The following is a 505,980-nucleotide window of genomic DNA, read 5'->3' on the forward strand; positions in this document are numbered from 1 at the left end:
CATGATATCACATGAGATTCCTTTTTCCTGTAGGTGTGGCAGATTTACCATTAATGGTTAATGCAAAAAATAAACTGTACACAGCAAAAACATGTGAACAAACAAAGAACTGTAAACAGATAACGAATGTAAACAAACTGTGTGCAATACAGAAAGAACAAAAGAAAATCAATAAAGTGCACAAGTAAGAGTCCTTAAATGAGTCTCTGATTGAGTTTGTCATTGAGGAGTCTGATAGTGGAGGGGTAGCAGCTATTCCTGAACCTGGTCATGTGAGTCTTATGTCACCTATGCCTCTTTCCTGATGGCAACAGCAAGAACACAGCATGTGCTGGGTGGTGAGGGTCTTTGATTATTGCTGCTACTCTCCAATGGCAGCGTTTCCTGTAGATGTACTCAATAGTGGGGAGGTTTTTGACTCTGATATTCTCTGCTGCGCCCACAATTTTTTGGAGGGCTTTACGCTCAGGAGGTATTGGTGTTCCCATATCGGTCTGTGATGCAGCCGGTTAGCACAGTTTCCACCACACCTCTATAGAAATTTGCCATGGCTTCTGCTGTCAAACCTCTGCAAACTCCTGAGGAAGTAGAGATGCTGACGTGCTTTATTCATGATGCCATTGGTGAGTAGGGTCCAGAAAAGATCCTGCGAGATGGTGACTCTCAAGAAATTAAATTTGCTCTCCCTCTCCACCTCTGATCCCCCAATGATCACTGGATTGCATATCTCTGGCTTTCCTTTCTTGAAGTCAACAATCAGCTCCTCAGGTTTGGTGACATTGAGTGCAAGGTTGTTGTTGGTGCACCAATCAACCAAGTTTTCATCCTCCATCCTGTATGCTGATTCATCCCCTTCCTTGATACAACTGAGAATTTGGATTTCTCAAAAACTCTTGCCCGAAATCTGGACTACCAGAGAATCCAGACTTCTCAAAAACTTTCAGCTTCTCTTTGTGTACGTGCATGCATAGTGTGCAAGTCTCTGTGAATTGCATGAGTGCCACAGATCTACTGCCTGAGAATCCAAAACATCCAAAATCTGGACCGACCCAATCCCCAAGCATTAGGAATTTTACTGTTCTGTTGGGGAAACAAAATCTCTCTTCAAATATACTGCATTCTTGTTATTTAAGCATAGGTCCTAGTAAATACAAAGCTAGCCACTTGGTTAACATATATTCCTCAACCAACTGGTCTTTATTTGGTTAGCTGGTTGTATTTTCTGTCCAAAGTTACCATGCTTTCAAAGTAAGTTTTCAGCCGACAAGCGCTATCAGTCACGATAAAGACAGGAAAGCCAGAAAATAAATGCAAATCCTTCTCTCCTTCCTTAGGTTCCTTAATTCTACTAAACTTAATTTATCAAATCACCAACATATTTTGTAGGAAGAAAGACTCCATCAACCAGTAAAAAACAACCATGAGGCATCATTTTCTCCCTGAAACAGATGTTCACAGAGTACAAACAGTAATGTTGCCCTATAAAAGAATTCCCCAAAGAAAATATCCAAACATTGTAACAGCAAGCAGCTGTTTTTAAGTAACTTTGATGCTGTTGTAATTTTGTCACAAGCACATCATTCATTTCTTTTGTACACAATATTAAAGCTTTTTTTTTAAACCAAGATAGTCAAGGAGATATTTATTCCACTGAGGCTCAAATGAACAAAGAATTACAAAGAATGACATTCACGAATTAGCACTAAAATGGAAATAAATGATGTATTTCTTTCAAAGCCACTAAAGAACTCATATGGTGAAAACAGACAGTGATCTGTATCTTAAGTTGTCTGATAATATACCTTACTTCATTGTGATTCTTAGACAAATCAGACAATCCATCAGCACTTGCTAAAGAAACTGGAAAACCGGGGGGATTATTTTATTTATTTAGGCATTCAGCACGGTAATAGGCTATTTCAGCCCACGAGTCTGTGCCGCCTAATTTATCTCCAATTAACCTACATGTTTGTAGTGAATAATAAAAATTCCTGGTCCTTAAGCATTCCTTGGGAAGATCAGCAATTCTCATCCATCTCGAATAACCTCTTGAGAGATTAGTAGCAAAATGCTGCTCCTGCTCAGTGAAGATACTGCTTGATGAGGAACTCCAGGATTTTGATGAAGGAACAGCAATGTATCTTCAATTTAGCTCAGTGTTTAACTTGGAAAAGTCTATGCAAACAGCATCGCTTCCACTCTCCTGCACAGACACCTGCATCTCCACCTCCCCCTTTTCCTATTAGCCATTGGATGCTTCAGGTTTGGAATGTGCAATCAAAGCAATCCTGTGCTCCATTGGTATATCTGGTGGGCGTAATCAAATTCTGCTGCAAGGTCTGAATGTTCAAATCAGTAAATGGGTGCCACTTTGAATTGTTTTATAATTATTTATAAATAAAAAAATTAAATTTTAAATTAAATTAATTTATAAATGTAAATGATTTATAAATTTAAATTAAATTCATTTATAAATCTAAATTAAATTAATTTATAAATCTAAATTAAATTTTGTTTGATAAATTTAGACAAAGAGCACGGTAACAGGGCCTTTTGGCCCATGAGCCCTTGCTGCCCAATTACAGCCAATTAATCTTCAAACCCTATATATTTCGAACAGTGGGAGGAAACTAGTCCACACAGTCACAGGGAGAACATGCAAACTCTTTACAGTCAGCACTGGATTTGAAACTTGGTCACTGGCACGGTATCAGCACTGTTCCACCCACTACGCGAACCATACCACCCCATCTGGAATCATTTTGAACTATTGAGGATCATTGGAGTGAGATTTATCCAAGAAAGTTGAGCATAATCCATAACATTCTGATTTGTGCCCTTGTACCTGTTGAAATGGCCAACGCCATGGTTTTTGCCCTGGGTGCCAGCATTTTCTGCTCAATTCCACTCCCATTCAATTCTTGTTTGAGGTTCAAGAGCATTTTAAAGTGACTTCATATTTATTGAATTTACTAATACAGTAAAACCCCTGTTATCCAGAATTCAAGCAACTGGCAGCCTCAACCAACTGGCAAAAAGCTCATGGCAAATAAACAGGTAAAAATATGCAGAAGTATAAAATTAGCATTCCCCACCTTTAATTTACCAATCCACATAATATACAATCTCAAGCAACCAGAAAATTAATTGATCTGGCAGCTACCAATCCTCATAGATGACACCAGGGGTTTTATTGTATACTGTTACTGGTATATAAAAGTCAAAGAGTTTGCTTTTTAGATGTGATTGTAATTGACAAAAAGTTGATGTCTGCTTTACAATGATCCATAATCATTCACCAATAAGGCCATTACTTTTTTCGGAGAGTCATAAAACAGGCAATTTGTGAAGTGTAAAATTCCCTAAGCAGCCATAAGGTAACATAAAAAATAATCTGATTTATCATTATGGGTTGAGCAATGTTGGGAGAATTTTTCAGTTTTTTGAATGGAGCCTTGGGAATTTTTAACATACAAATGAACAGACAGGTGGTGCCTCAGTTTAAAATGATATCGAAAAGGCAGCAACCTCAATTGTGCAACATTCCCTTAGTGCTGCATTCCATTGTTGGTCTAGATGATGAGCTGAAACATTTGAGTTGGTGACTCAGGGGTGAGACTGCTTTAGATTATAAATAATGGAGACATTACTTAAATGATAGAAAACTCCTGGTGAGTCCATTGTCTGAGATGAAAAAAAGGTCTTTTGACAATGTTACCAAAAGAATATTTTCAATGCAAAGAAAGAATCCTAATTCTTATGAATGATGAGTGCTTAAAAAACGATCTAATCTGTGAACTATTTTCCAAGGCACCCATAAAATGTAAATAATGTATAACTGTAGAGCTCATCGAAAGAACCAAAGACTTGTTGATGCAAACCAAGGCTTTTATTAGCAAAAGACAGGAGCTCTTCACAGGAGCTCTTCCGGAATGATCTGACCTGGCTAGGGACACAACCCTTTAAGGCCCAGACAGTAGGCGTGGCTTAGCTCTCAGCCAATCGCTGTAAGCACAGTCTAGATACTGTAACTATATACACTATATACATTGGTGATAGATCTGTACTATCACAATAACCATTCCAATGCTCATGTTCAAATCACTGTGCTCTGTGAAGCTTCTTCATGCCTGTTCACACTTACTTTCTTTTCATTTTTCATGTATTCCTGTTAGGCCATTGAAATATGGAAGATTACATATATCATGTGATCCTATCACATGTTTAAGGGTACCTAGTTGGAAGTCACCTCACCTGACAATCAAGGTCATGGTCTGCCCACAGATTAGCGCATACCTGTCCATTGTTCCCTTTAATCACCCAACCTATATCTAGGTTGGACTCTCCAGCCAATTGCACCATGAAACCCACCACCTGTGGGCCATCTGCCTCTTTTCCTTCTCCTGGGATGAATTCTAGCTCCACTCCAGGTTGTGAAGATGGACAGAGGTCGATTGCAAAAGATCATAAGAGAGCTGTTGGTAAAGATCGGGGCCTACAGGAAGTAAAAAGTGGGAAATCTCTAAAATGCATATATTTTAATGCTAGGAGCATTGTAAGGAAGGTGGATGAGGTGAAGGTATGGATTGACACTTGGAAGTATGACATGGTAGCGATTAATGAAACATGATTATAGGAAGGATGTGACTGGCAGCTAAATATTCCTGGATTTAGTTGCTTTAGGTGTGATAGAACTTGATGGGGGGGCAAGAGGGGGTGAGGTTGCACTACTTGTTAGAGAAAATATTACAGCGGTGCTTTGGTGCGATAGAATAGAAGGCTCATCCAGAGAGGCTATTTGGGTGGAATTGAGGAATGGGAAAGGGGAAGTTACAATTTTAGGAGTGTATTATAGACCACCGAATGGGGAACATGAATTAGAGGAACAAATTAGTAGGGAGATAGCAGATATTTGTAATAAGCACAGGGTAGTGATTGTGGGGGATTTTAATTTTCCAAATATTGATTAGGAAACCCATTCCGTGGAAGGGCTGGATGGGTTGGAGTTTGTAAAATGTGTGCAGGATATCTTTTTACATCAATACGTGGAGGTACCAACTAGAGAGGGAGCTGTGTTGGATTTACTGTTGGGGAATGAGATGGGTCAGGTGACAGAGGTATGTGTGGGGGAGGACTTCGGGTCCAGTGATCATGGTGCCATTAGCTTCAAGGTAATTATGGAAAAGGATAGGTCTTGGCCCAGAGTTGAGGTTTTTGAATGGGGAAAAGCTAGGTTTGAGGAGATGTGAAAGGATTTACAAGGGGTGGATTGGAACAATTTGTTTTCTGGGAAGGATGTAATAGAGAAATGGAAGGTCTTTTAAAGGAGAGATTTTAAGAGTACAACATCTTTATAAACCTGTTAGATTGAAAGGTCAGGTCAAAAATTTGAGAGAGCCATGGTTCGCAAGGGATATTGGAAACTTGGTTCTAAAAAAGAGGGAGTACTACAATAAATATAAGAAACAGGGAAAAAAGGAGATGTTTGGGTACTATATTGAATGTAAAAAGAATCTTAAGAAAGAAATTAGAAAAGCTAAAAGAAGGTATGAGGTGGCTATAACAAGCAGAGTGAAAATAAATCCAAAGGGTTTCTACAAATATGTAAATAACAAAAGGAAAGTGAGATAAAATTGGTTCAATAGAGAATCAGAAAGGACAAGTGTGTGTGGAGCCAAAAGAGATGGGGGAGGTCTTGAACAATTTATTTTCCTCAGTATTTACTGAGGAGAAGGATATTGAACTGTGCAGGGTAAAGGACGCAAAGGGGGTATATCCAACTGCACGAAATCCAACAAGGTCGGGTCAGATACAGCAATGAGCTCTCTGAACCCTTCTCCATTAACAATGGCGTGAAGCAAGGCTGTGTTCTCGCACCAACCCTCTTTTCAATCTTCTTCAGCATGATGCTGAACCAAGCCATGAAAGACCCCAACAATGAAGACGCTGTTTACATCCGGTACCGCACGGATGGCAGTCTCTTCAATCTGAGGCGCCTGCAAGCTCACACCAAGACACAAGAGAAACTTGTCCGTGAACTACTCTTTGCAGACGATGCCGCTTTAGTGCCCATTCAGAGCCAGCTCTTCAGCGCTTGACGTCCTGCTTTGCGGAAACTGCCAAAATGTTTGGCCTGGAAGTCAGCCTGAAGAAAACTGAGGTCCTCCATCAGCCAGCTCCCCACCATGACTACCAGCCCCCCCACATCTCCATAGGGCACACAAAACTCAAAACGGTCAACCAGTTTACCTATCTCGGCTGCACCATTTCATCAGATGCAAGGATCGACAATGAGATAGACAACAGACTCGCCAAGGCAAATAGCGCCTTTGGAAGACTACACAAAAGAGTCTGGAAAAACAACCAACTGAAAAACCTCACAAAGATAAGCGTATACAGAGCCGTTGTCATACCCACACTCCTGTTTGGCTCCGAATCATGGGTCCTCTACCGGCATCACCTACGGCTCCTAGAACGCTTCCACCAGCGTTGTCTCCGCTCCATCCTCAACATCCATTGGAGCGCTTTCATCCCTAACGTCGAAGTACTCGAGATGGCAGAGGTCGACAGCATCGAGTCCACGCTGCTGAAGATCCAGCTGCGCTGGATGGGTCACGTCTCCAGAATGGAGGACCATCGCCTTCCCAAGATCGTGTTATATGGCGAGCTCTCCACTGGCCACCGTGACAGAGGTGCACCAAAGAAAAGGTACAAGGACTGCCTAAAGAAATCTCTTGGTGCCTGCCACATTGACCACCGCCAGTGGGCTGATATCGCCTCAAACCGTGCATCTTGGCGCCTCACAGTTTGGCGGGCAGCAACCTCCTTTGAAGAAGACCGCAGAGCCCACCACACTGACAAAAGGCAAAGGAGGAAAAACCCAACACCCAACCCCAACCAACCAATTTTCCCCTGCAGCCGCTGCAACCGTGTCTGCCTGTCCCGCATCGGACTTGTCAGCCACAAACGAGCCTGCAGCTGACGTGGACTTTTACCCCCTCCATAAATCTTCGTCCGCGAAGCCAAGCCAAAGAAAGAAGAGTACTGGAGCTTTTGAAACATATAAAGGTGGATAAGTCTCCAGGTCCTGACAGGATTTTCCCCAGGACCTTGAGAGAAGTTAGTAAGGAAATAGCGGAGGCTCTGGCAGTGATATTTCAAATGTCATTAGAGACAGGTATAGTGCCGGAGGATTGGTGTGTTGCGCATGTGGTTTCTTTGTTTTAAAAGCTTTTGAGCAGCAAGCCTAGCAATTATCAGCCTGTATGTTTGACATTCTGTGGTAGGTAAATTGATGGAAAGTGTTCTTAGAGAAAGTATATATAAGTATATGGAGGGACAAGGTCTGATCAAGGACACTCAACACAGATTTGTGCATGGAAGGTCGTGTTTGACCAATCTTGTTGAATTTTTTGAAGAGGTGACTTGGAATGTTGATGAGGGTAGAGCAGAGGATGTTGTCTATATGGACTTCAGTAAGGCCTTTGATAAAGTTCCTCATGGGAGGTTAGTTAGGAAGGCTAAGTCCTTGGGTATTAATTTGGAGATAGTCAAATGGATTCAACAGTGCTGGAAGGATGGTGCCAGAGACTAGTAGTAGATAATTGTTTATCAGGATGGAGACCGGTGACAAGTGGTGTACCTCAGTGTTCGGTATTGGGACTGTTGCTTTTTGTTATATATATTAATGATCTGGAGGATAGGGTGGTAAATTGGATTAGTAAATATGCAGATGATACTAAAATAGGGGGAGTTGTAGATGATGAAGAGGGTTTTCAAAGATTGCAGAGGGATTTAAACTGCTTAGAGGAGTGGGCAGAAAGATGGCAGATGGAGGTTAATGCTGATAAGTGTGAGGTGCTTCATTTTGGAAAGAATAATCAAAGCAAGACATATGTGGTAAATGGGAGGGCATTGAAGAATGCAGTGGAGCAGAAAGATCTAGGAAAAACGGTGCATTGTTCCCTGAAGGTAGGAGCGCATGTGGATAACGTGGTGAAGAAGGCCTTTAGTATGTTGCCTATATAAATCAGTACATAGAATATAGGAGTTGGGAAGTAATGATGAAACTGTACAAGGCATTGGTGAGACCAAATTTAGAGAACTGTGTGAAGTTCTGGTCACTGATTTATAGGAAGGATATTAACAAGATAGAGAGAGTGCAGAGAAGATTTACAAAAATGTTGCCTGGGTTTCAGCATCTGGAATACAAGGAGAGATTGAGCAAATTAGGACTTTATTCCTTGGAATGTAGAAGGCTGAGAGGGGGTTTGATAGAGGTGTTTAAGATAATGAGAGGGATAGATAGAGTTGATGTGGAAAGGATTTTTTCAATTGAGAGTAGGAGAGATGGATACAAGAGGTCATGGGTTGAGAGTTGACGGGCAAAGGTTTAGGAGTAACATGAGGGGGAACTTCTATACTCAGAGAGTGGTTTCTGTGTGGAATGGGCTTCTGGAAAAGGTGGTGGAGGCAGGGTCAATTTTATCATTTAAGAAATAGTTGGATAAATATATGGTGGGAGGGGGATGGAGGGATATGGGCAGAGTGCTGGTAAGTGGGATTAGAGGAGGGTACTTGGATCAGTGCAGACTAAATGGCCAAATTGGCCTGTTTCCATGCTGTAATTGTTATATGGTTATATGGAATTATTGGTAAGATTGCAATGACAAAGGGTTGGTAGTGTGGTACATGTAAAGATCACCATTATTGTAAGCCTAGTTTAGTGAAGCAAAGAGCTGTGCCTGTACTGTATTAAGGCATTGTGGGAATTATAATATATTACTTGACCATAAAGCTGTTTCTCCGTGGATGATTGCAAGTATTGGGTAGCTGTTAAAACCATAGAATGCTTCAGCACAGAAAACAGGCCATTCAGCCCCTCTAGTCTGTGCTGACCATCATCTCCCTAGTACCACTGACCTGCTCCCATTTCATAACCCTCCAGGCCTCTCCCATCCATGTACCTAACCAATTTACTCAAAAAATACAACCACATTCATCACATCAAATGAGAGCTCATTCCACAGTCCCACAACTCTCTGAGTGAAGAACTTCCCCCTTATGTTCCCCTTAAATCTTTCCCCCTTCAGCTTAAATCTATGACCTTTCATATGTATCTGCCCAAATCTAAGTGGAAAAAGCCTACTTGCATCTATTCTGTCTAAACCTCTCAAAATCTTGAAAGCCTCTAGCAAATTTCCCCTCATTCTTCTTTGCTCCAAGGAAAAAAGTCCTAACTTCTTTAATCTTTCCCTGTAACTCAACTCTTCAAGACCTGGCAGCATCCTAATAAATTTTCTCTGCACTCTTTCAATCTTATTGATATCTTTCCCTTAGTTAGGTGCCCTGACTGCACACAATATTCCAAATTTGGCCTCAATTGTGTTGCATCCAATGTAATTATATTGTGTGATCCTTGTGCAAGAGAGAGAGAGAGAGAGAGAGAGAGAGAGAGAGAGAGAGAGAGAGAGAGAGAGAGAGAGAGAGAGAGAGAGAGAGTGAGAGAGTGAGAGAGTGAGTGTGTGTGTGTGTGTGTGTGTGTGTGTGTGTGTGTGTGTGTCTATTATCTCTGTTGTGGCTCCCCAACTGTGAGAATAAAGATCATTGTTATAATCAGCCTGTGTTCAGACTCGTTTTTTGGAACTGTTGAACTTGTTTTTCCTAAAACAACAGTTTTGGAGAAGTTTATTTTAATTATGTATTCATGACCACTTCTTATATGCTGTTCATGAGCTGAAGCACAGAGATTTAATTTACTGATGGGTTCGTTAAATGCAGTATCCTGACATCATGTCCCTAGATCTTACTGTAATCTTAGAAGACTAAAATTAAAATGTAATAGTCCATGGAGCAAGACTGGGATAAGATTCAGGTATGGGCTAACAAATGATAAGTATCACAGGAGTGTCAGAAAATGGAAAGCCCAAGGTAGCCTTTTGAAAATTTAATTGACCTGAAGCAATCTTAGTTTTCCTGTCTACTCAGGTTTCTTGACCTGCTGAACATTTCCAAGATTTGTGGTTCATGTTTCTCATCAGGTCTCTTTTGACTTTCAAAGTCTTATTACCATTTTGAAGTGCCTCACTGTTGAAGTTTCCATCAACCAGAAACAAATGGATAGCCAGATAAATATTGTGCCTGCAAGTCACTGGAATCTCCCTCCACTCTCCACATCGACATGATCTACCAGGATCGTTGTCTGAAGAAGGTGTGCCAAATCATTGAGGACCCCTTCCACCCCACTCACAGCAACTTTCAGCTGCTCCCACTGGGAAAGAAAAATAGGAGTAGCAGAGCCAGCACCGTCAGGCTGAGGAACAGCTTCTTCCCATAGGTGGTGAGAAGGCTGAAAGATCAGAGGAACTGTTCACACTAACCTTCGGAGACTCCCATAATCACAAAACAAAATCTATTTATTTATTTGTACATATGAATACTTGTCCTGCATTTGTATTGCTTGGCTGTGTGTTTTGCACTGAGGATCAGAGAAGGTTATTTTGCCAGGTTGTATTTGTGCAATCAAATGACAATAAATTTGACTTCACTTGACTTAAACAGAAAAATAGGAGCATGAGTAGGTTATGTAGGTATTTTGATCAGTTGACTATTTTATATAAAGATGCCTGATCCCCAATCTCAAGACCATATTTGAATTGGTGGTTAGACAGCAACATGATCACACTAAACCCGGCGCTCTGCAAGAATGTGTTCTCAGCCCACTGTACCCATGACTGTACAGCTAAATACTGTTCCAATTCTATCTTCCACCTTACTGTTTGAGAGTCCAATGGCATGATGCCATTATTTCTCTCCTAGACAATAAGGCAAAAAAGCTGATTGGAAGAGTAAGTGGTGCAGAACCCACACCTCAGCCCACATCAATGGTACTGAAGTGGAGACATTAGATAGCTTTGAGTTCCTGGGAATAAACAAATCCAATATTTATTTATTTCAGATTTATTGTCAGTACATACATGACATCACATCCAATCCTGGGATTCCTTTTGCCTGCAGGCATGGTAGAATTACCACTAATTGATAGTGTAAAAAATAAACTGTACACAGCATAAACATGCAAACAATTAAACGATCTGTAAACAGATAATGGATGTAAACAAACTGACTGCAATGCAGAGAAAACAAAAGAAAATCAATAAAGTGCACAAATAAAAGTCCTTAAATGAGTCTCTGATTAAGTTTGTCATTGAGGAGTCTGATGGTGGAGGGGTAGCAACCGTTCCTGAACCTGGTGGTGTGAGTTTTGTGGCACTTATACTTCTTTCCTGATGGCAGCAATGAGAACAGAGCATGTGTTGGGTGGTGTGGGTCTTTGATGATTGCTGCTGCACTCCAACGGCAGCATTCCTTGTACCCAATAATGGGGAGGTTTTTGACTGTGATGTCAAGTGCTGTGTCCACTACCTTTTGGAGCGCTTTATGCTCAGGGGTAGTTGTGTTCCTGTACCAGACCATGATGCAGGTGGTCAGCACACTTTCCACAACATCATTGTAGAAATATGTTGATATCTGGACCAAGCATGCTGAAGAAAGCACACCAATGCTTCTACTCTTTTCCAAGACAGAGGAATTTCAACATGTCTCCCATATCACTCAACAATTGCTACAGGTGCACCATTGAAATACTTGCTGGATGCATCATAGTATGGATTGGCAGCAGTCTGAGGGTCTTCAGACTTTGGGGAAGCGAAAGACTGATGCAGGACACCAGAAAACAGGGAGACTACCCTGTTTGAAAAGGTGAAACAGAAGGGATGAACCCATGGGTCGGTGGTCATGGCAGTGGACCAGAGAGGGCTCTGCAGCCGAAGAGCACGCAGGTGGCTGGTTGCTAGTTACTCAAGTCGAGGAACTCATGCAGGCGGCAGGGTGTTGGCAACTGTGGAAAAGAATACACACCAGGCTGCGGACTGCTGGAGACAGCTTGAGACTGGCTGAAAGGGTACCAGCTCTCAAAACCAGGATGCGAGAGGGTGCCAAGTTCACTGAAGGCTTTCTGATTGAATCTGGAGCTCATGTTTTTGAGGTTTGCCTCTAAAATCAATATTCTTATAATATTACATCTGTTTTATTACATGACAACAAAAGAATCTTGCTTACCTAAGATCGGAAGAAGTCAGGGATGGTGTGGTGAATGCATGTCAGATTATCATCCAAACCTTAATTCCCTCCATTGACTTCATCTATACATCCCACTGCCTGGACCCATCCCACCTGAGATGCTCTCTATTCCCTCCTTCCATCAAGGAGAAGATTCCAGAGTATGCAATCGCACGCCAAGAAGTATAAACACAGTTTCTTCTCAGCAGCCATTAGGCATCCGAGCAAGCCCCACAATAGTGCTCTCATACTGCTCTTGAGATCTATCAATTGATCACTTTTATTGTAGCTCTTTAACTGTGCTCTTGCCCTCCTACTGTGTACAGCCATTGAACGAATGGCAAGAGATGACTTTCTAGACTGCCTGCTGAAGAACTCTTCTCTCTGATCAGAGTTAAAGTGCCAATCAACTTGTACTTGAACCTTGACTCTCATTTCGTTTGTTCCAGTGAGCTAAACAGCAAAACCTGCAGGGCAACTGGGGCAAAAGTGTCAGTAACTCATTGCTGGTGCAGATCCTTTTCTAAAGTTCACCTCCCCTGGATGTCAGTATTTGAACAAGGGTTAAGGGATTGGGAGGGATGGTCGGGCCATTGCACTTGTGAATGAGCCAAAAGTTTCTTTTCTCTTCCTTCTTATTTCACAAAGAAATTCATTAAAAATATTAAAATTAAAGGCACATCAGTGCCTCTACTTCCTCAGGAGTTTGCAGAGGTTTGGTAAGCTATTGAAAACCTTGGCAAACTTCTACAGATTGTGTGGTGGAAAGTGTGCTGACCAGCTGCATCACGGTCTGGTATGGGGACACAAATATCCTTGAGCATAAAGGCCTGGAAAATGTAGTGGACATAGTCCAGTATGTCACAGGCAAAAGTCTCCCTACCATCTAGAACATCTACATGCAGCAGCAATCATCAAGGATGCACACCAGCCAGGACATGCTCTGTCCTCACTGTTGCCATCAGGAAAAATGTATATGTGCCACCAGACTTGCCACCAGGTTCAGAAACAGTTGCCCCCCCACCCCCCTCACAGTCCCAAACAGCAGACTCAATCAGAGACTAATTTAAGGAGTGCACAATATTTATTATCGTATAGCTTGCACGCTACAACAAGTATGGAAAGAAGAAGATGCACATACGAGGAGTCGAAGTCGAAGACTGATTCATTGCACTGGCTGCTCTGCTTATATGGGGCCCTAGCACTCATGTCAGGGCCCCATCTCTTCAGAGCACTGGCCTCTGGTTGGCTGGTGTTCCCGCCAGAGATCCCTGTCTTCCTGCCTAGTGGAGGTCATCTGGAACGACGACTGATGTCACCCCCAGGTCCACCTAGTCACTGTGTTCATCAGTCATTTTGCTGGCCGGTCTGTGCCTCTGTGTGCAGGCTGCTACAACTTAATATCTTTTCTTGCATTTGCATAGTAAATTTATTTACATTTTTTCTTTGCTTACATTTCTCCCTTTTGTAAATGTATCTTTCTTCTTGGGTACAGTTTACAGTTACTGATAAGTAGAAATTTTGCTGGCCTGCAGAAAAAAGAATCTCAGGGTTATATGGGATGTCCCTCTATAATGTTTGGGACAGACACTTTTTCCTCTTATTTTCCCCTGTGCTCCACAGTTTTACATTTATAATCAAAGAATTCACATATAACCATATATAACCATATAACCACTTACAGCACAGAACAGGCCAGTTCGGCCCTACTAGTCCGTGCCGTAGCAAATCCCCACCCTCCTAGTCCCACTGATCAGCACCCGGTCCATACCCCTCTAGTCCCCTCCTATCCATGTAACGATCCAGTCTTTCCTTAAATGTAACCAATGATCCCGCCTCGACCATGTCTGTCGGAAGCTCATTCCACATCCCCACCACCCTCTGCGTAAAGAAATTTCCCCTCATGTTCCCCTTATAATTTTCCCCCTTCAATCTTAAACCATGTCCTCTAGTTTGAATCTCCCCCTTTCTTAATTGAAAAAGCCTATCCACATTTACTCTGTCTGTCCCTTTTAAAATCTTAAACACCTCTATCAAGTCCCCTCTCAATCTTCTACTCTCCAGAGAAAAAAGCCCCAGTCTGCACAACCTTTCCCTGTAACTCAAACCCTGAAATCCTGTCAACATTCTCGTGAACCTTCTCTGCACTCTCTCTATTTTGTTGATATCTTTCCTATAATTTGGTGACCAAAACTGTACACAGTACTCCAAATTTGGCCTCACCAATGCCTTGTACAATTTCATCATAACCTCCCTACTTTTGAATTCAATACTTCCCGATTTATGAAGGCCAACATTCCAAATGCCTTCTTCACCACACCATCTACCTGAGTATCAGCCTTGAGGGTACTATTTACCATAACTCCTAAATCCCTTTGTTGCTCTGCACTCCTCAATTGTCTACCATTCAATGTATATGACCTATTTAAATTTGCCTTTCCAAAATGTAGCACCTCACATTTATCTGTATTAAATTCCATCAGCCATTTCGCAGCCCACACCTCCAGCCTTCCTAAATCACCTTTTAATCTACGGTAATCTACCTCACTGTCCACAACACCACCAATCTTTGTGTCATCCGCAAACTTGCTTATCCAATTCTCTACCCCTACATCCAGATCGTTAATATATATAACAAATAATAGTGGACCCAGGACCGAACCCTGAGGAACTCCACTAGTCACCGGCCTCCAATTGGACAAACAATTTTCTACCACTACTCTCTGACACCTTCCATCCAACCACTGCTGAATCCAATTCACTACCTCCTTATTTATAACTAATGCCTCCACCTTTTTTCCTAACCTCCTGTGGGGAACTTTGTCAAAAGCTTTACTAAAGTCCAAATAGACAACATCCACAGCTTTCCCTTCATCAACCTTTTTTGTAACCCCCTCGAAGAACTCAATCAGGTTTGTCAAGCATGATCTACCCCTGACAAAACCATGCTGATTACTCCCTATCAATCCCTGTACCTCCAAAAATTTGTAAATAGCATCCCTCAGAACACTTTCCATCAACTTGCCCACCACAGACGTCAGACTTACATGTAATATTCCAGATTTTATTCAAGGTTATTTGTATACATTTTGGTTTAATCATGTAGAAATTATGGCACTATTTATACATAGTACCTTCATTTCAGGGCACCATAATGTTTTGGACATTTGGCTTCACAGGTGTTTGTGAGTACTCAGATATGTTTAATTGCTTCATTGGTGCAGGTGTAAGAGCACTAGGTTTGCCTCAAAGCTTTTGATTACCTTTGGAGACTGTAGTTGCTATTTTACAACATGAATTGCACCAAAAATAATGCAAAGAAGCCATGATGAGGCTGAAAAACAAGAATAAAAGAGTAAGAGACATCGTCCAAACCTTAGGATGGCCAAAACCAACAGTTTGGACTATCATTAAGAAGAAAGTGTGTACTGGTGAGTTCAGTAATCACAAGGAAGATCTCCACTGCTGATGACAAAATTCTCATCATAATGAAGAAAAATCCCCAAACATATGTCCAACAGATCAGAAACACTCTTCAGGAGGCAGGTGCAGATGTGTCAATGACCGCTGTCCTCAGAAGAGTTCATGAACAGAAATACAGAGGGTACACTGCAAGATGCAAACCACTAGTTAGTCAAAGAGAGGATGGCAAGATTACATTTTGCCAAGAAGTATTTAAAATAGCCTGTAGAATTCAGGAAAAAGGTTTTGTGAACAGATGAGACCAAGACTAACCTGTATAAGAGTGATACAGGTTTTAATTAGCAAGAGTAAAGTGTGGAGGTGTAAAGAACTGCCCAAGATCTAAAGCATACCACCTTTGCCTTGGTTTACATCTTGCAGTGTAGCCTCACTATTTCTGTTTGTGATGTCTCCTGAGGACAGTAGTACATAGAAAGTAACCTGATGAGTTTCTCCAGTGCATTGCACTTGACACCAGCATCTGCAGATTTTCCTATTTAACTTAGTTTAGGTAGGTTCTTGATGGTCTGCATGGATATGGCGGACTGTCAGAATCTCTTTCTGTGCTGACTTTAGGTTATCCAGCCACAAAATATCACTGTGAATAAACTACAGCTACATCTAGATAATTAAAGAAAGACGCAAGTGGCAACAGTCAAGGTTTTCAGCAACTCAGTGAAAAATCGACACCTTGCTTTAAGAGGTTTGGATATCGCGAGTCAATGCAACAAATTATTTTAACATCTAGTTTCCAAGCATCAACCCAATAAATTTACTTACATTTCAGAAATTTAAATAAATAAAATCAGTAAAGCATTTGGTCGTGGAGAGCCTAATTATTTACTGAAATTCTGAGGCCTGCTTGGACCAAATATTAAAAACTTTACCTCATCCTGAAGAAATCATCATGGCATAAAATGCATGTGCAGGTAAATATAATCATGCAGAAAAAAGCATTCTCATAAAACATAATCCCTGTGTTCCACATCAAGCCATTTGTAATGTTTGTAAAAACTAGCAGCTGTTCTGAGAGAAGAAATATTAGTTCAATATCAGTTCTGTTGCATAACATGTCTTTACAATATTTGCTCGTCATTAAATCACCTTAGCGATGACTAAAAGGAATAGATTTTCAAGGCTAATCTCAGCACTCACCTTTTCCCTGGTTCATGAGGGGTGTGGCAGGGTGAGGAATCTTGATTTAAAGATTCACAGCAAATCCCTGATTCTACATTAATGGCAATGGGAGGTGCAAGGTAAAGTCCATTAAATGGTCAGCCCATGTAATTGTACCTATCACAGACTCATAAATATTTGGCCCATTGAGTCTGCACCAACCAACAGGATGTAGCTGGCCGAACGGCCACAGGCCTAATTGCCGCTTGCACAGCTGGCCAAATGGCCACTCAATACCACAAGCCTGATCGCCACCCATGCAACTAGCTGAATGGCCACGCAACACCCCAGACCTAATCGTCGCTTGTGCAACTGGCTGAACGGCTGCACAATGCCATGGGCCTGATCACTGTTGGTGCAGCCAGCCGGACGGCTGCATGACATTACAGGCCAAATCGTAGTGCACTGGGCAGTTAGGTACTGTAAGCCCTGCACTCATCGTGTGCGTTGCAGGGACGTGATGGCACCACTTCTGGTCCCAGGTGTTCGGGCTGGAAGTTACTTAAAAAGAGAGGCAAGTTTGAATAAACAGCGTTGTTGACTAACTGCCACATCTGCTGCATTGATTTAGGGCGTTGCTGCAGCAGACGCCACAATTGGTCACCCCGAATGTAAGATTCAGCCGAAGCTTGAATCCACAGTTAATGCAGATGCAACAGTTGCAGTTAATGCAGTAGGTGTTCACCTGCCCCCTATCTGGGCCCACCAGCCTCCTGTATGGCTCCAGTTCCGTCTCTGTGGCATAAATGCTGAAGACTCGAAGTTCTGGCACGTCGTTGGAGTTCTCGGGTCACGTCTCCATACCGCTAATGAACATGGATTTCAGACAGCCCCATGAAGTATTCCGGGAGGCGGATAGACTCTACCTCACACCAAGGCAAGAGTTTGCCCATATACATCACATGTTCTCGTAGAGACTTTTCCCATGCCCTGCGCATCACCTGTAGCTGCAGTCCAAACAAAGAGGGAGGAATGTACTGACAGGCCCCGAGAATAGTGTTTTTACCACCGTCAGTGCGGGAAAAATGCCCACAGATACATGCCCCTGTGTACCTACAACGGCTGTGGTGCCAAGCCTGAAAGTTTGTCAGGAAATGACAAATCCAGCCACCAGTAGTGGCCTCAGCGGCTGGCACTAGCACAGGCAGCCTCTATTTCCATGACAAAGCTCATGAGTGGAAATTTCTCATAGACACAGGCACCGAACTCAGTTTATTCCCACTCACAAACTTCAAAAAAATGCATAAGCAGCAGGGACTCACCCCTTAAGCTGCAAACGGAACTTCCATCTCCAGCTTTGGCATTCAACTGCACCACACCACAGTGTACCACCCACAATCCAATGGCCTAGTGGAATGTTTCCACTGGCAACTCAGGCTGCACTTAAGGCCTGACTCATAGGGCCCAACTGGGCAGACGAGTTGCCATGGGTTCTGATAGGAATGGGAACTTCCCCAAAGGAAAACATGCCAGTGTCATCCGCAGAAATGATTTATGGTTCAGTTCTTTCGATTCCAGGTGATGGTCACTTCTCATCCGACTACTGCCCTTCTGTTCAAACATCGCAATAAGAAAGCTGATTCCAACCAAGTGGCATGGACCCTCCAAGCAGCATATGACTCCAGCCCTCCTCGACACTGATTTTGTCTTCATGTGCAGACAAGCCCCAGGAACACCATTGCAACGGCCCTTTCTATGTGATCAAAAGGGATGTGGTTGTGCACACTTTAGATATTGGGGGACATTCTGAACTGTTCACCATGAACAGACTCAAACCAGCAAGCACATTTAGACCTGACTACCCCTCTTCATTGCCCACAACTCAAAAGACTAGGGTGACTATCTAAGGCACGCACAGCCGGTCCATCTCCTTTGGGTGACAATTCTGGGGGGTGGCGTAGCAAGCCTAGTGGCCGCATAACATAGTGGACCGAACCACCGCCCATGCAGCTGGCCGAATTGCTGTGCAATGCCCCAATCCTAACCAGCCCTTGCACAGCTGGCCGAATGGCTGCGCAATGCCGCAGGCCTGATTGCTGCTTGCGCAGCTGGCCACACAGCTGTGCAACACCGCAGGCCTGATTGGCAATTGGTGCAGCCGGCCAAATGGCTGTGCGACGCTGCTGGCCAAATCGCAGTGCTCAGGGCAGTTAGGTGCTCACCCATAAGATGGTGCAGGGCTCCCGTCATCTCCACTTTAAGCTCCGCACTCTTCATGTGCATCACAGGGACGTGATGACATCACTTCCGGTCCCAGGTGTCTGGGCCAGAAGTGACTTAAAAAGAGAGGCAAGTTTAAATAAACAGTATTGCTGACTAAGTACTGTCTGGTGCATTGATTTAATGGTGCTGCTGCAGTAGACACCACAATGAATCCATTTTGCATTTTGTACTCATTCCATTTTATTTATGCCAGTTCCACCCACAAATGGAAAATTAACCTCTCAACCCCCACACCTTTGTGATGTGCAAGTCACTCAGAGCACTTGGAGGGAACAGGAAGAATATGCAAAACCCTCACAAACAGAGCCAGAGGTTGGGATTGAATTCACATCTCCATCTACAACAGCCATTCTTTTTGAACTATGGCTCCTTAGGACTTTGCTCAAAGTTTATTGGACACTTCCCTATAAAGCCATGAAGTTTAGTTGGTTTCTTCCTACTTCTCTCCTACTGACTACATAAAAAAACACATTTTTTAATAATTTCAATCCTTGACCCCCCCCCTGAAAAGTGTTGTGCCCCCCCTCCCCCCCACCATCGAGAGTGTAGAGATATGAGGCTGCAGCTGAACCAGCAATGCCACGGCTCCACTATCATGAACCAAAAGCAGCATCTATTGATGAAGCAGAGAGAGAGAGAGAGAGAGAGAGAGAGAGAGAGAGAGAGAGGGAGAGGGAGAGAGAGGGAGAGAGAGAGGAATTAATACTGATGGAACTAATGTAGCATGCTTCAAGTAGCAACATTGAGGAGGTCATAACCATTTCCTCTGCTTTGCTGCCATAAGCTCCACCAGTCTCTTCTAATGCTGCTCTTTAATTTTCCTACATGATTGGTAACAATCATTTAGAAAGTGGCTTCCTTCATGCTGCTGATCTTTTCCATAACCAAATCCACTGTACCAGAGACAATGGTTTCCTTCTGCAACCATACCAGGCACCAGGAATGATCCAGAAATGGAAGAGTTTAGCTTAAGAGGAACATTTGTTGGCTCTTGGACAATACGTGCTGGAGCACGAAGGATGAGTAGGGACCTCATAGAGACATATTGAATGCTGAAAGGTCTGGACAGATTTGATGTGGCAAGATCATGATAGGGGGAGTCTGAGTCTGAGGGCACAACTTCAGGATAAAAGGGCGTCAATTTAAAACACGTGAAGAAATTTATTTAGTGAAAGGGTTGTGAGTTTTGTTGGACTTGTTGTCAAAGGTGGCTGTCAATTTAAAAAAGAAATGTGAATAAATTTCTTCAGTGAGAGTGGAACTTGTCACAGGTGGCTGTGAAAGTAAGGTCATCAGGTGCATTTAAGGCAGAGATTGACAGATATTTTATTAGTTAGGGTATCGAGGATTACAGGGAAGTGGTGCTAAGTAGAAGGATGGATCAGCTTAAGATAGAATGGCAAAGCAGTTTCAATAGGCCAATTGGTCTACTTCTGCTCCTATATATTGTGATCTTGTGAACCAGCCTAAAAGATCACAATGGGAAAAGCACACTTCCCCTTGAAGAAATGCATCAATACAGTCAATTTCCCTTTCTCTCAACAGCAAGATATCCAACTGATGACATAATTTGAAAACTAAATGGTCGACCAATCATGAAAATAGATTACCTTTAACAACGGCATCAGCATGGAAATGATACAGAAAATGGGCACTTGGGCTCCCTCACATGTTCCTGAAAATTCAACCACACTTTATTTGTCTTTGGGAGCTCCTTCCTGCCTACAGTAAAATCACCTTCAGAAGTTCAATCCAAAAGGGGATGTAATCTGGCAAAAGCTTCAAATTAGCTCACAAACTGTGAACTGAAGGCACTCAGTGTGATCATAACCTGTACTGTCTGCATTCTATTAAATAGATGAAGCTGAACATTAAAAGGTCTAAATGGCATATTTTGCAGAATTAGTAGAATAACTAAAAAGTATCTGCAGTTAATCACTACTTTCAGTAGCTGTTTTGACAAAATGTTTGAACTCATAATTCTTACCATAAAACAACTACAGAAGGCTGATGAACTGATTATGTGAAAAATAAATTCTGCTTTCAAGAATTCAAAAGGAATCTGTGTTGGGACTTTTTGTTCGACTTTTGGACAGTGTTTGGTCTACTTTCGCAAACAAAACAGTCAATGTATTCTCAAATTGGAGGAAAGGTGATGAACTTTTATTCAAGTATTTCTTAATGTTAAATAATCACTCAATTATTCACATTCATATTACATTATTTTGTGTAGCCTGTCTTTAACACATGCAGAAAGCTAGACTTATGTGTCTATATTAATATGGCACATTTTAAATTGTCAAAATAAAGTTTTGATCTTGTGGTAACATTGACATTTTCCAGTCAGCTCCATTATCATGTAGGATTATGAAACCATAATCTTTCTAATGTAACTGTTAACATAGCAATTAGCATGATACTATTACACTACCAGTTATCCAGGCGTGAATTCAGCACTATCTGTAAGGAGTTTGCACGTTCTCCCTGTAATGATAGTGATCATTGTTGCAATGCAACTAACAATGCCTTACCATTTGGCTAGACTTGACCAGCAGGGGGATGGCACACAGTATGCAGATCTGTAATTGAGCCTGCAGCTTCATGGTATGCCTCATGGTGCTGTTTACAACAACTTTAAAGTAAAGAACCTTTTCTTTCATCCATGTGTTGTCTAAGAACTCACACATATGAATACAAGATGAAACATGGTGTCAGAAGAGAGATGAAGGAAATTAGAAGGAAATACTTTAAAAGGTAAAATCTAAAATCAGCAACTGATCACTGAGGAGAAGCTAACACAGTGAAAAATGTAAGGATTACATCCACCAGCGAAACTTCAGCTGACAGCTAATGTGGCTGAAAATTGGAACAGATTTAAACAGCATTTAGGGTTGTATTTACAGGTACACAATCCTTTATCTGGAACCCTTAGGGGACAGTGTGTTCCGAATTTTGGATTTTTCCAGATTTTGGAAAGCCAGATTTAAACCCACCCAAATTGTGCTGCTGTATCGTCCACCACCCCCTTCCAATCAAGCTGCTGTCTTCCCACCCCCCTCACCTGCCCACTCGTGCTGCTGGTTTCTCCCCCCCTCACCCGCCTGACTCACGCTGCTTGTCTCTCCCCTCGCTCATCTGTCCGACATGCACTGCTGGTCTCTACACCCCCTCACCCATCCAACTCACGCTGCCAGTCTCCTCCACCTCAACTGCCCAACTTACACTGCTGGTCTCCCCCCAGACTCACGCTGCCGGTGTCTCCCTCCCATTACCCACTCAACTTGCACTGCAGATCTCCCTGCCCCTTGACTGCCTGACTCACGGCACCGGTCTCCCACCCCGACCACCTGACTCACACTGCCGGTCTCCCCCACTTTGACTGCCTGGCTCACGCCACCCGTCTCTCTCCCCTCCTTGCCCGCCTAACTCGCGCGGCCAGTCTCCTCCCCAAACCACCCGATGCGAGCTGCTGGTCTCCCCCACTCGCCCGCCTGACTTGCACTGCCGGTCCATCGCCCACCTGACTCGCGTTGCCGTCTCTCTCCCCAGTTGCCAGATTTTGGTGCTTTCCAGATTTTAGATGTCCAGATAAAGGATGGTGTACTTGTAGTGGTAGTTGGAGTTGATGAGAAAAGTGATAAAGTGAAAGCATCTGTTTTCTTACATGTTGTGGGTGAAGAAGCCCTGCTGGTGTATAATAACTTCACATTTGATGCTGAAGGAAACAAAAAGAAATTGGAAAAATTAATGAAACAGTTTGAGATACACTGCATACTAAATGAAAAGTGATGTTTGAGAGGTACATATTTTTCACGTGTATACAGAAAATGAAAGAAAGTATTGATCAGTATGTGACTGATTTGAAAAACAGAAGCAAAAGTTGTGAATTTGGTGAAATGACTGACTCACTGAAAAAAAACAGACTTGTGTGTGGTATTCCAGATAATAGTCTAAGGGAAAAACTGCTAAGAGAGCAAAATCTAAACTTGGAAAAAGCCATAGCACTCTTTAGAGCTGCAGAAACTGTAAAAATGCAGTGAAACTGGCTGAACGTGGATGCAGTGAGCAAGAACAGGCATAAATCATTTAACAAAAAGTGCCCCAAAGTGGAAAGAGCGGTGTGGCCAGGGTCTAGGCTGCCTTCCAGGAGAACACATGATCAGAGTGGATAAACATGTGCCACCGATAATACATCCATTTGTGCTTCAAAGGTAACTAAAGGCAGAGTCGGACAGGATGGAAAGCCTGAATGTGATTCAGAAGATAGATGAGCCAATGGAGTGGGTGAGTTCACTCGTCGTTATGGACAAAAAGAATGGAAAGCTTAGAGTATGCCTGAATCCAAGAGATCTAAACAGAGCAATAAAGAGAGAACACTTTAAGCTTCCGATGCATGAGGAAATCGTGTCACAGTTTGCAAATGCAAAGTTTTTCAGGAAGTTAGAACCATCATCAGGATTTTGGCAGCTAAAATTGGATGAAACAAGTTCAAGACTGTTCACGTTCAATAGTTCATTTTGCAGATACAGATTCCTAAGGTTACCATTCAGAATTGCCTCAGCTCCTGAAGTGTATCACAAAACTATCCATATGGTCTATGAGCACCTGGATGGAGTTGATACCTCAAGGGATGACATCATAGTATGGGGAACCATGAGAATGGAGCATGATGAGAAATTAAGGAAAGTGCTGGAAGCAACAAGGAAAACAAACCTGAAGCTGGATAGAGAGAAATGCCAGTTGAAAGTGACAGAATTAACATTTGTAGGAGATATTATTGACAGTGAGGGCATCAGACCAGATGCCAGAAAGGTAACCGCCATAGGAAACATGCCAAGACCACAATGCAAAATGATATACAGAGGTTTAATGGAATGGTCAACTATATGGGTAAATTCATATCCATCCTCTCAGAAAAGATGGCTCCATTGAGAAAACTAACAGAAAAGAACATTGAATGGGAGTGGAATCATGAGTATGAAAAATCATGGAGGGATCTAAAGAAACTGCTCACAGAGGAACCAGTTCTGAGGTTTAATGATCCAGCGAGACCCATCAAGATATCAGCAGACGCATCACGTAGTTGGCTCGGGGCAGTTTTTCCAGCTAATATGATTACTGGCAGCCCATTGCACATGTATCGCACTCAATAACAGACGTGAAGACGTGATTCGCTCAAATTGATAAGGAGCTGCTCACCATCACATACGCCTGTGAAAGATTTCACCAGTTTGTGTCAGGACAAGCAATCAGTGTAAAGATGGACCATGAGCCCTGATTGAATTGTTCCAAAAGCCATTAAATGAATGCCCACTTAGAAAACAAAGAATGATGATTAGGCTGCAATGCTATACACTGAATGTGGTGTACACTCTGGGTAAGTTAATGTACACAGGAGACACGTTGTCTAGAGCTGTTGACACGAGAGAGCCCGCAAACACTAAAATGAATGAAAATGTGAATGCCTTCGTGGACATGATCACAAGTGCACTGCCCATATCAGATGCAAAAATGGAACTCAATGTCAGAGACAAACAAAGATGAAACACTGAGACAACTGAAAAAAAAAACATCCTGGATGGATGGCCAAACATGAAGCAGGACTGCTCACCTGACATTTCAGAGTACTGGAACTGCAGGGCGGAACTATCAGTAGTTGAAGACATAATCTACAAAGGAAGCAAAATCCTTATCCCAAAGAGTCTGAGAAAAGAGATGCTAAAAAGGATCCATGGAGGACATCTCGAAATCAAAAAGTGTAAGAAAAGAGCACAAGAGGTGATATACTGGCCAAGAATCAACAATCATATAACAAATGAAATGTAAAACTGTACAATATAATGGAAATATCAAGCAAGCAATCCTGCAGAACCACTAATGCCACAGCCAGCACCATACAGAACTTACCAGAAGGTAGGCGCTGATTTATTTGAATGGCAAAGGAACGACTATCTTGTAATCACAGAATATTACTCCCTGTATCCAGAGGTGTGTAGTCTCTGCAATAACAGACCCAGTTTTGCAATTTAAAGTTCCGACAGTTTTATAAAAAGTGGGATTTTGTACACATCACGTCAAGGCCTTATTTTCCACAGTCCAATGGTCTCGTGGAAAAATCAGTACAGACAGTGAAAAGACTGATGAACAAGGCAAAAGACAGTCACACAGACTTCTACTAGAGCATGTTAGTGTACTGCTCAATGCCTGTCGAGTGTGGTATGTCACCTGCACAACTCCTTATGGGACGTAGGCTAAGATCAAACCTACCCATTCAGGAGAACCTCCTAAAAATAAAAGATGGGGAGAAAGTGAGGAAGTTCAAAGAACAGCAGAAAGAAAAGCCAAAGTATTACTTTGACAGAGGAACAAAAAATGTACCAGAACTCTACACTGGTTGACCAAGTAAGGCTAAAGGACAAAACACACTTATGGACTCAGAAGGGAACTGCTCTTAGTGAAGTCCAACCAAGGTCATACACCATTCAGACAGATGAAGATGCTGTTCTGCAAAGAAATGTCAAGATCTTCAATTGGTACCAGCCATAGTAGATGGCAAGACGGATACTGTTGAACAACCTGAATACACAGATGAGAAGACATCGTCTGAGGCAACAACTAAAATTCAACGACAATCAATTAGGAGATCATCAAGACATAGGAATCCTCCTAAGAGACTCATTGAACAAATTTAAAGACTGCTGTTATTGAATGAAGTAGTGCTGTCTTATTCACTCTTCAGGTTTTAGTGTATGTAAATGTGAACACACAAAACAAGTTTAAAAAATGTTAACAATTTGATAATAATGAATATGTAAGTTCTTGGTGTTAAATTTAAAATTGCGGAGCTATACAAAGAAAACATATTAGTTAAAAGTAAGCTACTTTTGTTTTAAGAAAGGAAGATGTAATTATAGTGATCATGGTTGAAAGCAACTAGTAATGCCTTACTGTTTGATTAGACTTGGCTGCCAGCAGGGGGCTGACAAACTCCATCTGTAATGGAGACTTGCAGCCTCATAGCATGGCTCATTGTGCTGTTTACAACAACTTTGAAGTAAAGAACCTTTTCCTTCATCCATGTGTTGTCTAAGAACTCACACGTACAAATACATGATGAAACATCCACCAGAAGTGAAGCTTTGCCATCTTGGCATTCCTCAAGGTCAGCACCACCTACTCTGTCATCAAATCAAGATGGAGGGTGGCATCTTGCTATGCCTCATGGTCTATGCCATCTTGTCTGCCGTGGGCCAAGAGTCAACATCAGCATGGGGAGTGACGGGGTTTCCAGAGCACTAGTATCGGTTGTCCTGGATCAGGCAATACCTCACCAATTGAATAACTCATCGATGGAGGTGAGAGTAAATGGATATTTGACTGATTGCTTAGTAGACATTGGCTCCACAGAGAGCTTTATAAACTCTGCAACGGCGCTGCGGTACAAATTAAGACTATTGTATTTTCCTAGCTATGCACTTGTACTCTGCAATGATCCAGGGGTATTGTACAGTACATCTAACTGTAAAGGGGGGGAGGAGTTTTGTACATTCTGATTGTATGTCCTGAAGGACTTCTGTGTTCCTGTGTTGCTGGGCTTGGACATCCTGTGTCACCTTAAAAGCGTGACCATGGAGTACTCTGGCCCACTCCCTCCATACATGGTGGGGAATGGAAGGCCCCAAAAGCCAAACACCACACACCACATACGGTCTCTCCACCCTAAATATTGATACCACCCCCCCCCCCCCCAACCACTGTTTCCAAACCTGACTCCAAAATGCAAACCAATAGCTCCAATGAGCAGGCAATACAGTTCGGGGGATCAGGAATTTATCAGAGGCAAGAAAATAATGGCTGCTCAAAGAAAACATCACTGAGCCTAGCAACAGCCCATGGAGAGCCCAGGTGGTAGTTGTGAAACAGGAAGAAAAGTCCAAGATAATGATTGACTATAGCCAAACAATTAATAATTTCACATGCCTGGACGCGTACTACCACCCCTTGAATTTCGGACATGGTAAACAAAATTGCACAATTCCGGGTCTATTTGACCAGTGACCTGAAAGATGCATACCATCAGTTATTGATCTGTTCTGAGGACCATCCCTACACAACATTTGAGGCAGATGGATGGCTCTATCAGTTCCAGAGGGTCCCTTTTGCTATCACCAATGGGTCTCAGTCTTTCAGAGACAGATGGACAAAATGGTTGACATGGCCAAGTTCCGTTATCTCAACAATATCACCATTTGTGGACACTCTGGAAGACCATGATGTCAACCTCAGAGGTTTCTCCACATGGCCAAGGCACTGAACCTCACGTATAACTCTGGTAAGTACATGTTCCAGATGAAACATCTGGCAATCCCAGGCTATGTGGTGGAGAATGGTATCATTGACCTGACCCTGATCAAACAGGAGTTAGACCTCCTGATCCCGAGGACCATGAAAACCTTAAGGAGGTGCCTGGGCTTCTTCTACTATGCCTAGTGGGTTAGTGCGTCCCTCATTACATGGATAAGGTCTGCCCCCTCTTAAAGTTCACCTCTTTCCCATTGTCGGCTGAAGCCCAGGCAGCTTTCGACTATGTTCAGAACCACATCACAAAGGCCACCATGCATGCAGAGGATGAGAACACACCCTTCCAGGTGGAAAGCGATACCTCTGACTTAGCTCTGGCTACTACCCTTAATCAAACGGGCAGGCTGGTCGTCTTTCTCCCCCACACCCTACAAGACCATGATCTTCGGAACTCATTTGTGGAGAAAGAGGCTCAAGCCATTATAGAAGCCATCAAGCACGGAGGCATTACCTGGCTGGCAGAAAATTTACACTGCTCACCAACCAGTGATTGGTGGTATTTATGTTTAATAATGCAAAAAGAGGTAAAATAAAGAACAATAGTATCACTAGTGGAGGATCGAACTCTCCACTCATAATTATGACATAGCATACAGGCCAGGTACTCTCAATGAACCTCCAGATGCCCTGTCAAGAGGAAGCTGTGTCTCTGCACCCACCAGCCAGTTGCAGTCACTGCACAATGAGCTTTGCCACCCGGGCATCACTTGCATGGCCCGTTTCATCCAGGCATGCAACCTGCCCTACTCCATTGAAGGCATCAAGGAGATGACCAGGCCCTGCCAGGTCTGCGAGGAGTGAAAGCCACACTTCAACCGCCCCGAAAAAGTATACCTGATAAAGGCATCCTGCCCCTTCACACAACTCAGTGTCAATTTCAAGGGTCCCCTCCCTTCCACCAATGGAAGCGTGTATCTTCTCAATGTTATTGACAAGTATTCACATTTTATGTTTGCCATCCCCTACCCAGACATGACCACCACCCCGGTCATCAGGGCCTTCCACTCTATATTGATCTTGTTTGGGTATCCCAGCTATATCCATAGCAACCGGGGCTTATCATTTATGAGCAGAGAGCTACACCAGTATCTGCTCATAAGTGGCATTTCCTCAAGCAGGACGACTAGCTACAATCCCTGGGGGAACGGACGTTGAAAAAGAGAATGCAACTGTATGGAAGACCATGAAATTGGCTTTCCGGTCCAAAGGACTTCCAGACTCACACTAGCAAGATGTCCTACCCAAGCTCCACTCCATAAGGTCACTCCTCACGAGCTTATGTTTATATTCCAGAGGAAATCTATGTCTGTGAATACTTTCCAACCTTGGCTGATGGCACCAGGTCCAATCCTGCTGAGAAAGCACGAGGAGGAGCAAGATAGACTCCCTGATCGAGAGGACACTGTCTCGATCAGAGACCTGGCACCTGCCAGAATTGAGGGTCTGATGCCTCAAGTGTTCCAGGAACTATCAAGTACCCCACTCAGGGTCTCAGAAGAAATAGCTCGCGAGCTGGACCAATTTACCCCACAACCTGAGCCAAAGCTCTTGAGACCCATTGACCCTGTACCACATGGGATCCAGGAAGTTCAGGAAGCCCAAAGTCCTCCAGTACTGCGGCGCTCAACCAGAATAACCAGACCCCCGACAGACTTAAGTTGTAAATATTTGTAGTATTAGTTTTTTATTAAATGAAGGGTCTCTGTTTTCCACCCACAGGCTCAATTCTGAAGGAAGGGATGAATGCAGTGAACTGGAATTCCTGTCTAAGTATTGTTCAAATGGCCAGTTCCTCCCCTGGTTCTGCCGTCACCAATCCCAATATAAACCCTGGTTTTCCCGCCTTACCTCAGATTTACCTGAGACGATTGTATCTACTGGCCATTAATTGTAAGCTATTAAAAGCCTTTTTGTACTCCTCACTTGTCTCTGAGTGCAATCACTCGCATGACAAGGAGCACTGGTGCACCTCAGGGTTGTGTGCTCAGCCTGCTTCTGTTCATGCTACTGACCCACAACCTCATCTCCAGAACCAAAACCGTCATCAAGGTTGCAGTTATGGTATTGTCTGTTGCAATTTAAAGTTTTTCATAGAGCATTCATGTCTAAAGCTGAACTGTTGTTTTTATCCGGACATAAATCGTCGATGTGGCAAATGTAAAACAGGTAATGCCTCTTTAATACACATGTTCTGGACCTGCCCTGGCTTAGAAACATTTTGGAAGAAAGTTTTTTAAACTTTACCAGTTACTTTTAACTTAAAATTGGAGTGTAATCCTTTAAAAGGTCATTTTGGAATACTTTGAAACAATGATATTATTCTAATTTCAATTCAATGTTGCATTTTATCCTTTTCTTTGTTAATGGCCAGACGTGGAATTTTGATTAAATGGAAAGACAATATTTCTCCTATAGATGAACAACGGCCAAGGGATATTATGTCTTGTTTAAACTTGAAAAAAAATTAGATGTGCTGTTATTGATTCAAATATCAAATTCCAAATGATATGAGGCCCATTTATGGATTATTATCATAACCTTAAGAGTAAATGTTGATTTGGAATTTTGTGATGGTGCTGTCTCTCTCCAAGATTATGCTACTTGAATTTTTTAAATGTCAACCTTCAACCTTGCTTAGGGCAAGGCATTTAGAATTTATCTTTTTGTTTTGTTTTCTATTTTTTTTGTTAGGTTCTATTGTATCATTATGTTTGTGCTACAGTACTTCTAAGTTTCTACATATGATCATTATTGTAACTTTTTTACTAGTTCAATAGCACATATCATAATTGTATTGTTCATTTTTTTCTATTCAATAAATATCAAAATGCTAAAAAGAAATGGTTTGCCACAGTAACTGGCCTCATCAGCAACAATGATGAGTCTCACAAGAGAGAAGAGGTGGAAAGTCTTGTGAAATGGTGCAAGAGTAACAGCCTGAGTCTCAATGTAAAGAAGATGAAGGAGATGATCGTGGACTTTAAGAGAACCAAAGGACTTATGTTGTAACCACCCTCTACTACACATATAGTAGAGATAGTAGAAAGCACCAAGTTCCTTGGAGTTCACTTAACTAGAGACCTTTTCTTGTACACTCAACATCTCCTCATTTGTTAGAAAGGTGTAACAGCGACTGCATTTCCTGAGGAGAGTGAAGTGGGCAAGGCTACCAGCTACCATTATGTCAACCTTCTATAAGAGCTCTATCAAGAGCAACCTGGCCGGCTGTGTCAGAGTGCAGTAGGGTTGCTGCAGAGATATGGATCAGAGGTCAATCACAGAGAGGATCACTGGAGTCTTCCTCCCTCCATCAATGTGATCTACCAGGATCATTGTCTGAATAGGGTGTGCAAAATCATGGAGGATGCATTCCACCTTGTACACAGCATCTGTCAGCTACTCCCGTCAGGGAAGAGATAAAAGAGAATGAGAGCCAGCACCACCAGGCTGAGAAACAGCTTCTTCCCACGGGCAGTGAGAATGGTGAACGACCAAAGGAACTGCCCACACTAACCCACCGAGGCTCTAATATTAATTTCACTCTATTTATTTATTTTTATATATGTATATTTGTCCAGCATATTTATGTCATGTCTGGTTGTGTGTTTGCATGTTTTTGCACTGAGGCCCTTTTGTATATGCAATGTATTCCATGACACTGAAGTATATAAATCAGAACACTGAATCCTGATCGCTTCTCTGTGTTCGGTGAGATGCAATTTGCAGGAAAGGTTTGCTGTGTGTCACTGAATGGTAAATTGTTATGTAAAGTGAGAATAAGATCAGGTGTGACCCACTGCACACTTAAAGGTCTTAACGATCTTGATGTCTATATGGAGAGGAGTCCCAGATGATAGGTACTGTTTGGGGGAATCTTTGCAAAAGGTGAAACACGAATGTCGCCACAAGGTGCACAATTTTCCAATTAACTGTGGAATAATATTCTCAGTAATTTACAATTTCCTCAGCAATGATAATAACTGTGTGCAGATACAGTCACAAAACATCAAGTAAGAAACTAATCCTCAATGGCTCAGTGAATTCAGGTGGCGAATAACTGAGTAATGTGGTAAAGTGATTTCCCAGATTTGATTCCCTGGTCAGTGCTAGGCTGGTTAATCGGAGATTTAAAAAATGGCTTCCACATGTTGAGGTGTTAAAGTCAGGGGAGTAATTAGCAATGGTTTCAACTGATAGTGAGATATGTGGAAAAAAGAGAAAACATTGAGATTTTTCTCTATTAATAGCTGCAAAATATCCAGGTAATTACACTTCCAGAAATATATAAAGTGCAAATAAAACTCCTAGGAAAAGTTGCTCAGACAAGGTGAATCACAAGATGAACTCTGCTACTTTAGATGTGTATAGTGCAGCCTCAAAATAATTTACCTTGTTATATCAGTTTCAGATAAACCCAGATATTATTCTATTCTTCCAAGTCTATCATCTACTATATATTGGTACAATACATAATTGGGTTCTGCAGCTCTATTAACTTGATGAAATTTTCTCTGATTTACAAAGAGAAACTGACTTGGTGGAGTTATGTCAAATGGATTCTAATCAACACAGTCATGAGGATCAACAGGACGTGCATATCATAGGTTCAAAGCCTATAGATGTGTCACCCATTGAGATATAATGTGTGGAATCATATTACAGTGAGAGGAGATGTGTAGAGCTGTACCCAATGAGTGGTGATGCCAGTGAGGGTTGGTAGGTGCATGACGCCCCCCCCCCCACCACCCCCACCCCCCACCCCGGGAGAGCTGTGGTGAATGGGACTGGAAGACAATTGGTGTCTCTACTACAAGTAGATTCTTGCAATTTTATGACTCCAATATCCTCAACAGTGTTCACTGTGTGCACGTCTCTGGTTTTTCCAAGGGCATAGGGAGACAATGGCAGCTTATCAGAATGGGAGAGATCTTTGTTCGTGCATGTCCCTTTCTCAATGACGGTGCTGAGGTAGATGGAAAGAATTGGCAGTCTAGCATTGCACATCTTGGGGAGACATCAGGGTAATTTTTTTACACAGAGAGTTGTGGGTGCCTGGAATGCATTGCAAGGGGTGGTGGTGAGTTGGAAGATTAGCAGCACATGGTTGAATGGAAAATAGAGGGTTATGAGATAGGGATGGTTTAGTTAATTTTGGGAGGTATATATGGGTCAGCACAACATTGTGGATGAAGGGTCTGTACTGTGCTGTAATTTACTGTGTTCTATTCTTCAATTTAAGGCTTTAGGTACAGCAATAAAGATTGAGTGCAAAGAACATTGGGAAAATGCTTTCAAACTCATTCGTTGTGTACGTATTTGTGCACATGAGCAACTGTGCTGTGGATTTCTATTGGGGGAGGCCTTTGTGAGCCATGTTGTAGATATAGAACTGTTGGAGTCATAGTGTCGTACAGAACAGGACCAATCTTTTAAGAAAAGAGGCATTGAGGGAAAGATTTTCATCAGAGTGGTAAGACTTTGGCTCAACAGGTTTCGACAAGAAGAGGTAAGAGGTGAGCAATAGTAGGAGTTTGAGTAAGAAAGGGCCACCCAATTCAATGAACAAAAGAAAGATTCACTAAGGACAGGTTTTAGATATCATTTTTTTCCCCTCTAGTCAGAAACAATGGGAATGAGACAGAGGCAGGGGAATGCTCCTCTTGCTGAATGTGGGTCATTAGGGAAGCCAGCAGTATCCCTGTTGATTTCATCTGTGAGAAGTGCATCCAGATGTAGCTCCTGTGAAGCCAAGTTAAGGAATTGGAGCTGGAGATGGATGAACTCCTGATCATTTGGGAGGCAGAGGGGGTGATAGACAAGAGTTACAGGGACACTATCACACCAAGGAGGCAGGAGGAGGGTAGATGGATGACATTCAGGAGAGGGAAAGGAACAGGCAGGGAGTGCAGGGCACCCCTGTGGGCAATTCCCCTCAATAATAAGTATATCATTTTGGATACTGTTGGGGGGTACAACATACCAGGGACAAGCCACAGTGATCAAGTCTCTGGCACAGAGTCTGGTCCAGTGGCTATGAAGGGAAGAGAGGAGAAGAGGTGAGCTGTGGTGATAGGGGGATTCCATAATTAGGGGGACAGATAAGGGGATCTGTGGAAGTGATTGAGAATTCCGAATGGAATGTTGCTTCCCTGATGCCAGGGTGCATGGTATTTCAGATGGAGTTCACACTGTTCTCAGGAGGGAGGGTGAGCAGTCAGTGTTGAGCTCCATATAAGGACCATTTATGTGGTAGGAAGGGTGAGGAGGTCCCTCAAGGAAAGTTCAAGGAATTAGGTGCCAGTTTGAAGTACAGGACCTCCAGGGTTGTGATTTCAGGATTGCTCCCCATGCCACATGTTATGAGGATAGAAACAGGAGGATAATGCTACTTAACACATGGCTAAAGCCTGGTGGAGGAAGGAGGGCTTCAAGTTTCTGGATCATTGGGCTCTCTTCCACAGAAGGTGGGACCTGTTCCAACAGAACGGTTTGTATCTGAACTGAAGTGGAAACTAATATCCTTGTGGGAAGGTTTGCTAGTGCTACTCTGGTGGGTTTAGACTAGATTTGCAGGGGGATTAGATCCAGAGTGCTAATAAAGGAATGGAGGAAGGAAAAGATGATGTGAAAACTGCATGCATCATTTGAAGTCAACAGGTATACTTGGTGAAAATGTTCTCAGGTTCATCCATTTCAATGCAAAAAGTATTGTAGGATGAGCTTAGAGCATCGATTGGCATGAGGAATGATGACATTGTAGCCATTAGTGAAACTTGGTATCAGGAAAGGCAGGACTGGCAGCTCAATGTTCCGAGCTTCCATTGTTTCAGTGCTGGGGGAAGGGGGAATAAAAAGGGGAGGAGTAGCATTGCTCTTCATGGAAAATGTCACAGCTGTGCTCAGGCAGGACAGACCAGAGGTCTCATCTACTGAGGTGGATCTGAGGAACAGGAAATGTATATCAAAATTCATGGGGTTGAATTATAGATTGCCCAATTGTCAAATTTGCTCAGGAAAGTTTTCTAAATCAATATATAGAGGTACCAACTAGAGTGAGTGCAATACTAGATCTCCTATTAGGAAATAAGACAGGACAGGTGACAAAAGTATGTGTAGGGGAACAATTTGGGTTGAGATTCTAAATTGGAGAAAGGCCAATTTTTAGGAAATTAGAAAGGATCTAGAATGCATGATTAGGATAAGTTGTTTTCTGCCAAAAATGTTCAAAGTAAGTGGAGAATCTTCAAAGGTGAAATTTTGAGTGTACAGAGTTTGTACGTTGCTATTAGGATCAAAGGTCAGGTTAGCAGGAATGGGAATCTTGATTTTCGAGGGAGATTGGGAATCTGGTTCAGAAGAAAAGAGAGGTGTATCACAAAATGGAGCAAATGAAGTTGTTGAAGAGTATAAAAAATGAAAGAAAAAAAAAGAAATCAAAAGGCAAAAGAAGACATGAGGTTGCTTTGGCAGATAATGTCAAGGAAAGTCCTAAAGGTTTCTTTAGGTATATTAAGAGCAAAAGGATAGTAAGGGACAGAATTGGTTCCCTTGAAGATCAGAGTGGTCAGCTTTGTATGGAGTCAAAAGAGATGGGAGATACCTTAAAAAAACTCATCAGTATTCACTCACGAAACATGCAAAAAGTCATGGGAAGTAAGGAAAAGAAGCAAGTTGGCAGATGACACAAAGATTGGGCAGTGAAATAGGTTTTCAAAGCTTGCAGATAGATCTGAAACAGCTGGAAAATGGGCTGAAAAATATAATTTAATGGAGACAAGTGTGAGATGCTGCATTTTGAAAGGACAAACCAAGAAAAGACATACATGGTGAATGGTAGGGCACTGAGGAGTTCAGTGAAACAGAAGGATCTGGGAATACAGATACATAATTCCCTGAAAGTGGCATCACAGGTGGATAGGGTTATAAAGAGAGCTTTTTGGATGTTGTCATTCATAAATCAAAAGTATTCAGTGTAGGAGTTGTGATGTTATGGTAAAGTTGTATAAGGCATTGGTGAGGCCATATTTGGAGTATTATGTTCAGTTTTGGTCACCTAACTACAGGAAAGATATCAATAAGATAGAAAGGGTGCAGAGAAAATTTGCTAGGATAATGCCCAGACTTCAGGAACTGAAGATTAGGACTTTATTCCATGGAGAGTAGATGAATGAGAGGAGATTTGATAGAGAGTTTTTTTTTTAAATTATGAGATAGATAGATAGATAGATAGATAGATAGATAGATAGATAGATAGATAGATAGATAGATAGATAGATAGATAGATAGAGTGAATGATGATAGGCATTTTCCACTGATGAAAGGTAAGATACAAACCAGAGGACATGTGTTAAGAGTGAATGGGGAAAGGTTTAGTGGGAACATGAGGGGGGTCTTCTTCACACAGAGAGTGGTGGGAATGTGGAACCAGTTGCTAGCTAAAATGGTGAATGCAGGCTCAATTTTAATATTTAAAAATAATTTGGAGAGGTACATAGATGGGAGAGATGTGGAAGCTATGGATTGGGTAGCCTGATCAATTGGATTAGGCAAAAAAAAAATGTTCCTCACAGACTAGAAGGGCCAAATGGGCCTGTTTCTGTGCTGTAGTGTTCTATGGTTCTACGGTACTATGAAAAATCAGTAAAATGTCCACTTTACTTACCATAGTTGATGTTACCCTAACACCCACATTACAAACAGAATGTACTGCAATTATTCTATTTGTAAAGTGAGGAAAATGGCAGAAAATATTAAAGTTACCTTCATAATTTTCCCTCAAAAAATATCAAGAGATTGAGATACCCTTAATTTCTGCCTTCATAAAAATGTCCTGCTGTCTCTTTAGGCAGAATGACATTCTTTTGAAGGCAGAAATTAGCACTGACTACAACAAGGTAAGGCAAGAGGCTGCCGTTTGTGACAAGAAGTTTCTAACTTTTTCTGGAAGACTGCATTGTACTGTCAACAAAGTTATGGAAGAAATCAAACTGAATGCTTGAAGAAAATCAGGGAGGGCCAAGATATCCCAGAAACTAAATAGATCAATAAAAAATAATAATGCAAATGGTCTAATGATGGAACAAAAATCAATGTTTAATGATACAGTATTGATTGAAAATAACTCCAACTCACACAAGGTTAAACAAAAATTGCTTGTAAATCTCACTTTGCATACCTACACATAATTCCTATTCATTATAAATGAAAAATATATTTTTTTGCCAGAAAACCTAATCATTTTCATAAGAGAATACAAAGAAAGATGAAACTCTGAGGAAACCAAGTACCATTAATCCTTATTATTACAAAGTGGTAGTAGACACTAGCAAAAAATTCCAGTGACAACAATTTCTCATTTTCTAATGTCAAGCACAAAGCCAAAACATATATCTGAAGGTCTCTGCGTTCAATCCACGAGAGAAATATCACTAATCCAATGCAATGGGAATCATAAAAATATATCTTTTCACCTCTTGGTCAATGAGAAAGAATTGGAATATAACTCTGGAGCTCCAATAGCAAAAGCCTCATGAGAATTTGGATCCGAGAATGACAGTAGAACATTACGGTATGAGAAGCCTTTTCTAGGATTACTTCTGAGGAGATTTCATGTATATACCAGCTACAGTTTTAACATACTAACAGTTTTGCCTAAAAATTAGGTAAAAACTACTCTGAAGATTTAATATCTGGGTATAAAATGAAATTCCATTTTGACTGCAATGTCTTAAAGTAAATAAATTGTTTGGCAAATTTAAAATTCATTAACTGGTAGTTAACATGGCATTGAGACATCTTTGGATTGGGAGCCTCTTTCATTTACTTTAGGGTATTGCACTTCAAATATAATAATATTTGTTAATATTATTAAAAATATCTCCAGTTTTGGATCTCCAACATTATGCTTGATTCTAGTGATTGGCTAATGCATTTGAATAGCTAATGCTTAAAAACTCATAAATGTTGGCAGTCAAGCTAGAGCTATCTAATGTTGTTGGTCAGTGTCCTGGACCGTGAGGATATCAAGTATTATTTTATTCAGATCCTGGTTCTGTGAAATGTCCCTCTACAGGTTCATTCTTTCAAATTTCAGGCTGAAATTTGAAATAACTTGGACCAATCGAACTAATTTTAACTCCGGTCAGTAGTGCACTATGAGCAATGGCAAATCAAATGTTGATTGAAATGAAAGTTGGATGAAAGATAAAACTGCTGTTAGTTGCAATCTCTGTCTTACACGATTACCCAAAATCAAAATTGCATGCAATCATTTTCAAAATCGATAGGATTTTATCTAATTTTAGTCCTCTTAATTTCACCAGTAATTCCTCCTCAAGTGTACAAATAACAAATTTCTCATGTTGATTGAGCATTTGATTCTAATTCATTTCCACCTCAATTATTGTGCAGAGACGTCAGATGCAAAATTTTACATTGATGTCCCAATTGATTCTTAACCCCTTTTTCTGCTTTTCCCTTTTATTTTCTCTCTGGAATCCACATTTATTTTGGTCTAACTATTACATAGTTGTAGAAGCTCTAAAAATTATTTTAGAATTTTTTGCTAATTACTTTCATAATATCCTTATCAATTACTTTTTGTCCTTCATTGCTTCTTTCTGAATCTTACCCAAACCTTACTGCTTACTGTTTTCTCTGAGAACATTATAATTTTTTTACACCTTGTATGGTTCTTGTATGGTTTTCTTTTCTAATAGAGTTTTAATTTCCTCAAGGAACTCATTGCAATTTCATCTATAAATGCTTGCCAATTGTATTTTGAGTTTAAATTTTCTTCCTCTCCCCTTTGCTGCTAGTTTTCTTAGAGGGTGGCATGGTTGGTGTTAGGGAGGCCTGGTTGGCGAAGCGGCTAGTGCAATGTCTTTACAGTGCCAGCGATTGGGATCAGCATTTGAATTCTGCACTGCCTGAAAGATCTCCCCGTGTCTGTGTTGGTTTTCCCTGGGGGCTCCGGATTCCTCCTACTGCTTTAAATATACCGGGATTGTAGATTAATTGGATGTAAATTGGGTGGCACGGATTCATGGGCCAAAATGGCCTGTTACCATGCTATATGTCCAAATTTAAAATTTAAATTTGACTTTAATTACAATGCACGATCACAATTAAAGTCGACATTCTTTTGTTTTTTTTTATCTGGTTAACCTGTACCTGGAATAATGCTTATAGATCTCACTATGAAAGGAAATATATACTCATGACAGAGGGGATGCTACAGATTCATTCCTGGGATGGGTCTTTATTTTGTGAGTAGAAACGAAGCAGATAAGCCTATTCTTCCTGAAGTTTAAAAGAGTAAGTGGTGACTTTTTTCCAAACATTAAAAAAAAACATTCATGGCTTAACGGGATGGATGATATTTTGGCTGGGTGGGTTATCCAAATTGCTAAGAACAAGATTTCAGCTACTCAGGATTGATATGATTGGAAAGTTCTTTGTACTTAGGTAACAAATCTGTGGAATTCCCAATGCAAAAAGTTAACTCAGGCTTAAATAGTGAGTATATCTAAGGCAGAGAATGATATCTATATAACCATATAAACATATGATGTGAGAAGTTATGAAGCCAATAGCAGTGCACGTGTGAGCAGTCAAATAATCCACCCTTTTCCATTTCTCAAGTTCCCATATAACAATAATGAAATCAGGAGAACATGACCCAGTCCTCATCGAGGGCTCAGAAGTGGAGAGGGTCAAGAACATCAAATTTCTGGGTATCAAGATCTTCAAGGATCTGTCCTGAAGCCTCCATGTCAATGCAATCACAAAGAAGGCTCACCAGTGGCTATACTTTGTGAGATGTTTGAGGAGCTTCAGTATGTCACTGAAGGCACTCAAAAACTTCTACTGGTGTACTCAGGAGAGCATTCTGGCTGGTCATCTCACTGTCTGGTACGTAGATACCAATGCTCAGGACAAGAAACATCTCCAAAGGGTTATTAACTCACCCTGCAACATCACGGGCAACAGACTTCACTCCGTCGAGGACATCTATAAGAGGTGGTGCCTTAAGGAAGCAACCTCTATCCTCAAGGACCCCCACCACCCAAGCTATGCCCTCTTCACTCTGCTCCCATCACATTTACTTAAATCCTATCTGCAAGCCTAGATATCCAATTCAGCAGCATGAGTTGCAGTCCATTTTAAGTGGACCTTGTGAAACATTTGGTTGCAATCTACCTTCACAATTTAATCATGTCAGTTTTGAAAAATATTATTCCCCATAGTTCACTGCTCAGACTCATTTCACATATTACTGAAAATTAATTACCCGTGAGTAAGTCCAGTGCAATAGTACTTCAAAAAACAGCTTTAAAAATAAGATTCTACATAACATTATTGATATGTCTAAAAATGGTATTTTTAATCAGTGTTAATACACCATCTATTCTGAAAATATATGGTAGGACCTGTTGGTTACATGGAAGTACAATAACTTTTAAAGCGTTCTCAAATGCTTAGAAGCAAGAATGATTGTTGGAAGGTTTCAGAAGAAAATCATTTGGAGAGCCGGCCAACTTAATGGGCAAGGCCGACTTCTCCTGTGATGATCATTTTTCTTCTGAATGATTATGGAGGCTCAATTATGATTCAACTGATACAAAATTCTGTGCTGCTAACTTTATTTGGGTAAATTGTATGGAAACTAAAAATGATCCAGCCAAATAAATGGAAGCTCTTTTGTATTTTTTTTTGTGAACATAGTGATGGCTACAGAAGATCTGTGGAACTTCACAGAAGCATTTCTTTAAAAAGCCTGGTTATTTAAAATTATTTGAAGACAAAGCCTACAATGAGTTTCTCCACAATGTGAGTTATTGCTCATGTTAGAATAATCAATAAATAGATTTTACCCCCATTCTCAAATCAATCCAATGTTAAAGAAAACACTATTTTCCCCAAACTATCTAAAAACCCAAACAAAAGGCAGCTGATTTAAAAACAAATGGTCTTGACAAGTTGAATTCACCACAAGCGTTACTAGTTTTTTTTACATCTAATTTTTTAAGTAGATGCTCAGCTGTTTACTGACATCATGAAGGGTTTTTTTTCTAAAGGCTGATAAATTAAGGCAAAGGTATTTCTTGCTTATTCTTTAATTAACTTCCTCTGTTCCACCATGCAAGAGAAAGGTTAGGTATTAGCCAAGCCATTTTGTAGTGAATGGTTCAGAGTTAGAGAATAAAACACATCCTTTGGAAGGAGACTTTTTTCACCATTGGATTTGATGGCACCCAAATGGCACTTCCTTTAAAAGGTTAGTTCAATATTAATTTCAAAACAATGCCATCAGTATATTTCTTTTGCCATTGGTTCGTGGAACCAATCGAATGTTAACCACGTAATATTTTTATCAACTGCGCATTTAATGTTGTCATCTCACAATTGTTGGTGCCGCTCACGATTGAATAAAAGCATGGATTCTGCTCAGTGAGCCTCCATTTGAAAACATAAGGAAAGTGCATTGCTCAATACAGGAAAGAACATTTCCATTTCAATCACTTATTTCAAATGGATAAGCTCTGAGTTTGGAACCAAATTGACACTACTTTTATGTGAATCCATCCTACTGTTCTTTCCGGACAGTAATTGAGCTGGTTCTGACTTGATTTAACAGTATTACATTCAGGTCTAGTCCCATTAGTTTTGGCTGTTCCCCTCCCTACTACACTGTAAAGTTCTTTCAGTCAAAGAAACACAAAGATGCAGAGAAAGCATGTCAATTATTAATTCTGCTCACTCAAACAATTATAATGAGGTTTTGTTGTTTTGATCATCTTTGAAGTTACAGTATGTTTGACGTTTAGCACATGCATTCCTAACGATCATTTTTTTTTGCAAATGTTAAGGTGCACTTGACATATTTGAATTTAATCTGCTCTGATGTATACATGCGTGTGACACTAGAAAAAAAAAACAACTCTCAACAGCTGTATTTCAACCTATGATTCATCTCTGAACTATTCTGGTGGCCCTCTCCCCAGTATCTATCTTTATAAAATATTATACTTAAATCATACCTACTCTCTGATGCCTGACCTCAAAGCAGCATGAAAATACATATCCTATTTAGTCTTCCAACAACTCTCAGGAAAGGTGATGGCTTCCTCGCTAGATCAATTCAGCAAAAAGATTTTTTAGAGGCAATGGAAGCCCTCAATCAATTCCAGATGACCTTGCATCGCCTAACTGCAAGCTCCATGGACCGCTCTGTCAACATTAGTCATCTGACACCTTTCTCTTTAGGGTGACATTGGAATCATCTAGACATGGTAGGAAAAAAGGACCAGATTTGCAGAGCACTGCATTGATGCAGTATACAATGTTAACTCATTCGCTGCTTGACTGATTGTCCCAAGATAGTAACACTCTGTGACCAAATTAATTTGGCTTGTGTTTCAAGTATTAGAAAGGAAAATAAAATTATTTCAGAAAAAAAAAAGTTCTTGGCTTTTCTCTGGGCTGTCTCTAGACTTGCATTTAAGAGAAAGGAGCAATAGAGGGATTAGAGGGAGAACCCAAAGCACTTACGGCAATATTATGTCAGAAATAGTCAGAGTGGGAGCAGGATTAAGTGCTTGGAATATTTGTCTGGCAGGAATATTAATAATGCAATTCAGAGAAAAGGAGGAGGAAGGAAAACATGAAGAAGTCTGAATGTGAAGAATTAACAAGCTTTCCATTCTTGAACAAGACATGCATTGTTGTTTTTATCTATTTAAAGAGTATTCCAAAAAATCTGCAACCAATTTGACTCAAACGTTCCACACCCACATTTAAGAATACCTCATTGAGGACACTAAGCGATATATTTAAAAGGCTCACCCATCACAGATATGAAGAGGTCTTCAAAAAAGGCCAAAACAGTCATGAAAATAACTTGATATTGATCCAAAATGCTCAGAAAGATAAACACTTCAAAACTTCCTGGAGATATCAGAGAAGTTATCAGAAAACACCATACAAACCAATATTTTGGGCGAAATGGATTCCACTTAGGTAACCAGCAAATGTGATGTGGTCATTGATTTTTTTTTAACAATCCTTCCACCAAATGCTCTAAACAAGAACTTAAGATTTTAAGTGTAGAGTTTCACAATGTCTCCCATATTACCATTTCCCCCCTTATCTTTTTTAAATGATTCAGGCCCTCAGGGCTGAATTTTAAAAAAATGAGTCTGACATTACCCGCTGGAAATACAAGTAAAATGATTTCTCCAAGAGCATTAGCAAGGATAAATTAAGAAGAGTTGGGGCCAATCATTGTCAGGGCTCACCCAGGGAGATGTCCAGACATGTCCGATAAAATCCTGGTGTGCAACCCTGGCTTACACCAAGTACATCATCTTCCACCTATGCAGTTGGCTGCCCCTGTACTGCACCAATGGAGTGCAGAGAGAGGCTGTGCCAACTTCCCTTCAATTCCAGCTCTCAGACACTTTCAAATGAATGGAGAAAAAAATAACTGTCAGGTGAAAAATAAGTGGAGTTTTAATTTAATTAAGTTGTTTTAATTATGATTCATCCTTTTTAAGTGTTTGTGTGCAATATATTATAGAGAGCGAGAAAGGGAGTTAACTCATTTTACTAATTTTTGAAATAGTTTTTTTAATGCCCAAACACCTTTGATATCTGCCAAACCATGCATCTAGCTTTGCCAGCTTCCAAAGGTGTCCAGGTAATTTAAAACCACTTAAAATATTAAAATGTAGTTATCTGTTTCCAAATTCTAAAACATTAAAACAATAAATTAGCCATAAAAGGCTCAAGAGATTATTTTCAAAATGAGTTGAGCTGCTTCCCTTCCTATTTTGCTTCATAGCTGGATCTCTCCAATTCCCATTGAAATCAATGTGCCAGATTGCCAGTGTCTGATTGATTCCAAAGCAGTATCCAAGAGAAGATTTTCCAACATAAATGATGGCGAATTTTCTGCAAATTTGAGCTTCATCCCTGTGGGAAGGTGAATGAATGTTGGCATTCCCTATCCATAAATTCAGGAATAACACAAATTCATTGAGGTTTCAGACTTCATTTAATTTAAACTGGTATGTGACAAAGGTCATGTTTGGAAAGGTTCACCTTGACCAGTAGGATCCAGACCAATTAATATAGAGAAAGCTACAGTAGATCAATCAAATAAAATAAAGAATGCTTTGGATAATGGGTACCAGCGAAAAATAACTTCCATTCCCCTGAAAGTATCCCTCAAAATAGAGGAAATGCATGTGAAGGCTCCACCTATAGTGCACCACCTCGCACTTCTCTGAGTTAAATTCCATCTACCATTACTTTGCACATTTTCTCATGGCTGTAATCTTAGATACCCTTCCTTGTTGTCAAGGAGAATATTTCAGAATTATACAAATATCATCATGTCATTAATCATATTATTTATAGGAGCTTATTGTGCACAAGTTGGTTGCCATATTTTTGTATGTCACAGTGGCTTCCTTTTACAAGTACTTCATTTTTGAATATCATGTTAATGTGAAATTCTGTTGATAGGGATGATATGATAATAGATGACATTTCATTTTATTGAGGCAGCACAAATTGTTCTACCAATAAAAACAAGTTAAAGCATACCCTTTTGATGAGCTGAATAAAAGTTTAAAACTATAGAATTCTTGGACTGTAAAGAGATCACTCTGACTGATTTTCAATTATGCTGAAAGAATACATTCAGCTTTATTTTTATCTGAAGCTGTGACCCACCTTTTAATCAAAAATCCACACTTGATATGAGCTTCAGTTTACACAAATATAATTCCAAAGATCATTAAAAATATCATGGAAAATAAGCAGAAAAGCCAAAAGAATTTTTGCTTATTATCTGGAATGAAAAAATAGCTGCCTTAGGAGAATTGGAAAATACCTGGAGCTTTGTTACATTTCTCTCTGTCACAATTAGAAGGAATGGATTGTTGATAGGAGGGAGTTTATTGTAATATACATAAGTACAATGTGCAGATGCAATAGAAATTTGAATTGCTGCACCTTCCCATTTATGTAAAACACATCAACAACAATATGCCACAAGGAGAAAAAAGGTAATGAAAATAAAATAAATAATGCATATTAAATATTCACATGTCAGTGAAGTTTTGGTTGACCAATATCATACCTAGATGCCAAGGTTTAACTTTTGAGCAGAGAGTTCATAAATTTGGATCATTCGAAAGGTTCAGGGGTGATTTGAGCATAGTTGGCAAGGAAGGTGGGAAAATGCAATTGATCACATCATTGTCATGTGGATAGCAGCTAGCATTTGAATGAAATGCCTCAGCTGGGGACCCCTGAGGCATTGTTCACAGTAGATGCACTGTAATTAACAGTTGGGGAATCTTACAGAGGAAATATAGATTGATACCTTTTTGGTCATTGAAGATAGTGGGGGTGATCCTGCTGGAGTCACCATGACGATGGAGAAGACTTACACCCCAGGCCATCTACAATACACACTGTTGTCTGGTCACTGACAGACCCTCAGGCAGGGCAGCACAGAATGGCCTATGATCCTCCCCACTGCTACCAAAGGTGGGGGCAGGATTTGACCAACTGTGAAGGTTGCAGTTGGCTACAAAGGTTTTAAAATGTCTCTGACAATTATGCTCATTTATACTTCAGTGCCCATGAATCTCAGATTATGTGCATGTCAGAATTTCATTTGCTCAATAAATAAGGTGAGGTTTAAAAAAAACAATGATAATGCCTTTATATGTGATGTAGAAGAATGTTGTATTAAAAACAGAAATAATCAAGTTAACTTTGATCCATTCATTTTCCATTCTACATCTATCAGCCTGTCCATTTCCTTGTGAACCCTTTAATTTATCTGGCTTCTGTCAAGCTCCTCTGCTTTTCATTTCATTTATTGTATGTGGCAGGAAACGATGCACTAAGGATGTAGAAAAGCTTGAAAATGGTAAACATCCTGTGTGATTATTCTATTTGAGTGTGCACAAGTCAAGGTATGAGCCACCTGCCAACCTGAGAAAGTCAAAGCAATGTTAATGATTTTGATATAAATGAGAGGAAGTACCTACACAAGTTAAGTGGTAGATGGCATTTATCCTAGAGCACAAATGGTGTCTGGAGAAATGATGTGGGAGCTCTGAAACTATCATGAAGGATCAATGAATAATACAGAAGCAGGGATAGAACAAAATGGACCAGAGTGGAACAAAAAGTGAATTGGTGTAATTGGGTAAAAATTATAATTAAAAAGTATTATCATGTTACTTTTATCATGTGAGAACTAATATATTTGACCTGTCTGTTGTCATTTATCTGGTCCAAATATCATCCAACACCATCTCATGATAATATAACCATATATAACATATAACCATATAACGATTACAGTACGGAAACAGGCCATATTGGCCCTTCTAGTCTGCACCGATTTATGTTAACTCCACTAGTTCCACCTATCTACTCCCTGGCCATATCCCTCCAACCCCCTCACACCCATGTACTCATCCAACCTCCTCTTAATTGCGATGCATTAACTTCTGCTAATTCCTTGCCTGATAGGTCGTCAGGACGTCACAAACAAACCATTGGTGAAGCTTTCGCAATCGAAAAATGTGAAAAAAATAGAATCTTTACAGTTGATTGAAATTGAAGATGATGATCAAGTGAACCATATATTGAAGGCAACCGGCCGACCATGAAAAATATGATTCATTGTTTAGTTTGGGGGGAGGTGGACAATCTAGTGGCTTCCGAAGTCATCTGCCACTGGTGGCATTGGCCACACCCGTGCAAATGTTGGACATACTGGAATGGAAGCCCTCATCCTGGGAAAATATGTGGCAGAGGAATTGCAAGAAAGGGATAGTGTAAGGCATTTCCAAAATAGACAGTACTACTAAGATAGAGGAAAGGATGTAGCATAGAAATAGTGTCCAACATCACTTACAAAGATTCCACAGGATGTGACAAGTAGATTGAGGTTTTTATTTATTTTAGATTTTAGATTTATTGTCAGAATGCATACATGACATCACATACAACCCTGAGATTCTTTTTCCTGTGGGTGATGCAGAATTACCACTTATTGGTAGTCAAAACAAAACTGTACACAATGTACACATGTAATAAAAAAAGAAATGTAAACAAAATAACTGTTCAGTATAGAGAGAAAGAAAATAGGTAAAGTACAAATGCACAAGCCATTAAATGAGTCCCTGATTGAGTTTGTTGATCAGGACTCTGATGGTGGAGGGTAGCAGCTGTATCTGAACCTGGTGGTGCTAATCTTGTGCCACCTATACCTCTCTCTTGATGGTAGCAACCAGAGCAGAGCATGTGCTGGGTGATGTGGCTCCTTGATGATTACTGCTGCTCTCTCATATTCCTTGTTGATGTTCTCGATATTGTGGAGGGTTTTGCCTATGATGTCTTCAGCTGGGTCCACTCCCTTTTGCAGTGTTCAAGACTCAGTGCTATTGGTGTCCCCATGCCAGTCCATGATGCAGCCAGTCAGCACACTTTCCACCACACATATGTACATGTTTGCCAGAGTTTCCAATGTCATACCAAACCTCTGCAAACTCCTGAAAAAGTAGAAGTTCGGACATGCTTTCTTCATGATGCCATTAGTGTGTTGGGTCCAGGAAAGTTCTTCCAACATAGTGACTCTTAAGAAACTAAATTTGTTCATCTTATCTGTATTTATAGAGTGCAAGTGACCCTCCTGAGCACTAGAGTGAGTTAGAGACTAGTTGGTAGCAGCTTCAGTTGGATTCAGTATGGATGCCACCACATGGTTTTAAAAGAACCCAAATTTCTTTATTACAATAAAAGAAGCATCACATGGTACCAGGAATGTTGATGGTACCAGGAGTGGGAGAAACACCAGGGGTGTGCAAAGTCTGTATTAGTCATTATCAGCAGAGATATGGAGAGTCCAAAAACATCCTGATGCTGTAAATTGGACTGGAAATGTCAAACATGTGTGGAGGTTGTTCGAACAAAGATTCATACTGCATCTTAAAGCCATTGGGCTTGATAGTAAACATACCATGGTGCAACCTCAAACACTAGAAGTTTTCAACATATTTGTTTTTGATGAGGCAGAAGACCGGGGCAAGTTCATCAAGGTTATTGAAATGTTTGATGAACACTGTTCATCAAAGAAAAATTAAACTTTCAAAAGGAGAAGAAGACTAAATGAACTGACCCAGTATGTAAAAGTGGATGACACAAATTTCTTGTTTATTTTCATTGTGTGATGACATTGTTTAATGGGTTTAATGTATCATATATGTTGAACATTAAGTGGGTGGGGAGGGGGGGTGAAGGAGGGAGGGAAAGGAGGGGGGAAAAGGGGAGAAAATGACACTGTGTATATTCAAGAGGGAAATGTTTGTGTGTATTTTGGTCAGTATGGTTCATAGTGTGAAAAATTTTTAAAAATTAAAAAAAGAATCTGAATGAACGATGGCCTAGAGGTGAATGTCAGCCATACTACAACATCAGAGCTGAGCTGAGTGTGGTCAATGGGCTTCTACTCAGACAGAGTAGAATTGTCATTCCTCAATCACTGCGACAAGGGATGGTGAAAAGGGTCCATGAGGGGCTTATTGGAATGGAAAAATGCAAAAGGAGGACTGTTTATTGGTCAGGGATAAATGCTGATATTGACAGGATGGTTTTAAGTTGTGAGACCTGTTTGAAACATCATGCAAAGCAGAACTATGGCAGAAATTTGGGACTGATCTGTTCCACATTAATGTAAATAATTACTTGCTGGTTATTGACTATCTATTGAACTATCCAGAGATTGTGCTACTTCCTAATGTGTCTGCTGTTTGTGTGATTGAATATATGAAATCAATCTTTGCAAGACATGGAATTCCTCAAATTGTCTACAGTGACAATGGGCCATGCTACAGCTGTAGAGAATTCCAGAACTTTGCAGAAGAGTATGATTTTTGACATGCGACTTGAAGTCCTCTGCATCCACAGTCAAACGATAAGACAGTGGAAGGAGTTTGCATAGTTAAACAGTCTCTGAAGAAAGCACAAGACAGTGGCTCAGATCTGCACCTAGCTCTATTGGGTTAGACAGCTTCACCAACCACTTGAACATGGCATGTCATCCGCTGACCATCTGGTGGGACATAGACTACGCACAACACTTCCCTACTCTGCATCACAAACAAGAACAGAGATGTCAAAGATGTCGAACAAAAACAAAAGCATCTGCAATGGAGACAAAGAGCAAACTATGCCAGCAAGAAGCTTAGAGCCACTGGCACAGTGTGGCACAGTGACACTCAGAGATTCCAACACTTGGGACAGAAAGGTTACTGTTCTTGAGGAAGCAAATCCAAGATCCTCCACTGTCAGAACAGAGGATGGTCAAATACTGAGGAGAAATCAAAAGATCCTACTGAAAATGCAAGAGACACTGCAGGATAGACAAATGCAGAGGATCCAGCCTGCACAGCAACACAGGAAACACCACCAATGCTAGACAGTCGTGGAGCAGCAGAGCCAACACAAGCACCTGTGTTAAGAACATCATGTGTTATCAAAGCACCTGACAGGCTAAATCTCTAAAAGAAAAAAAACACACTTAAAAAGCTTGTGCTGCTGATGTTCTGTTAGATTTGTGTTGAACTTTAAATTGGAATGTATTATTAGTGAGTCTCAAAGAAAGGGGATTTAATGATAGAGTTCTCGTGATCATCTCGACCACTAGAGAGAGTCGGAGGTTGGTAGATGGCAGCTTTGTTTGGTTCAAGATGGATGCCTCCACATGGTCATGTATGTAGTTTAGCTAATAAAGTATAGTTGTTTTAAAATAACCCAAGTTTCTTTATTACAATAAAAGAAACATCACACTCTCTACCTCCGATCCCCCAATGATCACTGGATCGTACACCTCTGGTTTTACCTTCCTGAAATCCACAATCAGCAACTTGTTTTTGGTGACATTGAATGTGAGCTTGTTGTTGGTGCACCATTCAGTCACATTTTCAATATCTCTTCTGTATTCTGAATCATTGCCCCTTTTCATACAACCTACCACCATGATTAGTAGTTCAGTAAAAAGGTCAGCTATCAGGGATGGCATGATGTAATATTCTCATTTCACAGGTTAGGCATTAAGGGAGGCATAGTAAACAGTAGCAACTCAACTTCAGCCGATGTGCCAAAGAGGCTCTGCCCCCACTACATCTTTGACCGAGATCAAATTTAGGTGGGGGAAAGGGGTTGCAGAACCTTACCATTGATCAACTCATTGCTTTTAAATGATATCTTGAGACGTAAAATGTTCTTCAATTACGATAAATAGATTAAAATAGAGTTTAAAAAATATGAAAACAATAAAAATGATTTTCAAAATTAAAATAAAAAGAAAATATAAATAACATATTTCTATCAAATTTCATTCGAATGAATAGGGTTTCCAGTCCTATCTCAGATCACAGAGGTGGATTCTCCAGTGACCCTGTAATTGGACTTCACATGGAGGCATGAAAGCAGCACCTGCCAGTCATGGGACATAAATAACCTTCAAAACTATCAGGCTTAGCTGCCATGCTTTAATCCATGCTTTTTCGTGATAACATTTCTATTGAGGTCCTCACCTCCCATCGCCTCCATAACGTTGTAAAAACATAATGCTGGAGAAACTCAGCAGGCCAAACTGTGTACTTCATGTAGCAAAGATAAAGATACATAACCAGCACTTCAGGCTTGAACCTTTCATCAAGGAATTAAAAAAATGTAGCCAGCCTCCTGAATATCGTAGAGGCGGTGAGGGGCAAGGGAGATGAGCACAGTCCCAAAGGCTGAAGATAATAGGTGGATAAGGGAGGAAGGGCACATAAGCAAGCAGAGGAGGAGGATTACCCTTTGAATAGAGAGGGAATAGGGTGGACAGCTGGAGAAAAGATGACAAAGGGAAAGAGAAGGGAGGGAAAATGGAGAGTAGGCTAGCAGAAGCCGAAGAAGTCAATATTAATTCCATCTGTTTGGAGAATGCCCAGTCAGAAAATTAAGTGTTGCTCCTCCAATTTACCAGTAGTCTTGGTGGGACAGTACATAAGGCAATGGCCAGACATGTCAGTGTGGGAGTAGGGCACAGAATTTAAGTGGTCGACCACTGGGGGATCCCTGTCCCTGATGTCAATCTTTGCTCTGTCTCGACTTCCCCAGTTTCTGCTAACCTATTCTCCATTCTCCCTTCCTTCCCTTTCTCTCTGTCTTCTTTCCTCTAGCTTTCAACCCCCTTCCCACTCCATTCACAGAGCCATCCCTCCTCTCCCTGCTTGCTTGTGTGCCCTCCTTCACTTGTCCACGTATTACACCTGCCTTTGGAACTGTGCTCATCCCCTGCCCCTCCCCCTACCTCCCACCATTTAGTTCAAGCTCCTGTCTTCATTTTTTCATACCTTGATGAAGGGCTCAAGTCCAAAATTCTGGTTATGTATCTATCTTTGCTACATGAAGGACACTATTTGACCTACTGAATTTCTCCAGCATTGTGTTTCTACTTCAACCACAGTGTCTGCAGTCTTTTGTGATATGCCTCTTTAACATTAATCTTTGACATATCTTTGACATGTTTCCCATGTCTTCTACTGTGAAGACTGAAGAAATTCAGCCAGTACCACATTACCCATCTCATCTTCTAAGGGATTTACTTTACTTTAGCCACTCTTTAATGCTCTATATATTTAACTTTTTCTATCTGCTTCGTATTTTGTGATAATTTATTTTCATAATCTATCTTTCCTTTCTTTATTACTATCTTAGTGTTAATTGCAGTTTTCTGTTTTCCCTATCTTTTTTTAACCATATAACAATTACAGTACGGAAACAGGCCATCCCGGCCCCTCTAGTCCGATTTAAGTGATTTCCTTTCGTCCAACCTACCTGCTACCTGTCCATAACCCTCCAATCCCCTCACATCCATGCACTTATCCAACTGTCTATTGAATGACAAAATTGATCCTGCTGCAACCACCTCTTCCAGAAGGTCATTCCACTCAGCCACTACACTCTGAGTGAAGATGCTCCTTCTTATGTTACTTCTAAGCATTTGCCCCCTAAACCTTAACTTGTTCCAATCTCACCTTCATCTACTCTATCTATTCCCCTCATAATTTTAAATACCTCTATCAAAACCCCATCAACCATCTATGCTCCAATGAATAAAGACCCAGTCTACTCAATCTTTCTTTGTATTCTAGATACTGCAATGCATGCAACATTTTCGTAAATCTTCTCTGCACCCTCTCTACATTATTGATATCCTTCTTATAATTTGGGGACCAGAACTGCATACAATATTCTGAATTTAGCCTCACCAAAGCCATGAATAGTCTCTGAACTCTCAACTCCTATATTCTATGCTTTGATTTATAAAGGCCAGCATACCAAAAGCCTTCTTTACCTCTCTATCCACATGAGATTCCATTTTCAAAGAACGATGAACTGTTATTCCAAGATCTCTCTATTCCTCTGCATTTCTCAATGCCCTCCCCTTCACTGCATATGTCCTGTTTTCATTATTCTTCCCAAAATGAAGCATTTCACACTTATCGGTATTAAACTCCATCTGCCATCTTTCAGCCCACTCTTCTAAGCAGTCCAAATCCTTTTGCAGTCTCTGAAAACCATCTTCACTATCCACAACACCCCCTATTTTTGTATCATCCCCATATTTACTAACCCAATTTACCGCTCCATCATCCAAATCATTAATGTAAATGACTGAGGCACACTGCTCATCACCAGTTTCCATCCTGACAGACAGTTGTCCACCTTGACCCTCTAGCCACCATTGAACCCATTAATATTAACTATCTCAATATTAATACCTAGCACCTGAACCTTCCTTATCAACATTCTTTGTAGAGCCTTTATCAAAGGCCTTACTGAAATCCACATAGAAAACATCTACTACTCTATCCTCATCAAGCTTCTTAATTATCTTCCCAAAAAATTCAACAAGATTTGTCAAACATGACCTTCCCCACATAAACCCTTGTTGGGTGTCCCTGCCTCTTTAGATACTTATACATATTATCTCTAAGAATACTTTACATTAGTTTACCAACCATCGACATCAAATTTACTGGTCTACACCTGGAGCCTTTTTTAAACAGAGGAACCACGCTTGCAACACACCAATCCTGCGGCACCATGCCCCCTCTAGTGACTTTTGAAAAATCACTGACAGAGCCTCCACTATTTCCTCCCTGACTTCCCTCAATGTCCTGGCGAAAATCCTGTCGAGACCAGGAGACTTATTCATCTTTATACGCCTCAAAAGTTCCAGCACCCCCTCTTTCGTAATCCTTACATTTTCCAAAATCATCCCTTTTGCTTCTCTTATCCTATATAATTCCATACCTTTTTCCCTAGTGAATACCAAAGAAAAGAACTTGTTCAATATCTCCGCCATCTCATTCAGCTCCACACACAGTTGTCCTCTCTGATTCTCTAAGGGACCTATTTTATCCTTCACTCACCTTTTGCTATTTACATATTTGTAAAAACCCTTCAGATTTACTTTCACCCTGTTTACTATAGCCACCTTGAACCTTCTTTTCACTTTCCTAATTTCTTTCTTAAGCTTCTTTTTACAATCCATGTATTTTCCAAGCATCTCGTCTATATCTTGTTTCTTCTATTTAATGTAGGCCTCCCTTTTATTTTGAACTAACTTTCTAATCTCCCTTGAAAACCATGCTTCTCTCGAAATATTATCTCTGCCTTTTATCCTAACAGGAACATAGAGATTCTGCACCCTCAAAATCTCACCATTCAATGACCTCCTATTCTCTCAACCTCCTTCCCATAAAACAAATCAGCCCAAACCACTCCTTGCAAATCCCTTCTCGTTTCTTCAGATCTGGCTTTACCCCACTCAAAAGACTTAATCTTTGGACAAGATCTATCCCTTTCCATAATTATATTGAAATTAATGTTACCATGATCATTGGATCCAAAGTGCTCCCCAAACTCACCTCATTCACCTGCCCTATCTCATTCCCCAACAATAGATCCAACACTGCCTTGTCTCTAGTGGATACCTCAACATATTCCTGCAAAAAAACTATCCTGCACACATTTTACAAATTCTAATCCATCCAGCCCCTTCACAGAATGTGTTTCCCAATCTATATTAGGAAAATTAAAACCCCCACCAAAACAACCCTGTGCTTATCACAAATCTCTGCTATTTCCTTACACATTTGCTCCTCTATTTCTCACTCCCTATTAGGTGATCTATTATACACCACTATAATTGTAACTACATTTCCATTTTTTAATTTCACCTCTCTTGATGAGACCTCCAATCTATCTTGCATGAGTACCACTGTAATATTTTCCCTGACAAGCAATGCCACACCATCCCCTTACCCCTCCAATTCTATCACACCTAAAGCAGTGAAATCCCAAAATATTTAGCTGCCAGTCGCAACCCTCCTGCAACCACGTCTCACTAATCGCCACCACATCATACTGCCAAGTGTCTATCCACACCTTCAGCTTGTCCACCTTCCTTTACAATACTCCCAGTATTAAAGTAAATGCATTTCAGAGATTTCCCACATCTTTCCTTCTGCTTGTCCCCATCTTTACTGACAATTCTATTATTTATTACCATCATTCCCCCCTCCACTGATCCTTTTCTTTCTCGATCACCTGTCTTTCCACCCCAAAACTTTGTCTACAATCCTTCTCTATTTGTGGACAAATCTTCTCTTTGCTGTTCTCCTTTATATGGACCCTTCTCCCAACCATACTAGTTTAAAGCCTCCTTAATAGCCCTAGCAAGTGCCCTGCCAGGATCCTGGTCCATCTGGGATTCAGATGCAACCTGTCCATTCAGAATAGGTCCCACCTCCCCCAAAATAGGTCCCATTGATCCAAGAAATCAAATCCCTGCCCCTTACTCCATCCCTTCAGCCATACATTCATCCTCCACCTGATACTATTCTTGCCCTCACTATCATGTGGCACAGGAAGTAATCCAGAGATTACCCCCTTTTAACTCCCTACTTAACTCCCTACATTCATTTTTTAGGACCACTTCACTCTTCCTTCCTATGTCGTTGGTACCAACATGTACCATGACCTCTGGCTCATTACCCTCACCCCTTAGGATGTCTTGGACACAAGAAATAACACCTGGAACCTGGCACCAGGGAGGCAAACCATACTCTGGTTTTCTTTATCATATCCACAGAATCCCTGATATGTCATCCTGATCATTGAACCCCCTATAACTATTGCTCTCCTCTTCCTTTCCCGACCCTTCTGGGCTACAGAGGCTGACCCTGTGCCAGAGATACAGCCACTGATGCTTTCCCTAGCCTGACTGTCCCCCCAGCCCCCAACAGAACTCAAGTAGGAGTACCTATTGTTGAGAGCTACAGTCACAGGGGCCCTCTCTTGTACCTGTCTCTTCCCTTTCCCTCCATAACTGTAACCCACTGACTCTCCTCCTGTAGCCCTGGAGAGACCACCTGGCTATAACTCTTATCTATGAGGGTCAGAACGAGGTCATCGAGCTGCAGCTCCAGTTCCCTAACTCGGTCCCTGAGACACTGCACCTCAGCACACCTAGTGCAGACGTGGATGGCCGGGAGGCTAGAGGACTCCAGGACCTCCCACATCTGACATTGAGAACAGCAAACTGCTCTCACACTCATCCCTTCTCTCACCCCCCTCACTGTACAAAGAGAAAAAAAAACAAAAAAGATAATATGTGAAAAATATAGTCTTACTTTAATCCACATGCGCTCGTCCTCAGCCTCTGCTCATCCTCAGCTTCTCGAGCCAAATCCTCGAAACCCCACTCCTTCACCAGACCACTTACTCTCTGGGCTGCTCCTCACTGGCAGTTCCTTTGCCTTAACCTCCTCTTATTGGCCCTTGACCAATTAACCCCGTCATTCTCACCTCGCTCCTCCTCCTCCTCCGAACACTGCCCGAGTTCTGGTTGCCACTTCCTCGGACTCGCTGCTTTCCAATATTTCCTTAGTTATCCATGGTTGACAGTCCTGACTCTTGCTGTTCTTGCTTTTAAGTGTAATATTCTTTTGTTGATCAATCTCTTTGAAAATCCTCCACTGACCGTCCCTCAACTGACCATCGTGTGCTCCCGATCTCTGATAGACAACTCCCTTCTCATCACATAGTTGACTCCTCTATTTAGGCATAGGACTCTGGTTTAGGACCACCCTCCATCTCTATTATACATTTAACAATATTGTGACCAAAGAAGATCATTGACTATTAGATCTTGATTTTGACCTATCTCGTTGCACAGGACAAGCTCTAAGGTAGCATGGTCTCTTGTAGATTTTTTTTTAAACATGCTATTCATGAAAACTATCATCGATGCATTAATGAACTCCCCCTCAAGGCTGTCTTGATCATCTTGATTGAACCAATAAATATATGTTAAAATCCCCCATGACAACTGCGTCAGCTGTTTAGTTTTTTTTTGTTTCCTGTACCATTGCAATGTTACTACCAGGTGGCCTGTAGAGTTCTCCTAACCCATGACTTTTTCCCCTTATAATTCCGCAGCTTTTCACTTATAACAAATTATTTGCAATCAACCACGCATTCACAAAAATATGCAATAGAATCAGTTAAAATATTTTTTCAGAGTCCTGGTTGTTGCCCTGGTAATGTGACCTTTGATGTGATAGTGTGAATAAAAAAGGCACTCACATAAGACATTGATTAACCTGTAATGGTCCTCTCCATATCCATGCCAGATTTCCTTCCATTACCTCCACGTCAAAACAAGTAAAGCTTGTTCCAAGGTTGTGTTTGGATGAAAGTGACTGGGACTGTTTACTTCCCATTTTTCACAAGCTAGAACAATCTTTCAGTGTCCACATTTGATTGAGAGATTAATGAAGTTATTTTAGCAAAGTCTTCAGACACTGATTGAACTAAAAACACAATGCTGGAGAAACTCAGCAGGTCACACTCTGTAATTTATGTAGCAAAGACAAAGGCACATAATTAACATTTTGGTCTTGATCCCTTCATCAAGATATGAAAAATATGTAGGTAGACACCTAAAAAAATGGTGGGGGGAAGGGGGCAGGATGAGGAGCTCAGTCCCATAGGCAGGAAGTAGGGAGTGGATAAGTAAGGGTGGGCACAGCAGCAAACAAAGTGAGGGGGATGGCTTTGTGAATGGAGAAGGAAGAAGGTGGAGAGCTGGAGGAAAGAAGACAGAGATAGGAAAGAGAGGGAGAATGGTGAGCAGGCTAGCAGAAACTGGAGTAGTCGATGTTAATGCCATCCGGTTGGAGAGTGCCCAGAAATAAATTGCTCCTCCAATTTATGGTGATCTTGGTTTGTCAGTGCATGGGGCCATGGACAGAGATGTTAGCATGAGAGTGAGGCACAGAATTGAATTGTTGCCTACTTTCAATCAGCAAAGCAAACCCTCAGACAGAGTCCAGCCTGGAAAATTTGGCTGTTGAGTGCTCCTCCAATGTACTTGAACAGATTAAATCTATTGATGCAGGATTTAAATGTCTAGATGAAAGGCATTTAGCACTGGAAAGTTAAGTTGCCAGATCTGTCTCTCTATAGAAGAACAAGGTGAGCATTTGACCTTAGCAGAATCTACTTTAAAGGAAATGAATGACCAGGCCCACCACCTGGAAGACAATAACGAGAGACCAATGTCTAGAATTAATGATATGGAAAGTCGAAGTAGGTGGCAGAGTCTGTGCATTATACTGAGATACTGAGACTGGTGTACTTACTAAATATTTCTCTGATTTGTTAACAAAGGTGTTTGGAGATGTGTTATTTCCGACACCACCAGCGGTGGGTAGAGCACAGCATTCATTATAGACTAAGCCTAAATCAAGACAAAAACCACTTTCTGTGGTTATATGCCTTCACCATTATCCAACGAAGCAACTGCTGATTTGTGAAGTCCAGTGCATAAGTACCTTGAAATACCAAGGTAAAAAATCCACAATAGTATAAGATTATTCTCCTGAAGTTATGAACCAGTGGGCCATCAATAGGGAAGTTATGTCGGAGTTATATCAATGTGGATGGAAGTCATTTCGACTATTCCCAGCATATCTTCGAATCTCTCTTTCTCTAACGGGAGCAAGAAATGGTTTGGTTCAGTGGAAGATACTTGAGAGTTCATTTGCAACCTTCCTGCTCCAACTCCTGAATTACATTATTTCTTTTTTTTTGTTGAATGACTGCTTTGAACCAAGGATTGAATTTTAATATGTTAAAAGTTCATTTGTTTGTTCTTGGAGTTTCAATAGAGAAAGGATTGTTATTGTGAGTTGAATTAATCTGGAGTAGTTAGGAAAAGAATTCAACACATTTTGATTGTATTAACTGTTAAGTCTACTCTCTTAAAATGAGATAACATTCTATTTTATACCCTGAGATACATTTTTAAAATATTCTCATAAGAAGTGTTCAATCTCTTTTTCGATGTTTATTAAACATGGCTTATATTGGCTTGTTATAAATAGCCCCAGGGGAATGTTATTATTTTGCTTTTGAGCAAGAATATTTAATCTACCCTGGAAGATAGGTTCTTAGAATTAATTAGCTCATTTTCAGTCTTCCTATCAGTCTTGGGGTGGGGTGGGGCTGGAGAAGAATAGGGCTGGGATAATGGGTGTTTAGTATTGTCATGGTGCTTAATAGTTTAGATCTTTCTGGTTCCATCTTATGGGGTTGTACTCTATGGTTTAATAAGGCCATCTACAGGCCGGAGGTCACTGTGCATGCTGCACGAACTCAGCTTTGCACTTGTGCATTGGGATTTCTGAAGTTAGTTTTACTTTTAGTGTATACTTTCTATAATTGAGTGATCATGGCTAATCCTATAAGTTCCTGTGTTGGAATGTGAGAGGCTTAAATCATCCAGTAAAACAAAGTAGTTTCACATTTAAAACAACTTAAAGCTGCAATTATATTTTTACAGGAAACTCTTATATGTGGTAGAGATGTTTCATGCCTGATATCATGGTGGAAAGGGCAGCAATATCATTCTTTCTTTCAAACTAAATCTAGAGGTGTATCAATTTTGATTAATTAGAATATTCCTTTTAGTATACATAATGTTGTTTCAGACTTTAATGGTCATTTTCTTATTGTTTCAGGAAACTTACATAATAAAATGATGGTTTTTGCAAACATTTATTCTTCTAATGTTGATGAGCTTGCTTTCTGGAAAATGTTTTACTTCCTTGCCAGATTAAAGTTTATAATTATTTATTGTAGGTGGGAATTTCAACTGCTAGTTCGTCCCTATCCTGTATGGTTCATCTTCTTTCCTGGCTACATTAAACAATTCTCCCCTATTAATTCATTCTTTTTTATTGGGTTATGGCATTTCAGATGGTTGCTGTTTCTTTTATCCTATCAATGGAGAATATTCCTTTTTTACCCCTGTTTATCACTCTTTTACACATATTGATTATTTTTGTATTGACAATCATTTAATTTCATTGACTCATTCTTGTGAATACCACAGAATTGTAATATCTAAACATTCCCCCATTACAATGTAATTGAATCTTCCTAATTTTCCTCAAGATAAAACACACTGGCATTTTAATTCAGTGTTATCATCAGATAAGAACTTTATTAAATTTGTGGAAGATGTTACGAGACCAGAGGACCCCAAAACCTAGCAGCAATAGAAATTCACCAAGATAAATGGTTACTTAAACAAAAGTTGATTTGAATTTTCTTTAAACATAAAAACAGAATCAAACTTTAACATTACTATTAACTTAACCCCCTTCTAATTCTGAGCACATGTGTATGTAAATTATGTAAGTTCAGGAAAGTTCTTTGATTCACAGTCCAATCTCACTTCTCACTCCTCCAATTACAATTACAAAGAAACATAAACATCCTTTTAAGGAGAATGATCTTGCTATGCTTAAACAAGTGAAACATTCCCTGACCCAATGGTCACCTTTGTCTACAACTCTAGATGGTCATATATATTCTATTAATATGAATATAACACTACAGAAATGGGCCAGTTAAACCCTTCTAGTCCATGCTGAACACAAACTCCCACCTAGTCCCATTGACCTGCACCTGAGCCATAACCATCCACATCACTCTCGTCCATATACCTATCCAACTTTCCTTAAATATTAAAATTGAACCAGCATCTATTACTTCAATCAGAAGCTCATTCTATACTCCCACCACCCTCTGAATGAAGAAATTCCCCCCATGTTTCCCCTATACTTTTCCCCTTCATTTTCAATCCATGTCCTCTTGTTTGAATCTCCCCCACTCTCAATAGAAAAAACCTTCCCACATTGTGTCCCGCATAATTTTAAATACCTCTATCAAATCACCACTCAATCTTTTCTGCTCCGTGGACATTGATCAAATTGCAATATGATTTTGAAGAGAAGATCCTGAATTAAAAGCCATTCGCAACAAATATTGATAATTGACAAAAGATGTGATCTGTCATATATTCCAGTGCAGATCATCTGAAATGTCCTCCTTCTTCCAAAAATGTGGATTTCACTCCACCACCATCAACTCAGCCCTCACCTGCATCTGCTCAATTTACCACTCCTCTGCGCTGGTCTCATCTGTCCCCAGGTGCAACAAAAACAGGATTCCCTTTGTCCTCACTTCCCACCCTACCAGTCTCCATATTCAATACATTATCCTACATCATTTCCATCACCTCCAACATAATCCCACCATCAGGCAGATCTTCCATCTCCTCCCCTCTTCACCTTTCATAGGGACCACAGAGAAATGAGACAAGGAGGTGATTAATGGAAATGAATGAGTGGACCACTCATCCCTTCCCATTAATTGCCCCCTCAGCACATTCCCCTGCGATGACAGGTAATGCCACACTTGAGCCCATACCTCCTTCCTCATCACCATTCAGGGAGCCAAACAGTTCTTTCAAGTGAAGCAATGCTTCACTTGTGTATCCGTGGGAGTTATCTACTACATCAAATGCTCTCTTTGTGGCCTTCTCAACATTGGTGAGACTGGGTACAGATTGGGAGATTACTTCGCTAAGCAGCTTCACTCTGTCCACATCAGTGACAGGGATCTCCCAGTGGCCAACCATTTAAAGACTGCATCCCACTCCTATGCTGACATGTCTGTCCATTGCCTCATGTACTATGATACAAAGACCATCCATAAATTGGAGTAGTAAAACCTAATTTTCCATCTTGGCACTCTCCAACTGGATGGCATTAACATCAACTTCTCCCGCTCTCCTCATTCTCCCTCCCTTCCAACCTTCTTTCCTCTAGCTCCCCACCACCTTCTCTCTGCATTCACAGAGTCACACCCCACCCCCTCCACTTGCTGGTATGCCTTCTTTCTCTCATCGACCTATTAACTCCTGCCTATGAGACAGTGCTCCTTCTCTTGCTCCTCCCACCCCCACTATCTTCTTCAGGCCTCTGACTACATTTTGTTCATACCTTGATGAAGGGCTCAAGCCCAAAATGTTGGTTATGTATCTTTATCTTTACTAAATAAGTTATACTGTTTCACCTGCTGAGTTTCTCCAGCATAGTGTTTTCATTTTTACATTGATAATCAAATGGTGAATCTGCCGACTGAGCCAAGTGTGCTGACAGAGGTACACTGAAATACTGTAAATTCCCTCCTGCATTATTGAGCACGTGTGTTGGTCAGGAGACTCTGAAGGATATTTAGGGTGTGATATTTTCAGGATGAATCAAGGACAATTTAAATGTTTAGATCCCAGGCAAAATGAATGAAAATGTTACATTTATGTGGGCTTCTGCAGGCATCATCTAGTGGTCAGTACAGTAAAACTCCTGGTATCCGGTACCTATAGGAATTGGTAGATACTGGAAAAGTGAAGTTGCTTAAGAGTATGTTTTGTGTGATTGGTGAGCTAATGGAGAGGCATGCCAATGTTGAACTTCCTTTACCTACTGTATTTATTTTCTGCAATTACTTTGCTGGTTGCTTGAATTACAGATAATGGGTTTTATTCTATTTGGAAGAAATTTTACTCCAAACTAAATTGAATGCGATTATTAAATAATTTTGTTATATTTTCTATCCTAGTGTATTAAAATATACGTTTTGTTAAGACAAAAACAAAATATAGAAAAGAAATGTATGTCAGAGGATTACAAGATGGCCAAGGTAATATCTCTGCACAAGGCTGAATAGGTAAACCAGTGAAACTCAAAAGACAGATTATCCAAAAGTAAGAAGTCAGTTTGGTGAAGACATCTGCAAAAGTGTACCTTGAAGTATTAAAGTATTACAATTTGAAAAAAGTGAACAAGTGCAATATGAATTTTTCAGAAGTGTTTGATTCGATGTCATTTTGTAAGTCTGTTAATTAAATTATGGCAACTGACATTAAAAGATGTGGATAATAAGCTGATTAGATCATAGAAAATCAAATGTTATTTAGTGGTCGAGACTTTACATTTGTAGTTAACAACCACTTTCATTGCCATTGCATGGAAACTGACAGGAATTCCTGTTATTGAAGGTTGGAATCCCAATGAGGTCAGTGATTTAGTGCTCTGTTCTGAACTGTGCCACATGTGCCTTTTGCCTTTGCAATCATGGGAAATCAGTGATTTCATGTAAATTTCAGAAATTTGCAAAGTAGTTTTTCCTTTCAAATACCTCAAATAGAGGCTTCATCGCACAAGATCATCCCAAGTTTTTAATAGTGCACTCATTGTTGCAAATACTTTATCAGAAGCATTGTTTAAATAGGGCTCAAAGAACTATAGAAGACCCCTTCCATCCAGCACACAGTTTCTTTGACCCATTAGCTTTTAACCTTTGCAGATTAAAGTCCCCTTGTATAAATATACATAATATACACAGGGTTTCATTTTTTTGATCTTTGATCTTTTAAGATTCTATTTGTATGACTATATCTGCCTTAATTTTCTAATTATGTATTTAGCATTATTAAGTGCACAATAAACTTAACAATACAAGATAAAGTTGCCTTATTTGCTTCCTCGTTCAATGTCTGCAAAAATGTGGGGTGGCACAGTTAACGCAATGCGGCACAGTTAGAGCAACTCTATTACAGCACAGGCTGTAGGGAGTTTGTACATTCTCCCTGGCTGCATGGGTTTCCTCTGAACACTCCAGTTTCCTCCTACTCTTTTAAACATACTGGGTTATTGGTTAATTTGGGTGAAATTGAGCAGCACGGGTTTAAAGGGCCAGAATCGGCTTCTACCATGCTGTAAATAAAATGAATTTTTAAAAAAAATCTTCAGCATGAATGATTGCTCCACGGGTTTAATAGTGTCACAGTTGCCAGATACCAGGTATATGGGGGATGGGGGTGGGAGGCACACTGTTAGCATAGCAGTTAGCATAATATTTCTGCAGCACCTGTACCTGAGTTCAAATCTGCTGTTGTCAGTCATAAATTTGAAGCTTCTCCCCATGACCATGTGAATATCCTCCAAGTGCTCCATTTTCCATCTGCATTCCTAAAGATGTATGGAGTTGGTAGGTTGATTGGTAATCTGGATGTAATTGGGTAGCATTGGCTCATGTGTCAGAAGGGCCTATTTCTAAAAGAAAGGACCCTTACTTTCATTTCCAATTCCTATTTTCTATCCCACATTTTTTTCCATTTTGTTTTGAATGCTTCAACTCTATCATTGAAGATTTTGCATAAATTATGGCTCAGTGTACAGCTGCTCAAATTATTTTTTGTTTCTCTGGGTTTATGATAAAGTCAATTTATTTCCTGGTTTAGCTCAAACAACATCCTCCTCACAAATGCTCTTCAGCATTTAGGGAATGTGGTGAAACCAGTATTGTACATATTTACCATATGTAAATTACTTGACCTTTCCTGGTTGACCCTGCTCTCACTGGCCGGCTCGGGACTCCTCCCCTTTCTTCCTCATAAAGGCTATCATGCCCCAAGCCTGCCCACAGTTCGAGTCCAGGTCAGTGTGAGCAACCAACACAAGGATGCTGTCCATCTCTTGCAAATAAAAGCCTTCAGTTTCGGCAACTTCAGTCTTTGTGTAATTGATTGTGAATCACACAAAGACTGGAAAGAATCTTGGATTGCTTACAATTGGCCCTGGGCAAGAGAAGGGAGAAGTCAGTCATTATCCAGCGCTAGAAAACATACTTCTGTGGATGTTGAATGTGGATACCATTGAACTCAGTCATGGCATTCTCACTGTATCACTCTTGAAGAACTTTCAATTGGATGAAGCACTGGAAGAAGGTCAACTCATTCATAAATGGAGTGCAGAATATTATTGGGAACAGTAAAACTGTAGAAGGAAAGTATCTAATTCCCCAATGTCCTCTCAGGCAGCATCTTCTCATTCCAACAAAATCATATTTCATTGTTATATCCAAGTAATAGGCAAACAAACATTTGCATATTTTTAAAATATGTAAACTGTGCATACTTTACAGCGCTTCCATCCATTTCATGTTAAAGTCCCATGGATCAGGAAATTGGACTAGTTACTTCCTAATACATGTTCACTTCCCTGTGTATGTTGCATACATGTCGGTATGTTCAATATATGCCGTGTGTGTTTCTAAATTCATGGCAAAAATTGGATCAAAATGTTATGATGTCTGTCGATCAATCATAGAGGAAAAAAAAGCTAAAAACAAACACAGCGTGGATTAAATTCATGAACTAAAGTACCCCCACTCTTTATTTCCCTAATTTAGAGAGTGTGTAGTGTGTGCACTATGCAAAGTGTGGAGTAAGAACAACACACACACATTCGAGTCGAGATCAAAGATTGATTTATTGCTCTGCCAGTTCTGTTTATATTCACTTCCTGTCTCTGATGACTGGAGTGATGTCATCGCAGTGCCGGCCTCCGACTGGCTGGCATTCCCACTGTTTCCCACTGTTTCCTGCTGTGTGGGATGATGGCCATTGGTCCTTGCAGGGTGCTCGCAATCACTGCATTTACCACCCATTTTGTGAACCGGGTCTTGACTTGGTACACGGGCTGCTACATGACACACCCCCAGAACTGGCGATCAAAGTGTCCACTACTGCTTTGGGTGGCCTACCTCTATGACACAGGGGCTGAGTCTCGAATGACTGGCTAATGTCTACGTGGGCCGGTTTCAAGCTATCGAGGGTGAAGGTTTCCTCTTTGCCAGCAATGTCCAATACACACGTCGTCGCATTGTGCCTGACAACTCTGTATGTTCCCTTGTATGGCTTTTGGAGGGGTGCCCGGTGTGACCCCCTTTGCACAAAAGCATTCACAGGTGTGCAAATTCTTAGGGACAAAAGGTTTGGGCTGGCTGTGTGGTGGGGGCTGTGGAGGGGCTAGGGTACCCAGTCTTTCCCTCATTGTTTTAGTGCAACTGTGGGGGTTTCTGGATCCTTGACAGCAGCCAAGAACACCCTCAAGATTACTAAGGGGGCCCCATAGACCATTTCTTCTGCAGAAACATTAAAGTCCTCTTTCAGCATTATGCATATCCCCAGAAGGACCCAAGGCAGTTCATCTTCCCAGTTGGGCCCCTTGAGCTAGGACATCAGGGCAGCTTTTAAGTGTCTGTGGAACCCTTCCATCAACTCATTGTCCTATGGGTGATATGCCGCAGTATGATGGAATTGGGTTCCCATCAATTTTACCAGTGCCACCAGATCCCTGAGGTAAATTACGCTCCCCTGTCAGAGGTGAGATGTTCTGGGACTCTAAACCTGGACACCCAGGTGTTGATTAGTGCCCTGGCACAGGTCTCTGTGGTCATGTCAGTCATCAGAACTTCCTCTGGCCACCTCGTGGAGCAGTCAACCATAGTGAGGAGATATCTTGTCTCATGGGAAACTTGTAGCGGCCCCACAATATCAACATGGATGAGGCTGAACCTACTCCGCACTGGTTCAAAAGTCTGGGGAGGTGCTTTAGTGTGAGTTTGCACCTTCGACACCTGGCTGAGCATGCAGGTCTTGGCCCACTGACTGATCTGTTTGTGGAGCCTGTGCCAGACAAACCTGCTGGCCACCATCTTTACCATAGTTCTGATGGCCAGATGGGCCAAGTTGTGTACCACATCGAAGACCTGCCATCTCAATGCTGCTGGCACAATGGGGCGGGGTGTGCCAATGGAGACTTCGCAGAGGAGCAGCTGGTTGCCAGGGGCAAGACGACATCCTCCAGCTGCAGCCGCAGCCCGGAAAGTGCTGTCCTGTACACCAGGATCTCAGAGTTGTCATGTGTATCCTTGCTAGGGCTGAATAGTCCATGTCCTGGGATAGGGCATGGGCAGATTCGATGGCGGGACAGGAGAGTGCATCGACCACCACGTTGCTCTTGTCGCCAATGTGTTGGATGTCCGTGGTGAATTCAGACACATAGGAAAGGTGCCTCTGCTGCCTGGCCGACCACGGGTGAGACATTTTGTGTAAGGTGAAGGCTAGTGGTTTGTGGTCTATGAAGACCTTGAATTGTCTGCCTTCTAAAAAGTTTCAGAGGTGCCTGACAGTGCAAGAACAGTGCCAATAGCTCCTTGTTAAAGGCATTGTATTTAAGTTCAGGTGGCCAGAGGTGCCTGCTAAAGAAGGCCAAGGGCTGCTATTGTCCATCAATTAGCTGTTCGAGGATCCCTTTGACGTCTGTGCTGGAGGAGTCCAACGTGAGGGCATTCGTCACCTCCAGCCTGGGGTGAAGAAGGGTGGCATCAACCAGAGCATCATTCACATTCTGAAATCCCTCCAAGGCTTCCTTGCCCCAGTCAATGACTTTATTTTTCCACACCATGAGCATGAAAAAAGGGTGAATGATCTGAGCTGCTGCTGGTATGAATCATTGATAGATGATACCAGTGAAATCCTGCAGCCTCTTCATGGTGCGAGGTTTCGTGAACTGCCTAAAGGCTTCATCATCTCTGGCAGTGGTTTTGCCCCTTATCTGTCAATATGATGCCCCAGGAAGTCAATTGTATCCCATCCAAATTGACTTTGGTGGGGTTAATGGTCAGCCCAAACTCCTGCAGGCGGAGAATAGTTGTCTGAGGTGGGCCTGGTGCTCTGAATGGTTGTGGCAGGCAATAAAGATATCGTCCAAGTTGATAAATGTGATTGGAAGGTATCGACTGACCGAGTCCATCAGTCACTGTAAAGTCTGAGCAGCATTCTTAAGCCTGAAGGGCATCCTCATGAATTCGAACAGGCTGAATGGGGTAATTATGACGGTTTTGGGTATGTCCTTTGGGTGCACTGGGATTTGATGATAACCCCTGATAAATTGGACCTTTGAAAACACCTGTGCCCCTTATAAGTTGGTGGTAAAGTCCTGAATATTGGGCACGGGGTATCTATTCAGTGTGGTGCCTGAATCAGCAATCACCATTCGCCCTCGACATTCCTGCTGCTTTCAGGATCACATGCAGGGGAAGCCCCAGGGTTTGTCTGACCACCACACTATCCCCAACTCCTCCATTTTCTAAAATTCCTCTTTGGTGAGGTCAAGTTTTTTGGTAACAAGGCGGCACGCCCTGGTGTGGAGCGGGGTCCCTCGGAGAGGATGTGGTGCCTTACCTCATGCTTTGGTTCCTCTGAAGAAAATTGTGGCACCACAGTTAAAGGAAACTCCACCAGGATGCGCGTATAGGCGTCGTCGGACAGTGTGACGGAGTCGAGGTCGGTTGCCAGTAGTTTGCTTTCCCGCAGTGGCATTCTCTGAAAAGTTCTGGCATGCATCAAAAGCCACCTTTTTAAGTCTACCAGCAGGCAGTGGGTGTGCAGGGTATCGGCTCCCAGGAGTGGTTGTGCCACTGCCGTAACAGTAAAAGTCCATTTAAATTGATGGCCAACAAATCATAGGGGAATGGTGGGGGTGCTTTAAGTTTGTATAGAGCTGCTCTTAGCTACCCTCAGTGCTGGGCCTAGCTCGCCGTTCTGGGTCTCGTAGGTCATGGGGGAAGGACACTTATTTCCGCCTTCCCGACAAAGTGTCGCACACATGGAGGAAGCTGTCACGTTTGTCAACCGTCACAGCCATTAACAATGGTTGGCCATGGAGTTTCCCAGAAATGTGCAGGGTTGGCAGCATTGATGGGCCCCCCGCATCACATTGTTGAAGATAATAATAATAATAATATGGCTATGTAGGGGGGGGTACACTTGCCTCTCCGTCTGCTGTGGCCTTGTTGACGGCTAGGGTCGGGATTTGGTGACCGTTTTCTTTCTTTGCTCTCCAGAGCATGTCTGCCTGGGCTGTGACTTTCCTTAGGTAGCTGAGGTCCTCATTGCCAAGTAAAAGTTGCATGTCCTTGGGCTGTTGCTCCAGACACATCTGCTCAAAGAGCAGGCAAGCCCTGTGCCCTTGGGCAAGTGCAAGCATCTCGCTCATGAGGACGGATGGGGCCCTGGTTCCAAACCGTCCATGTGCAGCAAACAAGGCGATGCATTCGCAATGTGGTAGCTCAAAAATGGAGGTTAATAGTTCTTTGAGGGCATCGTATTTGCCTTACTCCAGAGGCTGCCATAGGAAATCGACAACCTGCTCTACCGTATCCTGGTTGAGCGAGCTCACTACGTAGTAGTAGTGGGTGTCGTCAGCAATGATCTATCGAAGGTGGAACTGGACCTCAGCTTGTGGCTGCAATGCCCAGAACATTGGCAGCTTTAGAGAAACTTTGTGGAGAGCTGCTTGGTCCATCATTTTCGGGTCCAACTGCTGCTTGGACCTGCCGGCGTCACCAATGTAGCGTGCGCACTACACTAAATGTGGAGTAAAAACGGCACGCACACAGTTGAGACGAGGTCAAAAACTGATTTATTGCTCTGCCAGCTCTGTTTATACTCACTTCTTACCTCTGATGTCAGGAATGATGCCATTGCAGCACCAGCCTCTGACTGGCCAGCATTCCTGCCGTTGCTTGCTGTTTCCCACTGTGCAGGAGTGAGGTCATGCGGGACAATGGCCTTTGGACCCTGTGGGGCCCTCAAGTTCACTGCATTCGTCAGCTATTTTGTGAGCCAGGTCACGACTTGGTTTATGGGCTGCTACAACTGAAGCATTTTTGAACTGCCTCCGAAAGTAACTACATTCCTCCTTTAGTCAGAAACCACATCTTCACACAATATTCCAAGTGTGGTTTTACAAATATCTTGAACAGATAGTACATAAAACATAAAAGCGCAGTACAGGCCCTTTGGCCCTCGATGTTGTGCCAAGCTGGATATTCCTACCAAAAAATACTAAACTCCTTTCTACCTCATAATCCTCTATTTTTCTTTCACCCATATGCCTGTCAATAAATTTCAAAAAGCAACCTCTATCTTCTTAATTCCCTAACACTGGAAAATCTTTAAAAATATATTTCCCATGGAAAACAGAATCACTCTATTCTGAATTAATCGTGTTTTTTTCCAAGACAATAATCCTCCTCCTCCAATTTCTTTATCAACCTTATTCCACAGCTTAATTAAATGCTTTAATATAGGAGTCTCTCTATTCATTGTTAACAATGTTAAATTCCATTTATAGTTAAAATCTTGTGGGTTTGGTTCCCCTATTTTACTAAGTTCTTTATATACCCAAGCTGGAATTTTATTTAAATCATACATTACATTAACAAAACACAAATGGGCAGCTTTATAATAATTCATAAAATTATAGACCTGCAAACCTCCTACATCATCATTTCAAGTTAATTTATCCCAAGAAACTCTTGGCATCCTTTCCATAAAAATTTTCTAACACAAGCATTTAATTCTTTTATTTTGAGGAATTGAAATAGGGATTGATTGAAAAAGGTATCGTATTCTAGGAAAAACAATCATATTTACACAATTTACTCTTCCTATTAATGCAATTGGTTACATTCCATCTTTACAAATCTTCCTTTATTCTTTTTTAATAATTGGGGAATAATTTAATTTAAATAAATTTTTAAATTCAGTTTCCACCCAAATGTCTAAATATTTAATTCCCATATCTGGCCACTTAAAATCAATGACCTGCTTACAATTTGTATAATCTCCTTTTACTAAAGGAATAATTTCACTTTTTTTCTAATTAATTTTATAACCAGATACTTCTCCAAATTCTTTTCATCAAAATTTAAGTTGGTACATCAAATTTAACAGATCTGTTAAATAAATCAAAAATCATCCACAAACAAACTTATTTTATGTTCCTCCTGATTCAATTTAATACCTTTTATTTTTAAATTCTGTCTTATTAATTTAGTAAAGGGTTCATGTGCTAAAATAAATAAATCAAGCAACAGTGGACAACCTTGTCTACTTGATCTAGTCAATCAAAAAGTTGTTGAAATTTGACCATTAGTCATAGTAGGGTTCTTATATATTATTTTAATTCAAATAATAAAATGTTGACCCTAACCCAAATTTCCTTGTCTTTAAAACAAAAATCCCATTCTAATCTATCAAATGCTTTTTTATGCATTTAAAGCCACTGCAACACTTAAATCACCTCCTTTTTGGACTACATGTATTAAACTAATCAACTTTCCCACATTATCTGCATATTTTCTATTTTTAACAAATCCAGTTTGATTCATAGCTATTAACTTCGGTAGATATTTCATCAATTTATTTGCTAATACTTTAGCTAATATCTTATAATTAGCATTTAATAATGAAATTGGTCTATATGATCCTGGTTTCAATAAATCTCTCTCTTTCTTAGCTATTACTGTAATAGTTACTGTTAAATAAGTATCCAGTAGATAATGTGTTTCCAATGTTTGATTTAATATCTCTACAAATTGAGGTATCAAAAGATCCTTAATTTTCTTATAAAACACTGTAGGAAACCTATCTTCCCCAGGTGACTTACTATTTTGTAATGAACTCATTATTTCAATTACCTCCTTCGATGGAAAAGGAAAATTTAAATCTTTTTGCTCTTGAGCATTCAAACTATGTAAATCTATTTGAGATAAAATTTGTTAATCTTATTTTCATCTTGAATTGATTCTCATTGATATAATTTCAAATGTTCATTTTCAGTCAAATGTGTTTCTTTTCAAGCTGCTATATCAATTTTTATCTTTTTCATATAACCATAAATTATTTTTGTTTTAATTGGACTATGAAGCCCAAAACTAAGAAAATTTAATGTTTTATTACTATTCATTATTAAATCCAAATCTCTTCCAGTCCCACCCTCCTAGTTCTCCATCATACAACACAAGCAACTTATGAGAATGTCTCTGTCCTAAATAAAAAAAATATAGAAAATGGAAGAGAAAAAATGATATAAAACCCCTCAAAAGTCCTGTATTAAAAATAAACAGCACTACCCCCTTTTACCATACGGGTTGTGGCTCCTGCCACAATATGGAACATGACAGATAAGGCAAGCAAGGGATCAAACATCCACCTTCCTCTCCAAGGGAAAGAAAATAATAATTATATTCAAAACAGTCTTTCAGAAGCTGCTTCCAAGTCAGCATTTACTTGGCCATCATCGATTATAACTGTTTGATTTTGTTTCTCCGGATCTGTCTGCAACTTCTTTTGACATCTTTAAACCTGAAACAGTTTGGCTCATCTGTATCACCTCCCTTTGCATTCTTGTTGAGGACTTCTACCTCCTGCTCCCTGATAATCTTCTTTAATTGAAGAAAGAGATTCTGCAAAAAGTTCTTGTTTCTTCCACTGTGGCAAAAAAAAAATAGATTTGTTGTTATCTAGAAACACCTTTAATGTAGCTGGGTGTTTCAACGTAAACTTATAATCATTCTCCCAAAGAATCACCTTCACTGGATTGAACTCTTTTCTTCTATCCACCACTACTGAAATCAGCATAAAAAATTATTTTATTACCATCAATTATCATAGGTCCAATATTTTGTCTTGCCTTTTGTACTGCAACTTTCAGAATTCTTTCTTTATCTTGATAACATAGGGTTTTCACTAATACAGCCCTTGGTGGCTGAGTTGGCTGTGGCTTCCTACTTAAAGCTCTATGTGCTCTCTCTAATTCAATTCCATTAGGAAAATTTTCTTTACCCAGAACTTTAGGAATTCATTTCTGAAAAAAATTCCACAGAATTTTCATTACCTCCAGAATTTTCTCGAAGACCAACAATCTTAACATTACATCTACTATGATCTTCCAGTATATCAATCTTTTTCTGGCAATTCTTTCCTCTACATGTCCCATATTCCCAGAAGTTTCAACCTTCTTATCATTTTAACAATCTGCACATCTAGTTCCACTCTTTGAACTTTTTCTTTAACTTTGTTAACTTCTGCAGCATACCCCATCATAGCAAATCTAACACCTTCCACATCATTTCTGTATGTCTTCTCTTAACATCTGGAATTACCTTTTCATTAATGAAGGAAGATTCTTTATAATTGCACATAGACCTTTTTTTTCTACTTCTTCCTTATCATCATCACCACCTGTAAAAAAAAATCAGGTGTTCCATACAGCTCTGTCCCGAGTTGTAGTCTCCCCATTCTACCAGTGCCAGAGGTGGCGCTATTGAGTCTCGATTCTGAACCCTGTTGTTCCTTACTGAGCATGTGCGGGGGTAACCCTTCACGCATGCACACTCTGTTCTGGTACTCCTCAGAAGAGATCTGCGTGGCTCCAATGACATTTTCCCTGGTTCCCCAGGGAGGTGTTGCTGTTGCCAGCTTCAGGAACGCCGATACTGCACGCGTCATCTGCAGAATCACCAGAACATGAGCCCAAGGCTCCATTATAAAGCACATTCTCCATTTTCTTCATTTCTTTACTCACCGTTAACTTGGTTTTGCTGTCTTCTTTCCTCTCCCAGCCAGGCCCAGCAGGTTGCAGGTAGGTTTCAAGAGTTTTTAACGTCTATAAGTTATTTACAAAATTTTTCAGGCTTAAAATTTTTTCCCCCAGGAGAGTCCTTATTCCACTTTCTTTCCTAACGCCAACATGCTTTGCACCTCTTCCCACACCACCCCCCTTCCAGGATCCAAACTTACTGATGGGATTAAGAAAATATTTAAACCTTTTGTGACAGAAGGTTCAGTGTTAGTCAGAGAAGGGTCAAAGCCAGTGCCAATAAAAATCTTGATTGATACAGCAGTGGCTCAGTCACTCATGTTGGATAGCCTCTTAGATTTTGGTGAGGAAACAGACACAGCTGAAATAAACTTAATTTGAGATATCGGGAGTGATATTGAACCTATTTTTTTATACCGAATAGTGCTAAGATCAGACTTAGTCACCGAACCGGTTATCATAGGAATTAGGGCAAACCTGCCAGTGGATGGAGTTTCACTATTACTGGATAATGATTTGGCAGAAGGTGAGGTTGTTCCCGCAGTACAATTGCCAGTCAGTGAGGTGTCCAAGAAGGAATTGGATATTTACCTCACCTGTGCGATAATCAGGGTGATTTCTAAAAAGATGGTGAGCCTAGATAAGGTGATGGAAAAGCATGTTGACTGAAACGCAATTGGTCGTGGTTTAGAACAGGTCTCATGTAAAACTGACTTAGTTCAAACTGAGACATCATTGTTAGCCAATCCCAGTCCTGATAGTAGATTGAAAGGTCCCGAACCATCATTGTCTAGATAAGAATTGATCATCTGACAAAAGAAGGATCCAGAACTCACAAAGGTAAGAGATAAGGCCATCTTCAAGGAAGAAATAAAGAAGGTGCTGGTAGGATATTGTATTACGGATGGAGTTCTAATGAGAAAATGGAGATCACCTGATAGTCCTGCCAGTGAAAATCAGGCAAAGGTGCTGCAAGGTTATGATATCTAGAGCCTGCAAAAATGAAATTATGATTTTTGCTCGTAGCACCCCTTTTGGAGGTCACCTTGGGGTGAATAAAACTATAAATAAGATCACCAAACAATTTTATTGGCCAACTATAAGGAAGGATGTTGCACATTTTTGTAGGGCCTGTCACATCTGTCAGATGGTTGGTAAGAATTACAGCTGATCCACACTTTTAGTGAACCATTTTCCAAGGTTATGTGGACTGTATTGGTCCATTGTCTTAAACAAAGGCTGGAAATCAGTATTTACTGATATTTATGTGTGATGCTACAAGGTTTACAGAGCCCATTCCTCCAAGGAATATTAAAGCCAAGATGATAACGAAGGCTTTGTTAAGTTTTTTCACCTTAATTGGCCTGCCCATGGAAATACAATCAGATCAGGGGAACAATTTCATGTCAGGCCTATTCCAATAAGTGATTTATGAATTGAGGGTTAAATAGGTCATGTCTTCTGTGTACCACCCAGAGAGTCAAGGAACATTAGAAAGGTTTCATTCAACCCTGAAAAATTTGATGAGAACCTATTGTTCCAAACACAATAAAGACTGGGATGAAGGAGTTCACTTACTCTTATTTGTCATGAGAATCATTTTGCTTTAGTCCATTTCAGCTCATTTTTGGACATGAGGTGAAAAGTTCTATAATGTTGTTGAAGGAACAATGGATTAATTAGGGTATACATTTGAACTTATTGGATTATGTCTCTAAATTTAAGGAACAATTACAGAAAGCCTGTGAAATGGCAATGGAAACTCTGAAAGCCACTCAGCACAGAAAGAAAGTCCATGGAGTCAAAAGTTGCAACTATTTCTAAGTTCCCTGCTCCAACTAACAGGAATGATTGGCTTTTACTGAAAATTTTGTAAAAGATTTTGCAGATATTGCACTCCCTCTCATGAAATTACTTAGAAAAGTTGTAAAATTCATTTAGTGCGAGGGTTGCCAAGAAGCACTCATAAAATTAAAAGCCATTTTATGCCACCAACCCATACTTAAGTCCCTGGCTTTAGGTAAACCTTTTTGTTAGATGTGGATGCCATCGATGAAGCTGTGGGAGCCATATTGCTGCCGAAGAAGGAAGATTATGAAGTTGACCATCCTGCATCATGCTTCTCTAACAAATTCAGTGAACACCAGAAGAAGTACTCTACAGAAGAGAAAAAAACTGTTGGCTCTTGTGTTGGCTTTACAACATTTCAGTGTCTATATTTGTACAGCACAATGACCAATTATTGTATATAAAGATCAGAATTCATTAATTTATCTATGTAAAATGAAGAATAAGAATAGATCATTATTCAATTGGAGTTTAATTTTGCAAGAATATGACTGAATGATAGCACATATTAAGGGGAAAGATAATGTGATTACAGATTGTCTTCCTTGTTAAATTTTTCTTGCTGTTAAATTTTGTAAATGAAGAAATTATTGTATGTGTTTATAATGGAAGTTATATTTGCCTTCTATTACAATTTTGCATTTTAGCTAACTGTTAAAATGTTATTCTTGCATTCCAAATTTTATTTTGTTGGTGGGAGGCGGTATGGACCCTGGACAATTTTATTTTCAGTCCAAGGATGGCAGGAGAGAGGGTATCGTGTGCTGCTGTGAAGCACTGAAGTAGCACTGGGAAAACTGACCGCTGTGTGGGAAGCATTGAAACAGTGCTGGGAAATGTCAGCTGTTGGAAGTGCGAGAGACACGTGCTGGAAGCCAGTGGGCTCGTGGAGAGCGCACTCATTGTAGTTAACTTCTCTCCACCAATCAGGCATGCACTGGGACAATTGAAGGACCAGCATGTTGAGTTTTGAACAGGTTAGCCAGTTAGTCAGTTCGTCGGAGAGCAGTCAGTCAGATGCTCTATCTGTCTTTGTGTGTTCACCCAGCTGCTTCAGCAAACAAGAGGCTGAGTTGTTTCATTCATGGGTTTTAAATCTGCAGTCTATTACTGTCTGTCAGTGTAGTTACCCAGTAGTTTCAGTGGGAGAAAGGGGACTGAGCTATTTTGTCTCCGGGTGCCAGCACTGTTGTGCTGACAGCAGTTTGCGCTACTCTTATACCTGGAGTGCATGTGTGTCCGACCTGGGCTTCCCCAGTCCCTTTCCAAAAGGAGGACTTCGTTTGACAAGAGTTACCTGTCAGCCCAAGACAGGGTGTTTAGAGGGGAAGATTTGTGTGACAGAAGGTCACTTGTTAACCCTAAAATGGGCTTCGGAGGCATGAACCTTGTGTTGTGACTAGGTCACTAGGAGGTCACTTGGTAACCCTAAACTGGACTTCGGAGGTGTGAACCTCATGTAGTGTCTTGGAGGTCAATGGGTGAAAATTCCCATGTTAAGAAATCAAAGGTGGTCATTGCTACATTCAAAACTCAGGAAAATCAGAAGTCTACAGTGATCACAGCCATCTGTCTCTACGTCCAACTAAAATACCAGTGTGCAAATAGACTAAGAATCTCAAGCCTGGAGAACAGACTCTGTAAGCTGTTCCTTTTTGACTGACTGATTTGACGTGACTGATGAGGAGTTTTATTTTGGGACAATCGTCTGGGTTTTCTCCCATATACATCTTATAAATATCTATTATTAATATAGAGTTGCCATAAAGGCTTATGTTAGGGTGTTCAGTTTATTGAGATAATTCTATTATTAATTTGTTAATAAATTTTGAGTTAAACATAATCCGTCTGTTTATGCATCTCTCTATAAAGCTCACCTGTGTGATCATTTTATTCATCTCTTGGTCTAAGTAATGATAGACAGAAATATTTTATCACAGGATTCATCATAAACAAACCCAGTTCTCCTCTTGCCAGTCAACCAGATCTTTATGCAAACATACATCTAATGACTGAGAAAACTTGCCTGCACAAAAATGAGGCACTTCAATTACTTTTTATACCCCCTTTTATTTTGTCAATTTAGCTGCACATTAATTGAGCAGATGGATATTTCTAAGAGAATTGCCTCAGATATTGTGGAATCAAGCAGTAAAGGTCAATTAGAGATGGTGTAGAATGTTTTACCAAATGCTTTTGCGTTTTGTTTGTGAGATAAATGTTGACCAGATACTGATGATAATCCCAAAACACTGCTATGAAGTTACTATCATGAGATTTTTTGCTTCATCTTGTGAGACCACACACAGGGTTGATTGGATTTTCAATCTAAAAAACAAACTAACCTGTTTAATGATTGCATTTTCAAATTGATATAACTTAATTGCACATTATAACATTTTTATAATGTCAAGGTCCACGATTTGAAAAGAAGAATAATGCAGATTGAGGGCATGATAAAATCATTCCTCAATAGGTTGACACTTGGGTCCTTGAGAGTCTGCAAATTATAGTAAGTAGGACCAAGATTGTGACGTAACAGGTCTAATGCTCTGGATGAAAGATAGCTGGACTGTCAGGAATCCTGCAGTACTTTATATCGACCTTCATTGTGTACTTTCATTAACTAGTCTTCAACACTGAACTTAATTTGCCCAGGGAAAGTAAGACACCATCCTTTATAAAAAAGGATTGAAGGATAACTGATTTTTATATTTTATTTAAATTTCCATACATGTATTAATATCCAAATACTGAAAATCATAATCATATATTCCTAATCAATTATACATGTGACATATTATACCCCCTTGAAATCCCATCAACCCCCTCCCCACAAGGATAACGTTTGGAGGTTGAGGTAGTACGTGCTTCAATATGTCCAGTCGTCAAATTTTTGTGACGCTGTTGAAGGTAGTCGTCAGCACGATATATCACTTGAGGAGTAATTGCGAGTTGCTGAACAACTTCAAAATGGCAGACCCTACTTTCAAGAAAATTTTTATGAAATATTACAATCTATAAAGAGAAAGTCAACATCATCTTCTCTGTTATTGAGTATTGTTAAAAGGACTTTTTTTATTTGTGATCTCTGGCATCTAATTCCACTGCAAGAGTAGAAGCTGCCATTCTTGACCCTTATTTCAGACAATATCCAAACATACATCTTTCTGCAGGAATGAATAGGATGCAGAACTATGGGTGACATTGCTCCTTCCATTGCCTGGAACTGCTGGCACTATTAATGGTGCTTGTGAGATCAGGCAGATCCACAAATGACTTGGAATTGAACTTAGGTGTCCCAATACCTTTCGTGCCTCTTTAGCGTGTAATTGTAGGGAAAGGCATTTGTATAGATGTATGGACTGGCCAGTCTGAACCTACTTGATCTTCCCTGACCTTCCCTAACCCCTCCCTTGTTTCCTCCCCAGATTTCCCAATAAAGGCTGGTGTGCCTGGATATAGGGCACTATCCATAACCACAGAGACAAGCTGAGGAAATGATAGGCTTTAATACACAGAAGAACCTTGCTGGCCCAAATCCCAGGATAAGAATGGCGGCAAGGGAAAGGTGGCTCGACCTTTATGGCCCAGGACCACAGGGGAGGAGTCATAGGGTATGAGTCATCTGTGGGCGGGCCAGCTCCATATATACAACCGACAATGAAAACTATATACAGTGGAGGAAAGATATCACCCCATTCACCCCTGCTTTTAGAACAGGACCCCCCCCCCCCCCACTTAGATCTGGAATAGAAAAAAACTGCCAAGACTAAAGATTCAGTCTCACCAGTGACCTCCTCTGTCTACAGGACCTGCAGGGAGCAGGGATGGGAGTAGTCTGCTGTTCTGCTGGCCGAGTGTCTACAGGCGGGGTCACCATTGGACTAGACAGAGAGGGTACTGCCTGTGTCGGGGTGATGTCGGTCACAGAACTGAAGGGAGGCGGGGTCAGTGCCCTGATGGAAGCCAGTCCCATTGGAGTGAGGTCCGCGGGGGGTGGTATCCCAGGCGAGTCTGTCCCTAACAGTGAGTCCCATTGCTGGGTAGTGTGAAATGCAGGGTGAACAGAGGTGTAACGAGTGGTTCCAGGCTCTCCGGCATGCGCCAGATCCTGGAAGGGTACTGTATCCTCGTGGCCGTCAGGGGACCTCACAAAGATGTCCTGAGGATTCACATGAATGAGGTGCATCACTTCGACCAAGGGGTCAGTCTTATGGCCCCTCACGTGCCTCCTGTGCAGGACCAGACCTGGTGTCGCCAAACATGGGAGAATCGGTGAACCATTCGCCGACTTTTTAGGGAAGGCAAACATGCGTTTGTGAGGGGTGGTGTTCGTGGTGGTACAAAGGAGTGAGTGGATGGCATGCAATGCAATGCCTCTGACAGGACACCCTGCCAGCACGACACTGGCATATCTCTGGACTTCAGGGCCAGGAGCACAGCCTTCCAAACGGTGGTGTTCTCCCGTTCCACCTGTTCATTCTTCTCAAAAAAAGCTAACCTTTATTAGAGGGAGGGGATTAAATTAGTTTAGTTTTGTCCTTTCGGATTGTTCTTTTATTTAATTCTTATTATTTTAATATAACAGTCCAATAATGGACCTGACATGGTTGCATTCATTATGTTTATTACTAGATAGAATTATTATAAGTAACTATTAATTTTACATTTTATTCCTTATTCATGTTTTTTTCCCTCTCCTTTTGGTATGTATTTGCTTGTATACAATTGATTCATTATGTAATTTCCATTTATTATGTATGCTTATTCTGTTAAAGAATAAAATTTATTAAAAAGAAAAGATTTGAATAGTTTTACAGCTCAAATGTCCTTCTGTTGCTGTCATCCCCTAATGTTTGCCATGTTCATTTTTCTATACTAGGCTCACAGTTTCCAGTCAGCCTTTAAAATCACCACATCAAAAAAATGAGACACTGGAAATATTCTTTCATAAAGGCACCAGCCACCTCAAACTATCTTCAAGTCATTTGTTCCAATGTGTATCATTCTTGTAAAATGTGGAAAATGTGGTCTTCATTTCAAACTGCCGAGAAAACTGATATTAGGTTGCTTGACTACAGAAGCACTAGCTTTTCAGGCAAGCACCACCAAACTTTTCAATTAACTTCATTAACAATGCAGTGAATTTTAATTTAGCATTCAAATGTCAACAGTAATCTTTGAAATTTTGAGGCTTGCGGGCTGGTCAAGTATTTATGATCATCCAACCTTTCATAAGACCTCTGAAGACTTGCAGAAAGTGAGATGCCCAGCCATCAAACTACGCTGAAATTGCAATATTTATAGGATTTGTCTGGAGACTTGGCATTGTATCAAATCTTCCCCTCAAGTACATGGCCTACTCTTTTGGAACCATTGCACCACAAGGTGTAAGCCACAAAATAGAGTTACCCTGGGGATGCACACAAAAACAGGAAAAGATTGGCAGACTCTCCACCAAAACATGTGGGCGCTCAGATTCCAATTTCACTGCCCATGCCACTACTTAGAGAACAAATGATCCATTTGCGTGTTAACATGTTACATTGTAAATGTATTCCATTGACATTAGGGTTGTGTCATATAAAGTGTTTAATATTACTAATGAGGAAAGAACTTCATGGCAAACAGATTTTTCACTTCAATTGAATGTGTATTACCACTGATATCTCAGCCTTCCATATTGTTTTGTTTGTACCATTTTCTTTTTTATTACCTCTTCTCGTGTTTCCCACCACACGGAATCATCTCATGTTTCTCTCTGAATAAATCTCATTTGCCATGGTCATTTTGCCAGTTTGTCTTTGCCCACCAAAAAAATCTGAATCTGTCCTCCTGACCATTTAATTCATTTGAAAGCTTCATCTCAGTTGCAGTGACATTTTACACACATGTCATGTGGGCCAGGTAATTAATATAAACCAGCAGTCCCAACAATTATTACTGGGTGTTCCTCTCCAGTTCGAAGTGAAATGACTGAAAAACACAACCCAAATGACACTTGGATTTCTGCTCCTCAACATATTTCACATCTTGCAGTTTTTGGTCCACAAACATGAAAGATTTTGAATGTTGTCAACAGATTTATTTTGGAATATTTGATCAAATATATTGGGAAGACCACATATGTAACAACCTTCAGCCAAATAATCCTTCTGTGACATCTTTGAAAGAACTCAATCATATTTGGCAAATGTCATTTTCCTTTGAGTATTCAGTAATGGTTTTCAAGTGCTGCCAAATGCCAAATCTGGTAATCCTAAAGTTTGGGTGCTGTCTCTCACTGTTTTATTTTTATTTTTCAACCTCATAATGGCTTCTTTGACTTTCTTTGGCACACCTCTAGTCCTCACATTGAAAAATAGCAACTATAGACTCCAAAAGTGATCAAAAGCTTAGAAACAAGCCGAGCTCTCTTGCACCTGCACCAATGAAGCAATTAAGCATACCTGAGTAATCACAAACACCAGTGAAGCCAAATGTCCCAAATATTATGGTGCTCTGAACAGAGGAGACTATGTAATTTCTGCATGGTCAATCCAGAATGGAAACAAATAACCTTTAATCAAATCTGGAATGTTCACTTTAAATAGATGTGAATTGTTTGATTGCAATTTTAAAACTGCGGAGCGCTGGCCAAACAAAGAAAAAAAAATGTCTATCCCACATATTATGGAGGGCACTGTAATTGCAATCTCTATTTCTATATATTTATATATATATTACTTTTTCTTTCTTCATCATGTAATGTGTCGAGTCTGCAGCCAAGCAATCTCCCCTTTGAAGACCTGGCATTGCTCAGTTTTTACTTTACCTGCCAATCATTGATTCCAGGTCCCCTTTCAATTCTCTGAAACTTGCTCTGCCTCACTAGAATGTTTTCACAATTGATTTTCGTTTGTCCTTTTCTACAATGACTTTAAATTTAATCATATTGAGTTTCCAAAATAGTTTTGCACTGACACGTTTACAAAAGCACGATCTAACACTGTTTGATTGGGTTGGAAACATATTGATAAGAATTCCTATTATATACCAAAGCAGAATTTCTTCAGCACCACACGACCACTTTCCCTCTGTATTCTTATTATACCCTCAATATGAAGATAGTTGGTGGCCCATTATTACAAGTAGATTTCCTTCATGGTTCTGCAATGTTTACAAATTGTTCTTCCATACCTTCCCAATATTTAGAGCTAATACCTATATGATGCACCCAGTTCAAGGACTGTTCTGTATTCCTCATTTTGAAAAAAATATGCTTTACTTTGCTGTTTGAAGTGCATCATTCCGCCACAATATTTACCAAAAAAATCATTGGTCAGACTATTCAAATCAAAATAAGTCATGTCAATTGTCATCTGATTCCACAAGTACAACCCAATGAAACAACATTCTCCAGTCCTCAGTACAAATCATGCAGACACACAACCAAACATAACACACATCCAGACAACCAATACATATGAAGGACAAGTCGTCGTTGTCGTGGCTATCTCTCACGGTCAAGGATGATAGCCTTAGTTTCGTTGATCTTTATGGGTTCTCAGGTGGCTTATGAGTCCAATCTTTGTTTTGAAAGTTCTTCCACATTCAGGACAGGTAGCTCCAGACAGGAGATCGGGCTTTGGTTGTTGCTCCCTCTCTTTCCATCTACTAATCTTTTCTTCTAGTTCTGCACGTCTGTTGGCTTCAGAAGTTGCTGTTCCTTCTCAGATGCTGGTTTGCCAGAGTTTCCTCTTCTTGGCATCGGTTTCCCAATTACTGATGTCGATGTTGCATTTCTCCATGTCGGATTTTAAGACATGTTTAAATCTTTTCTGTGGTCCACCTCTTTTACGTTTGCCTTCTTTAAGAGTAGAGAGCGGTAGTAGGAAGGACAAGTATTCATATATACAAACAAATAAATGTTGTTTCTTAAATATGAGAATCTCGGATGGTTCATGTGAGCAGTTCCTTTGGTCATTCAGCATTTTCATTGGGCAAGGGAGGAAGCTGTTCCTCAGCCTGGTGGAACTGCCTCTGATACTCCTGTAGTTCTTTCCTGACAGGAGCAGCTGAAACAGGCTGTGTGTGGGGTGAAAGCGGTCCTCAATGATTTTTCAGACAATAATCCCAGATGTCAGTGGGGGAGAGGGAGTCTCCAGTGATCCTCTCTGCCACTCTTATGCTCTTGTGGATTGACCTCTGATCCATTTCTCTGCAGCAACTGTACCACAATGTGATGCAGCAGCCAGGATGCTCTCGATAGAGGTCCTGTAAAAGGTTGACATAATAGTGGCTGGATGCCTTGCCTGTTTCAGTTCTAGATAAGTGAACTCCAGGGAATTTCATGCACTGCAGTCTCTCCATTACAGAGTTATCGATATGTAGTGGAGGGTGGTCATATCTGCTCCTCTTGAAGTCCCTTTCTCTTGCCCACGTTGAGACTCAGGTTGTTACTCTTCCACCATATCACGAGAGTTTCCACCTCTTCTCTGTCGTGCACCTCATCATTGTTGTGTCATCAGCAAACTATTAGAGCTGGTTCTTGCAATGCAGTCATGAGCCAGTAGCATGAACAAGCGTGGGCTGAGCACACAGCCCTGAAGTGAACTTGTGCTCAGCGTGACGGTGCTCGACATTCTACTATCGACCTGGACAGACTGTGGTCTGTTACTATTAAGTGTCTATTCCTCCTCATTTCAACCAAGTTATAATTCCTTGCACCTGTGATCAGCACATTATTATAATTCCCTGGGTAGTTACTCATATGCAAATTAAACCCATCCAAATCTGCCTTGCACTTTGCTTTATCATATATTCCTTCTATTACTGAACTACCATTTATAATTAAAAAGCAATTTGTTTCCCTCATTCCTTTGTGCTTCTTTATAATATTTAATCCTAATTCTCTTTTCCTTGGCAGATTGGTTTAAAGCCTCTGGAGTGTGCTCGGTAAACTTTAACTCCCTGCAAGGATATTGATTCCAGCCTTCTGAAGATGCAATCTGTCCATCTTACACATCATTTCTGACGTTGAACTGTTCTTAATGTCCTAGGGATTAGATCCTCTCCATCCTCCAGCAGTTCCTAGCCATGCATAAAGATGATTTATCCGATGTTTCCTGCACTTGGTGCTGGGATATTTATGGTTTGTTACATATATTAATGGTTTAGAAATTAATAGGTGAGTTAGATCAGTATAATTTGCAGATGACTCCAAAACTGAAGTCATTTATGTACTGAGAAGGGAAGTCATGGGCTGCAAAATGTTACAGACACTTGGTAAGATGGGGCAGAGCAATGGTGGATAGAATTTAATTTTGTGAAGTATGAGATTATGTACTTAGAAAATTATGAACAGACCTTTGGCCTTTGAGAGCATTGAGGAAAAGAGGATCTCAGTGCACAAGTCAAAATATCTCTAAAGGTGGCATCACCGGTAGATAAGGTGGTGAAAAAGTAATTTGGCATGCATTTGTGCTATAAACACTGGTTAAGCCACAGCTGATAAAAGTTCTGGACACTGCACAAAAGGAAGTATATGATTGTTCTGGAAAGGATGCAAAGGACAGTCATCAAGATGTTCCCTTGGAAAGAGTGATTCGGTTATAAGAGATTAAGTGCTGGATGACTCTGTGATCTTTGGGAGAGTGGGCAAGGAAATGGCTAATGGAATTTACCTCAGACAAGTGAAAAGTGGTGCATTTTTGGAAGTTAAATCAGATCAGGACATGTACAGAAATGGCATGGCCTTGGGATGCACAATTCAGAATCAGATTTCAGATTTATTGTCAGAGTACATATATAATATCACATACAACCTTGAGAATATTTTTCCAGTGGGTGAGGCAAAATGACCACTTACAGTATTGGCAATACAAAAAAATGTACTCAACGTACGCATATAAACAATAAAGAAATGTATAAAATGACTGTGAAATACTGAGAGAAATACATCAGTTAAATGCAAAAGAGTCCTTAAATGGGGCCTGATTGAGTTTGTTGTTGAGAAGTCTGATGGTGGAGGGGTAGAAGCTGCTGTTGAACCTGCTGGTGTGAGCCTTGTGGCACCTATACCTCTTTCCTGATGGTAGCAGAGAGAATGGAGCAGCGTTCCCTGTAGATATTCTCGATGGTGGGGAGGGCTTTGCCTGTGATGTCCTGAATGTGTCCACTACCTTTTGCAGGGCTTTAACTTTAGGAGTATTCGTGTCCCCATTACAGACTGTAATGCAACTGGTCAGCACACTTTCCACCACAAATCTGTAGAAATTTGCCAGGGTTTCTGGAGTCAAACCAAACCTCTGCAACCTCCTGAGGAAGCAAAGGTGCTGACGTGCTTTCTTCATGATGCCATTAGTTTGTTGGGCCCAGGAAAGATCCTCCGATAGTCATTCATGAGAAATTAAATTTGCTCACCCGTTCCATCCAATGATCACTTGATTGTACACTTCTAGTTTTCCCTTCCTGAAGTCAACATTCAGTAACTTAGTTTGGTGACATCAAGTGAGAGGTTGTTATCAGTGCACCATGTAGCCAAGTTTTCAATCTCCCTCCTGTATGCCGACTCATAACCCACTTTTATACTACCCACTACCATAGTATTGTCAACCAATTTGTAAATGGTGTTGTTGTCATACCGAGCCACACACTCATGGGTGTATGCCGAGTAGAGCAGGGGACTAATAATGCAGCTCTGTGGTGCTCCAGTGCTCATCTTGTCGATAAACTCCAGTCAAATGAGAAGCTGATTGGAAGTCAGGTGCAGCATTTCTACAAGAAATGGGTCAGTCAGCTACATAATTTCTTCTTTTTTCTTTTTATTTCTTTGGCTTGGCTTCGCAGACGAAGATTTATGGAGGGGTATGTCCACGTCTGCTGCAGGCTCATTGGTGACTGACAAGTCCGATGCGGGACAGGCAAGCATGGTTGCAGTGGTTGCAAGGGAAAATTGGTTGGTTGGGGTTGGGTGTTGGGTTTTTCCTCCTTTGCCTTTTGTCAGTGAGGTGGGCTCTGCGGTCTTCTTCAAAGGAGGTTGCTGCCCGCCGAACTGTGAGGCGCCAAGATGCACGGTTGGAGGCAATATCAGCCCACTGGCGGTGGTCAATGTGGCAGGCACCAAGAGATTTCTTTAAGCAGTCCTTGTACCTCTTCTTTGGAGCACCTCTGTCTCGGTGGCCAGTGGAGAGCTCGCCATATAACACGATCTCAGGAAGGCGATGGTCCTCCATTCTGGAGATGTGACCCACCCAAAGCAATTGGGTCTTCAGCAGCATGGATTCGATGCTTGCGGACTCTGCCAGCTCAAGTACTTTGATGTTGGTGATGAAGTCATTCCAATGAATGTTGAGGATGGAGCGGAGACAGCGCTGATGGAAGCGTTCTAGGAGCCGTAGGTGATGCTGGTAGAGGACCCATGATTCGGCTCCGAATCATAATTTAACAATTCCTTAAGAATCCAGTTGACTGAATATTCATAATCACCAATCTACAGCTTTAAAACATAACAACTATATTCAGGCTTGGTTTGATTACAACACATTCCTGCTCTACTCCAAGAGTTATCTCTTCTGTACATTCATTGTGCTCTCGGATTTGTCGTGTACATTTGTTGAATTAGCCAATTCTAAGTACAAAAATACATTTAATATACAATATATCTAACTTACTGACAGTTCTGACTCATTCTCCTCCTTCACCACCCAGGCAGTAGATTATCAATAAAGTTAATATTGAACAACTTTATTTATTTCATTTATCTGTGGACCCATTTTAATTCTACATTAAGGGAAACATGAGCAAAACAATTATTCAAACCAATACCGTGGGTTCACTAATGAAAGAAATAATTCAGATTTCAGATTTATTGTCAGAGTACATATATGATATCACATATAACCCTGTGATTCTTTTATCTGGCAGACAAGGCAGAATTACCTCTAATTTGTAATACAAAAAAACTGTACAAGAAGAAATATATACATGTAAACTAATAAAAAAATGTAAACAAACTGGCTGTACAATACAGAAAGAGAAAAATGAATCAATAAAGTGCAAAAGTAAGAGTTCTTAAATGAGTCCCTGATCGAGTTTGTTGTTGAGGAGTCTGATGGTGGAGGGTAGCAGCTGTTCCTGAACATGGTGGTGCGAGTCTTGTGGCACCTGCACCTCTTTCCTGATGGTAGCAGCCAGAACAGAGTGTGTGCTGGCTGATGTGGATCCTTGACGATTGCCGCTGCTCTCCAAATACACATGAAAGAAATGATTAATTACTTGTAGAAGTAATGTCTGGATCCATGATTAAGAAGCAGTTGTCTCTGAGCAAACCGTGAACAAAAATATCTCCAAAATGGAACATTCATTTTATTCTTTTTATTTACTATTTTGCTTTCCAAGATTTTTATTGATAAGGTTTTAGGTTTTCAATTAATTTTCACCTCAGCAAAATTCTCACCAAAACTCCAACCACAACAAAACAATTACGCCACTTTTTGCTACAGAAAAAAAAATTATTTCATCTATTAGACTTTTGATTTTTGATTACTTAAAATTTCTCAGAAAACAAATTCACATTTAAACCTTGTGTTTCCTTAATTGTTTTACTGGTTATCACTTCATATGTATGATTTAGCTTCTTGTCTCAATAAAATCCCTTGAACAGCTTCTGTGATTTATCCTCAGCAAGCTTTTAGCATCAGTCATTAGAAGTATGTATTTGTTGATTTCCCTAAGAGCTATTTGCTGAAAGCAATGCTATGGTTAACAAAGACATTTCCATTGATGCTCTTTGCTTTTCAAAGAATAAGGTGAGAAATCTGTAAAAGATGCAGTGTTCCATGGGCAGATTAATTGCACAGTGGCATAGGCATCATTCAAAGTCAATGGTTGGAATTTTCCTTTCCATTCACAAATCAATAGATGGAATTTCGCACTATTCATAGCTAATGTTGGAATGTCCCCTTTCATTTGGAGTCTAAGGTAGAATATTCTCAGTAACAAAAGAAAATTTGTGAACCCTGAATTCCAACACATTCTTCTCATTGATTTATTTCCTGACATCAATGAGCTTTATCTACCTCCACCATGACTCTTCAATCCATTACAAGAGTTGTATCATTTGAGTAAATATCTCTGAATTAATGATGAACAGATGACTATGCTTAATACAAGAAGTCTTGTAGTAACATCTCCTCATTCGTGAAATACTTTTAAAATTGTGATTTTGCCAAATATTATCTGAATAGATCCACTAAAGAAAATTTGATCTAAATGATAATTAAGTCAGCGGTGTGACGAGAATCACCTGAAAATAAATTTGAGCATGAGTGAATTTCCAAGCAATCTCATTGACATGAAATGGTCACTCACAAGCCATGATTAAATAAGTATGAAGGACACTGTTGAGATGACACGTAACATTGTGAACACAATTGCATCTTTTTATAGCATTTTCCCACACTTAATACAAATTATCATTAAAAGATAACTCATTAAATGGATTGATTGATTGTCAAAATAAAATGTTAAATTTAACATAAATATCATTCCAGATTAGCCATCTGCCCATCTCATTGAGTATCTTGTCCCCCAGTTATACCAAAGTCTGCAGATCCAGCAATGGCCTCCTCAGTGCAGTCAAACCCTGCAACTTTGTAATGAAAATAAATAATTCTCAACCTGTGAAGTAGACGACAAATGTGTCAAATGTCTATCGTTTTACTTGGAACGGTAATTGGTAGAAATTAGTGCAGTTTGCAACATTCGGCATTGTGTTACAATAACATATTTTATGTTATTCTTTTTTTCTATTGGATCAGTGTTTAAGATATAAAGATAACCCATTCCAATTAGCTATTTTTGAATTTAAGTATTCCTAATGCCCAAATTTTGTGCTTGATACCAAGTTCTATTTTGTAGGATTTTCGGTTGAAAATCTGTGTTATTGCATCCACACCTTGAACACATGAAGATGGAGTTTAAAATTTTTCCAAATTGACATAATTTGTGCATCAAATGCTACATGTGGCTCTCTTGACTAATATTATAGGATAAAAATGCACTTAACATTCAGTTATATTAAAATTGGTGCACTTATTCTTTTTTCATGGAGGGTGCATGAAGAGGAGGAGAGCAATGAAAGGATTTTGTCAAGAGTAAAACCATGGGGTTTTGAATGCCAGGTGGAATTTTGAAGACCAACATATGGTGAAGAAAATGGAAGATGAGTTTCACCAGCCTTTTGCAGTAGGAGATGGTGATTTTTCATTGGTGAAACAGGGCAAGTTTGATGATGGAGTGTATGTCAAACACGTACAGTTTCAGAATAAAGGACTCCAAGATTGTTCACTATTGAATTGAGCTTGAGCAGGCATCCAGGATGAGAGATGGGAATGAGTCCAAACACGTGGTTTTGATTTTACCAGTGTTGAATTGCACAAAATTTTGCCTCATGCATAACTTGAAATCACATGGGAAATACAATAAATTAAGCAAATGTTTGGACAACAAGATTTTAAAACAAGCAGGTCTTATCAACACTTCAGAAACACACTAGTTTCAGCAATACAATGTGAGAAGTCTGATGAACTACCCGATCTATTCTTCCAATGTTCTTCGTATTGCTGTGTTTGGTTATTTTCAACAAGTAAATATTTCCTTGAATCTAATTGAAAAAAAGAGTTGTAGCCTTTACTTCATTGATAGCCAGACGAGCAATTTTGATTAAATGGAAAAATAATTTACCACCGACTCATATGCCTTGGATACAGGGTATTATGCCTTGCTTGAGTTTGGAGGAAAGTAGATATAATATTAAAGAAACTATGATTGAATTTGACAAAATATGAGGCCCATTCATGGACTACTATCATAACTTGATTACATAGGCTTGAGTGCTCTGGGGGTTATTTGCTTGTTGTGCAGAGGCCGAAACTCGATTCTTTGCATAATTTTTCCTGATGACTGTGTTTAGTGGGAAGGGTAGGATTACTATGGTGGGGGGGGGGGGTTCTTTTCTTTTTTCTTTTTTTTCCTTTACTCTCTCTTTTTTCTTTACATTTAGAAGAGATTACTTTATTTAGTTATCTTACCAGGAATTTATTTCAATAATAGAATATGAACTGAAGTTTTTTCCAAATGAATTTCTACTATATATGATTATTGTATACAATATAATGTATAATATGTTTATGGTTCATGTTCTGTATTTTATTGTATTAAGATTTATGATTATTTATATATATATATATATATATATATATATATATATATATATGGTAAGTAATATTTCTCTGTTCCAAACCAATAAAAATATATAAAAAAGAAAAATGAAATGTTCAGAGTTCACAAAGGTGCAACACAAAGGAAGCTTTTTTCCCCCTGTCGCTTACTTTACATATGATTGATCAGCTACAATTTTTAATTTGACTACAAATATTAACATTCTTGGTGTTCTTCACCTATGATGTCATTTCAGAGCTAGTAGAAAGTTCTTTGAAAGATAAAGTATGCCATCCAAATGAAACTACTCCATAATAGCATTTTTATAACTTAAAAATATTCAGTTTGATGTATTCCAATCATGAAGTTTTAAGATAAAAACACTAGAAAATCAAATTTAGGTTGATTGAAGACAAACAAAATTCATATGCATTATACCTGGATTTGAAGTGAATCTTGGTGCCAATTTGCAGCGAACCAGTCCTCAAAGTTTGACCTCTAATGAATCCACATCACAGTAACAAAGGCAATATTATTTCTTTGAAGCAAAGGATAATTGTGATTCAGTCACTTTGAGAAGTCAAATATTTTATGTGTGTACCTACCCTTGTAACCATGCTATGTTTTCCATTGCTAGAGAAGCAGACTGCATGTATTTTATCACCTCAGTCGGTGTTACAATTGATTGCATTATACCTGCATATTATTCCAATATTTTACAAATTCCTGTTTGTAATGTATTAAGAGGTAACTGTTCTCTGGATATGATATGCCAGGTTTATTCTGGAGGACGATTTTGCTTCAGGAACAGTTGCTACCCCTCCACCATCAGACTCTTCAACAAACTCAATCAGGGACTTATTTAAGGATCCTTACTTTAGCATTTCATTGATTTTTTTTCTTTCTCTCTCTCTGTGTTCTACATTCAGTTTTTTTAAATTTCTTTATTTGTTTACATGTGTACATTGAGTTAATTTTTTTTACTGCCATTAAGTGGTAATTCTGCCTCACCCACAGGTAAAAGAATCTTAGGGTCATATGTGATGTCCTCTGACATATACAAACTCTGACAATGTCTCAAATCTCATCCTATTTAACTAAATTATATCAAACTCATTTTTTTTTCATTCATTTGATTTGGTTTCAATATATTGTTATAATTTGAATGATTATTGATCAAGTATAAAATTTCACACTGTTCAATTGCAAATGAAAAGTTTTAAGTTTATATACCTACACATACAGGAACTGGAAATGTTCAATGATTTAATCAGTAACAAAATTAATGCATGTAGGAGAATGAAGAATGCACAAATTCTGTAAATGGCAGAACTGCCTGCGATGCTGTAACAGCAGAGCTGCCATTGATGCAGACCCACAGAGAATGGGGAGTAGAGACACAGCACTACTGTGGGGTAAAACTGCCCAGTCCGACCACTGTCAGCTCCGTACAGTCTTTAAATGGCCTACTGCAGAGTCTATACCCAAGATGCTGGCCCACATGATCAGCAGAAGCCATGAGGGGTTGCAGACTCCAGGGAACCGTAGGACCGATGAAGGGCACCAGAAAGTGGGGAGACCACCCCCACCCCATCTGAGAAGAAGCAAAGGAGATGACTCAAGGGATGATAAACATGGCAGTGGACCAGTTGGAGGTTTCTGTGGTTGATGGACCCACATAGATGGCGGGCTATTGGTGACCAAACAAGGAACCATGAAGACTAGGAAACTGGAGACTGTGGTCAAGGGACTCACACAAGGCTGTGGACTGCTGGAGACTTGCTCGAAACTGGCTGAAGGGGTACTGGGATGCAAGAGGGCTTTCTAATTGTATCGGAGGTTTGGATCTGGAGCTGGGGTTGCTGATGGTTTGGACTGGACTCTGTGTGGCTGCGAAGACTGTGAAAGCACTGGAGGACACTCTGACCTTTGGGGGAAATCTCTCATTTGCTTCTCTTTCTCTTTCTAGAAGAGGTACTTTAAGCAATTTCTGCCATTAGCAAATCTGTCTGCCTTACAGCAAGCAAAAGGCAATTTCATGTAATATGACACATTTTATTTCATGACAATAAATTGAATCTTGATTCTTGGAAAGTGAAACTATGGACATTTGAGGGCAAATATTTTAGTATACAATTATTGTGAACCATTACACTTGTAACAAATAAACCTTTTAAAGCAATCATAATCTATAACTGCTATATTTCTCAATCGTTATTCAATGCAAAACTCATACAACACCTTCAACAGTTGTGTTGCCTCTACCCTGAATGCATGCAGCTTTACAAATTTCTCTTCACAATTCACCAGCTTGACTGCTTCCACGTTGGAAACATCCTAAAAACGTCTGTATAACACATCCCTTGTCTGTCAATGGTCCATTTAAATTGTGCCACTTCATCCACTGAACCTTGAAGCTCTCGAGATTAGAAGATTGTACATAAGTTTTAATTGCCAAAAAAATTGGAATGAAGCAGTATTATTCAAGTACGAAATTCCATGGCAATGTTGTTATGTACACTATTTAAGACGTTATGTTTGAATCTTCTGATTCTTAATTTGTTGGGTTTGACAACAAACTTCAAACTGACGCCTGTGCATTCTAATCTCCCAGTTTACACTAAATTTATAATCTATTGTGCCCACTGCACAGCTACGTCGTGTTATTGCCAAGGGAACAACGGGATATCGTTCCATCGACAACCAAGCAGCGTGCATGAACAAGGAGAATTTCCCTGCGCTGAAGTGAATGCGTGTCAGTGGGCGCACCCTCCTCTTTCAAGAGAGCTATTCCGCATTTGGCCTGTTTGTGTCGGTCTTTAAACAGATGTTACAAGTGTAAATACAGTTTGGAATTTTGGGGGTCTTTTATTCTAAGACCAATTCTCCCGAGAGGTTTGTCAAAGAACTAACTTTTGTAAAGCTCCTATTGGTATGTTATTAGGGGTGAGTACGTTATGCATGTTGCAACCTTTCCTCCCGCGTTTTTGAACATTCATGCAACTGACTTTTAGAATGTGTCCCATTCATTGCAACAACAATGGGAATGTAACGTTTTCCACTTCAAACGTTGTTTAAGCGCTTATTAAAATGTATCCAAATCAAGAAATCAATCGTGTTCATTATCATTGAAAAGTAATTGCAAGCTTCACCACCAATGGAACACAGCGTGCTAATAGTTAAATTATTAGATCGTTTCAGTTGACATATATTCGTCCAATCCATTTTAATTTCCCACAATAACGCATTAAAGATCATTTGTCCATTGATCTGGTCAGCTCATAAATGTTTCAAGCCTTTTCCAGGTAATGCTCGACATTTTTGAAAAATATTTCTATGCGTCAGTCTTTCAAAAAGATCTAGAATTTAAGTGAAAATGGTAGGAAATCAGCTGAACAAAAGCTCTTACAAGGAGTGTTTATTCCGGAGCGACCGATAGAACGTTGAACATCCCATGGGGGAAATAAAAAAAATGAAACAGCTTTTATAAACGACCTTTTAAAACACTTAGTGACGAACCGTGTGGCTAAATTTTAATTTAAACAAAATATATAAGGGCCTTCTTCTCCTCGTCCAGACAGAATCAACGTGCGACGTCCCCAAATCTGATCCCTGTTTCTTACACGTTTGTTCACAACATTTCCCGGTCAATTGCTTAATGCTATTGCGTAGTGACCTAATTCTCATGCGTAATATCAATCATCGGCAAAAATTTGTGTCGATCAGCATTTGAAGAGATGGGGTATTAAATTGAGGAATGTTTCGACCCCACTCGCCCAGACTTTTCACATTAAAACTAAACTGGTTCAACCATTTACGTGGCGTTTGCAGTCCACCGTCAATCTCCGCTGGGGAGGTCTGTCCTGTCCACCGTCCCTGTGCTGCAGACGTCGCACTAGATTTAAGGTCTGCGTTGAGGTTCCTGCTTGAATGGCGCAGAGTAAGAAAGTGACTTGCTGCAGGGGTGAGACCTGAAACAGAGAAAATAAACACGGGGGCGAGGGGTGTTTGGTCATTTGCGAAAACGCGCAGGAGAGCTCGGAATCCAGTCCATTTCAAATCAATAATCAAGTGGCTGAGTAGTTCGGCCAACTCATCACTGAGATATCATTGATCTCAGACTGCACCCCATCATAAAATCACCCCATCCCTCAGCATAGCTCTGTCCACCAGCAATGACGGTCGTCGCAGGCAAATGCTCAAGTTATACATCAACGGGGACTCCAAGAGGTGCGCGGCATTTGATTCAGTGTGTTCGTTAGATGACTAATTGGTTGGGAGTCCAAACTTCCTTCACTGATAGCAGAGTTGACTCGACCTTCAAGGAAACACAGACCAAGCACGAAGACGACAGGGGAAATAATTGATGGAGGAAGTCAGTCAGCATCCATGGGTAGAAGAGATAACTCGACGTTTCTACCCATGGATGCTGTCTGATTTGCTGAGTTCTTCAAAAAATACTTTGTCGACTTGGAATTGCAGCTTTTGAGTTTCACTAAGACGACACTTGCTGAAAACAGATCATCCTGCTGGTTAAACATAAAGCTGGGTGAACTCAGCAGGTCAAACCGTGTACTTTATATATAGCAAGGATAAAGATTACATAACCAAAGTTTCGGGCTTGAGCCCTTCCTTCATGAAGAGAAGCTAAGGACTGAACATCACATTTTGCCAATACCTTGATCAAGGAAGGGCTCAAGCCAGAAACGATGATCATGTGTATCCATATCTTTGCTATATGAAGTGCACTGTATGACCTGCTGAGTTTCTCCAGCATTGTGTTTTTAATTCAATAATGGTGTCTGCAGACTTTAGTGTTTTACACCTGTCTTCTGCAAATCTCTGAGAAATCTCTTCGAGGGATGCCTGCCCTGAAGAAGTTCTCTTTTGGGTTTGGCTGCCTGCCTATATTTTGCTCATACCTTGATGAAGGGTTCAAACCCCAATCGTTGGTTACGTATCTTTGTTTATATAACGTTCACTGTTTGAGCTGTCGGGTTTCCTCGGTGTTTTTAACTTCAATCACGGTGTCTGCAGACTTTCGCGTTTTACTCCTGCTGTTTAAAATTCACTTTTGTTGCATTCTCTGGGAATCCATTTTACGAATTAATGGGATATTGAGCGATGATAATACAACAAATCTGTAAAGATTTCTCAGTTCTAAGGTCTTGTCCATTATCAAATGCGTTTGAGTCATCGGGCACTGACTAGCGTTGAAGATGCCAGCTTATTTTCCGATTTATTTGTAATTTAATGACTCGATTGTGTAAAGAAGTGGAAGGTGCTGTTGGAGCGCTTGGCTAGAATTGAAACATTTGCTGGTGAGAAGATTTACTCGCGAGGATCAGCAATGACAACTTCGCTGCAGGTATCAACTCTTCTCCGTGGGGCTGCAGAGACACCCATCCAAGTGTGAGACGTTGAGTTAGAAATTAATACATGAAAATAAACTGAAACTTTTGTTTTGCAATTCCTACTCAAAAAAAGGAGCAAATGGGATACGAATTGTTTTTCTCTAAACCGTCACGAACGCTCTTTTGTGGAACTTAGAGACTCATTACTGGTGCATCTTCCGTGCCACTAAGGAGCAGTGTAAAACTGTGGCGGGGGTGGGGGGAGTTCAAAAGTTAGAATTTAAAATGCCCGTTAATCATTTGAAGTTGTCCAACGTTTAGACCCCCCATCCTCTCGGCGTAAGTCACCTGCTGGTGGAAAATGTCGACGAGGGTCAGAGATCAGAAACTTAAAAGATCCTGCAGCTCGCGTCAGTGGATAGAAATAATTGAAATCCCCGTAGATTGTAACTTGATAAACAATTGTGCAAATTATGTAAAACACCGGTCCTACCAACCTCAACATGTCATAATACCCTGGAAGTTTATATTTTTAAAAAAAATCAGTTCGTTTTGCAATGGGTGTTGCACCGGCTTAGGTAAGTCGCCGTTATTTCGAAAATAGTTCTGAAGTGAGTTCAGCGCAAGTTTTCTTGCAACCGCATTGAACAAAAAGTAACGAGAAAGCACCTTGCTTCGCTGCTGGGTGCGCTTCATTGGTTGATAACGAAATTAGAGTTCCCTGTAATGTTTCACTGGGACCATCGCTCGTATTTTCTCACAGGGACATTGGATAAGGACAGCGTACGTTTAGTCTGCCTCTCTCTTGGTCATTCTGAGAACGGCCCGGCAATAAATGACCCCACACTTTCCCCTCCCTCCACGCGCTGCAGAAACTCAGAGCACATTTTGCTCCCTCAGCGTGTTCGCGGGAGCACGGGGTTTGCTGGAAAGTGACGCAATCCTCATTGGCTCTCTTTGATTTTTGTTTCAAGCCTTCATGCAGATTGGAGGCTGGCGGTGTGGGAGGAACTCGAGTCCGACCAATGCGGTGCAAGAGGACCCGACCAAGGTTCTAACATCATAGGGCCTCCAAACCTTAATTCACAACCGAGTGGCGGCTCCCATCCCTTCCAAGCTCTGGAAGTCGTAACAAAGTCCCTCTCTTTCCGACTTTTCGGGGAGAAATTGAGGACAATCCAGGGCAACCCGTGCCGCGTTTTGATCGCTCTTTCTTTTGTGGGAAGGTGGGATGAGCTGTTGCCCGGTAGAAAAACCCGATTTAGAAAGAGAATCTTTTTTTTTGGCGGGGGGGGGGGTAGATTTAGATTTATTTTATTGGATATTTTATTCTATTTATTTCCTCTCGCCTCACCTTAACTCGGTCACGAGCAATTGGACACCTACTGCTGAATCTCGCAGCTCTTTGAACTGAAGAGAAAGCTGCATCATTTACCTTTTTTTAAAACAAAAATTCAAACTTACCCGTTTATGGAAAAAAAATTAATAGAAATTCCATTAAAAGCAACATGTTTCAGGTGGAAAACTACTGACAAGATCCATTGGGTAATTGCTTTCGTTTTCTACATTTAGGTCAAACCCAGCGAAGCGTGTTTTCAGTGAAAAGCGTCTTTCTCCTAAAGCAACCCAAATATTTCCGATCAAGGTCTCCCTTTGCTTTCAGACCCAAGACTTGCCTCCGATCGGATGAAAGCTCTTTCAGACGGAGCTCCGATCGGCGCGTTTGAAGTGAAATTTCCAGGGAATAACATCTGGAGGAGCTAGCGTGCACGTAAAAAAAAACACCGTCCCCACTCACACATCCAACTGCACACAGCACATCCACACATAGGGAAGGCGGTTGCTTTCCTCGGTCACCTGTGGTTAAAACTCGGCCAAAAGCCACGCACTGTCCCGGACTCCGAAGTGATGAGAGGCGTGAGCGGCAATAATAGTGGAAGAACAAAGCAGCAAACATAGCGCGAAGGAGTAACGTCACCCTGGATCTGATTGTCTCATTTGTCGCGGAGTGTGCACCGTCGTGTGAAATTCTATTCATTTTACTCAATACAATGATGCAACTTCAAAGTTAGATTCTCTTCCCAGATTCCCTTTTCTAAAACAAATGTGACTACATCTTGCATTCGAGCCGGTTACAGATCAAAATTCTATCCAAAGCTCGCCTTTCTGTGTTGGTCGGGGGGACGTCGGGCACTGAGGAGGGATAAAAGTGGGAGACTGGTTGATTGATTAGTGTTACTAGAATCCTCTCAATGGGAACACGAGGAAGGTGGTGCTTTCGCCTTTCGCTGGTGCAGGCTGATAAATTAGCATATTCTTGTTTACCCATCTCTATTTCGTGCGTATTTGAGAGGGGGGGAGGCAAGAAAGGGGGTCGTGTCTTATTATGAAAAAAGGTTCTGTGTAGCGGATCATTGTGGTTGAGGCGACAGAAGAGGAAACTCGTAAGCGAGAGAGAGAGAGAAGGAGAGTCAGAGAGAGAGAAGGAGAGTCAGAGAGAGAGAGAGAAAGATTGACCGTAATGAAGCTGCAAGTTTGGAGTTTGCTGTCCACTCTTTGTGTCTTAACCCTGGTCATGGAGTCGGACTGTGACGGGCAGAAGACAGGTCAGCTCCTGCGCTCCAAACGTGCCCTCCTCCTTGCTATGGATCACCAGGCTGGCGGCGGGACGGACTCGTCGGAGTTGTGTGGCACGAAGCTGCCCCGTGGCAAGCGGGCACTGCCGCCCTCGGAACATCCGCTCCGGCAGCTGCCGCCCTCGCATCCGTCGCACGACCACAACCCGGGCAGATTGCTGTATTTCGCGGGCACTGGCAACCAGCTGCGCCTCCGAACCTCCACCGAGCTCCCCCGACGGAGGTTCACTGTGGAGATGAGAGTGAAAGCTGAAGGGGGACAACGTTCTCCAGCTGTCATTGTAGGTAGGTGTCCGCGACCCAAGGAGGGAAGCCACGCACAGAAATCCCTGAAACACCATCTCGAAGTAACTTTCTACATGTAAACAGTTACAACACCCAGATTTATCCTGCGCAAAAGTTTGTTTGCTCCATCTATAATCCTTTTTTTTCAATTTATCATACATTTGTGATACATGTGTGTAATGAGAAATTTAATTTAGAGAGCAAGGCAAAATTCATTTTTCATTCACTTTTCAATTTGAACAGTTCAGTGAACATAATTATATTTGGACCTTCAATGCGTCCATCAGATCGTCAAGAGTACCCAGACATTGTCCCCTTAAGCACAGCCCCAAAGCCTCTTAGGGGAATTCCCATCGCTCGTGAAATACATATATATTTGCGTATTATCTGAAACCATACTTCTTGCTCGCGATGGTTAACCCTCCCCGCCACCCGACTCCTGCACAGACACACATTCAATGCGTAACCATGTCCCTTTAAGATCCGGATTCTATGAATGGTTTAAGATATAAATTTTGAGTGAGGCGTGTCGTTCTGCCCGCGGTAACAGAAAGTATTCGGCTCTTTTGATCCCGATCCCAGCCAACAGAGAGCGTAATCCCCCGACTAAAGAATCCCACAGGCGCACGCACCGGGGAAAAAAAAAATGTTTTGCCTCGATAGTCAAAGGAAAATAAACCTTTCTGTTTCAGTCACGGCATCAGCTTGCAAAGTATGGCACTTGGAATTTTTCTTTCTCTTTCCTTCTCCGGCCCTTGGTGTGTTCATTTAAGGACAATTTACTGAAATGTGGGCATGTTGTCCAACATTGTTTTACAATACGCTGCCTCTGGCTCCTGGTTTCAAAGGGCTTCTGGTGGATAATTGAAAATCATCCTCCCCCAAAACACTAATGTATAAAAAGTTCTTTAAAAAAATCGCGAATAAAGTTTGATGCCTGTTTTACGGTTTTTTTTAAAAAATAAACAAATATGCACACATTTGTGGCATATCTTAGCAACCTTTGGACTAACTTGCCAATCAGACGTATTTACTGAATCATTTGGGAGCTGGGTGAGCTGTGCAATGTTATCTCATCGCATGTGTCAGCCTGTTTCCAATGTGACATTATTGTTTACGTCTACACGCGTCCGATACTATCTATGAAAATGACTACACTCTCTTTCCCTTCTTCCTTCCATCGCCTTTCACTCGCGTTCTCACCCCCCCCCCCCCCCCCCCCACCACCTCTCTTTCTTTCTCTGGCCCCCGCGGCGTGGCAGAGATCCGCTAAGACTATACAAACAGCGGCATTCCGCAGGTCAAATCTCCTTTCACACGGCAGTGCTGTGGCATTTTTCTGATGTTTCTCTTGCTCATTCCAAGACGTGTGTTGTTGCAATTGGCGCGAATACGGTTCATGCCCCAGAAGAGTTCATCATCAACCTTAAAGCCAGTCGTTTCGTTTTTAAAAAAAAGAGACTGCGTGAAAAATGCAAGGCAATGACATAAATGATGTCATGCTCCAATGAATAGTCCCGTATCTTCCACGATAGGACGATTCACATGTTCTGCTCAAAGATCACGTTAGATCTATTCAGATTCGCATTGGGCGGTGATATAATAAACATTCCGTGAGAACCAAGGTGCATTTTCGTTGTACTACTGAAAATGTGTACTTTGTCCGTTCGAGAAACTGCTACACGATCAGTTTTAAAGCCGCGCCTTCTTTATTAGAAGAGAAAAAAATAACAGTCTGTTTAATTAACAGCGGGGATTCGGACCCGTTGGTGAAGGAGCCAATTTGCAAGCATGCTTGAGATCTTGTATGTCGGGAGAGAATTTTTTTTAGCCTAGGGTTGCACGATACCATTGTCGCGCTTGACTTATTACTGAGCTTTCGCTCGAAAGCTGACAGTCTGCAGCGCTGGAAAGCCCAGACTGACTGCACGCCGAGCGGGCTTGTTGACAAACACAACCTCAATCTGGGAGGGGACTCGCTGCCGCGCCGAGGGGAAGCTTTTCATGCGAAACAGCGCCGGCATCGCGTGTCGCTCCGTTCTGTAAGGTCTGATGAGGTCGCAGTATAATATTATGCAACACCTCTCAGCGTTGGGAGGCTTTTAGACTCATTTTGAAGAGCTACGTCTGGGGGAATTCGGACAACTCAGCGGCAGGGAAATGTTAAATTGCACGGCCGAGGACGATTAGACAGCGACGGTGCACGTTGTAGTGGGATCATCCCGCGCTGTGGTCATCTCGAACGCTGAATTATACTCATTAGCGTATGGGGGGGGGGAGAGTGCCGAATGCACCCGTTCCACAGGGCATTGCCGTCAATAACCACGCTGGAAAGATTGCAGACTTAATTATGTGAATGGGACGCAGGAGAGAAAGGGCGATCGGAAATCCTGCTCCACGATAACAATCTCTCTGATGGTCAGACGAGCAAAGTCTTTCTCCTCCCCCCACTCCAAACCCCTGTTCCACCACCCCATTGTAGTCGCTTGCTCTGTTAATCCTCCCTCCCCCTGCTCCTTCCCTGGAAGAACGGACTGTCTGTGAAAACGACCCATAGAACCACAACCAATAACAATGGTGCAGAGGTGGTGTGAGGCGACTGGCTGAGCATTTGGATATAAAACGGGGTTCTGTTCTCATCGGTGACCGCATTTCCCCTCCCCGTTCCCACTGCCGCCACCTCCTGGGCGGGGCTGACCGCTCGGCGGACCAACAGCGCAAACGCAATGCATCCCCCAGAGGTCCGAGAGGGAGGAGTAGCTCGCTTCCCTCCCCTCTTCCTTCTCCGCCGCCAACACACACAGCGCTCCGGCAACACACTGAGATGGGCTTTCCCTGACTGACAACTGCGAGAGGACTGGAGGCAGGAGCTGCGGCATCACCGTGGGAGGGAGACACTCACCTTCTCCCTGTCAATGCCCAGCGCGGGGACACAGCCACCCTCCTCCCCTGCCCACGCATCGGAAGGCTCGGTGACGGGGATGGGCGCTGCAGAATGCTGAATGATGTTCGCAAGACGTGCATTGGCTTCATCTGCTTCGGCGCGGGAAATTCTAACCCTCAGCCTCAGCTGGGAAACTCGAACACAAAACGCTGGGAATGATCGAGGGTCGAGCTTATTTCTCTCTTCCCGGCTGCTGATTGAACAACAGCGGAGCCATTCCCGAGGATTCTGATCCCAATTCACGACATTGCACCGCTCTGTTTCTGCCATTTAACGCTGCCTGCGTTTCGTTCAGGAAGGAAACTGCATGTCAGAATAAAGCAGCAAATCAATCAGACACCGCACCGACCCACCACGCTGATTAAGCCACGATGCATTTCCAGCGTTTTCTGCTTTTATTTCTTAGTCAGGCGCGTAATCGAGGCTGCATTTAAATTGACTAATCAGAATTTCTCCATTCTCACAATTAAGTAGATGTATGGAAATGAAATACTGTACGACCATCGATGAACATGATTGATTTACAAGACCAATGTGGGTCATAACACGGGGAGAGCTGGAAGCAAGATTGGTGGTTCCTTTTAACTGTGGACCTTCTCACCAGGAACTGCAGTTCAGGAGCCAATTCCACTATTAAAGCAACCTTTGGCATTATCTGATGCATTTCTCCAAAATACACGATTATCCATGTTGCCACTCAACTACAAGGTGGTGGTGAGAAGGATTTTCCCTTGTCCTCCAACCCCACCAGCCTCTGCATCCAACATGTTGTCTTCCATAATTTCTGCCACCTACAACCTGGTCCCACCACCAGCCACATCTTCCCTTATGGACCGCTCCCTCTATCACTCCCTTGTCCACTCATCCCTTCTCATCAATTTTCCCCTTAGCACCTTCCCCTGTAGTCACACCTTCTCTCTCATCACCATTTGGGGCCCCAAATAGTCCTTTCAAGTGAAGCAACACTTGTGTATGACCGGAGTCATCTACTGCATCCAGTGCTCCCATTGTGGCCTCTCCACATTGGAGAGACAGGATGCAAACTGGGAGATCACTTTGTTGAGCACCTTTGCTCTATCTGCATCAGTGACAGGGATCTCCAAGTTGCCAACATCTTAAATTCTGTGCCCTACTCACATGTTGACATGTTTGTTCATGGCCTCATGGACTGTCCAAACAAGACCATTGGAGGAGCAACAATTAATTTTCCGTATGGGTACTCTTCAATTGACTTCTGTGGTTTCTCCTAGCCTACTCCCCATTTATCTCTCTTCCCCATCCCTTTCCTCCAGCTCTCCACCCTCTTCCCTCTCCATTCATAGACCCATCCCCCTCCCCCACTTGCTGGTGTACCTTCCCTCTCTTGTGCTCCTCCCCTTCCCCTGCTCCTCCCCACACCATTTTTTTGGGGCACCCGCCTACATTTTGCCATATGTTGATGGAGGGCTCAAGCTCGAAATGTTGTTTATGTACCTTTATCTCTTCTATATAAAGTACACTGTTTGACCTGCTGAGTTTCTCTAGCATGTTTTTCCTTCAGTCATGGTGTCTGCAGAATTTCATGTGTAACTCCTGTGGTGAGAAGGTGGCATGATTGTTAGATTAAGTGATGTATCACAGGCCATCATGTCTAGATATTTTCTACTTGTTTGTTAAAAAATCAGGTCATTGGAATTATACCCATTTCTCTAGCATCCTCTGGCAAGGGTGTTAAGACAATGAATTGGACAGACCAGTTTTTCAAGGTGGAAGTTAAAATGCCTGTTTACATCATTAGAATAGGAACAAATATGTGCAGGAGTAGATAGATATTCAGCCCCTCAAGTACAATGGACCATTCAAAATGTTCGCCGCTGATCTGCCCCTAGTCCTATCTGTGACAGTTCACTAGAACCCTCATTCCCTGATCTTTCAAAAATATCTACTTCCTCTTTAAATACTCTAAATAATCTAACATGGATAACTTTCCAAAATTATTCAACACAATTACCACTTTCCACAAAATTTCAATGCACTCAGTTTTAAATTACCACTCCAGTGAGAATATTTTAACATTTACCGTGTCAAACTTTGTGTTTTTTTTTCGCTCAATGAGACCGACTTTTATTCTTCTAAACTACAAAGAATAAAGTAAAATGTCATTAGCCACGAGACAACTATCTCTTCCCCGGAATTAACTTTGTGAATTTCTTTTGGACTGTTTTGAATGTCGGTGTACCCTATCTTAAATTAAAAGGTCAAAACTCAACATGTGGCTTTACCAATATCACATATAATTATAATAACACTTCCCTATTTGAAACTCCAACACTCCTGCAAATAGTCCTCCATTTCTCCATTTAGGTAACAGACTGGGAAACACAAAAATACTGCATATGCTGGAACATCAGTGAATAATGAATTGCTGGAAGAACTCAATGTGTCAGGCAGCATCCATGGGTAAAAATGATCAGCCTACATTTGGGGTTGGGACTCTATGGTCTTGCAAGAATCTGACCAGAAATATTAACTGACCATTCTACCCTGGATGCTGCCTGAACCACAAAGTTCCTTCAACAGCTCATTGTTTGCTCTAGATAATTGTTTGCTTTAACATTCCTCTTACTTAAATGTATACTCTCATATTATTGCACATTAAGCTCCAATTACTAAGTTCCCACTCAATCTATCTACAGGGGAGACATCGGAGGTAAGTTTTTTTACTCAGAGTTGTGGGTGTCTCAAATCATCAGTAAACATGGATACCTCATGCCCTGCCCCTCCGCATAAATCATACATAATTGCAGACCAAAAACTGATCCTTTGTGCACTCCACTTGTTATATCCTTCCAACCTGATAAAGGCCCATTTACTCTAACTCTCTGCTTTCCATGTGAATATAATTTGCATAATCGTACAACTTTAGCAGAACTGCAGTCAAATCCACTCTTTATTCTCTGAGTATATGGATGTCAAGTGGGACTTGCATGGACTCAGTGGTCAACATGAGTTGGTGAAAATGATCAGTTAGTATCCAAGGGGACTGGACTAACCTCATTGCCCTCCATGACAGCTGGTGAATTTAAATTCAGTCAATGATTCCAGAAGAGAAGAAAATCTGCTGGCCTTATCTCATCTGGATTTTTTTTTGTGTGTGTGTGTGATTTAGACCCAGAGCAATGTGTCTGAAATGGTCCAGAAAATTTAACACCATATAACCATATAACCATTTATGGAGCAGAAACAGGCCATGTTGGCCTTTCGAGTCCGCACCGGTTCACTGATTTTGTGCGCCCTCTTCAGGCAATGGTCCCGATGGGTTTGGCCCTCGAATTCCAACTTCAGTGGAATTCGACCGTTATTCCACCTTGGCAAACTCGAAGAGTCTCGTTTGCAAAGCCCTCCAGTTGATATCCTTCTACAGGAATTACCAATGTGCAGAAATGCACATGGAATTACAGGCATTCAGTTTAGTCAAGGGCCATAACAATTGGCCTTCTCTTTCAATGTCATGAAAGACAGAAATAAAAGACCAGCTGGTATTCATATTTGGCTAAAATTCACATTAAAAAGCTGTTCTGATTGGTGCACTATTTGAAATGAACGCTTCTGGTGAACCATTGTAAATTCCACCAGTATGACATGCCACAATGTGGGGAACTTAATGTGCCATAATGTGGTAAGAACTTCTCCACAATCTCCATCAGAACCAGAGCTCCACAGGGCTGGGTTCTTAGCTCCCTGCTCTACTCACTTTACACCTACGATTGTGTGGTTCAGTACAACAATACATTATCTATAAATTTGCCAACAATATCATGGTAATAGGTTTCATAAAGGAAGGGGATGAGTCTGCATACAGGATGGGGATTTAAAACTTGGCTGAATGATGCACCAACAACAACATTGCACTTAATGTCACCAAAACTAAGGAGTTGATTGTTGGCTTCAGGAAAGGAAAGCCAGAGGTATTTAATCCAGTGATCATTGGGGGATCAGAGGGAGAGAGGATGAGCCAAATTAAATTCTTGGCAGTCACCATCTCGGAGGATCTTTCCTGGACCCAACATACCAATAGCATCATGAAGAATGCACGTCAGGGTCTTTACTTCCTCAGCAGTTTGTAGAGGATGAATATGACATCGGAAACCATGACCAATCTTTACAGATGTAGTGAAAAGTGTGCTGATCAACTGGTATGGAAACACCAACATCCTTGAGTGTAAAGCCCTCCAAAAGGTAGTGGACACAGCCCAGGACATCACAGGCAAAACCCTCCCCACTAATGAGTACATTTACAGGGAATGCTGCTGTCGGAGAGCAGCAGCAATGATCAAAGACCCTCACCACCCAGCACATGTTCTATTCTCACTGCTGCCATCAGGAAAGAGGTCTAGGTGGCACAAGACTTGCATCATCAGACTCAAGAACAGCTGATCCCCCTCCACCATCAGACTCCTCAACGACAAACTCAATCAGAGATTCATTTATGGACTCTTACTTGTGCACTTTATTAATTTTCTTTTTGTTCTCTCTGTATTGCACAGTCAGTTTGTTTACATTCATTATCTGTTTACAGTTCTTTGTTTACATGTTTACATTGTGTACAGTTTAATCTTTACATTACCAATTAGTGGTAACTCTCCTGCACCCGCAGGGAAAAAAGAAATCTCAGTGTTGTATGTGATGTCATGCATGTACTCTGACAATAAATCTGAAATCTGAAGATACACGGAAACAACTGCCACGGTCAGAAGACAGTTACAGTGCCCTCCATAATGTTTGGGACAAATACTCATTTTTTTCCTTTATTTGCCCCTGTGCTCTACAGTTTCACATTTATAATTTAAAAAATCACATGTAATTGAAGTGTACATGCCAGATTTTTTCAGATTATTTGTATACATCTTGGTTTGACCTAGAAATGACAGCACTTTTTATATGTAGTCCCCTCATTTCAGAGAACCATAATGTTTGAGGCATTTGGCTTCATAGGTGTTTGTGACTACTCATGTATGTTTCGTTGCTTCATTGGTATAGGTATAAAAGAAAGAGGCTCGCTTCAAAGTTTTGTTTCACCTTTGGAGTCTGTAGTTGCCATTTTTCTACATGAGGACTAGAGCTGCGCCAATGAAAGTAAAAGAAGCCATTATGAGGCTGTGAAACGAGAACAAAACAGTAAGAGACATCACCCAAACTAATGGCGGATTAACCATTAGGCTGAATAGGCTAAAGCCTAGAGGCCCAGAAGGGAGGGGGGGTCTGATAGCACAAAAACAAAACGGTTTAATTGAGTGTTCATGAGTATTTTGGATGGTATTTCAGTACTTTTGCATATATTCATTTTGTATCTGGAATATTACAAATGCTATTTTGTTTTCTAAATTAGTCTCCAAACATGTAAACATTAAGAAGTTATGCTTTTAGGATTTGATACTGCAGCCATGAAATTGTGATTACTGTGATGACGTTATTACGTCACGAGTTGGTGTTAACATGGGCGTATACTGGTTAAAGACTGGGAGTGAAGCCTGTTGGAACATAAATGCCAGTACTGTGAAATCTATAAAATATGACAGTAAACAGAAACGTTTCTTCAGTAAGTCCATGTTTTACCGCTCCCTTAATAATAGTGAGAAAATCAGAAGTTGGCTGTGCTGTTCTCCAAGTACAGGTAAGGCGTTCTGTTTTAATTGCAAACTGTTTTCAAGTGAGGACCACATTTGATTACTCGACAATACCAGTCAGAGCGTGATTACATGAAAGCACTTCTGGAAAGGATTGTTGCTACAATTAAATTTCTTGCTTATGCATGTAGTTCATTATGACACAAGTTATTTAATGTAACTTTATTCAATGAAGGGTGGGGCAGGGGGGGCAAGGTCAAAGGGAGTCTGACTAAAGATTAGCCTAGGGGCACAGGTGGTAGTTAATCCTCCACTGACTCGAACCTAAGGATAACCAAACTCAACAGTTTCGAACATCATTAAGAATAAAGAGTTTACTGGTGAGCTCAGTAATCATAAAGGAACTGCATTCCAAGGAAGACCACCACTGCTGATGGCAGAAAGAATTCACATCATAATGAAAAAAAATCCCCAAATATACGTCCAACAGATCAGAAAGACTCTTCATGAGGCATGTGTGGATAAGTCAATGAATGCTGTCCTCAGAAGACTTCACTGCAAGATGCCAAGCCACAGAAAGGTTGGCCAAATTACAGTTTGCCAAGAAATACTTAAAAGAGCCTGCCGAATTCTGGAAAAGGGTCTTGTGGACAAATTAGACCAAGATTAACCTGTGTGGTGATGGCAAGAGCAAAATATAGAGATGTAAGGAACTGCCTAAGATCGAAAGCATACCACCTTTGTCTTGGTTTGCATTTTGCAGTGTAGCTTCTATATTTCTGTTCATGAAATCTTCTGAGGACTGTAGTCATCAACATATTCACGCCTGCCTTCTGAATATTGTTTCTGATCTATTGGGCATACTTTTGGAGAATTTGTTTTATTATAATGAGAATTTTTCTGTCATCAGGGTGGAGGTCTTCCTTGGAATGTCAGTCCCTTAGTGATTATTGAGCTCACCAGAACATTCTTTCGTATTAATGATGTTCCAAACAGTTGATTTTGCCATCCTCAGGTTTGGATGATGTCTCTTACTGTTTTATTCTTGTTTTTCAGCCTGATAATGGCTACTTTGACTTTCATTGGCACAAGTCTAGCCCTCATGTTGAAAAATGACATCTGCAGACTCCAAAGGTGATCAAAACGTTCGAAGCAAGTCTAGCTCTCTTATACCGACACCAATGAAGCAATTAAACATACCTGAATAATCACAAACTCCTGTGAATCCAAATGATCCAAATGTCCCAAACATTATGGTACCCTTAAATGAGGGGACTATATATAAAATGTGCTGTCATTTCCTGATGGTTGAACCAAAACATATACTAATAAAATCTGAATTAAATCTGGGGTGCTCACTTTAATTACATGTGAATTTTTTGATTACAAATGTAAAACTGTGGAGCACAGGGGCAAATAAATGAAAAAAAGTGTCCGTCCCAAATATTATGGAGGGCACTGTATTAAATAAAGTTTGAAAAAAATACTTTCTCTTCTTTCTCAAAAAAAAAGAAAAACAAATGAAATGGAAAAGAAAATATTGTTGAATGCTTGATATATACTACAAGAATTAGGGTGTTAGTGAAGTTGGTGTGAAAGGGGATCAATGACCATATTTTACACATGTTAATATGTATAATATCTTTCGGAAAACCCTATTCTCACTGATATCCGCTGATGTATTGGGGTCTGAGCACAGATCTGTGCCTTCATCTCTGCTGTAAATACTGGAGGAACTCAGCCGGTCTCACAGGGTCCATAGGAGGTAAAGATATATTACTGACATTTCAGGCCTGAGCCCTTCTTCAATGTATAAACAAAGAACAGGAAGGAATCAATAATAAAGTCCAAAGAGGTGGAGGAGTCCAGACCAATAAAAGATGTTAATTGGACATGATAAGAAGAGAGGTGAGAATTGATTTTAGCTTTTAGCTCTGTGAAATGAGGCAGAGGGAAAGGGAGAGAGAGAGAGAGAGAGAGAGAGAGAGAGAGAGAGAGAGAGAGAGAGAACTGGGGTAAAGGGGTCAGGGAAGACAAGGGGCATGGGTGCAATACAGAAAATGGAGAAGTCGATGTTAATGACACCTGGTTGGAGGGTGCCTTCACTTCTGCTGTTCTAGAAGCTTGCTATGAGCTCTGGCTCAATGAAATGATAACCTCATTGTTTGGTGGCTTGGGATATGAGGAGGGTGTTGAAGGTTTCCTGATCTTGTCAGACCTGGAGCTTGTGCTGCTGATGGTTTGGACTGGACCCTGTATGGCTGTGGGCACTGCGGCTGCACTGCAGGTTAATCCACGTCCATGCAGGAACTCTGATGGGACTCTGTTTTGCTTCTCTTTCTCTGACTTCAGGCAATTTCTGCCGATGGCAAATCTGTCTGCCTTATGTCAGATGAAACCAAATTCTATGTGATAGTGCCCGGTCTTTTTAAAAATATTTTAGTTAGAAAATTTGAAGTCAAACAGTGAAGAAGACAAAAATTTCCAAAAAATAGTAATACTGTAGCAGTAGCTACGATGCAAGAGACTCACAACCACCACGTTGGGGTTCTCAACGACTGTTTACTTCAAATCTTGTGTGTGCCCCTTTAAGGGAGCGTGAGCTCTGACCCTGCGTGGGTGGCAACATCATAATGTCTGCCTGAGGCACGCGCTAGGTCAAAGCCATGAGGCAAGGAGGTCCCCCGATGGCACCATCTTCTTGTGGCTGCCCTACCACGCGGTGGTACAAGCGGGGCCGGTTCGCCACGAGTATGTGCGCCACCACAATACAACCATTAATAGCTATTGCATGTCTAACTATAATTTACCATACCGCCCCTCCCCCTAAGAAAAAGAAAGAAAAATAGAAAAAGAACAGAAAACAAGAAAAGATAGAGAGCAAGATAGTTTAAAACTAGACTAAAAAGAGAGAAAAAATAAGAGGTTGTCAGGCATGCACTGTCCACCTTCAGGGACTTATTATCTAGCCTTTTTAGATCCAGGGAAGGGGTACAGATGGAGTGCTTGGAAGCGAGCAAGGAAAAACTAAATATTTACAGCTATTTGTCTTAAATATTGATGCCAAATGCTAATAAAAACATCATATTTATTCCTCAAACTGTAAAACAACTTTGCATTTCCCCATTCCTTCAAGCTATAATGGGAATCAGACTTCCAAGTAACTGCTATACATTTCCTGGGTACTACCAAAGTGATCTTTACAAATCATCTTTGAAATTTGGACAGCCTCACTATAGGTCTTAAACCTGCAATGTCTGGGTTTTGTTGAAAATGTTTTCCTATAATTTGTTCTTGGAAACCTACCCTGAAGGGCCTCACCTTGGAACTTGACCAAGTTGAATGTAGAAAGCTTCCCATCTCTGTGCCACATTTAAAACATTGGTCTGAAATAAGTTTATTTAATTTTTGCGGCATGGGATATAACTGATGCAAGAAATTGTACTGTACCAGTCTAGATCTAACATAAGCTGTATTTGTCATACTGTCTCGATATAGATCGGACCAGTACTATTCCCCAATTATTATGTCCAAGTCTGATTCCCACCTCTGTCTTGACTTATGTAACCCCCTTTTAGGAGTTTTTGCTTGAAATAGGAAATACGCTACTGAAATAAATTTCTTTATAATCCCTTTTCAAATCAGAGTCTCCAAATTGCTGGACTTTAGTAAAGTCATTGTCGGACCTAATTTGTCCCTTAAATAAGATCTCAGTTGAAGATAGTAGAGAAAATAATTATTTAACAAATCATACATATTTTTTAACTGATTAAATGATGTAAGTCACCCCTGCTTATAACAGTTCTCGATACACCTGATCCCTTTCTGAGACCAGGTGTCCAGGATCTTATTATCTAATATTGATAGCATTAATCTATTTTCAGTCAGGGGTGTTTTTGGTGATAAACCCACCTTAATTTTAATCCGCTGAATTACTTAATGCCAAACATTAATATCACATTTTAATAGTGGGGCTTCTTTTATTCCTGAAACCAATTTAGCATCCTATTCATAAATAAAATATCCTGTTTCTTCCCACCCACCTTGTGCAGCTCAATTTGTGCCCAAGATGATCCACCTCCACCCTGAAAGAGAGAGGTGATAAACTTTGACTGGGCTGGCCAAAAATATTTTTTAATAATTCAATTTATATAAATCTTGCAAATAATTATTTATTTTAATCCCTAAATATTTTATCCCATTGAGTGCCCATTTTAATGGACTATTTATTTGATAATAACTGTAATCCCCTCCTGTATGTGGCATTATTTCGCTCTTGTCCCAATTTATCTTATAGCCTGATACTTTCCCATAATCTTCCAATTTAGAGCATACTTTTTCCAATGATCTTGCAGGTTCTGTCAAATATATCAGTACATCGTCCGGAAAAAGATTGATCTTATTTTCATCCTAGTTTACTCTGAATCCTTTAATATATGGATCTCAGTGAATGGCTTCAAAAGCCAAAATGAAAAGAGCCAGAGATAATGGACAACTGTGCCTACCAGATCTAGTTAACAGGAATGCGGGAGAGATCTGACCATTAGTCACAACTTCTGCTTATACATTAATAATGCATTAATCCAATTTATAGAAGTGTGTAGTGCCCTGTCTTTATTACATGATAATAAAGCAATCTTGAAAGCTGCCAGATAATGTCAATGGAGGGTCAACGACCAATTTGTACCTCAGTTAAATTGATGATGAAATTACATCCAATGTGGATCACCTGCAGGAAAGCAGTCCTTAACTGCAGAGTTAAGACCTGCACCTGGACTAATTAAAGAAATTGCTTTAATGTTAGGTGTGGACTGAACAGAGCTTAGTGCATTCTATTGCACTGAAGACTGCAGTTGTGATTTTGAAACAAGTTTGAGTGTGATGCAAGTTATCCATTGCTTTTGATGGCTGGACTATCAAGAAAGGTCTAGCAGGAAAAAGCAACTGAAGAGTCAGTGCCAAAACAGACTTGCCCAAAAAAGAGAACAATGAGAAGCTGGAGGGACTCAGTGGGACAGGAACCATCCTTGGACAGAAATAATTGGTCAACATTTCAAGTTGGGTCCCTTTGTCAATTCTTTCTTTCACTGCATGGATGCTGCCTGACCTGGTGAGTCCCTCCAGCTTCTCTTTTTTTTTCCATTCAAGATTCCAGCATCTTCAGCTCTTGTGTTTCACAAGGCTTTGGTAGAAGCTCAGTGAAGAATGGCATCAAGTTCTTTTAAGGTTATATCCCAATGACATTGCTAATCAAAAGGCTCTCTGCAGCACTTTATCCACATCATCATTTGAACCATGCTAAGCACTTTGACCAGCATGAGAACACAGATCTTGCCAATTGTACGGAAGCAGGAGGAACAGGAGAAGGATAATTGACGCTAGGTGATGAAGTGTATCCTTCTATGGATGTCATGTCATCGTGCTGTGTGTGCTGAGATTTAATTATCAACATCATTGAGAACCTCAGGACTTGCCCAACCATGGGGAAATGCAATGATTCAACTATGTTACCATTGTACTCTACCAGCGCCTGGTGATGCCCAAATGAAAGTTTTACCATTGCCCCTTGATATTTCAGCATCAGTCCCGCTCTGCATTCATCTAGTAGGAATAACATTCATCAGAAATTTATTGAGCCAGGCATTTAGATGAGTGACCGTATGTCTGAGCGAACCAACATTATTTTGACGAACTCAAATTTGAACCTAATGCACTTGCACAAAGACCTTCAAATTATGCATGCATTCAATAAGAAAGTCTGCTTCACTACAAAACCCATAAAGCCCCCTGGTCTTGCCCTTCAGTCTAACATTCAAGCAACGTCTACAATGCCATTTTCCAGCTCACTGCACAAGCTCATGAAAGGTTTCTGCCCATCGCATTGAAAGGCTTCTTCCTGGAATGCACGGAAAGGTAAGAGCAATGGATACTTTAACAAAATCAAGGGTGGATTTCAAGCTGCCCAGCTTCACACGTGTTCCTCCTTTTACCACACTATTTTGTTGAATGCTGTTACGCCAAAAGGACCTCCTTCAAACCCTGCACCTGGTCCAGAAGGAGGCTTGCTAACCATACTTGATGGCAATGGGGATGAAGCACAAATAGTGTTCTCCCAATGCTTCAGCGCAGACACAGATGAGCAGCAATAAATTTACAACTTAAATAACCACAGTGAACTCTTGAATGCTCCCATCCGTGTTATTGATCTTTTTGAATAGATCAAGAAATGTAGAACCAAGCAGTTCAACATCTCAAAAGTTTTAAACATCCAATTGTGAGCTGACATTTGTTTATTCCTTTTGCATTGTTCTTCAATATTATTTTCCATTCCCTACTTCTTTTATTCTCTATGAAGCAGCAACTAAGCTTTATTAGAGTGGAGAAGCTTGCAGGTGGCTGGCTTTTTTTAGGGTCTGAGTTGCTTGCAGTCACTGGCTCTGTGAAGGGTGCCTGCTCAGGAATAAGCAGGCCAGCTTCTGATTAGACTAGCTGGGGTGACTGATCAGACACAAGCTCGCCACTGGCGAGTGTTTGCGAGGAGACCAAGAAAGTGAGTGATGAGATCTTCAAAGCTGTCATCCTGTGAGAGGGGACAGTAGATCTGAATGCTGCAGGCCCACTGACCATCCAGGATGGTGCATTACGTGTCTTGGCAGCCGGCCAATGATGGATTAATGGAGTGCACTGGCAGGCCTTGGCACTAGTTCATTCTTTACTCTTGTGGTTCCAACAAGTGGTCTCTCTGGGTTCTCAGTACCACCTTGAAAACTCACTTGTTAGGAAGGTATGACAGTGACTGCACTTCCTGAGAAGACTGAGGTGGGCATGGATACCGGCCTCTATCTATAGGAGCTTCACTTATGTCTGTATGAATGTTTGCATGTTTTTGCACCAAGGACCAAAGAACACTGTTTCTTCAGGTTGTACTTATACAATTGGATGTTAGATGATAATAAACTTGAACTTAAACTCTCAGAAATACATATGTCAGTGGGGCTGTTACTTTTTTTTTAAACACAAGTTTTGAGAACATTTATGAATCTTTCCATCTGTCCACTTGAATGGTGATCTGCCTGGATATTACCTAGGTCTTGCTGCTATGGAACTCAAAATTGAATGTCTGATCGATGGATCTGATGTCAGATATGCCTGTTGCAGCCAACTGAGCATCATTTTGGCTTCAACACTGGGTATGTTGGCTGGAGAAACAAACTGATTTTGGGTTGCTTATCCTGTTAATGGATTTGAAGGATTTTCGGGGGGTGGGTGGGTGGGTGGGGGGGGTGGGTGGGGGGGGGGGGTTGTTCACTAACTCTCCATTGCCTTGTGGTTTCTGCTATTGGAAGTCTATGAATCAGAAGCTTATAGAAGGGAAAGGTTCATTACAGCCTGCAAGAATATCTGCATCAATTACTTTATGATCATTAACTGTTGAATTAACCAGCATCAGACCCACTTTGGAAAGAATACTTCAAATATTCCATTAACTATGACTTCATCCTTATTGTGGCATACTCTTGGCTTGAGCCTTGAAAATAGTGAGAAACCTTTGTGGAATCAAGGTTTCCCACTGTAGGATCCCCATTGATCTGCCTTGGTAGACATGTCTTTGGATTTCAAGCATTTTTAATCAAATTGAGGATAAAGCATTTCCTTTTTCTGGTGCAATTCCAAAAGCATGGTGTCTGAACAATAAAGTATCTCTCGTATGGTATAAAAAAAAATTGCAAAATGAATTTTAATGTTGACAAAGGTCTCACACTTAGCTTTAGATAAAACAATGATCTATATGTAATTTTCTTTTTTTATTTCATTTATATAGGTCAAGCAAAAGATTACATTTCAGGGGTGTCTCGGGTTAACAGTTCTCATGAAACATTTTTAAAAATATTTTATTTACAATTGTAAATCATATGACATTAGTTATAATATATTGATACAAACATTATATAATTAAATGAACCCCCCCATCTCCCTCACCCACCCAACTAACTCCCTCCCTCCTCCCCTACCCACCTAAAAAGAAAGAAAGAAGCTCATCACTAAAAAAACAACATAATCAACTTTTTAAGCTGTGGAAACGGAGACATCTACCGAAGCAGATTGGGAGATCATATTTTAATACCAAGAGTTTTTAAATAAGGGGGCTCCATACTTTTACAAAAAAAATGATAGTTTTCCCTCAAATTATATGTCATCTAAAGGAATACAAGATTTCATTTCAATATGCCATCTTTGCATTCCTAAAACCAAATCAGATTTTGATGTAGCCAAACATTTTTTAGAAACAGCCAAAGCCAAATGTAAACTTCAATACATAGTTAATCTCAACCCTAAAGCAATCGACTTAATATCCCCTAACAAAAATAACTTTGGATCAAATGGTAAACTTACTTTTAATACTTGCTCCAAAAGCAATTTAACTTGTATCCAAAAATTCCTAACCTTAGAACATTTCCAGGTCGAATAAAAAAAATGAAACATTTTTATGATAGTTAGAGAACTTAATGTGACATCTAGATGTGCGAGTTTATTATTGTAAAACAATCATTGCTGACATTAAGGTATTTTTAACTTCCCCATTTGTAAACCTGCCTGGATTCCTTGTGCATTTTAATGTTTATATAAAGATAAAGTTATGTATATTTTGATGTGTTATTGTTGCCATGGAAACATTTATTACAAATATGCTTTTATCATGAACTCACATGTAGCATTGTTGCATTGAGAGGGAAGTTGGTTAAGTAGATGAAGGTGGCAGGGTATGTTGAATGGATAAATGAATCAGCATGGGAGGAGATTTGTGTGAAATATTACAAATCAGGTCCAGGCAGCTGACTGATCAACTTGCATGTTCTGAAATTCCCTGTAATCTTTCACTGCAGAGAAGGGAAGGCTCATTTTGGAATGTAATCAAGAAATTACAGGAAAGATGCTAGTATGGGTAGAACATTGGCTGACTGGCATGAAACAGAAAGTGGGAACAAAGGGATCCTATTCTGGTTGACTACTGGTTACCAATAGATTTGTACAAGGTTCAGTGTTGGGGGCCACTTTTTATGTTTCATGCTAATAGTTTGAATTGCGGAATAAATGGCTTTGTGCCAAAGTTTGCAGTTGATACAAAGATAGATGCGGATTAATTTCTTTAGCCAGAAAGTGATGAACCTTTCAAATTTGCTTCCAAAAGTGGCAGTGGAGGCCATCGTTATGTGTATTTAAGGCAGATTGATAGGTATCTGAATAGTCAGGGTATCAAAGAAGGCAGGGGGTGGGGTTGACTAGGAAAATGGACCAACTCATGATGGAATGGCAGATCAGACTCAATGGGTTGAATGGCCTACATTTCCTCCTACATCTTATCATCTTATGATACATCTCTCAGATTTCACTTGCCATTCAAACAATATAGGATAACCTTGCTCTCATGCATATCGGACGAGAAAGTTAAATGTGAATAATAAATTTAAATGTATCCTTTATTTTTCAACTTCCTGAGAGACAAACTTATGAGTTCTTAATCTTGAAGGGTATTTTGATCAGCTTGAAATCCCTATTAATGACATTAAGCAATGACAAACATATAGAAATTTTGTCTTCTTCTGAAATCTAATATCTGTAGTAATAAAAACTGAAAATACATCAACATTCCAACTACAAACTAGTGACATTCTAGTTTTCTGTGTTAAATATCAACTATATTTTGATATATATTTTTTCCATCAAACTATCATAAAGGTGTTGTCAATTAAAGCCAAAGTCAATGTCATTGGTGGATTGACAAAACTTTATATCAATACAAAGAGGAGTGATGGCATTGTGGAGGAATATTCTGGAATCAACCCTTTGCTGGTGCTCCCTGACAACAGTGGTTTCAGATATTACTGCTGGATTGGACCCCAACAATGGATGTCCACCTTATTTCATCCTTCGCCTCCAACCCTCACCCTCTATCCTGTTCTATCCTCATAATCACTGACTCACTATTGATGGACCAGACATCTGAGGCTCAGGTCACAATATCCCATGATCTAAGCTTCCTCACCCAGCAGAAATTCACCCCACAACTCGGCAAAACCCCAATGATTCTAAACTCCTTAACTCCAACCCCCTCCAAACCATTGATCCAATTTCATAAGCTACATACAATCCTCCTGAACATCCAAGACCCCTAATGCTCCAAACCCCAGAGTCTATTACAATCTTCAATGTACCACTCAACTCTTACAATTCTCCAAACATTCCCATCTCTTGAAGTTCCCTTTGACTTTGTGGACACCCTATTCAGATAACTCTGAATTAGGATTAGAGTTAGGGTTTCTTACAAAGTGTTGTGAAGAGAGCTTAAACCATCATGCAAATGAACCACCCCTCCGTCAACACTATCTTCACTCTCACTGTCTTGGGAGAGCAGCAACATATTTAAGGATCCTACCCATCACAATATCTTCTCCTATTTCCCTTCAGGCAGAAGATATATGAGTTTAAAAGAATGCAATTCCAGATTCAAGGACAACATCACACCCTTAAATGGATTGCCTTTGAGTATAAAATAATGCTTTCCATAATTTCACTCTACATTATTTATCATTGCACTCAGCACTTCTGTTGTATTGTAATACAGTAAAACCCCTGGTATCTAGCACCTATGGATTTTGGTAGATGCTAGATAAGTGTATTTTCCAGTTGCTTGAGACTTACTCTTACAATGCCCATTTAATACACCTGGATTAAAAATAAACAGTTTAAAAGCCAAAAGATAAAAATATTATACTGTACTCACACTGAAAGAAATCATTTGCATGAATATATAAGCATTAAATAATTTTATTTTATTTTTAATCACCTTCTTTGAAAACATTGCTGCATCTGCAGATTCCTCCTCCTCCATGGAGCTGCCCAAATTATAATGATATAGAAAGTTAACCCCCCACCCCAACCTCCAGGTTTAGAGATAAAGCCTCTGATTGGAGCAAATCTTATTAAGCCCTAATAAGGAAACACTTTAAGAGAGTCATCCTAACGGAGAGTACCATCAACTAGCTCTTCTTCTTGGGCGATGCCTTTGTTGTTTCACACAACTTTATTCAAACAGTTGCCATGAGCAAAGCATGATCAAATGTTCCACTAGCTGAATGTTTCCTCTCAACTTCACCGACAGTTTTTGTGTTACTTCAGAGAACATTTACTTTTACAATGCTACACTTATGTATTTTACCTATTATTTTATTCTTATTTATTTTAATTTTTTTAAACGATTTTCTGCAATTTTTTCCCCCCAGTTGCTTGAGGCTGCCAGATGCATGAATTCTGGATGCCATGGATTTTACTCAACTGTGTTTTTACTTTTGTACCACCTGCTGCACTTAGGTTGACTTGCCTGGATAGCACGCAAAACAGAGTTTATCTTTGTATCTCAGTGCATTTGGCAGAAGCATTTCATTTGTATTTAAACCTTCTGATATGCTAATTTTTTCCAATTCTCCAAACATCCATCTCCCCACAAAACCCATTTCCAAGCAGCCTAACCTCTCAATGTTCCCTAATCTCATAGGATCTACCCACCAATGCTCCTCCAATCCCACAATTTACTCCTCAATGTCCCTGCAGTTTTTACTGATGCCATAACCAATGTTTTTCTATCCTCTATGACATGGTTATTATGCACTTAAAAAGCACACAATCAGCAACTGTTTGCATGTTTCTGAGAGTGTTTCATGCGGCTGATATCAACTGCTTAATTTTAAAATATGATTCCCCATTTATAATAAAAATAGAAAATACTGGCAACATTCAGTAAGTCAGGCAGCATCAGTGGAAAGAGTTAACATTTCAGACCTGTGAATCTTTCCACCTGTTACCTAGTGTACTGCGCATTTCTAGTACTTCCAGTAGTGAAACATAAGAGTTTGTAGGGACTGTGGCCTTTGTGAAAACACAGAGCTGCTAGAGGAACTTAGCAGGATGTAAAGATGCATTACTGACTTTTTGGGTCTGAGGCCTTTGAGGTGTGTCTGGAAGAAGGGGTCAGGCCTGAAGCCTTGGTGATCTATCTTTACCTCCTATGGATGCTGCCAGACCTATTCAGTTCCCTCAGCATCTCTGTGCTTACACCTGCATTTTTTGTTTTCATTTCTGTTTTTTGGCATCTGCAGCTTTTTGATTTCCACTTGTACAATGTAACTTTTTGATGGCGTCTGATGTCTTTTTTTCATAATTTTGTGATTTAAGCCTGAATCTGGAAATGACACTAGGCAATATCATTTATACCACACTCTAGTGTGATTTCCTAGATCTACCTTATAGTTTTCCTTGAGAATCTGCAGTGGTTGTCTACATCTGGTGTCCTGTTGTGGTCTCCTGTATGTTGGAGAGAGGAGGCATAGACTGGGATTTGCTTTGTTGAGCACTTTAGTTCTGTCTGCTGTAATAGCGTGTATCTCCCAGTTGCTACCCCTTTCAATTCTCTACCTCATTTCCTTGCTGACATGCCTGTCCATGGTTTAATGAACTGTCAGAGAAGCAACATCTCATCTTCTGACTGGGCACCATCCAACCAGATGGCATTAAAGTTCACTTCACTGATTTCCATTAAACTACCCCCCTCACTTCTTCCTCCCTCATCCTGGGTTAAATTGGAACTGTGTAAGGTTGGTGAGAAGATAGCAGAAAATTTTATATATAAACGGAATTCTAAATTACTATTTGGTTCTAAGGAACACTCCTTACTAAAGAGGAATAAACTCAAAGCTCAAAAAACACCCCTAGATCAAACTAAATTAATTACATTAACAATTGATAATAAAATTCCAGTAAATGGTTTCAGAGTGGGATCAAATATATCGAGGATTCTTTTGAGCAGGGACAATTTATGACATTTGAACAAATCAGGAATAAATTTGAATAAATTTAACTCTTCAGTTAAAATCTTATTTAAAGGATAACACTGGCTTTACTGGAATATACTGATATGGAATATGGAGACTCTGGTTTGAAAGGGGATCACAAAGAAATTTATCTCAAAAATGTACGTCTTACTTCAGGCAGAAGACCCTAAACAAGGGCTGGATAAGTCAAGAGAGAGATGGGAATCAGATTTAGGCATAGAAATTTATCCATTTTGCTGTTCTGACCTGTGTTGGGACAGCTTAAGCAATACAGTTAATGTAAGGTATAGGCTGGTGCAATATAATTTTTTTGCATTAGCTGTACTTTACTCCACAAAAAATTAAATAAACTGAAATCTGAATTATCCATTTTATGTTTTCAATGCAGTCAAGGTATAGGTACCTTTTTGCATTCAACCTTGTCATGTCCTAAATTGAGATCATTCTGGGATGATATGCAGAATCTCCTGGAGCAAATTATCGGAATTCAATACCCTCAGGCCAGAATTGTTTTTATTGGGGAAATTAGCAGATATAAGACCTAAAATGAAGCTGTTGAAATATCAATTGAAATGTGTTAAACTTGCTTTATTGGTGGCCAGGAAATGCAGAGTCATTACTTGGAAATCTGATTCCCTCCTGAATCTGACACACTGGTAGTCAGAAATGAATAGTTGTGTTTCACTAGAGAAGATTGCTTACAGCCTCAGAAATTGTTACAACATGTTTTTTAAGAATATGGAACCCATATTTAAGATATGGGGGGGGTGTGTGGTGTTAACCTTTGCTGATCCCCCTCCCCCCCCCCTAGTCTCCAATACCACTATCTCCAGTATCCCTAGTGATGTCTATGTCAAGACATTTATCCCTTAAGGGAGGATATAAGCTCTGGATAAATCACAAAATGTTTCATCTGTATATTATTAATGCCTTTGGAAAACAGATGATTTTGTCACATTATATGGGAGGATCACCCCTTCTTTTTCTTTTTTCCTTTTTCTTGGGGAGGTCTTTCTCTTTTTATTTTTTCTCTTCTTTTTTTTCCGACTTTTATTTTAAGGATCAACCTGGTGTGTGATTTTTGTATTTATAAACAATGGTGCAGAATTTGATAATCGTAATAACGTGTTGATTCTTCCTTCTTTGTACATCAGCATGTAGTTTGAGTTTGGTATTTTATTGTTTATATTTGTGATGATTATTTGATTTTGCTTGTTTTGTAACTTCATGTTGATTGAAATTTTTAAAAAAATTAGAATACTATCCCCTCCTTCTCCCCCCATCACTGTTCCCCCCAGCTCTGTCTCTGTCTGTCTGTCTGTCTCTCTCTCTCTTCCTCTGCTTTTCCATGCCTTCTTCCACAGAGCCAATATCTATTCTCATCATTCCTCTTATCATATCCAATTAACACCTTGATTGTTGGTCTACATTCCTCCCCCTGCTTTTCTCTTTCCAGTATTTATTCAGATGCCTTCCTGTTTTTTTGCTAATACCTTGAAGAAGTGCTCAGGACCAAAACACCTTTATGGACGCTGAGAAATCAACTGAGTAACCCTAGCATTTTTGTGTGTTTCTACTTCTTATGGAGGTGTGGATCTGGTCATTTTAAATGGTAGCTTTGTGTACATGGTGGGAAGGGATATTTGTCAATCTGCAAACTTTTCTCCTTTTTCTCCTTGCTCTTCTGTTTGTAGCAGGATCTGTTTTATTTATCAGTGAGATGATTCCCTTCGGTGCTTTCTCAAAAACAACTTACAAGTGTACTTGCATGCATACATGTTCATTGTTCATTGGGCAATTTTCCTGCTCTGTTGTCCACTGGAGCTGGTGACAGGTCATCATCATCATAATCATGGCCAATCCCTTCGCGAGCGAAGATGAACACGGTGCCTTGTGGCTCCTCTGCCCCCACAGAACTTTTTGTAGTTGTTGGTACATTGTGATGTGCCACTGCGAATCGCGGACCGTCAAGTAGTGCGATTTTTTGCGAGGCCCTCCCAATCATTATGGTTGACATGGAATGATTGGAGATCGCGCTTGATTACGTCTTTGTAGCGAAGATGTGGCCGTCCAACAGGGCAGGGAGCATCTGGTAGCCCACCGTAGATGACATCTTCAGGCAATCGGCCATCCTCCATACGGACAATGTGGCCAGCCCACCGCAGGCAGTGAGCATGGATGATTGAGTAGAAGTCCGTACTTCCAGTCTTCTCCAGGTTTTGGATGTTTTTGACTTTGTCGCGCCATGAGTAGCCTAGGATGGATCTGAGGCAGTGAAAATGGAATGCATTAAGGCGGTGTTCTTGCTTTCTGTATGTGACCCAGGATTCACAGCCATGGAAAAGAGTACTCAGCATGCAGGCCTCGTACACTCGGATCTTCAACTTGGTGGAGAGGTGGGCAAGTATCCCACATGCGGGTATGGAGGCATCCAAAGGGAGTGGATGCTTTTCCCAGGCATGTGTCCAGTTCTGCGATGAGTGAGTTCATTGTTGTCATGGTGGAGCCCAAGTAGCAGAATTTCTCTACGTTGGCGAGCACTGACCCATTAATGGTAATTTATGGAATGTCATGGTTTGTTGGCTAAAGACGACCGTCTTGCCCAGGCTAATTTTCAGACCAAATTCAGTGCAGGCAGTTGCAAATCCGTCACACAATGCTTGCATCTCTGGTTGTGAACCACAAAGGCAGCATACCTGCATAGAGCAGTTCTTGAATCATAACTCTTCTGATTTTGGTCTTGGCCTGGAGCCGTGACAGATTAAAAAGTTTTCCAGAGCTCCTTGTGTGCAGGGCTATGCCGGAAACCTCTGGATAGGCACGGTGCAGAAGAGCAGAGAAGAAAATGCCAAACAGAACTGGAGTGAGTACACAGCCCTGTTTTACACCGCACTGGATTGGGAACTCTTCTAATCTCGAGCTGTCGAATTGGACAGTGGCCTGCATGTTGTGGAACTGGATGATGATGGACAGCAGTGTGTTAGGGCAGCGAAGATATCTTAAGACACGGAAAAGGCCTGATGACTAATATAGTCAAAGGCATTGGTGAGGTCGATGAAGCACACATAGAGGGGTTAGCATTGTTCGATGGATCTCTTTTGCATTTGGCGGAAGGTGAAGACCATATCGATAGTTGATCGAGATGGCCGAAAGCCTACAAGGCTGAGCAGTGAGATGCCACGGTAGCTGTTGCAGTCTTGGCAGTCAGCTTTGTTCTTGTAAAGGGTCACAATGTTCGTATCCCGCAGATCTTTGGGGATGCAACGGTGGAGCCAGAATGTTTTGAATAGTATTGTGAGCTTGAAGATGAGCACTTCACCGCCAAGCTTCAAGATCTTGAAGGGGATACCATTGATTCCAGGTGATTTGTTATTTTTCATGCAGTGAACTGCTTTTCTGACATCAGTGATGGTAAATTCAGCATCTAGCTCCGCTGGGACAGCTAGCTGCGGCAGGGTGTGGTTGATGTCAGGGTCTGCATCGACTGGTGTTGCGTAGAGAGAGCTGTAATGTTCAACCCAGCAGTGTAGTTGAGAGTCAAGGTTTGTGAGGAGACTATATGTAGAAGCATATTTGTGGAAAACTGATCAATGAGAAGATCTGTGCATTGGCAATGGGGAGTGGGGGGGGGGGGGAGGAACAATAATTGGAAGCTCTGTACTTTTAACAGCTGGGGATGTGGTAATGACAACTTCTATGATGGATATCAGTCTGTATGATTGTGTTGTTTAGTTCTGGCAATGAAATATGAGAGAATCAATGCGCACTCATTTGTAATCTTTTAAAATAATTTGTTCGACAGTTTGCTACTATGCCTTTATCAGTACATCCATTGATACTATCTAGGTCAAGCAAACCACAATGATATCACAACTGAGAAAAGAAGTTTATTTATAGCAGTGACATATTAGGCACAGGAGATGGCACCTACGTATGTGCTACTAGAAGTTTTTTTTGGACATGTGATATCAATCCGAGTCGCTTTCCTACATTAATGTTAACTATTGGCTTCCAGCAAACCATATTTGTGGACTCGATGCCCATTTTTGTCTTGTATTTGAATGAGTGCCACATTCCTTTAGTGAATGATATTTGCCTGGAAGCAAGTGAGTTTACATCAGATTAGGACAGCATTATACTAATCTGTGCAATTTCCATCAATGACAGGGATCCCTCAGTGGCCACCCATTTCAATTCCTTACCCTGCCCCCACGCCGACATTTCTGTCCATGGCCTCACGCACTGCCAAACTGAGGCCACCTGTAAAATGGAGAATCAACATCTGATATTTCATCTGGACACTCTCCAACCAGATGGCATTAACATCGAGTTCTCTGGTCTCTGGTGGACCACTCTCTGTTCTTCCTCTCTTCCTTATCCTTTTGACTCCTTTCCTCCACCTCTCCACCCACTTCCCTTTCCATTCAGAGAGCCATTCCTCTCTTCCCCGGTTTGTGGGTGTGCACTCCTTCACTTATCCACCTATTACTTCCTGCCTGTGGGACAGCGCTCCTCCCTCCCCATGTCTGGCATCCTGCAGACTTTTGAGTCATACTCCACTCTGCTGTTACCTAGTTCTCATCCTGAAACACATTACCTTTTACACACCAACCTCCTCTTCCATTCCCACTGAAACTAAATAGCCTGCCAGAAAGCCCAGAGTGGGCATTTGGAGTCATCAAATTAATTGGAGTCTTAGCCCTATCTTTCAGTCTGGAGCAACTGGTCCTTCAAACAAAGAGGGTGCGAAAATTGGATCTGACAGGAAGTTGTCTCATTAAATTAAATACCAATCAATTAATCTTGAATGACCTATTTAGAAGTTATGGTCATCAGTAAAAACATAAACACTTTTTAAGAATTTTATTGTCTGGATAAACACATTTAAATAAGTTTTGGTGCCATATCCCTCACCCAACCCTCCCAACTCCATCCAATGCTCATCCCCTGGGAGGCTGGAAAAGTGCATGATTTTCTTGCAAATAGAGAGAACTCAGCCACTGAGAGTTGCATATTTTCTGTAGCATTCAACCTCTTCCATCTTTCAAGGTATGTCCTTTAAGAATAGTGCAGCACAAACTGTTTATGAATTAGTCGGAAATGATGATGCCCCAGTCTAGCTCTGTGTGGAAGGAAATTTTTAAATTGTGAAATCCATGACTTTATGAGGAAGTTCCATCTACTTGTGAACGATGCCTTCCAGGTGTAAAAACTTACTGTTTATGCTTCCAGAAATAGTGCAACAATGATTGCCACTGGAATGTTTATATAGGCTGTGAAGTTGTTGGAAACATTTTACACTGTAAAATTCTGGAACAGCTCTGCTTTACAGCCTCCAGATCCATGGGATAAACAGTTGTATTTGTAATAGTTGGTCTGATGTGGTCTTCCCATTCCTCTGCAATATGTGACAAATATTTTGGAACTCCATTGATAATGGACTTTGATTGATTCTGGAATTCACACACAATCTAGCACAAGTCTGAAGCCAAAGAAAGCATTTTGTATCTGTACTACATGAGATCACCCTCAATAGTTTGCCAAGAGCAGTTAATTAAAAAGCTGAACAAGTTTTATTTGTGGTGGAAACTATAAACGCAGTGGGGTGCAATTAGTAGAACATGTTCAGCAAGATATGGGATCATAAATATCTATTTCGCGAGCACTAAAGTAGAAGTCCGAAAATAGGGTCGGTCCGGATTTTTGGATTTTCCAGATTCTCGAGCAGTACTTCTAAAATTCATATTTAAGGAGGAATAAATAAGAGATGACAGGTAAATTTTGATGTTATTCATGAGCAAATGCAGCACGCTTCATTTATCAAAATGAGCATTTTTGACCGTGTTTTGAAATGGTTTTGTCGTATATGTGCATCCACTCTCACAGAGAATATCATAAGGATGTCACTGTGCTGAAAGAGTTAGCCTTCTTACATTGGAAATGGAGCAGATTACTACATCAGCTGATGCAAATGCTGCCATTTTAACACTTTAACTTCTTTTCAATATCTCGGGCAAACAGAGGATTGTAACAATGATGTTCAAAGCTACCATGAACTAATTATAGATTTATTTCTGAACGGGTTCTTTTGGCTATTTTGGTCATTCTGTGAGTGTTTGGTTCTTTGTGCTTTTGTTAAAAGTCCATGATAACTATTGAATGTCTTTTACCTGAAGAGACTATAGAGATTTCATGCCAAAGGTCTCTTCAGGCATGAGGCATATGTGCATAAGTAGCTGGGGACAGAAATACTTTCAGCAAGGACCCCATGTCTGACATGGATGTCCAGAGATTAATACTTTCATTTTAGTGCTCCACAGGATGTTCTACTTAAATTGGCTTCAAATTGATCTTCAAAAAGACTGCATTACCAATGGCTCTGAAGTGAATATAGCAATGATCCATCATTTGTCTGGCTATTTTCTGGAACTGGAGGTTCATGTCACAAATTTTCTTTTCATATAAGAACACAAGTAATAGGGGCAGAAGGAAACCTGTCGAGCCTGCCCTGCCATTCAGTAAGATCGTGACTGATCTGGCCACGGTCTCAGCTGTCCTTACTTGCCTTTTTTCCATCACCCTTAATTCACCTACTGTGCAAAAACACATTTTGCTGTGTCCAAAATATATTTTATAAGGCGATCTCTAACACTTCCTTGGGTGGAAAATTCGACAGATTCACTACTTTCTGGAAAAATCAGTTCCTCTTCATCTCTGTCCCAAATCTACTTCTCGAACCTTGAGCCCATGTCTCCTAGTTTTAGTCTCACCTACTTGTGGAAACAACTTTCCTGCCACTGTCATGTTAATCTCTTTCATAATTTTGTTTCTATAAATCATCCTCTCGTTCTTCTGAATTCCACTGTGTGTGGCAAGGTTAGGGTTGTGGTTAGCGCAACGCTGTTACAGCAACAGTGACTGGGGTTCAAGTCCAGCACTGTCTGTAAGGAGTTTGTATATTTTCCCCGTGTCTGCGCGAGTTTCCTCTGGGTGCTGCAGTTTCCTCCCACTGTTCAAAATGTACATAGGTTATAGTTATAGGTCAATTGGGTGTAATTGGGCTCGTGAGCCAAAAGAGTCTGTTACCATGCTGTATATCTGTAGATCTGTATGTATGTATGTATGTATAATCTCTTCTCTTAGGTCTTTGTCATTCCTTTTGTGCAAAGAACCTAGAATTCATTTTTTTTATTTGTCTAAACCAAATCGGCATATTGTTACAGGGTAGATATGACTGGATGCACATTACTTTGTGGGGATGCATGCCAATTGTTCCCTCTATTGGGAATGGACAAGGGAGCACTGGGGGAGCAGTCCCTGCGGAAGGCAGAGAGGGGAGGAGAGGGGAATATGTATCTAGTGGTGGGGTCACATGGCAAGAACCAACATTTCACTTGTGAATCTGCAGGGGTCATCTACTGCATCCGATACTCCCATTGTGATGTTCTCTACATAGAAGAGACAGGGCACAGACTGGGAAATTGCTTTGTTGAGCACCTTGGCTCTATTCGCTGCAATAGTTTGGATCTCCCAATGGCCACCCATTTCAATTCGCCATCCAATTTCCTTTGTCTCATGCACTACCTGACTGAGACCACTCACAAATTGGAAGAACAACACCTCATTTTCTGACTGAGCACCCTCCAGTCGGATGGCATTAATATCAACTTTTCATTAAACACCCCCCTCACTTCTTCCACCCCCCAGCCCCAGCTCTGTCTCTCTCCCTTTTCCCTGTCTCCTTTTGCACAGGAGACAATTCTCACCTCTCCCCTTATCATATCCAATTAACAGTATTTGTTGGTCTGGATTCCTCCTCCGGCCAGCATTGTCAGCATTCTGAGATTTCCTGCTTTTTGTATATTCTGCTTATTCCTTGAAGAAGGGCTCAGGCTCGAAATGTCAGCAATACATCCATAGAAAACAATGCTGAAAGACCGGTGGAGTTTCTCCAGCAATTCGGTGTGCTTTTACAGTGAAACTCATCTAAAATGCGAGAAGTGATTGTAGATTTGAACCAACAATTCTGCCTCACGGACTGTTCCAGTACCAGAAAGAGTAGGCACAGACTCACAATTATTTGTTACATGCTGAATACGTCACTATCACGAGGAAACAGCCTCTCCATAAGCAGCTGAGAAGAAAGATGAAGAAAAAAAATTGCAGGATGGGAATTTAAAAAAATACATGCCAGGCAAAATTAGTGAGAGAATGGAATTGGTTTGTAGCCATCATTTACTCAATAAAAGCCTCCTTTCCACGTGGCGAGGAAATGTAGAAATATCCGGAAACAACTCAGTAAGTGCAATGTGAGAAAAAAACATTTTGAACCAGATTAATCTTCATTCCCTTAAAGCCTACACTGACCCCATTCCCCCTGTGCAATGCCACTATTGCTTCAAAATGGCTTACTGCCAACTTAGAAATGGTCTGAGGATGAATCTAAACAACTCAGGATACTAAGCCTGAGCTGAGGATTGGCTTAAATATTGCTGGAAAAGAGGCAACTTGAAGCAGTGGGTGCAAAAAACTGAGTACTCTCTCTTGAAGATGGCTGATTCAATGAACAAACCCCTTTCAACACTGGTGTCGATAGTTATGGTGGAAGAAATGTGAGCTTCTAAGACAGGAATCTGACTGTACATCAGAGCAATCTGGCTTCCACTTCAACACTCGGACACTGGATACTTGTTGCTTGCCAATACCATGAATCAAGAGCTCCATGCATAGATGCATGTATCTACATACCCCTTTTGTATTTAATTAAGGTTTGGACAATGAGAATTTCACAAATTATTTTTGTGGTCGAAAAAATTCCCTAGCGTAATGCTTGTCTGGTTGTCTCTCCTTGTAGGTCTCAAAAGATTCACTGGTCATTTAAAATAATTATTTTTATTCAGAGTCTGTAAACCTTTGGAATTCAAGGGACTCTGGAAGCTCATTTGTTTAGTATGACACTACAGTCATAAGCCGGATATCAAATAATGATGAGATAGAATACAGGAAGGAGATTGAGAGTTGTGAGACAAAAGATCTGTGATCCTAGAGTCCAGGAGAGGCAGTCCCCTGACCACACCAATGGCTGAAGTGGAGACAGGAGGTAGCTTCATGTTCCTTGGAATAAACATTTCCACTTACCTGACGTAGATAAGCATACCAACCCCTCTACTTTCTGAATAAGCTAAGAAAGTCTAGCTGTACCTCATGTTGCAACAATATCTATAGGTGCACCATCAAAAGGATCCTTATTGGATACATCACAGCCTAATACAGGAGCCACTCCAACCAAGATTTAGAAGAAGCTCCAGCTCAAACAACTCCATCAACACTTCCTGTTGCTTAGGAAAGGCAATGAAAGTACTGATGGACTCTTCCCATCCCTGAGAATGGAGAAGATTCAAGACTCTGAAATTGTACATCATTGTGTTGATAAAAGCTTCTTTCTTGAAGCCAACAGGCTTTTGAATTAACCTTACAACAATGATACCATGCTGCTTTCGCTATGTACTAGATTAGTGGTTTTCAAACTTTTTCTTCCAACTCACATATCACCTTAAGTAATCAGTTACTAATCACAGAGTACTTATGGAACAGGGATTATTTGAAGTGGTATTTGAGTGGAAAGTAAAAGTTTGAAAACCACTGGCTTAGATGATCTTTTCATTTAATGTTCTGCTCTGCAGTTGTGCTCTTGACATTTGAATGACTGTGTCCGGCTGAATGCATGTTAAATTTATCTTGCTGGATTCCTCGTTGAAGAAGCCTTCTTATTTACCAGGTATAAAGTGACAATAAACTTGAAATTGAACTATACCCAGGATTGAGATCTGTAGTTTGTTTGACATCAATAGAATCAAATATATGAGAAATCAAATGAGGAAAAATGAATAAGATTCAGGATCAGACAGGACCTTGTTGATTCACTATAAAGGCACCTCCTTATTCTCCTAATTTGTCCTTGTGTTATGGCAAGGATTAGATGACTGTTATAAATTCTGAGTAAATGAGAAAATTAGAAAAGATTTGTTGCTTTGTTAAATTTGCAATGCAAACATGCCTTTCTGCAGTATGGTGGAAACTGAAGTGATGTCAAGGAGCTTCAAAAGATAATTCTGGCAGTAATTAAAATCTTAAGTCATATTCTTAACCATACCCACTTGGTGGGTGCTGACAGCATATACATGAGTAGGTCACCCAATCCCAGTAGTTTCCAGCTGGACTAGATTTCTTCTGCTTCTATAATGGATTCGCTCAGTTCCTCAGCTGCTCATCCAGTTCCTTGATTGCTACTGTTTTTATACAGTAAAATCTCTAGTATCTGGCACCGTTGGGGATTGGTAGATGCTGGATAAGTGAATTTTCTGGATGCTTGAAATTGTGGTTGCAAAATAACAGCAAGGTGCTCTAATTTTAAGTTCTGTATTTTTTACCTATTTATTTTCCACAATTGTTTTGGATGGTTCCTTGAGGCTGCTAGTTGCTTGAATTCCAGATATCAACAGTTGTACTGCATTTATATTTTAAAGCAATTAATTTTGATCTCTAAAATAATATTTGTCAATCTACACTCATATCCTCTTCATTCTAACCACATGTATGCTTAGAACTTCACTTTATTTTCACTATTCACTTTTGTGTTCTAATCTAAACTCCAGTGAGCTTGAACTTTAAATGATCAACCTTTCCTCCCTGTGGAAATGTATCTTAAGCACCAAATGTATAAAGATTTCCCATTGCTCGATTATTGTTTTGCCTTTCTTTCAACAATCTTTGATTTTAATCCATCTGATAATGATGTCTTCTCAGATAAATAAAAGCTGCCTTACTCAAATTAAACATTTCTTTGCCCTTTCTCAAATTCCCATCTGAGACCATCAAGATTGCTTTTCTCCAAATGCTCCCCAATTGCAACATGCTGGATTTGGTGGTCAGATATAGCACCTCTTCCTGCTTTGTGAGCATTTTGAATGCATTTCCCTGGTGATTTACCATCCTTATGATGACACAGTACGCTTTGTGCATTCCCAAGAATTTCTGTACCCTCACCCTCTTTTTTTCCCTTTTGGCCATTTCCAGGTTACAGGCTCCCAATATATGGACACCCTGCATATGAGCAAGTCCCATAATATTACTAAATTCAAAATCCCATGTACTTGCATACTCTCTCTTCTAGATTTTCTTAACAATTTCATATGTATTGATTCCATTCATTACAATAATGTGGAGGTATAGTTACATCTGAAATGTTGTTTGTGCATTTGCATCAAATTAACTTCTGGATGTTTGTAAAGGCAGAACCCGCTCATTTCCTTGTATCACCCTTTATAATGTGACCACGATCCATATATGTAGTTCTTCATCTTGGTGTCTGTGTTTTAGTCACTAATTCTTCAAGTGCATTCCATACAACCTTTGTGTGTAAAAATAGCTAACAATTTTCATGGGAGAAGCACATAGTCTCAGAGACAGGCAAGTGGCCTTTTAATATTAAAATTGTCTTTCTGCTGATTTTTTGTCAGAAGTCACTTGTGTCTAATTTCACTCTGAATCCAAGTCCCTTTGTTCTGGAAATAATATTTTTAAAAAATTGAATGTAAATTATATATACAGCACTGTAACAGGCTAATTCGGTCCCATGAGTCCATGCCACCCATTTTACACCCCTACACCCCCAGTATGTTTTTGAAAGAAATCAGAGTCCCTGGAGAAAGCCAACGGAGACATGGGGAGAACGTACGTACAAACTCCTTACAAACAGCGTGGGAATCGAATCCAGGTCCAGTCCTGATCACTGGCGCTGTAAAGCTGTTGTGCTAACTGCTAGGCCAACTGTGCTGCCCTATTAGTTACACCTCCAACATTTCCAAAAGATCTAATAAATCGGAGAAACCTCATCAGTCCCTACAAAACAGCCCAACCCTCATCTTTACTCAATGAGTTGATTCCATGCCATCATATCAAAATACCCCCCAAATTATCATTTTTTGTGTGTGTGGGAGACATCAGGATAAGAAATTAACCTCAGATCTAAATGGAAGCATGGGGGCTTAAGCACAAAACATAACAACATTTACATTCCATGTTTTAATTTATTCCCAAAATATATGATCTTAGCAAAATATGGGATTAATTTGCTACATAGAATAAGCCTAATAATATATCATCATAGAGCTGTACAACATAGAAACAGGCCTTCCTGCCTAACTTCTCCATCCAATCCAGTTCCATTTGCCTGTATTTGGCTTCTATCCCACAAAACCTGTCAAAATGACTTTAAAATGTCCCATTTGTAACAGATTTTCCTGGCTACTCTTTCCTTATATGCACTACCCTTTGAGTGAAAATTTTGCCTGTGGATTTTAAAACTTTCTCCTTTCACTTTAAATATATGACCCTGGCATGGAATGGTTAACATAGAGCAATTACTGTGCCAATGACATGGGTTTGAATCCAGTGCTATCTGTAAGGAGTTTGTACCTTCTCCCTGTTTCTATGTGGGTTTCCTCTGAGTGCACAGGTTTCCTCCCACCCCTCAAAAAAGGTACGGTGGGGGCTGGGAATTTTAGGTTAATTGGGGTTTTTGGGTGGCATTGGATTGTGGTCTGTTACTGTTCTGTATGCCCAAATTAATAAAGAATAAATTAGTTTTTGGACTCCCTTGTCCAGAGAAAAAGATCTACATTTCACATGATTTCATATACCTTCTGCACTCCAAGGAAAAAAGTCAAGATTCTTTTGCCTGCTGTAAGGCAGACAGATTGGCCATCGACAGAAATTGCTCAAAATGCCTCTTACCGTCAAAGAAAGAGAAACAAAAGAGAGATGCCCCCAGAGTTACTGAGAGTCTGTAGGTTCACTTCCAGAGCTTTTGCAGCCACACAGAGTTCAGTCCAAACCATTGGCAACCTGAGCTCCAGATTTGAACCTCTGACACTATCAGGAACCTTTCAGTCCCTATGGCACCCCCTCACAACCTGGTTCCAATACCTGGCATCCCTTCAGCCAGTTTTGAACCAGTCTCCTGTGGTCTGCAGTGGTGTGAGTCCCCTGACATCAGTCTCCAGCAGCCCGCCGCATGCATTGGTCTTTCAGCTGCAGAGCCCCCTCACAGGTCTGTCACTGTGGTCACCGTCCCATGGATCGTCTCCTCTGCTTCTCCTTCACTGACGGGGGTTGGTCTCCCCATTTTCTGGTACCCTGTGGCAGACCTCTGCTTCCCTGGAGTCTCAACCCCTTGTGACTGCTGCCGATCTTAGCTGCCGCCATCTTGGAGGCAGACCCCACGGTTGCAGGATTTTAAATAAAAACTACCATAGGCTCCTTTAAAGGGTCATTCAAAGCCTGTGTGCAACTGATGGCAGTTGAATGGGCAGTTTGACCTCATGGGAAAGCTGCATCTCCTCTCCTCACTCCCCTTGGATCCACACCAGTGGCAGCACTGCCATTACAGCGGTTCCAGCAGCGCTGCCATTTTCTTTAAGTCCCAAGCCTATCCAGCCTCTCCTTGTACTCAAGCTCTCCAGTCCTGATAATGTCCTTGTGAATCTTTTATGCACTCTTTCCATTTAATGATATCCTTCCAGAGTAAAACATAACAGTCTGCAAACACCATGGTTGAAGTAAAAACAATGGTAGAGAAATACAGTAGGTTAAACAATGTACTTGATGTAGCAAAGATAAAGGTACATAACCAATGATTTGGGCTTAAGCCCTTCATCAAGGTATAAGCACAATGTAGGCAGAGGCCTGAACAAAATGGTTGGAGGAGAGGGGCAGGGGGAGGAGCACAGGCCTACAGGCAGGAAGTAAACAGGTGGATAAAGGTGGGAGGGCACGCCAGTAAACAAGGGGAGGATGGCTCTGTGAATGGAGAGGGAACAGGGTGGACACCTGGAGAAAAGGTATGGGGAAAAGAGGGAGAACGGGGAATAGGCTAGCAGAAACCAGAGAAGACAATGTTAATGCCTTCCAGTTGGAGGATGACCAATGATATCCTTCCTATAGCTGAGCTAGCAGAACTGCTCTCATTATTCCAAATGGCATCTCACTAATACCTTGCACAGCTGTAACATGATATACCAACTTATGCACTCAATGCTCACACCAATGAAATCAAGCATGACAAACACCTTCTTGACCATCCTGTCTCCCTGTATCACCACCTTTTGGGACTTTATGTGCCCGAAGCCTTTGCTCTCTCTGTTTTAAAACACTTTCCACATCCTTACCATTTATTACATAAGTCCTGCCCTGGTTTGACTTGTCTGAGTTAAATTCCACCTGCCATTCCTTAGCCCACATCTCCATTTCATCCAAATCCTGTTGTAATTCTAGATAGCCTTCCTCACAGTTAATAATACCAGCAATTTTGGTTCCATCTGCAAAATTACTCACTATGTTAGCCACATTGTCATCTAAATTGTTAATTGGGAGCCATGTTCAATAGTGGGGAATATTTCGCCACGAGTACAAGGTGGATATTGCCTTAATTCTGATATTACTAACTGCCTTCTTAAGACAAGCTGAAGCTTTTTCTTCTCATGAATACTGTGGCAAACTGTGTCAATTTATTCATGAAGGAATTGTATTTGTAATATTTTATTGGCTTTGCCAATGTGCAATCTTCAGCTTAGTTTGTTAAGGATAAGGATGATTTGGTTAGAGGAATCATACAGATGTTTCATGATGAAAACTTTTGGCCATTTAAAGTGGGGGGGGTGGGGGGGAACAATTTTTCTCACATTCCAAGTCCTGGATTTTTATATTACAGGGGGTACTACTGTAGTATTAACATTATTAAATAATGTTGAATGTTTCTCCCCATTGGGACAGAGTTCAAGGCCTCTATTTCTTTTTGGATGAAAACATTTCCTCAAGTTCCCAGTAATTCTTAGATCAATTAATGAATCCAAGGTGCCTAGTTATTGACCTCTCTGCTGAGGGAAAGAGGTCTTTTGGGTTCACTGTACCTAAGCCTCTCCTAATTTTATAAACACCACAGAGAGCATGACGGTTATTGCAATGGTCTTACAATGCCTGCGACCCGGGTTTGAATCCATCGCTGACTGTAAGGAATTAGTATATTCTTCCCATGCCTGAGAGGGTTTCCTCTGGTTTTCTCCCACCCTTCAAAATCTACAGTACGTGAGCTGGAAGGTCCTGTAACAATGTTGTATGCCTAAACTTAAATTTAAAATTTAAGTACATTCTAAGGACTAAAATTAACTTCATTATAGAAACTCATACAGGAAAACCTGTTTATGGCATATCATTGTTCTAGGGATAAGTGACGATAAATTCTTGTTAAAGAAGCAAAGCAAGTCCTGCACAAGAGAAACCAATGCTATTAAAATACGAGAAGAAATTGAGATGACAATTCTCTTTTGTTGATTTTCTTCTGAAGTACCTCATAAGAAAAATAGTTGAGGAAGTAAATGAGTTGATAAAAGTTTCAGTTTTAGGTACACATTCTGTTCAACAGTAGAGTTGTCATTAGTGTATTTAATTGGGTACTTTTAAATTGGCATTTTCTTGGTCAATTTTACTGAGTGAAGAAAATTACATGACAGTATCAAATGTTATTTTTACATCTGAGAAATATGAGACTTTTCTTCACTGGGCATTTTAACACAACTGTGTCTAAATAGTTCAAAGGCTTTAGCATGAGTATGCAAAGACTATATTTGAAATGACCCAGACAAGCATTACTACACTTGTGGTCAATATTCCATACTTTTATTTAACCGGTGTACTTCAGATTTTTTTTTCTTGATTGTACGAAAAATTTCCTTTGCATGTACAAACACATTACCTTCCTGAACTTGACATCTGCTTTCCAAAGGAAACAGGAAAAAGGGATTTTAGAGCCCCTAGGAAAATAACATTTTCCAGAATGTACCATTTTGATTTTCTCTTTCCCATCAATGAGGTAAAATTTGAGAAAATATGGCAAAATATTCACGTAACCTTTACTCTGTTGACATTAAACCATACTACTAATGACTGATTGTTAGCAGATGGCATCCCTGTTATTTAGGAAAAAGTGACACTCTTAATATTAAAAAAAATTAGAACATTCAGTTAAATTGTTAAAAATTTAGCTTGCTTTCTGTTCTACTCAAACTTTCTCCTTTGTTAAAACAATCTACCACTCAGCATAGCTGTGATTTAGATGTCAACATATGCCACCTCATAGACTGAGAATTCATAACCGATTTATTTAATATTGGATCCATTTCCCAAGACAAATTTACAAAGATCTTTGAACATCTCTTTTGTACATGATGTGATACAAGCTTGGAGCAGCAGTTTTAATACCTGTTGTATTTTAGGTTCATAAATGTTATGTCCCACCTCATACCTTGGAGAAGGGCTCAGGCCCAAAACATTGGTTATATCCCTTTGCTTCCAATAGGCATTGCATGATCTGCTGAGTTTCTCCAGCACTTTTGTGTATTGCACTACAATCCCAGAGTCTTCAGACTTTCCTGTTTAATTACTATTATAATTGTTTTATTTGTCAAATGGCAAACTTTCTTTCAAAAACATCTCATGGGTTTTTATGTTTATTGGATGCAGGGTTTTACGACAAGTGTTCTCCTACATCCCGGGACAGAGGATGGGTTCTTGGCATTCAGTCCATGAGCGAGCTGGGTAATAGAGACCCACGATTCTTCTTCACTCTAAAAACAGACAGAGCTCGTAAAATGACCACCATCACAGCCCAACAGAAGTACCATGCCAACCAATGGGTACACTTGGCAATAAGCTATGATGGACGTAAAATGAAGCTGTATGTTAATGGAGCACAGGTGGCTGTCAGCAATGAGCAAGTCGGTGACATCTTCAGCCCACTTAACAAAAAGTGCAAGGCTCTCACACTTGGTGGAAATTTTCAGAATCAAAATTATCGTGGCTACATAGCTGACTTCAGTTTGTGGAGTGAAGGTAGAACTCAGCGGAAAATAATCCAAGACATGAAACACCACACTCAAAGTAATAGCGAGCTTGTTCTCCGTGACAACTTTGAGGATGTGGAGAGGCACTGGCTAACTCTGAAGGACAGCAAATACCCTCAAACAGAGCCAAAGCATCATCTTGACTGGATTTCGAGCACTAATCTGAAACCTCCTCCCTGTGGCCAAACTGTCTGCGACAACATTGAAGTCATAGCAAGTTACAATAATCTCTTTCACTTTCGCAAGCTCAAAACCGTCCGCTATAGGGTTGTCAACATCTATGATGACAACCACCAAAAACCTACAGTTACCAGAGAGCAAATAGAACTCCAGCATCAACACCTAATCAATGCATTTGAGTGGTACAACATCAGCTGGGATCTCACAGTTTTGGATGTCAAGAATTCCTCTCTGAGGAATCGTCTTATATTGGCGAATTGTGACATTAGTAAAATAGGGAATGGGGACTGTGACTTGGAATGCAATCACACACTGACAGGAAATGATGGTGGTGATTGCAAACCAATGAAGCGCTCACCTTTGCTGAAGAAGAAAGGAAACGGAGTATGTGACATGGAATGCAATGACGAACTGTACAATTTTGACGATGGTGATTGCTGCATTCCAGAGGTGACTGATGTAACAAAGACGTGTTTTGACCCTAAATCGCCCTACAGGTAGTATTACCAATTGTTAAATCATCATGGAATAATTAGTATGAAATGTACGTAATCTGGTTTAGTTCAAGTGAATGAAATGCCTCTGGAAGTGAATATATAAAATGATACAATTGAGTGTTAAGGTTGATGCAGCGATTATTTCTCCCATCTCACATCTGTTTGGTACTACTGTCAGTTTGTAATTTATATGTTCTTGCAATGGCAAGCACTCCCTCCAAGGCGCTCTGCTTTCCTCCCACATCCCAAAGATGTTGTTGTCTTCATGTGGTAAAAGAATCAAAAGAGGTAGTTAAAGGGCACGTGAGAGAGAATAAGTTGAAACTTTTCAGGGAAATAAGAGGAAAAATTTGACCTATAGATCTGCTTGGAGCCAGCACTAACCTAATAGGCCAAATGGTGATCATCTGCATTTTAATAAGAGACTTAATTTGAAGCTCATGTCATCTACTTTTTGGGTGTTCTAAATTCTAAAGGGATAATCGCAGTTTTTTTTGGAGGGATTGAATTGTTGGCACTCTTTCTCTTGGCAAATCTTTGTACAGTGTAGTCTTTAATTAGGTAATGAGAAGGCCAAAGTGCCTAACAATCAGCACTTCCTTGGAATATGCAAGGAAACTAGAGCACCAAGGTCATAGAGAGAAAGTGCAAGCTCTAAACTGATAGTAACAGAGCTCAAAATTGTATTTGTTCACTGGAGATGGAAGTACCATGCAACAGATCTTGTAGCTGCACCACTATGCACCCCTTCACTGCTTCAAGGTCCTTATAATCTTTGAATTCAATCTATAAAATATTTACTTCTAGAAATTTCAACCTCAACTTAGCAGCTGTTGATTTTGTAGACTTGTTTCTTCCATTCCTCCTTCTCTCCCAGGTGACATGTTTGGCATAGTGCAATCCCATTACTGTGCCAGCGATCAGGAACAAGGTTCGAATCCCACGCAGTCTGTAAGGAGTTTGTACATTCTCCTTGTGTCTGCATGGGTTTTCAACTTGGGCTCTGGTTTCTTCCCACAATTCAAAAACGTCCCGGTGGTGTATGGCAGCACCAGCTTGTGGGCCGAAATGGCCTGTTACCGTGCTGTATGATTAAATTTAAAAATAAAAATTTAATCCATTTTTGCCATTTAAAATGATTATCAAGAGAGTTTGTGGCCCACTTTCTTGATCACCATATTTTGTTTCAAAAGTGTCTCATCGATTCCACCATGGAATTCTCAGTTACAACTTTGTGTTCATTCTGCCCACTGTGAAAGTCAAATAAAAGTCCAAAGATTTGGTCAACTCAACAAGGTTATCAATTCTTAATATTTAATTTTTAGTGTTGAGCATTCAGGTTTATTAAATCTGTGAAAACATGCAGAATCATTCGATTTTACTGAATCTGAAACTTTCCTTGTTTGTTGTTGGGAAACAAATTTAAGTAGCTAAATTATATGAATGGTAATTGTCCTGTGACACATAACAAATCTATTGCATTGCCTTGCTTTGTATATAGGCTGTGAAAGGTGAATGCATTTAAATGGACAATAAGCCTATCTTTGTTTAAAGTTGCATGCTATAGAGGTTTATACCAGTAATTTTATTTGATTTTTTTTTCTCTCCTCTATGCTTTCATGGAACTGTTATCAGTTTGCCTCCTTGATAATGAATGGTGTCAAAGATCTATACAAAATTATGAGGTTGACTGGAGTCCACTTAAAATAATTAGTGATAAGACTGCTGTAGCAAAGAGCTAACTGATGACAAAGTGCCATAAACCAGAACATGTGCAGTCTAAACCTTCTGGAAAGAGATGCATTTTGTAAAAAGGCAAAATTCGATTGAAGATTTCCACTGTCATCCCTTTTGTCTGACAAGCTACTGGCAGCATCCTGTTGTCTCAATAACAGTTTGTTGATTCTAATCAATTGATTTATTGCACAGAATAAACCAATCAGAAGAGGAAGAGAGAAAAAAAACTTCTTCCCAAATCCTGCATGTAGAACAATTGTACAAAATTATTGAGCTGTTAATGAATTTGAAGTTGTCCCTCTTGTTTTACGTGGCTTTCTTAGTGTGCATCTACGGGAACAACTTGATCCTTAGATATTGAAGCATCATGAGAGATAATTGTGCTTTTGGCATGCGATTGGAGGGACAATGTGTCAAAGTGAATCTGAATGATGCATTTCATAATGGTGCTGAGTTGGACAGCAGCAAGGTTGTGGTGACTATATTTGGGTCACACTTTGCACACAACTTGGCCATTGGTATAGAAGGCCCATCAATGATATCTTTGGCTCTAATGCAGATTTATTTTATTCACTCATTAGTGGGGGAAAAGGTATTAATGTTGCTCCCAAATTATTGAAGAACCATTTGCAGATTAAATCATATCAGTCGACTTGGAATTGAGCAACCCTCCCTACCCCATACCTCTCAGTGTGGCAAGCAGCTTTCCTTCCCTCAAGGAATTTAGTCCCATTGTGATCAGTATTACTTCGTTGATCTTTCCTTTTCAAATCCTCATTTATTTAATGAGTTGAATTCTGCAGCTGCTCCATTAAGATATAATATTGTCTCTGTAGATCAGAGGTCTAGGAATTTGAGATTTCAGATTTTCAGAGTATATACATGACATCACATACAACCCTGAGATTCTTTCTCCTGTGGGCAAGGCAGAATTACTCTAAGTGGTGGTGCAAAAAAAAACTGTACACAACATAGACATGTAAACAAATAAAGAAATGTAAATAAACTGACAGTGCAATGGAGAGAGATAATAATTAATAAAGAACAAAATAAGAGCCCTTAAATGAGTCCCTGACTGAGTTTGATGTTGAGGAGTCTGATGGTGGAAGGGTAGCAGCTGTTCCTGAATCTGGTGCAAGTCTTGTGGCCTCATTCCTGATGGTAGCAGCAAGAACAGAGTGTGTGCTGGGCAATGTGGATCCCTGATGATTGCTGCTGCTGCTCTCCAATGGCAGCATTCCCTGTAGTTGTTCTCGATGGTGGGGAGGGTTTTGCAGTGATGTCCTGGGCAGTGTCCACTACTTTTTTCAGGGCTTGCCACTCAAGGGTATTGGGGTCCCCATACTAGGCTGTGATACAGCTGATCAGGACACTTTCCACTACATTTTAACATTTAGTCAAGGTTTCCAATGTCATACCCATCCTCCACAACTACTGAGGAAGTAGATGTGCTGTTGTGCTTTCTTCATGATGCCATTAGTGCATTGGTCCAGGAAAGATCTTCGAGATAGTGACTCCCAAGAATTTAAATTTTTCTCACCTCTCCACCTCCAATTCCCAATGATCACTGGATTGTTCACCTCTGGTTTTCCCTTTCTGCAGTCAATAATCAGCTCCTTGGTTTTGATGACGTTGAATATGAGCTTGTTGTTGGTGCACTATGCTGTCAAGTTTTCTCCTCCTATATACTGATTTATTGGCCCTTTTTATATCACCCACTACTGTGGTATCTTTAGTGAAGCTGTAGATGGTATTGTTGTCATACCGAGTCACACATTCATAGGTGTATAGCGAATAGAGCAGGGGGATAAGAATATATCCCTGTGATGCTCCAGTACTGATGTGGATTGTGAAGGAGATGTTTTTGCCAATCCACAGAGTTTGGATATGGATATGAGGAAGTCCAGGATCCAATTACACAGTGGAGTGTTGAGTCCCAAGCCTTGGAGTTTGCTGATCAGTTTTAAGGGGATGATGGTGTTGAATGTCAAACTGTGGTTGATAAAGAGCGAGTGGGAGAAGTGGTCCGTCCTCATCAGTCTTCAATCTAATTGTGAGGCTATCTAAATTACTTCTGAGAACCACTCATTTGAATACAGAAATCATAAATTTCTTGCCAAGTCTTTGTCTTTTCATTCAAACACCAGTTTGAATTGGATCCCTGATGGAGTCTAAAGTTGCAGTGTTAATTTTCCACCATTTCACAGCTATTACTGTCTGGCCTGCAGGAAAAAAAGAATCTCAGGGTTGTATGTGATTTCATGTGTGTACTCTAACAATAAATCTGAACTTTGAATTTTGAAGGTAATGCCTTTACAGTGCCAGTGAACAGGACCGGACATGGGTTCGAATCCTGCGCTCTCTGTAATGAGTTTGTATGTTCTCCCTAAGTCTGTGTGGGTTTTCTCTAGGGCTCCGGTTTTCTCCCACCCTTCAAAACGTACCATGGATAGAGGTTAATGGGGTGTAAATTGGCTTGTTATAGTGCTGCATGTCTAAATTTTTTAAAAATTAGAAATGAAATTAATTGTTAATTTAAAAATGCCATAGTTCACGACTTTGCCCAAACCCGTTGTTTTCATGTTGCATTCCTTAAATGAGGCTTTGAGCACATTCTTGATTTTTTTTTGACACTCTCTACTCAGTGAACTCTACCCATTATGGAGCACAGCCTGTTCCAACAGTCTGACGTCATTCGCAAATCCAAATGGAGAGGGGAGATGTGGTTGTCCGACAAGGGATGAAGGACAACTCAGGAGGTGAAGGGGAGATTGGGGATAAATAAGATAGAAATAGGAGAATAAGGAAAATGTTGGATGTTGTAGGAATGTTGTCTTATAAAGAGTTGAAAATAAGAAAACAGAAATGGAAAAGGAGGAAAGGTAATGATGGAAAAACGGAAAGAGAAGATAAACAAAATATAAAAGGGCTACGCTGAACTATATGTCTTTAAATATTAATGGAATACATAACCAAATTAAAAGGAAGAAACTACTAAATTTAAATGAATAAATGTATTCCATTAGAAAAAATAACATATAGGTTAAGAAATAATATTGAAATATTCAAACAAGTATAGGAGCCTTACATTAAATACAATAGCGAAAACCTACCGGGGACAAACATTACCTAAGTTTATGGAAGGAGAAGGAAAGAAAAGAATGGACTCAGTAGAATTTCTGGTGTATTTTTGTTGAATGACAACATTGCCTGACTTGGCTTAATGCAACCTAGATTGTATACCTAAAATGGATGAGAGGGGGGGGTGGGGGGGTGGTTTGGGAGGAAGAGGGGGGGGGGAGAAAAAGTCACTGTATATGTGTGAAAAAGAAACAGTGTATATCATGGCTAATGTGATTTATGGTGTGAAAAAAAAAGGAGAAAAAAAAAAGCAAGCATGTGAATGATGTGACTTGCCTAACAGGGTTGCCTGATTGTAACTACTACCTCAGGGCTGAGCACTTTGGCCAGGAGAATGATCTGACATTGGTTTGCTTGTGCTGCTAGTGAATTTAAAGGATGTTACAGATCAAATAGCAGTCACCAGCATATCCTTATACTTGGATCATAGCTTTCTTTCTGCCAGTGAATCTTGGCATGAGGCAGCTGTAGTATTGGGAGATTCTGATCTCAGGACTTGAAGGTTTTTTTACAAATCATTTATCTTTCTTTACATTGATGTTTTTGCAGAATCCTACCCAGTCTTAGCAGCTTGAACTTACACAACCTACCATTTCTGACGATGTTTGGAATACACAAAATTTGGACAATTATATTTGAGTGGGAAAATTAAATAAAAAGAGAACATATTGGAAACAGTCAGAAGATCAAACAGGAAGGAGAAATGACCATGCTGAATTTTAGATCTGGGACACTTCATCCTAATTGGACCTGAAGTTGAAACATTAATTGTTTTTGTTTAAACAGATACTGCCTGACCTGCTGAAAGTTTTCAGTTTTTAACTACAAATCTGACATTAGACTTTTCCATGTCAATTGCTGCTACTTTAACCTCTCTTTCCATTTTTTAGGCCTATTAAAACATTGAACAATATTGCATTGTTTAGGCCCTTCGGCCCTCAATGTTTTGCCAACCCATATGTTCCTTTCCAAAAAAAAACAAAACCCTCCCTACCCCATACCTCTCTATTTTTCTTTCATCCTTGTGTTTGTCTAAGAGTCTCTTAAATGCCTCCAATGTTTCAACCTCCACTACCATCCCCAACAAAACATTCCAGGCATCCACACCTCTCTGTGTGAAAAAAATCTTGCTGATGCCTCCCCTAAACTTCCCTCCCTTAACTTTGTCCATATATCCTCTGGTGTTTATTGATCCTGCCCTGGAAAACAGGTGCTGGCTGTCCACCCGATTTATGCCTCTTATAATCTTGTAAACCTCTATCAAGTCTCCCCTCATCTTTTTATGGTCCAAAGAGAAAAATCCTAGCTCTGCTAAACTTGCTTCACAAGACTTGTTTCCCAATCCAGGTAACATCCTGGTAAATCTCCTCTGGACCCACTCCATAGCTTCTACATCCTTCCTATAATGAGGTGACCAGAAATGAAAACAATACTCTAAGTGTGGTCTTAGCAGAGATTTGTAGAGTTGCAACATGACCTCTCCACTCCTGAATTCAATCCCCCATTAATGAAGCCCAACATCCTACAGGCCTTCTTAATTATCCTATCAACCTGTGTGGTGATCTTGAGGGATGTATGGATTTTAACCCCAAGGTCCCTCTCTTCATCCACACTCTTAAGTAACCAACCATTAACCTTGAACTCATCCTTCTAGTTTGTCCTTCCAAAATTCATTACCTCAGAATTATCCAGATTGAAATTCACCTGTCACTTTTCTGCCCAACTCACCACCCTGTCTATATCCTCTTGTAACCACTGACAATCTTCATCTTCATCCACAACTTTTCCAACCTTCATGTCATCCACAAACTTACTGACCCATCGTTCTGCCTCTTCAGGTCATTTATAAAAATCACAAAGAGCAGGAATCCCAGAAAAGGGTCACCAAACTCCAGGCAGAATACATTCCTTTCACTGCAACTCTCTGCTTTCTTCCTACAAGCCTATTTTTTTTATTCACACAGACAAGGTTCCACTGATCCTGTGACTCATGATGAGTCTTTCATGCAAGACTTTGTCAAATGCCTTGCTAAAATCCATGTAGACCACATCTACCACCCTACCCTCATAAATAACAAACCTCCTTAAAAAACTCAATTGGATTCATGAGGGACGACCTTCCCTTCACAAAGCCATGCTGATTATCCTTGAGTAGACTGTATTTCTACAAATGCTCATAGATGCTATCCTTAAGAATCCTCTCCATTAGTTTGCACACCACTGACATAAGACTTATTGGTCTATAATTCCCAGGATTCCCCCATTACTTTTTTTTTAAACAAAGGGACTACATTTGCCATTCTCCAATCCTCTGGCACCTCCCCTGCGGCCAAAGTGGATTCAAAGATCATAGCTACTGACCCAACTATCTCTTTTCTCATTTCCCACAGCAGCCTGGGCTACATCGCTTCTGGCCCCGGGGGCTTATCAATCTTGATGTTTTTAAGAAGATCCAACATTTCCACTTCCTTTATCTCCACATCATTCAGCACACAGGTCTGTTGAAATTAGACCTCTCCGTGATAAAGGTCCTTTTCTCTTGTAAATACTTCTTTAGTGGCGCTTCCCAATATTATATTTGCCCCCCTCATCAAGAAATACCTTACAATTAAAAGATGTGCCTCAACCACAATGAGGAGAGGAAGAATATCTTGAATAGTGGCAGCAGCCACATTGAAAGTGGATTATTACGAGATGTTTATATTAGAATTTCAGAAAATAATCCAAAGCTGACTTTTGAAATTCTCAGGCATCAGGATTAGGGTCAATTATGGTAGCAAACATGTCACTTACTGCTAATTAGGCCTCTGGCATGGTATCAAAATAATGAATTTGGGAGAAATACCTTTTTGAAATTAACTTCATTTAATCTTTTATACAGCAGTAGCAGTAGAATTAGATTTGCTTCATTGGCACTTTCCATTGCTAACATGAAGTAATCCTTTAATACAAGTTTAAGGATTAGATATTTCATGTTGCTCATTTTTGTGCAAATGTTTAATATCAGTGAGATTATCCACGGCATTTTCACTGCAACCTTTTCCCTGTTGAATTATGACCCTGTGTTGGCTTTGATGTACGCCCAAATTTTGTCCAACACAATCTCCATTAGCTACTCTGAAGCATATAATGAGCTGTAAGACCAACAAATTACATCAAGATGCTGAGTTCATAATTATTACTATCTTTTGTTTAACCAATTTGGTTGTTGTGATTGTAACAGCTCCCTCCCCAACTTTCACATTGACTTTTAAATGCACATTTGCTTTTATCTTGTTGTCACCCTTGATTTCGATCCCCACTCCTTTCCCTTTGAGCCCCTTTTCATTTCTGGATCTGATGTCCCTTCTGTATCACAACTGGAGGCAGACAATTTTTGTTGCTGTCTTTCTCTTGTCAGATGCTAAATGGGGAATGGTTCCTTCTGCATGACAATTGAAAATGAGTGTCACACTCTCTGGAAAGAATGGTAGAAAGCGATTCTAAAGTGTTAAATATTGCCATTAAAGATGTTAATGATAATGTGTTTATTGTCACATCCATTGTACAATATACATATGCTGTAATTCTTGCTACAGCTGAACAGATGTTTATTTAAAAAAAACCCAACTGTACTAAAATAAATTGAAAAGGATGAGCGATTCAACAATGGCAAGGCTTCACGCTGTCCATCATGACTCACTGATCAGCATATCTATAGGGATATGCCTATCTTTGCAAGTTTTATTGAGCATGCTACTTTAGAATAATGATAACTTTGAAATTGAAGTCCTGTGGCAAAGTTTGTTTCCCAATTTACTGACAATAGCTGTACACTAGTGGTGCCTTTTTATTTCAAGCTGCCCCCTTGGGTATTGAATTCCACGGCAGTATGCACTCCACTGTAATATGGCAATAGTGGTCATTGACACATGGATGGATGCCTCAATGTATAGTGGGTGGGCGGGGGGGGGGCTTAGGAAATGGGGTGATCTATTTTAACACTGAGAAAATCTTTACAAATTCATAATTATCATTAGAAAATCATACACAAACAGATTTCTATCCACATTATTTAATACATTACAAGTTCAACCATCTTGTGTATCATGTAGTACATCATAGGTCACAAAAACGACAAGTACAAGGGACCCCCGACAGTTGTGGCAGGGGCTAAATGTCATAACCTGTTACAAAACCAAAATCTGGTAAAGTAGCAAAGCTTCTCTCCCAAAGGAACTCAATGCTTTCTATGTCGAATTTGATGACAGCAACAGTGAAGAATCACCCCTTTGCACCCCCATGTTCCCTAACGAGCCCACCCTGTCTGTATCTGAGGATGACACGTATGCTGCATTCAGGTGAGCCAAAAATTAAAGATCTGTGCTGACCAACTTACCAAGATATCCACGGATATCTTCAATTCAAACAAGCGTTAATCATACCGGTGCCCAAGAATAGGGTAGTAACTTGCCTTAATGACTATTGACCAGTAGCACTTGCATCAACTGTGCTAATGTGTTTTGAAAGGCTGGTGATGAAGCAGATCAGCTCCTGTTTAAGCGGTGACATGGATCTATTCCAGTTCTCCTATCATAGAAAGACATCTATAGTGGATTCCATGTCACTGGCTCTACACAAAGCCCTGAAACACCTGGACAGCAAAGACATCAGGATGCTCTTTATTGACTATAGTTCAGCATTTAACACCATCATCCCCTCAAAGCTGATCAGCAAACTCCTGGGAGTTAACACCAAACTGTGTAATTGGATCATGGATTTCCTCACCTCCAGGCCACAATCAGTAAAGATTGGTAAGAATTGCTCCTCCACAATCTCCATCAGTATCAGAGCACCACAGGGCAATGTTCTTAGCTCCTGCTCTACTCACTTTACACCTACAAATGTGTAGCTTCGTATGATAACGTCATTTACAAATTTTCCAACTATACTACAGTAGAGGTTTGTATAAATGAAGGAGATGAGTCAGCATACAGGATGGAGATTGGAAATTTGGCTGAATGGTGCACCACCAACAACCTTGCACCCTATGTGACCTAAACTAAGGAGCTGATTGCTGTCTTCAGGAAAGGAAAGCCAGAGGTATACAATCCAGAGATCTTTGGGGGACCAGAGGTGGAGAGGGTGAGAAAAGTTAGGTTCTTGGGAGTCACTATCTCAGAGGATCTTTCCTGGATCTAACACGCCAGTGGTATTGTAAAGAAAGCATTTCAGCACTTCTATTCCCTCAAGAGTTGTGGAGTTTTGGTATGACTCCAGAAACCCTGGCAAATTTCTACAGATGTGTGATGAAAAGTGTGCTGATCAGCTACATCATGGTCTGGTATGGGAACACCAATACCCCTGAGCATAAATCCCTCCAATAGGTAGTGGACACAGCCAAGGACATCACAGGCAAAACCTTCCCCATTATTAAGTATATCTACAGGGAATGCCACTTTCAGATGGCAGCAGCAATCATCAAAAGCCCACAGCACCCAGTTCATGCTCTGTTCTTCCTGCTGCCATCAGGAAAGAGGTATAAGTGCCACAAGCCTCACAGCACTAGGTTCAGGAACAGCTGCTACCCCTCTACCATCAGAGTCCTCAATGAGAAACTCAATCAGAGACTCATTTAAGGACTCTTACTTATTTTCTTTTGTTCTCTCTGTATTGCACAGTCAATTTGTTTACATTGTTATCTGTATACAGTTCTTTTATTTGTTTACATGTTAACGCTGTGTACAATTTATTTTTTTCACTACCAATTAGTGGTAATTCTGCCATACCTGCAGGAAAAAGGAATCTCAGAGTTGTATGTGATGTCACATATGTACTCTGACAATATATCTGAAATCTAACCTAAGGAGTTATTTAATATACACATTCAAAACATCTAATCTGATATTTAGGAGATCAGGGTTTCAAGTTAAACAGTTTAGGTGAGGAGATTTGAATTGAAGTGTTCCAGTTCCAAATTGATGAACATGTTGAGATAATCAAAACTGCTTGGGTTATTGATGAATTTGATGAACAGGCCCTCCTGTTTGATGAGTGAAAGAGAGTATCTGAAAAAATTGATTCTCTAATCTTCAAACAAAATTGGTTGACGAGATGGCAACATTTATTTAAGAGTCAAAAACAAATCCTAAAGTGCTTCACTGAGTTAAGATTTTTAAAATCGAATGTTCAGCAATGAAGGAGATGTTAAGTTAAAATTTATTTGTCACATTATATCTATTAGAATGAAAATGGTTCCTCTGCAAACAGTTGAACAGGTTAGCCCTAACATACCGAGAGCTTTAGAAAGGAGAAGATCACAATTTACAGAATATGGAGTTACAATGAAATAAAATATCAATTTGTAATAAACAAGGACAGCATGAGAGCACTGTTTTAATGTGTTCATTCAGGAGCCTGATGGGTATGTGGAAGAAACTATCTTTGAATCTTTGGTTGTGCACTTTCACCCTCTTGAACCTTCTCCCCATTGGGAGGAGGGAAAAGTGAGTGTGTCCGGGGTGTGTATATTGGCTGCCTTTTGTAAGCAGTGGGAGATGTAGGTGGAGTCCATGGAGGGGAGGGAAATCTGCGTGATGTCCTGCACTGCATTCACCACCATCTACAGCTTCTCATTATCTTGAATGGGACATCTTGCATACCATACCGTGGTGCACCCAGCAAGGATACTTCAAGGGTGCAACTGTGGAAGTTATTGAGGGACAAGGGGGACATGCCAAATTTCCTCAATCTTAAAATGGTAGAGGCATCGGTGTGCTTTCTTGACCATTGCATCAAAGTGCTTGGCCCAGGTCTGGTCATTGGACATACAGTATTTATTCCTTAGAACTTGAAAAAGTTATCTGCTGAGTGATCAATACTGATAATGTTGAGAGCTGAGTTCGAGACAGGAAAATCATATATAAAATATTCCAAAAAAAAGAGTTGGTGTTCTGGAGGTGATACCGAAAAGCTGTTGAGGCAGCTGAGCTACTGAAGGTATGGTTGACACTGACAGAAGATGCTCAAGAACCCAGAGTCAGGGGAGATTGAATGAGTTTAAGGTGAGCTGATATTGAAAGCAAGAGGAAATATGTCAGGACATAAGGAAAAACAAACCCAAAGTGGTCTTTCTAAGTTCATAATTTTAAATGTGCTTGAAACAAGCAATATAGGCACTGAGGAACAAGGGTAAAGTGGTGGGACTGGGTGATGGATGGAATAAAGTTGACCAAAATTAATTTTTAGAGCAGATGGATACAAGCCAATCAAAAGAGCATTGGAATAGTGAAATTCAGAGATGAGATTGGCATGACCAAGTGACTGATAACTCACCAAAGAATGAGAGATCCAACAAAATTATGGCCACAGCATTGTCATCTCTTAAAATTAGGTTAGTTACCTTAAATGTACAGCCATTCAATGTTATGGTATATTTGAAGAATAAAATTTTAGACTTTGTTTTGCTAACTAGATAAGAATTAAGGCACAATGTGTGTTAATATCTATGTCTGAAGTTTGAGAATTATTGTAAAGTCTGAGGTATGAGAAGAATTAATGGAGATCGTAGATAACACTCTAACAGCTTAAACTGGAAAGATACTTGGACAAAATGATAACCTGAAAACAAGCCACAACCCCAATTAATTGCACATGGTAATTACTGTTGCAGAAGCAAATAAAATAATCACATTCTCCAAATTTCTTAACCTTCACTCTCCTGTGCAATCTAGTCTAGTCTTGCCTTCTGACATAGTTTCCCATTCCTCTGCCAGCCCTGGATGGGAATTCCTTTGCTCAAAACTCTTGTGTGAAGAAATCTCTTTAAAGTTCAAAAGATCAAGGTTCCTTTTATTGTCACCTAATAATACATGAAAATGTAAGATACATGGGTGGCGACACAGTTAGCATTGTGGATAGTGCAATGCTGTTACAGTGCCAGCAATTGAAACTGGGGTTCAAATCCGGCGCTGTCAGGAGTTAATACATTCTCCCTGTGTCTGTGTGGGTTTTCCCTGGGGGCTCCAGTTTCCTCCCACGGTTCAAAACTTACCGGGGATTGTAGGTTGATTGGACGTAGTTGGAAGCGTGGGCTTGGTTGGCTGAAAGACCTGTTACTGTGCTGTATGTCTAAATTAAATTATGAAATATTTTAATTTCCGTCTGCCATAGGACAAATAGAGTTACCATGAGCATAGCTCGGCGCTCTTAACAATAAGAGAAACAGAGGCAGAAGAGAGTCCCTCAGACATTTAATCCCACAACTCTAGTTCATTATTCTAGATTTCTCAACCACTTGAAAAGATCTGGTTTATCAATCTGTTTCCATCCTTCCCCGTCCAACCATTTCAGCTCCTCCTAATCCGTATTGTTTTATTTCTTGTCTTTTCTTCATTCTCGCAATGACCCAGGTGATAAGCAGTGAATTAATGAATTTGTGTAGAATCTCTGTTGCCTCAACATCTGTCCAAAGGTGCACGCTCTGTAGACTTACTATTAGTCCATTTTTTTTATTTATATCATAAATAGATTTAGAATTCTATTAGCATTTTAACAGATTTGTCATCCTAATTGCCTTTTGAAGTCAGAATTCCTTGCTCTTCAAACACACTTCTCTTCTTTCTTTGGCTTGGCTTCGCGGACGAAGATTTTTGGAGGGGGTAAAAGTCCACGTCAGCTGCAGGCTCGTTTGTGGCTGACAAGTCCGATGCGGGACAGGCAGACATGGTTGCAGCGGCTGCAGGGGAAAATTGGTTGGTTGGTTGGGGTTGGGTGTTGGGTTTTTCCTCCTTTGCCTTTTGTCAGTGAGGTGGGCTCTGCGGTCTTCTTCAAAGGAGGTTGCTGCCCGCCAAACTGTGAGGCGCCAAGATGCACGGTTTGTGGCGATATCAGCCCACTGGCGGTGGTCAATGTGGCAGGCACCAAGAGATTTCTTTAGGCAGTCCTTGTACCTTTTCTTTGGTGCACCTCTGTCACGGTGGCCAGTGGAGAGCTCGCCATATAACACGATCTTGGGAAGGCGATGGTTCTCCATTCTGGAGACGTGACCCACCCAGCGCAGCTGGATCTTCAGCAGTGTGGACTCGATGCTGTCGACCTCTGCCATCTCGAGTACTTCGACGTTAGGGATGAAAGCGCTCCAATGGATGTTGAGGATGGAGCGGAGACAACGCTGGTGGAAGCGTTCTAGGAGCCGTATCGCACTGAATATCATGTAAGCATCTTCCATATGGCACTTACAAGTCTTGATGAAGGATTCTGGCCTGAAATATTGACAATGGTTTTCCTCCTATGGATACTGCTCAATCCATTGATTTCAGCCCGCAGATTGTGTGTTGCTCAAAATTCCACCATCTGCTATCTCCCATTGTCTCCAACTCATGACAAACCTTGAGACAAACTGGGTTGTGGCCACAAATTATTGCGTCCAGTTCTGGATGCCGCATTTCAAGAAAGATATGATGGTCTTACAAATGGGGCAGAAGAGATATACTCCAAGAATTAGGGACAAGTGAAATTGATAAGGATGCTTCAAATCATAAAGGGTTCAGTCAGAATAATCAAAAATAAATCAGCTTCAATATAGTATGGTTGGTCTATTTTCAAATAACACAAGTATTAAAGGTGAAACTACATTTGGAAGCACAGAAAAAAAAAATTGAAGGATTAAATGGGGGAAAGCCTTCTGGTCACAAACTCTACCCAAATTCAGGATTTATTTACCATATTTAGAAAACTAGATTATAAAAATCAAAAAGAAATAATTCCCAGAGAAGCTGGTGGAGTGGACAAAGATGACATAGACTAAAGGTGACTGGCAAAAAAAAAACTCAGAACCAACATAAAGAAAAACATTCTTCTGCAGTGACTGCCTAATATCTAAAAATGCAATTGTGAAGGAGTAATGGAGGCAGATTCAATTGCAACATCCAAAGGGAAATGATGAAAAAAGGGTCATTGACAAACTATGGACAGAGAGTGATTGGCTGAATTGGCCTTGCATAGAACTTGTGTTGATGTACTGGCCTAAGAGGCATATAACTTAGCTCATATGATTTTGTAAAAAAACCCACACTAACTTGTGTATGTGCATGTCCTTTAAGTACCCCATGCATTTTAGGAGAATCCAAAGGGGCAAACTCTGAAACCAAGCCACATACAATGGTACTTGAACAGGTGAACAAAACCTTAATCGCAGAGGTTGGTTTCAGGGAGTGCCTTAACAACAAAACAGATGCATGAATAAGGCTGTCAAAGCCGATGGATAAATCATAGTATTTCACAATTAGAACAAAATGAGACACATCCGGAGACGTGGTGGAAATTTTTATTGCAAAAACTGACTCAGAAAGAACCATGCAACAAAAAAAAATTGTTTCAGAATAGACAATCTTTGACAATCAGCCCACAGACTTCGGAATCATAAAGAAAATGTATTTTGGCGTGTGACAAATTTTCAGATGTGTGCTTTGGTATGTTTATCATAAAATGTTAATCCATTTTATTTAAAGATGAAAGGTTAGCGATATTTTATGCATATAAAATTTTATTATGGCTGTCTTGCCGACATTGCCAGAAGCTAAATGACAAGTGATATTTTACAGTTTTTATCGATTGCAGACCCCTGTGAAAGTATTGTAACGTGCATGCTGTTCTTTACAGAGGGCTATTATGATCATGTTGACATTTCCCACAACAGACATGTTTAATTCTTGAGAGTTGGTCAGTTTTCTGTCACACCTATCACACTTGGCTGGTCAGTGCAAGCAATAACGTAATAACTTTCATGATCTAATACTTTCTCATCCAGTGTCAAAATATCTAGTCCTCCTGTCACTGTGTCAGTTGTTACAATTCACTCCCTTGGATCAATTCTAATTTATATTGGTGTTGAATAAATATTTTACCATTCAAAGCTAATTGACTACAACAACAGAAATTTTTTTTAAAATCCTCTTGAATTTATAACTTGATAAGATTTTGGAAACGGTGCGAATCTTACTTAAACATTAGATAAAATAAATCTTTGCAATCATTATCCAGGAAACTTATTTGGAGTGTAGGAGCAAAACAAATGACTAAATGTGGCAAAATTTCAAGTTATTTTTTAAAGTCTGGATTTATTATTTCTCTGCAATGTGCAAACAAAGGATATTTTTAAGGTGCAATTTCCATTCAAGTGGAATTGAGGAGCAAACACCATGTGTCTGAATTTTATAATCTAGTTTTCTAAATATGGTAAATAATTCCTGAATTTGGGTGGAGTTTGTGACCAGAAGGCTTTCCCCCATTGGATATTTAATTCTTCATGTTTTTTCTGTGCTTCCAAATATAGTTTCACCTTTAATACTTGTGTTATTTGAAAATAGACCAAACATACTATATTGAAGCTGATAGTATTGGACAAATGAAATGTGTTCAATGGTTATTTAATTAATACATCATAACCAACTCAGACTTGTTAATGGTGCATGAAGTAATATGTGCAATAGACCTTTTTTAAAATTTGTGGAACTAATCCATATGCTTTGATCGAGGTCATAATACATTGGAAGGGTACTGGAAGGCCTTTCAGTGTAGTGCAGGAATAATTATTTTGTGAAGAGACTGAAAAAGCTGGGATAATTTTCTTGAAAGTTGCAAAAGTTCAAGGAAATTCAGTGGAAGTGTAGAGTTTTGAGGTTTGAAAATTAAATGTCTCCAATGTAGAAAATGAGCAACTAAGGACTAAAGTTTCATGGGAAAAAGAGACAAAAGAGGAAGAGCTGAGATGTGAAAATCCTCTGTTAAGCAGCCAGCTGTTGTAGTCCATAACATGTTTGCTAAATAGATGATGGAAGCAGATTCAGAAATGAATGGGCACTTGAAAAGAAACTACTGAGAGAAAAGTGAATTGTTAGGCCACTTCAGCAAGGGCTGTTAAGAGTCAACCATATTAGAAAGGAGGCCAGAAAAGGACAGCATATTTTGTTATGTGAAAGACAAAAGTCAACAAAACATATTTTAATTACTATTTAGTATTTTCAGACTTTGCATTGTAGACATTAGCACTTTTTCTAATAATTAATTTGATTGAAAAATCCTCCAATTATTCTGGTGGAATTCAGGCTCTCAGATTAAGAACAATGGTCCAGAACTCAGAATAATTGTCCAGTATCTTAACCACTGTGATAATCTACTCCCAACTAAAGAATATGAGGAAATTACAGGATTTCTGCACCTCATCATATAGAACCTGTCCTTACATGGAACATTCAAGATGTTCTGAAGAGCAGTGAGCTAGAAAGATGCATTTAATTATAGAACATTACTGCACAGAAACAGGCCCTTCAACACTTTGTGTCTGTGCCTAACTATTTTCTACCTAGTCCCACTGACCTGTACTTCCACCATATTCTTCCCTACCCGTCCCATCCATGTACCTGTCCAATTTTTTCTTAAATGTAAAGATTGAGCCTACATTTACCAATTCAGATGCCAGCTCATTCCACACTCCCACCACTCTTTGTATGACAAAGTTCTCCTGAATGTTTACTTCAAACTTTTCCACTTTTAAATTAATTTTTAGTTTTTTTTTCTCACCTAACCTGCTCTGACCTCCATCATTATGAAATGCTTCGAGCATCTGCGGGTGAAACGCATCAATGCACACCTCCCAGAGATGCTGGATCCATTTAAATTTGCCTCTAGAAGAAATCATTCCACAGATGATGCTATAGCCTTGTTGCTTCACTCTGTCCTGGCCCACCTGGAGAATGATGCCTTATGTACTAGGCTGCAGTTCATTGACTTCAGCTAAACATTTACTATGATCATTCCCCAGGAGCTGGCAGTGAAGCTGTGCTCACTGAGACTCGACACCCCTCTCTGTAATTGGATCCAGGAGTTCTTAACAGAAAAACCACAGTCGGTAGCAGAATATTGAGCATTATCACACTGAGCACTGATACACCTTAGGGCTGGGTGTTCAGACTGCTCCTGTTCATGCTATTGACCCAGGACTGCATCACCAGATCCAGCTCAAAGAGTGTCATCAACTTCGCAGATGACACAACAGTACATGGCCTCATCAGCAACAATGATGAGTTGCACCACAGAGGAGGTGAAAAATCTCATGAAATAGTGCAAGAGTAACAACCTAAGTCTCAATGTGAACAAGATGAAGGAGGTGATCGTGGATTTCAGGAGGACCAGGAATGACCACCCTCTTCTAGACATCAACAACTCTGTAGAAGAAAGAGGGGAGAGCACCAAGTTCCTTGGAGTTCACTAACTAGTGACCTATCATAGACACTCAACATCTAACTTTTCAGGAAGGTGCAACTGCACTTCCTGAAAAGACTGAAGTGGGAAAAGTTACTGGCCACTATTAAGTCAACCTTCTATAGGACCTCTATCGAGAGTATCCTGGCTGGCTGCATCACAGTGTGGTAAGGCTGCTACAGAGAAATGGATCAGAGGTTAACCATAAGAGTAGCAGAGAGAATCACAGGAGTTTCCCTTCCCTCCCCCCCATCGATGAGATCTACCAGGATCATTATATGAAAAGGACGTGCAAAATCATTGAGGACCCCTTACACCCCACACATAGCATCTTTCAGCTGCTTCCATCCGGGAAGAGATACAGGATTATTAAAGCCAGGCTGAGGAATAGCTTATTTCCACGGGCAGTGAGTATGCTGAACAACCAAAGGAATTGTTCACATTAAACATCCGAGACTCTCATTTGCACAAAACAATATTTGTTTCTTTTTATAGATATAATACTTCTCCTGCATATGTACTATTTGTCTGAATATGTGTATATGTGTCTGTGTTTTTGTACCGAGGACCAGAGAATGCTGTTTTGTCTGGTTGTACTTGTCCAATCAGGTGACAATAAACTTGACGTGACGACTCAGTGGAAAAAGCCTGCATGCATTTACCCTATCTATGCCCATTATAATTTTGTGTATCTCTATCAAATTTTCCCTGATTGTTCTGCACTCCAGTGAATAAAGCCTAAACTTGTTCAACCTTTTCCTGTAATTCAGTTCTTCCAATCATGGCAACACCCATGTAAATCTCTTCTGCATTCATTTAATCTTATTAATATCCTTCCAGTTGTTAAATGACCAGAATTCAAACAATACTCCAAATTTTGCCTCACAAATGTTTTACAAAACTTTACCATAACATCTCAACTCCTTTACTAAATGCTTTGATTTATGAAGGCCAATGAGCCTTTATATGGCCCTATCTACCTGTGACAGCACTTTCAGGAAATGTTCTATCTGTATTTCTGATCCCTCTGTTCTATTACACTCCTCAGTGGGCTACCATTTATATTGTATGTCCTATTTTGGTTTGTTCTTCCAAAATGCAAAACCTCACTTTGTCTACATTAAATTCTATCTGCCATTTTTCAGCCTATTTTTTCAGCTGGTCCAGATTCCTCTGAAAGCTTTGAAAGCCTTCCTCACTGTCCACTAAAGCCCCAACCTTTCTGTCATCTGCAAGCTTGCTGATCCAATTTACCACATTATCATCCAGTTTATTCATAAACTGCACCTTCTTTTTCTTCTGGCTATCCATCCCAAAGGATGATGATGGTTCCTTTCTGTCAGTTTGTGGGATTCAATAGGATACCTCACTCCTCAGAAAGGAACAGCGCGAGCGTGAATCGATTTTAGGTGAGTTGCACAGGTCCAGACCTATCCTCTCGACATCCCCTCCCAGACCCAACAACATGGTGAGGTCTAAGGTGGCTGGGAGGGAGGTTCTGCTGCAGTGATTGGCCAGATCAAGCTTCAATTCAAGGGATGCCCTTTCTGCGCTTCATGGCACATTTGCTAGATGGTCGTTGACCCCATGAGAGGGTTCATCCACCCATTGACAGGTCTTGTTTTCAATCTTGTATGATGTCTAGACCATCTCTGCACCAGGCAAGCCTGGTGGGGGTGCCGGTTTAGTGCTGACTAACCGATCATGCGACAGGTAGTTCTGGGTTACATGGTACCAGCAGCACTCAGACTGTCATTGATTCTGTTTTGGCTTTAAACAGACTGTTAAAGGAGCTAACGGTTTTTATTTTGAAACCCGACTGCAGGGTCGGGGCCCAAGACTGCGGTGTCTATGATCAGCAGCAGTATGAAGGGCTGTAGATTCTGGAGGGAGCAAAGGACTAGCACAGGGCTTGAGAATACAGGAAGATTCACCCCCAGTTTGAGAAGGAGAAGTAGAAGAGGTGACCCGCGGGACAGTGACCATGGCAGTGGACTAATGTGGGGCTCTGAGGCTGAAGAACACACAGGGGGTGTTGGTGACTTGAAGTGAGATATCAATGTAGGATGCAGGCTTCTGACTCACACCAGGCTGCTGACTGTTAGAGCCTAGCTCAAAACTGGCTGAAGAGTTACCAGCTATTGGAACCGGGGCTGCGAGAGGGTGGTGGAGGCTTCCTGATCATGTCAGCATCTGAATCTTGGGTGGCTGAAGATTTGGACTGAATGCTGTGTGGCTGCAGAGGCTGCGGGAGCTCTGGAGGCGAAGCCGCTGACATTCAATGACCCTGGGGGAACTCTCTTTTGCTTCTGTTTCTCTGGGTGTAGGTGGCGCTGGGCAATTTTTTGCTAATAGTGAATCTTTGTTTTACAGAAGAGTGAAGGAAATATTGTGCAATATCACATTTCCTGTTTTGAATTGCTCTCCCAACCTACTTCGAACAAACCAATAGACACAGTTGTGATAAAAGTATGGTTGCTGCAGAGATTTTAGGAAGCAGATGGGCATTGAAAGATGTGAAAACCTTATTGAGACACTTTGTTCTCACTGGTCCTGATGAGCTTTTTGTAGTCATTGCTGTCAAATGATTTCATACAATCCTTAAATATTTATGATAACCCAGCACATTTTTAAAAAACTGTTCAAATTGGTTTAAATATTTAAAATAATTTTATTAAATAACTTTACTTGAAAGTGTGTTTAGCTACCAATAGTCATTAAAACATAATGCTTATGTAAAATAACAAAAACACTGCACCGACACTTGTGTTTCAGTCAAAGTCAACAGCCCACATTCAAATGAATGCAGCTGAGATAATGTCATGGTCTAAAACTGAGAAGCCAGATGTGAAATGCCTCGAGCCGCTCACTATATTTTTGCTTTGCCCCAGAATCCAGATGTGGAATAGGAGATTAGATGTGCCAAAATGCTCATAACTCCTGATTTTCAACTTGCTGGTGCAGAGGTCAAGAATAAACTGGGCCCCATAATACTATCAATCAGTAGTTTTCAATAAGATGTGAGTTTCAGTCTGGTTCATTTCAATAGGATACAGCTTAAATTAGGGGTCCCCAAAGTGGTCAAAGTCGACCTCCAGGGGGGGTCAATGGGATCATCGAAGGGGTCAATAAATGCCAGGGGCTCAAGAACTCTGAGGTGGGAGGATGATAACGTGGGTGGGGGGAGGGGTTGATTTAAAATAATGCCTCCCTCGCTGGTCCAGCATAGCTGCTGTCACGCTTCCCTCTCGTTGCACATGCGCCAGCTGTCGCCGTCACAATTCTCCCTCATTTCACAGCCTGTGGATCGTGGAGTGCTGTATTTAACAGGTAAGTGCCCTTTCTACCCCTTAATTTGTCCTCCATTTGGGGGTGTAGGCTCTACACCCCCAAATGGAGATCAAATTAATGTCCGACTTGAGATGGCACTGGACAGAGGACAGAGGCTCAAAAGCTGGACTGTCTGGCCTAAATCTAGATGTCTGGTCACCCTTCCTCCAGACCCCCATCCAGCCACTCCCCCCCTTCATCTGGCTCCCCCCTCCCACGCAGTTTTCAGCCCCCCCTATTCAGTCCCCCTCATCTGGCATCCCCATCCAGCTCCCCCTATCCAGACACCCCCATCCAGCACCTTCAGCCTCCCCCCACCCCTGTCCAGCTCCCCAAGCCCACTCTTCATGTCCAGTGCCGGGATTCCATACCTGGGGGTCGAAAGATGAACCATGGTCTAAACAAATTGGGGTCCCTAGCTTAAATTAATGACATTCAGGAAAAAAAACTGAACAGTATTTAACTGTCTACATTTACTGATAACCAAACCTTATCTTGCCCATGGACAAAGATTATACCCCAGCAGTAGTGTGTGAATGTGCATTCAGGAGTGGAATCCTTGATGTGTTCTCATCGTAAAGTGCTAAGACAAATTGAGGTTCAGAACAGAAACCACTATCTTCTGGTCTGCATGGCTTAGTTATATGCTATACTAGAGAACATATCAATTGACTGGGAGCTAGAGGGGTAGTAGCATCAATTTGATTTCTGGGTAGCGGGTAGTGTGGAGGAGGTGGGGTGTGGTGGAGTGAAGTTACATACAGCCTCTTAAAAGAATGCCATTGAGAGGCAAGTGCCCTTTTCTCACCCCATGTTTTCTTCTGCTCCTGGCTTTTGATTGACCTGAAAAATATTGCATACTTTGACATTAGCTGTCGATTTTCCTAGCTTTCAAAACAATTTGCAAATAGAAAATTTCCGGAACCTGTTTGGAGAATGAAAAAAGTTCTGAAATGACCTTGCAGAGTCACTAATCACATAAACCCTGAACCAAAAAATACTGAAAACACGTGTACATTCTGCAGTAATATCCCATGACTTGTGACTTGCCTATTTCTGTCCCGAGAAAATAAACGGCTTTGGCTGATAAGATTAAAATAAAGAATGTTGTTCTGTCAAATCCAAATAATTATAAATATATAGAAAGTTTTCTTTTATAAAATCAATGGATGTCATTGTGTTCAAAGAAAAACAGAATATTTTTTTCCACAACTTTTCATTTGACATATTATTCTTCTCTTGGGGAATAAGTGACCCATATTTTAAACTTGTAATCCCTCTAATGCACTGCTGTATTGATCTATATTTCATGGGAAAGTAGCTGACAGAAATATGTAGTCAGGTCTGAGACATCCAGAAAATTTTCCATCAGTGTAGTCCAATTTTGTCTGGTAGAAGAAAATTCTCATCCAGTGAAGAATTGTACAGTTCAGCAATTTCTCATTGAAATAGCCCTCAGAGCTTCACTCACAACAGGCTGAGAAATCATTTTGGAATAACTCAGCCTGTTATGCTAAATTGCAGAAGCATAAGGCCATTGATATTTATTTTCCTTTCAATGTCTGCTAATTCAATAGCAGAGTGGCTTCTATCCTCAGGTGGATTGTATTATCTAAAGCTCTGTTCTGATAGCTGGTGGCACCTTGCAACTTTATCTTCTAACTAAGGCACTGCAGTGAAGAAGGAACATGAGTGAGCCATAAAGCTCTTCAACTCCATTTAATTACAAGGGAATAATAGTATAGTTGTTAGGACACTGGATTAGTATCCACAGACTACACTACTAATCTGGACTCATGAACTCAAATGCTATTACAGCAGCTGGAGTATTTAAGTTCAAAATAATTAAATAAAAGGAATAGCTAAAACTAAATGTCCCTCTCACTAAAAGTGAACAAGTATGTTGCTGGGTAAAACTACATCAGATTCATTGTTGTGACTCAGGAAAATAAGGGTTTGGAAAAGTCAAAACATTGCCTATGTGTTACACTCTTAACAACGTCCTGATGAGACAAGTGAGAAATCAGGGATGGGAAACTCATGTTTTCCCTGTCAGTAACAATCGCATCCCATAAATATAATTTAAAAATCTTGCATTCTAATCAGCATCTTGACAATTAAATAAAAGCAAGAAATGCTGGAAACATTCACACTAACTGTGCAGAGAGCATTATTATTTCTGGTCAGTGATCATTCATTGGAACTAATTGAATGTCCCTGACCTGTCACGTTGACTCTACTTATAAATGTGACAAAAGGAAGGTTTATATTATTGAGTAGGTTTATATAGGTCGGCACAACATTGTGGGCTGAAAGGCCTTTACTGTAATGTTCTCTGTTCTATCCTCACTGCACAAAGTCGAAGAATTATGACTTGAAACATTAACTCTTATTTCTTTCTGTGCAGATGTTGCCTGTGTATTTCTGGCATTTTCACTCTTCATTTCAGATTTCCACCATTTGCAGTACTTCAGTTCTATTTGGGTATCTGTTGTTTGTCTGCTGTATTTGCAAAATTATTAATATCCTCAACTAACAAAGGTCTATCATTCTTGGTTTTGAAATGTGCCATTGATCTCTACAATGTTTTGGAAGAGAGCATTCAAATCTCCACAATGCTAATTTAGTTCCAGCCTCTTTTATAAAATGAATCTCACTGCGGTTTAAAAAAAATGTAACATTGTGAATTTGTCATATGCAATATAAATGAGAGTGAATGGTTGAGATTAATGGATCAGGTTATCCCTTTAAAATTAATTTCATTCCTTCAACTTTTCATCTGCTGTAAAAGTGTGCACTTGAATTGCAAGTGTGACTTGATGGGAGAACAGACTGATGCCTTTGTTTAGTCTTTGTATATTTGGGAATTATCTTCAATTGTAATATCCATTTACTTTCCTGATGGATTTATTGGCCTTTATTACAGGATGATCTAAGTACAAGAGCAAAGACATATTCCTGCAATAATATAGGACCTGGAGAGACTATATCTGGAATATTGGGACAGGCCTAGTTTCCCTACCCAAGGAAGTCAAGTTAAGTTTATTGTCATCTGGTTATACAAGTGCAACCTGATGAAACAGTATTCTCCAGTCCTTGGTGTAATAAAAACATGCAGATGCACACCCAGACATAACACATATACAGACAAACAATATATATATGCAGGACAAGTATTAATATATACAAATAAATAAATTAATTAATATTGTTTTATAAATATAAGAGTCTCGAATAGTTAGTGTGAACAATTCCTTCGTTGTTCAGCATTCTCACTGCCTGTGGGAAGAAGCTGTTCCTCAGCCTGGTGATGTTGGCTTGGATACTCCTGTATCTCTTTCTGATGGAAACATCTGAAAGTATGGGGGGGGGGGTGGGGTGGAAGGGTCCTCAGTGATTTTGCGTGCCCTCTTCAGACAATGATCCTGGTACATCATGTTGATGGGTGGGAGAGTGCCTCCAGTGATCCACTCTGCCACTCTTTATAGTTCTGATGGATTGCCTCCAATCCATTTCTCTGCAGATAGAGCTGCTGTGGAAGATTGACCTAATGGTGGCCAGTAGCCTTTCCCACTTCAATCTTCTCAGGAAGTGCAGTCGCTGCTCCACCTTCCGGACAAGTGAGGAGATGTTGTGTGTCTACAATAGGTCACTAGTTATATGAGCTCCAAGAAACTTGGTACTCTCGACTCTCTCCACAACAGATTTGTTGATGTGTAGTGAACGATGGTCATTCCTGGTCCTCCTGAAGTTCATGATCATCTCCTTCATCTTGTCCATGTTAAGACTCAGGTTGTTACTCTTGCACCATATCACAAAATTTTCCACCTCTTCTCAAAGAGACCCGACTTTTCCTTGTAAGGGCAACCCCTTCATGTTTGACAGCATTGTTGTGACCTTCTCTGAACTCCCTCCTATTAAACAATGTCTTTCCCTCAATAGGAATCCAAAATGGCTCAGAACATCCCACACGCAGTCTTGTACCGATTTAATAAGACTTCCTTACTTGTAGCATGACTCATTGTTGTTGCTGATGAGGTCAATTACTGTTGTGCCATCTACAAACTTAATGACAGTGTTGGAGCTGGATCTGGTGATGTGGTTGTGGTTCAGTAGCATGAACATGAGGAGTGGGCTGAGCACACAGATGTGAGTTGTGCCAGTGCTCATGGTGATGGTGCTTGATGTTCTGTTACTGATCCAGACAGATTGTGGTTTTTCCATTAGGAAATCCATAATCTAGTTAGAGAGAGGGGTGGGGACACCCAGTGAGGCCAGCTTCCCCACTAACTTCTGGGGAATTACCATTTTAAAACCCCTTATTGCTATTGCAAGCATATCCTCAGATATGCATGGTGGACAGAGGAAAAGATGCAACGATATGCTCAAAACCTCCTGAAGAACTTCAGCTATCCCATTGAGGAATCTTTGGTTCAACACCATTCAAATGCTCCTCCTTGAACACCATTCAAGGAGGAACATTTGTGACTGAGAACTTCAGTCTATGCACAAAGAGTATACACCAGCAGGCACCACTTTCAGCATCTGTGGAAGGTTCTGTGGCTCCCCCATAGACCTCACGAGTTACTCAGAACCCACATAACCAAACTGGGTGCTAATTACCCTCAATCCAAAGGGACAGCTGCAGAAGGAGGAGAAGGAGGAATGAAGGAGAAGAAAAAAAGATGTACATTCCAAGATCGTGCAACAGAACCTCACTTTCAATGATCTCAGAACTTCTTTTCCATTGGGCCACAAGCTCACTCCATTGAATCCATATAGTAGCTAATGTTCATTGAACAACCAACTTGAAAAGAATTGAAGCGCAGTCATCTTCCACTTCGCAGATGTCTTTGTTTTGGGAGTGGGTTTGGGCGGGGAGGGGTTGGTGGTGTATGAAAGCAAGTTATCCTCAATGCTGATGGGCTGTCTTGGAAGAAACCTTATTGAGAGCATCCTGCCCAGCTGCATCTCTGCATCATCCATCTGCAGAGAAATGGATCGGAGGCCAATCTGCAGGTCCATAATAGTGGCAGAGAGGATTACTGGAGTCTCCCTCCTGCCATCTACCAGTATCATTGTCTGAAGAGGGCATGCAAAATCATTGAGGCCCATTCTACCCTGCTCATAGCTTATTTCAGCTGCTCTCATCAGGGAAGAGAATACAGGAGTATCAGAGCCAGCACCACCAGGCTGAGGAACAGCTTCTTCCCAAAGGGAGTGAGAATGCTGAACAATCAAAGCAACTGGTCACACTAACCATCTGAGACTGTCATTTGTACAGAACAATATTTATTTGTTTATTTTATAGCTAAAATACTTGCCCTGCATATGAATTATTTATCTGTATGTGTATTATGTCTGGTTGTGTGTCTGCATGTTTTGCACTGAGGACTGAAGCATGCTGTTTCATGGGGTTGTACATATGCAATCAGATGACCACAAACTTGACTTGTCCAAAAGCATTTGGATTTGTCTGAAGGCCACTCTATATCTCTACATTTCTCTCTTCATTTGCACGTCCTATAAAACCGATCTCTTCACCTACATCCTTGGCTATCTGGCTTTTTACACCACGAGTTGGGACAGATCTTTCTAGGACTTACCCAAATACACTCTCACCCACTTGGAATCTTGTACTCCAGCAGAGGTGTTGGCACAAGCAGGAACGGTAGTAGTGATTGTGCCATCTTGGGTGCTGGAGATCCCTCTGCTGCTTCAAAGTGGCTGTTCCAATGTGGAAGTTGAATATTGCACCTCTCAGCATGTGACAAGTTCAATCTACAGTGATGTTGCAGTTCCTGTTCAAATAAAAGTGAGAAATGGGAGAAAGTTCAGCTGTTTTATTTACTCTTTGCTTAATTTATCTTTAGAATTGATTTGGAGTGTGGATGTGTTTCTTTAATGTGTTGAAGAAATAAATATATTAAATTTTTGGACAGGTCCCAAGTATTAATGATTGCTTATGGTTGTGAAATACAGCCTTTGACAGCTGCTAAAAATGACTTTCTAACCCTTGAGTAATCTTGCATGTTTTAATAAGATCATCTCTCTTTCTTCTAAAATTCCAATTTATAGAGTTCCAACCTTCCCTTGTAAGGACAACCTCTCCATGTCTGACATCACCATTGTGAACTTTCTCTGAACTACCTATAATGAAACAATGTCTTTCCCTCAACAGGAGTCGAAAATGGTTCAGAGTATTCCACACGTGTTCTTACACAATTGTAATAAGACTTCCTTACTTTTATCTTTCAATCTCTTTGATTAAAGGGCCGATATTACATTCAACTTCCTATTATATGCAGCCCCTGTATGCTGGCTTTGTGTTTTGTGCTCAAGGTCCACACCCCAATCTGTTTTGTTCTGCAGCTTTCTGCAATTTCTTTCACCATTTCAACAACTCCCATCCCCAAATGAACAACTTCACACGTTCCCGACAGAGTCTCAGAATTCGGGACTCCAATTCAACACGTACAATTTACAAAATCAGATAGGAAGTGCAATTGTTCACACTACTCACTCCACCCAAGAAGCTGGCAAGATTGGTTTCTGAGGTAAAGGTAATTTACAGAGAAAAACCAACACACACTACAAAATCAAAACATTGCAGATGTTAAAAATTCAAAATAAAATCAGAAATACTCAGCAGGACATGAATTGCCGAGACATAGTAAACTGTGAATCAAGTGCTGGGAAATGGATTAGTGTGGCCAGGTACTCGAGCAACAGAGACACGGTGGACTGTAGAGCCCATTTCTGCGCTTCATGACTCTCTAACCCTGTAACACAGATTTACGGATTAGATTTTCAAGTGGGATTGAGCAAGCACAGAGTTTCCCTGGTGTCAGAATTAAAGTTTCAAGTGTACTTTTCTCAACACCTGCACCCTATCTCCCCTCTATTTGCAAAAGATAGACTTGTCAAAGCACAGAGACCATGTACTCAGCAAATGTTGACACCTGCAGAGCATAAGCAATCTGGTCGTAATCACTGCAGTAAGTGTGTTGTTCATTAAGGGTGTCATTGACAGGTTTTGGGAAGGAGTAATTTTAAATGAAATGAGAAAAATGAAATCACAATAACAACATTTGAATCCAATTTACCCAACTCAAGAAGCGCCTGAAGATCTTCATTCAACTCAACTCTCGGACATGTCGAGTGCAACTCAGCCCAACACAATCAATGCTCAATGAAGGAAAAGTTACAAGCACCAGCAATCCAGTTTAAAATTACTTCCTACAAGGCTTTCAGATCTATTAATTGGTCTCTCCGATAATCAATGAATGCTTACAGAGTAAAGGCAAACACTGGGTTATGGACAAGATCTGTTCCTAAGTCTGTCTTTAAGTCAAATTTGTAAGTTAAGTTGGAACAGGTACATGTGTTTCTTATATAGCGTTGGTTAGTCAAATGTTTGTCCTAGTATATAGTATACTGGTATTTTAATATCCATGGCAAATTCATGTAGGCAATTTTTGAACAGCTTTATTTGTTGGCACCAATGTGGTAGATAGGGCATATTCAAAGTCCTTCTAAAATTGTGTCCCATTCTGGTATGGTAGATAGGGTGTATTCATAGTCCTTCTAAATTTGTGCCCCAGTGTGGTAGATAGGGTGTATTCATGGTCTTTCTAAAATTGTACCCCAATGTGGTAGATAGGGCATATTCATAGTCCTTCTAAAATCATGCCCCAATGTGGTAGATAGGGCATATTCATTGTCCTTATACAATCGTGTCCCAATGTGATAAATAGGGCATATTCATAGTCCTTTTACAAGCATGTACTTGATGACATCACACAGGCTGCGCCAACTTTAAATGGCATACCAATGTAGCATCCTGCAGCGGGAGAAGTCCTGCATGATTTCAGCACCGCTCCTAAGGCTGGCAGAATCAGAAAAAATGCCAGATGCTGGTGGCTGTTGTCCACCCAATGTTAAAAGAGGTTGAACTTTAATGGAAACTGGTTCATTCACATCCGGTGGTTGCAGTCAGATGCTGCTAGGCAGTCTAAAGGCTTCTGCATGCTGCTCCACGATCCACACTCTTTTCTTTCTCTTCACTTACAATGAAGCCCTATCGCTCTCTGAGCTCTGAAATCTCTCTTTTTCTTGGGGAAACTCTTTAACTATGAATCATTGGGCAACAACTGCCAGCAGCGTTCTCCTTCCTCAAGCTAACAAACCACTGAAGCTACATGTAGTCCATTCGAAAGTACAAATTGTCCATAAGTCAGATGTTCATAACCCAGGGACTGCTTGTATACCCTGTATTATTGTGGTATATAATCAGATTATTTAACTCCAGAATACACAACTCATGTTTACCATTTATTATTTACAGTAACTTCAGCACAATTAAGATCTTAAGTTACATCGTGAAAAAAAAATTTTCTTCTGGCAACATTCATGATAAGTAAGAAAGAAAATGTTGCATGAATATAATTTCTTTCCCAGTCTCAGGCCATGCCAAAGCACATTATAACCAAGTGCAAGTTTTCAAAATGCTGTCAATTTTGTAATGTGGTAAGTTTGTGAACAAAATGTTTCCAGAAATAACTATTGATTGGAAAGCTGGGTCTTCTCGAAAATAGTGAAATGTTGTTTTTGGAAGATATATGAGAGGGCAGACTTACTTTAATCTCATCTCTAACAGTGCAGAATGGGAACACAAACCCAGCTTGCTGGAATGCTTGTGACAGACTACCAGGAGGGTTAAGATTAATAAAATTTTCTGTAAATCGGTGTAGATGACTTCGTTTCTTGGAGCGAATAGTCTAATTACAACCCTGTGTGGTCTTCCAGCATTGAATGAAATAGGATTCAGAAAAGAGTTGGCCTATCCTTTTGCAGTCAATGGTGAAGCAATGGCATTTGGCAATGACTTTGATCAATACTGCTCATAGAAGATCTAATAATCTCTGTGACATGGACTTTCCTTGTCAACAAATTCTCACTGACAACCTTCCGGGAATATAAAAAGACAGTTTTAAACCATTTTCATGCAAAATAAGACTGCAAACAAAACAATATATATGAAAGACAGAGACTGAATTAACTTAATAATAATGATAAAGAGTTTATTGTCATACACATTATACGAGATATACCTATGCCCTCTTCACAAGTTTCACAAAGGAATATTAGTGTATTATAGATATGAGGAAATTAAATAGCAGGGTAGAAAGAATGAATGAAAACAAGACAGGTAAAATATCAAAAAAGTTGCAAAATTTTACAGCTTAAAATTTCATTTTCAGAGTTATGGTCCTGTTTGTCAGTAATTGATATTTATCACATCACTTAGACTTGGACCAAAATGGACAGGACTAAATCCCCTTTGGTGGGTGTGATTCACAGTAACCATGCACTAACAGCAATGTTGGGTTCTTTGCCACATTAGATTGGTGGGCTAGAGAGTGGGATCCCAGTTTCATGAAGCAAATAACAACCTGGTGTGTGGTACAGAGACCAATCCCCTCACCCACCCACCCTGCCCTTCCCTGCCCATCCTCAAGGTTGTGGTAGCATTTATACAAAATAACTCTGACTGGCATCGATGTTACGTCAACAGCAGATTGCAGAACATTGTGCAGTTCAGTCACAGGAATGATTGTGGTTGAACTCGCTAACTTGAAATGGATCTGGCATCATTTATCGACTAGGGAAAGAGTATCAGGTGTGATGGAACATTTTCATGGAAATTGTGCTTTGATTGCAGGGCATACTTGGATGTGAAAGATCTGAAGAACATTCTAAAACTGGATGGTGCAACACATCTCAATATATTCTTTGCCAATTCATCTGATGAAGAGCTGGCTGGAGTTGCCACATGGCCATGGGATAAAGAAGCCCTGACACATCTAGGTAGTAGATAGAAAATGTTTGAAATAACATTTGCTTAGAAAACAACCTCTTATTTATCTTAGAATTTTTAACTATGCTGGTAATCCATTCAGCACCCTTTGCCTCAATATTCCCGCCTCTCACTTTCTCTCCATTTTTCTTTGCTCTTATCCACTCTTTCCCCATGGCTGTCTCTCTTGTGCTCTCTCTCTATCTCCCTCTCCATCATGCTCTCCCTCCACATTTTTCTTTCTCTCCATATTTCATTCTCTGCCTCTCTCATTCTCCCTCCCTATCTCTATTTTCTCCCTCTTTTGATGACCACTCCCCTTTCTTCCAAGTCACCTCAGAGGGAGCTTTTCTGATCTCCCTCCTTTCTTGGGAAGTTTCACAGAGAAATAGTAGCATGACATAAATATGTGGAAAAGCATAATTTTCTTTAAAAAAATTAACAATGCATTACAAGGAAAGCTAAAAGCGTAATCTTAGTGCATGAACTTTTTTTTACAAACCATTATTATATTTTCAAGATTTGGCATTAGTCAATGTTATCAGAGGAGTCAGATGTAAAATATTGCTGTGATCATTGATAAATGAATCTCTAGGAACAGTATGAGAAAATTCTCAATCAAACCTTATTAAAATTTGTTTCAACATAATAGCTTGGTATGTGGTCTGCATTCAGCAGCATGGCTTATGACAGTGAGCTGAATTGCTACAACTTTAAATAGCTGGACTGTTTTATAAAAGCAGCATCAATGACCTAATGGAAAGCTGAGAGAACATTGAATGCTTCTGGGATGTATGAAGTCAGCAATGCAGGCGGCAATTTGCAAAGTGTTGCAGAATGCCATGTGGTAAAGCAATAGACATTTCATCCAAAACCTCCAAGTACAGTCAGTGTCGGAAAACAAACGGGAGCCTGACCTTTTCTTCAGCTGATCTCCTCTCAGCTTCTCTGCCTTATTATTCATATTTTCCTTACATCTCTTCACATGCTGACATTAAATGCAAACAGTGGTAAAAATGTCAATAGATGGAGTCAGAACTTATGGAGGAGATGGTGTGAACACATGCCAATTGTAAAGAGTTTAATGAAATGAAATCTCATGAATAATTTAGTTGTGTAAAAATGTTGATTAAATAATCTGTAGGAAAACTCTTGTTCTGGTGACAATAACTACTTCATTGAGGAGCAATGAGGTTCGCCTCAGATACAGTATGTCTGATTTTTTCTATATGAGGCAATTGCATTTTCAAGTTTCCACTCTAAATTTTAATGTATAAGTTTGAGGCAAGAACAGACTTATTATATTAATAAAATCATTAACTCAGATGAGTCTATTTCAGATCAAAATTTTTAAAACGGTGTTTGCCAACACTCATGAAGATTGCTGCAACTTCAATCCCATGTTAATCATGCCTATATATTCCAACTGGTTCTTTTCCAGTATTTAACTCTGACATTTGCACCAATATATTTCCATAGGTAAATTACTTCTGTTTGTATACCTAGGTGGCATAGTGCTGAACCCATCATTTTATGGAATTCCTGGTCATACCCATACCATGATTCACGAGATAGGCCACAGTCTTGGCCTCTACCACGTATTCAAGGGGATTTCTGAAATTGAATCCTGTACAGACCCATGCATGGAGACTGAGGCTTCAATGGAGACTGGCGACTTGTGTGCTGATACTAATCCAACGCCAAAGAGTAAACATTGCAAAGATCCTGACCCTGGAAATGAAACATGTGGCATTGGCCTTTTCATTGATACTCCATTCTTTAATTACATGAGTTATGCTGGTAAGATAGCCACTAAATTACTGGGTGCATTCATGTTTGAATTTTGGAGTCACAAGTGATTGCAGATGCTGGAATCTTGAGCCAAAAACAAACTGCTGGAGGAACTCAGCGGTTTCGACAGCATCTGTGGCAGGGAAAGCAACATGGACGTATTGGGCACAGGTGAAGGGTCTTGACTTTCCATTTCCCTCCACAGTTGCTGCTTGGCCGGACTTCCTCCAGCAGCTTGTTTTCTCTTTGAATTTTCATTCTTGCGGAAGAGTTTCTCAACGCTCTGGCTTGATGAAGGCCTCAGCCCAAAATGTTGCTTATGTCTCTTTATCTTTGCGACATAAATTACGTTGTTTGATCTGCTGAGTTTCTCCAGCATTGGGTTTTTACTTCAAGCATGGTGTCTGCAAACTTTTGTTTTTTACTCCTCTCAACTCTGTTTGTTAGATTTGGAAATTTTGCTTGAATCATGCACGATAAAGGAGGAAGTATTAGTGTGATAGAAGTCGGACCAAATATTACAGCAGACATCAAGAAAAATGGTGGTGTAATGGCAATGCAATCCCTGTTTGGCCCCTCATGCAATTTTCTGAGAAATATTATGTAATCCCTGCTTTGTTCATTTTTTATATCAGGGAAACACAGTTAAACTTTACATAAATTCTATATTTGTGTTGGCAAATGCTTTATTGATGGCAAACACTGCACTGAACAAATACCCAAATATTGTTAAAGGACACTTACATTTTTTGCAATTTTGCACAGACCTGAAGAGAGACCCTGCAGGAAATTATTGTTTTTAAGGAAGAAAGAAGCAAAGGTCAAAGAGCAACATTTTCCTTCTGCTAGATGGAACAATTCCCTTTCAGATAATTTGCTTGCTTTTTGATGTTCCTGTATTAGTTTATGCTGTGGCCAAAAGTGGTTTGATCGGAGAATATAAATACGGCTTTAACCTTTGAGTGGGTCAAAACATGCTCACCAGTCCTCTGGGGTCCTGTTTGCATTCCACCATCAGCCATTTGACTTTCAGACCATTGGAGACCCACAAAGAGAAGTACGTGATAGTGTCAAGGACAGATATCAGCATACCTGACCTCCCACTCTGCTGCAGACACAGTAGAAGGGTAATAATTTTATAACAAGAGGTTCCAAATGAATTTCACATCTGGCCCCTCAACTTAATGCCAGCTACAAAAAGAAAGTCCATCGTATTTCATATATTTTGATAAGTATTTTTGATTATTTTTTGATACTTCAATCTACTCACAAAACTTTTACATTTTCCTGACAATGAAAGAATGAAAAATTGTTTGTCAAGTTTATTGTCACCTAATTGTGCAAGTACAACCCTATGAAAGAGCATTCTCAAGTCTTCAGTATAAAACACACATACACATAACACACATACAGGCAAACGACTCTGGACAAGTATTCATTTACACAAATAAATAAATAAATATTATTTCATGAATATGAGAGTCCCTGCTCATGGGAAGAAGCTGTTCCTCAGCCTGGGGGCACTGGTTCTGATACTCCTGTGTCTCTTTCCCAACAGGGAAACTCAGATGCTGAGTGCGGGGTAGAAGGGCTCCTCAATGATTTTGCACGCGCTCTTCAAGCAACAATCCCAGTAGATCATGTCAATGGGGGGAAGGAGACTCTAGTGATCCTCTCTGCCACTCTTTATGGTCTGGTAGATTGACCTCCAATCCCTTTCTTTGCAGCAACCATACCACACTGTGATGCAGCCGGCTAGGATGCTCTCAATTGAGCTCCTGTCAAAGGTTGACATGATGGTGGCTGGTAGCCTTAACTGCTTCAGTCTTCTCAGGAAGTGCCATTGCTGTTGTGCCTTCCTGTCAACTGAGGAGACAGCCAAAGAGATATCCAAGGTATTTTGGCAATTGGAACTTGAATGGTATATTAATTGAGTGCCAATCACCACTGCAATCTTGCAACTCCTGAACAATGTGACTTCAGGTTTGGGAGACCTGAGGTCTTGGAGCAATCCATCCCTATTAAGTTTTATATGAAATCACCTTTGTGTTGTCAATCTTCTTGTTATTGTAAGATATGGAATACAAATCAGCATCAATTCAATTATTGTGGAGAGAATGAGCAAGAACTCCTAGGTTCCTTTTGCAGGTGGGAGTATGAGTAAAATTTTGACATAGGTTTTGAGTCAGATGTGAGTTTCATGAATGGTCTATTTCTCTCTTAAAGATGATGATTGCACCAACTCCTTTAGCCCCAATCAAGTCGCTCGGATGCACTGTTACTTGGATCTGGTGTACCAGAGTTGGCAGGCAGCGACAAAGCCTCCACCTGTTCCTGTTGCCCCAGAGATAATACATCAGAGTGCAGAATCGGTGACGCTCCACTGGCTTCATCCAGTCGATGGGCAGTTCTATGAGAGGTGACAATAGCCATGTGCTCACTGCATGCTCTTTATTGTTTGCTACCTCATCAAATGTTTAGGAGACTTTGACAGTTCAGCCAGTCAAATCAGCAATAATTAGAGTCAAGCAGCTGAAAGTAACACAATTGGACACAGTATTGCCCCAGAATTTGCTGCAGACAAAATGGAGTGTGATTCTCACAGGGTCATTAGCACACAAATCTAATGGTGAGGCAGAAATAATCAATGAGTTGGGAACCAGAGGAAACTTTTTAGCGATTTGTGCAACTTTACAAAAGTTTCCATTTCACCTTACTCTTGCATCACTTTAATAAAATTTCCATATTTGCACAATAATTGACCATTAAATTGGCCAATAGCTGGCCACTTATTGCTGGCACCAGAATTATCCCTTCAACATCCAATTCACCTGTCTGGCCCATTTAGATAAATTGGAATTTATAGAGATTTTGAATTGTAAATTTTAAATATAGTTCAGTTTTCCTTCTGCTTTCTATTGGTACAAAGTTCCTTTAACCATATAACCATTTACAGCACGGAAACAGGCCATGTCGGCCTTTCAAGTCCGTACCAGTTTTCTCATACAATTTCTTTCACTCACATGGGTTTAGAAGATGCAGTTTGTTCTGCTGTTCATCTTCACCTTACAATCAGCCTTTTTGTGCAAAAACATGTTCAAACCAAAACAAGGACTTAATAGGGCATTTTATAAACAATTCCTTCTGGCAAAATCTTGACCAATAGCTTGAAAAAAGTTGTAGAGAGGCACATGACAGAAGTAGGCCCTTTGACTCGTTGAGTCCCTGCTGATAATCAAGAATCTATTTACAGGTGACCTCTGCACACTAATTGTCAGGAGGTTTTCTTGTGTTCCACTGATGGGAGATTGGTTGACCTATCGATGCATGCCTGACTGCATAACACTGTTCTACATGGACAAAGATTGGAGCTTGGGTATTGTTAAATGTATAGAGGATGCCAAGATGTATAGATAATATTAAGCTGAAACACTTTAGCTGCACTTTTAAAGCCAGTGATGACACATTATGGACACATCTGAAGCTGTTGGTCTGCTGCCTGTGAAAAATGCTAATATAGGTACTTTTATATTTAACATTGAATTTGAAAACTTTAGTGAACCAGGATCAGTCTGTGAAGCCTGCACTGAGAATGGAGAACTTATCCAGTATGCCTTCAATGCTTCTTCCCCAAGACCATGTGACCCATCTGGACACTGGAGCCCCAGGGAAGCAGAAGGTTAGTGACAGCTAAAACAAAGCAAAATGTGAAGCTACCCTTTGCCACATGGATGATTTTGGAGGCAGAACATTGCATGCTGTCATTTATTTGATGTAAGCTTGGTGCTCCCATCTTGTACAAACTTCTTCCATCAGAAATACTCTGCCCTACTCCTAACTTATCAGTCTTTTCTCTCCATTGCATCACAATATAGGTTGCCATCCACTAACCATGCCAGGAGATGGTACTCTTTTACCTTCAACCTGTTATTAAGAGATGTGAAAGTGGCCTGAGCTGACTTACTCTCCTGCTATTTGACAGCATTTCTGTACTTCTTGATTCAAAGTTGCCTAATTGTTGTAAAAGCTTAATTTTGTTTTACAGAGGGTCTTGCAAGTTCCTCCACAGATTTCACACTGAAATAGATGTTAAGTCAATTAAGCAATCAATTCTTGCCCTTACATTGCAATATTATGTTCTTGGCCTTGCATATAAAGAATGTGCAAAGGAGTTGAGGGTTATGGGGATAAGGCTGGAAAGGGGTACTGATGGTAGTGATCAGCCATGATCTGTAAAATGGCGGTGCTGGCTCAACGGGCTGAAGGGCCTACTCCAGCTCTTATTGTCTATTGTCTATTATTATTTATGTTGATGAGTAAAACAAAGAATTGCATTTGGAACTAAGGTATTGGATAAGAATACATCTCGCTGGTTTTGCCATCTGGTGTTACAAAGATTCGTGATTATATAAAGATTAGACCCAAAGGACAAATCCTCATCATCTCTTCCTTTCTATAGTATTATATATTTAACTCCACAATTTGAAATTTAACATTTTAATTTTAACAGTTGTTCTTTTATCACACCCAACTTATGAATCCTGTCTTTTTTTTCTTCTTCTTCACAATCCCAAGTTTCTCCAAATGTATTCAAACCTTGATTTATTCCCCAGAAATTAATCGCTGGTTGCTAATGTTAATGTGCTATAAAGATTTATCAGTTCATTTTTCTCTGGTTTTCAAATTCATATCCAGTCAAGTTCATTTCCGAGTGAAAGTCTAGTGTACAGAGGGTACATAGTGCTACTGATTGGAGATGAAACACATTTCTTGTGTTCAAATTGACTAGCCTAACTCTTGCCACCATTTAAGTTGCTGTGCATCATATTCCCTTTGCAACTTCCTGCTCCTTTCTATTAATATCTTTTGGCACCATCTGCAAATTTGGATATTTAATGCTCTTCCTTTAGTCAAGTCATTAATGAACACAGTGAAAAGTTTTGGCTCCAGAACAGATCCCCAGGAAAAACTGCATGCCACATTCCATTAAATAGTTATATGATCACCACAAATAAATACAAATAAAAGTTTAGAATAAATATTGACAAGTGAATTTTGAAACTAGCTTTGCTGTTTTGTGGAGTTGATCAAACCACGTAACTGTGCAAAGATCAACCTATTGTGTCTTGCCTCAGGCTTGTATGATTTAATCATGAGCCTTTTGTAAGGAAAACAAAATGCACTGTGCTGCAAATTGTGAAGAGAATCCATCACAGCAGACATGAAGAGGTGATCTCAACAAAATATATCAGTGTAAAGATTTTCTGTGGGTCACATATGAGGCACAGTGGATTAAATTCTAGGCTCGGTATCTCTAATCAGGTCTGTGAGGTTCTGTCGTCAGGCTTCAGTCTTGTGAAGGTCCAAGTTCCTCTGTTGCTAAATACAATCTTATCATCCTTCACCCCTCCCTGGCTCACCAAGTATGTATTGTCCCCAGTTCAATCCCACTCACCCTATCCTATTTATACTGGCCATTTCCCCTCTGCAATCTCAGCCTTTATGAAAGGTTCCAACCTGAAACACTGACCATTCTTTACTCCCATTGATGCTGCTCAACCCATTGAGTTTCTCCAGTGGATTGATTCTTTGCTCTGGAATAATCACTGAACCGAAGACATTGCCTTACTTTTGTGCATTTTTTAAATAATAATGTTGTAAGATGGGGTTATAATATGAATTTTGCACTAAACTGCTGCAGAACACCAAATTTCATGGCAATAAATTCTGATTCCAAAATCTGCACTTTCTGGACAGCATGGATCGATCGGGTAGTGGTTACCACAATGCTATTACAGCACCAACCACCCTGGTTCCAACATGCCCCTGTCTGTAAGGAGTTTGTATGTTCTCCCCATAATCACATAGGTTTCCTTCAAGTCCTTTGATTTTCTCCCACGCACCAAAAATATATGGTGTTAGTAGGTTAATTGGTCATGTGGCTGAAATTGGGCATTGTGGATTCATAGGCTGGAGGGGCCAGTTACCATTTTGTTTTAAAAAAAAACTAATCCTCTTGAGTCCCTTCAAGGCATGTGGACCTTAAGCCTTCTTCTCTTCGACGGCACTTCTGTGAGTCCCTTTCTTGGTGCTCTCGCTCTGGTTACTATGGTTTTCTGGCTTTTTGCCACATAGATCCACCATTCTTTATCACTTGCTGGTTCCCCAGTCTCCCACCGTCTAGCCCCTCCCGCTATAAGATTCAGATTTCAAATGTATTGTCAGAGTGCATACATGACATCACATGTAATCTTGAGATTCTTTTACTCCTGTGGGCAAGGCAGAATTGCCACCTATTGGTAGCACAAAAAAAAATTGTACTCTATGTTCACGTGCTTACAAAAAAATGAAGAAATGTAAACAAACTGTGCAATACAGGAAGAGAAGAAATAATGCCTTCATTATTCTGCCCATATCCCCTCTGCACTCTCAATCTTGATGAAGTCTTCCAACCGAAACATTGACAATTCCTACTGATGCTGCTGATCCTGTTGGGTTCCTCCTCTCAACATCTGCTGTCTCTGGTGGGTCCAGAGTAACTTCACTTTAATTTCAAAAAAATTCATTGCTCATAATACATGCTTTCAATATAATTGCTGCACATCTCTCCCCATATTCATTGTGCCATTAATTCAATACATTCTCGCCAAATGCATCAATGCTGCTTATATTTCCTGCTAAAACAATGCACCTGTGGGGCATTTGAGAGGCAGGTGCACTGAACCCAGCTCCTCAGTGTTCACTGAGACACTAAACTCTTTTTCCCACCGAGCCTTTGTGCATCCCTCGGCATGCAGCTTTGCATCTCGGAATGTGACGATCAGCTTCATTGCTTACAGAAAGACGAACAGGTTTTAGGTCCTATGATTTATTTTGTCATCCTTGATTTGCCTAAATCATTTGATCCTTAGTGTAAACTGAGGTTGTGGCAAATGATTCTTTCACTGCAAAAATCCAGTGACTGCAAAACCAGACTATTACTCCTGATCACCAGCCAGTGAGCATGAGTCAAAGTGTTGGAGGAACTCAGAAGGTCAGGCAGCAATTAAGGAAAGCCACAAACCGAAAACCTTTCATCAGGAATCCACACCTTGTTTATCTCAGTAACCACTATGCTTGGTCCAACCTATGAAGTAGCTAATCTCACATGTGAACTTGTCTGTTAGAACTTTGATGAACGTGGATTCCCCAAAGCCTGTATTCCTATCTCCTCCATTTTGCTTTGTTCTGCACTCGCCCAACCTTCCACCAGGCAGACAACCAGGGTCCTTTTGATCTTCATTCTCTACCCCACCAGCCTCTGCATCCAATGCACCATCTTCCAACACTTCTGCTAACATAAACTAAATTCCACCACCAGGTACAATTTAGAATCAAGATTTATTATCATGAAATTTGGTACTTTGTGGCAGCATCATCGTGCAAACCATCTTGTGGCATTAATTGACAAAAATAAAATAAAATAATAACAATAAGTAAAGAAATGTCTTTGGTTCATTGGTTATTCAGGAATCTGGCGGCAGTGGGGAAGAAACTGTCCTTGTGCCATTGAGTGCTCATCTTTAGGCTCTTGTACCTTTTCCCTGATTCTTGCAGAATGAAGAGGACATGGCCTATGTGGTGTGAGTCTTTGAGGATAGAGTCTGCTTTTTTTTTAAGACACTGCCTCATGTAGATGTCCTCAATGGAGTGAAGTCTGGTGCCTGTGATGTTGCAGGTTAAGTTAACAACTCTCTGGAGTTTATTCTTGTCCAGAGAGTTGGTGCCTCCAAACCAGGCAGTGATGCAACCCGCCAGTGTGCTCTCCACAGTACACCTGTAGAAGTTTCCAAGAATCTTTGGTGACATAACGAATCTCCTCAGACATCTCACAAATTATAGCAGTTGGTGAGCCTTCTTTGCGATTGCATCAATGTGAAGGCTCCAGGACAGATCCTTGGAGATGCTAACATCCAGGAATTTGAAGTTCTTAACCCTCCCCATTACTGAGCCCTCAATGAGGACTGGATAATGTAACCCTAACTTCCTTCTGAAGTCCACAATTATCTCCTTGGTTTTACTGATGTTGAGCGCAAGGTTGTTGTCATTACACCTTAAATGAGCTGATCTAGCTCCTTCCTGTACCCTTTCTCATTGCTGTTTGTGATTCTGCCTTCAACAGTGGTATCATTGGAGAACTTGTTGATGGCATTGGAATTGTGCCTGGCCACACACTCGTATAACAAATAGAGCAGTGGGCTAAGCACGTGCTTGTGTTAATGATTTATGAGGAGGAGGTGTTGTTTCCAATTCGTACTGATTGTGGTCTTCCAATGAGAAAGTTAAGGATCCAATAGCACAGTGGAGTACAGAGGCCTAGAGTTTGTAGCTTCCAGACCAGCGCTGAGGAAATGATATTGAAGGCTGAGCTGTAGTCGATGAAGAGCAGCCATAGGTATAAATTTCTGTTTTTGAGGTGATCCAGGACTGAGTAGAGAGCCAGTGATATTGCATCTGCAGTGGACGATTGTGATGATAGACCAATTGCAGTGGGTCCAGATGTTCACTAAGGTTCGTGTTAATTCTGGCCATGACCAGCCTCTCAAAGCATTTAATCAGTAGAAGTTGGTGCTACTGGGCAGTAGTCATCGAGGTAGCTCACACTGCTCTTTTTCGATGACTGATGCCATTTTGAAGCCGGTGGGAACCTCTAACTGCCACACTGAGACATTGAAAATGTCCGTGTCCATTTCAGCTAGTTGGTTGGCGCAAATTTTCAGTGCCTTACCAGGTACTCTCAGGGACTGAGGCCTTGTGAGGGTTCACCCTCTTGAATGATGTTGTGACATCACCCTCAGAAATAGATATCGCAGGGTTCTAAGCTTTTTTCAGGGATTCCAGTAGGCACTGTTTGGTTCTCCTTCTCTAAGTGGGCATAGAAGGTCTTCAGCTCATTAGATAAGACAGTTCCTCCAGTGTGTCCCGAACCTCAAGGCCATCTATAGTGTTCACCTTTACTTTGTAGGCTGTGATGGGCTGCACTCCTTGCCATAGTATCTATCTCTGTCTCTAGTTTCCTCTGGAATTGTCACTTTGCTTCAGAGATGGCCTTCCACATGTTGGACCAGGACCTCTTGGAGAGATCTTGATCCCTTGCTCTCCCTCAACAGGTTGTGGATACTATGATTCATCCAGGGGTTCTGGTTTGAGGAACACTGTATTTGCATGTGGGCATGTACTCATCCATGCAGGTCTTGATGAAGTCAGTGACACCTGTTGCTTATTCATTCAAGTCTATAGATGAGTTCTTGAATATGTTCTAGTTCACTGATTCAAAGCAGTCTTGCAGATGCTCCTCCACCTCCCTCAATCATACCTTTGCCATCTTCACCACTGGCCCTGTGGTCTTCAGTCTCTGCTTGTATGCCGGGAGTAGAAGTACAACCAGATGATCAGACTTGCCAAAGTGCATTTTTCATGGTGGTGTAGCAGTGGTTGAGTGTGTAAGTTCCCTTGGTCTTGCATGTGACATGTTGGTAGTAGTTTCTCAGAGTCTTCAGGTTTGCCTGATCGGGAAGGAATCTTGATATGCTGTCTCATGGCTGTTCATCACAGTGTTCAGTCCCTCCAGTGCCAGCCTGATGTTAACCTGGGGCACAATGTACACTGCGACCTGGATGATGGTGGTGAACTCCCTCAGCAGGTAGAATGGGTGACACTTTTTGCATTTTTCCACTTTTTGCATCCTGATCCTGTTTTTTTTCAGGGATCAATTGCTTTAAGAATCTCTGGTCCGCTCTTCACTCCCCACTCACCATTCCACTCAGGTAGTCCCCATTATCATAAGAGAGTGCAAAATTTATCCCAACATCTTCCCCACTCACCTCCATTCACATCCACAAACTGTCTTTCCAGGCATGTTGTCCAATTTAATCTTCTTCATTCAATGCATCTAAGTGTCCTCATCTGCATCAGTGAGGCCAAATGCAATTTGGGCGACTGGATCCCCATACACCTGCACTCTGTGAGTCAAACCTAGATCTCCCTGGATCCAACCCATTATTGCTCATACACATACATATCTGTTCTTTTCCTCAACCATTGCTAGGGTTCTGTCAAATATAAACTTGAGGAACATCACAGCATATTCCTTCTGGACAATCTTAATGCCAACAGCATGGATGTTGATCTCCTTTTAGGTAACCCCAACCTCCATCTGGTTCCACTGTTTACATCTCTTTACCTGCTTGCATTCTTACATTTTCTCTCATTTCTCCCCTTCCCAGTGGTCTCTCTCTGGCTTCGGTCAAATACTTATCACTTAGCCCCTCTCCAGCTTCTATATGCCCCTCCCCCCTCACCGTGGGATACCTGATGTCACCCCTTCTTACTTTTGTCTCAATAAAGGATCCCAACCTGAAGCAATGTCCATTAGTGCTGAATTCTTTCAGTTTCTTATTGTTTGCTTAAGATTCCCGAGGCAGTGAGAAGGCTGGGAAAGATTACTCAACCTTCCTTCATATAAAGTTGCACTGTGAAAAAAGATCATTTAGAGAATGTAACCATGCAACCATAAAATTATCCTGCTCCACTTGACACAGATAGCCATGCCACAAAGTCCCTGATCACTTAAGAGGGAAAATAAAAACACCTGAAGTAAATATTTTACTTTGGAGTGACTGCCCGCTGAAAGAAAACTAGCCAGAGAGTTGATGCCTCATGCAATGATCCAGTCCAGCACCTCTGACTGTAGATTCATCACCAGAGTTAACTATCCAAATGGATGTAACTGCTCAATTTGTAATTTGAGTCTAATTTTGACTGCTGTGTGCTCTGAGATGCAACTGCAGTACTCCCTTGCTCATCCACTCTAAATACTTCTTTTAGGCCTTTAATAATGTCCCTAACGTAACACCATACGTTAAAACTCAAAGAGAAATAATATGTGCCATTTGTGCAAAACATTTATTAAACTTCAAATGAGCAATTGGCAACAATTAAAGCAAGAATTTCTCTCTGGCATCTATCTTGTTTGGAAGGAAATTTGCTCTTTTCTCCTGGGGTGATCTTTTTGTACATTCTTCATGCTTCCCCCTTTATATGGCCCCATGTTGCTCTTCACTGATGATGTATTAGAAGTCAACAAATTAAGAGATAATTTAATCAAAGAAAGAAAAATTGTATGATAAAAATAATGGAAAATAAATATTTCCCAAAAGAATAGTTGGTGCAGCAATTATAAAATTTGTAGCCATAGTTTCTGTGGGATCCAAGCATCAAATGTCAACAATGAATCTTTAAAGGCATCACTGAACATTAACATACTGATTGAAATAAGAGGAAAATTTTCAACTGAACTTTAATACGTATTTTGTAGTTTAAAGCATTACTAAAATTGTTATTGATTAGAAAGAGAAATCCATGTGTTTGTCAAACAGTAATTTAAACTGCCAATTTCACCAGCTTTCAGCCTTACTATATCCAAAGAATGAAGAGTTGGAATGCATTTATTTCAACTAATCAGTGAGAAGATTTCAAGTTTGTTTCAAACTTTTCCCTACCCAGGGCCCCCGGATGTGGACCAACCTTGCGAAAACAGCGTGAGGACGTGGAGCCCTGATGCAGGTGTCGACGATAAGACAGTTCCTCCAGTGTGTCCCGAACCTCAAGGCTGCTACTTGGAACTGGAATTTCGCTACACATTGATTCCTGATTCCTTGACTGTCTGGGTCACCTTCACTGAAGGGGAGGCTTACGCAGCCATCCACAATATAGTACTACTGACAGTGAGTGGACAGGAAATCTCTCTTGGGCCGCAAAACGTCTTCTGTGATGTCCCTATTACAGTCAGGCTCACAGTGACGGAGGAGGTTTATGCCATTCGAATCTTCACACTCGATGAGCATCTGGAAATTGATGCTGCGATGCTGACCTCAGCACCACAAAACATTTTATGCAGAGAATGCCAACCCATCCGCTACAAAATCAAGCGAGATCCACCTTTCAAAGAGGGACCAACTATCATAGCGAATGATCTAAACAGAAAATTTGAAGATGTGTAAGTAGTTAAAGTTTGCTTTTTCCTACATTCTCCAAACTGTTGATTGATTCTTGTATTTTCTTTTCAAAATTGTTTGACTGAGTTCAGAGGCAGGTTCACTCCAACAACACTTCTTTTCTGAGACTAGAAGAGGGACCATGGGCAGGGCAAGTTATTTAATCTAGCATTACTTTTTTTAAATTATTCCCACATTACAATCAATTTTTTTTCCACATCTTCATTAGAAGACAGCACCATGACGATGATTTTCCATATCATTTGAACCAACAGGAGTTAAGGTTACAGATCTTATTATAGTAGAATTCCAAAATTGGGAACCTATTTTTAAACTCTAAGTGCATTAAATGGAACCTAATCTGATAGCAAAAAAAAGTTCTGAGAAGTGTCGTTGGCCAAATGTCATTAAACAGCTTGGATACCAAAGGATCTTTTGCATAAATGGTCTCCAAAAGCTCAGATTTTGTTTTGTATAAATTGTTTACATCTCCTCCACGTAACCCAGATGAACAGTTATTATATGCACCAGGTCATTGAGGCAAGTATTGTGCAAAATACGCTGCAAGAGGAATGCAGGGAAATAGGATCAATGCAAGTTTTGCCACATAGCTAATGTATTTATTTGACCCATTTTTAAAATAAATCATTGCAAATAGTTTGCATCTGTTGCCTTGTCACCTAATTTTGCAACTGAGAGCAGCATGATCGCCTCGTGTTTGGATTGATTCCTTCAAAAACTGAACCTGTGTAACAAAGATCAATAATATACTTCTGAATAGAAGAGGCATTCTTTAAAGGAAAACAACCAGATTTCTCTGTCGGACAACTTGCTATGAGAGAAAATTGTCAGCTGTGGTTGATGAATTCTTGTTTGATGGTTCCTTGTTTTTGACCAATGCATCATTGGTCCAATTCATAGATAGACAACGATAGGCTCAATTCTGTCTATGAGCTAAACCAGCTTGTGAAAGTGAGGAGTAACAGTAATCCCTGTCGATTAACTTCTGCTGTAATTGAATGTTGGTCGACATTGTGATGTAAGAGGTGGAAATCTGTGGCACTCCTATAAAATGTAGAAAGAAACCTTGTCTCACCTTTAAAGAATGGATTATAATTGTGATGAAACTTAAGTACATTCAAGAGACACAGTGAGAGTTAAAATTTTGGGTCAATAATATTTAATCTCCTGAAACAGTAGCACTGTTTCTCTTTCTTCAGAGGCTGAATGACCTGCTGGGTAACTCCAACATTTAAAAAAAGATATATTTTTGATTTCTAAAAGCATTTTGCTTTTGCAGGGTATTACAGGTTGGTAGTATAAGATGCATTCAATACAGAGTCCTCCAAATTTGAATAGGCCATAGATGAAGGAATAGGATGACTAACACTCAAAGACCCACCAAGAAAGTGAAAATGAAATTGAACATGAAGATGAACCACTCACATCAGGAACTGAAACATTAAAAGGTTTGGCGAGAGGAGAGAAAGAACTAAAGATTCCAATGGTCCAAAGTCATTTACTAGCAAGTTTAGTTACCCCTCTCAGGAGTGAATTAATGCAATGAGCTGCCTCTATCGCTTCTTCACACATTTAATCCTCATTCAGTTTTGCTTTCTGCATGCTTTGTTGAGAACACAACCAAGCTTCCAAAGCTGTTGAGTGATCCCTCTATGGCAGCATGGCAATGACTAGTGCCGATGAATTAGATATTTCCTCTTTATAAGAATATTATAAAGCAGTTAAGACATTTTAAGCATGCACATGAGTCCCAGTGGGCTAGATCTAGAACACACAAGATCAAATGCTGACAGGCTGGAAAAAAAACATCAATTTCTTTCAACATATTTTTGTAAACAGGAATCAGGCATATACAGCCAAGCATGTAATGTATATGGAAATCTGCAAAGGAATGATGGTATTGATGAAGGGTACATTCGGAATCAAGTAAATTCCACTGACGCATTATATTCAAAAAGTTAGTACTTATTTGTACAGACTCTGATTGGCCAATGGCAATGAGAGGATTCCTTCCACTCTTGTTTGGGGTGGGAAAAAAACGGAAAATGTTTTGTCATTCCTAATTTTCCAATGCATTTGAAAACCCTGCTGAACCACTTGAGGAATTCTGATGCTTTTATTTTTAATCAAAGATTGTAACTCCATCTGTTGTTGTTGTAATCTGCTGTCTGCAGGTCTTTCTAGTAAGCCAGACATGTGATAGATGTCAGTCAGAACCATTTCCACTGGTGGACTTCCATTTCGTAGCACAGTCTAAATAAGAGCATCTATTTGTATAGCCTCTAATTGACAATGGCATTGGGTTCAAAACTCACACAGTAATGACATGAAGAAAGAGAACACATGGTCTAATGCTAATAGGAATATACAACCAAAATTATGTAAGCTGCATATTGTATTTCTTAATTAATAATGGAAAAGAAAACAAGCAGCTAAAGAAACCTTCCAGACACTGGGGGTGCTTTGCTTTGACACTTTACCCTTTGGATATTTGGCTTGATGTACTATCATTGCAGATGCAGCTTCCAGTTCTGTATCTGTTCCTCAGGGACAGGATGTCCTCCATCATTGTGATCTTGAACCTTCCAAGGGTGTGATGTGTGTCAGATTACCAATGTTTTCTATCATATCTGGTGTGGGCTTCACCTTCACTTTCAACGATGGGATTCATCCTGTTTTACTTGCTCCATGATCCTGTTGTATTTTTATCAATTCTATTTGCTGCATTGCATTACTTCCTGATTTTTGTCAGATACTTTCCTGTCATCACAATGGCACCTTCTCATTGCTTGACTTCACCATCCTCAAAGAGCATGTCACAGAGGGCTTCATCATAGTCTTGTACAAAGTCAGCACATAATTGAAGTTTTAACTCTGCTGCCTCGAGACTGATGCCTTGCTTCAGGACGACAATAAATGTTGCTGTGTGTGAAATTAAATGTCTGTACCCTAGCAAATTGGTGTAGATATATCTTGCAGCTTTGCTTCCACAAAATTGACTTTGTTTGACACCAGGTACATTGTGCTCAACTGGTTCTTCAAATCTGACTGTGGGTCTCTGTCCCCACAGTTCACCTTATTCACTCCATGGGCTTTCAATGTCCTCTTCATTGTGAGCTATTTGTGGAAAAGATTTTCAGATCCATATCATGGACATTTTTTCCCCTTCCCATTGGAAGTTTTTCACCCACTTCAGTTCACATCCACAGTACTTGCAATATCTCAGCAACCTGGAAGTGCTTTCTCAAATTTACGTTTCTTCTTCAGGTTCACCACATCCACTCCTTTCCTTTGGCAGTCCAATGTTACTGTCACACCTTTGGATACCTCTGCAGCTTTGCACATTGTCTGAGCATTTCTAGAATTAATTTCAGCCTAAAATAGTCATCTGAGTATACTCCTGATCTACAGATAATCTCTGGTATGTGAGTCTTTCAAATCAACTGTTATTATAAACAGACCTATTTATATTCACCATGCATCTACCTTGGTTATCAGCAAACAGAAAGGTCATTTCACACTGTTTCATACATAGGCAGGTGAGAACATGTTTGTAATATACCTGATGCATTATCTAGCATCTCATTTGACTGCATGGTACAATTTTCTCCTGTTGGGACCAGTGAGATACAACATGTAGACTTTCATTTATTCTTGTTTATCTGTCATACCCAGCTTGCTATAATTCAGTGGTTCTCAACCTTTTTCTTTCCACTCACATTTCACTTTAAATAGTCCCTATGCCATAGGTTCTCTGTGATTAGTAAGGGATTTCTCAATGTGGTATGTGGATGGAAAGAAAAAATTTGAAAACCCGTTTCTTTTAATCGTACCTAATTCACTTGTTATGTGCACCGTTTCATAGCTCCAAAGGAAATGGACCAATGATAATTTTTCTCAAGCAAAATATTTCAGTAACAATTGGGTCGAGAGCAGTGATCGTCCACCCTCCCTTCCCACTCGTATGCCACCTTAAGCAATCCCTCACTAATCACAGAGCACTAATGGCATAGGGATTACTTAAAGTGGTATGATAAAGGTTGAGAATCACTGACTTAGAGATTGGAAGAATTTGTCGGGGGGGGGTGGAAACCATCATTTCAGGAGTGGGACTCAGAAATGGCCAAAGTGGCATTGTTTGAATGCATGTCTTACAAACGGTATGATAAATTGGAAATTTATACATAAAAATGGGTGGGAAATAGTGGTGGATATTGTGGTGAAGCATATTAATGAACAGCAGTTTTTTTCTGTTATTAGAAGTCTAAATAGACACAGTTATTATTGATTTTTTTTCCGCTATGTTTCTATTTTATGGATGTTTGTCTTGTAACATGATTTACATAACTTTTATACTGACTCAAGGGTTTGGGGATTCTTCATTAAAGAATTCAATAATATTTAAATCATAAAAAACAAATAAAATTCAGCAAAAGATGTCAAAATCAATGAAGTTGTGTACTTCAAGGGGAAGCAATATTGTCTAATTAGGAGAGATGTTTAATTGTTTTCTTTATATTGAAGTTGGTTCTATGATCCATCAGATTCAGAGTGAGAACTCTAAGAGACCCTTTCTCCTGATAATACACCAAAGTGACTCCACATGTGATGCATCTATCCTGCTGTTGGTACAGGGCAAACACAAGGGTGGAGATGGAGGAATCTGAGATGAAAGGCATGATTTTCAGAGTTAGGCTGTATTAGGCTATTGCTTTTCTCATTTCAAATTCAGTTATCATAGTTATGCCACAAGGGCCAAAGGTAAGATGCATTTTACAGAGCCGGTTGTCCTTTTGTCATGTTTAAAACTGTCACACTGATTATTTCTTTCTCAAGTTATTAGACACAGTGGAGTATTTTTTGGTAATTTTAAAATATGGATAAGAAATGATCATACTGTTATGGACATGGCCTCAAATAGAGGCAAAAACAGAGATTTCCTTCCCAAGATGCTATTGTTCAATATGTCAAGATTACAGCGCTATTTGTCAGCTTTGTGTCTAACATACAAAATGAGAATTTTATTCCAAATGTGTTTAGTTAATCAACTTTTAATTCCCGAGCTGCAATGGTGAGATTTGCACTGGTGGCTCAAACTTCCAGAACATTCTGAATACTAATCCAATCCCACAACATGCACAGTCAGTAATATTCTCTGCTCGCTTGATAAAAATGTATGGAGACAGGAGAACCATGGGAGAAGAGGTTGAATATAAACTGGACAAAGTTGTTAGTAATTGATGAGAACTTGTTTTCTTGAAATAGACAGAAGGTCATTTTAGATTTGACACCCATCTCTGCTTATTTGAGGTGGAATGCGATTGGCATCCTTTTCATTAGTTTAGGCTGTGGATTACCTTGACATCCACCTTTTCCAGAGTTGTGTTTGGAAATTGTGTTAGAAACTTTTTTCTGGCCCATTAGCCTGCTGTGTCACTTTGTAAATATTCACCCATATAAACTGGAAGGTGAAGCAAAGGTCACAGCTAATAAAAGCTTTGATGTGCTACCTTATTCCAAGGGGTGGTGGGGGGGGGGGGGGAAGCACTGTGGATACAAAATATTTATGACCTCTGTCCTGAAAGAGGTTGTTTTGTTTTTTTCCTTCTTCATAACTCCTACTAAATTTCCAGTAAAACTTCAAGCTTTTTAAATTAATAGATAAACAAAAATGCAGAAATTTTAATGATGGATATTTATCTCCATTATTATTTACCTCATCAGATTATTTCAGTCTCCTCTGGGTTTGTTTTTGGTTTGAAGAGGTAATTTGTAAACTTCAGGCAACCTTTTGGTGCATTCTTACTACTTTCCTTTGCTTGGCTGAAAGGTAATACAGTGTGTTATGGATTGTCTGATTGCAGATGTGTTGTATGTATGTTCTGTTTTTAAGAACATCAAGGATGAATGATTTTTCAGAAATTCTAATGAGCAGACAAAATAAACTCTAGTTCTAATGACTCAAAACTATTTTATGTCTGTTATGGAGATGTAGGTGAGGCTGCAAAAGACTAATTTCTATCCCATCTGCTCTAATATTGCTATTGGGCCTTTATCTCAAGAACCATTTCAGATAATAATCTCTTATCAGAGTTTCACAAAGCCAAACAGTTGTGGAATGGTAGAATATGTTGATAATGGATGGCATAGACAGCAATAGAAACTTAGAGATAACTGTGCTCTGATAATTTTGCTTCCCATCTTGGTGGCAGTAGTCATGATTCTGGAGAAAGTGTTCAAGTAACTTGGGTGAGTGTTTGAAGAGACTGCTGTCTCATGTCCTATAATACACCCATCATGGAAAACATTCCTCCACACTGCCACTATCTTTGCTTCCTGACATCCATCTGCTTCTACAACAAACTATGAGAAGCTCTAATCACTTGAGAAGCTCCCCTACATCTTGGGAGAAAAATGGACAGTCAGTATTCATGATTAGGTCTTGAAATATTGACTGTCCTTTTCTCTCCATGGGTGCTGCCTAATCTGTTGAGTCCCTCCAACTTCTCATTGTTTGCTCAAGGTTACAGCACCTGCAGTTTCTCCAGTTTACCCATTTGCTTCCAATCTGGTCTTAACTTCACTTAAAAATCCTCATCCTTGTTTTCAAAGCACTTTTCTATCTGAGTTACTGTAACTTACAGATAGTGGAGGAACATGTGGCCTCCCTGTCTGGACCATTGTGATTGTGGAAGATCATGTAACCTCCCTGTCTAAAACTTAGTCAGAAGTCGTATCACCTGCCAATGAAGGTTGGCTCCTGGCCAACCATTAGTGTTGGCTCATTTAAATGATTCAGCATCATTATTGGCCAGATGCCCAGCTCAGAATAGTATAAACATCGACACATGCCACATTTCTTTCTCTCTCCCTCTTGGTCCAAGTCCTGGACATCATTCAATGCCAGGTCACTACTGTACACGTCGTTGGAGGAGTCGCAGGTAAGGTGTGCACGACACTTAGCTGAGCTGTAGTTCTGCGATAGATCAGTGCTTGTAGAGAGCTGCACCCCATTGATACAGGGAACCAGGAGTGGGTTCGAAAGTCCCTGTCTTTGAAGTGTGTACACTGCAGGAGAGTGTAGCCACCAGTAACAGAGTCCCTCGTGCCCTATGTGCCTCCTTGCTCCATTATTGATTTTGTTTTGTACAGTGTAGAAGGTAGGCAGCCACTGGTATTAGAGTCCAATCTGGGTCTGATGTGAATATCTATTATAGTTATCTTGTAGTAGAGTAATTAAGAATTGATTGACATCTTCCCCTGTTTATTCCCCATCTGTTCAATAAAGTTACCTTTGATTGTAACACTTAGTGTCCAGACTCATTTCTCTGTGAACCCACCAAACCTGATTTTTTTTTTTCCCAACAAAACAGTTACCTCCTTCAGCTCTGTCACCTCTTCCCAGCTTCACTATTGGCACATGACTATTATTTTGCTAAGATACAAGCCTTGGTGTTCCTTCTCCAAGCCTCATACAAATGAGAAGACATGCAAATTAACAGCAGGAGTGAGCCATTTACCCATCAAACCTGCTCTGCAATTCAATAAAATAATGGCTGATCTGACTGTTGCCTCAATGTCTTTGTCTTCAATTTTCTTTCCCACTGCTTTAGCTTGGGCTACTGTGGCCAATGTGGCTCTGCCCAGCTCTACTTGGTTGTGGTGCTGAGAAACATCCTGGTAAAATGATTAAATTGAAACACTGTCTGTTCAAGCTATTGCTATTTTACGAGCATGTACTCCAGCTGATGGCAGAGTGGATGTTGTGATTTATTGATTAGCTAACATTCTTTTATTTTTCAAACTATTTATTGTAAAATTATTGGTAAACATACAAAATACACTTCACGACAAAATGTTTATATATATCAAAATAAAAATAATAAAACAAACCCGCCCCACCCTTTCAGCCAGCTCTCTTAAGTGAGTCAAAGAAATATATGTGAAAAAAAAACTAAAAATAAATAAATAAAACTACCTCTAAATGCATATATTCCAAATATAATGACCAATTATTAACAAAAAAGAATAATTATCATGCAAAACTTAAGTAATTTTATCCATAACAATACAAGCTTTCATTTCATTATGCCATCACATTATACTAATCACTATTATCTTTCCATGTACTTGCTATACATTTTTGAGGTATGGACAACGCTAAATATACAAATACAATTTGAAATTTATCCAACCCCAATCCCTTTAAAGGAATCACATAACCCAGTAACAAAACAGATAGATCTAATCGTAACTTAATCTTATAAAATTTTTCCAAAACTGACTTAATCTCTTCCCAAAATGGTTGTACATACATACAAGACCAAACAGCATGTAAAAAAAAAAAGTTCCAACACACGTACCACATCTAAAACAGGAATCTGAATTACTAAAGCCGTATTTTTTCCATTTCTCAGGAGTTAAATATAACTGATGCAAAAAATTATAATTAACCATTCCATATCGTGCATTTGTCAATCTAGTAACACTATCACGACACGTATCTATCCAATAATCTTCAGGAAAAACAAAAGTTAAATCATTTTCCCATTTAAACAGATTTTTCCCATTCCGATTTGTCCATATTATCTTGTAATAATTGATACATAACAGAAATATAACCCTTTTTAAGCATAGAAGAAATCAAAGACTCAAACTCCGACAATACAGGTAAAACCATCTCTCTACCATACATTTTTTAAAATAATAAACAAATAAAGAAGCTTCAGCAATATCAAAATGCTCTTTCAATTGAGTAAAAGAAAGAAATTGACCTTCTACAAAGCAATCCTGCAATATTTTTATACCATTAAAATCCCAATTCTTAAAATAATCGGCTTATTCCTTTTTCATTGTTTAATAATGGTGTTAAAATAGATAATTTACCTTTTGATCCTATAGTTTTTTTTTGTCCATAACATCAATAGATGTTATAATATCAGCACATTATACTCCCGTAATAAATCTATATTCCACTGAAATATAAATCGATGTACTGCAGTTTCAGAAATAGATGCCATCTCAACTTTAGCCCAATTTGGAGATTGATCCAAATCCATCAAACCACTAATAAATTTAAGTTGGGATGCCTCATAATAATTTTGAAAATGAGGTAATTGCAATCCACCTAATGCATATTTCCAAGTAAGCTTATTTAATTTCCAAGTAAGCTTATTTAATGTAATTTACCTTTCCATAAAAATTCCCTAGTAGCTTTTTAAATCCTGGAAAAAGTTCTTGTAAGAAAACACAGTATTGATTGAAACAAATATTGAATACGTGGAAAAATATTCATTTTAATACAATTAACCTGGCCAATTAAAGTTAATGGAAGGTCTTTCCAGTTAATTAAGTCTGCTTTTATATTTTTCAACAGTGGAACATAATTTAATTTATATAAAGATTGATACTCAGTATTCACAATTATTCCTAAATATTTAATTTTATCTGTCCATTTCAAATTAATAACATTTTTATAAACTAAATAATCTCCTTCAACTACCGGTAAAATTTCACTTTTATCCCATTAACTTTATACCCAGATAATGATCCGTACTGTAATAAAAATTCCCATAAATGCAGCAAAGATTGTTCCGGATTTGTTAAGTATATCAAAAAATCATCTGCAAATAAATTGATCTTGTACTCTTCATCCAAAACTCTCATCTCTTGTATCTGCTTATTTTGCCATATTAATTGAGCCAACAGTTCAATGACCAATGCAAATAGGGCTGGTGACAATGGAACGATGATGAAATCTGTCAATTTGTCACCACCCTAGCAGTTGGGTTTGTATATAAAGCTTTAACACAGCCAATAAAAAAGGGCCAAATTTAAACTTTTCCAAGACCTTAAATAAAAAAATTCCATTCGACCCTATCAAAAGCTTTTTCCGCATCTAGTGCATCCACCATTGGATGGTTGGGCTGCCGTCGGTATGCATTGGTCAAACTAATTAGTTGAAGAATATTATCCGAAGCATGTCTATTTTTAATAAAACTTGTTTGATCTACATGTATCAATTTAGGTAAATATTTAGCAAGCCGATTTACTAACAATTTAGCTATTTTATAGTCCACATTCAATAAAGAAATGGGTCTATATGAAGACACCTTTAATGGATCTCTATCTTTCTTTGGAATTGCAGTAAATAAAGGACTAGAACAAGATTCTGGTAACTCATAATGTTCAGTCACTTGTTGTAATACCCCCCCCCCCCCCCCCAAACACCGAAGATAAATCTTCATAAAAATCTTTATAAAATTCCACCGAAAACCCGTCATCTCCTGGTGACTTACAATTAGGCATTTCCATCATAGCGGTCCTAATTTCTAGATCTGTGAATGGAGCTTGCAAATCTATAATATCCTCTTCATCTAATGCTGGTAACTTTAATGTAGATAAAAAAAAATCAATAGATCCATTATCCTGTTTCCCCTCAGAAGTATATAATTTTTATAAAGTGAATAAAACTGTTCATTGATTTCCTGAGGTTTATAGGTAACTGTTGAATCCTTTTTAACAGCATTAATAACCCTTGAGGTCTGCCCCTTCTTTAACTGCCACGCAAGTACTTTATGCACCTTCTAACCCCACTCATATCGTTATTTGGTTTGATTAAGTAAACATTCAAATTAATAAGTCTGTAACATATCATATCGCAATTTCAATCTAGTCAAGGCTATCTTTTGTTACTCCCTTCTGAAATTCCTTCTCCAATTCATCAATCTGCTTTTCTAATTTAATACTTTCAGCCATATACCCTTTCTTAACTTTAGTAGCGTAACTAAATATTTGCCCTCTTAAATAAGCCTTTAACGCATCCCATACTACCAATCTACTTTGAACAGAGTTAACATTTTCCATTAAGAAAAAATCAATCTGTTTCTTAACAAAAGCAACAAACTCAGGTTTTTTCAACAACATTGTATTAAACCTCTATAAGATTAATGTAACACCTCTGAACTTTCATAAGAAAAAAAATAATGATCAGATATTACTCTAATTTTATAATCTGCCTGCAATAGCTTTCCCTGTAAATTTCCCTGTAAAAATCTATTCTAGATAAAGAATCATGCCTAGAAGAATAAAAAGAAAAATCTTTCTCTGTAGGATTAATCCTTCTCCAAATATCTACCAAATTTAAGTCTTTCATTAAAGCCCCAATTTGTATTGCCATCTTTAATTTTCTGATACATTTTGGGGATTTATCCATTAATGGATCCAAAACATAATTAAAAGCACCCCCAACTAAAATATTTTCATTAACTTGACTTAATAACAAAAAAAGCATCTAAAATAAAACATTCATCATCTACATTAGGTGCATAGATATTAAGTAAAGTCCAGAGTTCATTAGAAATTTTACAGTCCACTTTTAAAACACTCCCAGCATTCCCCTCTACAGTCTGTAACTCAAAAGATAAATTCTTATGAACTAGAATCATTACACCTTTTGCCTTAGTTAAATGAAGAAGAAAAAAAAAACATGACTAACCCAATCTCTTTTCAATTTCAAATGTTCTTTTTCAGTCAAATGTGTTTCTTGTAAAAAAGCAATATCAACTTTCATTTTCTTAATATAAATTAAGGGATTATTTAATCCCTGAATATTAAAAGTTGCAAATTTCAAACTAGACATTTTAATAAACTATCAATATAAGCACGTAATATATTTAAAAATGCTCTCCTGTTAATAAACAAAATCTACTCTCCCTCCCCTAATGTTATATAAAAAAAAATATGAAAAGGAATACAATTAATTCCCCCTCAAAAATGTTTTTTAAAAACACTCAAAGGTAGTAATTCCATAAAAAACTGGGTGTGGAACACCCCACCAGTTGCAGATGACTATCAAAGATATCAGTGCCATCCACCTACCCCCCCCCCCCAGCCAGAAATACAATGTATATATAAGAATGTAATTCAACATCATTAATATATTCAGCCCTAGGACTCCAGTCCCAAAGATTGATTTGAATCCTCAACATCACTAGGACTGTGTGTCAAAACCTCCTTCTTCCCATCTTTCCCATTCTTTCTATTTCCATATCCATTGGCCCTTTTAGGTGATGACCGTGAACTTCTTCCCTGACCACGTAAATCTTGTAATGAATTAGTGAAAACCAATGCGTCGTGATCATTCGCAAAAAATTGAGATTGATAATTGCCATAAAACCCTTCAACACTGCAGGGTATATCCTTATATCCTTTCCGCTACAGCACATCCTTGGTCAAATTAAACTCACGTTGACGTCTGATAATTTCTTGACTCAAATCAGCATAGAAAAAACTATTATTCTGACTCATCATTGGGTTTGACTTTGTCGGGCCTTCTGTACCGTCAACTGTAAAATCATTTCTCTATCCTGATAATTCAAGCACCGTATTAACACTGTTCGTGATTGTTGACCCGGTAACGGTTTCTTCCTCAATGCTCTATGTGCCATTTCCAGTACCAAACCACCCAGAAAGAACTCTTTACCTAACACCTCAGGGATCCAATCCTTAAAAAAACTTTATCAGATCCACACCTTCCATATCTTCCGGAATAATTTTAACATTATTTCTCTAGCTTTGATTTTCCAATGAATCAATTTTTAAAAATAATTCTCTCTTTTGAATTCCCCAATACACGAAAGAATCTTCCACTTTTTCTATATTTTCTTTATTACGTTGAACTTGCTCTTTACATTCAGAAAAAGCTGTCTCAATTTTTTTTAAATTCTCCTGTACGACATCTACTGAATTAAGGCATTTATTAACATCTCTCTAAAGCGTAGATAAATCTTCAGACATTGTAGATTGCATTTGAGTCATTTGATGAGACATAGTATCCATATAATAAGCAATCCCTTCCAACACAGTAAAAATAGAGTTCAGTCCGGATTCCAATGCCACATCTTGAGACCCACCTTCTTCGAGCTCCTCCTCCATTTGTTCCTGCGAACTAGCTGTATAAGGTAAATCCTCTTCTTGTTCCCTCGTTGTCAAGACTATCCCCATGCGGCTGCTGGTTTGCACACCTGACGACGGCACCACGACCACGTTGGGGCGCCGCTGCTCAGGCCCCCCCCCACCACAGCCCACACACGTTCTAATAGATCACTGACCCCTGAAGCACCGTGCATACCTGGCAGAGTGAAGGGCTGCGCATGGGCGGTCTCCAGTGCCTTCCTGCGTGTCCCTGATGGCAGCGTGGGCCCAAGGGTTCCTTGTTCCATTGGATTGGCCGCGCGCCCAACTTCATGAATGCGCGGGTCATCAGTCGATTTCTTCAACAAGCCAGAGCCATCTTGCGGGGAGAAGACCGGCGCCGGAGTAATATGAGTTCTCTGTGGCTTGGAGGCTCCTGATGGCAGCTCCGTGGTTCCAGCTGGACAAGTAGGCCTCAGTTCTTCAGCATTTTTTTAAAAAATCGTTTTTTTATGTAGTTGAACCTTAGGTTTTTTAATATTAGTCGCCATTATAGACAACTGATATATTTATAAATAGAATTAAAGCATTTATATACCTAAATTAAAGTTTAAACATGGGTACTTAAATAAAACTGGCTGGGGAGGATTAGGACTGCATACCTGTCCTTGACATCATCTTGGCATGACCCCCCCCTGATCAGCTAACATTCTTCCATCTGATACGTTGAGACTTCTGAGACCAAAATGATTAACTTAACTGAAATAGGGCACATCTGAGCCATGCAAAATAAAAAAGTTTCAACAACATCAACAATTTGATTTTTATGGGATACCTTTTACCTGAGCATATCTCCAAAGCTGGTTCATGGATTAAAATAATAATAGAAGTTGACAGTCAAAATAATGAACTTGAAGTAGATCCATCCAGGGGATCTACTATCAAAAAGATTGCTAATGAATAATCTCTTTATCCAGACTTTTAGTGGCTGTGAAGACTCAGCTGCTAAAAGTATTCAGAGATTGATTTTGATATTAAGGGGATGAAGGGATATAGCATAAGTGCAGAAATGTGGAGTTGAGATAAATGATCAATTATGAATTCACTGAGTAGGGAAACAGCAATGAGCGTCAAATGGTCTATTCCTCTTTCTGTTTTCTTGTGTTAGGATGGAGAACCTCCATTTTGGCAATGAGAAGATGGCAACTTCCTTTTCCTCTTTGCAGAAATGAATGGCTGGTCACACTGACCTTTTTCTCTGATTGGGAGGAGATTGAAGTCTCCCCTCTTTGATGGAATCACACACTGGATTCTTCACTCTCTCTTCGTTATCTGGCATCTGTGACCCTGGATGAATGGGTGCTAAGCAGTCTCCCACATAAAAAGCATGAACTTTCAATGTCCAATTCATTGTAAGTTAATATTTCTGAGCAGCTTCAGCATTTGGAATGAGGGAAGGACAACACATTTCCCTTTTGGATGACTGTCAACCAATGATTGATGCTGGAAAAGTAATTTGTGGTTCTGCCTCAGCTGTGATGAACTCGCTGGTTCTCTGACTCTTGCAGAGAATAATGGCTTATGAGGTAAAGTTCAGGCACCTACAAACTCCATTTCAACATGAATTATCAGGAAAGGAGAACAGAAGGTCAGCAACTACCAATTCTTGTTTTAACATCAGCCTGGGGTATATTCATCTCATAAGCACTTCTCAGCTCTTTGTGCATTGCAATATATCATAACCTCATGAATGGGCAGGTGACTTAGGTTCAGTAAAACCAAATGAGAAATGGTTAGCATAGAAATTCAGCAACACACAAATCTATAAGTATTGTTGAGCATTGCTCAACTGTCATGTGTAATAGAGTTGATAATTGTCTAGTTCAGTTCATACACATGATTCTCCCTCATTCAACACATAAAAGGCAGCCAATATCATAAAGGATCCCCATCACCCTGATCACAACCTCTTCTCAATGCAACCATCGGGAAGAAGGTACAGAAGCATGAAGATCAGCACCTTCAGGCTCAAGAACAGATTTGCATCTTTATAAGGTTGCCTTATCAGTGGAAAGTTGAAGAATGAGAGCGTGCCAGGAGATGATTGGAGAAAATGTGGCCACAGATGAGGAGGAACAAAAGGAAGAGAGAGAAATAATCCTTCGCCATGGCAAACATGCATTTCCCAGACCCCTGTTATGAGGCATTATCATCAAGGACGATTGCACTCAAGCCAGATGATTACATGCAACATAGTGAATGGTAAAAATACATTTAAATATAAATTGGTTGGTGGTGAGAGGATGTGTTTATCTTTTTTTAATATTTGTGATTATCAGGATAAGAAAAGCTGTTGGTAGAAGACAGATTTCTGTTGGCATGTCAACTTGCTACTTGCCTGGCAGGGCAACCAATCAAACCAAGTAGCATTTACTCGAGCCGAAAAATGTGCCAAAGCTGAGATGGATAACACCCCAGTGTACCAATATGAAGTCATTGTGAGAACATAGATGAAGGGTATTTGGCCCCAAGTTCTCTGAGTGGATTGTCATGGAGTACATAGGGAATCCATTTGCACACCATCTTCATGCCAACCATTGTATCTCCCCTGCTCTGACCCTATTCTTTCATATTAGGTCAGTCGCTTTCCACACCTCAAGTACTTGTCCAGATAGATCTCAAATATTGGGATTCTCTGTCTCCACCACCTCTTCAGGCAGTTTTCCAGGCTTAAATCACCTTCTATGTGCCAGAAATCTCTTCTCAAACTCCCTCTAAATCTTGTATCTCACACCTTAAGCCTATGTCCTTCATCTTTGACATTCTCACCACCAGAAAAAAAAAATATTTTTACCCCATCTATTCCCTCCTCAGACTTCTATACACTTCTGTCAGGTCATCCCTGAGCCCCCACTGCTTCAGGGAAAACAAATCCAACCTCTCCAAACTCTCCTCAAAACTGAAGTGCTCTAATCCAGGGAACATCCTGATGAATCTCCTCTGCACTCTCTCCAGCACAGTCAAATCCTCCTGACAACAACCAGACTGTAAGCACTACTCCAGATTCCCAAATAAATTTTCTGTTGAAATCTAGCACCCACATGAGACATTAGGCAAACAAGCAAATTGTAGATCCCAAATTTTAGCTGGCAGCCGAAGGCTTAATCACACTGTTCGAGCGCACTCCAGCACCAAGAGCTAGTCAGTGTTTCTTGTCCTCTGGTAAATTTGTATCTATTTTCTGCTCGCCACATTCTTTAATCTGCCCATTGGGAAATATTCACAATGGAGGAGAAGGAAATTGAAGTGAGGCTGCTTCCAAGATAAACTGGTTGAAGAGTCATTAACACCCCAGCTCCATGCAGAATGTAAGGCAATTCAATTCATTGAGAGGCAAATTGCCAAGGGCTGGTACAGGAACGGAGTGGAAAAGATCCACTTTGCAATTTTAAGTACATGGTTGCATTTGCCAGTTATCTTTACACGTTCGTTAAAATGTTTGAAAATATGCGAGTTTTGCATGTTCTGAAGCAACCAACCCACTGGACTGTCTGTCCTCCATATTAAGGTCGGGTATTCTGCAGCTCTCAGTGGTCCAAACGGTTCCAAAAACTTCCAGCTGCAGTTGTGTAGAACAGCTTAAGACATTCCAGTAAATGATCAGTAACTGTTTCCATTGCTATCCCTGGGCAATAGGCACTATGTGTGTATGTATACGCTGGGATTTAAACTAAAGGGGGCCTCTCCATTAAAATAATGTACTTCGATTCTGAAAGGATGACTGTGTTAATCTCTCAATTATTCCCACCAATGATAAATGATAAAGGATGATGATATGTGTGTCAGTCTGGGATTGAAATAGATGCAAAGCTATTGTGACTTGAAAACAGCGAGACATATTGCAACTTATTTTCATATGTGTCAGGCTACAGTTACGACATTTGTACTAATCTTGAATTAAGGCTTATTTCAGTGTCACAGGGTTTCAGTCTTATAACTGAATTTCAGGCTGAGGAGGAGGTTAGTTTGCACTGCAAGTGCTACATAGATACCCAAAGAACTAAAACATCCAGAAAGGCAAGTCCAGGAGTGTGTATGCCGAGTGTTGTTGTGCATCACCATATTGGTCAAAGTAAATGAGGAAGCGTGTAGGGCCTGAAACAGCCATTAAATCGGATGTACATGTTTACCAGAGGATCTGTCTAGTTAAAGGCAAGGCTCAGGAGAATTTAAGGGTATCTGCTGGTATTCGCCTTCAAATAACATCATCACTTGGTTGCACCCAAAGGAGCAGGAAGGCTGTACTGCTGCCAATTGTTGCTTGTTTCAACTTGGCTGTACCACAATAATTTCCTTCCTGACCTATCTTCTGACTATCCTATGATCAACAGTTGTCTCTTCATTACTCTACATAGTGCTCCACCTCTTCCATTGACCCATCTCTCCCAATCATCACCTCTCTCTCTCCCCATTCCCCCTCAACTATTCTACCCATCCTCATCTTTCCCAAACACCACCTTCTCTTTCCAATGCCTCCCACATCCCACTTCTCCCACTGGCACATCTCCCACATTCCCTACCTCTCCCCCTCATCTGTCCCTTCAATCTCACTTCCGATTTTGTCCCCATTTGACCCAAACTACCTGCTTCCCTCTCGATTGCCCCCCCTACTATTCACCCACATCCCCTTTCCCATTGCCAACCAACATTCCACTTCAATGCCCATCCCTATCTCTCTCCATCATCTCACAGTTCCACCCCCAGGCTGCCAGAGGCTGAAAATCCAGTGATCTAACTTGAGATGTTCAGAGCTCATAGGCTCTGAATTTCCAATGATCTCCATGTGTCAAATTTAATCCACCTAACTCTTGGCTCTTGGCTTTTGAACACATCCAAAGCATTCTCACCTTGTGCCAGCACTCATTTGTGCCGAGAACTCATTGAACTGTGAGCACATTTATCACTGCTCATCTGGCTTAGAGTGCCATAGTTCTACTGCTTGTGGTTCACTGTGGTAATTGAAGGTTTGCCCTATTTTACTGGGCAAAAAGTCCAATAGCAAAGATTTATCTCTGCTTTTATGTCAATCCCAATTATAAAACCACTTTTAATGATGGGCAAGGCAGCTTTAGTCTTTCATCTCCATCTCAGCATCTCCAATCTCAGTTCTCTTACTGCCTGTCTAAAAATAGTGAACGACAAACTTAAATAAGCTAGACACCGTATATATTATAAAGAATAACAAGTGTCTGGCAGGGAATTTTGGAATCTTATTCAATATTAGGGCTCGACTGATGTTTACAAAATGTCCAAACTTCCCTCCCACACAGCTTCTAACATATTCAGATCTGTTTTATTGAATTAACACAGTGTAACTCACTGCCAGGCATTTGTTATATTTATTACAACTGAGACTATTTAATCAAAAGACGTGCATCTTTTATCATGTGGTCCCGAAGACATTTTCATTGTGGTGGTTTCGATTGTGCACTCTTCATCATCTGCCATAGCAAGATGTTGTGAAAAGATCAAGATGCTCTCTAACAGTACTTCATACCCACTGACTCCACCAAATCTCTAGCCCAACATGGAGTTTTGAAATGGCATTGACAACCTCAAGCCCATTGGTAGTGAGCATAAAGAACCCCAGGAGTGTAGGAAGGAATCCATCTGCCCCACCTATGGCAGAGTCTGCTAGTCCCACACTGAGCCCACTAGCCACCACACAACCTGAAGACCTGGAGTGTAGGCAAGGAACAATCTGAAGGGACTGCATAAGAGGGAGATGAAGAAATGAGATGAATTAAAATGCAAACTGAACTCTTAATGTATCAAGACCATCTATGGGGTGAAAATGCTTGTCAAGACCCTGCATCCAAACTGATATTTCATAATGAAACCCCAAATCAGAACTGGCATTGACCATTAATTTCTCTCATCAGATGCTGCTTAACCTGCTGTGTTCCTCATACAGTTTGTCTTTTTTTTACTTGTTGAGATGCTATCATCTGTAATCTTTGTCTCCAAGAAGGAGGAGTAAATCTTGAACTCTGTGCATGGAGCGACCTTGTTCACTAGCCTGTGACTGAACAAATTGGTGAATGAACTGCTCTGTGGGCTGGGTAGTAACTGTGTCCACCGCTGCTGAAGGAACAATGCTGGGAGCTGGGGTCCAGCCCTCCATGCAGTGCTAATCTTTTCCCAGGAAGATGTTTCATTTTGCGTTCTGTAATGTCATACTTGTGGTGAAACAAATTTGTGTTCGGTTCCTTGCCCATCTCCTGCGAAACAGCAGAATGCTTATCAGTTCAGTAAAGATATAGTGGTCCCTCCTGGTCCTACAGCTGACTCTGCCTGCCATTGCAACACCTCCCTATTCTCAAGGGTCTCAAAGTCAAAATCACCTGTGAGGGACAAGACTAAATTGTCCTTGGCCTGTTGCTGGAAAATGGACCTTTGAGGCTTTCACTTGATGGCTTGTGCAGAAAATTTGTATCCATATCATAGACATGCAGAAAGCATGTTAGCACCTCTACTTACTCAAGAGTTTGTGGAGGTTTGGTATACATCGGAAACCCTGGCAAATTTCTACAGAGTCTGATGGAAAGTGTGCTGACTGGCTGCATCATGGTCTAGTATGAGGGCACCTATACCCTGAAGTGGAAAGTCCTGCTAAAGGTAGTGGACACAGCCCAGGACATCACCAGCTAAACCCTCCCCACCATCAAAAACATCTACTGAGAACAAACTCTACCTTCGGAAAGCAGCAGCCATCATCAAGGATCCACATCTCCCAGCACGCGCTCTGTTCTTGCTGCTACTATCTGGAAAAAGAGGTATAGGTGCTACAAGACTCGAACCACCAGGTTCAGGAACAGCTGCTACACCTCCAACAACAAACTCCAAGGAGTCATTTAAGGACTCTTACTTTTACAATTTAGTGATATTTTTTCTCTCTTTATTTGTTTACGTCTGTACAGTGAGTACAGATTTTTTTTTGCACTACAAATAAGTAGTAATTCTGCTTTGCCTGAGGGGGGAGGGTGGGAAAGAATCTTATGGTTGTATGTGATGCCATGTTGTTACTCTGACAATCAGTCTTAAATCTGAAATAAACTGCAGAGACAGGATCTTTGTCTGCCAAGCTGAACATAAAGCATCAAATTTACACTAATCTTGCCCGAATCACAAATTTTATTTCCCCCACTATCCCACCTACTTTTGTGCATGCTGAGGAAAATTTCTCATGACAAATTATCTGACCAACCTGTAGTTCCTCCAGATGTCTGAGGAAACTGGAGCATCCAGAGGAAACCCACATAGTCACAGAGAGAATGCGTAAAACTGTTCTCGTCAGAGGTCAGGATCAAAGTTGGGTTGCTTTAGCTGTGAGGCAGTGGCTTTATAAGCTGCGCCAGCATCCCATCAACTGCGCAGACCCAGGATCTGAACTTGTGTACAGCGAATTTGCCCTCTGACAAAGAAATTAACTTTAAGCCCATTAAAGTCATCACTTTAGGGAGAAAGAGAAAAAAAGAATTGGGAAAAGGTGTGGAGAAAAAATCTGGATGAAATTTCTTGCTCATCATCCAGAGAAGTTTGTTTTGTAGTGAACTTTGACCAGTGAGCCAATCTGTCATCTGATATTTGATGGAAAACACACCCATTCCTTGAGACCATAAAATTCTCCTGAGTCTGCAAAATTATTTACTGCCTGCAACATTTTGATCTGTGCCTTTTGATCAGATGGTAGTTATTTATTGTTCCACACTCTGGCAGCTATTCAGTGGAAAGGCCAGGTGAATGGGTCACTGGCTTGTCTGTAGATCTTGCCACTAGCTCTGCATTGTCACTTAGCTCAGTGGAAGCATCTTTCAGTAGCCGATTGGGTGGATGAATGATCTGCAGAACTACATTTGACCATAACAAGTAGAGGGGCCTCAATGGGGATTGCATTGTCGGGAATATCTGGCTGGCAAGCAAGTAATTGGTTTGTTCAGAAACTCCAATGATGAATCATTCCTTTCACTCAGGGGTCAGTTTAGCCATTTCAAGGATTGCAGTAGACATTTCTACAATAACACATACAATGTTTTTGTCCATTTGAGTCACTTTAACTGCAATTCCCAACCTGGAAGCAAACTCTCCAGCCTCCTGATTGTATTGTCTTGTGCAATTGTTTGAAAGGTACTGGCAAATCTCAATCCATGGGCAATAATTGCCCCTTAAATGGTGTTATCTTCTGAAGGGAGAGTCACATGACTAACTGCTCTTGACGGGCAATACTGCTCAGAGTTGAAAATTCCAGAGGCAATTGTTTTGGAAGAAAGCCATTGTAAAGATGATGAATCGTGGTTGTAACCACTTTCATTATCAAAGAACCTTGGATGATGGATTCTGTTTATTGCAATTTCCAGTATCCAAGAACATGAATCAGGGAGATAATGAGACAATGTACAATAGATTAGCTATTCTCAGCTGGGGCCATATTCCCCGCCTGGGGGCCACAGAACATTTAAGGGAGCCGTGGACTGAAATCATGACTTTTTTTTGTTTTTTTATGTAGTTGGGGGAAAAAAAGGAAGAAACCAACTAAATGACTGCTTCACGGGAAGGGGGCCCATAAACTTTGAGCAGAGCCCTGAGGGAGGTCGTAGCCTTAAAGGAGGTTGAGAATATCTTTGATAGACGATGATGACCTCAGTTTGCTTGTAAATGGAATATTACACCAGGGAATGAGAACTGGCTGAGAGACAACATGGTGGGACGAATAAAATGCATGTTTGCATTATAAGCATATGGAACCCATCTAGATATGAACAGTTGCTAACTTCTTCTCTACCTGCAGCTAAAAGCAGAGTGAATTATTTGAAACAGTAAAATCCCTGATATCCAGCACTTACGAGGATTGGTATATGCTGGATACGTTTTTTTCTGGTTGCTTGAGATTGTGCATTGCGTGATTGGCAAACTAACAGTGAAATGCACCAATTTTAAACTTTGGTATGTTTTACCTTTTTATTTTTTGAAGATATTTTGCCAGTTGATTGAGGCTGCCTGCTGCTTGAATTCCAGATATAACAGGGGTTGACTGTACTTTCTTTGCTGATATCTATGATTAAGATGGAAAAGCCTTCATTCATACTTACAGGTTTCCATCCAAGTCAAAAAGAATCCTAATTTGGATGTCACAGGTTCTTCAACATCACTGGATTTAATCCCCATCTTCATTCTGTGAGTACCTTCACCCAAAGGATGGCAGCAGTTCAAGATGATGGATTGCTACCACCTTCTTGAGAGCAATTACAGCCGGCTGTGTTATCAAATTTAACATCCTAACAAATTAATTATAGGCCAAAGTTGGATCGTATTTGTTTCATCTGGAAAGAAATAGTTCAGTAAAGCCCCTGATATCTGGCACCTAAGGGGATTGATAGATGCCAGATAAGCATGTATTCCAGTTGTTTGAGACTGCGTGTTGAGTGAATGGAGAGCTAACAGTGAAGTGTGCCAATTTAAAACTTCGATATTGTTTACCCATTTATTGTCCATTTTTTTTGCTGATTGCTTGCAATCCAGATAACAGGGATTTTACTGTATCTGGAAACAGTGAAATGTTGTTCTTGGTTGTGCAAAATCTTTGACTCGTTAATCATTATTCACAAACTCAAGGGGATTCACCAGATCTGTCAGCTCATGGCAGAAAATATGCAATTTGATAAAGCCACCTTGCTTCACATAGAATAATGTAAAGGTAGAGATCAGTGAAGGTGGTTGCAAAACTTCCGAATAAGGTGAACTCATCACTGTTCGGTTCCTACTCTTCTATGAACTCGAGCTGTCTTGGAGAGAGCCTAATGAAAAGATTAAGTGAAGCACAAAAGTGTACCGATGCTGTGATACACTAAAAGCACAGAGATGCAAGAGGAATTCAGCTGGTCTTGCAGCAAACATAGCAGGTAAAGGTATATATTACCGGTGTTTTGGGTCTGTGCCCTTCCTTATGGTATCACACAAACCAAAAGGTCAGTGATATATCTTTTCCTCCTATGGACACTGCAAGACCAGTTGAGTTTCTCCAGCATTTCTGTGTTCTTACAAATGAATAGATGAACTCCCAGCAGAAAGGCTGCTTGTTTTGATAAAGTTCAGACAACTAGAAGTTTTCAGAAGAAGACAGGCATACTGCAAAACAAAGGTGGCAAAAACCTAGCAGACCTTAACAATGGAGAAGCTGAAGATTAAGTGATGTTCCAAATGTAAACCACTGGGAGACAAAGATGTCCCAGGCAAACCAATTCTTTGATCACTATATAATAGGAATAGGCTTACCAAAGATGCTTATTTCATGGTTGTAGATAAGGAGATACCATCAATGTTGCAGAGGGAGAACACCACAGCTCGACACTAGGTCCTGGGGTAACCACTACCAATGAGGTTCTAATCCAGAAGGACTTTTTTGACCAAAACATCTTGAAGACTTTGTGCTAAAGTAAAGCACAAAGAGAATGGACAATTATTTTGGAAGTTGTCATTTGTCTTTAATTTTTTGTTATTTTTAAGAGGGAGATTAACATGTCGTCCAAATGTATCCACAGTCCAACAGCATATTGCTTTGTAAATGCTGGCTCATCCAGGGTGTGTACAATGAGACTAATTGCTTCCTTTTGTCTATTAAATTTGCAGAAAATTTGGGTTAAAGCCATAGATAGAATGCCAGTTGGCATTTGGAGATCTTCAAATACAAAATCCTTTTGTTGAGAGTTCAAACCACTGACAGTCTTTAGGGGAAATAAGGCAGTTTTGACCCATCGTCCCCAGTTAAATCTACCTGGTGAGTGTCACTACCTGTCTGGTGGGTTTGTTGGTGGATGGATCTCAAATGACAGCTGTGCACTGCTGGAGGACTCAGTCTTTAATCCATGGCAAACGTTTGCTAGAAGGAAGTGGATATGTTATGGTAAAGGAACAAGAAAGAAACGAGGGATAGAGAGGATTGGATTTATCTGTGAAGCCTGGAAGCCAGTTTATCAGACAACTTCAATTCAAAACTAATCCCTTCTTTTTGGTTCACCTCTGGTGACCCTTTTCTACTTTTAACAGATTTTGCTGAAGGGGTTGTCACTGTCAAAGTGGTGTTAAAATCTGAATGATTCTATCTCAAGTCAAGTTTATTGTCATCTGATTGCACAAATACAACCCAATGAAACAGCGTCCTCCAGTCCTCGGTGAAATATATGTGGATACACAACACATACAGACAAAAAGTACATAAGCAGGACAAGTATTCATGCATACAAATACATAAATATTGTTTCATGAATATGAGTCTCAGATGATTAGTGTGAGCAGTTCCTTTGGTTGTTCAGCATTCTCGCTGCCCATGGGAGGAAGCTGTTCCTCAGCCTGATGGCACTGGCTCTGATACACCTGAATCTCTTTCTCGATGGGAGCAGCTGCACACCTTCTCCAGACAATGATCCTGATAAATCATGTTGATGGGCATGGGGGAGGGAGATTCCAATGATTCCCTCTGCCATCTTTGTGATCCTGTGGATTGACCTCCGATCCATTTCTCTGCAACAAACATACCACACTGTGATGCAGTCAGCAAGGATGGAGCTCTTAAAGAAGGTTGACATAATGGTGGCCATTAGCCATACTGCTTCAATCTTCTCAGGAAGTGCAGTTGCTGTTGTGGCTTCCTGAAAACTGAGGAGTTGTGTGTCCATGATAGATCACTCGTTAAGTGAATTCCAAGGAACTTGGTGTTCTCCATTATTTCTACTACGGAGTTGTTGATGTAGTGGAAGTTAGTTCTTCCTGGTCCCCCTGAAATCCATGTTAATCATCCTTTGCCTTGGCCAAGTTGAGACTCAGGAATTTATTCTCACACCACATCGAAAGATTTTCCACCCCTTCTCTGTACGGTGACTTCTTGTTGTTGCTGATGAGACCATTTACTGTTGTGTCATCTGCAAATTTGATGACTGTTTGAACTGGATCGGGCGATGCACTCATGGGTCAGTAGCATGATCAGGAACGGGCTGAGCACACAGACCAGAGGTAAACCAGTGCTCATAGTGACGGTTTGCCATGTTCTGCTACAGACCTGGAGAGACTGTGGTCTTTCCATTAGGAATTCCAGAATCCAGTACAGAGAGGGGTGTTGAGTCCCAGTGAGGACTGCTTTTCCATCAGCTTCTTGGGAATGAGGCTGAGCTGAAGTCATCCTGTTACTTCAAACTTAACATGGCCTCAGCTACCTCTGCCAAGAACATGGAGCATGACAAAGAAGTGGGCACTTGCTCAGCACCTGTCAGACACATACAATATCCAAGTGCCATTTTAACAGATATCATGTCCCTTTCCTAGCCTACCATGCAGATTAAATTTTACCTAAGAGCTTGTGGCAAACATTAATCAGTTTGAACATGAAATATGCAACTCCACTTTTAAAATTAAAATTTAGACATACAGCATAGTAACAAGGTCCTTCTGGCACATGAGCCTGTGCCACCCAAATATCCTAATTTAACCTACAAACCTCTTACATTTTGAAAGATGGAAGGAAACTGAAGCAGCTGGTGGAAACCTATGCAAACACGGGGAGAGCATAGAAACTCCTTAGAGACACCGCCTGATTTAAACCCAGGTCGCTGGTGCTGTAATAGCATTGTTCTAACTGCTATGTTAACTCATCTGCCCTGGAAACATGTAAGAAACACGGGCAATGAATTAATTGCATCTCACAGCCACAATAAAGACTGCTCTGCTGCAGTCCACACCTGTAAGGATGGGTTGACTCAAAATTAACCTTTTACACTATCAAAACGTTGGATTATAGAGCTTTTGCTGACAAAATTTCAACCTTCATAATTCATATTAATATCATAGATAGGACCTATTAATCTTGGGTGTATCCTAATTCAGACTTAGATGATGTAATCTGATGGAAGAATAAAGTGCCAGGAGCTTACAAATGTTTAGTGACCTACAATGTAGCATGACAACCATAACTCCTTTCCCAAAAGCAACGAGGACAATTTTAAAATACTTGCTTCGGCTGCCTGTGCCATGGTAAACAGCTGGAATTATTATGACAGATAAAAAGGGGCTGTTTTGATTTTACCGTGTTGGCTTTCTACTCTAAACTGTGCATTCGAGATGGTTTCAATCCCACCAGCTATTGTGAGCAAGTGCAGAGTTGAAATTAGAACTGAATCCTCTTGCTTGGTACAGCACTTATGTCAAACTCTATATTTTATCCCAATATTTCAACACAACCCAAATTTAAAATAGTGTACGCCTTTGCTCAGTTTTCCAAACAAGGCTATGCTGTCCTGATGTTGCACCAATTGGGAAATGGGACTCACCAAACTATTGCCCAGGCAGATTTTCCAATCTTTGCGCAAGGAAACACCCAAGAACACAGACAGAAACCATCCTCACCACTCTGGCACAGAAAATGTCCTCCAATTCATCCAGTCCCTACAAACACCTCCCACCGTGAGCACTGATTCTTTTCTAGCATACATTCAAATCCTTCCTAAAGTAAAGGAACATAAAAACATATTGTTGAATTTGTAAATCTGAAATAAGGATGAAAGAAGCAGGAAGTATGCAAAATGTCAGGCAGCACCTATGGAGGCAGCCACAGAGTTAATATATGGGTCAAAAATCCTTCACCAGAGATAGTTGTCTTTATTCCTTTTGTAAATGATTACAGAGGCTGCTTCCACCACCCGTTCTGGTCATATATTCTAGAACTATACAACCCACTGAGTTTACCAAATGCATCCCTTCACTGTCTGTGCAGTGGGAGAGAGATGTATCTTCAGGTCAGACTGAGTGCCAAAAATTGTCCAACTCAGGAAATGTAATTACACCATAGTAACCTGTAGTTGGTCGTGTTGCTTTGCAACACAGGAGCCCCCATCAAACCAGGCTTTGCAAAGAGGAGTAGTCACAGGAACACAGTGACGTGACCACTTCCTGATCTGTGTTTTGGAGCCAACTCTCCTGTTCTGCAACCCTGTAAACAGAATGACTTTAGTTAAAAAAAAACCCAGAGAAAAGGCATTTGCAAACATTGCTGAAGGATTGCAGCTGTTTTGAAAGTAAGACTATGAACCGCTGACAAGAAGAGGCTCTATTCAAACTCCAGTGTGTAAGTTGGACTTGGGGTAATCCTGGATGAAAGACTTGGAAAGAATGGCTTCCATATTCAAGTGTCAAAATTTGTGTGTCCATTCTGGCCCAATCTGAATATCAATTGTAGACAGAACGCCCTGTGTGTTGCAGTAAATGAGGCAACATGCCGACCACTGCTCTCTAATAATAAACATATCAAAGCAAAGGGCAGCAGATAAATATTAGGTTTAACTTGCAGCTTTGCCCAGTTTTGAGAGGCCAACTGCTGTCTGAAGTTTTACTTTCAGAAAATTGTTTTCAATTCTCATCTCATTTCTTGAACTCAACAAGTCGATATATTTTCCAAAGACACTGAGTGTCACTATTTTACTTTGCAGTTACAAGAAGTACAGATAAAGACAGAAAACAATGTATCATGTATCTGTTGATTGATTTCAAATACCATTCTATATTGATGTTGCAGAAAAATGAATACCTGACACTTTATTTCCTCCCCAAGTCCTAACCACTCCCTCTTCACACCTCACCACTCTTTATACTTTTCCCCTGGAATGGAACTAAACAGTGCAGAAATCAAAAGAAAAAATGTATATAAGCAAAAAAGATGTAGGTTTTCTGTTTGTAGTTTGGGTGTTTGTAATGTCTACGTACCCACAGTCAGTCTGACAGACACCATTCATTTGAACCATGTGCCCATTTCCACCGCAGTCAGTTCAGTACACATATCAGTACCAAGGGCAATGTGAATGTATATATTTGTGGTCTTTGTCCAGCATACGATGAAATTGGAAGTCTGAATTGGATGGGGCAGTATTCCAGCAAAATCCATGCTTCTTTGTGAACCAGTCTACTGTGGGCAAGGTTGCAAGGGTTGGGAAAACTTCAATCCAACAAAACAAAATTAGCCAGAGCACCAAATAAAATGAGACAATGTACATTTAATTTTTTTTTTATTTCCTCAGGGATGTAACGATCAACACTTTGTACATGTATCAAATGATAGTTGTCAAGAACTTAGAAGACAGTGAACCTTCCCCACCACTGAAACACGTGCATGGAGGTGCTTACTGTGGAGATGGATTAATCCAAAGGTAAATTTGTTTAACAGAAACCAAACCTTTAATGGTCTAATTTTCAGGCTGTTAAATAGTTTTCTGCAGAGTGTTTGGGATTTGTTTTACATTCACATGGATTCCTTGATGAACCAATGAGCCAGAAATTTCCTAGTAGAAGAATCATGGGCTTGGAGACAAGGCTCTCGAAAAGCAGAAAACTCTGTTTCAAGCACTACATTTGCCTTCTGGAATTGAGGTACCAACCAACATCGATCAAACAAACACCTGTTCAAAAAAAAAGATCCAGAATATTATTAATCTTGGTGCAGAGTCAGGAAAAGTGGAGTGTTCATTAATCTCTTCAGCATAATGGCATGTCATCTCTTGAACAGTGGGTAAGGCATCAGCCCAAATTTGTTAGTGCATCACTTCCAGGTAACCAAGCTGCAATAAAGGCAAGGTCTGAGGATATTTTATGTGATATTTATGCTTTTTTGGGTTAAAAACATCTTTGCTGCCCATTTCTGGAACTATATTTAGCCAAGGACAAGGCTACAGTTGGTTCCCAATATTTTTCCTTCTTTGGTCATTGTTTAGATATATTCTTGTTGCAGGGGATACCAATCCATTCAAATTCTCTGATGTGATGTAAAGTTACATTGACAACTTCTCGTGCCCTAGACGAGTTATAAAGACCCTGGCAATTAACAGGACAGTCATTCCCACATCATTTTACTTTAATCAGAATATGGCAAGTAACAACATAACAGCACACTAGCGTGGGGGGGAAACAAAACCATGGATACAGCATGATGATGTGCCAGAGGATAAAAGCTGAAGGAATTAAATAAATTACAAGTCAAGCTACAGGAGTGGAATACAAAAGTCTGCACCACTGTGTAATTGGGTCATGGATTCCTCACCTCCAACCACAATCAGTGAGGATTGATAAGAACTTCTCCACAATCTTCATCAGTACCGGAGCACCACAGGGCTGCCTTCTTAGTCCCCTGCTCTGCTCCCCTTATACCTATGATTGTGTGGCTCAGTATGAAAATAACACCATCTACAAATTTGTCGACGATATAAGCTGGATTAAGGAAAGGTGATGAGTCAGCATACAGGATGGAGATTGAAAACTTGGTTGAATGGTGCACCAGCAATAACCTTGCACTCAATGTCACCAAAACCAAGGGGCTGATTGTTGACTTCAGAGGTATACAATCCAGTGATTATTGGAGGATCAGAACTGGAGAGTGTGAGAAAATAAATGTAAGTTCTCGGAGGATCATTCCTGAACCCAATACACTAATGGTATCATTTGCAGAGGAGTGGTATGTCACCAGAAACCCTGAAAAATTTCTGCAGATGTTTGGTGTACTGACTGGCTGCATCACAGTCTGGTATGGGGACACCAATACCCCTGAGCATAAAGCCTTGCACAAGGTAATGCACAGAGCCCAGGACATAACAGGCAAATCAATCCCCACTATTGGGAACATCTACAGGGAACACTGCTGTCAGAGAGCAACAGCAATCATCAAGGATCCACACCACCCAGCACACCCTCTGTTCTCACTACTGCCATCAGGGAAGAGGTATGGGGCCACAAGACTCACACCACCAGGTTCAGAAACAGCTGCTAGCCCTCAACAACAAATTCAGTCAGGGACTCATTTAAGGACTCTTGTGCACTTTATTGATTTTTTTTATTCTCTCTATTTCACAGTTTGTTTACATTCATTATCAATTTACAGTTCTTTATTTGTTTACATGCATATGCTGTTTACAGTTTTTTTTGTACTACCAATAAGTGGTAATTCTGCCTCGCCCACAGAAAATGAATCTCTTGGTTGCATCTGATGTCATGTATGTACTCTGACAATAAATCTGATTGTAGTAAAAAAACACAAATTATGAAGGTAATCAGTCAGTCTCAACCTCCATAGGAGGTAAAGAAACATAATCAATGTTTTGAGCCTGAGCCCTTTTTCAAGCTATGAACCTTGAAGAAGGGCTCAGCGTGAAATACGTAAGTGCTGTGCTGTTAGTAAAACCACACCGAAGTTCTGGAAGAACTCAGCCAGTTTTGCAGCAGCCATAGGAGAGATAGATATATTGTTGATGTTTTGGTCCTATCTCAAAGAATAGGCAAAGATCAAGAATGCTGAGAGTAAAGACAGTGCTGATTGGGGGAGGAGACATGAACAACAAAAGGTGTTATTTGAATATAAGAGGAAAGGTGAGAATTGATTTTGGCTCTGTGAAAGGAGATAACAAAAAGGGAGAGAGTGAAAGCGGGGGCGAAGGTAACTGGGAAAGAAGTGGGTGGGGTGGGGTTTAATGAAAGCCAGAGAAGTCACTGTTAACGCCATCTAGTTGGAGGGTGCACATACAGAGATGGTGTGCTGTTGCTACAATTTGCCGGTGGTCTCAGTCTGGCAGTGCATAAGACCATGGATAGACATGACAGGAAGGGAATGGGATAAGGAATTGAAATAGGTGGCCATTGGAAAATCCATGCTATTGTGGCAAACAGCGGAGGTGCTCAACAAAGCAATCTCCCAGTCTGCACTCAGTCTCTCCGATGTAGAGGAGACCACAAAGGGAGCACAAGGTGTAGTAGATGACCTCTGCAGATTCAAAAAAGCCTGAGATATCGGTTATATATCTTTACCTCCTATGAACTCTACAAGACCTGCTGAGTTCCTCTAGCATTTTGGTATTCTTACTACAAAATTCAGCATCTGCAGACTTTTGTATTCCACTCCACTCCTGTAGCTTCACTCATAATTTATTTCAATCCTTCAGCTTTTCTCCTCTTGCATATCATCACTCCGTACCCATTACGTTTTTTTTGTCTTGTGTGCTGCTATGCTGTTTCTTGCCACACTCTGATTACATATAAAGTGATACAGGAATGACAGTCCCTGTTAATTGGCAGTGTCTTTATAACTTGTCCAGAGCAATAAAAGTGCCCAATGTAACTCTGAATCACATCAGAGAATTTGAATGGATTGCTATCCCTGCATCAAGAATATATCAAGCAGCACTCTAGACTACCTGAATCAATATATCAGTCAAGCTTCAACAAATACTGACAGTTCCCAAACTGAAAGAAACTTTTGGATCGGAAAAGTGAGCCAGGTGCAATGTGGATGGATTGGCCTTGCTCATAGCTTTACATTGGTGGAATAGAAATTAAATTAATCTTTCTAAAGTCAAATCTGGACTGGCAGCAGATAAACTGACACTATAATGGCCAACATAAGAATACAGTTTGGCATTAGCACAGTCTACACATTGTCATGATAATGAATATGTATGAGATGTACCGGAAGTCACGTGGTATGAGAGAGAGATAAGAACACAAGCAGGAGAAAAAAGGAAATGGAAAAATAAAGCCACTGAGAAGTTTACCTGATAAAACTTGTGTTTAATGTTTTATTAACGTCACATTTCGGGCCACAAATGTGACATTGGCGACGAGGATGAAAGAAGCTTGAAGAAAATTAAAGACTAAACAAGATTACAGAGGATTACAGAAAACTTCAAGGTGATAAGAATTTTCTCTTGTCTCAGTACTTTTGGGGCTGGAATATTTCCTCATGGCTGGTGCAGACGGTGACTTTCTAACACATAGTGGAATTGCTCATTTTGACCCAACGGGTGATGCAAGCACTGTAAGTGTGAAGTGGAAGGCATGGCTGGAAGAATTTGAATCCTACACCGACAGTCGTGGCCTATTTCTAGATACCGGTACAGTTGAACAAAAAGCGCAGAGAAGGGCGTTACTTCTATTCACTGCTGGACCTGCAGTTCAGGAAACATTTAAAACACTTTTGAATACTGGAAGAAAGGATGAGTACCGGAAAGCGGTAGATGCATTAAATGCACACTATGTAGTGACACCGAATGCTACATTTCAATGCCATTTGTTTCGGAGAACGAGACAAGAAGATGGCCAGACAATTGGTCAGTACGTGACGAGACTACGCCAGCTAGCTGTTGGATGCAATTACATGCCAGCTGATTTGGACAACCAATTATTGGATCAAGTCGTACAGCACTGCAGATCAGGTAAACTCAGAAGACGTCTACTGGAAAGAGGAAGTGAGTTGGAACTCACCGATGCTTTAACCATTGCTGCTGCATTAGAGGCTGTTGAAGGGCAATTTCATACCAAATTAAGAGGCTCTCACATCGCCATAACCAGCCAAGATATACGTTGACACAGGACGTGGAGTGTTATCGATGTGGAAACCGAGGTCACTTTGGAAAAGACCCATATTGCCCGGCCAAAGGCAAAGTTTGCAGAAAGTGTGGAGGTAAAGACCACTTTGCAAAGAAGTGCAAAAGCAAGTCCAATGCAGACCAGAAGAGGAAGAGTACAACTTCCAAAGGCAAAGCCTGGGGGAAAGGAAAGTATCCTGGAAAGAAAGATACCATTCGCCAGATAGACGGTGACGATGATGATACCCAGGAGGAACAGAGTTGTTACCAATTTACGTTGAATGAAGTACATCATGAGAAGGTCCCAGTGATCATTGGTGGAGTGACAGTGCAGGTCATTGTAGACTCAGGCAGTGACAGTAATGTGATTGATCGACATTTATGCGAGAAGTTGAAAAGGAAAAAGATCATCTGTACCTCAAAGAAATGTTCCAAGAAACTGTATCCATACACAGCAACCAAGCCATTGCAGACCATTGGATGTTTTACTGCAACTGTTGAAGCTGGAGATAAGTACACTGAAGCAGAGTTTATGGTCATAGAAGAGAGGGGAGAACCATTGCTGACTAGAAGCACAGTGCAAGACCTGGCAATACTTCATATTGGAGCTTGTGTCAATTCAATTCAGTCATACGAGGATATGAACCATGAATTCCCCGCAGTCTTCCAAGGAGTAGGAAAGCTGAAAGGTCGACAATTGAAGCTAGCGGTAGATGAAACGGTCAAACCCAAGGCACAACCAATGCGCCGAACTCCGTTTGGACTTCGTGGGAAAGTCGAAGCCAAAATTAAAGAATTGATCGAACAAGACATTATTGAACCGGTGGAACATTCGACACAATGGGTCAGCCCAGTAGTGATTGTGCCCAAACCAAAGGGTGACATAAGACTATGTGTTGACATGAGAATGGCCAATGAAGCTATAATTAGAGAACGACACCCTATACCAACAGTGGAAGAAATACTTGAAGAACTAACTACCAGCAAGGTATTCTCAAAAATTGATCTGAAATGGGGCTATCATCAATTAGAGCTGGATCCAGGTTCCCGAGATGTAACTACATTTGTGACTCACTGTGGATTGTATCGTTACAAGAGACTATCATTTGGAATTAATGCAGCTTTGGAGATCTACCAGTATGAAATCCATCGAGTGATTCAAGGCATTCCTGGAGTTGCTAACATTTCTGACGACATCATAGTCCATGCACCAATGAAGGAAGAGCATGACAAACGGTTGAGGCGTGTACTATCTAGACTACAGGAGGCAGGCCTTACCGTGAATGGAAACAAGTGCCAGTTCGGTGTGTCAGAAATGGACTTCATGGGACACAGACTTACACGGGAAGGACTAAACCCTGCAGAGGCCAAGGTGAAAGCTATTGAAGAGGCACTTGCACCTCAGAACGCAACAGAGGTGAGGAGTTTCCTAGGATTGGTCAATTTTTGTGAAAAGTTCATTCCTAATCTCGCTACAGTGGCAGAACCACTAAGGAAACTAACCAGGAAAGGTGTACCATTTCATTTTGGATCTGAGCAGAAGAAAGCATTCACAGCGCTGAAGCAAAGCCTGACTGATGCAAAAACTCTTGGATATTACGATCCGGCGGCATCAACCAAAGTCATAGCGGATGCCAGCCCAGTTGGTTTAGGAGCCGTGTTGGTCCAGATGCATGATGGAGGACCAAGAATCATTGCCTATGCCAGCAGATCGTTATCAGATGTGGAAAGAAGATACTCTCAGACAGAGAAAGAAGCACTTGGACTTGTATGGGCCTGTGAGAGGTTCCATGCATATTTATACGGCATTGAATTTGAACTCATCACAGATCATAAGCCATTAGAGGTGATCTATGCACCTAGATCCAAACCATGTGCCAGAATAGAGAGATGGGTACTCAGACTACAACCCTACAAATATAAAGTAATCCACATTGCAGGGAAAGCAAACATTGCTGATCCGCTGTCCAGATTGGTGAAGGATGGGTGGTCCACAATCCAAGTCAGAATTGGGAGCAGAAACAAAGAGCTTTGTACGCTTCGTAGCTATTCAGTCGACACCGAAAGCTGTGACTACGAAGGAAGTCGAGAGAGAATCCGAACGTGATCCAGAACTGATGGAAGTAAGGGAATGCATACAGAGTGGACAATGGGACAAGTGTACTCACAAGGCTTACATTCCCATTAGAGACGAACTTTGTTGCATCGGACAGTATGTATTAAGAGGTTGCAGATTGGTGATACCGCAAAGATTGAGACCGAAGATCGTATCCTTAGCGCATGAAGGACACCTAGGCATTGTTGGTACCAAGCAAAACCTCAGGACCAAGGTATGGTGGCCAGGTTGTGATAAAGATGCAGAGAAATTTGTTAAAACTTGTCACGGATGTCAAATCACAAGTAGGAGTAATCCGCCAGAACCGATCCGGAGTACGCAGCTCCCGACAGGATCATGGATCGACGTAGCTGTTGATTTTCTTGGACCTTTACCGACGGGTGAATCAGTTATGGTAGTGATAGATTACTACAGCAGATACTATGAGTACGTGGTGTTGAAGTCTACAACCACTGAAAAAACAATACAAGCATTAGCAGAGATATTCGCAAGATATGGATTACCTGTTACATTATACTCTGACAATGGTCCACAATTCATTTCAGAGACATTTGCGGAATACATGAGGACCACAGGTATCCGCCATCATAAAGTAACTCCAAAATGGCCGCAAGCCAACGGGGAAGTAGAGAGACAAAATCAATCCATTGAAAAACGATTGAGGATTGCACACGCAGAAGGACAAAATTGGCGAGAAGCATTGCTATCTTATGTGGCTGTCTATCGAGCAATGCCTCATGCAACCACTGGAAAAAGTCCTGCAGAAGCATTTTTTGGGAGAAAAATCCGCACCAAAATGCCAGAAATAAAGGAAATCCGAGATGACCAGGAGATGAGGGACCACGATGCCGAAAAGAAAGGTGCAGCAAAGCTGTACACAGATTCGAAACGTGGAGCCAAGTACTCAGACATCATGCCAGGAGATAATGTTCTAGTGAGGCATGAAACAGGTGGTAAGCTAGACACACCTTATTACCATCAACCCTATACTGTCGTATCCAGAAGTGGCAGTATGGTGACAGTCAAGTCTCCGACTGGAGTCCTGTATAAGAAAAATGTATCAGGTGTAAAAAGGTACCAGTCCAGAGATACATCGAGCGAAGAGGTTGAAAGGCCAATACGAGATGCTGAAACTGAGAGATCTGATGATGTTCCAGAGGCAAATACCAGCACTCCTGATGAAGTGACTAGAGCGCCAGAAACACCCGAAGCCGTGGCGAGCAGTATTTCCGACGCTGAGAGTGAACAACTGAGAAGCGACGACAACATCGCAGGCAGGCCAAAACGAAACCGGAAAGCGCCCAAACGATACGAAGACTTTGTGCCATAGTTTTAATAAGAACTTTGGGACAGTATTTTAATCTTATATCATAAAGTGCATGTATGAGTGCTGTAGGAAGTAAATTTTATGTAGTTGAGTTATAGTATTACCATTAGTTACGATGTTTGTATGTTTCCGAGGGATATTGATAAGTGAAGGTAAAGTTTATTTCTGATTAAAGGAGGGATGTCATGATAATGAATATGTATGAGATGTACCGGAAGTCACGTGGTATGAGCGAGAGATAAGAACACAAGCAGGAGAAAAAAGGAAATGGAAAAATAAAGCCACTGAGAAGTTTACCTGATAAAACTTGTGTTTATTAACTTCACATTTCAGGCCACAATTGTGACACACATGACTATTAGTTACATAGCTGTCCATTAGCTTTGAGCAAGGCCTTCAATATATTCATTTGTTGAGATAAAAGATCCCCTTTGTTTCCAACATTCAAAGGCCAGAAATGACTTACTAATCCTTCCCTGACAAAAGTTTAGCTTAAGATCATGTAAAACTGATGATACACAGAATATCCTGAAATTAAGTGACTGCTGGATTTGAACACAAACAACAATTAACAGTGCGCCAGATGACAGTTACTGAGTAATTATCTCATTTCAGTTAGATTTTCCCACTTTTTCTCCTCTTCCTCTGTCCAAATTAGAATCACAGAACCATAGAACATTACAGCACAGAAAACAGGTCCTTCAGCCCTTCTCGTTTGAGCTATTTTGTCACGTCCCATTGACCTGCAGCAAGTGCATATCCCTCCATACCCTTCCCATCCATGAACCTGTCCAAATTTTTTAAATGTTAAAACTGAGCCAGAATTCATCACTTCAACTGGCACCTTGTTCCACACTCCCATCAATCTCTGTGTGAAGAAGTTCCCCCTTAAGCTCTCCCTAAACATTTCCCCTCTCCCCCTTAATCCATGTTCTCTGGCATTTATTTCACCTACCCTCAGTGGAAAAAACATACTTGCATTTATTCTGCCCATACCCCTCAAAATTTTGTATACCTCTATCAAATCTCCCCTCATTGACGGAATAAAATCAAACCTGTTTCTTCTTTCCTGAATCCCAGCAACAAATAAGTAAACATTGGCCCTTTATTTGTAAACCATCAACCAACTTACAATTCCAAAGATTTAACAAGTTATTTGGTCTTCAAAGTTAGAAAGTTGCATTAGAATTCATTTCCTTAATTTGGCAAAAGCTTTTAAATGGATGTTCTGAGTGTTTTGTGTTTTTTTTTTGTCATCATTTTTCTGATGAAACAACTGGTATCAAAGATTGGCATACCTTAAACAGACCGTACCAATTAAGATTTTGTTATCTTTTGAATTCTGAATAGGTTTCACTATTAGGATGAATCAATCATCCTTAGGAAGTTTCTGAAAATGTTGCTTTTTACCTGTTTTGTGGAGCATTGAAAAAATTAAGTTAGATCTTGTTATCTGGCACCTATGGGGATGGGTAGTTATGGATAAGTGTATTTGTCGGTTACTTGAGACTTACTCTTTCAATGCCTAACTAATATATCTGCATTAAGAATGAACAGTTTAAAAGTCAAAAAATACTATACTGTGTAACATTAAGCAAACTTCACTTGCATGAATATATAAACCTTGAATCATTTTACTTAATTTTCAGTAAATACTTTGAAAACATTTAACCGTCGCTGCATCTACAGATTGCTCCCCTCTACAGAGCTGCCCGAAAGATGAACAAAACATGACAGATAATTAATTCCTTTCCCCCAAGTTTACAGATAAAGCCCACAACTGAGATGACTTACTTTATTTTCTTTATCAATATTTTTATTAACATTGAAATTTCACATCCAAAAATACAGAGTTCATATGGATATATGTTAAAAGTCAAAAAGATGCATTTCACTTAATCATATCATTTCATTCAAGGTTCTCCACATTTTAATCAAAGAGATTATATTGTATTAATATTTTATTATTTAAAAAAAAAAGAAAATCTAAATCCACTAACAAGAAAAAAGCTGTTTGGCCAAAGAAAAGGATAGCAGATTTCTTATCAGAGTGATAAATTAGCTCATTAGTCAGCATTCGTACCTTCATTGCAAATCAAAGATTATGAAAGCAATTCAAAAAGGGTCCCCACGGTGTTAGAAAGTTGAATTCATATCTGAAACTGAGCATCTAATGTTCTCTAAGTTTAAACATCACATGATGTCACAGAGCCATTGGGAATAATTAGGAGCATTAACATCCCTCCACATGAGCAACAGTGCCCACCTAGCCATAAGAGAAATAAAAGCTAATACATGCGACTCAGATAACATAACATAACAATTATAGCACGGAAACAGGCCATTAGGCCTTTCTAGTCCGCACCGAACCAAACACTCCTCTCTAGTCCCACCTACCTGCACAATGACCATAACTCTCCACCTTCTTCTCATCCATATACCTGTCCAGCTTTTTCTTAAATAATAAAATTGACTCTGCCGCCACTATTTCTCCCGGAAGCTCATTAAAGTTGTGTCATTCTCTCCAACAATACCAAATAAAGCAGTTAAGGGATTAGGTTTAAAATTAACTTCCACAAGTGTAGAGAAAGTTTGAAATACTTTGTTCCAATATTTCTCAAGACTTTGACATGTCCAGAACATATGAATTAATGAAGCATTTCCATTGTTCCATTTATCACAATGACGAGATACATCTGCATAAAGACGAGATAGTTTGACTTTGGATGTGAGCCCTATCGACTTCTTTAAATTGTAGGAGAGAGTAGTAGGCACATAAAGAAGATATATTAGCCAATTTGAAAGGTGGTTCTTACTAAAATTGGATAAGGAGACACTTTAAGAGAGTCACTCCAACAGCGAGAGGCATCAACCAGCTGTTCATCCTGGATGACACCATTGCTATTCCACACAAATTGATTCAGACAGATACTATGAACAAAGCATGGCCAAGACACTGCACTGGCTGAATATTGCTCGTATCTTCACCAAAGGTTTATGTTTTTTTCAAAAAATATTTACTTTTTAAAAATTTTAACACGCATTTTTAATCTATTATTTTATTGCTATTTATTTTCAATTTCTTGAATGTATTTTCCTTGATTTTTTTTTTTGCCAGTTGCTTGAGGCAGCTGGTTGCTTGAATTCCACATACCAGGGGTTTTACTGTAGTCTGCGTAGATTTTTTCCACAGTTATTAAATTCTCTCAGGTAGGCATACTAAACTCGAAATGGTTTTGAAGATTTTACAAAAGTCATTTTTAAGAATTTAAAATCAACTGATTCACAGGTGTGGAATTATATGGTCATCCAAAGCATGAACTTTTTGTAATAAACCTGCTTTTAGATGCTTTGTCACTGTAACTCTTGCATAAATAAAAGTTGAAAAGCAAGCAGTAAAAATAAAATATTTTATAAACACTGCTTGGTTTATTATGGAATTAGCATTCAATGAAAGGCAAATGGGTTTGAGTTTGAAATTAGACCATAATCACTTCTCAAAATGACCATTATTTGGGGAACAAATTTCGATAGGAATTATTGCCTGTAATGAGAAATGAAAGCCTATCATTTCTCCTCCACTATAAGCAAAGTTTGTTCTTTCTCTAACTTTGTCTAAAAGCATGAACTTCATTTTCTGTTTGAGAGATAGGGTCGTAATTAATAAGCCAGTAGAGTGCAGCTGGTATATTCCAATTATTTCACAGTAAGAATTATTTTTTAAGATGTTTAACTTCTCTGAGTACTAAGTACAGATTAGCTCTTGTAAATTTAAATCCCGTCCAATAAGTAAACCTTCAAGCAGTAACTTACAATAACATTTTTTAAAAATGCACGAAGTAATGTGTACATTTGAATCCGAGCAAGTTCAGCTCAATTCTTCTCAACATATATCCCTGGTGTTGCAATCAAGATGGCTAATTATCCAAAATATAAACTCTTGACCTTAATCAGGGAATGTTTTGAATGTTATGGATGCACAAAATTGGGAGAACAAGGAATAAGAAGTTGATTTCAGCTCTGGGATGATTTCATTGAGTTCGAATGTGGATCTCAGAATTTGGCAACATGGGCAATGATGTTTGAAAATAACTTCAAAGCAAATTGGAACTTCTGAAACAAACCTCCTCAGGGTACACCATGACAAATATTGCTGCTGAATTGGAAATTGATTGTAGAAGCTAAAACAATATTGTCACTGAGGAATCTAATGTGATCAATTTGGTAGCAATCATCAATTTGATAAATAAAGGACAGAAAAACATTCTCAATTGATCTTGTTGGAAAGTAAATGTATATTTTACCAGTTTTGACTTGCCAAGTCCTAATGTCCTGAATTGCCACTGACCGTATCCAGATGACTGTATTTACCAGTTCCAGATGTGATGGAGTTGCATCCTTGGCACAAAACACTGCAGAATCCAGATGTGCCGGGCATCAAATGACACATTGAGATAGCCCTGCACTGAAAGGCTACCAAAAGCTTTTGCATCCTGTAAAATTGTTGTCTCTAGCTTGCTTTATTATCAGAGCTATTGAGTCATTTTTTAAAAAATTTCTAAATTCAGAAACATTTAAAAATGACAAAAAACAAGTAAACAATTGAAATGAAAAAAAAAATAAAATAAAAATAATCAAATTAGGATATTTGAAGTGCGTTTCTAAAAAGGGTGGTCAGGTTGCATGCCTATCATTACAAAATTTTAGGAGGTTCTCTTGAACTAATTGACCATGGGTCTGCTGTCATCATGAGATTTACGGAGTGTTTCTCAAGTTTTTTTGCCTGTTGATCTAGCGAGTTCTTTGTATTAAATAAATACATTACATAATGTAATAACTCAACAAACCTGAAGAGACCATCAATGTATTTCCATTCTGGTGATCAGTTGTGTAAGAGTTCAGACTGTTGCGGTCACATACTTACCTTCGTTGGGAGGAGGAGAGTGAGACTGTCAGGATCACCCAACGGCAATGGGCCAATGAGAAGGTCAGATGAGTTTAGCTGGGTGGTGTTTGGGGAGTTGAAGAATGCAATGGTGTGCTGAAAGAAACAAGAGGGTTTATTCTTTATTTGTTTGCAAACTGTGGTAAATCAGTGCTGTTACAAGACCATGATGTCCACCCAGCCCAGAGCACAACTACTGGTGCTTGAGGTGAATTTCGTTAGGGTTAGGGCCACTCCCATCCATCCCATCATTTTATTCAGGCCCCTCCCTCCCAACATTTTTTTCAGACACCTTCCTGCATTTTGTACAGGCCTGAAACATTGGTTGTGTATTTTTATCTTTGCTCCATGAAGTAGGCTCTTTGAACTGCTGAGCTTCTCTAGCCTTGTGCTTTTTTTACTGGTGCTAGAGGTGTTCTCTGAAGTACACCCATGTCAGAATCTGAATGCTTCAGAGAGATAGGTTATATAGATTCCTAACATCAAGGCGTCCCCTTGCTACTTTCTTTTTAAGGTTACAATTTTAATAAATGGTTTTGGAAGTGGCAGCTCAGGATATCCTTTGGTGATAGCCCTCACTATTTATCAGTGGTAGATGGTGAAGGTTTGGCCAATGGTGGAAAGGTGTTCTTTGAGTTGAGAGAGCAGTGCTTTCATGATACATGCAGAACCGCGGTAAGTGAACATTGAGTCCAGCAAAAAATGCCATCTACTGGAGGGCCTCAGTTAGCTGAGCAGTATCTCTGGGAGAAAAAGGGGGAAAATTGTCAAGATATGACTACTCTTTCTTTCTCACTGAAGCTGCTCAACCTGCTGCGGTCCTTCAGAAAACTGTTCTGTGTTCCTGTTTCTAGCACCTTCAATCTCTCGTGTACCCCCACACCATTGACGTAGCTGATTTATGAGGGAAAGCTTGGGAGATCCAATTATATGCTGATGCAGAGCAAGAGAAACTGTAAATCCTGGGTAATTACAGTGAAACCCCTGGTATCTGGCACCTATGGGAATTGGTAGAAAAGTGTATTTTCTGGTTGTTTGAGATTGGTGCTTTGGCGAACTAACGGAGAGACTCGCCAATTTCAAACCTACATTTTTTTAACCTATTTTGCAATTTTTTTTGTTGCTGGTTGCTTGAGGCTGCCAGTTGCCTGAATTCCAGATAACAATGATTTAACTATACTGTCAAAAACACACTGCACACTGAGGTTTTGAGCCTTCCAGAGTCAAATAACAGTCTTCATCTACTGAATGAATGTTTCACCAATTAAAATGTCTGGATTCTCTAGGCAAGCGGAATGTTGTTGAACTAGCAACAAATCAATAAACAGGACTGTGTTCAGAATCAAACTCCTCTTCAGTCGCAGACAAAGGCTCTCAAAGCATCATACTAATTTCCTCAACCAGCTTGCCAGGAAAATAAACAATGATTAGAGTGCTTGAGCCGGCAGTTTAAATAACCATTTGCATGTAGACAACAACATCAAAGATACTTTTAATTGGAAACCCTTTCTGTGAAAAGCAAACTAATCCAAGGTAAATACCTTAGCAACAAACAGCAAATGAATTTGCTCCTAGAAGCAGGATACAATGGGCCAAAGCTGGCAACCTGCTTAAGCTCGGCCATGGCTCACTGAACTACAGTGTTCAATGCCATTGGTAATTCTACATACACCATAAACCTTGGACAATCTTGCAGGAATGGGTCAAAAGATTGATGAGTAAAAAAGACAACTCTAAAGTAAGTGAAACAAGAATGTCTGCAGACACAGTGATTGTAGTAAATACACGAAAATGCTTGAAATACCCAGCAGGTTCCACAGTGTCCATAGGAGACAAAGATATATAGCCAATGTTTTGGACCTAAGCCCTTTGTTCAGGTACTTGCTGAGATTCTTCAGCACCTTTGAACATAAGAAAAGTACATTGACCAATTTAATCCTGACATCTACTCTGCTCTGCAATAACCTCACGACTGACTTGATATTGGCCTCAGCTCCACTTCCCTGCCTGCTCTTCAGAACTGACAGCTCCCAGTGCTCCAAAAATCTGCCTTATCTCAACATTGCTGGATCCAATGGCCCCATCTCCTCAATTCTCTACACCAAATAATTACGACCAATTAGGGGCGGGGTGGGGGATGGAGGGGGAGGAAATTCTTAACTCTACCCTAAACAGCAGTATTTCTAATTCTGGAACATTTAAACCTGCTTAGAACATTAGAGCAACTGTGACATCTTTTGTTATCATTTATGACATTTCCACACTTCACCATTGTTCACTCTGTGTTATGATTCCAGACATCTGGGAGAGGAATGCGATGACAAGAATAAAATGAATGGAGATGGCTGTTCTAGTTTATGTCACTTGGAGCCTTCTTTCAATTGTGTGGGTATGTATCCTGTCACATATATTATGTAGTTCAGAGCACACTCCATTGATAAACCTCAAATTGTTTGCAGGCTTGAGATGGTTTAAATGTACAGGGATGCATTGTAAAAGACTGTAACGGTTACTGGAAACTGTTTAAGAGAAAAACTCAGCTGAGATCAACCGTGATTAAAACTATATATTTTAACTCCCTATTGACTGAATATAACACTGTCCCATCAGTGCAAGACAAACAAGTGGGGGAATGGGATGGGTTATTCTAAGAGCTTCAATGAGCCAAGTGGCTATCTCCCAAATTGTGAGAATTCTATTTCCCATCATTGTTACATCGGAACTTTCAGATAATGTTGAGCACAAGCTGATTCAGCATGTAAAGCCACTTGGACTTGCAATGTAATTTGGTGTAACAAAATGAAGTTGCATTAATGATAAAGAAAAGATTATTAAAGAAGAAAGCCTCATTATTGGAAAAAAAATGTTCAAAGCTAACTAATTTTATCAGTCACTGGAATATTTTTAGATAGCTAATAGTTTACTTTCAGTAAATCAAACACTTCCATGAATTAAGTTCAAGTTCCCATAGATTCCTGCAGGTAAGTTGTGAAGAACAAGAAATGTGAAATTAACGGCTAGAAATTGAAATTCGCTGTTTTTGTGCAGTTTAACAGTGTTTTGTGGAATGCAAGTGACAAATCAAGACCCTTTCAAAAGTCATAAAGGGTTATTTGAAAGCGTTAAAGTAGTTTACATTCAGAAACATACACCTAAGTGATACCTGCACATGGGTAGCTGCACAATACAACTGCTATACTAATCACTGGGAAGCCCCGAGATCTTATGATATCTTCCCAAGGCAGATATCTTCCCAGCTGCATGAGGGGCTGCCACAGAGGTAAGGGCAAACACAGGGGAGGGAGGATATGGTAACTTCTGTATGTGTGGGCACCACAGAAGGTCCTCTGCTCAGAATGAATCCTGTGCCATCAGTGGCCCCATGCAATTGCCATGGTCAACAAGCCAGTGACTACACATGTTGTCACATAAAAAAAAATTGGATCCAATAATGCTGCACACAATATATCAGTGTCAGAATTAACCCTTTTATACATGAATAATTGCTGATCTCCAGTGAGTTTAAAAAAAAATTTTTTGGCCACATCGCAATTATTCCTTCCAGTTTCAGTGGTAGTGAATGAAAGATGCAATGTTAATCTTGTGGTGACAGTGCAAAACAATGTCAGATGAATTAGTGTGGCTGGCAAATAGTAATGCTCAGTTCAAAATAATAGTTGCTGGAATTTTATCCAGAAATGATCTCAAACATGATCAACACCAGTAAGAATGATCTGTGCATTCTAGGTGCTTACCAATAGGCACTATATGATTCCATTTGTTGACAGGATGGCTTTAGTTTTTATCCATATTTTCCCCTGTTTAGCTTCCTAATGGATTCCTTCAAAACAGCAGCACATCTATGATTGAAAGAAAGAAATTACAGTTTCTCATCTCCTCCTCATCAAATCATGTCTAATCAATATACTTTGACAAGCTTTACCCTGAAAACATTCTCTCAGTTGGGAAGCTTTGTCTGGCATTCCCATAATGTGACCCTTTCAAAACACTCTCCTGTGGTGATTTTCTTTTCAACCAAAGATCATTCCCTGAGTGGTTGAATCCTACACAAAATATTTCTCAAAATTTATCCAAAATAACATTGTCAAATAGTTCCCCCCCCCCCAAAAAAAAAGATTTAAGGACTGCTTTTCTTTAATGTTGTTATTTAATCACTAATAACTTGGTTGACTATCTTGACCTGGATAAATAGATTAAGTTGTCATGCAATTATCATGTAAAGCTTTGCCCTGTTTTTGGCACATTCAACAAAATTATTGATTTTCCTATTAATATAACAGGATCTTCCGTGTTTTTACCAGATGAAATGATGTACAAATGATTTTACCAATAACAATTTCATTTAACATACTATCAGCCACATTTTTCTAACTAGCCCCATGCTTGATTGCTTAAGGAGTCAGTTTGATGACTACACTGAACCGTACTACTCTTATTCTCAGCTTGGGAAGTTTTATGACATGAAAGAACCTCTGCCTGTCCTGCCAATTAAGTGACACCCTATTTTACAAGTCCTTTATGTGATTGGAACTATGCACCAAAGGCACTAACCAAATATTTCATAATAAATGTGGGTTTTTTTGTTTTACCACTGCCAGATTTTGCTCTTTGCTTTTGAGACCTATGAAAGTCTACAGATGCCTTTCACAACCTATCCAATACGGCGAGGTTCACTAAATGAAAACGTAAAAGACAAAAAAAATTACAAATGCTGTAAATCTGAAGCAAAAGAGAAAATACTGGAACATACAGTAGATTGAGCATTATCTGTGGAAAGAGAAACTGTTGATTTTTTTTGCAGGTCAAGGACGCTGCTTCAGATACAACTAAACATTTTGAAAACAGAGGTCAAGGATACCAATTCTGAATATGATCTTTGAATTCTATTTCATTTTGTAACTAACTTGTTGCTCACAGATGAGGTTACCAAACTATAGGATTCTATTGCCTAATGAGTAAATTATCAGCGTTCACAAAACCTGGCCTATTGATCTCGAGGCATAAGTTCTAACCCCAATATAGCCAATGGGAAATTCAATTTCACATGGTTAAATGTATCTGGAATTTTAAAGAACTTGCAATGACAAAGCTGTTAAATTATTGAAAAATCAAACAGAGAGAAGTTGGTGAGATTTAGCAGGTCAACTAGCAGACCTTGGAGAGAAATGGGTAGATAACCTTTTGCCTCAGGCATTTTTTGAGACTGGGTCTTGAGAAAGGGTCCCAACCTGAACATTGAGGGTCTTGAAATCTGACATGAACTACTGACTGTCTATTTCTGCTCAGTTATGCTGCCTGACCTGTTGAATCACTCCACCTCCTCTTTGTTTCCTCAAGAGCCCAGCAGCCACAATCCTTTTGTTTTTCTATTGGAAAAGCAAGTTTGATTCAGTATTCTGAGAATCATAGCATCCTTGACTGGTCTGGTACCTTTGTGACCACAAACCTACAGCAATGGGATTGGCTGTGAAATAGCATAACCAGCAACTTAATGCATGGGAAATTAGGGATTGGGCAATACATTTTCCACCAACAATGATCACATCCTATGAATTAAATAAAAGTAAATACAGAAAATTAGAACTGACACTTATCTGCTGTGCACCGGATAGCCCATCCATTTATTGAGCTATCAGGGCCCCTTAACTCTTGGTACAATTATATACAGGAAAAACCCCTGGTATCCGGCAACTATGGTGATTGGTAGATGCTGGATAAGTGAATTTTCTGGTTATTTAAGACTGAGTGTTGCATGGATTGGCAAAACCACAGTGAGGTGGGCTAATTTTAAACTTCTATATTATTTTCCCTATTGATTTTCCTCGATTATTTTTTGCTGGTTGCTTGAGGCTGTCAGTTGCTTGAATGCTGGATAACAGGGGTTTTACTGTAATATTAGTAAAACATAAAAGTCTGCAGACACCATGATTGAAGTTAAAAAAAATGCTGGAGAAATTCAGCAAGTCAAAGAGTACTTTGGGCAGCACGGTTAGTATAGCGATTAGTGCAAAGCATTTACAGTGCCAGCGGTCGGGACAAGGGTTTGAATCCCATGCTGTTTGAAAGGAGTTTGAACATTATCCCTGTATCTGCATAGGTTTCCTCTTGCTTTTCAAAATGTTCTGGGAGTGTAGGTTAATTGGGTGTAAATTGAGAAGCACAGACTCATAGGCTGAAATGGACTGTTACAGAGGTGCATTTAAAATTTTATATAGAAAAAAACAGATACATAACAATCGTTTCAGGCTTAAGCCTTTCAACATGGTATGGTCCAAACCTACACAAAAGGTTAATGCTTGAGACTCACTTTACAATGCAATGGTACTCAACCTTTTTCTTTCCACTCACCTCTGTGATTAGTAAGGATTGCTTAAGGTGGTATGTGGGTGGAAAGAAAAACCACTGTTTTAATTGTACCTAATTGACATGTGCCCGGATTCATAACTCCAAAAGAAATGGGCCAATGACAATTTTTCTCAATCAAGATATTTCAGAAACAAATGAGTCTAGGCCAGTGATTCTCAACCTTCCCTTCCCACTCACATACCATCTTAAGCAATCCCTTACTAATCACAGAGCACCGATGGCAAAGGGATTACTTAAAGTGGTATATGAATGGAAAGAAAAAGGTTGAGAATCGCTGGCCTAACTAATACACCAGCATTAAGAATAAACAGGTTAAAAGACGATGGAAAATGTAAAATAATTAGATTAAATAATTAAATTTTTAAAAACCCATCAGTCTTAATTATGTAAAGCTCACTTTAATGAGGTAATTTCTGTATTTTAAAAACTTAAATTTAAATTCATATTATGATTACTGGTGCTAAAATGTTGTTCTACTAACAGCAAAGCTAACCATGCCATCATAACAATCACAATTAACCCTCTGTCCCTCAGGTTTACAGCTAAAATCTAACTAATATACTTAATAAAAATACTAATAACTATAAAGTCACTTAAGCAGGGATAAGAAGTCACTTTTAAGACAGTTGCCCCAACAACGAGTGACATCAACAACTCTTCATCCTGGGCAATGCCATTTTATTCAAACACAACATTATTCAAATTGGTGCTTCATGCAAAGCACGACCAAGGCACTCCGTTGGCTGAATATTTGCTCCCATCTTCACCAAAGGTTTATATGTTATTTCAGAGAACATTTACTTTTACAATTTTGAATTTGCATATATTTTACTTATTACTTTATTCTTAACTATTGAAATTTTTTAATTCATTTTCCTTGAATTTTTTTTGCTGATTGCTTGAAGTTGCCGGTTGCTTGAATTCCAGATACCATAAGATTCGGATGAAAATTAACTTTGTGATAGGTTTGTAAACAGGAAGCAAGAATTGGGAACTTTCATCTGCCATGCAGAATTTGTTAACTCTGTCATGCCCTTCAGTGTTAAAACTGATTGGTGTAAATGGGAGTTCTTACTGATATAAATAGGTATTTAGCACAAAATATATGTATGCATCCTGCAAATCTGTTTCCTGAAAGGCAGAAGTCTTTAATGGTTAAAATTTAGTACATGGCAACTTCACAGGAGGTGACCAAATTGCAAGACAAGTTAGTGAGGGAAAATCTCTTGGTATCATCCAAAAATGCATCAAGCAGCTCAGTTAAGGGGATAGACTTTTACCCAGAAAAATGCATGAGCTTATAGCAGGTCCACTCACGATGAAGCCAGCATCACCAAGGAGCAAACATTTCATTGTGGGTTTGGTGTTTTTACACATATCTTTCGTGGGTGGCACAGTTGGTGTAGCAGTTAGTGCAACGCCTTTACAGCGCCAGCGATCGGGACAGGGTTTCAAATCCTGCATTGAACGGAGTATGCACGTTCTTTCCGTGTCTGCAAGGATTTTCCCCAGAGCTCAGGTTTCCTCCCACCATTCAAAAACTTAGGTTAATTGGGTGTAAATTGGGCAGTACAGACTTGTAGGCTGAAATGGCCTGTAACTGTGCTGTATGTCTAAATTCTAAATTTTCTAAGTCTTGAAGAGTGTGAGGCTGGTCTTTTCTGCTAAATTGGTGCAGGTTTTAGCAACATTTCAAATCCTTTCACTCAGTTCATACCTCAGGGCAGGTTTCATTAATTTTGTGATGTCATGTAATTTTAAAACTCTTGGTCCAATATTTCTTAGAAAGTTAAGGACACAGATTTGCAGTTTTTAATGAATAAAAGATAGAATTATGACTAGAAACCCCAAATTGCCAGTAAAAATCCTGTAATCCTTTGCAATAAAATCAGAATTTGACTTATTCTTTTTCCATGAAAACAAAGACCCTAAGGTTCAAGCAATTCTGAAATGCTTAATTTGATTTCTAACACAATTCAATACAAGAGATTAATATACATTTGGATTTTTAATACAATAGCAGTGCATCTAATTCAATGAATATATAGAAATAATATAGTAGCCACTTGACATGCCCCTATTAGAGTCACTAGTTTTTAGGCCTGTGACCTTGTTTACCTCAAATTAGTAATTTCAGTCGAATGGCCAGAAAGGTGAATTAAAGAACTGTTAGGCAACTAATTTGTTTTTAAATTTAAATTTAGACATAGAGCAGGGTAACATACCCTTCTGGCCTACGAGCCTGTGCCGCCCAATTACACCCAATTGACCTACAGCTCCCTTACAATTTTCAATGATGGGACAAAACCGTAGCACCCAGAGGAAACTCGCACAGATACCGGGAGAATGTACAGTGTCGGAATCGAATCTCACTTGCTGGTACTGCAACAGCATTGCTCAAACCATGCTGTCCTTTACATTTTTAAATTTAGACAATTGGTCATTCTTGCTGGGCTTAATTTAAGGTTGGCAGGTTGTTTACATTAATTTTTTTTCAAATTTTAATTTGTGATTTTTTTTATTTTCCAATAATGCTTTCAAAACTTTCCTTCCAAGATTTATTTCTGTGTTGGAGAAGCAGTTCTATAAACAGCTGGAGCTGAAATAAAGAATTTCTTTGGAATTTTTCTTCTCTTGAACTGTTTCATTCTGTTTTGTTGCCGCAGATGAGCCTAGCAGGTGTTATTTTCACGAAGGTGATGGAGTTTGTGAAGAATTTGAGAAAAAGACCAGTATACAGGATTGCGGCCTATATACACCCAATGGTTTCATGGATCACTGGGCCAATAACGTCACTGTATCACACCAGGATGATCATTACTGCCCTGGATGGGTTATAATTGGCCACCCAGCTGCAACAGAGGTAAGAGACATGTCAAGTTGTTCTGATATACATAGCAGGTGATACAAGGTGAACTCATCTACTGGGATATTTCTGTAATGTTTTGACACTGGAACTAACGTGGTTTATTGTAAATGCTCCCATTCTTCTGTCAATGCAGCAGAAAGTTTGTTATTTAAATGCATGTCCTATGGCAAAATTAGCCATAAAAAAGAAATAGGTTGCAGAATAAATAATAAGGCAGAAAATCAGGATTTTCCATTCTGGATTCCCATCTTAGTAAATTCAATGTTCAAACCATTGTAAGCTACTCAAGTGTAATATGAAATGTTGTAATCAAAAGGATGAAACCAGAATGGAAATCCTTTAATTCATATCTCAGTGAAGATTTCAGCTCTTTTATTTAATTAATTATTTATTTATAAATTTTATATTATATAACATTAATTATGACATATTCATACAGATATATAATTAAGTAAATTCCTCTAATCTCCCACATCCACCCCACTAACACCCTTCCTCCTCCCCCTTCCAACTACAAAGAAAGAAGAATGGAGATCATTACTTAAAAACATTACTCAACTTTTTAGCTGTGGAAAGCAAGACACCCACCGGAGCAGATTGAGAGATTAAATCTTCAAACCAAGAATTTTTAAATATGGGCTCCATACTTTTACAAAAAAATATTTATCTCTCAAATTATACATTATTTTTTCTAAAGGAATATAGGTTTTCATTTCAGTATGAAAACTGCCAAAACTAAACATAAAAATTCAATTTGATACTTAGTCAGTCTCAGTCCTAAAGCAATTGACTTAACGTCCTCTAATAAAAACAACATTGGATCAAATGGTAGACTCACTTTTAATACTTGCTCCAAAAACAATTTAACTTGTATCCAAAAATTCTTAATTTTAGAACAAATCCATGTCGTATGAAAAAAAAAGTACCTATTTGCTTATCCACATCTAAAACACAAATCCGAAGTAATTAATTCAAATGTCTTTAATTTCTCAGGGGTTAAATATAATTGATGTAAAAAATTATATTGTACTAATCTATATCTTAAGTTTATAACCTTAAACATGCTCGAATTTCTCCAAACGTCTTTCTGTTTAGATCAAATTCCCATTTCATTCTTGATATATGAACATTCAACTTAGACATTTTGTTTTGTAATAACTTGTATATCTCAGAAATAAACTTAGTTGTTTCTTCCTTAGTAAGCAATAATTTCAAAGCAGATTGTCTAGATAATTTTAAACTATAACCTAATTTTCCCAATAAAAAGTTTTAATCTGATAATAACGAAAAGGTATTACTCAGAACTTGAAATTTCTCCTTTATTCGATTAAAAGATACAAACTTCCCTGCTTCAAAATCATTTTCAGCTTTTTTAATCCCCAATTGATTAAAAACTGATTATTTACAGTAAAAGGAAAAGATTTATTTTGATTATAAAGGCATTTTCACTGAAATCTTTCCTTTTCTACCTATCTAATAATCAATTTTATTCCATATTTCAATGAAATGTTTCAAATTTGGTGGATCCTTACCAATTAGCAATTTTGAATTCCATTTATAAATAAATTCTGACATAGACTTCTCATCAAATAGAAGGTTTATTTAGATCAAACATTGCATGAATAAATTTCAATTGTGCAGCTTTATAATAATTCTGAAAATGTTTTCTGATGCTAATTCAGAGCAACTTTGATCTCCTATTTACATCAGTAAAGTAGCACATAAACATTTGAGGCTCTCCTGACTCAGGAAAATCGTCAAGTCTGCTAACATTGATATAACACATTCATTCCAGGTCCAATTTCATTCAGAAGTAATCAATGTGCAACCTATTTTGTAGTTATAATTATTTCTGTGATCAGCATGTAAGATACCATGAATAATCGATCCAATTTATTTGCTAAAATGTTGAACATTTCTGGTGTGAGTCTTTGATTATGTTTTGCACTCTGGATCTCACCATTCTGGCAGTTCATTTTATTTTCTTTTTGCCTGAGTTTTCCAGAAAAGGCCCATGATGGATCAACTGGTAATAAAATGGGTAGATTTGCAAATTGCCTGATTAATAGTTCCAATGGTGCTGAACATAATTGCCTGGAAATTTATTGCTGGTTAGGAATGCTTAATACATTCCATTATAGCAACAGAGTTTTGCTCACTGACTCTAATGTGCTGTTCCATTGTCTTCAAGGGAAGATTAAAGTTTCTCACCAGCAATGAATTATAAGGCTATTTCATGTCAAGCCTCCGCCTGGAGGCTGGCTACAAGAGCGGATCGAAAACTTACCTTTCAGACAGTAACCCGATAAAGCTGCTTCAGCGTCTCATTCATATTGACTGGTGCCTCGTAGTGTCCTCCAGAGATGATGGAGGTGGGGCAACTGGTGCCGTGTTTCCCAGAACAGTTCCAATCACATGGGGGATTATGGGTAAGGAAGACAGCCATTGCTCTGCCGTGTTTTGAGCCGCAGAGAGTGGCCCCGAAGGCTGAAGTGGCCCAGTGAGACTATCACAGGCCGCCCCCTGAGGGCCCCCCCCACTATCTTTGCTGCTCCACCAGCCCCCGTCTGCCACCCTTGCCTTGAGGCAGTCATGGAGGGAGAATGGTGAGTGTGGAGATGGATCGTGGTCTGACAGCTTTATGAGCCTTCCCCTAACCAGTTGCTGGACATTCAGGCCAGGCAGTGGAGCGCAGCGCTCCACTGTTTATCCTTCCCTGAGAAGGGTTGGAATTGGTGCACTGGAGCCAGCTATGGCGCATTCAGAGCGGTTCATCTTTAGGCGTAAGGGCGAAGAACCTCCATCTTTACCAACAGGTGTTTTCCCTGCTTGAAAGTGCCTATAGACCAATGTGTGTGGATCCAACAAATTATAATAGAATTACAGGTTCAGTCACTGATGCACACAGATCATACTGAAGTGAAAAGGAAAATGACAAAAGATTCAGGCTATGACAAAAAAAGAGGAGGAAGATGTTGACTGATTCAAATATGGGTTTTTAATTTTTTATATATTATAGAAATTCATACATACATTAAGCAACAACAGTAGGTTGAAGAGAGCAAAGAATCTGAACCAGTGAAGTTAATTTCCAAAAAATTAATCTCTGCATAAAAAATATTGTTAAAAATTAGAATCTGCTGGGATAATTGTTAAAGAGACTGTATGAGACATCCAATATTGGAGAAATTATAGATTCATGAATTCTGTGAGAAAGGACTACAATTTTTTCTGAATGCATTTACACCCACATTTAACTTGCAATCTTGTGAGAAATAAAATTAGGCGTTAGTTTTGTATTGCTGAATAAAATATTTACATCACGTGGCAGTCTCTCTTATATTCAACCCAAAGTGCTCTAATTTTTCACAATTCCTCACGCAGAGATATTTTTAAAAAAAATTTTGCTTCACTGTTTTTAAATCTTTGCTCTCTTTAACCTGTTGTCATTGCTTAAGGTACATATGCATTTCTATAACAATTTGCATCCTGAAAATATGATCTTTGTGTTGAATTTTGAGTTAATGTGACTATGCAAAAGGCAATGCACAGTTATTAGCGCAATGCTGTTACAGCGCCAGCGATTGGGACTGGGTTTCAAACCCCCGTTGTCTGTAACGAGTTTGTATGCTCTCCTTGTGTCAGTGAGGGTTGTCCATGGGGGTTCAGGTTTGCTCCCACTATTCAAAATGAACTGGGTGTTGTAGGTTAATTGGGTGGAATTAGGTGACAAGGGCTCTTGAGCCGAAAGGGCCTGTTGCAGTGCTATACTGTATGTCTAAACTTAAATTTTAAAAATGTAAGACATTTAAATTTAAACTTTAAATTTAACATTTGTGAATTCCATATTAAACCTCCCTATTATTGAGAGTCAAGATAGTGAAATTGGTTGAGAAAGAATGTAATAAAATTGATAATGTATAATGCAATTTCCCTCACTATACTTGAATTGTATTGAATTAGGCAATTGAAATTTGTTAGCTTTAGAATGAATGTTTTCCAGAAACCAGTGCTTAAGAAAGTTGATGTGACATTTTAGAATTACAGTAAAAACCCCTGGTATCCGCAACCTATGGGAATTGGCAGATGCCAGATAAGTAAATTTCCCAGTTGCTTGAGACTATGAATGGAGAACTAATACTGAAGTGAGCCAATTTTAAATTTATGTATTTTTTACCTATTTATTTTCCATATTTTTTTGCCTGTTGCTTGACGCTGCCAGTTATTTGAATTTGAGATAACAGGGATTTTACTGTGTGTAGCTCTTTCAAAATATCTCCTCCTTGTCCAGCATTGTTGATAGCTTTTTTAAATTTCCAAGGTCAATTATTTGAAAGCCAAGTAATTCATGATCTTCATTTCAGAAACCTATGAATGGGTTTAGAGAGGAAAATTAAAAGTTTAGAATGGGCAGAGCACAAAATATCACAAAGCACTGAAATGGTTCTTGGAGCTAAAATGACTGACTCCTTTGAATACCCTACTGAAGAATCATAGAGTTTTATAGCATAGAAAACTTCAGCCCAAACCTTCATGGCTACCAAGTTATCTACATGAACTAGTCCCATTTGCCTGTGTTTGGCCCATATCCGTCCAATCCTTTCCTGTCCATGAGCTGTCTATATGTTAAATGTCTTTGAACTTTGCAATTAGATCTACCTCTAAGGTGTCCTCTGGCAGCTTGTTCCATATAACTGCCGTCATCTAAAAAAGGTGTGTAATGCGCGTCAAAAGAACCAAAGACTTGTTGATCCAAACCAAGGCTTTTATTAACTAAAAGACTGGAGCATATCATAAGTAGGTCGACCAGTCCAGAATGACCTGGTCTGGCTAGGAGCAATCCTTTAAGATCTGCCAGTAGATGTGGCTACACTCTCAGCGAATCACAGTCATCCTACACTACCATTTGTACATAAGTACATATACACATTGGTGATAGAATCTGTACTATCACAAGGTGCCTCGCAGGCCTCTTTTAAATCTTTCTCCTCTCATCTGAAATCTCTGTTTTGTCTCACCAATCCTGGGGAAAAACAATCTTATCAATTCCTCTCCTGGTTTTTTCCTTCCTCATGTTTGTCTCTCAGGTTCTCACATTTCAAGGAAGAATGTTACAGCCTATCCAGCATCACTTTTTTTTACTTAAGCCCTCCAATTCAGCCAACATGCTCGTGAATCTTTTCTGCAACATTTTCTATATCCTTACCCTATTTGGGCAACCAGAATGTCACAAATGGCTCGCACCAACATCTTGCATAGCTGTGACCTCACAAATATGCTCTCACCAACTTCTTGCATAATTGTAATATCACAAATGGGGCCACACCAACAACTTGTACAGTTGTAACATCACAAACGTGGTCTCACCAACATCTTGCACAGACCCAATTCCTATATTCAATGCCCTTACCAAACACCTTTTTCACCATCCCATCTACCTTTGCTGCCATTTTAAGAATTACATGCCTGTCCCCCAGGAGCTCTCTGTACCACAACACTTTCCAGAGTTCAACGATTGACTGCATAAATCCTCCCCTGATTTGTCTGTCCAAACTGCCTCACCTGACATATTTGAGTTAAATTCTATCTGCTATTCTTTGACCCACTCCTTTATTAATTGAAAACCTTTGAATAAAGGTTAAAGCCAAAGATGATTTGTTCATATAGTTTTGATGTTGTAATTCTGTTATTTTTTGCATCAAGCTACATCTTACTTAAGAAGGGAAACTAACCAATTCTATATCCATGAAATGCTCTTGCAATAACTTTCACCAGACCGAGGAAATAGCTATCTACTAGATATTGTTGAAAACACCCTGAGCCCATTAAGCAGATTAAAATGTTTTCACTCATTGCCATATGGATGTAAAGGCATACTTAAATACAATTTGTTAATAGGTACAGTACTATAGTAAGCAAAATGTTCCCTGTAACCAGTTGTTCCCATCAAACAAGCATGCTAATGTTTGAGGAAATTAATTGTATTTGAGCAAGTTCCTTTTGAACTGAATATTCCCATTAAAAATATGTTTTTTTTTAAATCTGGAATGCACAGCATATCCCACTGCTTGCCCTATAGGGACCATTTTTGATGTATAAGTGGCACATATAATTTTGAGCTCACTCATATTTTGGTTATTAGTTACAGCATTTACAAGAAACTAATGGTTACACCATGCATACTTGTATCCACAAGTGAAACTGGTATCAGACATATTGCAGTTTGGAATAGCCATGAGAGGATATCGTGCCCTACACTGGACAAACATGTTGCTCTGAAGTCTGTGAATAACCAACTATTTAAAATTTTATTAATGGGAGAAGGTTGGCTGGTGATCTTCTAGTTTTTGCACCCTCCATTCCTCAGTGTTGCATCACACATATGATAGGCAGCACAAAATGCTGCAGGAGAAACTCAGCAAATCAAGCAATATCCACAGAAAGCAGAAGGCTCAGGCCCTTACTGTCGACTGCCTCAGGGTCGGCGCCAGAACAAATCTTAGCGGGAGGCATTAGGGTAACCATGGGGGGGGGGGGGGGGGGGGCACAATCTGACTTACAAAAACTCCTTCAACAGGGGTGGTTTGGGGTTGGTGGTGCCTACCTACCTTCCCCCTCCCTCCCCTTCTGACATAACAGATAAACCTGCTGTTAATGTGGACGCTCGTGATGCTCGGCTGCGTGTGGGGGGGAAATGGACATGAGCGGATGGGGGGTCACAATGCCTCATTTGGGGGGGGGGGTAATTCGCATGAATTTCCCCCTTGGTGTTGACCTTGGACTGCCTTCTGCTTTCCATGGTTTCTCCAGCATCCCCAAACCCCAGCATAGGCAGGTTTCTTGTTCACCTGTTGATGAGATGATTTTCCCATCTCTTGATTTTACAGTTCTTGAGTGAACCCAATTTCAATACAACAAAAGAGGCCGTTCCTTTTAAATCAGTTGGAAAACCATGAGATGTAGAAGGATATTACCTTCTTACGTAAATTGGGCTGATCAGCATGAAACCTCTGAGCTTTAGGCTATATTTGAATATAAAATCTAATCTAGAACCTGGATTTCTATTGAAACAGCTATCCCCGGGGTCCCGAATTGCAATCCTCCTTTAAACAATGACTTATGTCGGGACAGCATGACCAATAATATTAATGTAAGGTATAGATTGGCTCAATACAATTTTTTTTGCACCTATATCTTGAGCCACACAAATTAAAATCAAAAATATCAGATCAATGCTTTAGATGCATCGAAGACAGGAACCTTTTTGCATTCAACCTGGCCATGTTCCAAGGTGAAGCTTTTCTGGGAAAATTTGGGAAACCTAGAACAAATCACTAAGATTCAATTTATATAGATACTGGAATTGTTTATACTGAGAAATATTGCAGACATAAATCCTAAAATGAGGCTGTTGAAACACCAATTAGAATTTTTAAAGATAACATTGGCAGTGGCCAGGGAGTGAATGGCAGTTACCAGGAAATCAGATTCCCATCTTGATATGGAAAGTGGTAATACATGCTTGTATTCCCTTGGAGAAAACTACATTTAACCTTAGGAAAAAAATAGAATAGTTTTCTAAAAATTTGGACTCCACAACTTCAACAAGAATTAGAAGGTCCTTTTCAATATACTTCCATGGCCACATGGGCCTTGAATGAAAGTGTCATTATGAATGAATAAATTTCACAATTAACTGATAGGTTCCAATGTTTTCACTTGAACAATTTAAACCAAGCTATTTGAAATTATTAAAGATCTACGGTGATCTGCTTTTAAAGAAATAGACAAAAATGTTTCAACAAGTATTGACCACAATACTATTTAATTAACCTTTTATGATTTTTACACAACCACTATGTTCCTGGAAACTATACTCAATTTCCAGGAATGCGGTCTGTGTGGAAAGATCGGAACAGGAATAAGGGACTCATTCCCGTTCTGACATTTTACCTCCTCGACCACTAATTATTTTCAAGGATCGCCTGCAGGCAATCCGTGAACAATGGGCTAATGAATAGGTTGTCCAGCCTTCTTAAGTACTGCACCAGGTATTCTGTCTAAACTTGCGGTGTGATATGGATATTTGGAGTTTTGGTCATTCCTGGGTGAACGGCCACTCCTGGAAGATAGGGAGACACTTCAGAATGGAAAAATAATGCAAATTCTATGTTTAAAAAAAACCGTAATTGCCTCAGTTGAAAGACAGTCAAAAGGGGAACAGGAATAAAATCCTACTTCACAGTATCTGATGAAATATTCTTTGTTGTAAACAATATTAGAGATATTGCCTTGCTTGTCAGAACTGATTAGTTGGAATGTCCTGCATAATGCAATGCATTTTGATGTTCCAAACCAGTGGAGGCCTTGGAGACTAAGGCTGATAATACAAATATGTGGCATTTGCCCAATGACCTTGATGGGTCATTTTTTCACTCTAAATTTAAGCATCACATTCAATTCAGTTGCCTCTATGAAGAGCATATTCAGACGTACATCATATGATGGTGACTCAGTGGAAAAAATGTACAACAGATCCCCACCTGTTTGGGACTTAGGATAATAATATTACGCCTCTGACATGGGTTGTGATGGAAGAGATCAAAGAGGAGTCCGGTGAGTGATGAATTCCAAGGAGAAATGCATTGGGTTGTTGCTGTAAATCTCCTGATATTCAACATTAAGTTGCAATCATCTCCAAATTGGTATGTGTTTTTAAGTCACTCTGCTCTTTACAATGGTTGCACTGCAATGTTCAATGTGATTGCAGAGAACTGTCCTTTCCAGACAGCTTATAAGAACGCTTCCACCAGCGTTGTCTCCGCTCCATCCTCAACATCCATTGGAGCGCTTACATCCCTAACATCGAAGTACTCGAGATGGCAGAGGTCGACAGCATCGAGTCCACGCTGCTGAAGATCCAGCTGCGCTGGATGGGTCACGTCTCCAGAATGGAGGAACATCGCCTTCCCAAGATCGTGTTATATGACGAGCTCTCCACTGGCCACCGTGACAGAGGTGCACCAAAGAAAAGGTACAAGGACTGCCTAAAGAAATCTCTTGGTGCCTGCCACATTGACCACCGCCAGTGGGCTGATAACGCCTCAAACCGTGCATCTTGGCGCCTCACAGTTTGGCGGGCAGCAACCTCCTTTGAAGAAGACCGCAGAGCCCACCTCACTGACAAAAGGCAAAGGAGGAAAAACCCAACACCCAACCCCAACCAACCAATTTTCCCCTGCAACCGCTGCAATCGTGTCTGCCTGTCCCGCATCGGACTTGTCAGCCACAAACGAGCCTGCAGCTGACGTGGACTTTTTACCCCCTCCATAAATCTTCGTCCGCGAAGCCAAGCCAAAGAAAAAAATAAGAAGAAAACACCGCAGAAATTAAAAAACGAATTGAATTCCTGAAATCAAAATATCTACATTAAATAATTAAAATGCTATCCATTTCCAAATTGTGACCTAAATCAGGATCCTTTGCTCACAGACAATCCATTTCCAGCAAAGGCTTTTATAAAGTTTCACTGTGAGAGACAAGAACGTACTATATCCGGAATTTAAGCAAACTGCAGATTCAAGTGGAAATAAATAGGTTAAAAATACAGAAGCTTAAAATTGATGTCCCCTAGCAGTTAGTTCCCCAATCAAGCAACCTGAAATCTCAAGCAAATGGAAAATCCACGTATCCAGTAGCAATGCAGGAGGTGCTGGATACCATTATCAGGGTTTCACTGTATCAAGGAAACTAATCTGAAATACTCATTGTTAAGCTTAAACCTTTGTTAATTATACCATTGTTTGTAACTGATCTATAGTGCAGAGTAAGACCTGTAATTAAATTAAATGCCTGGCCATTAGATAAAAGAAAGAGAATTTGTCTATTTTGATTTGTTATCTTTCCTGATTCAATTCCTTGCATATTCTGCTGTTTATCAAGAATCTAACTGAAAAGACTTTCACCTGCAGCGATGGCCTGGAATGAGTCCCAGATATATTTCAGGAAATGAGAGAATGACACTTCAGTGTCAGAACCACTGCTCAGCTTTTAACATCCTGGGTTTAAAACATTTTGTGCTGGCCACCTCAAGTGCCCTTATGTGATTTGCCACACAGGGCTCATTTCTGAGTTAACAAGAAAAAAAATAACCTTGCCTTTGTTTTGCTACCATCCTTTTCACAGGAACAGCAACAAAATCTTTAACAATTAATTCTGTCAATTGCTAAATCTCAATCCAACCTTATTGTGATAAACACTAAGAACTAAACAGCCTTTAACAGTCTTTGGATACAATTGATTCTGCTGATAAAGATTTTATGGAGTAGTTAGGAAATGTATGATGACAACTTTGATGTAAGTATAACTCGCATGAGGTGAAAAATGAACAATTGATTCACTGTTATGCAATTAAACTGTTGAACAAAAATCAAAGTCGACCCATTTAATAAACTGGAATATTTATTATAAAACACAAAAATGCGGGCCTGCTTTTTGCTCATACCTTGAAGAAGGGCTCAGGCCCAAGATGTCGGTAATATTTTTTTACCTCTAATGTACCCTTCGTGACCTGCTGAGTTCCTCGAGTTTTTGTTTTTACTACTATTACAGCTTCCTCAGACTTGCATGTTTCATGGAATATTTATAATTTTTAAAATTTTTCTGTTGTTTTGGTTATCATATCCCCACTCATACTCCCCAGTTATTTCCCTTTCAAATGCAAAGAGAGGCTTGATTGCTTGCATCCTTGCCAGAGTTATGAATGATCTGTCCTGCGGAAGGTACAAGAAAGATCTTAATTGGACTTACCCTCCCATTGTTTCCTCTTAAATCTTCTTTCAGTTGTCCCAACTGAGATGTTGCTCTCACTTCCCTCCACCTGAAGCCACCCTCCCCAAAGTGCCACCTCCCTCAGTAATTCATGCAACCCTGCAATCTTAGTGAACTCAGAGATCTGGTAGAACCCCTAGACACTGGGATTGGGCTGACGATATCAATGTGTACATGATTTAATCTGCGCTTTGGCAGTTCAATGGCTGGAGCGGAGCTTTTAGGTGCCTTTTTACATTAGACTTCTGGCAATCCACACACATCTTCTGGGTATAACCACACACCAAATCTATTTTTGAGAAAATATAATATTTGCTGTAAAGTTTTGTATGTGGGGTACAGGGTAGCGGTCTGCTGTTGTTGCGCCGTTTAAGCATCTGTAATCACTGCAGGGTCTCCAGCCTCCCATGGCTTTGGGCACCATATACAACGGTGACACCCATGGGCTATTTGACCTGTGTAAAATGCCTAACTCTATTTTAGTGAACTCCTGCTTTGCAAGGAGCAACTTTTCAGGTGGCAGTCGACGGGCTCTGGCGGCTTACACAGCGTTTCATAGTAGCAGTGGAGATCTGGGCAATGACAGTCAGCAAAGTCTTCGAGGATTCTGGCAAATTCATTCTTCATACATTCAAGGGCGTACAAGTGTGGGGTGGTAACCTTGAATCTGTGATGCAGATGTTCGTGCTGTTCACCAAGCGGTGTCCTTTCATATCCACCAGTTGGGATTGAGCATGGGGGACGTCTGCTCCCAGCATCGGCTGGGACATGACATCAAGAGCGAACCTCTATGTAAACATGCTGCCATTGAATTTTACAGCCACAGTTCTTGTTCCATGTGTACAGATAGTGCTGTTATTTACAGCTGTGAGGCCAGGACCTGCTCCTCTGGTACAAGTGTCGAACCCAGAAGGAGGAAGGACGCTAACCTCCAAATCAGTGTCCATGAGGAATTTTTCATCCCAGACATAAAGCAGGCTGTTTTTCTGGCCACCCTTCAGAGCCCTTATCAAGGGCTGGCCTGGGCACCAGCACCCCAATGTTGGTGATAGAAGCCCAAGCTGCTCGACTCTGAGTCACGTCTGTCCAGCAGAGACCATGTTCTCGTCGTTGGGACTCGAAGGTTCGGTGCCTTGGGGCATGATGTAGCATTTATTTTGATGGGCTTAACACGCTGCTGCTTCGTGCATCACAAGATAGCCATCTGTGCAGCCATTGCTCGAGGGTCACTGAAATCCTCGATGGATAACATGAGGCAGATGGCTACAGGCAAATATTCTAGAATTAGCTGTTCAAAGAGTAAACACAGCTTGTTGCCATCCACCAGTGCCAACATGTCACCCATAAGGTCTGAAGGGGACATCTCCCAGGCCGTCGATATAGAGGAACCATGCAGTTTGCTCACACTGGGATTACCTGTAAATATGCTGGAGGAGTGCTTTTAGTGCCTCATGTCTGCTGTGCAGTGGTGGTTCTGAAAGGAAATCCACAACATGGCCAGCTGTGTCCTGGTCCAAGGAGCTCACCACACGATAATACTTGGTGGTATCCATTTGTATCTTTCCAATGGTGTATTGTGTCTCTGCCTGTCTGAACCAGAGTTTGGGTTGCAATGTCCAGAAGACAGACAGTTTTAAGGATGCTGCTGCGCTGTCCATCAATCATCCAAAAATTTGTTTTAGGCCTGTCGGTGTCATCAATTGAAGCCAATGATGTCACAGTGGGTAATTCAAGAGAAGAGAGTAACGGGTCGCAGTTGAGAGGAAGTTCAAACTAAACTGTTTTTTTTTTCTTTCTTTGGCTTGGCTTCGCGGACGAAGATTTATGGAGGGGGTAAAAGTCCACGTCAGCTGCAGGCTCGTTTGTGGCTGACAAGTCCGATGCGGGACAGGCAGACACGGTTGCAGCGGCTGCAGGGGAAAATTGGTTGGTTGGGGTTGGGTGTTGGGTTTTTCCTCCTTTGCCTTTTGTCAGAGAGGTGGGCTCTGCGGTCTTCTTCAAAGGAGGTTGCTGCCCGCCAAACTGTGAGGCGCCAAGATGCACGGTTTGAGGCGATATCAGCCCACTGGCGGTGGTCAATGTGGCAGGCACCAAGAGATTTCTTTAGGCAGTCCTTGTACCTTTTCTTTGGTGCACCTCTGTCACGGTGGCCAGTGGAGAGCTCGCCATATAACACGATCTTGGGAAGGCGATGGTCCTCCATTCTGGAGACGTGACCCATCCAGCGCAGCTGGATCTTCAGCAGCGTGGACTCGATGCTGTCGACCTCTGCCATCTCGAGTAAACTAAACTAAACTGTTTACCGTCACCGCATCATGATGTCATGACCTTCTGCAGTCGGTTCACTGGAACTTGTAGTGTCTCTACAAGATCTTGACCTTGATCATGGAAAATGACAGAAGATTTGTTGTAACACAACTTAAATAGCATACAACAGAACCTCAAGGTCTTCATTTACTTGTGCAAACATTCACAGCACTTACTTTAAATAACTGCAAGTGTACAATCCTTGTGAAACAGTTTGCCCTGTGCCATCATGATGTGAATAATAAGGTACCTTCCACTGAATAAACTACTCCCATTTTTTATTCAGGAAGTTATTTTCAAAAGCTGCGTGCTGTTCTTTGTTATGGCATTAGTTTGCCTGCAGCAAGTAATTACCGTATACCTGTACAGCGCAATATAGGCCACTAATTGACCAGCACTGATGATGAAATGAACCTCGAGTGAAGCTCAGGTAATTTACAAATGTCACCAAATACTGCAAGATTAAATTAGACTCCAAATCTTCTGCTTGCTCTTTTCTTATTTTGTTTTAAATATGCAGATAATGGTGCATTTTTAAAGAAAAAAAGATATATTTTTGTCTTTAAGTAAAACCTCAATGCTGGAGAAAATCAACTAGTCAAACAATGTACTTGAGAGACCAAAGATAAAGAGACATAACCAACGTTTCAGGCTTGAGCCCTTCATCAAGGTATGAGCAAAATGTAGGCAGTTACCTGAACAAAATGGTGGGGAAGGGGGAAGGGGCAGGCTGAGGAACACAGACCCAGAGACAGGAGGTGGATAATGGACATTCCTTGATGAGGGGGGTCAATTCTGAAATGTTGGTATGTATCTTTATCTTTGCTAAATAAAGAACACTGTTTGACCTTCTGAGTTTCTCCAGCATTGTGTTTTTACTTCAATCACAATGTTTGCAGATGTTAGTGTTTTACATTATTTTTCTTTGATAGATCTTAAAATACTTGTTATGTAATTGCTATGCAGTAAGATTTTCAAATTAAAGAGATAATTATGATCAATGGGAGATTTGAGAATATAAGTTGGAAGAATGGGGGAAAGTCTGCAAGCACACCATTCCCCATCCATACCCACTCACCAACACAATTTTGAATCCACTTGCTTGAGGCACCATCCAAGGTATTGGAGCCACCGTGCCCAAGTAGATATTCTGTGTATGTAAGTCCAGGCAGTAGAATACCCCACAGGACATAAGGCACATGTGTTGCAGGACCCACTAAAGGGAAAGATCTTGTTGATTGTCGCCAACTCTGCTAGCAGTTGGTCATCAGTTTTAATTTTTGATTTTAGTTCTTACATCTAATTTAATTTTAGAGACACAACATGACAACGGATCCTTCTGATCCACGAGACTGTGCTGCCCTTCCCCACATACACCAATTTAGCCTACAATTCTCTACATCTTAGGAATGTGGGAGAAAATTGGAGCACCTAGGGAAAATGTACAAAATCCTTACAGACAGCATCAGATTCAAACCCAGGCCATTGGCATTACACTAAACATATTGCTGTTGTTTCAGTGCAGGTCACAGATTGAACTTGGACACAATGACCTGACTGGCTTAAATGATTAGCAAAGCCGAGACAAATGTGTGCGGTAATTTTGCAGCATCTTCTTTTAACCCAAAAATGACCTTGAAACCATAACACATTGCAACACTTTAACCATTAACATATATGACTAGTCTTTAAAAGAAATAGAACACAGCAAAATACATCATACACATAAAATGATAAATGAGCTCAAGATAGTGTTCAATGTTGGTTAATGAATAGTGAATCACATTATATCGGGCAGTTATTTTTTTATGGTATATTTCAGCCACCGTAAATACAATTTTCACATTACCCCAGCTTATTGAAGGCCATTTATATGCATCTAGCTTTATCATTTATGTGTCCTATTCATTCAGAAAAAAGAGGCCTGTAGCGTGAATAAAAGTCTTACAACTGGAGGGAGAACAAACACTTTTATTAGCTTATAACTAAGGGTAGAATTCAACAGTAGTCTTCAGAAGGGTTCTAGATTTAGTCAGGAAACCAGGTTTATATGAGAGTAGATGGGGCGGAGCCAGCCATCAGCACTACACCCTACCAGTGAATCCCAGTTCACTGCAAGGCCAAATTTTTAAACTATACTATAAGAATTAGGCACCATTTTCCATTTCAATTTATTGCATTCACAGAGCAGGTGTAGTGGTGGGACCCCTGTTGTTTAAGATACATCTCAATGATTAAAATGAGAACATAGGTGACATGATAAGTAAGTCTGCAGATGATTTTGAAATTGTTGGTTTAGAGGACAGTGGAGAAGGTTGTCTAAGTTGTCAAGGAGGTTACTAGGAGCGTCGATGAAGGAAATGCTGTGGATGTTGTCTACAAGGAATTTAGTAAAGCCTTTGACAAAGCTCTCCATGGGATGTTAGTTGGAAGGGGAAGATACATGGTATTCATGGTGGGAACTAAACTAGAGTCAACTTCTGGCCTTCACGGGGAAAAGCCAGAAGGTGATAGTGGATGATTGCTTCTCCGACTGGAGGCCTGTGGTGAGTGGTGTGCCTCAGGGATCTGTGCTGGGACCATTGTTGTTTGTGATCGATATCAATGACTGGATGATAATGTGGTAAATTGGATCAGCAAGTTTACAGATGACACAAAGATTGGAGGTATTGTGGATAGTGTGAAGGCGTTCAAAGCTTGCAGAGGGATCTGGACCAGCTGGAAAAACTGGCTGTAAAATGATAGATGGAATTTAATGCAGAGAAGTGTGAGGTGTTACATTTTGGAAGGACAAACCTGTAAATGGTAGAACAAGGACTTCTGGGAATGCAGTAGAACAGAGGGATCTGAAAATACAGAAACATAATTCCCTGAAAGTGGTGACAAAGGTAGATATGATTGTAAAGAGAGCTTTTGGAATATTTGCCTTCATAAATCAAAGTATTGAGTATAGGAATTGGGATGTTATGGTAAAGTTGTAAAAGACATCGATGAGGCCAAATTTGGAGTATTGTGTGCAGTTTTGGACACCTAACTACAGGGAAGATATTAATAAGATTCCAGGAGTGCAGATAAGATTTACTAGGATGTTTCCAGGATTTCAGGAACTGAGTTACAGGAAAAGGTTAAACAGGTGAGAACTTTATTCCCTGGAGCATAGAAGAATGAGGGAACATTTTATGGTATACAAAATTATGAGGGATATAGACAGAGTAAATGCAGTGGGCTTTTTCCATTGAGGTAAGGTGAGATACAAACCATAGAACGTGGGTTAAGGGTGAAAGGTGAAAAGTTTAGGGGTAATATTAGGAGGAAACTTCACACAGAGAGTAATGGAAACGTGGAATGAGCTGCCAGCTGAAGTGGTTAATGCAGGCTCAATTTTAACAAGAAAATTTGGACAGGTAAATGGGTGAGAGGGGTATTGAGGGCTATGGACTGGGTGCAGGTCAGTGGGACTAGGAGAATAATAGTTCGGCACAGCTGAGATGAGCCAAAGGGCTTGTTTTCTCTGCGGTAATGTTCTGTGGTTCTAAATGAATCTGTATCAAATGGGAAAAATGGGAGAAAGAATGGAATATGGAATTTAACTCAGATCAGTGCTAAATGATGCATGTTGAGAAGTTAAAGCAGGTCAGAACATACACAGTAAATAGCAGGGCCCTGTGGGGCATGGTTGAACAGAAGGGCATGAGGGTCCATGTACATAGTTCACCGAAAATGGTGACACAGTCAGATAGAATGGCGAAGAGGATGCATTGGCATGCTTGCTTTCTTCAATCAGGGCAATCAATACAAGAGTTGTCCAAGATATTGGTGAGATGGATCTTAGAGTCTTGTATGCAGACACACAGTGAGAGGAAGAATGCGGAGAGAGTGCAGAAAAGATTCACAAGAATGTTGCCGGAATTTCAGGGCTTGAGTTATAAGCAGAGGCTGGATGAACTACAACTGTTTTCCCTGGAGTGAAGGAGGATGAGAGGCATAGATAAGCTGAATGGCCACAGTCATTACCTCTAGGAAAGGGAGGCTAACACCAAAGAGCAGAGATTCAAGATGAAGTGGATATGAGGGTAAGTTTTTCCACACAAAGACTGATGAGAATTTGGAACAAGCTGAGGAAGACATTGTTGAGATATGTACAATTACTGTATTTAAATGACATTTAGACAGGTACATGAACAGAAATGATTTGAGGGATATGGACCTCCTGCAGGCAAATGGGACCAGATCAGGTAGGCATCTTGGTTCGCTTGGATGAGTTACTCTGATGGGCCTAATTTACTTTTTTTAAATTTTGATGATGCAGTACAGTAGAAGGCCCTTTCAGCCCATAAATCCTAAGCAACCCAAATACATCCAATTAACTTATCAATCCCATATATTTTGGAGAATGGGAGAAAACCAAAGGACCTGGAGGAAATCCGTGCAGGTCACGGGGAGAACATACCAACACCTTACAAAGAGAATTAGATTCAAATCCAGGCAGTGGCAGTTTAACTACCACCCAGACCCTTAGGCTGAGCTTTAGTGAGCCCCCCCCCCCCCCCCCAGGATCGGTGTCATGGGGGAAGGGCCATTTGTGGCCATGAAGACTGTGGGTCATTTGCAGCCGTGCATACTGTTATGTCTCTGTGTTACTTGGGAGCATTTTTAAATAACTTAGAGATCCAAAATTTAAATAACCGAAGAGATTTTACTAACTGATGTCTTCTACCATCTCAGGAAACTGATCATACACACTCATATACATATACATACGCCTCACAGTGTGCACTACAGTTACTACAGTGAGAAGTGATTACAAAATAGTTCACATTATCGTGACTATATAATGTCCCTCCTCAAGATAAAGAAAAATGTAGTGTTCTTTATCATTTTATTTCCAGTGCAACTTAAGTAACTGAATTTGTACACGTTTATTTATACAATTATTTTTAAATAGTTCTTATTGATATCGTACTGGTGGCAGTATTTTCCTTTGCCATTTTGTAGATTTGGCTGCGACTGTTGGGCTCTGTTGCTGGTCCACACGTAGGTGATATAGCTTGTTGTGTTTCACTTGACAACTGCTTGTTGATGTTTCGGTATTAGCGGTTGTGGTCTCTTCACTTGATACCTCACTTGATATTGGTGTTGCAGGTTTTGCTGGTATTAAAGCTTCTGCTTTATCACATCTTATATTGGCCGGATGTGAATTCTGTTCCTTCTCAGCTGACTTCCTGAGTTTGTCTCGGCAATGTTTGATCTTGGCATCTCAGCTTCTCTGATGACCTTTGCTGGGGACCATGTTTTCAACATCAGCTCTTAAATATGCACATGCTGCCCTCTGAAGAGTTCTGGCAATGTTTGTGCAAGTTTGTTATAATGCTGGCATCCTTCTTTTGTGTCAGCCAGTCTTCTTCTGGTTTCCTCCTTGTCTTCTGGAGGGTGTATTTTGCTTGGAAGAGTTGTTTTATATCTCCTAACATTTAAAAATTCTACCAGGGACTTCATGTCAGCTCTTAAAGGTGTTGCTCATGGGTCTTCTTTTGTTTTGCGACACTTAACTAGTGTGCGTTTCATAGTTTGCATTTGTCTTTCAATGAACCCATTACCTTTGGGGTAGTATGGAGACGATATAATGACAACAAACCCATACTCTGCAGCCAACTTTCTGAATTCATGTGACGTGAACTGTGTTCCATTGTCACATATTACTTGCTCAGGTATTCCTTGTTCAGCAAAGTGAGCTCTCATTTCTAAGGTGAGTGTTGACACTCTCAGGTCTTTCACCCTTTTGGCAAATGGAAACTTAGAGTAGGAACAGGCTACTATTAAATACCACTCTTGATTCTTGGTGAACAAGTCTGCTCCCACTGTGTGCCATGGCCTGGCAGACATTTCTGTGGAAATAATTTTGTCTTTTGATTGTTTGTCTCTGTTGATCATTTCAGATATTGTCTTCGTCTGGATCTCATAAATGACAGAGATCAATTGCAACTCCCGGCAGGTATCCAGACCTAGAATTGCTGGTCCATCTGCATCTACCACTTAGAATGTACAGAGGATGTTCTTTCCCTTTTGGCACCCATTGATCTTAGCTCTCCCTAGCTGCTTGATCATGGGTCCACCATAGGCCGTTAATGTGACATTTGCTGTTTCCAATGCACCGTCTTTTGGATACCCTTTTATTATGTTCTTGGGAACATCTAGTGTAGAATCTGAGTGGAAGGACGTTGGTTTGTGATCCAGAATCCAGCTTCACCTTTAGGTTAAATATTGTCAGCTTGTTCTGGATTGTTCTCTGTATTTGGATCCTTGTGTGCAACTCGCTTCCTTCTTTCACCTCATTCGACATCTCATGAAGGTGTATGGATTCTATGTCCAGTATCTGGGTGTTGGAATCCTCATTGTTGTTTCCTTTTATGTGGTGGATTTTCTTGTCTTTTTTTTCTTCACTGGTATTACTGTTTTCTTCAAACCAGACTTGCACATCTTCGCCTAGTAGTTTGCTTTACCACAGGCTCTACATTCAGAACTGTATGCGGGGCATTTGTTTCGGTCATCAAAGGTGTGTTGTCAGCTACACTTCCTGCAGGTCCTGGGGGTTTTCACTTTTCCAATTGTGTTCCTTATAGCATCAACCCTTCCTTCACTTTGTTGTGGGAGGGTCTGCATAGATAGGGATTTCATTTGCATCCACATGGCTTCAAAATCTCTGGCTGAGTCTATAGCTTCGGCCAGTTTCAAGTTATCATTCCCTATAAGAGACATTTGCACTTCGGGATGGGCATTCCACATATTAGTTGATCAACTAATATTTCCTCTCCATCCTTAAATTTGCATTTTGCAGCAACAATTTTTAGTCTAGTGAGGAAGTTATCAACAGTTTAATCAGTCTCCTGCATTAAACCTTGAAATTCATAGCATTTACTTTTATGATTAGTCCTAGGTTCAAGCTGAGAAGCAAACTTTGCAAATATCTGCTCTGGATCACTTTTATCCACCTCTGAAAGCTCCCAGATATTAAATAAGTCAAGGCCTCGCTTCCCGGTCCAGAGAATTATATAACTCTCCTTCTCCTCTGCTGTTGCATTTTTTAAATAACTCTTGAACGCTAAATTGCACTTCTGCTGAAACCTTTTAAATGATTCAACAATCTCTTCAGCCTCCCCGTCCATCACTGGGTGAACTGCTGTTGCTCCAGCCATATTTTTCAGTAATTTCTTTTTGTCGTCTTCCCTTTTGTATTTCAGTGACGAACAATCAATTGTATGGCTTTATTCTTGCTTTCTTATACTGCTGCCACTGTGTTTCTTGGGTGGCATCTTAAATAACTTAAGAGATTGTCAGACTCTGGCTTCACCTTACCCTCAATTTAGTTTATGTGTCGTCTGAGTCCAGTGTGCTCGTTGAATGAAGTGATAGGAGAAGGTATTCGGTTCAACAATCAGTTTATTATACAGCACAAGAATAAAACTTAACAGAGCTCTGGGTCAGTCGTTAGTTCATAGGTCACCTGCACAGTGAGCTATTCCCCAAGACTGACCCCTATTGTCCAGTCTGCTCAGTTTATATAGCTACAATTTACCATACAGAACAAAAGTTGGCTTCCTTTGCTAGATTTTTACATCAAGTATATCACCAGCAATTTCCTATTCTACAGTTTATCTCGGGTGTAGACCTCTTATCTTAAATCTTCCAGATCAGACCATCCTATTGTTTTGACCAGAAATCAATTGCTGCCCCAGATATTTCCAATCATCGTTCTGTTCCTGTCTGGCCAATGTCTTCTGTTCTCCTTAACACCTCCTCATGCCTTAATCTTCTTCCTAGACTGGCTTTCCATTCCCTTTGTTTCTTACAGGATATTCTTTGTTCTGGTCTGCCCAGTGTCTCCTGCGCTACTCAACACCTCCTTCAGTTGAGCATTCCTCCTAAATCGTTTCATCCATTTCCTCTCCCTTGTTTCTTGGGAGCAGACAATTCTGCCCCTACTGTACTCAGCCAACTTTGCTCCATGCTGTGATTGCCACTTAATTACCTTATACTTTTCCCTTAACCATGAAGTAAATATAAAAATTGTTACATAGTCCTCTATTCCGTGATATTTTAGCCCCTAGATTCCAACAGTCCCCCTTTTGGTCTTATGAAAATGAGACCAACCATCTGCTACCTTATTAGACCGAGATCTCAGGAGTTATTGCAAGGACCGGCATCTCTGACCCCTTGGTGTCAGTATACTCTTGGGAGGGCAGTAGGGACAAATACATGCCTTGGGATCCGGGGATGGCTCTCTGTGAAAACGCTTGTTGAACCAGGCACTGGAGGCAGAGAAGGATGCACGGGATCAGGATCAAAGCCAACACCACCACTCCAGCAACTAGCGCTGCGGTCTGTATCCATCCCCAGCTTCCTGAAAGCAAATCTCCTAGCCATGCGCTGCCCAAGGGTCGCCAGGTCTGAACTGGGACATGAGCTAATTTGCGAATGCCTGAAGAAATATCCTTTACTGCTTGCCCATTGTCATCGATTTTTAAACAACAATTAGTGAGATTCAATTTCCCACACACTCCCCCCTCCGTGGCTAACAAATAGTCTAATGCTAAGCGGTTTTTAAAAACCATGGCCCTAATCTGTTGCTGCTCTTCTGCCAACAGATCAAGGCCCGTGGCTGTGTTATTGGTGATAATTTCCAAAATAGCTTGTAACCGAATCAGACGGTTTAACATGTAAATTGGGGTTCGATACCCCCAGGATCCATGCTGGGCCCAGGTGGCAGGTCCGTAATAAGAAATAATGTGCTCTGGAGGCCAGTCCTCTCCCCACTCACCGATCTTTAAATCCCTCTTCTGACAGAGCCCCTGATATACACGCTCAGCTAACTGATGGGAGTCGTTCTGGGGGTAAAAGCACTAATTGTGGTTGAATGATACCTATACAACACGTTCCCCTCCAGTCTGGCTCCAAAAATCCAATATAGTCCCTCTGGAGCAAATCCGTGTGGAGAGGAATGAGCCCACAATTGTCTGAGTGAGGGAACCCCCTTATATGGATTATCCCCCGTGCAATTCCATACTACTTTATCACGGGAGTTATCTGTTATAGGTCTGCAATCTGCTTCATTCTGTGGGGCCAGGAATCACTGTGGTCACTGAGGATGCCATTGAGGGAACTTCCCCAAGATTTTAACCCTTGTGCACCTCGAATCCCCTTTATACTGATTGCCTTTATACTGATTGCCTTGCTCCTTCCTAATATATTCCTCCCCTAAAGGGTGATTTGCTAAGTGCCATGTCTGTCGGGGGCGCGTCTCATCTGCCGATCCGTGAAAACCCATCAACTCCCACACCTCCAGGGGCTCCCTGCTCCATGGCCATGACCCATCTCTTGTGGGTCCCCCACATACCCAACAGTTTTTTACCCCAAAGAGTTCTGCCGTAGTTTGGCTAAGCACTACCCATTTATTATCGCCTACTCCGTGAGTTGCTGCCTGGCATTTAGCGTTGGCATAGATATCCCCCTTTTCGCTGTCCCATAAGTATGGTTGCCACATGGGTTCCCACTGTATCCTCCGAATTGGTATTGAGCCCCCTTTCTCCTTATCTCGGTCTCCCTCCAGGGCACAAAACCATGTTATTCCTTGTGGACAGCGGTCTCGATTTGGCATGAACGGTAACGATCCCCTTTGAACTTAACATCATGTCCATTATGAACACACTTACATCCCGTGTGAGTCCCAACACAGTGTTCAGGAAAGTCAGTCCAATCCGCAAAGTACTGTTCTTTTCAGTTATGCGACCCCCAGGCTGAATGCAAACACTTCGTACAGTGGTTTTCCTCCCCAGATCCTTCAAGGGCTTGGAACACCAGCACCCATAATCCCCACATAGTATTCATCCCTTTTGTTTTGACGTTAATATATTGATTATAATGTCAAACACTGATATACAGTCACCGTAGTCCAATCTTCTTCTTTGGCTTGGCTTCGCGGACGAAGATTTATGGAGGGGGTAAAAAGTCCACGTCAGCTGCAGGCTCGTTTGTGGCTGACAAGTCCGATGTGGGACAGGCAGACACGATTGCAGCGGTTGCAAGGGAAAATTGGTTGGTTGGGGTTGGGTGTTGGGTTTTTCCTCCTTTGCCTTTTGTCAGTGAGGTGGGCTCTGCGGTCTTCTTCAAAGGAGGTTGCTGCCCGCCAAACTGTGAGGCGCCAAGATGCACGGTTTGAGGCGTTATCAGCCCACTGGCGGTGGTCAATGTGGCAGGCACCAAGAGATTTCTTTAGGCAGTCCTTGTACCTTTTCTTTGGTGCACCTCTGTCACGGTGGCCAGTGGAGAGCTCGCCATATAATACGATCTTGGGAAGGCGATGGTCCTCCATTCTGGAGACGTGACCCATCCAGCGCAGCTGGATCTTCAGCAGCGTGGACTCGATGCTGTCGACCTCTGCCATCTCGAGTACTTCGACGTTAGGGGTGTAAGTGCTCCAATGGATGTTGAGGATGGAGCGGAGACAACGCTGGTGGAAGCGTTCTAGGAGCCGTAGGTGGTGCCGGTAGAGGACCCATGATTCGGAGCCGAACAGGAGTGTGGGTATGACAACGGCTCTGTATACGCTTATCTTTGTGAGGTTTTTCAGTTGGTTGTTTTTCCAGACTCTTTTGTGTAGTCTTCCAAAGGCGCTATTTGCCTTGGCGAGTCTGTTGTCTATCTCATTGTCGATCCTTGCATCTGATGAAATGGTGCAGCCGAGATAGGTAAACTGGTTGACCGTTTTGAGTTTTGTGTGCCCGATGGAGATGTGGGGGGGCTGGTAGTCATGGTGGGGAGCTGGCTGATGGAGGACCTCAGTTTTCTTCAGGCTGACTTCCAGGCCAAACATTTTGGCAGTTTCCGCAAAGCAGGACGTCAAGCGCTGAAGAGCTGGCTCTGAATGGGCAACTAAAGCGGCATCATCTGCAAAGAGTAGTTCACGGACAAGTTTCTCTTGTGTCTTGGTGTGAGCTTGCAGGCGCCTCAGATTGAAGAGACTGCCATCCGTGCGGTACCGGATGTAAACAGCGTCTTCATTGTTGGGGTCTTTCATGGCTTGGTTCAGCATCATGCTGAAGAAGATTGAAAAGAGGGTTGGTGCGAGAACACAGCCTTGCTTCACGCCATTGTTAATGGAGAAGGGTTCAGAGAGCTCATTGCTGTATCTGACCCGACCTTGTTGGTTTTCGTGCAGTTGGATAATCATGTTGAGGAACTTTGGGGGACATCCGATGCGCTCTAGTGTTTGCCAAAGCCCTTTCCTGCTCACGGTGTCGAAGGCTTTGGTGAGGTCAACAAAGGTGATGTAGAGTCCTTTGTTTTGTTCTCTGCACTTTTCTTGGAGCTGTCTGAGGGCAAAGACCATGTCAGTGGTTCCTCTGTTTGCGCGAAAGCCGCACTGTGATTCTGGGAGAATATTCTCGGCGACACTAGGTATTATTCTATTTAGTAGAATCCTAGCGAAGATTTTGCCTGCAATGGAGAGCAACGTGATTCCCCTGTAGTTTGAGCAGTCTGATTTCTCGCCTTTGTTTTTGTACAGGGTGATGATGGTGGCATCACGAAGATCCTGAGGCAGTTTACCTTGGTCCCAACAAAGCTTGAAAAACTCATGCAGTTTGGCATGCAGAGTTTTGCCGCCAGCCTTCCAGACTTCTGGGGGGATTCCATCCATACCTGCTGCTTTGCCACTTTTCAGTTGTTCGATTGCCTTATATGTCTCATCCAGGGTGGGAACCTCATCCAGCTCTAGCCTTAGGGGCTGTTGAGGGAGCTGGAGCAGGGCGGAATCTTGGACTGAGCGGTTGGCACTGAAAAGAGATTGGAAGTGTTCTGACCATCGGTTGAGGATGGAGATCTTGTCGCTGAGGAGGACTTTGCCGTCTGAGCTGCGCAGCGGGCTTTGGACTTGGGGTGAGGGGCCGTACACAGCCTTTAGAGCCTCGTAGAAACCCCTGAAGTCGCCAATGTCCGCGCTGAGCTGTGTTCGTTTGGCGAGGCTAGTCCACCACTCATTTTGGATCTCCCAGAGTTTGCGCTGAAGATGGCTGCATGCGCGACGGAAGGCTTGTTTCTTCTCTGGACAGGACGGCTTTGTAAGGTGAGCCTGGTGGGCAGCTCGCTTCTTTGCCAGCAGCTCCTGGATTTCCTGGCTGTTTTCGTCAAACCAGTCCTTGTTTTTCCTGGAGGAGAAGCCCAGTACCTCTTCAGTGGATTGCAGTATGGTAGTCTTCAACTGATCCCAGAGGGTTTCAGGGGACGGGTCCGTGAGGCGGGTTGCAACGTCGAGCTTTGCTTTGAGGTTTGCCTGGAAGTTTCCTCTCGCTTCGTCTGACTGCAGGTTTCCAACATTGAACCTCTTTCTGGGGGCTTTATTGTTCCTGGGCTTTGGCTTGAAGTGAAGGTTGAGCTTGCAGCGAACCAGCCGGTGGTCAGTGTGGCATTCCGCGCTAGGCATGACCCTGGTGTGGAGCACATCTTGTTTGTCACTTTCTCGCACCAGGATGTAGTCCAGGAGGTGCCAGTGTTTGGATCGGGGATGCATCCAGGTGGTCTTAAGGCTGTCCGTCTGCTGAAAAAGGGTGTTTGTAATGACAAGTCGCTGTTCTGCGCAGAGCTCCAACAGGAGGCGCCCATTGTCGTTGCACTTGCCGACGCCATGCTTGCCCAGGATTCCTGGCCAGGTTTCTGAGTCTTTGCCGACACGAGCGTTGAAGTCGCCCAGGATGACAACCTTGTCGGCTGTAGGAGTACGTTGGATGAGGTTGCGCAGGTCGGTGTAGAACTTGTTCTTTTCTGCTGGTTCCGCCTGGACGGTTGGAGCATAGACACTGATGAGGGTGATGTGACACTTGTTTTGAAGTGGGAGTCGCATGGACATGATTCGGTCCGAGAGGCCTGTCGGAAGGTTTTCGAGTTTGGAGGCAATGAAGCTCTTGACCATGAAGCCTACACCAGATAGGCGTCGTTCATCCGAAGGCTTGCCAGACCAGTAGAGTGTGTAGCCCGCGCCGCGTTCTTGGAGGCTGCCTACATCTGCCAGGCGGACTTCACTGAGAGCGGCTATGTCGATGTCAAGTCTGAGGAGTTCATGTGCAATGAGGGCAGACCGACGTTCAGGTCGGTGGCTGTCAGCCTTGTCTAGCATGGTTCTGATGTTCCAGCATGCTAGCTTGAGTTTGTGAGCATCTTTTGAGGGGGAGGACGTGGAGGGGGAGGACGTGGACCTGTCCTCGGGCCTGCGCAAAGGAGCTTTTAGGTGGAGTGCAGTGCGCGCAGTACTGGCCCCACCCTTTACACCCATGGTTCGTGTGCCATGGCCGAGCAAGCTGGGACGTGGCAGCGAGGTCCTTGGGTCGTAGGTTTTATATCGGAGTGGCCTTCTCCTATGCAGGTTTCTTACCCGGGCTGGAGGGGCCTGCCTCCCCTCCTAGGTCGGTCCATACTGCCCGGACCGGGGCCGAGGCCGCCGCAGTTCACCCTGTGCCTGGACTGGGGCCGCCGCCTCCCACTCCCTGCCCGGACCGGGGCCTCCGCCTGCCTCACTCGACCGAGGCCGGGGCCGCCGTCTCCCCCTTGCTCCTGCCCGTATCGGGGCCGCCGCTGTCTACCCTTCGCCCGGACCGGGGCCTGGGCCGTAGTCCAATAGTCTCTTTAAAAAGGGACACGTTAAATATTCTTAGTCTGTAGTTTCTTCACAGGGTCCCAGTCATCTCCGTTCAAATCTGTTCCAGTGTCCGTGTTGGTGGGTCCGCTGCTGCACACTGACTCCAATGATACCACGTCTCTCCTTTTCCCTGTAGTCGAACCGCGTGGAACGTTCTCTCCACCACTCTGTAGGGTCCTGTCCACCTGGGCTCCGACCACTTTCTCTTGATCACCTTTAGCAGAACCCACTCTGCGACTGATGGTATCGGCGTTTCCCCTTTTCTGTCGGTACTGGTGACCTGTTGTGAAAAATCTGACACCAGAGCCATTAGTTTATCATAATAAAGTTTGCATCTCATTGAACTTACCTCATTCTTCGTGGTCTGAATTCCTGCTCCAGGTCCCGGAAACTGGTGCCCCGTTTGTAGTTCATATGGAGTAAATCCTGTCACAGAACTTACTGAACTCCTTATTGACATTAACACCAGGGGCAACGCATCCACCCAATTTAGTTTGGTCCGTGCCTGTACTTTCCCGATCTTACCTTTTATTGTTTGGTTCATCCTCTCCACTTTCCCTTGGGATTGTGGATGGTACACCGTTCCAAAGGCATGTTTCAACCCCAACATCGCTTCTACCTCCTGTAGATCTTTATTCTTAAAATGACTTCCATTATATGACCTAATTTTTCTAGGGAATCCATGTCTCGGAATATACTGGTTGATCAGGAACTTACTTACCGTCTTTGCATCTTCTTTTTTGGCAGGGATTGCCTCCGGCTACCCTGTGAACACATCTACTGCTACTAAGAGGTATCGATAGCCACTTGCCCTCTCAATCATGTCCGTGTAATCAATTACAATTTCCTGCCCTGGTAACTTAGGCAATGGAAACTGTCCTTCATGCGGTTTCACAGTCGCCTTGACATTGAAAGTTATACATACCTCACACTCTCTGATATGGTTCTCCACCATCGCCGGCAGGAAGGGGTGCCACCAATGTATCAAATACCTTATCATCTGCTTCTTTCCACAGTGTGTTAACCCATGCGCCTCCTCTAGGAGGGGTTTCATGAGTCCAGATGGTAAAACTGGCCTACCGTCTGTCGATCTCCACAGTCCTTGATCCTTGGTTGCCCCCCTTTCCTCCCATACCATCCTTTCCTGAGGTGATGCCTTCGCTTGTTCCTGAATTATTCCTTCTACCTCACACAGTGGCAATAAGTCATGTGCCGTTCTGTCTGCCTGTATCATAATAAACTGAGGGCCGTATCCTGCTGCCCTTTTTGCGGCCATGTCCGCTTCCTGATTTCCCCGAGCCACCATCGTATCTGTTCTATCATGTCCTTTACATTTAAGAACTGCTAATGCCCTTGGTTTCAGGAGGGCCTCAGCCAGTTTCCTAACATCCTTCTCGTGTTTAATTGGGGTCATTGCTGCTGTTAAGTTCAACCTGTATTGTCCCTACCACATATGCCGAGTCTGTATATATATTGACCTCCTTCCCTTCTGCCCATTCTAATGCTGCTATCATTCCCTGTAGTTCTGCGAGTTGTGCTGACTCCTTTCCTCTCACTGCCCCTGTAATGATTTCTTCAAATCCTCCTGTAGTTTTTCGTACCACCGCATAGGCAGCTTTCAATCCATCCGTGGGGTGTCTGTAACAACACCCATCTGTAAATAAGGTCTCATCTGGTTCTCTCAAGGGTGTAGCCTGTAAGTCAGATCTTATTTTAATATCCTTTACTACCCTCTTTTCACAACAGTATGGTTCTCCCTCTCCCATATTGTCTGCCATGTTAATGCCTTCATGGGTAAACGTAACATTTGGAGCATTCAGGATCTTTTCTAGTCTTGTCTGCCTTAGCGAAGTCATTGTAAATGCTGTCGAGCTCACAAATGCTACAATAATATGTGTTGTTAATACTGTCAGGCCATGTCCCATCACTATGTGTGCCACCTTTTGTAGAATCTTTGCTACCCCCGCTGCATGTCTCGTACATGGTGGGTGTCTGTCTTCCGTCGGATCCAGTGTGATACTCATATACATGAGCACACATCTTCCACCCCCTTTTTTCTGAAAAAGAACACCATTAATTGTGTGTGCTTTTTCAGAAACATCCAAAAAGAAAGGTTGTTTATAATTTGGAATCGCCAAATCTATAGCTGTTGTAAGAGCTTGCTTAAGTAGAATAAAACTCATCTCAGCCTGTGCAGTCCAATCAAGTGTAGCTCCCAGATTCCTCATCCCCTGCTCATTCACTAAAGTTCACAGTGGATGTGTCAACTCGCCATACAATGGGATAAACTGCCTTCTATAACCTGTCAAGCCCAAAAATGAAAGCATTTCCTTAACTGTCTTTGGTTTTGGATGATGTAGTATCGCTGTTCGATGTGCAGGGGAAATCCCTGTACCTTTCGCTGAGACCATTCTCCCTAAAAAGGAGACCACCTGCCTGCAGCATTGCAACTTTAAGCGAGAGACTTTAAATCCTGTCTTGAACAACTGCATCAGCAGGAGACGTGTGGCCTCCAAACAGGAAGCATGATGAGGTGCTGCCAATAGGATGTCATCTACGTACTGGATCAGAACTACCCCACCTGGCAGTACTAAACTCCCCAGCTGTTCCTTCAAAACCTGATTGAAAATCCCTGGAGATAAGATAAAGCCCTGCGGAAGTCTGGTATAACATAACTTTCTACCTCTATACGTGAAAGAAAACACATCTCTTAATTGTTCTGCCAGCGGAAAACAAAAGAAAGCATTTGCTAATCTATGCAAGAGAACCACTTGTGGTCAGGGGTTAAAGCAGTCATGGCAGTATATGGGTTCAGTACTGGAACTGTGGGTGTTCGCACAATACCATTGATGCGTCTTAAATCATGGGCCATCCGATATTTGCCCGTCTCCTGTTTTGGAACAGGTAAGATGGGTGCATTCCAACTTGAGCACGAATGCTCCAACACCCCTGAATCCATTAAGCCCTCAATGGCCTTTGCCAGACCCACCTCAGCTTCAGGTTTGTGGGGATACTGTGTCTGCCAAATTGAAGTATAACCTGACAGTTCGAAGGTTATGGGGTCAGCCTGCTGACAAAAACCCACATCTGCTGATCCCACTGACCACAGGTTCTCAGGGAGAAAATCTAGCATAGGGGCCGAGTCGGGGTGATCCATCTTCTCTCTACCATGAAAGCGTTCAATCTGTCTATGCTCAAGGAGGATTTGATCATTTGTCGGGTACAAAATCCTGTACGCCTGACCAGATGAGGAGAACTGCACTGTCGGTATTTGGGTATCGGACCAATCCCTTAAGGCCATCAAGTTCCGACACATCGGTCCCAAATCTTTTGCCTGGTGAATAGTGCCAATTGCAAGGGTGACATGCGGAATGGCCTCACCTGCAAACACATACCACTCCAGCTGTTCAGGTGTCAATGCTACCGTAGCTGCCACTCCCTCCTTTCCTACCACTATGTAGTCCGAATTAATCTCCCATTGTATGCCCTCTACCTCTTCATAAAAGGCATGCTGATAAATTTCATCCCCATCTCTATCGTAAAAGAGGGTAACATGGAGGGGGTCCGAGGGAGGGGTATACGGGTGTAACGTCTGGATCCACGGCTTCCATTGATTATAAAGCTTTAGCAGCCCTCCCTTCTGTGGGTCCTCTGGTTCCAGCAGCCCCCAGTAAATGTCAGCCCATAGTCCCTCAGACGCGGATCCTCCAGTGGCTGCCAACAACATCTGAGAACCGGAATGAAGTGTAGTTAATGAACAGATCATAGAATATCCATTTGGAAAGGTGATCTCTATTCCGCTGGGTCCGCAAAGGATCGATGCTCCACACCTGACCAGCAGGTCTCTGCCCAACAGATTAGTAGGGCACCTGGCTGACAAAATGTATTGATGTGTGTAAGTCTGTCCTGCCACAGAAGTGACTAGCGGTGTAGAAAACGGCAGATTTTCTGGTGTACCCGAGAACCCTATCAGCTGGATGCTAGAGGATGATGTTTTAGCTTGAAACTCAGCGCCAATGAGTGTTGAAAATCTGGCTCCCGTATCCACTAAAAAGGGGTCTGCCAACCTAACCTGCTCTTGGGTGCTCGGGCCCCGTCACTGCTGGTAATATGGCTCCTCCTCCGTCAGCGATGGGAATTGTCCCTTTGGAGCGAGAACCGCATGGGGTGCCTGATGTCTCGGGGGTGGCACTGACGATCTCTGGGGCTGGACCCAAGCCTCATATTGTGGTGGTCCATATCCCCTTCCCCCAGTGTCCTGAGGACCCCATACTAGGGGGCAATCTCTATTCCAGTGTCCTGGTTGACCACATCTGAAACATATGGCTGGCGGCATTCGTGGAACACCCCGACCTCTCCCTCTTTCTCGGAATCCCCCCATTGGACCTCCAATTCTGCCCCCATAGGTGGGACCCGGTGCCCAATTTGGGGCCGGGGGCCAATTTGTATTATTCCCTTGTGGTGGCTGCGGTGGCTGCTGAATCATCTGGTTCGCACCCTTTGAGGAATTCCTTTTTGCCTCGTTTACCTTTTTCCTAGCTTCTTCCAATTGAAGCTTAAGGAGTTGTACTTGTGCCGACTCCGTACTTTGTTTGTCCTCCTTTTGCTTAGCCCTGTAACGCTTCATGTGATGGGTCAAATGTTTTTCCCATTGCTCATTCGAGCAACCAGGAATGTCAGGGTTATTCTCCAATGCCTCCCTAACTACAGCTGGCAGCCCGCTCGTAACTGCAGACCTAAAGAGTGTAGTCTGCAAGGGATCTGTGGCTGGGTGTACTCCTGCTTTATCCGTCCAACTCTCCTTACACTGACTCAAAAAAGTCGAGATCTCCTCATCCTCCTTAATGGAAAAGGTCAGGGACTGCATGACCCTGGGGGGAACGGGAAACTTATCCTGCATTGCCCCTCCTATTGCCGTAGCATGTTTGGCAAATGGCTCGGCATCGGGGCACCTAGTGATTCCTGCGACCATTTCTACCTGCTGTATCTCCCACAGCCCAAGCTGTTTTCCTAATAATGCTCTCCAATCCCCTATGGCTATCTTATGTCCCATAGTGTATTGGCAGAACTTTCCCATCCACGCTCCACCTCCCTCAGTCGGAGGTGGCATTTTGTCCAAAATACAATTCATGTCGGTGAATGAGAAGGGTGGCTACCTTTCCCCAATTTGCGGACCCTTATAAATTAACGGCATCTGTCTATACCTTTCTGGAAGCCGTACTTCCTCCCTGTCTCGCAACGCATATCCCAAAGGGGAGCGAGGGTTTTCCTGACCCTGTTTTCTGTGTGTGACCATTCTTCCCCTGATCGTGACTGGCTGTTCCTCTTCCTCACTCTCCACACTCACACTAGCTATCTCATTTTCCTCGTCCTGCCCTCTCTCCCGCTCCCATCTGACACTCACTGGGTCACTTCCCCTCCTATTCTCCTCTTTTGTCCCTGTTCTCTCTCATCTGTTTTTCCCAGGCACCTACTAGTTTCCCTTACTGCACATATATCGTTCTGTATTTCATTCATCAATTCCTTTGTTTCCTCCTCTCTCTCCTGCACAACGCTCTTAAGTCTCTCCTTCGCCTCCTGGAGTTCTGGACCTGCTAACTCAGTGACATTTACTATTCCCTCACTTATCTGCATCGTTGGCATCTGGGGAATCGGATAAGGTGGTGGCAATGTCTCTGGTAACTTTGGATATAGCGGGGCTGACGGCTTAACCTCCCCCGTCATCTCCTCCCCCGTTTTCTCCTTTGTGATAGGGGATGCATTTTTAGTAGCGTGCTGAAGGTTCACTTCCACAGCCATGCAAGCCAATGTCATATTATGTAAATCTGCCCTTCTCTGTTCCTTCGCTTCCTTCTGCTGTTTAAACCTTCTTCTATTCCAGATAGATCCTTGTCCCTTTGCCTCATGTTCCTGTATCTCCTTTGCCGCTTCCCTCTCGGCTTCTCCCAAGTACATTACAAGCCGGATCTTTTCAAACCCTAGCGGTACCTTCCCCTGACTCTGCAGCTCTTTCCATATCTGTTCGTACTTGTACCTCCTCTCCCTTCAGTAATCCTCCCAGTAATTGATTCCTTGTTCTTTCCCACTGTCGGTTCACAGATGGGGAAACCCATCTGTCTTCCCCGAACTTTTGCCATACATCCCCACTTACTCCTTCCATCTTACGTTCCGATTTTTAACCCTTCTGACTTCGGACTTCAATGGGTCTCTCCCTGGTAGGATTTTGCCACCCTGCAATCTACTTCGACCCTTCACACGTTATTATAAACACCCGCGGCACACTATACACAACACTTAACCAATAACTATTACCCAAGATACACGATCCTTAAACAAATACTTATTATACACTACTAAACCAAATAACTATAACACAATGTACCCTATTCTATTTGGCCAAGTGTCTACACTAATATCTCGAGATCTCTACTAGGGGACTCTAACCCCCGATACCTACAGGGGACTCTAACCCCCGTTACCTACAGGGGCCTCTAACCCCTGAAGCTTTATTCCTTGGCTTCTACTAGAACTTTTGCAGAGTAGTGACAACACACAATTTTATCTTTGCCAATAGCAGAGCTTCGTTTAAACAGGCGTCTGCTTACCTTCTTTTGTTGAGTTTCCCCTTGTTGTCATCACCACACCACAATTCTCTTTACTCTTCTGTCACTTCTCCATCTTCATCACGTCGGGGTCACCAAATTGTCGGACTCTGGCTTTACCTTACCCTCAATTTAATTTATGTGTCGTCTGAGTCCAGCGTGCTCGTTGAATGAAGTAATAGGAGAAGATATTTGGTTCAACAATCAGTTTATTATACAGCACAAGAATAAAACTTAACAGAGCTCTGGGTCAGTCGTTAGTTCATAGGTTACTTGCACAGTGAGCTATTCCCCAAGACTGACCCCTATTGTCCAGTCTGCTCAGTTTATATAGCTACAATTTACCATACAGAACAAAAGTTGGCTTCCTTTGCTAGATTTTTACATCAAGTATATCACCAGCAATTTCCTATTCTACAGTTTATCTCGGGTGTAGACCTCTTATCTTAAATCTTCCAGATCAGACCATCCTATTGTTTTGACCAGAAATCAATTGCTGCCCCAGATATTTCCAATCATCGTTCTGTTCCTGTCTGGCCAATGTCTTCTGTTCTCCTTAACACCTCCTCATGCCTTAATCTTCTTCCTAGACTGGCTTTCCATTCCCTTTGTTTCTTACAGGATATTCTTTGTTCTGGTCTGCCCGGTGTCTCCTGCGCTACTCAACACCTCCTTCAGTTGAGCATTCCTCCTAAATCGTTTCATCCGTTTCCTCTCCCTTGTTTCTTGGGAGCAGACAATTCTGCCCCTACTGTACTCAGCCAACTTTGCTCCATGCTGTGATTGCCACTTAATTACCTTATACTTTTCCCTTAACAATGAAGTAAATATAAAAATTGTTACATAGTCCTCTATTCCGTGATATTTTAGCCCCTAGATTCCAACAAGATGAAAGATTCAAAAGAGACTTTTCTTACTGATGTCTTCCACCATCTCAGGAAACTGATCACACACACACACACACACACACACACACACACACACACACACACACACACACACACACACACACACAGAGTGGTGTACTATAATTACTACAGTGACAAGAGTGTATTTTTACGTGGTTATAAAATAATTCACATTATCCTGACTATTTAACACCCACTCACCTGTAGCACTAGCGTCACCAAAGCAAATACACATTTTTACTTTGTTTTCAATTCTTGTCTCAAATTTAACGTCTCCATCAGTGCAAATGATGTTTGAAGTTCAAATAACTTCATCATTATTCAACCACAAAGCGTTTTCCAATACCAGACTAAAATTTAGAAATGTCATGTGTTTGCTTTGTGACATTATTTTGTAGTTACACAGTATTGCAACGTGTATTACAGGGTTCCAAATTAACTGATCACGCTGGTAAGTAGCATCAGCACAATGTCAAGTCACATCTGATCAAAAACACAAGTTCTTCTACTCTCACACTGATTGGAATTGAGACATTTACTTTGACCTCATAACGTGCAATCTCTGTTTAAACTGATAATGCAGCTCAGCGTTAATTTTAGCAGACAATTTTGCTACCTTCATATAACAAGAAATGTTTTTTTCAAAAATGGCAATTAAAACTTGAACAATAGGTGCTTTTATTTCAACACCATGCATATCTCCATGGAGGTTATCATCTGTGGCTAGATTAAATTATGAAGGTATCAAGGAAAAAACTGGCACTTTCCACCCATTATTTCTTCATTTATGAACTTCAAATTTAAAAAGTGCAACTAATCAGATTAAAATTACATTTTATTATGTCCATTGGATATAGACTTCACTAAAATCCACACTAATTTGTATAAATGTTACGAATTTAGAATTTTTTTGCCTTGACATTGAATTCAATCAGTGGTTGCTTTGTGAATGTCAAAGATTACTTTGTTATTCAGTGTAATATATTGGCCTTAATTTAATTTCTGAGAAGACTGTTGGGGAACACCACATCAACAATCCATTGCCCATTTCAGAGAGTGCATTCACATGGTGGTTTCATTTGCAAGTGCAGAGAGAAGCTAAGACATGTTCGATTCATTGAAGACCAAATCAGATCAAACAATTTTATTAACATTAGTTTTCCAGTACTCCCAGATCCCATCCCCAGTCAAATTTATTTGAATAGAAAAAAATCCTGAAGTGTATGGGTTATTTATACTTACCTCTGTTATGATCACAATTGTTGGATTTAACGTTATAACAATTGTGTACATAATTATGGATAGAAGGCAGGCGACAACAGGCATTCACGTTTCACTGGTGCTGGGACATCCACCTGCATGGGGAATTATGGGTAATGAGGATGGCCATTGATCCCACATTGAGCCGCCACCACAGCCCTGAGCAGGCCCGTTGTTTTTTTTTGTTTCAGTGAATAGTTGAAAGTCAATTGACAGGAACACTGAAAGCTACGTTCTTGTAATTTTAAATACTTTTAATATTGTGGCATGGTTCCCTTTAGCATTGTTAAAGTAACTCTTCTATTGTTGTATCTCTTATTTTTACTGTGTTTGATGGGCCCCAAGGCTTCAGCCTACTCAGCCTAATGGTTAGTCGGACACTGAATCCAGCGGGCTAGCAGTGTAATAGCGCTGCACTAACTGCTACACTAACAATGCCACCCACATTTCTGTCCTGTGTTTCTCGACTTGATTTACTATCCTGAGTTCTCCTGTGTTTTTTAACCACATTGTCGAGGTGTGGGGATTGTGGAACAGTGAAGCATATTATCACATTATGGTCCCTTCAACTCATCATGTTGTGCCATCCTAGATAAAATGATCAATCCAACCCTTCCCTCTCTCACAGCTCATAACCCTCCCATTATGTATGTACATTCAATGATTTAAACAAAGGTTACACTACTGTTATGAGCACAGAAACCTCTTGAAGAACACACCACATTCAATGTACCAGTGGATAATTTTTTGTTTATTTTGCCAAGTGATTCCCTTATAGAACAAATCCATGAGATTTGTTCACTAATGACAGCTGATGCAGATGAGTGTGATGCATTTATGACATTGGTACGAGATAGAAGGTCCTGCATCAATCATGAAAACAAATAATGGGAGTCAGGAAGCTCCTGTGATGGGGGGAGCTGGAAGAGACTACATTTATTTGCCTCTCACAGGGTCTATAAACAGTGAAGCCACAATTGCTTGTCAGTACTCTTTAGTTTTAATCATCCCCTGTGGTAAAGTGAGATAACAAAGGTTAAAAGCAGTCCCACAACACAGTTGAAGCAAGGAACCCTGCCTAGTGAGGTGTTTGGGAGAGAATAGCTTTATAAATGGGCAATTACCAGTTGCTGCAAGTGGGCTCTGCAAGAAATTACCACTGTGGGTTTGCAGAATTAGTAACCATCTCCCTCTCTCTTAAAAATGACAGAGAATAATTTGTAGTTTCAAAGGCATTAACAACAAACAAAACCTGATTACCCAATTTTTATGTCCCTTGTGATTTGAATTTTCATCTATTGTCAGCCACCGACAACAATAAATCTTTTAAAAACTTCCCAGCAGTACAACAGCGACAGTTAGTGAGATATTTGTGTATTTTTGAAGCTTGCTTTCCCAAGCTACTCAGCTGTCATTAACTAATGCATAACAAAGTAGCCTGCCATCAGGAGTGAAGGGTGCCCAATCTGAGCTGTTTTGATCAAATAATTTTTCACATGAAAGAGCTGGGACCTGAATAGCGTCTAATTGTAATCAGTTTACTTCGGTCTCTGACAGCCCTGGGTGGCCATTAATGGAGCACACTGGCACATTTACATCAGAATATCGGGTTTTAAGATTGAGACACATTGCACGGTATCGTGGCCTGAATGGGCTGACCCGACAGCGTGACAACTGTCCCGCAGCATAAAGCTTCGCCAGGGAGAATGTGGGCTCTCTGTGGGGTGGGGGGGGGAAAGGCAGATTGCTGAATTCAGAGAAAAATAAAACATTGGGATAATATATTTGTGTTGTGAGACTGAAAGGGGAATTACTACATAAATAAAACAAACATTTTCCTTCAAAATACAGAGAGAAAAATCATTCGATGGAAATATTAGCTATATTGTATGAATAGGGGAAGAGTTCATTTTATTTGGTTGTATATTAACTAATTTTACATGAATAATTACAGGAGGAAATTAGAGAGATATCATTTGCATTGATGCAGCAATTTTCATTACATAGAAGTCTCCCCAGTCTCTCCGAGACTTTGATGCAGTCAAAGAGGAGCAGTTTGTAGAGTTATTAGCTCAGGTCCACCAACCTGGGTACAATTCTAACCTGTGTAGTTTCCATGTTTCCCTTGTGAAGGCCTGGGATTTTCCTGGGTGCTCTGGCTTCCTCCCATCTCACAAAAGCGTGTGGGTTGACAGCTTATCCCAACCCTCACTTCAATGGGATGTGGGAACTTGCCCTTTGTGTGTGGGTGAGTGATAGAATCTGGGAGGAGTTGGTGGGAATGTAAAGAGAATAAAATGGGATTAGCATAGGATTAGTGCTTGACAGTTGCCATGGACACAGGGGGCAGAAGGGCCTGTTTCCAAATTGTTTGGCTCTATTACTTAGAGGAAAGTCAGTGGTCAATTCGCACATCGCAGAAAGAGTGAGCTGCCTTGCAAACAGATACTTTGCTTGAATAATGTTCATTGACCAATGGAAATTGGCCAGGAGTACAGCCAGGAAATATTCCCACTTATTTATGCTTAAAAAAGGAAAAGAAAAGTTTTGTATTTATGAAGCACCTTTCATATTCCATTTAGGATGTCCTAAGGACTGTTGCAGCCATTTAAATACTGTTGAAATGTCGGCACCTTGCTGAAAACAAGACAGATATCTCACGAAAATGCTGGCACTGCTAGAACTGCTGTAACAGCAGCACTCCTGATGTTGTGGACATGGGAGAGCAGTGAGCTGAGATACAATGCTTCCCCGTGAGGTCCTACTGTCCAGTCCATATGTGGTTGGTTCTGTACTGTCTTTAAGCAACCTATTATAAGAGCCAATGGTATTTTTAAGATTTTAAATCTTGCGACCATGGGGTCTTGGCCCAAGATGGTAGCACCTGTGTTCAACAGTGGTGTTGATGGGTTGCAGACTTTGGGGTAGCAGTGGACAGGCACAGGACAATTGTAATGGGTAGAACAGTCCCTACCCCACCTCACCCCCCTGTTGAGTAGAAGAAGCAGAGGAGTCGACCCTAAGGAAACCTGAGGCCAAAGGACTCACACAAGATTGTGGACTACTGGAAACAGGAGTCATGAGGATGCTGAGGTCAAAGAGGGCTCTTGAGGGGCTTTGGTCACTGAAGTCATCCTCATCTTGTCAGAGGTTTTGATCTGGGCTCAGGTTGCCAATAGTTTGAAATGAACTGGAGTCTTGTGTGGCTGTAGAAGCTGTGGGAGCGCTGGAAGCGAATCTTCAGGCACTCTGGAAGGACTTACTTTTGATTCTCTTTCTCTGACTCTAAGGAGTACCAGGCAATGCTAATGGCAAAAATTTTTCTGTAATATATTTATGTTTTATTACATGACAATAAATAGCATTTGATCTGAGACAGACAGTTTATAAGTTGCATTTCAAAACAGATTGACCATCTGTTTTATAAATATTGGCCAACATTATGTTAATCTCATAACTGCTGAAGTAACATCCCAATCCATTAATAGTGTTGAATTTTATCAAACACAAACTCCACTACATCCATTTTGACAATTCATTAGTATTCAGATTGAAATAAATCTCAAGTAGTCATGACACATCTTAAAAATAAAGACGTTAAAGAATGATACTTTCTCTCAATTGTAAAGGACAGTTTTCAGTACAAGTCACCCAAATGATGGTGCAATTTTAAGCCCATATTATTTCCAGTGCAAATTTTGTTTCCAAAATGTCTTTACCATTGAAAAACCGAAAAGAAGGTCGTGCCCCAAAACTAGCCAGAGGCATAAAAGCAGGAGTTTGACACGTGGCCCCTCAAAGGTACCCTATTTTTCAATATGACATTGTTAATCTGCCTGACACACCACCTCCAAATGCATTCTTCACCATTTTGAGTTGCTGCAAAATTAAGCTCATTTTTGTAGCACACTTACAGAGAAATGAACCTCTAACACAAAAAGGAAAATGTTTCTGCACAGCTTTAATAAGTCATTTCCATGTTTTAAAAATCTGGTTATTCCCAGGTAATGGACAGAGCACAATTGAGGGACTTTTCTGGCTGCAATTTATATTCAGCTGAAATAGTCAAGCTGCATGGAATATATTTTAAGTCCAAATTCCTTTTCACGAGATCTATTGCATTGTCTAATTGCATTTGTCATGGGCAGGTTTTAGTTTCATTGCTGTGTACAGGAATTTGAGTGGAAAGTGATGGCATGGGATTCCATCTGGGCTGTCAGTCAGGGCGAAAATTGCATGATAAGGAAGAATGAAGTGTGAAGCTCCTGGCAGGAAAAAAACTACTTGAGGGCTTCACTTCCTTCCAGGTTGGAAATATGTCACTGCATTTTTAATGCTTTTCATCCAACTTTGCCTTTTTATATATATAAAAAAATCAGCATGTAAAAAGGACAAGTAGCGGGATAAAATGTCTGCATGGCAGAGGTATATAAAAGTAGATGGCATGACTGAGAAATTTAATTTTTAATTTTAATTTAGAGTTACAGCAGAGGGGCAGACCTTTCTGGCTCATGAACCAGAATAAACCAATTGATCAGCAAACCCTGTGTAGTTTTGGTGGGAGAAAACCCACACAAATATGGTATATACTCCTTACAGAGAGTGCCAGATTTGGGCTCTCTTTATTTTGGGCTGACAGGGATGCTGTTCTGTGTGGTAAATCCCGTGGCGGGGTCCAGTGCATTTACATTCACACGGAGTGGTGTAAGGATTCTGCACAATTCTCCAGTCACTGCTCAATGGTGGTGGAATTTGTGACTGTTAGATGTGGACCATCTTATGTATTGCGGGAATTCACCACGGTCCTCATAATTAAGAGTGGATACCACCACGCCCCCCCCCCCCCTTTCCGGGGTACTAATGCTAAGGAGGCAGTCTGTGAACTGTATGGTCATAAATGAACTGCAGACAGACTGATTATTATTGCTGGAGATTTTAAGTCAGTTACTTAAATTACATCAGCATGTGGACTTTGCTGTGAGAGGAGCGAACACGTTGAACCTTGTTTACATGAACATTTCTGACACATTTCAGGTGGAACCCCGACTCCACCTCGGATGCTCAGACCACATCTCTGTAATATTACTGAATTATTACTGACCTTCAATAGATCCAATACAATTTTTCAACATTTAAGGTCTCTTTCGGGCACATTTGCAAGGTTACAGAGCTGGGTCTTTTGTCTTTGGAACAAAAAAGGATGAAAGGTGATTTATTAAAGGTCTATAACAGGGGTAATCTTCGTCCGCGAAACCAAGCCAAAGAAGAAAGATAACAGGGGTAGGCAATCTATTTTTTTTAAAAACTCACATTCCACCTTAAGTAATCCCTATTCCATAAGTGCTCTGTGATTAGTAAGAGATTGCTAAAGGTGTTATGTGAGTGAGAAGGAAAGGTTGAGAATCACTGCTCTAGACCCAATTGTTACTGAATATTTTACTTGAGAAAAATGCCATTGGTCCATTTCCTTTGGAGTTATGAAACTGTGCATATTAGGTATGGTGGTTTTCAAACTTTTTCTTTGCACTCACATACCACCTTAAGCAATCCCTTACTAATCGTAGTGCACTTGTGGCATAGGGAATAGTTGAGATTGAATGTCAGATTTTTTTTAAAAAATGGTTGCCCACCCTGGTCTATAAGATTATGAGAGGCATAGATTAAATGAACAGAAAGCACATTTTTCCTGGGGTGACAGTAGCAAATACCAGAGGACATTTGTAAGGATAAGGGAGGAAAATTTTGGGGAGACATCAGGGGTATGTTTTTTTTCAGAGAATAGTGGGTGCGGTGGTGGAGGCTGGTACAATAGGAATATTTAAATGACTCTTTGACAGGCACATGGATGCAAGAAAAATAGAGGGTTATGGGTGTGAAGTAGGGCATGTTTAGTTTAAGTAGGTTTATGCCGGTCAGCACGTCATGATGGGGCAAAGAGCCAGTGCTGTACTATAATGTTCTATGTTTCATTTTAAAACACAAAACTCGGCCTTCAAACTTTTCAGCAGGTCCACGATGCAAATCAGGATAATTGTTCTTCTGTAGTATTAACAACCAGCCCAGTTAAATCATGGGAACTTGAAAGATTGAAGTATGACTTTATTGGAGGGAATATGATTTCATTAATGGGTCATTTATCTTCAAGAAAAATCAGGCAGTCTCCTATTTTTCATCCAACGAAGAAAAGAGACCCCCATGGCTTAAAATCCAATTATTAACCACATTCTCCCCTAACTTTAGGACAAGTTAATGATTATATTTTGCTGCAGACAGCCTTGTGTTGTGTTTGACACCAGCTTACGAAACTCTCGTTAAGGCACACACCTTGTTAAAATATACAAATCCTGCAACTCCCAGGGACCATATTCTAAGTGCTGGCAAGTGTCTGTAGTGTAATTTAAAACCCAAAATCAAGAATAAAATGCTTTGCTGCAATAAAAGGCACAGAAATGAACAAAAGGTTTGCATTTGACAGCCCTCTTTAAAAGGAATTTATAGGCCCCTACTGAATCTCCACATACCCAGAAAGTGTGCAACATTTGGTAATAAAAACAAAGCATTACTTCTGGGTGGCTGAATACCAATCAGGAAAATATAAAGGCACCCAAAATAAATAATAAATAACAAGGATTATTAATGGCTCTTCTGGGTGCTGGTCAAACCTCAAACATCTTGCATTTAAAAGAATGGCTTTTTTTAATAGTCTGGTAATTAAAACCTCACACACAAACTATTTATTCAGAGCAGCACAAGTCTGAGCTGTCACCCGTTAGTTAGACGATGTGATTTACTATGTGTACTTTCTCGCTGTCCCCTCCTCTTTGTCAGCCTGAGGTTAATGCTCGCAACTAGGCTGCCTGGATATTATTGCATTCTAAATTGTCTGACCTTTTGCACCCATCATTTACCTTTTATTATTAGATTTTCAGAAAAAAAATTCCACTTTATTGTTAGTCCAAGTTGAATTTAGTGATCTCTCTCTCATGGAAAAACCCTCCAATCAAATGACATTTAGACACGGGGAACATAGTTTAGTCATATCCATGGCTGGGTCCAAATATGTTGTAAACCAGAGGAGATTGCATTTGATGTCTGCCAGTGGAGGTAAGGACTGAAAATGCAAGTCTTAAAAGAACAGAATCACCTCCTAATTCTCTCTCCCTGGGTGGTATTTGCCTTTAATCATTGTCTGGAAATGAACAGGAAAGGACAGGTCATTCCCTCTATTTGAATTGTATTGCCTTATAACATATTGTGATCTGTCAACCTGAGTTGTTATCTTAAAACCAAGCTGTTTGAGGCATTTGAGCAATACACAAAGAGGGCTGTTTTTGTTTTATTTAAAAGCCAAAATAAGTTTCGATTTGCATAACAAACCTCTCCAAACATCCACCAGTGCTCTGCTCCATCATCCCAGCCCTTCCTATCCATATAGAATGTTGACGTGGCAGAATGTGGATAATGGGGACATAGATGTGGACTCAGAGAAGGCAGTAAAATGGTGCCTAATCTACGGGGTCAAATAAGTAATCTTAATTTCTGCCCTTTGCCAAAACTGCATTTTCATTACATTTTTTCTCCCAAAAATAGACTTTATTCACAACCAATTATTTCCAAAAAGGAAAACCTGTCCATGTGTCTTTGCACCTTCGGTGTCATGTCCATACATTCCCATCAGTGCACATTTTAACATGTTCTCTCCACTTAAAACTTTCAAGATCAAGATTCAAGATTCAATATATTGTCATTAAAATAAAACAGTGTCATATTACATGAAATTGCTTTTGCCTGTTGTCAGGCTGACAGATTCGCCATCAGCAGAAATTGCCTGAAATGCCTCCTTACAGTCAGAGAAAGAGAAGGAAAAGAAAGTACCCCCAGAGTCACCGGTCTCCGCAGATTCGCCTCCAGTGATTCCGCAGCCTCCAAAGCCACACAGAGCCCAGTCCAAACCATTGCAACCTGAGCCCCAGATCTGAATCTCCGACATGGTTAGGAACCCTTCAGCACCTTTGCCTTCAGTACACGCTTATATCCTTGTTCCGATACCTGGTGCCCCTTCAGCCAGTTTCAAGCCAGTCTCCAGCAGCCTGCAGCAGCCCATACCGTCCATGGGTTCGTCGCTTTGAGTCACCACAGACCGCCGCACGCATTGATCTGTCAGCTGCAGAGCTCCTTCATTGGTCCACTGCCATGGTCACCATACCATAGGTCGTCTCCTCTGCTTCTCCTTCTCAGTTTGGGGATGGTCTCCTCATTTTCTGGTGTCCTGCGTCAGTCCTCTGGTTCCCTGGAGTCATCAATCCCTCATAGCTGTTGCAGGTCAGAGGCATCGCCATCTTGGGCGCAGATCCATATTACCTTCAGCTCCTTTAATGGGCCATTCAAAGTTTGTGTGAAGCTGATGGCAGTTAACTGGGTAGTTGGATCCCTTGGGAGCGGTGTATCTCCGCTCCACACACCCCGCAGGTCCACAGCAGTGGCAGTGCTACTACTGCAGCGGCTCCGGCAGTGGCGCCATTTTTTGAAATGCCACCACTGTGGCACCTTGCCGTTGCTCCTCCCTCTGTTGTTTGAGGAGCTTTTCCTCAGTCTCAGCCCCTCAATGGCCCAGTGACGGAACGTAACAAGAACCAATATAGTCTGATTTCGACCGACTGACTTGACCTGATCACTTTCTCACTGTGTTTTCATTTTTAATTCAAACATACAGCACGGTAACAGGCTCTTCCGGCCCCGTCCTGTCCAAAGACCCCAATCAACCTTCAAACCTATATATTTGAAAGATGGGAGGAAACCAAAGCTCATGGAGAAACCCATGCAGACTTGGGGCGAACTTACAAACTCTTTGCAGACAGTATCGGTTTTGAACCCTAGTTGCTGGAGCTGAAACAGTGCTGTGCTGACTGCTACACTTACCGTGGCACCTCAGCTCGCACAGTTGATGGTGGACAGGTCAATGGATCTAGGAGCACCAAACTCAACCACACATCAGACTGCTGCTCTGCTTATAGTTTTGCATTTAATTTTTCCTGCTTAACCGATAAAGCCTACATTCATTAGTTAACCCAAGTGGTCCTCAAGAAGGTGGTGGTGATCTGCCTTGTCGAATTATAGCAGTTCCCCTCTCCCATTCTCTTTTCAGGTGAGGAGAAGCACGATTTAGGACCAGCAACGATGTAAAAAGTTCTCTGCCAAAATCAAGTAACACTATAAAGCACCCAGCTGTGACTTGTTATTCAGGGGCGAGAACATTTTTTCAGTAAATTGTTTATTGTATCCATAAATCTGAATTATAATAATGTCTACAAATTGATTAAGCAAGTTAACACTCATGTTATTTTATCATGAATATTTCTGGACAGATTCGTTTACTGAGTAACACCACTTCTGTTTGACCATTGACACAAACCTAAAAGGGAAATGATGTTTGATTAATTATACAATCACAAAGGCTGACTGATTGTTCTTTCACAGTTTTGGAAAGTACACTGCCAATTTGTTCATTGTAAAATTAATCTTTTTTCATCTGATCTTGTCAATACAACATTTTCAGATGCTTGGTGCTGGTGGAAGTTTAAACTAGTGGCAGTGCTGGACTCCAGAAATTTTATGATGTGCAATTTAAAATATAGTTTACAAAGAATTAGAGGGAGGTGGGTGGGAAATCAATCAATACTGGTGCAATCACTCACACTCTAGAAATGCTCAGGAGATTCCAAGGTGATGTCGCTGCAGGAATGCCAGAAAGCTTGAAACCATTGTACTATTTAATTCTCCTTTGACTATTGTGACTGGTATGTCCATCATTATGTTGCCAAGTAGTTTGGCTCAATAAATGGTAATTACAGCCAGTATAATTCGGCACTGCTCAGGTAGCTTCCATAATCTGCACTCAGCCGAGTTAAATACACTCAGGATCTTTGGCTAAATTTGCAAAGTTGATATCTAGCGAATTGGCTGCAGATTGCTTTCCCAGTCACATTACTGATTATGAATGAGTGTGTGTGTTCTGTCTACAGGTGTGCAAGACAAAGTTTATTGATTTGTCAGACGGAGTGGCTCAGTACGCGTGGTTCCCTTGTCTGGAAGCATTTCACGGTGTTCCATTCTATCCTGCAAATTACTGGTTAGAGGTAGGTGGATTGCACTTGGAATGGATACTGAACTTTGATGAAATCAAAACCTTCTTTAATAATTACACTGTTGCCCCCACCATTCTTTTATCTATCACCCCAGAAGGCTCCATGGCAGTGAAACCATCAGAGTCACTGCCTTCCAAGGCCAGAGACCCAGGTTCAATTCTTGCCTGTGGAGCTTGCATGCTCTCTCTGTGAGTGCAGGGGTTTCTGCCATGGACTCTGGGTTCTGTTCACATCCAAAAGATGTGCAGGTTGTTAGGTTAATTGGCCATTATAAATTTCCCCTGGTAAACAGGTGGCTGGCGTAATCTAGGAGGAGTTTATGAAAATAAAGTCACATCAATAGGGCAGCACGGTTGGCGTAGCAGTTAGTGCAGCACCTTCACAGTCCCAACGATCTCGACCAGGGATCGAATCCTGCACTGTCTGTAATGAGTTGTACATTGTCCCCATGTTTGTGTGGAATTTCCCCGTGGGCTCCGGTTTCCTCCAACCATTCAAAATAAACTGGGGTTGCAGGTTAATTGGTGTAAAATGGGCACACAGACCCATGGGGCAAAATGGCCTGTTACTGTGCTGTAGGTCTATATTTTTAAAAAAAAGTCAAGTTGATTATCATATGATTACATAAGTACAATCCGATGAAACAGCTGCGATATTTGAACTTTTCGGTTGGAGTTATCACAAAAAAAAACTCACCACACTACAAATACTTATAAGCTCATAAAGAGTCATGATTAGCAAAACATTTGCATGGTCCTCGGTGCAAAGCATGCTGACACACAGCCAGACAACAAAACATATACAGGACAAGTATTCATATAAATAAATATTGTTTCATGCATATGAGAGTCTCAGATGATGAGTGTGAGCTATTCCTTTGTTCGTTCACTGCTTGTGGGAAGAAACTGTTCCTCAGCCTGGTGGTGCTGGCTCTGATACACCTGTATTTCTCTCCCGATGGGAGCAGCTGAAAGATGGTGTGTGCAGGGTGGAAGGCGGTCCTCAATGATTTTATGTGCTCTCTTTAAACAAGGATCCTGGTAGATCGCGTCAATGGGGATGAATGTGGAAATCATGTGAATGGAAAGTAGGCAGTTGGCACCGTCTTGGTGGGTCGAAGCACCTGTTTCCGTGCTGATTCTTCCAGAATTCTTGAGTTCTATCATGTGGTACTGCCTTGTACTGTGAGATAATTTCTCCACTGCTTCACCTAGTTGAACAGTCTTTACATCAGACTGAAGCTTTAACTGGTGACATAATTGTTATACAACATTGGAGGAGTGTGTTTGGCCATTGAGTCTTTGGTGGACATCAGTCTTATCAATCTAACCATCCATGAACTACCCTATAGCATTCACACATTCAGAGGAACTGTAATTCCCAGCTGATCCTCCTGACACCCATGGACAGCTGGGCCCAAATATCTCCCAGCCAGCACTTCTTTGGGTTGTGGCTAGAAATTGGAATACTGGGTGAAACACATCGCTGTGTCCATTAACAACCCATAAACTTCTCCAATTACACAAGGGATATGGATTTGAGAATATAAAATTTATTAAGAGGCTCACATTCCTGTAATCTTAAGATCGAAGTGCTGTGATAATTGATCTTTTCTGTTGGACTCATCATAAAAAAAACTTACCACGCTATAAATACTGATAAACTCAGGAAGAGTCATGATTAGCAAAGCATTTGCATGGACACAGAACAATACTGGCACACTCACAGAAATAGATGCACTACAAATACAGACATACCATGACACTTCAAATTAAGACACACCCACAGAGACACAAAACTACGGAAACACATTACAGCTACTGGCACATTCATGACCACACACTCTAATTACTAGGCACACTCTTGAAGACACCACAAACACTTTGAATTATAGAAAAGCCTCCAAAAAATCATGGCAATATTATCACATTCGTGGAGATATTGCAAACACAGATACACTCAGAGACAAATTGCAAATATTTGCATACACACAAAGTTCTATGAATAGTGACATACTCACCAGGATGTTCTGCAATACTGGCCCCCTCATCACCGTGTTCTACAAATATTGAAACTCAAAGACACAAACAATGTTACAAATATTCCCATATGAAGTCAATGTACACAGACCCATGTCCAAGGTCCATTTGGGAATACTGACATTGTCCTCGAGGTGTCCTTTGAATGCTGACACGCTCCTGAAAGTGCCTTACAAATACTGACAAACTGGGTTAAGAGGCTATCAGTACAGATACTTTTCTGATAATGCTGCACGTATACTGACACTCTTGGTGGCACTGAGTATTTACACACCCATTGACATTCTACAAATATTGGCACAATTGTCTTGACACGACAAACACTGTCTCATTCTTGGTGGAACACTGCAAATCGGAACAATCTCAGTAAGATTTTAGTACAAATGCACCATCATTGGATTAATTTACTCACCTCTGGTAGTGCCTTACGAACATCACCAAATATTGGGACCTGCTAAAGGCAGCATGAGCTTCCCCTAATGAGTCATGCCGTTATTACATGCTTTAAAAAAAAAATACGAGCATAGAAATCATCAAATAAAGAAAGTGACCCGGTGGGCACACTTTTTTAAAATATTTTTATTAATTCACACAACAAAAAAGTGTAAGAATGAGAAAAGTGTGCTGTACAGGTACAGAGTAATTACAATCTATCAATCTATCCTATGATAAAAATGAACATCACAACAGACAAAATTCAATATCATATCTCTTGTTCCTGCAAAAAAAACAAAAAAAAACTGTAATTAAAGTTAAAAAAAAGGGTAAAAGCTCCTGGGACACCTTAAACCACCAAAGGGTAGTAGTAAACCACCAAAAGGTAGTAGTATGTTGGTGAATTGCCTTACATGTAAATATTTAAGTTCAGGAAGTGTCTACAAATGCTTCATATATTGCATGAAAAAAAATAAACCAGTGTATTGTTCATTAAATATTCCATAAAATTGTGCCTCATTTTATTAAACGTAACTACAGTTTTCAAAACATTACATCTAATCTTCTCAAGCATGATAAGGTTTTGGTCATCCATTGAGCATAATTGGGACCGATAGAATCCTTCCATCTTAGCAAAATGCTGCATCTAGCCATTAAAGTGGCCAAAGCAATCACATGGCAATTGGACACTAATAATTGACTGTTCTCTATCACCGCACCAAATAAAGCTGTAATGGGAGAGGTTGAATAGTAACCGAGAAAATACGAGAAAATACTTTAAAAATGCTGAACAGGACCAAAACATATGAAATAAGGAAGTTACAGAGAAAGGTTGAGCAGCCTGGGTCTTTTTTCTCTGGAGCGTAGAAGATTGAGGGGGGATTTGATGGAGGTGTCCAAGATTTTAAAAGGGACAGAGAGAGTCAACGTGGATAGGCTTTTTCAATTAAGAGTGGGGGGGGGGGTATTCAAACCAGAGGCTATGGCTTGAGATTGCAGGGGGAAAATTATAAGGGGAACATGAGGGGAAATTTCTTCACGCAAAGGGTGGTTGGGATGTGGAATAAGCTTCCGGCAGAGGTGGTTGAAGCAAGGACATTATTTTACATTTAAGGAAAACTGGATAATTACATGGAGGGGAGAGGATTGAAGGGGTATGGACCAGGTGCTGGTCAGTGGGACTAGAAGGGTGGGGATTTGTTCCAGCATGGACTAGTAGGGCCAAACTGGCCTGTTCTCTGCTTTATATGGTTATATGGTTAACCCCATTACAACATCTGTCACATAGAGGGTTGATACCACTGAAGACTCATGATAGACTAGAAATCTCATGAGAAACTTGTGATTGATTGCACCAATGATCAGAGCAGTAACTGATAGCACATCAATACGCCTGAAGGCTATGACCACGACAATGTCAAGGGGGAAATTTTTCAATCATATCTATCTCATCATATTCTGGCTTGAATCAAGACCACTTGAACACATTCAAGGATTTTTAGCATACTTCAAAAATAAAATCAGAAAGATGAACTTATTTAACTCCTTATAATATTCCTGGTACATCTGAAAGGCCATTACAACTGATACATTTTATTAATTACAATTGCTATTAATGTGCATGAAGGCACGGCAGTCAATTAACGTAGAGCAAGGTTTAACAAATTGAAGCCATCACTTTTGTTTATTATGTCATCCAAATAATATCACACAGCCTTAGATGAAGTGCAATCACATTCCTTTAGTTTGATGGAGGACAATTCTAATATTTAGTGGTTGTTCTGGCTCACCAGGTGACGTCCACCATATTGCTCATAACTAACCAGAACCCCAGTATCTGTGCTCCCTTTAAATGTAACTGGTTTGCTGGAACATTTATCTTTTTAACCTAAAAGAATGTTGTGGTATTAATAGTCTGGAAATATCTGTCTCAGTCCAACATGAAAGCCTCAGGTGAATGGGACTATTGAAATTTTACTGTGTCTTTAATGCAGCAATACGTGAGCATCATTCCGAGATGTCAACCCAGATTATTTTCTCAAGTCTGTGGTGGCCTTGAGCCTGCAGTTGACTCACTATTTCTTTGTCTCTCATGCATATCAATGGGCAGAAAATGACATTATTTTTACACACGGCATGTTTAGCATACAGTTAGCCCAACACAATTACAGTGCTGGCGACCTGAGTTCGTATCCTACGCTGTCTGCAAGAAGTTTGCATGTTCTCCCCATGTCTATGTGGGTTTCCTCCGGGTGCTCTGATTTCCTCCCACCCTTCAAAATATATGGGGTTTGTAGGTTAATTGGAGAATTTGGGCAGCACAGACTGTGGGCCAGAAGGGCGAGTTTCCGTGCTGTATGTCTAAATTTAAAAGACACCTTATCACTTTTTTTGATATTACAACAATATTTATGGATAACATTATATAAAGAAAACAATGTAGAATGGAAGGTGACAAATGAATTGACTGATCCACATTGAGTCTTAGATTGTCCAAGGTCCCTTATCTTATCCAAGAGTTCCAAAATTGCCATGGGCTCACCTTCTGGCCATGAGTCTTACGTCTTATTGATCACTCCATATATGTGTCTAGATATCAGGCTTGACCACATTGTTCATTGCACATGTATAGTCTTGTTCATTGGCTAGACTCACACTCAATCTATTTGGGTTAGCTAAAGAATGAGGAACCTTTCGGGAATGATGAGATCATTAAAAAAAAGGTAATGTCCACAAATGATGAATGGAGGAAGATTTATCCCCTCAGAATCACCCAAAGTCATGATATTATGTTTTTGTGCTTGAGAAGCATAAAATCTATTGATGTTTGGTCAAATGAGCTATAGAATGGTGATAACTAAAAGGGCCATGGAGCAAGATCAGGGAAGTCCTTTTAACCCACAGTCCAGCATGACACAATGGGCCAAAAGACCTCCATTGGCACCTTAAATTTCAATGATTCATAATTATATGAAATAAGCCAAATGGTTGCTTCATGGAATGTTTCAGAACAGGACTGCAGGCCAGAAAAGTCAGTATTTTATGTTCCCCATCTTTCTCAAACCAAATGATAATCCTTATCATTTTTCTTCTCTCTAATGAGGCCTACTTTGGTCAGCCCATGGTTGCCGCTGCTGTTATTGTTCACCTGGCCACTGATGGAATTAACCTCATTGATCAAAAGCAAGAATCAATCACAGTCCAGTTGGTTGACACAAATGATCGGAAGCATGACCTGGGTAAGTCTTTTTTTTTAACGAAGTACAAATAGATCATACTATGAAAGGATGTCATTATCACCAACCCTGAAGGAAGTTCAAATGGATCAATTAGTGGAGTGGTCCAACTGTGGAGAATCAAATGGATATTCTTTGGGAATGCAACTCAGATAAGTGAATGGAGTGAAAGGAAATCCAAGGGAGGCCATCTCTCCACACACACAAACACACACACACACACACACACACACACTTTGATATCATATTTTCACCTTGAAAAGTTGGACAAGATTGGAGAGGTTGGAATGGGCCCCTTTGGGGATTGGTGAACAAGCGACTGTAAGAGCTAGGGCATTCAGCCCATTGAGTCTGCTTTACCATTTGAATCATGACTGGTATATTTGATAAATTTTTCTTTATGCCCCATTCTTCTGCCTTCTCCCCATAACCTGTGATGCCATTACCAATCAAGAACCTATCAATTTCCACTTTAATCTGCCCAAATGGCAGCCTGTGCATTGTGTTATAATGAGAGACCAGGTGGAACTGAAATTGTGAGGGAGGGGGAGAGGAACATAGTGAGAAAAATATGAGTGGAAGAGGATGGAACCAGGGAAGAAGAGGAATGAAAATGGGTAGTAGGTTTGGGGGGGGGGGGGGTAATGGCATTGGGTGGGAAAGGGGACAAAATGGGGGGGGGGGTGGGATTGGGAAGAATGGAAGTACATTGAAAAAAAGAGAGAGGGAATATGACCTAAAATTGGACGTCTATGTTTATACCATGGTCTGTAAACTGCCCAGGTGGAAAATGAGATGTTGAGTCTCATTCTGGCAGTGGGGAAGGCCCAGCATGGACAGGTGGGTGTGGGAATAGAAAGAGAACATTAAACATTACAGCATAATACAGGCACTTTGGCCCACCATGTTGTGTCCACCTATAACTACCTACCCCATCAAAAAAACTAAACTTCCCTACATCATAACCCTCTATTTTTCTTAGATGTGCCTATCTAAAAGTCTCTTAAATGCTCCTGTTGTTCCAGCCTCCACCACCACCCCAGGCAAGACATTCTATAACTCCCTGTTGTCTCCCCTAAACTTTCCTCCCTTCACTTTGTACAGATTTCCTCCAATGTTTGCTACTCGTGCCCTATGAAACAGGCACTGCTGTCTACTTTATCTATGCCTCTCATAATCTTGTAGAACTCTATCAAGCCACCTCTCATCCTTCTTCGCTTCAGGAGTTAAAATGCCAAGCAATCGGGAGCTCAGGATGGCCACTGTGGACAGAGTGTAGATGCTCTGTGAAAATGGTCCCTGAGCCTTGACCAGTAGGCTTATCAAGCAGATGGGTCGTACTGGTCCACGAAGTTGACAATGCTTTGTCTTCCACTGTGTTGGTTGACCTGCTGAGTTTCTCTAGCAGATTGTGTATTGCTTTATGAAGAACAAATGTTCCTTTAAACAACTGCTGGTATAAACTCAGTCCAATATTTAAGTCCCATCTTCTCTAACATTAAGTTGCAGTTTACACATTTCTTTTCACATTAAGCACAGAAGGAAAGTAAACAATTCTTAATTAGTAGCTCACAAATATGAATAGATAAGGTGACCACATGTTTGGAAACAATAGTTCTAATGCAATATAAATTATAAAATTACCCCCCTTTTCTCATTGCTTTCCTTGCACTATATTGTGGTTTTGAAGCTTTTCTTATTTTGTGATCTGCTCACAAACACTGACAATTGCTGGGACATCTGTTCAAGGTTTTCAAAGCTACCCAAAGGAAAACCGTACTCTCACTGCAGAAAAGGTTTTGCCTAATTAGTACACACCAAAAATAGCATGCAGTATGAGGTAAGGAACAGCAATCCAATAATGGGTAGATCTGATTATCTTGTGGAATACCAATGCATATTTTTTTGTTGTTGGTAAAGGTTTTGCTTTGGTAAAAGACCACCTAGAAAACTGAGTAAGCAATATTCTGGCTTTTAAAAGATTTCGATGAAAACATTTTCTCCATTTCATTATTGTTGGTTAAATGCATTTTCCATTAATGAAAATTTGCAGTTGCAAAGACTGAGACCTTGCTGATCTTTAATGACTGGTGTTTGTCTCCCACTTTTTGTTTTCTGCAGGAATGCATATTTTAAACTGCCGGAACAACCCTCTCGTTATCCCTGTCATTCATGACCTCAGCAAGCCATTCTACAGGACCACAGCCATCCTAATTACCTTCCATTCACTGTATGTTGCCATCTCTGGGGTGGCCCTGCGCTCCTTCCACAACTTTGACCCCATTACAATTAATAGCTGCCAAAGCAGTGAGATGTACAACCCAACAGAGCAGAGGTGAGCCTTAATACTACCTTTTAATTTGTGTTAATCAGTGGGTTCCTAGATAAGTTAACGATATTGACAGAATCTGCCACTTGCAATCAGTCCTTCAGGCTCTTTTTCCCAACTGTTCCTGCTAGACAAGCCTTTTCTCTTTCAAGAAAAAGACAAGACGACAAAGGTGTGCACCAGAAATGGATGGGAACAAACCCAAAAAGACCCAAATTCAATTAGCAGTCTGTGCTGAACTCACAGGCCCTGAGAGAATGGGTCATGACCTTTGAATGCACAGTTGAGTGTTAGGATGGAGAAAAAAATTGTGCAGCCTCTCTGGTACCTTGACGTCATTCGGTTCCTGCCCCTGGATAACTGTTTCTCCCATTCTAAACCTGGACACAGGCATCAGTGAAAGTCTGGTTCCCAGTCTAACAATAAAGCAGAGTAAAGGGCATGTCCATGTGCAATTGACTGTATAGAACTGCATGCTCTGTCTCGCTCTCTCTCTCTCTCACACACACACACACACACACACACACACACACACACACACACACACACACACACACACACACACACACACACACACACACACACACACCTTACAACCCAAAACATTGTGCCGACCTATCTGCATCTACTCCACAACAATCTAATTTTCCACTACCTTATACCCATTAGCCCTTCACTTTCCATTGAGCCAGGTTCAGCAGACATATTTCCCTACTTGTTAAGGAGGCTCACGTTAATGGCTGCCACCAGCAGGTGTCTTTTGCTCAGCAACTGCCCAGTTTTGAACTGGTCTGATGAGAGACCTAAGTCGAAGATGTTCCCCAATATCTCAACCCCCAATCCCAGGTCCTGATAACTCTCCAATGACCCTTGTTCAAAATTATGCTGGAACAGAGTCTGGTCAGCGCAGAAAAGCCAGGATGAAGCTCACCTGTGCTCTCCCCTGTCATGAACCTTAATTTTTCCCCTATGGACTTCTAAACAATGGACCTCAAGTATTCACAGCCCCTGGCATGATGAATAGCTGTTTTGGTGCTTGCTGGTATTCACGGTGTCCAGCCACAAGTGATTGGAGAAGGGGTAGAGCAAATTAGCAACAAAACGGCAAACCCATACTCTGCGTGCATTATATTTGAGAAAATATTTGCTACGTCTGTTGTGTGCTGTCGTAACTTTTGATACAAATTGCCATTTGGATGTCAGATGATAAGAAAAATACTATATAAAGCAGCTGGATGGAATGTGTACCTCAATGAGTTTTCCAATGAGATAGAATATCATCAAGAGCTGTAGAAAAGCAGATTGTGGACTCTGAGATTTATGCATAACACAGATGGGTGAAGTGAAGGCATGAAAGCTTTGGAATGAGAAAAGGTTAGCTTTTGTGAGCTGTGATCTGCTTTTATTTCCATCTCATTAGAACTGGTTACCTTATGTGCATGTTGTAATTCTTTGGCTTGGCTTCGCGGACGAAGATTTATGGAGGGGGTAAAAAGTCCACGTCAGCTGCAGGCTCGTTTGTGGCTGACAAGTCCGATGCGGGACAGGCAGACACGATTGCAGCGGTTGCAAGGGAAAATTGGTTGGTTGGGGTTGGGTGTTGGGCTTTTCCTCCTTTGCCTTTTGTCAGTGAGGTGGGCTCTGCGGTCTTCTTCAAAGGAGGTTGCTGCCCGCCAAACTGTGAGGCGCCAAGATGCACGGTTTGAGGCGTTATCAGCCCACTGGCGGTGGTCAATGTGGCAGGCACCAAGAGATTTCTTTAGGCAGTCCTTGTACCTTTTCTTTGGTGCACCTCTGTCACGGTGGCCAGTGGAGAGCTCGCCATATAACACGATCTTGGGAAGGCGATGGTCCTCCATTCTGGAGACGTGACCCACCCAGCGCAGCTGGATCTTCAGCAGCGTGGACTCGATGCTGTCGACCTCTGCCATCTCGAGTACTTCGACGTTAGGGATGAAAGCGCTCCAATGGATGTTGAGGATGGAGCGGAGACAACGCTGGTGGAAGCGTTCTAGGAGCCGTAGGTGGTGCCGGTAGAGGACCCATGATTTGGAGCCGAACAGGAGTGTGGGTATGACAACGGCTCTGTATACGCTTATCTTTGTGAGGTTTTTCAGTTGGTTGTTTTTCCAGACTCTTTTGTGTAGTCTTCCAAAGGCGCTATTTGCCTTGGCGAGTCTGTTGTCTATCTCATTGTCGATCCTTGCATCTGATGAAATGGTGCAGCCGAGATAGGTAAACTGGTTGACTGTTTTGAGTTTTGTGTGCCCGATGGAGATGTGGGGGGGCTGGTAGTCATGGTGGGGAGCTGGCTGATGGAGGACCTCAGTTTTCTTCAGGCTGACTTCCAGGCCAAACATTTTGGCAGTTTCCGCAAAGCAGGACGTCAAGCGCTGAAGAGCTGGCTCTGAATGGGCAACTAAAGCGGCATCATCTGCAAAGAGTAGTTCACGGACAAGTTTCTCTTGTGTCTTGGTGTGAGCTTGCAGGCGCCTCAGATTGCTAAATTAGATTGTAATTAGATTGTAATTAGATGCTAAAGAAAATCCATAATCTTTCAATTCAAGTGGAATTACTATGTTTGCCATTATTTGTAGCATTCAGATTATGAAAACTTGTAACTATTTTGTAATCAATGAATACAATAATTTCTTATGTTCCTGGGATGCTTTGGACAGAGCAAAACAATACAAAATACTTAATTTCAACCTTATTGGATATGAGTTGATGATGAATAGCCCAATGAAATATTTGACCAGACAACCAGCTTAACCAAAGAGAAAAGGAAGGGCTGCTGCTGCAGGGCCTAGAAGATGGGTTCAGTCTTGACACCAGGTGCTGTCTATGTGCATTTTCACCCTGTAATCATGCAGGTTTCCTTCTAGTTTTCCAGGTGCCACCCAAATCCCAAAGATGAGTGGGTTGGTGGGTTAATTTGTCACTGTAAGTTCACTCCAGTGTGTAGGTGAGTGGTTGAATCTAAGGAGAGCAGTTGAGAATACGAAGAGAATAAAAGAAAAATGGAATTCAGGTTGGATTAATATAAATGGGTGAGAGGGGTATGTCTGGGTGCAGGTTAATGGGATGAGGCAAACTAATCATTCAGCACAGACTAGATGGGCTGAAGGGGCTGCTTTTGTGCTGTAGCGTTCTATAATTCAGTGGGTGATTGGCGTTGTCATGGCTGTGGTGGGCTCGAGTTAGAGAATGCGATCTGAAGGTCCTGTTTCAGAGCTATATTTCTCCATGACTCTGCACTCATGGGAGAATTCACAGACAACAATGCTAAACAGGTCAACACTGGAGATGACCAGCAGATCAAAATTGGATGAACCTACATTGTGAGTGCCCTAGTGGAGAAGGACATCACAGAGTGATATGATCAAGGAAGGATTAAAAAGCAAGCTGAAGAATTTTAAAGCTAAGAATTTCAATTGAAAAGAAACGAATTCAGGAAGGCACTTCCAAATGGTGATTTATCTCAAATCCATAATGCCAACCAACTGCATTTAATTATGTTGCAATTGTGGCCACTGATATCAGAGTGGGTAATTTGAGAGGAGAGTTACAATAGAGAGAAAGTTGAAACAAAACTGTTTACAGACACGCTCAAACTTAAAAAAAACTCCACGTCACGCACTCCGATGATGTCACTGAGTCATGATGTCATGACGTTTGGCAGCCAGTTTGCTGGAGCTTGTAGTGCCGCTACATAGCCCTCCCCTCCTCCCCAAGAAATGGTTCAGAAATGTCCAGTACATTTGTCTTTGGCAGCCGGCCACGCCGTGGAACTGTTGGGTGTGGCACAGACCGTTCCAAGTCAATGTGTGCAGGTTTTAACCAGTCCACCATGAATGTTTGAGGTTGTCCCCCAATGTCTAAGATGCATGTTGTCCTAGAGCTTCAAAGCATTTTATGTGATCCTTCGTAAGGTGTTTGTAGGGGTAATCCACGTGTGCTCCTTCAGACAAAAATATACACACAATTTCTGAGTTTCTTGGGAATGAAGGAAGATTCTATGCCATGTATGGAAGCTGGTATGGGAGCTAGTTTTCCTACCTGCTCCCACAGCTTGACAGTGTCACTGACACCTGGTCTTCCCGTCAGACAGCACAAACACTCCAGGGACAACCAGAGGTGCTCCATAGACCAATTCTGCTGACGAAGAATTGAGGTCTTCTTTAGACGCTGTTCTGATGCCAAGTAGCACCCACGGACGTTCATCTGCCCAATCTGGTCCCTGTAAGCGGACCATAAGTGTTGTCTTCAGGTGCCTATGAAACCGCTCTACCATACTGTTGGACTGTGGATGATAGGCTGTGGTATGGTGGAGCTGCATTCCTAGGAGTCTAGATAAAGCATTCCAGAAGGCAGAGATAAACTGCAGACCTCTGTCCAAGGTGTCATGTGCGGGCAGATTGAAACGAGAGATCCAGGATGAAACAAAAGCTCTTTTGCACGAATCAGTTGAAGCGTTGACAATGGGAACTACCTCTGGCCACCTAGCAAACCTGTCGATGATGGTGAATAAATATCTGAATCCCCTGGGATTGGGCTGACGGTATCGATGTGTACATAGTCAAATCTGAGCTTTGGCGATTCGAATGTCTGGAGCAGAGTGTTTAGATGCCTTTGTACCTTTGACTTCTGGCAGTCCACGCTCATCCTCGCCCAGTGAGTGGCATTTTTCTTCAGGCTGTGCCAGATGAATTTATCAGATCCCTAATGGAGGGATGCGATAAGCTGCGAATGGCATAAAAAAACTTGGAGCCCCCACGAGCCAGGAACAATAGGGTGTGGTTGTCCTGTCAAGATATCATGAAGAGGCATATTGCCCTGAGATTTTAAAGTCAAGTCCTGGAGCTGCAGGTTTGTAATGGCCATCTTGTTGTGCCGCTGCCAGGGTGACATAGTCAACGCCATGGGAAAGTGCGCATACTTGTTGATAAATGGTGGATAGAGAGCATCAGCTACCACATTCCTTTTTCTGGAGATGTGCTCTATCCTCGTAGAGAACTCCGAAATGTAGGATAAGTGAAGCTGCTGATGGGCTGACCAAGGGTCAGAAGCTTTACTGAAAGCAAAAGTTAATTGTTTATGGTCTTTAAAGACTGTAAAATCTCTGCCCTCAAGGAAGTACCCAAAGTGCCTGACCACCAGGTAAAGCACTGACGTCTCCTTATCAAAGGTGCTGTGTTTGGTCTCTGTGTGACAAAGGTGTCGGCTGAAGAATACTAGTGGCTTCCATTGTTCATTCATGTATTGTTCCAGCAGTCCTCCTGCAGCCAAGTCAGATGCATGTCGATAAGGTGATTGGCATGTCCATCCACGGCTAACTCTGCAAGGATGTGCTTCTTTAGTCTCCCCATAGGCATTTGTGGTTGTCTCTGTGCAGCAAAGTTATTTTTTATTCTGAGACATCAGGTCAAAAAGGGGCTTCATGACATGTGCCGCAGCAGGAATGAAATGGTGGTAAACATAGAAACATAGAAACATAGAAGATAGGAGCAGGAGTAGGTCATTCGACCCTTTGAGCCTGCTCCGCCATTCAACGAGATCATGGCTGATCTTAAAGTTCAATACCCCGTCCCCGCCTTCTCTCCGTAACCTTTAATACCATTATACTGAAGAAATATATCTAATTCCCTCTTAAATATATTTAATGAACCTGCCTCTACTGCCCTCTGTGGCAATGAATTCCACAGATTCACCACCCTCTGGGTAAAGAAATTCCTCCTCATCTCGGTCCTAAATGGTTTGCCTATTATCCTCAAACCATGGCCCCGGGTTCTGGATTTTCCCATCATTGGAAACATCCCATCTGCATCCACTCTGTCCAGTCCTGCCAGAATTTTATATGTCTCTATGAGATCCCCTCTCAATCTTCTAAACTCCAGGGAGTACAATCCCAATTTGCGCAATCTTTCCTCACAAGTCATTCCTGCCATTCCAGGTATCAGCCTGGTGAATCGCCTCTGCACTCCCTCCATTGCAAGAACATCCTTCCTTAGATAAGGTGACCAAAACTGCACACAATACTCCAGGTGTGGTCTCACCAAGGCCCTGTACAGCTGCAGTAAGGTATCCTTGTTCCTATACTCAAACCCTCTTGATATGAAGGCCAACGTACCATTTGCTTTTTTAACCGCCTGCTGTACCTGCATGCTCGCCTTCAGAGACTGATGTACAAGTACCCCTAGGTCTCTCTGCACTTCCCCATCTCTTAATCTATTGCCATTCAAATCGTAATCTGCCCTCCGGTTTGTATTACCAAAGTGGATAACCTCACATTTATCCACATTGTAGTGTATTTGCCATGTATCTGCCCAGTACCTCAATTTATCCAAATCACACTGGAGCTTCCTGACCCCCTCTTCCGTGCACACAACCCCTCCTAGCTTAGTGTCATCTGTAAATTTGGAGATATTACATCCAATCCCCTCATCCAGATCATTAATGTAAATTGTGAACAGCTGGGGTCCCAGTACAGATCCCTGTGGCACCCCACTGGTTACCGCCTGCCACTCAGAAAATGAGCCATTTATCCCAACTCTCTGTCTTCTACCTGCCAGCCAGTTCTCAATCCACATCAATACTTTGCCCCCAATCCCATGAGCCTTGATTTTGGAAGCCAGTCGTTTATGCGGGACCTTATCGAAGGCCTTTTAGAAGTCCAGATACACCACATCCACTGGCTCTCCCCCATCTATTTTACCTGTCACCATCTCAAAGAATTCCAATAGATTTGTCAAGCACGATTTACCTTTTGTAAATCCATGTTGACTCCATCCGATCCCTTCTCTGCTAGTCATATGCTCCGCTATTACATCCTTAATAATGGATTCCATCATTTTGCCCACTACTGATGTAAGGCTCACCGGCCGATAATTCCCCGCTTTTTCTCTACCCCCCTTTTTAAATAGTGGGGTAACATTAGCTACCCTCCAATCCATGGGTACTGATCCTGAGTCTATCGAGTTCTGGAAAATAATTCTTAAAGCATCTGCTATCTGAATGGCCACTTCCTTGAGTACCCTAGGATGTAGATTATCAGGCCCTTGGGATTTATCTGCCTTCAATTCCATCAATTTCCCCAAGACTATGTCTTTAGAGATATTGATTTCTTTCAGTTCCTCCTTTGCATTAGTCTCTATGTTTCCCAACATCCTTGGGAGGTTATTTGTATCCTCTCTTGTAAAAACAGAACTAAAGTAAGAATTTAATTGGTCTGCCATTTCCTTATTCCCCATTATATATTCCCCTGATTCTGACTGCAAAGGACCTACTCTGGATTTCACTGATGGTAAAAATTTACCATCCAAAGGAACTCTTCGAGATGGCTTCGGGAATCTCGCAATGGCCTTCACTTTACTGGGTAACAGAACCACACCCTATTGTTCCTGCCTCGTGGAGGCTCCATGTTTTTGACACCATCCACAGATTATCACATCCATCAGGTCAATGGTCTGCCTAGTATCTGATAAATTCATCTGGCACAGCCAGATGTCATCTAAATAGATGAAAATGAAGTCCATGCCATGACCCACTGCATCTATCAGGTGCTGAAAAGATGGCCAAATCTATTTTTGAGAAAATTCTGGCCCCATAAATATTTGCTGTAAAGTCCTATATTTGAGGTACAGGATAGCAGTCTGCTGTTGTTGCGTCATCTGTAGTCACTGCAGGGTCTCCAGCCTTCCATGGCTTTGGGCACCATATGCAATGGTGATGCCCATGGGCTCTCTGACCTGCGTATAATGCCTAACTCCTCCATTTTAGATGATTCCTGCATCACAAGGTGCAACTTTTCAGTCGACTGGCTCTGGAAATATTAAGGTAGTCCCTGGGTAAAAAAGTGGTGGCTTACACCATATTTCATGGTAGCAGTGGAAAACTGGGGAGTGAAAATGCCAGCAAAGTCTTTGAGAATTCTGGCAAATTCATTCTTCATACATTCGGGGCAGGTAACTTAATCTCCGAGGCGGAAAGTTTGGAAAGTCGTACTGGCGTTCTTTCATATCCACCAGTAGGGATTGGGCATGGAGGAAGTCTGCTCCAAGCAACAGCTAGGACACAGCAGCAAGAGTGAACCTCCAAGTAAACTTGCTGCCGTTGAATTTCATAGCCACGGTTCTTATCCCATATGTGCGGATAGTGCTGTTATTTACAGCCGTGAGGCTCCTCTGCTCCTCTGATACGAGTGATGAACCCTGAAGGAGGAAGGACGCTAACCTCCAAACCAGTGTCCATGAGGAATTTTCACCCTGAGAACTCATCCCAGACATAAAGCAGACTGTTTTGGTGGCCTTATCAATGGCTGGCCTGGACATTTCCCGAAAAACCACAAGGAGCACTGCATTTGTGGGTACCAGCACCCCAATGTTGCTGATAGAAGCACCAGCTGCTGGTTTCTAAGTCATGTCTGTCCAGTGGAGGCTGTTTTCTCACAATTGGGACTCGAAGGCTTGGTGCCTTGGTGGGTGGGGGGGGTGACACACCTTTATTTTGATTGGCTTCACACCCTGCGCCATAGCCACTGCTCAAGGGTCACTGAAATCCTCATTGGATAATATGAGGCGGATGTCTACTGGGAACTGTTCTAGCTGTGCAAAGAGCAAACACAGCTTGTGGCCATCCACCAGTGCCAACATGTCACTCATAAGTTCTGAAAGGGCATCTCCTAGGCTGTCGATATGGAGGAACCATACAGCTCACTCATGCCAGGATTACCTGTAACTATGCAGGAGGAGTGCTTTCAGTGCCTCATACCTGCTGTGCAGTGGAGGTTACCAAAGGAAATCCACAACATGGCCTGCTGTGTCCTGGTCCAAGGCACTCATCACATGGTAGTACTTGATGGCATCCACCTCTATTTTCCCAGTGTTAAATTGTGCCTCTGCCTATCTGAACTAGACTTTGGGTTGCAACGTCCAGAAGACAGGGAGTTTTAGGGATACTGCTGCGCTGTCCATCAATGGTCCAAAATTTTGTTTTTGGCCCATCGGGATCACCAATTATAGCCACTAGTGTTGCAGTGGGTAATTCGAAAGGAGAGAGTAATGAGTCGCAGTCGAGAGGAAGTTCAAACGAAACTGTCTATTTTACGGACACACACCTTTTACAAAACCCCACGACACATGCACTAATGATGTCACCCCGTCGTGATGACATGACGTCCAGCAGCTGGTTTGCTGGAACTTGTAGTGCTGCTACATAATGTTCCCTTTGGACAGTGGTTGAGAGTACATGAGTAGACTCAGTTCACACTTGAACACTGGATGGACACTATTTTACTTCTCTATCTCTGTAAGGGGTGCTGGGTAATTTCTGTTGATGCATCTTTGTCTGCCATGGTAGATTAAAGGAAGTTTCAGGTAAGATCACATTTTCTGTTTTATTACATGATAATAAAATAATCTTGAATCTTGAATGATTTGATTCTATGTTTCAGGGGCCAATAGGGTCTCAGGCATAACCAAATTATGGCATTTGCAAAGACTTTGTTTTTTATTCTGGTAAGGACAGTAATAATTTCCATTCCATATCACTACTTGTAAACAGGATGCAAAAATCAGGATTGCCGAACACCCCACCCGATTCCTCCCCAAAGTGGTTAGTCACACCCAGATCTCATTGATGAATAATGATCCCTTTGGCAAGTTGTAATGCATAGGAGGAAAATGTTGAATGACTTTTCCACCTTTCAGGATTAGGTAATAGTCTTAATTTGTCAGTGAGGTGGGCTCACTGACAAAAGGCAAAGGAGGAAAAACCCAACACCCAACCCCAACCAACCAATTTTCCCCTGCAACCGCTGCAACCGTGTCTGCCTGTCCCGCATCGGACTTGTCAGCCACAAACGAGCCTGCAGCTGACGTGGACATTTACCCCCTCCATAAATCTTCGTCCGCGAAGCCAAGCCAAAGAAGAGAAGAAAGAAAGAATAGTCTTAATAAACTGACTTATCTTTTCCTGCCCCTTTGTTTACATCTATTCATAAAGTTTAGTATTTTCAAAAAGCAGAGGGAAACAAAATTTCTAAGAAACAATATTTTGTTTTCATTTCATTTCCGACACATTGTGTGAGTTCAACTGACCTAAAAATAATTTGCCACGTATTTTAATTTGTACTCAGCATCTGTTACCTCTCGAGTCAGTGTCCAACAATAATCAGCCCTGATACCACTTTTCCATGGTTACAATGTCCTGGTGAAGCCTTACACCATGTGCATCACTGATTGCCCCAAGATTTAGCAAGGAAGAAGTCCAAGAGCGAATTTTCAATGACATGTTGCACTTTGTGGTTTTGCTGCTTGAAGTAGACAGAATATGACAGGAAATCACAAAAATAGGCTACATCTAAAAAACAATTGGACATTTTAAGGTGATTTTTGTGATCAGTAGCCCAAAATCAATAAAACCCACCCAAAAGTGTTCAGGAAGAAAAATCTTCGTTGCCCATTGTTGAGAACAATTTTCTAAATATTTAACAATTCTGGAATTTTCAGATTGTTCACGACTCCATGTTGACATGTTGTGTAATGAAAATTGGAAAAGTTAAGACTGAAGAACAGTGCCAAAGATTTCTATGAAACCCACATTATTTTTTTTCACAAAGTCTCAATTACTGAATAGTAATTGGACCAACTGTGTCGCACTGCAAAATGAAGAATGAGAAAATGACTCCACGTAGTTGAGTCAAAGTAATTTTACTCAAACTGTCATGCGCAGCTTTTTAAAAACCCCGCACGTTCCAAATGACATCATCGCATTGTGACGTCATGACATCACTCAGAACCTCATGAGCCAGTTTGATTAAGCCTCTGGTGAGCCGCTACATGGCCCCTACCCCAGAACCGGCAATAGGAGGCTAAACCTCTGGTGCCATTACTGTCCTCTGCTCTTGGACGGTCATCCATGCCTTTGTATTTGGGGTCATGGCAAGGGCTGATCAAGGTCGAACTGAGAAGGCTTTAGTCGGTCAATCTTAAATGTTTCTGGATGCCCCCAAATGTCCAGTACACAAGTTGTATGATTGTTTCGAAGCACTCTGAAGGGGCCCTAATACAGCCTCTGTAAGGGTGGCCTGAGTGTACCTCTACGCACAAATATAAACTCTCAGTCCCAGAGTTCTTTTGGGATGAAGAGTGTCATCGTTTCATGTGGGAACTGGGGCTAATTTTCCAAGCCGCTCATGCAGTCTGCTAAGACTTCAGTTGGTGGCTCCTCCTGTCCATGTGTTGAGGGCACAAACTCCACAGGTACAATAAGCAGGGCTCCATAAACCAACTCTGCCAATGAGGACTTGAGATCCTCCTTGGGTGCTGTTCTTATTCTCAGGAGGATCCAGGGTAGCTTGTCCGCCCAAACAGGTCCCTAGAGATGGGCCATCAGTGCATCCTTCATGTGCTTATGGAACCGCTCCACCAGGCCATTTGACTGTCAGGTGGTGGAGCTGTATTCCAGCAGTCGCAACTGTGGCAGAATATAGATATGTTTTTGGGAGATAATTTGGGGCAGGGTTTAGTGTAGGTCGCATACAAACATTTTTAAACAGATCGTATTTAAAATACTGGAGCTCTGCTCATGCTAGACATTTTGGGGCCAACAGCCTTTACAAAAGCTACAGAGAATGCTCAAGAGACTTCACTAATGGATTGTTGTTTACAAAAAGGCAAGAGATGAAAGAACTTGTCGGAGCCACAGATTGTCTGAAACTGGAACAGAACAAGCTGGAAAGCTTGTGGAAAACCCTATTTGGAAGTCAGGTTGTGAGTGCTTGGTTCAGTCTGGTCAAAGCCCTTGTGTTCATGCAAGAGGAAAGGACTGGCTGTCTAATGTTTCACTTGAAATAAGAGAAACAAAAAGGAACTCTGTGGTTACCTGAAAGAAAAAGGTTATCATCTGGAGAACCCTGAGGGGGCAAGTTTCGTCAGCAAGTCACTGAAGTGGTTAAAGGAAGTAAATCAGTTGTGGGTGTCCTGGAAAAACAAATTTCTCTCTGAAAACTGTCAAGAACCTTCCTGAGTGGTAACCATTTACCTTTCAAGCACCAATGCCTGGTGAACTTTACAAATGTTAAATTCTGTGCACAATATAAGAATTGCCTGCAACCAATGAACTTGGAGGAATGAGAAGTGAGACTGGACTGTGAATCAAAGAACTATTCTAAACTTACACACACATTACATACACGTGTGCTTAGAATTAGAAGGGGGTTAAGTTAGGTTAGTTAAGTCAATAGTGATAAGTTAAAGTGATTCTGTTTTCATGTTTAAATATAATTAAAAGCAACTTTTGTTTAAGTAACCATTTGTTTTGGTGAATATCTGTTGCTGCTGGGTTTTGGGGTCCTCTGGGCTCGCAACACAACAAAATGCCCCAGAGCGTTGAGGTAAACTGTGGGTTTCTGTCAGAGGTGACATGTGTGGATAGGCCGAACTGAGATACCCAGGCAGAAATAAAATCTCTGGTGCATGAATCAATCGATGAGCCCATCATAGGAACCGCCTCCAGCCACCTAGTGAATCTGTCAATTACCGTTAACAAGTACCTAGATCCTCATGACACCAGAAGCAGGTTGACAATGTCAACATGCACGTGGTCGAATCTGCGCTGTGGTGGCTGCAAAGGCTGAAGCAACATCTTCACATGCCTTCGCACATTTTCAGATTGGCAGTTCATGCATGTCTTTGCTCAGTGCATGATCTGCTCTTTAAGTCCATGCCATGCAAACTTGGATATCAGGCAGACCATCACTCGAATTGAGGGGTGGAACAGTCTGTGAATGGCATTGAAAAGGCAATGTCTCCAAGCAGCAGGGATTATAGGACTAAGGTTGAGCTGTGGAAACGTCGCACAGGAGAGTGGTACCTTGTGGCTCAAAGGCTACATCCTTGAGTTGCAGGCTCATGACAGCAGTTCTATAAACCAGGAGTTTGTCATCCTGGTGCTGAGCTTTTGTGAGTGCCATGTAGTCTACACCCGGAGAGAGGGCACATACTGCTTGAATGGAGGAGCGGGGCAGGGCATCGCTGGCATTAACTGGCACTATCTCTGAAAATGGGCTTCCAGTACTCTCTGGGGATCACAGCTACTTCAATAAAATATACGAGGGGCCCGTGTGGCCTTTCAAACCTTGAGCCCTGAACTATAAAGCTTATTTTAAATTCTATACAAATGCACAAGTTCACAAGATATAGGAGCAGAAGTAGGCCCATTGGCGCATTGAATCTGCTCCTCCATTCTATCATGTGTTAATCCATCCTCCTACTCAGCCCCACTCCCCAGCCGTCTCCTCGTAACACGAAGCTCTGACTAATCAAATACCTGTTAATCTCTCCCTTAAATACACTCAACGACCTCGCTTCTACAACTGCCCATGGCAACAAGTTCCACAGACACCCACCCCTCTGGCTAACTAAATATTTCCGCATCTGTTTTAAATTGATGCCCTAATATCCTGAAGATGCACCCTCTTACCCTAGACTCTCCTACCATGGGAAACAACCTTTCCGCAGCCCCCCTCATACTTTTGTACTACAATGAGTACAGTCCAAGAGCTGACAAATGTTCCTCGTATGCGAACCCTTTCGTTCTTGATATCATTCTAGTAAATCTTCTCTGAATCCTCTCCAACGCCAGAACATCTTTTCTCAAATAAGTCACCCAAAACAAAACACAGTACTTCAAGTGTGCACGGGAACAATCCATATTGTCCAATTGCTTCATGCAAACCTCCTCCACTCACTTTTAATTTAACTCCATCAGAATAAAATTTGCCATTATGTGTTTTTCAAATTTCCAGATGAATACATCCTATTTGCCTTAGTTACTGTTGCACAAGTGAGGGCTACATTTTACTCATTATCACTAAGTACTTCCTCCTGAGTTCCCTGTGGGTTCATTGATGATGGCTCCCAAATTGTAAAGGGTTTTTTTTTCAATGCTTGTTCCTTTCTAAACGTTTTTTTTTATTATTGGTGATACAGCATGGTAACAGGGCCTTCTGGTCCATGAGCCCACGTCACTTAATTACTAACCCTTGCGTCTTTGAGAAGTGGACAGAAAGTGAGCACCTGCAGGAAATTCATGTGGACATGGGGAGATTGTACAAACCCCCTCCCAGATCGCAGAAGATTTGCACCTGGGTCGCTGGTGCTGTAATAATGTTGCTCTAACTGCTACAATAACTGTGTCACCCATTAAATCACAATAATAATCTCAGGTCTCCATCAGCCTAGCCCACAGCCTTCTTTAGATCAAAAAGCTTTAGTCTACTCAGTCTTGTATGTCGTGTGTAAGCTCTTAGTTTTGTTTCATTTGGAGTTTAAGAGGGTGACTGACGGAAGAATGGATAGTGGAAGTGGAATATTGGCTGTGGAGTAAACATGTCGGGAGTTATTTCTCCATCTACTTTGGTTGCTCAAACTATCACCAACAAGATTTTATCGTCAGTATTTTCAATGAAGTTACATATAAGGCTGCTGTGGAAACCAGAATACAGTCAAGTTGCAGGTTTCAATAGCATACTTACTCATTGCCACCTGTCAGTGAGCAGAATATCTTTATCTCCCCCACATGGTGAAACCATCTAGCAAAATACAAAACAATTTGGCAAGGTGTGACAGAAATGTGCATTTTCTTTATGGTCTCCAAGTGCTGTCAGGGTGAGATTGCACTGAGTCTTTTTTGGAATGTTCTGCTCCAGGACGATTAATACCACTAATAAAATTGCATTTTTACTGCAATAAAATAGCCCAAGTGTTGTCTCACAAAAGAGATTAAAATAAATAAAATTTACCTTTTAAGGCTTAGTGGTAATACTGAGAAGACAATCCAAATAACGAATACCAGGAAATTGTTAGGAGATGAGAGGGATGGAAATTATTTTTTATCTTATTCCAATGAACTGTAATCCAAGAGGGTTGTGTCAAAGTTCAATTCAACATGCATATTTCTGAGCCTGCATCTTGTTAGAAGTATGCTTGTCAAACAAAAGCAGTTCTATTTTCATATAATTGCAATTAATTATATTAACATTAAAATAGATAGTGACACTGTTAGGGTCTTTTGGCAAATACTATCAATCATATGCTATTCTAGCCTTAAAAAAGGCATGTGTTCATTTTACTGTTGCAATAATTCAATTACACATGGGATGCATGGTGCAGTAGAATACAAGGATATCAATGTGTTGATGTCAGGAAAATATCAGAAACTGCCTTATGATTTGAAGCTTGATTACATTGCTGAGTTTCAGTCAAATCCAACTCCGTCGATGGAATTTATGTTCCCATTCAATTGTCCCAATTGCAACAAATACGATTTAGTGTGTGATTGACCTATTAATTCCAAGGAACACTAAGTTACTCAGGCATATGGGTGTCTATACATTATTATTCAGGGCTTCTGGTGTAAAACTCCTCAACAAGTTTTAATCGCGTTCATGAAATCTCCGAAATCACTTGCCGATTCCAAACATCTTTACTTCTAGATAAAGAATGAAGCAGGCACAGCACTTGAAGCATCAGTCCATTGAAAGAAAAGGTTTAAGTTTAAACATTTTATTAAAACTTTCTTTTACAAATTCTGCCCTAAACAAATGAAATAAAAATCAGAAAATGTTGGAAATACTCATCAAGGCAGGGAGCATCAACAGGAAGTGAATCAGTAACTATTTCAGGTCTCAATTCATCATCTGAACTGGTTAAGACTGAGCCACAGTTTTAACAGTTTCTCCCTCCATAGATTCTGCCCAACCTGGTGAGTGATTCCAGCACCTACTGTCTTTGTTTCAGATTTCCAGCATCTGAACAAATGGAAATTTGATTTTTTTTAAACATCATCCCAGAACAAAGTACCTCATAATTGATAAAGGCCTCAGGCTCAAAACTTCATTTATATTCCATACCTACTAGTGTATAGGATGATCATTGAAACTGAATAATGTTGGGTCGTCTTGTACACTGGGTCTAAGATCCAAACATTGACAGTGAATTCTCAACACCACTGCCATGTTCCCCTTCCCCCTCCATAACCTATACATTCCACCGGCTCTGACGCAAGTGTCTGGGTCAGTGCCTAGGTATACACTACCACCTTCCTCACATTGACAACCCAACTCACCTTCATGCACGTGTGCCAGTCATGCCCACTGTGCCCCTTCCTCATGCTGACAACCTGGCTCACCTCCACGCAAATGTTGACAGCAAAAAGAATGCATGCGCATTCTGGGGCATTGCTAGTTCTGCAGGGAAAACCTCTCACTCCCCCTTCCCCCCGGTCCATCTGCCCAGTTCGACAGCCGTCAACTCTCTACAGCCTTTAAATGGCCCTGTTACAGGAGACGATGGTGGTTTATTTTAAAAGTGCAAATAAAATTGAAACCTCTTCATGGTAATTTGGTAGTAAAATATTGTGATTTGCTTTTAACAGTATTCACTGGTCAGCAGTGTCCAGATTTTTGAGGGGGGGCGGGATCATCTTATACAAAGGGTATTGCTCAAAACCTAAATTTTAGGAGGAAATTCTGGGGGTTGTCCTAAATAGAATCGTCCTATACATTGACATATACAGTATCTTTTTCACCTATGGATGCTGTGAGACCTGTAAAGTTCCCCAGCATTTTTGTGTTTTTACTGCAGACATTCATGTTTAACTAACATTCAAGAAGTTTGCTTTCTTTGCATTTTCTAATTGTTAATACTTGTAATGTTAGTGGAACAGTGGCACAGTTAGGAGAGCTGTTGCCTCATAGGTGCAGCTACGCAGGCCCAATGCTGACCTCAATGCATGGAATGTACACATTCTCTCTCTCTCTCTCTTTCTCTGTGGGATTCCTCCGAGGGCTGTGGATTCTTCCACATCCCAAAGATGTGTGGGTTGGAATGTTAATTGGCCACAGTAGCTGAGTGTAGAATGTATGTGGACATGATGGGAATGTGGGGAAAATTAAGTGGGTGTGGTAAACCACCATTACACTGTAATTGGCTGCTATCGATTAGACATGGCTACCGAGACCGATCTTACCCATAGCCCCTTGCAGGCTACCCCTTTCCTCTTGCTCTGATTAGCCAAGGAGGGGGATGGTTGTTTGATAGTGCTCCAGTCTTTAGCTATTAAAAGCCTGATTGTTTCACTACTCAGCCTTTTGTGAATTATTGATATTACATCATTGGGATTAGTATAAATGGGTACTTGAAAGTTACTGAGGACTCTGGGCTGAAGGCCGAATTCTGTGCTGGGTTCTGGATTGCGCAATTGCTTGCAAGATTCAAACACCTTACTGCTGTTAAGCATTCCTAACCCTCTATATGTGCTTCACTGAGGCATAAACATTATCTTCCTGGCTGACACTACCATATGATTTTAGAACCTTCTTAGCTGTCTGACTTAATGCCCACTAGTAATTCTCTCAACTCAGAAAATCTCAAAGTACAACAGCTTTGGTTCTTGAGCAATGATTCCAGACATGGCCCTGCTGGAACAGGATCATCGTTTGTAAGTCTACGAATCACCACAGTTTTTGTTTGGTTTGTGGTTCATTCTCATTATTTATAAACTTCTTCTATTTACTGCAGAGTTATACTCATTTCTGGAAATCCTCTTGGCTCTGAGCTGATTTAATGTTGTTCTGTGCACAACAGAATACAATGCCTGGCCTTCTGATTTTACATAATTATAATGATTTTGTTGATCATTATGAAACAAGTTTATTTCATCATTTGGTTCTGGACATTCTTTTCATTATTATCATGAATACAGTGTTTGTAAGATAAGGGCGTTCTCAGATTTTATTGTAGGATGCATTTCACAAGTATAGTAAAATCCCCTGGTATCCAGCACCCATGGGGATTGGTAGATTTTGGATCAGTGTTTCTGGTTCCTTGAGATTGCATGTTGCAATGGTGAACTAATGGCAAGGTGTGCCAATTTTAACCTGTATTTTTCACCTATTTATTTTCCGTGTGTTTTTTTTGCTGGTTATTGAGGCTGCCATTTGCTTTAATTCTGGACAATAGTTTTTATAGATCTTATAGTGTGATTGGATATGATTATATTGTGAATACTTTTCCCAATTGTCTTCTTTTGATCCTTGCAAATTCATAAAGGTACTCAGAATCAAAATCACAATCATTTATTCCAAATTTTTTCAGAGATTCTTAGGATTAAAGTGGAACCTTGCCCCTTTTTTGCTTTGTTTGGTTATTCTCAAAGGGAAAATATTTCTACAAACTTAATTCAAAAAGAACTGCAGCCTTTACTTCATTGATAGCTAGACAAGCAATTTTGAAGAAGTTTACCACCACCTTATATGCAATGTATATAGGATATTATGTCTTGCTTGAGCTTGGAGAAAATTTGATATTACATTAAAGAATTCATGATTGAATTTGACAAGATATGGGGCCCATTTATGGACTATTATCATAAATTGAATACATAGGCCTGGGTGCTCGGGGTTTTCTTGTCCATTTTCCGGGAGCCAAAACTTGATTTCTTACATATTATTCGCTGATGACCATGTTTAGTGGGAGAGGTAGGATTAGAATGTGGGTGGGGATGGGGGTTCTTTTTGTACTCTTTCTTTTTCTTTCCTCCTTTTCCTTTTTTCTTCTTTTTTATTTATAAGTAGAAGAGATTCCACTAATTAGATAATTTACCAAGAATACACTGTAATACTAGAATATGAGGTGAAGTTTTCCGAAGGGAAATCCGAGCATTGAATACAAAACAATGTATAAACTGCAAATGATTCATATTCTATATCATATTGTATAAAGCTGTGGGGTTATTATGTAATATGTAATATTTTGCTCTTCCAAAACAATAAAAATATATTAAAAAGAAAAGAATCAGAATTAGAATTTATTCTCATGAATAAGTCACAAAATTCATTGTTTTGCAGAAGCATCACAAGGCAAACAATTATATAAACCAAAAATAAATAAATAAAAATGGTGCACAGTCAAAGGAAGGCAGGGTCTTGGGTTCACTGATTATTCAAGAATCTGATGGTAGCAGGGAAGAAGCTGACTTGTGGCACTGAGGGCTCATCTTTAGACTCCTTTACCTTTTGCCTGATGGTAGCCAAGTGAAGAAGGCATGACCTGGGTGGTGGAGGACTTTGAGGATAGAGGCTGCTTTTTTAAGGCACTGCCTCTTGTAGATGCCTGTAATATCACAGGCCGAGTTAACAACCCTCAGGATTTTTTTATTTTCTTGAGTGTTGGCATCTCCTTACCAGATAGTGATGCAATCAGCCAGAATGCTCTCCACAGTATAAGTTTTCAAGTGTCTTCAGTGACATACCGAATCTCCTCAAACACCTCAATAAGTATAGTCACTGACAAGCATTCTTCATGGTTGCATCATAATAAAGGCTCCAGGACAGATTCTTGGAGATGGTGACATCCAAGAATTTGAAGTTCTTGACCCTCACTACGACTGAGCCCTCTATGAGGACTGGATTGTGTTCGCCTGACTTCCTCCTGAAGTCCACAATCATTTCCTTGGTTTTGCAAATGTTGAGTGCAAAGTTATTTGTATTACACACCACTCAATGAGCTGATCTATCACCCTCTTTTACGTTTGTTTATTACTGTTTGTGACTCTGTTGACAACCGCGGTGTCATCAGCAAATTCGTAGATAGCATTGGAATTCTGCCTGCCACACAGTCGTGGATGTATAATGAGTAGGGCAGTGGGCTAAACACATATCCTTGAGGAGCGCCTGTGTTGATAGTCAGGAGGGCGAACCTAATTTCCAATTCCTGATGACTGTGGTCTTCTGATGAGGAAGTCAAATATTCAATTGCAGAGGGGTTGAGGAGGCCCAGGGTTTTGAGCTTCTTGACCAGCACTGAGGGAATAATGGTGTTGAAGGCTGAGCTGTATCTATGAATATCAGCCTTGGGTATGAATTGCTGTTTTCAAAGTAATCCAGAGCTGACTGGAGGGCCCAATGATATGTGTCTCCTTTGGAGCGATTGTGACAATAGGCGAATTGCAAAGGTCCAGACCTTTGCTTAGGTATGTGTTAATACTGGTCATGACCAACTTCTCAAAGCATTTCATCACAGTAGATGTGATTGTTACTGGGGAATAAATGTTGAGGCAGTTCACACTACTCTTCTTGGGCATCAGGATGATTGATGCCTTTTTGAAGCTGGAAGGAACCTCTGACTGCAGCAATGAGAAGTTGAAAATATCTGCAAACATTCTGGATAGTTGGTTGGCACAGATTTGTCATCTCTCTATCACAGAAGTAAGGATCCTTCTTACAGCCTCAGAGCACAACATTTGAATTTTCCTTGACTTCCCATTTCCTTCAACCTGTCTATTTTTGCAGACTGCTCAATAACTATTTCCTGCTTGAAAGATTATATCTTGTCTTTACCATAACTTGGCATACAGATCATGTGACCACTTTTTGTTGAAATATTTTTCTCATGGTTTTAATGATGTTTTGGTGAATTCACGGCACTAAGAATGCACTTCTTGCAAGCACTAAACTGATGCAGTAAACATATAAAGCTTCCACTTTTTAATGGAAATTAGTGCAAAATGAAAATCAGTAAGACAATTTTGACAGCAAGGTGAATGGCCCGGTGACATTTGAGTTTTTGTACCCTGAGATGTATTGAGAAGATCAGCCATCATTATAATTCTCTGCATTTGTTTGATATACAGTAAAACCCCCAGAATCCAGCTCCTATGGGAATTGATAGATGCCAGATAAGGTTGCTTGAAATTGTGTGTGGCGTGGATTGGCAAACTGATCGCAAGGGGGCGCCAATTTAAAACCCACATTTTGTTCCGATTTCTTTGCTTGAGGCTGCCGATTGGTTGAATTCTGGATGATGTTGATTTTTCTGTAGTTTATTCAAAGTTACTATTGCTTTAATTAGTGGAATTGCCCCAAATTGTGATTCACAGCACATTATTTATAAAGGCAACAAATAAGATCAAAATACCCATTCTTGACAACTTTTCTTTAGTCCTCCAACATTCAAAAAATGAATTGCTTTATTGTCACTTGTACTGAAGGACAGTAAAAAAAATACTTTGGTTTGCGAGCTATCCATGTACGTCGATTTATAACAGCAGGTAGTTCAATAAAAGAAATAAAAAGACAAATGAATAAGACAGCAGTGTGGGAAGTATGGTTATTGAGGTTAAATTGTGTAGGGCAGAGAACAAGTACTAAAAGGCAATAGAAATTATAGATATAAAAGAGAATACAAGAGCATAATCCTTAACCAGTTTGAGTCTGATAACAATAGGAAATGAAATAGCCTTGAAAGTAGGTTCGTGTTCTCAAGAACATTTATCTTCTGCCTGACAGATCAGGGCAGAAGGGAGCTTGACTGGGCTGGGAATGAGTCCTTTAATATTAGAACAGCTCTCCCAAGAGAATGTAATGTATAGATGAAGTCATTGGAGGAGAGGGAACAGCTTCACTCGCCTCATTGTGGTGAATGTCCTCTTGCATTAGAAGTTTGGAACAAACTAAACCTTCAATCATCAGGGATATGGAGATCACAATAAAACTGTTCAGGATTGGAGACTGGGTCAAGTGTAAAATAAATCCATTGAAGTCCCAGATGACAATTAAATTAACAGTGAGAAATGTTAAAATTAAAACTAAAAGGAAATAAAATAATAGACTGCCAAAGGGAAAGGGAACTGACTGAACAATCCCTTGGGATATGTTGGGATTACTTTCAGAAATCTTGCAGGAACGCAAATCTAGTTGGAATCTTTGATGAGTTTTATAGGCTCCAGAAGGATTCCAGGTTTCAAAAATAGGAAAATCCTTTGGGATTTATCATCCGAAATAATTATTAACAGCTTTCTACAAGAAAATTACTATACAAGTCTGCAGTAAATTATACCATATCCAGCACTGTTAAAATTGTGCATTTGAGTTATCCAGATTTTTAAAATGAAAAGGTCTTATCATTCTGAGTGAAGGACATTGCATTCTGCTTGTGTCCCAATGTGCAGCATATTTAGTGGATTGCAATATCTGCAATTCAAACTCTCAAATATTGACATCAACTTTACCTGCTCCTACCAAGAGGGAAAAAAAACCATGGAAAGACATATTAGATCAATCAGTTTTTATCAGTATTGAGTAAATACTTAAAAATCAAAGTTATATTTAATTCACGATTCTGTATCAATAAATAGTTTGAGTGACTACTTTGAACATCTCCTAAAAACATCTGTACGAGAACAATGATAAATTTACCAATCCCTCACCCAATGCTTAATTGGAACTAGTTTAATAAATTCCAGGTGATATGGCACTGCCCTTCAAAAGCAAGGCCTATTTCCAAATTGAACTTTCTTTGAACTCCTTACTGGTGTAACTGGAGAGATATATACCTTTTTTTTTGGTCCCTTCTGTACTTGTCTGGATTTTCCTGCTATTGGAACTGCTGGCATTGCTAAGTGTAAATGCCAGTACATTTCACAGACACCAAAGACACACCCTTACTCATTAAGTTTCCAAGTTTATACTTACAGGAAAGTTTACACCTACAGCAATGGTCTGGAAGAGATGAGATTTTTTTGCACACCTTTAAGATCAAAGTACAAACTGAGAAGCAATGTCAGCTGAACCATCACAAGCCACCTACTTTAGTGCGTTGATGATACAAGAAGAGGAAAAGCAAGGCCATTTTGCACTATAAACATTATATCATTTCATTTTGTCTTTCAGCTGTGTCCATTACTCTTGTGAAGCAACTCATTGTCAAGAGCTCAATATTAAAAATGCAGTGCTGAACTGCACAGGTGCTGGGCACTACAATGGGGACCAATGTATTGTGTCCTGCAAGGAAGGCTATGTACTTCACCTGCGAAGAGATGATGAGACGTCCAAACGCCAGGTCAGTTGACACTCTTTGTATTTTTGTGATGGAGAATATCAAAATATTGTAATATGGCACACTTAATGATTTATCTGGAATGTTTTGTGAACACTTGGCAAAACCATCTTTATCATGTCTCCCTGAAATAACATTCAATGTTACATTTCAAGGAATACTTTTGGATATAGCAGCACTTGTGTTGAGAACCACTGCTGCCATTAAGATTCCTGAATAGATGTGATTGCTTATGAACTGTTGGAAACCAAGCAGAAGATTGTAGTCCTGAAGTGTTATAAGACACTGTAAATTGGTTCTTGCCATCTCAAGGTTGCTGTTTGATGACCATGTTTAAAACTACTGCATGGATTAAAGAGACAAACAAGATGTTCTGATCAACCCCATCATTTCCATAGTGACAGCATTCACTCCCTGCCATCACTTTTCCAGAGATGCCATTCTGGTTCGGTTGCCAGATTCTAGACCCATCTATCCACCTTGTATTGACTATGCTCACTTTTTTCAAAAATAATTCATGATCAGTAGCTGAAACATGGGATTTATTTGGGGACTTCTGCATGAAGATGAAGTTTGGAATCGGTATTCATCATGCAGATGGGAGGGCTCCTGAATTACAGATGAATTTCTTTGCAAAGTGTTTGGTCAACACTCTTTGAGAGGTAATTGACTTACAAGCACTTCATAAAAAGGTAAAATATTTAATTTAGATAGCAAATTAAGCTATTTTAGTGAAGAATTTGGAAGGTAGGATTGCTTTATTATTGAACAGGATTCTGATTGAAAATTTCCCTTGTTTAAGTTTGTGTCACGTGCAATTATGCAAAACAAATTGTACGTATAAAAGTAAGAAGCTCTTCGCAAAGTCATTGAATTACGGAATTCTTCTTGTGTAAAATTTTCTATTTTCCAGTCAAGTGACCATGTATCAACCAATAACTTGCATAGCAAAACAATACATTGCTCATGTGAATCAGAAAAATAGATCATTGGAGTTTGAAGCTGATTTTATAAGGCCTGGTGAAGTCAAAAGTTGGCTTGGACCACTAGGAGGAAGGGAGTGAGACATTTTAATAACAGAGTCAGATGCACTGAGCAAAATAGAACATACAACACTACAGCATTAATATGGCCCTTGATGTTGAACTGACCCATATCTCTATCTTTTCTTCTCTTTGGCTTGGCTTCGCGGACGAAGATTTATGGAGGGGTAATGTCCACGTCAGCTGCAGCCTCGTTTGTGGCTGACAAGTACAATGCGGGACAGGCAGACACGGTTGCAGCGGTTGCAGGGGAAAATTGGTTGGTTGGGGTTGGGTGTTGGGTTTTTCCTCCTTTGTCTTTTGTCAGTGAGGTGGGCTCTGCGGTCTTCTTCAAAGGAGGTTGCTGCCCGCCGAACTGTGAGGCGCCAAGATGCACGGTTTGATGCGATATCAGCCCACTGGCAGTGGTCAATGTGGCAGGCACCAAGAGATTTCTTTAGGCAGTCCTTGTACCTCTTCTTTGGTGCACCTCTGTCTCGGTGGCCAGTGGAGAGCTCGCCATATAACACGATCTTGGGAAGGCGATGGTTCTCCATTCTGGAGACGTGACTTACCCAGCGCAGTTGGATCTTCAGCAGCGTGGATTCGATGCTGTCGGCCTCTGACATCTCGAGTACTTCGATGTTGGAGATGAAGTCGCTCCAATGAATGTTGAGGATGGAGCGGAGACAACGCTGGTGGAAGTGTTCTAGGAGCCGTAGGTGATGCCGATAGAGGACCCATGATTTGGAGCCGAGCAGGAGTGTGGGTATGACAACGGCTCTGTATACGCTAATCTTTGTGAGGTTTTTCAGTTGGTTGTTTTTCCAGACTCTTTTGTGTAGTCTTCCAAAGGCGCTATTTGCCTTGGCGAGTCTATTGTCTATCTCGTTGTCGATCCTTGCATCCGATGAAAAGGTGCAGCCGAGATAGGTAAACTGGTTGACCGTTTTGAGTTTTGTGTGCCCGATGGAGATGTGGGGGGGCTGGTAGTCATGGTGGGGAGCTGGCTGATGGAGGACCTCAGTTTTCTTTAGGCTGACTTCCAGGCCAAACATTTTGGCAGTTTCCACAAAACAGTAAAAAAGTACCAAAACCTCCCTACCCCATAAACCCCTATTTTTCAAAGAGAAAAGTCTGCTCTGCTAACCTTGCCTCACAAAACTTACTTTTCAATCCAGGCAACATCCTGATAAATCTCCTCTGCACCCTCTTCATAGCCTCTATAATGAGGTGACCAGAACTGAACACAATACTCCCATAGTGGTCTGACCAGAGATTTGTGGATTTGCAACATGACCTCTCAACCCTTGAACTCAATCCCCCTATTTATGAAGCCCAATATCACATAGGCCTTATATTTCTTTTTAAATTATTTTTTATTGATTTTCAGTAATAATAAGTTCATACAATACAATTCTGGAATGTGCTACAGAAAAAAAAATGGGCAAAGAAAAGCACTGCTAGAGAAAAAAAATGTATGAATTCCCAAAGCACAGCCATAATAATAAAGAATAGACATAATAAATTTAAATTCTCCAAACCCCTGACCCTAAACAAGATTAAAAGTTAGAACTTACTCTGAAATGGGACAACACAGTGGCAAAATACTGTATTAACACTGAACCTAGAGATTATGATCATGGTCCATGAATGGGTCCCACACATTTGGAATCATTAATTGTATATCTAAATTTTGACAAATTTAAACTGGACATTATGCCCCTTAGCCATTGTGCATGAATAGGTGGGGAATTATCTTTCCACATAATCAAAATGGCACATCTGGTCTGCCCAGCAATGAAGAAAAAGATAAAATGCTAAATGTAATTGGAGTTAGTAAAACATTATCTTCTCCAAGAGTTCCAAACGGAGCAACTAAGGGATTTGGTTCTTACTTTAAATTGAGAACCACCAATAATGTTTGAAAAACTTCTCCGATAATTTTCAAAATGGAGGCACATCCAGAATATATGAATTAAAGAACCATTGCCAATTTTGCATTTATCACAACGAGGATTTATACCTGAGTAAAAAACGAGGTCACTTGAGTTTAGATATTTAGGCGCTATGTACCTCCATCAGCCAGCTCCCTACCATGACTACCAGCCCCCCCACATCTCCATCGGGCACACAAAACTCAAAACGGTCAACCAGTTTACCTATCTCGGCTGCACCATTTCATCAGATGCAAGGATCGACAACGAGATAGACAACAGACTCGCCAAGGCAAATAGCACCTTTGGAAGACTACACAAAAGAGTCTGGAAAAACAACCAACTGAAAAACCTCACAAAGATAAGCGTATACAAAGCCGTTGTCATACCCACACTCCTGTTCGGCTCCAAATCATGGGTCCTCTACCGGCATCACCTAGAACGCTTCCACCAGCATTGTCTCCGCTCCATCCTCAACATTCATTGGAGCGCTTTCATCCCTAACGTCGAAGTACTCGAGATGGCAGAGGTTGACAGCATCGAGTCCACGCTGCTGAAGATCCAGCTGCGCTGGGTGGGTCACGTCTCCAGAATGGAGGACCATCGCTTTCCCAAGATCGTGTTATATGGCGAGCTCTCCACTGGCCATCGTGTCAGAGGTGCAGCAAAGAAGAGGTACAAGGACTGCCTAAAGAAATCTCTTGGTGCCTGCCACATTGACCACCGCCAGTGGGCTGATATTGCCTCAAACCGTGCATCTTGGCGCCTCACAGTTTGGCGGGCAGCAACCTCCTTTGAAGAAGACCGCAGAGCCCACCTCACTGACAAAAGGCAAAGGAGGAAAAACCAAACACCCAACCCCAACCAACCAATTTTCCCTTGCAACCGCTGCAACCATGTCTGCCTGTCCCGCATCGGACTTGTCAGCCACAAACGAGCCTGCAGCTGACGTGGACATTTACCCCCTCCATAAATCTTTGTCCGCGAAGCCAAGCCAAAGAAGACCACTTTGAATTGCAACAGACAGTGGTGAACACATAGAGATGTAGTGTTAATCAGTTTGATAAATAGAGCTCCAAACCTCAATGGACAGCAAAAGGTTAAAATCCTGGTCCCAGGCATTCTTAATTTGAACAAAAGGGGCATGTCTTAAACCAGTCAACTTGTCATAAATAACAGATATTAACCCTTTACTGGAAGGTTGTAATCCAAAAAATCTCTCAAGAATATTCACCTCAGGAGTTCTAGGGCAATCAGGGATCTGAGATTGAATAAAATACATGATATGTAAATATATGGAAAAAAAAATGAGTATTTGGTAAATTGAATTTTCCAACAAATTGTTCAAAATATGCAAAATATTACCTATAAAAAGGTCTTTAAAGCATTAAATACCCAATCTATATCATCATTAAAAGTTGAATCCTGCAAAGAAAGCTGAAAAAATTGATTGGACATAATGGGGCTTGCAAGAGAAAAGTCCTGAAATACAAAATACCTTCTAAACTGCACCCTTCTCAAACTGTATTTAACAACCAGATTGTCAATTAGTTTATATGAAACAAAAGAAAATGAGGATCCAAGATATGCTGAGATAGAAACATTTTTGGTGGAATTTAATTCCATTTCTACCCTAGTAGGATGGTCAACTCAATTATGAAATTATAAAAAGTACATAAGGTTACATATATTAACCTCCCAATAATAAAATCTATAATTAGGAAGTGCTAAACCCCGATTCTTTTCAATCTTTTGAAGATGTGCTTTATTTAAATGGGGGTGCTTTCCTTTCCATATGCAAGATAATATCAGCAAATTGAGTGAGTCAAAGAATGATTTAGGAATAAAAATTGGTATAGATTGGAACAGATGCAAAAAAAATGGTAGAATGTTCATTTTAATAAAATTAATATGACAAATCAAAGATAGATAAAGGAGACTATTTTGTTAAAGACAGTTTCACATGTTTAAGTAAAATAGAGAAATTTTCCCGATAAAGATTGTTATGATTCTTCATTATTGTAATGCCAAGATAAGTAAATTGATCCATCACAATCATAAAAGGAAAATTAGTATAGGAGAATTTTAAGGGAAAGGTTCACTCTTATGCAGATTTAACTTGTACCCTGAAAACTGACTAAGGATAGTATAGAAGTAAAGAAGTACACAGGGTTTGATATGAAAAGCAAAATGTCATTTGCAGAAAGGGAAACTTTATGCTCAGTTCCCTTCCTATTCATCCCTGAAATATCTCTGTACTCACAAAATGCAATTGCTAGAGGCTCTAAGGCCAAAGCAAAATGTAATTGACTTAAAGGACAGCCTTGATGGGTACCTCATTGGAGTGTGAAAGGTTTTGATTATTGTAAGTTAGTAACACTTCAGGCAGTAGGACGTGAATATAGTAATTTAATCCATGTAATAAAACATGGTCCAAAATTAAATTTTTCCAAGATTGTTAACAGATAATCCCACTCCACCTGGTCAAATGCTTTTTCTGCATTTAAAAGAGAACACATTCCCGAAATGCAGTGAGAGGAGAAATCAACATATCCAATAAATAACATATATTAAAACAAGAATATTGACTTTCAATAAAACCAATCTGATCTTCTGAAATAATTGATGGTAAAATGTTCTCAAACCTATGAGCCAAACCTTTAGCCAAGATCTTCATATCAACATTCAGTAAAGAAATTGGCTGTAGGAGGAGCATTCAGATGGATCTTTTCCCTTTTTCACTATGAGGGATGTGTAAGCTTCATTAAACTATAGTGGAAGATTACTTTGTTTAAATGATTCAGTTAACACAAAACTTAATTGGGGTACCCCAATTTAGAAAAAAGAATTTAAAAAAACTCTGCAGGATACCTATCCAGTCCTGGAGTTTTACCTGACTGTAATGAAGCAATAGCAAAAATAATTTCATCTTGTGAAATAGGTTCTTCTAAACTTAAACAATTATTCAGAGAAAGTGTGGGAATATTTACACGGTTCAAAAGAACCATCATGAAACTGTCATTATTAATAGACTCAGACGAATAGAGCTGAGAAAAGAATTCCCTGAATGTATCATTTACTTTAGAATGGTCAGTGGCAATATTATCGTCATCTGTCCAGATCTTAGTAATTTGTCTCTTAGCCACAATTGGCCAGATTTTTCATCATGAATATAAAACTGAATTTTGGATTTTAAAAGTTGAGGTTCAATAGGGTAGGATGTAAAAAGGTCAAATTGCATTTTAATTTCAATTCTCCCTTTATATAATTCTGAATCTTTAACATGTTCATATTGTTGATTTATTTATGATTAACTAAATCTAATCTTTCTTTATTAACCTTCTTCTTTATATTAGCTGTATAAGAAATAATTATCCCTCTAAGATAAGCTTTCAAATTGTCCCAAACAATCAAACTAGAAATTGTTGGAGACAAATTCGTGTTAAAGAAAAAAGTTATCTGCTCTTCCATAAAATTTCAAAAATTCATTATCTGAAAGTAAAGTAGAATTAAAATACTTCTGGCTGGTTACTGCATGGATTACCAGTAGTAGTTAGGTGCTGCTATATATTTTTTTTAATTCTTTCATTAATTTATTTTTACCATTTCAACCAAAGTGCTTTATACTTTTCCTCTTTGTTACGTATCATTGCTAATTATTTTAAAATTACTATGAGGAATGCTAAATCTGAAAAAAAAATGGCAAAAAAGGAGGAAGAGACAGCTACTCTGACTATGGACTCCATTTCTGATTTTTTAAACAAGCATACATGGGAGATAACTGAAACCATAAATGAAAGTCAACCTGAAGTCAAATCTACACTTGAAAAGGTTTTGGAGTTATTATCAGATATTGAGGTTCATTTGGGGTTTGTGGAGCAAGACTTGGAAACAGTCAATGATCATATGCATAAATGAGAGGATTTTTGTTCATGACTGCTAGCAAGTTTAAATTAACTTCAAAGGTTATTGATTTGGAGAGCAGAAGACTGAATATTCAAATTTTTGGATTGGCTGAAAATACATAATCTGGCCAATTGACCAACTTCTTTTCAGACATGCTTTTGGAAGTATTTTGAAGGGAGTTCTTTCATTCTAAACCTGAACTTGGAAGAGTACATGGCTCTTTGATTCTTCAGTTTCATCGCTACCAAATAAGAGATTTTGTAATTCATTGGAGAGGAACTCTTCAATATCGTGAACAACAGATCAGATATGTAGATGATCTCTGTCCTGAAGTGATGAATCTGCATTTTGAATAAAAGTTATGTATAAGAAAGGTTTCAAGCCTCCTTTTTTTTATACCCATCATGCCTCCGAATCACACGCTTTGATGTTTACAAGAAGTTTTTTAAATTTGGTAGGAGAAGCATGAAGATTCTTGGAAGATTTGCTTTTAGCTTCAAGTCTTGCATGAACTGTTATTTGTTTTTTTAATTTTTTTTTGCTTTCTTTTCTTGATAGGCCAAATTTTGCCTGTTCTCTCCCTTTTGTTAATTGCAGTGGGTAATGTACTTGGCCAGTTTAGTGTTCTCTAAGCTTGTTTCTCTTTTCTATTAATTTTATTACATTTTATCTTTATAATAATGATTTGTATTCATTATCTTAGTTACTTATTAATTGCGCATGAAATGTTGGACGTGCTAAAGTGCTCAGGTTATTAGATGACCGTGGGAATCAAGGCTAATGGTTATAATAATTATATAAGTGTATAGTTCAATTTATGCATGGGAAACTTTAAAGTTTGCCATGTACTTGTTTTGGCTATTTGTTCTACTGAACCTGCAAATCTAAATGGGGAGTAGATGAAGATTTATACATTTATGGTTCTTTTAGTATTAATGGACCACTTTTTTGTTATTTCAAATATTTATTGCTTAAAAACACTTGAGATATTAATATGTTAAGCACATTTTATTTTATAGCTGACTGTAGTAAAGGGTGTACAAGTATTCATATGCATATATTAGGGATCTGAGTGTGAATTTTTCAAGTAATTTCTTTGCCATTCATTTTGGTTGTAGCTTTAAATACAAGTTTATATTTTTTGGAAACATTAATTTTTTTTTAATGGAGCTATAATCAGAATTTACAGCAGAAGAATTTTTGGGGTTAAAATGTATTTTTTGGGGGGCTCATTGCTGTTCCAAACAGCAACCATTTGATTCTGGTTGTTTGGAAAGGAGGGTGGGTATTTTGGTTGAAGGCCTTGGATTTACAGGGTTGTTATGGCTTGAAATTCTACATAAACTGTGTTACTGCTCACCTTCAAGGTGACCACCTGGAATTTGGTGATAATTTGTGCCTGGTTTTCTTCATAACACTAATTAAGAAACATGAGTAATCTCTTGGAATGTGAAAGGTTTAAACAATCCAATTAAGTAAAGAAAGGTCTTTACACAAATTAAACAAATGAACTCTGAAATTGTTTTCTTACAATAAACCCACATTTGTAGCTGAGATAATTTTCATTTTATGTCAAAATGGAGGGGGAAACTTTTTAAATTCACTTTCAATGCTAAATCTGGATGGGGGGAGGGGGTGATGCATCTATTTTAATTAACTGAAACATTTATTTCATGTTGTATCAGATAAAAATGGTTGATACATTATCATTACAGGCAAATAATATAATAGAATGATGGTTTTCACATATGTATGTGCCCCAAACATTGATGATGCAAGATCTTTTGAAAGTTTTCTTTCAGCTCTTCCAGATTTGAATATTTACTCATTGCTGCTGGGAGGAGACTTTAATGACCCTGCTTTGGATCATTCATCCTCTAAACTTTCTACTTTGAGCAAATCTGCTTCTGCAATTTATTTTTTTTTAAATCAAATTTTGATATCTCAGATGTATGGTGTTTTCTTTACCTCAATAGGAGAGAATATTCTTTGTTTTCTCTACTGATCATCATACTTACTCATGGATTGATTATTTTTTTAATAGATAATCAATTTATTTCATTGACTTGATCATGTGAATATCAATATATCGTGATACTTGACCATGCTACTGTTACTTTGTCAATGAATTTTTCAGATCTCCCTCCTAACTAAAGACTCTGGCATTTTAATTCTAATTTACATAGGCCTTCTTAACTATTTATCAACCTGTGTGGCAACCTTGAGAGAAATATGGATTTGGATCCTAAGGTCCCTCTGTTCAACCACACTCTTAAGAAACCGACCTGTACTCAGACTTTTGTTTTGTCCTTCCAAAATGCACTTATTCAGATTCAACTCCATCTGCCACTTTTCTGCCCAACTCTGCATCTTAACTATATCCTCTTGTAACCTGTGACAACCTTCAGCACCATCCACAGCTTTGTATCATCTGCAAACTTACTGACCTATCCATCTGCCTCTTCATCTTGGTCATTTATAAAGAATACGAAAATCAGGGATCCCAGAACAGATCTTTGTGGTACTCCACTAGTCACTGTCCTCTAGGCAGAATATTTTCCTTCCACTACTATGTTCTGCAAGCCAATTCTTTATCCACACAGCCAAGGTTCTTTGAATCCCAAGTTTCATGATTTTCTGAACAAGTCTCTCATGGGGGTCCTTGTCAAATGCCTTACAAAATCCATATAGGCCACATCTACCATCCTTTATTAATTTATTTTATTAACTCCTCAAAAAAAATTAATAGGCTGGTGAGGCATCACCTTTCCTTCACAAAGCTATGCTGATTATCGTTGAGTAGACTGTACTTCTCCAAATGCTCATGGATCCTATCCTTAAGGATCATCTCCATTAGTTTGCACACCATTGATGTAAAACTCACCAGTCTATAATACCCAGAATTCTCCCAATTAACTTTGCCATTCTCCAATCCTCAGGCACCTCCCCTGTGGCCAAAGAGGACTCAAAGATCATAGACACTGCCCCAGCTATCTCTTCCCTCATTTTCCGTTGCAACCTGCAGTATATCCTGTCCGGCCCTAAGGACGTACCAATCATCTACACTAATTCTAAATTTTTTTATTCTCCTCACAATCTTCCACTCAGGGAATCATGGAATGGGGAAGAGGATAAAACTAATTGTTTGGCCATTACAACTAAGGGCTTTCTTGTCTGTCAATTTAGTACACTTGAATCTAAGGATTTGTTATGTGAGATCGCTTATTTCTAAAATATAACTTAAATACATATCAAAATAAAATATTAGCTTCTTACATTTTACTCCTGGGTCCCTGAGCAAGTCAGCTTGCAGCTGTTTTAAGTTGGCATATTCCTTCAGACTGTGTGGAAACTGCCTGCTGAAGGCAGCTGTGAGCTTACTAAACAAAACAGGTTCTTGTTTTTAGTTGTAAAACACAAGTCTGCAGGCACCATGATTGAAGTAAAAACACAAACCTGGAGAAACTCAGCATATCAAACAATGTACTTTATCTAGCAAAGATCCAGATAACCAAAGTTTTGAGTTTAAGCCCTTCATATCTGAAACGTTGGTTAGGTATCTGTCTTTGCCAAACAAAGTATGCTGTTTGACCTGCAGCATTTCTCCAGCATTGTTCTTGTGTTCAGTTACTCTGATTTGTACCTTGGATCTTTATGATTAGCTGCAGCCCAATAATGTTTTGATACAAGGAGTCACAGCATGATACAGCAAGGAAACAGAGCCTTCAGCCCTACTTGTCCATGATGGCCTGAGTTTGCCCATTTGCCTCTATTTGTCCCATAATTCCTCTCAACATATTTCAATCCATATACCTGTGTAACTATCTTTTATATGTAATTGTATCTGCCTCCATCACTTCTTTGGCAGCTCATTCCAGAAACCCATCATGGTCTGTGTGAAGTAGGTACCCCTCAGGTCCTCTCTCACAATCTTTGCCCAACACTACCTTGGAGAAAAAACTGATCATTCAGATTATCTATACACCTCATGATTTTGTGTCTCGTTAAGGACACCTGTTAGCCTCCTACACTCCAGGAAAAATGAACAACCCATTCAGTATCTCTTAACTCAACTTGTGAATCTTCTCTGCCTCTTTTTCAGCTTAATGAAATCCTCCTTATAGGGAAGTGACCATAACTGTACATAAAACCCAAATGTAGGTAGATCCCATCACTCAGTATGACCTCCAGGAGCTTTCCCACCACTGACATTGGACTCAATGACCTGTAGTTCCTTGGCTTGTCCATGCAGCCTTTCTTCAAAAAAGCCACAACTCTGGCCACTCTCCAGCCTTCCAGTACCTCCCCTGTGGCTAACAATGATACAAATATTACCAAGGCCCCAACAATTCCTTCACTAGCTTCTCATGGTAACTGAAGATACAATTAATCAAGCCCCAGGGACTGATAGTCAAGTTTATTATCATCTGATTGCACAAGTACAACCCAATGAAGCCGCATTCTCTGGTCCTCAGTGCAAAACATGCAGACGTACCACCAGACATAAAACAGATACAGACAAACAATACATATGAAGGACAAGTATTCATATATACAAATAAAAAAATATTGTTTTATGTATATGAGAGTCTTGGATGTTTAGTGACAGCAGTTCCTTTGGTCACTGCCAGTTATACACTTTAAAGTTGTGACCACCTCCTCTTTTGTAAAGTGGGTTATCAATATCATCTTCTCTGAATTTTGTAGCTTCTGTTACCTTTTCCATAGTAAATATAGACAAAAAATATTCATCTTAGACTTTGCATATATCCTGGGGCTCTACACACACAGGTGAGCATATTTATTTTTAAGAGAACATAGTTTCTCCCCAAGTACACATTCACTCCTGATATACTCTTAAAATATCTCAAGATTCTCATTTACTTTATCTGCCAAAACTACCTAATGTCCTCTTTTTACCCTCCTGGTTTCTCTCTGGTGGATTCCTACATTCTTTATAGTCCTCAAGGGATTTGTTTGATGCCAGCTGCCTTTTCCTAACATACCCCTTTTTCCTGAATAGATCCTCAATATCCTTTATCAGCCACGGTTTGCTAACCCTGTCAGCCCTTCCTTTCAATCTCCATGGCAGTAAATTGTTCCAGAATTGAACCAAGGAGCCCTGCATAAAATGTTCAGAGATGCTAAAATATAAACAAAAAAACAAAAGTCTGAGGATCAATAAAAACTTGTACAGTGTTTGATTCTAATGAAACATGGAACTAAAAGCAACATCCAAGTTTCATGTCACCTTGAAACAAGCTTTAATATGTAGATGTGTACAGTACAGTGCAAGGAGAGACCATTTGGCCCATTGATCAGATCATAGTTGAAAAAAATGGGTGTTTTCTGTAAAATTTATGAAAGTTTTAACCAAAACACTCTGGGTTTAATTAATCTGCCATGCTTCATTACCTGAGAAAACAAAATTATCAGTTTTTTTGTTATTCAAATACAGCTCTCAAATTTTTGTACTCTGATCTAGCCCTGGAGTTCTTTTTTCTCCCCATACAATATTATATTCAGGAAGAGAGCATTAAAGTGAGCAGAGATGTCACTGCCAGTTTTTCTCCTCCCACTCTTTAACCTTCCTCAGATTTCCATGTCTGTTTGTCCAGGAACAAGTTGGAGGACTAATGCCACTGCATCTAATCTCCTGCCCCACTGCTGGGAGCACCACTGGAGTCCAATGCTGGAGTGTCAATGTCCCGAGCAGATCTTTCCCTTTGACTGTAGGTCAAGATCAGGAAACACAACTCCATTTATTGGAATGGGGCTGCAAAAGCAAAAGTTGCTCACTTCATCTGTCTTAATTCTTTTAGCTGTTTCAGAAAGGACAGGGAAGGATGAAAAAGAAATGGGGCATGGTACTGTTGATCAGAGATAATGTCACACCTGCAGAAAAGGTGAATATCATGGAGGAATTGTCTACAGAGTATCTGTAGGTGGAGGTTAGAAATAGGAAGTGTCAATAATTTATTGAGTAGGCCTTCCAATACCAACAGGAGCAAATAGAGAAACAGATTCTGGAAAGGTGTAGTAATAACAGAGTTGGAGTGATGGGAGATTTTAATTTCCCAAATATCGATTGGCATCTCCCTAGAGCAAAGGGTTTAGTTCGGGTGGAGTTTGTTAGGTGTGTTCATGAAGGTTTCTTGACACAATGTGTAGATAAGTCTAAAAGAGCAGGGTCTGTACTTGATTTGGTATTGGGAAATGAACCTGGTTAGGTGTCAGATCTCTCAGTGGGAGAGCATTTGGAGATAGTGATCATAATTCTATCTCCTTTACAATAGTATTGGAGAGAGATAGGATCAGACATGTTAGAAAAAATGTTTAATTGAAGTAAGGGGAATTATGAGGGTGTCAGGCAGGAAATTGGGAACTTAAATTGGGAACAGATGTTCTCATAGAAAAGTACAGAAATGTGGCAAAAGTTCAGGAGATATTTGTGTGAAGTTATTCATAGGTACATTCCAATGAGACAGGGAAGTTATGGTAGAGTACAGGAACTGTGATGTACAAAGGCTACAAAAAAAAATCTAGTCAAGAAGAAAAGAAAAGCTTACTAAAGGTTCAGAGAGCTAGGTAATCTTTGAGTTCTAGAGATTTTAAGACTAAGAAGAAGGATCTTAAAAACCAAATTAGGAGAGCCAGAAGGGGCAGTGAGAAGGCCTTGCTGGGCAGCATTAAGGAAAACCCCAAGGCATTCTACAAGTATGTGAAGAGCAAGAGAATAAGATGTGAAAGAATAGGGCCTAGAGAGAGTGACAGTGGGAAAATGTGCATGGAAATGGAGGAAATAGCAGAGGTGCTTAATGAATACTTTACTTCAGTATTCACTATGGAAAAGGATCTTGGTGATTGTAGTGATGACTTGCAGCAAACTGAAAAGCTTGAGCATTTAGATGTTAAGAGGAAGGATGTGCTGGAAATTTTGGAAAGCATCGTTTGATAAGTCGCCGGGACCAGATGAGATGTACCCCAGGCTATTATTGGAGATGAGGGAGGAGATTGCTAAACCTCTAGCAATGATATTTGAATCATGAATGGGGATGAGAGAGGTATCAGAGGATTGGAGGGTTGTAGATTGTATTCCTTTATTCAAGAAAGGGAGTAGAGATAGCCCAAGAAATTATAGACCAGTGAGTCTTACATTAATGGTTGGTAAGTTGATGAAGAAGATCCTGAGAGGCAGGATTTATTAATATTTGGAGAGGTATAATGTAATTAGGAATAGTCAACTTGGCTTTGTCAAGGGCAGGTCATGCTTTATGATCATGAATGAATTTTTTGAGGATGTGACTATACACATTGATGAAGGAAGAGCAGTAGATGTAGTGTATATGGATTTCAGGAAGGTATTTGATAAGATACGCCATGCAAGGCTTATGGAGAAAGTAAGTAGGCATGGGAGACAATGGGACATTGTTTTGTGAATCCGAAACTGGCTTGCCCACAGAAAGCAAGGAGTGGTTGTACATGCGTCATATTCTGCATGGAAGTCGATGACCAGTGGTGTTCTTCAGGAATTTGTTTTGGGAAGTTATTCTTCATGATTTTTATAAATGACCTGGATGAGGAAGTGGAGGGATGGGTTAGTAAGTTTGCTGATGACACAAAGGTTGTGGATAGTATGGAGGCCTGTCAGAGGTTACAGCGGGACATTGATAGGATACAAAACTGAGCTGAAAAGTGGCAGATGGAGTTCAACCCAGATAAGTGTGGTGGTTCATAAATCTTCTCTGGACTTTTTCTACCTTGTTGATATCCTTTCCATAATTTGGAGACCTGAACTGCGCACAGTACTCTAAATTTGGCCTCAGCAATGCTTTGAACAGTCTCAACATCACTTCACAACTTTTGTGTTCAATGCTTTGATTTATAAAGGCCAGCATACTAAAAGTCTTCTTCACCACCCTATCCACATGAGATTCTATGTTCAGGGAATGATGCACCATTATTCCTAGATCTTTCTGCTCCATTGCATTCCTCAATGCCCTTCCATTTACTATTTTATGTCCTGATTTAATTATTCCTACCAAAATGAAGAACTGCACAGTTACATCTGCCATCTTTCAGCCCACTCTTCTAAGCCGTCCAAATCCCTCTGCAATCTTTGAAAACCTTCTTCATTATCCTTAATTCCACCTATTTTAGAATCATCTGGATATTTACTAATCCAATTTACCACCCCATCATCCAGGTCATTAACGTAAATGACAAACAGCGATGTTCCCAATATAGATCCCTGAGGCACATTGCTTGTCAATGACCTCCATCGTGTTAAACAGTTACCCACTACAACTCTCTGGCATCACCCTTCCAGCCACTGTTGAATCCATTTGACTATCTCAAAATTAATACCTAATGACTGAACCTTCCTAATTAACCTTCCATGTGGAACCTTATTAAGTCCATATAGACAACATCCATTACTCTACCCTCATCAACATTCCTAGTCACCTCTTCAAAACATTCAGCAAGATTGGTCAAACATGACCTTCCATGGACAAATCCGTGTTGAATGTTCCTGATCAGACCCTGAATCTCCAGATAAATATATATATCACAAAGAATGCTTTCCATTAATTTACCTACCACAAACGCCAAACTTATAGGCCGATAATTGCTGGGCTTGCTCCTCGAACCCTTTTTAAACAAAGGAACAACATTAGCAATACGCCAATCCTCCGCCACTATACCCATCTCGAATGACATTTGAAAAATCACTGTCAGAGCCTCTGCTATTTTCTCACTAACTTCTTTCAAAGCCCTAGGAAAAATTCCATTGGGACTTGGAGACTTATCCACCTTTATATGCTTCAGAAGCTCCAGTACTTGTTCTTTCTTAATCAATATAGTTTCCATAATTACCCTCTTTGCTTCCTTTACCCTGGACAATTTATTATCCTTCTCCTTAGTGAATACTGAAGAAAATATATTGTTCAAGATCTCCGCATCTCTTTTGGCTCCACACACAGTTGTCCGCTCTGATTCTCTAAGTGACCAATTTTATTCCTCACTCTCCTTTTGCTATTAACATATTTGTAGAAACCTTTTGGATTTATTTTCACCTTGTTTGCTAAAGCTACCTCATACCTTCTTTTAGCTTTTAAAATTTCTTTCTTAAGATTCTTTTTACATTCAATGTATTCTCCAAACATCTCTATTATTCCTTGTTTCTTATATTTATTGTAGGTCTCCCTCTTTTTTTGAACAAAGTTTCCAATATCCCTTGAAAATCATGGCTCTCTCAAAGTTTTTACCCTGCCTTTTAACCTAACAGGAATATAAAGATTTCATACCATTAAAATCACACCTTTAAAAGACCTCCATTTCTCTACTACATCTTGCCCATAAAAAAAATTGTCCCAATCCACTCCTTGTAAATCCTTTTGCATCTCCTCAAATCTAGCTTTTCCCCAATTGAAAACATCAACCCTAGGCCCTGACCTATCCCTTTCCATAATTACATCAAAATTAATGGCACTATGATCACTGAACCCGAAGTGCTTCCCAACATATACCTCTACCACGTGACCTACCTCATTCCCAAACAGTAGATTCAACACTGCCCTTTCTCTAATTGGTACCTCTACATATTGCTGTAAAATACTCTCCTGCACACACTTGACAAACTCTAATCCATCCAGCCCTTTCACAGAATGGATTTTCCAATCTACATTTGGAAAATTAAAATCTTCCACAATCACAACCCTGTACTTATTACAAATATCTGCTACCTCTCAACAAATATGCTCCTTTAGTTTTCATTCTCCATTAGGTGATCTATAATACACTCCTATAAGTGTAACTACCCCTTTCCCATTTCCTCAATTCCACCCAAATAGCCTCCCTGGACGTGCCCTCTAATCTACCCTGCCTAACCACTGCTGTAATATTTTCTCTGACAAGCAATGCAACACCACCCCCTCTAGCCCCTATGATTCTATCACACCTAAAGCAACAAAACCAAGGATTAGTTAGCTGCCAATTACATCCCTCCTGCAACCCTGTTTGACTAATTGCTACCACGTCATACTGCCAAGTGTCTATCCACATCCTCAGCTCATCCACCTTCCTTACAATGCTCCTAGCATTAAAATCTATGCATTTCAGAGATTTCCAATTTCTTACTCTGTTTGCCCCTATCTTTATAAACAATTTTATTATGTTCTTTTTCTATCATCTCCCCTTCATCTTCATACAGAGCATCTCTCCCTTCTCTATCACCTGGCTTTCCACTCTCTAACACTGTCTACAAGCTTTCTCTGTTTGCAATCTAACCTTCTCCTTGCTGTTCTCTTCCATTTGGTTCCCTCCTCCCAACCATTCTAGTTTAAAGTCTCCTGAGTAGCCTTATCAAATGTCCCTGCCAGGATCCTGGTTACCCTGGGATTCAAGTGCAACCCGTCCTTTCTATACAGGTTGCCCCTACCCCAAAAATGGTCCCAGTGATCCAGAAATTTGAATCCCTGCCCCTTGCTCCATCCCTTCAGCCATGCATTTATCCTACACCTCATTCTATTCTGCCCTCACTGTCGTGTGGCACAGGCAGTAATCCTGAGATTACTCCCTTGGCGGTCCTTCTTTTCAACTCCCTACCTAACTCCTTGTACTCACTTTTCAGGACCTTTTTATTCCTCCCTATATCATTGGTACTACATGTACCACAATCTCTGGGTCTTCTCCCTCCCACTTTAGGACATCTTGGACATGAGCAGCAACATCCTGGATCCTGGCACCAGGGAGGTAAACCACCATCCAGTACTCCTTACTGCGTCCACAGAATCCACTATCTGTCCTCCTGACTATTAGGTCCCCTATGACTACTGCCCTCCTCTTCCTTTCCCTAGCCTTCTGAGCCCCAGGGAACTGTGTGCAGATCTGGTCACCTCACTACCGGAAGGACATGGAAGACACAGAAAGGATGCAGAAGAGATTTACAAGGATGTTGCCTGGTTTAGGCAGCATGCCTTATGAAAACAGGTTGAGTGAACTTAACCTTTTCTCCTTGGCGAATGAGTGGTGATCTGATAGAGGTGTATAAGGTGATGCGAGGTATTCATTGTGTGGAGAATCAGAGGATTTTTCCCAGGGCTGAAATGGTTGCAACAAGAGTATATGGGTTTAAGGTATTGGGGAGTAAGAACAGAGTAGATGTCAGGGGTAAGTTTTTTATGCAGAGAGTGCATGGAATGGGCTTCCGGCAATGGTGGTGGAGGCAGATATGTCAGGGTCCTTTAAGAGACTTTTGAATAGGTACATGGAGGTTAGAAAAAGAGAAGGTTATGGGTAAGTTAGTAATTTCTAAGGTAGGGATCATGTTCGACACAACTTTGTGAGCCAAAGGACCTGTATTGTGCTGTAAGTTTTCTATATTTCTATGTTCCAATTCAGAGCAAGAAGAATCCACTCCATCTCTTAAACCTGTCCCACAATTACATCAAGTCAAGGCTGATCTGATTGTAATCCCATCTCTTAATGTTTTAGTGCCTGGATGGCTGATACCTAAAGATGATTTTAACTTACTTTTTTTTAATGTAGATTTTAAATAATTAAGCAAAATGTACCGGTGTTTTTGAACGGTTTTAAAATGATGTTATTTGTCAGGGACATTTACAAAACACTTTAAAGACCTTTGATAGCAATGATCTGTCAGTAAGTCATCATTGTGTTCTGAGGTGCCACTTGAGATCCAGTCAGTGTCTATCACCTGAGCTGACGTCAGGGTTAGACTGAGAGTTAACCCTTTCAGACCTGTGCTCCCGATGATCTTTCTCTCAATTGTAAGATCACTTAAGATGAAAATGGATTACCTGAGGCTGCATCTGAACCAGAGAAAAATGCAGAGCTGCTGTGCTCTGGTGATTACAGGAAAGTGACTCCAGGACACCATTCTGGACTCAGTGATTCTGCTGGATGGCCTTATCTCCTTCAGGGCAGACAGAGACACTGCTGCTTCTGACAAGACTCAAGGAATGGTCTGTGCATTTGCATCAATGCAAACTGGTTTACCAATATCTCTGATGTGAAGACCTTTTGTTCAGCAGCAATAGAATACCTTCAGATGAACAAGATGAAGGAGATGATTGAGAACCAGGACTGACCACCCTCCACTACACATCAGGAACTCTGTAGTCAAGAGAGTGGAGAACACAATGTTCCTTGGAGTTCACTTAACAAATGACCTATCATAGACACTTAGCATCTCCTCCCTTGTCAGGAAGGCGCAAGAGTGACTACACTTCCTGAGAAGACTGAAGCGGGCAAGGCTACTGGCCACCATTATGTCAACGAGAACAACCTGACCTGCTGTATCACAGTGTGGTATGGTTGCTGCAGAGAAATAGATCTGAGGTCAATCCATAGGACCATAAGAGTGGCAGAGAGATCACTGAATCTCCTTTGCCCTCATTGACAGTAAATATCTGAGACTCTCATTTGCTTGAAACAAAATTGATTTTTATAGGTATAACAATTGTCCTGCATATGTATTATTTGTCCGTATGTGTATTATATCTGGTTGTATGTCTACATTTTTTTACACGAAGGACTGGAGAATACAGTTTTGTTGGGAAGTACTTGTACAATCAGATGACAATAAATTGACTTGACATCTTGGCTACGAAAGGTTACCTCATCTCGTTTTCTACATCTGTAACATGCTAGAGCAGGCACTTGTTTATGGGCAGTAAATCGGGTGAAAAATTAGGATAGGACGATTTAGTGAAATAATCTGTCTATTCATTAACTTCCAAAATCCTTGTACCTTCATCATAAAATTTCTATTACATTCTAATTGTGACAAGATAGGAGAAACTAAAAGTGTAAATTAAATACGTATCTGTATCTGGCACCTATGGTGATTGGTAGATGCAAGATAAGTGAGTTTTCCGGTTGCTTGAGACTGTATTGAGTGAATGGAGAACTAATGACCAGGCATGTCAATTTTAGCATCCATACTTTTTACCCATTTATTTTCTGTAATTTTATTGCTAGTTGCTTGAGGTTGCCAGTTACTTGAATTCTGGATTACAGGGATTTTACTGCATTAAACATTTAAAGACATAAAATAATTGCAGGAGAGATATTTAGTGGATAATAATTGATATTAAACATTTTCATTCTGAAAACTGGGAAGGTTAAATATCAATTGTGGTTTTACAAATGGTCAAAGTATCTCATACAAGTGACAAACATCACCCAAGGGTCCTCCACATCAAACTTTATTTAGTCTATGAGCTCCCACAGGAACAACAGATATCAGGTGAGGTGAATGGTGGTCAGCCGTCCAATATTGAACTGGCCACCCTCCACTCTCACAATGAGGTACCCATTTTATGACATAATTTTCCCAACCTTAGCAACTGACCTACAGAGGATCAAATTCTTTAGATTTAGGAGTTAAACAGGAAAACATGCAGACCCTTTACTTCTTAGAGATACAGAATTTCTCCAGCACATTTGTATATTGAATAATCTTTGGACCTGATTTGTCCTCTAAACACTGGACATATAGAAAGGACAAGGGTGTGACTGCCTCTACTGATCTCTGAATTCATCAAAATTAATATCAGAATGATCCTTTCAAGCAGGTCCTTCAAACAAGTATCTGCCAGAGTGACGTGGTGTGTCAGAACAAGCCCCACCTATGTTTCCAAACCCAACCTGCGAATGATACACCTGACCCACAACTCATTTCTCACATAAAATTTTGACAAATTTTAATGATGCCGAGTGTTGCCAAAATCCATGAAATGGTACACAGAAAGAGCCAGGACAGAAGAGCCCTGGATTAAAGCTGAATGCTGGATACTGAATTCTCTTTTGTGTTGCTGTTTGGGCAACAATGACTGACATTGAGTAACAATAACTGAGATGTTCTCTCTGTACTGTTACAATAAAAACAATTTTTGCTTCTATCAATTAAAGTTAATGTATTCAAAGGCAATGAAAACCCAAAGGAACAAGAAAATATGAATTAGTGATTTCCAAAAGACATTAACATTCAGGTCAACCAGTCATTTCAAGCCCAACTGTAGCTAATTAAGACAAATGTTTTGGTGTAGGCCTCAATTTCTCCACAGGGAGCTTGTTGGGCTTGAACTGAGCATGTGCAGGCTATGCTCGTGTGAATCCTGCCTTTGCAATCCACTGGGCTTCTTTATTACAAAAACAGATTGAGCAAAGCAAAGTGCTTAAAGGAATAGTTTGCTGACTGATAACAGATCTACTGCACAACAACTTTCACCATGCGGTTCTTGTATTTCACTATGTTCAATTTTTCAGAAGAAAATAATAATAAATTGGAAAGCAAGATATAAACTGAACCAGGGCATTCTTGCATGTGGTAAGACCATTGACGTAGAAGCATCATTTAGATTCAGTACAGATAAATTTCCATTTTAATCTAAAAACAATTGTGCAAGTTGGGTTCCTCATCTACAGCAATTAGCACTGTATTTTTAATAAGATGTCACTCATGGTGCCAAAAACATTGGGGCCACAGGGTTTGCTATTCAAATTAATTGAGAGTGATAATGTTAGGTTATGAAGCTCTGAGGACTTTAACTCAAGGCCCATGCATTTAGCTGAAAGATTCTTTATGACAGGGAAGGTTCTCCACTCCTGGTTAACTGCCTACATATTAAGACTAACAAGCACAGTGATTTTTGTCTAAACAAAGGAACTCAGCCTGTCTTGCAGCACCCATATGAGGTAAAAATATATTACTGATATTTCAGGCCTGAGTTCTTCCTTAAGGTATGACTGACAAAACATAGGCGTCTGAATTAAAGACTGGGGAAAGAAAGAGGGAGAATGAGAGGGGGAGGAGTACAGACTAACAGACAAAAGCTGTTAATTGGATGTGATGAGGAAAAGTAAGAATTGATTTTAGCTCTGTGAAAGGAGACAGAGGGAAAAGTGAAGAGAGAGAGAGAGAGAAAAAGGAGATGGGGAAAGAAGATGCAGGGGGTGCAGTGTTTTTAACGGAAACCAGAGAAGTCAATGTTAATGCCATCTGGTTGGAGAGGTCCAGACAGAAGAAGAGTTGTACCTCCAATTTGGGGGTGGTCTCAGTCTGTCATCCTCCAACCAGATGGCAATAACATTGACTTCTCTAATTTCTGTTAAAACTGATACCCCCCCAATTTCTTTCCCCTTTATCCTTTCCTCTCTCTCTCTCTCTTCCCTCTTCACTTTCCCCTCTGTCTCCTTTACCAGAGTCAAAATCAATTCTCACCTTTCCTCTATCTTATCCGATTAACACCTTTTTTTCCTTTTGGTCTGAACTCCTCCCCATTCCATTCTTTCCCTGGGTTTTAATTCAGATGCCTGCCTTTTCCCACTCATACCTTGAGGAAGGGCTCAGGACCGAAACATTGGTAGTATATCTTAACGTTAAATGGACACTGCAAGACTGGCTGAGTTCCTCCAGCATTTCTGTGTTTTGACTACAGTTGCAGCGTCTGTAGACATTTGTGTTTCACTTCACATTGATATATCTTGAGCCATGTAGCTCTGCCACTTGCTTGCCCGCATGAAAAAGTGACAGACTGCTATTTCTAAAAAAATAAACTGTCTCAAAGCAGAGAGCCTTCGATTTGTAAAATATGTGCATATTTCATTTTTATTACCTCTCCGATGCACTCACAAAAACTGTCAGAGAGGAAAGGCACATCTTTAAATAATTTACCGTAAGATTTCTTTCATTGGCTGTGTACTAACAATGTTTCTTTCAATTATAAATGTTTTCTTAAAATTTAAACTATTTTACAAATGGAAAGGAGTCTTAATTTAATTTGAATAGCTCAGTACCTACATTGTATTTGAGCATTCTTTCGAGCTCTTTAGGTCATTAGTTCTTAAAGGAGTTCTGTCTTTATATAAGTGTCTGATGTATAGAATTATTCATCATTGCACAATGGCATAAATCTCAAAACATTTAATCACATCACTTCCACAAAATATCTCATTGAAAAACTGTAAAAAGTATAAAATTTGTATGCCTCTTCAGAGTTCTGGATCAGGCAACCGTGAAAATTTTGATTTGAAAGAAAAGAAACGGAAAGTCTCAATGATGGAATATTCCCAACATGAAAATTAATCAATGCAGAAAGAATGCATGTATTTTATCTTCTCTTCAAGTCCCTTCACAGAACACATTCTCCAACATTGCAGTCTAATGAGAAGCTGACGTTCACTGAATTCTGGCTTCTTGGTCATCATGTGATTTCTATCGTCTCACTCCCAGCGGACTGTGGATAGTTAGATCTTAATGCTCTTGTATTTCACACCCTCCCCCTGGATGACCTCACCTGCCCATTCCCTTCCAACCTCAGATATCTTTCTCTCCCAATTGAAAACTTCTGTTCCCTAAAATTGGTCTTCTCAATCAAGTTCTGGATCATCCATTCCTTTATCACACAGGGCAGTTGGTCATCAAATTTGTTTCTTTGGACATTTTACTACTTCAAACATGATTATTTATGGTCAATCAATGTCTTTCTAACACAGTTTTGGTTCAAAAGGTTGGAAGAGTGGATAAATGATACAATCATTTATCCCTGATGTCCAATCCCTTTATGCCTCCATCCACCACTCAGAAGGTCAGAAAGCACTTTGCTTCTTCCTGGACCAAAGACCCAACCAGTCATCCTCTACCACTACCCTTCTCTGCCTGGCAGAACTTGTCCTCACTCTAAATAAATTCTCCTTTAACTCATCTCACTTCCTCCAAATTAAAGGAGTAGCCATGTGTAGCCACATGGATCCAAGCTACACCTGCCTGTTTGTGGGCTTTGTGAAGCAATCCATGCTACAAGCTTACATTGGCATGGCCCCTCATATGTTCTTCTGGTAAATCAATGACAACATTGGAGCTGCCTCATGCATGTGTGATGGACTTGTCAAATTAATCCACTTTGCTGCCAACTTCCATCCCAATCTCAAACCCACTTGATCCATCTCTGATACCACTCTCCCCTTCCTTGATCTCTCTGTCTCCATCTTGGGAAACAAGCTTTCCACCAACATATACTACAAAACCTCAACCCACAACTATCTTGACTGCACAAGCTCACACCCTGTCCCCTGCAAGGATTCCATCCCCTTCTCTCAATTCCTCCGTCTCTGCTTCATCCTTTCCCGAGATGAGGTCTTCCAAACCAGATCTTCCGAAGTGTCTGCCTTCTTCCACAAACGTGGCTTCCCCTCCCCTCAACCTCAGTCCTGTCTCGCATCTCCTCCACTTCACATTCATCTGCCCTTGCTCCATCTGCCCCTGGACACAACAAACATTGAATCCTCCTCATCCTCATTTACCACCCTACCAGCCTCTGCTTCCAACACATTATCCTCTGGAATTTCCAGCACTTACTACAGGATCCCACCACCAGACACATTTTTCCTTCTCCTCTCCTCTCAGCCTTCCATAGGGACTGCTCCCTCCATGATTCCTTTGAACTCTCATACGCCCCCCCCCCCCCACCACCAACTATCCACCCCCCCCCCACCTTCCCCTATGGCTGCAGTCGATGTAACATTTCCATCCACACCTCCCCCCTCACCACAGTCCAGGGCCCCAAACAAGTCTTTCAAGTGAAGCAAGACTTCACTTGTGTATCTGCAGGACTTACTGCATCCACTGGTCTTCTCAACATCAGAGAAACAAGTCACAGATGGGGAGGTCACTTTGCTCAGCCCATCCTCTCCATCCGCAACAATAGTGACCTTCCAGAGCCAACCATTTAAATTCTGAGTCACACTCCCAAGCTCACATATCTGTTCATGTTCTCATGTACCATCCCACCCTGACCACCCACAGATTGGAGGAACAGCTTATTTTCCATCTGGGCACTCTCCAGCCAGATGACCTTCACCTTGACTTCTTTGCTTTCTACTAAACTTGCTTGCCTTTTCTTTCTCCTCCCCCTAGCCAGTCTTTCCAGTTCTCCCCTCCCTTCCCCCTTCCCCACCCAGCCATCCCTCGTCCCCCTCGTTGCTGCTGTTCTTGCCCTCCATTCTCCACCTATCATCTCTTGCCTTTGTCACCCCCCCCTACCTTTTTGTTCGGATGCCTGCCAGCATACTCTCATACCTTGATATAGGGCTCAAGCCCGAAACATCAGTTATGTATTTTTACGTTTACCATGCAAAGTGACACAGTTTGACCTGCTGAGCTTCTCCAGTGTTTTGTGTTTTTACTATCTATGCATTAAAGTAATTTTGAGAAAATGCCCACTGATGAAATATATTGTTGTGTACATTGCTAAAAAAAGGACCCTGTTTGTGGCTTTAATTCTCAAGTCTGTCTGGCATTATGCATTTGAACCTTGGTTTTCTATTGCAGTTCATTCTCCCTTGAGAGTTAATTTGGGGGGTAGATATCATCTCTGCTATCAAATTTCTTCTGTCATTAAGAAAACCACAGTCTGCCATAGTGGCAAATCTGTTTCCAGAATAAATAACCAAAAGCTAGGTAAATATCAGCAACTGAGAAAGAAACACTTTTATGTGACCTCTATAATATCCAAGTAATTGCTAAGGTCTGGCAGTTTCAAGGAATGTTCTCCACAACAATAAACAGGGAGTTTGGAGAAATGAACATGGGCAGGCATTGAAAAGGCAGCTCATTTTCAACCAACATAACTATACGGGGCGGGGGGGGGGGGGGGGGGGGGCGGGGAAAGGAACTCTTTCAGTTCCGTTCATAAATTAAACAAATCTCGATAAAGAAGGTAAACAATTTAGTTACTTGGTTTCCAAAAACCTCATCAGCATCATTGCACCGCTGACCTTCTGCAAAATTTACGCAGCCTCAGCTTGTGCTCGACACTTTCATAGTCTATACTTTAGGTCTAATTAATTAACCCTGAAGAGTGACCAGATTTATTCATGTGACTCAACGGATATACAGTGAGAGGCAGGCACATAATCTTGAACCAGCACGCAAAATCGTACCATTATGCAAATGGCAATCACCCCTTTTCACAGAGGATTTAATTTCCCCCTCTTTTGATCGACAGATTTGTTTCATGCACACTGTAGGTTTTGCACATGGTATCATAAGTCATTTAGGCATTAAGGGACTTGCAGCCTGCTTTTTATCCAATTTTTGGTGTAAGTGGTATACAGTAGGCTGTCAGTTCATCGTTGTTTATGTTACACAAGCACACAAAGTCTATATGAATCCCACTGCATTTGAGTCGAGTGGTCCAGCTTCACAAAGGAGGTGGTCCTGAAATTAATAGACCATAACAGGGCACTGATATCCATTGGCTACTCAGAGGAGGATCGAGAGATGCATCGAACATTGTTTCTTTGGTATCTTAGTGTCAATTGCTAGTTAAAGGCGAAATGACAATCAGATTGTTGCTCAGGTGGGAGAGATTAAAATTGTGGTTTAAAAAGTTTCCAACATTTGCCTGGGGAGTTTTTAAACTTAACTTTATTTTGCTTGTGTTTATAAACTTACAGCCAGTCCAGAAGAAAGGGATCTGACATTATTTGCTATACTTATGAAACACCAAATAACTTCAGTCCTATGCCTCCAGATTAGAGGAACAATTAAAAAAAAATGTCAACCTGAAGTTGTTACAGTTTTGCAAATTTATAATGTCACTAACTGCAGCAAGAAGCATGAAGAAATGTTAAAATCAGAGCCAGACCATGTCACAACAGTGGCCTCTATTTCACAACATCCTGACGACATACCAATGACTTTCACATAACAGTGTCAGGTTTTGGAAATGTACAATTGAGCATGTGATTTTTTTCATACCTTTTAATACTTTCTTCATCTTCTTTCTAATTCTGACCTGGAAATGGAACCATTCCAGGGACCAGGCAGAGTATTGTGTGATACACTGACCTTTCACCTTGGTACTTTGGTTCAAATCCAGTCCAGACGAAGGCAATGAAAGTCTTTTCTGTCTGCCAGAAGTAAGGGTCCTACATGAAATGAATCTGTAAACTTTCCAACAGGATTGGGTCTACAGTACAAAAGTCTTTCACCTCCGTTTGGCAGTACTAGTCTGAGGGGCCCTGGGTTGACTGGTGCAAGTAATCTTATACTGCTGCATTCAGGGTAACTTTTCTGTAGTTTGAACTGAAGCACATTATTAGTGGAGAGAACTCTATCTGCAGATTTGGAAAAAAAACACAACTATTTCATTCTCTATGTGGGATTGCCAGGAGTCAACTCACACTTGATTCTTTCCCAAGATGAGTCTGTAGGCACATTTGGTATTAGATATTATTGGACAATAAGGGAATTTAGCACACAATAAACCATTTCCTTCTGGATCTTCCCCTTTGAATCTCCCGCCACTCCTGGGCCCAGAAATTTCAATTGCTTAAAGCCAACTTTTTTATTCACTATCCAAGGGAACTGACAGTACATTACATTGCTAATGTTGAAGTTCTCTGCAATCCACAAGACGACTCAACAACTCTGAACCCTTGCATCAGTGAACCAGACCCTTTTTCCTGGTTAATCTGCAGTCCACTCCTGTTTAGGCTTTACCTAATGTAGAGATCTTCTGAAATCTATGAGAATCGATAACTGAGAGTCGTGCAAAGACATCATTCCCCTTTGATGATGCAGCTCATCTGCCTCACCTTGCCAGGTAGTCTGCTTCAAAATGATAAAGGCAGGGTCAGGCAGATGCTTGAGCTGTCTAGATGGCAGAAGAGACCTTGGGGCTGAGAAGAGTGATCTGGATTTATTATCAATGATCATGATTGGCCAGCAAGTGATCTCTTCCAGGTCCAACTGAAAAGCAAGGCTGCAGGCTTGCTATCACTCCCCTTCAGCCAGCTTTTGCGCTTGCTCTTCAGACACAGCCCCACAGCATGGGTGTCCACATCCTTTGCAGGGATCACCATCCCTTGCTGCTCTGATTCCTACAGATGTTACACAAGTTGCCCTCCAGTCACCAATGATTAAGTAATTCATTGGTACCTCCTGTTTAAGAGGTACAGCACGTCATCAATTAGTGCAGGTTCATTTGAGCAGTGTGGGAGTCCTCCAATTACTTCTTCATACTGTGCATTGAAGGGAAAATCACCATGATTGGCGCCAGCTCAGCCTTCAAGCGCTTGCAGCTGGTAAGTATGAGAGCAGGACAGACTGGCACTGGTCCCTCTGCAGCACCATTTTTAGCATTGCTATTTATTGACTCCTAAATTGAAAGATGTTTTGAAATTAGTCTCATTCTTCTTGTGCCCCATAGTCTTGAATTTTTAGAATTTAAATTGCATACAGAATTGCCTTTTAAGAAGTTACCTTTGATTCTGTTTCCCTTGCCCTTTCAGGGCATGGATTCCAGCATAACAAATCACCGCATTAAAAAAAAATTCACCTCATCTCCCCTCTGCCACATGCTGTGCTGATTTTCCCTAATCCATAGCAAACAGCTGGAGGGGAAAAGTTATGGTACTTTAAAGCGGAAACTCCCGTCTACAGTTGTTCACTCCCTTTTCAGACAGCGAGTTCATTGGAAACAAAAGCCAAGACAGAGGAAAGTTCCTGACAGTTCAGTTGGTACAAACCCTGCTCAGTGTGGATGTCAGCCACAGACAGGTTGAATTCTGCTTGATGCCCAGTTCATTGATCTCAGCCAGAATGGGAACTTAGCTTAGACCTCAACGCTCTTCCCCCACCCCCCCCCCCCCCCACTCTATTCAGGAATACGGTGTCAATGGCAAATCCCATACTCATTACCCATCCTTTGATCTTCCCTGAACTGTGGCTGGTCAGGGTGTTTTAGCGCAACCATGTTGATTGTTTGTCTGGGCAAGGATGGCAAACTTCAGTGAAATATGTATTTTTCTAAATTAAAATGTAATAGCTTTAAGGTCATAATAATAACACCAGCTTTCAATTTCAAATGCATTTAATTACCATACATTTTGGCATATAAGCCGACCTTCTGATAAGATGAGTCCTCATCTTCAGCTCAATTTTCATTTCTCAAGTGTATAAAATGAACCCCCCAAAAAAAATCTCCAGAAGGTAGTTGTTATCATGGATCCTCCAGCAAAACAACAAAAGTATAAAGTGTGTTTTAAGTTAAAAGTCATAGAAGTGGCCAAGGAATCTACCAACTGAGCTGCTCCAAGGACATTTGAGATAAGTGAGAAGTTGCTAAGAGATTGAAGAATGAAGATGTTTTAAGTAAGATACCAAAGAAACAATGTTCGATGAGAAGAGGACTTAAGAGATTTTAAAGGCTCAGTAGGATGGTCCAACCATTTCATGAACAGGAAAAATCTGGCATTATGACAAAAAAACAAAAATAAACAGTGAGACACTGGATGAGCTTACCGAGGTCTTTGCCTCAGATGGTGAAAGTGATTTTGAGGGATTTTAAATTTTCTTTTCAATAAAAAAATTCTTTCTAATATATCCCAGTAGATTGAAAATTTGTTGTAGGTTTGGTTCTTTTTTGATGTTTTGGGTCGTCTTATATGCTGAATCGACAATTGAGTTTTTTTTTAGTTGAATTTAAGTTCTAATTTTTGTACCTGCCATATAACACTGTTAAATTTAAATTTGGCGTATAAGTTGACCATTGAAACCCTCAAAAAGCACTCCAAAATATATGGTATTTGAATTTAAATTAACAGTGGTTGAGCGGGGATCTGAACTCTGATTTTCTGATATTTTAATATTTGTACAATTTTTTTTTTCATGGAGATACAGTGAAGTAACAGGCCCTTCCAGTCCAAAAGCCTGCTCTGCCCAAATACATTCACGTGACAAAGTAACCTTCTAACTTTGTGTATTATTTGAGTGTGGTCCACAAATTCTTAAAGACAGAGCAGATTCATACCAGGATCACAGGCATTGTAATAGTGTTGCGCTAACCACTACACTAACCATGCTGCCCTTACCCCAGACTTCAAGATGCAAGTTGGCATTGCTACCTTGATTCATCCCAGAAAGTGGTGTGCAGATGTTAGGAAGGGTCCAAATTCTTTATGTTATTCATGTCCCAGTGATTTTTGTTAGACTATTTGCAAAGATGGATATTTTGTTCTTGGTGAGAAATAAGCAAGCATGATGGTACTCACCAGCCAGACTTAAACAGGAAGAAATGCCCAATTTGGGTCTTGTAACCCTTCAAGAATCAGCAACTCTTGGTGAGGAAAGGAAGACAAATAAGAATGAAAGAGTGATCCATTTGTAAGGAAAATTCGAATACATATCGTGCTTATAAAATACACTCAGGAAAATACCAGCTCACATCACATAGCATAGAAGAGCACAACAGGAGAAAACAAGTCTATGCAGTCACCTACAGTCTGGGTGTGGAGTGGCAATCCTTGAATGTTTCCCAGTGCTTCATTAAAACTACGCACATACTTGCTCCTGTAACATATCAGTAGTAATTATAGCCAAGCTCTCAAGTTCCCCTTGACATGAAATAGGTCTCAACTAGAATCTCTTTGTTCACACAAAACATTTAGTAAATACTCTTGAAGTGCTATTAATGTCACACGCATAGAACTTATGGAATGAATTAGAAAGACTAATAACATATTTTTGTCTGCAAATTAGTTATTTAGTTAAACCAAAATATTTTGTAACTGTGTGCGTTGCACAGTTGGGCAACTGCAATAGTTTAGATTGAACCTGTGATTGTTTAAAACAGAGCGACGGCTCAGAGTCTGTGTGTGTTTCAGGGTTGCAATTTAAATAAAGTTTCAACTAAATCCCGAATCACAGCTGTAGCTTGGACCCCTCTAGTTATTGTATACTCTGTTCATAATTTTTGAGTGTTTGCAAACAGAACAGTTCTATGGGTGAAAACAGATGTGGAATGGAAGATCAAACTGAAAACAGGGTTAGAGATACGAATCAGCAGACAATGGTAAAGCTTCTCTGGTTTGGAAGTGGAATGTCATTCTCTTCTCTTAGCTACTCTCTTCCCCTTTCAGATAGAAGAGTCCCATCTTATTTCAGTTTGACAGCAAATGCTGTCATTATGGAAGGAGCTGTCACTGCTGCCATCCAACCAAATTTAACAAATACATGAACAATAGGAGCAATGAACACAGATATCTCAGTATAATTTGCAACTCTGACATTGAGGAAAAAGAAACAACTTCTATGCACAATTGAAAAGGTAACTGTAATGTCAAATATTCAGTGCCTGAAGTATCCCAAGTCTCCCTGTACTGGGGAGGAGGAAATATGGACTCTCTGCAACAAAAACAACTCTTTAAAAATTTTATATAGGACCGTGACCATGACAAGACAAGAACTTTAAAACAACATTTAAGTGCCAGAGTTAAAACTGGGAATGCTGGTAACACATGACAGTCAGGCGGCATTTTTTTGGAAAGGGAAACTGGACGAACATACAGTCAAAGGCTGTCAGAGATGGTGCCTAACCTACAGGCTGATGCCAGCATCTTCTCTTTCTTATTACAGATTTTGAAAAATTGCTTTTCTTTTTAACAATTTCATTCTCAACCGTGCAAAGTCTATGGACATGTGAGCAAAGGATCAAAGAGGTATATTTTTAACAAGGACTCAAAAGAGGAAAGAAAGATAGAGAGTTTGGGGAAGAGTTTCTGAATAAAGTATTCCAGAGTCTATCCATAATCCATGCTTTCAGTCCATTATGTCTGTCATTATTCTGAAAGTTCCCCAATTACCTGTGTCTGCTGCTGAGTACATTTTTAGAGCATCCAGTTTGAACCAGTGTGCTCAACTCCAAATGCCATGGATCAAAGCCAAACACAGTAATCTTCAGGGTCATAAATTTATGTTTGCATTGGGTGGGAGTCTATGATTTTTATGGGTATTGCAAGAATCCCAGTCAGTGCAGTTGTCTATTCACAGCTAGATCCAGAGGCTTGCAATGACTATTTGAATCACTCAACTTTTGGAATATGTGACTTCAGGATTTTCAAAAATGATTTGGTAGACTGGGCAATTTCATCCACCTTCCTGTTAAAGATATAGACTTGAGGGCATAATGCTCTTGTATCCAATGATTCACAAAGCAAGAAAAACACATATTTCAAATGGTGAAATTACAGGGAAAGAGAAAAGGAAAAAAAAACTGGCGTTCCCATGGGCAGTTTCTCATTTTGGGGCAATATTGACAGATGGAAGGAAGGAGGAATTTTCTGCAGATGAATCTTGATTAGCATGCAGCTCTGATTTAATGGTTCACCCTATGTCTCCTCTTAACCTAAATGCTTGCACAAATCATGTATTCCCCTGTTGCATCTGAAGAAGTGTATCATTATTGGTAGGTTGGCAGTTAATTTTTTTTTCTGCCGTTGGCCTCAAGGATTCTACCAATTCTCGGTGGTTTCAGAAGCTTCTTGCTGAGGTCTCCAGAGTTATGCTTGAAATTGAAGTACTATTACATGACATCAAGATCTTCACACAAAATAGTTACACACATTGGTACATTAGCAATACTGCTTGAGAGGGGCTGTTTTTTGTGACCGTTTGGAATTATCTTTGATCACTTAAAAGGGGTTTTGTATTTTGAAAGAGACCTCTGCCAACATTTCAATTATTGTTTTGATGGCCAGCAGTCCAGAGGTATGTCTTGGGTGTCAGTCAAAGTATTTCTGATGCTAGCATTTGCTAGTTCTACTATGAGGTACATAGAAGATCATCAATCAGTTAGAGGTGTCCTCAAGGAAGAAATTGGCATGGTTATCATAGCAGCTAACACAGGGAAGAGACATTGTGCATCAAACATTTTATTGTGCCAGCAACTGGATTTTGAATCCGGTGATGTCTGTAAGGAGTTTTTATGTTCTTCAAGTGCTTGAGTTTCCTCCCACCCTTCAAAATGTGGGTTGTAGGTTAACTGGGTATAATTCTGTGGCACAGACTCATGGGCCAGAAAGGTCTGTTACTGTGAAGTATGTCTAAAAAAAATTGCTCATGTAAATCTGCCCCAAGTAAAGGTGGAGTGAGTTGTCGAGGAGGGTGATTAAACAAGCCATTCCAGGAAAGTCAGGGGCAATATGACAATGGCCAACTTTACGATTTATTCAGAGTTAAATATTGGCAAGTTCAGAAAGAGAATTCAGTTATTTTGCTTAAGACAAGGGCATTTCATCCATTAAGTCCACTGAGAAGAATGAAGGAGCCATGATTTAACATCTCTTGAGGATGTGAGGATAAGACCAGCTGCTGTATTTGGTCCACAAAAAGGAACTAAACTCATTGACAGATGAAGTGAAAAGGGTTTAGTTTAGATAAAACAAAAAAACACTGAAGAATGGAAATTGGGAAAAAAAAAGGACAAGCAGGAAATAGGTCCCAGATAAAAATCAATAAATATCCAAGGGAAAATTTTGCCTTGTCACTCAGAATGACAAAACCTTAAATGATTTATGCACACAGGTAAAACTTTTCTAAATTTTCCACTCATATGGAACATGACTGCTTTCCACATATGGTTAACAGCCACATGCTCACTAAAATAATGCATTTTAAGCTAATTAATGTCCTCAATCTTGAACTTTTCATCTCTCCTACAGCAGTGATCTTACACAATTCTAACAATGTGGCTACTGCCACAAAACTTAAGTCAGTGGTTATGGTCTTGTATCAAAACATTCATTCCTACAAAGCTCATTTTGGACAGAGTCTCTGTTCCTTGTTCAGTCCCACAGAAACATTTTATAGTGCTTGGGTTACAAATTGACAGTAAAAATTGGAAGGAAAAAGATCTAAATTAAATACTTACATCGATCCATGGCTTGGGTTCATGTATGAAGATTTATGAAGGGGGCATCAATACCAGGGAGGGATTTACAGGCATGGAACAGAGTGAAGAATCGCAATTATGTCAGCTCATATCTGCCATTTGATATTGGGTTATAGCTTTGATAATAGTCCCTGATGGTTGGACTTTAAGATATATTTTGTTTCATCGGTTATGTGGGGAGTGCTGTGGGGTGGTGATGACAGTCTCTTGGCTTCCCTGCAGTGAATGTCAGTGTCACCTTCACTTTTCCAATGATTGTTTGGCTATAATAGGGGATGGCATGAACAGAAGATATAAATTGTAATTTTTATTCACTGTCTTTTTGAAGTAAAATGTGGATCTAATTATTAAAGGACCACTTTACCCAGTTATTTTGTTAGTTTCATGGTTCTAATTTAATAACAATGACTTCGATTCCAAATTATCTCAGTTATGGTAAACATGAGTACGATGTTCAGTCCTTAGCTTCTTCAAGATTATTTTGTTGACATGAAATAAAACAGAATATGCGATAATACCGTAAGGCAGACAAAGATTTGGTATCAGCAGAAATTACCAAGTTCCCCATACAGCCAGAGAAAGAGATGCAAAAGAGAGTTCCCCCAGAGTCACTGTGTCCATGGAATCACCTCCAGAGCTACAGCAGCCTCCGCAGCCACACAGCCTTCAGTCCAAACTATCAGCAACCCAAGCTCCAGGTACACACTTCTGACATGATCAAGAAGCTCTTGGCACCCTCTCACATCCTGGTTCTGATACCTAGTATCTCTTCAGCCAGTCTCGAGCCAGTTTCCAGCAGTCTTCAACCAGGTGTAAGTACTTTGACCACAATTGCCAGCAGCCAATGGCCTACATGGTTGGCTTGCCTCGACTGTGCGATCTTGAGCCATAAAACTCACTAGAGAAGCTAAGGAATGAACATCACATTTTGATCATACCTTGTTGAAGGGCTCAAGCCCGAAACATTGGTAATGTATCTTTGTCTTTGACCATCCAAGTTGCTCCAGCATTGTGTTTTAACTCAGTTGTGGTAAAATCTCTCTGAAGCTGTGAAATGTACTTAATCAATTCTTTCCATTCAGGGTGACTTTGTAGTCACAGTGGAAGGCTGGTAAAAGTTCTCTCATTTCTGTAGTGTAGGAGTAGAGGAGAAGATGGTCCACAAGAATCATGGCTTAAGACAATTCCAGCAAAAGAAAAAGTTTAAAATCTGTTTTTAGAATCAAACAATCAGTATGAAGTCTCTAAATGCACCAAAGGAGCATTTTAGTGGTCTTAAATTATATTGGAAACAAAATTATGTTGGCAAATCCAACGTTGTACTTCCCGGTACCTTTGGTCTGAAAAATGCACAAAACACAAGATATTGGGCTCAGGAAATAAACAAGGAAGCAAAGATTGTCATGGTCATCTCTCCAACAAACATGTTTTGTGACTGCTCTAAGCTCACTATTTATCATCCTGAATCTTTGCATTGAGTCTTCCCAAGAAGACATGGTTTGCAACCAGAAGGAACAAACAAGATAGAAAGGGGAAAAGCTGTGGATGTTGTGTATTTGAACTTTCAAAAAGCCTTCCACAAGGTGTCACATATAAGGCTGCTTAACAAGGTGAGAGCTCATGGAATTACAGGAAGGATATTAGCATGGGTAGAGATTTCATTAATAGGCAGGAAATGGAGAGTGGGGATAAGGGGATTCTACTCAGGTTGGTTCCCTGTTACTAGTGGTGTTCCGCAGGGATTAGTGTTGGGGCCGCTTCATTGTGAGTTGTACATTAATGATTTGGATAATGGAATTGATAGCTTTGAGTTAAATTTGCAGATGGCACCAAAATAGGTGGTAGAACTGGTGGTGCTGAGGACACAGAAAGGCTGCAGAGAAATGGATATAGTAGGAGAAAGGGTGAAGAGATGGCAGATGAAATTCAGTGTTGGAAAGTGTACAGTCGTACATTTTGATACAAGAAATAGATGGGCAGACTATTATTTAGATGGGGAGAAAATTCAAAATTCGGAGGTGCAAAAGGACTTGGGAGTCCTCGAGCAGGACACCTCAGGTTGAATCAGCAGTGAAGAAAGCGAATTCAATGTTGGCATTCATTTCAAGAAGAATAGCATATAAAAGCAAGGATGCAATATTGAGACTCTTTCGGGTGCTGATGAGACATCGCTTGGCACACTGTGTACAGTGTTGGGCACCTTATTTGAGATAGGATGTGCTAGCATTGGAGAGGGTTCAGAGAAGATTTACGAGCATGATACCAGGAATGAAAGGGTTAGCATATGAGAAATATTTGTCAGCGCTTGTACTGTACTTGTTGGTGTATTAGAAGGATGAGGGGAAAACTCATAGTGACATTTCGAATGCTAAATGTCTGAATAGAGTAGAAGCAACAAAGTTATTTTTCAAGACAAGAGGCTTCAATTTCAAGATAAAAGAATGTACATTTAAAACAGAAATAAGGAGAAATTTCTTTTGCCAGAGGTTCATGAATCTGTGGAACTTGTCACAGGCGGCAATGGAAGTGAGCTCGTTGGATGTAGTTAGACAGAAATTGACAGTTATTTGATTAGTCAGGGCATCAAGTGTTACAGGAAGAAGGCCAGGGTGTTAGGCTGGGGGATAAGGATCAGCTCATGATCAAATGGCAGAGCAGACCCGACAGGTCTCTTCCTGCACACTTGAAAGCTCCCCATACAGCTTCGAGTTTGCTTTTGTTTGGTGACTGTCCATTCTCTTGGTACCTTCACACCTCTGAGCAGATCAAGCTGTTCGGAGATGAGGGATACCTCTGAAACAAATGGCTAGAGACTTCTCACAAGTAACCAAGCAACAGGAAATCCAATGAAGTCATTGGGCATTATGAGGATCTGCTTCAAATGGGTGAACTTTACAAAATATTGAAATGTAGCAAGTCTTGGACAAGATCTCCATGAACAAAAAAAAGGATGGAGAAGAGAAGGGCAGAAAATAGAGTCCTGTAATGTCAATGGAGCAATCAACAAAGGAGTTTTGTATGCACTCATCATTGTAATGCTCAACAAACAATATATCCTCTTAACATTTAAATGCTGAACCCTTTCTCCAAGAATAGTTCCACCAACTTAAACCAATACTGTAAATCAACACACCTGCAAGTCCTGTGGGTGCAAAAAGGTACGACTATAATCTTAGTGCAGATAGATGGTTGATGGAGACTCGATGGACAAGAAGGCCTGCCTCTCTGACGTATCTCTCTATGACTCAATCCAGAAACTGGACTGTCCTTCTCCTGATCTTCAGTCTGTGGCACCTTCTCTGCATCCCCAGTGGAATTTCTCTTCCCATTGGCAAAGCAGATGATCTCCTCGCAAATCTTCACAGTCCTGTCTGTAGCTTTTAGAGTGGAACTGGTGAATGTTATGCTGTCCATTCTCTGTCTCCCCTTATATTTGGCAGCCAATTCCAGAATCTGCCCACTGCTGTGTTCACAACATTGCTTGGCAGAATTACAGACATATGTATTGTCTTCATGTGTGCTCTGCCCACAAGTGTGCATGGCTGTCATGCATTAAAAAATTCTAATAAACACACAAGAGATCATTTTTACCACCTCCACATGCCCATCATAGTCAACCCATCAAATCTCCCCCCACAATATCCACCCACCCCTAACCCCAATGTGCACTTCTGCTTATTTGTTCCACTTGTTTCAAAATCCAATTAAGTGCTAATGTTCGAGCTTCTCTTGATGTTCTCAGAACTCTTTGGACATGTATTTTATCTTCAGTCTTGAATTTAACTAAATAAATTTGATCATGCATTAAAACAAAAGCAAAATGTACTCCTGCTCGGAAATGACTTGATCTGGAATGCAGAAGCACAGGATTGGTGGGGGCTGCTGTGCAGTGGGTGGGATGGAGAGGGGGGGGGGTGGGTTGGTGGGAAGAGAGGTCAATGCAGGACAACTGGGTCGCCTGCCCAGTTCTTGATACTGAAGCAGATATATGATGTGTTCCCACCTCCAGCATTTACTGAGCCAGCGTACCTGCATATTAATAATATGTTATATTCTATATATTCTTCCTATGTAAAACATGCATAAGGCTCATATTTCAGTGTCCCATTCTTGCATTTGGAGTTCAGCAAACCCACTCTAATTTCGTAGCCTCTCATAACTGAAGCGTTCTAAAATTGAGCTGTTTTTGCTCAAATAATTTGAATGAAATCCAAGAAAGTACATCTTTGTTAACTGTGTTCTGTAATTGTGTTTGGCTTTGCTTGAGGCACAACTTGCCCATGTAAACATAGCTACTAGGCTACTGTGCCATCCTGTGCGCTCCCTTGAACAGCAAGGCTGTCTCTTGGCTGCTCCTTGTGCAGCTGCCAAGCCACAAGTCAACACTCTGAGCCTGTGGAAAACAGCCCTTGGAACACTTATATATTATAGAGTACCTACAAAGGAAAATTACTCAGTTCCTCCAACAATAAAAAGACCTCATGTTGCTGATGGCCCAGATTTTGTGGTCAGTGGCGAAGGGGATGGTGGTGCCCATAGACACTGCAGCAAGCAGCCCTCAACGATTGAGAAAGCACTGCTGCAGCAATATCCCCTGTTCCAACGTGGTTTTTATTCTGGCATCATTTATAGGGGGCCCCAAGGTGTCCAGGAACAGTAAAGTCATTAAGCAGGCTGAACAGCCAATCAGGTTGAAGAAGGATCACGTTCAGCAAACTAGGAAGCACAAAGTACAATTTATAATTGCCTCTTGGCAGGAAGGGAATTAAAGATAGAGATATGCCTGCAAAAATGATCATATAAAAAGAGTTTAAAAAAAACCTGTAAAGAATGGAAGCAGCGCTTTATGACATTTTTATCCTGGAAAGACTGATGTGACTCACTTGTTAACTTTTTTTAGGACTAGATACATTGAACAGCAATCACAATGTAGCAAGTAGTTACAAACTTAGTAAAGTCTTAGATTGGACTTTCAATGATAATGAGGAGGGGAATGTCCCATCATAATGGGATCAGAGAGTTTGCATTGATGGCCTTAGTGAAGACTGCGTCAGCATCTAGTGGAGGGGGCTGACCATTACTGACAACGTCCATCTAACTGTGTCCTGATGGTAGAGGTCACCGATGCAAATAACAACCGAAATTGCTGAAAATATGCAGCAATCTGTGGAAATAGAAGTAGAGTTAACATTTCAGATCTGTTGAGTTCTGTTTTGGTCCCCACAGATGCCACCTGACCATCTCAGTGCTTCAAATATTTTCTTTGATGATTTCAAGTTTCTGGCACCCACTGATTTTTCATTTCAGCCTGGTTCAGCTTTATTCAACAGCATTGACAAGTTTCTTTCTTCTTTGGCTTGGCTTCGCGGACGAAGATTTATGGAGGGGGTAAAAAGTTCACGTCAGCTGCAGGCTCGTTTGTGGCTGACAAGTCCGATGCAGGACAGGCAGACACGATTGCAGCGGTTGCAGGGGAAAATTAGTTGGTTGGGGTTGGGTGTTGGGTTTTTCCTCCTTTGCCTTTTGTCAGTGAGGTGGGCTCTGCGGTCTTCTTCAAAGGAGGTTGCTGCCCGCCAAACTGTGAGGCGCCAAGATGCACGGTTTGAGGCGTTATCAGCCCACTGGTGGTGGTCAATGTGGCAGGCACCAAGAGATTTCTTTAGGCAGCCCTTGTACCTTTTCTTTGGTGCACCTCTGTCACGGTGGCCAGTGGAGAGCTCGCCATATAACACGATCTTGGGAAGGCGATGGTCCTCCATTCTGGAGACGTGACCCATCCAGCGCAGCTGGATCTTCAGCAGCGTGGACTCGATGCTGTCGACCTCTGCCATCTCGAGTACTTTGACGTTAGGGATGTAAGCGCTCCAATGGATGTTGAGGATGGAGCGGAGACAACGCTGGTGGAAGCGTTCTAGGAGCCGTAGGTGGTGCCGGTAGAGGACGCATGATTCGGAGCCAAACAGGAGTGTGGGTATGACAACGGCTCTGTATACGCTTATCTTTGTGAGGTTTTTCAAAGGTGAGGGTTTTATTGAGCTCTCGATACTTCTCTTCAATGCAAATGAGGTGGTACCAGAAAACACTGGAGTATTGAGAATGACGTGGAAAAGGAAAGGATGTGTGTGCTAGAACAGCCATTCTCAACGGGGGTCCTATGAAGCCCGCCCTCCCCTCTAGGGGACATAGCACATTTAAGTAAAGGAAAGGATGTGTGTGCTAGAACAGCCATTCTCAACAGGGGCCCCATGAAGCCCGCCCTCCCCTCTAGGGGACATAGCACATTTAAGTAAAAGCCTTCTCTTTTCACCTCATGTAACGTAAGTATATTTTAAGGTTTTTTAAAATTTAATTGGTAGAAGATAAGAACAGAAGAAACCAAAATGTGATTGCTTCACAGGGAAGGGGACCCATAATTTTTTAAGTAGAGTTCTGTCGGTGGGGTGGGGGTGGGGGAGCGGTGGCATAGACAAAAAAGTGGCTAGAACAGCAAAATGAATGCAACACGATTGAAGGGTTAAAATTTGCATCCCATGAGCTACATCTCATATCTTCTTTTGAAATGGTATGCTATATGATGGCATAAAACAGACTGGCACTGAGCTATTGCCTCTCTTGTAGAAGCCTCCCATGACGGATTATTACATCTTGTTCTCCGCAGTGTTCCCAATCTCTAAAACAAAATATAGTTGTGGACAGGAAAAAGTAACCGCATTTTCATAAAAGGGAGAGTGAGGAAGGGCACCTCCAAACCACTTTCTTGTGGTAAACTTTCCAGGTAACGGGGAGTTTATGCCTCACCCAGATATGGAGGGCAAACTGATAATGGGAGGGGGTGAGGGAGGGGTGCAGATGTGGAGAAACTATGGACTCTAGGTGCTGTGGAAGGTAATGGTAACTGAAAGCAAGGCTGGATTGAATAAAAAGTGGGGGTTCATAACCTCACAATAAAAAAAAAACCGAGCATCTGTGATTAATTAAAGGCACAGTAGCCAGTGGTGGTTAAAAAGTACTTGAAGTGGAACACAGCTGTGAATTTTTTAAGGAAGGAAACTCGTTGCACGCAGTGTCTCTGATTTAACCAGAGAACAGCCCAGTTGAGGACGGCTTGATAAGTCCCACTAGTCCAAGTAAGGCAAAGCTAACACCCAGCTCAATGGAAAACATTGATGACAGCCTGCAAACAGCAGTGATTAGCAAGCAGAAAACACGCTGCCTCGCAGGAAATATTTGAATGCACATTATTAATGCAATCAGAGTTGCAGTTAATCTGATCTCAATTCCCTTCGAGGTTATCCTTCCCCATAACACGTAAAAAAATAAATGCAGTCCTGAGGTGAAATTTTTAAGAGGAGGAATTTCACCACCGGGGCCCCTTTTTGGAAGTGTGTCTCGCAATGCAGACATGCTAACATTCTTGTCCTTTGTTCAGTTTTGTCTATTTCTGTTATTCTTTTCCATCCATAAACAGTGAGGGATGATGACCGTGGCAGGGGATTTGGCTAGAAGGAGCTTGACATTAAAAAAAAGAGATGAACTAATAGCAGCCACAGTGTTCTTTCCAGATCCCCAAACAGATCAGTCAATAAGTGAACTACTTCTCTGCACAAAGAACTCCAAACTCTCAGCCGTGGTCTGTGCTAAATTAACCGATATCAGCCAGGTCAGTGAAATCAGGTTTACCATTGACCTCATAACAAGAACATGCTAAACAGGATAAGGACAAAGGTGGGGAGGGGGGTGGGGGGAAACTAGATCAGGAATGCTCTTCTTAGTTGCTATGGATATATGAAAGTTAGTTGTCATACAGTTGGTTGTTTTTCCAGACTCTTTTGTGTAGTCTTCCAAAGGCGCTATTTGCCTTGGCGAGTCTGTTGTCTATCTCATTGTCGATCCTTGCATCTGATGAAATGGTGCAGCCGAGATAGGTAAACTGGTTGACCGTTTTGAGTTTTGTGTGCCCGATGGAGATGTGGGGGGGCTGGTAGTCATGGTGGGGAGCTGGCTGATGGAAGACCTCAGTTTTCTTCAGGCTGACTTCCAGGCCAAACATTTTGGCAGTTTCCGCAAAGCAGGACGTCAAGCGCTGAAGAGCCGTTGTCATACCCACACTCCTGTTCGGCTCCGAATCATGGGTCCTCTACCGGCACCACCTACGGCTCCTAGAACGCTTCCACCAGCGTTGTCTCCGCTCCATCCTCAACATCCATTGGAGCGCTTTCATCCCTAACGTCGAAGTACTCGAGATGGCAGAGGTCGACAGCATCGAGTCCACGCTGCTGAAGATCCAGCTGCGCTGGATGGGTCACGTCTCCAGAATGGAGGACCATCGCCTTCCCAAGATCGTGTTATATGGCGAGCTCTCCACTGGCCACCGTGACAGAGGTGCACCAAAGAAAAGGTACAAGGACTACCTAAAGAAATCTCTTGGTGCCTGCCACATTGACCACCGCCAGTGGGCTGATATCGCCTCAAACCGTGCATCTTGGCGCCTCACAGTTTGGCGGGCGGCAACCTCCTTTGAAGAAGACTGCAGAGCCCACCTCACTGACAAAAGGCAAAGGAGGAAAAACCCAACACCCAACCCCAATCAACCAATTTTCCCCTGCAGCCGCTGCAACCGTGTCTGCCTGTCCCGCATCGGACTTGTCAGCCACAAACGAGACTGCAGCTGACGTGGACTTTTTACCCCCTCCATAAATCTTCGTCCGCGAAGCCAAGCCAAAGAAAGAGTTGTCATACAATTAAGTACAATGCCCAGATGCATCAAAATTCTCACTTGCAGGTATATATGATACACCAACAACAATAGTATGAGTTAAATTCTAGTAAGTCACGTGGGAGAAAACAGATAATAAATATAAAAGAATAGATAAAGATGCAGTTGTCATCAGTGCAAAATAAAAAGGATGCTTTGAGAGTCTAGACAGATCTTTTGGTGGTACCAGAGTTCACGCATGTTTAAGGTAATACATCCAGGTACAAGAACTGTTAGAATATAAAGAGAATCTAGAGGTGCTAGTGTCCAATGGAATGATTTCTAGAACAGTAATGGAATTAGTCATATTCGGGTACAACATCAGTGATTTTCCATTCTCATCTCACTAATTGTATGACTGGAGATCAGAAGTCAAATGCAAGAGTTCTCCATTGCGAAATGTGGTTCATCAAATCAAACTACTACCACAACTTTGCAAAGATGGCTCACTTCTAAAAAAAGACAACCTGCTTCTAGGTTCCCAGTTCCACTAAATCATGCTTCAAGTGCTAGTTTTTGTAATAAGAATCCCAATACTTAAAATTCATGTTGTTAGCTTTCTGAGCCTATCCAGGATGATTCTACCCTGAAAGTTAAAATTCAGCTGTGATGCTTTTCCAATATTGCCCAGCTTGCCCAGGGGTCAAGGAGCAAGGGCATACTGCTGAATGGAATTACTTCTTTGGATGAATTGGCTCATATCAAGGAGGCAATCAAATGAAAGGATCGTTGCCAAGATTCTTCACCAATTTGATAACCTCCTGACTCTACCACCCTCGTTTCCCCAACTATCAACCCAGTCTCACTCCCATTTCTCATCTTCACATGGTATATACCCTTTATTATTTCAGAAACATTATCATAACATTAATAAAAACAAATGAGAATCTGTCTGCAGAAAAAAAGTTCAAGGATAACATTTGATCTTGTATAAATTATGAAATATGTCTCCTCCCCCACTTGAAGGAATGAGATTCTAAATATTTGTGGATCTGTATTTGCTGATAATGCAAATGACAGTATTTCTTGGACAGTGTTTCTTGGACTCCCTTGGGGCAACTTCTTTTCATTTCATCTCAGTAGGCTGAATTTAATTCCATTGCTTAAATAACTTAGAATTCCACCTCATTCTGGAGTCAATGAGTCAGACTACTCCAGTACCAATTCAATGCAGCACCAATGAGTGATCGACTTTCAGTTGAGACATTAAACCAAGGCTCTCTTTGCCCTCTCGAAAGGGCCATGGAAGACCACATGACTTGATATTTTAATCCTTATCAAGATCATCACTAACGAACCATAACCATTACTGAATTTTTTTTTCAAAATCGATTATCTTATTGGCACTACATTTCAAGAGCCAGCATAAGTTAATTGATTGTTAAGCCTATCTTAACGGTAAGGTACTCGATTGACTCTAAACGTCTCCAAATGGACAAAAAAAGGTACAATGTGAATGCCATTCTCGATCTAACCTGAGAGTCAATTTTGTTTGTTTTATTTATTACGGGTTGTATGTGATGTCATGTACTCTGACAATAAATAAATGTGAAATCTTATTAATTGGTAAAATATTTGTTTGGTTTCTCTGTTTCCATGTTGATTGTAACAAAAGAGATTGAAAAAAATTCTAACGAATGGAGATTTATATTTAGCAATGCTGACCAACAATTTTGAAACTTGTGGTCTGCAATATACAATATTACACCATGGGGATCCTCTCAGATAAATCCATGTGGACAATTACCAAATCAAAGGGAGAACAAGAGGCCAAAGTTCTGGCAATTCAGATTCATTTGTCTTTGTTGTACACGTGATGGTCTCTTCAATCTGAGGCACCTGCAAGCTCACACCAAGACACAAGAGAAACTTGTCCGTGAACTACTCTTTGCAGACGATGCCGCTTTAGTTACCCATTCAGAGCCAGCTCTTCAGCGCTTGACGTCCTGTTTTGCGGAAACTGCCAAAATGTTTGGCCTGGAAGTCAGCCTGAAGAAAACGGAGGTCCTCCATCAGCCAGCTCCCCACCATGACTACCAGCCCCCCCACATCTCCATCAGGCACACAAAACTCAAAACGGTCAACCAGTTTACCTATCTTGGATGCCCCATTTCATCAGATGCAAGGATCGACAACGAGATAGACAACAGACTCTCCAAGGCAAATAGCTCCTTTGGAAGACTACACAAAAGAGTCTGGAAAAACAACCAACTGAAAAACCTCACAAAGATTAGCATATACAGAGCCGTTGTCATACCCACACTCCTGTTCGGCTCCGAATCATGGGTCCTCTACCGGCATCACCTACGGCTCCTAGAACGCTTCCACCAGCGTTGTCTCCGCTCCATCCTCAAAATTCATTGGAGCGACTTCATCCCTAACATCGAAGTACTCGAGATGGCAGAGGCCGACAGCATCGAGTCCACGCTGCTGAAGATCCAGCTGCGCTGGGTGGGTCACGTCTCCAGAATGGAGGACCATCGCCTTCCCAAGATCGTGTTATATGGCGAGCTCTCCACTGGCCACTGTGACAGAGGTGCACCAAAGAAGAGGTACAAGGACTGCCTAAATAAATCTCTTGGTGCCTGCCACATTGACCACCGCCAGTGGGCTGATCTCGCCTCAAACCGTGCATCTTGGCGCCTCACAGTTCGGCGGGCAGCAAGCTCCTTTGAAGAAGACCACAGAGCCCACCTCACTGACAAAAGACAAAGGAGGAAAAACCCAACCCCCAACCCCAACCCACCAATTTTCCCCTGCAACTGCTGCAACTGTGTCTGCCTGTCCCGCATCGGACTTGTCAGCCACAATCGAGCCTGCAGCTGACGTGGACTTTTACCCCCCTCCATAAATCTTCGTCCTCGAAGCCAAGCCAAAGAAGAGAAAGATTAGAATTTACATAAAGTTGGAAGTTTGCAGATTACAACTTTTTTGGATGGAACAAGAAGATCTGACACAACACAAATGTTGAGCTAATACAATGCAATACACAAAAGTGCGGGAAAAACTCAACAGGTCACGCAGCATCTGCCGGAAATTTGTGCTCACATCTTGATGAAGGGCTCAGGACTGAAATGTTGGTTTCCCTTTACTTTCTCTATTTGTTGTGTGCCCTGCTGAGTTTCTCCAGCACTTTTGTGTATTGCACTACAATCACGGAGACCGCAGACTTTGCTGTTTAATCTATCAGCTAATACAATAGCCTGGCTGCTGATTTTGCACTTGTCAGCCTGGAATGCCTGGTGTGAGGTAGGCAAGTGGCTCAGCTAGTCAGCAAAGTGATATTACAACGCCAGCAACCCAGATTTGAATTGGGTACTGTCTGTAAAATGGCCTGTGTGTATTTTCTCAAGGTGCTCCGGGTTCCCTCCTGCTCTCCATGATGTATGGGGTTGGGAGGTTAATTTGGCATAATTGGGTGGCGTGGGTTGCATGGAAAAGAATGAACATTTAAAGAAAAGGGGGGGGGGTTATAGAAGATGCAGCAACTGGCAGGGAAGGTGTGGGAAGTAAAATTGAGCAAATAAAATAAAATGTAACGCCATAATCTGGTCTAAATGATATAAATTATTCCACCAACTTTGTTCAGTCTTCAAAATTTCACTCATTGAAAAGATACTCAGGTCAGAAAGCAAATCAGAAAAATCAATCAATCCACATTGATCAATTTACCAGTAACATCACTGAGCACTCCTTCAATTCATTTCAGCTAAGATCTTACATAACAGCAACAAGGAAAATGGAATTACCCATCTTATAATGAATTGGATTCAAATCAAAATCAGAAAAGAAAGGATAACCTTAGACATCAAAAGGAAAAGCATTTCTCTTAAATGCACTCCATTATCACGGATGAAATTTTTGAGAATAGATTCTGTGCACGTAGATGTGAACTAGTTCTATTGCTCTTTTTATTTTTCTTATCGATTACAGAAGCCAGTGATACACAAATTTCTTTAGCGAGAAAGTAGTAAACCTCTGGAATTTGCTACCACAAGTGACTGTGGAGGCCAAGTCATTGGGTAGATTTAAGGTTGAGATTGGTATCTGAATAGTCAGCATGTCAAAGGTTATGGGGTGAAGGCAGGAGAGGGGAACTGAGTGGGAGAACAGATCGGCTCATATTGGAATGGTGGAGTAGACTCTTTGGGCTGAATGGCCAACTTCAGAGTCATTATCTCAGATGATCTTTCCTGGACCCAACATACAAAAGGCATCATAAAGAAAGCACGTCAGTGCTTCTACTTCCTCAGGAGTTTGGAGAGGTTTGGTATGACATTGGAAACCCTGGCAAATTTCTACAGATGTGTGATGGAAAGTGTGCTGACTGGCTGCATCATGGTCTGGTATGGAGCTACCAATGCACCCAAGTCAAAAGCCTAGGACATCATGAGTAAAACCCTCCCCACCACTGAGAACATCTACAGAGAACGCTGCCTTGGAGAGCAGAAGCAATCATCAATGATCCACACCACACAGCACACGCTGTCTTCTTGTAGCTACCATCAGGAAAGAGATGTAGGTTCCAAAAGACTCACCACCAGGTTCAGGAACAGCTGCTATCCTTCCACCATCAGTCTCTTCAACCACAAACTCCATCAGGAACTTATTTAAGGACTTATACTTTTGCACTTTATCAATTTTTAAAATCTGTATTGCAATGTTTGTTTACATTTCTTTATTTGTTTACATGTACATTGAATCCGTTTTTTTTTTGCACTGCCGGTAAATGGTAATTCTGCATGGCCCATTGGGAAAAAAAGAATCTCAGGGTAGAATGTGATGTCAGGTACGAACTCTTGACAATAAATCTGAATCTGAATATCTTATGGTTTTATGTGACAGAACGGAGAAAGATAGGGAGCATCTACAAATATCAAGTTAATGGTCAAACTCGTTATTGGGAAGAGAAGGGTTGAGGAGTGAGGGAAGGCAGACCTGAAAAAAAACCCCTCCTTACATCAATACACAAAAGTGCTGGAGAAACTCAGCAAGTCGTGCAGCTTCTTTAGCAAGTAAAGAGTCAAGATGTGACTTGAGCACAAACTAGTGGCAGTTTGCTTTCTTCACAACAGTCAGCATGGAAACATACTTTGTGATTTAAATTCTCACAAAGTGTTTTTTTTAAATCAAAACAGATAAAACATGTTGTGCAGACATTATTTGAATGTCTTCATTTTCCAAAAAATTCCGGAGGAGGCAGCAGGCATTTGGAAAAACAACCACTTAAACCCTCCAGGACATACATCATCCTGACTTCATTATCATTGGATCTAAATGAGGAAGTCCTGAAGGAGATGTGAGGGAAAGCCTTCACAAGAGGGCTTGCAGAGGTTTAAGACAGAGTCTCACCACGGCCTTCTTCAGGGCATTTAGGAAGGCCCTTGACAGTAACTCTCACATTATGAGAAATGCAAAAGAAATCTTCTCTTTTGTTAGTTTCTCCAAATAAACAGTTTGTTCAGTGCCACTTGAAACTTGAAATGTTGAATTTCCTCCCTGCTGTGGACCACCTGGGCTTTGTCATTGAACTAATGCAGCAAGTCTGAACCTTACAATTGTAATTCTGCTGATGTCAAATTCCAGAAAGATGCCGTCTCCATTCCTCAATGGCAAAGTTGTTTGCTGCGATAGATGCAACACTGGGAGATAAGGGAAAAGTTTACATTTTATAGTCTCACTTCATGTTGCTTTAATTTTTATTTCAGTCATGGATGATTCAATCCTTATGTTTCTATTCCTGCTGGGTAGGTGTAAAACAAATTATTGACGAACAAATTATGGCATTATGAAATTATCAGGGTAGGTGATCAGACCCTTTTTCCCCATGTTGGTAATGTCACAAACTAGACAAATGAGGCAGTTAGCACAACGCTATTGCAGCTCCAGCGACGTGAGTTTGAATCTGGCATTGCCTGTAAGGAGCTTGTACGTTCTCTCCATGTCTGCGTGGGTTTCCTCCAGGTGCTCCAGTTTCCTCCCACCCTTCAAAAACTCATGGGGATTGTAGGTTAATGAGTGTATTTGGGAGAAAACCCTACAATAAATACTGGAGGAACTCAGGTGGTCTTGAAGCTTTCACCTCACTGACAAAAGGCAAAGGAGGAAAAACCCAACACCCAACCCCAACCAACCAATTTTCCCCTGCAACCGCTGCAATCGTGTCTGCCTGTCCCGCATCGGACTTGTCAGCCACAAACGAGCCTGCAGCTGACGTGGACTTTTTACCCCCTCCATAAATCTTCGTCCGCGAAGCCAAGCCAAAGAGAAGATATATTACCAATGTTTCAGGCCTGAGCCCTTATGAAAAGCAGGCAGGTTTTTTACCACAGTCACAGCATCTCCAGACTTCCATGTTTCAACTCAGTGTATTGGTGGATTGGTGGGGGAGACAGGCTCATGAGCCAGAAGGGGCTGTTACCATGCTGTATGTCTACATTTATAATTAAATTGTTTTACGGGGAGAAGCTGAAAGGTCTGCAAGCCAAGTTTAGTTTTACTCAGAGTGACAGGTGCCTGGATCACTGTGAGGGTAGTGGAAGCAGATAAAATAGTGACCCGCAGGGATTCATTTTAGAATTCTAACTTGTGCACTTTTAAATGTTTTTAAAACATTAGATATACAGCATAGTAACAGGCCATTTTGGCCCACAAGTCTGTGCCACCCAATTTACACCCAATTAACCTACAGCTCCGGTACATTTTGAACAGTGGGAGGAAACCAGAACTCCCAGGGAAAATACATGCAGACATGGGGAGAACATACAAACTCCTTACAGATAGCACAGGATTTGATTTTTTTTTGTATTCCCTCTATATTGGACAGTTTGTTTATATTCGTTGTTCCTTTTATAGTTCTTTATTTGTTTACATGTATATGCTGTGCACAGTTTTTTTTGTACTACCAATAAGTGGTAATTCTGCCTCACCCACTCAGGGTTGTATGTGATGTCACCTATGTACTCTGATAATAAATCTGAAATCGTCCCTTCCTCCTTTCCCCCACAGCCATGACCATGCTCACCTGCTCTAAACCTCGAGTTACTACTCTGCCTCCCTTTCCCTCAGCTTTCACCGCTCTATCTCCATCAGGACTTGGAGCCTGAAGGGCAGCATTTATCCCTGGACGCTTATGAAAAGCAGAAGAGAAGCAGAGGTTAAAATGGTCATCAGCGAATCATTGCTGAGAAAATCTACTGTCCACATATTGGTGCGAATGAACTTGCATTTTGGATCACAGATTGTATTGTGAATGACAGCTCAAATTAAGTAGTTTCAGTAGGGTGGAAAGGATGTGTTTTTGTTTTTGCATTGAATTAGGTTTAACAGCAGCATCAAAGGAGAGATACAACCCATAAGTTTAACAAGTGTCACTCGTTACATGAAAGTAAGGTGCTCCACTTATGGGTTTAACAAATTCCAGCCACTCTTGCTGTTTTCTGCATTCATATAACCAACCAGAATTGAATCACCAGCCAGGGTGATTTTTTTTTAAGAAGTAAAACATAAAAGTCTGCAGTCGCCATGATTGAAGTAAAAACACAATGCTGGAGAAACTCAGCAGGTCAAGCGGAGTATATTATATTCCAAATATAAATATACATAACTAAATGTCAAGGTATGAGCAAAATAGGAACATAGGAAGTAGGAACAGGAGTAGGCCAAAAAATGCCCATTGAGTCTGCTCCGCCATTCAGTACGATCATAGCTGATCTAATTTATGACCTAACTCCACCTACCTGCCTTCTCCCCATATCCCCTAATTCCTCTATCATGTAAAATGTAGGCTTCTCAAACTGGTGGGGAGTTCGGGCAGGGGGGAGGAGCATAGTCCCACAGGCAGAACAACTCTCCCCTCCATTATGCACCTAATATGTCCTGCCTGTGGGAACTCTCCCTCCCTTAGCTCCTTATTATCTCATGCCTGTGCAACTGTGCTCCGCCCCCTGCACCTTTACCCTACTATTTTGTTCAGGCAAGAAGACAAAATACTGGAGGAGCTCAGCAGGTGAAAAAGTGCTCTTTACGTAGAAAATATTTTACTTTTGCTACATAAAGGACCCTGTTTGACCTGCTGAGCTTCTCCAGCACTTTATCTTTTTACTTCAATCACAGTGTCTCCAGATTATAGTGATTTACACATTTTGTTCAGGTGCCTACTTACATTTTACTCATACTTGATGAAGGTCTCAAGCCCAAAACATTGGTTATGTATCTTTACCTTTGCTATACAAAGTGCACTGTTTGACCAGGTGAGATTTTCCAGCATTGAGTTTTTATTAGGGTAATTATTACATTAGGATTTCCATGAGAGTGCTAGTCCAATAACCAAAAAACTGGAAGACTTCCAGCTAAACAATTGATTTGCAGTATCTTTATAATGCAACATTGCTGGATGACAAATTAAATCAGAAATATCTTGCCGTCAACCTTTCAGAGAAAAAAAATATTTGATTTGAAATCATGAACAAAACAACACCAACGGAGCAGAGATGTAAGTGTATTACAGCACGGAGACAAGCCCTTACTTCCTTCTTGTCTAAGTTCTCCACCCAATCTCCCAATCTTGTTCCATTTGCCTGCATTCAGCCCACATCCTGCTAAACCTTTCCCATCCATGTGCCTGTCTAAATGTCTTCTAATACTTTTTAACCACTCAATCTGCAGGAGAACAAGATGGCCCTTCGCTTCCTTCTCAAATATGTTCAGAGGAAGCAATTGATTGTTTATCTTGCCAATGAGATCTACTGCCACAAACAAAATGGGTATGACTAATATCATGTATAATCCACTCTCTGTAGCAGTGTATCTAGGATCACTAGTAACCTGGGGAGAGTGTCATTCCAAAATATACAATACTCCCACCTCATTAATCCCTAAATCCCTTTATGTAGCTTAGATATGTCCAATTAGGATTTTCTGAAACAGCTGGCAACATCTTACTTGAAAAGTTATTATATAAATGTATGTTGGTGTTCTTTTCCTAAAGGATGTTCACTATGTAGTGACCATATCTGGAGTGAATGTAACCAATGAGAAGGAGTGATTTAACCAACGACCAAGCTGTTGCCCGAATGTGGTTCAACATATTTCTTTAACCAACAAAACAAAGTACTGCACTTTATTTGGCATGGAAACCATTCACCTCTGTCCTTCCAATTGCCCAGAGCCAAATGCACCATCTGGAGTGTAGCAAACCAACAGAACAGGAAAGGTCATTGCAGTGTCAATCTCAGTTGTTGGCAAATAGTGCTATTGAAATGGGTCTATAGTGGGATGGCACACTTTGTGTAGATTCAGGAAAGGCTAATGAGGAAGAAAGTATCGTCCAGAAGCAAATCTTTCAAGCCATCTCAAGTTCAAGTTTATTATCATCTGATTCTACATATGCAACCCAAGGGAACAACATCTCTGGACCATGTTGCACATAAAAACACACAATACACATAAATAATCAAAATAGATTATATAAATATTTGAGATTATTTTTAAAGTTGCATAATACTATTTATCAATATCACAGCCTGTGGGAAGAAGCTATTCCCAAGTTTGGCAGACCTAATCTTGATGCTCCAGTACCTCCATCTTGATGGTAGTGGGTTAAATATACTGTGCGCTGGATGGAAAGAATCTTCTATAATTCCTTGAGTCTTATTTATTCAACACTCCCAGTAAATGTTGTTAATAAAGGAAAGATAGACTCCAGTGATCCTCTCGGATACTTTAATGATCCTCTGTACTGACTTCCAGTCTGATGCTTTGCAGCTACTGTACCACACAATGATGCATGCAGTCAGGATACTCTCAACTGTGCTCTTATATATTGTCAAGATGTGATCCGATAGCCTTGCCCTCCTCAAACTTCTTAGGAAGTGTATCTTCCCCGACTAATGAGGTAGTGCCGAGATTTCAGGTTAGATAGTCCTTTATATGCACACGAAGGAACTTTGTGATCTCCCCTCTCTCCATGACAGAACCATTGATTGGTAATGGGGAATAATCAACCTTCATCCTCCCAAAGTCCACAATCATTTCCTGTGTCTTGTCCATATTGAGACTCATGCTGTTGTTCTCGCACCATTTTTCAATCTCCTCTCTGTAATACGACTCATCATTGTTGCTAATGAGGACAACTGTTGTGACATCTGCAAATTTGATGATTCTATTAGAACTGAATTCATTAGTGCAATCGTGAGTCAGCAGGTGTGAACAGTAGCAAGTTGAGCACGTAGTCCTGAGATGCACCAATGTTCAGCATGATGAGGCTTGAGGTTTTGCTGCCAGTCCGGAGAGACTGTGGATTTTGCATCAAGTAGTCCAGAATCCAGTTGCAGATTGGAGTATTGAGTTGCACCGAGGACAGCTTATCCACCAGCCTCTGAGGTATGATCATGTTGAATGCCAAGCTGGTTAATGAACAATGGCCTGGTGTACAAGGCATTGTTCTCTAGGTGGGTCAGGACAGGTTGGAGGATCATGGCTATTGCATCTTCCGTGGATCATTTTGGACAGTAGGAAATTGGAATGGGTCCGATGTCACTGGAAGGTTGTCTGAACTGGACCTTTTTCCAGGTTTCCATACCAATAAAAGGATGGAAGCCGATCCTCAGTAAAATGGGAATCATCTAGCTTTGTTTCAGTTTATAAAAACTAGAAGCTCCAATAATTCTGTAGCCTGAAATATTGTGCTTTTTTTCCAGTCTAAATTGGAAATGACAGTCACTTGCACAGATGGAAAATGGACTCAGCAAGTTTTGTGCGAACCAGTAGACTGCGGGATCCCTGACCAGTATCACATCTACCCTGCTGCCTTCTCCTGCCCTGATGGGACTATCTTTGGGAAGCAATGCACCTTTCTGTGTCGACCTCCTGCTCAGTTTCGAGGTAAGAAAACACGAGTGAATCCAAATCAACTCTTTTCCTACCGCTATCAAAAAAGTCGACTTTATAAAGTTACCATTTTCACCATGAACCAACAGCTAAATAGCCAAAATCTCCAGAGAGAAAACTGCAGTCAGAAAATCCATTCATTTTGGATGCCTGACCCAATGTTCAAGCTCGTAAGTGCTGCTACCACACCTCTCAGGAATAAGTATCAGAGTCAACCATGTGCCTGGAAGCACTGAACTCATTTTGATTGATGCTCTGCACAGAATGTGTGTGGATTTATGCTTGTGAATGACAAGGTCTTACCTCCCCACTGGAATACAAAAAAGAACACTACATCTGCAAAACTCTGCACAGTCTATAAAACTGATATACAACTATGGATCCAGATAATGACATCCTTTGAATGTCATGTTCCAGAGATGGGGAGTGATGGTAGGGTTGAACATATAATTATTTTTGGCATCAACAGATCCATTAGTTAACAGCACAATGTAAGTGTTACGGCCCATTAGCTTTGTGTGCTCAAACCTTCACAAACCCAGTACTCAAGTCCAAGAATCTCACTGATGTTTGAAGGTTTTATACACATAGTTAAACTTCAATATTTTTAATCTTGATGCTCCCATCAAAATTAAACCAGGAGGAGAAAGTGAAAACATGATATTTGCCAGAATTTGAATTAAGCAAAGACTATTTCCTTTCATGAGGCACTAACAGAGCTACACATCTGTCATGATCGCACACAGATGTGGAAAGCAGTAATGAGGAAAGAGGCAAAACAGTAAAATAAACAGCTGAGAAGCAGAGAGACAAACATAAATGCATGCGCACAAACACACACACTATTTGCAATCTTGGGGAATGTCTAAATTATAGGCATAAGAGAATTTGCATTTATGATGCTGTGTTCAGAAAGTATTAATGATTAAGGCTCTGTGTTAAAAATTCAAATGAGGCTACAACATTTGAAAATGAACTTTAAAACCAGAGAATTCTAAATATAGTGGTACGCAGAAGCAGGGATTTCATGATAATGGAAATGGAAAATGTTGGAAACACTCAGCAGTAAAACACAAAAGTCTGCGCCCATTGTGATTGAAGTAAAAACACAATGCTGTAGAAATTTAACAGGTCAAACTTGTAATAACAAAAAAATAAAGGTGCATAACTAATATTTTGGATTTGAGCCCATTCGTCAAAGTATGAGCAAAATGTAGGCAGGCAGCTGAATTAAATGGTGGGGGGTGGGGGCAGAGGGACAGGGAGAGGAGGACAAGCCCACTGGCAGGAGGTAATAGGTGGACAAGGGAGAGAGGGTGCACCAGCAAACAGGAGAAGGGGGATGGCTGTGTGAATGGAGAGGGAAGAAGTTGGAGAGCTGGAGGAAAGAAGACAGAGGAATGAGGAAGAGGGAGTGGGCTACAGAAACTGGAGAAGTCAATGTTAATGTCTTCCAGTTGGAGAGTGCCCAGAGAGAATATGAGAATTCTCAGTTTACGGGTGGCCTTGGTTTGACAGTACATGAGATCATGGATAGACATATCAGTGCGGGAGTGGAATGCAGAATTAAAGTGGTTGGCCACTAAGATATCCCTGTCTTTCATGTGCATGGAGTGAAGGTACTCAGCAAAGTGATCTCCAAGTATGCCACCAGTCTCTTGGATGTAGAGAAGGCCACAACGGGAGTACTGGATGCATTCGTTGACCCCTGCCATTTCAAAAGTGAAGCATTGCTTCACTTGGATGGGTTGCTTAGGGCCCCGAATATTGAGGTCGGAGAAGGTGTGGGTGCATGTGTGGCTCTTCCTGCGGCCACAGGAGAATGGGCCAAAGGAGTGGTTGGTGGGAGGGAGGTGTGAACATTGGAGTTATGGAGGAAGCGGTCCCTATGGAAGGTGGAGAGGGGAGGTGAGGCAAACAACGTTAAAATTAATGGAAAGATCTCTCATCAGAATGAGGAAAGAGGCAAAACCAAGGACTGACAAAGTGTCTTTGACCTGAAATCATAACGGTTTCTCTTCCCACAGCTTCAGTTTGACCTGAGGAGTAATTCCAGCATTTTACCATTTTAGTTTAGATTTCCTGCAAGCTTTTTGTTACTCTCCACAAAGTGTTGTTTGCTTGCACAGAACTTTGTGGGTCAGAAGCAAGAGGGCAAAGCAGATAATCTTGATATCACAAAACTCGAGTACAGAAACAGGCAATGGTAAATAGCAGGCTGGCCAATATCAGTCAGCTAATAAAGCAACAGCTCATAGCAAGAGTGTGCCACCAAAAGGATGAAATGAACAACAGCTAGTCCAGCATATATATCAACCTGTTTTAATAATAATTTATTGGCTATCAATAGAATGACAAGAACTACCATTAGTTAGTTTACAAATTTGGGAACTGACAGATAAGTGATTAGATAATTCTCTCCCACAACACATCTATGCTAATTATTTTGAATACAAGTTGAATGACCCCATTTAGCTTAGTTACCCTTGAAATTGTTAACTCACCAAACCATGTCTCAGCCATTATATCTCCAATTGTTAAACCAACCTCAACTTCCAAGTTGAAAACATGTGCACTATCTGGTGACAAATGGAGGTGGAAACAGAACATTTTGGTGATACCAAATGGCGTTTGCCAAGAGCCAAGCAGAGTTAATGCTTCAGATCAATATATGTTCATCAGAATGTGATGCAATTACAAATATTGGCAGGATTTTGCTTTGGGATTTTGAAAGAATCACTCAGATCTCTCCTCAAATGATGTCTCATCTCCTGAGTAATCTCGACTTCAACAATTTTCCTTTCAAATCAATATCAGTTTGCAATATTTATAAGTGTGGATTAAATTTGCAAAGATAGGACAGAAATGTGGACAAGCACTATAGAGTGGGTAATTTCAGTTATCCACTGTTTACTGCAAAATTGCTGGAGCAAAGAAACAAGATGGGTAGACATTCTGAACTGTCTGCAAAAGAACATTCTTTGGTAGCATTGACAGAGTTGGCCCAAGGGGCCTGATTCTCTGCTCTGTAACTGCATGACTATATGACGATGGATGTTCTTCACTTCATAACGAAAGAGGATGTCCTTATCAAGTGAAGAAGGGAGAGCAAAGTGAACCAAGTTGGCCACATGTTTTTGGGAGAACACAGGCAGCATCAATCATCAGAACAAAATGTTTAAATAATTGGGGCAGGCAAGAAGAAACCCAACGTAGAATTGGCCAACTGGAAGTGGGTTAATGTTAAGGGAATGAGAAGGAATCTTAGTACATCAAAGTGGAGCCAAATCAATGAATGAATGGTCAATGACTTTTCTTGAGGAGATGTTTCAGGTATAGGATAGGGATGTTCTCAGAAATGAGGAAGGGAAAGGAACTCAAGTTCAAGTTCCCTAGAACTTAACAAAGGCAGATAAGATGAAGAAAGAGAAAAAGGAGGGAAGTGACATGTTTTAAGTGAATTGTGAAAACCAGACAGAAAATCATAAGCTGAGAGAGGAGTGAAAAGGCAAACGAGGCAAGAGATAGTGAAGGAATAAAGCCCTCCTGCATTTGCAGTGCTTTGCTTTTAATTAATCAGCTGCAGTGGGAGAGATTAGAAAACAAAATCAGAATATTACCAGGAGATCAAAGACCCACATGCCGAATGGGGAACGAAGGACGATGTTCCGACAGTCACATTCTCACAGCAGCTATGTGATTGTTCTTCACCATGTGGATGGAATATTTAACTTGTTTCTTGGGATCGTATAATCCTATTTAATTTGCTGATAAAAGTACATTGAGCAAAAGTTTCCCCTCCTGCCCCCTTTCCTACCTCACATACACCCATTTTGTACTCCTGTCTGTGAAGAGCCAAGTGCATCAAGCCAACAAGTTACTTCTTGGAACCAGTCAGCCAAGAGCAGAAAATAATAGGTTTTTTTAAAGTCATGAGTCACTTTAAGAAAGTTGTAGGAAGGTTCTGCCAGCAAAAATAAACAGCCTGAGGTTCAAGGGTAGAAAATGGGATAGAGTTTGTGTAAGTGAATGTCTTTAAAAATATTTTGTGCTATAAAACCGTGTTTAGTTGTGGTTTGTAAGAGCGTGTACAGGATTCTCAATTCTGGGGAGCTGCGAACAATTTGCTTTCCAAACTCATGTGCCAGCAATTCCAACAAGGTTGCTTTAGTTTCTTGTCAATGAAGGTTTTGGACTGTGCCAAAACCGAGTCTTCCATTTGGACTAATGTGGTATACTGTTCTGCAGGGACCAATAACACTCTGACCTGCCTAGATGATGGACTGTGGTCTTTCCCTGAAGCACTCTGTGAACTGCTGTGCCTTGCACCTCCTCCTGTGCCCAATGCCATGCTTCAGAGTTTGCATTGTCAACAAGATGGGCACAAAGTTGGGGCCGCATGCAAATACAAGTGCAGGCCAGGATACTACGTACCCAATGTTTCAAGAAAGATCAGGAAGTAAGTGAAACCATTGTGACATGCATTTGCATGTTTGTGTGCTTGCGTACACGTGAGTCGGTGCACCTGCAAATGTATGGATGCTTATGTGTTGCCGATTGTGCATGTGTGGTGTGTGGTGCTCTTCATGCAGTAACATGATTAAGTGTTTATAATGAGACAACCTCGCAAAGCCATCACGGGGATATAAATAGGTATGGGGAGATCATGCAAAATAGCCTCTGGTTAATCATCTTGGTGCTCAAGACTGATTTTATTTTTACCTTCATTTCCAATAATGAAAAATAGCCTGAAGAGGCGATATAGAAGGCTGGGGATACCCTCTTAACCTTTAGGTGCAACAACCCAAGATGAATATGGGATTGACCTATGTGCATAATTTTATTCAGTTTTTTTAATCTATGAAGGTGATAGTGTTTATATCTGATAGTAAGCTCAGAAAAAGGTAAAAGATGTTGGAGTTACGAACTAACAAATAATTAGGGCTTTCCTTTAAAACTGCACTACAAGAATGCAGAAAAATATTTCCTTCCATGCTGATGCTCTGCCTCGAGTTGTAATGCTAAAACTATTACAGGAAAATCACATTGTTTTTGGCAGCTGGACGCCAGACTCCAATGATATTACCTTATTAGGCTCGCGCAATCACCACAAACTTCTTTGAGGCTAAATTCTGTGTTAATTAATATCAGTCATTAGCTTGAGCAGAGCTGTGAGATTGTTACAATGTCTAGCTACATAGAGAGGCAATGAATTTCCCAACCAATTGCTCCACACAAATTCTGTAAATATTGAAGAAAATACTTATTCCCATTGTTTGAAATTATTAAAATTAATTCAGCATGCTCTTAGCATTGCTTCACAATGTACAGGACTGAATCTTTTGGGAGCTGACTGACTAATGGCAGCTGTTTTGCACTGACTTTTAGTGGTGGCAAGCACTTAAGAAATTTCATGCATATTTAATCAAATGTATGTTTGTAATGAAACTGATAGATTACTTTAAATCAAAACCCATTCCCTCCATTACCAACCCCTTGCCCTCCCCACCCCCACTTGCACTGACGAACCCTTTTATTTTTCCAACCCTTTGACTATGACAATCAATATTTTGCAAACAAATAATCAATCGTAACTGACTTAGGGGAAAAGTATTGTTTTATCAACACCCTGTTCAATTGAGAAATTAAAAATCAACCAGGGAATGTACCTTTAAAAATTGGCCATCAATCCCTCTTCAAACCAGAAATACTCAACACTGAAAGAAAACAAATTTTATTCAGTTAGAATTAAAATACCTAGGTACTTGATGGTCAGCATGGATGTGGTGAGTCAAAGGACCTGTTATGTGCTTCAAGACTCTGTGACACAACGACCATACATTGATATTTGTCATCAAATGATTTTGCATCTACATCGTTTCTCCAAAATGTTTATCCTTTCCATAAAGGAGGCTGGTAGACCACTGGAAGGAACATAAATTCACAACGTTTACTCCACAGGATAGAGCAAATAGAGCAAATAGACAGATATTTTAACCCAGGTTCCACTGGCACTGTTTGCAAGGAGATTGTATGTTCTCTCCGTAACTGTGTGGGTTTTCCCTGGGTTTTCTGGTATCCTCCCATCCTTCAAAATATACAGGGTTACAGGTTCATTGGGTGTAATTGGGCAGCATGGGCTTGTGGGCTGGGAGGACCTGTTACTGCGTTGTACATCTAATTTTTAAAAAAGAATTAAGAATTATTACTTTTTTAATGACCTAAATTTTAATTCCTATTCATGAACAGAAGTGTACATTCATTCCCAGCTGCAAAGATAAAAATTGAGAGTGGTAGAATGGGAGAGAAATATTTTTTTCTGCAGTCAAATGAACAGTTTCAAATAAACAAATCCTAATCTTTGGAAATGGGGGTACACAATCAAGATTTCCCCTTAATGGGTTCAGTTCTGCTGAATATACAATTTAGAATGATGATGTACATATATTTGGCCATTTATGTTAAATTTGAAAACAAAAATTATCTTGAATTTTAGGGCTTTTGTCACCGTGTTACACAAACTCTGCAATGTTTACACTGTCTTATGTCAAAGAAGCGATGGGGGGATGAGGAGAGGTGGATATATCAGTTCCTTCAGGGCAACCCATATAACCATATAACCACTTACAGCACAGAACAGGCCAGTTCGACCCTACTAGTCCATGCCGTAGCAAATCCCCACCTTCCTAGTCCCACTGACCAGCACAAGGTCCATACCCCTCTAGTCCCCTCCTATCCATGTAACGATCCAGTCTTTCCTTAAATGTAACCAGTGATCCTGTCTTGACCACGTCGGCCGAAAGCTCATTCCACATCCCCACCACCCTCTGCGTAAAGAAATTTCCCCTCATGTTCCCCTTATAATTTTCCCCCTTCAATCTTAAACCATGTCCTCTAGTTTGAATCTCCCCCACTCTTAATTGAAAAAGACTATCCACATTTACTCTGTCTGTCCCTTTTAAAATCTTAAACACCTCTATCAAGTTCCCTCTCAATCTTCTACGCTCCAGAGAAAAAAGCCCCAGTCTGCACAACCTTTCCCTCAGACCCTGAAATCCTGTCAACATTCTCATGAACCTTCTCTGCACTCTCTCTATTTTGTTTATATTTTTCCTATAATTTGGTGACCAAAACTGTACACAGTACTCCAAATTTGGCCTCACCAATGCCTTGTACAATTTCATCATAACCTCCCTACTCTTGAATTCAATACTCCGATTTATGAAGGCCAACATTCCAAACGCCTTCTTCACCACACCATCTACCTGAGTATCAGCCTTGAGGGTACTATTTACCATAACTCCTAAATCCCTTTGTTGCTCTGCACTCCTCCATTGTCTGCCATTCAATGTATATGACCTATTTAAATTTGCCTTTCCAAAATGTAGCACCTCACATTTATCTGTATTAAATTCCATCAGCCATTTCTCAGCCCACACCTCCAGCCTTCCTAAATCACCTTTTAATCTACGGTAATCTACGTCACTGTCCACAACACCACCAATCTTTGTGTCATCCGCAAACTTGCTTATCCAATTCTCCACCCCTACATCCAGATCGTTAATATATATAACAAATAATAGTGGACCCAGGACCGAACCCTGAGGAACTCCACTAGTAACCGGCCTCCAATTGGACAAACAATTTTCTACCACTACTCTCTGACACCTCCCATCCAACCATTGCTGAATCCATTTCACTACCTCTTTATTTATACCTAATGCCTCCACCTTTTTTCCTAACCTCCTGTGGGGAACTTTGTCAAAAGCTTTACTAAAGTCCAAATAGACAACATCCACAGCTTTCCCTTCATCAACCTTTTTTGTAACCCCCTCAAAAAACTCAATCAGGTTTGTCAAGCATGATCTAACCCTGACAAAACCATGCTGATTACTCCCTATCAATCCCTGTACCTCCAAAAAATTGTAAATAGCATCCCTCAGAACACTTTCCATCAACTTGCCCACCACAGACGTCAGACTTACAGGCCTATAATTCCCAGGTTTGCATTTGGACCCTTTCTTAAACAGAGGAACCACATGTGCCACTCTCCCCTGGGGAGATATTATGAAAGATTACAATGGGTTGAAACACCAAATTTTCATTTTGTGCAAGTTCTTATATTTCATTTTACCTTTATAATGGCATAGCTGATCTTTTCATTGCAAAAATGTGGAAAATATAACAAAGTCACTTTAAAGATCCGTTGGATATTTTGTTCTTCCCATGGGCACAAATACAATGCTTCTCTGCCGTATCCTACTGCCCAGTCCCAATGCTGAGGGCTCTGAACAGGCTTTAAGCATCCTTTTGCAGGAACTGATGGTATTTTTCTTTAAATCTTGCAACAACAGAGGTCTGTGCCCTAGATGGCAGCATCGATGCTGTGCAGCAGGGGAGGAGCGGAGTGGTGCAGGGCACCAGAAATGGGAAAACAACACTCCCCACCCCCGTTCAGAAGAAGAAGCATAGGAGATGACCTTTCAATATAGCGACCACAGATGATAGAGTAGCTCATTGCATTGGGGCTGACTATTCTTTTCACTGGAAAAGAACTTTCCTCACAATTATCCACAGTGGAAGTCATTGGGCTCAGCAGGACTGTCAAAAAACTTGATGCAGCAATACATTTGGGGATATAATTTTCATTTTTAACTCTTGGACAAAATTAGTCCATGAGGATACTCGAGCAAGTCCTTACAACCAATGAAATGGTTCGATCTACTCTCATACCTCATTGAGGATAACTGGAGGAAAACAAGCTAAAATATCATGCAGAAGGTTCAACAGGATTAAAAAATAATGATGAGCTGTGAATGCACTTCTCACTACCTTCATTTTAGAGTTGGACACCCTGTTGGAAATCAATCCCATTCATTATCCAAGAGCTGGCCTTTGGAAACAATTGACTGGGATGCCCAATCACTTGTCAGCCAGGCCCCTTGCTGTCAGGATCCATGCTCAATAGATTTGACAAGAAAGGAAACAATCTTGGGCACTCTTGCCACATTTTAAAGGGGAGCTGGAATTGTTGCATAATTTAAGGAATAGTATGATTTTAAAGCAGAGTCACAACTAGTTTAAATGTATCATTGAAAAATAAATAAACAATAGAAGAGTGAAACAGACAATGCAAATCTGCTGTTGCACTCTAATTCACAGCAATGTACCTTTTACCCAAGATTGTCACAATATTTCTCTTTCTTTGGCTTGGCTTCGCGGACAAAGATTTATGGAGGGGGTAAAAAGTCCACGTCAGCTGCAGGCTCGTTTGTGGCTGACCAGTCCGATGCGGGACAGGCAGACACGATTGCAGCGGTTGCAAGGGAAAATTGGTTGGTTGGGGTTGGGTGTTGGGTTTTTCCTCCTTTGCCTTTTGTCAGTGAGGTGGGCTCTGCGTTCTTCTTCACAATATTTCTACTGAACTCTTAATTCACTGAAAATTCTGGTTTAGGACTATAATTTGATTCAGTATTTACATCCTACTCTAAAATGTGACAATAGTTCTGCCAAAATATTTAATCAACAAAAAGCATAAATGTCAATTTAAATTGTTCAGTTTTAAACCATATAATTATTGTGAACTTTCATCTATTTCTATTCAATACCTGAAAATGCCGGTAAAAAATTCTGGTTTAAAAAATGCAAAGATCCAGAGGGCATGTTATTCAAAATGCCAACTCAGTTTGCAAGAAAAGTTGTAATATAATCTTGGCAAGATGTATCCTTATTATGTTGAAGTCCGGGCTTACTGTTCCCTCCCCATTGAAGGAAATTCACCCAAACCTCAGCCCAGAACCTCATAATTCTTCCGACATTCCACACTTCTCAGCCACTTGTGCAACACCATGCATGGGTGAGTCATGAAGCATGGAAACATGGCCTGGGGCCCTCTAAGTGCTCGTCAACCACCAAGCACTCATTTGCAGTAATCTCAAGGAAACCCACTTTATTCTCACCACATTCCCATCAACTTCACACTGATTCTACCACTCACCTACACACCAGGAGCAATTTACAGTGGCCAATTAAGCAGAAAACACCTACGTGTCTTTGACATATGGGAGGAAATTGCAGCCTCCAAAGGAGGTCAAAGAAAGACCATGCAAACCCCACACTAGAGGACAGATTTGAACCCTATCTGCCAAAGCTCTGTGACAGCAGAACTACCAGCTGCACAAATATGCTGGTTCCTTTCAAAATCTGGTCCCATTGGTTTCATCACATTAAGGGCAAGAACTGCACACAATTTGCTAACCTCGAATTTGTACTAATTTACATTTTTTCTCCACTCAGCCTCTTCCTCTCATGCCCTTCTTTCTTCCCTCAGTTGCAGCTAGCTCTGTAAGCTTACTTCAGTATTGCCATTACTCTCAGTACTTTTCAAAAACCCCCTCAAATCTACAGTATTATTCTATGGGTTTCACACAACATTCTTCTCTTGGTGAGTGCAAACTTTCTGAAGGTCCCTTCCATCCCTCTCACTTCCCTCTTTTCCTCTTAAATGAAGAGCCCGGGTATATCTTAAAAGCAACATACAGATTTCAGATTTATTTTCAGTTTACACACAATCATACACTACCCTGAGAGTTTTTTTCCTGGGGGCAAGGCAGAATTGCCACTTATTTGTAGTGCAACAAATACATATAAGCAAATAAATAAAAGTAAACAAACTGACTGCACAACACAGAGAGAAAAATATCAATAAAAGTGCAAAAGTAAGAGTGCTTAAATTAGTCCCTGATTGAGTTTGTTGTTGGTGAGTCTGAACCTGGTCGTGTGAGTCTTATGTCATCTATACCTCTTTCCTGATGGCAACAGCAAGAACAGAGCATGTGCTTGCTGCTTATCTCCAATGACAGTGTCACCTGTAGCTGTTTTTGCTGGTGGGGAGGGTTTTGCCAGTGATGTCCTGGGTTGTGTTCACTAACATTGGCAGAGCTACCTGCTCAGGGGTAATGATGTCCCCATTCCAGACCATGATGCAGCCGGTCAACACATGACACATTTGAAGAAATTTGCCAAGGTTTCCAATGTCTTTCCAAACCTCTGCAAACTCCTGAGGAAGAACAGGCATTGACGTGCTTTCTTCATGATGCCATTATTGTGTTGGGTCCAGAAAGATCCTGTGTGATAGTGACTTCCAAAAACTTAACCATGACCCTTGATGGAGTTTTCAGGCCTGAAACTTGGGTTACCCTTTACTGTCTATCGATGCTATATGACCTGCTGAGTTTCTCCAGCACTTTTGTGGATTACATTCTGAATATGTTGTCATACTGTGAGAAAACACAATTGAAAGCGAATTGTTTGAAACTTTTTTCAATCAATTAATTATGAGGTTTTGAAAGGGCCAAATCTTCAATGTGACTATTTTCTTGATTTTAATTTTCAAGACGGACCTTCAAGAGAAAATGCACAGAGGACGGGAGCTGGCAGCCAGGAATATGTGCTCCTGTCATGTGTGACGCAGTACCAGCAAAATTTCATGGGCTCTACCATTGTACAAATGGCTTCCAGTTTAACAGTGTCTGCTGGATAAACTGCACTGATGCCAGCAATCAGACTGTAAGTAACAAGAATTGCAAACACTTTATGTGTGGAAAGTTAGAAAATTAGCTTTTAAGTAGGAAAACTGTAAAGGAGAAACATTACTGCCTTTTGGAGAAAGGAACACTTCCTTTCTAATTTTACCTCACAAAAATTTAACAAGACTTTTTTTTGCTTGTTTTACGAGGGTTTCTCTCAACAGACTGACTCACATCACTGTCTGAGACTTTCTAACGTGCAGATGGGTGCCAGTTCATGGAGAAGTGGTTAATGAGGGATGTTTTTTCATCAGTAGCTTTTGAGGATGACCCGGTCAAAGGAATAATTTTATTTCCAGTGGCTCAAAATGACATCTCAGACAAGACTTTGAGGTTAATTTTATGATGTAGCGGTCCCAGTGAAGAGATCCATTTGGGAGTATTTAGTGGGAACCCAGGGACTCCATTTGACTTGGTACTTCTGCAGAGCTCTGCATAGAAAATAGTAAATTTAACAGATTTAAAAACAGGCAAGATCTACAGAATGCTGCATCTGTGTGCTGGAATGTCACACTTAGTTAGAAATGAAGAACAGTCCTTTTAAAATAGAGAAAGCTGGTCACTTAACACTCAGAATCTTTGCTCTGTATTCTGAAATTCTCCAGCATTTTTCATTTTACAAACATACCCTCAACGAAAGAAAACACTTTTTGGTTGAGTTTAAGTGCTCATTAGCTTTAAAGGACCGTGGAAACAAAGTACACTTCTTGGTTTAGTATCCCTGAATTGCTCCAATTGTGCATTTCTTTAAATCATTGATTGAACTGATGCATAGAAAGTAAGTAATGTTTTTTTCCTGCACCCTCCAGCAGAGCAAATGCCTTTGGAATTTTGAGGTGCTGACCTTGTATAAATCTAGCAGAAAAGGAAGCTGCCCACCAAAGTAGCCAGCTGGCAAATTGGTTGTGGAAGAATCAACCAGATTAGCTGTGAGTGAACTGTGTGTGAGGAAAGATTTGAGACAGTGCAATAACAAAGCACCTCTGCAACAACCAGAGTACATTTATTCCTTCAGAAAACACACACAGATCTTTACCAGAATGAATTGATTTCATCATCTGTTGCACGATTATCCAGGACCTGCAGATCCCCTGACTGGACCTATATTTGCTTTTACCATAAATCAGTGCACTGTGGCCATCGCATGTACTATTTACAATGCTCTTCTTTTGAGAGAAATTCTCATTTTCGATACACCAGAATGACAAATTGAACAAATACATTGAAACACTATCATATAGAAGTTGCTCTCTGAATCACAACCATTCCGACCTTGAAATATATCATCATTCCTTCACTATCAATAGATCTAAATTCTCTTAACATTGAGTAGTCAATGGCAGATCAGTCAAGAGAAGGTTTGGACAGTCAACACTGGGAGGCGTTAAAGAATGAGGGGTTCATTCACCTGAGGCAGGTGGTTTGAATGTGGAAGTCAGTAGTCTTGTGTAATGGAATGAATAAGGGGGAAGAAGCTTTTTGCAGGTTCAAAGGGGATTTTTCAGAGGTAACAGAAAAAAGTTGAGGGAAAGGAATTTGTGGCAGAGGTCCCAGATATTGGCTTTGTTTTTTTAACCCACCTCCAATGTTCTCCAAAGCCAAGATTTTTCAACCCTGTCAACTCAGCTCATTACTGAACTTTATTTTGCCTGCTTTTATCTTTCTAACATGCTGACTTAACCTTTTGGACTCTGGACATTTTTAACCTCTCATAATATTTACTGTACTCCAGACTGGGTCCATGGGTAAACCTTTAAAGGATGAACATCAGTATGAACCAACTAGTGGTTGGGTATAAAACCTGTCCCGGAAAACTGGGACACGGAGTATATGCGCTTGTTGGTAGTTCCTGAAAACCAGGACTCGGAGAACAAAGGGATAATGTGCTTGTAATTTATGATAACAGTAATTGGGACAGTTGTAGAAACATAACTGCCTTTTGGTGGATCAATAAATCAGAACATGCTATATGCCAATAGTGAAATTTGGTACAGAGGTTATTTATGTTCCCTTGCCCACAGTCATTCTTGACCTCAACCAGAACTCTGAGATCAGTGAAGCCTAGAGCAGGGTTATAGATAAACTTACCACGGTAAGACACAGCACCACAGTGAAAACAGACTGAAGTGGTTAATGGTACCTCAATGCAGCACATATGGAGCTGGGCCAGGTGCTCTCTATGTTTTCATGGTGGAACTACATCATGAATTAAGATAATTTCAATGTCGTATATTCCAGGAACCAATGAACAACATAATTCGTTGCCGCAAGGATGGAACCTGGAACGGCTCACTCCAGATCTGCAGTTCAATGAAGGGAGAGTGTGCACCACCACATCACCTGAGCACACACATCAGGCTGCTCTGCAAAGACGGTTATGGCATAGGTAGGTAATGCACTGAAGGAATAGCAGAGATTTTAAAACTCAGTGAGGGCTTTACCAACTTCTAGAGTCAGACAAAGACACCGTCACTTCAGCCTACCAAGTCTGCATCAACCATTGAACACCTCCCATACTTGCACTAATCCTACATTAGTTCCCACGTTATCAGCAACTTTCCTGGACTCTCGTCAAACGGTGGTCAATTTGCAGGGGCCAACTAACCTCCCAACCTGTACATCTTTGGGATGTGGTTGGAAACCAGAGCTCCCAGAGGAAACTCATGCAATCACAGGGAGAATATGCTGACTCCACTAATACAACTTCCAAGGTCAGGGTTGAACTAAGGTCTCTGGTGCTGTGAGGCGCAGCTCTCTTTTTAAAAATTATTTATTTAGATTTACAGCACGGTAACAGGCTATTGAGCCGCTGAGCTGCCCTTGTATGTATTAACAAATTCACCGCACTTTCAGTCCAACATAACTCCATGTTGCAAACAAAGCTGCTTTCAGCCTTTCTTCTTTCAACCCACTTGACATGCCTTGCTATCAATGGTTTCCTCATGACATCAAATATTCACTTAAATGGATGACACTTCCATCAAGATCTAATAATATTGATGGATGCTGAATCAACATTCCAGATTTCTGCACCTATAATCAACAAGGGGACCATCAACTGACAGTCTGAGCTGCTCGAAATTCCACAGGTTCGATTCCAACAGATTCACTGGGTTCATGCCCACTGTGAAATTCTATAACTTTGCCAAAATTATAGATTCCAGGGCATTTAGAGCATTTTGGTTCTGCGCAAAGGAGAGTATGCGGATGGCCTTTGTAATTCTCAGGTGAATGTTGACAATCCCAACTGCAGACTGTGATGTGGAGTGGGGTTGGGAACAAGGGTACTTCCACACACACACTCACCCCTGAAATTCTCCATTTTTGTGACACCAGCTCACAATAAGAACCAAAACTCTGACTTCCTAACTCCATCGCATCCTCATGGTAGTTGGCATAGATTCTGTGGCTCATGAGCTGGGTGATGACAATGTAGAGCTTAAAACTGTGTGTGGTGATACAATGGTGTAGAGTTACCTTCATGCATGGGCAGCAAGTAACGTTTGTAAATTCCTGATACGGCAGCCTTGTCAGGGTATCATACAGAGGTGAGTTGAGGTGGCAAAGTCTTTTCCATTCGGAACAGAGGGGAACTGGAGAAACAAGGCAAACTGCTTGTGGCTTTGAGCTGTTTCTTTCATCAGTGTTGTTGGCAGAGCAATGTTTATCTAAAGAAAAGAAGCACGAAAGACTGGAGCAATGGATAAACTGCTGGAGAACATCAGCAGATCAAGCAGCCTCTGTGGAGGGAGAAGTACAGTCAATGTCTTGGGCCAAGATCCTTCACCTCGTCTAGATGAAGGGGCTCTAACAAAAACATTGACTGTTCTTTTTCCTACACAGACACTGCCTGACTTACTAATTTCCACCAGCAGTTAGTTTTTCATCCAAAAAATGATGTACTCAGGGTGGACTGGTGGAGGGATGCTTGAAGTGAATTTAATTGTACGTTAATATTAAAGAAGACCATTTTCTATACCTCCTAATCAATACATAAAATATATCATAACACTTTTCCCTCAAGAGTCTTGGAGAATACCTCTCATCTATTGTTGAAATCTTACTCCTGGTTATGTCACTGTTTCATTTTAAAAAAGTCTCCAGACAGAGTTTGGAAAATTACATAATGGACTCAATGAAGAAAAAAACATTCTCAGATTGACCCTTGGCTGGTCAGATAAAAATTCTCTCTCCAGGTTTCCTATTTTACACCACATGTTAACATTACAGAAATTTTTAAAATGGATGCCTGTCACTTCAATTCCAGTGTTACTTGAATAAAGGGAGTTCACTTATTGGCACTTTCTGATGCAGCTTCCATAACACTGCACAAAATCTTGACTACAAAGTCACTTCACTGTCCTTTGTCTAGTTCATAACATGAGCCTCTACCTTCAGATATTTACATTTTTTCTACATTTGCCATGACTCTGGATCTGGCTGTTCATTTTCTCCTCTTCATCGTTCTTTGAGTTCTGAATGTGATATAATAAAAACTCATAACTGTCTTTCATATTGTTTAAGTAAAATATTCTGTACAACCTGAACATCCTGTCCTGACTGGGCCAAACTTAATAATTGAAATCTCAAGACCAGAAACATACCATTAATTAGTGTAAAATACAGCAACGAGTTCACATTTGGCAAGACTGTTGGCTGATTTGTTAAAGATAGAGGAGAGAGAGAAAAAGGCCAGTGTGAGTGTTTGAATATGGAGCTATCCATAGTACTTAAATATTTTAGCCAATCAGTAGTGCAACTGCTGGACTCCATGGAATGTACTGTCAGAATGTGGAGGAGCTTCCATTGCCAAGGTCTCCATTGCAAATAAATTATTCTGGTCATTGCCAAAAGAGGAGAAATAATAAATTAATTCAAAATCTATGCATTTTAAAATCATTTAAATATATTGAATTTGCAGAAAGCACTAAAATAAATGCCTGCTCACAAAATATTGAATAAGGAAGCACCATCACTGGTAGTTAATTGTCAAAGAATTATAATTGCTTTTTCATCCAAATTAACTATTTTACTCCCTATTATTATTCTGCTACAAATACTAAATGAATGAAGTTGCCTGCAGGTAGGCAACTTGGGAGGCTGGCCCCAATTGGCTGGCTGTCAATCACCGGCCTGTATATAGACTTGAGCCGGCCCCTCCCTGGGTCAGTGGAGCCAGCAGAGGACAGCCAGGTACACGTGGAGCCAGCAGGATATTAAGACTTGTGTACAGAATTTGAGCTGATTAAAGCCTGTAGTACAGCCTTCTCGTGTTTTTGTGTTTGCTGGCTGCAGCACAGCACATCACACCTTTCCTTTCTTTTCAGGGGCGGAATGTCATGCTTTCTGCTTGTCTCATCAAAATGACCCTGTGATTTTACCAAGTAACATGACTTCAGATGACGTGAAGTACTGGATGAGCCCTCCAAAGGCAAAGGTTAGATTTATTTTAAACTTTAGGCAGGAACTGTTGCAGTTCATCAAGACGAATATTTGGCTCATACTCATAGTAGAGCAAATTATGCTTTCTTTATTCAGGTTGTTTTGCTGTTGTAATATTGCTGACCTCCCCAAGTACAATGCGCACAAAAAAGGGTCTTCTGAAGATTTATTAATCAACATGACAACCTTTAAAACAAGGTTTAAAAACCTTTAACATTATAAATAAGGTAATTTGATCCCAAGTGGCTGATTACAATGGCAAACGATGCATTTCAAGGGATCTCAAGTGATACAACACAAAATATTATGCAGTGTTCTACATCCAAGACAACAGAAAATGCTTTGAGACCTTACAAGCAGAAATTTGATTCTGCAGTTCATTCTGGACAAAACCGATCATGAAACTGAAGGTTTCAAAGGTTCATTTTATTGTCATGTAATAATACATTTAAAATGTAACATACATGATATATTTCAAGTTTTATCAGCTGCAAAGTCAACATAAAAATCACTATGAGCATTGCTCAGCTCCTCTAATAATTGGAGAAAGAGAAACATAAGAGAATCCCTTCAGAGTAACTGAGTGACTGTGGATTCACCTCTGGCCCTCCCACTGCCTCTGCAACTATACAGACTGCAATTCAAACCATCAACAACCCAAACCCGAGATCCAACCATCGGATAAAATCAGGAAGCCTTCAGATCCATCAGGCCATTCTGGAGCCTTTCTTTCCCTCACAATCCTTTTGAATTCTGGTTCCGTTGCCCGGTTCCTGTGAACCAGTTTCAACAGCGCACAGTTGGCCTGGGCCCTTCAACTGCAAGTTGCCAAACCTTGGTGCAAGTCCGTCGACCGTGTCTCCAGCAGCCCACAGCCTGTGTGAGTTCTTGGACTGGGAGTAGCAAGCAGACCACAGCCTGTGTGAGCCCATCAATTGCAAGTCGCTAAAAGCCCACAGCCTGTGTGGGTTCTTCAGGCGCTGAGCTTCTAGTGTCGCCGAAAATGTCCACCCAGAATCACAGTGTAGCTTTCGCGCAAACAGAGGAACTACTGACATGGTCTTTGCCCTCAGACAGCTCCAAGAAAAGTGCAGAGAACAAAACAAAGGATTCTACATCACCTTTGTTGACCTCACGAAAGCCTTTGACACCGTGAGCAGGAAAGGGCTTTGGCAAATACTAGAGTGCCTCAGATGCCCCCCCAAGTTCCTCAACATGGTTATCCAACTGCACGAAAACCAACAAGGTCTGGTCAGTTACAGCAATGAGCTCTCCAAACCCTTCTCCATTGACAACGGCGTGAAGCAAGGCTGCGTCCTCGCACCAACCCTCTTTACTATCTTCTTCAGCATGATGCTGAAACAAGCCATGAAAGACCTCAACAATGAAGCCGCTGTTTACATCCGGTACCGCACGGATGGCAGTCTCTTCAATCTGAGGCGCCTGCAAGCTCACACCAAGACACAAGAGAAACTTGTCCGTGAACTACTCTTTGCAGACGATGCCGCTTTAGTTGCCCATTCAGAGCCAGCTCTCCAGTGCATGACGTCCTGTTTTGCGGAAACTACCAAAATGTTTGGCCTGGAAGTCAGCCTGAAGAAAACTGAGGTCCTCCATCAGCCAGCTCCCCACCATGACTACCAGCTCCCCGCACATCTCCATCGGGCACACAGAACTCAAAACGGTCAACCAGTTTACCTACCTCAGCTACACCATTTCATCTGATGCAAGGATCGACAAAGAGATAGACAACAGACTCGCCAAGGCAAATTGCGCCTTTGGAAGACTACACAAAAGAGTCTGGGAAAACAACCACCTGAAGAAACACACAAAGATCAGCGTGTACAGAGCCGTTGTCATACCCACGCTCCTGTTCGGCTCCGAATCATGGGTCCTCTACCAGCATCACCTACGGCTCCTAGAACGCTTCCATCAGCGCTGTCTCTGCTCCATCCTCAACATTCATTGGAATGACTTCATCACCAACATCGAAGTACTCGAGTTGGCAGAGTCCGCAAGCATCAAATCCATGCTGCTGAAGACCCAACTGTGCTGGGTGGGTCATGTCTCCAGAATAGAGGACCATCACCTTCCCAAGATCGTGTTCTATGGTGAGCTCTCCACTGGCCACCGACAGACGTGCACCAAAGAAGAGGTACAAGGACTGCTTAAAGAAATCTCGGTGCCTGCTGCATTGACCACCGCCAGTGGGCTGATATCACCTCCAACTGTGCATCTTGGCGCTTCACAGTTCGGCGGGCAGCAACTTCCTTTGAAGAAGACCGCAGAGCCCACCTCACTGACAAAAGACAAAGGAGGAGAACCCAACACCCAACCCCAACCAACCAATTTTCCCTTGCAACCGTGCCTGCCTGTCCCGCATCGGACTTGTCAGTCACCAACGAGCCTGCACCAGACGTGGACATACCCCTCCATAAATCTTCGTCCGCGAAGCCAAGCCAAAGAAGAAAGAGCTTCTAGCTGGTGTACTGCCATTGTCAGTACTGTAGGGTCATTTCCTATGCTTCTCTTTCTCACTGGGAAGGGGAGACAGGGCAGGGGATTTCTCCTCATTTTTGGAGCCCTGCACTGAAGTCTGGAACCCCTGCTGGTATGCTGCCCAGCATAGGCGAACCCACCTTGGGCACAGACCTCCATGGTTGTAGGATTTAAAGTAAAACACCATCAGCTCCTTGAACAGACTGTTCAAAGCTTATTTGGAGCTGTTTGCATTAGAACTGGGCAATAGTGCTGTATCTCTGCTCCCCTGCTCTCCTGGGACTCTACCAGTGATAGCACTGCTGTTACAACTGCTCTTGCAGTGCCGCCATTTTTTTTCCTCAGACATTTTTGTCCATTTTAGCTGAGAAGATATCAGCATTATTGATTCCATGCTAGACAGTCTGAACTATGTCTGTTTTGCCAGCCTTCCTACCATTACCTTTCCCAAGGGCTGAAGGTCTGACAAGCTAACCTCTCACAAGCAAGAATTAACTCACTGATTGACAAAAACATTTTGAAAACTATTTTTAGGAACTATTCTACTCTTTGGGTATTTTATAAATGGTGCACGATCCACCAAAATATCAAAAAAATAATTAAAATATTGTACATTTAAGTGAATCAACGCATGACCTTAACGCATATATTTAAATCAGAAATTTCATCGTTGAGGATGTCACAGACTTAACCAATGACCAGTGAGGACATTATTTTTCAAAGATTACCCCTAGCTTGGCAATTATACTTTTTAATTTGAAAAAAAAGCGAAGTAAATTCAAAAGTTTAAGCTCCTTGCAGATTTTTTGGAAGATTTCAAATGCAACTTACAAACTTTCCCATTTCAGATTTTATTGCTAAGTGATATTCAATGTGATTGGTTGTTCCATCAACTCAATGCCTTTCATGATGCTGGATACTAGCAATCCCTATTACTGACATCTGACTTTAGTCTCCATTGGAAACGAGGAAACTCGTGCCACAGAGTTCATTAGATCTCCATGGGTATCTTCTTTGGAGGTTGGTGGGGCACACTGTGTCTACTGTGAACCAAGGAAGATTGGCTTCCTGAAGTCTGCATGGAAATATTGGATTTTGATCCATTATCAAAACCTACAAAAGGTAGTTGATTATCTCGGGATTATTGAAATTGGTCTACTTTTTATTTACTACAGAATAGGGAAATTCCAGTTCCAATCTTTAAATTTTTAACCTTTTGTGTTGACTTGTGGACTTCTGCACCAACCTGCCTCTTTTCTTTCACAAAGCAAGGTTTTCCTTCCTTGGTCTAACAATTGATTGATTTCCTGCCCAGGTGACAAAACCACACACAATGTCATAATTTATGAGTTGGCTCATTGGACCAAATTATTTGGTCTAGAAATTAGGAGACACAAGGAATGCTCCTTCAGTAGTTTTTTTTGTCAATAAATAATGAGAAAGTATCAAAAAAGAATAAAATTGCACTGTTGCCAAAGCTGCCTCTGGTGTGGACATGGGAGAGTGGGAAGTCAAGGCACAGAGCTGCTATGCAGAGTCCTACTGCTCGGTCATGATTCAGATGGCTCCATAAATGCTTTTAATGGCCTGTTAAAGTAGCCGCCAGTGATTATTTTAAATCCTGTGCTAAAAATGATGCTGCCTGTTCTGGGTAGAGTACCAAGAGGGGTTGCAGACTCTGATGTGCAGCAGACCCATGCAGATTTCACCAGAAATATAAGGAACACCACCTGTTGAGAAGGAGAAATCTGGGAGATGACCCAAGTGATCATGGCATCAGACCAGCAAGGAGTTCAGGGGCTGAAGGACCCACAGAAGCTGCTGGCAGTTAATGACTTGCCGTTGAAAGACTCACACAGGATACAGGTTGCTGGAGACAGGCTCATGGGAACCAGGAATCAGAAGCAGGGTTTCAGAAGCTGCTGAGAGCACAAAGGGCTCCTGAAGGGCCTCAGGTGCTGAAGGCTTCCTGATTGTTTCAGAGGTTTGGATCTAGAGCTCGGGTTGCCAGTGGATTGAATGGGGTTGTGTGTGTGGCTGCAGATGCTGTGGGAGCTCTGGAGGTGAATCTATAGACACTCAGTGATTCTGAAGGGACACGCTTTTGCTTCTATTTCTTTATTGCTAGGCAATGCTCATGGCAACCCTTTGCCTTACACAGACAGAAGTTGAAGTATATGAAGTATATTACAAAATTTAAATGTTTTATTACATGACAATAAAAGGAACCATAAACCTTGCATTTCAACATACTAGGATTGGAGCAAAATTCTTTGGTTTCTTTCCCACTCCCCTCCACATTTCCAATTTTGCTGACTCAATTCAGAAATCAAAAGTCTAAACCTGAATGATTACAGTTTAAGTGGATTCACCAGTTCAATACAATATGAGCATCCAGATGTGTTTGCTTGGTCTGGGCTGCAATTCTGCAGTACAGATATTGCTGAAAATCCTGGTTCCACCATTACTCCTCGATGCCCCTGACTGAATCATTGCTGAAGGCTGGAAGATCGGAAAGCTGATTGACAGAGGGCTCTCTTTCTGGTCCAGGGTTCACCTTAAGGATGCTTTGCCTCCCACGTCTTTTATTGACTTAAAGAGCCACAGATATTGACACCAATGGTAGAAAACCTACATTTTCTCTGATTTACTTTTGATTATAACCTTTTGATGAAAATAGAGATTAATTGAATAAAAGTTGTAATTTCATATGCCATAAATAGAAGCATCCTAGCCATTACTGATAATTGGCACATTGGGAGGTTTTCATTTTTTATTTTGACAGTCACAAAGTCTTTAAAAATTTAGTTTGGTAGGACCCTCAGTGGGATTGAAATACTAACATGGAACTCTCTAAAGGCAGCAGGAAAGTATTTTGACCAGTTAAGGCCCTGACATAGCTGAAATGCCTTGTTCAGGGAACAAAGTGGTCATCCAGCCAGGAACACTTCTGAATTTATTTTCTTTCCCTCCAAAATGGAGGGAATCTGAAATTTCAAATCACGCATTGCCATCTGATTGTGCAGTCGAGCAGATAAGAACATCTTCATTGAATGGAGTCACCCATGTCATGCACAGAAACACTTGGAGTTAACTGGAAGCTACATGTTAACAGAGGGCATAATTTAATCACTGATGGCAATGGAATTTCTGGGAATGAAATCTCTCTTTAAATCTTTTGCCCACTTTATTCTTAAAATTCAAAAGGACTTGAAGGACCTATTAAACATCTTTATGATGTTGACATTTTCAACACTTTTGATATTATTTTGATCTTATATTATTCTTGACTGACCTCCTGGATGAAATCTTTAACCTATGATAAGGGCTGGTGCCAGACTATTTTGCACCCTTGGCCGGGCTAAGGACTGTGGTGGGTGGGGGAGGTGGTTCTCCCAGGCTGAGTGGGAGGGAGGGCGGGTGTTGATCGGGCTGAGTGGGGAGGGTGGGGGTCAGGGTGGTGTTGATCAGGCTGAGCGGAGGAGGTGCAATACCTGATGTGGCTTTTGAACTTATTTATGAGTATAAACAGAACATTTTGTTCCATGTTGCACAGAAACTACAAACCAGGTAGCTAAAAGGTTTAAGCCACAGACAGATGCTTTCTTGCATCTTGATGGGTGACTCTATTGCTGATTCAAAGTGTATTGAACTGGTGAACCCACTTAATCTGTAATCATTCAGGTTCAGACTTTCGATTTCTGAATCGAGTCAGTAAAATGGGGAACAGGGTGGGGGTTGGGGGGAAAAAAAAGAATTTTGGTCTAAACCTAAAATGTTAGAATGCAAGGCTTATGGTTCCTTTTACTGTCATGAAATAAAACATTTAAAATTTGTAAAATGCATGATATAATTCAACTTCTGTCTGCGTAAGGCAGGCAAAGAGTGGCTAAGAGTATTGCCCGGCACCCCTAAACAATAGACAAAGAGAAGCAAAGGAGTGCCCCTTCAGAGTCACTGAGTGTCCGTAGATTCACCTCAGAGCTCCCACAGCCTTTGCAACCACACAGACTCTTGTTCAATCCATTGGCAATCTGTGCTCTCGATCCTAACCTCTGAAATGACCACTTTCTCCCTTCGCCTTACCAGAATAGCACCTGTGCTTATAGCACGTTAGTCAGAACCGCATCATTCATGACGCAGAGGTGCTGGAGCTGTTGGAATCTCTCTTCAACAGTGCCCCTTGAGGTTTGTGCCCTTGACAGCTGCCTAGCTGGCCTAATGGTACTGCCGGCCCTATGACTTAGTATTCTATTTAGCAGCTAATTTAAGTAATTGTGGATTCTCAGAATTTAGCAAATGAATATGCACAAGGATGAAAGGTAACAGAATATTAAAAGGGCAATATCTGATAAGAAAGGTTGTTTATCAAACAACTTCTTTTAGTAAAAGGAATAGAATTAAAACACCTAAGCATAATTGCTGTGATAATATCACACACCAATGAAATAGTTGTACATTAAGCCACAAGGCTTCTATCCAGCACTGAAGGAGTGATTTTCACAACACTGGTTTTATTAATTATGCTCTGAGCTAGGGAGACTGGAAGAACATGGCAGGTCCAGGCAAGTCTGCGAAGTGGAAAGCAGTTAACATTAAAGGGTGATGATTTTTCATGAGTATGGTTCCAATCTTTAACTTACATTTCTAGCATTCATTTTTCCCCTTTCTCTTCTTGTATTTCAGATTCAATTTATCCTCCCCAATTCACACCTCTCTTAGGGATGCCTCTACTACCAATTTTAGCCAATATCATAGCCACCTGTCAAATACATTTCTTTCTGCTCTTTTCCCCTTCCCTTTTACTCTGTAACTGAAAAGATGCTTCATTTTTACATCTTCAAGTTGTTGTGAAAGGCCATGGATGAAATATTCACCCAGTGTCTCTCTCCACAGACATAACCTGTTGAGTACACCATGTATTTATTTTGTGCTACAGTGGCCATTGTTCTACATTGACCATTGATTGGTCAATTGTCAAAGGCAACATGGATGTGAAATGTTTGGAATTGCTTTGCAAGAGCAAATTTAAGAATCTGTCATTTAATCAAAGAGGATTCAAGTTTACATTTTGATATCAGTATTAATCATACTCTTTCTCCACAATCACAGCATATTTATCGTTCACAAAGTAGGAATTAATAAATCTCACTTTAAGGGGTCAGGTGTGAAGTAAAATTTTGCATCTGGATCCAATCCCTTTGACTATTGGTTTATTCTTATTCTTTGGTGTTCACTTAGATGTTCAATATTGACAACATAAGATCACCTAACTAAGGCTTTCTTTTACATTTTCACATTCAGCAGTTTGCTTTTTTGGTGATGTAAATAAGGCAGAAAATCATGTTAAAATGTCAAATCTACTCTCAATAGTGATTGACTAAGACTCCCAACATAAACAAGTATTGGATGGAGAAGTTGCAAATGCCCTGAACAAATCAGTCCCTAAATCATGATTATTGCTTTGTCTACTGTCATAATGAGAAATCTAGATACCTCCTTTTACTCTCACACATTGGTATTGTAAACGACCATGGGAAAAACAGCCAAAGATTCCAATTACAAAAGTACACACCAAACTGACAGCAGAACAATGATCAATTGATTTTCTCTTACAGAATATAGTTTGTACGGCAGGACTAAAGTGGTACCCTCCCCCTGAAATGATTCATTGCATTAAATCATGTGAGGTAAGATTTTTTTATGTTTTCACTGCCAGACATCAAAAATGATGAGTCTTGCATGACTATTTATTGAAATGGTGACAGCAAGTTTTCTTTGAGTGTTCAAACTTATACATATGGACTTGGGTCCAGGTCTCGGAATATTGTTGTTACCTTTATGTCAGCAGTACGTGATAATCCATCTGCGAAAGTTGGAAATCAACTGGGTTGGAATGTGGAAGTCCACCTGACGGACCCAGCTGACAAAAATAAAACAATAATTGTAAAACTGTGCTTCACTTGCTAGAGCAACGTTAGCTGATTTCTTGCTTGAAACATTTGTGACATAATAATGTGATCTTCAGGGGAAGAAAAAGTGTGACACATGAGAATTGGAATTCTGTGGAATATTTTAAATTTTTCAGCACAGATTTTCATTTGGTGTGGTTGGGTTAAATGTTGAATGGAATCATTTTAAGTGTAATCAAGACCTACAGAACATAAAATGCAATCAAGTGTATATATGGTTAACAGGGAGCTTAATGTAATAGATAATTCTCTGGGTTATGGTAAAAACTCAGATTGTCTATTTGCCATTAGATATCCTTTGCATGCTACCATTAATGGTCTGTGCTTTGTTATAATGGAAAGCTCTTTTACTTCGCTTAAACACCTAATACCCTTTTACGTTTGTCAGTCGATAAGATTAAAGGCTACCTAATGTAATATTATTATTGCTTTTCTGAATGTTTCTGCTGAAGAACAGGGTGAAACTGCACAAAGCAGTTGGCTTGATGGCCACTCCATCAAGCAGCTCAAATATCCAATCTTTCCAATACTGGTGTATTATGTCTGCACTGCCTGCTATCTCTGCACACAGGGTAGCAAGCTCCCAATTAATTTTTGGTAGACAACCAGCAACAAATATGAGGTGCAGCAGGTGCATTGCAAAAACATCATCAGAAACCCTCTCCAATTCTCACACCAGCTCAGGGCTGACTGTAAATAAATGACCCCAAGGCATTCAGAAATTTCTCTTTCCATAAATTCCTCCTGAACTTCATTGCCTCTTCAGATATATAATCAGAAAATGTAATTTAAAAAAAAATCAAAAAATACATGTTCAAAATGTTGAACAAAAACAGAAAATGCTGGAAGTTCTGTGTGGGTTAGGCAGCATCTATAGTAAGAGAACAGCGATCTTTTTGCTTTCCTCATTAGAGGTGCTGTCTGACCCTGCAAGGAAAACCGAAAGATCACTGTTCTCTTACTATAGATGCTGCCTAACCCACACAGAACTTCCAGCATTTTCTGTTTTTGTTCAACATTTTGAACATGTATTTTGTTTTTTTTTTGCTTTCAAAATCCCAGGTAATGTAATGAGGAGGAAAAGTGGGTAAAGATTAGAAGGAACTTACATGTGGAAATGAAGAATGAAGAGAGCAAAATAGAAAAGTTTACGATGCATTGAATTACATTTCTTCAAGAAATCTTTGGAGATTTGGGGTTGATGGTAGCTATGACTGAAGAATGCAATCATTCACATCCATCCTTCTCAACGTGTTCGCAGACTTTGGCATGCCAATCACACCGCCTTTTTGCCAAATTACTGTATCAGAGTGGGAACCTGCTCGACTATCATTAGTATTAAAGCCACGGAATAGCCTGTAATGCTTTCTCTTCCTACTTCTGCACCAGCTCCCCTTTTTACCCCAAAGGATCAAACATTAGTCCCTCCTCTTTTTTCATTCACAAACAATCATGGCTATATGAGCATGCCTGGGCACAACATTCAACACAATCTCACTGCCACTACCATTCTTCCGTTCTGAAATTTCCCCCCAAACCATTATTATGAAGACTGAAAACCAGAAAAGAAAATGAATATCTAACATCAGACAAAAGGAAATCAAAACTCCAGCATGCAGAATTTGCAGAATGTAGTCAAGCCCTAAATTTCAAGTCCATTTACTCATGTCCCTGATTCACCAGTTCATTGTTTTCACAGATGGGATTTCATTGTCGGACTAAATATCAATAGGATATTTCTTGTGGTAGTATTTACCATAGCATCAAGTGTGTCACATTTCACAGAGCTCTCAATCATATTAACCAGTTCTTCATCAGAATTTCATTCTTATCCAAATATCTGTATAGTTTGGTTTTTTTTTGCAGTTCAAAATTATTTTTGCAGCTTTGAGTTTCCTTGATTTTATATTAGTTTGACAGCTATGGTCAAAGTTTTACAACCCCTTCAACCTTAATTACTCTTTTTATCTCAACATTGAAAAGAAGCACAAATGTAAATCTCTTATGAATTAGAGCACTGGAAAACAAATCCATCCAATTTGTTCTTCTGGAAATCCTCACCAAAGTGTAAATATTCCTTTGAAATCAGGTATCTACTACCTCCTCTACTTTTCTGTGCAGAAAACTAGACCTTTTCTCTGCACAAGTCCAGATCTCCCATTGGTGTTTCAAAATAAAGTCATACAACATGAACCAGGCCCTTCAGGCCAACTTGTCCAAGCCGTCATTCTAAGGTCATCCCACTTGCTTGGTCCTTATCCTTCAAAGTCATTGCTATCCATACATCTGTTTAAATGAGTTTAAGTGTCAAAACTGTGCCCACTTTCCTCTGGAGATCCATTGCTTGACTTACCAGGCCGCTCTCAGCTCCTGTTCTCATACTGTAACATCCTAAAGGTTCACGTGCTTCAACAAGGAAAACTCTGCCAGGTGCCAAACCAGCTTTCATGAAACTCACAGAAAAAGCCCTCATTCTCAAAAGGAAATGCCCAGGCACCAGTGCAACATCCCCAGAGAGCGGCACTATTCAGCTCAGAAAATGAAAGGATGAAATATTTACAACTGCAGCAGCTTCCTGAGGGAAGATCCAAAAAATGAGGTAGTAGTACACTTTAATCATAGCTGTGGCAGCAATTAGACCAATGGCCTCCAAGAGAGTCCAGTGGATGATTGATGGTTGGGTGTTGTAACTGGCTGGTAGGAGACAATGCAGGAAGTGAGTAGACAAAAAGGATATTTGGATATTAAATAGTTAAATAATAAAAGTTGTATGACTAAGAGCATGTGAACAACATTTAAGCCAAGTGGTATGCCATAAAAGAATGGAAAACTCTGTTCTAATGTTGAAAGTCACGTATCACTACTCTGGTATTAAGCTTAAAGTGGATGACAATTGCTATCCTTTATCAACTGGGCTACATTTTCTTCTAATTGAGTTTTTTTTTAACCATATTGAATATCTTTACAATGGAAAGGATTATTTATTGCTCATATGCAATTAAGATATTGAGTTGGGACCCAATTTATAACAGTTTTATTTACTTCAGTTCAATGAAACAAAAGTTAGGAAAAATATAACAAATAAACTACAAAATTACAATTATCCAGTTTACATTATCCAACAATCAAGCTTTACCTTCAGACTATTAAAACATTATTGCTGGATTTTTGTTTCTTTCTGATAATGAATGATTACTTAATACAGCTAAATTAAATCTTCCTGCAAAATATTCAGAACCAAAGTGCAAAGTTCAAGGAGCAGTAAATTGTGCACAAATTTAGTACTGTTCCCATCAGCAGAAAATTACATTCCTCCATTCCTTGGAGTCTCCATTTAACAAAAAGAAAACCCAGAATAGTGTGAAGGAACCTTGGATTTTTGTTCAGAAGTTGCTTGTCAAGATCAGCTCTTCTACATTTAATTCTCACCCAAACCTTTATGCAGTATTACCTTCCAATCCATTTGACTTGGTTCCACATTTCTTCCTAGACATTAGTTGTACATGATTGGGTAAAAATTTAGCTTGGTTCTGTGAGGGTTAATGCCATAATTTCTGATGTGAATCGTTATCACCTGCATGCGAAAGGCTATATGCGGTCACCATTCATAGATTTATACAGGATCTCCATAAGTGGAGTCATGAAGCATTTTGCTATATTATTTTGTACAAGTGCTAGAGAAAGCCCGATGGAAAGGATTTAGGGTAATGTGATGATTTACAATGCAGGACCATAAATTAAATTCATCTTTTCTGCCTACAATACAGATTAGTAAATTTATTTTGTGATTTTAATTATTCTCTGCTTTTCTTAATTGCTTTGAGACTCATTTTACCCAGTTCAGTGTGCATAAATTTAATCCAATCTCTTCAAGTCCTTTGTCGTTAACATAGCAGGTTACTGATATTACATAATTCGGGGTAGTACATTTGCATATTTTCTACTTTACCCATCCTAAAATCTCCCTGCTACCCGTCCCCCACCCCCCCCCCCCTTTGCAAAAACTGATTCCATTCTGGAATACGGCTCCAATATGTCTCCATTGTACTCTGACGGCAATTTGTGGATGTGGCTATTACACAACATGAGTCTTGTTTGTGAATGTTCAGAAATTTGTTGAATCATCATTCAATGGGAATTTGATGGAAATATTCACGTTTGTGAGAGTGCTTTTCTATGCACTCAACCAGGGATATCTGGTTATCAACCAAATTCTTCGCAGTGGAGTGTGGGCAAGTATCTTCATACCTTACACACAATGCAAAATAGACTGTAGTGTCCCAAACTCTGCATGAGTGAAATCAGTTATCACTGGAATAGAATCCTTGGGTAAACCTGTCTTGCTATCTTTGTTGCAATAAATGCATTCACATCATCATTTTTTTTTTCTTTGATATGGGACAATGATTTTTAAAAAAGCAGAAACTCTGACCATCCGGAAGGTGAAAGGAAGTGTCCAGTGGAGTGTGAAGGCTGGCATCTAATTGTGAGCTTCGCAGGTGTGGCCCTCAATGTTCCTTCTAAATAAATATCAGCAGCTATTTCCAGCTAGGATTGAATTAACAAACAAGCTCTCTCTAGAAATGCAGGACATGTATTCAACACAAGAATGGTTTATCATATCCATTGGGAGAGCTCACATAGTAACAAAATCCTTCATGAATGTAAGTAATGATTAGATATAAATAGCTTGCAATCCAAGGTTATGTATTCTCAAGGCAATAAGAGGCTACTTTTGCTTTAAATTTTAATGACAAAGTAATGAAATCCATTAACTTTCAGTATTAAATGAACACATTTACAGCAAGACGGGAAACATGTCAGATCATATTCGACCTTCCTGATGAGATGTGCAGAGGGAAAAATATCTTTCCATTGACCCTGTTAAGGTTGGGGGGTGGGGGGGAAAGGGAATGTTTCTCCAGGGTTTCCTCATAGGAAACATAGCTAAGAGCATTTCTCCATTCATGTCCCTGAAGGAATACAGTATCAGGGATGAGAGACAGAAAAGTAATTGCACACATGGATTTTTTTCCTCAGTTGGGGCAGTGACAGTAAATTTATATTTTTACAAAAAATGATTCTGATTGCATAATTGGCAATCGGACCTATGGCAAAATTCCAAGAACCCACTCAAGTACGCATTTGGACCCAACCTTTGCACTACCAGCTATACCCAGAAATAAAATTAAACACTAATTGTAAACCTGGCACACTCACAATGGTAAAAAAAAACCCAGAGCCAATAGAGTTAGAATCAAATTTATAGTTTTTGAGGCCGGTTTTAACTGCCTTGGCAGATTCTAGGCAAATACAATCATAGGCAAAAAAATATCAGGCCACTCACTCAGAGATCCTTTCAAAATATTGGCACCGTACATTCTTTGTTAAAAATGGTGATGATGGAATGAAATGGGAAAAATTCAACACCTTTTAAAATTTACATTCTCCCTCCACTCCATTACTTCCTGCCTCATCTGAGGCACAGTTTAAAAGCCATTACTACAATTCTAGTAAACATTAACATCCAATTCCCAACCAAAACTCTGATTGTTTTTTTCGATAGAATGGGTGGGGGAAATCGTTACCCTAAACCTCACATCAATACCAGCAGTTTATACCAAGTTCCTAGCAGGTTATTAGATCAGCACAGCATTGTGGACAGAAGGGCCTGCACTGTGCCATAGATTTCTATGCTCCATATTCAATAACCAACAGCAGAAGAAAGCTAGCGTGAATCCTTCCTTTAAGCCCCTGGGTGTTCATGACAATTATAGTTTGGTCCTGAAAATACATTTGAACTTAACTGAGTATTGAATTAGTCCTTCATAGATACATCTAATACATATTAAAATAGACAGGGGTATGTTCCGTCCTGCTGGGTTTGAGCAGTATTACTGTAATTTTCTCTCTGAGGATATAATTTCAAAGCTCCTTAATGGTGGTACAATAAAAGTCCAAAAATCTAGAAGCCAGAAATCCAGATTACCCGAGAATCCGGACTTCTCGAAACCTTCGCCTGAAACCTGGACCAGCAGAAAATCGAGACTTCTCCAAAACACTTGGTTTTTGCGTGTGTGCGTTCATGGGTGCATTGCGTAAGCACCACAGATGTATGAAAATACAAAAATTTAGACTGACCCAATCCTTGACCAGTCTGGATTTTAGGACTTTTACAATATTCTTTTACACCAAGGCACCTTGGGATTGGAGTTAGCCTTGCATATGTAAATACGCATAATCCCATTCCTGAACTTGCTTCACTAATACCGAGTTTGTAGATTATGGGATAGGCAGGGTCTGTGGGGAAATCAGAACTTCTAATCAATAATGGGAGAACAGCAAAAGAGGATAGAGAAGGGGTTTTGAAAAGATTAGGACCTCAAGGTTTGGATTGGGATACCTATGGTTGAGTATGCAGTTGATTCATAAGAGCTAAATAAATAAGAGCAGGACAAGGCTATCCAGCCCATCGAGCCTCCTCTGCCATTCATTGAGATAATGTCTGATCTGATGATATGCTCATCTCCACCTAATTGCCTCTTCTACATATCTCTTAATCCCCTTTGCAATGTAAAAGTCTATCCAACCTTGACTTAAATATTGAGGTAGCCTACACTGCTTCAACGGGCAGTGAATTTCACACATACATTATAGATACATTTATGTGTATACTTGAAAACAAATTTAAAATCTGTTAAACAATTAAGTGAAATTAGAATAAAAAGCTTTAATTATCTTTTACCTGGCAGTTAACATTTCCCAGTCATTTTATTTGGTCAATTAACTTTTCATCCAGCCGACAATTTTGTCAGCCTGAATGCTGGAAGTTAGCAGAAGTTCATCCATATTGCTTACTTGTCACATTATACCTCGTACAGAGAAAATGGTTCTTCGACTAGCAGTCCAACAGGTTAGCTCTTGCAGATATACAAAGTGGAAGAGCACAATTTGCAGAGTACAGATTTACAGTGAGCAAAACGAAAAGTCAAATAGTACCAAGCAAGGGCAGCATGAGAGCTCTGTCGTGGGGTTCATTTAGAGCATGATGGCTGTAGCAAATAAGCTGCCTTTAAGCTTGTTGTTGCATGCCTTCACACCCTTGAGACTTCTCCCCTTTGGGATGAGGGAGAAGAGCATGTGCTCAGGTACGATGAGACCTTTAGTATTTCCTGTACAGTGGGATATATGGATGAGATCCATGGAGACCCCTGCAGGATTCCTCAAGTGATGCAGGAGCAGCCAATGACACAAGATGCCAAATTCTGGCCGTACTAGTACTTTCACTGATAAATGTTACAAGTACTAGAATAGGAACAGAAGATTATGCAAGAGGCAGTATCACTGATGGTGTCAATCTTTTGCAAAACAACAGAAGGTTGGTTGTCACTCCAGGTAATGCGCTCAGGTGACTAAAATGGGAACTGCATTCAGATTCAGCAACACTACCAGGTCTGAACTCTGCCCAAATAAACTGAACGTTTCATCATGGTATATAAAAAAGTAATCCTCAGCCAATTGCACTTACTACCTTTGAAAAGAGAAGAAAATGGAAAAAAAAATGTTGGAATGAAACCTGAAAATTAAGACCCAAGCATGGTTCAGAGGAGAACATATGTAAATTAATAAATCAACCAATCTTAGTTGAGAGGTTCAGTTGAACGAAAACATGGAGAAATCATGTCAACAAATTAAGTAAAAAAAGGAATTAAATTGCTGGGAATAATATGATAAAACAACAATTTTTTGCCTCATCAGATGGGTAAAAAAATTCTATATGCTTTAGAGTTTGAAAGAATGATAGAAAAGCTTATTGAAACATATAGCACCCTCTGGGACATGAAAAGGAAGAGGACAAGACATTTCCACAAGTGGCAGAAACCCTGGGGCATGGTCACAAGATAAAGGGACCGTCTTTAAAATGAGGTGCTGTGGAACATCTTCATTGAGAGAGAAGTGAAGCTCTACCTGGGTGGGTTATGGAGGCAAGATCTTTCGCGTTCTTTAAGTAGATAAGAGGAAAAGTTAGGGAATTGAGGGTGACATCTTTTAACTGCATGGCTTCTGGATTTCAGCTGTCAGCTTCTGTTCTCACACATACCCCACCAACATGCTAAATGTAGGTCTGAAAAGCTTCTGGATTCTATCTCCCAGCACATGAGCAGTTTTCCTTGAGAACAGCCATAAATAAGGATTGAATGAACCTTCAGTGACACAGGAGCAACATTAAAAGAGTATTTCAGCTGTTTATTTTTCTTCTCTCACAGAAGCTGAGGAACTGCATTTGGTTTACATGGAAGAAAATTAAATTTTATTCAGAATAACCACATTCCAAACTTACACTTAATAATATTAATATGTTGGTTGAAAAAAAAATATATGATGCATTCTTCACTTTCTCACCACATCTTCACTTCTTCTGGTTATGGAATCCTGAAGTACAATTCTCAAAACAAAAAAAAATTGAACTTTCTCACGTTACAGGAGGAAGGCAAGACCCAGAAGATGAATCATGGGGGCCCCTATCACAGTGGGGAGTCATGAGCAGGATAAGCAATGAATAGGAGAGTAGGGGACCCACAAGAAATAATGTTTTGGTTTAAGATAGCATACCTTGAAGGAGGACTCAGGCCTGAAAAGTTGGCAATATATCTTTACGTCCTGTGGACCCTGTGAGACCAGTTGAGTTTCTCTAGCATTTCAGTCTGTTCTTACTATATCACATCATCTGCAGACTTTTGTGTTTCATTCTCTGGTTTTATATCAATGGGCAATGGCCTGCACTGTCAAAGAAATGTCGAGTTATTCTCTTCTCAAATGCAGCAGCTTTTCTGTGTGGCTATGTCAACAAAATTACCTACCCTATCAATGGCCCACAGTATTTTATAAACGTTTCTAAAGATTTCCCTCCCCACCCTCGCATTCTGCGCTGCATTGAAAAAAAATCACCCTACCAGATCCCTTGGTGTAACTAAACCTTTCATTTCATGCAACATCTTGGTAAATCTCTGGTTCATTCTCTAACACAACCACATCCTTTCTTTAACGCAGTGACTGCAACTACGTGCAATATACCCAAGCACGATTGAACCAAGTTGCAACATGATGTCCTAGCTGCTATTACTCAATATACTTCTCAATGATGAAAGGCAATCGAAACAACTCATCTGCCAACTTAATCTCTTCCACCTTCATTTGTGCTGTATCCCATTAATTCCCAAGCTCTCCTCCCCCCCCCTCTACTTTTAAAGCTTGCTGCATCCCCTTACCTCCTTAATCTTGACAAAGGGTCCTTACCAGAAATATGGATCATTTGTACCTATGGATGCTGCCTGACCTGGTGAATCCCTTCTGTTTAACATGGTTTTCTCAGGTAAATCTTCCTGCATCGCTATTTTCAGGGGCTCTGAACTGGCACCTCATCCTTTAATGTTTTCAAGATCCCTGCCTTTTACTGTGTTTATCCTACCAGTCTTAGACCTCCCAAAAGGTCACACTTCTGCAGTGTTTAACATCCATCTGGCATCACTCCACCCAACTTTTCAGCTGATCTATGCCCCTCTGAATCCTATGGCAAACACTGTCACTGCCTCCAACTCCACCAATCTTTGTGTTGTCTGCACCATATTTCTCATATCACAGACATCTTCATCCAAGTCATCAAAGGTTCTAGCATTGATCCCACCATTTGCATTCAGGAAAACAGCCCTCCATCTCAGCCGGACACAAACAGGCTGGGGAAACTGTGAGCACTGTTTATGCCTGACTCTGCTCCCAAAAAGGACGGCTCACGTTTTTATACGGGCCGGAGGTTGACAGCAGGCAGGTGGGGCCAGCCTCCCAGCTTGCCTACCTGTAGGTACAATGTTTGTCCCCTGCAGTAGGCTGGTAGGAGTGCAGCCAGTGTGGTGGTTGTGTTATCACAGAAACAAAGCAGATTACTCACGCAGCATTCATGGGAAGGAAAAAGCAACCATTGCAGGCAATTGACCCCAGCATATGCAGACTTTCTTGTTTAAAACCCTCCATCACTGCTTTCTGCTCGAAGTTACTAAGCTAATTTAGCCAATTGCCAAAACACCTTGTGCCCCAACTCCCTGGGCCTTTAAAAAAATGTATCATCCTTCATCTAGATATAGTCTTAGCTGCTGGGAGTTCAGCAAGAATCTAATACAAAGGCAGAAAGGACAACACCCAATTAAGATAAGAGATGCACCACACATCATGACCATGGAAAAGGATTCTTTCTTGCTGTTTGCTGGAATAATTTTTTTCTACTAATGACTACATGACTGAAGATCACAAGTTGCTTCCCAGAACCAGACAAATAATAGTTCACTCTGAGCCAACATCAGAACAGGTGATTAAAAAACAAACCTCTGTCAAACAGACTATGTTTAAGCTGTACCTTGAGAGGTGAGAGGTGGAGAGTTTGGGAAGCAAGTTCAGATCAACAAACTGGGTGGCTGAAGGAAGGCTCAGCAATTTGGGCAATAGGATGTCAGGGAGGTCCAAGATTGGACGAATTCCAATGGTAGTTTATTGATTATAAAGCAAGAGATGGCACTAAATGAAGCTTTGGAGGCGATGTGAATAAATTGGAATAAGCGCAATAGGCAGCCAAAAGAGGACTCTGAAACGTCAGAGGGGAAGCTGATTTTTTTGATAGAGTTTCTTTTTGAGGGTGGGGGGATGATAAGTTGTGCAACTGACAAGGGAAGCAATCCCCATTCAACATCCCCCTTTTGAGAGAGCAGAGTGAAACCCACTGCAAATGTCCTTCATTCCAATCAAAGTTGGCTGTGATCTAAATGCACATCAGTTTCTACATTCAAATTTCTCCAATATTCACCTTGATATTTAGACTGCAGTTAAATGCAGATGACAATATACTTGATAAAATGACTTGTCTGTGATTTAACATCCAACAAATATCATTTGAAATCGATGTTTTTAAACTTTAAAAATAAAATCCAGTGTGAGAAGTGCAAACTGCATATCAGGAAGCTTCTGGACAAATAAAGAATAAGATAATAGATTCATTGTATTGAATGCTACCAATTAAAATTTACCTCAGGCACAAGGATACACCCAAATTAATGGCTTCAGTTTGAACTAGTCAGAAACAGTGAAAGGGCAGATCCCGCGCTTTGCATTAAACTTCACAGCTCACTGGGGGAAGTGCAAGCGGACGTCTCAGTGACCTGACCCGGGGTTAACTTGCCCGCCACGTCATCCCACACTTTCGTAAATGCAGAGTTCTGAAGGACGGGAGCTACTTCTTTGCCATCGCGACCAATTTTAATTCCTCTTGTTTTTATTGCCATAGCAGCCGTTCGTGGGGGACAGCTATTGCGATGGAAATAACAACAGAGCGTACTGCAGTTATGATGGAGGGGACTGCTGTGCTTCAACTGTCATAACTAAAAAGGTTAGAATCCTTCACCATTGCTTCGTAAAAGTTATTTTCGCCCATGTTTGAACTGCAGTGTTCTTGTGCGTTGTGCCCCATACAGACAAAAGGAGTCACCATTGGTTAGATTTCACAGTGTGGCCATGTGTCCTGATTAAATTTTATTGGATACAGGTAAGAAACTGACGGTGCACAATTAGGGCAAATCTGTGCGTTCCCAAAGAGCCTTTAAGCAATCGCAAAGATCTATCGAAACTTAGGGGGAAAAACAACCCAGCTCCCACAATACTTTATCTGGCTCCCATGAGATAAATGTTTCATAAATATGTGGAACATAGGCATCATAAAATTTTCTGCTCTGGATTTAGAGCTCTATTTGCTCCCACACACCGATGCTTTCCCCACCCATGTTCACCTCTTAGAAGATATTCTTCAACATATTAGTTTAATGACTTCCAAACTGACAGATATTTTGGAATTCCCACACGGCAGAAAGAATGGATGCGCAAGATATAATCAGGTGAAACTCAACTTGCATACAGAGCAGGAGATTCTTTGCAGGAGCTGTCCTCCTTTATCTAAATGGGGTCACGTGTCGACAGCAGATTAACTCTGAACTTGAAATATGAGACCAGATTTTCAGCCACACTCTCGAGAAATTAGATAGGGGCAAAGAACAATGCTTCAATTTGATTCGAGGAAAACCGGCATTGACCTTTGGTCACTGACCACTCCTCATGCACATCAACAAACTCATTGACAAATTAAATAGTTTTGTAAAACGAAAGAAAAGCTTTAATCCCAATTACATTTTCAGCAGTATCCTGAAAGTGGCAATGCCTATAAGTTAAAAAAAAATTGATATGATTGCTTTCAAGTCAAGACATTGAGTTGGAACATCGTGCTCCAGTTGTTCAGAACATTAGTTAAACTGCAGTTGGAGTAATATGCAATCTTCTGGTCATTGTGCTGCAAGAGGATTGCATTGGAAATGGACAGGTGGCAGAAGAGATTCATCAGGATGTGGCCTGGAATGGATGGAAGGCTGTATTCAGAGGGAGAGATTGGATAGACTGGGTGTATTCCTGCACTTACATAGGAGGCTGAAGAGTGATCTTATAAAAGTTTACTATAGAGAGAGAGAGAGAGAGAGAGAGAGAGAGATTTTTTTTGCAGAGCAGATAAGTTTACAAATAGTTGATGGAATAAGATTTTCCACACGGGACTGTGTGATTTTGGAATAAGTTGCCGGAAGAGGTGGTGGAGGCAGCTACACTTGCAATGTTTAAAAGGCATTTAGACAATACTTTGACTGGAAAGATATGGAGGGATATAGACCTAATGCAGGGAAATGGGATTAACGTATATGCGCCTCATGGCTGGCATTAATGACCTGTGCCCATTTCTGCACTGTACATTTCTATTACACTTTAATTCAGCCTGGCTGGAATCCACAAAGCTTGAGGCATCTACATGCACACCATAGAAGGTGGGTTTTGCATCATTTCAACACAATGTTGCCATGTTCTTTGTAATATCACGAATGTCATCAGAGTCATTAATCCTGTTCTTGCTCTGGAAGTCTATAGAACAGGATCTTCAAAGCACTTGAGCAAACTTTCTGCTTTTGTCCAAAGACAGCAGAACTGTTCAGGTCTGGATGTGCCTCATCTGAGCAACCCTCAATATAATGCCAGCTACGATGAAGCAAGAGGATCAGATTTCTTGGTTAGACCTGAGAATGGTACCAATAAAAGCACAGAAGTGCTGGAGGAGCTCACCAGGTCTCACAGCATTCATGATTCATTGAAGAAAGGCTCAGGTCTAAAGCATTGATTATAGATCTTTACCTCCTATAGATGCTGCGAGACCTGATGAGTTTCTCCAGCACTTCTGTGCTTTTATTCCAATCACTGTGTCAGCAGACTTTTGTGTTTCACTGGTACCAATCAACCTTGGGGAAAGGGCAAAAGATAAATTGTGGAAGGGTCTACTGCTTGAGGAATGTGTTTGGAAATTAATCCCTTATTTGAAACCAGAATAAAACAAGGGATCTGCTTTCAACATGTATGCAGCAACTTTGAAGAAACCTCAATTAAATCAGTCAGAAAGGTCTGCAAAGATTCTTTCCGGTGGAAAAAGGATCAATAGGGGCTAAATGTGCAGAGACTATTCCTTGACTCAGTGAATGCCTGATCAATTAATGGTTTACAATCCTACCCTAGAATAAGCCAGTTATGATATAGGAAGCACCACAGCCAAGTCTCGATGCCATCTCAACTCGATACATTCCACGATAGAGATATTTAATTACCTATGCAACATCAAAACATGGATGGTAGCAACCTGAAATTAAAAGAACATCCTGAAAGCGTTCAGCAGACTTGACTATATCTTGTTGCCTGACCTTTGAATATATGCAGTTCTTATTGTTCCTCTTGTATCTTTTATTCACTTTGATAATTCTCCTTTCCATGATTAACAATTCAAATCATTTCAATCCAGAAAGAATTTGGGGAAAATGAAACGATGGTTACTTCAGGTGAGAAGCATAATGAATTCAACTTCACAGAATCTGAAGTGTGTATCAAAGTGCTTTGTGAATAAAAGCAGGAGTAGGCTCCATAAATCTTCGTCCGCGAAGCCAAGCCAAAGAAAGAAAGGCTAAATAGCTCTTCACAGTGATTGTGTCATTAAATAAAATCATGGCTGTTTTCAGTACTCCTCTCTTTCACTAACTCTATCATCTCTCAGCATTTCCTTGAATCCATTGATCCCAGTATTAGACAGCAGAGTCATGACAGAAAATTCTCAATATTTACAACCAACCAGGTCACGGCATCCCTTCACATTTATGTCCTGATTGCACATCTCTTTATTTTCACGACCTCTGGCTCTTGAAACCCCAATGATGCACCATCAATTACCACAAAAGACTAAAGTTGTGAAACTGATAAGCTTTTATGGACTATAGACTAGAGCAATAACCAACCTCATCGACTGATCATGGCAGGAAGACGAGGAAGGATGCAGAGGGGTAATGTGTAAGATTGGTCTCAGGAGGCATGTCCAGCCAGCAGGTGCCAATCACAATATAACAGACCCAACCAAGTGAACTACCTTTCATGCGTTTACCTCAACAAGCACCGTGACCCTATGCTCAATGCTCGCCATTGTAAGGATGTCCTGCCTTTGGTGGGATGGCCAGTTATCAGACGATATTCCAGATACAGTTTCATTGAAGCAGATGGAGAAAAAATGTCTCTCTTCTTGAATTCAAATGATGGCAAACATACCAATTGTCTTCCTCTTTGCTCCATACCTCTATCTTAATTTTCAGTATTTCATAATCAAGGACACCCAAATATCTCTGAAAACCACCAACCTTCAACTGTAGTCGTTTTTAAAAAAAAACTTTTTATCTTTTTCTGCCAAATTAGAGGAACTGGTAAAAACAAAATCATGGAAAAAAAATAGGTAAAAATATGAGAGTTTAAAATTAACACCCCTTAATGGTTAATTTTCCAATTATGCAACACACAATCTCAAGCAACCGACATGTTCACTGATCTGGCATCTACCAATCCCCATAGTGTATTACCTGTATTTGCAGTATTAGCCCAAGTGGGCTTCAGTGTTATGGGTCCAGTAATGGAGAAGAAAAACTTTTGCTCAATGTATCAAAATGCTTTTATGATTATACCACACTGACACACTGAGCACAGAAAGGAAATTTCCCTTAGATGTCGAGGATGAGAGTGAAACAGACAGAAGTGTGTGTGTGTGTGTGTGTGTGTGTGTGTGTGTGTGTGTGTGTGTGTGTGTGTGTGTGTGTGTGTGTATTATTCATCAATTAGACTGATGAATTGTCTTTGAGAGAGGGATCTGCATTACACAAATGTTAGTGCATGTATGTGTGTGCGTGCGTGTGTCCAGCTAATCATGGATGATGATATTTCAGTAGTAAAGATGCCAATTCCATGGTTTTGCATGGATTATCCAGGTATCCTGTTGGTTATCCATCCATTTCTAAGCTGTAAACCAAGAGTCAACTGTAATTTAAGCAAGAGTTCAGACTCAGAATTTATTGTCATGAACAAGATATGAAATTACTTGGTTTTGCAATTCACACCCATCACTGAAGTTACCCAGATTTTTTCCAGCAACAAAACACATTGAACAATTTAAGCTCTGTACATTGATGCCACACCAGCTTCACAACTCTGTGCCAATTTTCACTTCTGCAAACAGTGACTGGTCATTTATAAAGCAAAGAATGAGCAAAGGGAAAAAGAATTGCACCTCACTTCCTGTAGGCAAATTAAAGCAACACCCTACTCTACCTCTTTGATGGAATTATAATTTGGCTCTATCACATCACTATTCGAAGAAAAATAGTGTTTCCTCTCAACAAACAAAGAGTTTATGGATCTTACTGAATATTAAAAAGGAGCTGCACTTACACTTTTAGCTTCCATATTCTAAAGTACAGTTAAATCCCTGTATTCTAGAATTCAAGCAACTAGCAACCTCAAGAAATAGTGGAAAATAAATAGGTAAAAAAATACAAACATTTATACGAACACTCCCCCCCCCCACCACCCCCAGTGAACTGTTCACTAATCCACTCGACACACAATCTCAAGCAAATGGAAAATTAACTTATTCAACATCTTCCAATCCTCATAAGAACTGGATTCCAGGGGTTTCACTGCAGATAATTGCACATGAAAAATGCTGTGGATATAAAAACGGAAGTTGTTCTTTCTCTGAACACTCTTGTATAATCCCCACTACTTAAAGCAGTGGCATTCACATAAACGCAAGGCCAGTATAATGTTGTCATCGCTCATCAGCATGCAGAGCTCCTTGAACAAACATCCTTACTGCCATATCCAAGACCTGACCAAGGACTGCATCCTCACCCTGGCTGCACACATTGGAACACAGGAGGAGTAGAGAGTAGGACTTGGCGTGAAAAGTAAGCTAGTATCATGTCAGCAAGTCTCTGAGCACACACACAGGAAAAAAAGTATTTTACCTGCTGAATTTACCCCAGACACTTTTAAACCAAAAGATGAGTGTTTAATCACACATCCATCACTCATGCAAATTTCACAGGTACTTCCCTTGAAGCTTTCTAACCAGATATTAGTAAGGTTCATTTGTAAAGGGAACAGCTTGCGATATTGATCATAGGTCATTGATCCAAAACATTGGGCCATCAAATTGTTCTTTCACAAACAAACCCAGGGTTCAGCAGTGTCCAAAATCCTATTAATTCAAATGGAATTCTGGATGAATGAATTCAGAAGCAAAAGGGAAGGTGCATTATTTTGCATTACTTTAAAATGTTTCTATAATTTTTTGGTCCATTGTTATTTGAAATATTTTCCTCCATTGTAATATAGACTTTAAAAATATCTCACCAACAGATATTTAAAAGCTTGTCAATTAATTACTAGCTTTGGTGAAAGGAAGTTTTGTTCTTCACTTGGCTTTTGGTCAATGTCCATCAGAGACTCCCTGGGGGCCACACTCTGTAGGATCAGTTTCCACACCATGCCACTCCATGCCAAGCCACTGTTGGACCTTAGATGTAGCGAACCTCATTAGACCTAATATCTCTTGGAAATATTTGTGCATGTGAAGACAGTGACACTAGGCAGCAGACCAAGGCTAAGCCACCTGATTTGTTAAGACTGATTCTTTCTCCAGGGATGCTGACTGACCTCTATTTCTTGAATATTCAGTTATAAGTTCCAAATTCCAAAATCTACAACATTATGCCATTAATAAGGAAGATGTAGCATTTGGTTTCATTTGCAGTGCACCTTAACAATGCACAAACTAGTGAGAAAATCTTGTTGTTTCTGATTCATTTGTGTTCCTAATTTTAGATGCTAGAATTAGGATCTATAAAAGTGACAGGACAACTGGACAATGGCTATTATCTTCCTGTTGACCCAAGACTGCTCATTTTAGACATGGAGTTTTGAGTGACATGGTCTGTAATAAGATTCAATTTTGAGGTGCTTTGGAAACCAGAGATCACATATTATTCATGCAACTGTGCCAATTTCAACTGTTCATGGATTGTGGTCAATTGCTTTGGCAGGGTGAAAAGTGAAATGAAAAATTTGATTGTACTTTTCCAGAACCTTGCAATTAGTTACAGTGAGTATTCAAAATTGTTGGCGTAGATTGTCAATCTTCAAAACAAAGCAACAAAAATAGTTGGCTTAAATATTTTTTCATAGATAAATACCGACTTATCCTGAAAGATTCCCTCATGTCATTCAGAGTGTTTGCTTAGACAAGTGTTTCTAAATGGCTCTTGATTTACAGAGTGGAGCACATCTGTGGCCCATTGGAGCAGTGTGCACATAGCTCTCAGAGTTGAATGCACACTGCATTGCATTCACTGCATCCCAGAAGCATACTAGCAAAAAGACTGTGAATACTAAAGGAGGAGTTTTATACTGCAAAACATACTAATATTCTTACCAGAAGATTATCACATCATCCAACAGACTCTTCAAAATATGATATGCCATTTTGGAAGATGCATCTTTTTCTGTTCACGATTTATCTATGATATTTCTAAAAAAATGTACTGTTCTCTTCCATATTCTATCTTTCCAAACATAAAAAAAGTTCCTGTTTCCCACTATTAATTAACTCTTTGACATTTAAATTTCATTCCTCAAGTCCATTGGTCAACAGAAGAAATCTCCTGAATTTCCATGTTCTCTTGCCAATTAAATGATTATACCACAGCTTTGCAGGATGGAGAATATATCTTCATTATTTTGTGTGTTCCTCCAATGAAGTTCCATCTTTTCAACATTTGGAATCAAAGCAGAATACAACACTCCAGTTGAAAGGGGAATAAAGTTTTATAAACAACTTCAACTACTTGGAATAACATATCATATCCTCCATTATTTCACCTTTGTTCACATGTGAAAATAACAAACTGACTTTGAACCAAATCATAAAATTCTTTGCCAACATCTCAACCTCTTTGCCATTTATTATATGGTCATCAACATATGAATTTCAGATATAAATTTAATTTTTTAAAATGTAAGTTTGACATACATATTTAGACATACAGCATGGTAACCGGCCCTTCCATCCCATGAGCACATGCTACCCAATACCTAAATCCAGCTACAAACCCATTTTCGGAAGGTGGGAGGAAACCTGCACAAAACTATCCATGCCACCTCTTTTTCCCATGGAGACTTTTTACAGATTAATATCATCAAATAATTTAATCTCAGCCATAAAGTTAGCTCGACAGACAACTGTCCAAATTAAATCAGTGGTAAACAACACAACTGTTGATCCACTAACAATGTCAGAACTTTACAGCTTTGTTCCATGCATTTCAGTCAAAAATCTTAACTTGACATTTGATTTATGGCCATGCAACTTAAACAATAACATTGTCTTCTGATATTAAAATTAAAAATAAATCTTGCTTTCAAGCTTCTCTGTAATTTGGTGCATCAGTTATTCCAAATCAACACATATCTTTTCAAATTAATCCTTCAATCTGTTCTTCAAAGGCTGAAAGAATTGCACAAGATTAGAGCTCACAGATGTAACAATTTTTAGATCAGTAAAACATCAATTAACCTTTAGTGAGGAAACAGGATCTGAAGGAATAACCTTTAGCCTTTCTCCTCTGACCTAGTTTCTTGTTTGTAAAAACACAAAAGTGCTGGAGGAACTCAGCAGGCCTCACATTGTCCATAGGATGTAAAGATATTTAACTATTTGCGGCCTGGGCCCTTCTTCAAGGTACTTTTACCTCCTGTGGATGGTGCAAGACCTGCTGAGTTCCTCCAGCATTCTTGTGTTTTTACTTCAATCACAGTGTCTGCATGTTTCTCTACTTTCCTGTTTGTCACACTCCTTTTCAATGTACTTTCAGAGGATGTCTCTCAAGCCATTATGACTTTCCTGAAATTTGTATCCTTCCGCCACTCACTCCTCTATAACTTCTGTCACCTACAACATAATCTCACCACCAGACACATCTTGCCCTGTCCTTCTCTCTCTCTGCCTTCCGTAGGGACCGCTCCCTCCATGATTCACTCATGCACTTATCCCTTCCCACTAATCGCCTCCTTGGCAGCTTCCTCTGTAGTAAGTTCCTCATATGTACCTATACCTCCTCCCTTGGGGCCCCAAACTGAACCATTCAAGTGAAGCAACACTTCGCTTGTGAATCTGCGGGAGTCATCCACTGCATCTGGTACTCCCATTGTAGCCTTCTCTATATAAGAGAGACTGGACGCAGGCTGGGAGATTGTTTCACTGAGTATCTTCGCTCTGTCCACTTCAATGACAGTGGCAGGCCATTTCATTTCTGCGCCCCATTCCTATGCTGACTTGTCTGTCCATGGCCTCATGCACTGCCAAACCAACATCATCCGTAAATTGGAGAAGAAACACCTAATATTTTGTCTGGGCACTCTCTAATTGGATGGCATTAACATTGACTTCTTCTGTTTCTGCTAGCTTACTCTCTGTCCTCCCTCTCATCCCCATCCCTCTGTCTTCATTCCTACAGCTCTCCACCTCTTTCCCTCTCCATTCACAAAGCCATCCCACCTCCCCTCATTTGGTGCCATGCCCTCCCTCCCTTTTCTACCTATGACCTCTTGCCTGTGGGCTTGTGCTCCTTCCCTTCCTTCCACCATTTTATTCAGACACCTGCCTACATTTTGTTCATAACTTGCTGAAGGGCTCAAGCCTGAAACATTGGTTATGTATCTTTATCTTTGCTAAAGTACACTGTTTCACCTGCTGAGTTTCTCCAACATTGTGTTTTTATTTCAATTCTTTATTTGCCAGTCCCTAAGAGGAGTCTTCTCTTCCTCCATGACACATAGCAGAGAAACAGATCCTTCTGCCCACTGGATCCATTCCAACCATCTCTCATTACGATTCCACTGATCTTGGTCTATTTCTTGGCGATTCACGGAGATGCAGTAAAACACCCAGTATCTGGCACCTATAGGGATTGGCAGATAAGTGTGTTTTTTGGTTGCTTGAGATTGTGTGTGGTGTGGATTGGCAAACTAACATTGAGGGATGCCAATTTTAAACTTCTGTATTTTTTACCTATTTATTTCCCTCAATTTTTTTTTTTGCCAGTTGCTTGAGGCTGCCACCTGCTTGAATTCTGGATAACAGGGGTTTTCCTGTACTATTAAAATGTTTTGAGCCTACCTGCTTCCTCCACTCACTATGGCAAGGCATTCCAAATCCTCAGATTCTCTCTAAACTTCTTCCTCCTTTTAATCTTTGCATCTGGTTAAGCCTATTGTAAATATGTAGCATGATGACGGAAAGGTGTACGGAAAAAATAATTGTGTGTCCACAAAAAGAGTGAGACCAGGTTTAAGATTTTATTCAAATGGCTGCATCTCAAGAGAGGCATATTCCCTCAGAGCTGCACTGAAATACGAGCCAAATTGATGTGCACATATTCTGGAGGTGTAAGCAGAGTTAGTTGATTAATTACCACAGAACTAATTTTTAGCAATTCCCAAATGAAGCTGAATGAATAAAATGGAACTGGGTGAATAGGTTTATCATTGGTTTCAGTAAACTCACACATAAAAGCACAGCAAGAGATACAACAATCGACATCTAAAATCGATTGAAAATCAGTGAATCCCCACCATCATCTGCAGAGGGGTCAAAATCTGTTACTTTGGTTTTATTTATTAAGCATTCTACACACTTTCTTTAAAGCTTCATGGAAGATTTATGACTATTTATAGGAACTATGGTAGAAAATATCCTAAGTTCCAAGCAGCAAAAGAAATTCAGAATGCTAATGATAAAACTGTGGAAGTCAACTGGAGTGGAAAAGTCGAGGGTCTCAACTGAACGTTTGACAATATCAAAGGATCAAATCTCCATCCAGGCATACAGGATGTGTCTGCGTTTGATGCTTCATTGATAGGTCTTATTAATCAGCAAGCGAACACAGTAAAAGAACCCAGTATCTCCCTTAAAAAAATATGATGTTTATTCAAAAGTTCTTTTCACATTTTATGAGACAGTGTAAATCTACCCAAACCCATTAATTTAATAACACTGATTTTATTTTGTAATTAGCTTCCCAAAATACAATTCCAAAATACCAATTTATAAGCACGTTAAGTAAGTCGGTTAAGGCATACCAAGTTTAGCAATGCAGGCATTGCTGGATGCAAATGCAAAGCATGTATAATATCCTTAATATTACATCATAAGCTGTGCAGATGTTGTTTTGATGCTTTTGCCATAAACATGACTTCCCATCGCTTTCTTTTTGGACTTATTGCAAGTATGAATAATATCTGAGTAGTTTGTCGCCCTCATCTTTCACTAATCCACTAATTCCACCTGATTTATTAGCCAGATCTTGCGTTCTTTCCATGTATTTTTCCTTAAATGCACAGCCCTGGCATCTTCCAGTGATAAAGATTTTCATTTCTGACCTTTAAATGGTGCGAGAATTGTTTCGGCAGGGAGAAAATTACAATTAACCAAAGTGAAGGGGAATTTCTCTGAGTGTCTTGTAAACTTGCTGCTCCCAATGAGTACAAACATATAGTTTAATATTTCCTAGACAAAGTCATGTGAAGCAACAAAATGAATGACATCATGAATTTGGGAGTCCTGAATAAGAATGAATATTTACTTCGATGAATTTCCCGTTTGTTCAAGCAAACTAATTTCATTGAACTGTTCAGAGAAAAGCATTCACTCTGTGGTGCATGTGAAGCAGCAATACGTGCCATTTTGCAGAGTAGTTGTGATTAATACAGAGTGGCATAGTTTCCATTACGGTTAGCACAACACTATTACAGTGGCATTGATGCCGGTTCAAATCTGTTGCTGTCTGTAAGGAGTTTGTATATTCTTCGGGTAACTATGTGGGTTTCCTCCAGGTGCTCCAGTTTTCCCCCACATTCCAAAGATAATAATTTATGAGATTAATTGGTCACATGGGTGTATTCGGGCAATACAGTCTTGTGGTCCACAAGGGCATATCACTATGGTGTTTCTCTAAATACATTAAAACCCTGGTGTCTATGTAGTGATATGTAATTACACCACTAGATCACCAGGGGTTATCCCACTGACCTTGCATATAAAGCAGTCCAGAGCTACAGTCTAGCCTTCCAGGTTCATCTTGCAGAGAGACAAGACCTCATAGTCTACATATTAGTTTATTAAATTGTACTGACAGTAACCATACCAGCAGTGTGAATATAAGACAGCTTCATAACTTCAAAGGTAATGGATCAATGACAATTTTTCTCAAATAAATTGGGTCTAGAGCAGTGGTTCTCAATCTTCCCTTTCCACTCACATACCACCTTAAGCAATCCCTTACTAATTACAGAGCACTTATGGCATAAGGACTGCTTAAGGTGGATTGTGTATTTAGGGGTGTAGAGCGCATCGAAAGAACCAAAGACTTGCTTGTTGATCCAAACCAAGTCTTTTATTAACTAAAAGACTGGAGCATATCACAAGTAGGTCAACCAGTCCAGAATGACCTGGTCTGGCTAGGAGCAATCCTTTAAGACCTGCCAGTAGGTGTAGCTATGCTCTCAGCCAATCACAGTCATCCTACACTACAATCTGTACAAATACACATTGGTGATAGAATCTGTACTATCACGAGGGGGACAGTTTGAAAACCATTGGTTTAAATAATGTGGCAGGGGGAATAGAAGCCATGCAGAAGACAAAATGAAGCAATGCAGAGATGAATGCAAAAGTTGGAAAACAGAAAAATAAAAGTGGAGTACAGAAAAGTTAAATTCAGAAGACCCAATGATTATTTGGGCCATAAGCATCAGGGCACTTTATCAGAATCCTCTTAGCATTCAAAACAAGATCAATCAGCTTGGCACAAATCTGTACACAGTCGTATAATCTAGTGATCATTACAGAAATGTGTTTTCAGACTGGAGATACTTTGGAATTTAAAATCTAAGGGTATCAGGTAATTTGGAAGGATCCAGGAAGGCAGAGGAGGAGGGTAAGTGTTCTTAATTAACAATGAAATCAGGGTTATAATGGAAACTGTACAACATCAAATCTATCTGGATTGAGATTAGTAAAAACACAAAATGGTGGAGTAACTCAGCTGGTCAAACAGTGTCCATTATATAGCAAAAGTGAAAATACATAACCGACGTTTTGGGCTTGACCCCCTTCCTCAAGTTATGAGAGAATGTTGGCAGGCATCCAAACAAAAAAGATAGGGGGAGAAGGGGGTTAGCAAAGGGAGGAGATGATAGGTGGAGAAGGGAGGGAGGGGACAGCAGCGATCAGGGGGACAAGAGATGGCTGGGTGAGTGGAGGGGGAAGGAGAGAGAACTAGAAAAACTGGAAACGGGGAGGGGAAAGAAAAGGTGATCAAGTTTGCAGAATGCAGAGAAGTCAATGTTACTGCCATCAAGTTAGAATGTGCCCAGACAGAAAATAGAATGTTGTTCCTCCAATTTGCAGGTGGTCAGGGTGGGCTTGTGGGCTGGAAGAGCCTGTTACTGTGCTGTATCTCTAAATTAAAAAAAAAATAACATGGAAGGAAGGCAGACTCTTGGAATAAACCCATCAATTTATTTCCCTGTAATATGGATTCTCCTTCATTCCAATCAACTTTTCCTGTTTCCTCCCACTGACAGGAGGGCAACTAAACTAACCAGTTATCCAACATACATTTGGGATGTGGAAGTAATCTACAATACGCAGGAGAAATAAAATCTTCACAGGCAGCACCCAAGGTCAGGATTGAATCAGGGTCACTGGAGTCAAGAAGCAGGTGGGAATCACAAAAGTCTACAGATGCTGTGATTGTGGTAAAAACACATAGAAATTCTGGGGTATCTCAGCTGGTCTCGCAGCGTCCATAAATATAGTACTAAAATTTTGAGCCTGAGCCCTTCTTCAAGGTATGAGTGAAAAACAGATAGGCATCTGAATTAAAAACTGAGGAGAGAAAGGTGGAAGAATGAAGGGGAGGTGTCCAGACCAACAAACAAAAGGTGATAATTTGATATGATAAGAGGAAATGTGATAATTGATTTTGGCTCTGTGAAAGGGGAGAGAGGGAAAAGGGGGTGTGTGTGAGAGAGAGAAAAAGTTCAAGGAAAGGAGATGGGGAAAGAAGATGGGGAAACGGAAAAGTTGATGTTAATGCCATCTGGTTGGAGGGTACCCAGATGCAATTCAAGGTGTTGTTCCTCCAATTTGCATGTGGTCTCAGACAGGCCATGGACAGGTGGGGAATTGAAATGGGTAACCAGTGGGAGATCCATGCTATGAGTTCAGCTAGCTACACCACTGTGCATCTTACAACCACGATTCAACATTGCAATGAAATGAACATCACTCTCCTGAGATGCAGATAAAGCAGCTGCATATTCAATTTTTCCTTTCCTGATCCTGGGAAAGCTGAGAAACACCAGCCAATGTGGTAACCTGGGAATGGGATAAAGTGCTGCCTAATATTTCTCTAAACTCCAGTTTCTTTAATGGTTTATGAACATGCATCTTGTGATGTTTTACCACAATCAGTGTGAGAGTAGAATAAAACAGGCTTGTGTGCTGGACAAGGAAATGTTGGATCTTCGTAAAAACATCATGATTAATAAGTCCCCATGCCTGGATCCAATATACCCCAGGTTGCTGTGGGAAGTGAGGGAAAAGATAACTGGAGCAGTAGCTATGATCTTTGTGTTTTCTTTGGTCACAGGGGAGTTACAGGATATTTGGAGAATGGCAAATGCAGTTCCCTTTTTTTAAAAAAAAGGTAATAGGGAGAATCCTGGGAATTATAAATTGGTGAGTTTTACATCAGTGGTGTGTAAATTATTGGAGAGGATTCTGAAGAATAGGATCTATGAGCATTCGGAAAAGTACAATCCACTCAAGGATAGTCAGCATGGCTTTGTGAAGGGAAGGTGGTACCTCATGAGCCTAATTGAGTTTTTTGAGGTGGTAAGGTGTTGTCTACATGAATTTTAGTAGTGCATTTGACAAGGTCCCCCATGAGAGACTTGTTCTGAAGGTCATGAGGCATAGAATCTTGACTGTGTGAATAAAAAAAAATGGCTTGCAGGTGGAAAGCAGAGATTAGTAGCAGAAGGAAAGTATTCTGCCTAGAGGTCAGTGACTGGTGGAGTACCACAATGATCTGTTCTGTGACCCCTGCTCTTTGTGACATTTATAAATGACCAGGAATGAACAGACGGAAGGATGGGTCAGTAAGTTTGCGGATGATACAAAGATTGGAGGCATTGTGGATGGAGCTGAAGGTTGTTGAAGGTTATAAGAAGATACAGACAGAATGCAGAATTGGGCAGAGAAATGGCAGATGGAGTTCAATTCAGATAAGTGTGAGGTGATGCATTTTGGAAGGACAACCTAGAAGGCTGAGTACAGGGTTAATAATTGGTTATTTAAGAATGTAGATAAAAAGAGCATCCTTGGAGACCAAATCCATACATCCATCAAGGTCACCGCATAAGTTAATAGGATAGTTAAAAAGGCCTACGGGATGCTGGGCTTTATTAATAGAAGGATTGAGTTCAAGAGTAGAGAGGTCATGGTGCAACTCTCCAAATCTCTGGTGAGAGTATTGTGTTCCGTTCTGGTCACTTCATTAAAGGATGGATGTGGATGCAATGGAGAGGGTACAGAGGAGATTTACCAAATTTTAACTGGATTGGAAAATATGTCTTATGAGGCAAGATTAGCAGAGCTGGAACATTTCCCTTTGGAGTAGAGAAGGATGACAGGAGACTTAATAGAGGTCTATAAGATTATGAGAAGCATAAATAGGGTGAACAGCCATGGCCTTTATTCCAGAGCATGAATAGCAAATAGCAGAGGACAATTGCGCAAAGTGAAGGGAGGGAAGTTTATGGGAGACATCAGGGGTAAGTTTTTGCACAGAGAGTTGTGGGTGTTTGTTGTGCCTTGCCAAGGATGATGATGGAGGCTGAAACATTAGAGGCATTTAAGAGACTCTTAGATAGGCACATGGATGGAAGAAAAATAGAGGGTAGGGAGGGTTTCAACTTTTTTAAGGAATATAAGGGTCGGGTCAACATTGAGGGTCAAAGGACCTGTATTGTGCTATAGTGTTGTATGTTCTAATCACCATTGCACTGGGTAAACAGAAGTTTCTCTCTGTTCTTCAGCAGGCTGTCTGTGCAAGCCAAAAATCTCTTTCCACTATCTACCACATTGTCCTGTGGACTTGCAAACTTTATGTAAATTGTGTATCTGAGTTGATACTCTGGTTCCAAAAAAGATAAAGGGCATCAAATTGTGCTGATTAGTCTAAATCTGTATTTATATTGGAAACTAGCAAGAATATGCAGATAGAATCTCCAGAAAAATGACAATTTCCTAATATTGCTTCATTAAACATAACTCTCCAATGCCTTCATATTCCTTGGGAAGGTGTACCATAGCTGAAATGATGCCGGAATATTCCTTTCATGTTATCATAAAGTACTAAAGACATGCTAGATTTTTAAAGTGTAGTCACTTTCATTGTGCTAAAATGGACAGGACAACTGACCTCATTTAGCAAGACGATATCTTGGACTTTCCTTCTCAATTTGAATTACATTGATAAGTGTTGGCAAGGGCACAGGCATAAAAAAATGGCAGCGCTGCCAGAACTGCTGAACTGGTGGAGCCATTGAGAGTGGAATGCAGAATCACAGCACTCCTCACAGGGTCCTACCACCCAGTCCAACTGTTGATGTTTCCATAGAGGCTTTAAATGGCCTGTTAAAATTGCTGAAGGTGGTTTATTTTAAAATCTAGCAAACACAGTGTCTGGGTCAAAGATGGCAGTACCTCTGTTCGGCAGCAGCCAGGAGGGGTTGCAGACTCTAAGTGAGCAGTGGACTGGCGCAGGCCACCAGAAAAAAATGTAGATCACACCCGCCCCACCTCCATTTGAGGAGAAACAAAGGAGATGACCCTACAGGATGGTGACCATGGCAATGGACTACAGAGGGGCTCTGCAGCTGTAGAACTCACAGGCTGTGGGGCTGTTAGTGATTGTTGTACGCAACCCACACAGGCTGCAAACTGCGGGCAACTGCCGTCAAAGGTATCACACCCAGTCTTTGGACTGCCGGAAACTGGCTAAAGGGGTACCAGATATCGGAACCGGGATGCAAAAGGGTGCTAAGACCACTAACGGTTTCCTGATAATGTTAGAGGATTGGATCTGGAGCTTGGGCTGCTGATGGTTTGGATTGAAGGGTGTGTGGCTGCGGGAGCACTGGACTCTGAGAGACTCTCTTATGCTGATTGTAAGGGGCGCCAGGCAATTTCTGCTGATGGCGAATCTTTGAACTTTTTTACCTTCTTGTCCAAAAGGCAGCCTCTCTCCACATTGAGGGACGACTTCAACACTAAATTGGAAGTGTCAGGCTCAGGTTAAACGTTGTAGTTGCAGGATTTGAAAGGGCTATGACCTTTTTTGACTGAGAGACATGGGCACGATCACAGACAACTGACCATAGCACCATCATTGCCTTTTTTGTTAAACAGAGAATAAAACATAATTTTAACTTTAGCTGAAATCGTCACTTTCAGTTTGTTCTGAAAACCATTTAAAGAAACCTTAAGGGCAACGTGCATGTTTGCAATTCCAACAGAAATGTTTCAAAAAGTCATTTTTCCAGATGTTACAAGAGAGTAAACATGTAGTTCTGAATGTCACAAAGATTTTTTTTGCACTTGGCAGTGGCTGAATGCTCCCCTAGGATCTGTTAGGATTCTAAAAAGTTGCATACAAGGGATTTGATAACAGAGATTGCCAAACCACTAATGATTGGGTTAAAATAAAGCAATTCAAACACTGAGAAAGTAAGTATAATTGACCTCAAGCTCTTTTACTTGTTTAATTATCTGGCTAGAATTGGAGGGGTTTAATGCAATGATAAAGCAGACTGGCAGATAGTTGGCTTGGTGGTCAAACAAATTGCCTGATGCTTTTCATTTATTCTGCATAACTATTTTGGGTGATAGGTAAAGGGTGATGCAGTGCGTGCACACGTATGTTTTTAAAGATCTTCACGTGGACTCAACCAGAGGATCTCCCTCTGTCAACTGCATTCTTGATGCAGAGATTTTTCCTTGAAGCCAACAGATCATTTGTCCCAAAGTTGTCCCATTGTTTAATCAGTGGGAGAGAATTGAACAAGGAATTCTTCTAGCACTTTTGTGTTTTTTTTCTCTTGAACAAGGTGGTGCAGTTCAAGATAAGTCATTTAAAAATGAGATCCATGGGAATTACTTTTCATAAAGAGCAATTAATCTTTTGAATTCTCTAGCCTGGATGGTTATGGAGGGTAGATCATTGCCTTAATTAAATATTGATCATATTGAAATGCAGGGCAGGCTGGAGAATTCAGATGGTCTACTCCATGGGGGTGATTTCAAGCATTTTCTATTTTAAGTTCAGATTTCTGACAGGTGCAGCTTCTTTAATTTTCATACACTGGTATGTCAGTGTCTCATATAGCTGTCAGTTTGTGAATGAGTTGGGAGCCTTATGTTCTGAGCTCTGTAGCTGGCTATGATGGAACATGCAGAAAGTGTTAGAACAAGTTTGACATGGATAGAGTGTTCAAGGAGTGTCACTTCTGGAAGAGTGATGAGGACTGAGTGGTAGGCATTTTCTACATGGACTTCAGCAAGGCCATTCACATGGTCTGTATGGATGGCTGATCTAGAACATCAGATTCCATGGGATTCAGGATGCATTCATCAATTGGATACAGAATTGACGGTCAAAGGTAATTATGGATGTTTGTTAATCAGATGAGGGAGCTGTGACCACTGTAATGTCACAGGGATCATGCTGTGTGCATGGCTGATTGTCATCTATGTCAGCCATTCTCAACAGCAGCCATAGCTGAAAAAAAGGTTGAAAATGGCTAATCTATATTACTGACTTGGACGAGAATGCTGATGCCATGGTAGCAACTTAGCAGATGACACCAAGATTAGTAGCACAGTGAACAAAGGTTACGGAAGATTTCAGAAGGTTCTAGATGAACTGAGAAAGTGGTCAAGGAATGGCGAATGGAATTTAACTTGGACAAGTGTGAGGAGTTGCACTTCGGCAATTAAAAAAAAAGACAGGAGTTCCAAGGTGAATGGAAAAATCCTTGGGAATATTACAGAATAATGTGACTTGTGGATACTGGAGAATAGTTCCATGAGAGTAGCGACACAGACAAACAGAGTGGTGAAGGTACAGTTCGGTGGATTTGCTTTCATTAGTCAGGGCAATGAGTACAGAAGCAGAAACATTGTGTGACAACTGTACAATATATTGGCGAGAACACGCTTAGAATATTGTGTGGAATTCTGCTATGAAAGGTTATCATTAAGCTGGAAATGGTACAGAAAAGGAACATGAGTATGTTCCAGGAGCGATTGTCTTGAATCATAGAGGGACTGGGACATTTTTCTTTGGAGCACAGGAGATGATCATGAAGGTAAAGATAAGGTGAATAGTCACAGGGCTTTTTCCCAGAGCAAGCGAATTGAAAACACGAATACATGTATTTAAAGTGAGAGAGGAAAGACATAAAATGGACTTGAAAGGCATCTTCTTCATACAGAGTGGGGTGGGTATGTAAAATAAGCTTGCCTTGCAATTGGTAGAGGTGGAGACAATTGTAATGTCAAAAAGGCATTTAGTCAGGTACATGTAGGAAAGTTTGGAAGAATAGGGGCTGATGACAAGCAAACGGAACTAACTTGGCTGTCTCTGTACTGTCGACCTCTTATGTTCTAAATGATATCTATTGCTATCTCCTGTCAATGTTGGTGAATGCGTGGTCATTCACTTTAGAAGAAAAAATATTCAATTAGATTAAATTATTATTAAATAGTAATTTAACAAGACTTTCATTGCCAGGTTCAGGAACAGCTGCTACCCCTCCACTATCAGATCGATCAACAGCAAACTCAATCAAGGACTCATTTAAGGACTCTTACTTTTGCACTTTATTGATTTTTTTTATTCTCGGTATTCACAGTTTGTTTACATTTTTTTATTTGTTTACACGTGTATGTTGAGTACAATTTATGTTGAGTACAATTTTTTCCACTACAAATAAGTGGTAATTTTGCCTCACCTGCAGAAAAAAATAATCTAGAGTTGTATGTGATGCATGAACTCTGACAATAAATCTGAACTCTGAATTATTGCAACATGCTGTTGTGTACAGAGACTTGGGAGTACTTCAAAGTTCACGTTTATTGTCAGGGTACATATATGACAACATATACAACCCTGGGTTTCTCTTCCCTGTGGGCTTGGCAAAATTTCTACTTATCGGTAGTGCAAAAAATTCTTCAAGAAAAGATACGTATACAAGAGAGGGAGTGTATACAAAGAAAGTGATGTAAATAAAATGATTGCAATACAGAAAATAAAGATTTCAGATTTCAGATTTATTGCCAGAGCACATACATGACATCACATACAACCCAGAGATTCTTTATCCTGCGGGCATGCAAGAATTACGACTTATTGGTCATGCAAAAAAAACTACACCGCATAAACATGTAAACAAAGAACTGTAAACAGATAGCAAATGCAAACAAACTAACATTGCAATACAGAGAGAATAAAAAAGAAAATAAGCAAAATGGGCAAGTAAGAGGGCTTAATTGGTCTCTGAGTTTGTCATTGAGAGTCTGATGGTGGAGAGGTGGCAGTTGTTCCTGATATTCAATATTCAATAATCATTAAATATTCAATAGTAAATAATGTGTAAAGTAAGAGCCTAAATAAGTCTCTCATTGAGTCATTTGTTTAAGAGTTTGATGGTGGAGAGTAACAACTGTTCCTGAACTTGTTGGTGCGAGTCTTGTGGCACCTCTATTTCTTCTCTAATGGCAGTAGCAAGAACAGAGCATGTCCTGGGTGGTGTGGATTCATGATGATTACTGCTGCTCTCCAACAGCCATGTTTCATGTAGATCTTCTCGATGATGGGGAGAGTTTTGCCTGTGATGACCTGGGCTGTGTATGAATAGCAAAAGGTTGGCTGGTAATTAAGTTGGCCTTCATTCCTAGACAAATTGAATTTAAGGTCAGGGAGTTTGTGCTGCAAGTGGTCAGGTCGAACCTGGAGTAGCGTGTGCATTTCTCCTCTTACTTGATACAGGATAACCTGTCTTTGCAGGCGCTGAGGAGGTGGCTCACCAGGTTCATTCCAGAGATAAGGGTGCAAGCCGATGAGGAGAGACTGAGTTGCGGGGGACTTTCCTTGCTGGATTTCCGACAAATGAAAGGGGATCTTATTGAAACATATCACATAATGAAAGGAATAGATAATCGGCAGGAAAGTTGTTTCCACTGGTAGGTGAGACACAAATTAGAGGTCAGCATGGTTAGAGCTGTTACCGTACCAGAAACTGGGGTTCAAATCTGGCGCTGTCTATAAGTTCTCCCCGTGTCTGCGTGAGTTTCCTCAGGGTGCTCCAGTTCATCCCATCTTCAAAAAATGTGCTGGGGGTACAAGTCAATTGGGTGTAATTGGGCAGCATAGGCTTGTGGGACTAAAGGGCCTGTTACCATGCTGTATGTCCAAATTTGAACATTTCTTTTTCACTATTTTTATTGGATTTTACAGAAATAGTATATAAGTAAAAACCATTAATCAAAGGTAATATATATATATATATATATATATATATAAAAGAAATATACAGAAAAAACAGTTATATAAGAAAAGTAAAGCTATTACATAAAATCAACATCAGCACAGTCAAACATTAAAAAAGCAGCAAACCCTGAAACATTTCCAGCATATGGCTAATTGAAAAAGAGAGAAAAAAAGGTAACTATTATACTATACTACAAATTCTAACCCCTTCTCTTCTGAAGTTATTTGATAAGTACATATAATTTCACCACCATTAAAAGAAACCACAAATTCACAAAGCAAGATCCAAATGAACTTAAAAATTATGAAAATAATTGATAAAGGGACGCCATAAACTTAGAAAATTTAAATCTGTTACAATAGAAGAACATTTGATTTCTTTTCAAAGTTAGGCATGCCATCATATCAGATAATATCTTTCCAGCTCATCAATATTGAAAGTCTGGCAATAAGGGAGGCTGAATTTAAACAATTAAGTTTAAATTTAAATTGAATCATTTAATTTTAAAGATTCAGGAGAATAGATTTATGACAGAGGAGAATCTGCTTTCCCAGTGACTGGTGAATCGGTGGAAATCTCTATCCATGGAAGCAGTAGAGGCTGCCTCTTCAAGTGTAATTAAGACATTTTTGGAGAGTAGGAGAATTAAGGAGAGTGGGTGAAAAGGAAGATGAAACCATGGTCTGATCAGCCATGATCTTATTAAATGGCAGAGCAGGCTCAAGGGCCAGATGGCTGACCTCTGCTCCAGTCTCTTTTCAGCCAATGCTGGTACGAGCATGGAACTTTTGGTACATACATAAGCTCTTTCCTGAAATTTCTCTTGATAGTTGATCTTGATTTCTCCAGTCTAACTTCCAGAATGTGATTTCTGAGGGACACGGGCTAGGATTAAAAGAAAATTAACATCTCTGTCAAAGTAATTCAGACCGATCCTTCACACTTCATTAAAAATGGCAGCAACCAACGATGAAGCAGTACTTGAAAGACAATTCATGAAACAAAGGCCAGGTGTTTTCGGTTGGTACATCCATTCAAGAGGCATGTCATTGGAAGGAGCAATTCCTATTCCATGAAAGTTCAAACTGTGACTGCTTTTGTTTAACCTCAGTATGTGCCATGTTATTTTCACAGCACCAGCCAAATAATGAAGGTCCAAGCCCCGGTTTCCTCTGATCAGCTAGAAATTGCTTAAACAGGTGTAACATGATACAAATGATATTTATTTCAGAAACTGTTATTCTTTTTCTGCAATGTCACCTAAAACACCAATTTGATGTCCTTCTATTAATAAGCATGCAATATTGAGAGCTGTCTGTATTAAAAATCCATTTTGCTAAAGTAATCCCCTCAAAATAGAACCATAGAACATTACAGCACAAAAACAGGCTCTTTGGTCCTTCCAGTTTGTACTAAACTATTATTCTACTGTGTCCCATTTATCAGTACCCAGACCATAGCTCTCCAGAGCCCTTCCATCCATGTACCTGTCCAAATTCTTCTTAAATCTTAAAATTAAGCCCGCATTCACCATTTCAGCTGGCAAACTTCCACCACTTGCTGTGTGAAAAAGGGCCACCTCATGTTTCCCCAAAATCTTTCCATTTTACAATGTGTTTTCTGGTTTCTATCTCACCTACCCTTAGTAGATAAAACCTATCTACATTTACTCTGACAATACTCCTCATGTTTTAAATAACTCTATCAAATCTCCCCTCATTTTTCTAGGCTCCAAGGAATAAAGTCCTCACCTGTTTAACCTTTCCCTATAACTTAGTTCCTTAAATCTCTGCACTCCTTCCATCTTATTAATATCTTTCCTGTAGTTAGGTGATCAAAATTTTGTACAATTCTCCAAATTTGACCTCACCAATGTCCTTTACAACTTTACTAAAACATCCCAATTCCTATACTCAACACTTTGATTTTTTTTTTGAAGGGCAATATGCCAAAAGCTCTCTTCACAACTCTATCTACTGTGACGCCAATTTCAGAAAATTATGTATCTGTATTCCCAGGACTCTCTGTTCTACTGCCCTCCTCAGTGCTCAACCATTTACCATGTATCTCCTTTCTTGATTTGTACTTGCAAAATGCAACACCTCACACTTGTCTACATTAAATTCCATTTTTCAGCCCATGTTTTCAGTTGGTCGAGATCCCTCTGCAAGCTCTGAAAATCTTCCTCACTGTCCACAGCACCTCCAGTCTTAGTGTCATCTGCAAACTTGCTGATCTAATTTTCCATATTATTATCCAGATCATTGATATAGATGATAAACAACAATGGCCCAAGCATGGATCCCTGAAGCACACCATGAGTTACAGGTCTCTAGTCTGAGAAACAATCATCCACTACTACTCTTCTATAACCAATGTTGAATCCATTTCACTACCTTACCAATAATACTGAGCATCTGAACCTTCCTAACTAAACTCCATGTGGGACCTTACTAATTCATCTTTTTGGTTTCAACAACATTTGGAGTTGGTGAACCAAATCCAAAAGATGTCAGAAATAGACATTGCCATTTGGGCTTCTAATATACAGCCAGAGACTACATCTTATTTCTCAAAGCCATTGAAGTGAAACAAGAATATCAGAGAATGCTTAAGTTCATCACTATTCTATTCTTCCCCTTCGTGAAAATTGCATGTTGTGGACAGATTAAATGATGTTATTTTGATATGGCTGACTATTCTGTTAATGACTTAATTATAAACATGCAAACAAAAGATATTCGAATCAAGAGTTCAGAGAGCACCAGCTCAAGATCTGGGGCTTCCTGGAAATATGAACAGGAAATTCGAACACACACTTAAACACACACACACCCCCCACACACACACACACCCCCCACACACACACACACCCCCCACACACACACACACCCCCCACACACACACACCCACCCCCCACACACACACACCCACCCCCCACACACACACACCCACCCCCCACACACACATCCACCCCCCCCACACACACACACCCACACACACACCCCCACCCCCACACACACACACCCCCACACACACACACACCCACACACACACACACCCACACACACACCCCCCGAACACACACACACCCCTCCTCACACACACCCCCCCCACACACACACACCCCACACACACCCCCCACACACACCCCCCCACACACACCCCCGCACACACATCCCCCACACACACATCCCCCACACACACACCCCCCACACACACACACCCCCCCACACACACACACACCCACACACACACCCCCCACACACACACCCCCCACACACATACCCCCCCACACACACACTCACCCCCCCACACACACACCCCCGCACACACACACCCCTCACACACACACTCACCCCCCCACACACACACACCCCCCACACACACACCCCCCCACACACACACTCCCTCAACACACACACACCCCCACACACACACACCCCCACACACATTCACCACACACACACCCACACACACAAACCCCCACACACACACACCCCCACACACACACACCCCCACACACACACCCCCCCACACACACACCCCCCCACACACACACCCCCCCACACACACACACCCCCCACACACACACACCCCCCACACACCCCCCCCACACACACACACCCCCCCCACACACCCCCACACACACACACACACACCCCCAACACACACACCCTCCCCCTCACACACACACACCAGAAGTGAATGATCCAGTGATTAATTGGAGGCTCAGAGTTGGTGAGGGTAAGAAATTGAGTTCTTGGGTTTTATTATCTCAGAGGGTCTTTCCTGGACCCAACACCAATGGCATTGTGAAGAAAGCACGTCAGCACCTTTACTCCTTCAGGAATTTGCTGAGGTTTGGTATGACGATAGAAACCCTGGCAAATTTCTACAGATGTGTGGTGGAAAGTGTGCTTGACCGGCTGCATCATGGTCTGGTATGGGGACCCAATACCTCTGAGCATAAATCCCTGCAAAACAAAAAGGGCACACCCCAGGATATCACAGGGAAATCCCTCCCACCATTGAGAACATCTGCAAGGAACACTGCCATCAGTGAGCAGCTGTAATCATCATTCAGCACACATTATGTTCTCGCTGCAACCATCAGAAAAGAGTTCAAGGTGCCACAAGACTCGCCCCACAGCTGTTAGCCCTCTACCATCAGGCTTCTTTACCACAAACTCAATCAGGGACTCAGTTAAGGTCTCTTACTTTTGCACTTCATTGATTTTTTTTCTCTCTGTATTACACAGTTTGTTCACATTTCTTTATTTGTTTAAATTTGTTTATTTGATTAGAGTCTTTGTTTTCCACACTAACAAGTGGTAATTCTGCCTCGACCGCAGGAAAAAGAATCTCAGGTTTGTATGTGATTTCATGTATGTACTCTGACAATAAATCTGAAACCTCCATTCTCCCATATTTCACAAACAGACCATGCTGCAAGAGCGATTTTCCATTTTGATTTAAAAAAAAATTCTACCACTTCTTTTGAAAGCCAAAAATCCTTCTGGTGAGGATCGATAACATGGTGGAAGGGCATTTATACACCTCTACAGCATACGTTCAGCTTCGAAGAAGCCGTATTCATTTGAAATGCTGCTCATTTAAAATGTCAGTGCTGGCATCGTGGTTCAATCGCCAGACCAATAACTCAGGTGTCTGGGTGAGAAACTAATCAGTATTCAGGGTCCAATTGCACTCTGGCAAACTGTGGAATTGAAAAAGGAAAAATTATCATTGAGAAACAAGCAGAACAAAATCACCAGATTATTTCAAAAACCCATCTGGTTCACTGAATTCTTTCAGGGGTGGAAAATGTGGCAATACGTGGCTCCAGGACCCAAGCAATGGGATTGATCTTTTTTCACAACCATGGCTGCAGTGGTTCAACAAGTCTGCTCACTTATTTCTTCTGGAAAGGAATTAGGATTGGACAATAAATGGGGGTTTCAGCAGTGATGCCTCGATTCTAAAAAGTGGATTTTTAAAAAAATCTGCCAAATCAAATTTATGGCATTGAAATAATGGACCCATTAGTGGTTTTCAAACTGCCACCCTGAACTCACAGGGTGAGTAATTCCTATGCCATAGGTGCTCTGTGATTAGAAAGGGATTACTTAAGGTGGTATGTGAGTGGGAAGGGAAGGTTGAGAATCATTGCTCTAGTCCCAATTGTTACTGAAATATTTTGCTTGAGAAAAACTGTCATCGGCCCATTTCCTTTGGAGTTATGAAACTGTGCACATAACGAGTCAATTAAGTATGATTAAAACAATGGTCTTCAAACCTTTTCTTTCCACTCACATCCCTTACTAATCGCAGAGCACCTATGGCATAGGGACTGCTTAAGGTGGAATGTGAGTTTAGGGGAGCAGTTTGAAAACCGCTGCTTTCGGCTGTCAGCGTTCCACACAAAGGCTGAAGACCAAACACTAAATTTTCTGCAAATAAAGCGTAGAACATTACATCACAGTACAGGCTCTTTGGCCCAATTATGTTATGCTGATCTATATCAACCTAAATCCTCCCGACCTCATTACCCACTATTTGTCTTTCATTGATGTAGCTGTCTAAATGTCTCTTAAATGCACCTATTCCAACATCCACCACCACTCAGAATCAGAATCAGTATTTATCATCATGAACCTGTCACAAAATTCATTTACATAAACCAGATTACAGAATAATTTTTCAAAAGTGCAAGGAAAAGTAAAAAAAGACAAAGCAGTTTCTGTGGTTCATTGATCATTCAAAAATTTGATGGTAGAGGAGAAGAACCTGTCCTTGTGCCACTGAGAATTGTCTTCAAAGTCCTGCACTTTCTTCCTGATGGTATCAGAGTGAAGAAGGCATAGCCTGGGTGATGGACTCCTTGAGGATAGAAGCTGCTTTCTTAAGACACTGTCTCTTGGAGATGTTCTCGATGCCCGTGATGTTACAGGCAAAGTTAACAAACCTTTGGAGTTTTTTTTTGTCCTGTGCGAGGGCACCGCCATACCAGGCAGTGTTGCGACCAGCCAGAATGCTCTCCATAGCACACCTGTAGAAATTTTCGAGAGTTCCATATGACATACCAAATCTCCTCAAATTCCTCATGAAGCATAGCCGCTGGTGAGCCTTCTTCATGATTGCATTGATATGAAGGCTCCAGGACATATCCTCAGAGATGTTGACACCTAAGAATTTGAAGTTCTTGATCATCTCCACTGCTGAGCCCTCTATGAGGACTGGCTCATGTTCTACTAGCAAGGCATTCCAGGCACCCATAATTCTGTGTAAAAAAACTGAAGTTTCTCCTCAATTGTCTCATCTCACTTGTACTATTGTTCTCTGGTATTTGCTACTCCCGCCCTGGGGAAATAGTGCTGCCTGTTTATATTGTCTATGCCTTTCATAATCCCAGAGACTTTTATTAAGTCACCTCTCATCTTTCTTTGCTCCAACGAGAAAAGTTCTGCTATCCTTGCCTCATGTTTTCCAATTTAGGCAACATCCTGGTAAATCTCCTCTGCACCCTCTCCTTCCAACCTTCCATTAATGAGGTGACCAGAACTGAACACAATATTCTAAATGTGACCACTAGAAATTTATAGAGCTGCATAATCTTATGACTCATGAACTCATGAGACTACTGAAACCCAGCACACCATAGGCCGACTTAACTGTCCTATCAACCTATGCGGCAGTCAAGAGAGATCTATGGATTTGGACCTCAGGGTCTCTCTGTTCTTCCACACTGTTAAATATCTGACCATGAAACATGCACTCTGTCTTCAAGTTTGACCTTCCAAAATGCATCACCTTATAGGTTAATCAAAACTTAGTCTGGCAGCAGGTTCCACATACTAAGAGCACCAAGACAAGTATTTTGTTCAAAGGCCAACAAAAAAAACAAACATTAATGTCTGTTAGCAAAAAAAACCTATTAATAAGCGAAGTAGCACCTCCTTTGATTTGAAAACAGTATCAACACACAGCAAATTTAGCACCTCTGTTGAAAAGGGGCAGAGAATGGAGCTAGCAATAGCATATTACCCAACTCAATCAATGGCAGCACATTGGCAATGAATACAGATATTATACTTTGTTAGGCAGGATTTCCAGTGCTAGAGGAGGGGTGGTATAGAACAACATGATCAAACTTTGCAGGTTACAGCTAGAGTACAGCATACAATTCTGGTTGCCACACACCAAGTATGATACTGTTGAACCTCAAGGGCAGCAGAGGAGATTCGCCCAGATGCTGCCTGCGGTTGAGGGTTTTTGGTTAAGAGGACAGACTGAAGGAGATCTGACAGAAATGGCTTTGATTGGCTGAGATGTCTAAAACTAGAGAATATTAGTTAAGTGTGAAGAAGAGACTCAGATGGAATCTGAGCAAGATATTTTTGTGGTTGGGAACTAGAATACAGTACCTGAGTGAGTGGTGAAGGCAGGTAACCTCACAACATTTTAAGAGCATAGAGGCAAGCTCTTGAATCACTAAGGTTTACAGATCTATAGTTCATGTTGATGTATGGGTTAATATGGTTAGCATGGATAGGGCAGGTCAAAAGGTCTGTTTCTGTGCAGTTCATGGGGAAAGTTTAAAGAAAAATACATGTCCTCTCTAGGTAGGATGAAAATAATAGGGAATAAGGTACATTGAGAGATTGTGAGTTGAATGATCACTCATTTTTTACAAGCAATAAATGGCCTTAATTGAGGATATTGTGGCATTTGTTTAAAAATTGAGTTCAAATCCCTTCGCGATGCGAGATGATCATCCGTGCAGGGAAAGAGCAACTAAGTTAATATGCAGCATAGGAGGGAAAAATCAATTCAATCGACAACTTGGATCCAGCTCTTCACCCTCGAAAAGAGGTTTTGCCTTACAGACAGACGCTAAGGAGAATTTAGCCACGATCGGAACTATGTGCCAGCGCAGGCTGCTAAGCAGAGTGCAAAATTTAGCATGGAAAAGGTGTAAAAATCGGAAAATATTTCTGTACATGAAAGGTCATTAGCAGCTGTTTCCAAGAACGGGTTTGATGAGATCAGAGCACTTGACTCATTGAAAATGTAGCCAGATGCTGGCATGGGTTGATTAAAAGAAATATCTGGGTATTTTGGAAAGATAAGATCAAACAAACTGAACTTTTGCTTCCAAATTTATCATGTGATTTTAATAGATTAAAGGATTTTTCCTCATTCTTGTAAAAAGTGGCATAATTATGATTTTTCTTGCACCAAATAAAAGGCTACTAGTCCTAGCAAGTTCTGCAATTTGCTGAGAAATTCCATTCTCCTTGACCAAATAGTTCATCCCATTGTGTTAATTTAATGAATTATTCATAAATCAGGCAAATCAGGAACGCAGTCAGAGTCAGAGAAAATTTGGCTTCTCTTTAAGTATCAAAACAGCTTGAAGCCCCCTCTCGGAGGCCCACACAAGACCCCTCACAAATTCCAGAAGTATTATCCAAGCCTTTCAACTTAAAATCAGGACGTTTGTGTTAAGCATTTGAGCAAATAGTTAGTCTGCTTAATATTTCCCAATAGAGTCAATGCAGTGCCTATGTGAGTATTTAAAGGCTTGTTTTCATGTACATTTTTGTGAGTTATAAATTCAAGGACTCAGAATATTTTCTTTTTCAGGAAGCTATTGTATATCTTGCACTCGACACATCTGTGATTATTAACAAAACATAACTGTCTAATTATGACTGATTTTAGCTCAATGTAATCATTCCGTTTGTGGATTGCAAAATTGTCAATTTGCAAAATGAATATTTTTATTCCAGACTTATGAAAAATATACAAATTCTTCAGGATGAGAATTTGCACACAGAGTAATGCTTTCTGTGCCCAGAGTGTAACAATTCTGGAAGGTCAGACTGTTAATCTCTGCATACCAGACTTCTGTGGTACTTAAGACTGTGATTTAGGTGTTTTTTTCTTGATGTTTAAGGATTCACATGAACCCTGAAATGGTTTGGGTCACACTTGTGCTCAAATCAAATTTGCAATGGACCCATTGAGTAGTATCCTTCACAGTCAGGAGCTGCACATTAAAAGAATGGTCATGTTTGTTTTCTGTTTAGATCCAGTCAACAACTTAAGATGGCCCCACCTTTGAATGTATATGACATTATGATTTTTCTGTCAGCCCAAGATGTTGTGGATGGGTATGCAAAAGGTTATAATGAATAAGTTGAGAGGGAGGAAGGTGTCAGAGATGTTGAGTATATGGACTAGAACAGGATACTAAGGAAAATCCACTGATGTCTGAAAGGAGTCTGTATATTCTCCCGATTACTTGCGTGGGTTTCCTCCGACCCTCCAAAAATATATGGTATTTGTAAGATAATTGGTGTATTTAGACTGCATGGGATCATGGGCTGGAAGGGCCTGTAACTGTGCTGTAACTCTAAATTAAATTAAAATCTAAAAAATAATGCAAACCCATGAATGCCAAAATTCTCTGACTCCGAAAGTCCAAAGGAGATTAAAAACAATAAGCAGTGTTGAATTCAATGATGATTAAGAGAGCCTGACAAAAGTTGAAGTATAATTTGTTTTTGGGATTGCCAACTTCGCTGTTTGCTATTTACATTTTATATTACTGGCAATAGGGTGTGTGTGTGTGTGTGTGTGTGTGTGTGTGTGTGTGTGTGTGTGTGTGTGTGTGTGTGTGTGTGTGTGTGTGTGTGTGTGTGTGTGTGTGTGTGTGTGTGTGTTGACAGTAAAACCCCTGGTATATGGCACCTATAGGGATTGGTAGATGCCGGTTAAGTGAATTTTCTGGTTCCATGAGATTGTGTGTTGCATGAATTTGCAAACTGACTGCTAATGGGATCCAATTTTAAACTTTTGTATTTTTTACCTATTTATTCTCGAAAGTTTTTTTGCCAGTTGCTTGAATTCCAGATAATGGGGATTTTATATAGAGGTATATTTATTTTTTTAAACCAGTTTTCCTCTTTATTATCGGCTTTGACCATAAGAGTTTCCCATCCAAGATGGATTAACTCCCACACTTGGGAAGAAGGAGATAGAATTTTCAGTAATTAATTCATGATATTCACATAATTTGCAAGGAAAGAAAATGTGAAGAAAGTAGGTAAATTTGCATTAGGGTCGCCGATCGGAAATGGTTTACTTAGCACTAAGTGTTGCAATTCATAATACCATTGGTGGGCCTAGAAATACATTGATATAGTGTAAAGATTTGTAGCACTATACAAAATAATTCAATGAATAAAATTGACTGCAGTGGTCAAACAGGATGTTAAATTATTCGCTTTGTGCTTTTGTGCAGCGATATCCAGGCATGAACAGAGACGGAAATAGTTTGCCATGCTTTTCAAGACATCACTCATATTTACGACCACACTTACATTAACTCTTGATCTCAGATTCCTTTCCTCCCCATCGCCCACATCCCCACCCAGGTGTCCAAATCCCCTGACCCTCCACTGACCCTTAAAGTCTCAATTTTGTCCCCATATGAATGTGGGACTTCCCTTATCCGTTGCTGGCCCTTGTCACTGCCCCTATGTGCCATGGGTGGTTCTCATGATGAGATCCACGTCAGCATGGCTGGTATAAGATTGACCTTTGTACATGCACCTACACTCATGATCCAAGATGTCAAGCAAAATAGAATAATGATGTTGGACACATACATATGGGCCACTGGCACCTAGCTGATTTTGAAGCAGAGATTATTTATAGGTCTGAAGCAAAGCAGACTCTTAAAGAAGTTTCCCAACAGGAATGATTTATTTATTTTCTTTGTTATCTTCCAGAAGTATCTTAACAATTCTTACCCGTTAGGCACATTTTCTAGTTATGGTCATGGGCTGAGTTATTTGGACATATTCCTCAAAACTTGCCCACACTCACCGTAAGAGTCATAGATCCTTGATAAGCCCACCAACTCAGTATTGAACAGAAAATGCTGATCTGCATTTTTCAGTATCACTCTGGGCACTCAACCCTTGCAAGGGTCAAACACATGCAAGCATTTCAGAGACAATAATATTTTGAATCGACTGACAATTTATTTCACTTCACTCAGAATGTTCCATCAGTCCAACACCCACATTCCAGTGTACACTGTATTTATCCACCACCCCATAATTTAAATGGCTTCTGAGTGAAAATCCACTCCTGTTCAAAACAAAATATTACTTCGACTGTCTCAAAGTCTGGCACTTAGAAAAGAACATAGAGCACATCAGCACAGTGGTCCTCAAAGTTGTGCCAACCTATATATTCCTATCAAAGAAAAACTAAACCTTTCCTACATCATAGCCCTCCATTTTTCTTTCATCCATATGTCTGTCTAAATGTCACTAATGTTTAGGCCTCCACCACCACCCCTGGCATTCCATGCACCCACAACCCTCTGTGTAAAAATATGTGCGGCTAATATCTCTCCTAAATCTTCCTCTCTTAACTCTGGTGTTTGCTATGCCCACCCTGGGAAAAAGGCATTGGCTCTCTACCTTATCTATGCCTCTCAGAATCTTATAGACTCCTGCTAAATCAATAGAAGTGGGATTTCAGGTTTGTAATTGTACATAGTCTGTCTATCCATTAACAACAGTAGTATCCGTCTGCCAGCAAATGACAAACAGTCTACTCGACACAAACAACAGTTGTCTTTTCACACAAGTGTTGCTGGCATTGCTTGAATGGATCAGCATTTATTGCTCATCCCAAATTGCCTCTGAATGTGTGCTTGCTGAAATAGACCAGAGGGCAGTTCAGAGACATCAGTATTGCTGTGGATTTGAAGACTGCCATAATGATCTGGACAAACTTCCTTTCCAGAAGGATATGAGAGGACATGATGGGGTTTAACATTAGTGGATCCATGAATCACCATTATTGAAATCACTTTTTGTTTTGAATGTATTAAATTACTTGAGTTTCACTTCATTGCATGGCACTTGAAACCAAGACCCCCAGTCTAAATATCGGGGATACTACAGTTAGGTTAGCTCCAAGATATCATTGTCTTTCAAGCCCTCTGGCCTGGAGTTGTGGCTTTCAATGTTTGTTGGTTGTGTTGCTACACATTGAAGAGGAACATATGACATTTATTGCACTTCTGATTTGTAGAAAGAAAACTGCAAAACTTGGAAGGAGAAAAGATGCCAGTGTTACTGTAATATTTGCTGGTGTGACCCCAGGCTGATTTTATAGTAACTTCTTTGAAAACTGTTGTTGTGTGTAAAACATGTTGAAAATGATCCAGATTGAAAACCAATTGCATTTTCATGGATTTACTGAAATATTTCAAGGATTCTGCCCTGAATATTTACTACTCCAAAGTAATACCACATACAGTAAGGAACCTTCAGTTCCAAATTGCACCATTGGCAATATTCCCACAATGGATTTCAGTCCTCAGTGCAAGAATCAAACATTGATAAAAGATGGTAAAAATACCACATGCATGTGACACTGATCCATGCCCGTTACACAATATGTAATTTAAATGGATCAAATCCAAAGGAAATGGATTTATGAAAAACAATTTTCCAATGCATTTCATAACATTTATTGCATAGAAACAAGCCATTAAACCTCGAAGATCAATGTGGGGTATTTGAAAATAAGCAGCAGATACTGTGTTCTGGTAAATGGAATCTAGTGCCAAGGTGCCACTGGGAACAGGCAACACACTGCATTTTCAAATCATATGAAAACTGACTGTAAACTTCAGTGAGGGCGACATGGGTGAAGCCATAGTTTTTTGAGAGGTGCTCTGTGGTTACTTTTGGTGACATGTGAGTGGATAAAAAAGGTTGAGAACCTTTTGAAGAAATAGTTGAAGAAATAATGGGAGATTTTAGGGTTTATACTGAGAAACTAGAAGCTAAATTGTTAAAATAATATTCCACACATGGTTAAGAATTTAACCAAAAACCTTCAATATGTAAAATTGTACTCACTGAATATTCACCATAAAGGACAACAGTCAAGGAAATGTGTTGGGTCTGCTTACATATGCTGAAAGGTCATTCAAGTTTAAATTCAGAACATTCCAAGCCAAACAAAAAAAAAGGGAAAATAATTGGATTAATTGGATACAAAGTTCTTCATTATTTCCCACCTTGAAGAGGCAACAAGGCTGGCCTGCACAAGTTCCAAAGAAAATTGCATGGCAAGCTGGCAAGTGCTGTGTTGTTGCCATTCTGCTCAATAGGTTGCCTGACCTCAGAAGGCCTCTCTGTCAGCATGAAACGAGTGAAAAAATGGCAAGATGATGGTGGGTATGGGAATGTGACCTTCGATGGCCAGTCTCCGTCATTATATCTGCCCTGTACGAATATCATGGCACAAGTGGCTCCCTTGCCTTTCAGGTCGACTGATTGGCAGCCAGCCAGGTGTTGTCCTGTCCCCTTACACTCCTGCAGGTACAGAGGTTGCCCCCTGCAGTAGGCTGGTGGTGTACCATCACAGGCATCCACCACTCTTTGAGTGAGAAACTTAGCTTTGACATTTCCCCAAAACTTTCCTCAACTCACTTTCAACAGATGTCCTCTGGCCTTGGCCATTGCTGCCCTGGGATAAAAATGCTAGCTGTTCACCATATCTAAGACCGTCATAATCATATCTTTGGCTTGGCTTCGCGGACGAAGATTTATGGAGGGGTATGTCCACGTCTGCTGCAGGCTCGTTGGTGACTGACAAGTCCGATGCGGGACAGGCAGGCACGTTTGCAGCGGTTGCAAGGGAGAATTGGTTGGTTGGGGTTGGGTGTTGGGTTTTTCCTCCTTTGTCTTTTGTTAGTGAGGTGGGCTCTGCGGTCTTCTTCAAAGGAGGTTGCTGCCCGCCGAACTGTGAGGCGCCAGGATGCACGGTTGGAGGCGATATCAGCCCACTGGCGGTGGTCAATGTGGCAGGCACCAAGAGATTTCTTTAAGCAGTCCTTGTACCTCTTCTTTGGTGCACCTCTGTCTTGGTGGCCAGTCATATAATGCTCTATAAAATTACCTTTCCTCCTTCATGGCTCTAAAATGTCAATGTGCGCATATCTAAATTCATTCAACTAGTATAGGCCATGAGGAGGAGTGGCCAGTTCCATTTCGAGTGTTGATTTTTCTTAGAAATTATGTTGATCACAATTAACTCCTGGCAAAATCAATTTTGCAATGCACAGCACTGAAAAACAAGCGCTGTGGATTCTAATTTCTGGGCACATTCTTTTGAGCTGCTCTGCAATACATTCTCAAATTAGAACGAATCCAAACAACATTTGTTTGGGATCTAAATTCGATCCAGTATTTGAAAAAGAGTTGGAGAGTGATTGTGTTTCATCAAAAGCATTGATCAAATCCTTTGATCTTCTTTTTGGTCATTTACTACCTCAGATAGCTGAAAATATATTGAATGGCAAAAAAACAAACACACATACAAATCAACTTTGGCACCGTCCATAACTGCAGTGAGCGCTGACCTGACAGCTGGGATGAAGGGATGGATTAGACGGATGAACATTTGTGTGAGTCAGTGGTCAGATAAAAAATGTAGATGCTTAACAGAAGTAGTAAGAATTTATTTTGGGATCAGAGGAGCAGATTTTAGTCTTTTAAACTTGAGGTCCAAGGTTATCTACACAGGCATGAGAAGTAAAACTGATGGGCACTTGAACAAACAGATCTTTGGAAATGTAATAACCAAGCCAGAGAGCTTTCAGAGCAGGTCAAGGTGATGTTATGTATTATTGTTATTTTAAAACATATTTAAACATGTACGCTTCCTATTACATAAAGCAATATCCAGCCCTTTACAATCCAAATCTTACATTTGTAAGCTCAGTGCTATTGTTTATAAATAGAAGTGAGTGGAGTTCCAGTGTTCAGTTCAAACATGACCTAGCACAGTCATTTGACTGAACAAGATCTCTGATCCATTCTCAGCTTCTGACGACATTAGCTGATTTCAGGCAGGGAAGGTTAGGTGAGACTTCTTATGTTCATCAAGGGACTATGAGAGAACTGAAACCAGTGATTAAATCAGCTCCCAGAAATTAATGCTGAAGTTTTGGGAAGGATAAGGGTTGGAGATGATGGCAACTTGGTCAGGACACAACTCAGAATGGGATTAGGGAAGTAATGGAGGAAGGTTAATAAGACCTAATCTGTTGACTCCTAGTTCCCTTTACAAGTGGAAACAGAAATTCTTGTAATCTTTCACACCTCTTTCTGCCTAGGCGACTATTTCCCATGTTGATAATAACAAATAGGCCACAATGAGTTATCTCTTTTGTCCAATTAAAATTGCAGCCTGAGCTCTAATGACATCATCAATCGATGTCTGAAAAAGCAAATAAACTGATATGTTCCATAGCTCAAGGAACAATTACAAGGAGGTTCTTTGCACACAAATAGTCCAATCCAGTTGAAATGCCCACTTTGATTCTTTTGGTGGGCAGATTTCGCAAAATAAATTAACACATTGATATTGCAACACTCTCCCCACCCACAACATGAGTGGCTGCAGAATAATTATGACAGAGGAAACCAGTTTCATTAATTAATGCAATCCACACACATGTTGAAGAAACTCAGTAGGTCACACAGAATCCATAGGAAGTAAAAGGTAATCAATGCTTCTGGCCTGGGTCCTTCATCAGGTATTGCATATTGTATTCAATCCCAGCATCGGCAGTCTTTCTTGTTCAACTTCATGAATTAATGATGGTTGTTAAACATATCAATACTTAAATCTGAATGTCCACAACACTGAGAAGCCAATTATTCAAATTGCCTATTCCATTTCCTTCCAAATTCAAGTACTCAGAAAGTAAAATACCAGGTTTTGCTCTGCCAGTACTTGCCTGCTTTGGACCACCAGCAAACCTATTGCTGACACATTTGGTCTCAGGACCCGAAGAAGAAACTTAGAAAGAGCACAAATTTACTCACAGAATTGGGTCTCAGAGACTGCAAAGCCTCCCAACATTTGTGTTAGAGCAATGAATGTAATTTATACAGTCTAGACTACTTTTGATTCATTTTGAGTCATCATAAAGGACATATTCTGAACAGGCCCCATGTATATCATGAGTCCACCTATAAATACAACAGTTCATGAAACTTTCACTAAATAAGATTGACAAATTGTCACATACCAGAGTCTCACATGATCTGCCTTCCAGACAATGCTTATTCCAACTTTCCTTAGACTGAATCAATCAATATCTGACACTATCGTACACATCTTTCAGACTCAATCAATCTGAGAATACATGATCACTGATGAAACTCACACATCTTATAATGAGTTGGAATTATTGAATATCACTTTGCAGAACAATTGATGCCTTTGTTATGCTTACAATTGTTTTGATCTGATTAAATCAAGTACTTTTATTCATCAATTAAATTGATTAAAGTAACACCCAAAATACCATATTGCTCAGAAGTGTATACATTCCAAAAAAAATAGGAGACACATTTTAAATGATTTGGTATCACGCTGGTAACGTCTCCTCCTCACTGATCATCAACATAGGCGCACTCCATGAATACGTGCTTAGCCCACTGCTCTCGTCATTATATACCCATGGCTGTCTGGCCAGGCACAATTCCAGTGCCATCTGCAAGTTTTCTGATGACACCACAGTTGTCGGCAGAATCACAAACGGCAATGAGAAAGCTTACAGGAGGGATATAGATCAGCTCGTTGAATGGTGTAATAGCAACACCCTTTCGCTCAATGTCATCAAAATGAAGGAGGTGATTGTGGACTTTAGGAGGAAGTCAGGGGAACACAACCCAATTCTCATCAAGGGCTCAGTAGTGGGGAGGGTCAGGAACTTAAAAGTCCTGGGTGTCAGTATCCCTGAGGATCTGTCCTGGAACCTCCAGGTTGATGCAATCACAAAGAAGGCTCACCAGTAGCTATACTTTTTGAGGTGTTTGAGGAGGTTCGGTATGTCACTGAAGACTCTCTTAAACTTCTACAAGTGTACTGTGGAAAGCATTTTGGCTAGTTGCGGAACTGCCTGGTATGGATGCACCAACTCTCAGAACAAGAAAAAAACTCCAGAGGGTTGTTAGCTCGTCCTGCAACATCCAGGACATCTATATTAGGCAGTGTCTTAAAAAAGCAGCCTCTATCCTCTAAGACCCCCACCATGCAGGCCATGCCCACTTTACTCTTCTACCATCGGGAAAAAGTTAAGGAGCCTAAAGACAAGCCCTCAGTGGGACAAAGACAGTATCTTCCCCATTGCCATCAGATTCCTGAATAATCAATGAACCAATGACATTGCCTTACTTTTTGTGCTCTATAATGGTTATTATTATTTTATTTTATTATATTTTTATAGTCATGTCATAAGATGATTATAACATGAATGTTTATCCTATGATTCTGCTGGAAAACATTAAATTTCACAACTTGTTCATGACAATAAATCCTGATTTAGATTCTGGTTCTGGTAGTTCAGTCTGCTTGCCATTGTTTCTCAGCATTCTCTACCTTCTGCCTCAAGCCAAACTCTTTAGTTTAAAGTCAAAGCATAACCATAGCTTCTAATTGCAAAAGTCGGAGTAAGGGAGGAAAAAATATCTACTGGAAACAATTTGTCAGTATCTCTTGATCTATGAAGAGTGTGGACAGGGATTTTTTTTCTGTTCTTTAGATATGAAGGGCCCATTTATGAAATTTGAATTTGTCTCCTTCTTTCCCCAGATCTGTGCTTCTTAAGGCCAACAGCTATAAAAATTAAAAACAAACAATGATAAAAAGCATTTTATAACCTTGGAGAGTCATCAAATTTTGATCCAATGTGTCAATGTGAACTAAGTTGTCAACCCAAGCAAGTCCCATTTGCCTGCATTCTGGCCATAACACTCTAAACCCTTCATATCCATGCACTTGTTAAAAATATTTCAAATATTTCAATTGTCCCCACTTATACAACTTCCTGTAGCAGCTCATTCCATGTACCTACCACACTCCTCCTCTACTCCAAAAAGTTCCAGGCTATCCAGTATCTCCTTACAATCCAAGTTTGCCATTCTTGGTAGGTTTATTGTGAATCTTGGATCTATGCAATGAGATATGTGAAATTAGCAATCTTGTAGTCGGAGATCCTCTTGGAAAGAGTGACCACAGCATGATTGAATGCCACATTCAAATGAAGGGAGAAATAGTTTAGTCTAACATCAATGTATTATGCCTAAACAAAGGAAACTACAAGGGGATGATGGAGGAGTTGGCCAGTATTGACTGGGAACACAGACTATATGGCAGGACAGTTGAGGAATAGTGCAAGATTTTCAGTGATTTTTCATGGTGCTCAATTGAAGTATATTCCAGTTAAAAGCAAGGACAGTAAGAGTGGGGCAGCCACACTGAGATAACTAAGGATATATACCAGTGGATCTCAACCTTTTTCTTTTCACTCACATACCATAGGTGCTCTGTGATTAGTAAGGGATTACTTATGGTGGTGGCTATGTCAGTGGAAAGAAAAAGGTTGAGAACAATTAATATAAAGGAAATCATGAAAATAAAACCCTGTGTGTACAAAGTTACCAAGAGCAGTGGGAAATTAACAGTTTGGGAAAATTTTACAAAGCAAGAAAGAACTCCAAAGCGAGCAATAAAGAAAGGAGAGGTAGATTCTGTAAAAAGATGAGCACAAAATATAAAAATGGATAGTTGAAGCTGTTCTTTTGAAAATATATAAAACAGAAAAGTGTGGCTAAAGTAAAAGTAGGTACCAGTACCTTGGAGGATGAGTAAAGGGATAGGTATTGGGTAGAGGAAATGGCAGAAGCTTTAAATTATTATTTTGTGTCAGTCTTCATAGTTGAGGACTTGTCTACCATGCCAAAGACATGCGATGGGAAGTGAGGACCTGGATACAATAGTGATCACTAAAGAAGAGCTGCTGAGCAAACTAGTGGGCCTAACTAAAGAAACCAAGTCCCCTGGTCCTGATGGAATGCATCCCAAGGTACTGAAAGAATATCAGAAGTTACAGTTGTATCTTTGGTGATAAGTTACCAAAATTTTTTGAACTCTGACAGGCCCCAGCAGATTGGAAGATGGTGAATGTCACGCCACTGTTCAAAAAAAGGATATAGGAGAAAGGCAGATTAGTTTAACATCTATGGTTGGAAAATGCTTGAACCCATCATTAAAGCAGAAATGGGGAGGCATCTGGAATGAACCTGAAACATCAAGAAGATGCAGCATGGATTCAACAGAGGACAGTCTTGTTTAACAAACTTACTGGAATTCTTTGAGGATATGACAGGCACAGTAGATAGAGGGGAACAGGCAATTATTATTCACCGATAAGGATGAATATAGTTGGGGGTGATATATTAGCTTGGTTGGAGGATTGGGTAACCACTGGAATATACAGAGTGATTTTTTTGTTGGCAATCAGTGGTGAGCAGGGTGCCTCAGGGATCGATGCTGAGCCCACAACTGTTCACAATATACATTTATGATCTGGAAGAGAGGACTGTGTGTAGTGTATCTAAGTTTTATGGTGGCACTAAATTGAGTGGAAAAACAAATTGTCCAAAGGATATTGAGGGTCTATAAAGAGATATAGGTGGGTTAAGTGAGTGGGCAAGTGTCTGACAAATGGACTACCATGTTATTAAATGTGAGGTTATTCACTTTGGAAGGAAAAAATGGAAGATCAAATTATTACTTAAAGAGCAAGCAGAAAGCACTTGGGAGTGCTGATGCTTGAATTACAAAAGGTTAATTTGTAGGTGTAACAGACTATCAGAAAGACAAATGAAATGTTAGCCTTCATTGCTAGAGGGATTGAGTTTAGGAGCAGGGATGTTATGCTTTTACTGTACAGGGTCTTGGTGAGGCTGTTTTTGGAGTACTACATCCAGTTCTGGTCTCCTTACTTGAGGAAAGATATACTAGTCTTGGAGGTGGTGCAGAGGAGGTTCACCAGGTTGATTCTGTAATGACAGTGATCATGGTTGCAATGCAACTAGCAATGTCTTAAGGATTATAGCTCCCATTTCATTATACTTGGCAGCCAGCAGGGGCTGACACAGTGCTGGAGAATGCAGTATGTTAGATCTGTAATGGAGGCTTGCAGCCTCATGGTGCCGTTTACAACAACTTTAAAGTAAATAACTTTTTTCTTCATCCAAGTATTGTCTAAGAACTCACACATACAAATACAAGATTAAACAGATACCAGGGATGAGGGCATTCATTACCCTAGGAGGAGAAATTGAATCATCTGAGTCTGTCCTCACTGGAATTCAGAAGAAACACAAAATTATGGAAGGGATAGATAACATAGAGGTAGACAGATTTTTCCACAAGTAGATAAGATAAGAACTATGGGGCATCGTTTCAAGATCCAGAGTAGAAGATTTAGGATGGAGCTGAAGAAGAACTGCTTTTCCTAGAGATTGATGGAAATCTTTGCTCATGGAAGCAATGGAGGCTACCTCAGTAAATATATTTAAGACAAGATTGGATATATTTTTGTATAGATGGGGAATTGAATGATATGGGGAAAAGGCAGGAAGCTGTGGGTGAGCCTGTCATCAGATCAATCATACTCGTATTGAATGGCAGAGCAGGTTTCATGGTCTGAATGGTCTAATCCTGATATTTCTTATGTTAATTTTTTCTGTACCCTTTCTATTTTAATATATAGTTGAATAAATGAAACTCCACATAATACTGCACACAATATTCACCAACATCCCATACATGTGGTGGAACACTGTATTGCAGTTATTCTACTCGTTGGCCAGCCTCTGATACTGTAACTCTACCCCTTCTGGATTTTTTATAAAGGTGGTATCATTCAATCCCCTCCCTCAGTACTTCCTTGGAATTGGGCCAACAGCAAGATATGGCTGTAAGATATGGCTATAAGTTTATAGTGATTAAAGACTGTTAGTCTTGACTTCTGGCTTGTTGGGTCTAATTGATAGCTCTACAGTACAGTTGCAACTTGACATCCCTGCTCTTGTCCTCAACGTCTCAATGTCCTCAAAATCTTTTTTCACCATCTATATGCATCGCTACTCCCCTGGAACCATGTACTTGTTCCTCTAGGTCCCTCTGTTCTACAAGATTCTCCAAGGCCTTGAGATGGGATTGAGTTTCTTCAACAGCAGTCTTGTTTTAATTGAGCAGACTAATGAAATCTATGAGTCTATAGAACAGATGATCAATAGCTTGAGAAGTGTAGGATGATGATGGGTTCATCAAAAGACATGGATAATACTGTCTTTGGATGATGGTGATGGGCAGCAGAGGTTATTTGAGTCAGGCCCTGTGTTCAGTTCTTACCCAAAAACTTAAGTACAAATACCACAAGAATGATGGGATAAATATTTTTTAAAATTAAAAAAATATTCTTTAAATGTGGGACATCTAAAATAAATCAGAAAATGTTGGAAATATTCAGCAAGTCAGGTCACATCCATGGGAAGACAAAAAGCAAATGTTTCAGACTTGACCCATAACTGAGTATTTCACATAGTTTCTGTTCTTATTTTATCTGAAAGGGTGTTTAAAAGATGTGTATAATTGAGGCCTCTGCATAAATGTTGCCTAAGACTATTTATTTTTGGCATTGCGAGTTGCACTGTCGATGAAACTTTCACCTTATCCGTGAAACTTGCACGATTGCTATTACAAGATGGTGGAGGAGTTTTTAACAAATAAGGGAATTATCCTGATGTGCATGCCTGATGACAAAAGCAGACACTCTTTTTTGAACTCTTTTGTGTGTATATGTGGATGGAGGGGGGTGCAGTGGAGGGTAGGGAGGGGATCTTTCAGATAGAAAGAAAGAACCAAAGGTGCACACAAAGTTTCTTTGAAGATGTAGCATTTTCTCCAGCTCCTGGAAACTGGCCCATAACCCGCTCAAAGTGCCGAAGGAGCATTCAGTATGGTATAGAGTACCTCATGGTAATAAATCAGGAGCACACAGAAGGCTAGCATAAGTTGGAAAGAGTAAGCCCCCTCACAGACTACCTATCTGTCCACCTCATCCTGCCCCATTTGTGGAAGCGTCAGTGGTTCCCACATTGACCTCATTGAAAGAATCAGAATCAGAATCAGGATTTATTATCATGAACAAGTCATGAAATTTGGTGTTTTGTGGCAGCATCATAGTGCAAACATGCACATAATAACCATCTTACGACATTACAATAAAAAATAAAATAATTATTATAATCGTACATGAAAAGTAAGGCAGTGGGGAAGAAACTGTCCTTGTGCCACTGAGTGCTCATCTTTAGGCTCCTGTACCTTTCCCCCGATGGTAGCAGAAAGAAGAGGGCATGGCCTGGGTAGTTGGAGTCTTAGAGGATAGAGGCTGCTTTTTTTTAGGCACTGCCTCATGTAGATGTCCTCGATGGAGTGAAGTCTGGTGCCTGTGATGTTGCAGGCCGAGTTAACAACCCTCTGGAGTTAATTCTTGTCCTGAGAGTTGGTGCCAACATACCAGGCAGTGGTGTAACCAGGCAGAATGCTCTCCATGGTACACCTGTAGAAGTTTACGAGAGTCTTCAGAGTCATACCAAATTTCCTGAAACACCTCACTAAGTATATCTGCTGGTGAGCATTCTTTGTGATTGCATCAACGTAGAGGCTCCAGGACAGATCCTCGGAGATGTTGACACCCAGGAATTTGAAGTTCTTGACCCTCTCCACTTATGACCCCTCGAGGATTGGGTCATGTTCCCCTTCCTCCTGAAGTCCACAATCATCTCCTTGGTTTTTCTGACTATGAGCACAAGGTTATTGTCATTACACTATTCAACAAGCTGATCTATCTTCCTCCTGTACTCTTTCTCATTTCTGTTTGTGATTATGGCATCATCGGCAAACTTGTAGATGGCATTGGAATTGTGCCTGACCACACAGTCATAGGTGTATAATGAGGAGAGCAGTGGGCTAGGTTAGATTAGTAGGCTAGGCAGGAGAACAGGTAAAACAATTTACCTATATTTAAGAAAGGAGAACAAAAATATCACATCAAATATCTGGCATATATTTAAATCTTGTTCAACTTTTTAAAAACATCAATTATTTGGTCTGTATTTCTGCTGTTTGTGTGAACTTACAATGGGGGAAAAAAATTGATGGTTGCATTTCCAAAATAGTTAGTCGTGGTTGAAGCATGCTTCACTGATTATAGAGTTCTTTGGCAAGATGTGAAATGCAAATCTTTCTTTCACGTGGATTGTGGAAAGAAACGAGACAAGGATCCCCATTGGTTTGAGTTCCTGGGATAAACTGAGTTAGGGTTGGGGACATGCAATCAATCTTGATGTCAACATTGTGAAGATGGAGAGGGGAAAATGTTTGTATAAAACAATGCACTTGATGCTTGGGAGGTCTGTGTGAGGAATGTTCCAGGCATCTTTAATCACTTAAACATTTAACCTTTGTTATCTTAGCTGAAGTACAACAATAAAGATTCACCCTCCTTTGGTTTTTCTGGCTCAACACTGTGAATAAAAACTTCTTGGCTAAATTGTTAAAGATTTGAGATGTTGGCGGATATTACGGAATAATTTACCTGCTTCAGAGGAAAACAAAGAGACTTGTTTTACTTTAAATATTTTGGCCCAGATCCCTTCCAACCTATCCTGTCCATATATCTTCCAAATTCTTAAATATCTCAACTGTACCTGACCCACCAGCCTGATCCATTCACTCACCATCCTCTGTGTAAAAAGGTTATCCTTCAAGCTCCAATTAAATCTTTCCCGTCACCTTAAACCTATGCATCTTAATTACTGATTTCCCCTACTCTTGGCAAAAAGACTGCGTTCACCTGATTTATCCCTCTAATGATTGTTTATACCTCTGTGAGGTCAGCCCTCATTCTCTTGCGCTTCAAAGAATAAAACCTCTTTCTTGATCAAGTAGTTCCCACGAACAAACTATCTCTATTCGACCTCATCCCAAGATAATCTGCAGACTGGTGTTAAAAGAATGCTTCATTAACACTTAAATTTTTATTTGCAAGCATTGCAGGAAGCACATACTACTTACCAATGGTATCCTCATAACTTTGCATGCCAAGACCAATGGGAGGTAACTTTCAAAAAACTGCTGCTGAGTTTTGTTTACAATGCATAAAAACTGATTTTAATTTGTTTAAAAGATCAAAGAAACACATCAAATTTGCTTTGTTGATAGGAGCAACTCTACACATTTTGCTTTAGTGTTCCAATTAATGTTTAGTGGCAGGTTGTAGGCAGAGATGAGTTAAAGAAAATTAGAAGGGAAACTTTCATTTTTCATTATAATTGTTTTTTTTGTATTTCTGAACAATCGATGATATGCAGAGAACTGAAGTCGTTGCATTAATGGATCTCAGACTGCCAAAGTGTGTGAAATAGTGAGATTAGAATTTCAGAAGTCAAGAGTACAGTGGGTTTGTAAACCATTCAGCAGTTCTCAGTCAACACATGTGGCAAGGAAAAGATAACCATCTCGTTACGTGTCAGTCATCTTGTTTATAGATCTATTTGGGCTCCAGTTCCCCACTACTGCTTTCTTTTAAATTTGTCTTTGACAGTCTGATTGATGATTTGGACTTTTCCAGGGCAGTTGAAGTTTTTGCAAGAAATCAAGCTTTGATCAATTCCCAGCGAAATAGCTCGAGTGTTTATGCAACTTCCATGAGGCATTTGATGAATTAGCCTCAGATTATGTGAGGATATTTGCTGCTGCAGGTATAAGGTCAGAATCAGAACTCACAATCAGAATTTATTGTCATGAATATGTCACGAAATTCACTGTTTTGAAGCAGCGTCACAGATGCAAACATTGCTATTCAATTAAATTTAAAATAAATAAATAAGTGCAAAAATTTGAGAAAGAGACAGTGATTCACTGTCCATTCAGAAATCTGATGGCAGACGGGAAGAAGCTGTCTTTGTGCCACAGTGTGTTTGTCCTCAGGCTCCTGTACCTTCTTCCCGATGGAGGCAATGTGCCTGAATGGTAAGGGTCCTTGACGATAGAGGCTGCTTTCTTAAGATACCACCTCTTGTGGATGTCCTCGATGGAGTGGGGACTGATGCCCATGATGGTGTTGGCTGAGACCACAACTGTCTCTAGCCTGATCCTGTCCTGTGCATTAACACCTTCATACCAGGCAGTGATGCAACTAGTCAGAATGCTCTCCTGGTACACCTGTAGAAATATGCAAAAGTACTGCTGCTGGTGAGCCTTTGCCATGATTGCATCGACATGGAGGACAGATCCTCAGAGATGTTGACACCCAGGAACTTGAAGCTCTTGACCCTTTCCACTGCTGACCCCTCATTGACGACTAGTCCATGTTCTCCTGATTTCCCCTTCCTGAAGTCCACAATCAGCTCCTTGTTTTGTTGCACACTTTTGTGTGGTAACACGTTTGAAGCCCAAAACCCAATTTACAGTGAGAAGTGCAATAATAATTCACATTTGTTATTTTTTCAGTGTTTTTAATCTATTTTGTTTATTGCTAATTCCACTCTCTTTCTTTTGGCACCGCACCACAGTGGACAAGCTGTCTTCCCCATGTTCTGCCAATGAAGGCTGGGAAGCTTATGGGATAACTCTAGATTGACTTATAGGGTCTTTCTTGCCCTTTCCTTGGCCTGATTCATCCTAACTTCCCATGAGGACTCGAATGCCTCCAGGATCTTCCAAAGCACCATAGAACAAGTGTGTTTTTTCCTGAAAGTACATTTCATGCTTTGTCAATCTCTGAAGAAGATCATCAATCTGATAAGCTAATACTTTAAAACAAAATGGTAGGTTTTTGTTACTGGAGTGCCACACTTTGAAATCCAATTAATTAATTTTTTGACAGAATATGTTCTGTAGATGGTGAAAATACAAAATAGCTCAAGCAAATCCTTTGGCTTTTCAGCACGTACAATATAAGTTGTGATAGAGCTATTTGAATTTCCATCAAGGGTGTATTGAAAAAAGTTAGATTAGGTCAATTCCTGCAGGCTTCTGTACAAGAAGCTGTAATGGAACGATCAAAACTGTTGAAATGATAAATGAGTTCCTGCTAGCATTAAAAAAAAGTAACAGTCAAGAAAAAAAACCAGACTGATAAACTTCAAAACATTTACTAACATTTATTGTGAGATAATGCACAAACATTCAAGACGTCTAGAATAAATTCTTTCCTCTGCCGTTCTAGCAGACGTATTAATCAATTTATTTTCAATTCAGTACTAAGTGAGTGAAGGTAGATATTTCAGGCAAAAGTATCAAGTGTATTTGTTTCATTGAGCTATATTTACACACGTCCTGACTTCAACAAAACATGCTGAGCTTGTTTATTTTCCCACCAGAACATAAACTTTTATGTTGTAGCTTCTAAAAGGAGCCCAACATTTAAAAAAAAGGAAACTACTGAATGAAAACAGGCAAGGTGGGCAAGGCCACAGATTTGTTTTGATAGGTCTACTGAAGCTGTGATATAATCCTTCTGCTTTTTGTCCCTGCTAACACTTTGTTTTTGTTTCAAAGTCTCAGGTCTTAATTTGTTATAAGTAGGGGAGGAAGGAGAACATTTGTGTGACTTGCTTTAAGATTAATTTCCATCACCTTAATTACTCATTGGATCTATGTGAAGTCTGCACACATTACTTATAGCAGTCTTGGAACTCTCTACTCCAATTGTAAGCTAAGCACTTATTTTCCTGCCAGTGACTTTCGTCCAAACGTAAACAGCCTCTCACCTCAGTTCCCCTCCTCTCTGGAAGTTCTGCGTAGTTCTAAAACTTGTTTCTTTCTCTTCCTCCTTGGACAGGGCACCAATGCATGTTGAGTAATCCCCATTTGTGTGTCTTCCATCTCAGTGCCAGAACAATAGTCATGCTTGACGCACAAGCCAAGAAAATGAGCAGTGGCGGAGTACGTGGACTGGCCAGACTGAGGAGGAGACATTCACAAAAGTTCATACAGCTGATTTCAAATCACATTTTACTTTCAATGGCATCTCACAATCAATTTTTGCTCTCCCAAAGGAAGGAAAATGCAGCAGGTGCATTTGGAACCACAGCGCCATCCTCTCCAAGTTGAACAACCTTCTACCCACAGTGGATTTGAAAAAAATTAGACATCCTCATTGTTCTCTTTCAAACCATTCTTGCTATTATCAGATTGCCCTTCTAACATTTGAACTTATCATCCCCCAAGAATGAAGGAAAACAGGAAAGAATGGAGTGAGGCTGAGTGTTGGGCTCAATTAGAACATAGACCTTCAAGCACTGCAGAAAGATTCAGCCCGTCTGATTGCTGCTAGAATACAGGTCACACTAGATTTGCCAAAATAGTCGTATTTAAAAATTAATAGTTTTTTTTAAACATCAATGTGAGAAAGAGAATTATTCAAGAAATGAAATTGGATTAAATGCTGAATTCATTAATTAATCAGTTCAATTAATCCTCATCACAATGGGACAACCATATAATAAAATAAGAATATGATGGTAATCAGTTCAAGCAGCACCTGTGGAAGGAGAAACTGTTTCAGATTAACTATTTCTCACTCCACAGAGGTTGATTGACCCACGGTGATTCGTGGCATTTTATTATGTACAGCACCAGTGAATGGGATTGGACACGGGTTTGAATCTCACGCTGTCTTTAAGGAATTTGTAGATTCTCCCCGTGTCTGCGTGGGTTTTCTTTGGGGGCTCTGGTTTCATCCCATCATTCAAAATGTACCGAGGATGTAGGTTAATAGGTTGCAAAGTGGACAGCATGAACTCGTGGGCCAAAATGGCCTTTTAACGTGCTGTATGTCTAAATTTGAAAATTCACTTACACAGAAAAACTACCATTGTCTTTGGTACATATCCAGCAGCAGAGGGACATCTTATGAAGACATACTTTTTGTTCAACTTTGCAATCTCCATATGCTGGAAGAATCGATTCCATTTAGCAATGTGCATCTGCTTTACTCCATGGCACCATGATTTTTTTAGTCCATAACTGAAGGGTTTTGTCGTGAATTAACACTTAAACAGAAATAACATATTTTCTCTTGGATGCACATATATTGTGAAACATGGATGGCTATGATTGTGGTTTTTGAGCATTAGACTGTGCCTCCTGCGGTTACCTTCATGCCCTCTGCTAAAACTTCTTCTGGCACTGGCCCTGACCTTATTTGTGTTGGTCTAGACTCCTTCCTATCCCATTCTTATCCCTTTCTCTCCCTCGTCTTTATTCAGACACCTACCTGCATTTTGCTTATACCATGAAGAAAGGATCAGCCCTGAAATGTCAATAACATAGCTTTACCTCCTCTCGACACTGCTCAAACGGTTGAGTTCCTCCAGTATTTCTGTGTGTTTTTACACATCGATTGTTCCCATTACATCAGCCATGTATCATCGGATATTAAGAGGACAATTAATGACATGGGAATAGGTTTAACAATCATCAAATGTACAGCTTTGGTCTTCAAAAACTAGCCAACGTCCTGTGGTATTGTTGTTAAATGGTGTGGGATCTGAAGAATTTGTGAATATTTAAGCATCCAACAGCTGGTCTTTGGGCCAATGCTTAATGCAGCAAATGACAATGCAGGAGAAGGAAATAATATTTGCAATAAACTTAAAATAACATTAGTTGTCTTTCAACAGGACAAAATAATCCTGTTCATCTGTTGACTGACACCTTTTCGTATCTGTCAAAAATATCTGACGTCAATTTGCATAAAGGAATTGAAGTGCAATGGCAGAGGAGGGGGAAAACAAAGGGGGAGCACCGAGAGACGCTCTCATACAAGTCCCTTTAAAGTGAGGAGGAGGACAGTGAGAGAGACTCTCACAGAACCTTTGACGTGAGGCAGAGGGCAGAGCAAGAGACTCTCATAGAACTCCCTTTGAAGCGAGACAGGCAGCAATGAGAGAGATTGTGGTGCACTGTTAGACAGAATCAGACACACACAAAGATAAAGACTGTACAACAGGCTTTAATCCACAAAGACTTCCACAGAGCTAGGCTGGCTGTGGCTGCAGCAACTCTGAGTGAAGCCTCAGGAGGCCGGCGCAGGCTTATATCCCAGAGGGTGATTGACACCCGACCGTGTGGGGCTTAATCCATTCAGGCCAACTGATTGACAGCCGGCCAGGTGTTGCCTGTCCGCTTACACTCTTGCAGGTACAGAGGTTTCCCCCTGCAGTAGGCCGGTGGTGTACCACCACATTCACCCCCTTCTTTAAAATTGTCCCGGGGGAGGGGGGGCAGTAACAAGGAATCGCACCACTATGTACATACAATATTTACAGGTTGAGACGATTTGGCAGCCGCCAGGGTCTCTGTGACCGTCGTAGGACTGGCTCCTGGTCACTGGTCAAAGGGGAAGTGGGGGGCTGGTGGCAGGGATGTGTGTGGCTGGTGTGGTGCCGCATGGAGGGGTGGCCAGGGGGGCCAGGGTCAACGTATGCGGGTTGTATTGGATGGGTGGGGGGGTGGGTTAGTCTCCTAAGGTTAAAGCGGGCCCCTGGTGGTCAAGGGGGTCCTGCGTGCCCCATAGCTGCATGGGGACGGGGATGTATACCCGGTGAGCATCATCCTGGGTTGGAGAGTGGCGTGGTGTGGTGGGTGCTCCTGCTGGTGCCAGGTCCATGGTTGAGACGGTGTCCTCCCTGCCACTGCCGAACCTAACGTAAGCGTAGTTATGGTTTGCATGAAGGAGGAAAACCTGCTCTACCAGGGCTTTGGCCTTGTGTGTCCATACATGCTTACGCAGAAGCACCAGTCCTGGAAACGTGAGCCATGCTGGGAGTGACATTCCAGTCGCTGACCTCCTTGGGAATGAGAACAGAAATTCATGAGCGGTCTCGTTGGTAGCTGTGCACAGCAGTAACCGAATGGCCCACCCTTTTGACCTGAGAGCCAGGAGGAATGCCTTCCAGACCACCCCATTCTCGCGTTCCACATGCCTGTTGCCTCTCGACTGGTCGCGATGCCCCTCGCCGTCAGGTCCTGGTGCAGCTCGTCGCTCATGAAACTAGACCCCCGGTCGCTGTGGATGAAAGTGGGGTAGCCAAACATGGTGAAAATCTTCCCCAAGGCTCTGATGACTGTGGCCATGGAGGTGTCTGGACAAGGGATGGTGAAAGGGAAGCGTGAGTACTCGTCCACTACCATGAGGAACTAGATGCTCTGGTTCGTGGAAGGCAGGGGCCCTTTGAAGTCATGCCGAGATGCTCGAAAGGCCGAGTAGCCTTTAAAACGTGGGCCTGGGGGGGGGACAGAAGAAGTGAAGGTTTGCACTCCGCACAGACCCGACAGGCCTCAGTCATGTTCCTGACGTCCCTGATGTTGAACGGTAGATTTCGGGACTTAATGAAATGGTACAACTGGATGACGCCCGGATAGCAGAAGGACTCATGCAATGCCTGCAACCTGTCATTATGGATAGACGCGCAGGTGTGAGAGAGGGCATCAGGGAAGTTGTTAAACTTCCCGGGGCGGTACTTGATGTCGTAGCTGTAGGTTGCCATCTCGACACTCCAGTGCAGGATATTATTGTTCTTGATCTTGCTCTTGTGGGTAGTGTTAAACATCAATGCCACGGCCTGCTGGTCTGTGAGGAGCGTGAATCTCCTACCGGCCAGGTAATGGTGCCAGTGGCGGACCATTTCCTCAATCGCCTGGGCCGCCTCGGAGCCATGGAGGGTCCAGGACAAGAAGGCAACAGGGTGCCCCCCCTTGGTTGAAGGTAGCAGTGAGGGCCACCTTGGAGGCATCACTCTCCACCTGGAAGGGGAAGTCCACATCCACACCCTGCATCGTGGCATCCACAATGTCTTGCCTGATGCGGGTGAAGGCTGCCTGTGCCTCAGGTGGGAGGGGAAAAGTTGTGGCTTGGTCCATTGGGCGGACCTTGTCTGATAAGCAAGGGACCCACTGCGAGTAATAAGAGAACAGACCCAGACACCAGCGGAGGGCTTTTAACATGGGGGAGAGAGGTAACTCCATTAATGGGCACATCCTTTCCGGATCTGGGCCAATGACTCCATGGGCCACAATGTACCCCAGGATGGCAAGGCGGATTGTGCTGAACACACACTTCTCCTTGTTGTAAGTGAGGTTCAAGTCTGCGACCGTCTGGAGGAATTTTTCCAGGTTAGCATCATGGTCCTGCTGGTCACGGCTGCAGATAGTGACGTTGTCCAGATATGGGAACATCGCCTTCAGCTTGTTCCAGTTGACCGTGCGATCCATCTCCTGCTGGAAGACGGAGACCACATTCGTGACCCCAAAAGGAACCCAGCGGAACTGGTGCAGGCACCCGTCCACCTCAAAGGTGGTGTAGGGCTTGTCTTTCAGGTGGATAGGGATTTGGTGATATGCTGACTTCAGGTCAATCGTGGAGAAAACCCGGTAGTGAGATCATTGACCATGTCGACGATCCTCGTCAGGTGGTAGGCATCCAACTGGGTGTACCGATTAATGGTCTGGCTGTAATCCATGATCACCCTCGGCTTACTTCCCCTTTGACCACCAGGAGGTGGGCTCTCCAAGGGCTGTTGCTGGGCTCTATAATGCCTTCCACCAGAAATCCCCGCACCTCCGCCTTGATAAAGGCCCTGTCTATAGCGCAATAGTGCCTACTTATGGCGGCGATCAGCTTGCAGCCTAGTGCAAGATGTGGAAAGAGCGCCGTTGGGGTGATGCGCAGTGTGGCGTGCTGTACTATGTGAGTGGAGGTTGGGGCCCCCCGAAGGCAAGGATGACACTCTGCAGGTGGCACTGGAAATCCCGGCCCAGGAGGAGTGGTGCGCAGAGTTTAGGCATGACCAGGACCCTGAATCCTGTGTAAGTCTCCCTTCCCACCATTATATCAACTGAGCAGCGCCCGATAGTACCAACAGTCTTATCCTTGGCGGCGAGGGCGATCGAGCAGGTGGTGGGGTGGACCTTTAACTTTAGAGAGTGGGCCACGCTCAGGTGAATGAAGCTCTTGGTGCTGCCACTGTCCAACAGGCACTTTGTTACCTGCCCGTTGACTCGCGCGTCCATCATTGAGTGCCGGAGATTGTGGGGGATGTCGCTGGTCAGCGTGGTGGTGGCCAGGACCGTCTCAGAATTGGAGTCGTCGCTATTTGGAGGAATGGGGTGCATCGATAGTGAAGCCTGGTCATCGCCCATGTTGACCACGTTGCGTCGATTGCTGGGTGCGGCATGCGGGAGCTGATGGCACCCGGAGGGGTGGGGAGAGTCGGTAGGGTGGCCTGGTCATCACCCATGTTGACCATGTTGCCATTGGTCACTGGGTGCGGCATGCAGCAGCTGATGGCACCTGAAGGCATGGGGAGCGACGGTAGGGTGGCCTGGTCATCGCTCGTGTTGACCACGTCGTTCTCAATGTCGACGGGGGCCCTCTGTGTCGGGCATTGTCTAGCCCAAGATGGCAGTGGCATGTGGGGGGCTGCTGCTTGGTTGGCCTCCTTCCCCAGCCGTGTCCGCTGTGCTGGGGTAAGTGACATCATCACGGCCAGTGGCAGTGATGTCATTATGTCAGCTGAAAGTGACATCATGCCATGAGCCAGAAGTGATGTCACTGTAGTTCTCGTTGAGCGGCGCCGGCGAGGGCGGGGGCTGGTGCAGATGTTCAGAGCACACGCTGTGATGGTCTCTGGTGGGGCCAGATGTTGCGCGGTCGAAGTCGGGGAAGGGGAAAGTCATCGCGGGGACAATGGCACTGCCCGACACGCACACTTGTGGGGATCCGCGGGGGAGGTGGGGTGGTCATAGAGGGCTGCTGAGCTGCCGGCCGGTTTAGAGAGGCACACTTTTGCAAAGTGGCCTTTCTTGCCGCATCGGGAACAATACTGGTTCCTAGTTGGGCAGTTTTGATGCGATCATCGATCTGACCCACACCAGGACCCACAGTACATACACGAGTGCCGGGCACCTGCCGCAGCGATGTTCTCCTCCCCAGCTCTACCTGGGGCTGCAGCTGCAGTGTGAGAGGGCCATGAGGGAGCCTGGGGGAACCTGGAATCGAAGGCTTTGACGAGCAGGGCTGCTGCTTCCAGGGTTTGGACCATTTCCACAATCCTGGTTCGGACATAGATGTTGTCTTCCAGCAGCGTCTGCCGATGGCCCTTGAGCGTAGCCCTCAGACGAAGGCGTCCCGGGTCAGCCTCTCGACCTCCTCTACACCTACCGCGAGTTCAGCCAGACACGGTCGATCCAACTCTCATAAGTGTCCCAGGTAAGGCTCAGCCATCTCCCCGGGTTGCTGGGCTTGGGAGTTGAGGAGGTACCTTGCACAGATCACATTCATGGGGGCTTGTAAAAATTCTCGAGAGTGTCTATTGTGCTCTTGTACATGGAGCAGCCTTTGGTTACCTGGAAGGTGTGGGGACCCATCTTTGACCAGAGTAGGGCCAACCTCATCCGATCGGAGTCCAGGATGTCACACTCGTGTTCCTTGATGATTGCCTATACCACGTGCTGCCAAATCTCAAAGCGTGTCTGGGCTTCCAGGTCGACCTTGAGGGTCCCTGAGCACAGGAGTTTTTCCATAGCCACTGTGGGAAAATTTTGTGGATTAAATTGTGGTGCACTGTTAGCCAGAATCAGACACACACAAAGATAAAGACGGTACAACAGGCTTTAATCCACAAAGACTTCCATAGAGTCAGGCTGGCTGTGGCTGCAGCAACTCTGAGTGAGGCCTCGGGAGGCCAGCACAGGCTTATAATCCCGGAGGGTGATTGACACCCGACCGGGTGGGGCTTGATTCATTCAGGCCGACTGATTGACAGCTGGCCTTGTGTTGTCCTTCCCCTTACACTCCTGCAGGTACCGAGGTTGCCCCCTGCAATAGGCCGGTGGTGTACCACCACAGCAAGAGACTCTCATAGAACTCCCTTCGAAGCGAGACAAGTGACAGTGAGAGAGGTTCTCACAGAACTCCCTTTGAAGGGAAGAGGAGGGCAGCGAGAAATACTCTCACAGAACTCCCTTTGAAATGAGATGGAGGGCAGTGGGAGAGGATCTCGCAGAACTCACTTCGAAGTGAGGTGGAGAGAAAGTGCCATGGCCATTGTCAGGACAGCAATCTTGAATAGTGATTCAAATAACGGGAACTGAAAAGCAAGTTAAAGAATTCTGCTGGTGTTAAATGAAAGAGGATGTTATCCCAAAAGAGTGCATACTTTTGATTCATACAATGGATCTTCAAACATCAGAAAGAAACATGTATGGAGTTAACAAAGAATTGCTGGCAAAACTCAACAGGTCAGAGAGTATCAAACCATTACAAAAAAAAAATACAAGTCTTGGATCCTCTGTTAGAGGTGAGAGAGAAGAACAGAGTAGATTTAGGTTGCAGAGCAGAATGGATGGTTAGAACAAAGGGAAATCTATGACAGGATGACATCAAATATATCAATGGGGACAGAGCCATTGTGTCAAACAGCATGGAAATAGGCTTTTGCGCCTGCCGGTTCCTTGTCAACCACTCTCTTGCCAGCTAATCTTCCACTCTCCCCCTTTTATCCTCCCATGTCCCCAAATTTGACCAGCCACCTACACTGGGGAAATCTTCAGTGGCCAATTATTCTATCAACCTGCAGGCCTTGGGAAACCAGACCACCTGGAGTAAACCCCCATGGTCACAGGGAGAATGTGTACAACCCCATACAGGGGGCAGACCCAGTTGCCCCCAATTTCATACTTCCTCCTAATTCTCACATTAAGAGCTCACAGCTGCTGCTCCTCACTTCCAATTCTCTTGTGAACTCATGACCTCATTTCTTCACTTTTGACAAAGATGAATCAGCAGCCATGTCCAACACCTGTTCGTACTCACAGGTAGAGCGTGTCAGCTTGAACCTTTAAACAAATGCTTTCCCCTTAAAATTTCATACAGCATAAATCACTTTTAATCTTCATTTTAATGGTGATACGAAGTGAGTCGGGAGCAAAGAACATAAATGCCAGACTTTAACATTAATTTACCTCTGTTACACCTTGGAGAGTCACCACAATCATGTTTTCAATAAGATTCGGAGTGTCCGACTAGGGCAGCCTAGCTTCACGGCCTTTCAGACCTCACTAAAAAAATTTGATTTTATTAAATTCTTGGCCACATCATGCAGACTGCCAATTTAATGCTGTGTATTCAGAATACAACGAGCATTTACAACTTACGCATTGCACTGTAGAACTAGAGTAAATAACTTGCTTGTGCAAGCATCCTGGATATGTTACAAAAAAATAAAACTGAGGTGTGGGGGTGGGAGAGGGGGAGAACTTGACTGACCCATAAAACCCCATGGGTTTGCTCCTACAAGTGCTGTAGGTAAGAAAAGCAGACTCAGACTCCAGCCACAACTGATTAGATACCACCTTCATCTTAGTTTAATTCCCTTCCTGCCTCAGTTTTTCAGTGTCTGTAATCTCCCAGTCATTTTTTTAAAATTTAATGTTAGCCAGAAGTAAAAGCAGAACAATCTGAGACAAGGTCTCCTGTGAGTTGGGGCCATGGTGAAAGGGTAGTGGGCCGAACCAACATCAGAGCCTTTTGAACTCTTTGGACTGAAGCAGAGCTTATGAGCTCAGAATATTGGATTCCTCACAGAAGGAAAGCAGTCTTTAAGGGGCCATACTTTAAAATATTGCAGAAAAATATGGAACATACCAATTCTCAGTGGGGGTCAGACCATACAGGCTGAAGAATGAGCACTAGCTTAGTACAACTGAAAAAGCACTTGTTGATTCATTTGAAAGAAAATCTTACAGCTACTCTGGAATTTTTGAAGATAATTTTAATTTTTTCACAGCACTAGGTCTTTCTCAGTTGGCAATTATGGCTGATGTTTTACCCTGGTCTGTCACTTATACATAAACTGGAAAAAAAATGAAAGTGTTAACCAGCTCCCACCCCAAACTCAAAGCAAAGCTTGCCAGATCTCAGAATGGAGGCCCAGCCAGATTTTAAAGGTAGACTATACATCTTCCTAAAGCTTCAAGCAAATGTCTGCAGAGAAGAAATCCTGTAAGAACTGGCAAGAAAATAATTTTATCTTAATTTGGGGATAACATCCTCAAATTTTTGCCTGTATCTTGTGCCTGTATTTGTTTACTGTAAAAATAATTTGTCACATATCTGGAATTGATCAAGTTACAACAGATATAAAAACATACAGAAAATTAATTAATTTTGCCTCTGTGAAAGGAGACAGAGGGAAAAGGGGAGAGAGAGAGAGAGAGAGAGTAAGAGTGCAAGAGCTTGGGGAAAAGTGATGGGGGGGGTAGTTTAATGGAAACCGGCGAAGTCGATGTTAATCCCATTCAATTGGAGGGTTCCCTGAAAGAAGATGAGATGTTATTCCATCAATTTGCAAGTGGTCTCAATCTGGTAGTGCATGAGACTATGGAAAGACATGTCAGCAAGGGAATGGGACGGTGGGGGGTTGGGGTGGGGGAGGGCTCAAAAAGTGAGTAATTATCTTTACCTCCTATGGACACTGTGAGACCAGCTGAGGTCTTCCAGCATTTCTATGTGCTTTAAATACAGAGCCGTTGTCATACCCACACTCCTGTTTGGCTCCGAATCATGGGTCCTCTACCGGCATCACCTACGGCTCCTAGAACGCTTCCACCAGCGTTGTCTCCGCTCCATCCTCAACATCCATTGGAGCTCTTTCATCCCTAACATCGAAGTACTCGAGATGGCAGAGGTCGACAGCATCGAGTCCACACTGCTGAAGATCCAGCTGCGCTGGGTGGGTCACGTCTCCAGAATGGAGGACCATCGCCTTCCCAAGATCGTGTTCTATGGCGAGCTCTCCACTGGCCACCGTGACAGAGGTGCACCAAAGAAAAGGTACAAGGACTGCCTAAAGAAATCTCTTGGTGCCTGCCACATTGACCACCGCCAGTGGGCTGATATCGCCTCAAACCGTGCATCTTGGCACCTCACAGTTTGGCGGGCAGCAACCTCCTTTGAAGAAGACCGCAGAACCCACCTCACTGACAAAAGGCAAAGGAGGAAAAACCCAACACCCAACCCCAACCAACCAATTTTCCCCTGCAGCCGCTGCAACCGTGTCTGCCTGTCCCGCATCGGACTTGTCAGCCACAAACGAGCCTGCAGCTGATGTGGACTTTTACCCCCTCCATAAATCTCCGTCCGCGAAGCCAAGCCAAAGAAGAAGAAATACAATCACAGTGTCTAATAGTCATTCACGTTTCACCAAGTTACAATGCGTGTTTTTTTTTGCTAATTAGCAAACAGCAAAGGCAGTAAAATTCTATCAGCTGCCAGGGACAAGTTTCAAACTTCAATTGAAGATTAATAGAAATAGACCTGCTTGCCAGAGAAGAAAAACATCGCTATTCACTCGTCAAGTATATTGTCATCAGTATGCACAAGTACAACCTGATGAAACAGCGTTCTCCGGTCCTTGATGCAAACACACACCAGACATAACTCACATTCAGATGAACATTACATATACAGGACAAGCATTCAAATATGCACACACACACAAATAAATAAATATATACTGTTCCACAAATATCAGTCTTGGATAGTTAATGTGAGCAGTTCCTTTGGTCGTTCACATTCTCACCACCCGTGGGAAGAAGCTATTTCTCATCCTGGTGGTGCTGGATTTGCTACTCCTGTCTCTCCTTCCTGATGGGTACAGCTGAAAGATGTTGTGTGGAAAGTACCCTCAATGATGTTCCACACCTTCTTCAGACAATGATCCTGGTAGATCACGTTGATTAGGGGACAGACACTCCAGAGATCCTCTCTAAAGAGAAAGTAATCAGAATGAACTTTGACACCTTTCACTTCACTAGATGCCTATTTATAGTTTCTTTCAGTTCATTCAAGGAGAAATGAAGTGAATTAACAGGAAATGGCTCAGAAACACTATTTAAGCTGGCAGTGTGAAAAATCTAAATTAATATTTTGGATCTCCTATTCTGCATTCTCACTGACTTTTCACAAAGAAGTCATGGTCCTGTGGATTGACCTCCAATCCATTTCTCTGCATCAACTGGAACACGTGATGCAGCCAGCCAGGACACTCTCGATAGAGATCCTGTAGAAAATTGGCATGATGGTGGCCAGTAGCCTTGCCCGCTTCACTCATCTTAGGAATTGCAGTTGCTGTTGCGCCTTCCTGACAAGAGAAAAGATGTAGTGTGTCTTTACCCTTAACCTCTCAGGCTCTGACCAATTGATTTTAAGTTACAGGCATCCTTTTGCTATGAGAAGATGTTTAAAATTGACTCTCAAGGCAATAGACCTTTCAAACTGCATCTGATTCATTTCTTACTTCCAATAGCCTTACCAATTAGCTCCTTGAAAGAGATACTGTTTGGGCTTCTTTTTCATTAACTAGTTTATCTTACTTGAATATTCTGAGGCCAAAGACGAAATAAATGTACCATCACATCACTGAGGGATAAATTCTAAATAAAGCACGTCTGCTCATTTTATCACTTCAGCTATGTGTAAATTAATGAAAACGTTGAGTCATAAATTGCTTGCGGGCTCATGTGAGTCGACGCATTCGACTCCAATTAAATGAGTGGCGCATTCTGAGCTAGTGGAATTAATTAGGATTCCTTCATGAACCTGTGGAGGAGAAAGTAATCCGAATGAACTTTGACACCTTTCACTTCACTAGATGCCTATTCATAGTTTTTTTCAGTTCATTCAAGGAGAATTGAGGAGAAATAGCTCAGAAACACTATTTAAGCTGGCAGTGTGAAAAATCTAAATTATATTTTGGATCTCCTATTCAGCAGTCTCACTGACTTTTCACATAAAACTAAACTTATCCCCTGTTGGGAAAATCAATCCTAAATATAAGCTTGAGGAAGAACATATCATATTCCTCCTGGACCACCTTAAACCTAATGGCATGAACACTGATTTTTAGGTAACCCCCCCCCCCCCCCCATTATCTATCTGATTCCACTGTTTACATCTCTTCATCTATTCCTATTCTTACTTTTCCATTTACTCCCCCCCCCCCCCCCCCCCCGCCACCATGGTCTCTCCCTGTTTCTGTCTCTTCACCTCCCCAACATTCAACAAGATACCTACTGAACTTTTGGCCCCACCCAGCTCCTCTCCCCCTTCATTTATGTAATATCACTCCATTTTTACCAGTCACGTTAAGGAGTCCCGACATGAATTGTTGACACTGCCTGACGAGTTGAATTCCCTCAGCAGCTCATGGTTTGCTCAAGTTCCAGAATCTGCAGTTTTGGTGTTTCTTTATTAACTGGGTGTTCTTTCATGAGTATTTTGCATGTATTGTACTTGCTTATTTACCTTTACTCTTTATTTTCTGTGACACATCTCCGTAAATACCAATTAAACAAAAATAGATGGAATTATCAACACAGGACTAAGCATCTGTATGCATGCTGCACATAAAGCTCCTCCAATCTCTTTATTTCATCTCAATCACCCATTCTGTCAAAATAACCTTCTATTCCTGCTTTGTTCATATACTCATCAATTTTCTCCTTTAATGCATGGTGTTGTGATGTACAAATCACATTTTCAAATACCTTGACAACTATTGAGAAAAAATGTTGGAGTTCAATCACACTCTTTAAAAGTAAATTGGATATAATTTGGACCCATGGGAATAAAGTAGAGAATAAGCACTCTCTCAAAAAGCTATCAAAGCCACAGGTGACACCCCTCTTCGGTAATTCTCATATACTCTGGCTATGTTTACCTAAAATTATAACAAAGTTCCTCAATACTCACATGTTGAGGTTTCAGGTCATTGACAAACTTTGAAGTGATGTCTGTACACCAAGGCTAATTACACTGGATAACATTTATTTTTTCCAAAATGTTTTCTTCCTAAAAAAAACATTGGGGATTATGATAGACAACATTAAGCTGAACAGAAAGATAATTTCTAAGTTGCTGTATCATATAGGAAGACAGATAAACATTAAATTAACTTTTATTGAATTTATCATGTTTAATCACATAATAAGGTTGACACATTATGTTAGTTCAACTGACCTAAAAATGTTTTGCTGCTGATTTTCATTTGTACTCAGCATCTGATGCCTCTCATGTCACTGTCCAATAATAGTCAGCCAGCATTGATGGATTTCAGTTGTCTTGATATAGGTTTTCCATGGTCCCAATATCCTGGTGAAACCTTTTGCCATGTTTGTCACTGAATGCACCAAGATCACCAAGAGCAGGGAAGAAGTCCAAGTGTGAATGCAGAAAATGAATTTTCAATGATATGTTGAACTTCATGGTTTTGTATTTTTGAAATAGCCTTAAAATATAACAGGAAATCACAAAAATAAGTTATATCTAAAAACTGGTATTTGATAGGAAAACTTTAAGTTGATTTGGTGATCAGCAGCCCAAAATCCATAAAACGCACTAAAAAAATGTTCAGGAAGCAAAATCTTCATTGTCTAATGTCATTTTATTGACAAACTGGGCAATGCTGTTAAAACCATTCCCTGGGAACCTAATATGGTAAATATCGGTTCACTCTTATTTTGCCTTTCAATCTTTAATAGTGTACTGATGTCACAATGTTCCTTAAATCACGAGCTTTAATTTTACTTTTAATTTTAAGTCAGTTGTGGGGAAGTTACTGAAGAGACAAGATCTTCATGAATTTCAAAGATAAGGGGAGATTAGGGATAATCAGCATGGTCTAGTGCATGGGATGCCAAGTCTTATGAATGTGAATGAATTTTTTGAAGATGTGAGTAAAACGGTTGCTGAGGACAGGATGATAGATGTTGTTTGTACAGACTTTAGCAAGGCCTTTGACAAGGTCCTGCATGGAAGGCTGGCTAGGTCACATGGGATTCATTGGGTGCTGGCCAATTAGATACAGATTTGACTCAACAGTAGGAAACCAGAGGGTGGTAGTAGAGGATTGTTACTCAGATTGGAAGGCTGTGACCAATGTCATTCCACAGGGATCAGTGCTGGGTCATCTATATTAATAACTTGGATGACAATGTAGTTTTCATAGTAAGTTTGCAGATGCCACCAAAATTGGTGGTATAATGGACAATGGTGATGACCACCTGAGATTCAAACAGGATATAGATGGATTGAGAAAGGGTAGCAGATGGAATTTAACTTGAACAAGAGTGAGCAGTTTCTCTTTGTTGGATTAAACAAGGGTAGGAGTTGCATGATAAATGATAGGCCCAGAGCTCAGATACTGCTGATTCACTCACATGCATGGAATGAAGCCATCAATTCCATACTGGTAGATTGTTAAGAATATAATGAATATTGTAACCCAGGCATAGGGTTAATCCATGCTGTTAAAACTATATTGCACTTCACTTCAAATGGCTTTGAGAAATTCATTTAAGTAGCAAGAATACTCATTTAAAAAAAAAAAATTCAACATACAAGCCCTTCCACCTCATGAACCCATGCCGCACAAATGCACCAATTAACCTAGTGGGGGGAAATCAGAGCACCCGGAGGAAACCCACACAGACACGGGGAAAATGTATAAACTCCATTCAGAGAGTGGCCAGATGCAAACCCAGGTCACTGGCGCTGTCATAGAGTTGTGCTATCTGCTAAGTTGAATGTGCCACCCATATTAATTAGAAGGTTCATTGAATAATGTTCTATGGTGTTCTTTTGATGCTTTGCAAAATCTTCAACTTGTGGTCGTGCTTATATGATCTTTGCAGAAAACAGGCAAAAGGATATACAGAAAACCCCTGGTAATCCAGCACCTAAGGGGATTCAAAGATGCTGGATAAGTGTCTTTTCTGGTTTCTGGAGTCTTACTGTACTCTTACAATGCCTAACTAATGCACCTGCATTAAGAATAAAATTACTGTACTGTACTTACACTGAACAAACTTCACTTGTGTGAATAAATAAACCTTAAAGCATTTTACTTCATTCACTTCTTCAAAAACTGTCACTGCATCTGCAGGATCCCCCCCCCCCCCACCCATGGAGCTCCCCGAAAGATGAACAATAGCATTATTGATAATTAAACCCCCCCTACCCCCAAACCAAGTTTACAGATAAAGCCTCTGACCAGGGTGACTCTTACTAAGCAGAGAAAAGGAGATACTTTAAGAGAGTCACCTCAATGGTGAGCGGCATCAACCAGCTCTTCATCCTGGGTGATGCCATTGCTGTTTCACACAACTTTATTCAAACAGCCACTATGTGCAAAGCATGAGCAAAGCACTCCACCGGCTGAATATTTGCTCCCATCTTCACTAAAGTTACTTCAGAGAACATTTACTTTTACAATTTTAAACGTACTTATTTATTTATTATTTTAATCTTTTTTTTTTGCCATTTGCTTGAATTCTGGATGCCAGTGGTTTTACACTACAGTCATATTCAGTCTACAGGGGATTGGTGCCAGTGTATGGGAGGGTGTCTGTGGGAAGAAACTGATTGTTTAAATGCAATTTGCATTGATTTTGAAAGTAGCAGTCACTTCAGCTGATAAAAGTAGCAAAAGATGCAATTGCATTTTGATTGCAGTTGCTCGTTTCAGTGAACCATTCAGCTTATTAGTCTGTTCTTCTCTTTCTCTCTCCAAAATTACTGCTTGACCTGCTGAATTTTCCCACCCTGTTCTATTTTAATTTTCAGACTTTCAACATCTCCAACACTTAGCTTGGTCATTTTGTTTTATTGCTCACCAGTAATAAAATTCTGGGTTTTTTTTTAACCAATAGTCATATGCTAGAGATCTGGAACATGATCTTTTATGAAGGCTTAAAAATAAATTTGAAGTAAGTAACTAAAATATTGCAGCAAATTGCACGCTTTTGAAATAGACTGAGATCTGTGGAGTTTGTGGCATCAAGTGTTGTTTGTTAGTTCTTGGAATTTTGAGGAGATGCTTCAAGGTCATCACATTGAAGATCCTTTGTCCTCTGTGACAGTGCTCAACAACAGATCTCAGAACTGAATAAATGAACATTAGAATTAGCTAATGTCAAAGAGGGTTGGCCATAGTTCTTGTCCATTCCACCAGTAGCACAGTCTCATGATTTACTGAAAGAGGGACTTTATCATCCAATTTTACTTTTTTCTATTTACTTTGTCCCTTATTTAAAGTTCTCATGCCATGCTTCTTATAGAAAGGCTGATCCCTCTCTCGTGGGTGATCAGATGTTTCTTCAGTCAACTAGATGTTCTTTCCAACCAAGTAATATATTGACACCTTTTAGCATACACCAGTTGCATACGCTTTGGCTGGCAAATGTTATGCTTCCAAATGAGTCAAGAGGAATGTGACTGATTGAAGTCTGTGTGATTCCCAGAAAACAAGTTATCTGCCTTGATACACACTCCATTCTTGTTTGTTATTTCCCTATTTATTTTTATAAAGAGGGTTGAAAGTGGCACACATGAGATTTACTAATTTATTTACAGCAGGGTAGAAGCCAATTCCAGCCATTTAAATCTACAACCCCTGGTACATTTTTGAAAGGTGGAAGGAAACCGGAGCACCCGTGGAAAACCCACTCAGACACGGGAAGAATACACAAAGTCCTTTCAGACAGTGCTGGATTGCTGGCATTGTAATAGTATTGTGCTAATTGCTACGCTAACGGTGCCGCCCCATACATGTTACTCATACATGATATGCATACAGTTGCTTCAAACTTGTTAATTGACAGTTCATATCAAGCACCTGACCATTTAAGGCCATTTATTCTGAGGATAAGATAAAGAAGTAAATAAACTCCAGGGAAATGGAATGAGGATATTGACATTCAGTAATCTCTGAGATATTTATGTGCATTATTTATTCATGCTTTTGTTAGTGATGCACTAGATTACAGGTCATTTACCTATAGAAAGATATAGGGTGGAACTTACAATAAAAATGAATTTAAGTTTTTATGAGGCAAATCAATGACAATCTCTACTGTTAAGCACAAAATCATGGATATTCGTAATAAAGTTTTAAACTCTAAGGTTCAACTGCATTACGAAGCATTTAGTCAAAGCCATCAACTCACGTGATGACACAATCTTCATTATTCTGAGCTGTTCTGTGAGTTGACATGGTTCTCTCTTTGAAATGTTGTGCCTTATTCCCTCTCTTGTGAAGGCTTGGTCCCCAATGGGTATTCATGATAGAATTGAGGAAATAGATACAAAAAAATGAACAAGAGGGTGCCGAACAAAGAGGATACTGTCTCTACTTCAGTGACATTCCAATGGTCCCCTCTTGCCAAAAACAACTAAAACATGTTGCAATTATATACCATTAATGCGCTAATATAAATACAAAAGCATTCTTAGATTAGACAAATGCTATTCTGAATTGCACTCTCCAGAGATCATATTACCTGTTATAGTTGAAGGGAGATGGGGGGTATGGAAAGAAGGTTTCCAATCATTCACCAAAGATATATACTGTTTCTCTTGGGAATAATCTCATCTATTGTTTTGCCACCTTCACTGACCCCAGCCCCATCTAAGGTTAATTATGATTACTATTCATTCTCTCCAGATCTGAAAAGGATTAGCATTTGTTTAAAAGTATTGAATGATAAATTAAAGCTAACACGCATTTAGTGCTTATACATTAACTTAATGGGTTGCAAATTCTGCTCTCTGACGTCTTGTTTTTTCCATTCTACACTGGTAAATATGAGCAACCCTTCCAAGCTAAACAGGCAACTGCAGAAGATTTTGATGGTGTATGCATAAAGGGTAAATTTCTGGCACTGTGTTTCTGGCAGGAAGCTGAACCCACACTGGCAGGACATATCAAAATCCACGCATTCAATGCCTATGGTTTTCCGACCACTCATTTTAAGAAGGAGCAAAAGAAATTATTCTCAGAATTTATTGACACCCATTAATGTTTTCATGAACAACCTCAATGATCAGAAAGAAGCAGAAGGCATTTGCCATAGTCCGTATTTGCAGGGAAATATGAACAAGTTAGTATCAGTAGAAAATGTTTCAAGCTAATAGCTGTAACTTTACTGACGTCAATATCACTTGCTTTGAGTCGATTCTACCATTATGTTTCCACTGGAAGAGGAGATCAAGAATCCACTTTGTCACTCAATTCTTTTCTTGCTGAAATGTTTTTATGTTATTCCAGTTCAGTACTTTCCCCCTTATTTGTTAGATTCCTATAATTCTGCACAGAAAACACTTGATTTCTCCTCCCATTCCTTTCACCAAAACCATTGTGGTTTTTTTTGTTTGTTTGGATACATTCCTGAGCTTTTATTCAAAAAACATCACAGAAAAGACATTAATTTGCATCCAGGTGGAACTGTTTCACCAAATGAAACAAGCTCTCATTTTCATGCCTTTTGCGACCTGATGACATCCCAAAACACGTGGTAGACAGTGACGTCTTCTGTGAGTGCATTCACTGTGGTATGGTGTTCTCATGCACGTTGTAGCAGACAAGTCAGCTGGGTTGGGTAGCATATGTGAAAACAGAAAAATAAAACATACCATTGGGACCCAGCCACCATGTCATCCATGACAAGCTTACTCTCTGTTTAAATTGATGTTCTGTAGGTGAAGGTGGAATGCAACCAGGCAGTACTTGATAATGGAATAAAGATGTGTAACTAAGCCCAATGTGTCATTGTATTTACGATTCACAGGGATGTATTCTTACAGCTGAATAAACGTTTCAGCAAAATGACATGGTGTTGGCATGTGAATGTGTTATTCTCCCATTTTATGATTCAAACTGCCCCTCAAGTGCTGTATGCCTCGGGGGATCACGGCTCTGGAGAAGTGTCTAATGCAATTCCTTGCCTTGCAGGTCATACCTTTCCCAATGTCTTGTGAACTTCATGGAGACTGTGCTTGCCGCGATCCTGCAGCTCAGGAGCATGGCAAAGTGAGACCACCACGCTTCTACCACGGACACCATTAGCCGGGAGGAACCAGGAACTGCAAACAGCTGAAGGCAGACTGGAAGAGCCACACATTCCTTGCTGCTTAAAGGAGAAACCTCTCCAATCAGATCACACACATACACACACAATTCGACTAGTCTGCCTTCTGCCTGAAGACTGGAGTGAGAGAAGAGAATAAAGACACAAACGACACATTGAATGAACAAATCCCAAAACAGCATGTTTAAAGTCTGCTTGAGTGGCCTCTCCTAATCAACCCTTTTCCCCTACCTACCTTACTCCCTAGATGACCCTCTCCCAGTTCTACATTGAAAGAATTTTTTAAAAAACGTCACAGACACAACCCCACAAATTCCAAAACAAGAAATGTTTTAGGCAAAGTGAATAAAAAAAAGTTAAGATACAACACAAAGATAATTGTCGATAGAAATATTAATGAACTATTTCTAAATGGAAAAACAATTGGTCCACATTTCTGAATGGAAACAGCTGTTTCCATCGCGCTAGTTCTGCTGCCTAATAACCAGCCTACTCACAGTTTAAGAGCAGGTTAACACCAAACCTAAACTTCAGTCTATCTGCCTTAAGCAAAACTTCAGCTTTGTTTTAAAACCCTTTGATTTCATCTCTTAATCTTTTCATTGAAAACAGATCCAGCCAAAAGAAAGAGCCATATTTCAAGAGAAACAAATCTGCTTGTACTCATTCCAATTGCTCTTTGCATGGAATGCAATTGAAAGCCAGAGGAGATTCAGGCAGTTTAAGGTAAATTGAGTGGACTAGTGTGAGGATATTCATGCATTTCCAAAGGTGATTAATGTGTGGAATAAATTTCAGGTAAGTGGAGGAAAAAAAAGTCCTTGATACAGTTCCATGTGTGGTAAAAGGTTTTTTTTTGTAAATTATATCAGCAGTTGCTAAAATACCGGCCTTTCAAATCCTTGTGAAGCAAGATCTGCAAAGTGCAGAAGTCAACTCCATTTTTTTAACCAGTTGGCAGATCAAGCCGTCAATAAATGCCATTGATATGGGTAAACTTAAGGGGAGTATCTTAGCTAGATGAATGAAATCTGAAAGTAACAGAAATAAACAAACAAGATGAAAGTTAGCTCTTTAAATAAAAATCTCAAAGCAAATGTTGGCAATTGTTTAGACAGTCTGGTATGTAGTTACCATTGAAGTGCAGTGTCTGGTGAATGGTCGCATAGATTCTTAGTGCAGAATATATGCAATCTTTTGCATAAAAGATCCAAGAATACTGTCAACTGAATAGATTACAATGCTTGAGCATGCTGTATGGCACTCATTATTTCAGATCAAGTATAATCACTGCCATAAATACATTACATAGTTTTGGAGAGAGTTAAGGAATAGAATCCAACTTGAATGAAGAGAAACAACACCTGCTACCTTCCTTACAGAATTTGTTAAATTTCATTCTAAATTTCCGAAAGCCCTAAAGAGTCTACTCTATTGCTGAAATGTTTCTGCAGCCTATAGACAGCTGAATTATTAATCTACAAGCTTTCTGCTTCTGAAGCAGTGATTGCTTTGTAATTACATTCCTTATAAAGTAAATGTAAGAGGCGGTCCCCACTTAGTTGGCCTGGAGGACCCTGATTAATTCAAAAAATAAGAAAATGAATGTTCATATGATTGAGAAAGGAACATACAAGTTTATGTTTAATCATACAGGTAGATTATCAAGTGCTGGATGGAATGTGATGAATTCTCCAGTTCTACACACCCAGTGTGTCAAAACATTCAAAAAGGAAAAGTCAAGATTTCAACGTTTTTAAAAAAATCTTTATTTCCAAACCATATCTTGGATCGTAGCTTAACTTTCCTTGGGGCCATTCTCTTGGTGATTTCAATTTCATACAAATATGTCTGAAAGTTTTACTTAAATTTACTTTTTACTGTCTGAAGGTTTTGTTCAGTGTAGAGTAGGGGACATTATAAGTCTTGCAACAGAGAAATTAACCCATTGAATTAAAACTAGCTGCAGTGGTCCAAAACACAGGCCTGGCAAATGTTATCCATCATGAACAAAAATAATTTGTGGCCTTTAAAGTCTGACGGTCAGAACACATTGTGCTAATTCACACCTGAAAGCAAAGCCTTCTGCAATTGAAGTCAATAGCTCTGTGTAAAATTGGTTCACAGTTTCTTCAACTTACAGATAGAAAATTGCCATCTTATAAGGATCAGCCAGATTTTCCCAGATTCAGTTTTCTTCTGTTAGATAATCTGATAATTCAATGGGGACTCTAAAATCCTTTCAATCAATTTAAGTGGAGTCAAAATATCAGATAAACAATCAGACAGCTTATTACCAATCAATATGCCTGCAAATATGAATCAGTTGATATTACATTTGGAATTAAGGTGGATATTAATTTTTAAAATTTTCACATGCAAAATTATTTTGACCTTTCTGAAACAAAATTGTTGATGTCTTTAAATGGGTTAAAGACTCAGTTGAAATACTGAACAGTATTCTGGTAAAAATGTGTTGTGACATTTGTGCAGTGATATTTGTATTGTTACCTCCGAGGCCTGATGCTATAATAGTAATAAGATGGAGAATGCATATGTTAAAAATATGGGAGAAAGAGGCACATTTTGATTTTCATATCGGACACAAGAATGGCTGTAGTGAAAGGACAAACACCTATTTTTGTTTAATTTTAATAACAAAGAGCAAAACACAATCTGAAGCAGCACCATTCATCTGATTGTCCAATATTTGCTGTTCTGTGGGTATAACACTGAATAGATGGTATTTCCTCATTCACCAGTTGGTTAGGACCTCAGTGGCTCATCCTTTTGGCTGGTTGATGTGTGTCAAAAAATGGAAAATGCCAATTTCAAAGGGGATTTAAAGCGAGCCAAGCTACCTCCCATCTCTCTTCCATTTTGCCTGGTTGTAACTGTCGGTTCTTATCGGTTTTACCTGTGTTGTTTAAAAAAGAAACGATTTCATGCTGCAAACTCCTGACAGACAAGGTTGTGCAAACTGCATGGACCAATGTTGAGAAAAGAAATCTACCACAACATTAGGGTTTAGACAAAAAAAAACATAGTTCTCCATAGGATTTTGGTGTACAGTCATGTCGTAATGTCTTGTCGATTTTTGTGCATAGTATTAGCTCCAGATAGAGAAAAAAAGAACAACTTTTTGACATTGAATTGTTTAAGTGTTTAAAGTGCTTATTTGTACCTTTGTTATATACTTTGCTTAATTGTATTTAATCAGTATTTTTATTGTGCTCAGTAACTGCATTTGGATTTTCTGTACAGTCATTTATAAATGTCTACATCAATGTTTGTTTTTGAAAAGCTGCTAAGGTCAAACAGGTTTTTTTTTGTATCTGATTCTATTTTAAATTTTAAATTTTTGTTTCCTGAGGCTTGGCCTATATAATATCTTGTGCATTTAAACATTTTTTTTTAAAATGTGTGATTAGTTTAGCTCTGATTAGCAGCCATTGAAAAGGGGACAATACGATGTAGGAAGCATTGATGGATGAAATTCGATCAGTGTTGAAAGAGTTAATTCTTACACTTCCATTCAAGTGTTATATTTAACAGGGACGGTGGTTGGGAAGGCCCTTGGCTTTTGCTAATTAATCACGTATTTTGTTTTATATAATCAACAAAATTGTATTCAGATGATAGTTAACCAATATTTGCTTTATTTTCTTTTATTGTTATTTAACAGCATACAGAAATATTGCTGCTTTTAACAATGAAATATTTCAGTAATGGGAGGCAGATAAATTCAATCTAAATACCGAATTCTGATCATTGATTTAAGTACCGAGTCACATATGCTGGTGGGGGATGTTGATTATTTTCTCTCAAGTTAACTGGTCACCATAATATGTTTTGAGACTTTTTCCTTCACAATTAATTATTGTGAACATCAGTTAAACTCATTTGAAAATTCCCACATCATCTGTTGAAGCATTTTTTTTTATTTTCCAGAAGAGTACATGAAGTCTTGGTTTCTGATTGATCATTTACCTGTCTGCATAATACAAGTCAAGCTGTGATTTCTTTGAGAGAGGAAATATTTTCATATGGCAACTGCCATTGTGAAAAAAACCTGGTATTTATTAGTCATACTAGTTACTTGTTGGGCACCTTATGGAAGTCATGAAAACAATAATCAAATGAAGTGTTGAAAAAAAGTTATAAATGTAACAGTCTACTGTAATATCATATCTTTTGCTGTACCTCATGCCTGTAAACTAGCTGCTTTTTAAATTTAGTTTAATTTAAATTTCCTAGCAATATATAAAGATGTAAATAGTAGAGTTATTTATTAAGAATGTCATTCATTTTTAATTTATATTTACACTTTATCATCTAAATTATTTTTACAACTTTACAATTCCATTGATACAGCCATTTTATTACCTTAATAGTATAATAGAATATGAAATCTACATCAGACATAAATTGTGCTCTTGTAGCTCTCTCTCATTTTGAAGTATGGAATATCTAACCACATACAGGTATTGAATTTACTAAAACACATTCATCTGTGAAATGATTACCTTGCCATTGCTGTAAAAAGCTTCACGCACCTCTGGAAATTGTTTGGACCAGTCACTGATCAGATATCAATTGTGTTTAATTTTCAAATGAGAAAGATAACACCACTGAGGAAATGATCTGAATTGGAGTTCTGTGGGTGGAGTGACTTGGAATGCAAACCTCAAAATTCTGATGTTGAGTGGTTGATATTGATTGGACAAAGCAATTCTGATGTGCAGTGTTTCATCATGGCACGTATCATACACACTGGGCCATGTTTATCCTCGATATGATAAATCTTTCTTGACTGCATTTGTCAATTGTTAAACCTTCCACAATTCAACATCAATCGATGTGAAATCAATACTTTGTCACAATGTTGCGTGTGAAAATCTGCTTGTTAAAATCTAGCAGTTAAGTTGCACTGACCAACATGACCATTCAGCACTGACAAGGTAATGTCATTCAATCCTGGGGTCACATGGCAAAGTTCCTTCCGATCTCCATGAAAATGACCAACACTTTATCCCGAATGCAGAGACATAGGGTGGTTCACCCTGGATGATACTCTGCCATTAAAATTCAGTTGTACCAGATGTGTTTTTTTAGTATCACCAACCAGAGATGAATTTCTGGGTGAAAACTATTTATTGTTATTCTTAATTGACATGAAAAGAAAATCTATTTTGAAATGTTAAAAAATCTCCAAGTCAAGTCAAAATTTGCTTCTCTTGCTCAACTCAAGAGAAAAAATTTTTTGAACTTATTTACATTGAATTGTAAAATATGTAATCTTTAATAATAAGTAGCCTGTCCTCCTTTTCCTCTCTGAGGAGTGAGAGATAACATGATCGCCTGTACCAGCTCCTCAGTTCAAGATGATCTCTTTCCCCAGCTTCATTTTTCCATCTGATCCCTTGATTTCCTGCAATTCCAAAAAATACATATTAATCTCAGCTTCAAACTTACTAAATTTCTGAGCAATCATGGCTTCTGAGATAGAATATTCTAAAGGTTCTCAATCCTCTGTAAAAATGATGTTCTCGTTACCAGGGTCCAACACTTAATCCCGAGACAATACTTTTGTACCCTATAGGCAACATCTCCCAATACTCACTGCTGTTTAACTCTTTAGAATCTCCTAGGTTCCAACAAGATTACCTCTCATTCTTCAACATTTCCGACATTGAGGACACATTCTACTCAATGACTGTAAATTTCTCTTCTTATGTTTTACATTTAGTTGCACAGCAATGGCAAAGCAAATCATAAGAGCTTTGCAGTGAATGTTTTTAAAGAAATTGTTTTTTTTTTCATCTGTTGCATGTAGTCAAAGGTCCTGATAAACCAAAATTTAGCTGCTTTATTCCAGCATCAATCCAGATGCAAGAAACCATTGTCAGGACAAGTGATCAACATCTGGCATTGAAGCGCAAGAAGCTGTTCTAATGCAACTGGTGGTTAGAACAAGTGTCATCAGTTTTACAGTGTATCAGAGTTGATCATTGACACTGTACTTAAATACCATTATGGTGTTCAAAAAGCACTGGTAAATTAGTGGAATCCACTCCACTATCCCATATTCACAATGCACTGTGTTGGGCACTTACCACAGACATATTTTTGTTCTTTTGTACCGCTGCATATATTATGTTGGTGCTCTGACTTTACACAACATGCATCTGTCTGGTGTACTGTATATTTGTTTCTCTGGAAATAATTATTTCTTATGGATAAATAATGTCTCCTCCCTGTTATGTATTCGTTAGAAATAAACACTGGCTATATGAAGGAAAGTGAAGGTGTGCCATACCTCTTTTATAAATTGTTTTCATTTGCGATCATTGTCTGCTTTATGTTCCCCCAACTGTCATTAATGCTTCCAAATGATCAATCTTCACTCAAAACAGTGTTTTTTTTAAATCAAAGTAGTCAAACCAACTTAGAGGTTAACAAGCACGATGGTCTCCACTTTTTTTGATTGAGTTCTGTCACACCCAGCAAATTTGGAGTCAAGACGAAAAAATGCAAAATTGGTCTTCCAAATTATACTGAAGGGAAACAGTTTTTTTTTTCTGTAGTTGATCTTAATTAATGAAGAGTGAATCTTAATCTATTCACCCACTTTATTAGAAATCCGCGGTCTCATACAGGTGAGTCACCTGATTTGCTTCAATGCATTCGGAGGTGTCCCAGTTGAGAAGAACCATTCCTCATAATACCACCACTGAACAGACCATCAAAATGGGCATTTCACCCAAACAATAGGCATGCAGAAGAATAGAAAATAAAAGAGAATGGACTGCAGATGCAACAAAAAAACAGAAAATGTTGGAAACATTCAGCAACTCAAGAACTGCTTCTTTTCCCATACATGTTGCATGACCTGCTGAGCATTTCTCCTATTTTCTGTCTTTATCCATGGAAATAGAGTTATCACATTTTCTTCATTTGTTATATTCATAGAGCTGAAAGTACCTTAAAATGGGAAATTATTGCATAGTATTTTTCTTCCAGCTTTTCATTCTGGGGCATATCAATAATTCAGATAACAATGTGCGAAAATGGCTGACACATTACATTATATTGTTCTGTGGGAAAGAAATCAACAAACTGACCCTTGGCGTAGCGGTTAGCACCAGCTATCGGGACCAGGGTTCAATCCCGCACTGTTTGTAAGGAGTTTGTACATTCTCCTCAGGTCTACGTGTGTTTTCCCGGAGGGGCTCTGGTTTCCTCCCATAAATCAAAATGTACCTGGGTTGTAGTTTAATTGGGTGAAAATTGGGCGGCACAGAATCATGGGCCAAAATGGCTTGTTATCATGTCAAAATAAAAATATAAATAAATAAATAGAGTTGTTCCATTGTGTACATATCTATAAGAAGATTTAACCATATAACCATATAACCATTTACGGAGCGGAAACAGGCCATGTTGGCCTTTCAAGTCCACACCGGTTCACTAGAACAACTCCACTAGCTCAAACCTCCTGCTCTCTGCCAATAACCCTCCATCCCCCTCACCTCCATGAACACATCCAACCTTGTCATGCATTACCATCACAGCATCTATAGACTTTTCTATTTCACTCCCACATTCTTTGCACAATTTTTACCTTCAGCCTCTACAAGGGAGTGCACACTTGAAGCGAATGTTGATGATTGTAGACTTTTCTCAGTTCAAGTGGAACAGGCAAACTAACAGGTCATCATGTCAGCTTGGGTCACAATGCTATCATGGCTAACAAAGGCATTATTCTGACAGGAACTGGGATGTTCCTGAACCTTGTGGATTGCTTGTGATAGGAATTGCACTGTTCATCTTGTCCCAGTCAAACTGCCCAAGTCCAGAATAGACATCATTGCTTGCTGAAATAGCTCTTTGTTCGAGGTGATTAATGCAGTTTAATTGATAAGGTTTGTAATGACATATTGACATAATTTTGCTGTTTGACCCAATCTAATGTTGCGGCAATAGAGTAAAAGTTTCCAATTATCTGAAATGCTCAGGACAAGATATGTATCAGTTAACTGCATTTTTTCATATAACTGAGAAATGGCTTGAAGCAGCCCAGTACTATCAACTGAAAACTTGTATCGGATGTTGCAGATCCCTGACACCTTCCCACTGCCATCACCGATCGCAGACACCTCCCCACCATTGTCACTGAACCTGCCCGGGAGCCCGAGTTTCATGCTCTGAACCCAGACAACCCCCCCCCCCCCCCCATCACCATCATTGAGCCTTCCTGGGAGCCTGCTCAGATTCCAGACACCTCCCCACCGCTGTCACTGAATCTGCTTGGGACTTGGAGCTCCCTGCTTTGATCCCCGATACCTTCCCACCACCGTCACCAAATCTTCCCGGGAGCCTAAGGCCCCTACTCTGATCTCAGACACCTTCCTACTGCCATCACTGATCTTGCCTGGGAGACCAAGGTCCCCACTCCTGCCACCGCCACCCTCCACCAGTCCAACGCTGCCACCTCCAGTCCCTCTTCCCCCCCCCCCCCCGCAGGTCTGATGCTACCAAAAATCAGTGCCCCTCCCCCAATGCAGTTACCTTAATGCCCCACCCCCAATTAGATTTATTCTGACGCCAACACTGGGGACAGTAGAGAACCAAATACAGTGAAGAAGAAATGGAAAGAGAGAGGGGAGGGAGTTACCTGAAGCAAGGACAATCTCCCCATGTGCTGTCTGATCTATTGACTTCCTCCAGTCACTCACTGACATTATCAAACTGGCGCTAACAGTACATCAGAGCCCCACATGTACACATTGGGTGAAATTTTTTTTTCATCCAGTGACACTATGTTGCCGCTAAAATATTTTTCAGATAACTGAGAATTTCCGTTAAGTGTAAGTCACTCAATCTCAGCCTGTCACCATTTGCCATTTTTTTCTGTGCCCTCATTGATCGGTAGATTCATTGTCTGTTCTCCAGTTCCACATTATAGATTTTTTAAAAATTAATTTATAAGGATACCATATTACAGGGAGGGGATAGATTAGATTTAGTTTTAGTTTTTTTTCATTTATTTTATACAAATTATTTCAACAAATGGGTTTTAACATGGTTGCATAGATCATTTTAATTAAATGTTTTTGAGGTATTTCGACCAATTATTGATGGCGTTTATCTACTTTTTTTCTCATTGGGTTTTTTGTGCATGCTTACTTGTATATAAATAAATTATTATGTAATTGTCAATTCTGTATTTATGCATATATGTTAAACTCAATAAAATATTTTAAAAAGATAAGGAAAAAAACATTATCATCATCGACATGCCATCATTTTTCACTTGTTCCACATCAATCTCTGTTCTTACCTATAAATGTCCTGATGGTTTCTCCTCATTGAATTTACGACCTCTCTCAGCGACATGTTGACAGTGTGTCACTGGCACAACTACAAATCTCGACTGGAAGCGGACAATTGAATTTCTGGAATGACGCATATGACCAGGAAACAGACACGGTTAGGTTTCATTGTGGATAGGATCAATTGCCTTCCCTGCAGCAACTGAAAACAAATCAAACATGAGAGTGTTGCTACACAAATGTGACCCAAGGAAAGCTGCAATGTGGATGACCAAGACGTGGTCTGGTGCACCATTCTGTGCAAGGATTAACAGGGTGGGGTAATAAACAGTGGCCCATTGATCAAATCCAGACTCTGCCAACAAGTAAATTAAAAGAACAAACAGTAAAATCATAAGATCCACTATTAAACATTTGATAGTCTCAGCGTTGTATCCCTGAAGTCAAACATAGAGGTGTGCCCACAGCTCTTCTTAAATTTAAATTTTAAATGTAAACATAAAGCACAGTACAGGCCTTTTTAGCACATGAGCCTGTCCCAATTGAACTACACCCCAGGCACGTTTTGAATGGTGGGAAGAAATGGGAGCACCCAGAGGAAGTCCACGCAGGGACGAGGAGAAAGTACAAATCCTTACAGACAGAGGAGGATTTGAGCCCCACTCCTGGTCGCTGGCATTGTAACAGTCTTGCACTAACACCACAATGCTGCCCTTCTGTAAAAATCACTGATCCAGAAAAACAATGACTTATCATGATGTAGTCTAGGCAAATGTGACCAAACATCCTGATTTGGATGAAAATGAAGTAAAGGTTTTCCAAATGTCTGCAACAAAAGATCTGTTTTTACAGTATCAAGAAAATGGATTAATATTGTAATATTGATCCTAAATCTGAGCCATTGGTTTAAGACATTGATGTGTTTTAAACAGAGCAACATGACCAGTCAGATAATTCACATTTCCACCACCCAGACATGAGTTGGAAATGAAAGCTTTGCATCACAGCTGTTGAAGCATTGAGTTTGGAAGAATTTCATCCTCAGTTCCTGCCTTCCTGGTTATTTAAAGGGACAAGTGGATTACTTGAGTTGATTGGGCTAGATAGCCATACAACTAATTGCAGAACACAGAGCCTACTGCAGCAAATGACAGAGCATTGGAAGTTCACAGCAGGTCAGGCAGCATCTGTGGAGGCAAAAGGTGTAAATGACTTGGGTCAAGGGACATCATCAGGACAAGGTGCAAAAGGACAGATTGCCTGCCTATAGTAGTACGAAGGCAGGGGACAAAATCTGGTAGATGGTTTATGGAGTGGAGGGAATGGGATAATTGAATAAAGGTTAAGATAGCAGTTAGTGCAATGGTGTTACAGCGCTAGTGTCCGGGGTTCAAATCCAGCGCTGACTGTAAGATGGGGTATGTTATCCCCATGTCTGTGTGTTTCCTCTGGGTACTCCAGTTTCCTCCAGCCTTTCAAAAACATACCAGCTGTACTTTAATTGGATGTAATTGGACTGCATGGGCTCATGGAATTGGGAGAACAAATGAGGTAAGGATTACTTGAAATTGGAAAATTCAATGCTCGTACCATTGGGTTTTAAACTACACAAATGAAATGGGAGATGTGGTTCTTCCACTTTGTGTTTGGGCTCTTTGTACCAAAGGAAAAGCCTGAGGAAGAATAGGTTGTGGCGGAGTGGGAAAGAGAATTAAAATGACATGCAACCAGTAGCTTGAGATGTTGTTGTGAACACCACCAAACATTTGCCTGATCTATGCTTGGTTTCATGGATGGAGGAGGGCACATTGTGAGCACAGCTGGAAAGAGGTGCAGATGAACCTCTGGAAGAGCCATTTCAGTCCCTGCATGGTTGTCAGGGACTAGGTGAAGGGACATGTGTTGTATTTACTCGGGATGGATGGTGAACTGCCAGGGGAGCCGGAGTGGTGAGTGGAGAGGGAAGAGTGGACCTGAGAGTCATGAGGGTAAGAGAAAGATGTGGATTATGGTGGGAACCATAGTGAAGCTTTCAGAAATGGTGGAAGATGATATGTTAGATGCAGAGGCTGCTGTGGTGAAGGACTAAGGGAACACTATTGCTATTTTATCTGTGGAGGTGAGGTGAGAGAAGAAAATGGAGGAAATATGTATGAGATGTTTTCATCTGCTGTGGTCATATTTCTCAAACAAGAGAACATTTTGGAAGCTTTTGAGTAGAAGACCGTAAGACCATAATTCATATGAACAGAAATAGGCTGTTCAGCCCATTGAGTCTGACCCGCCATTCAGTCATGAGCTGATCCATTTTCCCCCTCAGCCTCACTGACCAGCCTTCTCCTCATAAATGATGATTTGGCTAATATATGGAACATATCCATCTCTGTCTTAAATACACCCAATGACCTGGCCTCCATAATTGCCTGTTGCAATAAATTCCACAGATTCACCACACTCTGGCTGAAGAAATTCCTCCACATCTCTGCTCTTCATGAACTCCCTTCAATCCTGAAGTTGTGCCCTCTTGTCCAAGATTCTCCCACCATAGGAAACAGCCTTTCTACATTTACTGTGTCTGTGCCTTTCAACATCCAAAAGTTCTCATCATGTGAGAAGATGAGGCTGAGATGGAGAAATTGAGATAAGGGAAAGGCATACTGAAAAGGAGGCAGAGAGAAAGGAGACATAGTTGAGGAAGCTGGGGCACTTCGTGGGTTTGTAGACGTCAGTGGCAAGTCTTGTCTCCTGAGATATAGACCATGAGATCCAGAAGAAGAGGTACAGTATACCAGAGATGGTCTAGGTGAATTTGATGGCAGGGAAGAAGATGGCAGCAAAAGTGATGAAATTTGCATGTTCTGCCCAAGTGCAGGGAGCATTATCAATGTGGTCAAACTCGATAGCAAACTTGATGCATGGAAGATTACGATGTTACTTATCATGACAAGACCTCAAGCACTAGAGGTTTTCAACACTGCTGACCAGGGCAGATTCAATAAAGTTATTGAGATGTTTGATGAACACTGCTCACCAAAGAAAAATGAAATGTTCGAGAGGTACGTGTTTTGCTCGTGCATGCAGCTGCAGGGAGAGAGCTTTGATACTTTTTTAACGGATTCAAAATTAAAAGCAAGAGCATGCATTTTTGGATCGCTGCAAGATTCAATGATCCGTGATCAAATTGTGTTTGGGATTATTGATATGAAAATGAGGGAGGAATTGGTGCAAGAGACAGAGCTTACCTTAGCTGGAGCTGTGAGTATATGCCATGCCAATGAAATAGCTCTGCACCATGGGAAATAGTTCAGTGATAATGCAAAATCCAGTGAAAATGAAGGCATAGTTGTAACCAGAGTCTGGACACATAAACAAAAACCAAGATATAGAAAACAAAAAGGTGGAGAGACATTCAATTGTAAATGGTGTGGCACTCAACATGCACTAAAACAACATGAAATTGCTCAAATTGTCTACAGTGGCAATGGACCATGCTACAGTTATAGAGAATTCCAGAACTTTGCAGAAGTGTATGATTTTTGACATGTGACTTCAAATTCTCTGCATCCACAGTCAAATGTGAAAGCAGAGTAAGGAGTTTGCATACTTAAACAGTTGCTCAATAACACACTAGACAGTGGCTCAGATCCACAGCTGAGTTACAAAGCTTCACCACTTGAACATGGCAGGTCACCCATTGAGTTTCTGATGGGATGTAGGCAATGCACAACTCTTCTCTACTATGCAGACCCAAACAAGAACATAGATGTTGAACAGAAAAAAAAAGTGTCTGCAAGGGTGACAAAAAGCAAACTATGACAAGTCAGCAAGAAGCTTGGGGCCTCTGGCACAACATGACATAGTGAGACTCAGAGATTCCAACACTTGGGACGAAAAGGCCATTGTTCTGTTGGAAGTAAATCCAGGATCCTACACAGTCAGAATGGAGGATGGTCAAATACTGAGGAGGAATCGAACAAGCCTGGTTAAAATGCAAGAGACACTGCAGGAACAGACAAATGCTGAAGATCAAGCCTGCACAGCAACACAGGAAACACCGTCAGTGCTAGTGGACCAGCAGAGCCGACACAAGCACCTATGTTAATATGATCAAAGCACCAGGCAGACTAAATCTCTAAAGGAAAAGAGCTGCTTAAAAGGTTTGTGCTGCTGGTGTTGCATTTATGTTTTGTGTATAACTTTAAATCAAAATGAACACTGTATCAATGTGTCATGTGTTACGAGCCCAAAGGACTTGAAACATCAGCAGCAAACATAAATTCCCCAAGACAATCATTACTTAAACAAAACTGGTTTTATTTTTTTAATATATAATAATAATAAGATTAAAACTTAATACTATTAACTTAAACTTAATGTTTATGTGTACAGGAAAGTTCTTTTTCATTGTCCAATCATTCACTTTTCACTTCTCCAAATGCACTGGTATCAGGAAATCTTCCATACTGTGCACAGAATTACACAGATATTATGTTCACCAGGCTCTGTTACTTTAACTTGTTGTTACCGCTCAGGAAGGTCTTTGTTGGGTTCAGAGAGAGATTCATTGTTCGTTGGACACACAAACTGATCTCCTTCAATCAGCAATTGGGTTTTTCCAAAAGATCATCTCTTTTTCCAGGTTAGCACAAGAAGTTTTTCTTTTTCCCCTAATCCAGGAGGACCACAATAACCAGTCCCAACCTCTGCAAGTGACTACAGAGATTTAGAATAATCAGAACTAAGAACTTAAAACCTGCCTTAAAATGGGGTCAAGCAGCAAGTCTGGCAACTTGCAGCCTTCACCTCAAACTGTTGCAGAATACTCTCCCAAACAATGGATGTTTTCTCTCTGTTTGCAAAACCACGTGACCCCCTTTTAGGACAACAAACTTCAGCCAGAAGTTTAAAACTCTGACACTAGTCTAAAAGCGGAAAGACTTCTCAGTTCTTCAGCCTGGACACTGATCAAATATGCTGGTCTATTAACACCTACTGTGAAACTCTCACAAGCACTTCCCATTGTATCTGCAAAGTCAACTGCAGACACAAAGTCTACCCTTGCATAGCTCTTGCATGGCAAATGAGATGTTTGTTTGTGAAATGTTACCTAAGGACTAAACCTCACAATCTTACTGTAGGGTACTACCAGTAACCACAGAGACAAGCTAAGGAAATTATAGGCTTTAATACACAGAAAAACCTTGCTGGCCCAGATCCCAGGATAGGAATGGTGGCAAGGGAAGAGGTGGATCGACTTTAAGGCCCAGGACCACAAGGAGGAGACATAGGGTATGAGTCATCCATGGGCGGGCCAGCTCCATATATACAACTGACAATGATAACTATACTATATACAATGGAGGAAATTTATCACCACACTTACCCTTTTAAAATATATTTTTATCATAATTTTATTAACTTATTCCGTAACATGTTGTTAGATTAAACATCTCAAGGAAAGGAGATAGAGTTCTACAGGGAGTCAGAGACAAGTACGAGACAAATCTGCCCATGGCTACAACAACTCATCTCTGACCACTAGAGGGAGTCAGAGATGAGTTGTTGCAGCCAGGGGCAGATTCAAAATGGTTGCCTCCATGAGGTCTTGAGTGAATACTACAGCTAATAAAGTATAATTTTTATAAAAGACCCCAAGTTACTTTATTACAATAAAAGAATAATCACAGTCATCAATGGGGTGGAGAAAGATTTGGAGTGGGGTAGAGGTGGTGGTGGTTGTCCAGAATGGCTTTGGAACAAGGACAGTCCCATAGTAAAAAAAAAGCATACGTAAGGCCTGTGCAGATGCCCATGGAATGGATGCAGTTGAGGGTAAGGGCAAGGTTCTCCAAGTGAATGAGAATGTTGGTGATGGGGAGGACAGGGTGGTGGGGAGGATGTGGCATGGTCTGGGTCTGGTTCAATTTTTCTGAACTTGCACACACATTACATACATGTGCACCTAGAATTAGAAGGGGGTTAAGCTAGGTTATAGTAATAAGTTAATGTTTGAGCCTGTTGCTTAAAGGTAGTATCTCAGTTGAGGAGACATCACTGTGACTGCCGCGACTGATCAGTCACGGCAACTCGGGCAACCAAAACATGGTTTGCGTTCTCACAAAGGCGACGTCTCCATCAGTCGCAGTGATTAATGTTGTCCGTGACTGGGGAGACAGCTCCCCGACCTCTCCGCGGCATTGCCGCGACCTCTCCGCGGCATCGCAGCGACCTCTCCTCAGTCTCCTTAATCTCCAGTAGGTCACGGCGACATCACGGAGATGTTGCGGAGATGTCACTGAGAGGTCCCAGCGACACTGTGGAGAGGTCGCGGAGATGTCTCCCCAGTCACGGACAACATTAGTTGCTGTGACTGATGGAGATGTTGCAGAGACCTGCTGGAGACTGGAAAAAGTCTCAAGAAAAATCGAACATGTTCGACTTTCTGGCCACTCCCTGGAGACTTAGCTAGTCTCTGCAACAAGCGGAGACTCAAGTCGCCAGCAGGTCTCCACCTAGTCTCCAGGCCAGTGAGATAGGCCCTTAAGTAACCATTTGTCTTGGTGAATTTCTATTGCTGCTGGCATTTTGGGTTCTCGGGCCTGTAACATTATCTACTGACCAATGAAATCAAAGGATCGAGTTTCCAAAGTGCATTTTCATCAAGATATAGGGCGTAGCAGTCCCCAATCTAAATATTTTACATTCTCCCCATCCAATGTTACCTTAAAAATAGTACAATGTAACAACAATTCATGCAATCTGGACATGTGAGAAAGTAAAAAAAATTTTGGAAGATCTAAATCAGATATTAAATAAAATAACAGAAAACAATATACCAAAGAATCCAGAGATCTTCCTCCTAAGTAACATAAAAAATAAAGAATTTGGAATTGATTTGGAGGATGCACAAAAAAGATTTGTTAAGATAGCTCTAGCCATAGCAAAATTTGAAAATACAACAATGGTATATAGAAATGAATAAATGAATTCCATTAGAAAAAATAACATATAGTTTAAGAAATAATATTGAAATATTCAAACAAATATGGGAGCCTTACATTAAATACAATAGCGAAAACCTACCAGGGACAATCATTACCTAAGTTAACGGAAGTAAAAGGAAATGAAAAGAATGGACTCAGTAGAATTTCTGGTGTATTTTTATTGAATGACAACATTGTCCGACTGGTTTAATGTATCCTAGATTGTATACCTTAAATGGACGGGAGGGGGGAGGTAGGGAGGGTGGGATGGGAGGAGGGAGGGGGGGGAGAAAATGGCACTGTATATGTGTGAAAAGGAAAAAGTGTGTACCATGGTTAATGTGATTTATGGTGTGAAAAATAAAAAAAATTTAAAAAAAATAGTACAATGTAAAAGGCAAAAGATGATGCATTGAAATATTATTTCAAGTTAGAAGAAGAACCCCATGAGAGGAATCCACACAGTGGTGCATTATCATACTTCCATCAGCTCCATATCTCCAGTGGTATTCTGTATTGTCATGAACCATGCATAATGAGCAGCAAGAGACAATGAACCAGGTAGTGTTTACAGTCTGCGCCAAAATCTAGAAAATTATTTCAAAGTTCAGTCTTTCAAATTCAGTGTTGAAGCGAGGGGCTTTGAAATTTAATGCCCAGAATTAATAATAACCTGATGGAAGACTGGAATTGTGGCTGCTACAGACTCATGAATTTTCCTTCCATTGCCTTTGAAGAAACGCCCATCCACGCGAGCTGTGGTCATCACACTCTTGGCCCTTTTGTAGGCAAGACTCGAAATGGGTGGCCTCCACGAAGCTTCCAAGCTCTTGGCACTGGTCTCTCCAAGTGACCTTCACTGTTTGTCACACTCAAACTGAAGTACTTTGCTTCCCAAAAGACCCTCCTCGCACAGGTCAATCCACTGCAAAGGCCCAGTCATTCACAGAGCAGGGTTTGCTCTGAATTCCATAAAGTGGCTGGCCACAAGAGCTGCTTCAAAGACCTGTTTTCCCTTCAGCAAAATGTTTTATATTAGAAACAGACTGTTACAATCCTTCCCTCATTTCTTCCAGTGTATCAAATTGTCACTGGACTATGACTTATGTTGTGATGGTGCTTGTGTGAAACGTTAAATGTCAACTGAGACCATTCAGTTCCTCCTGTCTATACTATCCCTTACAGTGATAATTATTAAAATGAAGTAGCATGCTATATTTTATGAAGTAGGAGAATGACTACTTACAAGGAGCAGTCTTGTAAAGGAATAATCTGTTAATGGGCACCATCACTCTGTGGTGAACAGCTGATTGCTCACCTGTATCACCCCTAACCTCCTGGAGAAAGGAGAGGTGATCGTGGATTATATCTGGTGTCAGCTAAGGCTGGCAATCTGTTAATACATTGCATCCTGTTGCTCAATGTCAACATCAATTTGCTTCTTGGAGGCACATCACCATTACCAGAGAAGAAATCTCTGACAGGATCAAGATGAGACTGTGCAGGAAATATCATATAGTTAGTTTAATTTTAATTCAGATATACAGCATAGTAACACACCCTTCTGGACCACGAACCTCCTGAGCACCAAGAGGACAGCCACACAGACACAGGGAGAACGTGCAAACTCCTTAGAGATAGCCAGATTCAAACTCTGCTCGCTGACACTGTAATAGTGTTCCCCTAACTGCTACAGTAACCATGCCACCCCTTTGTTAACCTGTTATGGTGGAGCTCATCGACTTCTGGTGTCAGGTAACATCTTGTGAGTACTTAGAGATGGATCCATCCCTAGACACTTCCTGTCTGACATGATAATGAATGAACAGCTATGTTGTACATCCACGTCAACATTTTCACAGAAGAATTCCAATTGTGACTTGCCCCATGGTACACATCCCACAAATCCTCTTCATTTGTGTTGAAGAGCATCAGCCACATTGATGCACTGTGATCAAGATCATCACCACCACCCTACTCCTCCTTTGCTCTGCTCCCTCCAGCTCTTCCCTCCCCTCTGCTCCTCACATTCCAGCTGCACTGATTCCTGGTTATTTTTCTGAGGTAGGGAGTGAGTAGGGGTAGGGTGTGGGGTTGAGGGAAAATTTTACCTGCTCTCATACCCAGCAAAAATAAAACGGAAGATGCATGCACTTGCTCTAAGTATCATTTTGGTGACATTTAGCCGTGAAGAGTCTTTATCACGAGATCAGTAATGGGAATACAGTCATTAGTGATCGTCCTTGTAGATTCCATGTATCCTCAGATTATGAGCTAGTAGGTTTCCTGGTGGTACCTCAGCCCAGGAAGTTGGTCTTCACTAGTCTGGTGAGACATTGAACTTGAAATGATCCTCCTCTAAGCAGGTGGCTGTCCTCCTGTTTTCAGTTGTTTTTACTGAAGTGGAGAAGATGAGATACATTGAGTGGCCTTCTTGTTCAACATTGGGAGGCTTGATTCATGTGTGGAATAAAAGGGATAGAATGTCATGCTGCACATGTGTGTGCATGTGTGTGTGCACGTGTGTGTGCATTTGTGTGTGCATGAGTGCACTCCCCAGTTTCCAGGCACCTCAAAGGCACAAAGCCCTCCCTCCTAGCTCCATCACTTTCAGAGAAATGATAGACTATCCCTTTACCCTCTGCAATCTTCCTTTGATTTGCGTAAGCAACAGGATTAATGCCCAGGGTATGTGCCTTCATGGGCCAAGATATGTGAGTGAAGTATGGAAATAAACTTCAGGAACTGCATGGAGGTCCAATTGGACAAATCATGCATGAGGTTCTATATGGCTGTAAAACACTTGAATGCCATTGCAAATTTCATGTTTTTTATCTGTTTTAAACTTTACTATTTATCACACCAATAAAATGGTGAAATTAAATCATAATTGTCACTGTGTATTTGCTTTGGAATCAATGATCTCTTGGCAATTTTTTTTTTCAACGAGGATTTGTGGAACAAATTTTCAGAATGAATAAGATGCTCAGATTTAAAGCTTTCAGCCATCCGTTCTGATTCCTTCTGGTTTACTGTATGACTCTCCTCACCTCGAGACCTTGTTAAGATTGTTTTTCCTCCAAGTCTGGCTGTCAGTGCTTCAAAAATCCCCCCACCCACTGTCAAGTCTTACCTTCGGCGCTTCCCAAAGTTCTTTTCTACTTTCCCAAAATTTTCACAGCTGAATCCCTTCCAAAGTTTCCTCCTTCCACTTTCAAAGCACCTGCAGAAACAAACTGCATCCAAACTTTCAGTCATCTCTTGCGGACATCTTCAAGTGAATATTAGGTTTTGTCTGATTGAACTTTGTGAATTGGAGTATATTTTTTCTTTTATGTGTATATATATATATATATATGTGTGTGTGTGTGTGTGTGTGTGTGTGTGTGTGTGTGTGTGTGTGTGTGTGTGTGTGTGTGTGTGTGTGTGTGTGTGTATCAGCTTTCTATTTGCAAGTTGCTGATATATATTCTTCTTAACCAACCTGATATATACTACACCAAAAGGTTGATTCAGTTTATCTTTGGGGGTATGTTTATTTGGATGTAATCTGTTGATTTATATATAATGGGGGTGGAGGGGAGGTTCGAGGGTGATCTGTCTTGTAAAGAACCTACAGTAGGCAGAGAAGGTGAAAATTCTCCTTATGGACCTTGAATTTTCATAATATAGTTCAATTATTTTATACTCTACACAATTTTAAGAATTTCTTAGATTAGCGATTCTCCTGAAGATGACTGGAGAAGAGCTAAAATGCCATATGGTGTCTCATATTTTAATATCACTTGATAAAATGATTCTGCTCTGATGAAGCAATATTCAAATTAAAACAGTGTGACTGGTCACCCAAAAAAATCCTGTAAAAACCTCATCAATATTGTGACCTTCAGTTGTGAATTTCAATGGATAGCTGAGAAGCATAAAATTTCCTCAAATTTTCAGCTCCACTGATAGTGTAATAATGTCCTGACGGAATTTATTTGCTAAATTCAATCACGTAATTTTTCCACCAAGAGCCCTACACATTTATACGGAGCGGCTGCAGTGTAAATTGTCCCCAGGCACTCCATAAGAAAATGGACTAAGTAATATGACGTTCACCCTCTGATAAACTCAGCAACACAGGAAAGTATTGTAAAAGTACTTAGGAAAAATGCTGTGTAAACGACCACTCGGAGGTAGGTATGCAATTTTTTTTATAGTTTACCTTTATTTCTGTGAAAAACAGGCCTCTCAACTCAAGCTGAGCCAACCAAGTTGTCTTTAACAAGAAAGTCTGCAGACTCTCTGATTGTAGTTTAATAAACAAAACACTAATCCCAACTCTAACACTAATAAACAAAAGTGCTTGAGAAACTCAGCAGGACACGCAGCACTTACAGGATGCAAAGATATATAACCAACATTTCAGGCTTAAACTAGGTATGAGTAAAAAGCAGACAGGGGGCCAAATAAAAAGGGGGGAGAAGGAGGGTTGTCCAAATTGTCTACCCAAGCTAGTCCCATTTGCCTATGCTTGGTCCCTCTCAACCATTCCAATCAACATTCCTGTTCTTTTCGCAGAAGGAAGAAAAATAAATGATCTAATCTTCAAATGCAAGGGCGACTTGCTTCCACTCCAGTTCCTTGCATTCTGAGATGGTTGAAGAGTTCCATATTGGAAAGACATAACTTTTCAATTGCTATTTGAAGGAGAGGGTTTATGTGTTGTTATGCACTTTTTCTGCTGTTTATTCATGCATGCTCATGTTATTGCAACTCAATGCTTTCTTTCCAGCAATTCTCCACTTGTGGGAATCTGTTCTGAAAAGTGGAAGCAGTTCAAAGATGTTGTCATGCAGACTGCAACAACTCTACTCAGAATGAAATCCAAGTGCATCAGGATTGGTTTGATGAAAACCATGAGACCATTTCAGCAGCTTTTCAGGCCAAGAACAAGGCCTATGCAGACTGGCTAAATGACCCTCACCTGTCTCAAAGAAACACATTTAAACATCTGCAGTCCAAAGTACAGGCAAAACTGCGAGAAATGAGGGACAAGTGGTGGCAGAGAAAGGTTGAGCAGGTGGGTGCCATAAAGTCAGTTTATGGTCTTTCTAAATCAGAATGCTCACCCTTTCCATCATCAGACAGGTCGAACCTGATCAAAGACCAGAAAAGACTGAAAAACTGCTGGGCTGAATACTTTTCCAAACTACACAATAGGCTATCCACAGTTGATCCTGATGTCTCACAGCACATTCCTGAGCAGCCAGTCCTGGATGAACCAAACCTGTCGCCCTCTACTGATGAGATCAATAAAGCAATCTCACAGATGAATTCAAATAAAGAAATAGGGCAGGATGGCATTCCTGCCAAAATTTACAAAACTCTAAACACAAATGCATTACAGGCATTCCATGACATCCTGGAAGATATCTGGATCACAGAGGAGATGCCTGATGGTTTCCGTGATGTCCTTATTGTGGATCTCTACAAAAATAAGGAAATCAAATCAAAATGCAGAAAGTACAGAGGAATCTCAGTGACGTCTATCACAGGCAAGATTTTTGCCCGCATCCTCCTGAACAGACTTGTCACTGTCTTGGAAAGGAAGCTCCTGGAGATGCAGTGGACCTTTCGGCCAGAACAGAGTCCAATGAGCATGAGACAAGTTCAGGAGAAGTGCATTGAGCAGAACAAGCTTCTTTACTCTGTCTTCATTGACCTGACAAAGGCATGTGACACTGTAAACTGGGTGGCTCTCTGGATCATCCCAAGGAAAGTTGTAAAAATAATTCAGCTGCTCCATGACAGAATGATAGGACAGGATCACTGCAGTGGTGGATACATCTGCTGCATTTGCCAATTCTAATAGTGTGAAGAAGGGTTGTGTAATAGTCCAAGTCTTCTTCAATCTGTTCTTCACTAGCACGCTGTCATGTGTTGTCCACAGGCTGGTGGAGGGACTGCACACCAGGCACCGACTGGATGGTACTCTCTTTGACCTTCACCACTTGAGTGCATGGATGAATTGTCTCGACACAGTTATTCAAGAAACAGTTTTTGTTGATGATTGTGCACTCTTGTCACACAAAGATAGTGATCTACAGTTAATACTGAACAAACTCTCAGATGTTGCTTCGCTCTTTGGCCTAATCATCAACCTGAACAAGACTGAAGTAATCCATCAGTCCATGCCAAACGCCAACATCATGACACCACAATACCAAAAGACTGGAGTTGCAGGACAACAGGTGTTTAATACCATGAGACTTGGACCATGCTCTTGTTCTGGCCCAATCCCAGGACTTGTACTGAGGGAGGGACTTGGCCTAACTGCCTTTATTAGGGGATTCCAGGGGGAGGAGTCACCAAGGGAAGGCAGGCCAGCCATACATATGAACCAAATATTTACACAGTGCCAGTAACCAAGTAACAGTATACAGTGGTGTATCACCACAGTGGCCTGCTGACAGATCCAGTTGGCCAGCCTGTGCTATGAAGCCTACATCAGTTTTGAAGACAGGTACTGCCAAAAACTGATGAAAACCATGAATGGTGTCACAAAGCAGCAGCCTGGTTATTACAAAAACAGACTTCCAATGCCTCCATTGTGCTAGACTTTGCGCTTCCAGACTGGGTCTGCAAAGATACCTTCATGTTGTCACGGAGTCCAGAGGACCCCAAAAACCAGCAGCACTAGATATGCACCACAACACAGGGTTACTTAAACGAAAGTAGTTTTTAATTATAATTGAACAAGAAAACAGAATTAAACTTTAACTTATTACTTAATCTACCTAACTACTTAATCCCCCTTCTAATACTAAGCACAGGCGTGTGTAATGTATATTTTAGAACAATTCTTTGGATCACAGTCCAATCTCACTGGTTGCAGGCAATTCTTGCACAAGAATTTCACCAGTCTTTGGTGCTTAACAGGCAAATGGTTACCACTGAGGAGGGTTCTTGCTGGTCTTCAGAGAGAGATTCCTTTCCCAGGACATCCCCAACTGATTCCTTCTCAATCAATCTTGCTGATGATAGATGCCCCCTTTAGGGTTCTCCAGATGATCCTCTTCCTTTCAGGTCACCTTTCACACCGCCAGTCTTCTCCTTCGACCAGGCAGTCTACCAAAGTTTGCCAGCTTGTCTTTCTTGAACTGATTTCTGTCTCCTTTCTCTCTGTTTCACACCCTCCCTCTCTGAGAGAAAAACTGTTCTCCTCTGCCTGCAAAGATCACATGCTCTCCCACAGGCAAGCTGTTGTCGATACTTTGTTGCCTTCTGCAAAAGTCCTGCAAATATTCTGTGTTTTAAAATGTGTGTGTGCAAGCTGCTCTAACAAGTCCTCCCAAACCACCTCTAAATACTCTGTCACAATGTCCACAGATGAACAGCACTATCACGTCTTCTTTGAACTGAAGGACGACCAATAATACTCACACATGCTTGTGTTAATGCAGCTCAATGTATTCAGTGCTTTCTTTCTCCATTTTGGTTGTTCACAGGCCAGGTGAAGATGTTTGATTTTTTCATACAAAGCCTTTGAGAAATTTTTTGCAATATTTTGTCTGTCCAGAAAGTCTCTTGTGATGTTTCTCACAGTGTACATTTCAGGAGCTTGGTGTCAGGCTTGAAGTGAGGGAAATTGAAAAGAGTTGGTGTGATGACTGATTCTTGCTCGACTCAAACCCAAAACAGTTTGGACCACAGTAGATCTGTTTCTTAGGATTACACCCAATGTCATTGTCATTGTGTAGCAGATATGGAATGGTAATATATTTTAAATTGTGAAGGATTCTTCATAATTAGCCTGTGCTGGGTGGCCAGTTCACCTGTGGTTAATGCAATGCTGGATACTTGAGTTCGTATCCAGCACTGTTTTAAAGGAGTTTGTACATTCTACGCGTGTCTGCGTGGATTTCTTTCAGGTGCTCCGATTTCCTCCCACCCTTTAATACATACAGAGTTGTAGTTTAATTGGGTGCAATTAAGCAGCATGGACTCGTGGGCTGAAAAGTCCTGTTGGCGTGCTGTACGTCTAAAATTAATTTTAATTTTTTTTTAATTGTTGGAATTGAAGCTTTTGAAATCAAAAAGGTCCAAGTAGACCGGCTGTTGCTATTCACTAGATGTTTTTTGATTCATCACATGATGAGAACTGTAGGAGCTAAAATGCTTAATTTGTTTACTTACCTTGTTTAGTTGGCGTTCCGTGGTCGGTTAGTCAGGTCACGGCCATCTTTGTTATTGGCATATGGGCGAGTGTCGGCTGGATCATGCACGATGCATTCATATATTGGAATGCTGGTTGGAACATGTGCAGTGGTGCAGAGCGTGAATCAGGAATAAAAGTATTATATAACATGGCGCGAGGAGGGTGAGTGAAATGCTCAAAATTTTCGTTGACAGCTTTTATAGTATTCACACTTTCTCAGAGCTTTAATATTGATGTTATTGGAAGTTTATATGGATCTTATTTATGGAGATTTCATTGAATGTTAAATAAGATAGTTTCAGGTTTATCTGTTAAAATAAAGGATTTAAATACATCTGGACTTGTATTGGAAATAATTGAAATATGTCACAAACAAGTGTCTCACCTGGCCTCCAAGCGACTATTTATTGGATCAAAGTCATTACATTTAGTCAATGAAAAACATCATTTGGAACTGAAAATTGAAGCATAGATAATAGAAAATAATCTCTCTGTTCTTTGGATTGATATTGAGAATAATATGGTGGCCATCTTGGAAATGTCTCAAGTTTGGGGCAGTATACAATCCACATCCATCTGCCATGAGTAATGGGAAGAGCCTATTCACATCTACTCTATCCATCCCCCCTCATGATTTTAAATACCTCTATCAAATCCCCCTTCATCCTTTTATGCTCCATGAATTAAGACCCAGTCTACTCAATCTTTCTTTGTATTCTAGATACTGCAATCCAGGAACATTTTAGTAAACTTTCTCTGCACCCTCTGTATCTTATTGATATCCTTTCTATAATTTGGGGACCAGAACTGCACACAGTATTCCAAATTTGGCCTCACCAATGCCTTGAACAGTTTCAACATCACCTCCAAGCTCCTATATTCTTTAATTTGATTTATAAAGGCCAGCATACCAAAAGCCTTCTTTACCACTCTATACACATTAGAAACTACTTTCAAAGAAAGATGAGCCACTATTCCAAGATCCCTATGTTCCTTTACATTCCTCAATGTCCTCCCCTTCACTGATTATGTCCTGTTTTGATTATTCTTCCCAAAATTAAGCACTTCACATCAATAAAACTGAACGACACAAAAGCTCTATAAGCATACACTCTCTTTTTAAGAGGATGCTGTATTACCATGGAAGATATTGACAACATTAGTGAGCCTGACATGCCTGGTAATATGTGAATAATCTTAAATAAATTACCCTTTCAGATGTGGGAGAAATTTGGCTTGTAATTTCCAGAAAAAAATGTGATCAAATGATTCCGTGGATTTCCTTGAGCAGCAGGTGTACATTGCAACATATCCAATATATGGAAATACTAGAGATACTTCAACAGGGAACAAAGCTGCTAAGAGGTCCAACTCATAGACTAGTCCAAAATTGAAAAGGAGTACTTTTGCTACTACTGTGTCAGTTATAAACAAAGAAAAAAGGTAAAGTAACTAAGGAAAAGGAGAGTTTGCCTACAAAGAGGATTGTTTGACCTGTAAAGGTGGATATGCTTCGGAAATGTGTTTACAGTTGGAAAAGAAGGAACTTAATGAGAAAATTGATTTCTTAAAGGAAAACGGAGTATGTTTTAATTATCTGTGTTAAGGGCACAGTAATAAAAGCTGCAAGAAGCAGCTTAACTGTAATAGATGCATTCTATTACATGTAATAGATGTAATAGAAACATTCTAGAATGCTGCATATCCATCAAAGGAACAAGGAATTGGAAAAGGAGCAAACAGAAACAAAGGAAACATCAGAAAACACTGTTCTAGCCTCAGTTCAGACAAGTGGCCTTACGGGGAGGGGATTAGGTGTGGATAACTGCAAACTTTCAATAGGGTCTGTACAAGTTAACACCGAGAATGCAATGCCGCACTGCATCTTTTTACAAGGTGGCATTAATGAGTAAACTTAATCTTCAAGGAAAAATAGATGAAGATTATGTGGAAAACTATGTCTCAAGAAAAGGTCATTGAAACTGAAAATTTAAGCATAGATAATAGAAAATAATCTCTCTGTTCTTTGGATTGATAATGAGAATAATATGGTGGCCATCTTGGAGATGTCTGAAGTTTGGGGCAGTATACAATCCACATCCATCTGCCATGAGTAATGGGAAGAGCCTATTCACATCTACTCTATCCATCCCCCTCATGATTTTAAATACCTCTATCAAATCCCCCCCTCATTGTCCATTGCTTCAGGGTTAGAATTTGCTGGAGTGTGTAGCAAAGTTTTTTGTGATCTTCCAAGTTTATACACTCAGAAGACTATGCCTGTGCAAGAAGGAAACATCCCATATAATAATGATATCAAATGGTGGTGTCATCTGAAAAATGTTTATCTACCTGAAATTGGCTCCGAGATAGAAATTCTGATTGGTTGAGATGTACAAAGGGTTTGGAACCACTAGATGTAATACAGAGGGTGATAGATGGACCTTACACTGTTAAAACTAAGCTTGGTTGGACAATTAATGGACCATTGGAAAGAAAGAATAATATTGCTCAGGAACAGTTAGCAAAAAGTGTCAATAGAATTTTGGTTGTGAAATTTAATGAGTTGTGGGAACAGAAAAAGACTGTAAATAAGAAATTCACTCCTGAAGAACAAAAACAGATCAATGTAAAAATAAATGAAAGGCATCTAACCAATATTAAAGGAATGATTTTCATCAGAAATGGATGAAAATGGATGAAATATTAGAAGATGTTGCAAATACTAGTGGCGATTATTCCTGTGTAATTGAATCTGAGGCAGGACTAAAACAAATAACTGAGTAAAAATTTGAAAGTAGCTTTTATAACTCAGAGGTGGCAACAGACAAGGTCAATGAAGAAATCTCGCAACATGCTGCAAGAACTGGCAAACACAGGAAATTGCTCCAATGGAATAAAAGAACATACCACTGCATTCATGGAACAACATGTTGAAAAGGGACTTGGAAATATTGGATAACCATGAAAACTGTAACCAGAAAGGTTTAATTGTAAATAAAATTTGTAAATCTAGAAGACGAAATAAAAGAATAACTACTGAAGAAATTAAATCAGTTAATGAGGAAAGAGATTCAGCATTATCAAAATGGTAAAGGTTAGAGGAAGATATTCATATTTTGAAAGAGAATAACACAAAACAGCTGACTATAGAAAACAATCAAGAATTTACCTTGAAGGCTCAGCTGCTAACAATGCAGAAGCAAAGTTATTGCATTTCAGTAATGTAACAAAGCAAGATGAATAAATTCAAACACCTCAAGTTTACTACAGCAGGGCTGACCAACAGAACCAGTGTATCACATGATCTTTTCATTTCAGATCAAGTTATTACTTTCTTATTGAAAGAATTGAATGTCAAAAGAATCTAATAAAAGGCTTCAAATTAAATGGTTAGGAAATGAAAGTTGCAAAATTAGATCTGGAATTGCAAGAAAAGGCAATGGAAACCAGAATGGTTGAAAAGACTGCAGTTCTAGTTAAAGAGATTTCTACGAGACATAAGTGGATCTCGTCTACTTCTTTACAGAATGTTTCTACAAAGGTTGTGGTTGTTGATGAGTTTCAAGAAATAATGTCATTTGAAACTTATGTTATCCATGACTAACTACAGAAAAAGAAAACGATGAGCGAATCTGCTGCAGAGAATGCTCATTAAAATCGAGATGATCAAATAAATCTTCAAAATTTGGTTCTAAGAGTTCAAATTCTTCCTATGAGAAGTAGAATGCACAAGGAAGAAAGCCAAGCAACATGCTGAAGAAGTACCTCAAATGGAAAACTGTACCTATTTTGTCTGAGGAGGACTTGAGGTTTACTGGTCAACATTTTAACTCAAAGATTCTGGAGACAAAGGAGTACAAACTGTCTGTATTTTATTGTTTTTGTGTGCTATACAGATTGCAGACTTTATTGATCCAGAGTGATGGTAAAGATCACTCTTTATATTGTTTGAATGTTATATGTTTGATTATTATTTGTAATTGATAGTGTAATTATTATTTAAGACATTATGTCTCATTATAATAATTAGGGGCCAATATTGAAAGAGCCAAAATGCGTAATTTGTTTAATGACCTTGTTTAGTCAGTATTCCGTGGTCAGTAACCAGGTCACAGCCGTGTTTGTTATTGTGCACGTGAGTGAGATCCAGCTAGAGCATGCGTGGTGCATTTGTGTATTGGAGTGCTGGTTGGAACATGTGGGTAGTGCAGAGTGGAAATCGGGAAAAAAAAAATGATATAACATGATGTGAGGGGGGTGAGTGAAATGCTCAAAATTTTCATTGACTGCTTTCACGGTATTCACTCTTTCATGGAGCTTTAATACAGATGTTATTGGAAGTTTATATGGATGTTATTTATGGATATTTCATTGAGCATTTAAGAAGATAGTTTCAAGTTTATGTGTTAAAATAAAGGACTAGTAATGGACTAGTAATGGAAATAATTGAAACACAACACGAACAAATGTCTCACCTAGCCTTCAAGCGACTATTTATTGGATCGAAGTTGCTACAAGTACCTTTTCACATGTGTTGAAAGGAATTTTGATTACAAGTTTGGGAGAAGCTCTGGCAACAGGAAGTAGATGGTTAAAGAGAATCTTTGTGACAACTTTCTCAATAGACTTTGTAATCCTTTGAGGACAGAGATTATGTGATCTCCTTCATGCAGCAGTTAGCTGCAGACTGAGGCAAGGAAGCTGTGATTGGGCGTACCTTGACTCTATTTAGGGAAGTATTCACGAGACATCTCGATAAAGACAAGTTTGAGTGCAGGCTCTTTAAATCGTGTCACTTCAGGGCAATCCAGGTGAGGAACTCTAAAGCAAAGTAAGGATTGCCACAACAGTAAAGTTCAAAATCTTGCATCAATTTAATTTTGGTGTTGCGGTTCTATTGATATGATCTTGGAGTTTCTCATCAGAATAAATAGCTGAAGTACATTAAATTCTTACAAAATTACAGGAGTGTAATTTTCTAAGGGTGCAAAAAAACACATAAAGTTTCACATTATTTCTCTGCTTGGAGTTAAGTTGGTTCTCAGCAACACGGCACTGTTATTTTCGGAGAGGTGCCAAATTCACAACTTACCATCTGAAAACACACCTTATCAGCAATGAGATATTTTTCAGGAGTATTTAATAAATGCAAGAGGAATGCATATCAATGAATCTTCATTTGTGAATTTCTACTCTACTCTCTTTACACCCACAGCAAGGCATAATCCAAATGCCATCTACAAATTTGCCAATGATGTCATGGTCATCGGCAGAATCACAGACGGCAATGAGGAAATGTACAGGAGGGACATAGGTCAACTAGTTGAGTGGTGTCATGCCAATAACCTTGCACTCAATGTTAGCAAAACACTGGAATTGATCATAGACTTCAGGAGGGGGATATTAGGAGAACACGGACCAGTCCTCATCGAAGGGTCAGCAGTGAAACGGGTTAAGAACTCAAGATCTATCTTATGGCTTCGACAAAGAAGGCTTGTAGGTGGCTTTACTTTATGAGGAGTTTGAGGACATTTGGTATGTCACTTGGAAAATTCTGCAGGTGTATCATGGAGAGCATTTTGTCTGGTCGCATTATGTCTGATGTGGAGATACTAATGCAGAGTACAGGAAAAGACTACAGAGAGTTGTGAATTCAGCCAGCGCCATCAGGGCACCATCACTCCATCAAGGACATCTACAAGAGGCAATGACTCAAGAAAGCATCCTCTATTCTCAAGGACTCTCACTGTCCAGGGCATGCCCTCTTCAGACCGCTACCATCAGGAAGGAAGTACATGATCTTGAAGACAATCACCCAGCAATTCAAAAACAGCTTTATCTCCTCTGCCATCTGATTTCTGAATGGAGAATGAACTACCTCACTTTCTCTTCTTTGGCACTTATTCATTTATTTTAAAATGTAATTTATAGCAATATTTGCACCAGTGTGACACTGTTGCAAAACAAATTTTGTGACATCTTCATGACAATAAATTCTGATTCTGATTCTCCATTTTGAGCAAAATTACACTGGACAATTAATATTTTGTTTCCTGAATACTTTTGGGTATATTATAGACACAGCATGACTCCACTTATTAAGAAAGCCTATGAGCTGCTCTTTGGTTGTAAAATTGGTGACCATGACAAACCCTGGGCTCCTCACATTTGTTGTGCAACATGTGCAGTCAACCTGAGAGCTCGGCTCAGATGTACTCGGAAATCAAAGCTATTTGCAGGTCCAATGATATGGCAAGAGCAGAAGGATCACCTGATGGGTTGTTACTTCAGTCTGAGTGATGTATTTGGCTTCTCAGCTAAAAATAAGAAATCCATTGAATACCCCAATCTGCCTTCAGCCATCAGACCAGTGCCGCATGAAGACAGTTTGCCAGTTCCAGAGCCACCAGAGAAGATGATAGATTTCACTATTTGAAACAGATGTTTCCAAGAATAACTGATGCTAAGATTAAGGAAAGCATTTTTATTGGTCCACAAATCAGACATGTTATCAACGACAGGCAGCTCGTGAGGTCATTAAAAAAAATATCATGGAAGGCATTTAAAGATGTGATTGAGAATTTTCTTGGCAACTAAAAAGCATCCAGCTGATTGACAGATACTTCAAGCATACAAAACCATGAAAGTGCAACAGTTTAATTTTCTGCATTTGCACTTGGACTTCTTCCCTTGGTGCAGTCACATGGTGAAAGATTTCACAGGACATTGCGAGCATGGAAAAGTGGTATCAAGGCAAATGGAATCTATCAATTCTGGCCAACTATTGTTGGGCAGTGACACGAGAGGCATCAATGCTGAGTATAAATGAAAATCTGTTGTAAAACATTTTTAGGTCAGTTGAACTAATGTAATGTGTCAGCATCATAATGTGATTAAACATGTTAAATTCAATAAAAGTTCATTTAATTTTTCTCCAACTTCCTATGAAAATAGCAAATCTGAAATTAGCTTACTGTTCAGCTTGAAATTGTCTATCAAAATCCCCAATTTTATTTCAGGAAGCAAAACTTTTGAAAATAATTATTGTCCAGTGATCTGTTTTTCAAATCAATTCAGTATGTTTTGGATTTTGAAACTATTTGAAAATAAATGCAAACAATGGAAACCTACTGAAGGAAACCATTTTAAATTTACAATTATGCATTTTAGATTGGGGACTGTTCAGGCAGTGATGATATATTTCTTGATTTATGATGCTTTATGATTGGGTGTGTTGCACATTTTTGGACCAGATGTCAATTTCTGTCCCAGGATGATTGGATAAAAAACCTTTTCTGTGTCATAACTGTGATGGTTTCAAATGAAGAGTTTGTTCCTTGGTAACCATGTTTTGTATAGGGACATATCTGTGGTATAACAGCATCTGTAATTCAGCACCATTTGTATATCTTTGTCTTTGTCTTCATGCTTTTCCTGAACTTTCTCAATAGATTGGAGCTCCTGAAGATGTAAAATTTAAAAAGGCACAAGGGTAACGTTTGGCTCTGCAGATGGGTGGGAAAGGTTGGATGTGCATGCTCACACCATCTGCAACTTGTAAATCAGGAGAGAGTGTGGGCTGAAGCAGAGGATGATAGATGAGGAGAAGGATCAGGTGTGACAAGACAAGAATCAAGAATATTTTCAGCCCTGTCATCAACAACAGCCGCAACAAAGGACACTCAGTTTTTACCAGTGTGGGGTTCAGGACATGCTAGCATTTTGTCCTCTCCACTGACACACTGTTATTTACTGTACTCTCTCGACTTGGACTATCTCCTCTAGTGAATGTGGAAAATACATCAAAAATGCTACACAGTATGGCTTTAATTGCGATGCATAGCAAGTTTGCCCTGCGGGGCCAAGTGTGAGAGGGCGTGGTTGGCTTAAGGGCTGATTGATAGAAGTTGCGGGCAGGTGAATGATGAGGGTGAAGTACATTCAGAAGAGATTCAGGTCAATTGAATTGATGGAGTGTAGCATCGGAAAGTACATTCGCTGACTATGAAGTCATTGAACATTTTGCCATACTGCTTGATCCTGAGCATTCCCTTCCTATTGGTTTTGGAGTTTGTGTGTGGAAGGTGGTATGAGAACTTTAATCTGCTGAAGCAGATAAAAATTGATAAATTTTGTCCCCTACCCCATTTCTACGGGCTTATTAAGCAGCATGTTGTCAATCAGCTGGACATCAGTGTCATCTTTACAATGGCCTTTGCACTTGCTGCTCACATGAATCATCTCTACCTTTGGAGGAGTCTTGCAACTTGAATGGATCCTGCCTCCTCATATATTTAGTCCTTTCATCGAACCAATGGATCTTGCATTACACCAGTCAGCGTGACTTAGACACCACTCTGGCTAACCTGTAAATTGGCAGTTCAACGAACTGGTTAAAGAAGCCGTATTACCATTCACACTGGACCACTGTTTATTGGTTCTCTCCACCTTTTCACACTCACCATTAAGTAGCCTGGGGAGAAAGGGCGCATATCCTCACTAATTGGTCCCAGGATACCCCCTGTCCCTTTCACACTGGGCTAACTAGCACGCAGGTGTCAGAATCACCCAGGGGATGATACACCCTGCCTAGGTAGTTCATCCCCGGAGTAATCTGACACCTGCGTGCCAATTCGCTAGCCTTCACACTGGAATGTTAATCAGTATATTGGCAATTAATGACTGGGATAAAGTGAATACTACTAAAATGATCGTAAAAAAATATCTTACCCATCAAGTGACCAGCGATCCGCTGTAGCCTCAATTGTATCAGTATAATATGGAAGCACTCTTGTTCACATTTGCATTTTACAACATTAACTTATTTATGTCCACTGTACTTGAATTCAATGAAGCTCCAAACTTCACAAAGATATTCCATGACTTGTAGATATTGGAGCAAAAGTTAATTTAAGAATACAACCGATGACCAGCCGACTTGTGTATGTTCACTCCTTTCTGCTCCTTCAGATTTCCTGGAAAGTTTAGCTGCATCAGCCTGCACCATGGTAATTTCACAGATGATTTGTGCTTTCAAGTTGATTTTGATGATTCGTGAAAAATCACGTCAATTTTTGATGCCATTTATTTTATGATTCGCTCGTGCATTGTAGAGTTCACAAGATCACAAGATAAAGAAACAGAAGTAAGCCATTTGGTCCATCAAGTCTGATCCACAAATGCATCCTGAGCTAAACTATTCTCACTTCTAGTTCCAATTTCCTGCCTTTTCCCCATATCCATTGACTAATTGACAGGTATCTAATTAGATACCTGTCAAGCTCCCCTTTAAACTCTCCCAATGATTGGGCCTCCATAGCTGTATGTGTAACAAATTCCACAAATCCACAAACCTTTGGTTAAAAAAAAATTCTCCTTATCTCAGTTTTTTATGGGTACCTTCTAATTCGAAGACCGTGCCTTCTTGTCCAGGATTCACTCACCGAAGGAAACATCGTATTCACATCTCCTCTGTCCAATCCTTTCAGCATTCGATATGTTCCTATAAGATCTCATTTCATTCCTCTAAATTCCAACAAATATAGTCCAAGAGCCTCTAAATGTTCCTCATATGTTAGCCCCTGCATTTCAGGAACCATCTTGGTTAATCTTTTTACTTTCTCTAACACTATTACATCCCTTCTAAGATAGGGGGCCCAAAATACTGCATACAGTACTCCAAATGAAGTCTCGCCATTGCCCCATAGAGGCTCATCAACATCTATACGAAACATCAATAACCACAACAATATCAGTCTAATAAACCTGTCATATTAATAAAGCTATTGGAACAAATTCTTTGGTCCAGAACATTGTGCTGCCATGTTGTAAGAAGGAATGAAATGTTTCCTGCTGGGTAACTCACTAGTAACTCCAGGGCGACACAATCAGGCAGATGCACCACATGTAAAAGGAAAGAAAATCTGCAGATGCTGGGGAATGGTTTTTGTATATGACACTAGAAGTATACCCTGCGAGCATCAACTGTCAAAAACAAAGCATGTTTGGTAGCTTGGGTAAGAATAGGCTGATGGGTGTTTCATATGCCGAAACTCAGCTGTTGAAGGTTACATTTGTGTTTTGTTTCAGTCTATAAAGGAAAGTTCCACCAGGCTGAGGGAGCAGTTTTAAGTCCATAGATTTTGCTTTGGCACAGATCTCTGAGGGCATTGACAGAGGAATCTGTGTTTTGTGCAACTGGCATAAGCATGGAGGTCTGGCATCAGTACTTTTAAATACCTCAGTTGAAGGTGGTGGGTTACGTCTGTCTGACATCAAAAAAACAACTTTCATTATTCAACATTTTTGCACTGCAGAACATCCTTCACTGGGTGTCATTTGGAAATTGTAGATATGCAATAATCAAGAACAGGGAACTAGTCTGACACAGGGAGTAGAACTACCGTAACATCCCTGGTATCTGGCACTGGTGGGGTTAGTATATGGCGGATAAATAATTTCTTGTTGCTTGAGATTGGGTGTTGTGTGATTGGTGAACTAATGGCAAGGAGAGCTAATTTTAAACCCGTGTGTTTTACTTATTTATTTTCTGCTGCTTGAGGCAGCCTGTTGCTTAAATTAGGGATAGGATGGGTTTTATTGCATTGTATTACAGCACCAATGACCCAGTTCAATCCCGACCTCCTGTGCTGTCTTTGTGGAGTTTGCACATTCTCCCAGTAGCCATGTGAGTTTCTTTCAGGTATTCCAGCTTCCTGCCACATAGATTGGTTGATACATTGGTCAACTGTAAATTGGCCCTAGTGAGTGAGTGAGTGGTATCATCTGGGGGTAGTTGAGAATGTGAAGTGAATAAAAAATGGAATTAATGCACGGGTCAGCATGCATTCAGTGGGCTGAAGGGTCAGTTTCCAAGCTGCTTCCATAGTCAAGATAGAGGTAGTATTAAAAGAAGAAAAGGATGTGGAAAGTTTAGAAAACAACTTCAGGAGGGTGGAATCTGACCAGAAAGGCAAAAGGTGGAACTATTTCACAAGCGTTTAACATTTGAAGAACTGGAAAATTCCATTGTAGTTGAAGGGCAAAAGGTTGAGAAATGAATGTCTGAATGGGATTTAAAAAGGAAGAAAGAAACTGAAAGTCAAGGCATAGGGTGATTTGAATGCAATGCAGATCTGTAAAGTGGGGATGGGTGACAGTGATGACATTGGAGAGTAAAAAATTAGGGAAAATTCAGAAAGCATCGGGGACTGGCAAGGAAAGTATTAGATTCTTTCTTTTTAAAGGATTTTTTTATTGAGTTTAACAAAAACCCTTGACACAAGGTACACTAATGACAACATAAATCAAATCATATCATATACCTGTCACATATCAATTGTAAATTAGAAGCAGAACCATAATTATTATATAACTTATTTCATTAAGGACATCAAATTCTATAATTATAATAATTAAACAATTAAATCATAACTCATACTATGTCCAAAAATAATATTGGATACAAAAATTTTTCAAATAATACACATAAAATTCCCTTATATAAGATATTTTATAATTCTCTGATGTGATCATGTGTTTCGATAATATGATCCATGATTATTTTTTCTTTTCCTTTTTCCTTTTTATTATTAAGAATTAGATTCTAAGGCTACACAGAAGCCTGTAACATTGGCAACACAAACTTGCAATCATTTTGATAGAGAAAAGAAGGTTCCAAAAGCACATTTTGGATCATTTGAAGGGAAACTTTGGAGGGTGTTATCCAACAGATTGGAAAGGAAACTGCTTCCAACAAAGGAATTTCCATGTGCTTGTTCCTGGAGGGTCATCTGAACAGAAAGGTCGAAAGTCATTTCACCATGTCATTCAAGGTTAGATCCACCCTCAGTGATGGTGCCACCCAATTGGTTCCCCTCAGACAAGTGGGTGCACATGGACTGGCTTCTCTAGAGACCATTGATCCTCACAGATCATATGGATGCATCTGGGGCATCCCCTTCAGCTGGCTGCAGCATAAAGCCCACCATATGGAGCAGATCGCTTTCTTTGTACCCTCGAGACATCCCTGAGGTCCACTCCAGGTTGCGGGCCATGTGTAACACCAGAAGACCAACTCTAAATAGTCTGATCCAAGTTGTGAGCCATAGGCAATGCTGGAGAACCAGTTGAGAGATGCATGCTTGTAATAGGGTGGATATTATTTGTGGCATGCACCTGACGGAGGCTGTAGTGTCTCACCAGTTGTAGATTGTAATCACATTTGTTCTTTTTAGTTTCCTGGTATGTTGGAGTAGGGTGGATGTTATTTGTCGCATGCACCTGAGGGAGGCTGTAATGTCTCACCGGTTGTAGATTGTAACCTTTTAGTTACCTGGTATATGATGCTTGTGGGTGGTGGGCACTATTTGTTGAATCTTGCTTTACCATTGGGAGTTGCAATTAGCAGTGATTTATCAGGAGGTATGATTATCAGTGATTAATCAGTGTCCATTCAGAGCCAGCTCTTCAGCGCTTGACGTCCTGCTTTGCGGAAACTGCCAAAATGTTTGGCCTGGAAGTCAGCCTGAAGAAAACTGAGGTCCTCCATCAGCCAGCTCCCCACCATGACTACCAGCCCCCCCACATCTCCATCGGGCACACAAAACTCAAAACGGTCAACCAGTTTACCTATCTCGGCTGCACCATTTCATCAGATGCAAGGATCGACAATGAGATAGACAACAGACTCGCCAAGGCAAATAGTGCCTTTGGAAGACTACACAAAAGAGTCTGGAAAAACAACCAACTGAAAAACCTCACAAAGATAAGCGTATACAGAGCCGTTGTCATACCCACACTCCTGTTCGGCTCCGAATCATGGGTCCTCTACCGGCACCACCTACGGCTCCTAGAACGCTTCCACCAGCGTTGTCTCCGCTCCATCCTCAACATCCATTGGAGCGCTCACACCCCTAACGTCGAGGTACTCGAGATGGCAGAGGTCGACAGCATCGAGTCCACGCTGCTGAAGATCCAGCTGCGCTGGATGGGTCACGTCTCCAGAATGGAGGACCATCGCCTTCCCAAGATCGTATTATATGGCGAGCTCTCCACTGGCCACCGTGACAGAGGTGCACCAAAGAAAAGGTACAAGGACTGCCTAAAGAAATCTCTTGGTGCCTGCCACATTGACCACCGCCAGTGGGCTGATAACGCCTCAAACCGTGCATCTTGGCGCCTCACAGTTTGGCGGGCAGCAGCCTCCTTTGAAGAAGACCGCAGAGCCCACCTCACTGACAAAAGGCAAAGGAGGAAAAACCCAACACCCAACCCCAACCAACCAATTTTCCCTTGCAACCGCTGCAATCGTGTCTGCCTGTCCCGCATCGGACTGGTCAGCCACAAACGAGCCTGCAGCTGACGTGGACTTTTTACCCCCTCCATAAATCTTCGTCCGCGAAGCCAAGCCAAAGAAAGAATCAGTGTCCAATGTAAATGATTTGTGTATAGTTGTTTTGTCCATGTGTGTGACTGTGTTCCTTGTGAATTCCCCTGCTTGTAAATAAAGACCACTGTTTTTTGAAAAACCCATGTCTATGACTTGTTACTTCTTGAACCTTCTGAACTTGTTTTCACCATCACAGAGGAGTATTCACCAGCTTGATGCCCACTGCAAGCCAGGAGGATTTCTGACGTAATCTTGGAAGTAAAAAGTGAATGCAACTAATTATTTCACTGCAAAGTGTTGTCATATTTTGAGGAGATTTTTGTGAAGAATATTTTCAAGGGAAATTCTTTTAATGACTCTGCTCTCACGTGGCTTATATATTCCAGTGTGAGCTGCCTGAAGTAAACTTAATTCAACGACTCCACACAGCTGAAGAAATGTGCGATACAATTGACTGCCACCAAGGACAATCATTTATAACTGATTACGTTCCAAGCAGGTCATGACAACTTTTAAACTTCCATAACTTGTCAGGTGCCAATATAAGGTGACGTCTGTGTGGTCTTTTAAAGTTGCACAATTTGTTCTCAAATATATCATGTGATTCTGGCCATCTGAAGAACGAACTTTTGACTGAAGTTAGCTTGACTTGCAGTCGAATCTTTGATCCAAATACTTAACTTTTTGGCATTAGACAATCCACTTTGATGACTTCCACACTTGTATTTTGTACAGTGTTGAGTCTGTCTCAATCATTCATGTGAAGGGTAAATTTACCATTACCTAGAGTTTTCCTTTATAAAGAATAAACAATTTAACATCTCAGAAAATATATAACGGAGTACTGAAGCTTCTAGAGTTCTTTGAACAATCAACACTATTTATACTTGCCTCAATACTTTTTAACATATTTCAATTCTTTATGTCTTAGATTAAAATATATTGCAAAATATGTTTTTTCCATCAATTAAACTGAGATTTTAATTTACAGAGCATTGTGGTAGGCAAAGGAGCTAACTTCTTGCATTTCAATAGAAAAGCTTGCTGCTTCCATGACATAATATATTTATGACTTTTTTAGATGTTAGTTCAGAAATAAGAGCAGAGTGCCTTACCTTTTTTTCCAGTGGGAAAAGTCTGACCACCATCTGCTAAATTCAAAACATTTGAATTCTTGGCAATAAGCCACTAGGTTATATAACATATAGTACCATTAAATAAATGATTGAATAGTAAAGAGAAAATGAGATGGAGTGGGAAGACTGAATTTAAAATATTCACAATTTTACAAATGCACTTCATAAGAAATTGAAGGAAAATGGTTTCATATTCATTCAAACATTAAGTATTTCAAAATTCCAAACTTTATTGGTTTAATTTTGATTCTTTAGTTTCTTGAAGAAAAGGGTTGCTGTCATTTTAAATTATGCACTCAATTCACAATAGGAGATTTTACGGCACTCACATATCCATCAGTTTCACAGAATTACCTGCTTTCAATTTTGGTGCTCTGATTTGTATACACCCCAAGGGGATTCCAAATACCATTCCTGCTTTTAACAAGCATTTCTCTCACCGACTATTCTCAACATTTAGAATCACATAATTTTGTTTAATGCCTACTAGATTTCAAACTGAAGTCTACTCCATTGAGGACATCTACAAGAGGCGATGTCTTGAGAAAGCAACTTCTATCCTCAAGGAGCCGTACCACTCAGGCCATGCCCTTCTTCACTCTGGTTCTATTGGGGAAAAAAATGATTCAGGAGTCTGAACATGAGGACTCAGCAGCACAAGGACAGTTTCTTCCCTTCTCCCATCAAATTCCTGAATGAACAATGAAACACTGGCACCATCTCACTTCATCTTTTTCTTTTTCTTACATTATTTTATTTATTTTGAAATGTGGTTTACAAAAATATTTGCACTGTGAATGCTGCCACAAAATAATGAATTTTGTGACACGTTTGTGATAATAAATTCTGATTCTGAAATGATTCACTCAGCACAATTATTGATATGTAAAGACCCAATGTTGTTTCACCTGTAAATCAAGAGGACATCTTGGTTATGAAGGCCACTTTCATTTCACCTTTGCCCTGATTTCCATTGGTAGAGATGGAAACCCCTGTAAAAGTCAGAATTTCTGGACTGCCCGGGGATTGGGTCACTCCGGATTTTTGTATTTTCCAGATTATCACGCAGCACTTTTAAAATTCAAATTTAAGGAGAAATAAAGAAGAGATGAACAGGTACATTTTGATAGTTTATTCATCAGCAAATACAGCATGCCTCATTTATCAAAATGAGTGGTTTTAAAGAAAAAGAAAATCAGCACGAAAAAAAAATGGATTTTTTCATTAATTATGTAAAGCTTGCAATTATCTTTAAAAATGAACATTGTGAAAGAAAAATAGAGTATGCGAATGAATTTCTTTGTGATAAGATTACATGTATTGAACATAATTGGTTGTTGCTGTCACACTCACGCACTCAAAAGCCCCCTAAATTTAAAGTGTTTGAGAGTCTGGATTTTTGGGTGGTCTTGATTTCGGGAATTTATATTTTTGGACTTTTACTGTGTGATAGTACAGATTCTATCACCAATGTGTATATGTACAGATTGTAGTGTAGGATGACTGTGATTGGCTGAGAGCATAGCCACACCTAATGGCAGGTCATAAAGGATTGCTCCTAGCCAGACCAGGTCATTCTGGACTGGTCGACCTTCTTGTGATATGCTCCAGTCTTTTAGTTAATAAAAGCCTTGGTTT

General features: G+C 40.6%; 1 protein-coding gene and 2 long non-coding RNA genes across 9 annotated transcripts; 1 reads left to right on the forward strand and 2 right to left on the reverse strand.

Moving 5' to 3' along the window:
- Positions 1 to 96,993: 96,993 nt before the first annotated feature.
- pappaa (pregnancy-associated plasma protein A, pappalysin 1a) lies at positions 96,994 to 471,594 on the forward strand. 4 transcript variants are annotated; one of them, XM_069932344.1, is made up of 22 exons: positions 96,994 to 97,482; positions 135,498 to 136,554; positions 167,729 to 167,870; positions 169,366 to 169,663; positions 171,881 to 172,073; positions 173,212 to 173,333; positions 181,199 to 181,691; positions 209,742 to 209,870; positions 224,753 to 224,844; positions 231,509 to 231,705; positions 277,325 to 277,438; positions 283,025 to 283,160; positions 285,279 to 285,492; positions 308,219 to 308,387; positions 361,467 to 361,650; positions 365,905 to 366,115; positions 373,053 to 373,224; positions 375,483 to 375,630; positions 378,572 to 378,681; positions 386,804 to 386,875; positions 398,487 to 398,588; positions 465,157 to 471,594. In XM_069932344.1, exons 1-22 carry the CDS (start codon positions 97,083 to 97,085, stop codon positions 465,268 to 465,270), a joined length of 4,869 nt encoding a protein of 1,622 aa, XP_069788445.1. In that variant the 5' UTR covers positions 96,994 to 97,082; the 3' UTR covers positions 465,271 to 471,594. The 4 variants fall into 4 exon arrangements, with proteins under 4 accessions (XP_069788445.1, XP_069788452.1, XP_069788461.1 ...); XM_069932351.1 differs by having other exon boundaries at positions 398,490 to 398,588; XM_069932360.1 differs by lacking the exon at positions 96,994 to 97,482 and adding an exon at positions 105,908 to 106,079.
- On the reverse strand, positions 209,743 to 244,192 carry LOC138760965 (uncharacterized). 4 transcript variants are annotated; one of them, XR_011356005.1, is made up of 5 exons: positions 243,958 to 244,192; positions 235,889 to 236,079; positions 226,211 to 226,315; positions 222,435 to 222,551; positions 209,743 to 210,119 (listed from the first exon to the last, which is right to left on the reverse strand). It is a non-coding gene; the product is annotated as an uncharacterized lncRNA (long non-coding RNA). The 4 variants fall into 4 exon arrangements; XR_011356002.1 differs by lacking the exons at positions 226,211 to 226,315; positions 235,889 to 236,079; positions 243,958 to 244,192 and adding an exon at positions 224,433 to 224,598; XR_011356003.1 differs by lacking the exons at positions 226,211 to 226,315; positions 235,889 to 236,079; positions 243,958 to 244,192 and adding an exon at positions 224,260 to 224,598.
- Positions 419,772 to 463,510, reverse strand: LOC138739687 (uncharacterized). The gene is made up of 3 exons (XR_011342367.1): positions 463,373 to 463,510; positions 459,120 to 459,218; positions 419,772 to 420,208 (listed from the first exon to the last, which is right to left on the reverse strand). It is a non-coding gene; the product is annotated as an uncharacterized lncRNA (long non-coding RNA).
- Positions 471,595 to 505,980: the final 34,386 nt, after the last annotated feature.

This window comes from Narcine bancroftii, chromosome 1 (genome assembly GCF_036971445.1).
Source record: "Narcine bancroftii isolate sNarBan1 chromosome 1, sNarBan1.hap1, whole genome shotgun sequence".
NCBI lineage: Eukaryota > Metazoa > Chordata > Chondrichthyes > Torpediniformes > Narcinidae > Narcine > Narcine bancroftii.

Bases quoted from the DNA above. Each gene is read 5' to 3' on its own strand.
- pappaa (XM_069932344.1), top strand. From the start codon at position 97,083: ATGAAGCTGCAAGTTTGGAGTTTGCTGTCCACTCTTTGTGTCTTAACC. The intron at 173,334-181,198 runs GTTAGTGACAGC...TTCCCTACCCAG, and splicing joins GAGCCCCAGGGAAGCAGAAG to GGCCCCCGGATGTGGACCAA. The intron at 209,871-224,752 runs GTAAATTTGTTT...TTATGATTCCAG, and splicing joins GGAGATGGATTAATCCAAAG to ACATCTGGGAGAGGAATGCG.